This window comes from Saccopteryx bilineata, chromosome 1 (assembly GCF_036850765.1).
Source record: "Saccopteryx bilineata isolate mSacBil1 chromosome 1, mSacBil1_pri_phased_curated, whole genome shotgun sequence".
Taxonomy (NCBI): Eukaryota; Metazoa; Chordata; class Mammalia; order Chiroptera; family Emballonuridae; genus Saccopteryx; species Saccopteryx bilineata.
Window position 1 is genome coordinate 178,318,374 of NC_089490.1, and position 576,716 is coordinate 178,895,089.

General features: G+C 40.4%; 6 protein-coding genes, 1 long non-coding RNA gene and 1 other non-coding gene across 14 annotated transcripts; 6 read left to right on the forward strand and 2 right to left on the reverse strand.

Moving 5' to 3' along the window:
- The first annotated feature begins 21,978 nt into the window (after positions 1-21,978).
- LOC136319427 (tripartite motif-containing protein 75-like) lies at positions 21,979-23,367 on the forward strand. Its single transcript, XM_066252692.1, is given in 3 exon segments — positions 21,979-22,411; positions 22,414-22,754; positions 22,756-23,367. Coding segments are annotated over 3 exon segments (1,386 nt in total).
- An 8,882-nt stretch (positions 23,368-32,249) lies between these two features.
- Positions 32,250-36,414, forward strand: LOC136338109 (tripartite motif-containing protein 75-like). The gene has a single exon (XM_066280152.1). The coding sequence runs from the start codon at positions 33,895-33,897 to the stop codon at positions 35,299-35,301; it is 1,407 nt and encodes a 468-aa protein (XP_066136249.1). The 5' UTR covers positions 32,250-33,894; the 3' UTR covers positions 35,302-36,414.
- TMEM192 (transmembrane protein 192) lies at positions 36,151-56,917 on the reverse strand. 2 transcript variants are annotated; one of them, XM_066280164.1, is made up of 6 exons: positions 56,788-56,917; positions 49,468-49,614; positions 46,423-46,687; positions 43,165-43,299; positions 37,946-38,048; positions 36,151-37,615 (listed from the first exon to the last, which is right to left on the reverse strand). In XM_066280164.1, the coding sequence occupies exons 1-6, from the start codon at positions 56,812-56,814 to the stop codon at positions 37,477-37,479; spliced, it is 816 nt and encodes a 271-aa protein (XP_066136261.1). In that variant the 5' UTR covers positions 56,815-56,917; the 3' UTR covers positions 36,151-37,476. The 2 variants fall into 2 exon arrangements, with proteins under 2 accessions (XP_066136261.1, XP_066136270.1); XM_066280173.1 differs by lacking the exon at positions 56,788-56,917 and adding an exon at positions 56,198-56,748.
- A 64,673-nt stretch (positions 56,918-121,590) lies between these two features.
- Positions 121,591-239,342, forward strand: KLHL2 (kelch like family member 2). 3 transcript variants are annotated; one of them, XM_066280186.1, is made up of 15 exons: positions 121,591-121,913; positions 139,247-139,372; positions 159,917-160,023; positions 165,521-165,642; positions 191,938-192,100; positions 200,679-200,788; positions 205,728-205,844; positions 206,989-207,138; positions 212,172-212,289; positions 231,058-231,255; positions 231,687-231,788; positions 233,407-233,535; positions 234,561-234,701; positions 236,884-237,027; positions 238,224-239,342. In XM_066280186.1, exons 1-15 carry the CDS (start codon positions 121,888-121,890, stop codon positions 238,250-238,252), a joined length of 1,782 nt encoding a protein of 593 aa, XP_066136283.1. In that variant the 5' UTR covers positions 121,591-121,887; the 3' UTR covers positions 238,253-239,342. The 3 variants fall into 3 exon arrangements, with proteins under 3 accessions (XP_066136283.1, XP_066136293.1, XP_066136302.1); XM_066280196.1 differs by lacking the exons at positions 121,591-121,913; positions 139,247-139,372; positions 159,917-160,023; positions 165,521-165,642 and adding an exon at positions 166,795-166,832; XM_066280205.1 differs by lacking the exons at positions 121,591-121,913; positions 139,247-139,372; positions 159,917-160,023; positions 165,521-165,642 and adding an exon at positions 168,142-168,194.
- Positions 239,343-240,052: 710 nt separating this feature from the next.
- On the reverse strand, positions 240,053-244,667 carry LOC136320256 (uncharacterized). The gene is made up of 4 exons (XR_010728284.1): positions 244,449-244,667; positions 244,287-244,327; positions 241,034-241,236; positions 240,053-240,176 (listed from the first exon to the last, which is right to left on the reverse strand). It is a non-coding gene; the product is annotated as an uncharacterized lncRNA (long non-coding RNA).
- A 404-nt stretch (positions 244,668-245,071) lies between these two features.
- Positions 245,072-271,256, forward strand: MSMO1 (methylsterol monooxygenase 1). 4 transcript variants are annotated; one of them, XM_066280218.1, is made up of 7 exons: positions 245,072-245,197; positions 248,109-248,164; positions 250,145-250,430; positions 255,803-255,951; positions 257,079-257,205; positions 267,585-267,739; positions 270,155-271,256. In XM_066280218.1, exons 3-7 carry the CDS (start codon positions 250,176-250,178, stop codon positions 270,348-270,350), a joined length of 882 nt encoding a protein of 293 aa, XP_066136315.1. In that variant the 5' UTR covers positions 245,072-245,197; positions 248,109-248,164; positions 250,145-250,175; the 3' UTR covers positions 270,351-271,256. The 4 variants fall into 4 exon arrangements, with proteins under 4 accessions (XP_066136315.1, XP_066136323.1, XP_066136342.1 ...); XM_066280226.1 differs by having other exon boundaries at positions 245,076-245,189; XM_066280245.1 differs by lacking the exon at positions 245,072-245,197 and adding an exon at positions 245,447-245,518.
- Positions 271,257-290,643: 19,387 nt separating this feature from the next.
- On the forward strand, positions 290,644-422,890 carry CPE (carboxypeptidase E). Its single transcript, XM_066280256.1, has 9 exons — positions 290,644-291,182; positions 377,887-378,083; positions 380,038-380,205; positions 385,761-385,878; positions 387,478-387,660; positions 391,611-391,750; positions 413,457-413,556; positions 418,850-418,968; positions 422,014-422,890. The coding sequence occupies exons 1-9, from the start codon at positions 290,876-290,878 to the stop codon at positions 422,110-422,112; spliced, it is 1,431 nt and encodes a 476-aa protein (XP_066136353.1). The 5' UTR covers positions 290,644-290,875; the 3' UTR covers positions 422,113-422,890.
- Positions 422,891-455,929: 33,039 nt separating this feature from the next.
- On the forward strand, positions 455,930-456,036 carry LOC136321561 (U6 spliceosomal RNA). Its single transcript, XR_010728712.1, has one exon. It is a non-coding gene; the product is annotated as a U6 spliceosomal RNA (small nuclear RNA).
- The last annotated feature ends 120,680 nt before the right edge of the window (positions 456,037-576,716 follow it).

The window sequence follows — 576,716 nt, forward strand, 5'->3', positions numbered from 1 at the left end:
AGAAAAGAAATACACTTAGTCTTTGTCCCTCATTTCAGACACAGAGCTCCTAAAACCTTTAAATTTTCTGAGTTATAGGAGTGTATTTTAGTAGTTATTAGGTGCCCCCTTTGAGCACATCTCAGTTTATGCTAATAATGTGATATCATGGAGCAAGACAGACACACAGCCTGGTCCAGAGAAAGACTAACTGATGAAAAGATTAGAACTTTCAGACCCACACACCGAATTCTGGGAGAGCCGGAGAGCACTGGAGATTAACTGCTGTGAAAACAATGAAAACCATCGAAGGAGATTTGAAGACTTTCTGTGTTGGGGAGCACATTCAAATGCCAAAAGGGTGGTACACTCTCTTTCCACAGGGACAGAAACTCCTGCCCTCAATATATACTGCTCACAAAGATTAGGGGATATTTCAAAATAAATATGAAGCGATAAAATATCCCCTAATGTTTGTGAGCAGTATATATAGTTCCAAATCTCTCCCTTTGTGCCTATTCGTCTGGCTTGTTCTCTGTGTCCTTTATAATAAAGGTAGTAAACCCAAGTAAATGCTTGAGTTCTATGAGCCCCACTAAACAATTAAGAGAACCCAAGGAGGGGGTTCGTGGGGACTTCTGATTTGTAGCTAGCAGATGAGAAGTACAGATAACCACCTGGACTTCGGACTGGCCCCGCAGTGGGGCTGGTCTAGTGGGACCTGATGCTCTGGAGTCTATCTCTAGGCAGAAAGTTTCAACTTCACCCTATCAGTGTCTGCTGCTTGTTTGAGAATTGCTTGGTGGTGCATCATCCTTATTTGGAGCTTTTAATTGTAGGTCTGCTGATTTGTCTCAACGCTGTTAAAGTGTATTTAATGTACAAATTCACTTTCAAGCCCTTGAAACACAAAAAACCTGGTGATTTCACTGAAACAAATTCCAGTTTGTTGCAGCATAAAAGGGAACATACGCACCTATTAATATTATCCATATTTAATCTTCAATTAAGTAGACACACACACACACACACACACCACCTTAAATAGGGAGTACATTGAGATAGAAAACGGAACAGCAGCCTGACCAGACGGTGGCGCAGTGGATAGAGCGTCGGACTGGGATGCCGAGGATGCCGAGGACCCAGGTTCGAGACCCTGAGGTTGCCAGCTTGAGCGCGGGCTCATCTGGCTTGAGCAAAAAAACTCACCAGCTTGGACCCAAGGTCACTGGCTGGAGCAAGGAGTTACTCAGTCTGCTGAAGGCCCGCGGTCATGGCACATATGAGAAAGCAATCAATGAACAACTAAGGTGTTCCAACGAAAAACTGATGATTGATGCTTCTCATCTCTCTCTGTTCCTGTCTGTCTGTCCCTATCTATTCCTCTATCTGACTCTCTCTGTCCTTGGAAAAAAAAAAAAGACTTTCAATAAAGGTGCCAAATTATTTCAATGAAGAAAGAACAGTTTTCTCAATAAGTGATATTGGGATAACTGAATGTCCATATGAAAACAAAAAATTTAAAAAAAGAAAGAAAAAGAAAACGGAACAGCAATGAGCCAGGGCCTGGCACAGAGCAGGGGTGCCTCACCAGGGGTCCGGGGGACTTTCCCACAGGTCCCTCAGGTGTGATCCAGGAGAGCAGCAGATGTCAGGACACATCCCACGTACAGGTGGAACTGCCCCACCCCCTACTGCCCCCTCCTCTGAACCCACGAAAGTATCCATTTCACCGCCAGGAAACCCGTTCCAAAACATCCAGTGAGTACCTCCGTGCGTGAGGACTGCAGCCTCCCAAACCGCTCAGATTCGGCCAATTCCGCCATCACTGCCTTCACCCACCGCCTCACCCCAGTCTACACCCCATTTTGGAGGGTCCCGGCCTCATTTAGCCCCTTCATCTTGGGCCCTCCCTTAAGCCCCGCTAACCGGCAGCCTGAAATGCACTCACCGCTGACTCGGCTGGGTCAGGGGGGGGGGAAGCAGTTGAGCCGCGTTTTTATGGCCTAGGGGGCGCTGTTGGCTCCTCCCCTTCTCGCAAAGCAGAGCGTCTTCCGCTTCCGGGTCAGAGAGCCAGACAGAGGCCGAGTTTTCCGTTAAGTTATGAATGGAATCTGACCGGTTCTGCCATGGCTGGATACTCTGTTGGCGAGAGTGTGCCCTGATATGTCAAGGTTATGGGTCCATCAACCAGTGAATTAATGAATAAGTGGAACAACAAATCCATGTTTCTCTTTCTAAAAATCAATAAATAAATCTTTTTTAAAAATTCTGACCGATTGGGCTTTGTAATCCTGTAGGCAGCGTCCAGGAAGTGACTGACCCCTGGTGACATTTCCCATCTTCCTCTCTGATGGCATCTTCTGAGTTTCCACCTCTTTTCACTCCTGCAGTTGATCCATCCTCTTATTCCATCAGTGATCTGGTTTTTGAATCCATTGAATATTTTGCAAAGTCCTCATTTTGTTTTTCTCAAATGAAAGAGCCTAAAAATCTCGGCCTGTTTCTTTAGATGTTGTCTTATTACCTTCTACCTTTCAAAGGTTTTTCCAGCATTTGTCCTTGTCTTCGTTTTTTTTGATTCACAAAATCATTCTGTAGTTTTCATCCTCCGCAGGCAGCAGAGGAGCTCCCAGTAGCAACACTACTCCTTTCCCGGCTCCTTCAGGAGATGGGGAGTTTGCAGGGGTGCGGAAGGAAGGAGAGGGAGCGGCTGTTACAGGCCCAAGGTTCGCGCCCCCCTCCCAAACAGGCCAATACTATAAATATATTCAATAGGTCAGAGTTTGGAGCAGAACAGGTTTATTGACCTAGAATACGGGAGAACTAATTCTCAAATCCATTTTAAGAGCGTCTGGAATCCGAGCAGCTTTTATTGTTAAGGGAAGGGAGGAGGGGCAAAGTGTGGGTGCTGGCCCTGGACATGTAGGCGTGGAAAAGGAGCCAAGAAAGAGGGAGAAATTTATCAATTCCTTTGTTTTCGTTTTGTCCTATGATTCCCGCTGATCGCGAGATCAGATTTGGAGAATCCTGTACATTTTTAAAAAACAATCGCCACCTTTGCGGTCCAGGGGGCTGCACTTTCCTCTAGTTAATTAGCATATCTACAGCAGGAGCCCGCAGGCCATTGAAGACTGGAAGCATTTCATTCTGTTACAAGGTTATGTATGACTGAGCAGTGCCAGGAGAGATACAACAGCAGGCTTATCTGGGTGAAATGTATCTAAGGTGACCAATCTTCCTCCTTTAGGGAGGACAGTCCCTCTTTTGTAAGTTCTGTCCTCCCTCAAAAAGTGTCCTCCTACATGTCCTCCTTTTTGATATTGAAAGACAAATCTGTAAGTGTTCATATTCGATGAAAGCAGAGTGGATCCATTGTGTGTGATGTGACGTATTTGTATCTAAATGAATACTTTTTTTTTTTTTTTTAAAGATTTTTTATTTATTCATTATAGAGAGGGGGGAGAGAGAGAGAGTGAAAGAAGGGGGGAGGAGCAGGAAGCATCAACTCCCATATGTGCCTTGACCAGGCAAGCCCAGGGTTTTGAACCGGCAACCTCAGCGTTTCCAGGTTGACGCCTTACCCACTGCGCCACCACAGGTCAGGCATGAGTACTTTTTTCTTACAATTATTATTAAAAATTAATAGGCATGTTAAGCATAATTACAATATAAAATATTGCAAATGTTTTTATTATGCATTTATCATATTATAGTGTATTATTGTTGCAAAGAATAAAGTGTTTCTTTCATTTACAATATTGTTTTCTTCCATTTATTTTTGTCCTCCTTTTCATTGTAAAAAAAGTAGGTTACTTTAAATGTATCAGAATTTTGACTCTAAGAAGCATAAGATATAGTTTATTTATTGTTTGTTTGTTTTTAAATAAATCCCCTTGGTGCTTCTGACTTTTTGTGAGTTCCTCAGTAGTTTTGAATCTCCACATCCAGATTTGTTCTTTTTCAGGATCTGTATATTAATGTGTGTTTGTGTGTGTGTGTGTGTGTGTTGCCTTCCTTGACAGATTAATTATCCATATATTCACTGATCACACTGGAAGAGGGCTCACTGTCCATGGACTCTGTGGAGCAGCCTGGAACACAAAGATCACAGCACATCCCCCACTAGCAGGGACACAAATGAGCCAAAGGGTTAGGTTTTGGCCTCTTCGTGACCGTAACCATCTACTCTGAGGACAGCATAAGAATGTTCTTTAATGAAGAACACAAATTTCTTTACTCCAGAACTATCTTCTGTAAAGGTAAAATGATGCCATAGTAGAATGGTTACACAGCAACTTCCTCTCCTCTTTTTGCCTTTCTAGAGGAATTTTCACTAAATGACTTTTTGAAGAAACTTCTAAATAATCTATACAGATAAAATCAAACCTGGATGTGATTTATATTCATATATGTTTGTATAGAGAACATTCTTCTTGTACATCTCTAAATGAGATCAATCTTCATATTCTACAACTGCTTGTTTCACATATTTTCATCCTGTATCAGCATATTTTTAGTACAGTTTTTAAAATTAATTTTTAAAATTTTTATTTATTGTCCAAAGTAAAATTTTTATTCATTGGTTTCAGTGAGACAAGAAGGGAGAGAGACAGACAGGGACTTCAAGCTATTCCTTTATGTGCCCTTATTCAGAATTGAACTGGCAACCTCTGTGCTTCTGGACAATGCTCTAACCAACTGAGCTACCCAGAGAGGGGTCAGGACAGTTTTAAATGTGTTCCCACCTTTAATGAAAAGACTGAATGTGAAATAGTATAAATAGTATAAAGATGATAGATGTTTTCTGAAAAACTTGTAAGTTATCCTCTCCTGTAGACTAATGTTTCTCACTAAGTATTTGCCTGTCTACTTTATTCTCCGAACATAACTAAACAAAACAATAAAGTCCTATTTTATTATTAAAGCAATGCCCTTGGGTATTTTATTGGTGATTATGCTGAAAATTTAATCCAAATTGAAGAAGATTGACACCTTTACCATATTGTCTTGCAATCCGTGCATGTGGTATACTTTTACATTACAAAGCTTTCAAATATTTTTATTGAGTTTGAGACCTTTGTAATGTTAATGATTTGGTTCTAATACTCTTGCATATTTAACCCTAGATTCATTCTTAGCTATTTTACATTTTGATGCAATTGTATAAGATTCACTTTAAACATTTTCTTTTTCTTTTTTTACTCACAATAGTTATACTTACTTGTTGTTCACATATGGATATTGATTTTTTTAATACAATAATCTTGCTAAAACCCTGGCCACATAGCTCAGTTGGTTAAAATGGTGTCCTGATGCACCAAGGATTCAGACTCATTAAAAAAAAAGTCAACTAATAAATGCATAAATCAGTGGAACAAAAAATAGATCTCTCCTCTTTCTCTCCCTCCCCTTTCCTCTCTCTGAAATCAATCAACAATTTATTTAATTTTTTTAAGATTTTTTTAAATTATAATGGTTGATTTTTTTTTTTTTAATTTTTTACAGGGACACAGAGAGAGTCAGATAGAGGGATAGATAGGGACAGACAGACAGGAATGAAGAGAGATGAGAAGCATCAATCATCAGTTTTTCGTTGCGACGCCTTCAGCAGACTGAGTAACCCCCAACTCGAGCCAGTGACCTTGGGTCCATGCTAGTGAACTTTCTACTCAAGCCATATGAGCGCACACTCAAGCTGGCAACCCCGGGGTCTCGAACCTGGGTCCTTCCGCATCCCAGTCCGACGCTCTATCCACTGCGCCATCGCCTGGTTAGGCTAATTTTTTAAAGATTTTTTATTTATTGCCTGACCAGGTGGTGGCGCAGTGGATAACTCATCAGACTGGGATGCGGAGGGCCCAGGTTCGAGACCAGGTCGCCAGTTTGAGTGCGGGCTCATCTGGTTTGAGCAAAGCTCACCAGCTTGGACCCAAGGTCGCTAGCTGAAGCAAGGGGCTACTCGGTCTGCTGAAGGCCGGTGGTCAAGGCACATATGAGAAAGCAATCAATGAACAACTAAGGTGTCGCAATGAAAAACTGATGATTGATGCTTCTCATCTCTCTCCGTTCCTGACTGTCTATCCCTCTTTCTGACTTTCTCTGTGTCTCTGTAAAAAAAAAAAAAAAGATTTTATTTCTTCGTTTTAGAGAGGAGAGAGAAAGAGAAAGAGGAGTAAAAGAAGGGAGGAGAAGCAGGAAGCATCAACTCCCACATGTGCCTTGACCAGGCAAGCCCAGTGTTTTGAACCAGTGACCTCAGTGTTCCAGTTTGCCACTATATCCACTGCACCACCAAAGGTCAGGCTCAATCAATAATTTAAACAATAATATTTATAATAATAATAGTAATAGTCTTGCTAAAATTCCAGTAAATTCATCTGTAGATTCATTAGGTTTTCTTTTTCTTTTTAATTTTATTTTCCAATTACAGTTTACAGTCTATATTATTTTGTATCAATTCTGCATCATATTGGTTAGGTACTTTACAAAGTGTTCCACCCGATAGTTCCAGTATCATTGGGTTTTTCTAAAAGACATTATCGTTCATGACAGTTTTGTATTTTTCATTGTTCACTTTTTTTTTTAGCATCACCTTACTGAGCTTGCTAGAATTTCTACTGAGGACTACACCATTAAGCTCTCAGACTGTGACCACGCCAATTCATCTACTAATAAAAAGACAACTGGCATGAAGTCTTTATAAAAATCAATCTCATGAAAAACAAAAAAGGGGAGTGAGGAACACAAGAGCTTTGTAACAGCTGGAAAAATTGATATTATGTACTAGTTTAAATGACTTTATTTTGAAATGTATAATGATATTGTGATCCTACAGGAGACATGTTCATTTTTAGAATGTCAAAAGTATTTAGCCTGACCTGTAATGGTGCCGTGGATAAAGAGGCCACTTGGAATGCTGAGTTGGTGGGTTGGAGACCCCAGGCTTGCCTGGTCAGGGCTCATGGGAGAAGCAATTACTAGCAGCTGGTGATTCCTACTCCCTCCCCTCCCCTCCACTCCCTTCTCTCTCTCTCTCTCTCTCCTCTATCTAAAGTCAATAAATTAAAAAAAAAAGTTTAAGTGTTTAATGGGAAAGTGTCATGGTGTCTGAAACTTATCTTCAAATGCTTTAGCAAAACAGTTACAGATAAAAAGAAGGCATATATAGAAAGAACTAAAGCAACAAGGCAACCATATTCACTGGGCAATCTAAGGGATGGGTATATATTATATGTGTTAACAATACTATTCTATTCTACTCTATTTATTTATTTATTGCAGATCTAAAATTTACAAAAAAAGAATGTGTGGAAAAATAAGAGTGCTTCCTCCTAAGAGAGATGGGTTGGTGGAATTAAGTGAAATGCTGAGTTGGAACTGACACAGAGACACTCATTTTTAAAATTATATTCTTCTGTATTGCATAAATTACCTTGCACCAAAAATTAATAAAAAGATATATATATATATATTGTACTTTTCTGAAGCTGGAAACAGGGAAGCAGTCAGAAAGACTCCCGCATGCACCCGACCGGGATCCATCCCGGCACTCCCACCAGGGAGCAATGCTCTGCCCATCTGGGGCGTCGCTCTGTCGCGACAAGAGCCACTCTAGCGCCTGGGGCAGAGGCCAAGGAGCCATCCCCAGCGCCCGGGCCATCTTTTGCTCCAATGGAGCTTCGGCTGCGGGAGGGGAAGAGAGGGAGACAGAGAGGAAGGAGAGGGGGAGGGGTGAAGAAGCCAATGGGCGCCTCTCCTGTGTGCCCTGGCCAGGAATCAAACCCGGAACTCCTGCACACCAGGCCGACGCTCTACCACTGAGCAAACCGGCCAGGGCCAATAAAGATATATTTTTAAATTATGCAGAACAATTTCTTTCCCATGCTTGCCTTCCCTTTCTTCCACAAAATCAGAATATTGGAAAAGTTTTTGCCCTATCGGATGTCAAACGATTGAGTAAAATATGTATAAGTTCTAGGCACCTCCATCAGTCTGCAGTGGAGTGAATAACATACTTTTTTTTTTTTTTCTTTCATTTGAAGCTGGAAACGGGGAGAGACAGTCAGACAGACTCCTGCATGCGCCCGACCGGGATCCACCCAGCACGCCCACCAGGGGGCGACGCTCTGCCCACAAGGGGGCGATGCTCTGCCCCTCCAGGGGCGTCGCTCTGTCGCGACCAGAGCCACTCTAGCGCCTGGGGCAGAGGCCAAGGAGCCATCCCCAGCGCCCGGGCCATCTTTGCTCCAATGGAGCCTTGGCTGCGGGAGGGGAAGAGAGAGACAGAGAGGAAGGAGGGGAGGGGTGGAGAAGCAAGTGGGCGCTTCTCCTATGTGCCCTGGTCGGGAATCGAACCCCGGTCCCCCGCACGCCAGGCTGACGCTCTACCGCTGAGCCAACCGGCCAGGGCCTAACATACTTTTTTATAAAGAAAAAAAAACTAGAAATAAGATTTTGGGATCAATAACTTCTAAAGTATGTATTCTGAGTATTTTATAATCTACTAACTTCCTACTCATTTGTTTGTTGTGGGACACTGATCTAATGCTAGTATCGTTTTTGGAATAACTATTTTGTGTGTGTGTGTCCCCAGCCTCTTGACAGAGGAACACCCAAATATGTCACGTGACCGTTAACTGTTGAGTAGCTTCTGTCCAACAGTAGCAAGAGGAAAAGGCAAGAAGAGAAACCCCAGTGTAAGATGCACTCGTGAGCTTCTGGTCCAGTTCTGTGAGGAGGATCAGGAGCTCTTGTGTCCCCAGTGCAAGGTCTCCTCCTCTGACCATAAAGATCAGCCCCTGATTTGCAGCTAGTCACAGGAGGAAGCTCGAAAGCTCCACTGAGTCCCTGAGAGAGCTGGTTGAAGACGCTGCAGAAGGGTTAGAAATGCAAGTTTCAAATCATTTGAATTGCTTTTGAAAGTGGAGAAACAAATAGGGGGGATTACCCTGAGTCTGAACAATTTAAAGGTTTGTTAGGAAAAGAGAAGGAATTCTCAAATCACAGGTAGAAGACAATGCTGTTCAAGGAAAATTGAATGAATACAAATAAAATTCTCAGAGCTTCTTGTCAACAGTAAAAAAAAAGCACTGATTGAAATAGCAGAAAGGTGTGTGCAGTCAAAACTGGAGTTACAGATATTGAAAGTATCTACAACAGGTATGAACACCTAAACACCCCAGCAGTCTTCTTTTTTTTTTCTTAAGAGAGGATTGAGGGAGAGAAAGAGAGAGAGAAAGAGAGAGAAAGATGGGCAGGGGGAAGGAGCAGAAAGCATCAACTTTTTGTAGTTGCTTCTCCTATGTGCCTTGATTGGGCAAGCTGGTGGATTTGAACCTGCGACCTCAGCATTCCACATCAAAGCTTTATCCACTGCACCACCACAGGCCAGGCCCAGCAGTCTTTTCAATATGAATTTTTTAAAAAATGTATCGGTCCTCCTGAACAATATTTTTAACCTATAAAAAAATGATCAACCTATTTAAGGTCAGCTTGACACTAGATATTGAAATGGAGAACCCCAATCTTATCACCTCAGAAGACAAAAAGTTATGACTGTTATGGTACTTGCAAGGTATAAGATACATCAGATGAAAGTAGTGTAGCAGAGGGCTGAAGCTCTTAGGCAGAATCAGCCCTGAGAAACTGCGCCACTGCATATTAATTGAGTTCCAAAAGCCATATCTCAGCCGATAAAACTAGAAGGCTACAAAAGCCTTTTTTCCCATTCATTTCCTCTCCAACCTTGCACGTCTACTATTTCCTTCATGATCAAGGACACACGAGAAGAGTCAGAGTCTCAGAGCTTATCAATCATAAAGGACATTTGGTTCTTTTTTTATTTTTTTTTTATTTTTTATTTTTACAGAGACAGAGACAGAGAGTCAGAGGGATAGACAGGGACAGACAGACAGGAATGGAGACAGATGAGAAGCATCAATCATTAGTTTTTCGTTGTGCGTTGCGACTTCTTAGTTGTTTATTGATTGCTTTTTCATATGTGCCTTGACTCCGGGCCTTCAGCAGACTGAGTAACCCCTTGCTGGAGCCAGCGACCCTGGGTCCAAGCTGGTGAGTTTTTGCTCAAGCCAGATAAGCCCGCGCTCAAGCTGGCGACCTCAGGGTCTCGAACCTGGGTCCTTCCACATCCCAGTCCAACGCTCTATCCACTGCGCCACCACCTGGTTAGGCAAAGGACATTTGGTTCTTGAAGGCATTCCTCCAAGAATCCTGCGCACTTGCATTCAAGTAACCCCAGGCCAGTCTCCTGTTATGGTAACACACTCCAAGATCTCTTGTCTCCAAGTAACCCCCGCTCTAAAGTTAACTAACGTTTATATTTGCACAGGGTCTTTGCCCTACATATGACATTAGGAAAAAGACTTTATTGTACAATCTCAAGAACTTTAGTTTTTGCCAGCTGTTCTTAGCATTCAAAGGGTGTTTCTGACAAGCATTATTGGGAGGTAGAAGTAAAAAGCAATGGTGAATGGGCCATAGGTGTCTGTAAGGAATTGTCCTGGAGAGTCTATGACTTTGCCTTACCCAAAAGGGGGATGCTGACAAGTCTTGCTCTGTTCTTACACCTGTGTGGCATTGGATACAAAAATATCCAAGAAGATTGTCATTTTCCTGGACTATGATTTGAAAAGTTTTTATTTTATAATTTGAATAACAGCTCTCCTACCTATACTTACACAGATACATATAGAGAAAAACATAGGGCTTATTTTTTACATTGCACCTACTTTAGACCTTCCAAAGATTTCCCAAACTCTTTTCAGGTACATACCAAGGACAGTTCAAAGCAGAGAAAAGTAAAGCTCTCAGTCATTGACTAAAAGCTGTTAACCATATACACATCTATTTTTTCAATCTTTATTATCTACTTATCAATCTATATATTCTTGAATTTATATTTTATAAAGATAATTTGTTTCATAAATTCATAGCATACAATAAAATATTTGACTTTTGAAAGGAGGTGGAGGAATTTTTGAATCAATTAATGGTCACCAATTCACTTAATGAATCATCTACTAAAAAATAAATTGTGATGCAGAAATTTCAGAGCCCAGAGAATGCTTCTCAGAGAGTCACAATTAGTCTGGGATCTGAAGAAAGTGGGCAGAGAAAACAAGGGAGTAAAAAACATGTTTGGGGCCTTGGCTAAGTAATTCAGTTGGTTAGAGTGTTGCCCTGAACTGTCAAGGTTACGGGTTCATTCCCATTAGGTTATATACAGGAATCATCTGATGACAGCATGAATAAATGGAACAAGTTGATGCTCCTCTCGCTCTCTCTCTCTCTCTCTCTCTCTCTTCCTTAAAATCAACCAATCAATCACAACAATGTTTATGGGGCATAAGAGCAGCTGTGGAGGAAGGCTGCTTGTGCAAAGGCCCTGTGGCAAGAGGATGTCATGTGCTGAATGTAAAGGGAGCAGGCAGGAGGGTGGATCACGACCCTGACAAGAGATGGAGTCCAAAAAAAAAAAAGAGAGAGAGAGGGAGATGGAGTCCAGACTGTTCAGGGATGCTGGGATGTGACAAAGACTTGTCTTTTTCCATAAGGTATGAAAACTAATTCATTATATTAAGTAGCATGATGAAAATTGCAATTTAAAAAAAGAAGATAACATGTAGGAAATAAAAAGGATGAGGTAAATGAGAGTAAATTACCTGAGACAATGCAATCTAGTCAGGTGAAGATGGTCATGCTGGGAACTTTAACTCAGACTCGGTAGGGATCTGGATAAGGATGGGGTGTGGTGGAGGATTGGAGAGATCAGGGTTATTCTTTTTTTATTTTTTTCAGAGACAGAAAGAGAGTCAGAGAGAGGGATAGATAGGGACAGACAGAAACAGAGAGAGATGAGAAGCATCAATCATCAGTTTTTTGTTGTGACACCTTAGTTGTTCATTGATTGCTTTCTCATATGTGCCTTGACCGGGGGGCTACAGCAGACTGAGTGACCCCTTACTTGAGCCAGCAACCTTAGGTCCAAGCTGGTGAGCTTTGCTCAAACCAGATGAGCCCGCGCTCAAGCTGGCGAGCTCAGGGTCTCGAACCTGGGTCCTTCCGCATCCCAGTCCGACGCTCTATCCACTGCGCCACCGCCTGGTCAGGCAGATCAAGGTTATTCTTATTGCTGCTGCACCAACCCTGTGGGGCATAAACAGGAAACAGGGGCAGTGGATGCTCAGAGGCCACTACATCCCAGGCACTACTGCTTGCTGGCCCTGGGGCTTTCTGGGGTGCAATTTTTCTCCCAGATTTCTTTCCCCACAGTGCCTTCATTTCCTAGAGACAACGATTCTGGAATCTGAATCATCATCAGCTGCACAACTGTCTTCTTGGCTGGAAAGTCACAGTTTCCCATCCTGTATGCCAGGCAAGACCAGAGTAAGTCTCTACAAACTGCTCGTCTCTAGGGTGGGGTGATTCTGTAGTCATGGGAACAGGTTACAGCTTGTTGTGAGGATGCAGGGAGCAAGGGATGGGCTGAACCCAGACTTCTGAAACTAAGCGGTCAAGTCCTCCTGCCCTTGTGCTTGCACGGTGCTGAGACTGCACACCCTGAAGTGAGGGGGAAACTGGGGGACCCGAGTTACTCATTCCTGGGGGAGAAAAGGAACAGGCCTCACTCAGCCTTTCAGATTTCAGTTTCCTCAACAGGAAAGATGGGATTAATGCCGCTGAGAAAATCAAGGGAGGATTGCAAAGGTGCAAATGAAATCATGCCTACTAACGAAAGCACCCTTGGGTGTCCTGGCCTGATTGAACCACAGGAGAGCCTTTTCCCCACCAATCAGCATCTCTAAAATATCCCCTTGTTTGCTTGTGGCCACCAGGTGTCGGAGGGATGGGGGGTGGGGGAGATAGGGGGGTCAGACCAGCCCTTGGTTCAGCTACCACGGTACTTGAGTTCTGGTTAGGAAAGAATTCAGAGTCAAGACACAAAATACAAGAGAAAGTTTATTTAGCAAGTCACAGAGGTAGAGGATGTTGGCTTAAGGAAACAAGTTACAGAGGCAAAGAAGGGAGCCTAGGAGAAAGAGAGAAAATGCCTGGGGGGAAGGGAAGGGAAAGGTGTGGGCGTGATCCTGGGAGGGAGAATGTGCTGGGTCCTCCTCTTACAGGGGTTTTAGGTTGGAGACTTTAGGGGCGGTCCCTCCAGAGGATCTGAATAGAATATTTGGCAGCTTTCCAGGTGTGCCCTTTCAGGGTCCTCATGGTCTCCACTGATTGATTGGCACCAGGGTGGGGTCCTTAGTCAATGCAGCTGGTCCTCAGGTCAGGCATGGAGTCTCTGGTCTGGTTTTGCTGCTTTTCTGCCCTGGAGCTGAAGCACAACTGAGGCTTAGCCTATCATCATTGCTTTGTTGATCTTCTGTACCTGACCCATCGTCCTTGTTCTGCTCAGTGCTGTTTAACTGCCTACCTACTCTCCCCTGGACCCTGGCCCAGCCCGTCCTGTGTGGGGAGGGAGCCATCAGTCTCTAGCAGTTCTGGTCTGGGTCCTAATAGCTCCACTCTCTTAGTGGTATGTGTGTGTGTGTGTGTGTGTGTGTGTGTGTATATATGTATGTATGTCAGGGACACATCACCAACCACACAGACTGGTATCAGACTGGCTTCAAAGACCCCTCTGGGAGACAGGCCTCAGGACCAAACTTATTGACCCAGCCAGGGCCAGCTGCTCCGATGAGTCCGGACCACATGGACACCGTGACTTCCTGAGCACCTGCTCTGTGCCCAGCTGAGACAGGCTGAGATCATGTACCTTGAAGAGGAATCCAAACTCATGTTTGGTCTATTTAATTTGTTTTTTTTTTTTTCTTTTTAAATTTATTTTTCTTTATTTATTCATTTTTATAGGAGAGAGAGAAAGAGAGAGAGAAGTGGGGGGAGCAGGAAGCATCAACTCCGTATGTGCCTTGACCAGGAAAGCCCAGGGTTTCGAACCGGCGACCTCAGCAGTCCAGGTCATCGCTTTATCCACTGCGCCACCACAGGTCAGGCTATTTTTATTTTTCAGTTATAGTTGACATGCAATATTATATATATTAATTCCAGGTGTACAGCATTTTGGTTAGACATAGATATTTTATGAAGTGATCCCTGTACGTATAGTATACTTGACACCATACATAGTTGTATGGCATTATTGACTATATTCCTTATGGGATTCATCTTACTTAAAAAGAATTAGTTTTTGCCTGACCTGTGGTGGCGCAGTGGATAAAGCGTCGACCTGGAAATGCTGAGGTTGCCGGTTCGAAACCCTGGGCTTGCCTGGTCAAGGCACATATGGGAGTTGATGCTTCCAGCTCCTCCCCCCTTCTCTCTCTCTGTCTCTCTTTCCTCTCTCTTCCTCTCTGTCTCTCTCCTCTCTAAAAATGAATAAATAAAAAAATAATAAAAAAAACAAAAAGAATTAGTATTTTTAAAAGATTTTATTTATTGCCTGACCAGGCAGTGGCGCAGTGGATAGAGCATTGGACTGGGATGTGAAAGACCCAGGTTTGAGACCCCGAGGTCGCCAGCTTGAGCGCAGGCTCATATGGTTTGAGCAAAGCTCATCAACTTGGACCCAAGGTCACTGGCTTGAGCAAAGGGTTACTCGGTCTGCTGTAGCCCCACAGTCAAGGCACATATGAGAGGGCAATCAATGAACAACTAAGGTGTCACAACGGAAAACTGATAATTGATGCTTCTCATCTCTTTCCGTTCCTGTCTGTCTGTCCCTATCTATCCCTCTCTCTGACTCTGTCTCTGTAAAAAAAAAAGAAGAAAAAGATTTTATTTATTGATTTTAAAGAGAGAAAGAGAAAGAGGGGATAGGAGCAGGAAACATCAACTTGTAGTAGTAGTTGCTTCTCATATGTGCCTTGACTGGGCAAACCCCGGATTTTGAACCTGTGACCTTAGTGTTCCAGGTTGACACTTTATTCACTGCACCACCACAGGTCAGGCAAAAACATGAGGTTTAGAAAAAGACAAAGAAAAAAAGACAGAAAGAAAGAAAACATGAGGTTTATTGTGAATCCTGGAGCTCCCTCTTGGAGCCTTGTCCTGAGTCATCAAAATGCTCACTAAAAATGTAAATGCACAGGTCTAGCCCTTGGGTTAGAAACAGGAATAGTGATGGCATATGTCCTCACAGACCCACCTCACAGACGCACCCATACAGTGCTGGGACTCAGATAATTTAACAACCCATTCTCTGCCCTAATGACCGTTTTAAGTATAAAATGATATACGAAAAGGTAGTTTATTTCATGCATTTAATACTTAAATAACAATAAGAGAGGTACAAAACTAGATTATGTTATAAGAAAGAGTTTTAAAATAGTAATGAAAAAATATTAAATAATACCTGACAAAAACAATAAAACTGTTATTTAAGATATTTCTATATTGCTTCTTGATTGGCATCCTCACTTGCAATTTTTTTCACCTATGGATGAAATGAACTTTACTATGGGCACACTTAGAATATGCTGATGCAGCCTGACCTGTGGTGGCGCAGTGGATAAAGCATAGACCTGAAACATTGAAGTATCTGATTCAAAACCCTGGGCTTGCCTGGTCAAGGCACTTGGGAGACTATTTTCCTAATTCTGCATCATTCTCCCTCAGGACCTGGAATTACTGGCCATGCTGGTTCATGGCAAAGGCATATATGGGAGTTGATGCTGCCTGTGCCTACTTTCTAAATGAATAAATAAAATCTTAAAAAAAAAAGAATATGCTGCTGTGCAAATGAACATTAAAAGAGTAAGGAGCACCTGACCAGGTGGAGGCACAGTGGATAGAGCATTGGACTGGGAAAAAGAAGACCCAGGTTTGAGACCCTGAAGTCGCCAGCTTGAGCGCGGGCTCATCTGGTTTGAGTAAGGCTCACCAGCTTGAGCCCAAGGTCGCTGGCTCGAGCAAGGGGTCACTCAGTCTGCTGTAGCCCCCGGTCAAGGCACATATGAGAAAACAATCAATGAACAACTACTAAGGTGCCGCAATGAAGATTGATGCTTCTCTTCTCTCTCCCTTCCTGTCTGTCCCTATCTGTCCCTCTCTCTGACTCTGTCTCCATCACACACACACACAAAAGAGTAAGGAGCATAAATTTGTGTGCCCACTTTAGAGAGAACCCTCGTTACAAGTGCCATTTTAACAACCAGTTCACTGAACTCAACAAAAAGTTAGGTTCTGCCGGTGCAAACTGACTGAATCCCACCACTGCACCAATAGCAGTAGGTTCCAGGTGAGCTGGGGGAGGGGATGATGTGGCTGCAGGAGGCATTAGCCTAGCATTTCTAAGCCCATGCTCTAGCAGGGCCCAGACCACACCTCACAAGAGAATCCAAACTTAGATTCAGATTATATTATTTTATTTTTACTTATTCATTTTTAGAGAGGAGAGAGGGGGGGAGAGAGAGAGAGAGAGAGAGAGACAGAGAGGGAGAGAGAGGAGAGAGAGACGGGGGAGGAGCTGGAAGCATCAACTCCCATATGTGCCTTGACCAGGCAAACCCAGGGTTTCGAACCAGCGACCTCAGCATTTCCAGGTTGACACTTTATCCACTGTGCCACCACAGGTCAGGATTCAGGTTATTTTATAACACATGCTTTTATTATGGTTTGTGTCCCTTTGAAAGCCTTGTCCTAAGTCATCCAAATGCTTGCTAAAAATACAGAAACCACAATCACAACTTGACCTAAGAGGGTGACTAATACTTGTGTGTGACAAAGAGCCCAGAAGTGCTGGTCTGAAGTTGCATGAGGAATCCCTTCCAGAAGGTCTCAGTGAGGGCAGGTTTGTGTGTAGTGGGCATAGGTAGGTGGGAGGGTTTGGCTTATGTGTAGGTAAGGAGTGGAGAGATTAGTGCCTTGGGGCCCTGGTATGCCTACTCCTTAAATCCTGGATGGATTTGGTTTTTCTTAATCTAACTATCTACTTGTTAACAGACACTCGAGTGTATAAGTAGGTTGCCCAACACAATTCAGTTTTCTTTGGGTTTTTTTTTTTTGAGAGAGTCAGAGAGAGGGATAGACAGGGACAGACAGACAGGAACGAAGAGATGAGAAGCATCAATCATTAGTTTTTTGTTGCGCATTGCGACACCTTAGTTGTTCATTGATTGCTTTCTCATATGTGCCTTGACCACGGGCCTTCAGCAGACTGAGTAACCCCTTGCTTGAACCAGTGAGTGACCTTGGGTCCAAGCTGGTGAGCTTTTGCTCAAACCAGATGAGCCTGTGCTCAAGCTGGTGACCTCAGGGTCTCGAACCTGGGTCCTCGGCATCCCAGTCCGACGTTCTATCCACTGCGCCACAGCCTGGTCAGGCACAATTCAGTTTTAATGGAACCTAGAAACTTGGGCAGAGTTTAGTCATTATACAGGTAATCAGGCCAAGGGCTAAGATAATCATGGAAATAACATGGTTACAGCCAATTATGTCTCCATCCATCACCATTTTCCATTGTTGATTAATGATTGTATGAATACACCACAATCCATTTATGCAATCAAATGTTGTAGGACATTGAGTTACTTCCATTTGTTATAAAAAATATTGCCAAGAACCTTTAAAATTATTATTATGATTGATTGATTTTGAGGGAGAGAGAGAGAGAGAGAGAGGAGAGGTGGGAAGCATCAATTAGTAGTAGTTTCTTCCTCTATGTGCCTTGACTGGGCAAGCCCAGGGTTTCAAACCAGTGACCTCAGCATGCCAGATTGATGCTTTATCCACTGTGCCACTACAGGTCAGACAACCATGAACCTTTGTGTATGGGCTTTGGTGCACTTTTTTAAATTCCCTTTTGGTTCATATGTCTGATGGGTATATAACCTGAGTAGAATATCTGGATCCTAAAATAAATTTATGTTCACAATTGATAATGCAAAATTGTTTTCTGAAATGGTTGTACCAACTTACATTCTCACCAGCTGTATAGATAAACATTTAAAAAAAATTTTTTCTTATAAATTGGGTGTGGGGGACAGGCTGTAAGCAGGCCGGGTTGTTATAGCCTAAGGCTTAGTTTTAAGACTAAGCTTTTCCCCACGCCCTGGACTATTGCATGATGTGGGTGGTGCACTCTCATGAGGAATCCCATTATGCCTCAGAAAAATGACTTTGTATCAGAGACTTCCCTCTTTTTTATTTTATTTTTTGTATTTTTCTGAAGTTGGAAACAGAGTCAGACTCCCGCATGCGCCCGACCGGGATCCACCCGGCATGCCCACCAGGGGGCGATGCTGCCCATCTGGGGCATCGCTCTGTCGCAATCAGAGCCATTCTAGTGCCTGAGGCAGAGGCCACAGAGCCATCCTCAGTGCCCAGGCCAACTTTGCTCCAATGGAGCCTTGGCTGCGGGAGGGGAAGAAAGAGACAGAGAGGAAGGAGAGGGGGAGAGGTGGAGAAGCAGATGGGCGCTTCTCCTGTGTGCCCTGGCTGGGAATTGAACCTGGGACTCCCGCCCGCCAGGCTGACGCTCTACCACTGAGCCAACCAGCCAGGGCCTAGATAAACACTTTATATTTTACCACTTTGAAATTCTTTTTGGGGGTCTCTGACGCTCAAACTGAGATTGTCTTAAACCTATTAGGTTCAGAGATGATTAGGTCAATAGCCACTTTAAGGGGTAGGGTTGTTTTTGTGGGTTTTTTAGGAGTAGCTTATTTAAAAAAAAAGTTATTGATTGATTTTAGAGAGAGAAAAAGAAATATATAGAGAGAAATATCAATTTGTTGTTCTCCTTATTTATTCATTAATTGGTTGATTCTCGTATATGCCCTGACCAGGGATTAAACCCACAACCCTGGTGTATCAGGACAGTGCTCTAACCAACTGAGTTACCTGGCCAGGGCTGCAGAGGTAGCCCTTTTTTTTTTTTTTTTTTTTGTATTTTTCTGAAGCTGGAAACAGAGAGAGACAGTCAGACAGACTCCCGCATGCGCCCCACCGGGATCCACCCGGCACGCCCACCAGGGGCAACACTCTGCCCACCAGGGGGCGATGCTCTGCCCCTCCAGAGCGTCGCTCTGCTGCGACCAGAGCCACTCTAGCGCCTGGGGCAGAGGCCAAGGAGCCATCCCCAGCGCCCGGGCCATCTTTGCTCCAATGGAGCCTCGGCTGCGGGAGGGGAAGAGAGAGACAGAGAGGAAGGAGAGGGGGAGGGGTGGAGCAGATGGGCGCCTCTTCTGTGTGCCCTGGCCGGGAATTGAACCCGGGACTTCTGCACGCCAGGCCGACGCTCTACCACTGAGCCAACCGGCCAGGGAGAGGTAGCCCATTTTTGATGCCCACTTTTAGTGTGTGACACAGGGTAGCATCTTCTGTGGGGTGCCCTGAATTCCAAGTTTGTTCCCTCAATCCTGAGAAGTCAACTGAAAGCTGCACTTGCTTTTTCAGCAGTTCAGCCACCACTTGAATCGGTAACTGCTTCAAAGAAAAAACTGTATTTCTTCACCTTACTATCTTGTCCCTGCAAATCATTGTCACTAGTGGGTAGCTCACCAGTGACAATTACTTCAGAGAGCAGTTGTTTGGGTATGTGTTTCTGTTTCATTTTACATGAAAACCTTGAGCTCCAATTTTAGTCATTCTGAGCATCACAGGAAAATCAGTTGTTGTTTTTACAAGATGATTTTTTTTTTTTGTATTTTTCTGAAGTTGGAAACAGGGAGGCAGTCAGACAGACTTCTGCATCTCCCGCATGCACCCGACCAGGATCCACCCGGCACGCCCACCAAGGGGCAATGCTCTGCCCATCTGGGGCGATGCTCTGTTGCAACCAGATTGATTCTAGCTCCTGAGGCAGAGGCCACAGAGCCATCCTCAGCACCCGGGCCAACTTTGCTCCAATGGAGCCTCTGCTGCAGGAGGGGAAGAGAGAGACAGAGAGGAAGGAGAGGGGGAGGGTGGAGAAGCAGATGGGTACTTCTCCTGTGTGCCCTGGCTGGGAATCGAACCCGGGACTCCTGCACACCAGGCCAATGCTCTACCACTGAGCCAACCAGCCAGGACAAGATGATTCTTTTTTATTTATTTATTTTTTGTGACAGAGATGTAGAGAGAGGGACAGATAGGGACAAACAGACCAGAAGGGAGAGAAATGAGAAGCATCAATTCTTCGTTGCGGCACCTTAGTTTCTCATTGATTGCTTTCTCATATGTGCCTTGCCCAGGGGGCTACCCCAGTCCTAGTGACCCCTTGCTCAAGCCAATGACCCTGGACTCAAGCTGGCAACCTTAGAGTTTTGAACGTGGGTCTTCTGCATCCCAGTCTGATGCTCCATCCACTAGGCCACTGCCTGGTCAGGCAGGAAAATCAGTTTTTTGATTTGGAGGATCCTCGGAGTATATCTAATCTAGTCCAAATTCCATCACATTCCGTACATACATGGATATATCCTGCAGTTGAGAAGCTTAAAAGAGTCTACGGCCATACCACCCTGAACGCGCCCAATCTCGTCTGATCTCGGAAGCTAAGCAGGGTTGGGCCTCGTTAGTACTTGGATGAGAGGAGCTTAAAAGAAAAACGAGTAAACTGATATACAGGGGATCCACGGGTCACAACACAGCTCTGTTCCTATGATAGCGATGTAACTTGAATTTTGCTGTTTAAGTTGAAACAAGCCTTAGCTTAAGTCACTTACCTATCCTAACACAGTTGTAAAATCATAATCTAGAACATAAAACACAACTAAGCCACAGAGAAGAACATAAATATACTGTACTGTAAACTGTATTGTAGTAACAGGGAAAAAAATGAGTATAAAAAAAGTACAATGCTGACAGCATAAGCTGAAACATTCACATCTCATTTTTTTTTTTTAAGTTTTTATGGGAGTGAGCATTGTAAACTTGAAACATCATATGTCATGACTGTCGTAACCCGAGGTCTCCTTGTATTATGAATTCAGCGTTATCAAAAATAACCAGTTTAAACCAAGTAGTGCCAAATCATTAGGTTTCTCACAGGATTAAAATCAAGTTGGGCCTGACCTGTGGAGGTGCAATGGATAAAGTGTAGACCTGGAATGCTGAGGTCACCAGTTCAAAACCCCGGGCTTGCCTGGTCAAGGCACATATGGAAGTTGATGCTTCCTGATCCTACCCCTTCTCTCTCTCTCTCTCTCTCTCTCTTGCTTGCTCTCGCTCTCTCTCCCCTCTCTAAAGTGAATAAAAATAAAATCTAAAAAAAAAATCAAGTTGGGAATTTTATTCTTGTTTACCAAATTTCCTAGAAGAATGTTAAGTACCTTTCCCCAGGTTTCCCTGATGGTAGGTCACTAAGGCTGGAAGTTGACCCACATATAGGTGATCCAGTCTCAACTCCATCCACTTTCCACAGCCTCACTCAGTAGCCTTGTAGATGACTTGGGTTTAGGAGGACTGTAGTGGTAAAGACAAATCAGTGCTTACTTTAAATGTGGCAGTGCTACCTGACCTGTGGTGGCACAGTGGATCAAGGGTCGACCTGGAATGCTGAGATCGCCGGTTCAAAACCCTGGGCTTGCTTAGTCAAGGCACATATGGGAGTTAATGCTTCCTGCTCCTCCCCCCTTTTCTCTCTCTCTCTCTCTCTATCTCTCTGTCTCTCTGTCTCTCTTCTCTAAAATGAATAAATAAAAGCAATTTTTTTAAAAAGGATAAATGTGGCAGTGAGAACCACAGAACAAATGATAGCCTTTTTTTACATGAAACAATATTTTCTCATCAAATAGGTACTTTTGAAACATGTCTGCTTTCTGACCTAGAGAATTGCTGAGCTTGGATTCAACTACTCTGATCGGCTGGAGGTGGTAGACAGAGTTACCACTGGACACCTGCCGCCAGTGGGCTCATAAGAACAAATCATTCAGGACAGGAAGAACAGTGAGATCTGAGGGTGCACCTGCTTCCCCGTGGAGAGACTTCACGAAGCCCAACCTCCTAAAGAAAACCCATCATCTCACTCCAGTCCTTCACTCACGGCCAATGGCGGTTGAAGCAACCCTGGCAGGACTCCAGGCAGAAATAAACTGTCCCATCTGTCTGGATGACCTGAGAGACCCTGTCACCATCGAATGTGGGCACAACTTCTGTCGCTCCTGCATCCAACGGTCCTGGGCCGATCTAAGGGGCAGGTTCCCTTGCCCAGTGTGCCGTCACCCATGCCAAGAGAGGCACTTGAGGAGTAACACCCAGCTAGAAAGGATGATTGACATTGCCAAGCTCCTCCAGGTCATCAGGAGCAAGAAGAAGCGGCAGGAAGAGAAGCGCTTGTGCGGGAAGCACAACCAGGTCCTGACTCTCTTCTGTGAGGAGGACCTAGAGGTGTTGTGTCCCCTGTGCACTCAGCCCCCTGACCATGAGGGCCACCAGGTGAGGCCCATGGAGGAGGCCGCCTCTCATCACAGGCAAAGGCTCAGCAGCAGGTGGCAGACATTCAGAAATTAATAAGCATTCAAAGCAAAATATCCTTAGAACTGAGAGATAAGGTGGAAAAACAGAAACAGAAATTAGTCCTTGAATTTGAGTGTCTGATGCAATCTGTAGAACGTGATCAGGAAGCAGCTCTCTCAAGGTTAGTTGAGGAAGAGAAGGACGTTCAACAAAAACTCAGGGCAAATATAAGTAAATTTTCAGGCCACATTTCCACCCTCAAAGCTCTATGAAATGAGGTGACAGAGAGAAATGAGATGTCAGACGTGACTTTTCTGTTGGATATCAAGTGTGTTCTCTACCGTTGTGGAAGACTGAGACCCCCCAGCTGTCTATTGGGCCCAGTTAAGGAGAGAAGAATACAGTCTTCCTCTACAGTATTTGGCTCTGCAGAAAATTATACAAAAATTTAGAGAATTTTCTGTCGATCCTGAGGCAGCACATCCTCATCTGCTTGTGTTTGAGGATAAAAAGTCTGTGACATTTGTGAGGAAAAGGCAAAGAGTTCCTTGGAATCCAAAGAGATTTATGGTCGATTCAGTTGTCCTGGGTTCCGAAGGGTTTAACTGTGGCTGCCATTACTGGGAGGTCCAGGTGGATGACAAGCCTGAGTGGGCCGTGGGCATTTGTGAAGACTCCCTTACCAGGAAGAGAAATCAGCGGCCGCCAGGATGGAACAGCTGTTGGATAATTCAGCTGTACAATGGTGACTATATGGCACGAGGGTCTGTTTCTGTCTCCCTTATGCTGAAGGAGAGGCCCAGAGGAATTGGCATCTATGTAGATTATGAGTTGAGTCAGGTTTCGTTTTACAGCTTGAATAACAGGTCTCACATCCATTCTTTCAGGGATACATTTTCTGAAGTGTTAAAGCCTTACTTCTATATGGGATGTGATCCTAAACCTCTTACAATCTGTGCTGTAAGAGATTACAGAGGATGAACTGTGTGGCTTTGCTTCATTTTCTTCCTGTGTTTCATGGACAATAGAATTTTGTAAGTATCAGGGAATCTAACCTCAACAAAATTTTTATTTTTTTATTTTTTTATTTTAACAGAGGCAGAGATAGACAGGAACAGACAGACAGGAACGGAGAGAGATGAGAAGCATCAATCATCAGTTTCTCGTTGCGACTTCTTAGTTGTTCATTGATTGCTTTCTCACATGTGCCTTGACCGTGGGCCTTCAGCAGACTGAGCAACCCCCTGCTGGAACCAGCGACCTTGGGTCCAAGCTGGTGAGCTCTTTGTTCAAGCCAGATGAGCCCGCGCTCAAGCTGGTGACCTTGGTGTCTCGAACTTGGGTCCTTCCACATCCCAGTCCGACGCTCTATCCACTGCGCCACCATCTGGTCAGGCAAAATTTTTAAATGCTTATTCAACTTAACATACATGAAGAAAGTTTTTATTTTGTTTTTAATTTTTAAAATTTTGTTTCACAATAAAATAAAATTTTGTTTCAATACTAGTAGAATTGTTATGGGAACTAACCGATGTGGGGGTTAACTGTAATATATTACCAGAAGTCTAACACTAACAATGAAGTGGATAAAATGTACTTTCACAGCTACAATAGATCTGTGAACATTTTCCTATTTCCTATACCAATGCATTTACTTGTTTCATAATTACCTTACACATTCCAGGTGGCAAAGAAAAAAATTGTCAGGAGTAAATTTTCAGTGGGTCTTTCTGCTACTAGGGGGTAAGGAACTGAGTGCTTCAGACAATTGTTTCAAGGGACAGTGTTTCACGGGAACAGTGCTGGAAGACAGAGAAACTATCTCCATACAAAGCAAAGGACAGGTTTGTTTACTGTCCAGGATAATAATGTCTCCCCTAGGAAAAAGTTAAACTCTCACCTGAAAAATAGAGGATATTGTCTATCATGCCAAGTAATTATAACAATCAACTGAGATAATTTATACATATACTTTGAAATAACCGACGTAGGTCAGTCTTTTATTACATCCATCATAAATAACAGATTGCTTTGGTTGGTTAATTTGGGGCCTAATAATGTTTGTATTTTGATTTGGAGCAGGTCAGTCAGTAGAAGATTCTTGTTGCCTTCCCACTATTGGTGAGATTTCTGTGTTTGTGTCCTCACTTGGTTAAACTGGCTGCCACTTTTCTCCTGCCGGTTCTAACATTTAAACATATTTGCAGTCTATTTATTTTTAAAGACTTTATTTATTCATTTTAGAGAGAAGAGAGGGAGAGAGAGACAGAGAGAGAAAGGCGGGAGGAGTAGTAAGCATCAACTCCCATATGTGCCTTGACCAGGCAAGCCCAGGGTTTTAAACCAAGGACCTCAGTGTTCCAGGTCGACACTTTATCCACTGCGCCACCACAAGACAGGCTAGATAGAAGATTATTATGCAAAATTAAACAAACAGTCAATGATTTTGAATGTTTAAAACAACTTTCAGGTTTAATTAAATAAATTATTAAAATATTGATATTATAATTTATAATATACATTGATTATTTATTACCTTTTAAATTTATTTACTGATTTTTTAGAGAGAGAGGAAGAGAAAGAGACATCAATTTGTTGTTCCACTTATTTTTTAAATTGAATTTATTGGGGTGGCACTGGTTAACCAAATTATGCACGTTTCAGGTGCAGAATCTACATCTGTAAACCGTATTGTGTGTTCACCATGTTAAGTCGAGTGTCTGTCCATCACCATTTATCCCTTCTGTATCTTCCTCATTCTTCCCCGCCTCCACTTTGCTTTTTAGTTACTGGTATTTGCTTTTACAGTATAGCCTGTAAATAGTATTCATACTTTATTTATTTTTATTTTTTAAGAAGTTTCTAAACTTTTTATTTTTATTTTTATTTATTTATTTTTTACAGAGACAGAGAGTGAGTCAGAGAGAGGGATAGACAGGGACAGACAGACAGGAATGGAGAGAGATGAGAAGCATCAATCAGTTTTTTGTTGCGCGTTGCAACACCTTAGTTGTTCATTGATTGCTTTCTCATATGTGCCTTGACCGCGGGCCTTTAGCAGACTGAGTAGCCCCTTGCTGGAGCCAGCGACCTTGGGTTCAAGCTGGTGGGCTTTTCCTCAAACCAGATGAGCCCGCACTCAAGCTGGCGACCTTGGGGTCTCCACCCCGGGTCCTCTGCATCCCAGTCCGACGCTCTATCCACTGAGCCACCGCCTGGTCAGGCATTTTTTTAGTAACTTTTTTTTTGGCCTGTAATCTACCAGCATTTACCAATAATAATAGATTTCATTTTAGTAATTTATCTTTTATCAGGTTAGCTGAAGAATACTACATACTGGCCTGACCTGTGGTAGTGCAGTGGATAAAGCGTTGACCTGGAACGCTGAGTTTACCGGTTTGAAACCCTGGGCTTGCCTAATCAAGGCACATATGGGAGTTGATGCTTCCTGCTTCTCCCTCTTCTCTCTCTCTCTCTAAAAATAAAAAGGGGGCCTGACCTGTGGTGGCGCAGTGGATAAAGCGTCGACCTGGAAATGCTGAGGTTGCCAGTTCGAAACCCTGGGCTTGCCTGGTCAAGGCACATATGGGAGTTGATGCTTCCAGCTCCTTCTCTCCTCTCTCCCTCTCCTCTCTAAAATGAATAAATAAATAAATTTAAAAAAAAAAAAAGGCCTGACCTGTGGTGGCGCAGTGGATAAAGCGTCGACCTGGAAATGCTGAGGTTGCCGGTTTGAAACCCTGGGTTTGCCTGGTCAAGGCACATATGGGAGTTGATGCTTCCAGCTCCTCCCCACTGTCTCTCTCTTCTCTCTCCTTTCTAAAATGAATTAAAAAAAATTAAAATAAAAAAAAAGAAAAAAGAACAGTATAATTTCATATAAGATTCCATTATACGTTATACTGAATTCACATAAACACAAAAGTTTTTTCAGCTACCAAACCTTTTTGTTCCCACAGTTAAATCACTTTTTAATTTTGTTATGAAAATGCAAGCTTGCCTGTAGTGGTCTCCGGTTTGAAACCCTGGGCTTGCCTGGTTAAGGCACATATGGGAGTTAATGCTTCCCTCTCTTTCACCCCTTGCCCCTGCATTTCTCTCTCTCTTTCTCTCTCTAAAAAAAGGAAAAAAAATCAATAAAATCTTTTTTTTTTAAAGAAAACTTAAGTTTATACAAAGTAGAGATAATAGGGTAATCAACCTCTCATTAGTATAATAACTTAATCACTTTAGCATTTCGTTTTATTTAAAAAGATTTTACTTATTGATTTTACAGAGAAGAGGGAGAGAGAAAGGCCGTGGTGGTAGAGTGGGGAGGAGCAGGAAGCGTCAACTCACACCTCTATTACATGCCTTGACCAGACAAGCCCCGGGGTTTTGAACTGGTGACCCCAGCGCTCCAGGTCCACGCTTGATCCACTGCACCACCGCAGGCCCGGCTAGAATTGTTTTATATGTAGCAGATAAAAAGAACATAGTTTATCTCAAAAATTAGAACCACTTCATATGGGCACCCTCAGTGTTAACTTTCTGTCAAGATCTTCCAACAAGATATCCAGCTGGCAGGCTCGGGGTTGAAATCTCCTGACTTTCTCATCTCCTCTGTGTTTCTTGGTTTTATTTATTTATTTATTTTAATAATGATACAGCTATATTTATCAACTTTTTTTTTAGATTTTATTTATTCATTTTAGAGAGAGGAGACAGAGAGAGAAAGAGAGAGAGAGAGAGAGAGAGAGAGAGAAAGGGGGAGGAGCAGGAAGCATCAACTCCCATATGTGCCTTGACCAGGCAAGCGCAGGGTTTTGAACCGGCGACCTCTGCGTTTCAGGTCAACGCTTTACCCATTGCCGCCACCATAGGTCAGGCTGGTTTCCTCACTTAAAAAAATGTAAATAGGCCCTGGCCGGTTGGCTCAGCGGTAGAGCGTCGGCCTGGCGTGCGGAGGACCCGGGTTCGATTCCCGGCCAGGGCACATAGGAGAAGCGCACATTTGCTTCTCCACCCCTTCGCCGCGCCTTCCTCTCTGTCTCTCTCTTCCCCTCCCGCAGCCAAAGCTCCATTGGAGCAAAAGATGGCCCGGGCGCTGGGGATGGCTCTGTGGCCTCTGCCCCAGACGCTAGAGTGGCTCTGGTCGCAACATGGTGACGCCCAGGATGGGCAGAGCATCGCCCCCTGGTGGGCAGAGCGTCGCCCCAAGGTGGGCGTGCGGGGTGGATCCCGGTCGGGCGCATGCGGGAGTCTGTCTGACTGTCTCTCCCTGTTTCCAGCTTCAGAAAAAAAAAAAAAAAAAAAAAAAAAAAAATGTAAATAATAACAGAAACAGTCCTACACGGTTATGAGGAAGAAGACTCCAAAGTTATTAGATCAAGGGCAGGACCCTTCAGTGCTTACTGTAATTACAGGAGAAACCCTCCACCCTTCCCCTTCCCCCACTCCCTCTCGCCCCTCCCATTTCCAGGAGGGGCTGCCTTTGCTGGTTGGAGTCCTCACAGCCGCACTGTCGCACGTGTATTCGGTGTAAGTCCTGTGTGTGGCTTCTTGAACCGGTGGAAGGTTGATGTGTTGCAGAGCCCCCCTGCTCCAGGTAAGCGGGGAGCTGGGAGGGTGTGGGGACAGGAGGCTGGAGCGTGGAAAGAGGCTTGGTCCTCTGTCGAAGTATTGGGTGCCCTGGGGAACTCGTGCCTCGCTAGGGAATCCAAATTCCGGTTTGGCGTAGTTCCAAACATATCCGTCTATAATGGTCCCACGGTCCCTGGTCGCTCAAAGAGCCTTCTTCAGAATTGCCTGCAATATTTGTTAAAAAAACAACAAAAAACACGCAAATCCCGCCCTGTTCTAGAGGGGAACAATGTCTCTGTGTGGTTAAGCCCTCAGAGGTGCTGGTGTGACGGTGAGTGTGAAATACAGGATGTCTCGTGAGGGATGTTTGTGTGGGTTGGAGTGGAGGGATGAGAACTATGGGGCCTGTAGCTCTGATTCTCACGCCCTGGAGGGCCTTCATCTTACTTTTCTGACCAGCCTACTTTCTTATTGAGTGAGTGCTGACTACGGCTCAGAGAGATTAAGTAGTTTACCCATAGCCGCAGATGTTATAATTAATGCAACGAATATTTAATGAATTTTTATTAGGTGCCAGGCCCTGAGCTGAATGTTTAAAGATTCAATATAAAAAAGAAGGATCCAGTCTTAATGTTTTGGTGGTTAGTGTAGAAGACAGATCTGGACCTCAAAGAAAATCACTACCACGTTTGTGTGATACGGAACCTTCAAGTCGGATGTGGCGGGGTGGGTGAGCTCCGAAGGGAGAGGAGGAGCCAAGGAAGGAGACTGGCGGATGGCAGGCGAGCTTTGAAGGGCTCCGGTCAGTGGTGTTCAAATACCCTGGGGTCGATTATATCTCAATTTAGAAAGAGTGGTACTTGCAAGCTGCCTTCAGAGGACAGGGTTATGTAAATAAACAGAAGTTATACCTACTTTGTACTGTGTTACAAAAATGTTTAAGGACAACTGAAATAAAGTTTCTAACATCCCACCCTACCCCCCAAAAAAGCTCTGGGGCCAGAGGTAGGTCAACCGGAAGAAAGTGAAGGAGGAACTCCGTATGAAGACGGCCTAGAGTGGGCTTAGTGCCAGGTACGGGACAGATCATGGGGAGTCTTGTGGGCTCAGTGAAGGGTCTGGGGAAACCGGGGCACATTCTAATCCTGCACTTCCACCCGTGTAAACAGGCAGGAGAGGCAGGGGCCTGATGGGCACTAGTCCCAGGTCAACCTGGTCATCCTACAGAGCCCACAAGTCTGAAAGCCAAAGTGCTGGAAAGCAAGTTTTCCATAAATTTGGTGCAAAATGTATTTGGCAAAAGATCACCTGACATGAAGCCTTTTATAGCCTTTTAATGATCCCATTTGGTATGAACACACATGCATTCTGCTCCATAATTATGTTTATTTAAGAAATGTTCCCCAGATCATTCTGTGGACCTTTACATATTACATGATTTACGTAGTATATTTGTTTGCTAAAATACAAAATTCTGAATATTCTAGTTCAGTGGTCTGGGTGGAAGAAACAATAGGTGGGACTGGAGCGGAGTGGAGTGGGAAGTGTCTTGCTTTGTCAATCTACAATGTGTTGTGTGCCTCTATATATTAATACATTTAGCGCTACTTTCTTTAAAATCTGCTGTAGTCTCTTGAACAGAACGGGTTTAACATGTATGTAATGTAGGTTATTCAGCCAATACTGACAATTGATATTTCCAATGTTTCCACTTTTTTGAAGTTTAAACCAGTGACAAAGAGAGCATCTTTGTATATATTCATTTTGCTGTTTTTGTCTGCATAAATTTTTGAATATTTGTTCAAATTGTATGTGTTAAAAAACAAACTGAGAAAATTATAAAGACCTTACTGGCGTTATTCCACGATTCAGTAGGCAGCATCCAATCTTCAGATGGAAAGGAGTTCGGAGAAGCTGTACAAAATGAAAGGCTTTTAGAGGCAGAAGAGGGCAAAAGCTGTAGGCAAAAAGCAGGTGGGCTATTGCGAGGTTCCTTAGGGACGGCAGGGCCCTAGCAGGCAGAGGACCTCTCTAGTGCTGATGTGGCCATTTCTGACTGATTTAAGATTCCGCATCTGGGAAAGTCGAATCTAAGTCTCTTGTTTGAAGGCTTGGGCTTAGTTAGCATAAGTAACTTCTTTTGGGGTCTGTTTTTTTTGTTCTTTATTATTATTTTTTTCTGTTTTCTTGTACTTAACATGTGTTTTCTTTTAGAATTAGTATTAGTGGAATTATAAGGGCAAAGCAAAAAGTTTTCAGTTTTATTTTTTATTTTTATTTATTCATTAGAGAGAGGAGAGGGAGAGGAGAGACAGAGAGAGAGAAGTGGGGGAGGAGCTGGAAGCATCAACTCCCATATGTGCCTTGACCAGGCAAGCCCAGGGTTTCGAACCGGCGACTTCAGCATTTCCAGGTCGACGTTTTATTCACTGCGCCACCACAGGTCAGGCCAGCGTTGTTTTCTTAAAAAAAGGTTTCTACTTAAGTTGTCTATAGTGCTGGAAGAGCTATCTCCCAAAGTCCAAACAGGCTATGAATCATTTCTTTTCTATCTCACCAATATAATAAGCGTTGTAAAAGGGGCAGGTTTGTAATTCTTAGATTATTAATAAGTTTCTGCATTTTCCCCCACAACTCTCACTTTTCTGCTTCTTTTTTTACATGGGAAATTCAGGGTTTTTTTTTTGTTTGTTTGTTTTACCATCTTGTCTTCTAGGTATTTATTTAGAGATAATATTTTACTAGTAAATACTGAAAATATACCGCTCACAAAAATTAGGGGTATTTTATCACTTTATATTCATTTTGAAACATCCCTTAATTTTTGTGAGCGGTATACTTTGTCCTGGTTTTGTTTATATCCAGTTTGCGTTAAATGTTATTTTCTGGACCTCATTTGACAAAATGAAGCTTTGATGGCACATGTATATGTTGAATGAGAATATGCCACCCCAAAATATGCCTCTTTAGCGTAAGAATTGTTGGCTGCTTGTTACACTGGTGCAGGAGAATCTCAAACAATGCAGAAGTTGCCCTTTTGTGAGGAAGATTTACATTTATAAGGGAAATCTTCATTTGTAAGGCTGTTTCTCCCTCTGTCAGGAAGAGGATAGGATGATTACAGCTCTAGAAACTTCTTATCAATGGAGAAGGCATCTGCTTAAATGTGCTAATAACCTTACCCTATTTACTCTGCTTTGCTTGATAACCTCCCATAGCCGCCCACCTCTTCCATCTTTCTTTTGTCTTTAGCTGAAGACAATATTTAAGGTGATAATTTAGGCCATTTTGGGGAGTTACTGAGTTTCCCTGGGTCTTTCCCATGTATATAGGAGGTGTATACATATTATTAAACTTCGGTTTTGCTCTTGTTTTTCTGTCTTTTTAGTACCGGGTGTCTCAGGTAAGAACCTAGCAGGGTAGAGGAAAAACTTTTCCTTACACTATGCTGTAGAGGAGCAAGGATGGAAAAAGCAAAGTAAATATGGATTCTGAACTATCATAAATACTATATTTCAAGTCTGAAAATTGATGGGGGTTTCCTTAACTCCTCTATATTCTCTAAGACAGATATTTACAGTGAGGCTCAGTCCAGGTAGCTCAGTTGGTTAAAGTGGCATCCCCATACACCAAGGTTGTGGGCTCAATCCCTGGTCAGGGCACATACAAGAACCAACCAATAAATGTATAAATAAGTAGAACAGCAAGTTAGTGTTTCTCTCTACCCCTTCTTCTCTAAGAATAAAAAAATTTTATAGTAATATTGGTCTTATATACCTGATTCTAAATGTTTGGGATTGTAGGGGAGGAAAAAATTTCCCTTCTACTGTTTTAGATGCTATGGCTGGTGTAAGAATTAAATTGACATAAAATAGATTAACAAGAGAAAAACAAAACCTTTTAATTATGTTTTTACATGCAGGAATTTCACAAAGATTTTAGACTCAAACATCGGCCAGACAATTGAGACTTCTGCACTGTCCTGAGGTCAGGAAGGGGCTGGGGCCTGGGACTTCTGGGGTGGGGGTGGGGGCAATTCATAGGAAGGCAAAAGGACGAAATGTTTGGCAAACAAAGGTCCTGGTAAGCTGGTGAATTTCTTAGATAAAAAGTTTTTTAACTCTAGGCCCTGGCCGGTTGGCTCAGTGGTGGAGCGTCGGCCTGGTGTGTGGGAGTCCCGGGTTCGATTCCCGGCCAGGGCACACAGGAGAAGCGCCCATCTGCTTCTCCACCCTTCCCCCTCTCCTTCCTCTCTGTCTCTCTCTTCCCCTCCCGAAGCCAAGGCTCCATTGGAGCAGCGTTTGCCCAGGAGCTGAGGATGGCTCTGTGGCCTCTGCCTCAGGCGCTGGAATGGCTCTGATTGCGTCAGAGCATCGCCCCCTGGTGGGCGTGCCGGGTGGATCCGGTCCGGCGCATGCGGGAGTCTGTCTGACTGCCTCCCTGTTTCCAACTTCAGAAAAATACAAAGAAAAAAAAATTTTAACTCTGATAATTTCTCTTTTCCTGCTACAGAGGCTCCCCTTCTAATGTAAATTACCTTTATAACTCATTCCCATCCCCCGACAAACGAGGAAATTTATACACTCGTTTTGTGCAGTTAAAGAGGAGCTAAAGGGCTTTTCCTGAGTCTACTGGGTCTTGATTGCCTTCAGCACAAAATAATCCGCATCCAAAATGCCATATTTTTTTGGGGGGGAGGCATGTCTTGAACCCCTTCAGGATGTAAAGTAAATTCTCAGTTTACGTGGCTGTGCCCAGGGCTGTATTCTATTCTAATTTGGGTTTAAGACCTCTGTCTGCCCCAGAACCTATCTCCTTTCCCTAGTAGCCCCAGGGGGAGTGCAGGGAAGGCCTAGGGATGCGGGGGGAGAGGGGGGGAGGCGGGGCCCAGTGGGTGGGAGTAGACAGGGCGCAATGATAAAAGCCTGAGAATGCGATCGGATTAGGAGGATAGTCTGTGTTTGATTGGAATGTGGTAGTGGGCGGGACCCCCTGAAATCCAAGATTTTTTCTCTCTCCCTTTTTTTTTTTTTTTTTGTATTTTTTCTGAAGCTGGAAACGGGGAGAGACAGACAGACTCCCGCATATGCCCGACCAGGATCCACCCAGCACGCCCACCAGGGGCGAAGTTCTGCCCACCAGGGGGTGATGCTCTGCCCCTCCGGGGCATAGCTCTGCTGCGACCAGAGCCATCTAGCGCCTGGGGCAGAGGCCAAGGAGCCATCCCCAGCGCCCAGGCCATCTTTGCTCCAATGGAGCCTTGGCTGCAGGAGGGGAAGAGAGAGACAGAGAGGAAGGAGGGGGTGGGGGGTGGAGAAGCAAATGGGCGCTTCTCCTATGTGTCCGGGCGGGAAATCGAACCCAGGTCCCCCGCACGCCAGGCCGACGCTCTACCGCTGAGCCAACCGGCCAGGGCCTTTTCTCTCGTTTTTTAAGGAAAATACATTTCACCCATAGTAACTAATGATTTGAGGTAACGACTGTCCTCTTGATTAAGAAACTGCTTAGCTTCCGCCCTAGCCGGTTAACTCTGTGAAGAGGGTCGAACGTGCATCAATGTTGCCTTTTCGATCCCGGTCAGGGCACACACAGGAACAATTCATTGTTCCTGACTCTCTCACCCTCTCTCTTTTTCTCTGTTCCCCTTCCTCCTCTTACTAAAATCAATAAATCTGGTGTGAATGAATTAACATTAGACATAATTGTTGTCGGATCCTCAAAAAACATATTTTTTTTGGAGAAACTGCTTAGCTTGACTTAATTTTCTCTGGGCTATGGGCAGGGCTTCTCTTGGCAGCTGGAATTAGAAGGTCGGCAGACTCGCAGGACTTGATTACAGACTCCCAGCAGGCTGAGGACCGAACTATTCCGGCATACCCACTTCTTAACTGCGGAGCCAGCTTCCTAAAGAAAACTCACTTCGTTCCGGAGCTCCTTCACAGCCCAATGGCGGTTGAAGCAGCCCTGGCAGGACTCCAGGCAGAAGTAAACTGTCCCATCTGTCTGGATGACCTGAGAGACCCTGTCACCATCGAATGTGGGCACAACTTCTGTCGCTCCTGCATCCAACGGTCCTGGGCTGATCTAAGGGGCAGGTTCCCTTGCCCAGTGTGCCGTCACCCATGCCAAGAGAGGCACTTGAGGAGTAACACCCAGCTAGAAAGGATGATTGACATTGCCAAGCTCCTCCAGGTCATCAGGAGCAAGAAGAAGCGGCAGGAAGAGAGGCACTTATGCGGGAAGCACAACCAGGTCCTGACCCTCTTCTGTGAGGAGGACCTAGAGGTGTTGTGTCCCCTGTGTGCTCAGCCCCCTGACCACGAGGGCCACCAGGTGAGGCCCATGGAGGAGGCCGCCTCTCATCACAGGCAAAGGCTCAGCAGTTACATTGAGCCCCTGAAGCAGCAGGTGGCAGACCTTCAGAAATTAATAAGCATTCAAAGCAAAAAACCCTTAGAACTGAGAGAGAAGGTAGAACACCAAAGGCTGGAATTACTCTCTGAATTTGAGCACCTGAGGCAATTTTTAGAACAAGATCAAAAAGCAGTTCTCTCAAGGTTAGCTAATGAAGAAAAGGCTATTCAGAAGAAACTCAGCACCAATATAACTGCATTTTCAGAGTACAGTGCCACACTCAAGGGTCTACTAAGTAAGGTAGTAGAGAGCAATGTGCTGTCGGAAGTGGACTTGTTGTTACAAATTAAAAATTTTTACAAGAACTCTGAGGAGCTCAGCCCATCAATCTTTTCATTTCAGTTAAGGAGAGAAGGCTGTACTTTTCCTTTCCAGTATTCTGCTCTGCAGAAAATTACAAAGAAATTTAGAGTAGATATAATTCTAGACCCTGAAACGGCACACCCTAACTTGATTGTCTCTGAGGATAAAAAATGTGTGAGATATACAAAGAGAAAACAAAATGTTCCTGATTTTCCAAAAAGATTTACAGTCAACACAGTTGTCCTGGGTTTTCCCTATTTTCACTCTGGCAGGCATTTCTGGGAGGTAGAAGTGGGAGACAAGTCCAAATGGGCTATTGGGGTCTGCAAAGACTCTCTTTTCACAAAAGGGAGGAGAAACCCATCGACCGGTCAGGGATGCTGGAGGATTCAGTGGCAGGGAGATAGTTATGATGCCCCGGGAGCAGGCACAAGCCCTCGACTGTCAGAAGTGAAACCCAGAGGCATTGGCATTTTCCTGGACTATGAGATGGGTGAGATCTCATTTTATAACATGACTGACAAGTCTCATATCTATACTTTCACTGACACTTTTAATAGACCCCTTAGGCCTTATTTTTACATAGGACCTGACTCTAAACCTCTCAGAGTCTGTACAGCAACAGAATGTGAATGAAAACTTTTTAACAAGCTGGATCACTTTAATAATTGTTTTCTTTTAATGGGAGGTGGGTATTAATGAATACAACAGTGGGTATCATTACTATCACAGTAAATCTCATCCTCCCTTCACAGTTGCACCCCTCAAGAAGAAAGTTTCATTTTGTTTCAACAATACAGGACAGATTCCATCAAGGCCCTCTGGGACCTGAGTCTTCCCACGTCTTTTCCCACGTCCTGCTGCATATCCACTGTGCTTATGGTCTTCTGTAAGCTGTTTGCCTCCAGTTCCTAAAGCCTCCTTCCCTCCCCTCCAGGCTTACTGTAACTATGTATTTCTCTTTAGTCCAGAGCCTAGAAATCCTAGTTCTCTGTAAGCTACAAACCAGGGTCTGTTTTTAGCAATTTTTGTATCCATGGTGCTAGCACAGTGTGTGCCTGATGAACAGCATGTTTAAAATGTAAATTGCTTTGGTCATTCTGTTTTGCTTATTCTGGTACTTAACTTTTTTCTTTCATTGTTTGAAATGTTCATTATTGAGTTTAAAGAGAATGTTGGTGGTCACATAGCCAACGCATTAGAACCTGAGTATTTTTTAACTATACCTTTTTCTCTGTAAATCAGAGTTCATCCCATAAGCCTTAGAAACTGACTAGATCTAATTTCAATTTAAAAATAAATAAGAGATAATCACCCACCATCATCAGTGTTTTTCTTTGAAAAAGAAAACTGGACAGCAAAGTTTAAAGATTCTCTCAGAACACAAGACAGATTTCCAAAGAAAGCAGGTTTTAAGACATACTTACTAAAAAGGAAGGAAAGAAGAAAAGGGAGGGAGAAAACTCAGGAAACTTGGAGACCATCTGAGTTTTAAAAATACAATTTGGCTTTACTTTGTGAATCATGTCATTTTAGGGATTCAGTGGTCTTGCCTGCAGGCGACACACTATCACTTCTACCTTTAGTAGAAAGTTCTCAGAATGCCCCACAGTAACTGTATACAAGAAACAGGTGTTTGCCCTCCATAAGTAATGTGGATGTGACCAAGTGACTTCATCCCTTGCCAGAAAGTTGTGACTAGGTTAAGGGTTTTCAATCTAATATTCAGCTAAATACACCCCCCCCAAATTAATAAATTAAATAAATTAGCAGCGTACATGATCACAGATATCCCCACCTCTCATGTTAAGCTTTCAACCAAAAGTCTAAGCAGCATGTTAAGGTGCCAACAGCAAATTGATAAAGGGGCACACTAGGAGAACTGCTGATAAAAATGCTTCATTTTATCTATAGAAATAGATGTTTTTAACTGTAATCCAAGACTAAAAGAGGTAATGTTTTTCTATTTAGACAAAGCCACACAAGATCCCTTTCCTATCACTGAACTTGACTGATCCAGTAAAGGAGTAGCCAATACTGAAACGCATGGCAACTTCTCGAAGGGCAAAAAGAGAGGAAGTCTGCTGTTGCCAGTAGAGGATGTTACAGATGTAACTAACGGACAGTAACGGTTAGTCTAACACGGATGCAAGTAGTCTTCATATCTTACTTCTGGAGAATGGAAAACGGAGTTTGCATAGTAAATCACCCAGTGAAAACTTGAGCCTCCAGTGAGAAAATTCTTTATAAAAGCTACAGGGCTCAATCTGCCATCCAATACCACATAAGCATACACTGCTCACAAATATCAGGGGATACTGTATCGCTTCATACTCATTTGAAATACCTGATTTTTGTGAGTAGTATATTAAAAAAAAAAAAAAAATATATATATATATATATATATATATGGCTCCACAGGAAGAAACATCACAGGAAATGACTTCCCTCAGTTTAAAAGAGGGAAGAAGCTATTTGATCACATCCCTGTTTTAAATACATTGGCCTGTCAGACTCCTATTAATAGCCAAATGATTACAGGGTTTTTATGTCCTGTGTAAGAAGTGTTAGCTGGCCCAGAAGATGTTTAAACTACACCTTTGGTCCTAGGACTAACCAGGAAGTTAAATAATTTCAAAATGCAAAACATACTTCTGCTTGAGTTTTCAAGGCTCTAACAAATCACCTTTCACATGATGCACAGGCCCTACATATTAAACAGCCACCCAGGGGAGAACCAAACTGTGTCAGCTTGTCTGGTGGCCTTGAATTAGTCTGGATCTCTGCAATTGCTGTCTTGACCTTGAACTCTCACAGTCTATTGGGATGAGAGCCGAGGTCAGAGGATGTAAACGCCAGCAACCGCTTACTCAGCAGTGCATTGTGTCGCTTCAGGTATACTATCATGTCTCCTTGCTTCTCGACAATCTCTTCCAGGCTTGAGATAGTCCTGCAAAGAACCAAGATTTAATGGGTTACACATATTGACCAATACTCATTTATATGGGGCCCTACGGTCGAAAACTGCAGAGAGTACAACATATTGCATTGAGCACTTTCTCTTTCATGTTCTAAGCCAAGGCAATACTGCAAAATGGCAAAATGAGATTCTTTTTCATTCAACTGGGTTTCACCACAGCTGCAAGGAAGTAACATGAAACCTAATTCTAAAGGCACATATACGTGTAGTCATAATCTCAGAGTAAAATGGTTTCTAGATTTCTGGGGCAGGGGTCTTAATTCTCTTTCTCTCAACTTTTACTCCCCCCCCAAAGCTTACCTGAATCCAGTCTCTGAAGTAATATTGCTGGGGTAAGCATACACTTTTTCTTCTTCAAGTATATCAGGCTGTGGTTTGGCTTTATTAAATTTTCGAATCTTCACTAAAACAATAAAGTCATTATTGTCAGGTTATCTAATTATAAATTTTTTTCTATTTCCATTTATTTAAATTACATGAATTGGCTCTTTTCAAAGTTAATATGCAGAAACATGCTTCAGGAAGAGAATAAACAGGTTTGTTTACTGATGTACTCAAATATCTTAAATTTACTAAGTGTCAAGTTTGTACTCTCACCGGGAACACAGTGGTTATTACTGATAACAACGTATCATTTTGGAGGAAGGCTAGCAACAGAAGGTAGGGGTGGACTATTTTTCATGGAACTCTCTCAGTTCTCAGAACACCCCCCAGCCCCACCCCCATCCCCGTGGGTGCTTTTATTGCTCTTTATTTTCTTCAGTCAAGTCAAGTGCAGCCCAAGGACAAGGGGCCAGGGCTCCAACCCAGGAAGCAGGACGCTGCAGCCCTCCATGTGGACACCACCCTATAAAAAGAGTTAGTCTAGGGAAAAATGCAAATGAGCCTCCGTTCCAAGGCAGTATGGAAAGGACCATAAACGGGAGCCTGCCCAGGCGCTAGGATAGCCCTAGGAAGTGGCCCCTGACTCTGCAAGAGTGGGACAGACAGGCAAGGCTGGACAGGGGCAGGGAAGACGAGTGGTTGGTGTGCCATGACGACATTTGGATTTTACCCTGAGAGCAAATGGCAACCATTAAAAGGATCTCACCACCTCTGAAGAGCAGGGATGGTTAGGAGACCATTTTATAGAGAGCCTTTTTTCCCCACATTAAGATTTCAGATTTGCTTCCTTAGGTGCTTAGAAAACTGAACAGGTAAGTTGTTAATAATAATCAGAGTTACCTATCCACACAATCATGCTGGCAAGAGTCAAGAACATGAACTAGACAATTTTACAAGTTGCTGGGAAGGCTGATAACTCCATGGCCTTTACTGAATTTTTTCCTTTTTATTTATGTATTTATTTAAACATTTTTTTACTTATTGAATTTTATTTTATTGTATTTTTCTGAAGTGAGAAGCAGGGAGGCAGGCAGACAGACTCCCACATGCGCCCAACTGGGATCCACCCAGCATGCCCACTAGGGGGTGATGCTGTGAGGCTGCAACCAGAGACATCCTAGTGCCTGAGGCAGAGGCCATAGAACCATCCTCAAAGCCTGGAGCCCACTTTGCTCAATGGAGCCTTGGCTGCGGGAGGGGAAAAGAGAGAGAGAGGAAGGAGAGTGGGAAGGGTAGAGAAGCAGATGGGCACTTCTGTGTATCCTGGCTGGGAATTGAACCCAGGACTTACACACGCTGGGCTGATGCTTTACCACTGAGCTAGCTGGCCAGGGCCTACCTACTTACGGATTTTTAAAGAGAGAAGAAGGGAGTGAGAGAGACAGGGACACCTGTCTGTTCCTGTATGTGCCCTGACCGGAGCTAGAACCGGCAAACTCGATGCCTCTGAAAGATGTTTTAACAAACCAAGCCATCCAGCCAGGGCTCTTTTGCTTGTTTTTTTTAAAATTTATTTTATTTTATTTATTCATTTTAGAGAGGAGAGAGAGAGACAGAGAGAGAGGAGAGAGAGAGACGGGGGGGGGGGGGGGGAGGAGCTGGAAGCATCAACTCCCATATGTGCCTTGACCAGGCAAGCCTAGGGTTTTGAACCGGCGACCTCAGCATTTCCAGGTTCTTTTGCTTACTTTTAAATGAATGGAGAGCTCATTAAATTTAGTATTTTGAAATGTTTTGAACTTTACTTTCCTAGTTTTCCTTATATTGGCAGTCAAGCAAATTAGTGCTAAATAAAAGGAGTCCATCTTGGTTTCCAGAGATTTACAACTTGGAATGCAAATAAATTAATCAAAGTTAGGTTACAATTAGTGTATCAAAGAATCATGTCCTAAAGAGCTACTACTAACATTTATCAAAACTAGCTATATTTTAAAGTATAGAGAAGAAAAATGCATTTATCAGAGAACCCACCTTAAATTTACTGTACCACTGAACAAAAGCTCCCTTGAAGAGACTGCCTAAGTCTTTCAGAGCCTATGGTGTGTTTAAAGGAACATTATAATTTAAAAGGTAGGCATATTGAGGATCTGGAGAGAGGAAAGTCATACCTGAACCTTCTAAAGAAACAGCATTTGCAGAAACCTTATACTAAGTAAATTTATAATTATAATAATTATAAACCTTCCCTATGTAATTTATTTATTTTGCAAGTCTGAATTACCAATTATTAGGTTTATTTATTTTTAATTTATTGATTTTAGTGAGAGAGGAAGGGGAGGAAGAGACAGGCACATGGATCTATTCCTGTATGTGCCCTGACCCGGGGCCAAACCAGCAATCTCTTTGCCTTGGGACAACGCTCTAACCAACCAACTATCAGTCCAGGGCTCAGGCTCTCTTAAAATAGGAAGCATGTTAATTTGAGATTTAAAAGGACAATTTTTTTTTTTTTTTGTATTTTTCTGAAGCTGGAAACGGAGGCAGTCAGATGGACTCCCGCATGCGCCTGACCGGGATCCACCCGGCACACCCACCAGGGGCGACGCTCCGCCCACCAGGGGGCAATCCTCTGCCCATCCGGGCGTCGCTCTGTTGCTACCAGAGCCATTCTAGCGCCTGAGGCAGAGGCCACAAAGCCATCCTCAGAGCCCAGGGCCATCTTTGCTCCAGTGGAGCCTTGGCTGCGGGAGAGGAAGAGAAAGAGAGGAAGGAGAGGGGTAGGGGTAGAGAAGCAGATGGGAGCTTCTCCTGTGTGCCCTGGCCAGGAATCAAACCCGGGACTTCTGCACACCAGGCTGATGCTCTACCACTGATCCAACCGGCCAGGGCCTAAAAGGACAAATTTTTTTTTTTTGTATTTTTCTGAAGCTGGAAACGGGGAGAGACAGTCAGACTCCCGCATGCACCCCACCGGGATCCACCCGGCACGCCCACCAGGGGCGATGCTCTGCCCCTCCGGGGTGTCGCTCTGCCGGGACCAGAGCCACTCTAGCGCCTGGGGCAGAGGCCAAGGAGCCATCCCCAGCGCCCGGGCCATCTTTGCTCCAATGGAGCCTTGGCTGCGGGGGGGGGGGGGGGGGGGGGGGGACAGAGAGGAAGGAGGGGGAGGGGTGGAGAAGCAAATGGGCGCTTCTCCTATGTGCCCTGGCCGGAATCGAACCCGGGTGCCCCGCATGCCAGGCTGACGCTCTACCGCTGAGCCAACCGGCCAGGGCCTAAAAGGACAATTTTTAATGAGGTATTCAGATGAAATTTTAAATCAATGTAAATAAAGGTGAAATATGCTTCTAGGTCTTTGACTATAGACCAGAGCAGTTCTTCTCCCTTAGGAAAACAAAGGACTAAAATACATTGTATGTGATAAAGGAAAAGTCTCTCTTTGTTCAAGTTTAGGAGTCATGTAACTAACATAATTGTGCCCAAAAAATTAGTTCCTCTCAGAATTCCTAGAACATCCGCTTCCTCTGCCTCCCTATAAATGGTCTTGGGTTTCTGTATTTGTTACATTACCTGTCTTATTTATAGCATAGTTAATTTTAAATGCTACAGCAAATCCTTTAAAAATGGCACTGTAAATCCTAGCAAAATATATCTTGAACTACATTTTAACACTATTAATTTCCCCTTTTTACATGCCAGTCATATGATCTTTGGAGTATCAAGGTCACCTTCTATGTTCTAGAGCAGTGGTCCCCAACCTTTTTTGGGCCACAGACCGGTTTAATGTCAGAAAATATTTTCACGGACCAGCCTTTAGGGTGGAACGGATAAATATATCACGTGACCGACACAAGCGTCAAGAGGGAGTCTTAGACGGATGTAACAGAGGGAATCTGGTCATTTTTAAAAAATGAAACATCGTTCAGACTTAAATATAAATAAAACAGAAATAATGTAAGTTACTTATTCTTTCTCTGCGGACCAGTACCAAAGGGCCCACGGACCGGTAGGCTTAACTCCTTGTAGTAAATAAAAGTTGTAGAGACACTATAAAATAACATGCTAATTGAATTCTATACCCAGATCTAAATTAGTACTCCATATATAGCACTTGACAGATAATGTCATAGAATGGAACTGATCAATCAAGGAAATTCAATGTTCATTTCTGTCACATGGATCACTTCACTGAAGTATTGAGCTATTTCCTATATACTGAAAAATTAACCTTAACTTAAATTAAGTGGGTAGCATACATTTCTTTTTTTAGTGAAGTTTAAACGGAATCTACCTAATTTGGCTGTTAGCTGATAACTGCAGAAAAGTTTTATAAAAGTTGATTAAGATGTGACAGCAATTAACATTTGTAAACTAGTCTAAATCCTTTTCTCTAAGCCTCAGATGCGCCAAAAAAATAAAATGAAATACAAGCTAAGATCAATTTGACTTACTCCTTCATAACTAGAGAAATGAACTCTTACAAAAAAATGGTATTTTATTGTCACAAAACCACTGTCGCTCAGTGTCACAAAGTGAGCTATGTCTTATTGTGGACAGATTTTTCCTATCTGTTAACACTGCAGCAGGAGTGAAATCTAGGTTTCTCCAGGGCTTGAATTGTTTTCTGTTAAAGTATCCATATATTTTTCATGTTAACATATCTGGAGCTTACTTTAATCTTACCACTGAGAGTTTTATTTTTATTTATATATTTTATATATTTTTTAATCACTGAGAGTTTTAAAAGAGAAGAAACAGACCAACCCTCTGATAGCTCTAAATTAGTAAATGGGTTTTAAAATGATTTACCCAAAGCAATTTTGGGCTTACTGCAGTTTTGCATGAATTATTTATTAACTTATTTTTTAGTTTGTTACTTTTAAGTTTAAATGCCATATTTACATTTCAGTTGCCTTTGAGGAATCAACTATTTGTGGGCTTTTTTTTTTTTAAATAATGGAAAGGTTTCTAATTGTCAAAAACTTGTGAATGACACAAATTTAGAGCTGTGACTCACTGGTATCTCGCTGTTGATATGAAATGAGAGAAGTCTGGATGTGATCAGCAATGAGATATAGGTGGTCAGCAAGTTCTCAGCTACATAGAAAAACCTGACAACAACTTCCTTGTTGCAAAGAAATGGGCTGTGGGTTTCAAGCAGGTCTCTGTAAGAACAGCCTTGCTGTATTTCTCACCTGTGTAGATGAGCAGACACGTCAGGGAACAAATGAGTTCCAGCGCCAGGATGGCCAGAATGAGGTCCAGATACAACGTGCCGGGCTCCGGGAGGGAGTGCTGTATGCACAGCGTGAGAAGAAGGGCCGTGTTGCCTGAGGAGGAGGAGCACAGCCACGGTGTTAGCCAGAGCCCAGCAGGACACCCTGACCAGGCATGCACCCAGACCCGTGTATATGTGGCACTGGGAAAGGATAAAAACGGGAAAGGATAAAAAACCAAATTCAATCCTTGGCCAGGGCACATACAAGAACAGATTGATGTTCGTGTCTCTTGCTCTCTCCTTTCTAAAATCAATAAAATAAACATAAAAAAAGGATAAAAAAAAACCCTGCCCCTCCTTTGAGGGGAATGCTGAGATCACTGGTTAGAAACCCTGGGCTTGCCTGGTCAAGGAACATATGACAAGCAGTTGAACAACTTAAGTGAAGCAACTGAGCTGATACTTCTGGTTCCCCCTACCTCTTGCTCTCCTCTCTCTGTATAATCAATATATTAAGTGTATTTTTAAAAAAGAAGTTGAAAGAGGAAAATACCATTTCCAGAAAGTCACTTGAGATTGAACATTATTTTGGTCATAGAGCATATAAGGTCTTTCAGTAGTTAAAAAACAGGTTTCTGCCTTTTTGTTTTGTTTTCCGGAAGGAAAGGTGATAGTGACATCTTCTGGCTAAGAAAGATGACTACACATCAAAAGTTGAACAAGCTCTTCCTCAGGGAGCAGGCAGCAAAGGGCGTCCCCTTCTGGATGAATAAGATGCAGCCATTCCTATTAAACGCTGCTTTCTCTGCTATAGCATGGTCCTCCACCTTCCACTGAGAACATCAGAGCTGATGAACTTGCAGTTAGCCCTTAAGGAGTTGGAACTAACAGAACACAGAAGAAAAAAAAAATCTATAGAACTTTTTCTGGTGAAAAATACTAATTTCTAATCTGGTTTCAAAATGTTTAAAGATTTATTCTGGACTCACATTCAAAGAGGGTATTTTAGGATGATTGTTCTTAAATTTAGTTATAACTCCAGTTTGGTCCTAGGAGGCTGCAGTTGGAATGTTTCCCTATTCCATAGCCATCTTGGAATCCTCTCCTGGAGTGGTTTTACCATAATCTCAAAGAGGGTATTTTAAAATAATAGCAACTTAATAACACTATGGCAAAACTAGCTAGAAAAGTTCAGTTTAATTCCACTAAGCCTTTAAAATGTCTACAACAGTAAAAGAAAGCAGGCACTCATGCAATGTATTCTAAATCCTGTGTGGAATTCCTGATCTTGCCTTCATAATTTGTTCTTCCCTTGTTTTGGATAATGCATCTTATTACAGAACAGTCTCTCTTTTACTGTAAGAGAAGTACTGAGCTTCATTTAAAATAAAACAATTCCCTCTTATCTTTATTTTAAAAAATATTTTATTTATTGGATTTTAGAGAGAGGAGAGAGAGAGAGAAATGGTGTGTGGCTGGGTGGGAGTAAGGAGTAGGAAGCATCAACTCCTAGTAGTAGTTTCCCATATGTGCCTTGACCAGGCAAGCCCAGGGTTTCGAACTGGAAACCTCAGCATTCCAGGTTGACACTTCATCCACTGCACCACCACAGGTCAGGCCCTCTTCTTATCTTACAAGTATTAAACAGCAGCAGCATTTATATCTCCTTGAGATGAACAAGGAAAAGGGGAAGAATTTCTACATTTCACACAGGAAAACATGGACACCATGTTCACAGTGAGGGGGAGCAGAAAATGCCACCCCCAAATATAACTCTTTGGCATAATTATTCTAAGCTGATTATTTTTAAGAAACAGCAGACACAAGAAGAGCTCTGAAAACTAAGAAGTTATCCGCTTATAAGACTGTCTCCCACTCTGTACCAGGAAGAGAAGGATGACTCTAAGTCTGAAGAAACTCTTATCAATGGAGAGGGCACCTACTTAAATCTGCCTAACAACCTTACCTTTGTTTACGGTGCTTTTCTGGGTAACCCCCACCCTCAACATCTTCTTTTGTCTTTAGCTGCAGATGGGATTGAAAGTGGAGGCTTGGGCCATTTTGGGGAGTTACATAGTTACACTGGGTATCTCCCATGTATGCAGGAGGCTTTCATGTTTTGTTTTGTTTTTCTCATCTTTTTTTTCAAATTTTCTTATTTTTTTGAATTATTTTTATTTATTTATTCATTTTAGAGAAGAGAGACGGAGAGAGAGACAGAGACAGAGACAGAGAGAGAAGGGGGGAGGAGCAGCAAGCATCAACTCCCATACGTGCCTTGACTGGGCAAGCCCAGGGTTTTGAACCGGCGACCTCAGTGTTCCAGGTCGACACTATCCACTGCACCACCACAGGTCAGGCTCATGTTATTTTTATTTATTTATTTATTTATTTATTTTTTTTTGTGGCAGAGGCAGAGAGAGAGAGAGGGACAGATAGGGACAGACAGGCAGGAAGGGAGAGAGATGAGAAACATCAATTCTTTGTGGCGGTTCCTTAGTTGTTCATTGATTGCTTTCCCATATGTGCCTTGACCGGGGGGGAAGGGGGGGGGGCTACAGCAGACCGAGTGACCCCTTGCTAGAGTCAGTGACCTTGGGCTCAAGCTGTTGAGCTTTGCTCAAACCCGATGAGCCCACGCTCAAGCTGGTGACCTCAAAAGTCTTGAACCTGGGTCCTCCGCACCCCAGTCCGACACTATCCACTGCGCCACCGCCTGGTCAGGCGGAGGCATTCATGTTATTAAACTTGTGTTTTCCTCCTGTTAATCTGTCTTTTAAGACAGTGGGGTCTTAGCCATGAACCTGAAAGGGCAGAGGAAAAATTATATTTCCTCCTCTCCCATAACAAACACAGATATTAAAGAAAAATTAAGCGCATATGTAAGAAAAACTTCAAAACATTTAGGTGATCCAAATTTTAGTGGCCACAACACATACCATTCTCACAAAAATGAGAGAATCCACAGTAAGTCTTCAGTTTAACATTGTGAATAGGTTTCTGCAACTTTAAGAGAAATAGCGTATGAAAAAAACAATCTGACCAAAGACTATTGACATAAACAAGACTTAAATTCCTATGACACCCATCAATTTTAATAAAATGAGATTGAACGCAACATTATTCAAGGGCCTGCTGGATTTTATTGCAATATCAATCTTCACATTTTCTTTCTGCTGTCATTTTTGTTACTCAACCAAGTCACAGACAAGCTGAGAGAGACAACTGAGCTTACCAGTGGAGTGTATCATTAGTGCAAGTCTTTTAAGGTGCCTTGTCGATCGGTAGATGATATTATAGCCTCGGTTTCTCACTTTGCTGTGGTGATACTGAATGTAGCGTTCAAGAAGGAAATGCAGAATCCACAAAATAACTTTTCCAAGGATTATGACAGTCTGAACTTTCAGCGGGTTGGTGTAGTTTCCTGGGCACTTGTCCTCATTTGGATTTGGGTAAGAACAAAGCACACCTGTTACAAATGCTAAAATAACAAACACAACCTGGTGGAAAGGAAAGCAGTAGGTTTAATATTCAGTATTTGGATTTAAGAAATATTATTACAGCCTGACCCCTGGTGGCGCAGTGGATGAAAGCATTGACCTGGAATAGAAGGCTGAGGTCGCTGATTAAAACGCTGGGCTTGCCCAGCCAAGGCACATATGAGAAGCAACTACCACAAGTTGATGCTTCCCGTTCCCCCCACCTTCTCTCTCTAAAACCAGTAAATAAAATCTAAAAAAAAAAAAAAAAAGAAACATTATCACCACCTCAGCACATACTCTTAAACCTATGACTTTTGCTATCCATTTTTTTAAATAAATGAGTTTGAAAACATTTTTACAAATTTTTAAACAAAATTTAAAGAAAAATTTGCAGACGATTTGGAAAAAATATCACAAATAAAAATCACTCTAAATCTGATCTTAACAGAAACAAGTACTAATGTTAAAGTTTCCTGCCCACTCCTTTCTTACCGAAAAGAGTAAAAAACAGTGAATTCAGTGTCTTAAAGGTAGCTAATAAAAATTATGGTTTAAAAAAGCTTATTTCTAGTTTCCTGTTAAGAGAACAATAAAAACTATCCAATTAGATTAACAAAAATTTAAATGATTGATGCCAAAATATACACTGATTCTCACACATTGCTGACTGGTCTCAGAACTGCTGTTGAAAAATAATTTGGCCTGCCTGACCAGGCGGTGGTGCAGTGGATACAGCATCAGACTGGGATGCGGAGGACCCAGGTTCGAGACCCCGAGGTCGCCAGCTTGAGTGTGGGCTCATCTGGTTTGAGCAAAAGCTCAGCAGCTTGGACCCAAGGTCGCTAGCTCGAGCAAGGGGTTACTCGGTCTGCTGAAGGCCTGTGGTCAAGGCACATATGAGAAAGCAGTCAATGAATAACTAAGGTGTCAACGAAAAACTAATGATTGATGCTTCTCATCTCCTCCTTCCTGTCTGTCTGTCCCTATCTATCCTCTCTGACTCTCTGTTTCTGTAAAAAAAAAAAAAAAAAATTGGCCTGACCGGGTGGTGGCTCAGTGGGTAGAATGTCGGACTGGGTGGGACATAGAGGACCCAGGTTTGAGACCTAGGTTCGAGACCCTGAGGTCACCAGCTTGAGCACAAGGTCGCGCTGGCTTGAGCAAGGGATCATCATTGGTCTGCCCCCCCCCCCAGTCAAGGCACATATGAGAAAGCATTCAATGAATAACTAAGGTACCGCAACAAAGAACTGATGCTTCTCAACTCCTCAACTCTCTTCATTCCTGTCTGTCCCTATCTACCCCTCTCTCTGACTCTGTCACTGTCACAAAAAAAGAAAAAAAAAAAAAATTGGAAATATCTTTACTCAGAAGCCTTGCCTTAAGTACTCTATCCCTCAGAAGAAAAAGCGCCATGAATATGAACATTTACTGCAGTAGTTCCCACATCGGCAAAACTTGAAAATTGCCCAAGGTACATGGGTCTGTCCATAGTAGAATGCTTGAATAAATAAGGCACTGGTTTTCAACTGTTTTACACTTGTGGACAGGTGAAAATAGGACAATTATTTCAGGGACCGCTATGGCAGAAATCACCCTGAACATAAGTGAATTTGAGTAAGATCATTGGGCCGGCCCTGGCTGGTTGGCTCAGTGGTAGAGCGTCGGCCTGGCGTGCAGGAGTCCTGGGTTCGAGTCCCAGCCAGGGCACACAGGAGAAGCACCCATCTGCTTCTCCACCCCTCCCCCTCTCCTTCCTCTCTGTCTCTCTCTTCCCCTCCCACAGCCGAGGCTCCATTGGAGCAAAGTTGGCCCGGGCGCTGAGGATGGCTCCATGGCCTCTGCCTCAGGCGCTAGAATGGCTCTGGCTGCAACAGAGCAATGCCCCGATGGGCAGAGCAACGCCCCCTGGTGGGCATGCTGGGTGGATCCTGGTTGGGCGCATGCGGGAGTCTCTCTGACTGCCTCTCTGTTTCCAACTTCGGAAAAATGCAAAAAAAAAAAAAAAAAAAAGAAAGAAAAGATCATTGGGCCTATAATCTTCCTAACACATCAGGGTGGTTAACTCTTTTGTGGACAGGCATGAAATTTCTGGTGGACCGGTTTGCGAATCTGTCATTGAGAAACACTGACAGGGTACATCTACCTATAAAATAACATTATTCAGCCATAAAAAAATTAACCAGCCTGACCTGTGGTGGTGCAGTGGATAAAGCGTCAACCTGGAACTCTGAGGTCGCCGGTTCAAAACCCTGCACTTGTCTGGTCAAGGCACATATGAGAGTTGATGCTTCCTGCTCTCCCCCCCCCCTAAAATGAATAAATAAAAATAAAAATAAAAAAAGAATTAACCAAATCTCTGTATTAGTGTGGATGGATGTCTACATGTTAAGATAAAAAAAAAGCTGCGGAGTAGTTCAAAGTGTGGTTTCCAGAGCAGTACCAGCATCAGCATCAGCAGAGACCAAGTAAGAAATGCAAATCCTCGGGCCCTACCCCATACCGACTTAATCAAAATCTCTGTAGTGCAACAAGCCGGCCAGCAAGGCTGATCCATGCTGAAGTTTGGGAAACACTATTGCAGAATAACAAAACATTATCCTTTTTGAAAAAAAACAAAGTTGGATAATACTGTACTACAAATAGGTCTACAATAAATTCTTTGAAGCATAGATAGGAATAAAAAAGTATACACATTTAACTGTTGATAGATATAATAACCAAATTGCCCTCCAAAGAACTCATACGTTTTTTCAGACTGTTACCTCTAGATGATCACTTCCTCCCAGCCGACTTACGTGTATTAACAAGAGAAGGTTTGCTATGATGACCGTAGGAAGAGGATGGAATCTGGGTCTAAAATGAGCATGTAATGAATACTGTGGGAGATGCTGGGTGTCCAGAAGGGGGTCATCTTCAGCACTCTGTGTTGGATCCAAGGAATCCTGGGGTGCAGAAAAAAGGAAGCACGCTATCATTACCACTGTCTGGATTATGTTTCTAAAACAAATTTACCAAACTATAAAGCTTTAAAAAGCATTATACAAGTTAGAGGCAAAACAACCAAAACAAAACAGAAAAAACCCCACACATACTTCCTACCTAAAGCCAATTTTGAAAATATACCCCTCTAGATAAAGGTTGTATACAAATTGGTGAAAACAACAATTATTAAAACCGGTAGAGATATCTTCATTCATTTACCTTCAAATTGGGTAATATATAAGAGGATTAAAGCAAGTAATTTTCTTCAAGCCCTCAAAGCTTAGATATTGACTTATTTAACATTATTTATTTTATGAAATAATTACATATGATTGCAATTCTTCAACAGTCTCTTTGCTCCATAAAATTTTGGAAAGTTGGTGGAGGCTTTATTAAGGGGTCTTAAACTTTCAGTTATGATAGAAATATATTTTTTAAAATTTTTATTTATTTATTCATTTTAGAGAAGAGAGAGAGAGAAAGAAAGGGGGGGGGGGAGCAGGAAGCATCAACTTCCATATATGCCTTGACTGGGCAGGCCCAGAGTTTTGAACTGGCAACCTCAGCATTCCAGGTTGACGTTTTATCCACTGTGCCACCACAGGTCAGGCTAGAAATTTTTTTTAATTTATTCATTTTAGAGAGGAGAGAGAAGAGGGGAGGAGCAGGAAGCATCAACTTCCACATGTGCCTTGACCAGGCAGGTCCAGGGTTTTGAACTGGCGACCTCAGTGTTTCCAAGTCAACGCTTTTATTCACTGCACCACTACAGGTCAGGCCGTATGATAGAAATGTTTTAAAGTACTAATAGAAACATCTCTGATAGACTTTTGAGGAGACTAGTTTGTAGATGTCAGATTCTCAATGAAAGCAACTACTTGTAATGTCACTGAAGTAGTCATAAAAATTTAGCTGCAACTTAAAAATCTAATCAGTCATGTTTATTTTATTTTATGTATTCATTTTAGAAAGGAGAGAGAGGGGAAGAGAGAGAGAAACAGAGAGAGAGAAGGAGGAGGAGCAGGAAGCATCAACTCCCATATGTGCCTTGACCAGGCAAGCCCAGGGTTTCGAATTGGCGACCTCAGCATTTCCAGGTCGACACTTTATCCACTGCGCCACCACAGGTCAGGCTAATCAGTCATGTTTAAAGGTACTGTCTTGACAGGAATAGTACTTTCCGGGCTCTGGTGCATAAAATAAGCTCAGTCTCGGATTCTCACTGAAGACAGTTAGATATTAGGCGCTCTGCCCAAGATAAAAGAACAAAAGACAGTCTAAAAGATCACATTTTCATCAGGAAGGTTAGGGTAAAGGCGCACAGAACTAAACACAACAGAATGTAGTGGGGGGGGGGGACACTATAGGGAAGTAACTTAGGGAATGAATAGCACAGATAATGCAACAGATTAGGTTGACTAGGTGCACTAAAATGAGAGGGAAATGAAACGATGTGCAAAAGGGAAGTGAAAATAGGTGTAGGAGGCAGAGGATAAGGGCTCTTTCCTTTGGAAGGGGTGGAGGGTGGGCTGAGATGGCTCTTGGGCACTAGGATTATATAGGATGGGGCATGAACCAATCTGGGCTGAGCTCCCTGATTTCAATCTCAGGCATTCCATGCTGCTCTGCAATTTTTAAGTATTCAATGCTTAGCAGTGTCCCATTTAGTTTGCCACAACTCATGGTGTGATTCTGATTATTTCTGTTCTCTTCAAGACTCCTTTGCCTCTAGCTCTTTCTCAGTCTGCAGATGTCCTAACTTCCACAGCTCTTCCCCTTAGCTAATGTCTGTGCAGCCTTCTGGGCTCAGCTGGGGCCACAGGTGGCCTTTCTGAGCAGCCGAGCATCTGAATCACGCCACCCCACCATGTCCTCCCAAGCATCTGTTGCTTACCTCCTCTATCATACTACCCTGTTTGTCTTCCCCAGTAGCCTCTATGAGACCCACTGTTGCCCCACTTCCTATGTCTTTGTAAGGCTAACCCCCAGCAGTGACTTATGGTGGATCCTCAGTGAACATGTGATGAGTACTGAATGTTCCAAACCTGACCCTGCAGTGTTCCCTAACTCAGTTAAGGTAGCATCATAATCAGGAAAGATTATCAAAAGCTGTAGCGACAATAAACTCTGACCAGAGGGCAGTAAAGTGCAGTGGTTAAGGGCATGCTCCTAAGATAAACTGCCTGGGTTTGAATAAAAGTTCTACTGCTTTCTAGCTGTTGGCAAGCTACTCTGTCCTTCTGGGCCTCAGTTTCCTCATCACCTGCTTCATGACTTTGTTGGGAAGATTAAATAAGTTACTGCAATAAAACTGCTTTCAACACTGCTGGTACAGAGTGAGCAATCAATAAGCACAAGCCACTATTATCTCATTCTTGCTTTTCCTTGGCTCCCTATAAGAATATTCATTACCATAACATTCATGATATAATTAATATGCATTACCATATAATACAAGATTCATTACCATTTTAACTCTTAAATCTGTTTTACCTCCATATTCTCTCAGTCCAGGATCTCATCATTTTCATGGCCTTTGCTGGTAACCATCCAACCTGCAGACCTTAGTAACTAACCTCTTTCACTCCCATCAGAATTCTTTCAAAAGGCACATTCATGTTTCTCTTCCCCAAACCCTGGGTACCTCCCCACTAGCCTTAGGACAAAGTCCAAACCATCCATTGCCAAGCTGCTTTTCAGGATCTGCTTCTCACCATCTCCCTCCATCCCTCTTGATGCCAACGGCTCATTGTTCCCATCTCTCGGGCCACCCTTTCAACCTCTGTGCCTCTCTGTGGTCTTCCCCACTGGTCAAGTACTTGTCCCAGCCCAAATCCTGCCTTCTGATGCCTCAGTGCTGTTCCTACTGCCCTTCTCATCTGACATTGTAGTTTTTATCTCTACAAATTTGATGTGGGTCTACTGTATGTATACCTCCCATGTGTCTTTTTAACCCTTGGAATACATAGAAGACAGTTATAACTAACATGTCATTTCTGAATAGGTTTCAGTGGACTCACACACACCTCTAATACAGCTTACAACACTAAGCACAAAAGTTGTTGGAATATTGGAATAGGTGTGCTTCATAAGGGTGGGACTCTGGATTAGATTAGATTTTTTTGTACCTGTAGCACCTAATATATAGCAGGGGTTTAATGTGTGTGTGGACTGAATCAAAGACTGCCCACCTTCTTGGCATATATTTTATATTTGCATGTTAAAGTATACGGCTTTTCTATTACAAGTACAGTTTTCCTGAGTAAATATTACTTTTCTACATTGTAGAGCTGGGTTTTAGATATAAACAAAGTTAGTACTGAGAACTTAAGACAAAGCCCTGGCCGGTTGGCTCAGTGGTAGAGCATCGGCCTGGCGTGTAGGAGTCCCAGATTCGATTCCCGGCCAGGGCACACAGGAGAAGTGCCCATCTGCTTCTCCACCCCTCCCCCTCTCCTTCCTCTCTGTCTCTCTCTTCCCCTCCCGCAGCCAAGGCTCCACTGGAGCAAAGTTTGCCCGGGCGCTGAGGATGGCTCTGTGGCTTCTGCCTCAGGCGCTAGAATGGCTCCGATTGTGGCAGAGCCACGCCCCAGATGGGCAGAGCATCGCCCCCCTAGTGGGCATGCCGGGTGTATCCCGGTCGGTCGCATGCGGGAGTCTGTCTGACTGCCTCCCTGTTTCCAGCTTCGGAAAAATACAAAAAAAAAAAAAAAAAAAAGAGAGAGAGAACTTAAGACAAGAACCTACAGTAAGTCCTCACTTAACATTAGGTTCTGTGATTTTAAGCAAAACAGCATATGAAGAAACCAATTTTACCACAGCTAATCGACGTAAACAGGTGTTAAATTCCTAAGGCACCTCGTCAGTGTTACCCGAAGATCCGCTGTGCTTTATCTCCCACTACTGTTTCAGGCTCTTCTCCTCTAGTCTAAATGAGCTTTCTGGAGTGCCCACAAATATATCTATTATCTTTTTCAGAATCTAACTCACCTTTTAGGGTCCCAACCAAAACTTATGTTCTCTATAAAACTTGACCAGCCAAGTGTTTTCTTCCTACTTTCAAACTCCTGTAAAACACACTGCCCTTAATATTAATTTGGAATATTTCTTGTGCTGCCTTCTGTTGTTTTCCCTGTCAGGGCCCACAATTTGGTCTATTGCTCATTAGATGTTCAGTGAATACAATGCATTTAAAAAAGATTTTATTTATTTTAGAGAAGAGAGAGAAAGAAAGAGGGACAGAGAGAGAGAGAGAGAGAGAGAAGGGGGAAGGAGCAGGAAGCATCAACTCCCATATGTGCCTTGACAAAGGAAGCTAAGGTTTAGAACCGGCAACCTCAGCGTTCCAGGTCGACGGTTTATCCACTGCACCACCACAGGTTAGGCATTGATGGCTATGTTAAATACATTGTCTAATAGACCCTACAGGAAATATAGTAAAACCATACAAACAGCATATCATCATTCTCTAACTCACCATCTGCAAGTGAAAGGTGAAGGGAAGAGGCCTCCTAAAATCCAAATTAATTTCATTTCCACTATTTTTTTTTTTTTTTTTTACAGAGACAGAGAGTGAGTCAGAGAGAGGGATAGACAGGGACAGACAGACAGAAACGGAGAGAGATGAGAAGCATCAATCATTAGTTTTTCATTGCGCGTTGCAACACCTTAGTTGTTCATTGATTGCTTTCTCATATGTGCCTTGACAGCAGGCCTTCAGCAGACCGAGTAATCCCTTGCTGGAGCCAGCGACCTTGGGTTCATGCTGGTGGGCTTTTGCTCAAACCAGATGAGTCCGCGCTCAAGCTGGCGACCTCGGGGTCTTGAACCTGGGTCCTCTGCATCCCAGTCTGACACTCTATCCACTGTGCCACCGCCTAGTCCGGCTCATTTCCACTATTAATAACTACATTACTACCTATAGAACGTATCTGTTGTTTCTGCCCATATCATATCTCTTCCTTCTTCTTATGTGACATAACTGTATCTCCTTTGGGAACCCACCATGTACCTCTGCATTAAGTCTCAATGGAAACATCTTTCTTTTTTTTTTTTTTAATTTTTATTTTTATTTATTCATTTTAGAGAGGAAAAGAGAGAGAAAGAGAGAGAGACAGGGGGGAGGAGCAGGAAGCATCAACTCCCATATGTGCCTTGACCAGGCAAGCCCAGGGTTTCGAACCGGCGACCTCAGCATTTCCAGGTCAATGCTTTATCCACTGCGCCACCACAGGTCGGGTGGAAACATCTTTCAATACTCTACTGTCCTCTGGCCTAGGGATGGTCGTGGAACCAGAGATTGGGCTATCCAACTCTCTGCGAGCAGCAGAGCAAAGGGAGACCACCGCTGAGGCAGATTCATTCCAGGGCAGACTCCAAAAGGACATGAGCCACCCTTGCTGGGTTCCTTCTGAGGCCTTGGTGCTCAACTACCGAATTGCTAATAAATCCCTATCTTCCTTAAACCAGCCAGAGTTTGTTTCACTGCTTGCAAACAATTGACCTTAACTAAAAAGTCTTTGCCTCTTCTAAGTTACTGAAGTGCCTGGGCCTATGACATGGCACATAATCTTTAGCTTTTTACTGAATAGAATTCATATCTACAAAGTACCAAAGCAGGTATCTTGCTCAGATCAAGAGTGATTTAGCTATGTAATCGTTGGTGAAACAGATCTCTAGGATTGTACTTGTTCTAAAGCTAAAAGCCATAGATCCAAGAACCCTGGGGTAACTTAGCATCAACTAAGAAGCACTTACCGCAGCAGTTTTCTAAGTCTCTTATTTTACTTAGATAACTCATTTTTACCATACATTGCCAAGTCATCAACCCCACCCTTTAGAAATAATTGATTTTTCTTTAAATATTATATTTAAGTCTCTACTACCAGGTTTTACAGTGTTCCATTTTCTCCACTGGGAGGAAAAAGAGTTTTTAGTCTTACTAGAAATTTTTTGGTCTTTAGTCAAGATAATTTAACTGTGGTCCGTTTTTACCAAAGGATCTAAGCTCTTCTAGGGTTGGAACTGTGTTTCATGTGTCTTGCCTGATGCACCTCATTCAGTGATAGCATCCCAGTAATATTTCTATTAATTTATTAATCCAAATTAGTGTAACTCTAAACTTTGCATTTTTCTTTTTTTTTTTTTTTAGATTTTATTTATTCATTTTAGAGAGAAGAGAGAGAGAGAAGGAGGGAGGAGCAGGAAGCATCAACTCCCGTATGTGCTTTGACCAGGCAGCCCAGGGTTTCAAACCAGCAACCTCAGCGTTCCAGGTCGATGCGCTAATCCACTGCGCCACCACAGGTCTAAACTTTGCATTTTTCAAGGCAACAATTTTATTTTATGCCAGTAGAGCAACCCAGTTAATTCTGGATAGAAATATATTTCCCCTAAAAATGTTTTACTATACTTAAGCAAAGATTTTTGCAATTGTGCTACCACTCCATACTATATACACTGTAAAATAGGCCACTGTTTATTTTTAGTAATCTAGTTTGGATACATCTAAGAAAGGAGACTTAAACACCCTTCCATTCCTACCATGCCTAGATTCAAAACATCACGACATTGTTTTCCTCCAGTGGCGGTTTCCGGGTGATGACAGCGACAGGTCTGCCTGTGGGGCGCCGGCGGCTGGCCTGTTTAGCAGTGGCTTCAAGATCCACAGCTCTCTAGAGCCAAAGTTGGGGGGGGACCCACACGGCGGGTAGATGCGCCCCGCGCCCCAGGTTCGAGAGAGGGGAGCGCAGCGGCCCGGCGCCCAGAGGCCCGCGGGGAGCCAGGGCTGTCAGGCCAGCCGCGCATCACGTGAAGCTCAGTTCCGGGATCGCGGACGCGCACTGCACGTGGGGCGCCCGCCTGGAACCCCCGCCCCCGCGCAGCTCCGGCCCAGCAGCCCACCCTAGCGGAGGCAGGGGGAAGTAAGACCCGCGCCGGCGATCGCGGACCCAGCCGCCCTGGTCCCTTCTCCTACGGCCCCGCGCCCAGGGCCAGCCCTGCGCAAACAGCACCGCCTCCCGCCGCGCCCGGACGCGATGAGAATGGCTTCTCCGAGCAGTCTCCGCCCAGCGCGCCCCGTATAGGAAGAGAGGGGTTCCGGGGCCAGCCGCCCGCCACTTTTGTGCACTCACATCCTCCAGCCTGCCCCCTGTCGCCATGTCCGGACGCTTGAGGCCGGAGCCCAGGCCAGCCCGGCCTCTCTACCTGTTCCTAGACGCCGTGGGCCCAGGAAAATCGCCACCTTTAGGGACCTGCCCGCCCCCAGGTTAGACACACCCCTATCCTGCGCCAGCCCCGCCTCTAGCCGTCCTCGGGCTCCGCCTCCTCACTTCCGATTGGCTGAGGTAGAGAGGGGCGTGCTCTGCCCTGAGGAACGGACCTGTGCGCCGCCGCTGCGACTAGGACTCTGGTTTCTGGGAATTCCCGCCTTGTCCGCACAGGTCTGCTATTGGCCAGAGACTTGGGCATTAAAGGGTGCCTCCCAAGTCCAAGAATTTAACTATTTTCGCCCTCCACTTTCTTCTTTTTAGAATGTTAACTTTTCGTCGGCCTAGCGTGCGGAGGACCTGGGTTCGATTCCCGGCCAGGGCACACAGGAGAAGCGCCCATTTGCTTCTCCACCCCTCCGCCGCGCTTTCCCTCTCTGTCTCTCTCTTCCCCTCCCGCAGCCAAGGCTCCATTGGAGCAAAGATGGCCCGGGCGCTGGGGATGGCTCTGTGGCCTCTGCCCCAGGCGCTAGAGTGGCTCTGGTAGCAACATGGCGACGCCCAGGATGGGCAGAGCATCGCCCCCTGGTGGGCAGAGCGTCGCCCCTGGTGGGCGTGCCGGGTGGATCCCGGTCGGGCGCATGCGGGTGTATGTCTGACTGTCTCTCCCTGTTTCCAGCTTCAGAAAAATGAAAAAAATATAAAAAAATAAAAAAAAAAGAATGTTAACTTTTTCCGGCCTTCCATAAGTTTTGTTTGTAGGCATAGCTCCATGCATAAATTGAAACAGCGGTAGAATTTAGGGTTTCCATTTTTAGCTCAAAACACCAGTAGATGGGCACAAGCAGAATAAAGATTCTAATTCCCATGACGTATTTACAGATTTCAGCAATGGATATGAGTAGAAAACCTTATTAGAAGCAAGTGTCAGAGACCTTGCTGATCAGTAGCTCCCTAAACCGGCTCTGATTCAGTTCTGAATAAAGCAGGCTTCACCTGTTTCAGGAGACTCGCTCTCCCGAGTCTGAGTCTTGGCTTGTGAATGTAACACTTCTAGGAGTAAAGTGGTTTTAACCTTTTTCAACTTGAACTTTATATTTCTTTTATAAGTACTGCCCAACTGATGGATTATTTAGTGAATGACGTTGGGAAAACCAGCTAGCTATTTGGCAGAAAATAAAGCTGGATACTCTTCCCCCATTCCTCAAGAGTGTGGGAAACATTCATACATGACTGTAGGATTTTTTCCTGCAGTTATACTAAAAAAAAGTGAGAAAGGTATTTGTTAATGGGCATTTGATGCAACATCACTTCTAAAACTTCCTCTTTATTAAAAACAGTAACAATGTAAATATCTACCAACAGGGGACTAGTTACCTCTGCTGAGTAGGACTGAAGATGTAGAAGAATGTTTTCTTTCCAGTTTAAATTTTTCCACACTCTGAAATTTTTACTGTGCATTACCTTTAAAAATTTTTTTTTACATTTTTATTTATTCATTTTAGAGAGGAGAGAGAGAGAGAGAGAGAGAGAGAGAGAGAGAGAGAAAGGGGGAGGAGCAGGAAGCATCAACTCTCATATGTGTCTTGACCAGACAAGTGCAGATTTTGAACCCGCAACCTCAGTCAGCATTCCAGGTCGACGCTTTAACCACTGCGCCATCACAGGTCAGGCATGTGCATTACCTTTTAAAGAGAATTTAAATTTTTTTTTTAAATTAAGCAGGTAATTCATGATTACACAATGAAGAGCGGGCATTCATTGCCAACATTTTTCCAAATACTATTTTTATAGCATATATTTGCATGTTAAAGTATATGGTTTTTCTATTATGCACACAGTTTTCATGAATAAAATAATATTTTTCTACATTGTAGAGCTGGGTTTTTAAAAAATAATGTGCATAGGTCCACTTCATTTTTTTAGGTTGTTGAATAATATAATTATGGATACCATAATTTATTATTATTATTATTATTATTTTTTTTTTTTTTCATTTTTCTGAAGCTGGAAACAGGGAGACACAGTCAGACAGACTCCCGCATGCGCCCGACCCGGATTCACCCGGCACGCCCACCAGGGGCGATGCTCTGCCCACCAGGGGGCGATGCTCTGCCCATCCTGGGCATCGCCATGTTGCGACCAGAGCCACTCTAGCGCCTGAGGCAGAGGCCACAGAGCCATCCCCAGCGCCCGGGCCATCTTTGCTCCAATGGAGCCCTGGCTGCGGGAGGGGAAGAGAGAGAGACAGAGAGGAAAGCGCGGCGGAGGGGTGGAGAAGCAAATGAGAGCCTCTCCTGTGTGCCCTGGCCGGGAATCAAACCCGGGTCCTCCGCACGCTAGGCCGACGCTCTACCGCTGAGCCAACCGGCCAGGGCCCAATTTATTATTATTTTTAATTATTATTATTTTTTTTTACAGAGATAGTCAGAGAGAGGGATAGACAGACAGGAATGGAGAGAGATGAGAAGCATCAATCATTAGTTTTTTGTTGTGACACCTTAGTTGGTCATTGATTGCTTTCCTTTTTTTTTTTTTTTTTTTTTTTTTTTGGTATTTTTCTGAAGCTGGAAATGGGGAGAGAGCCCGACCGGGATCCACCCGGCACGCCCATCAGGGGGCAACGCTCTGCCCACCAGGGGGCGATGCTCTGCCCCTCAGGGCGTTGCTCTGTCGCGACCAGAGCCACTCCAGCGCCTGGGGCAGAGGCCAAGGAGCCATCCCCAGCGCCCGGGCCATCTTTGCTCCAATGGAGCCTCGCTGTGGGAGGGGAAGAGAGAGACAGAGAGGAAGAAGAGGGGGAGGGGTGGAGAAGCAGATGGGCGCTTCTCCTGTGTGCCCTGGCCGGGAATCGAACCCGGGCTTCTGCACGCCAGGCCAACGTTCTACCACTGAGACAACTGGCCAGGACGATTGCTTTCTTATATGTGCCTTGACTGTGGGGCTACAGCAGACCGAGTAACCGCTTGCTGGAGCCAGCTACCTTGGGTTCAAGCTGGTGAGCTTTTTGCTCAAACCAGATGAGTCCTCACTCAAGCTGGTGACCTCGGGTCTCGAACCTGGGTCTTCCGAATCCCAGTCCAATGCTCTATCCACTGCGCCACTGCCCGGTCAGGCAGATACCATAATTTATTTAACCAATCATCAAATAATGGATGTTTAGCTTTCTTTCAAAAATTTGATATTAAAAAAAAAATTTGATATTAAAAATAATGCTAAATAAACATTCTTCTACTTCCCTTTTTATGTACAACTATGCTGCTTGGTGCACAGGTAGAGGTATTGTTAGAACAAGTATATTATTTTTACAATTAAAAATAGTTTGGAAAAGAATCATGCTTTAGAAAGTTAGAACATTTTATTTTAGACATAAATATCCAACAAGGCAACCTGCAACAAGGTGGCACAGTGGATAGAGCATCTGACTGGGATGCGGAGGACCCAGGTTCGAGACATTGAGGTTGCCAGCTTGAGCGCAGGATTATCTGGTTTGAGCAAAACTCATCAGCTTGGACCCAAGGTCGCTGGCTCAAGCAAGGGGTTACTCGGTCTGCTGAAGGCCCACAGTCAAGGCACATATGAGAAAGCAATCAATGAACTAAGGTGTTGCAAGGAAAAATTGATGATTGGTGCTTCTCATCTCTCTTCGTTCCTGTCTGTCTATCCCTCTCTCTGATTCTCTCTGTTTCTGTAAAAAAAAAAAAAAAAATCCAACAAGGCGTATAGGATTTAGATTTAAGAGATGAAGTTGTCTCTCTATGTGTCTTTGGAAAGGAGCCAAAAGAAATAAAATGGGGGATAAATGACTTTACAATCCACCTCATAATCTATATGCCTAAAACATACTTGGTTTTTGAGTTATATATATTGAACCAAAGTTGGGAATTGTAACTGAAGACATAAAGAAAAATAAAGAAATAAGGAAAACAAACATTAATAGAAATGTGGGAGGAATCTCTCAGGACTGCAGACATGGGCAGTCAGACAGGAAAAGTTTGCTCAGAACTGAGCAGTGTCGTGACTCGAGGAAAAAAACTGAATTTGTTCATCAGAAATAATCTCTGTCCACTCCTTAACACACTTCAAAAGGTAGCAATGTGCCAGTTCCTTCTTCCCCCATGCACCATGATCCACCTGGCATGCCCACCAGGGGGCGATGCTCTGCCCATCTGGGCGTTGCTCTGTTGCAACTAGAGCCATTCTAGCACCTGAGGCCATAAAGCCATCCTCAGCGCCCAGGCCAACTTTGCTCCAATGGAGCCTTGGCTGTGGGAGGGGGAGAGACAGAGAGGAAGGAGAAGGGGAGGGGTGGAGAAGCAGATGGGCGCTTCTCCTGTGTGCCCTGGCCGGGAATCAAACCCGGGACTCCTGCACGCCAGGCTGACGCTCTACCACTGAGCCAACCGGCCAGGGCACTTTTCACATTTTTTTTTTTTGGATTTTTCTGAAGCTAGAAACGGGGAGAGACAGTCAGACAGACTCCCTCATGCACCTGACCAGGATCCACCCAGCACGCCCACCAGGGGGCAACGCTCTGCTCACCAGAGGGCGATGCTCTGCCCCTCCGGGGCGTCGCTCTGTTGCGACCAGAGCCACTCTAGCACCTGGGGCAGAGGCCAAGGAGCCATCCCCAGTGCCCAGGCCATCTTTGCTCCAATGGAGCCTCAGCTGCGGGAGGGGAAGAGAGAGACAGAGAGGAAGGAGAGGGGGAGGGGTGGAGAAGCAGATGGGCGCTTCTCCTGTGTGCCCTGGCCGGGAATCAAACCCGTGACTCCTGCACGCCAGGCCGATGCTCTACCACTGAGCCAACCGGCCAGGGCCACTTTTCACATTTTTAATTGACCTTTATCCTTCAGTAAGTGACAAATGGGCAAAGGTTAAGCCAGATATTCAGAGTTTAGAAGCTTGTAAGAAGACAAAGCCTTTTTCATCTATTTATAGTATTTCTCCATGTATAAGATGCACCTTTTTTTTGAAAAACTTGGGGTCTAAAAACTGGGTGCGTCTTAGACAGTGGTTGAAGACTTTTTTACTTGCATTTTCCACTTTTTTGTGCTTGTTTTTACACTCATTGTTGAAGACAGTGATTTGTCATCAGACACAGATGAGGACAAGCTAATGATTTTGAGTTTGACAGTGATGAGAGGTTGTATGAATTTTGTGATGAATAAAACTTGAATTCAATACTTTATGTAATACATTTTTTTTCCCAAATTTTGGGTCCCAAAATTAAGGTATGTCTTATACATTGGAGCGTCTTATACATGGGGAAATACAGTAGATCCTAGTTCACACAATTTTTAACTGATTTTCAATAATAATTATTTCCTGTCATCACTAAGAGTTTCATGGTTATGCATTATTCTCCAAACTGCAGACACTTTAAGGGGTAATGCATCACACACAACCCAGAAATGGACACTCAGCAAATGGTCATTGAATTGAACTCAAAGAGAAACGAAGGGAAAGGCATAAAAATAAGATACTAATAGAAGGTGGGAGTGTGACATAAATAGAGCAAGAAGGATATGGTGGAAGGAGAGATACGGGGAGGGGGAGGAGAGATGAGAGAAACAGAGGAAGAACAGAAAAGAGCACTTGTAAAAGTTGAGGTGAGAGGTATGAGGCCCGAGGGGCATTGGATTGGGCAGTCATACAGGCTCTGTATTAATTATATCAACATATGGATAATAAGATATATGTGAAACACCAACAGGGCTGGTAGGGGCACAGGGAAATGAAACGAATAGTGTAAGGTGTCCAAGGTAGGGCAGGGGAGGCACCAAACACTCAGATACTGCATTCTGAGAGTGAGTGGCAGACCTATACCAGGCACTGAGCAAATGTCTACATGGTGACGGGATCCTTGGCTGGGTCTTCAGCACACTGCCAGACTGCTACAGCAGTGGGTATCTCATTTGGGTAGGTCTGCTGTGGATCTTGCCATAACCTTCCAGCTTTACTTCCAGAATGCCCCTGGTGTCTGTGGCAGATTCACTCTGAAGTACAGAGTAAGCTTTCAACCCTGAGGACAATCTCAGAATCTCTAAATGGGGAAAAGGGGTTGGAAGAAAAGGACAACTACTTCTCAGGCCCTGCTTTATGGTGCACCTCAAGCCTGAGATAATTAGCAAAATGTTTGCATCAAATTTTAGGGTCTGAATTAAAAGTCTTTTTCAGAATGTCTGCAAGACATACTTCCTTTCATCCCAGGTTATACGACATATATTATCTCTGTCTTCCATCCCTGAATGCTTGGAAGAATGTGTTATTCTATTCTGAGCACATTCTCCCACGGCAGTCTGCCCTCCCAGAGGCAACATGGTACAGGGGAAAGAGACTTGTCACTTTGCATTCCAATTCTACAGCTTACCCCTCTGAGCCTCACTTTACTTACCTATAAAATGGTACTCATCTTCTAAGGTGACAGTATCAAATCACATGTTGAGTCCCCACAAAGGACTTGGCACAAATGAGGAACTCATGAAAATTGAGCTTCCTTCCTGACCCCCCTGAACCCCCACTTCTCTAGACTGTAATTGGCTGGGGAGGAGGGGCCAGGTACACACAGTTCTCTCTGTGGCATCCAGCACAGCACTGCCTGTAATTAAGTACTTAATAAATGCTTTTTGATTAAGTTCAGCATCATCATAGCAGGTGGAAAACACTTTGCTCAATCACCCTGATTAGATGTTTTTCCTTGGCAGAAGATCAGATGGCACCAAAGCTAAATTCAGAGTGTTGTTTTGAAAAATCACATAATGATACTTCAGTTCATTTTCTTCCAAAGACAGAATGGTAATTCCTACCCTATTTTATAACTTTGCTTTTATGCCCTTGGGCAGTCAGTTGTCTAAAATTCGAGGGCTGCTTTTTTAGTCAATACTGTACTTCTCTAATAGAGAGGCAAAGGGATTGAGAAGTTAAGGTCTAGTCAGAGACTGGTGAAGTGATTTGTCACTTGTTACTGTCACCCACCCCTCCAAAGGAAGAGAGGGTCAGCTTAAGGAGATGAGGCTTTCAGAAGAAACTCAGATATTAGCTGGAATCTCCTTGTCTGTCTCCCCTCTCTGAGTTCTATGAAAAGCCCATTGACACCAGGTGTTTGTGAATTCTGTACAATGTTCTGAAGCTTTGGGGAAGTGTAGGGCTTTCTGTTGTCCTACTGGCTCAGCCCTTTCCTCTCCTCTGCTTTTCTCTCCTTCTCAGCATAGAAAAGAAAAAAGGTTTCTCCTTGCTTCATGCATATCCATTCAGCTTACATCTTTTGTTGCTTGTGCAGGCCCTTGATGCTCCACCTTCCTCCTCAAGCAGGTTATGAAAATATTTCTTCCGAACAAACTCAGAAATCTCCACCTCGTCATCCTTTCCTATTTCACTTCCACACCACTACCCCTACTCCACACTGATTGCTCTTCCCTGGGAGCAAGCAATGAGGTTGGGGCAGGGTGGAGTGCCCATCGCAATGCTTTGGGGGACTGCAAGCCCTCTAGAAGCTGTAAGAAAAGGACTTCTCATAATAGCGAAACAATTTGGTTTTAAGATTCCCTCAAACCACAGTTGCACTTGGAGGTGCAGTTCTTATCAAGCCCACTGAGTGGTGCTGTTCCTCTATTATCAAGATGGAGACGGCGCACTCAGAGGTACAATCTTTCTCATCAAAAGATACAAAGATTTTAGTGTTTCTGGCTATAAATTTAAAGATAGATATTTGTTTCCTTTTGCTAACATGTAAAGAGAACTTTGTTAGTGGATACTAAATAAGTGGCTATTATTGGAATAACGTTAGGCATTGTGCTAGGAGGTTGACATACCTGAATAGCCAAAGACAGAATTTTAAATGTGAGACCTTAACTAATGGGCTTCAGCTATCATCATCATCATCATCATTGCTAAGGTCAGGCTCTTAAGTACTCCATTAAGCTGTTGCTGTAGACATGGATACTCCTTTTTTGAGCAGATGGCAGGGACGGGAAGCCAGGTAACATAATTAAAATTCTTTAACTGTGAGTTTGAGAAGAGATATTGAGTGTCTTTATTTTTGCTTTCCCAAGGAGGAGATCAGGAAAAGGAGATTAATGTTTATTCAATGCCCACGATATGTTAGGTGTTTTGTTGTTGTCTTAGAAAACTTTTCTCATTAAATCATGTAACCATATGAGGTAAGTGATATTATGGTCATTTTATAGAAAAGGAAACCAAGGCTCAGATAAACCAGGTGACTTGACCAAAGTCCCACAGCCACACCAAGGTGTAAACTCAAGTATATGTGACACCATATAACTGATTATTATTAGAATATATTTCATTCTCCACCACCGTTTTCCTGCTACATCTGAGTGTCTGAAGGTCATGTGGGTATTTGATGCGTGTTGCAGACATCTTTAGCAATTTTGGTGGCTGTTTCAAGTACATAGCTCCATTAGCTAAATAAGAGTGATGAAATCAGTCAGAAGCAAAGTTGACATAGCAGGCAGGTATTGAAAATGTTCTCTTTTGCTTCTGAAGTTTCATGGTTATATGTCATCCTCTCCAACTAAACCTCAGACAGTCTAAGGCAGTGGTCCCCAACCTTTTTTGGGCCACGGACCAGTTTAATGTCAGAAAATATTTTCATGGACTGGCCTTTAGGGTGGGACGGATAAATGTATCATGTGACCGAGACAAGCATAAAGAGTGAGTCTTAGACAGATGTAACAGAGGGAATCTGGTCATTTAAAAAAAATAAAACATCGTTCAGACTTAAATATAAATAAAACGTAAATAATGTGAGTTATTTATTCTTTCTCTGCAGACCGGTACCAAATGGCCCACGGACCGGTACTGGTCCGCAGCCCGGGGTTTGGGGACCACTGCTCTAAGGTATAATCCATCACGTTCAGCCCAGAATTGAACATGCAACAAATGGTGGTCGAGTTGAATCAGTCAAAGAGAAATGAGGATAAATAAGATACTAATGGAAGGTGGATAGTGGGACAAATGATATCAAAAGGTTAGAAGGAGGACGAGAGAGGAGAGGAATGGTGTCAGGTATATGAGTGAAGCTATTTTGGACTTTCAATCTCATTCAAGCCCCAGATGGCTGCATCCAACACTGCATGGAGAACAACCCAGTTAAATCCAGCCCTAACTGCAGAATTGTGAACAAATAAATACTTGTTATTTTATTTATTTATTTATTTATTTATTATTAATTTTACTAGGGTGACATCAATAAATCAGGGAACATATGTTCAAAGAAAACATGTCCAGGTTATCTTGTCAATCAATTATGTTGCATACCCATCACCCAAAGTCAGATTGCCCTCCATCACCTTCTATCTAGTTTCCTTTGTGCCCCTCCCCCTTTTCCTCTTCCTCCTCTCCTCCCCCCCCCCCCCCCGCCTGTAACCACCACACTCTTATCAATGTCTCTTAGTCTCGGTTTTTTTTTAAATAAATAAATTTTTATTAATTTTAATGAGGTGACATCAATAAATCAGGGTACATATATTCAAAGAAAACATGTCCAGGTTATCTTGTCATTCAATTATGTTTCATACCCATCACCCAAAGTCAGATTGTCCTCCATCACCTATCTAGTTTTCTTTGTGCTCCTCCCCTTCCCCCTTTCTCTCTCCCTCCTTCCCTCCCCCCGCCCCCCATAACCACCACACTCTGTCCATGTCTCTTAGTCTCGTTTTTATGCCCCACCAATGTGTGGAATCCTGCAGTTCTTGTTTTTTTCTGATTTACTTATTTCACTCTGTATAATGTTATCAAGATCCCACCATTTTGTTGTAAGTGATCCAATGTCATCATTTCTTATGGCTGAATAGTATACCATGGTGTATATGTGCCACATCTTTATCCAGTCTTCTATTTTATTTTTTACAGTGATTAAAGCCTTTAAGCAAACTCTTGGCCAATACAGCAAGAATCCGTAAAAGAGTAGTGTCCTTAACATGTTCACCAAGTCCAAGTTGGCCCCAACACCATGCCAAATCCCTGATAAATGCACCCCAACCCCAGTTCAGTCTGTTAGGAGCTGTCCCAAGGAGCAGGAGTCCAGGAAAAGTCCACATCCAGGAAAAGTTCGCATGGCACTGGAATTGTCACAATTCTATACTTTGCAGCTCACGTCCAAGTCCCAATGACCGCTGCTTCTAGCTGGTAATGATTCAGGTAGACTGGAAAAGCCATCTTCAGCATGAGTGGAGATAGAGCTTCTGTTCTCCTCTGCCTGGAGAGATGAGACCAGGTTGCTTTTCCATGGAGTTCTTGACTGTGGCTTGGTAAAGAGAACCTTAGGATACACTAAGCTGGGTGGCAAAGGTAGATTCATAATAGAAGTTGGCAAAAGGGGGAAAGAGAGCTCTAAATTAAGAGTAGGTCCCAGGCCTGACCTGTGGTGGAGCAGTGGGATAAAGCGTCGACCTGGAAGTGCTGAGGTCGCCGGTTCGAAACCCTGGGCTTCGGCACATATGGGAGTTGATGCTTCCAGCTCCTCCCCCCTTCTCTCTCTCTGTCTCTCCCTCTCCTCTCTAAAATGAATAAATAAAAAAATTAAAAAATTAAAAAAAAAAGTAGGCCCCAGCCTGAAATATGAGTCGGGCATTGAGGTAGGAGGAATAAAGGAAACACTATATATTAAACAAAGCAGCAGAAAATAGGACTATCAACACCCACAACAGAGATCTTCGAGGGAAGAATAAAAAACCTGACTATTCAGGAAAGACATAGTTAAGTGTCCCTTGTGCAAATGAGATCAGTTTACCTGCTTCTTGGAAGAAATACCCTAGGCTCGTCCACAGTGTTGTAGATGGGGCCGACGGCCCTGGGCACCTTCAGCTTTTAGTGGCAAACCCCAGCATTCTGGGCAAGGTTAGGTCTAGGTGCCTGGAGCAGGGCTGGAAGAGACTGAACCCTCCCTTAGAGGAGCGAGGAGGAAGCCTATCTTCCAGTGTCCCTGTTTCTCACAGCAGAGACATGTAAGTCTGGCAGGCTTTAGCTCAATGACCTTCCTTTCCACTATTGAAGCAGGACCCAGATGGCATCCTATGAGACCCCTTTGGGGTGTTGGAGCCTTTAAGGGCGTATCTTAAAAGCTGGTAGTTCCCCTGATCTCTATTGGGCTTTTTCTGCCTCTTGGTATCTTAAAAGCCATGCTCAGAAGATCTCGCTGAGGGGTTTGAGGATCCCCATCCGCCTATATAAATCTTTTCCATATATCTGGAGCTATTTGGAAAAAGACAAAACAGTGTTATTAGCTGGATCAAATAAAGAAGGTAGTAGTTTGCAGGAGAAAAAGATTTGGCATCTCCTGTTCATCAGCATTCAAAAGAAATTTAAAAAATTTTTAAGTAAAAAGCATGGTATGGTAGACCCGTAGGAGTTCTAGGATGACTGCCCCCTTTTAAGTTTTTTTTAATTGACCTTAAAATATTTGCTGGGTACACTTTAATAATACCTTGACTTTAAAGATTCTAAGAAATACACATAATTCAAAAGGTTTGACAAAATACAGTAAATGCTTTTGCTCTATATGCAGGAGTATTGTCAGTTTAACCAGTTTAGGAAATCCAATAATAGAACAATGCATACAGACAATGAGCTATAACATGCTTAGCAGCCTCTCCTGTTCTGACAGAGGTTACTATAAATCCAGAATATGTATCCACTATAACATGGGCATAGGACTGTTTGCCAAATGAAGATATATGAGTAACATCCATTTGCCAAAGTTGTCCTGGTAGGGGTCCTTGAGGGTTAACTCCAAATGAAGGGACAGATTGTAGTATAGGACCCCTTGGACAGGATTTCCCAATCTGCCGTGCTGCTTCCCGAGAAAGTTGAAACTGTTTACACAGGGCTGCAGCGTTCTGGTGATGAATAGTATGAGACTGAATTGTTCGATCTGTCATGGTTGCTCCAAATAATTTTCTTTTGGGTAGCTTGATCAACAAGGGCATTCCCTTGTGCTAAAGCTCCAGGGAGCATGGAGTGAGCTCGAGTATGTCCTATAAAACATGGAGTTCTTTTTTTTTTTTTTTTTTTTTTCTTTTTTTTTTTTTACGGAGACAGAGAGTGAGTCAGAGAGAAGGATAGACAGGGACAGACAGACAGGAACGGAGAGAGATGAGAAGCATCAATCATTAGTTTTTCATTGCGCATTGCAACACCTTAGTTGTTCATTGATTGCTTTCTCATATGTGCCTTGACCGTGGGCCTTCAGCAGACCGAGTAACCCCTTGCTGGACCCAGCGACCTTGGGTTCAAGCTGGTGGGCTTTTTGCTCAAACCAGATGAGCCTGCGCTCAAGCTGGCGACCTCGGGGTCTCGAACCTGGGTCCTCTGCATCCCAGTCCAACGCTCTATCCACTGCGCCACCGCCTGGTCAGGCTAAAACATGGAGTTCTATGTTGACATACAAGTCTTTGAAGAAGGAGGAAGTGCTGAAATAGTTCATCAGCATTTGTCTCTAAGACCGCAGTCTTTATAGTGGAAACACCATAAGTAAATATTTGCTGTCTGTATATAGATTAAAGGGGGAATTAGTCTCGTTTTTATGTCCCACCTATGGAATAATGCAGTTCTTGTTTTTTTCTGATTTACTTATTTTACTTCGTATAATGTTATCAAGATCCCACCATTTTGTTGTAAATGATCCAATGTCATCATTTCTTATGGCTGAGTAATATTCCACAGTGTATATGTGCCACATCTTCTTTATCCAGTCTTCTATTGAAGGGCTTTTTGGTTGTTTCCATGTCTTGGCCACTGTGAACAATGCTGCAATGAACATGGGGCTGCATGTGTCTTTACGTATCAATGTTTCTGAGTTTTGGGGGTATAGTAGAGGGATTGCTAGGTCATAAGGTAGTTCTATTTTCAGTTTTTTGAGGAACCACCATACTTTCTTTCATAATGGTTGTACTACTTTACATTCCCACCAACAGTGTATGAGGGTTCCTTTTTCTCCACAGCCTCTCCAACATTTGCTATTACCTGTCTTGTTAATAATAGCTAATCTAACAGGTTTGAGATGGTATCTCATTGTAGTTTTGATTTGCATTTCTCTAATAACTAATGAAGATGAGCATCTTTTCATATATCTGTTGGTCATTTGTATTTCTTCCTGAGAGAAGTGTCTGTTCATGTCCTCTTCCCTTTTTTTTTTTTTTTTTTTTTGTATTTTTCTGAAGCTGGAAACGGGGAGAGACAGTCAGACAGACTCCCACATGCGCCTGACCGGGATCCACCTGGCACGCCCACCAGGGGCGACGCTCTGCCCACCAGGGGGCGATGCTCTGCCCCTCCGGGGGGTTGCTCTGCCACGACCAGAGCCACTCTAGCGCCTGGGGCAGAGGCCAAGGAGCCATCCCCAGCGCCCGGGCCATCTTTGCTCCAATGGAGCCTTGGCTGCAGGAGGGGAAGAGAGAGACAGAGAGGAAGGAGGGGGGAGGTGGAGAAGCAAATGGGCGCTTCTCCTATGTGCCCTGGCTGGGGATTGAACCCGGGTCCCCCGCACGCCAGGCCGACACTCTACCGCTGAGCCAACTGGCCAGGGCCCTCTTCCTATTTTTTATTGGATTTTTTATTTGTTTGTTGTTGAGTTTTATGAGTTCTTTGTATATTTTGGATATTAGGCCCTTATCTGAGTTGTTGTTTGAAAATATCATTTCTCATTTAATTGGCTGTCTGTTTATTTTGTTGTCAGTTTCTCTTGCTGAGCAAAAACTTCTTAGTCTAATATTTATTATTTTAAACCACCAAGTTTTAGGTAGTTAGCTGCCACCTACCATAGGTGAGATAAAGTTTGTATGGAGTCTAATTAAGTTGATTGTGTGCTAAAACAAAACTGTCAACATTCTTCAGAGAAATATAATAGAATCCATAGTTTCTACAACATAACATCTACAATGTCCATGATATAATATAATACTTGACATATGCAAAGAACCTGGAAAATAAGCTATTCGCAAGGGAAAGACAATCAACAGAGGTCAATGACCTAGACGTTGATTTAAAATGACTTTAAAGCAGTTATAATAGGCCCTGGCTGGGTAGTTCAGTGGATAGAGTTGTCCCAGTGCACCAAGGTTGAGGGTTCAATCCCCAGTCAGGGCACACACAAGAAGCAATCAATGAATGTACAACTAAGTGGAATGAATTGATACTTCTCTCTCTCTCTCTCTCAAATCAATAGAAAAAAATTAAATGTTTTTTAAAACAACTATAATAACTGTTTAATGAGATAGATAAAATATGCTTAAAACAGAGATCTGTATAGTATTTGCAGGTAGAAGGAAATAAGGGAGAAAGAGGGACAAATGACACACAGACAAGTTCTTTCTGTTTCTCTGTCAGGCTCATAGAAAGCATTTGATTGTCATTTCACTCTTGGCAAGGGCAAATATCATGGCAAGGGCAGTCCATTCTTGAAAAGACCCCTGTTGATAGAAAGGTTCATGTTTCAAGGAAGAGAAAAACAGGTCAGATTTGAGTGAGTATTGTGGTTTGGGAGGAGGAAAAAGGAAGAGAAGCAACATGATGTGGAATCTGAAGAGCTAGACGCTAGCCTAGTTTAAAACTACCAATTAGCCTGACCAGGTGGTGGCGCAGTGGATAGAGCGTCGGACTGGGATGCGGAAGGACCCAGGTTCGAGACCCCGAGGTCGCCAGCTTGAGCGCGGGCTCATCTGGTTTGAGCAAAGAGCTCACCAGCTTGGACCCAAGGTCGCTGGCTCCAGCAGGGGGTTACTCGGTCTGCTGAAGGCCCACGGTCAAGGCACATGTGAGAAAGCAATCAATGAACAACTAAGAAGTCGCAACGCACAACGAGAAACTGATGATTGATGCTTCTCATCTCTCTCCGTTCCTGTCTGTCTGTCCCTGTCTATCTCTGCCTCTGTAAAAAAAAAAAAAAAAAAAAAAAAATTAAAAAAAAAAAACAAAAAAAAAAAACTACCAATTAATCATGTAATCTTAGTTATGTCATTCAACTTTTCTGAGACTCAATTTTCTCATTTGCAAGTGGGGATATTAATAACACTTGCTCCAAAAGGTTGTTGTAGAGATCAATTAGGTGAATATAGTGTATGTGTAGTATATTTTATAAAGTATTGTCTTAGTCATGCTAGTTAAGCACAACTCTAAATTTAGTGCAAGATATAATAAGGACTTTTATTTTGAAGAATGTTTGGGAGTGACAAACAATAACATAAAAATAAAATAAGAGTGGTCCCAGCAATGTTTTCTATGGGACTATTTTGGAGAAAGTCCCCTTCTTTTTTCCCAGATATAAACCCAATTACAGAAACTTTTTTTTTTCCTGTATTTTTCTGAAGCCGGAAACGGGGAGAGACAGTCAGACAGACTCCCGCATGAGCCCGACCGGGACCCACCCAGCACGCCCACCAGGGGCAATGCTCTGCCCACCAGGGGGCGATACTCTGCCCCTCCGGGCTGTCGCTCTGTTGCGACCAGAGCCACTCTAGCGCCTGGGGCAGAGGCCAAGGAGCCATCCCCAGCGCCCGGGCCATCTTTGCTCCAGTAGAGCCTCGGCTGTGGGAGGGGAAGAGAGAGACAGAGAGGAAGGAGAGGGGGAGGGGTGGAGAAGCAGATGGGCGCTTCTCCTGTGTGCCCTGGCCGGGAATCAAACCCGGGACTTCTGCACGCCAGGCCGACACTCTACCACTGAGCCAACCGGCCAGGGCTCAATTACAGAAACTTAATTGAGCTATTGAGAAATACGATTAAGTATACTTTATAAAAAAAAAACTTGCAACTTTTTTGCATGTTAAGAAATCTGACTTTAAAACATTTAAAAAATGTTTATTATATTGACTTTATTTATTTTTATTTTTATTTATTTTTCTGAAATAAGAATCAGGGAGGCAGAGAGACAGACTCCCACATGTGCCCAACTGGGCACATACCCGTCATACCCACTAGGGGGCGATGCTCTGCCCATCTGGGGCCCTTGCTCCATTGCAACCGGAGCCATTCTAACGCCTGAGGCAGAGGCCATGAAGCCATCCTCAGTGCCTGGGCCAACTTTGCTCCCATGGAGCCTTGGTTGCCAGAGGGGAAGAGAGAGACAGAGAGGAAGGAGAGGGGGAGGGGTGGAGAAGCAGATGGGCGCTTCTCCTGTGTGCCCTGGCTGGGAATCAAACCCAGGACATCCACACGCTAGGCCAATGCTCTACCACTGAACCAACCAGCCCGGGCCATATTGTATTGACTTTAGAGAGAAAGGAGGAAGAGACAGGAACATCGATTCGCTCCTGTATGTGCCCTGACTAGGGATTGAAACAGCAACCTCTGCGCTTTGGGATGATGCTCCAACCAACTGAGCTATCCGACCAGGGCAAAACATATTTATTTACATATTCTGATCTGGTGTTGTGATTTTTGTGTCTTTATGTATTTCCTGATAAAGTTTCAGCCTGTGAAAATATTAGCTACCTCTCTCCTTTGTTCATATTAAGTAACTAATATCATTCAATGAGCAAAAAGATAGTGAGTTTAAGCATGATTTTTACCAACTATCTGTTTAATCTAAGAACATATTTAATCTATGAAATTGCTTTCACAAAGTGGTAAAGGTCAAAGTACTCATTGACATTTTTATAAGGGTGTCTACTTCTCGAACACTGAGATTATCATGAGGACTGACTATAAAGTACTATAAACACCTACTTATGAGGTACAACCCAAGCAGCACTCAGATGCCCTTTTTGTTCACTCTAAATTGGAGTAATATAAATTTCTGAAATTTTACCACCGGAAAATGTCATAACACTTTGTCCCTTATTAGACTATGAAATTAGACTATTTCTAGTAGGAGGGTATATATAAATTTCACCGTAATTTGTAGCTTAATGTGAGTTAAATCTTTGAGAACATGGTGGAAGGAGGAAGAAGAATATCAAGGTGCCTTGCCTATAAATTACAGATTCATATATTTAAATGTCTACTTCATATTGTTGCTTAATGTCTAAGGGTATGTCAAAATTAAAATCTCAAAAAATAAAAAGTCTCTCGATTCTCTACCTTTCTCTTCATGGACTTCTCCACATTATTAAATAGAAAAACTACCTTTCAACCAGTTTCTAAGGCCAACATACTTGGAGATAGCCCATAATAAAGCCATCAGCAAATCCTAGTGGTTCTACTTGTAATACATATATGTATGTATGTATATACATATGTATGTATATATTTTTTTCAGACCTTGGTGCTGAAGTTAGAATTTGGTGAAGTACAAATAAAGTGCACAGTAAGAATTGATGAAGGAGAAAACGAAGGAAGGAGAGCAAGAAGAAGAGAAGGAAGGATCTCTAAACAAAGCTCTAGCCCACAGCCTGGAGGAGAGCAGTTGAGATTAGCTCAGGGGAAAGAATGCTGAACTCTGAGAGATGCCCTTCTGACAGGCTTCCAGGTTCCCATGCTCTAGGCCAGCCTCTTTATTTTTTTATTTTTACCTCCCCCATTATACAGTTGCCTTGGTCTAGCTAGCCAGCTAGATAAATGATTGAAATTCTACCTTCAAAGATGAGCAACTGGCCCTGGCTGGTTGGCTCAGCGGTAGAGCGTTGGCCTGGCGTGCGGGAGTCCCAGGTTCGATTCCCTGCCAGGGCACACAGGAGAAGCGCCCATCTGCTTCTCCACCCCTCCCCCTCTCCTTCCTCTCTGTCTCTCTCTTCCCCTCCTGCAGCCAAGGCTCCATTGGAGCAAGGTTTGCCCCGGCGCTGAGAATGGCTCTGTGGCCTCTGCCTCAGGCGCTAGAGTGGCTCTGATTGCGGCAGAGCGATGCCCCAGATGGGCAGAGCATCGCCCCCTGGTGGGCATGCTGGGTGGATCCCGGTGGGGCGCATGCGGGAGTCTGTCTGACTGCCTCCCTGTTTCCAACTTAGGAAAAATACAAAAAAAAAAAAAAAGATAAGCAACAGAAATAAGAAAAGTGCGTGGCTCGATAGCTTGGTTGGCTAGAAGAGCATCGCCCCATAGCACAGAGGTTGCCAGTTCGATCCCTAGTCAGGGCACATACAGGAGCAGATTGATGTTCCTGTCTCTGTCTCTCTCTCTCCCTAAAATTAATAAAATAAACATACAAAATTAAAAAAAGAAAAAACTAATGTTTATCAATGAGACGGTCAGTAAATATATAGTTAAAATGGAAAAATGGTGTTTAAAAAAAAAGAAATAAGGGAAAGCACTTAGAATCTGTAATAAAACATACTGATAAGACATGCAATGCAGATTTTACTGAATTAATATTGACTTTCTTAAGTGAGATAATGATAATGTTGCTATGTCAGAGAATGTCCTTATATTTAAAGATGCATGCCAATGTATTTAATAGTGAATTGATATGATATCTGCAACAACTTACTTTCAAATGCCTCAGGGGGGAAAAAAGGAAGTGTATATGTGGTAAAATGTTAACAATTGAAGATATAGGTAGTAGATACATTTTGTTTTGCTTTTTTGAGAGAGGCAAGAAAAGACAGACAGACAGGAACATTGATCTGTTCCTGTGTGTGCCCTGACCAGGAATTGGAACCAGCAACCTCCGTGCTTTGGGGTGATGCGCTAATCAACTGAGCCACCTGGCCAGGGCACTTTCGACTTTTCTTGAGGCATGAAGATTTTCAAAGTAAAAAGTTGGGAACAAAGTGGAGATTAAAAATTCCCTGTCCTGCCTGACCTGTGGTGGCACAGTGGATAAAGGATTGACCTGGAACGCTGAGGTTGCCGGTTCAAAACCCTGGGCTTGCCTGGTCAAGGCACATATGACAGTTGATGCTTCCTGCTCCTCCTCCCTTCTCTCTCTCTTTTCTATAATAAATAAATAAAATCTTTAAAAAAACTCCCTGTTCCAAAATATCAAATCCAGAGTAAGTACACCAAACTGGTAACAGTGAGGGAATAAAGGAGTTATTTGTATTTCTTATTTATATTGTCCAATTTTTCTACCTCAGTATGTATTGTTTTATAATCACATTGTTAAATATATTTAAAAAAACAACAACTATTTCCCACTATCTCCTCTACCGTCTCCCTAATCTAAACTATTATTCTCACCTGGACTCTTTCAATGGATTTCTAATTAGTTTCCCTGTTTCAATCCTTATCCTCAGCCCTATCTATTTTTACACATTGGTCAGAGTGATCTGTGAAAATCAAAAATAAAATCATGACATTTCTCTGTTCAAATGCTCAAAGGGCTTGCCATCTCACTCTGAATAAAGAAGCCCTTCCCGTGGTATTGAGGTAACAAGAGCAAAAAATCGGAGTTCACTTTAGTCTGGGAGATTCTGGATCTTTACCCTCAGAATTCACACAGAATCGTGATAGCCAGGGCATCTGGACAAGGCATGTAAGGCAATATGCCTTAGAATTGCTGTGATGACACAAAATCTAGAACCCCCAAGTCTTACATTGAAAGGAGAATTACTAGCGAGAGGGGATAATTAACTAAATCCATTTGCTTCCTTGAATTTTACTTTAAATTTGGGATCTTTCTGCAATTTATTTTACTACTACTATAGGGTTGTAACCTCAGTTTCCATAATCTTGGATGGAAGGAAACATTAATACCATTTTATTTAATTTTATAATAATCTTTTTTTTAATATATTTTTAAAAATTTTTATTTATTTATTCATTTTTTTTTTAGAGAGGAGAGGGAGAGAGAGAGAGAGAGACAGAGAGAGAGAAGGGGTGAGGAGCTGGAAGCATCAACTCCCATATGTGCCTTGACCAGGCAAGCCCAGGGTTTCGAACCGGCGACCTCAGCATTTCCAGGTCGACGCTTTATCCACTGCGCCACCACAAGTCAGGCCATTTTATTTAATTTTAAAAGATTAATGAAACCTGCTTTTAAATATACTATATATATATTAAGATTTTATTTATTGATTTTAGAGAGAGGAGAGAGAACAGGAAAGGGGGAGAGGAGTGGCAAGTATCAACTCATAGTAGTTACTTCTCATATGTGCCTTGACCAGGCAAGCTCAGGGTATTAAACTGGCACCCTCAGCAGTCCAGGTCAATGTTTTATCCACTGTGTCACCATAGGTTAGGCTTTTTTTTTTTTTTTTTTTTTTTTTTTTTTTTTTTTTTGCCAGAGAGAGAGAAAAAGTCAGAGAGAGGGACAGATAGGGACAGACAGACTGGAAGGGAAAGAGATGAGAAGCATCAATTCTTTGTTGCAGCTCCTTAGTTGTTTAGTGATTGCTTTCTCATATGTGCCTTGATGGGGGGCTACAGCAGAACGAGTGACCCCTTGCTCAAGCCAGCATCCTTGGGCTTCAAGCAGCAACCTTTGGGCTCAAGCTAGTGACCATGGGGTCATGTCTATGATCCCATGCTCAAGCCAGCGACCACTCACTCAAGCTGGTGAGCTTGCGCTCAAGTCGGCAACCTTGAGGTTTCGAACCTGGGTCCTCTGCATCCCAGTCCAATGCTCTATCCACTGTGCTACCACCTGGTCAGGCAATAGTTTCTTTTATATATACCTCTGTAAAATGTATTTGCTTATTGATAAGGGTGTCCAGAAGTGACAATGCCATCCTAAAGGATTGGTTTCTCTAAGAATGGAATTAGAGGAATTTCGGCATAACAGTTCAGGAGAGATATTTTTTCTGTATTATAGCATCAAGAAATTAAATTTTATTACATCATCTTCTAATTTAAACATGTATTACGCACTATGGCCAGGGTTTTGTTGTTGTTTATTTTTCTTAATTTTTCTTAAGATTTAATTCACATACCATGAAGTTCACTATTTAAAATACATATTTCAGTGGTTTTTAAGAACATATTTATAAGGTTGTACAACTATAAGCACTATCAAATTCCATAATGTTTTCATTACCCTAAATGGGAAACTATTTTTGAATAGGAAATTCTTTCAGGAATATGTCTCAGAACATGCCTACTTTGCTTCATAACACTGTGCCTAGAAAAATAATTAATTTGAACACCCTTTAGAAGATTTAGAATTATTTATTTATTTATTTATTTTTATTTACAGAGACAGAGAGAGTCAGAGAGAGGGACAGATAGGGACAGAGAGACAGGAAGGAAGAGAGATGAGAAGCATCAATTTTTCATTGTGGCACTTTAGTTGTTCATTGATTTAGAGATCTTCTTGAGTAAGAGAAATATTCAGGGCAATCATATAATAATATCTTTCTACAATTAAATTGATTACATTTTCTAACTTAATTGATCACATTTACAATTAAAGTGATTACATTTACCAGAACAGTGTGATAACAAGTTGCAAGTATTTTGCTCTGTTAAAGAAAAGCAAGCTAGCTGACCAGGTGGTGGCGCAGTGGATAGAGCATTGGACTGGGATGCGGAGGACCCAGGTTCGAGACCCCGAGGTCGCCAGCTTGAGTGTGGGCTCATCTGGTTTGAGCAAAGCTCACCAGCTTGGAGCCAAGATCACTGGCTCGAGCAAGGGGTTACTTGGTCTGCTGAAGGCCCACGGTCAAGGCACATATGAGAAAGCAATCAATGAACAACTTAAGGTGTCACAACGGAAAACTGATGATTGATGCTTCTCATCTCTTCATTCCTGTCTGTCTGTCCCTGTCTATCCCTCTCTCTGACTCTCTGTTTCTGTAAAAACAAACAAACAAACAAACAAAAATGCCTGGCCTGTGGTGGCGCAGTAGATGTCGGCCTGGAACACTGAGGTCGCCAGTTCGAAACCCTGGGCTTACCTGGTCAAGGCACATATAGGAGTTGATATTTCCTGCCCCTTCTCTGCCTCTCTCTCTCTCCTTCTCTCTCTCTCTCTCTCTCCTCTCTAAATAAAAAGAAAAAAGAAAAACAAAGAAAAAAAGAAAAACTTTGCTCTGCCGGTTAGCTCAGTTGGTTAGAGAATTGCCTTGAAGCACAGAGGCTGCCAGTTCAGTCCCCAGTCACGGCACAGACAAGAACCAATCTATGTTCCTGTTCTCCCTCTCTCTCTTTCTTTCTCTCTCCTCCCCTTTCTCTTTCAAACTGATTTGAAAATCAATAAAACTTTTTTTTTTTAAAAAGAAAAGCAAGCGGATAAAGAAAAGCAAGCGGATGGGATAAGGACAGAAGGTGAGAAAATACATCCTTTCTCAGCAGTTTAAAATAATTAGCATGCTTTTTATTTTTAGGTAGGGTGGAAAAGTGGGATTTGGGGTGTATTAATTATAATTCTCTTGTCTGTAAGCAGTGGAACCCAACCCTAGCTTGAACTAAAAAGAGAGATGGAAAGGAAGGTGGAGAGGGAGGTGGAGAAGGAGAAGGAGAGAGCGGGAAAGGGAGTGAGTGAGAGGGAAACGGAAGGAGGGAGAGAGATGGAGAGCATTTGAGAGAATATACTGTAAAGCTATAGGCAGGAACACATGCCAGTGGACTGCAACTAGAGCCTGCAGCATGCTAATGAACCAAGGAAATACAGTGCGTCCGTAAAGTCATGGTGCACTTTTGACTGGTCACAGGAAAGCAACTGGCCGGTTGGCTCAGTGGTAGAGCATCGGCCTGGCATGCAGGAGTCCCGGGTTCGATTCCCAGCCAGGGCACACAGGAGAAGCGCCCATCTGCTTCTCCACCCCTCCACCCCTCCTTCCTCTCTGTCTCTCTCTTCCCCTCCTGCAGCCAAGGCTCCATTGGAGCAAAGTTGGCCCGGGCACTGAGGATGGCTCTATGGCCTCTGCCTCAGGTGCTAGAATGGCTCTGGTCGCAACAGAGCAATGCCCCAGATGGGCAGAGCATTCACCCCCTGGTGGGCGTGCCGGGTGGATCCTGGTCAGGCGCATGCGGGAGTCTGTCTGACTGCCTCCCCATTTCCAACTTCGGAAAAATACAAAAAAAAAAAAAAAAAAAGACGATAGAAATGTGAAATCTGCACCAAATAAAAGGAAAACTCTCCCAGTTTCATACCTATTCAGTGCAGTCCGATGTGGGCTCACGCACAGATTTTTTAGGGTTCCTTAGGTAGCTATCCCGTATAGCCTCTACAGACTCGTCACTGTCTGATGGCCTACCAGAATGGGGTTTCTCCACCAAACTGCCGGTTTCCTTCAACTGCTTATTCCACCGAGTAATGTTATTCCTATGTGGTGGCGCTTTGTTATAAACGCGCTGGTATTCATTGCATCCGGTCACGGATTCTAATTTAGCGAGCCACAGAACACACTGAACTTTCCTCTGTACTGTCCACATCACAACTGTCATGGCCGTGGGCTGCTCCACTGTATACACGGTGGTATGTCATCATCTGCGCATGCGCACATGCTGCCACATCATCCTACAGAACCTGGGAGGGTTTTCCTTTTATTTGGTGCAGATTTCACATTTCTATCGTCTTTTGTTGCTTTCCTGTGACTGGTCAAAAGTGCACCATGACTTTACGGACACACTGTAGTTTGTACCACTTCTCATCAGCTACCTTTACATGCTGACCAGCTTTCTCTGATTCCACATGGCAGAAAACTTGGCTGCCTAAACAGCTCAAATTTTTATTAGACTATACAAGTCCAACCACCTGGCGAGAGGGTTTTCCAATTCCCAAGGATTGGGAATGGCCTAGTTTTGGACAGTTCTTCACAGCAGAACCGGTCTATTGGTTATAATTTAGATAGATTTCTAGGGTAAGATGAGCAGGAAAGAGTTCCAGAAGAAGAGAAAGTTGGGCAATCAAATATGGTTTCACTATGACAATCTCTGTGGTCTCCAAATAGGGTGGTTTCTCCTTGAAATCCCTACAGTTCCCTACCCTTAACACCACTAGCCTTGTGAAAAGAAAAATACCCACTTCCTTGTTTGAAAATTACAGTCGACACTGATGTGCAATGTCTTATTTCATGAAGAGAGTGGTAGCGCTTAATTACACACAGTAGTAAAACATGCAATATAGGGTCTATTCAACCTAGCCTTTCAATGAACTGCAGCGACGACTTATTAGAAAACAGCGTTCAGGAGAAGATAGCAAAGGCTCTGTTACTGATACGGTCTCAGATGTCCGCAAGAGTTTTCCATCTCATCATTTAAATAATGAAGAGCTATTGGGAGTTGAAGCCAAATGTTTCTGTTACTCAGCTATAAGCTTGAATGGAAATAGAACAAAGTCTTCTTAAGATTTTGCAGAAAGTATTATTTCTGGGATTCTAGTAATAGCACTTGAAAATAGGCTTATGTAATGGTCATATTTTGCCTTAAAAGGGACATTTAAAAATTCTATGAAAAACAAATGACCAGTAAGAAATTGATAAGTGTGCAACCTCATTAATAATATATATATATATAAAATAAAAAATAAAACAAAAAACCATTGGTTTGGTCAGGAATACATTTAAGAAAATGATCATTATTTATTATTGATGCAGACGTGTTGAAATGGGCACTGTTGGGCTCTGCTGATGTGGTGAAAATTGGCACAAACTTTCTAGAGGTAAATTAGGCTGTCTGTATCAAGTAGGTTGTTTTTTGTTTCCTTTAAGTTTTTTTTTTTTTTTTTTTTGGTGATAGAGACAGAGAGAGAGTCAGAGAGAGGGACAGACGGGTAGACTGAAAGGGAGAGAGATAAGAAGCATCAGTTCTTCATTGTGGCTCCTTAGTTGTTCATTGATTGCTTTCTCATATGTGCCTTGACCTGGGGGCTACAGCAGAACGAGTGACCCCTTACTCAAGCCAGCGACCTTGGGCTCAAGCCAGCGACCATAGGGTCATGTCTATGATCCTACACTCAAGCCAGCAACCCCACGCTCAAGCTGGTGAGCCCGTGCTCAAGCCAAATGAGCTTGTGCTCAAGCCAGTGACCTTGGGGTTTCGAACCTGGGTCCTCCACGTCCCAGTCCAACATTCTATCCACTGTGCCACTGCCTGCCTGGTCAGGCTGTTTCTTTTAAGTTTTAAAAAAGGAATTTATCCTCCAAACACACACAAATATATACATGTATGTTTATTATGACATTGTCTCAATGAATGAAGATCAAAGAGAAGAAAAAATAATCAAAATATCAACTATAAAATGATTAAATGACTAAGTAAATTTTACTTTAAAAAAATTTCTTTTATTATTCATTCATTTTAAAGAGGGGGGAGAGAGAGAGTATGAGCGAGAGAGAGAAGGGGGAGAGGAGCAGAAGGGATCATCTCCCATTTGTGTCTTGATCAGGCAAGCCCGGGGTTTTGAACCTGCAATCTCAGAATTCCAGGTAGATCCTTTATCTACTGCGCCACCACAAGTCAGGCATAGCTAAGTAAATTAAGGCTTTAGCAACATAATAGAATACTGTGCAACTGTTTTTTGAATGATACAAAGATATTAATACCACTCCTACTATGGCTGATGCTCTGCTTGCTGAAATCTTCCCTATCTGCTAGATCCCTTCTGCCTGGCTGGAGTTCCCTTTTTTGGCTACTACTGGGTGAACCCCTCCAGTGTTTCGTATGCCTGGGCAATTCCCTATTCTTCTGATTGTCATGATCACCTAACTAACTAAATGACTTTCAGTTTTACAGCTCTAGCACTCATCTCTCACTTATTCCAGATTTATACCACCAACTCCTTATAGAGTTTCCCTTGGTATATTGACACTTGAAGCTTTACATATCAGTAATGGGCAAGGCCCTCTTTTTTTTAGATTTTATTTATTGATTTTTAGGGAGGGGGGGAGAGAGAGAGAGAGAGAGAGAGAGAGAGAGAGAGAGCGCAAAAACGGGGGGAAAGGTGAGAAGCAGGGAGTATCAACTTGTAGTAGTTGATTCCTGTATGTGCCTTGACCAGGCAAGCCCAGGGTTTTGAACCAGCAACCTCGGCGTTCCAGGTTGACGCTTTATCCACTGTGCTACCACAGGTCAGGCTGGGCTGAGTCCTCTTTACCCACCCTCTCAATGTTCCATCTGTTACTAGTATCACTATCACTGGTACAATTGATGTAAAATCTTGGTGTATATCTTTTGACTTATTTTTCATTTTTCATTCACAATTCGCATGGTTTTTCTTTCCAGGGTCTTGGGAATCTTCCGTGCTTGATATTTCTGATTCTTGTAATGTTTTGCTATACAACCCCACTCTCATTGCTTTTAATACACCATTTTTTCAATTTCCTCTTATGTAGAATCCTTCAAATAATTTCCCATAAACATTGTTTTTATCATGGCTCTTCTTTTCAAAGGTCTACCATGGCATTTGGTATGCTTAATCCTAACAGATAAATAACCCCCAGCGAAATCAAGACTGTTCATTCTTTTCCTTCTTTACATGCTTCCCCAAGCTTATTTTGTATTATTTTCTTAGTTCCTGTACTCTATCCAAAACTACCTACTTTCTTTCTCCTGTACTAGCACACAAATATTGTTCAAGGAAAGATCAAATACTCTAATGACCTCTGCCTGAGCGATCATGGAACACGAGCGTCAGCAGTCATGGCTTTGCATCCCAGCTGTGCCATTCACAGAGGTGACCTTGCTGGAGCTACTGCTTTGAGCCGTTTCCCCACGTATAAAATAAGATCAATAGTACTAGCCCTACACATTTTGCTGTGAAACCACGGAGATAACGCATGAGAAAGTGTTTTATAAACCGGTAATGTTGTAAGACAAAGGGAGCTCAGTGACACGGACAGCTAAATATCCAGAACCCTGTGCGGTCTCCCTTCGATGCGATCTGATTTGGACTGAAGAAGGACATACCAAATAATTTTCTAATTTAAGTTTTTTAAAGTAAAAAAAAAAAAGACTTCTTGAATAAAAACACCTGATTTGCAGATGCCACTCTGCTTGGGCCCTGCCTTTTACTTGAGAATCTGTTCTCTGCTCAGCATCTTGGTTCATCATGACAAGTAATGTTGGCTCCTTAAAATCTGGCAAGCAAAAGTCTGTCTCTGAGGATATTTAAATCTCTCTTGGCTCATGGTCATTTCCTCCTGGGTGTTGAAATGAAACGATGCCTTCCAGTCTCTCTGAAATAGAGCTGTAAGGAAGACTCATGATGCCCTCATTTTGACAAAATGATCTTCATAAATCACAGATGTAATGGGCTGTGGCCATGGTGAACAGCTCTTTAAGATCTCTCAGATCTCCTGCTTTAGTTTTAGATTCTAATTATTTAGATTATTTTTCTCTCTCTCTCTTCCTTCTTTCTTACTGTTAATTAACTGAAAATATTTCCCTGACATTTTTTTCTCTGTTATTTTTCCAATGCTTGCATTTTCCCCTCTGGTAGTTCTGACAGACCATCTGTCAAAATTTTGCTGGTTTCACAGCAGTTGCATGCTGTTTATTTTATTTTTTTTACCCTATCTCTTTTTAAAATTGCACAAATAGTGCACAAATAAATTCTCATTGCAAAAGGTCCACACAATACAGAAGTTTATAGGGTAATATTTTGGGGTTTCTATGAACCCAGTTCTCATTCTTAACTCCCTTTCCAGAGGTAACCACCACTGTTCGAGTTTTATTGATCTCTGTCAAGGTTATTCAGAGAAACAGAATCAACAGGAGATTTATATATGTATATATGAAATAAGAATTGGCTTACGTGGTTATAGAGGCCAAGAAGTCCTACAGTCTGCCATCTGCAAGCCAGAGAACCAGGAAAGCTGGTGGTGTGATTCAATCCAAGTCTGAAGGCCTGAGAATGAGGGAGAGTGATAGTGTAAGTCCTAGTCTGATTCCAAAAGCCCAAGAACCAGGAGCACTGATGTCTGAGGGCAGGAGACGAATGTCCCAGTTCAAGCAGAGAGAACAAATTCACCCTTCCTCCACCTTTTAGTCCTATTCAGATTCTCCAAGGATTAGATGATGCCCACTTGCATTGTTGAGGGTGATCTGCTTAACTTTGTCTACTGATTTAGATGCTGATCTCTTCCAGAGACACACTCACAGACACACCCAGAAATTATGTTTTATCAGCTATCTGAATATCCCTTAGCCCAGTCAAACTGACAGGAGGACAGGAAAGCAAATCTAAATAAGAGATAAGGAGGGGGGAAAAGTTATATATAATGTAAACTTTGGATTTATAATGTAAACCCAAAGTAGATCTTTTCTTACAAAGAGACAAAATATAACAATTATATCAAATAAATAAGTTTAGGAATTGATGATAGAGCGAGGAGTTAAATTGTGGGTGGGGTAAAACTGACAATAAAATATGAGCATGAGTATAAATAATGTTTTAGAAATAAACATATGTAACTATTGAAAAAAAATTGTGAGAAAACAAAAATAAACCCAGCATCTCTGCAGAGAAGGAACTCTGACCCATGAGAAGCTCTGGGCATTTTCTGAGCCGACCCAGAACCACTTTCCTGGAGCCTCCTGGGAGCTGATGTGGGTAGCCTACTGGGCCGACCCCAGGGGGAACCGTGTGGAGAGTGGGAGGAAAGCCAGCACTACTGTATAGCTATCCGAGTTAACAAGTGAAAAAAGAAGGAAAAGACCATCTAGTCTTGAATATGTGAACTAAATAAAATCCAGAAACAGAAAAATGCTTGTTTTAAAAGTCTGGCTGCAGTACATTGACACTTCCATACTATTTAGTTGTCTTGGGAAATGAGTGGTCCTGCTACTTGGTTACCATGACAATGATTCTCCAAATATTAAGACTGAGTTCAATTTGATTCAGACTTTTCTATGTAGTTCTAACCACTGTTTTCATTTTCACAGCTATTGTCCCTCACATATTATCACATGAATATTAAATACCTAAGAGAAGTGCTGAGTGATTGTTTATGAACAATGGAGAATAAAATGCATACTTAGAACCAGCCAGTGTAAATAAGCAATCATATTGCACTTTATTTTATTTTTTATCTCATTTTATTTTATTTTTTTTTAATTTTTCCTTTTACAGAGACAGAGAGAGTCAGAGAGAGGAATAGACAGGGACAGACAGACAGGAATGGAGAGATGAGAGCATCAATCATTAGTTTTTCATGTGCGTTGCAACACCTTAGTTGTTCATTGATTGCTTTCTCATATGTACCTTGACCGCAGGCCTTCAGCAGACTGAGTAAACCCTTGCTTGAGCCAGCGACCTTGGGCTCAAGCTGGTGAGCTTTTTGCTCAAACCAGATGAGCCTGCACTCAAGCTGGCGACCTCGGGGTCTCGAATCTGGGTCTTCTGCATCCCAGTTCGACGCTTTACTCACTGCGCCACTGCCTGGTCTGGCTTTTATCTCATTTTAAAGAAATGTTTGTTTTATTGATTTTAGAGAGAGGAGGGGAGAGAGACAGAAACATCTGTTCCTACACATGCCCCCCCAGGGATTGAACTGGTAACCTCTGCACTTCAAGATGATGCTCTAACCAAATGAGCTGTCTCGTCAGGGCATCGTATTGTATTTCAGAAAATATACTTTTCGCCTGACCTGTGGTGGCACAGTGGATAATGCATCGACCTGGAAATGCTGAGGTCACCGGTTCGAAACCCTGGGCTTGCCTGGTCAAGGCACATATGGGAGTTGATGCTTCCAGCTCCTCCCCCCTTCTCTCTTTCTGTCTCTCTCTCCCCCTCTCTCTCTCCTCTCTAAAAATGAATAAAGAAAAAAAGGAAAAAAAAAAAGAAAATATACTTTTCTCCTCAAAGATATTTGGGGGGGGGCTTGGTTTATCTGAACAATGAAATGACCTAAGCCCTATTCTGCTTGTGTATGTGGTCTGAGGCAGATAATTGAAGGTGCAGGTGAAGGATAGACTTCGTTGCAATTTGTAGGCTCTGTTCTCATACGAAGGAATGCAAATCAAACATAATTGCTCCAATTCACTGGACTCTGGATGGATTTCTTGCATAAAAAATAATAACAGAAGGCAATTAAACACATGAACAGACTGAGTAAGATTGGAGTGTGTTAACCCTGACAGAGAACACACCTAAATGCCACTCTCGTGATTGTGCTATTTCAGAACATGTCTGCTCTCAGAAAGTGTTGCAGATGTATGTCTTGAAGAAAAACTGGCTTAATTTCATAAACATATATAAATTGTCTATGTCCATATAAATTCCAACAATATGTTCATGAAATAAAGCAGCTTTTCATTCTTCTACTTCTCTTAATTAAGATATTTTTCGCCCTGGCCGGTTGGCTCAGCGGTAGAGCGTCGGCCTAGCGTGCGGAGGACCCGGGTTCGATTCCCGGCCAGGGCACACAGGAGAAGCGCCCATTTGCTTCTCCACCCCTCCGCCGCGCTTTCCTCTCTGTCTCTCTCTTCCCCTCCCGCAGCCAAGGCTCCATTGGAGCAAAGATGGCCCGGGCGCTGGGGATGGCTCTGTGGCCTCTGCCCCAGGCGCTAGAGTGGCTCTGGTCGCAACATGGCAACGCCCAGGATGGGCAGAGCATCGCCCCCTGGTGGGCAGAGCGTCGCCCCTGGTGGGCGTGCCGGGTGGATCCCGGTCGGGCGCATGCGGGAGTCTGTCTGACTGTCTCTCCCTCTTTCCAGCTTCAGAAAAATGAAAAAAAAAAAAAAAGATATTTTTCCTTTTCTATTATTCTTTTTTTTTTTTTTTTTAAGAGAGAGACAGACCAAGAGAAAGGCAGGGACAGACAGACAGGAAGGGAGAGAGATGAGAAACATCAACTCATGGTAGTTGTTCATTGATTGCTTTCTCATATGTGTTTTGACCAGGGGGTTCCAGCCGCACCAGTGACCCCTTGCTCAAGCCAGAGACCTTGGGTTCAAGCCAGTGACCTTGGGCTTCAAGCCAGAGACTTTTGGGCTCAAACCAGCGACCATGGGGTCATGTTTGTGATCCCATGCTCAAGCCAGCGACTCTGTGCTCAAGCTGGTGTCGCCATGCTCAAGCTGGTGAGCCCGCACTCAAGCCAGTGACCTTGGGATTTTGACCTGAGTCACCTGTGTCCCAGGCCCACATTCTATCCACTGCCACCACCCACATTCTATTTACTGCCACCACCTGGTCAGGCCCTTTTGTATTATTCTTGATTGTTGTTCACCAAGTCAAATCAACAGAGATTTCGCCATTTTATTTATTTATATTTTTACAAGGACAGAGAGAGTCAGAGGGAGGGATAGTAAGAACAGAGAGAGATGAGAAGCATCAATCATCAGTTTTTCATTACAACATCTTAGTTGTTCATTGATTGCTTTCTCATATGTGCCTTGACCATGGGCCTTCAACAGACTGAGTAACCCCTTGCTTGAGCCAGTGACCTTGGGGGTCTCGAACCTGGGTCCTTCCGCATCCCAGTCTGATGCTCTATCCACTGTGCCACCGCCTAGTCAGGCGATTTTGCCTTTTTAAATGATCACATAAACAACTCACCTCACTTTCAAGGCCAGGAAGATAATGGTTGTAGATTAGAGTCACACGTTCACATTCACATATATTTCAACAACAAAGTACCTGAACTCTAGTTTGTTGTATGAAAGCTAAAAGGCTTAGGACCTTAAAGGCTCAGAGGGGACAGAGACCAAGTCTGAGTATGGTTAGAAAACTGGGCAGAAGCCAGACAGAACCATGTTTTCCAATGTTTCCACAAACCCTACTTCTGTGTACCCAGCCGAGGTAGCTCTGTGCACATTCATTTCCAGACCCACCTACACTCTCTTTAAACTTGTTTTTCCTAAAATGAAAGCTTGATGACTAAACTTCTTACCTTTCCTTGTACACCTATCTCTAAAATGGGACAAAGGCAAATAGAATAAAAGGAATATATTTCCAACCTTCCACTTATGGAGATTAGAAAACAATTAAGGTAAATACTTCATTTTTAAATGTTGTAAGTAGTCAATTCTCTCATTTTGGCTTTTGATACAAAACTAAAACACTTACATTTGCCCTGTCCCGGTCTATTTCATATGGGTTTCCTTTTTTTTTTTTTTTCTTTTTCCATTTTTCTGAAGCTGGAAAGAGGGAGAGACAGTCAGACAGACTCCCGCATACGCCCGACCGGGATCCACCCGGCACGCCCACCATGGGGCAACGCTCTGCCCACCAGGGGGCGATGCTCTGCCCATCCTGGGCGTCGCCATGTTGCGACCAGAGCCACTCTAGCGCCTGAGGCAGAGGCCACAGAGCCATCCCCAGCGCCCGGGCCATCTTTGCTCCAATGGAGCCTTGGCTGCAGGAGGGGAAGAGAGAGACAGAGAGGAAAGCGCGGCGGAGGGGTGGAGAAGCAAATGGGCGCTTCTCCTGTGTGCCCTGGCCGGGAATCGAACCCGGGTCCTCCGCACGCTAGGCCGACGCTCTACCGCTGAGCAAACCGGCCAGGGCTGGGTTTCCTTTTATAAAAGTGTTTTATTGAACTGGTATATATTGTCAACACACCAGTAAAGAACTTAAAGCACATTTTTTACTGGGATCATTTGCAGAGTAATCATGTGCTTCAGTGTGACTATCAAGATTGGAATAAATCTAGCCTCAAAAAAAATTTAGAAGATTCTCTGTACGTTTATGATATTTCTCTTTCTAAACATTTTCTGTTTCTATGACATATAGGAAAATTAAGAGGTAACGATAGTAAAGGAGTAACGAGGTATTCTACATTTGGAAATATGATTTTTTTCTTTTGAAAGAGGGTATTTTTTCAGAGAGAAACTAAGATCACCTGAAATTTGAAGAGCTACTATAAATAGATTGTCCAGAGCTTCCTTTTTTGGCAAGTTAAGTGATTTCTCTTTTTCCCTTGGGCTAGTTTCATCCCAATTCTTTACTTTTTCTTTTTGGTAAAAGTAGATTTTCTTTTTTAGGCACTAAAACCTTCCATTTGTTATTTTGAACCATCAGAGACTTGGTTTATAGAAATAATTCAAAGATTTTATTAAATTTTTTGATAAAATAGTGGGGAATGTTGCTCACATATATGATAAGGACAAATATTTTCAATGGGCAAATTGCATTTGATTTGATATTTTACTCCCTAAATTCTGAACAAGTAAAAGCATTCTGAGAGGTTAAGCATTTACAGTTGGTAACAATTAGCATATTTATGGTAAGCACCACCCCATTTCCGAAGATCTAGGTCTTACCAACCATTTGCATTGCCAAGCAAAGTCATCAGCTTTAGCCATCTTGTCCAAGACAGATCCAGAAACAGCAGAAAATTCAATCTGGACATCTTAAGATTTAAAAAAACTAGTGGATTCTGCATTTCTAAAAAGTCTAAACTACATGTTTTGGTTTTCTTAATGACCTTATGATCACTAAATTCATATCTTTTTACTGCAACACATTTAGAGCTGTTAGAGGTGGTTATAGATTTTCTGAGGACTCTGAGTGAGATTAAACACCTCTGACTCTTTCTAATACCACTGCCTTCTCCCTTTTCTCCCCAAGATCACCATCATACCCTATTTCACATTGGCTTAACATTTATGATATGCCAAGGACTATGTAAAAGACAAAAATTTCTTCCCTTGAGATAGAAACTTAAAGTATCACCTTACTTTTACTGTGGGTGTCCGGAGGGCATTTTTCTCTAATGCATGAAAGTATTAGCAGGAAATATAGGAGGTGGTATCCACCTGAGTAGGGGACATTTTATGCATATATTACCAAACTGCTTGTGAAAGGAATGGTGAGCAAGGGCTGTTCCTTCCGGTGTCTGCAGTGCTGAACTGGAATCTGGTAAAATACTGACAAAAATAGGATGGGAGGAGGGTGAGGGGACCATGAAGCAGGAGGGAACAGAATAAACATTTGATATCCAAGAGCGAAAAAGAGAAAAGCAACCTTTCACAGCTGGGAGCTGGCTTGGTACTGCCGACTGGGCCTTAGAGTTGATGGCACTCAGAGCTAGGCCATGATGTTCTCTTGTTAAGTATAAACAATCTCCTAGAGTACCAATATTAGATGAGGTCTCTCTGTGTCGGTGACGAAATGAAACAAAAACAAGGCCACTTTGTAAGTGAGTCTGAGCTCAACAAAAAACAAGGTCACTGTGACATCATAAAAACGATCAAATTCCCTGTCCTAGCTGAGTGACTTCTGGTTCTTTACCAGTTGTAGCTTCAACCCCACTTCATTCCTCCTGTCTTCCAGATAAAAATAATTGAGGTTCCTACCATAACATTGCTGTTACTTTCTGACAGTACCCAATCCATGGCAAATACCTGCTTTTTTGAACCCTCCCTACAAATCTCTAACGCAAGCCAAATTCCCATAGGAAGTTTCTTCTAACTCTTAGTGAGATGCCCCCATAGTTCCCACATGGAGTGTGATCTCCATAGTGCAATGATTCCAGCCAATATACTCGCATTTGTTTGACTGGCAGATGTGTTACTGGTGGTCTTTGGTTGTAGTGTATCTGCAACAGGCAGACCTAGATTTAGAATTTCTATGTATTTTCTTTACAAAATGAAATCACTTGAACTTGACCAGGTGCTGGTGTAGTGGATAGAGCATTGACCTGGGCTGAGGACTCAGGTTCAGAGCCTCAAGGTTGCTGGCTTGAGCTTGGACTTACCAACTTGAGCACAGGGTCACTGGCTTGAGCGTGAGAACATAGACATGACCCCAAGATTACTGGCTTGAGTTTAAAGGTCTCTGGCTTGAGCCCAAGGTCACTGGCTTGTGCAAAGTGTCACTGGCTTGGTTGGATGCCCCCGGTCAAGGCACACATGAGAAAGCAATCAATGAACAACTAAGATGCCTCAATGAAGAAATTGATGCTTCTCATCTTTCTCCTTGTTTGTCCCTCTCTCTATTTCTCTCACTTGAGCCTGCTTTTAAAAAATAAAGATTCCTTGGTTCAATCCTATATCACTTGAGCCTCTGCCAAGGCCCAGTATCTGCATTTTAACAGGGTCCATAGATGAAGTATAAAAGTTGTTTGATATGTTTTCCAGGAGTGCTGAAGAAGTCCAACCGAGTAAAGCCAGAATGAGACTGTGCACTTCACTCCACATCTGTACTCATCTCTTTGGGAGATCACTTCCCAAACCTGCCAAACTTTAACATACAATTTTGTAAATACATCAATTCTCATTAGTCTTAGATTCTGAATTTGAGAATTTGCCTATTTGCTAAAATTTGTTTGTAACCCCAAAATCAATATCTACGGCACTTGGTACAGCTATTCAGTCATGCGCAGAACCTCGAAAAACTTGAGTTGCCCAATGTCCTCTTTCCCAGCTGAGGTCAAAGAATACATCTTTCTGCCTCATTTCTGTTCTCATACTGTGAACCAGAGGACGGGCACGGCATGGGCAGTGCTAAAAGTTCCTGCTCTGGTGCCAGTTGAGTGGGTTTGAATCCCAGTTCCCCCAGGTGTTAGTGAGGGAGCCTCAGGCAAGTCACTTCATACTTTTGAATCTCTGTTCTCTGCACTTGTGATTTTTGTGTGTGTGGTAACATAGATATAACATAAAATTTACCATTTTACTAATTTTTAAGTGTATAATTCATTGATATAAAGTACATTCACAATGTTCTGCAACTATGACCACCATTCATTTCCAGAATTTTTTCATCATTCCAAATAATAACACCTGTATCTATTAAACAATAACACCTCGTCCCCTTCTGTCTGCTAGCCCCTGCTACCCTTGATTTTACTTTCTGTCACTGTGATTTTGCCTATTCTAGGAACCTTATAGAAGTGAAATTATGAAATACTTATGCTTTTGTGTCTGGCTTATTTCACTTAGCATATTTTCAAGTTTCATCCATGTTGTAACATATATCAGAATTTTATTCCTTGCTGCAGTTGAGTAATATTCCATTGTACCACATTTGGTTTATCCAGTCACATGGAGATTTGGGTTGTTTTCCTCCTTTTGCCTACTGAGTGTAATACTACTATGAATGGTTGCACTCCAGTATTTTTTTTAGTTTCTTTTTTCTTTTCTTTTGGGTATATACCCAGGAATAGAATTGCTGGGTCACATGGTTAAAGTTTTTGTTCACTTACAGTGAATCAATAGTGACCTAACCCTGGAAGACATTGTTTATGACGTTTTCCTCCTTTGGGATACTTGTTATGATAAGAAATACTCTAGCAACTCCTTATTAGATTGATAATCAGGAATACAACCTCTCTTTTTTATAAGTTTAAATAATAGATTCCAAGTACATTGGACAAGGACATGTCTACCCCTACATAATTTCATTCTACCAATACTACCACTAGCAGTGGAAACATTAGTGGTATAGTACTGTTCTGTTAATAAAACGCAAACACCGTTTATGTGTGATTTGTTTCTCAGAGCATACTTGTAATGCAGATATCCAGCCCAAGCAGCTATTAAATAATAAAGCCTTTAAAATGGTATTTCAGAAATTAAATCCAAATTTCTCAAGGACATATGGCTGCATCTACAGGGATTGCAGGTGAGGGCAAACACAGTAGTAGAATTTTTCCTCTGTGAGAACTGAAATCAGTGGTAGTGTACTCTATAGTACTATAATTTCCAAATTAGCCAGTGTTCATTATCACACCTTACTGAATTGGGAATGGAGTATTAAACACACATTTGATTACATTTTCCTAAAAGATCCCTAGACCAGACCTGAGTGACTGATCACACAAAACAACAGGACCTCTTCAGACAGCAAGAACAGTCAAAGAATAACATGGGTCTTGATTGGTGTCTCACATGAGTTGATGTGGTCTTTCAGGGTTTGCAGTGAGAATCAGGTGCCTTGGGATGGTTCTGGGCCTTGAGAATAGGACTGGAGCTTTTCCAAGAAGAATATTAAGCCTGGAAAAAATGTTTATGCATTAGAGCACCCTTCTCTGACAAACACATCGTGGTTCTCCTATACTCCTTCCTCCTTTTTGTCCTTGGTAGATGCTTCCCACCGACCTGTCCAGCTGCCAACCCACTCCTGGCAGATTTGTCACTACCCTTGTAGTAAGAGCTAAAAGACACCAAAAGTCAGCCAGATTTGTGAAAATGTGTTAAAATTTATATTTTCTAAAATGTAAAGCCCTTTGTTAGCAAAATTATGTAGACCAGGAGAACTAAACTATCTAAAATTAAACTAGTACAGGTTTATGGTTGGTGGCTGGGCACCTTGTAATTTCTCAGTCTGCCTTAGTCAAGAGATTTAGAGTGTTCTCTGTTCCTCTTACAGCAAGGCAAGCTTTTAACAGAGTTTTATAAATATGTGGGCTAGCCTTTGGAAAGAGGAAAAATAAAGTAAATAGAGTAAATAATTCCTTCCTATCTGCAGCTTCAATACTTTCCTTCACACAATTCTTTTTTTTTTTTAACTTTTTTGAGATATAATACACATGTAATAAAATTCAGCCTTTAAAAGCACAGAATTCAATGACATTCAGCATAATCTCACAGAGTTGTGCAGCCATCTCTACTATTGAACTTCAGAATATTTTCATCATCCTCAGAAGAAACCTCATACCCGTTAGTAGTCACCTCTCATCCTCTACTTCCCCAGCCCCTAGTGACCACTACTCTATTTTCTAGATTTGCATATTTTGGACATTGTATATAAATGCAATCATACAATGGTGTCCTTTTGTGACTGGCTTCTTACATAACGTCTTTAAGATTTTTGTTTATGTTGTAGCATGTACCAGTATTTAATTTCTTATTATTTCTGAATAATATTTCATTGTACAGATATAACACATTTTGTTTATTCAGTCATCAACTGGTGAACATTTGGGTTGTTTCCAGTTTTTGGCTATTGTGAATAATGCGAGGCACATTTGTGTACACTTTTCTGGGTGGCCATGTGTTTCAATTACCTTGGGTGTAGACTTACGGTTTTAAATTTTAATGTAATTAAACCATTGTTTAAGCAAATTCATATAGATTATTTCACTCTTTAGGGGTAAATTCACATGTGATAGTATTTTTATTTTATAACACATATAATAAATTAATTAACTTCAAAATGACTACTTGAAGTAGGACTAAAAAATGGGACTGTTAAGATACATTGTTTACAATCAAATTATAAATGCAAAAATAACTTTGTAGATCTTAAATAAAATGATAACCTGGAAATGTTTTCTTTGAATGTATGTACCCTGATTTATTGATGTCACCCCATTAAAATAAAAATTTATTTATAAAAAAAAAATCCAGATGTACATTTAAAGACTGCTACTCTATGACCAAGTGGGATTTATCCCAGAAGTGAAAATGTAGCTTGTAGCTTACAAAACATTATTAATAGAATTCACTGTATTACTAAGTCAAAAGAGAGAAACTGTATGATCATATTGATTGATGGAAAAAGTGTATTTAATAAAATTTAACATCAATTTCCAATGAAAACACTTAGTAAAGTAGAATTAGACGAATATTTCCTTAAGTCTTTGGAATCCATAGTATAATAGAGGTTCTGCTAATATATTAAGCCAATGAGTTAAATAAGAACTAGAAGGGGGAAAAAAAAGAACTAGAAGGGAAGAAGCAAAAATATCATTTTTACAGACAATTTAAAACTATACATACAAAAATAATAGTTGGTTTATAGACAGGAAATATCTAGTTATAAAATGTACTGACAGACAACACATCAATTTCAAAGCAACAAAAGTGTAAATTACATAAGAAAACTTGAACAAGCAAGATGATCAAACTTTATTGAGGTCTGATTCCAAATACTTTGGTTTAATCACTATGCTGGATATATCTGTGCATATTAATTTATATGATAAAGATAGCATTTCAAATAAATGGTTTTAAAAAGAAAGCATTCTGTAAGGGTTGGGGACAACAGGTCAGTCATCTGGAAAAAACAAAACATCATGATTTCAACTCCTTATATGTAAATACTTTCTAGATGGATAACAGATGTGAGTGTGACAGATGAAACATTGGAAGTACTAGGAAAAAAAAATTTCCCTTTGGGATGTGGCAATCCTTTTAAACTATGCCACAAAAATTCAAGAGACAAAAAAGATAAGATTTATAACTTTGACTTTTTAAACTTTTGTATTGGTAACAACCAAACAAAAATAATGAACTCACTACTTACCCTATAAAGGAGAGAGAAGGACAGATGAGAAATGGAAAAACTGTTTTGCAAGGATGCATAATAAAGGGCTAAGGACTAAAAAATACATATAATATATATGAAGGAAGATAAATGAAAGGGTACAAAAGAATAAGACAGAAAATTTACAAACAGAAGAAATTCAAATGATTAATAAGCATAGGTGTTTAACCTTATTTGAAATAAAAGACTAGCCAAATAAAATATCAATGAAATATCATTTTATGGTCCAGTTGACAAATATTTAAAAAGTTAATAAAACTTGGAGTTGACCATGGTTTCAGGAAATGGATACATTCATATCTTATTTGTGGGAATGTAAATTGTTACAATATTTCTAGAGAATAGTTTGGCAATATGCATAAAATGACCCAAAACCCCCACATATGTATCCAGAAGAAATAAATGAAAAAGTGAGAATGGATGTAATTGAAGGATGCTCATTGTGGCTTTGTTTATAATAGAAATTCAGAAACAGCCTAGATAAGTAAATAATGGTGCATGAATTCTGTGGAATACACTGCAGCCTGAAAAACAAGACTCTTTATTGATGGGAATAGAAAGGTGCCTGGGACACATAATTGACTAAAAGTAAAGTAGCTTGTTTCAGATAGCATATACAGTGTGATTTCATTTATGTAAAACTGCATTCGTGTACAAATGTGGACATGTGCGCACAGAAATATCCGGAGGATGTTGACTGCACTATCAGATGTTTTTTCTGGTGATGGGATTTAGGCACATTTTTATTTTCCTCTTTTTACTTTTCTGTTATGTGAGAATTTTGTTTATAATGAGTATAGATCATTTCAAAGACAGTAATCTTGTTTAAATATATTGACCCTGAATGCAGTTTCTTTCAGCATGGCAATGCATGTGTTAGTAGTCCAGGAAAGATATGGGAGTAGCAATACGGTCAAAAACATTTCTCCTGCCTGACCAGGCGGTGGTACAGTCGATAGAGCGTTGGACTGGGATGCCGAGGACTCAGGTTCGAGACCCCAAGGCCACCAGCTTGAGCGCGGGCTCATCTGGTTTGAGCAAGGGCTCATCTGGTTTGAGCAAAAGCTCACCAGCTTGGACCCAAGGTCGCTGGCTCGAGCAAGGGGTTACTCGGTCTGCTGAAGGCCCGTGGTCAAGGCACATAAGAGAAAGCAATCAATGAACAACTAAGGTGTCGCAATGCGCAACAAAAAACTAATGATTGATGCTTCTCATCTCCTCCTTCCTGTCTGTCTGTCCCTGTCTATCCCTCTCTCTGACTCTCTCTCTATCTCTGTAAAAACAACAACAAAAAACAAACAAAAAAACATTTCTCCCCTAAAACACCCTCAGTCCTAAAGAGAAATGTAAAAAAAGCTCAGTGGCTAGAGGAGGTATGACATTCAGATGTAGTTAGTAGACTAGAAACAATGTGGTTCATATAGAATTGGATAATTCAATACCCAATAATATGGCCTCAAATAGTTCACATAGCATCCAGGCAACCCTTTAAAACATTTTACCAGCAAAATATTACAATTATACTCAAAAGTTACATTCATTATTCAGAAATCTATATCTCCTGAATTTGCACATATTCCGTGGTAAAATATATAAAAACAATATATCACCAGGTCTGCAAAGGCATCATTGTAAAGCACCATTGACTCCCATAAAGGAAACTTAAACATCTGCAGTCAGAGGCCAAAATATAGTATCAGAACAAAGCCAAACATTGCACACTATTGCCAGAAACATATTTCTGGCAAAGAAACAAGGCTTAGTAATTGAACTATCAAATATATTTCAAGAGGGTATTATGTTCCAGAAGCAATGGAACAGATTTAGAAATAGATTCAGTCTTTTGTTCCCTGACCTCAAGATGTCTGAACAGCAGCAACTATTAGGCAAGATCCCCGAATATTGGAAGCAATAAATGTATGCTTTATATTTCTTATACATTTTCACATATACTTATTTAGGAGTGATTTTTTTTCATGTAATGATGCCAACAGGCATACTCTAAAAAAAAACTGTCTTAAACAAGCCTCCTTGACACTATATATATATATTGAGTCAAATTTGATTGAGACATTTTAGACTGTGCTGTCTTGAATTTTATTTCCAGTTGCACTGTTACACTGTTTACTTTGGACAAAATTATTTATTTCTAGAAGGTCTGTCCCACTTAGCTCTTTTGGGAGGGGGTGGCTTGAGTGCAGGATCCTCAGCATGATCCCAAGGTTGCTGGTTTGAGCAAGGGGTCACTGGCTCAGCTTGAGCCCCCACCCCCGGTCAAGGCACATACAAGAAGCAATCAGTGAGCAACAAAAAGTGATGCAACTTCAAGTCGATGCTTCTCATCTCTTCCTCTCTCTCTCTCTATCTCATACAAACAAACTAGTCAAACAGCTTTCTAAATTATGTTTAGCATGATTCAAAGCACAAGGATCATCGTGGGCTGCTAGTTTTCACTACCTGCAAAACCTACAGTGATAATCACAGGGTTCTGGTACCAACTGTAGAACCTCATAGAGACTGGGACATTTCCCCCAGGCACCAATAATCCACTGTTTATAGCTCTAACTCTTAATTTAATGCATTTGAAATATCTACTACAATAATGACTTACTCTTTAGATTTTTAATTTTTTTTGCAGATTTACTAACAAATTCCAAGGAGCAGTGCACTTGAACCAGTGATTGTCAAAGAGGGCCGTGTGGGAGAGTGAAGAGTCAAGCTCTGTCCCCGTCACTCCTCAGGGATGGGTGACAATCTCTAGGTGGGGGTGATTGGAAAAGAATTCAGTGTTATAATTTTATATCTTGGGGGAAACACTCTGATTTTTGAAATAATACTATAGAAGGTAAAAATCAGGTATATAGGGCAAAAAAGATTGAGAAGCACTAATGAATACTGAAAATTACTATAAAGGAAGGAGGGTTTAAAAGAGCTGATCATTTAGCCTTCAGAAAATGGTCTTGGTAAAGAGGTGACAGAGGGAATGGGGGGATCACGCAGTACCCAGAATGTTCCAGTTTCCTCCCCCATCCCATACTTGTCTGGTTCATGAGCAAGCTGTGAATTTGGAAGGCTCAGTCCGTGACTTGATTAGCTTGATTAAAGCCTGAGTTAAGTTGAAATATTTGGCACTGTGTTTCAGAACTGAAACAGATAAGCATAATTCTTGCCACGTGGCAATTCCAAAAGTTTAAGGTTTTTGATTAGGTCTAAAGGTGACTGGGAAAGTAATGAGGGAAACCTTGGTAATAAGGAAGAAACAAAACCAAAGCCAAAACCAAATTAATAGTTCTAGAGCTCTGGAAGAGAGAGAGAGAAAATTAAGAAAAATTTACTTCACTTTTAAGTTTGTGAAGAAACTCAGAATCACTGACAATGAATTACTATGAAATTGAAGGCACAGAAATTAATAAAAATGCTGTTCACTACAATGCTCGGAGATTTGAACCGGTGACCTCAGCCTTCCAGGTCGATGCTTTACCCACTGCAACACCACAGGTCTGGCCCCACCTTCTATGCTCGGAGATTTAACATTTGAAGGTAACAAATCTATTGCTGCCAGAAACTGGAACACAAATAGTAGTCAAAAGCATATATTATTTGGAGGCAAGCAGCATGGCAGGCGTACAGCTTTCATACTCTGACCATTTGCTACACCATAATTACATTGAGCTGTTAGAGAAATACACTCTCTGAAGAACAAACAGGGACATTCACCTATATCCCATGGAGGAAGACATTTTTTTAAAAAGATTTTATTTATTAATTTTAGAGAGAAGAGAGAGAGAGAAGGGGTGGGGAGAAGTGAGGAGCATCACTCATATTGCTTCCTGTATGTGCCTTGACCAGGCAAGCCTGGAGTTTCTAACTGGCAACCTCAGCATTCCTGGTCGATGCTTTATCCACTGCACCTCCATAGGTCAGGTGAGGAAAACATTTTTTTTTTAATTTTATTTATTTTTTACAGAGACAGAGAGAGAGTCAGAGAGAGGGATAGACAGGGACAGAGAGAGATGAGAAGCATTAACTATTAGTTTTTTTCATTGCGCATTACACCTTAGTTGTTCATTGGTTGCTCTCTCATACGTGCCTTGACCGCGGGCCTTCAGCAGACCGAGCAACCCCCTGCTAGAGCCAGCGACCTTGGGTTCAAGCTGGTGGGCTCTTCCTCAAACCAGATGAGCCCGCATTCAAGCTGGCGACCTCGGGGTCTCGAACCCGGGTCCTCTGCATCCCAGTCCGACGCTCTATCCACTGCGCCACCGCCTGGTCAGGCGAGGAAAACATTTTAACATATAAGCAGAACACTCCTGGAACGATAATGCTCATATCTTTTGTGTGTTTTCTCATGACTTTTTTTTGTGTGTGTGACAGAAACAGAGAGAGAGACAGAGAGAGGGACAGATAGGGACAGACAGACAGGGAAGGGAGAGAGAGCTGAGAAACATCAATTCTCGTTTCGGCACCTTAGTTGTTCATCGATTGCTTTCTCCCATCCAAGTACTAACCGGGCCCGACCCTGCTTAGTTTCTGAGATAAGACGAGATTGGGCACATTCAGGTGGTATGGCCACAGACTATTGATTGCTTTCTCATATGTGACTGGGAAGGGGGGCTAAAGCAGAGTGAGTGACCCCTTGCTCAAGCAAGTGACCTTGGGTTTAAGCCAGAGACCTTGGGCGTCAAGCCAGCGACCTTTGGGCTCAAGCTGGTGAGCCCATGTTCAAGCTGGAGACCTCGAGGTTTTGAACCTGGGTCTTCTGTGTCCCAGTCTGAAGCTCTATCCACTGTTCCATTGCCTGGTTAGGCTCTCATGACCTTTTTCTCATGGCTTTCTTTTCAGGCAGAAAACTGGGTTCCAGTGTGGTACAATGTGGTCACCATGAAATTAGGTTTGTTTGGGAGGCTGACTTATCTGGATTAAAATTTTCATAGTAATTCTACATTCGTTATACCTCCTCAAATGCTTTGTTAAAAATCATTAGTAGGTGGGTAAAAGTGCTTAACATAGTGAAAACTAATTTAGAATAATTATCTGATAGACTCAAGTGATTTAGAGTCTGATCTATAAAGTTCTTTTTCAGATCTAAAAGTTTGTATTTTAAATCTCTTTTGGAAAATGGGATAATTCCCACCAAACTTTCAAGGAGAGCTTCTTCTGAACCTGTTTTAACAAACAAATAAATATTGTTTTGAATTTGTTCATCATTTACATGCACATAAATGTTGTCACTTGAAAGAACTTCCTGAGAAAGGTTAATAGTTCCTTCCGGATTTTTTTTCCATTAATAATTTATTTAGTAAAACACTTTCTTTAGAGAAAGCACAAAGGTTGTGATATTGCCATGCTAGTATTGCTCCATATTCTTAAATACTAGGTTTATTTAATAAGATATTACTGGGTCTGACCTGTGGTGGCGCAGTGGATAAAGCCTCAACCTGGAACGCTGAGGTCACCTGCTCGAAACCCTGGGCTTGCCCAGTCAAGGCACATATGGGAGGTGATGCTTTCTGCTCATTCCCCCCTTATCTCCCTCTCTTTTCTCTAAAATGAATAAATAAAATCTTTAAAAATAATAAGATATTACTGGAATCCTTATTAATACTTTTATCATATAAGAATGGTAATTGTGCCATGTGTATAAACCTTGTCGAAGGCAATCCAGATGGCAGTTCCTTATGGTTTGATTTGAGCTATTTCTAGAATATTCAATTCAACATGAAACAAGATTCTGGAAAATTTTGTGGGCTTTGGATTGATTTAGCTAATTACTCTTTCTCTATATCTTTTTCCATTTAAGCAAGGTGTTGGGAGATGGCATAGACAAAGATCAGGATTGGAAGCTTTCTCTAGAAGTGATCATGAGAACAAACTAGAGGCTACTAAGGTCGGGGTGTGTGTGTGGAGCAGAATCACTCGGCAAAGTCCAAGCTGGAGCAGCCACCCCAGAAACCTGTGCGCCTGAGAATTACTGTCAGAAGCCAGTCAACTGTGGGGTGGTTTATATGCAGCACAATCACAGTAAAGGCTGACAAATATACTTATGTAAGCTGTGATTACTGCATTATTATTCAAAGAGAAGGAATGGGAGGAAACAGGGAAAGATAAAAAGGGGCATAAGAGAGGTGAGTGAAAAAGATCTTGGTCAAGATCCATGCAAATATTGTATTAGCCAAAGTTCAATCCAAGTCTGTGCTGCAGGCCAGTACAAGAGATGGGCTGGGGGGAAACCTTCCAGATCCTCAAGTCCTCATTTTATAGAGAAAGACACTGGAGCTCAGGGAGATGGATTTACAAGCTGACACCATGGCAGAAGCGGGACGTTACCGTTCCCCATCCATCATCTCTGTCATGGAAACTCCACCTATGCTTAAGGTTCAGTGCAGAAGCCGCCTCCTTTGGTTACTCCTCTCTTGTTTTTCCTAGCTAAAAGCGGTCTCTTTCACCTCTGAATTTCTACGGGCTCCTGAACTCTGTCTGAATTGGAAAGAACAACAGTTTGGTGTTATTTCATTTCCTTTGACCTGGCTTATTCAGGAAAGGAACACTTTCCCTTCTTCCCCTCTAGGTTCTTGGGCTGATCTAATAATTAAATTGACATAAGACAGATTAACAGGAGAAAAACATTTAATTTTGTATGTACAAGAAGAGCCCATAAAAGTATGAGACTCAAAGAAGTTACTAAAGCAGGTAGCTTTAAAAAAAATTTTTTTTAATTTATTCATTTTAGAGGGGAGAGAGAGAGAGAGAGAGAGAAGGGGGAGGAGCAGGAAGCATCAATTCCCATATGTGCCTTGACCAGACAAGTGCAGGGTCATGAACCAGCAACCTCAGCGTTCCAGGTTGACGCTTTATCCACTGCACCACCACAGGTCAGGCCCAAAGCAGGTAGTTTTTATATCCCCCTCCCCCTTTTTTTTTTATTTTTCTGAAGTTGGAAACAGGGAGGCAGTCAGACAGACTCCCGTATGAGCCCGACCAGGATCCACCCGGCATGCCCACCAGGGGGTGATGCTCTGCCCATCTGGGGTGTTGCTTTGTTGCATCCAGAGCCATTCTAGCGACCCGAGGCAGAGGCCACGGAGCCATCCTCAGCGCCCAGGCCAACTTTGCTCCAATGGAGCCTTGGCTGCGGGAGGGGAAGAGAGAGACAGAGAGGAAGGAGAGGGGGAAGGGGGCAGAAGCAGATGGGCTCCTCTCCTGTGTGCCCTGGCTGGGAATCGAACCCGGGACTTCTACACGCCAGGCCGACGCTCTACCACTGAGCAAACTGGCCAGGGCCGCTTTTATACCCTTTTAGACAAAGAAACTAGAACTTTGTGAAGAACTGACAAGACAAAGAAGTGTGGGCTTGGGGCAGTAAATTATTAGGGAAGTAACAGGTTTGTGCAGACAGCCTGCTCCGCCCTAAATTCCCTGTATCTGGTGATAAGGATGCCCCCACTTGTCTGCTTTCAGAGGGACCAAGGAGGGTCAGCGTGTTCTTCCTGCACCTGCTGTTTCCCAAGGAACTTTATTTCAAATTAATCAACATGCCAAAGCGGCATATTTTTGAATGGCATATTCTGTTCCCCTTCACTTACTCTGCTTTCCTGTCCTGGGCTTGGGCTGCTTCTCAGCAATGGCTGCTTAGGCTTGAAGAGAGACAGGCTCACCTGGAAGAGCACAGCTGATGTGTGTCCAGGCTGGGAAAGGTGTTGCCTGCAGGGTGTTCTCTCGCTGGAGGGAAAAGAACATGAAAACAATGACATGTGCAATTGGCATCGTCCTTTTTTTCCTTCTTGTCAATAAAAAACCTTCATAAATTCTTTTAGTTCTTCATAAATTGTTTTGGCTCTCCTGTCCCTGTGAATACAGGCACTGGATTATTTAAGGTTCCATATCAGAGCATTCTACTAGCTCCTTGCTGTGATTCATAAAAAGTAAAGAGAGAAATTCTGGGGACCTATGGTAGACCACAAGCGAGGTGACTTCAACTTTTCCTTCTTTCCTCTCTGAGTGACAGTTAATCAAATAGTAACAGATGCAACTGAAACCTGTTAGTGTGATGGTGCTAGATGTCACAGAGCCAAATCAGTCTGGTGTACAGTAAGTAATTGATAAATTAAAAACAAGAAAGAACGGGTTTGTAACTTAAATATAAAGTCCACCGCCTGACCAGGTGGTGGCGCAGTGGATAGAGCGTCAGACTGGGATGCAGAAGGACCCAGGTTCGAGACCCCGAGGTCGCCAGCTTGAGCGCGGGCTCATCTGGCTTGAGCAAAGAGCTCACCAGCTTGGACCCAAGGCCCCTGGCTCCAGCAGGGGGTTACTCGGTCTGCTGAAGGCCCACGGTCAAGGCACATGTGAGAAAGCAATCAATGAACAACTAAGAAGTCCTAACGCACAACGATAAACTGATGATTGATGCTTCTCATCTCTCTCTGTCCCTGTCTGTCTGTCCCTGTCTATCTCTGCCTCTGTAAAAATAAATAAATAAAAAAAATAAAAAGGTACATTTTAAAGTCCACCACTCATCAAATAGCTGGAGAAGCTTGTAGAAACAGTGAGAAACCAAAACAAAATAAAAGAAACCAGTGGACCTAATTGCAAGAAGTGGGAAGGTGGTTTTAGTTGCTACCAAGTCAGGACAGCAAAGACAATGGTCAAGTCATCAGCTCCTTGAGGCAGGAGCTGTGCGTTTGCCGTGCACTCTCTGCAGCACTCAGCAGCGCAGGGTAGGTGGGTAGCGGCTCTGTGTCTGCTGCGTTCAAACCTCTGAGAACTCTGGTCCAGAAAAGGAAAGCATGTGCCTACGTTCTCTCTCATATTAAGGATTTCTGAGGCTGCCAATCTTTCCTGTTCTTTGCACTTTATGAAATTGGTGACAGCAAAGCAGATGCCCTCAATCTTTTTTGTACTGTCTGTTCTAAGCCTGGTTCTCACTGCAATTTCTTCCCCCCTCCTTTTTATTTCTGGTGAGGGAAAAAGTGATGACTTTTCTCATACATGAGGTATGTCTCCATTGCCTCTAAAGATGACAAATCAAAAGGCTGCCAGAGACCCTGTATGCCAAGAGACTCTTACAGGCATACTCTGGAGACACTGAGGGTCTGGTTCCAGATTACAAGTGGTAATCTTTTTTGCTGGTGGAGGTTCTTGCCTTAAATGTGAAAACCACACAATGTGAAGTGCAATAAAACATGGTATTGAATGTATTCGTTGACATCTGGTCCCAGAGTTGAACGACTTTATTCCCAAACCTTCAAGGCACAGGGCACTGGGGAATTGCCCCTCGGACCAAAGTACCCGTTTCCTCTGTAGCGCTCCCTGTGTTTCACAGTAACAGAGCCAGGCAGCTCTGTCTAGACAGCCTATTTTTTTTTTAAACTTCAAAGAAAAGCATTGGTTGATTTTAGAGAGAGAGGAAGAAACACTGATCTGTTCCTGTATGTGCCCTGACCTGGGATCGAACCCACAACCTTTGCATATTGGGGATGATGCTCTAACCAGCTGACAATCCAGCTAAGGAGCCTATAATTTTTTTAAAATAAAGTTTTTGCAATCATGAAAACAATATAGTTTATTGTTAAAAGTAATGGTAGAGAACTGTATGGAATAAAAGGAAGACTTCCAACCCTTTGCCATCCTGTAGTAACCCTTTCACCTGAGGTGGATGGATATGTCTTGACCTTGAGAGATTCTGTCAGTACCAACGTTTGAAAAAAGAAATATCTTCCATTTAAAACAATTCTGTCTACAGCCCTTCCAGTCATTTGATGGTTCTGATAAAATACTGGTCAGGTACTATCAAGGATTTTAAAGTTACTATGCCTAGCACACCCCACGTGTGGTACAGACCGCCAAATGTACACTTTGTATTCTTCTTCTTCACACATCCTGGATTCCTGGGGAGAGGGTGTATGACGTGGGCGTGTTTCGTGTGCTTGATATCTATAAATACACTCAGAGGCTGCTCAAAGCTGCTCACTGTTATTTCAGCACACTCACTATTCTCAGTTTTCACATACATCTGCACCCTCACAAAAAAGGAGGAAAACTGAATTTTACTTCTGCTAAGATGCCCATGATTCCACATAAACTGCTATAAAACTAGGCATCATTTTTTTTCAGGTGTACTTCATCACAAAGTTGCAAAGTTCACTTCTAGTTTGTCTGTAGCAAATTATATAACACTCTGTTTTTACACTCCATTTTCTTGGCCTTCAGTGTTGGATTCCAGAGGCTGACATCTGTGTCTTTATGCTTCTATCTGCTTTCGGCAGTTTGGTTCAGGGTTTGGTTTCTCCCACCCTGTGACCCTAACTCCATTTCTCTTTTTTGTTGTTCAAGACTATTTTACAACATCAACTTATTGTAACACTACAAACTGTTTTTAAGCATTGTTGGATAAAAACTTGAACAGATTTCCACGCTTGACCCGTGGTGCAGTGGATAGTGTTGACTTGGGATGCTGAGGTCTCAGGTTGGAAAGCTTGAGGTCGACAGCTTGAGCATGGGCCTGGTAGCTTGAAGCCCAAGGTCACTGGCTTGAGCCCAAGGTTGCAAGAGGTCATTTGCTCAGCTTGAACCCCCCAGTCAAGGCACATATGAGAAACAATCAATGAACAAGTAAAGTAACTCAACTATGAGTTGATGCTTCTCATCTATTTCCCTTCCTGCCTCTCTCTCTCTCTCTCTTTCACAAAAAAAGTGAAAAATAAAAATAAAATTCCAAGAAAAAGAGAAGTTTGATAGTCAAATTTATTTGGTCCAAAACACTTGTCTTTACAGGGAATCTAGGAGCTTTCTGTTTATAAAATAAATCCAGTATTATTTATTGTTTTTCCTTTGGGATATAAACAAGAAAAATAATGGTAGAAAAGATTCAGTACAATAAACTATAAAGTTATCACATTTAATCTATCAATCTTAGTGAGAAGACCCAAAGATGTTTGTAAGTAGGTGACTTAGAAATGCTACCATCCAATATAAGGATATAGGAAACACGGCAAGTTGATGTGACATCTTTGACCACATTTTTCCATCGTCACCTGCAATCAAAGAGGCCACACTGGGCATTAAACAATTCCTGAAGCTCTCTCTGAAGTCTAGACTTCAGGCAAAGCAGGCTTTGTTCATATCTTCTGACTTCATTCCTTGGCTGAAGTTTTCTATCTTTTTCCAGGAATTCCAACCCACAAGTCCTCCACCCAGAGCTGCCTACACCTACTGTCGCAGTCTGCCCTGATCTGGAGCACCAGGCCTTGAGAGCTTTCAAGACCCATCACTCAACCCTCTGGTCTCACTCACCTGGCTTTTCTTCATGTAGAGCTTAGTGGTCAAGAGCATAGTCTCTGGAGCCAGACTGGGTCCAAATCACTACCTTGTCTTATTTATATATATATATACATACATATACATAGAACAAGGAACTGTAAGCACACAGAAACCTCATTTCTTTAATCTGACCTTTTCTCCTTTTCTTTTGATTCAAACTGGCTTGTCCAGAATAGGAGCATCCTGACTCACTTACCTCCCTCTCCCTTGCATGTCTATTCCCTTAATCATTAAGCCCTTGGGACGATGAATTTCTGGTCAAGAGCCAATAATCTTCAAAACAAAGCCTTGGGTCTGTTGACCACAGAGACAGAGTTTCTGTCAAACCAAAGATAACATCTAGGCCTCAGTTGTGTTTCAGCTTCAGACCCAGAAAAGTTGACCAACTCCACTGACCACACCCTTGTGAACTAGACAGTGTTGCCATGGCTTGACATCAGGGCCAGTAGCAGTGATCAACTACCCCTACCCTAGTGCTAACCAATCGATAGAGACCACAACCCTAACTCCCCCATGAAGAATGATTTCTCCCCTATTTAACCCACCCCCTAGAAGCCATTAGGGAGCCAGGTCTTAGAGTAACAGCTCACCTGTGCCTCTGGGTTTGGTGTATTTCCTTTACTTTCTTTGCTGTATACTCCATTTTGCATTTGATTGGGCTTTAATGCACACAGGCAAGCAAACCCCTTTAATTTGGTAAAAGAACCAGCTTATGCAACTGTGAGGGCCAGCTAGGTGAGTCCAAAATCCACGGGGCAGGCTGTCAGGAGGGCAGGCTAGAACTTGCCCACAAGAACTAAAGCAGTCCACAGATGGAATTTCTCATTCTTTAGGAAAGCCTTACTCTCAAGGTCTCTCAATTGACAGGATAGGGCCTACCCAGGTTACCTAGGATAACCTTCACAGCAATACCTGGGTTAGTGTTTGTGTAACTAAGGGGTATAGCCTAGCCACCTGGCACATAAAATTGACCATCAACCTTCTAACATCTTATATAACTTAGAATTTTCTAACTTATTATGTTCATTGCTTGTCTAACCAAAATATAAATTCCACAACTACTGGACGCCTTTGTTTGCTGATGTATTATTCCATAGTAAACTTGAGTGGATATTTGTTGAATTAAATCACTTGTTGAATGAGATAGCATCATATTCTTAGGAAGTTTTCTCTGACTAGCCACTGCCCCACGGCAAGTACCCACAACCCCTAAAACAGGTGCTTCTCTTCTGTGCTTCTTCAGTTAGCTAAACCCAACCACTTCCAACGGACCCATCTGACCTCCTCACAACAGATTAATCGAGAACCAGAAATAACTGAATACCTTATGATTGTATTTATTTACAACGTATCTCTTTGCTCACATTAGTCTCTTATTTGCATCTATTCCTTTAGCTTTCTTTCCCCTACTCTGACCAGTTTGGAAAAACAAAAAGAAGGATTGCTACAATTAATTTTGCATCTATAAAGAACACAGAAAGGCCACAAAATGGTATGAGTTATTTGACATCTTCACCTGCAAAAACAGTGTTTCAATTTAGCAGCATGCATCTGTAATTTTACCAGCATTTAGTAAGTACTAAATATGTCAGATGTTGTATAAAATTTTGAGACCACAGAGAGAAAAATGAAGATCTCCGCCTTCAAATTGTTTATAGTCTAGTGCAGAATATGAGTGGATGTCCTGGGGACCAAATCTAGTCTTTATTGATTATTAGTTCAACTCACACATTGTTGGTCTATGTGGTGTTTCATATTTAGATCAGTTGTCAACAGTAGAAAATCAAAAGATATCACAGAAAAATCAGAATGTCTTCTCTTGAAATATCAGAGGATCAGGCAACATGGCCTAAATTTCTATAAGGCACAAGCAGCTCAGATCTGAGGAATATCTGTTTACTCTTCCTGGGCATAAGCTCTTTCTCTCAGTTCACCAACTTTCCCACCCCAACATTTGAGTCAGTTGCCAGTTGCTATTTATCATCTCACACCAGACCTGATTAGGTCTTTTTTTTTTTTTTTTCATTTTTCTGAAGCTGGAAACGGGGAGAGACAGTCAGACAGACTCCCGCATGCGCCTGACCGGGATCCACCCGGCACGCCCACCATGGGGCGACGCTCTGCCCACCAGGGGGCGATGCTCTGCCCCTCTGGGGCGTCGCCATGTTGCGACCAGAGCCACTCTAGCGCCTGAGGCAGAGGCCACAGAGCCATCCCCAGCGCCCGGGCCATCTTTGCTCCAATGGAGCCTTAGCTGCGGGAGGGGAAGAGAGAGACAGAGAGGAAAGCGCGGCGGAGGGGTGGAGAAGCAAATGGGCGCTTCTCCTGTGTGCCCTGGCCGGGAATCGAACCCGGGTCCTCCGCACGCTAGGCCGACGCTCTACCACTGAGCCAACCGGCCAGGGCCTGATTAGGTCTTTTAAGTTATTTTCCTGGCCTCCTGTAGGCATTTGGTTTTCGGGTTTCCGGTCTAGTGGGTTGTATTTGATAAAACACTAATAAAACACGTTTTAACTCTGCAAAAATAATTCTGCTTCTACGATATAATTTGATGTTCACAATAAACTGAAGAGGCATGTAGGCCAAGTATTATTAGTTCCATTTCTCACATGAGGGAATAGAAAATTGGAGTGACTAATTTACTAATCTGGGTATAGAGATGGTTCTAGAATTCAAATTTTCTGATGAGCCATCCTAAGTCTAGGGAGAACTGCAGAGAGATCTCACCCCCACCTCACTGTCCCACTATAAAATGTCAGACTGAAGTAGTCAAAGTTGGTGAGGGAAGAAAAATTAACAGAAAGTTAAACTTGAAAATTTACTATTACTTAAGACTTAGTTGTAGCTTTTTAGGACTTTAAATGGCTGAAGAATTTGTTATTATCTAAGAGTGATGGATTCCACACTTCATCTTAGAACAGGAAAAAACAACACAAATGAATAATGTTTAAAAGGAAAAAGACTGCATTTTCTAGGCAATTGAAATGTGTTGTATTTGTTCAATTGAGTTAGTTACACATAGATAGATGCACACACAACTTTTCCACCCACTTTTGCATGTATAGGATCATACTATACACAGTATTTTGTAAGTTTTGCTTTCAATAGTATGTCTTCTTTTTATGACTTTAAATATTCTTACAATGTATCAATTTTAATGGTTCCATAATAGTCCATCACATAGTGGTATTATACTAGTAATTTGCAAGTCATTTATTGTTCAATTTATATTTCCAATTTATTGTTCTTTAAATACTGCATTAAATGTTCTGGTAGCTGACCCATTGTGTGCATCTATAATTCTCTTTCTTTCTTTCCTTTTTTACAAGAGAGAATGAGCAAGAGAGAGAGGGACAGAGAGGAAGGGAGAGAGATGAGAAGCATCAATTCTTCATTGCGGTTCCTTAGTTATTCACTGAGTGCTTTCTCGTATGTGCCTTGATGGAGAGGGGGGGCTACAGCAGAGCAAGTGACCCCTTGCTCAAGCCAGTGACATTGAGCTTCAAGCCAGCGACCTTTAGGCTCAAGCCAGCGACCATGGAGTCATGTCTATGATCCCATGCTCAAGCCAGCGACCCTGCGCTCAAGCTTTTGAGCCCACACTCAAGCGGAGGCTGATTACTTCTTTCAGATAAATTTTATTTTTATTTTTTTTAATTTATTATTATTTTTTTGTATTTTTCCGAAGCTGGAAACAGGGAGAGACAGCCAGACAAACTCCCGCATGCACCCAACTGGGATCCACCCGGCACGCCCACCAAGGGCGAGGCTCTGCCCACCAGGGGGCGATGCTCTGCCCCTCCAGGGCATCGCTCTGCCGCAACCAGAGCCACTCTAGTGCCTGGGGCAGAGGCCAAGGAGCCATCCCCAGTGCCCGGGGCCATCTTTGCTCCAACGGAGCCTTGGCTGCGGGAGGGGAAGAGAGAGACAGAGAGGAAGGAGGGGGTGGGGGTGGAGAAGCAAATGGGCGCTTCTCCTATGTGCCCTGGCCGGGAATCGAACCCGGGTCCCCTGCACACCAGGCCGACGCTCTACCGCTGAGCAAACCGGCCAGGGCCTTCAGATAAATTTTAGAAGTGAAAAAAAAAATTGCTAGAAGTGGAATTGCTGTGTCAGAAGACACATCTATTTCTTAAAACTTTTAATGCATGTGTAAAGTCTCCTTAATGAATGCTCTTCCTTCTAAATTCTCCCAACTTGGTCTGTCCACTTCAGCTGGATAAATCTCACTAAAGTAATGCTTGCATATTTTATTTTCTTGTTTAAAAGCCTCAGTGTCTTCTAGTTGATTAATCAGTTTCAAACTATTCTCATCTAGGCATTGTAAGTCCCCTGGGAAAACACCTTGACTTACTTCTCCAACCTCACCTACTACTTTTCAACTCCAGTTAGGGCAGACCTATAATTTCTGCCAGCTACACGATGTATTTTTTTCCTTCCCTACATGAGGAGAAATCCTTCTCCCTTTCTTCTCTCTACTAATCTAAATCCTATTAGTCTTCTACAGCCCAAATCAAATTCTACCTCTTCCACAAAGTGTTTCTGGGATAACCCCCCCTCTAAAATGCTCTTTCCACACATGTACATATTTCCTCATCATTTTAGATATGTATATCTTGTTTGCTCGGGGTGGGGAAGCTGCTCTTAGGCAGGTTATTTTTTGAATCTTTCTCCAAAGCCAACGCAGTGCTAGGTGCTAAATCTTGGAAAGAACTGTAAAAGTGTGGGATGGGTAACTGAAGAAAGTTTTGAAACATTTCCTGAGTCACTTTAGAATCAGTCACATTCTCATATGAAATCGAGTAAATGTACCTGGTAAGTTTTCAGTGACTTCAGCGTACTTTTCTAATAACACAGCTATACCTAGTTATTGATGAAATATAAATAACTTTCAACTGGTCCTTAAAAGACACCTCTACCCACTTACAAAATTTTTTTGGGATGAAATTCAGTATAAGAGAAATATCTCTCAAATATGATTTAATCACCACAATTACCAAGGTAGTTAGTGGTGGCCATGTGACATGGATTTTGAAAACCACTTTAGTGAGACTCGATTGTATAAAGATATTTTTGTTCACAGCTTATGTTATAAAATAGAACCAATGAATTTTAAAATTATCTTAGACACTGAACATTAAAATAAACTTTAGTTCATTTAAAAATACATAGATTATTTTTTTTCCACCCCCTCAAAGTATGGTACTTCACTGATCCAAAAATACTGCACATTCAAATAAACTATAATTATGAACATAGATAGCTTACCACAGTTAGAACTTTAAAAATGGATTGTGCTAAATAAAATGCATATTGCTGCAATATTTAAATATGCTTTAAAGTAAGTCATTACAAGTAGGCATATAATTACTATGGTTTTAGGAAGGTTTAACAAGGAACTAAAACACAAAACAATAAAATTTCAGCAGCTTTTGAGAGACATACAATAAACAGATATCCACCACAACCCAGTTCTTCATCTTCCTCATACCCTGAGCTTTCAAAAGAAAGCCTTTTTCTTGGACAAGGTCACTGGAAATGAAATATTATGGAGAGGAGAAAGTACAGATTGAAACAAAAGATCTGAAAAAACAGAGAATCTAGAAATACTATGGATTTCTGAGAATGTAAATCCATTGTTACAGAACCAATTTAAAGAGAAGTAGTGACTTTGAATCTTGCTCCTTAAGGATTAGAATAAAATCAAGATTTCCAAAAGCAAGTGTCTGGTTTGGTGAGAAGGGAGGGGAAATGGTCTGTGGCACTGAGATGCACTGGAGTATCTGCCTGGCAGGGTCATATTGAATCTGATGTATCAGCCAAACTTCTGGTGTTCCAAACCTTCCCTGAAATGAGTAGCAGTTAGAATCCTGGAGGTATTGGCAACTGGCAGCCACACTCTCCCTGCCTGGGCTCCCCACAGCTACAGCAAATTGGCACTGCTGCTTCCTTAGCAGCTGCTAATGGGCTGATGGCACCATACCACATGATTCCACTCATGTAAAACAAACAAATTCAAACCCATGCGTTTCTATATGTCCTCCATATGTATGTAATTGCACAGACAAATATTTGAAAAGATACACACAGAAACATGTGGTATCTCTTGGGAGGGGACTGGGAAGAGGTCAGTGGGTCCTTTTACTTTATGGTTTGAATTTTTACTGTAACAATATAATCTTTTATGATTTGCTTAATTTTAAAACTTGAAGAAAGCAACACTTGCATTCCAGCCAACCTATGCAGAGAGAAAGGTGGAGGTTACAGAGGAGAGTTTATGTATTGTAACAGAACAGCACACCACAGAAAGCTGCATTATCAGAGTCTTCAGGGGTCAATAACTTTATGAATGATCCTATCTTTGTACCAAGCATCCTTGTCTTGGCTTATTTACAACTTCCTGCTGGACATTTTACTCACATATTTTGCTATTACTTCAAACTCTGCAGGCCTAATACCATACACATTATTATCTATCCTATGTGACTTTCTTCTTTTTATCAATTCAATCATCATACTCTCAGGTTCAAAGCCTTGGGATATTTGACTACCTCATCTTCCTTGCCCCCATATCAAATTAGTCATCAAGTCATGCTTATCCATCTTTGCCATTTGGCCTTTGTAAAATTTTATTTAAATTCTTAAGTGAGAAGCGGGGAGGCAGAGAGACAGACTCAAGCATGTTTCCCAACCCAGATCTACCTGGCAAGCCCACTATGGGGCAATGCTCTGACCATCTGGGGCCGTTGCTCTGTTACTCAGCAACCGAGCTATTTTAGCACTGGAGGCGAGGCCATGGAGCCATCCTCAGCGTCCGGGGCCAACTTGCTCAAACTGTTTAAGCCATGGCTGCATGAGAGGAAGAGAGAGATAGGGAGAGAGAGAAGAGAGAGAGGAGAGAAGAGGGAGGGGTGGAGAAGCCGATGGTCACTTCTCCTGTGTGCCCTGACCAGAAATCAAACCCAAGACTTCCACATGCCTGGCTGATGCTCTACCACTGAGCCAACTGGCCAGGGCTCTGGCCTTTTCTTTTTCACTTATAGCACACTACAGTTGACCTTGAACAGCAACAGGGGTTGTTTATATGTGGATTTTCTTCAATAAATTTGTATAGTATTGTAAATATTTTTCTCCTTTATGATTTTCTAAATAACATTTTCTTTTCTGTAGCTTACTTTATTGTAAGAGTACAGTGTATAATACATATAGCAAACAAAATATGTGTTATTAAACTATGTTATCGGTAAGTTCAACAGTAGGCTATTAGTAAGGTTTTGAGAGAGTCACAAGTTATACGTAGATTTCTGATGGGAGTCAGTGCCCTTAATCTCACATTGTTCAAGGGTTAATGGTACTTCACCTTATCATCTCACACAAGAACTCTTGTAATAGTTTCCCAACTAATATTCCTATTTCTAGTCTCTCCCACCTATCATTAATTTTGCATACCAGTGCTAAAGACTTAAGAGCAGATTTGTTTATTCTGCTTCCGGACCACACACACACTGCTCCCATACTTGTCTATTTACTTCATATAAAGACTAAAATCCATTCAAGGATTTCTAGAATCTGACCTTAACCTTAACATCTCGGCTTTATTTCTTATTACCCCGTTCTTGGAATCATTTCTCTAAATCCTTTCGTATAGTCCACTGAACATATTCTCTTTTGCCACTATAAACCTTTCTCTTTCTCAAGTGCTCAAGTAAATATAATATTTATATTTATCTTATTTGTGAACACTTTGTTGTCTGATATTTTTAAAAATTAATTTGATTTAATTTATTGGATTTATTTCTCATGTCTAAAGCATTGATCTTATGCTTCCAAAATTAAAATAACAATAAAATTAATATACAGATGTAGTATACAGCTGTTAAAATGCACATTGTGTGAATTTTAATTAGAATGTGTGTTCCTGGCCGTAAATGTTTTGGTTGGTGTGTACAATAAATTATGCCAGCTGATCTGATTCACTCAATAGTATTTGTTGCATGCATACTACGTGCCAGTACTTTTCTAAGCCCTGGGAGACAGTAGTGACCAAATAGACTAAAATCCACGCCTTCATGAGACTTACATGCCAAGGGATGAGACAGACAATAAATGAAATAAGTAAGTAAAACACATAGTTTGTCAAATTGGGATAAGTGCTTTGGGGAGCAATAGACCAGAAAAGGAGTTTAGAGAGCACTGAGGGTACAGGGGGCAGTTGCAACTTAAAATAGGGTGATTAGTATTTTCCACATCTGGCATAGAACCAAGTTGATATAATACCTAAGTATAGTACAATGAAGATTGGCTTGAATCACTTTGCCTCAGAAAATGTGAGTAGGAATATTTTTCTCTTGATTTAATTTTAGTTGGCTTTTAACAAAGACTTCAAAATGGCAGCTTAGGTTCAACTTTAGTTCAATGAATACTTCTCATACATATGCAGCCTGGATTCAACTCTATTTCTTGGGTTGGATCATTACCAAGATCTTAACAAGGAAAATGAAGAAATATGGATGCCCGAGGAATTGACTAACCACTTATACCTGCATTAAACATGCTTCTCTGCATCCAGAAGCTGACTAGCACCAGATTAAGAACCAGAAAAGTAATCTCGGCAAAGAATCCTTACTTGCAAAAATAATTGCAAGACTTGGGCTGAGCTCAGATTTTAGGATTTATGTGGACCTTTAATACTTATCTTTTCATGCCACCATGTGAACAATCTAGATAAATAATACAAAATCCTAGAAGTCTGTTCTCAAAAGGTCTAGAGTTTCATCTCCTCTCTCAGCATTGTCCTTTATTATAGCAAATCATTCTTTTTCATTAATGGAAATACAGTAATACTTCTATCAATGAAAAAGACACATTTCAATATCCCACTTCATTGTAAAAATGTTAAAATTAGAGTAATACACAAAGCACTGGAATAGATTCTAGGAGGAAGGATAATAGAGGATTGGGTATAAAGATATTATTTGGCACCTGACCAGGTGGTGGTGCAGTGAATAGAGCATAGGTCTCAGATGCAGAGCACCCAGGGTTGAGACCCCCAGGTCGCTGGCTTGAGCACAGGCTCACCAGCTTGAGTGCAGGGTCGCCAGCTTGAGTGTGGGATTGTGGACATGACCCCATGATTGCTGGCTTAAGCCCAAAAGTCTCTGGCTTGAAGCCCAGGGTCTCTGGCTTGAGCCCAAGGTCACACTAGCTTGAGCAGGGGGTCACTGGTTTGGCTGGAACCCCCGGTCAAGGCACATATGAGAAAGCAATCAATGAACAACTAAGGTGCCATGATGAAGAGCTGATGCTTCTCATCTCTCTCCTTTCTTGTCTATCTGTCCCTATTTCTAAAAAAAAAAGAAAAGATATTATTTGGCTAAAATAATACCAAGGAAAGTTATCCTATTATATTAAAGCCATTATATTAAAGTGTAATCCACTAATCATTCTGTTAATTTATAGCAGTTTGATTGAGAAGATGTTTGACTGAAAAGATGAATGGAGGACACTGAAGACCTGCAGATGGTGAGGGTTACAAGGAGAAAAAAAGGGAAAATACCAGGGAAAGTGATAATACCAAAGAGCCAATATTTCACAATTTTACTTAAAGTCCATGCTATTAACAGCTGTGGTGTACAAACAGAAGCTGTGTGTAGAAGTTTGTGTGTGTACGTGTGCATAACTTGAGATGAATGACAAGCTAATGATGCTTCCCATTATTTATCAAGAAATTTTACTTGTTTTTTCTTCCTCCCAGCACTGCTGACTATGTAGAAAAATATTTGATTCTAGATATTTTATAATGAGATGTTATATTACCAGACTATATAAATAGATACCATATAACTATATACAAATAAAAATAGATTAAGTAAATTTCCTTTTCTTAAAAAAGCACAGAGAAACTGCCTACCTGATATACATTAGTGTGAAGGTTATTTTTGGATACTTCCTGTACCAATACTTCCAACAGATTTCCATTTAAACTTTGCAGCAAACAGTTTGCTTTCATTTCTCCAGGAACCGCTGATATAGGAAAAAGGACAGGTGTGCTATGCCAGAAGTAAGGTGGGTATCTTAAAGACAATGAAAACAAAGAAGCAAGCATTTATAGAGTAAACTAAACTCATAGAAATGAAGGACTCTTTCAGTTAAAGATTCTCTATTCTTCTGCAGCAGAAGACTCTCATCACCTCATTTAATACCACAAAGCCTGTAATAAATTCTTTAGTGTATTGATAGGTCCATTTGTTAGATAGCACAGTCTCACAAGAATATTTTGAAATGCTTCATAATATATTATGTACACTAAGCTGCTTCCAAATCAAAAAATAAAAGCAAAAAAATCTTAAAGTTAGAAAAATTGAAGTAATCATTTTAGACTAGTTTTTAAAAATATTTTTAATATCTTTTTTTAGATTTATTTATTCATTTCTAGAGAGAGAGGAGAAAGAGAGAGAGAGAAGGGGGGGAGGAGCAGGAAGCAGCAACTCCCCTATGTGCCTTGACCAGGGAAGCCCAGGGATTCGAACCGGCGACCTCAGTGTTCCAGGTTGACGCTTTATCCACTGTGCCACCACAGGTCAGGCTAGACTAGTTCTTAAGGACAGAAGACCTTTTAGAAGGCCTCCATCTTCTTTAATACCCTTATTAGAATGAGTGATGCTTTCATATTTGCTATTTCTTATACTGGAAGGAATTATAAAAACAGGATCTTTTATGTTTTTTGGTAAAATGGTCTTTTCTTTACGGGAACAATTCTCAGTTCCCAGATTCTTGTCATGTGATCTGTTTGTGCCTGTCATGTCATGTCATGTCATGTAGTTCTGTTGCAACATCTGATTTCAACTCAATTAAATCATTTTTGCCACCAGCTACTGTCATAGACGTTTTCCTCTGTGTGGTTCCATTTTCTTTACAAGTGATATTCTGGTTACTTACATTAGCTTTAGATTATCGCTATTAATTTGACTAAGGGATTGTGTACCATTTCACATTTTTTTTCTTTGACAGAGGCAGAGAGTCAGAGAGAGGGACAGATAGGGACAGACAGGAAGGGAGAGAGATGAGAAGCATTAATTCTTTGTTGTAGCTCCTTAGTTGTTCAATGATTACTTTCTCATATGTGCCTTGACTGGAGGGGCTCCAGCAGAGTGAGTGACCCTTTGCTCAAGCCAGTGACCTTGGGCTCAAGCTAGCAACCTTGTGCTTTAAGCCCATGACCTTTGGGCTCAAGCCAGTGACCACTGGGTCATGTTTATGACTCCACACTCAAGCCAGTGACTCCGCGCTCAAGCCAGATGAGCCCGTGCTCAAACTGGGGACCTCAGGTTTCGAACCTGGGTCCTCTGCATCCCAGTCCAATGCTTTATCCATTGTGCCACAGCCTTGTCAGGTTAGATGGGCTTTTCTTTATTATTTTTTTTACAGGGACAGAGAGAGAGATAGATAGGGACAGACAGACAGGAGTGAAGAGAGATGAGAAGCATCAATCATCAGTTTTTCGTTGGGACTCCTTAGTTGTTCATTGATTGCTTTCTCATATGTGCCTTGACTGCGGGCCTTCAGCAGACCGAGTAACCCCTTGCTCGAGCCAGCGACCTTGAGCCCAAGCTGGTGAGCTTTTTTTTTGGCTCAAGCCAGATGAGCCCATGCTCAAGCTGGCAACCTCAGGGTCTCGAACCTGGGTCCTTCTGCATCCCAGTCCGACGCTGTATTCACTGCGCCACCACGTGGTCAGGCTAGATGGGCTTTTCTAAGATCTCATTCCTAAATGGGGAGCGAAGAGCTCATCTAAAGAATAACCTGAGGTAAACTTTAGATGAGTAGAACTTATAACATGAGCAGGAAGAGGTCAAATACCCGTACATGTCCAATCAGTTTTCATGCCAAAGGAAACAAATATAAAAACTTTTTGGTGTACTTTGGTATCTACCATATTTCTAATCCTTTAATCTTTCTAAAAATTTTTTTATTTTTCCGAAGTTAGAAGCCGAGAGGCAGTCACATGTCAGGCCGATGCTCTACCACTGAGCCATCCGCCTAGGGCCATCTTTTGTGTTCTTCACTTGAGAAAATGGTGAAACTGACATGCAAAGGAAGATGAATTAAAAATTGATCCCTCACAGATGGATTTTTGTTCCTCCTGACAAGCATTTTTGTTGCGGATGGTGAGACAGGGGTAAGTGCTGAGGCTGCATCTGGCCCAGCACCAGTTTTGTTAAGTTACTTGGCCCACACAAAGATGAAAATGGAAACTTTGGCCTTAGGAATTGTTAGGAATCTTAGGCAGGTCTGCTTCTGTCTGAAGGCCAGAGGTTTTCTGATTGTCCTCTCTGAAGGCCAGAGCTTTTCTGAACAAAAGCTCAGTGTAGATTAATTAACATTTTCAAATAGCTTCAAGATTCTTAGATGAGATACTTGATTAAATTTAAGCCTAAACTATCAAGACACTTCTCCTGACCCTCTGGCTGCTCCTTCTGTCTCCTTTGCTGAACCATCCTCACCTTACTGTCTTACTGTTGGAGTGCTCCAGGGCTTACTTCTTGGTCCTCTTTTTTTTTCTCCAGCTACATTAGCTGGTTGATCTCAACTAGTCCCATGGCTTTAAATACCATCTGTATGCTGACAATCTACATTTGAGTCCAACCCAATTACATGTATCCGTCTACACCTATCTTTACATGGGTGTTTAACAGGCACCTCAGACTTACTATGTTCAAATCAGAGTTTACAGACTCCCTCCCCCCAAACACCAAATCTGTTTCTTCTCTATCTTCCCAATCGTAGTAAATGTCAACTCCACTCTCCCAGTATCCCAGACCAAAAGCCTTGGGATCATCTTTGACTCTGCTCTTTCTATTTATATCTAATCTACCAGCAGTTCTTGTGTGCTTTAGCTTTTAAGCAGAATCAGAATCTTACCACTTCTCCCCATCACCCTGACTTGACTCCAGGCCATCCTTATTTTTCATCCCACTGGGCTAATCTTGCTTGCTCTCTTGCTTCCTTACATATGTTGCCCACATAGCAACTAGTCACTTAAAAAAATTATGTCTTTTGAAACATGCACATAAATACACAAAAATGGTGATCACCCCCATGTACTCATCACTCAGCATCAAAGATCAACATTCTGCCTATTTTCTTTCTTCTATTCTCTCTCCTTTTTGTTGTAGAATAATTTAAAACAAATCGCTGCAGGTAGTTGGTTGGAGCATCCTCCCTACATGCCAAGGTTACCGGTTCGATCCCGGGTCAGGGAACATATAAGAATTAACCAATGTCGGTATGAATAAATAGAACACCAGATTGATCTCTCTCTCTCTCTCTTTCTCCCTCTTCCTCTCTCTATAAAAATCAATAATTAAAAAAAAATCATAGCAAAGTCATCCTTTCAAAGATCATATCCAAGCTGCTCACAATTTTCCAGTTGCTTCCCTTCTTAGTGAAAACCAAATCCTTTAGGGTGACCTACAAGCCTGTGTGATCTATCACATCATCTACTCACACCTTCTTCTGTTCTCCCTCTGCTTCAGCTACACCAGACTTCTCCAACCTGAGCGGCCATCATCAGCATTACCTGGAAGGCTTGTTACAGCACAGACTGCTGGACCCCATCCCCAGAGTTTCAGATTCAGTAGATCTGAAGTGAGCTTGGAGAAGTCGCATTTCTAATAAGTTCCCAGATGCTACTGCTGTCCAGCGGGCACACTGGCAGAACCACCTGCTACATTGTTCTCCTTCCCGTTCCTCAACCAGCCAGGCACGATTTCGCATAGCAGTCTCTGCACTGCTCTTCCCTAAGCCCTGATCTCTCTGCATTACTCAAGATTCATTTTATTCTATTTCGGTTTGAATGCTATCTTTTGAGAGGCCTTCCCTGACCCCTCCTAAAATAGCATCCCATCTCTTCACCCTGAGTGTTTTTCTCTATAGTAAGCATCGTTCCTTGTCTCTCTTATCGGTCCAGATGGACAGCTCCACGGTCGCGCAGCCCTGGTTTTGTTCTGTCCTATCCCTGACCGAGGAAGGAGGCCCAGTTTTTTGTTTGGGACATTAGATAGGCTAATTCATTTCTTCTTGCCTTAGTGTCACCATTTGTAAAGGAATTGGTTGGTTATACTTATTCTTTTCATCTCCCCTGGGCATAGGATAAAATCGGAAGAGAATAATGTGAACAAGCCTGTGAAGCAGAGCAGCCCGTGACTAGCGAGCACTATTATGCTGTGCTTTCGGGCGCCGGTTTCCTGCACAGACAACACCCTCCTCCAGTTTCCTAGCTGCCCCGCCCAGGGGGCCCACAGACCCCACTGCAGGCGCCCCCGCCCGCCCGCCCGCGGGCCGCGTCTGGGCACGCCCGCCGGCTCTGGCACAGCAGCAGCCTCGGCGGCGGCGGCAGCAGCAGCGGGAGGAAGGGGAGGCGCCGAGGGAGGGGTCCGCGGCCGCCGCGGGAGGCCGCACCGCTGTCCCGTCAGAGCGTCGGCGCCGGCGGGGCCGAACCCGGAAGTGGCCGGACCCGCGCGCCCGCCCGTCCCGCAGTCGCCGCCGCCCCGCACTCGGGCGAGCGCGGGAGCCGCACAGTCAGACGGAGCGCGCCCGGCCGAGCGGGCCATGGCCGCGGGGGCCGCCGCCGCAGGTGGTGGCGCTCGGTGAGGCGTGCGGCGCCCCCTCCGGGGCGGATGGAACGTGGCTCGGCGGGCGGGCAGTGCCGGCGTCCGCGGCTGGAATGGTGGTGGCGGCGGCGGTCGGTGCCTGCGTTCTGAAGCCCGAGAGGAGCCACAATGGAGACGCCGCCGCTGCCTCCCGCGTGAGTGAGCGGGCTCTGCCGCTGCGGATCGGCGCGCCGTTGCGGCGCGTGGCGCCGGCCGCGGGCGCTGCTCGGGGACAGTCGCCCGGAGCTCGCCGGCGCTGGACGCCGGAGCGGCCGGGCAGCCGACGCTGGGGGCGGCGGGAGGTGGGAGCTGCGGGGCGTGACGAGGCGCGGTTTCCGCAGTCCCGAGGCGGACGCGGACGCGGACGGAAACTCAGCGTGGCCAGGCGAGGACTGAAAACGCTGCCCGGGCTTTCCCGGGCAGGGTCTTCCCGATCCCAGGCGAAGAGGACATTGGGATGGGCTGTGCTTGGAGACTGCCCATCCTCTGTCTACCTCCCTGGAATGCATGGGCTGCTGGTGCCCAGTTGGCCGGCCACTTTCCAAGGATGGGGATATGATGCACGAGAGTCTGGGGGGGGGGTGGGGGGGAGAATACTGGAGAGTACCAGACGCCCGGCGTCGAAATGAATTTATCTTAGGTTGCTTACTTCTCCGAATTTCTAGTAGAATTAGTTGAGGAACATTTACATCACTGAATGAGCCGCGGCTGTTAGGGGATGTGACCTCTTTTACCTGGCGCTGCAGAAAATTGTATCCAAAAATCAGAGTATCTTCTGTTTCCTTGGTACCCTGGGCAAATGAGTAGCGTAGCGACCTGCCAGGCACAGGTGTCTTTTTCCTTGGTACCCAGATACATTCAAGATTACCTGCAAGGAAATTACTTTTCAGAAATAATAACAGCTGAACAATTATATGGAAGATGTTGAAGATATTGCATTATTGAAGATAAGTGGTTTTTTTTTTTAACATTCTGGTAAAAACCTATAAACCTCCGAGTTTTAGAATTTTCTATTTTGATTTGCTTTCCTTAGTGTAATGTTGATGAAGGAACAAGATCCCTTTTTGTTGTTGTTGTTGCTTATTTTCTGGAACAAGAGCCCTTTGAAGCTGAGTTTTCGGGATGCAGACACGCCTCTTTCTGAAGAACAAGCTTACCTTTTCATGAGTTTATTCAGAGTCTTATCGTTTTTTACTTAGATTTGGCTATCTTCACTCCGTGGCAGTTGTGCCGCACCATCCTCTTGGGGTTATTTCATAGCGTTCCAACCAAAATATGGATATTAGACTTGAACTGAATAATTTTTTGATGTTGAGTCCCTTTAGGAGAGCTAATAGGATTCTGGAACTACAATTTCTATAGGTGTCTTATGGAATTTTTAGCTTGAGTGGGACAGGTGATGGGGGAAGCTAGGAGTAGGTGATAAGACTCTTGAGTTGACCCACCTGTGTTGCCGAGAGCTGGCTTGCTTCATGTCACTGTGGCTTTGAGGGCTTTGTGATCTGGTTTTGTTCTTTAGCAGGTTCCTAAAGGCTCCTGACTCCTCGGAAACATGATGGTGGATTGATTGTTAATATCAGCAGTGTGAGCACAGCACCAGCGCTAGTTGTATCCAGGCTTAGGGGCACTTAAGGCAGAAAATGCTAACGATATTTGGACAGCATATAGTATGTTTAGTATACCATGTAGGCATGTTATATGTAGAAACTCTGTTCCCTTTGTGTCAATTCTCTGCAATCCCTTTTTACTTTTCAAGCAGAGGGAAACAGGGAAAGAGCAAGGAGATCTTAGAGTGCAGGTGAAAAAAAGGGTGTGGACAAGGAGGCTCTGGAGGAAGGGACTAGAGACACAGACAATGATTTAAACAGAAATAATTATAAATGACGGGGGGGTACACTTTGTAAAGTATATGATTGCCTAGCCACTTGTGCTGTACACCTGAAATTAATACAAAACAATATGAGCGTAAGCTTTAATTGAAATAAAAGAAAAAAATGAAATAGATGAGTGCATGCATATATTGATGTGGAGTCTAGGAAAGATCAACTAATCATAGTTTTGGTGTCTAGCACAATTCTTTGGTATTGAGACTCCTTTGATAGTGCTGGAACAATGACAGGCAGAGAGGTAATGGAAAGCCTGGCATGCCAGCAGTGATGAAAGAGTTTTATTTTTTTTTTTTTTTTTTTTTTTTTTTGCGAGAGAGACAGACAGGAAGGGAGAGAGATGAGAAGCTCAGTTCTTCGTTGTGGCTCCTTAGTTGTTCATTGATTGCTTTCTCATATGTGCCTTGACCTGGGGGCTCCAGCAGGGCTAGTGACCCATTGCTCAAGCCAGTGACCTTGGGCTTCAAGCCAGCGACCATGGGGTCATGTCTATGATCCCACAGTCAAGCCAGTGACCCTGTGCTCAAGCCGATGAGCCCACGCTCAAGCCAGCAACCGTGGGGATTTGAACCTGGGTCCTCAGCATCCCAGGCCAGCACTTGATCCACTGCGCCACCGCCTGGTCAGGCGATGAAAGATTGTTAAAGCTTCTTTTAATCATGGGTGGCTAGAGTTGGTGAGGTTTTTGCACTGTTTCTGTTCACTTAATAAATACAAGTAGGTTTTATTGTCACTTGGTTTATCTAGGATTAATTCTCATTCCAGAGCTGAGTGTTATTTACCTTTCTGTAGGTTAGAAATAGTCTTCCTTCAGAGGTCTCAAACTCGCGGCCCGCCGAACAATTTTTTGCGGCCCGCAGACTAATCCACGAACTACAGTTTCTGGTCGTTTTGTGACACTGAAAAGTGTTGCGTAACAGTTGCCTTTTGTAGACCTAGTGCGGCCCGCCAAACGGCTGTGATCTTGCTCTGCGGCCCACATGCTGAGTTGAGTTTGAGACCCCAGCTTTACACCCTTTGGACTTTTGGCTTCCATGCGCACTAACTTGTTTTTTTCCTTCTACTTTGAACAATGGGTGCTGGATTTGAGAAATGTAGGCAATGTCTTTGGGAAATAGCTTCTTTCGGCCTCACTGGGCTAGAGCTAGACTAGGACAGAGTCCAGTGCAAGTCATTGGGAGGGCTCAGCTTTTCATAAGGTTAGATTTGTAGCTGGAACTTTTCTTTTTTAAAATTAAATTAAAAAAATTTATGGATTTTAGAGAGCGGGGAGAGAAGGAAAAAGAGAGGGGGGGGGAGAGAGAGAGATCAACTTTTTTTTTTAATTTTAATTTTATTTTTTTTAAATTTATTCATTTTAGAGAGGAGAGAGAGAGAGAGAGAAGAGAGAGACAGGGGGGAGGAGCTGGAAGCATCAACTCCCATATGTGCCCTGACCAGGCAAGCCCAGGGTTTCGAACCGGGGACCTCAGCATTTCCAGGTCGATGCTTTATCCACTGCGCCACCACAGGCCAGGAGAGAGATCAACTTTTTGTTTCACCTAGCCATGCATTCATTGGTTGATCCCTTTGTGTGCCCTGATTGGGGATTGAACCAGCAACCTTAGTATATTGGGACAGTGTTCCAACCAACTGAGCTACCTGGCCAGGGCTGTAGCCTGAGCTTGAAGGCAAAGAAAGATGTTTGACATGGACTTAAAAACCTTGGGTGATGTGGTAGGAAGCAGGGACTCAGATCCTCTTGATGCGAGTGTCTTTTATTAATTAATTTATTCTGCAGAGATTTGAATGCCTGTTTCTTTGTCTGGTACTGTGTGGTGCTTATGCTCATACTGCTTTTTTGACGGTCAGTTTTACATTGCTCTCAAGCCCTACCTTGTTCCCTTTCAGCCTGTTAGCATATTGTCTTTGAGGAATGGAGGTGACTGTGCCCAGGCCTCCTTATTCCTTCAGTATGGGCTTGTTGAAATTAGGTTTTGATCTCTTCTTTTTCTACTCCTCATCCTTTTTGATTCTCATATTGATTGTCATTGAGCTTTACTATCTCTGCTTATTTTTGTTTGTTTTGTTTTTGCATCCTTGAGTACATGTGGTATTTAGATGCTGTTGCATTTTGAGGTCTGGATGACGTTAAGACCATGGGACATGTGCTTCTGAATCTGAAAGGTGTGAAACTAAAAATTAGATGTAAATTAGTAAAGGAGTTTAAGTCTGTAAACTGAGATATACAAAAGTAAGTGTAAATTAATAAGCCCTGACCTCAGAAATGTTTTATATATTCTAGCATTTAGAGTTATTATTTTTTTCTTTTTTTTTTTTCATTTTTCTGAAGCTGGAAACTGGGAGGCAGTCAGACAGATTCCCGCATGCGCCCGACCCGGATCCACCCGGCATGCCCATCAGGGGGCCATGCTCTGCCCCTCTGGGGCTTCACTCTGTTGCATCCAGAGCCATTCCAGCGCCTGAGGCAGAGGCCACAGAGCCATCCTCAGTGCCCGTGCAAACTTTGCTCCAATGGAGCCTCAGCTGCAGGAGGGGAAGAGAGAGACAGAGAGGAAGGGGGTGGGGTGGGGTGGAGAAGCAGATGAGCGCTTCTCCTGTGTGCCCTGGCTGGGAATCGAACCTGGGACTCCTGCACGCCAGGCCGACACTCTACTGCTGAGCCAACCGGCCAGGGCCTAGAGTTATTTTTAAAATAAGGATTTCATAATTGTTAAGGGAAGACTAGTAGGTATAGGACAGAGTTCATCCTTCGACCTCCCCTCACTGAACAGCCTTTGTTTTCCTATTGGCTCCTCTGTCACAAGTTGATTTTCACTCTACAGGCCTTGTATTTTTGCTTTTCCTTCTCAAAGCTAAGCAAGCATGCTTCAGATACAACCATATCTTTTTTTCAGTCAATTCCGGAGAACTCAGAAGTGTTCAAGTATAGGCTGACAAACATCTTGTTGAGTGTGTTCTAAGGGATTTAAGCAGTAGAAGATTGGATGGGTTAGAGCTGAAGTTCTCAGAGTTTTGGATTTCACTGACTTGTAAAATTGAAGTCCAACATAGTAGTGGTCCCCAAACCCTGGGCCACGGACTGGTACCAGTCCTTGGGCCATTTGGTACCGGTCCGCAGAGAAAGAATAAATAACTTACATTATTTCCGTTTTATTTATATTTAAGTCTGAATGATGTCTTATTTTAAAAAAATGACCAGATTCCCTCTGTTACATCCGTCTAAGACTCACTCTTGACGCTTGTCTCGGTCACGTGATACATTTATCCATCCCACCCTAAAGGCCAGTCTGTGAAAATATTTTCTGACATTAAACCGGTCTGTGGCCCAAAAAAGGTTGGGGACCACTGCAACATAGAATGGTTAAGTTTTTTGTTTTGCCAAGCAAAGAAATTATTGATAATAAACTAATTACAAACTATCATCTTTGTGTAAAAGGAAGGACATTTTAGTACCCCTTCCCAATTCAAATAGGGACATAATCTCAGAATAAAGGATAATTCTTAGGTGGAATAAATTTAGCTTTATGAAAACATACTACATTGCCCTTATTTTGTCACAGATCAGTTAAAAAGTTCATCGAAGTCTAACATTTGTGATCCACTGGACAAGATGACCTTTTTTTTTTTTTTTTTTTTTTTGTACCCTTCCGAAGCTGGAAATGGGGAGAGACAGACAGACTCCCGCATGCGCCTGACCGGGATCCACCCGGCACGCCCACCAGGGGCGACGCTCCGCCCACCAAGGTGCGATGCTCTGCCCCTCCAGGGCGTCGCCCCGCAGCGACCAGAGCCACTCCAGCGCCCCCGGGGCAGAGGCCAAGGAGCCATCCCCAGCGCCGGGGCCATCCCTTGCTCCAATGGAGCCTTGACTGCAGGAGGGGAAGAGAGAGACAGAGAGGAAGGAGGGGAGGGGTGGTGGAGAAGCAAATGGGTACCTCTCCCACGTACCCTGGCTGGGAATCGAACCCGGGTCCCCCCGCGCGCCAGGCCGATGCTCCACCGCTGAGCCAACCGGCCAGGGCCTGGACAAGATGACCTTTAACGCTCTTTCTAATTCTAAGATTTAGTTCCTGTGAATTTGGAACCTTGCCATTGTTGTCCCGGTATCCATTTGTTTGATTTTTATAGCCCACTGGCTATAAAAGTTTAGCTAGTTTTTTGTTTAACTAGTCCTAAGTAAATTGAGCATCTCTCAAATCATTGGTGAACTTCCGTAATAATAGACTAAGACCTTCAAAATATTTAGGAACAATAATGGCTCACAGGGTAATGTTGAAAGAAGATTTATGAATCTGTGTGTGTTGAAGGAAGTGTCATATAGTATATAAAGAAAATTTTGAACTGCGTTTGGGAACTTGAGAAGTGGATTCTAGAATAGGTAGCATTTATGTAGTACTGTAGTCTTAAAAATTTCTAATGCTGGGAAATCAGTCCTTCTCCTCCCACCAAATACCCCCAAACTCTCGTTTCTAATTTATATTTTTAAATGCATTTATAGTAGGCGTTTAATAAATATTAGTAAGTGTGCTTTTGTCACGCTGACTCTAAATTTATTCACTCATGGCTGTTATGGAACTGCAATAGGAGTGTTTATGAAAACAATTCAACTTTTTTCTTAAAATCAAGGTCATACAGAGAATGAAAATTGCCTTTCAGATGTTTTTTTTAATAGACTTCTCCTGAATTTTAAATGTATCTATTATTCATAATGAGGGAGTTCAGGTTTTTTGTTCATTTTTGTTGGGTGTCTTCTATGACAAGGCTTTGAGAATATCTCAGAAAACAAAACAAAATCCTTTCCTCATTGTTGAAACTGATAGTAAATAAATATATAACACAACTGCTGTGGCAGGTAATATACTTTGTCTTATGTACTTTCTTCATTTCAGACTCTTGGCATTTGCTAAAGTATTTTTTGGACCAGTTCTTTTCATTCATTCTGCCTTGAAAACAAGGCTTTGCTTTCCATGACACTACTTTTTCTTAGTTTTCTCCTCTAGTTTTTAAGTTGCTAAATGTGACTTTATTTATTTTGTTAATCTCATTTAATCTTGTCAACAGCCTGTTTATAGTGTAAGTCTCTTATATAATCTTTTTTCAGAGGTATAATTACTTTCCCAAACTTATCATAGAGGAGAAACTGGGTCTCTAATCTCTGTTGATCACTTTTTTGTCTTCTGTGGCTTATGGTTTTTTTTATTTTTTTAAATTTTTTTACAGAGACAGAGAAAGAGTCAGAGAGAGGGATAGATAGGGACAGACAGGCAGGAACGGAGAGAGATGAGAAACATCAATCATCAGCTTTTTGTTGTGACACCTTAGTTGTTCATTGATTGCTTTCTCATATGTGCCTTGACCGTGGGCCTTCAGCAGACCGAGTAACCCCTTGCTCGAGCCAGCGACCTTGGGTCCAAGCTGGTGAGCTTTTGCTCAAATCAGATAAGCCCGCGCTCAACCTGGTGACCTCGGGGTCTCGAACCTGGATCCTCTGCATCCCAGTCCGACGACGCTCTTGTCCACTGTGCCACTGCCTGGTCAGGCATGTGGCTTCTGTTGTGGCCTTTCCTCATAGATACAGGCCTTGGCCAGTTCTTTCAGTCAACTACATATTAATCACTAAGTTGTGGCTCCATCTATATCTTAAGACTGGGCTCAAGAGCTATGCTTCAAACTTGAGTTTTTTTTTTTTTTCTGAAGCTGGAAACGGGGAGAGACAGACAGACTCCCGCATGCGCCCGACCGGGATCCACCCGGCATGCCCACCAGGGGCGACACTCTGCCCACCAGGGGGCGATGCTCTGCCCCTCCGGGGCGTCGCTCTGCTACGACCAGAGCCACTCTAGCGCCTGGGGCAGAGGCCAAGGAGCCATCCCCAGCGCCCGGGCCATCCTTGCTCCAATGGAGCCTTGGCTGCGGGAGGGGAAGAGAGAGACAGAGAGGAAAGAGGGGGTGGAGGTGGAGAAGCAAATGGGTGCTTCTCCTATGTGCCCTGTCCGGGAATCGAACCCGGATCCCCCGCACGCCAGGCCGACACTCTACCTCTGAGCCAACCAGCCAGGGCAAAACTTGAGTTTTGAGCATCTTACAGAATATCTGCTCTTAGCTTGTATCTCAGAGTCAACATTTCTAAAACCGAGTTCAGACTCATTGTTCTCAAACTGATTTCCCTTTATAACATCTTCACTTATTCAGTGGAATACTCATTCCACCCAAAGTCTTGGAGTGATCTTTGATTTCTCTCTATTATCATCCTCCACATCTTATCGGCTCCCAGGAACTGTAGAGCCTTGGTTTCAAGTGTTCATTCTGACTGCTACTACTTTGATAAACAGATTTTATCACTTGATACCTGGATTTTTTTCTGCTATTGAGATCTGTTTTCCCTCCTCACCTTTCAGCCCACCTACTATTTGAACCCCCAACATCTTAGAGTCCTTACCAATACCAGGTATGCTAGCCAGACAGTCCCAGCCCATCATCATTTTGGCTATGTCTTATATGTTCAGGGTCTGCCTTATCACAAGTCGATGGTCTCCAGCCTTTTTCTCTCATGCCCCTAGTTAAAACAACTTGGAGTTCTCCCAACAGTTGGAGCTCCATTTCCTTCACCAAGTCTTTCCAGTTCCCAGCTCTCATTCCAGCTCCTTTTGCATTCTGGTAGTGTTTATAGTCAGTAGCCTGTAATCTTGTACCTGTGTACTAACTGTGCCTTTCCCTTGTGGTTTCAGCGGTGCCTCCCCAGTTAGATGGAAACTGGAGAAGGCTCCTGTGTTCAGCCTGCTTTCTATCCCTCCCATAGTGGCCATGTAGACAGACAGCGCTTACCCACTTGATTTATTACCAGTGGTGGGGGTTTGGGCTGTTACTAATAATTTTAATTGCTGTTGCAATTAAAGATGAGAAAGACCAATAAAATCCATAAAATACATCTCCATATTCAGTTTATCTCCTAACTTCAACATACATTTTTCTTCCGAACTCTGTGCTTACATTCGTGTAGGATTTAGTGCTTGGATAGCTCCCTGAGGCTAGCTAGTAGGTGAGATGTTACTGTCTTTGACTTCCATGTCACATATATATCAGACATATTCGTAGACTAACAAAACCTTATTTTATAATTAAACTGTCTGAAGCCCAGAGAGACTAAGTAAGTAATCCAGGGTCAGTTGGTTAGTGTTTAGCACAGGCAGGATTCCAGCTGATTCTGGTCCTCTTCTAGTGCCTTTGCATTCAAGCAGTGGGAAATGTAGCCCAGTCAACTGAATCTCCAAATCAGACTGCTGCTCTCTCTTACCAGCCACGCCATGGCAATACTAGGACAAGTGGCAAAAGAAAGGTCAGAAATATGAGTGATAAAAGATATGGAAATGTTTGAAATGGATTGTCAACCTCCTCTTTTAGCGCCTCACAAATATCCCACTCTGATAGTGCTTGTAAGTTGTTTATAACATACTCTTTAAAATGAGAATGATCTCGCATAAGACATACTTTTACTCTGGTTTCTTTCCTGGTAATAGTCAGTGTCGGGGACAAAAAGTGCCTGATAGTCTGTTTGCCCTGTAGGTGGGAGGGAAAGAGGGAGAGAGCTGAGTTGAACTGAAGCAGAGCTTTGTGCAGCTCTATTGTTCTGAGAGCAATTATACTCCACCTTCCATCAACCTCTCCACCTCAGACATCCCAACTACTGCCTCCTGCCGAAGTTTCCCCACTTGTGTAACAGAAAGCCACGCAGCCAAGTCCCAGAGAGCTGAAGAGGGATGGCATGTAATACCGCTTCTCTGTCCACCGATAGGGTCAGTGTTCTGCTTTAACTGCTAATCCATTTTAGTAACATCAGGCATTTCTAGACATTTCCTTTCCAGCTTTGGGAAATCGGAAGCATAACTTTTAAAGATATATGTACTGGACTGATGCATTCAGTGGCATTATTATGATGCTGTCTGTGAGGTATTCTATGACAGGACAGGATTTTTTGAATCTCACAAGATGCCTCATATTCAGTTTACACACTGAAAGTACAATTCAAGTCTTACATGTCTTTATGGCAGATATTAAAATTTTAAAAGCCATTATTTATCTGGTAACATTACCATATGTTTATAGGTTACAGTTAATCTACTGGTTCTGGACCTAAAAATATTTAAATTCCAATTTAAATATTTGAAGAAAATTTGCTGAGCATATATATCTCTTTGCTTTTAGCTGATTGCAAAAACTGAAACCACATCTCTACCACAAACCGACATGTTTCCAATAGAGAAAGCTCTCTACTTTTGCAGCTTGTAAGGAATATTGTAGTTATTTGGTTGAGATCAAAGATGTGAGAGTATTTTGTTAGGAAACTGTACAGCGATGTAACAAAATATTAGTATGGTTGACTTTCTGCTTCTGATATCTGGACTTGTGTGCGGGGGAGATGTTAGTACGATAACCAGCTTCTGAATGCAAGTTTAGCTAGGAAGACAGCAGAGAAAAATCAAAGCGATATTTTAAAGTAATGGAGAAACTTCAGAGTTATACAGCATGGATGGTGACTTTGAAAACAACAGCTGCTGATGTGAATTTGGCAGAAATTTCTGAGTAATGGTGGGTGACTCATTGCAGGCAGGGGAGTCTTGCAGCTTTTGAGGTGAACAGGCAGAAGGGAGACGAGAGATGGGGCCACCCAGGGGCTAAGTATTTGGATTCTGAATGGGAAAATGTCTGCTCCCCTGTTAAATTTTGCAGCTGCATCTTTCACATGAATTACAGCATTGTTTCTACCAGAAAACATTAAAAACATAACCAACCCATCTTTTCTAGTGTTTGTTCTCAATCTGAGATGATTGTCCCAGAGTGGGAGTTAAGTGGGTGGTGGGGCATATTACATCACTTAAAAAAATTATACATAGCCTCCTTTCACCCCTACTCTGGAGATACTGACATTCTGATATACTTAGTCCTATAAAAAGGGCTTTTCTGAATCTTCATGTGAAGAGGGATGGTTAAGTGTAGTTTGAAGAAATTGTTTGGGGCCCTGGTCGGGTGGCTCAGTTCGTTAGAACATGGTCCTGATACACCAAGGTTGTGGATACAATCCTCAGTCAAGGCATATACGGGAATCAACCAATGAATGCATAAATAAGTGGAACAACAAATTGATCTCTCTCTCTCTCTCTCTCTCTTTCACCCCCTCCCTCCTACTCCTCTCCTTCCTCCCACTTTCCCCCTCTTGTTTTCCCCCTCCCTCCTTCCCTCTCTCTCTAAAATCAATCAATCAATATTAAAAAAGAAAAGAAGAAAGAGAAACTTGCTTGGGTCATTTTGATTCCTCTGTCGCCCTCCATTGGAAAATACTGTTCCCAAGCAAATGATGTACTGGTTTAGGTAAAGATACTGTATCTAATTTTTAAGGTGTCCTCAAAAAATATTTGCAGTAGGTTCAAACCTTTGCTTGGTTATAGAGTCTTAACTCTTTGAAAGGGACAGCCCAGTCTCTATTTGCTCTTCTTGGAGAATTCAGTTATTGTCAGTAATGTTCTTAACCAAAGTTAGAAAGTTATCTGGCCCATTAAATTAAATTTAATTTTTTTTTGTATTTTTCTGAAGCTGGAAACGGGGAGAGACAGACTGACTCCCGCATGCGCCCCACCGGGATCCACCCGGCACGCCCACCAGGGGGCGATGCTCTGCCCATCCCGGGCGTCGCTCTGTCGCGACCAGAGCCACTCTAGCTCCTGGGGCAGAGGCCAAGGAGCCATCCCCAGCGCCGGGCCATCTTTTGCTCCAATGGAGCCTTGGCTGCGGGAGGGGAAGAAAGAGACAGAAAGGAAGGAGAGGGGAGGGGTAGAGAAGCAGATGGGCGCTTCTCCTGTGTGCCCTGGCCGGTAATCGAACCCGGGACTTCTGCACGCCAGGCCGACGCTCCTACCACTGAGCCAACCGGCCAGGGCTAAATTTAATTTTTTAATTAAAAAAAAAATACAGCCCTGGCGGTTGGCTCAGTGATAGAGCGTTGGCCCAGCATGTGGAACTGTCGGGTTCGATTCCTGGTCAGGGCACACAGGAGTAGCGTCCATCTGCTTCTCCACCCTCCCCCTCTCCTTCCTCTCTGTCTCTCTCTTCTCCTCCCGCAGCCAGGGCTCCATTGGAGCAAAGTTGGCCCTGGCACCAAGGACAGCTCTATGGCCTCCACCTCAGGGGCTAGAATGGCTCTGGCAGCAACAGAGCATTGCCCCCTGGTGGGCATGCTGGGTGGATCCTGCTCTGGTGCATGCAGGAGTCTGTCTGACTGCCTCCCTGCTTCTAACTTCGGAAAAATACAAAAAAAACCCCAAAAAACAAAACAAACAAAAAACCCATATGGGTGCTAGGCACACAACATAATCAACATGTTCAAATGCTATAGAAATGTTTACCTAAAATGTATAGACTCTCATTGATCAATGTCACTCATTGACTTTAATTTTCTAATTAAAAAATTAAAATTAAAAAAGAAAGTTACCTGGTCTGACAAGCCACCCTTGCCCACAGCTAGGAATTTGTGGAAAGCCAGTCATTGTGAAAGAAGGTGTTAGAATGATGGATTACACAGCATAGTAGTGTGCTGGGAAACAAACCCTTAGAAGTCTCAACTATTTTAGTATATGTTTGTAACAATTAACCGTTGGATAATTTTAAGACTGGTTATGGAATATAGAGTTAGGAAAACACTTAAAAGTGAAAAACGTTGGAAAAGTATCTCAAGCTTTTCCAGGACGACAGCTTTCAGAATGAAGAACTTTTCTGGAAAAGGATTAGCTGGCTCTTTGCTTCAAAGGGAAGCAGGGACAAGATGTGACTCTGCACTTACAGGGTAGGAATCTCCACTTAGCTGCTTCCTAGTATATGTTCATTTTCCACATCCGTAGTTTTAAACATGAAGTGTAATTTTCTGTTACTCATTTCTGCTTCTGAAAGAGAGACTATCTAACACAAAACCACATAGGAAATGGAAAATTATGGAAAGGGCTTTGGTGTTGTAAATGTAGACCTGTGCGGCAGGATGCTGTAGTTATAAGTGGTTGTCAGCACAGAGAACACTTTAAAATTTTTAATGTTATTTCTTACTTATTCCTTTTAAGCCTTTGAAAGTCTTTTCTTTGCAGAGTTTCTAGAGTACATAAAAGAAGTAGGAGCTGAAAATAGCTTTAAGAAAGCTATTGGCTTTAAGAAACCAATAAAGATATTGACAGTTGTGTGATAACTGTCTTACAGTTAATTCTCTATTGCAAGAAGTTTTAATTTCTAATTTCTTAAGCAGATATAAACATTTTTGACTCAATGGTATTTTTTCTAGGGCAGAGTTGCTTTCACTTCTATTCTAAGCATTTTCTGAAAAGCCTTCTATGATAGTTTGCTAATCCTCAACATTATATTTTCTCTCTGTTGTAAACTCTTAAGTTTTTAAACTAGAAGCAGATAGAAATATTATTCAATCGCCATATATGTGGACATTCAGTGCTACATGGTCAGGCAATTTGTGTAGGTTGCGTACATCTACATGATCTCTCCTTTTTCCTACTGTTTTCTTTATGAAAGAATGGTGGGAAATGGCAGTATGGGAATATGTCTTAAACCATAAAGTGTTTCACCAGTCCCCTCCACCAGATCTAGACGTTCTGCCATCTTTGGACTTCTAGGCTTACTAGTTCTTTTTCCTAGGCCAGGTATAACTCATCTCTCTACACACACACAGACACACACATACTAGAGGCCACGGAGCAGAGTGCACTCTTCTGTTCTCCCACTCTAGCTGTGGGCTCACCCACTGGAGGCAATGCCTTGCACTAACCAGTGGTCGGCAAACTCATTACTCAACAGAGCCAAATATCAACAGTACAATGATTGAAATTTCTTTTGAGAGCCAAAATTTTAAAACTTAAACTATATAGGTAGGTACATTCCTTATCGACGTAGCGCCTGCACATGGTATTTTGTGGAAGAGCCACACTCAAGGGGCCAAAGAGCCTCATGTGGCTCGTGAGCCGCAGTTTGCCGACCAGGGCACTAAGGCATTTGTAAGGCTCCCATAAAAACTTTCACGTGGTGGGGAAGCAAGACTGATGATCACTTTTAGTGGGCAAGCTCTGGAATAATCAGCTGTCTCAGTGTGGATTTTGGGGGGTGTGGGAATGAGCGAGGATAACTTACGTGGTTAATGTTGGAGGTTACTTTAATGTTTGCCTCAGTTGCATGGCTTCGTGTACCATCTACGCCAGTGATTTTCAACCGGTGTGCCGCAAGAATTGTGGTGAATGGAGACTTTACCTGGGGTGATGAACACACAGTACAGTGTACAGATGGTGTGTTGTGGAATTGTGTACCTGAAACCTGTATAACTTTGTTAACCAGTGTCACCCCCAATACATTCATAAAAAAATAAACACGATATCTGACTGTTTAGTCAGGGGCACTGACCTCTTTTCCCTTAGATTGTCAAATAAAAAAATGACAACAGCCAACACAACAATAGCCGTCCAGTATGAATGAATCAAGATTATACCTATTTTTTTTTGTCAGATTGACAAAAATGCATTTTTTGGTGTGCTTCAGAATCTTAGTATTTAGTCTATGTGTGCCATGAGATGAAAGAGGTTGAAAATCGCTGGTTGAGGTGATCAGTGATTTCCATATTGCTGGCTGCGGCTAGATTTTTCTCTCTAATTCTAGGCTCCATATCCATCTGATAGCTTTTGATATCTTTACTTTAAGGCCTGATATCTTAAAAGCAACATGTATAAAACTGAACTCTTGATCTCCTTTCTTCAAACTGGTTCTACTTGCAGCCTTTCCCATTCAATTAACAAGAACTCAGTCCTTCCACTTGCTCAGGCCAGAAACCGTGGGGTTGTTCTGACTCTCTCTGACATGCCACATGTGAACAAATCTTCAAGTCTGTGAACAGATTGTGTTGGCACTACCTTTAAACTATATCGAACCCAAGCCACTTCTCATCACTGCTCCTCCCCTGCTCTGAGGGACTTTCACCTCCTACTGCATTTCTCTCCTAAATAGCTTCCCCCCTTTCAGCTTTGACACGTATAGACTATACCCAACTAGCAGCCAATGTGATCCTGTGAAAACATAAGTTGGATTGTGATCCTCTTCTGCAGTGCTTCCCCATTTCACTCCGGGTAAAAGCCAGAGTCCTTACAGTGTCCTGCAGGGCCCTCCATGGTCTGCACTCCCCTTGCCCTGCTCCTGCAGCCCGGGTCTCACTTGCATACTCCTGACTCTCTTTACCTTGCCCTTTTTCTTTCGGCCCTAGCTCTTATCATTTTCTAATGTGCCATCTACTTCAATTATTAGTTATGTTTATCCTCCCACCCCCTCACGACCCCAGGCTCTATGAGGACAGGGGTCTTTGTTGTGTTCATTGATGGATTCCAAGTGTCTAGTATAGAGATAACACTCAAAATATATTTGCTGAAAGATAATTATTGAAAAAATGAAAGATAATTATTTAAAAAATGAATCAGCCTTTCAGAAATGGGTCAGGAAAAAAAGAGGTATGAAGAGAAATATAACAATAGCTAATGATGTTTGCCTGTTCTTGTATGAAATATATGCAAGTATGATTTTTTAATTTGGTATGATGATTTTTTTACTTAGTGGATTTATTGAGGTATAATTTACATGCCACAAAATTTATCTATATAGCCTGACCAGGCGGTGGCGCAGTGGATAGAGCATTGGGCTGGGATGCAGAGGACGCAGGTTTGAGACCCCGAGGTCGCCAGCTTGAGTGTGGGCTCATCTGGTTTGAGTAAAGCTCACCAGCTTGGACCCAAGGTCGCTGGCTTGAGCAAGGGGTCACTCAGTCTGCTGTAGACCCCCAGTCAAGGCACATATGAGAAAGCAATCAATGAACAACTAAGGTGTCGCAACGAAAAACCGATGATTGATGCTTCTCATCTCTCTCCATTCCTATCTGTCTATCCCTCTCTCTGTCTCTGTAAAAAAAAAAAAAATCTATATAATTGTACAATTCAGTGATTTTTAGTAAATTTCTAGAATTGCACATCCATTTTATCAAGTTTCCTTGTGTCTATTATAGTTAATTACACCTCCCCCTCATGATGCCCTGCTCTGTTTGCTACTTTTTGACCTCCACCTTTTGCAAGAATAATTTATACAGTAATACCAATATAGCCATTTATCTTAACAGTTGTAAATTTAAATATGAAGTCAAATATTTATTGCTAATGTGGGAAACAGTATCAAACCATAATGAAAAGAATGAGCTGGAGAGTCAGACAGGCCTCTTACCCAGATATATCATTTACCAAGTTACCCAAATTATTTTTGCCTCAATCTTTTCATCTGTTAAGTGGGGATAATAATAGTAATTAGCTCACAGAGTTGTTGTGAGCACTAAGCAAATAGCAAAAGAAAACAACTTAGCATAGTGGATGCCATCTAGTCAGTACTCAATAAACTGTAGCAGACATTGTTAATGTCTTGATAGAGTAGGTCCAGAATTGTATATGGGATCAGTAACCTTACAAGTAGAGAGCTGAATTCAAATCAGATGCTAAGTTTCTGAAATTTGTGTAATATGAACCTGGATCTGTCTTGGTTTGTAAATAGTCTATGACTGTAGCAGATTGTAAGAGCAGGTTCATTTCCACCAGAGGAGAACATTTCTTAGTACTTTTATTTGGAGGTGTCTGCTGAACCACGTTTACTGAATTTTCGATTTTCCTCTTTGACAGAGCTTTGACACAAGGGAGTTAATTACCCACTTTTTTGTTAAAATCATAGTGACCATCAGAAAGTGTTCTGAATTGTGCCTTAAACCCTTTGAGTAGTACGAACGTTCATGTGCGTCCTCGTGCCTCCTGACCATCCAGAGTACAACGATTTATTTTAAAAATGTGTAAAGCAACATTAAAAAAAGGCAAATGTAGGCCCTGGCCGGTTTGCTCAGTGGTAGAGCGTTGGCCTGGCGTGCAGGAGTCCTGGGTTTGATTCCTGGCCAGGGCACACAGGAGAAGCGCCCATTTGCTTCTCCACCCCTCCCCCTCTCCTTCCTCTCTGTCTTTCTCTTCCCCTCCTGCAGCCAAGGCTCCATTGGAGCAAAGTTGGCCCGGGCACTGAGGATGGCTCCATGGCCTCTGCCTCGGGCGCTAGAATGGCTCTGGTCGCAGCAGAGCAACGCCCCAGATGGGCAGAGCATCGCCCCCTGGTGGGCATGCTGGGTGGATCCCGGTCGGGCTCATGCGGGAGTCTGTCTGATTGCCTCCCCATTTCCAACTTCAGAAAAATACAAAAAAAAAAAAAAAGGCAAATGTATATTCTTCTTGTTTCCATAAATTGGTTATCAAATATGATTTTAAGTTAATAAAACTGGAACTGGAACTCATTTCATTTTTTGAAAAAAAACTCACTCCTGGGGGTCAGCGAGCATGAAAAGAAACTCACAACTCAAAGGATTAATCTTACATTGGGATATACTATGAGATGCCCTGTGAATAAGTGTTGGTAGGGGGCATTTATTGTATCTCTTGCAGCCTGATAAGCCTGAACTAAATTATCTTTAATAGATCTTTTTCTGTTTTTTGTTTTCTTATGTACAGATGCACAAAGCAGGGTCATCAGAAGCCTCTCGATGCAAAAGATGATAATACTGAAAAACACTGCCCAGTGACAGTGAATCCTTGGCATATGAAGAAAGCCTTTAAAGTCATGAACGAATTAAGAAGGTATCATTACATTAACATGTAAACATGAGTGGCTTCCTTTACTTTTCATTTGTTTATAGTAAATATATGCCTCTTGCCTCATAGTTTCTTTGGTTGATACAGAAAACATTAAAATCTTTTCCTGCAAGTGTTTTAAAGGCAGAAAGAGCAAATAAATTGATCAGAAGTGTGGATGGTATAAGATGACGTTATTCAATATGGTAGCCCCTAGCCACATGTGGCTGTTATGAACTGAGATGTTCTGGAAGTGGAAAATACATAATGGATTTCCAAGATTTAATACAAAAAAATAATAATAATGTAAAAGACTTATTAACAAGCTTTTAAAATATCAATTGTACTTTGAAATGATAATATATTGATATTTTGGGTATAATAGAATTATTGAAATTAATGTAATTACTAGAAAATTGTGATTTGCATTATGTATCTATTGGACAGCACTGGTCTGGGGTTTCTGACTTGTTATTGAAAAGAATATGGAAAGAAAACTTGTAGACAGAGAAAAATGTAACTCTCTCTTTGGTGGTGGTGGTGGTAGTAATTTTGGGGACCAGCCTGTTGCTGTAATGAAAAGAGTGACTTTAAAAAGTGGATTGAAATATGAGTAGTGGATTGAAATATTTTTTTCTTTTTTTAATTAAAAGACTAAGACTAATGTATGTAGGAACAGTATTTTTTGTTTTCTTAGTATTTTTTGAAAGGTGTATTTTCTTCTCATCATTCCTTATGTTAACGTACTCTACATATATTTAAAATCTTGGACTAAAAAGGGAGTGACTTAAACTTTCCCTTAATGTTTCTGTGCTGTGTCTTCCCAAGAGCTCACCCTTAGGTTCATCATTTGTTTATTCATTTGTTCTTTAATTAAATTAAAGAGTCAGTAAATATTGATATGCTGGTGATAGAAATACAGTGGTGAGCCAAAACAGACATGGTTGCTGTCCTCATAGGGCTTATTGTTGACTGCAGAAAGCAGGCATTAATCGATCAGAGAATCACAGAAGTAATTTCAGTGGCAAGAAGTGCTCTAAGGAGGGCTGTGGAGACAGAGAACAGGGGTATGAAGGAAGGCTACCCTGCGATATCGGAATAATTGTGCTGAGATCTGAAAAGAAACAGAGGTAAGGCAGTGAAGTCCAGATGGGGTGGGGGAGATTAGAGAATGGTGCTCCAGCTGGGGGACAGCTTGCTCAAGTCTGGTGGGAGGGAGCTGGCCTCACTGGAGGACTGAGGGCTGGCTGGGGCACAGCTGGCCAGGGGGTCATGGCAAGAGAGGAGGCTGCGGGGGTAGGTGAGGGCCAGCGTTCTTTGGGCCTTACACATTTGGTCTTTATCAGGAATTGCCATGGAGGAAGCCACTGAGGAATTTTAAGCAAGGATGTGACATGATCAGATTTATATTTAAAAAGAACATGCTGGCTTCTGGGTAGAGCGTGGATTGGAGAGAAAGGAATAAGAGAAGGTTAAACTGAATATATCACATGTTTGATCTGCTTCCTAGTCTTGCTGTGACAACATTTATAATAAGTAGATTTTCATTTAGTCTTTGGGATTACCCAGCAGGTCTGACCATGCTGTTTCAGTATTTTAATCACGCTGCAATAATAATTATCAGAGTGTATAATGCAGTGGTTACTAAGTGGAACTGAAAGTCAAGTTCACTACAGCTCTAACATTCTCGGAGCCTAGGCGATTTTTACCTGCTTTCCTGCAGGCCATGTGATGTCCATGCCTTGTCCTAGGATCGTTTAGCTCTAGCCTCTGTTCCCTTGTTTTATTTTGAGCGTGAACTATATGGCTGTGAAATAGTACCTCCTTGTTCTTTGTGTTGCACCATTTCAGGAGCTAGTGTGTCACCAGCAGTTAGTTAATGCTGATTTTCAGAGCAAAGAATGACCTTTGAATAGCTGGAGAGTGTTGGCTGCCACGTGTATAGCCAGGATCGTTTTAATGAAGTCATCAACTGCTAGTGTTTTAAAAAATGAACTCTCTTTGGGATTTATTAGAAGCTCTCCCTGACCCCCACTTTTTTTGGTAGTTAATCCCATTCCCTTCTCACCCTTTTTTTTTAGTGAATTTGAATAATTCTCTAAAAATTTGAGTAATTCTTAAGTAAATCTCTGAAGAGGCTTATTCTTTGTACAGCTGAAAATCACTTCTTACTTCCTGTCCTTGCATAAACTTCCTGCTGCCAGGAAAGGGTAGCTGAGCGCGGTTTCCTGACTTCTGGGAAGGGAGAACTTCCTTGTTCTCCCCACTTGCTCTTGGTCGGCCTCTCTAACTGGTGTGCCGGAGAGTGGTTAGGAACTTTTGGCTGATGGAAGTGAAATTTGAGGAGTAAAAGTCACTTTTCTTCCAGTTATAGTTAGTGTAAAGTGTGGCTGTGGGAGTGGAGGACAGTTTTGTAAGGTTTGAGCTGTAGAATTAATATAGTTTATAAAAAAAAGGAATGTGACATTTTCTTTAAACTAGTTTTTTTTTTTTTTTTTTTTTTTTTTTATTTAAGACAGGAGACCCAAATATAGCTCTCTGTCCCAGCCCAACATGAACTTGAATAACTTCAAATTATTTGGTTTATAAATTGTACAATCACTTAATTATTATTACTTTTATTTTATTTATTGTGATGGAGAAACAGAGAGGGACAGGTAGGAATAGCCAGGAAGGGAGAGAGATGAGAAGCATCAATTCTTTGTTGCAGCTCCTTAGTTGTTCATTGATTGCTTTCTCATATGTGCCTTGACCGGGGAGCCACAGCAGACCAAGTGACCCCTTGCTTGTCAAGCCAGTGACCTTGGGCTTCAAGCCAGTGACCTTTGGGCTCAAGCCAGTGACTATGGAGTTATGTCTATGATCCCATGCTCAAACTGGTGACCTCGGGGCTTCGAACCTGGGTCCTCCGTGCCTCAATCTGACGCTCTGTCCACTGTGCCACCGCCTGGTCAGGCTATTATTATTATTTTTAAAGATTTTTTTATTGACTTTAGAGAGAGAGAAAGAGGGAGGAGGAGCAGGAAGCATCAACTCATAGTCGTTGGTTCTTGTATGTGTTTTGACTGGGCGAACCCAGGATTTCAAACCAGTGACCTCAGCATTCCAGGTCTATGCTTTATCTACTGTGCCACCACAGGTCAGGCTGCAATCACTTCTAAACAATGTATTCAGCAAGTATTTGTAAGTACTCATTCTCCTTTGAAATCAACTTGCATGCTCAGAAGGCTGTGTAGGAGCCAAAACTCTATCAGACTTGCCCCATGCCCTTCAAGCATCTAGATTACTGGAGAAGATGTCAGGGAAGAGGGTGAGATGGTGCGAGGTTGTATGCAAAATGTGGGTGCTAAAAAGTATTCTCCTAGGAGAAATCCACAATGACCCGCAGAGATGGTTTCAGCTGGGCCTGACAAGACTATAGTAAGTGGAATTCACACAAAGGATGGGAGAGGAAAGGCAGTTCCTGGTCTGGATAATTGCATGAGCTAGAGAGTGAGTAAACATAACCTACTGGATAAAGTGAATCAAGAATTAATACTGGAAAGTCTGTAGAAAAAGTTAGGAAGCAAGAGAAGGACAGAATGTGGCAGATTAAAACGGCATGGTGACTTTGACCCTAAGCCTATGGGCAGGGCAGTGGGAATTAGTGAATATGTTTGAAAAGGTAGTAGTAGCATTGTGACAATAATGATGTCAGAGGAACAGCCTGGCAGTGTAGTAAAAGGATAGGTCTAGTATAGCAATAATTTCTAGTGGCAAATTCAGCTCTTTGAATTTCCACCCTGGCCAGTGGCTTAGTGGATAGAGTGTCGGCCCTGCGTATGACATCCTGGGTTTGATTCCCAGTCAGGGGACACAGGAGAAGCAACCATCTACTCTTCCCCTTCTCTCCTTTTTCCCTTCCCACAGCCAGTGGTTTGATTGGATTGAGTGTGGCCCCAGGCACTGAGAATAGGCTCTGTTGGAGTACATCATCCTCAGGTGCTAAAAATAGCTTGGTACTTGAGTATCGGCTCTAGATGGGGTTGTCAGGTGGATCCCGGTCAGGGCACATGCCGGAGTCTGCCTCACTATCTCCCCTCCTCTCACCTTAAAAAAAAATCTCCCAAACATGGATGGTGGATGGAGAAGTTTTTCAAAACACATTTTTTAAGTCAGGCTATTGGATCTTTACAGAGAGCTTATTATGCTACACATTGTATTTGGTTGATGGAGGAGCAAAGAAGCAGACTGAAACCGATACAAGTTTTATTGAGAACATTATACTATGAGCTTTTTTGAGGTGACTAGCAAAGGACCTGTCAAAGGTAGTATTTTGCCTTTAAAATAAATTTTAAATTAAACCCATAATTTCTGTTTTCTAGGATATGGGATAGGCTGTACTTGAGCTTTAAAAATTTCAATGAATAGCCTGACCTGTGGTGGCGCAGCGGGTAAAGCGTCAACCTGGAAACGCTGAGGTCGCCGGTTCAAAACCCTGGGCTTGCCTGGTCAAGGCACATATGGGAGTTGATGCTTCCAGCTCCTCCCCCCTTCTCTCTCTCTGTCTCTCTCTCCTCTCTAAAAATGAATAAATAAAAAAAAATTTTTTTTAAATTTCAATGAATATTAATGGGAGCCAACCTATTATTTGTGTAGAAGGAAAATAATTTTCATCATTAAGTTATATTTAGGAGTTGGAAGTTTTCAGTAAGGATAGATCATATGAAGCTATTAAAATGCTTTTCCTATAGATCATACAGAAGCCACAGATATTTAGTCATTCAGTTATAATGGCAGTTCTTACATTCTCTCAAAGGAGTGCTTATTGTATTTTCCCCCCAGGACTTTCAGACGTTGTGGACCCAGACCACTACTAGGATTAAATTATCTGTGGTACATCTATGAAAAATTTGAGTTCTAGCTCTTCGGTTATTTGGAATTTGTTGCTTAGATGGCAAGTGAATTAAACAAGAAACTTTAGTGAGCCTACTTTTCTTTTCATAGCTTTATATCAGTGTTTGTTTGTTTAATTTAATTAATTAATTTATTTTTTACAGAGACAGAGAGTGAGTCAGAGAGAGGGATAGATAGGGACAGACAGACAGGAACGGAGAGAGATGAGAAGCATCAATCATTAGTTTTTCACTGCGCATTGCAACACCTTAGTTGTTCATTGACTGCTTTCTCATATGTGCCTTGACCTTGGGCCTTCAGCAGACTGAGTAACCCCTTGCTGGAGCCAGCGACCTTGGGTTCAAGTTGGTGGGCTTTTGCTCAAAACAGATGAGCTCACACTCAAGCTGGCGACCTCGGGGTCTCGAACCTGGGTCCTCTGCATCCCAGTCCGATGCTCCATCCACTGCGCCATCGCCTGGTCAGGCGCTTTATATCAGTGTTTTTACAAAGATTTTAGGAAATTATATAGGATGGGAATGTTCTTATTGCTCTAGTATATGTATTTTTCTATAACAAAACACTGTCAGTTTCTTTTGTTTTCATGTATATTACTAGAATAGAATCTGAAACATTCCTTGAAGACAGAACAGTTGGATAGAGCACCCAAATCAAGTGAGCTTGTTTGTTTAGAAAGGGATATTTTGAAATTTATAGTCTCGATGTAATGGGTAATTTACAGTGATTCTTGAGCAGTCAGGATTGACCTTTTTTAATGATGTTTATTAAGCATGGACAGAATCATTAAACATTACAAAGAATATGAAGGATGGATGGTATCAATGACTTTACTAACTCAACTTCTTGTTCTTTGTCTTCACGTTGCTGAATAGTTAGCATGTGAGAGATACTGTGCTGCTTCAGGGTGAGCCTCAGTGTCCCATCTTAGAACAGGACACTAGAAAATCTTAGTTTGGTTTATTTTTAAATAATTTTGTAGCTAAGAGTATCTACTTTGTGATTTATTTCATCAAGTTCTTTGGAAAGCTTTTAATGAGGGTTTCCTTTGTACATATTCTACATTTTCTACCAGGTCGTCCTGCTTTCTGCTCACATGTTTAGGAACTCACCTCTGCATTAGTTTCCCTTCAAATTTTTTATCTTTCTCACCTCTCTACTCTGTTCCCTCCCCATCATCTTTTTTCTGTCCCTAATATCTCCTTTCACTTTATTTCTAAAAACTCTTTTCATTTTCTCCTGTCAGCAAGTACTCCAATCAGGAGCTGTTACCTTCCCTTTTATACAGATAGTCAAAAACAAGTTTTCCCCCAGGTCTTCTTGTGGCTTTTTTTTGGTCAATTTCCTCCCTCCCTCCCTCCCTGTCTGCCTCCCTGTCTATCGGAGATAGGGACAAACAGGAAGGGAGAGAGATGAGAAGCATCAATTCTTTATTGCAACTCCTTAGTTGTTCATTGATTGCTTTCTCATCTGTGCCTTGATGGGGGGGGGGGGGCTCCAGCTGAGGGAGTGACCCTGTTGCTCAAGCCAGCGACCCCACGCTCAAGCTGAATCTGGTGAGCTCACGCTCAAGCGGATGAGCTTGTGCTCAAGCCTATGAATTCAAGGTTTTGAACCTGGGTCCTTCTAGTCCCAGTTCGATGTGCAGTCCACTGCGCCACTGCCTGGCTGGGCCGTTTTGTCAATTTTCACTGTTATTCTGCTGTTTTGATTCCATCTGGAAAGAATGCTAGGTTCTTTATTCTGGGACCCTTTACTAGTCTACAGCGGTTTCTCAGTCATCAACTGGAGTAGGTTTTCCTGCAACTTTCTCAGTTGACTGTCACTGCTTCCTGCTTCCTGTTTGAAAGTCTCAGTGGGTGCAGATTTGTTGAGGCTGTGCTGTTCTTCAAGACTCTTAGTGTAGTGGATCTTTTTAAACCGAACATCTGGGTTTTCCTTGTGCTGAACTGCCACCGAAATTCAAATTGAAACCATCATGGTTTTAAGAAAACGAAGGAAGACAGTTGTGGCACTTGTCCTGGAATTCTGTTCCTTTTTTTTTTTAGACTTTATTCATTTTAGAGAGAGGAGAGAGAGAGAAGGAGGGAGGAGCAGGGAAACATCAACTCCCATATGTGCCTGCTGAGTTCTGTTCTTCAAGATAATTGATATTTTAGCCAGGTTGCATCTGCATTGTCTGGTAAAGGACATTGTCAGTTATAGGAGGTTTGGTTAACTATGACTGATTTAAGTCAGCAGTAAGTACCCCGCCTCGGGGCCAGTACTTGATGATGCTCTGTGTCCTGAACAGCAGCACCACATCTGGCTCACTTCTCCTTCATGATCAGCTTTTAATTTTAATTTCCTTGGCTTCTGACCTCTTGCCCCCCCCCCCCTTTTAGTATCTTGCCTTATTTCTTTGTCCTAACATCTGAGGCTGTTCTAAGATGACTTGGGCCCATTCCTAGGCGGTGGCTTGTGTTTGCCCTGTGGACTCTGACTCACAGCGCATCTCACCAGCCTGGCACATCAGTTATGACTTCAATTCCACGCCATGTGGCAGGAAGTGCCTCCAGATTTTCCCTGGCGCCCAAGGAAGAAAGGCAGACAGACGCCATTGTCATCTGCCCACCACCCCCACTTCTAGGAGAAAGTAAATTCTTGTTTCATGTGACTTCTAATTATTTTTGATATCCAGAGGCTGGTGGCACATTTCTACTTTATGAAGATACATACACAACAGCAACAGTTTTTCCAGTCTTAAGAATTCATTCATTTTATATCAGAAAACCAAAGAATGTCTCGGTATGTTCAGGCATGATTTATTAATTTTCAAAGTAGTTTTTTTCCTGCAAAGGACCCATTGTCGTGATGTCATTTCTTTTAGGTGATGGGGTGCCTATTCATTTCCTGTGCCATCTGAGTTTTACATAAGGTCTGTGTAACTCCTGTTCATCAGATTTGAGCTTAGAAGCATCTTCTTTCCAAAGCCTCCGTAAAGTTAGGCTTGGCCTCTCTGTGTGTTCCTAAGCAGCCCACACTTGCACCATCTTAATAGTCATAGGTCCATGTTGTGATTTCCTGTTAGCACATCTTTTTTCCCTGTTTGACTGTAAATTCCTTGCTGTCAAGGGCTGTCTTGTTTATTGTGGTAAACTGACAGACATAGTGCTTGCCATATAATAGCTACTCTGGATATTTACTAAGTGAATGAATGAATAAATGCAAATTTTATAAATAGCAACTTTGTCTCATTATTCTCTCTCTTTTCTTTTAGATTTTATTTATTAATTTTAGAGGGTGGGGGGAGGGGGAGAGTGGGAAGTATCAACTCATAGTTGCTTTACTTTAGTTGTTCATTGATAGTTTTTTGCATGTGCCTTGACCAAGCAAGCCCAGGGCTTCGAACTAGTGACCTCAGCATTCTAGGTCGAGGCTTTATCTACGGTGCCCCTACAGGTCAGGCTATCTCATTATTCTTAAAGTCTTTTCCTTCTGCAGGCCATTCCCTCATCAGATCTCAAGTAATAGGAACATCAACTCAAAACCTCACCATGTAGATCGGTATGAGCCGCTGGAACAACTTTTCTTTTATTTTTATTGCCAGACTTTTTTTGTTTGTTTATTTGTTTGTGACAGAGTCAGAGAAAGTCAGAGAGAGAAACAGATAGGGACAGACAGGGAGGGAGAGAGATGAGAAGCATCAATTCTTCCTTGCGGCACCTTAGTTGTTCATTGATTGCTTTCTCTTATGTGCCTTGACTGAGGGGCTACAGCAAACCGAGTGACCCCTTGCTTGAGCCAGCAACCTTGGGCTCAACCTGGTGAGCCTTGCTCAAACCAGATGAACCCGCGCTCTAGCTGGTGAGCTCGGGGTCTCGAACCTGGGTCTTCCAGGTCCCAGTCCAACGCTCTGTCCACTGCGCCACCACCTGGTCAGGCCAGACTTTTTGTTTTTAGCCCCTTTCTTCTCACCCCGAAGTCATTCAGTTTATGAGTATGCACATTTGGAAAGAAGTCAGGACCAGACTTGGTAGACACAAACTAGCTAAAAGATAAGAAGGTTGGTCAGATCTCTCTGGTCTTTGAGTGCTCTTTTAAAATCTGCTATTAACTGGAGACAAAAAGATAAAAAAAAAACTGAACACTAAGACTAAGTATGCCTTTGATTTGCAGTGTGGCTCTTAGGCTCCATGTGACCTCGCCCAGGGCAGAGCTACTAGTTTGGAAATGTTTTTACTTTGTTAGTTAACTAACGTCAGCTAATAAGCCAGTAAGACCAAGTTAATTATATGACACCCAGCAGGCATTATACTACAAGGTTTGGATCAATGAGTAGTTGCAATTGAAGCTGAATATAATTAATTATGTGATTTTGAGGTGTTTCAGTGTAATTCCACTTAAGTTCCATCTTGAAACTAGAGCGCTGCCTGACCTGTGGTGGCGCAGTGGATAAAGTGTCAACCTGGAAATGCTGAGGTCGCCGGTTCGAAACCCTGGGCTTGCCTGGTCAAGGCACATATGGGAGTTGATGCTTCCAGCTCCTCCCCCCTTCTCTCTCTCTCTCTCTCTCTCTCTCTCTCTCTTCTCCTCTCTCTCTCTGTCTCTCTCTCTCTCTCCTCTCTAAAACTGAATAAATAAATAAAAATTTAAAAAAAAAAGAAACTAGAGCGCTAAGAGAGATTACTGACAAAAGGAAAACAGGCATGAAGATGCACTTGACTGTGTTTGAGTTGTGTCCAGATCCTCTGGTCACAGTGGGAATGTGCAGATGACTCTCTCGGGAGACTTGTGCAGCTCTGCCAAAAGCCATCCCGTCCCCCTCCTCTCCCATGCTCACGCCCTCTGTCACACCATACTTCTTGTTCCACAAGTCTCCATGTGACAGCACATTCTGTTCTATCTGTTTGGAGTGCTCTCGTTCAGTAACATTTACTTGTTTTTAGAACTCAACTTACGTTCAGCAGGTGCAGAAAGCCTTTTCTGACCCCCTCCCCAGTCTAATGTATATGCTTTCCTATTCCAATAGCATGTTTACAGTGGCATTTTCCATTTGATACTGTAATATTTGATCGTTAGTCCTTTCTGCTAGTCACCTTGGGCAGAAATGATCCTGCAGTGCCAGTTGAATGAGCAGATAAACTTTGATTTTTCTAAATATTCTTGTAGAGATACTGCTAAAAACCCACTAAAATTCAGCATTTTATAACTATATAAAGAACTTTAAAGCATAGTTTTTAGTATATAGTAATGTCAAATAATACAGTGGTCCCCAACCTTTTTTGGGCCATGGACCGGTTTAATGTCAGAAAATATTTTCACGGTCAGACCGGTCTTTAGGGTGGGATGGATAAATGTATCACGTGACCGAGATAAGTGTCAAGAGTGAGTCTTAGACAGATGTAACAGAGGGAATCTGGTCATTTTTTAAAAATAAAACATCATTCAAACTTAAATATAAATAAAACGGCAATAATTTAAGTCATTTATTCTTTCTCTGCGGACCGGTACCAAATGGCCAACGGACTGGTACCGGTCTGTGGTCCAGGGGTTAGGGACCACTGAAATAATACATTGTTGTTACTTATAGTTTATCCAGTTATAATTTACACTTTCTATTTCCTGTTTCTTAAAACCACACAAATTTAGATGGTTTTGTATAGTGGTTATCAGACCTTTGGAGCTAGACTGTGGATTTGAATCCTGCGATTGCTACATGCAGCGTCTTTAGGCTGGTTATTTCTCTGTAACATTGGCTTCCCCAACTGTACATTTTTGGGACAAAAAAACACAATCATACTTATCTCATAAGATCGTGGTGGGGTCTAAATACGATAATACATGCAAGTAAAGCTATTGCATACCCTGTTTCCCCCAAAATAAGACATCCCCAAAAATAAGACCTAGTGCAATTTATTTTTTTAATAAATTTTTATTAATGATAATGGGATGACATTAATAAATCAGGGTACATATATTCAAAGAAAACATGTCTAGGTTATTTTGTCATTAAATTATGTTGCGTACCCCTCGCCCAAAGTCAGATTGTCCTCCGCCACCCTCTATCTAGTTCTCTGTGCCCCTCCCCCTCCCCCTAACTCTCTCCCTCCCTCCCTCCCATGTCCTCCTTCCCCCCACCCCTGGTAACCACCACACTCTTGTCCATGTCTCTTAGTCTCATTTTTATGTTCCACCAATGTATGGAATCATGTAGTTCTTGTTTTTTTCTGATTTACTTATTTCACTCCTTATAATATTATCAAGATCCCACCATTTCGCTGTAAATGATCTGATGTCATCATTTCTTATGGCTGAGTAGTATTCCATAGTGTATATGTGCCACATCTTCATTATCCAGTCTTCTATTGAAGGGCTTTTTGGTTGTTTCCATGTCTTGGCCACTGTGAACAGTGCTGCAATGAACATGGGGCTACATGTGTCTTCACGTATCAATGTTTCTGCGGTTTTGGGGTATATACCCAGTAGAGGGATTGCTGGGTCATAAGGTAGTTCTATTTGCAGTTTTTTGAGGAACCACCATACTTTCCTCCATAATGGTTGTACTACTTTACATTCCCACCAACAGTGAATGAGGGTTCCTTTTTCTCCACAGCCTCTCCAACATTTGCTATTACCCGTCTTGTTGATAATAGCTAATCTAACAGGGGTGAGGTGGTATCTCATTGTAGTTTTGATTTGCATTTCTCTAATAACTAATGAAGCTGAGCATCTTTTCATATATCTGTTGGCCATTTGTATCTCTTCCTGGGAGAAGTGTCTGTTCATGTCCTCTTCCCATTTTTTTATGGGATTGTTTGTTTGTTTGTTGTTGAGTTTTATGAGTTCTTTGTAAATTTTGGATATTAGGCCCTTATCTGAGCTGTTGTTTGAAAATATCATTTCCCATTTAGTTGGCTGTCTGTTTATTTTGATATCAGTTTCTCTTGCTGAGCAAAAACTTTTTATTCTGATGTAGTCCCATTCATTTATCTTTGCCTTCACTTCTCTTGCCATTGGAGTCAAGTTCATAAAATGTTCTTTAAAACCCAGGTCCATGATTTTAGTACCTATGTCTTCTTCTATGTACTTTATTGTTTCAGGTCTTATATTTAGGTCTTTGATCCATTTTGAATTAATTTTAGTACACGGGGACAGACTGTAGTCGAGTTTCATTCTTTTGCATGTGGCTTTCCAGTTTTCCCAACACCATTTGTTGAAGAGGCTTTCTTTTCTCCATTGTGTGTTGTTGGCCCCTTTATCAAAGATTATTTGACCATATATATGTGGTTTTATTTCTGGGCTTTCTATTCTGTTCCATTGGTCTGAGTGTCTATTTTTCTGCCAATACCATGCTGTTTTGATTATCGTGGCCCTATAATATAGTTTAAAGTCAGGTATTGTAATGCCCCCAGCTTCATTCTTTTTCCTTAGGATTGTTTTGGCTATTCGGGGTTTTTTATAGTTCCATATAAATCTGATGATTTTTTGTTCCATTTCTTTAAAAAATCTCATAGGGATTTTGATGGGAATTGCATTAAATTTGTATATTGCTTTGGGTAATATGGCCATTTTGATTATATTTATTCTTCCTATCCAAGAACAAGGAATATTTTTCCATCTCATTGTATCTTTTTCGATTTCCCTTAACAATGCTTTGTAATTTTCATTATATAGGTCCTTTACATTCTTTGTTATGTTTATTCCTAGGTATTTTATTTTTTTTGTTGCAATCGTGAAGGGGATTATTTTTTTGAGTTCGTTTTCTAATATTTCATTGTTGGCATATAGAAAGGCTATGGACTTTTGTATGTTAATTTTGTATCCTGCGACCTTACTGTATTGGTTTATTGTTTCTAATAATCTTTTTGTGGAGTCCTTCGGGTTTTCGATGTATAGGATCATATCATCAGCAAAAAGTGATACCTTTACTTCTTCTTTTCCGATATGGATGCCTTTTATTTCTTTGTCTTGTCTGATTGCTCTGGCCAGAACTTTAGCACCACGTTAAATAAGAGTGGAGAGAGTGGACAACCCTGTCTTGTTCCTGATTTAAGGTAGAAAGTCCTCAGTTTTATGCCGTTTAATAGGATGTTGGCTGATGGTTTATCATATATGGCCTTTATCATGTTGAGATATTTTCCTTCTATACCCATTTTGTTGAGAGTCTTAAACATAAAATTGTGTTGTATTTTATCAAAAGCCTTTTCTGCATCTATTGATAAGATCATGCGGTTTCTGTTCTTTGTTTTGTTGATATGGTGTATTACGTTAACCGTTTTGCGTATGTTGAACCATCCTTGAGATTCTGGGATGAATCCCACTTGATCATGATGTATTATTTTTTTAATATGTTGTTGTATTCGGTTTGCCAGTATTTTGTTTAGTATTTTAGCATCTGTATTCATTAGAGATATTGGTCTGTAGTTTTCTTTCTTTGTGCCATCCTTGCCAGGTTTTGGTATGAGGGTTATGTTGGCCTCATAAAATGTGTTTGGAAGTATTGCTTCTTCTTCAATTTTTTGGAAGACTTTGAGTAGAATAGGAACCAAGTCTTCTTTGAATGTTTGATAGAATTCACTAGTATAACCGTCTGGGCCTGGACTTTTATTTTTGGGAGATTTTTAATAGTTTTTTCTATTTCCTCCCTGCTGATTGGTCTGTTTAGGCTTTCTGCTTCTTCATGACTCAGTCTAGGAAGGTTGTATTGTTCTAGGAATTTATCCATTTCTTCTAGATTGTTGTATTTGGTGGCATATAATTTTTCATAGTATTCTACAATAATTCTTTGTATATCTATGATGTCTGTGGTGATCTCTCCTCTTTCATTTTGGATTTTATTTATTTGAGTCCTGTGCCTTTTTTCCTTGGTGAGTCTTGCCAAGGGTTTGTCAATTTTGTTGATCTTTTCAAAGAACCAGCTCCTTGTTTTATTGATTTTTTCTATAGTTTTTCTGTTCTCTATTTCATTTATTTCTGCTCTGATTTTTATTATCTCCTTTCTTCGGCTGGTTTTGGGTTGTCTTTGTTCTTCTTTTTCTAGTTCCTTAAGGTGTGAAGTTAAGTGGTTTACTTCGGCTCTCTCTTGTTTGTTCATATATGCCTGAAGTGATATGAAATTTCCTCTTATTAGTGCTTTTGCTGCATCCCAGAGATTCTGATATGTCGTATTTTCATTTTCATTTGTCTGTATATATCTTTTGATCTCTGCGCTTATTTCTTCTTTGACCCATTCATTTTTTAGAAGTATGTTGTTTAGTTTCCATATTTTTGTGGGTTTTTCCCCCTCTTTTTTGCAGTTGAATTCTAGTTTTAAGGCTTTATGATCAGAAAATATGCTTGGTACAATTTCAATTTTTCTAAATTTGCTGATATTGTCTTTGTGGCCCAACATATGGTCAATTCTTGAGAATGTTCCATGTACACTAGAGAAAAATGTATATTCTGTCGCTTTGGGATGAAGGGTCCTGTAGATGTCTATCATATCCAGGTGTTCTAGTATTTCGTTTAAGGCCACTATATCTTTATTGATTCTCTGTTTGGATGACCGATCTAGAGCCGTCAGCGGTGTATTGAGGTCTTCAAGTATGATTGTATTTTTGTTAGTTTTTGTTTTAAGGTCAATAAGTAGCTGTCTTATATATTTTGGTGCTCCTTGGTTTGGTGCATATATATTAAGGATTGTTATGTCTTCTTGATTCAACTTCCCCTTAATCATTATGAAATGACCATTTTTGTCTCTGAGTACTTTTTCTGTCTTGTAGTCAGCATTATTAGATATGAGTATTGCTACACCTGCTTTTTTTTGGGTGTTGTTTGCTTGGAATATTGTTTTCCAGCCTTTCACTTTGAATTTGTTTTTATCCTTGTTGATTAGATGTGTTTCTTGTAGGCAGTATATAGTTGGATTTTCTTTTTTAATCCATTCTGCTACTCTGTGTCTTTTTATTGGTAAGTTTAATCCATTTACATTTAGTGTAATTATTGACACTTGTGGGTTCCCTACTGCCATTTTATAAATTGCTTTCTGTTAGTTTTGTATCTAGTTTGATTCTTCTCTTTTGTTTTTCTATCATTTGTTTTTGTTTGTTTGTGTTCCATACTTCTTTCCTCTGTTGCTACCTTTTTTAAGTCAAGTGTTTTTGTGGTGGTTTTTTCAAGGGTGGTTACCATTAAGTAATGAAAAGGGTACCTACCATATTCATTGTAGTACCCTATCTTATAAGTATTTCTGCACTTCATCGTCCTTTGCTACTGTTAATCTCCATCCTCTCCCCCCTTTTTTTCCTTTGTTGTCACAGTTTAAGTTTGGTTTTATTGTGTTCTTGGTGGAGCTGTTACTTGTGGTGTTGTTTTCTTTTGTTCTTTGAATCTGGTTGGAAAACCCCGTTTAGTATTTCCTGGAGTGGGGGCTTTCTGTTGATAAATTCTCTCATCTTTTCTGTATTTGTGAATGTTTTTATATCTCCTTCATACTTGAAGGATAGCTTTGATGGGTATAGTATTCTTGGCTGAAAGTTCCTCTCTTTCAGGGCTTTAAATATTGGGGTCCACTCTCTTCTAGCTTGTAGAGTTTCTGCTGAGAAATCTGATGATAATCTAATAGGCCTTCCTTTATATGTTGTTTTCTTCTTTTCCCTGGCTGCCTTGAGAATTTTTTCTTTGTCATTGGTTTGTGTCATCTTTATTATGATGTGCCTTGGAGTGGGTTTGTTGGGGTTAAGAAAACTCGGTGTTCTGTTTGCTTCTTGAATTTGAGGCTTTAGTTCTTTCCACAGGCTTGGGAAGTTCTCGTCTATTATTTGTTTGAGTATATTCTCCATTCCATTTTCTTTCTCTTCTCCCTCTGATATACCTATTATTCTTATGTTATTCTTTCTGATGGAGTCAGACAATTCCTGTAGGGCTTTCTCGTTTTTTATTATTTTTGAGTCTCTTTCTTCTTCTCTCTGTTGTGCCTCAAGTTGTTTGTCTTCTATTTCACTAATCCTATCCTCAATCTGGGCTGTTCTGTTAGCTAAGCTTGTTACCTCGTTTTTCAGCTCGTGAATTGAGTTTTTCATTTCTGTGTGATTTGTTTTAATAGTTTCAGTTTCCTTGGTAATATATTCTTTTTGTTCATTGAGTTGTTTTCTGATCTCCCTATATTGCCTTTCTGTGTTTTCTTGTATATCTCTGAGTATTTTTAAGATTTCTATTTTAAATTCTCTGTCATTTAGCTCCAAGGCTTCCAATATGTTAAGTCTTTTCTCCATAGATTTTTCCACATCTATTTGTGTTACCTCTCTTTCTTTTGTATCCATAATATTCGATTTCCTCTTTCTTATTGGCATCTGAGGGTGGTCTTGTTGATAGCACTAATTAGAATTAATAAAGAGTAAAAAGTAAAAAAAAAAAAAAAAAAAAGTAAAACACCCTACAAAAAAAAAACAGTAATAATTTATTATTTCCCCCTTTTTTCTTTCTTCTCTTTTTCTCCTCTCCCCTCCTCAGGGAAATATCGTGCCTATAATGGAGGGCCTGATTTGGGGTGAAGAGTTCAAGGGGCAAAAAAAGGGAGTAGGGACCTACTAAATGCAAAAAAAAAAAAAAAAAAAGGAAGAAAATTTTAGACAAGCATAAGATGATTTGCTTGTAAGTGATGGTCAACTAAGAGATATAATGAGAGGGATAAGAGGGAACCAGAAAAAAGGACCAAAAAAAAGAATAATAAAGAAGAAAAAAATAAAAATAATAAGTAAAAGTCTGTTGTATTAAGTGGAGCGAAGACTAAATACAATGGAGACCTTGGGTTGGGAGGACCCAAAAAGCCACAAAAATAAACAAACAAGAAAAAAACAAAAACAAAAGCAAAAAAGAAAAATAAAGCCAAAAAAAGCCTTGAGTCCCAAATTAACTAATTTGTTCGTGATTGAGGATTAAATGGGAGGAAAGTAAAACGAGAAAAGAAAAAACGAATAGAAAGGAAAAAATAAGAAAAAGAGAAAAACGAAGGAAGAAATAAAAAAGGAAGGGAAAAAAACAAAATAAAGCAAAAAAAAAATAAAAAACTAAAGAGGAGAGAGTGAGAGTTAAGTGTTTTGGAGTATAACCTTAAAGGAGGGTGAGGATGAAGAAGAGAAATAAAATGTAACACTCATGGGTAGTGTAGTTCAAGAAAAGGGAAGCATAAGATGGGCAGAGAATAGAAGGACCGAGGTGGAGGAAATAAAGGCAATAAGATAGAAGAAACAAACAACAACAACAAAAAAATTAGTGGAACAAGTTGTAAAGTCTGTGGATTTTTCTTGATTTTGAGAGGTTAACTTCTTCCTTTTTCTTTTCTCTCCCTCTTCCTGGTCGGTGACTCTGTACTCCAGGCTCTGCCCCTGTGTCACACTTAGGTAGGGATTTGCAGTTGATGGGATTCTATGGCAATGTCATATAATTGGCTTTAGTCTTGCTGGTAGTCAAGGCTTGTTGGCGTTTGCAGGGTCCAACGATGAGAGAGTTTGCTTTCCTGGATTCTCTCTCCTAGTCCCCCCTTTCTGAATTAGCAGCCTGGTGATCCAGCTATAAGGCTGCAACTGCTTCTGCCTGGGGAGTAAGAGGCTCAAAGAGCTGGGAAATCCCCACTCTATCCCCACTCAGTGCAAGGCTTTGGGAAAGGCTCTGGCAGTCAGGGCCTCCAGTGTAATCAGGCGGGGGTGGGAGTCAATTGTTGTCAAGGTGACTGTTCAGCGCCTAGCATTCAGTTGGACCACTCAACCCAGGCTTTCCACACTTTGTAGCCTGTTTTGGCTGGGAAGAAGAGGCAGTAGTCTCTGCTTGCGACTAGTGTAGTATAGATCTTATTATCTGCCAAGTCCTTCTTGTTAGCATTTATCCCTGAATATGGAGGCTCTATCAATCAGAAGTTGCCCCCGCCCCTTTAGCGAGAGGCATTAAAAAATATCACGCCTCTTGTCTTGGGTCGCTGAACTGAGAGAGATCTTATCAATTAGAACCGAGGGTGCGCAGATTTCATGGGTTAAGCTAATTTCAGTGATTGGGTCGCAGCTGTGCTCCCAAAGGTATTTTAGGCTGCCTGCGCGCGCCCCGCCCCCAACGCTTGATTGTTAGCTTGAATGGCTGGGTGAGGTGCCCCGCCCACGGAGAGAATCTCCCAAGTAGAAGACCACCCTGGTGCCTCTCCCGCTCGCCCTGCTGTTGGCGGCTGGATCGCACCAGGCGCAGGATAATGGGGCACCCTGGGTGTGCGGGCCAGTAGGGCGCTCTGGGCGTGTGGAATGTCCGGGGCACACGCGCGAATGGGGTGCTCCGGGCACCGGTGTCTGGCGACTCTCACTTGCAGTGCGCAGGCCGCTGGGAACGTTAGCGGTACTCGCTCTGCAACCGGACCAGGCGCGCGCCCGCGGCTGCTCACGGCTCCCGAGTGTGGGCGGTGCTCTTTCTGCAACTGGACCGGCATGCCGGTGGCAGTGGCAGCTCGCCGCTCCGGAGTGTGGGCGGTGCTCGCTCTGCAACCGGACTGGGCGTGCGCCCGGGGCTGCTCGCGGCTCCCGAGTGTGGGCTGACTCACCACAGGCGCACTCCCTCGCGGCTTGAATGAAGGTCCCTGCAGTAGCTTCCTCCACACCCTCGTCTCTCAGATTCAAGTGATAACAGTCCTTTCGCTTTCAGTTTGTGTGGAACTCCGGAATGCTCCGAGGATAAATTTTTCTGTTTCTAGTTGATAAATTTGTTGTGATTTAGGGGAGATCTGTCGGACGCGCTGCTCACGGCGCCATTTCCGTGACGTCACTCCAGACCTAGTGCAATTTTTTTCAAGCTTAGAAATATAAGACCTCCCCTAAAAATAAAACCTAGCATGTCTTTAGAAGCAAAAATTAATATAAGACACTGTCTTCTTTTCAGGGAAACGGTAGATTGTTGTACATGGAATTAGAGTCACAAGAAATTCTTTTGATGGAATTCAGAGTTTGGCTGGTTATGCTGATGTTTGTGATGACATGACTACAGTATATTAATAAATGTTGATTTTTTTTGGTCCAAGAATAAATGTGAATTCTTGTTCATAGAAAAATAAGACATCCCCTGAAAATAAGACCTACTGCGTCTTTAGGAGCAAAAAATTAATATAAGACACTGTCTTATTTTGGGGGAAACACGGTAGTACCCTCCTGAAAACTGCTGACTTTTCTCACCCTGGTTATTTGTGAACCCATGGAATTCAGAGAATTGCAGAGTGGTTTTATGTTCTCAGAGCAGATGGTAGACATTGTCAGTTTTCACTGACAGAGGAATCACAAGGTAGTGATGTGGAGGAATGACAGATTAATGAAGCATCGTGCCACTTCTTATGACTCTAACGTGGGGCCTGCCTGATGTCTCTCACAGCATCGTGAGCCGTTAGGTGGGCACCATGCAGGAGCGGCGCTGCAGTGTAAGGGGCATAGCAAGCTCATCTCCAGGGAGGCCCAGGCCTGCAGCCCTCACCGGCGCTGGAGTGCAGTGATGTTTCTTACAGTGTCTCTTAGGCTGGAGGGAAAATAGATGCCAGCAGGATCTTGGAAAAGTTTTGGTATGAACTCCATAGAAAGAAGTTTATAAGCAGTGTGGAAAAGTGGAGAACTTCCAAGACTTGGTTCAACTCTTGTGAAAATGTTGCTTATAACCTACTAGAAACTTACAGAAGCAGTCAGGCCACTCTTGGAGGAAGTAGGCAGAGTAGTAGAGGCAGGGCCATGTGTGGCCTACGTATGCTGTACACATACATTCAGTGTTCGGGTATTTGAAGTGTGTTGAAAGGACTTGGTTTCACCACACCTGTTTCCGCCATCGACGACCTGACTGTGGGAGGTCAGTTTAGAGTCGGCACCTTCTTGCTTTGTACTGGAATAAGCATCAACAACCTCTTTTTTTTTTTTGCCAAAAAGACATTTTTATTTAACTGGAGAATCTCACCTAGCAGCTTGCATAGCATGTAAAAATGTTTCCCATGTATTTATGAATGAATCAAAATGGATAGTTTAGAATTGGAGGTTTGTTTGCTGAATAATGGTTTGTTTAAGGTAAAATAATGATTTAGGGTAAAAAATGCTTTTTAATTTTATATGTGGAAGTATTTTCTGGCCTTGAGGAATGAAATATTTCACATTGGTAAAATAATAGAATTAAGTTAAGCTTCAAATGCCTAAATGTTTTTGAAGTAGTGCATGAAATTGAATATAATTTTACTTTCGTTTGATGACCCACGGTCATTTTAAATATGTATTTTTTTGTTACTTCAATCCAGTTTAGGTTTCTGCATATGTTTTATCCTGTTTTCATCTTAATGTCATATCGCCGTTTGCCATTTCTGCTATTCTTAATTCAGGCACCCTCTCCTCGTGCAGCCCATTGATAGACTGTACTTGCTGCCAGTAATTTTTTTTAGGTTGAGAAATTAGTAATCAAGGTTGGAAATATTTTTCTGCTAAACGAAGGTGAGATTCTGAGTAAGGGTCCAGGCATGGTGGGCCTTTGTCATGACATTTCTAAGTACTTTTTGTTTAGGAATCCTGTTCTAAAGGGTGGTAGTTTTTAGTCTTAACTTTAGAAAAAAGGGAGCTTCTACTGTAATATTTTTGCTTAAAATGCTCAGGATATTTATTATTGGTACGATTAACATATCTTTTCTCTCTGCTTCATAATCAGTCAGAATCTGCTGTGTGACGTCACAATTGTGGCTGAAGACATGGAGATCTCTGCTCATAGAGTGGTGCTGGCCTCCTGCAGTCCTTATTTTCATGCCATGTTTACAGGTAGGAAGTATTTTAGTTATGGGTGTGTTTTTTTTTAATGTATACAGATTTGGGCCTTTCTTCCTGTGTTTTCTAATTAATATTTTACTTTTATGAAATTAAGCATTGTAATGCAAGGAAACTCTCTTGCTTCATTCCAGATTTCTCATCTTTGTTTTCATTGTTGCAATCATGTTGCGTGTATGTGTATATTGCATACACATACCAACAATTTTATACTCCATTGTCCCCTTTACATTTGTATTTGCATATATTGATTTAGTTTACCTTCTTGCCATTTATAGCAGATTTTGGTACTTCATTATTTTGGCAAAAGAAGAGCTTGTACTGTGTTACATTTTTTTCAAATGATTTTTACATTAGTCTTAGGTGTTTACAGTGAACAAAGAGATGTTTATTTAATCTTTGATTTGGAGCTACGTATATGAGAATAGGGTGTATACTTAGGTAACTGTAAAAACTTAATAGAATAATATTAGTACTTTTGGAAAAAAGTAATTTGTATCTGCCACAGTTGAAGTCTTTAGCCTCATTCTTAAAAAATCCTTTAAACATATAACATACTACAGAGAAATAAAGTTAATCTGTTTAAATAGTGAGTTTATAATCTTAGAGTACTGGTAGGAAAAATAAAATACTTATAAATACAAATGTCATTGTACAAAAAAGCACAAATATAAAGTTATTCAAGCTTTAGAAACCATTACTTAATTCCTGTGGTTAACATTTTGCTGTATACTTGCAAGGATACAGAGCAACATGAGAGTGCTCTCTGCGCCAGTAGCTGTTGTGTGTTGGGGAGATGGGCCGTGCACAGTTAAATACGTAATAGTGTATGGAAGACCTGGGTGCCCAGAGCAGTGATACAGTTGGGGAGGACTGTGATGGGCAGTACTGAGAGGGAGATAGGATGTTTCCTGAAAACTGTGGGTATAAAGTGTTTACATAGATGAAGACAAGTGCAGGAGGCCAGGTGGAGAGAATGGACTCAGTGTTTTGGGAGTAGCAATCTCGAGGTCACCTCCTTTTCAGGCTTTTGCAGTCTTGCTGTTCCTGAACTGAGTTAAATAATCCGGACTGTTGGATTAGCCAGAATAATCCAGAGTGCAGAGGGGCTGTGAGCCAGGCTGGGAGAGTGATATGGGAAGATACCTTCACTGGGTGATTTGAGAAGGCAGTACTAATAAAGTGGACTAGTCAGACTTTTCTGTTTTGGGGTTCCTTCAGTTTCTTGGTTTACATCTTATTTGTTACTTCTGAATACATTTCTGAGCAGAATCTTCAGGTGTAAGAAGAAGATTCAATTTGGAATGTGTTCACTTAATTTAGGAATTCCCTAGTAAAGTGCTGTCCTCTATAAGTGGCCTTGCTTCAAATGACACTGCTAGTGCTACTTCCCCGTCAGAATTACTGGACCTTTGGAATCATCAATCACTTTGTCAGTCTGTGCTTTACACTGTATAACTTTATCAATCTGTGCTCAGGTTCTCCATCTGTAAAATCTTGATGATATCCCTCATTTCTTACGATTTTTGTAGAGATTAAATGAGATCATGTATGTGAATTTCTTAGCACTTTACTCGGCACATGGAAAGTGCTCAGTTAATGTTGGCAGTAATTATCATGGTTATTAATATTTTTACTCTCAATTCCTAAATGTCTTTATATTCTGTAAGAATAGAAGACTGAGAAAGCCTTAGACTAGACTTTTTTGATATATTATTTTCCACACTATAAAAATGAAGTGATTAACTTAAAACTACAAGATTAAGGTTATTTTCCTTTTTCCTCAAAAGGCAATACTTTCTGAGCCTTTGATATCCAGAGACATAGTTGCTAGAGTTGGGAGTTCTTATATTTTCTTCTTTCTTCTGTTTCCTTTATAATCTGTTCTTCAGTTTCCCTCTTTTTTGTTTCTTTGTTCACTGGGGCTCAACTCTTCATGTATTAGCTGACATACAGTTTCCGAATATGTGAGCTTTGCCTCACAACACGAGTGGCAGACCCTGAAGACATTTTGAGTCTACAAGCATCCCTAGTGTGTCTCAGTTAACTGGCAGGGGGCACTTCTTGCAGTTCAGCCTGTTTCTGCCTGAGAATACTTGGTCAGATTTTAGATTGCCATGTGCTAAGGTCAATGCAAAATAAGGACACTGTGTTGTTATTTTCTGGCACACATAAAATGTGAATTGAGAACCTCTGTTGTGTGTGTGTGTGTTTTTCTTTTTTTTTTTACAATTGTATTAAGGTATATTTTACATAAAATAAAATTTACCCATTTCAAGTATAGAGTTTAATCACTTTTAGTAAATTTATTGAATGGTACTATTATCACCATAAATCAATTTATTTTTATTTCTACATATTTTTGAAGTTTATTCATGTCACAGTATGTACCATCAGTTCATTGCTAAATAGGCTCCATGGTGTGAATATATCACATTTTGACTATCCATTTGCTAGTTGATGGACATTTGGATAGTTGCCAGGTTCTGGCTGTTAGCAATAACATTGCTGTGAACCTTTGTGTAGTTCTTTGGACAAATATTTTTACTTCTCATGGGGGTAGATATATAGGAGTAGGATTGCTGTGTCATACAGTAAATTTATATTTAACTTTTAAGAAAACTGCTGTCCTTTTTTTTATAATGGCCGTAGTACTAGTTTATTTTCTGACCGACAGTATACAAGGGTTCCATTTCTCAAACTTTCTTGCTTACACTTGTTACTCTCAGTCTTTTTTTTTTTTTTTTTTGGTGGCAGAGACAGAGAGAGGGACAGAGAGGGACAGAGAGACAGGAAGGGAGAGAGATGAGAAACAATTCTTCGTTGCAGTTCCTTAGTTGTTCATTGATTGGTTTCTCATATGTGCCTTGACAGGGGGAGGGGGCTACAGCAGACCGAGTGACTCCTTGCTTGAGCCAGCGACCTTGGGCTCAGGCTGATGAGTCCTGCTCAAACCAGATGAGCCTGTGCTCAAGCTGGTGACCTCGGGGTCTCAAACCTGGGTCCTTCATATCCCAGTCTAGCGCTCTATCCACTGCACCACCGCCTGGTCAGGCTCAGTCTTTTTTTTTTTTTATTGTAGTCATTTTAATGGGTATGAAATGGCATTTCTTATAGTTTATTTTATTTTATTATTTTTAGATAGTGAGAGGCAGAGACAGACTCCCATATGCACCCTGACCGGGATCTACTCAACAAGCCCACTAGGGGGCAATGCTCTGCCCATCTGAGGCCCTTGGTCCGTTGCAACTGGAGCCATTTTTTAGTGCCTAAGGTGGAGGCCATAGCGCCATCCTCAGTGCCTGGGGCCAACTTGCTCTGATTCAGTCTTGGCTGCAGGAAGGGAGGAGAGGGGGGAGAGAGAGAGAGAGAGAGAGAGAGAGAGAGAGAGAGCAGTGAGAGGGGGAGGGGTGGAGAAGCAGATGGGCGCTTCTCCTGTGTGCCCTGATCGGGAATAGAACCTGGGATATTCACATGCCAGGCCAACACTCTACCACTGAGCCAATAGGCCAGGGCCACATTTCTTATAGTTTTAATTTATGCTTCCCTAATAACTAATGATGTTGAGCATCTTTTCAACATGCAAGACTTCTATGATTCTCCAGTAATAGATGCTGTTTATCTATCTGATAACTTTTATATGTTTTCTTCTGAATACGTTTAATAGTCAACAGTTTAGCAGAGATTAGATAAAGAGAATATGGTTCAGTGGTTGGCAAACTGCGGCTCGTGAGCCACATGCAGCTCTTTGGCCCCTTGAGTGTGGCTCTTCCACAAAATACCACGTGCAGGAGCTATCTCGATAAGGAATGTACCTACCTATATAGTTTAAGTTTAAAAACTTTGGCTCTCAAAAGAAATTTCAATCATTGTACTGTTGATATTTGGCTCTGCTGACTAATAAGTTTGCCAACCATTGGGATGGTTTAGTGTACATACTATATTCATTTAAGATTTGCTGGAATATGAGTTCCATTGTCTATCTGTTTTCTTGGTTTGAAGCCCTGTGAAAGATTATTATAAAAAATAAAGTGAAGGGGGCCCTAGCCAGTTGGCTCAGTGGTAGAGCGTTGGCCTGGCGTGCAGGAGTCCCGGGTTCGATTCCCGGCCAGGGCACACAGGAGAAGCACCCATCTGCTTCTCCACCCCTCCCCCTCTCCTTCCTCTTTGTCTCTCTCTTCCCTTCCCGCAGCCAAGGCTCCATTGGAGCAAAGTTGACCTGGGCGCTGAGGATGGCTCTGTGGCCTCTGCCTCAGGCGCTAGAATGGCTCTGGTTGCGACAGAGCAATGCCCCAGATGGGCAGAGCATCGCCCCCTGGTGGGCATGCCGGGTGGATCCCGGTCAGGCACATGCGGGAGTCTGTCTGACTGCCTCCCCGTTTCCGGCTTCAGAAAATTACAAAAAAAAAAAAAAAAAAAAAAAAAAAAATATATATATATATATATATATATATATATATATATATATAGAGAGAGAGAGAGAGAGAGAGAGAGAGAGTGTGTGTGTGTGTGTGTGTGTGAAGGCCAACAAGTAGACCATTGCATATTTCCATTCTGTCCTATACTGTGGTTATTTATATCCTCTTGCTCAGTGGATAGCTGGAAGGGGTTACAGTGTCACAGGGCAACCCTACTCTTGTTTCCCCATGATCATCTCTTAGAAAATGGGGAATGCCTGACCTGTGGTGTAGGGGATATACTGTTGACCTGGAGCGCTGAGATCACCAGTTCTAAACCCTGGGCTTGTCTGGTCAAGGCACATACAGGATTACTACAAGTTGATGCTTCCCGCTTCTCCCCCTTCTCTCTTCCCCCTCTAACTAAAAATCAATAAAATTTAAAAAATTAAAAATTAAAAAAAATGAAGTGCAAAAAAAAAAGGAAAGAAAATAGGGAATATGCAGAGGATCTTTCTTGGCCCTTGTTTTTAATCTCCCATAACCTATAGGTGAGTTTTTCAGTAATACATAACGTATATAGAGTAGAAAGTGAAGGTTTGTCTTTAAAATTACCCTTCCCTTCCAAGCCCACACACTGCTGTGCTTGTTGGATAGATGTTGCTAACCGAATGGTCCTCCTTAGCAAGTACTCATTGCTGTTAGCCCAGAGGGGTAGCATTATTACTCTTCTGGTCATGAATAGAAATCCAAAAAGAAAACAACTGCTCAGAATGGGAAAACAAAAACAAAACCCAAAAAACCATGGACAGCACCGGGTGCTGAACCTATGACAGGGTCATGAGTTGTACATATGACATGTTCATTGCTGGAATGTGACTTTTCAGGTACAAGTGGTGACAAAAGTACATTTTAAGGTTTGCTCAGGTAAGCTTTTTGGGCAGGTAGGGGAATGTTTTAAGCCTGCAAAAAGGGGCTGATCAGTTGCCTACTGAGAACACTGAGTGGTAAGAGAATGGATCTGTCTCACTTGGCATTGATATTTCCGCAACTGTGTCTTGCTGTAGCGTCAACCCTACTCCTTTGTGTTTCAGGTGAGATGAGTGAGAGCCGAGCAAAGAGAGTTCGAATAAAAGAGGTAGATGGCTGGACCCTGAGGATGCTGATTGATTATGTTTACACTGCAGAAATCCAGGTTACAGAAGAAAATGTACAGGTAAGATGAACACCGCACACCCTTTAGCACTTCATACGTTCCAGCATTTAAGTCAAAAGCATATAGCCATCCAGAATACATTTTGTACTGAAGTAATAGAATTTGTTGTTAAAACTGTATTTCAAAGAGATTTGGAATGATTATATCTTTTTAATAGTGTTTTTGATTTCAGTATGTTTATATTCTTCGAGTTCTAAGATACACATCCTTTCATTCTCTACATACGCGTGTTCTTTTATGAAAACACTGTCATACTCACTTAGAACTACTGATTGATGCTGCCCACGTTTGTCTTTATTCCCTTAAAGGCTCAAATCTACAAAGGACGTTTGTGACTACTAATAGCCTTTATTTCTTTTATCATTTTAGCATTCTCTTTGAGTGCTTCTAGAGTTTAGCTAAAATTAGACATTGCATCTTTCTTTCTATAAAGAACAAATGTTTATCTACATGCTATAAATGTTTCAGTAATACATAACGTATATAGAATAGAAAGTGAAGGTTCGTCTTTAAAATTGCCCTTCACACCCGGCCCAACCCACACACGTCGATCCTCTCTTTCCTTGGAGGGTAGCCTGACACACACACACTGTTTTCTTGACATAAGTATATTTTTGCTATACCTGTTGTTGTGCCACTTGCTTTTTTCCCTGAATGAAGTGTCTTAGAGTTCTTTACACATCGATACAATAGGGGTCCAGCTCACTCCTTTGTGTGGTACCCTGTGTGTTCATCAGCATATACAATTTTTCACCATTACAAAGTGCTGTAGTGCATCAACGTTTTTACATTTGCATCCAAAAATTTCATGGGATAGATTTTCAAAATGTAATTGATGGGGCAAAGGGTACATAAGTATTTTAATTTTTGAGGGCTACGCCAAAATGCCACCTAAAAGTTTTTATTTATACTCCTTCCAGCAGGCAAACTGTGTTTTAAGGACCACAAAAAGATTTAGGACTAACTTCTTAAGAAATAATCTCTAAATTCTACTTGCACAAATAGAAGAATATAGGTTCAATCTTTTCTCTTGTAATTAGTTGAAATGTGCTAGAAACTATTTGAATGTGGGGACTGAATCTTTGCACTTGGACTTGTTAAGACCTGCTATTATTAGAGCTGAAATATTAGCAGTGCTAATCTTTCCCAGATGGCCTCGTTAACCTTTGCCTGGAAGTGTTGCTTGTGAGGTAAGGCATTTGAAAAACCTTGGTTGATATTGAAGTCACATATAAAATTGTGAATCAGGTGCTAGGTGAACATATTTTTTAACATGGGAAAGTTTTTGGTACACGTCATGTAATGGTGGTACTGACATGTCGTATCAGTCTGATCTTTTCTGTATAGTTATGCAATTTGCTGGATTCTATGGTGTATTTTCAGCAAGACCTTATGTTCGGTTTCTTTTTGCTCCTCCTTTTTAGTAATTTGAGTGCATGGGCCTCATTGTGTTCTTTTTTGTATTTTTTTGACAGAGAGTCAGAGAGAGGGACAGACAGGAAGGGAAAGAGATGAGAAACATCAGTTCTTCTTTGTGGCACCTTAGTTGTTCATTGATTGCTTTCTCATATGTGCCTTGATGGGTAGGGGGGCTGCAGCAGAGTGAGTGACCCCGTGCTAAAGCCATCAACCTTGGGCTCAAGCCAGCGACTTTGGGCTTCAAGCCAGTGACCATGGGGTCATGTCTATGATCCCATACTCAAACCAGCGACCCCACGCTCAAGCTGGTGAGCCCACGCTCAAGCCTGATGAACCTGCGCTCAAACCAGTGACCTCAGGGTTTTGTACCTGGATCCTCCATGTCCCAGTCCGACGCTCTATCCACTGTGCCACCACGTAGTCAGGCTCATTGTGTTCTATATCTGACCTTTAACAAATGAATTACTGATTGGTTTCTTTCATTCACACAGTATACTGCATGGGGGGCATTGGAGAGGATGCTGTAGGCCTAGTAGACTAGATGGTGATAATTCAGCCCTGAATGCTATTTGTAGTAGTTGTTGTGGTGGAAGATGCCTCCCGTGTTTCTTTTAATAAATGTCACGTTCTAGTCCTGAAATACTAGTTAGTCATCATACCCTTTCAGAAAACTTGCTATGCTAATCTCCTTTTGTGTATACTGTGTAACTGTTACAGGAATTCATTTAAAGAGTTGCATTTGCTCTACTTAACAGTAATATAATTTTATGTTGTTAGGAAAAGGAATGTCTCTTCAGCATAGGGGTTCTTGGTATGTAAAGCATTATTTTATATTGTATTGAAAAAAGTACTTGTTTCGGGAAAGGCAGTTTGGAAACAAAATCAATAAATCAAGCTGCTTTTTCCATAACAAGTATTTTTCAATGAAATACAAATAAGGATTTATCTATCAATATGTTCATCTCTCTGTAAATCTTTCTTGTAAGTGCTGTTCACCTTAAGGAAAGAGGCAGTGTGGTGGGAGGTATCTGCAATCTTATTCGTATTAAGCTGCAGTTTGGATTGGCCCCAGCGGAAAGCCAGCTCTGAGTACTTCTGCCTTGAATGTGCTGACAGTGGGGGCAGAGCTGGCTGTAAGTCAAAGCTTTATCATTTTAGATATAGTTTCTCATTAGCTCTAGGATCAAATCTCTTGTCAGGTGATCTCTCTTTTGTAAGTTTGTTTTAATAGTAAAGTACAGTTTTAGGATAGCAGGTGTCTTAGTCCTTTACTTTGGGATTCTCTGTTTTTATGTGGAATTATAGCACCGTAGCATGCTGAGGTCCAGCTGTGTGAGAGTCAGTCAGTGACAGAGCAGGACCACAACACCGCTTTCCTGATTCCTCGTTCAGGGTCCCTCCATGATACCTTACAGTCCTCATTTTACACATTCAAGCATGTGTGTATACCACCTGTTTGAAGTGAAGGTTGTTAACTTTGAGTCAGAATGAGAATGAGGGAATGAAGTAATTTGAAAAATTAACTCCAAAGAATGAACAGTTGTTACTGTATTACAGAAGTACAGTATTTTTTGCTCCATAAGACACACTTTTTTTCCCCCAAAATTGGAGGGGAGAATACCCATGCGTCTTATGGAGCGAATGTTCACTTTTTTTAGCTGCTATGGGTTCCCGGACAACTGGAAGAGTATTTGAACATTAAAGTCTCTTCTCATTTGTTAATAACGGTGCTAATGGTTGTTAATACTGTTGTTGAGTTTACATGGTTGAAATATTACTGTGGTATATTTTGTTAAATATTTTAATACACCATTTTGTTCAGAATATTTTTTTTTCTTTTCCTTCTTAAAACCCTAGATGCGTCTTATGGTCAGGTGCGTCTTATGTAGTGAAAAATACAGTAATTGGGCTTTTTAATTCTTGGCTGTTAAGGTTTCCCTGTTTGTCTATGTGTGTTGCTGTTGTTTAGGTTTTTAAACTTTGGTTTTGAACTTAGGTATGTTATTTCCAGCAAGGCTGGGAAATAATTTGAACCAAGTGAATTTGTTTGTTTATTTTTTTAAAGAGAAATAAAAAGAGTATATCTATCTTACCATAACCATGCTTTTATTTTTTTTATATTTTTTATTGATTTTCATTTATTGTGTTTACAAAGATTCTAGTGTTGCCCCGAATCCATCCTCCCACCATAACCGTGCTTTTAATGGAACTTTTTCTTGTTGTTCTTGAGTAATTTAAATTTAGCTTATGTCTAGAGTTTGCAGTCAAATTTTATAAACTATGAATCTGGGAACAGAGAAAATAAAGCCAAACACTTGCTGGGGTTATGAACTCCTTTGAGAATCTGACGAAAAACTGCATCCTCTCTCCAGAGTAAAGTGCAGGTAGGCGTATACACTCAAAGCTGTGCATTCACTTTGAATTTATGTACCTTGTTGTTTCTTCACTTCTCCAACTATTAAGAGTACTTGGCTTTATGTACATAGGAGGGGGTTTCCCATGGCTTTATTTTCAACCGTGTGCTAGACAGTTTTACATATTCACTATGAAATTAGAGAGGTATTACTCCATTTTGCAAATGAGGAAGCTCAGAAAGGTGAAGCAATTAGTTCAACATTACACATCAACTATTAAGTTGTAATTAACTAGTGTTGCTTAAAAAGAGTTTATAAAAAGTATTTATATTATCCAAAAATTATTGAAGATTTACTCTTCTTCATTTGATGTGCTAATTAACATTTTTGGGAAAGCCTAAAGGAGCTTGTATGTTTTTAAAATGTTTACTTTATTGCTAAATCTGTGTTTTGTTACATACATTTTTACTTCTCAGCTTTTGAGTATTTGTTTTGGCTTGCTAAAAGTAGGGAAGAGCAGGCCCTGGCCGGTTGGCTCAGTGGTAGAGCGTTGGCCTGGCGTTTAGAAGTCCTGGGTTCGATTCCCGGTCAGGGCACACAGGAGAAGTGCCCATCTGCTTCTCCACCCCTCCCCCTCTCTTTCCTCTCTGTCTCTCTCTTCCCCTCCCGCAGCCGAGGCTCCATTGAAACACAGATGGCCCGGCCCTAGGGATGGCTGCTTGGCCTCTGCCCCAGGCGCTAGAGTGGCTCTGGTCGTGGCAGAGCGACGCCCCCTGTTGGGCGTGCCGGGTGGATCCCGGTCAGGCGCATGCAGGAGTCTGTCTGACTGTCTCTCCCCGTTTCTAGCTTCAGAAAAATACAAAAAAAAAAAAAAAAGTAGGGAAGAGCATTTCACTTGATGTCAGTATGAAAAACAAAGGTAAAGATGTTACTAAACAATGACAAATGTAAGGAGATGCTCTTATTCCTAAATGTTAGCAGTCTTCAGCCTCTGGTTCTGTCTACATTAGAACTTTTGTCATCTCAGAATATTTCAATAAGCATCTGATAATTCTGAATGGATGAAACTTATGTGTTGCATAAATTGAAATTTGAGATAGAAAATCTCATCCTTTTAGAAAAGGAACAGAATTTAAATGAGAATTTTTTAAGAGACCTTTAAAATTAATTTTTGATAACACAACAATGTTTAACACAATCTCAGTGCATTAGAAAATTCAACAGAAGGTATCCATTTTATTGGTGGTGTAGGACAGGGATTTTTGTTGTTGCTTTAGACAGGAAGTGCTAGCAGTATGTAGTTGTAAAGTATTCTACCCATGAGTCATTCCTAAAATGAGGCATCACAGGGTGGAGCTTCCATGGTAGAAGGCTTATTTGTATGATTGACCACTTAATCAAAAGAGGCTGTTAAAGTGAAGAAGCCATTAAAAAGAATATATGTACTGTACACTCTAAATATTTTACTTAGCCTAAAACATGTAATTATACAATTGTATCCAGTCTTTTGTTGTAAAACTAAGCATGGTCAGCTGCTTGGAGAGCCACGTGCTCTTTCTTGCACATACGTTATTATGACGCATCGCATCAATTCTCATTTTCCAGTTTTTATTTGTTTTGTTTTTTTTTGTATTTTTCTGAAGCTGGAAACGGCGAGAGACAGACAGACTCCCGCATGCGCCCGACCGGGATCCACCCGGCACGCCCACCAGGGGCGATGCTCTGCCCCTCTGGGGCGTCGCTCTGTTGCGACCAGAGCCACTCCAGCGCCTGGGGCAGAGGGCAAGGAGCCATCCCCAGCGCCTGGGCCATCCTTGCTCCAATGGAGCCTCGACTGCGGGAGGGGAAGAGAGAGACAGAGAGAAAGGAGAGGGGGAGGGTGGAGAAGCAGATGGGCGCCTCTCCTGTGTGCCCTGGCCGGGAATCGAACCCGGGACTTCTGCACACCAGGCCAATGCTCTACCACTGAGCCAACCGGCCAGGGCCTCCAGCTTTTTTTTTAGTACAGCAAGAACTGAGACACTTAAAAAGAAATCTCAGTGCTAAGTCATCTTCAAATTATACAATTTCTCTTTTATTCTTCCCTCATCTAATTTGAAGAAAAATTTTTCTTGCATTAATAAATTGATCAAGCCTGACCTGTGGTGGCGCAGTGGATAAAGCGTCGACCTGGAAATGCTGAGGTCGCTGGTTCGAAACTCTGGGCTTGCCTGGTCAAGGCACATATGGGAGTTGATGCTTCCAGCTCCTCCCTCCTTCTCTCTCTCTCCTCTCTAAAAATGAATAAATAAAATTAAAAAAAAAATAAATTGGTCAAGTGATTCTAAAGCAATCAATTTAGTCTTCATAGAAACAGCTCTTTTACTACTCACATTTTATTGTATTACACACATTTATTTAAATTATGTAATTTCAATAACAAGTGCAAGTGTCATAAACAGATTAGGGAGCCAATCCAACACGTATGAGTTGGTAAAGTACGACTCAGGTGGAGGGTAGCAGTGCACCAGCATATTAGAGAGCGCTCTGTACAGGCGGCATGGGGAGAGCTGGTTAATCAGGTGATCAGGTGAGCAGAGACTGGCAAAGAGTGCTTTTGCTTCCTGCGTTTTTGCATCATCTACCTAAACACTGACATGAGATTCCTTTTGGATGGATACTTCTCTGAAAAATGGATTTTGAAGTCATCTTATCAGTTAAATAGACATTGGTAAAGTATCTGCTCCTATGCTAGGTCCTCATGCTATAAAAACAAACAAATGAGGAACAGAGTGTAATACATCGAGTATAGACTTAGACTGGTTTTGAATCTTGGCTTTGCTAGTTAAACACCATGTGTCTTTGTCCAAATTCCTGAACTCTGGGCCTCATTTTGTTGTCTGTATAAAAGGGTTAATTCTGTTTTCTCTTATGTAGGAACTTTTGGAACATCGCTCATTAGATAACTCGTTTATGAAGAGGTGAGACATGGTAGGACCTCACTAAGAGCCTGGCTGTGATTGAGGCTTGAGTCAGAAATAAATGGGGCCAGAAAGAGGAGGACCGATACGAGGAGTAAACAATCAATATTTTTAAAACTGAGGATAGCATGCAGTTCAAAGTAAAATGTTCAAGGATGAGTGACAAATTCAGGTTTGATAAGGTCCTGCAGGGGCAACTGAGTCTCCTTGTTGTGTGATGTTAATGGTTGTAAGCCTAATAATTTGAATCAAAATATGTATTTGACTAGAACTTTCATTCTCCAGTCATGCCAGGTAAATGATCTTTTACTCTATATAAGGTAGGAGTACAGAACATATGAATATCTTGTTATTTAAAATGTAGTATGGAAGATGTCATTGAGGTCAGCTAGTTTAAGAAAATCTAGAAGCTTATTAAACTTGATGGACATCAAACTTGAAATAGTTTTTTGAGTTTATGTTTAAAGGAAAGCTAGGTACTCCAGAAGCATTAGTAATTAAGTTACTTGAGGTTTTATATTGTTTGAATGTGTAATCTTGAAGATGTTCACACAGTTGAGTCAGTTTTGCAATTCATGTTTTAAGTAGGTTTATGTGGTACATAAAAGTCATCTTGCTGGAGCCTGGCCTGTGGTGGCGCAGTGGATAAAGCGTTGACCTGGAAATGCTGAGGTCGCCAGTTCGAAACCCTGGGCTTGCCTGGTCAAGGCACATATGGGAGTTGATGCTTCCAGCTCCTCCCCCCTTCTCTCTCTCTGTCTCTCTCTCTCTCCTCTCTAAAAAACTGAATAAATAAAGTAAAAAAAAAAAAAAAAGTCATCTTGCTGAAGCCCTGGCCGGTTGGCTCAGCGGTAGAGCGTCGGCTGGCATGCAGGAGTCCCGGGTTCGATTCCCGGCCAGGGCACACAGGAGAGGCGCCCATTTGCTTCTCCACCCCGCTCCCTCTCCTTCCTCTCTGTCTCTCTCTTCCCCTCCCGCAGCGAGGCTCCATTGGAGCAAAGATGGCCCGGGCGCTGGGAATGGCTCTGTGGCCTCTGCCTCAGGCGCTAGAATGGCTCTGGATGCAACAGAGCGATGCCCCAGAGGGGCAGAGCGTCGCCCCCTGGTGGGCATGCCAGGTGGATCCCGGTCGGGCGCATGCGGGAGTCTGTCTGACTGCCTTCCCGTTTCCAGCTTTGGAAAAATGAAAAAAAAAAAAAAAAGTCATCTTGTTGAATAAAAAAATGCCTATCCTGATTATGACATATTATAGCAACGTGGCAGTGAGTAGAGCAGGGGTGAGGGAAGAAATACACCAAAGTCTTTATTAGGTGGGTTTTTTTCTGGATCTTTGCTCTTGATATTGTTTGGGTATGGCGCCGGAGAGGGATAGTGTGTTTGTGTCATCGGGCTTCTTGTCAGTGTTCAAAATCCCCCTCTCCAAACCTGTTTAGGTGATGAGAGTCTAGATTTGTTAAATGATCTGTGGTTCTCGCATATTTGTTTTAAGATCAGCCAAAGGCTTTGTAAATGCTAGTAGCATTCTTGACAATTTTTAAAAATATTATTACCTTTTGGACCTTGATTTCCTTTTTTTTTAAGAGAGAGAGAGAGAGAGAGAGAGAGAGAATAAGACAGATAGGGACAGACAGGAAGGGAGAGAGATGAAAAGCATCCATTCTTTGTTGCAGCATCTTAGTTGTTCATTGACTGCTTTTTCCTATGTGCCTTGATGGGGGTGGGGGATGGGGAAGGTCTACAGCAGACCGAGTAACCCCTTGCTCAAACCAGTGACCTTGGGCTTAAGCTGGTGAGCCATGCTCAAACCAGATGAGCCTGCGCTCAAGCTGGCAACCTCGGGGTTTCGAGCCTGGGTCCTCTGCATCCCAGGCTGACACTCCATCCACTATGCCACTGCCTGGTCAGGCTGGACCTTGATGTCTTAATCCTGTTGTCAGGTTAATAAAATTAATGTGCTCCTGTAGATCATCTGGTTTAAGTGTACTTATGCCTTTATCTAGAATACAGAACTTATGAAAACTTTATTTTTTGTACAAAACAACTATAGCTATGTAACATATGAGTATATAACATACTCATAAGCTGCTATTTTAAATTAACTTGATGAATATTACTATAGAAATTTGGTTATGTAAGTACATTTGATTTTGTTTACTTTTTTATTTTGAACTCTATCAAATAAGATTATTTCTCATTTAAATATTTTGTTTCATAATATATAAATGCCTTCCACTGGCCTCTGGTTAATTTCTTAGTAAGGGCATAAAACACTCAGTTTTTTCCCCCTAGTGGGGTATAATTTACATACCATAGATTATAATCATTTCACTTACTAAGTTTTAATAAGTGCATGCACCCATTAACCCACACCTAAATCAAGATATTGAGCATTGCCTGATCAGGCAGTGGTGCAGTGGATAGAGCATCAGACTAGGACACAGAGGACCCAGGTTCAAAACCCCGAGGTTGCCAGCTTGAGTAAAGGCTCATCCAGCTTGAGCGCAGGATTGCTGGCTTGAGCATGGGATCATAGACATGACCCCATGCTCACTGGCTTGAGCCCAAAGAATGGTGGCTTGAGGCCAAGGTTGCTGGCTTGAGCAAGGGGTCACTTGCTCTGATGTATAAAAGTAGCAGAGGAGAGGTAGCTTTTCAGGCACCCCCCCATTTTATTTTTCATACTGTTTTTGCTTTTGCCCTCCATTTATTATACCATTGGAAGTGACATTAAATACACATGTATTCTGTTTAAGAGTGAGCTTCTCTTAAAACTTTACCTCTGGATGAGATTTGTCCTGGAAGGTGGTGTGTTATTAACCATTAATATGAGTGACTAATAAGATGGCATTCCTTTTGGCCCTGCTGTCAGTAGCTGTCCTAAGGGATGAACTTTGGATAGGGGAGTGTGGGGAGGTGGTGGGGAAGTAGGTGTGTTTAGAGCAGTGTTTTTCAACCAGTGTGCCACGGCACACTAGTGTGCCGTGAGACATGGTCAGGTGTGCCATGGGGAAATTAAACATGGGTCCCCAAACTATGGCCTGCATGCCGGATACGGCCCACAGAGGCTATTTATCCGGCCCACTGCCAGCCGCCTCCATCCGAACATAAACATTCCCCTCACAACCCCTCCAGCTATCAGCGACAGGAAGAGTGGAGGCACAGGGAACGCTCACTGACCAATCACCTTCTAGGATTCATCCCTACCACTAGCAATGAACCAATAGTAGGCCGCCTCTCATCCACACCCAGGAAGGTCCCTGCTCAGGCTGCCGCGTACTTGTCATTGTATGGCCGCGGTGAGTAGTTGAAGCTGCTACTCCTCCCCATGGTCCCGATTTCTAATCCTGGTCAGGACTGGAGTAAATGTTGCCACCACTAGATGAAGCCTCAGCCTCAGCTGGTTATGTCTATCCTGATGGTGTATATAGATATTTGACCTTTTTCTTTTTAAAAGAGGCCCCGCAGAGGGTGATATACAATGCATCACAATACATCACAATGTTATCAAACTTTAAAGCTAAAGTTTGCTGATCTTCCTTTGGACAGTTTTTGATTATCTGTTGCCAAGGAGTTCCCCATTCTGGCCAACAAAGCTATTTTGACATTGCTCCCGTTTTCAACCACATATCTATGTGAGCTGAGCTTCTCAAGCTTGACTGCGATAAAAACTAAAAACACAGAGAGACTGAGAACTGTTGAGGAAGAGCTTCGTGTGTGTCTTTCTACCATTCCTGCCAGGATATCCCTTTTGTGTTCATCGAAACAGGCCCAGGTTTCACACTAAGTGAGTATAAATACATTTAGAAACTATATTATTAACTATATGTATAATATGTACTGTGTTAGAGTATCATTTTGGTAGGTGGTGTGCCCCAGGATTTTGTAAATGTAAAAAATGTGCCGCAGCTCAAAAAAGGTTGAAAATCACTGGTTTAGAGGATGTGAAGCAATTAGAAAAGGCAGATCTGGGTAGAGAATCAGAGCTGAGTGCATAGAGCAGAGGGCTGGCCCTTGGTGGCCAAGGGTTAGGGCTCTGAGATGTAGAAGTGCGCATGAGGTGGCAGGTTGCCAAGGACAGGCACTTCCTGTTTCAAAACTGCACTCAGCCAGGCCTCCATTCCAGAAAGAGGAAGGAAGCCTTCTTCTTTCTTCTTCCCTGCACCCAGTACCCCCCAAGGTCACAGCAGTCAAGTAGTAATACTTTATTCCTTGATGCTGTGGTTTATAACTATTTTTAATACTGTTTCTGTGAGTAAATGTAATGAACATCAAGCAGCCAATTGAGAAAATAAACTTATGAAACATGACTTACTTATAAATTGGGGACTAGCTTGACCTGTGGTGGAGCAGTGGATAAAGTGTTGACCTGGAATGCTGAGGTCTCCTGGGCTTGCCTGGTCAAGGCACATATGGGAGTTCATGATTCCTGCTCCTCCTCAGCCCTTCTCTCTAAAATGAATAAATTAAAATCTTAAAAAAAAAGAAAAAATAAATGGGGGGCCTAATACAGATTTTAGATGTATGCTAATGAAAGTTGTAGGTTATATTTCATAATGAGACTTTTCAACAGCAAATGCAGTGGCCCTCGTCTATCATGGGGTTTGGTTCCAGAACCCCCCGCAATAGGCAAAAATCCACGAAGTAGCGACCGTATATTTATTTTCTCATTTATATATATTTTAAGGCTTTATAAACCCTCCCTACACTTTAATAAACCTTTCCCACACTGTTATTTCCCACACTTATTTTTACCACAAAAATAATTAAAATAATAAATATATACAAATATCTATATAATACATACTGCAAAATCCCACGATATAGTGAAAAATCCGCAATACAAAATTAGATACATGCAATTTAAAAATCCGCGAAACAGTGAGACCGCGAAAAGTCAACTGTGATATGGCGAGGATCGATTGTAGCTTAAGTGTGGGGATAATTTCTTCCCTTTGCTCATGCCTTTTGGGCATTTATTTCCTTGTTTCTTTTCTGGTCCTTACTGACATGCAAGGCCTTTCCCCTTTAAGTAAACTGATGCTTCTGATATGAATATAAAATAGCTTGAAAATTAATAGAAATCTTCTCTTTAGCAGCACACTTACTGCTAAATTAACAGTGAGTGAGTTGTAAGTTTCACATTTGCATGTTTTCATAGACATCTGGAAATCTTATATATGGAGCAATCAGACCCATTGGTCACATCTTCTCCTAAACACACTGCTAATGACTCAGGACTTAAAAGACTTACTGTATAAATTATTTCCCCCAATGGGGTAAATACTCAAGCTGAAAATAAACTGCTGATCCTAATAGCCAAGGAGAAAGAATGTACTTGTTTAAGTGAAGCATCTTATGTGTAATTTGGCTTGTCAAACAACATGAAGTAGGATGAAAGCATCTTGCTTTAAAATACAGCTGGTCTAAGCGTGTCATCCGGGTGCTGTTTGTTTGGCTCTAGTGTCTTACATGTCTAGTGTTCTGCTTGTCTTCACTGGTCAGCGGTAGCTTTCCTCTACTCCATTGTTCACTGCAGAAAACATCTCCACAGAATAAAATTTTCAGGCTTTTATGTGCCTCCTTCTGTTGGAAATCTAAATGAAAACTTATAATTTTTATTTAATAAAATGATAGCATTTGAGTTTAATTAGCTGGCCATGTTCTTTTACTTCATGTTTCTCCAAGTATTTGAGATATTACTATTCACATGAACAAGAAGAGTAATGTGTAGAGCTTACTTATTCTATAAAGCTAGCTTGATGATCAAAGGCAGTTGAGACTCATAGTACTCAGAGGGCAGGCCCCGCTGAGGCAGTCTGGTGCATGGTGGGTGGTGGTCTCTGAGTGAATAGCTCCCCTTACCCGTTTCTGTGTTTAGAATTCTAGAACTCCAGAATGGCATTCCTTTCCTTTCTTCTTGACTTTCTTTTAAATAATATGTGATCATTCAAATTGTATGCATTCAGTATAGAAAATTTAGAAAAAAAAAAAGTAAATAGAAAGCCTTATCCTACCACTATCCATAGATAATCCCTATTAACAATTGCAGTATTTTTTCTAATACTTTCTCTGTTTATGTGCATCTGTGAGCAGTTTTGCAGTAGGACACAGAGTCTGGTACCGATACATTTTAGGAATCTGTGCTTCTGGGTCAAAGGACATCCAAAATTATATCTCTTAAGATACAAACATTCATGAGAGTAACATTTAATTTATACTCAAGTTGATTTGTTTCTTAGGCACCTGGATATTTGTCTAGTACCTGAGGATGCAACAGGGAGTAAAAGATGTGAGCCTGCTGTCCCGGAGCAGATATTCTGCAGGGAGAGAGAGAGAGGCAGTAAACCTGGGAGCAAATGCGTAAGAGCAGCTCTGACAGCGGTAGGTGTATGGAGCACAACGAGGGGGAGAAATGCTGTCAGCAGTGACCAGGCAGGGTCCGAGGCCATGGTGAGAACAGCAGGGCCTAGTGGAGGGGCTCTTGGGCCATGGAGTAGAACTAAAGAAGAACCATGTAGGGAGGAGGCTGCAGGAAGCAGAGGTGACAGCAGGGCCTAAGACAGACAGCTTGCTCTGTTTTCGCTCTGGGCTCAACAAACCCAAGAGGAATGTTTTAGCTTTTGGAATGTGGCCCTCCCTCAGTATGCACATTATATGGGATCAATCACTTTGAAATTCTTAGAATATGTCATTAATACTCAGAATATATAGCACATAGAATTGCTTTTCTTTTGATGGTTTGGAATACACTTCAGTATTGTAGAGTGCCTTAAGCAGTTTTCATCAGTCTCAGGGTTAATACCAGTGAAGCGTATGGAAAATGAAGCCAACAGAAATTTTCTGTGTGGCTGGGTGTTTATAGTATAGTATCAGTATAATTCTACCTCAGATAAGAAGCAGCACATTTTCAACTGCTTCTTTGCTCTAAAGAACTCAGAAAAATTAGTTTTAAAGATATAAATTTATTCTTTGGACCTCTTAAAATTTTTTTTTTTTAATTGTTTAGACCTCTTGGTTACAGTGCTAAGATATTTTTTGTGACCTAAATAGAAAATTAAGAAACCACCTCTTTACGTTGCTAGGCATTTCCTACATTTGTCACTAATAGTGCAGTTTATCCACTTTGGAGAAAGTAAGGGACGGGGTTAGCCCCAGAGTCAAGCCCATTTTTCCTGGTCAGTGATATGTAAAAACCACAGGAATCTGAATGAGGACAGATACTGAAAGATTAGAATACTAAATCTGATCTCCCAAATCAGGCCTTTCTAAACTTCAGTATTTGTATGTTACCTCCATGATTTTGCTATATTCTCTACTGTTGATATTATTAAATAATGTTTTGCTTTGCAATGACTCAATTTTTGCTTAATTTGCTTAAGAAATAATTTATATTGTTAAAATAAATAGAAGGCAACTGTAAAAACATATCCCTATTAACATAAGGATGTCTGTGTGTCATCTAAAAGCATCGTATCCACTTTGGTTAATACTGTGCTCATGGCAGACTCTACCTGTCCCATACCACATATGTGACCATGGGCAAATTACCCAACTGCTGCAAACCTCTGTATTCACTTGTATATAGTGGGAATATTGAGATATTATGACCTGTCAAGTGCTTCACACACTGCCTGACACCGTAATTACTCAGTAAATGGAAACAACTATAAGAATGTGTTGTTGAAGTGATTATTATCTTGACTATTCTTGCTGAAAGAACAATATTGGAGATTTAGAACTCAGACAGCACTTCTTTTATTCTGCATCTTGAGAAGGGACTCAAGATAATGAAACAAATAATAGACCAAAGAGTTAGTGAATTTGATTATAGCCCTAGCTTTCCACTGACCTGCTATATAAGTTGGTCAAGTCTGTTGTCCCTGTAGTGTTTGGTTTCTTCATCATACAATTAGGAGGTTTGATTTGATTGGAACCCAAGGCATCCAGCTCATAGACTTCCAGCTGTTTTGAGTGGTTCTGATTGTGGGATATGGGTCACCTTGAATTTGGAGCATTTTTTACTTTTTTATTTAAGCTGGCTATCCAATAATACACACAATAATCTAGAAAATTGGTGTAGCCCTTTCTGCTTTCCTGTTTTCATCATAAGTGACCGATGGTCACCAGGGGTCAAGTTAGTAAGCCTGGGCCAATTATTAGTTGTTTTTGAAGATGTATATAATTAATTTCATAATTACAAGCTGTTGAAGTTTAGTGACAGTAAATTTGCATCATAAAACTGGGGCATCTTTGAAGGATTTAGTGACAATAGAAAACAATGAATAAATTTGTTTTTATACATTTGACTAACATTTAAGGTATATTTAATGTATGTTTGCCAAGCATGGAGTGCTTGACTCATCATTTTCATCAGTAAAAATTATATGAATTTCTAGCTGTGTCAACTACAGTTAAAATAGCTTATATTCCTGGATTACCTGACTTGTTTTATCCTTTCCAGATCTGAGAGTCTACAATTTTATGAAATTTAGGCCCTGGCTAGTTGACTAAGTGGTAGAGAGAGAGAGAGAGAGCCTGGTGTGTGGATGTCCCAGGTTCAATTCCCGGTCAAGGCACACAGGAGAAGCTACCATCTGTTTCTTAACCCTTCCCCCTCCCTCCTTTCCCTTCTCCTTCTCTCTCTATCACATCGGCCCCAGGTGCTGAGAGTAGTTTGGTTGTGAGCATTGCCCTACATGGGCAGATCAGCTCCAGACGGGGGTTGCCGGGTGGATCCCGGTCAGGCACATGTGGGAGCCTGTCTATCTCTTCTCCTCTCACTTGGAAAAAGAAGAAAAAAACCAACAACTCAGTCTTTTGATAAGGTAGATCTGGATTTGGCAGTGATAAAGTTGATATTAAGCAAAATAAAAAAAAAATGTAAAGCCAGTTAAAGCTGCTTTTTTTAGATGGAATATGTGTATGTGTATAGTATGAACTGATCACTGATTTTATTCACTTAAGAATATCTTAGAAATTATCCCATTCAGGCGCTTATCAACAAAACAACACAGAATAAGTGCTGGCGAGGATGTGGAGAAAAGGGAACCCTCCTGCACTGCTGGTGGGAATGCAGACTGGTGCAGCCACTGTGGAAAACAGTATGGAGATTCCTCAAAAAACTGAAAATCAAACTGCCTTTTGACCCAGCTATCCCACTTTTAGGAATAAACCCCAAGGACACTGTAGAACGGCTCGAAAAGGAGAAATGCACTCGCATGTTTGTGGCAGCATTGTTCACAATAGCGAAGATCTGGAAACAGCCCAAGTGTCCGTCAGAGGACGAGTGGATTAAAAAGCTTTGGTACATATATACTATGGAATACTACTCAGCCATAAGAAATGATGACATCAGATCATTTACAATAACATGGATGGACCTTGACAACATTATACGGAGTGAAATAAGTAAATCATAAAAAAAACTAATATGAATCCATACATAGAAGGGACATAAAAATGAGACTCAGAGACATGAACGAGAATGTGATGGCAACGGGCGGGGGGTTGGGGAAGGGGGGATGGGGTGAAGAAGGAGAGAGGGGTTAGGGGAGGGGAGGGGCACAAAGAAAACCAGATAGAAGGTAACAGAAGACAATTTAACTTTGCGGGAGGGGCATACAGCACAATCAAATGTCAAAATAATCTAGAGATATTTTCTCTCAACATATGTACCCTGATTTATCAATGTCACTGCATTAAATTTAATAAAAAAATAAATAAATAAAAGCCAAAAATATATATATATATAATTCACATAACAATAAAATTCATCCTTTAAAAAAAAAAAGAAATTATCCCATTCATATAGTTTTCTTAGTCTTTTTAATGACTGCAGAGTAGTCAGTCCACTGAATAGATATTATAAGCAGTATCTTTATGCTAGACATTTAAGCTTTTTTCTGACTTCTATTACCTACAATAACGCGATAATGATTGTCTTGTACATGTGAGATTTTGTGCATATATTAGTGTATCTATAACTCAGGTTGCTGGGTCAGAGGGTATGGGTATTTGTAATTTTGATTGAAATAGACAGATTGCTCTTCATGGAGGTTGAACCAATATGGGATGGGAAAAGTAGGTTTACAATTTGTATGGAAAATAAAACAAAAAAAATAAAAATTCAAGGATAAACTCTTTTATATCAGCACTGTAAACCTACTTTTGCCTACTCCTGTGTACACTCCCACCAACAATGCATGAATGAACCTGTTTCTGCTCAGCCACTGTTGTAGACTGCAAGTGGCAAAAAGCTTTCGTAAATTTGAGGCTTAGCAAAAGGCTAAGTTCTCTCCCCTCCACCTCCATATTGGCTATGATGCTTAGTATTTGCACCCACTTCATTTGCTTGCTTAAGTTGCTGGAAGCAATTTACATGCCCTTCCTCTCACTCTTTGTTTGTTCAGAGGTTGGTTGATTTGGCTATGCATGGTAGGGGGATTCCTGTTTATTTCTTGGGAGAGTTCCTGTTTTTTGCCTCAGATGTGTAACTTCATATCAAGGATTTGCATATGGCTATATAATAAAGCAAACTGGGGCTATGAGGCACTCGGATATTGCCAGCAGCATTGAAGAAGCCTCCTGATCATATCCTTTTTTCTTAATGAGTCTGTTTTCTTAATTCCGCACCATTCTCATTCAAGACTCAGCATTATGAACCATGCTGGTCGCAGCAAGTGGCGCCCAAACAGGGACTTGAGGGCCGGGGAACACAGGACAGTGTGGCTGTCTTTGGTTCTCTCCGGCTGCTTAGTCTGCTGCTCAGCTGAAGTTTGGGTAGGGGAGAAATCTCAGCATAGTCAACCTGAGCCACCAGTTACAGCAACTATAGAATTTGAGAATGGATAGGAGACTCAGGTGTTAGGAAAGTTACAGCTTTTCCTGTTATGGTCTGATTTTCTTTAATGTTTTAACTACAATCTTCTGAACTATCATTTTGTTTCTTTCTTATTCTTTGCCTGGAAAGAGGGCAAAGGGGGCACCTGTTTGGATGATTGCCAAACAGAAATCTCATACGGCCGTCTTGAGATTTTTCGAGAGAGATTTTTGTTTAGTATTTATCCTTTTTAAAATAGCCATATGTAAGATCAAGCAGGCCACGTTCTAATCTCTAAAATCCCGGGTCTCACTCTTGATTTGTATGACTGTATGTGAAGTCTTTGTTTAATGTCTAAATGTGTATTTTTGAGTCCTGAATTGATTTCTTGCATGCAAAGATGGGAAATGCTGGCTTTAATATTGAAAAAATAAAGTGATTTTAGAACTTTTAAGGAGCGCTCATTTAAATTTAAATAGAATAGAATGTAGATCCTTAAGACTTACTAATTTGGTGAGTGCATTATGAGGTGTGTTCAGAGTTAGGAGCCAAATAGCAATTCAAGTATTAGGATTAATCAAAGTTATATGTTATACTTGTGTTTTTGTGCAAAAATGGTCTTGTTTATGTGTAAGGCTCAGGTAGGTAAAACAAAGGAATTGAGCAAAATTAAGGAGGGCCCTAATAAGTCATTTCAAGGATTTGTCTCAAGCTGCTTCAGGCAGTTAGAAGAATAGTATAAGAATGCTAATTCTGCTTCTCAGGCCAAACCTTGCAAAAAGGACCCCGAGAAAATCGAGGATTCAGCTCCACTGATTTTGCCAATTGGATTCAAAAATTATGTCAGGAACACCCTGAAATGGAACTAACAATACATGGGCATAAATTTAAAGGACTATTAGATACTGGCACTGATGTATCTGTTATTGCTAAGCTACATTGGCCTCCTTCCTGGCCCACTTATGCAGCAGTCACAGAATTACAAGGTATAGGGCAGAGTAAATCCCCTCAACAAAGCTCTAGTTTTCTACAGTAGGAAGATAAAGAAGGTCATTCTGGACTTTTTCAACCTTATGTGCTCCCTGGATTGCCAGTTAATTTGTGGAGTAGAGGTGTTTTGAAAAATATGGGAGTGTTGCTTGTCAGTCCTAATATGATAGTTTAGTCAGTACTCAGATGCTTGATCAGGGATTTGCCCACTAAGGGATTAGGGAAAGAACAGCGGGAAATTCTCACCTCCATAGAAGTGGCACCCAATACCAGAAGGTGTGGATTAGGATATCAAAATTTAGCTTAGGGGCTTTGGTAGCTCCTGCTACCCCAATAATGCATTGTGCAGACCCAATTACTTGGAAATCAGATAATCATGTATGGGTAGACCAATGGCCCCTTTCTCAAGAGAAACTTTAAGGCAGCTGCTCGATTGGTACAAGAGTTGTTACAGCTTAGGCACATTGAACCTTCTAATACGCCTATGGAATACGCCTATATTTGTTAGTAAAAAGAAATTAGGAAACTGGAGGCTATTACAAGATTTGAGAGCAATAAATAAGACTGAAAATTATGAGTCCTCTCCTGCTAGGGACTCCCTTCTCCTACTGCCATTTCATGGAATTTTCACCTTGTAATTATTGACTTGAAGGATTGCTTTTTTACTATTCCTTTAAGCCCTCATGATTGCAAGTGGTTTTTTAAAATTAATTTTAATGGGGTGACATTAATGAATCAGGGTACATATGTTCAAACATCTCCAGGTTATCTTGTCATTCAATTATGTTGCATACCCATCACCCAAAGTAAAATTGTCCTCTGTCACCTTCTATCTGGTTTTCTTTGTTCCCTTCCCCTCCCCTCTCTTCTTCCCTCCCCCCCCCCCCCGTAACCACCACACTCTTGTCCATGTCTCTTAGTCTCATTTTTATGTCCCACCTAAGTATGGAGTCATGCAGTTCTTAATTTTTTTCTGATTCACTTATTTCACTCTGTATAATGTTATCAAGATCCATCCATTTTGTTGTAAATGATCCGATGTCATCATTTCTTATGGCTGAGTAGTATTCCATAGTATATATGTACCACATCTTCTTTATCCAGCCATCTATTGAAGGGCTTTTTGGTTGTTTCCCTGTCTTGGCCACTGTGAACAGTGCAATGAACATGGGGCTGCATGTGTCTTTACATACCAGTGTTTTTGAATTATGTGGGATTGCTGGGTCATATGGTAGTTCTATTTTCAATTTTTGAGGAGCCACCATACTTTCTTCCATAGTGGTTGTACTACTTTGATTGCAAGTGTTTTGTATTCAGTGTTCCTTCACTTAATTTCCAGGCTCCAGTGGAGTGATACCAGTGGAGAGTTTTGCCTCAGGTATGGCTAGCAGTCCTATCTTGTGCCAAAAATATGTTGCTCAACTTAAGGCATACATAATTCATTATATGGATGATATTCTTTTTTGTGTGTGTGTGTATTTTTCTGAATTTGGAAACGGGGAGGCAGTCAGACAGACTCCCCGCATGCGCCCGACCGGGATCCACCCGGCATGCCCACCAGGGGGCGATGCTCTGCCCATCTGGGGCATCGCTCTGCCGCAATCAGAGCCATTCTAGCGCCTGAGGCAGAGGCCACAGAGCCATCCTCAGTGCCCAGGCAAACTTTGCTCCAATGGAGCCTTGGCTGCGGGAGGGGAAGAGAGAGACAGAGAGGAAGAAGAGGGGGAGAGGTGGAGAAGCAGATGGGTGCTTCTCCTGTGTGCCCTGGCCAGGAATCGAACCTGGGACTCCCACATGCCAGGCCGACCGACGCTCTACCACTGAGCCAACCAGCCAGGGCATGGATGATATTCTTATTGCTCATCCAGATAAAGAAGAATCAGGACTTTATATAGCTCCTGAAAAGGTACAGCAATCTTTACCTTTCTTTTATTTAGGACAGATTATTGAGGGACAGCAGATTCGCCCACAAAAATTAGAAATCAGGACAGATTATTTGCAAACTTTAAACAATTTCCAGAAATTATTAGGAGATATTAATTGGCTTAGACCTTCCTGGAAATTAACTACCGGGAACTGAAGCCACTTTTTGATATTCTTAGAGGCTTGGCTGAACCAGCTTCTCGTTGGCTACTTATAGCTGCGGGACAGCAAGCTTTAAGGCTTGTAGAAAAAGCGTTGCAACAAGCACAACTAAAACACATAAATCCTGAAGAATCAATTGCCTTACTAATTTGTCCCTCGAGTTATACTCCACCGGGATCCTACTGAATGCATTCATTTAGCTGTTACTCCTAAGAGTAACCCAGCTGATAATATAGTTCAATTTTCATTACTTCATTTGTCTTTCCTAAAACAATTGTTAATGAGCCCATTTCTGAAGCACCTATACAGTCTTTACTGATGTGTCCAGCTCAGGAATAGCAGGCTTAATAATTGATGGACAAGGTTATACTGAGACAGTTGCCTTAAAATCAGCTCAAAGAGTAGAATTACATGCCATTATCATGGTTTTTCAGCATTTGCCATGTTCCTCCTTTAATCTGTATACAGACAGCAAATAATTTACTTATGGTGTTTCCACTATAGAGACTGCTGTCTTAGGGACAACTGCTGATGAGGAACTATTTCAGCAGTTCCTCCTTCTTCAAAGACTTGTATGTCAACATAGAGCTCCATGTTTTATAGGACATACTCGAGCTTACTCCATGCTCCCTGGAGCTTTAGCACAAGGGAATGCCCTTGTTGATCAAGCTACCCAAAAGAAAATTTTTGGAGCAACCATGACAGATCAAGCAATCCAGTCTCATACTATTCATCACCAGAACGTTGCAACCCTGCGTAAACAGTTTCAACTTTCTTGGGAAGCAGCACGGCAGATTGTTAAATCCTGTCCAAGGTGTCCTATACTACAATCTGTCCCTTCGTTTGGAGTTAACCCTTGAGGACTTCTATCAGGACAACTTTGGCAAATGGATGTTACTCATATACCTTCATTTTGCAAACAGTCCTTTGTCCATGTTACAGTGGATACTTATTCTGGATTTATAGTAGCCTCTGTCAGAACAGGAGAGGCTGCTAAGCATGTTATAGCTCATTGTCTATATGCAGTTTCTATTATTGGACTTCCTAAACTGATTAAAACTGACAATACTTCTACATATGTAGGAAAAGCATTTACTATATTTTGTCAAACCTTTCAAATTAACAGTTATTTCTTATAATCTTTAAAGTCAAGGTATTATTAAAGTGTACCCAGCAAATATTTAAGGTCAATTAAAAAAATATAAAAGGGGGAGTCATATCCTGGAACTCCTGCAAATCTACCTTATCATGCTCTTTTTACTTTAAAAAATTTCTTTTGAATGCTGATGTACAAGAGACACCAAACCTCTTTCTCCTGCAAACGTCTACCCTCTTTTATTTGATATAGCTAAAACACTGTTTTGTCTTTTTCTAAATAGTTCCAGATACATGGAAAAAGTTTATATAGGTGGATGAGAACCCTCAAACCCTTCAGCGAGATCTTCTGAGCATGGCTCTTAAGGTCTATAATGACCAAGAGGCAGACAAAGCCCAAAAGAGATCAGGTGAAATACCAGCTCTTGGTATATGCCCTTAAAGGCTCCAGTGCCCCGAAGGTGCCTCCTAGGACTCCATCTGGGGCCTGCTTCAATAGTGGAAAGGAAGGTCATTGAGCTAAAGCCTGCCAGGCTTACATGCCTTTGCTGTGGGGAAAAAGGGACACTGGGAGTTAAACTGCCCCCTCAGTCCTCTAAGGGAGGGTTCAGTCTCTTCCAGTCCTGCTCCAGCCACCTGTGACCTAACCTTGCTCAGCCTGCTGGGACTTGCTACTGAAGGCTGAAGGTGCCCAGTGCTGTCGGCCCCATCTCACATTACTGTGGACGAGCCTAGGGTATTTCTTCCAAGTAACAGCTAACTGATCTCATTTCTTATGGACCCAAGGACCACTTACTATGTCTTGCCTGAATATTCAGGTTTTTATTCATCCCTTGAACACCTCTGTTGTGGGTGTTGTTAGTCCAATTTTCTGCTGCTTTGTTTATCTCCTTTACTCCTCTTGCCTCAATGCCCCATTCATATTTTAGGCTAGGACCTACTCCTAATTTAGAGCTCTTTTTCTCCTTTTTTTTTGCCAACTTCTGTTACAAATTTACCTCTGCCACCCAGCTTAGTTTATCCCAAGGTTCTCCTCACCACCCCACTGCTGTAAAGCTCCAAGGAAAGGCCCCCTGGGTTCATCTCTCCAGTTTTGAAGAAAACAGAAGCTCCATCTCCATACATCTGTAGATGGCTTTTCCAGTCTACCTGAATCATTACTAGCTAGAAGCAGCGGTTATTGGGACTTGGATGCAAGCTGCAAAGTACAGAAATGTGACAACAATTCCAGAGCCATGCGGACTTTTTCTGGACTCCTGCTCCTTGTGACAGCTGTTAATGGACTGAACTGGGGTTGGGTTGCATTTGCAGGGAATGCAGAATGATGATGTGTCAGCATGGACTTGGTAAACATGTTAAGGACATTCAAAACAGCAAAGACTCTTTTATAGATCCTGTTATATTGGCTAAGAATTTCCTTAAAAGCTTTAATCCCTTGTAATGTATTAGAATACATGTTTGGGTATCTGTTAGCTTTGGCTATACTAATTTTGTGTTTATTCTGTATTTTTTCAGTCTGTCTTCAAATTAGAATCTGGGAAACTAGGAAATCAGATGAGTGCAAATCTCAGCACACAAATTAAAAATAAAAAAGAAAAGGGAGATATGTTGTAGACTGCAAGTGGCCAAAAGCCTTTGTAAATTTGAGGCTTAGCAAAAGGCCAAGTTCTCCCCCTCCCCCTCCATACTGGCTATGATGCTGAGTATTTGCACCCACTTCACTTGCTTGCTTAAGTTACTGGAAGCAATTTACATGCTGCCCTTCCTCTCACTCTGTTTGTTCAGAGGTTGGTTGATTTCACTTATGCATGGTAGGGGGATTCCTGTCTATGCCTTGGGAGAATTCCTGTTTTTTGCCTCAGATGTGTAACTTCATATCAAGGACTTCCTTGATTTGCATATGGCTATATAATAAAGCAAACTGGGGCTAAGGGGCACTTGGATATTGCCGGTAGCATTGAAGAGGCCTCCTGATCCCATCCTTTTTTCTTAATGAGTCTGTTTTCTTAATTCCGCACCGTTCTCACTCAAGACCTAGAATTACGAACCTCGCTGGTCTGCAGCAGCCACGTGTTTCCCTCTGTCTGTCTTTATGGATTACCAAACAATTTGAGTCCTACACTACTGCACGGTGTTGTCTCTGGGAAAATGCTGATTAGGTGGGCAGTCATCACTGTTTGTGCAGAGATTGAATCTTACGCTGAAGACCACTTTCTGAACAATCTTCATTTGCTGAATTAAATGGCTGCATCGTGGAATGTACTTTATGTTGCTTCAGAGCACAATTATACCAGTGTAGAATATCCTCCAATTTGCAACTAAAGTCTTCCATGGAAATTCATTCTCATAACATAATGAAACACACTATACATATTATACTAAATGTATAATGAAACACATTATACATATTATACAATATGTTTGGTTGTGAACAGCGTTATTTGCACTTTATTTTTATTAATTTCAGAAGGAAAAGGCATTATCTCTAGGTACTGTTTCTATGTTAAAGAAATGAAATTAGTTCCTGACATTGGACTGAAACACAAATTATCCTCTTTGTGCTTACTTCATGACCATATGATTGTAATATTGACATGTGCACAGCCTGTGGCTCTGAGAGTGAAAGTGTCTGTGATTTCTTTAAAGAAATAGAGTCGTTGTGTTACAGAAAAACACGATGCACTTTCTCATCCTCATGTAGGACTTCTTACATAGATTTAACAAATTGTAAAAGATTCAAAACTACTACTTCTTGACTCTCTTTGGGCTACAGATTGACCTATATGAAAGTTAATTACTAAAGGAACTCAGGTTTTCTGGGTGGGTTTTTTTTTTGTATTTTTCTGAAGTTGGAAACAGGGAGGCAGTCAGACAGACTCCCGCATGCGCCGGACTGGGATCCACCCAGCATGCCCACCAGGGGGCAATGCTCTGCCCATCTGCCCATCTGGGGCGTTGCTCGGTTGCGACCAGAGCCATTCTAGCGCCTGAGGCAGAGGCCATAGAGCCATCCTCAGCGCCCAGGCCAACCTTGCTCCAGTGGAGCCCAGGCTGTGGGAGGGGAAGAGAGAGACAGAGAGAAGGAGAGGGGGAGGGGTGGAGAAGCAGATGGGCGCCTCTCCTGTGTGCCCTGGCCGGGAATCGAACCCGGGACTCCTGCACGCCAGGCCAACGCTCTACCACTGAGCCTACTGGCCAGGGCCTGTTTTTTTTTTTTAATACTAACATGCTCTTTTCTAAAATTGACCATTGTTCTAATAGTTGAGACTTCTTTTTTTTGTTTTGTTTTGGCTTTTATAAAAGAATAGCAGATATTTGAGAACTTCTTTTTATAAAGTGTTTCTCCTAAATTTGATTTTCGACTTTGGCCCTTAACATAGCCATGTACGCCTGACCAGGTGGTGGCACAGTGGATAGAGCGTTAGCCTGGGACACAGAGGACCCAGGTTTGAAACTCTGATGTCGCCAGCCTGAGTGCAGGCTCATCTGGCGTGAGTGCGGGCTCACCAGCTTGAGTGCAGGGTCACTGGCTTGAGCATGGGATCATAGACATGACCCCATGGTTGCTGGCTTGAGCCCAAAGGTTGCTGGCTTGAACCCAAGGTCTCTGGCTTGAGCAAGGGGTCACTGACTTGACTATAGCCTGCTGGTCAAGGCACATATGAGAAAGCAATCAATGAACAACTAAGGTGCTGCATCGAAGAATTGGTGCTTCTCATGTCTCTCCCTTTTTTTTGTCTCTGTCCCTATCTGTCTCTCTCTCTGTCTTTCATGCTTTAAAAAAAACCCCAAAACAAAAAGAACACATAGCACTGTACTAATTAATTCACTTACAAGGAAAAATGTTTTTATTATTGACCTATTTGGGAAGCAGTTGTAGTGTTGGATGTAGTATTTATAGTGAAGATACTGGCTAAATCCCATAGAATAACCTGTAATTAAAGGAAATGTCTTAGAGTTATTCAAATAAGAACACAAATTTAAAAAGTTATTAGGCAATTATTTTTATGTTTTCCTTTTTAGCACTTGTATTACATTCTAGAGACACTTCTCTGCTTATAGCTAATGACTGTTGAATTTATAACTGTTCTATCCCCAAAGGAAAGCAGTTTGTTGTGTTGTTCAAACAGTGGAAGAATAAAACGAGACTTTGTTACAGTATGTATCACTCTGGACTCACCGCTGCTCCACAAGACACTGCAGCTTATGACTGCTCAGACTGAGGGAGCCAATCATTTTCACTCAACTATAGCACCCCCTAGCATCCTAACAACTTACAATTTTAAAATTCAAAGGAACATTTTCTTTATGCTTATCAAAAGAACCATTAAATCTAATATCTAATTTCTCTTATACTCTTATGACTAAGAAGTGACCTTTGAAAGGTTCCATAGAAATTATGGGGAATGTGAAAAGACATCACTCTCTTTTGCAAATAAGTGTTGCATTACTTTTCTATGTGAGGGTCCAGAGGCCGATCGTGGGCTTGGCTGGACCTCTTGTGCCCTGCGTAGAAGCAACAATGACAGTGTTTTTCCAGTGTTGCCTGACCATGCTTGCTTGTGTGTTGCAGGTGCTTCTCCCAGCCGCTGGTCTATTACAGTTGCAGGATGTGAAGAAGACTTGCTGTGAATTTTTGGAATCTCAGCTTCACCCTGTCAACTGCTTAGGAATCCGGGCTTTTGCTGATATGCATGCGTGTACTGACCTGCTGAACAAGGCCAACACCTATGCAGGCAAGTTAATAGACCTCTGCTGAATTAGAGACCAGGAGGGATCTGGAAATCTTGGGTTCTGAAATGAATCAATGGTGATTTCTGGGAAGTAATGTCCTGTTTCTGCATTTGGACTTTATAAATATACAGTACTTTTAAAAGGTTATAATGGTAGCACTATATAATTGAAGCTTGCTTATAAAATAATGATCGTAAAAAACAGCAACTATAAATTGGTATTGGGCCTAATAGAATAGCTAGACTTATGCAAGTATTGAATCCATGTTATTTTTATTTCAGATTTTCAAATTAATAATCATATAAGGGTCCTGGCTAGGCAACTCAGTTGATTAGCGCAACATCCCGATACTACAAGGCCACAGGTTCAATCCCCAGTCAGGGCACATGTAGGAATGAACCAAGGAATGCATAAATAAATGGAATAACAAATTGATGTTTCTCTTTCTCTCTCAAATCAGTAAGTAAAAATTTAAAAAAATAGTCATATAAGATAGTGTTTGCTTATGAAATGAAGTCATTTTATCTCTGTGATTTTTTTTTGTTTTAGCAAGAGAGAGAGGGAGTGGACAGACAGGGACAGACAGACAGGAAGGGAGAGAGATGAGAAGTATCAGTTCTTCGTTGTGGTACCTTAGTTGTTCACTGATTGCTTTCTCAGATGTGCCTTAACTAGGGGGCTACAGTAGAGCGAGTGACCCCTTGCTCAAGCCACTGACCTTGGGCTTCAAGCCAGCAACCTTTGGGCTCAGGCCAGCAACCATGGGGTCATGTCTATGATTCTACTCTCAAGCTGATAACCCCATGCTCAAGCTGCTGAGCCTCTGCTCAAGCCAGTAACCTCGGGGTTTCGACCCTGGGTCCTCTGTGTTCCAGTTGGATGCTCTCTATCTACTGCACCACGACGTGGTCAGGCATCTCTGTTACTTTTTATACCCTTCTCTTGAATTCATGAAAACAATCTTGAAATCTAGATGCTTTGGGGTGGAGTAGAAAAGATGATCTAATATAGGCAGCCTTCTCCTTAGGCAGTGATTTCCAGGATCTTGTCCTGGCATCCTCTCCATGTATGTTGTTGTTGTCAAGGAAACCATAACTTGGTTGCTCTGTAGGACCCCATCTCTCCAGCTGTGATGGAGAGACTCTTGTTACAACTTTGGATATAGCTGAAGTACACAAAAGTAACCAAAAATTTATTTTGCTTTGAGTTTATAAACATTAAAAAAATATATTAACCCTTTGAGTAGTGAGTTTTTTCTTGAACCTTCGAGGACGTACATGAACGTTCATACTACTCAATGTGTTAAAAGTGACTATTAGGAAGTTTCTATTTTTTAAAGACCGTCTTTCTGGAAGGTAAACCATGTGGAAGTTACAGTCCACCGTAAGTCCTCTGTGGCTGTGAGACCCACTAGGGACAATGACTATAGGACCTTCCTTGTCCACTGTCCCTTAATAAACTCTGTAACCTTACTTCTTTCAGCCTCAAATAGAAGAGCACTTTGTTTAAACTTTGTCCCATTGTGTTTGCTCTGATGAGCGAGGGACAGTTTGGCACATAAACCTGGGGAAAGGTGTATGCATGTGCATGCAGACCATTGGAAGAAGTCTTCTCAGAATTTGTCGTACTTATCAAAGAAACAGTGGTATCAGGTGGTTAGTTGAAAACAAAAACTAAAAAAACACAGTGCTTTAGTAAAACAATAGGTTCAGTGAATTTGAGCTTTATAGATTTCTATAGGGTGGCCCGATTGGCCTAACTCCCCTTTATAAAATTGTTTCAGTAGGAAAATGTGATGAGTTCCAGAAAGCGTATTTATGGATGAACTTTGAGAACACAAACCCTTTAGTAAGTTAAGTATGCCTATAATGTATAATGATCCTCATGTAATCTTTTTTGAGGAGAATGAAGCATTTTAAGAAAAAACAAAGCCAAATTTGAATCCATTGATGTGTTCCTACACAACCAATTCTGTTCTTCAGCTAAACAGAAAATATTTCTTCTAAATCCCTAAGATCCATTAACTGCTAGACATAATGTGCCGGTTTTAAATAATTTATATTAGGAAAACCAAGGAAGAGTATGTATGTTTTGATAGTTATTTTCTGCACAAAGCATTCATTATTTAACGTTATATTTTTCTTGGGCTGCTAGTTGTCTCCAAAGTGCTTGATAAATGTTACAGACTCTTAAGAGATAGGGAGAGAGACTGGAGAGAGGATAAATAAAGCAGGATTAATGCAAAAGATATCCATTCATAGTTTACATGATCTACTAGAACTCATAGTGTTACACTATCAGAAACAGCTCATTTACTGTGCTTTCAGGAAATGATTAGATTTTGTTATTTCTTTTATTTAAAATCTGAGATTATTATAGTATACTACAAAATATGAACAATTTTCCACCAAAGTTAGAATGCCTCCATATCTTAGTTTGTAAAGTTCTTCTTTGTAATTATGGAAAGAATTTATTGTGGAAAAATTATTGTCACTTTCAGTAAAATTATAAGGAATATTGGTTTTTCATTTTTAATTGCACTCTTTTAAATCAAAGTCTAGTCTTAAAGGATGTACTGCTATTATACCATGCTTCTGAATCTTAAATTTGCTTGAGTTTCTTAAATTTACAAGCAATATTTTATAATTTCTTTTGTTATGAGAAATTAGAACACAAAAAATACTCATCATCCAATTTTGAGTTGTCAACTCATGGATAATCTCTCCTCTACACCCCTCTTTACATTTTCCTCCTCTGTTACTGCTTTTTCATATGTAAACTTTTAAATGAAATCGAATATACATATGGGAAAAGGGCACAAATCATAAGTCTACAGCAGGATGAGTTTTTGCATCCTTGTATCATTTTCAAGGAATTCTGTTGTACTGTTTCATCTGTATATTTCATCCTTATAATTTTAAACACGTAAAATTTCAGTGACCAACTTTATATAACGAATCTATTAATATCTGTATCTTTGGTTTATTGATAACTATTGTAGTTCAACAGACTTTCTAAAATAAATAACTCCTATAATATTAAAAGCCAGTTCTTCATAGTGAAAGTGTCTGATTATTGTTTATATCTTAAGCAAATAAGAGATGGAGAGGTGAAGAGACCATGCAGGAAAATGTCTGTGAAAAAAAATTCTCTTTTTCTGCCATAAACAAATAATGTTTTAGTCCTTTCGCCCCTTCCCCCCTCTCTCCCTCTCTTCCTCCTTTCTCTTTTCATTCCCTGCTTCCCTCCTTCCTTTCTTTTTACAATCCAGGCACATGATGTGTTTAGAAAATCTACCCAGACTCCTAAATTACTCTCAAGTTCAAATCATAGAGCATGTGACAAGATCTTGGAGAGTGAAGGGGGACGGTGGCAATACAGAAAGTTAATTTTTTTTTCTTTTCCCTGTCACAGGCGGTCAGCTAAGTAGAGCCTGTGACAGGTGTGTCTAGGCAAGAAAGAAGGGAAGGAAGAACTAAAGAGCAAGATAAGAGTTCATACATACCTACAGACAGGGAGAGAGGGGAAGAGAAGGGAGCTGAGGGACCAACACGATGGCAAAGAAAAGAGCCTGTGTCGTCGCCTCAGGCTGCTTCCTCTCTGAGCCCACCTGCAACTGTACGCGGGGCCTGGCGCACTCCTCAACCTCTGAAAACTCACGGGAGATTCTGGCTGTGCTTCATTCCATTCTCTCGCAGATTGGAAATGAGCTTTCTGCTATTCGTTATAATTAAATTGGAGAAGTGTGAGGAAAGAATAAAGGTATTCTGTGGAAATCTCTATGAATCCATGCATCGTTTTCATAATACACCATCTTTAGATAAAGTAAAAATTGGAGAGACTGAGGGAGGAGGGTAGAAAGTCTGAGCAGGGAGAATGTGGAACCCGTGCTGCCCATTCTGATGAGCTCTTGTGGCTTCAAACTCCTGCTGACAGTCCCAGCCTTTCCCACCACGTGCGGCGCAGCCAGGGCATGTGCACTGAGCAGCTGACTCCAGTGCCCCCGTGGGCTGCCAGGCCAGCCGGGGGAATGACCTGCATGGAGGCATGCTGTCCTGGACTATAGTTAACCTTTGCTATGCTCTTGAGTGATTATTTTCTTAGCTGAAAAGCTGTATGGAATGATTTTTTGCTTCATACCTGAAACTGAAATTATCACACCTTAACACCATGGACTTGTTTGGAGAAAGCTGGTGTGTGGACTCTTACTTCTGTGTTTTGGGTGACATACATCTTTTAACCATTTCCCAAATCATTAAGGTATTTGTTTTTATTTTTAGCATTTCACCAGGCTAAAAATAGCTAAAAACTGAACTTAACAGGTTAGATGCATTTACTAGTCTCAGCAAAAACTCTTTGCAAAGTTAGATTTTAATTTTGACTTGAAATATGAGTTTTCTTTAACTTGCCTCATTGACAAACAAAAGTTGCCAAGGGTTGAATTGTAAGAATTTCAGATAAATTTAAAGGAAATAATAGTTTCAGATTCTTAGTCATTCCTGTATCTCACCACTCCCCACTCTAAAATTTGATAAGCTACTCAGTGTCAGTTCTAGTTGACCTTTGGAGAAATTCGTAGCATCATTTTCCAGCTGGAGTTCTCAGAGTTCTGAGCCCTCCAAGTGAAGAGAACGTGGGGCTGGCAGACACTCAGCGTTCCTCGGACAGCTAGCTCCCTGTGAGGAAGTCCTCTTCTCCGTCCCTCCCCACATGCTTCCAGCTCACTTCCCGTGCTCTTCCTGCTCTAGCCCCGCTGTCTGTCTGTACACCCAGGCCTGTCCTGGCGCTCCACACTGCTCTGTTCTGGACTCTCCTCTGCTTGCACACTGATCGCATTTTATGTGCGGTCTTTCCCTTTGTGTTAAAATGAAACTTTGTTTTCTCCCCAAACCTGCCTGTTGGGGGCACACTTCTTTAAGGGACCATTCCCCTTGACTCACTGGACAGGTGGGTACAAGGGTGTCTCTTCCAGATTTTTGTTCTGTCACTGTCCCCATCCCTGCTTCTGTGCTGGCTGGCTGGTTCTCAGTCTGCCCCTTTCCCTCTGCAGCCCATTTTCTGTCGAGGCTTCCGACATACTTCTGTCTTTGACACTTGGATTGCCTTTCCCCGCTACATTGATTTCCCCTGCCACCAGCAGCTTCCAAATCTGAACTGTTGGCTCCCTTGAGACCCCCTTTCACCCCCTTTCAGAGTTCCTTGTAACCACCGTTTCCTCCGTAAACCCGCTTGCCACCTTAGGCCACAATTCCAGGGCATGAAGAACCTTGTTGGTATTTGGTCTGATCTTTTACATTGACTGTATTCCTGCCTTCACCTGTGCTTGTGTTTCTTCCTAAATCTGTGCTCTCTGATGCCAGTTTTTCCAGCTTATCTCTCGGCCACTCAGCCGAGGCCCAGTGCTCGGTCATTTCAGAGCTACTTTCTTACGTGCCTGGCATTGCCCGAACTGCTGCGGGTGATAACAGGCTCCATACAAGTTAACCTCTGCTTACAAGGTCTTGACAGACTAGCAGTAGTCAACTCACATCCAAATTTTGTGTTTTCAGATTATGCCTTATTCTCTCTAAAAGCAGTTCTCATAACACTTTCTTTTTTTTTTACAAATTCCTTTATTTATTTATTTATTTATTTATTTTTAGAGAGGAGAGAGAGAGAGACAGAGAGAGAGAAGGGGGGAGGAGCTGGAAGCATCAACTCCCATATGTGCCTTGACCAGGCAAGCCCAGGGTTTCGAACCGGCGACCTCAGTATTTCCAGGTTGACACTTTATCCACTGCGCCACCACAGGTCAGGCCTCATAACACTTTCTTCTGCAATCAGTTTACTTCAATCATTTGCCCACTTTCTATAACTTGGGCTAGGAATCATTGCTGGGGGTAAACATCTGTCAAAACAAGCTCATGATTTTGAAAGCTGCCCTCTCAAAAGAAGCTTGTGTTGAAAGAGTGGTTTTAATAATATTACTAGTCTTGACTGTGTGATGTGCATACCAAAGAATAAATAAATGCTGATTATTCAAGGCTCTCTTGCAATGTTAATTGACTGATACAGAAAGTTCTTTCTGTGGAGAATTGTGAAAGTATTTGATGTATAGCACTTCTTGGTTGAATTCATGCCAACTTAAATGACACTTTTTAAAAGAATTAATCATTTTTATATTCTGCATTCATTATAGTTCTCCTTTATGCCCTAGCAAACTGTATGCAATCTCTCTGATCTTCTTTGTTGACAGCTTTTCCAGCTGAGATGAGTGAGCTGTTTTCAGGTTTCACCAAAATTGTCTGTGCTAATGGAACTGCTGGAGATATATATGGAAATCTTTCCCCCTAGAAACTAACAATATTCAGAATCAAAGAATTATAGTGTTAGCACTTGTAGGGAACCTTAGCATTTATTTAGTCTGACATTCCATTTTATTAATTAGGAAAATGAAGACCCAGAGATATTTTAATTTTTCCAAAAATATTTGGTCTCTCAAAGGTGAACTGTTTGTAGGTCTAAAATACAAAATACTGTTATTTTTTCACTTACCCTCACCTTTCAGATAGGAATCTAGGTGGAGTACAGAGGAATTATAGGGATCCTATCTGACATTTAATTTGATCAAAAGGTGCTTGTTGCTTAGAAATCAAATAGAGTATTTGTACCTTTTCACGTGGTATAAAGAAAACAGAACAAGCAAAATTTTGGACTTCTGTTGTTGAATTCATTGGGCTTAATTTGGAATGAGGGACATGATCTCTAGACTTGATGTGAGAAATCTTAGTGATTGTCTTTCATTGCTTGATAAGCTTATTTTATTTATAGGAGGGAAGCAAACAGGAAAGTTCAACAGCTCTAGAGAGTAAAGAGAAACATAAGGAAGAATGGATATGTATATTATATATATGTACAATCTCTGTGTTTAATGCATTTATGGCACAGTTTGTGCCACTGGGAATTATGTCCTATTGCAGTTATGGGACTTATTCAGAGAGATGGAACTGATAGTTGAATGCCAGTAGACTAGGTTGGCTTTACTCAGTGGCAGCTGTAAACCATTAAAGGCCAATTGCTAATGTCACAGTGAGAGTTCTGTGCTAGAAACTCATGCTGTTAACATGAGTGAAAGGAGTGGAAACAATAGGTTGTTTTACAATGAGGTTGTAACAGAGTGAGAACTGGGGTAAGGAAGATAGGGGTTGACTGAAGCAAGATTGTGGATGTGGGGATTGACCCTGGTGTTAAGGAGAAGAACAGACTAATGCCAAGATGACCTGACTGTTAGCATTACATTTTAGGTCATTGCCTTGTAGGTACATTTTAGTGTGTGTATTTATTTCCTCTAGGCAGTAGCTGCTAATTTTGACTGTATGGTAAGCTGAATAAGAGTTCATTCACTGAAAGGGAAGAATTTCTCATCTCAGCTTTGTGACAAGTATTAGGCTTCTATTGCCCAAACCAATCCAAAGATGTTCAGGTTTTAGTTGATAGTATATTTAACAGAAATCAGTAATGTAATTGTGTCCCAAAAGAGGTATAGTGATTATCACATTTTGTTCTGCCCAGATCAGGCCATATCTATGGAAATTGAGCTCATTTTCAGGTTCCATGTTTTGAGAGAGATGAATGAATGAATCCCAGAGGAACGCTTTAGCACCTCTTACAAGGCTGTTGGAAGGCACCTCTCTCCCCAAGGCAGTTAGTGAAGACTGGAGGAGGTGACCTCTACTTTAAATGCAAATACAGCATTGCAAAACTTCAAGGAGCATAAATGAAGGATGTGTAACACAACGTGATCACCATAATATTCCAGTAACTGCACCCAAAGATGAGGAGATCTATGATTTCCCCAATAAAGAATTCAAAGTAGCTATTTTATAGAAATTCAGTGAGCTACAAGAAAACATAGAAAGACAGTTTAACAAAATTAGAAAAGCAATACATGAACAAAAAGAGAAGTTTAACAAAGACAAGAAATCATAAAAAAGGAACCCAACAGTTTCTTCAGCTGGAGCTGAAGAATTCAGTGAGTGAAATAAAGATGCCCTAGAGAGCATCAGTTGCAGACTGGATGATGCAAAAAATTGCTTTGGTTGAAGACAGGAACTATGAAACTATGCAGTCAGAGCAAACAGAAGAAAAATGATGGAAAAACAGTAAGAAAGCCTACAAGACCCATGGGATCCCATCAAAAGGACCAATTTGTGAATCACTGAGTTCTACAAATAGAAGGGGGCACAAAGCTTATTTAAAGAAGTAATGGTTGACAACTTCCCGATTCTGGGAAGAGGTTAGGATATTCAAATTCATGAAGTTCGTAGGTCATCAGTTAAAATCAAGTTAAGAGCCCTCCTCCATTCTTTTGCATGTGGATATCCAGTTTTCCCAACATTACTTGTTGAAGAGACTATCCGCTTCTCATTGAAGGGACTTGGCACCCATCATGAGATCATTTGCCTTGAGGAAGTACAGTTCTTTTTCATATTATTGGGTTAGATTCAGAAAAGTCTCTTTTTTTTTTTTTTAAGTAAAGCAGTTTGAATCTGTGATAATGGGATGTTGGTATTAATCGATTTTCTTTTTAACCCCACACAGAGCAACATTTTGCAGACGTCGTACTTAGTGAAGAATTTCTCAATCTCGGCATTGAGCAAGTGTGCAGCTTAATCTCAAGTGACAAACTTACCATATCCTCAGAAGAGAAGGTAAGTGTGTGTGTGTGTGTGTGTGTGTGTGTATTCCCCAGTGTACAGTGATGTAGTATTTTTCTTCTCTTTATTTCACTTTGTTTTGTAACTTTGTGATTCTGTATTTGTAGTGCCTGCCAGTGATCTTTGGTCTGGAAGTTGTTGACGTGTTGATTGGCTGTAAATGACTGTTTCTTCACTCTGTAGGAGGTTTCATAAACTGTTAGACATCAGAGTTTTGCACTTGACCTCCACAGCAAGAAATTGCACACCCTGGGCAGCAAAGTCCCGCTGCTTCCAGACTGAACATGTTTGGTCATCCTCTTCCTTTAGACTGGTCTCCTATGCCTCACACCCAGCTGCACCAGGGCTCTGCACTCCCTTCCACAGTGCTGTGTGGCTGCTTCAGCTGTTTCTCTCCTTCTGTCTCTCCATGCTTTGGGCAGCCTTTGTCAGCCGCCTGCACCTTTCACAGAGGTGAAGGGAGCAGCTTCTCTTAGTGGGTTTTTCCCATTCGGGTAGGTTTTGTAGCCCATGAGAATAAGGGGAAAAAACTTTGGGAGGAAATAAAGCTGGAGTTTCTCCTTTGTGTACTTGGCATGTAAAGTTGTGTAAACTTTAGTTCTGTTCCTTAAGGATTTTCATTCCACCTGAGGACAGAAAGGCATATTTACTCTAATACTTACCATATGAAAAGTCTGAAAATTCGTTATGAGATGTATAATCTTGGCGCTCTAGAAGATCTTGGCACTCTAGAAATGCAGAGGAGAGGAAGGCATTTCTGTTCATGTTTAATAGACATGTATTGAGTGCCTACTGTATACCAGACACTGCTATAGAGGCTTAGGCACAAGGACATTAATAGAAGAGAATCCTTTACTCATAGATTAGAGGGGCAACTAGTAGGATTAATGAGTATAGAATGCTGTAAAGCAGTGGCTTCAACCTTTTTACACTTGGGGACTAGAGAAAATAGGGGACTAGAGAAAATAAAGAGAATTATTTTGTGGACCTCTAAGGCAGAAATCACCCTGAGCATAAGTGAATTCAACTCTGATCATTGGGTCTATAATCTTCATACAACAGGATGGTTAACTCTTTTGCGGACCAGCATGAAATTCCTGGCGGACCAGTGGTTGAAAAACACTGCTGTAGAGGATACTGTAGGAGCATTTAATCATTCCTGTGATGGGGATGGGAATGGGAGTTTAGCTTGGCCCAGATACATGACCCAGGTTTTAAAAAAAATGAGTATAAGTTTGCCATGGAAATAGGGACGAGTGGGAATGGGAAGGGCATTTCAGGTGGAGAGAATGGAACATGCAAGTCTGAAGAGGGGCGAAAGAATACTTGCATGCAGTTAGTTCAGTGTGATTAGAGTTTAGACTATGTTTGACAGAGTGCTAGGAGATAAGAGGAAGATAACAATAAAATGTAAATGTCTCCTTGGCCATATTAAAGAAAATTGACTTCATCCTAGTGTTGAAGAACCTCTAAAAGCTTTTAAGCAATAGGAGAATACCATCGTCATACCTGCATTATAGAAATGTCATGAAGGCTCTTCTCATTTTCTGTTGCTGTATAATAAGCCACCCTATAATGTAGTGACATTAAACAGTAACCATTATGCTCACAACTCAGTGGGCACAATTCATGCCGGGCGTATAGGGACAGATTGTCCCTCCTCTACATTGTCGGGGGCTTTAACTGGGCTGGCTTGAATGACATGATTCTACTGGAGCCATATATCTGAGGCTTTAGCTCTTCTGTACTTTGTGACTTGTGTCTGGAATATCCAGGGAGGCTCTTTCACTCACTTGTGTGGTTCCTGGGCTGGGGGTTGGTTGGTATCTCTCTCTGTCTTTCCCTCTTCCCCTCTTCTCTCCCTCCAAGCTTCTTTTGCTCTGTGAAGAGCTTGGGTTTCTCGTAGTACAGTGATCTCAAATAATCAGACTTCTTATGTAATATCTGGCTTCCCTCAAGTGAGCATTTCCAGAGAGCAGAGTGAAAACCAAAAGGTCAGAAGTTACACAATACCACTTTCACCACATTCTATTGGTTATACAAGGCCAGCTTAGATTCTCTGTGAGAGGTTACCTCATAAGGTGTGGGTACCAGGAGATGTCGTTTATTATCCATCTGTGGAGACTAGCTGTCACAGTGGTGGTGTGCAGAATGGACTGAAAGTGGGGTGGTGGTAAAGTAGGAGGATGTCGAAGTCATACCCTGAGCAATAGGATCTGACGGAGGGTGGTAGAAATGGGTGGAGAAGAAAAGATGGAGCCAATAAACAGTAGATAGAATTGACAGGCTCCTCTTCATTCCTGAATCTGGCACATAGAGCTACTTGGTAATATTTGTTGACTGAATGAAGTAAAGTAAAGGCATCCCATGTTAATTTTAATGTAGATTGCTTTTAGTTTTTTGCTCTATCCTTGCATCAAAATAACCTATTTTTTGCTTCCAGTAACCATTTACATATCAGACATTTTCTACAACTCTTTGAAGATTATTTGGTTATATGTTCATCAGTCTGGAAGGAAATTATGTAGTCAAATCCTGTATTAATATTAGTTTATTAGCTTTTTCATTGGTATATGTTGTAAGTTGGATGCCTTTTTTTAAAAATTCAAAATAATACATTTTAATATATTCTGCTATTGTGAGAAAGGGAGTTTTAATCTATTCTGCAGACCGTCAATTTAGAAGCGTATGGTCCAACATTTGTTTGTAAACTTAGAGAAAAAGTCAAAGTTGAGTTGTTTATAAGGATACATATTTTTCATTCCAGAATATCACTTTGATTTATTATTTTGGGTGCTTTATTCCAAAGGGAATTGAGTTTTAAATCTAGGCAAATAGAACCAAGTTCAATTTGGAAAGGTTATCAACAGTGAATTAGATCGTACATCATCAGATTATCACAGCTACCACTCAAATTCTGGAAGGTAAGATAATGTACTTGGTTAAATGCTTAGTAGATACCAAATACAAAGTACTCACTAAATCTATAAAAGTACTAAAAGTGCTGTTAAAGTACCTATGAAATTAGAAGTAGAACTACCATATGGTCTGGCAATCCCACTTCTGGGTATATAGCAGAAGGAAACGAAGCAGGATCTTTTTTTTTTTTAATAATTTCATTTTTTTTAATGGGGCGACATCAATAAATCAGGATACATATATTCAAAGATAACAAGTCCAGGTTATCTTGTCGTTCAATTATGTTGCATACTCATCACCCAAAGTCAGATTGTCCTCTGTCACCTTCTATCTAGTTTTCTTTGTGCCCCTCCCCCTCCCCCTTTCCCTCTCCCTTTCCCCCCTCCCCCCGTAACCACCACACTCTTATCAATATCTCTTAGTTTCACTTTTATGTCCCACCTACGTATGGAATGATGCAGTTTCTGGTTTTTTCTGATTTACTTATTTCACTTCGTATAATGTTATCAAGATCCCACCATTTTGCTGTAAATGATCCGATGTCATCATTTCTTATGGCTGAGTAGTATTCCATAGTGTATATGTGCCACATCAAAGCAGGATCTTGAAGGGTTATTTGTACTCCGATATTCACTGAAGCATTATCCATAATAGCCAAGATGATGGGAAAAACTTGTCCATCAGCAAATGAATGGATAAAGAAGATGTGGTGTATATATTACAATGGAATATTGTTTAACAATGAGAAAAAAGGAAATACTACCTTTTGTAACAACATGGATGGACCTTGAGAATGTTATGCTAAGTGAAATAAATCACACAGAGAAAGATGAACACTGTATGATATTACTTGTATATGTAATCTAAATATTTTTTTTCTCTTTTCGAAGTGAGAGGAGGGGAGATAGAGAGACAGACTCCCGCATGCACCCTGACCAGGACCTACCTTGGCAACCCCTGTCTGGGGCCAATGCTCTGCCCATCTGGGGCCATGTTCACAACTGAGCTGTTTTTAGTGCCTGAGGTGGTGGCTCCGTGGAGCCATCCTTGGTGCTTTGGGCTGATGCACTCAAACCAGTCGAGCTATGGCTGTGGGGGCGTGGGGGAAGGGGTGGAGAAGCAGGTGGTCGCTTCTCTTGTGTGTCCTGACTGGGAATTGAACCTGGGACTTCCACATGCCAGGCTGACGCTCTACCACTGAGCCAACCAGCCAGGGCTAAATCTAAATACTACGTAACTTAACTCATAGAAATAGTAGAGGAAGGTTACAAGGGGTTGGGTGGGAGGTGAAATGAGGAGATGTTGGCTAAAGTGTACAAACTTCATTCATAAAACAAAAAGTTCTGGGGATCTAATTTACAACATGGTAATTATAGTTAACAATACTGTATTATATACTTGAAAGTTTCTAAGAGAGTATATCTTGAATGTTCTCACCACAAAAAAGATAGGCTAATTATGTGACATGATAGAGAACTAAGAGCTATGGTGGTAATCATTTTGCAATATATAAAGATATCAAATCAATACCTTAAGATTGTATACTTTAGATTTATACAGTGTCACCTGTCAATTATATCTCAGAAAATAAAATATTTACAAAATGCCAAATGAAAAAAGGAAAGAGATTGAGTGAATGGCTTTTTCAGAACAGACCCAGGTTGCAGATCCAATCGGTTCTGTAGGTTTGCTCTTAAGTTGCTTTCGTATGTAAGTTGGAACAGGTACATTTATCTATTAAATTCAACTCAGACAATATTTGTTTTAACATAGTATTTTTACCTCTTGTGCATATAAATATTTAAACATTTTTAAACCTACAGAACCTATCTCATTCATAACCCAGGCACTACCTGTGTATCACAAGTCAAAATGTTGAAAAAAAATTGAGCCATGGGTTATATTAGATGTTTTGCAAAAGTTATGTTATGAGATACAGTCTCATCATATTTTATTCAGTTGCCTTGGTATATAACTCATTACTTATTTTCCTTTTTCCCATATTTTCCACAAGGTATTTGAAGCAGTAATAGCTTGGGTGAACCATGACAAGGATATAAGGCAGGAATTTATGGCTCGGCTGATGGAACATGTACGGTTACCTTTGCTCCCGCGGGAATATTTAGTTCAGGTAAAAGCATACGCAGAACATGTGAATACACACAGTACCATTCACTGGGCTAACCACATGTAGAGTTCTGTTACAAAATGGTCAGAGTTACAGGATACAGACCCATGGGACACGGGGCAGAGGGCAGCAAAGGCACCTGCCGTCCTTGGCAGCTGTTCTCTGTTAGGCTGTCCCCATTCTAGGATATTTGTTTCCCCTTATTTCTTACTGGGTAAGCAAGTCCCAGAGCCCAGCAAGGTGGTATTTGTGGTCATTTCAGTGCCTGCATGACAAGACCTTGTGGTGTAGGCACAGTATATTTTGAATTTAATTTTTGGATATTTTTTCATCTTGAGGTTGAAAAAGGTTGTCTCTAATTTATTAGGATTGCTTCTCTTCCAAACTCCTGAAGGACTTGTTTAAATTAATTTTCTTGTTTTTCTACTACTTGGCTTTATGTTTAAAGATAAGAAATGGGTGGATATAACATCTAGAGTTTATTCTATGGCTGATATTGAAGTATATAATTTTCATCACAGTTCTTTATTACTTATATATGTTTTTCTCTGCAGGCCAGATACTTGAGCATTTTTTTGGCTCCATTTATTTTTCTCTCAGTGATATTCTTTTTATTTTTATTTTATTTTATTTTATTTTTTGTATTTTTTTCGGAAGTTAGAAGCAGGGAGGCAAACTCCAGCATTTGCCTGACCGAGATTCACCTGGTATGCCCACCAGGGGGCGATGCTCTGCCCATCTGGGATATTGCTTCATTGTGGCCGGAGCCATTCTAGCGCCTGAGGCGGAGGCCATGGAGCCATCTTCAGTGCCCAGGCCAACTTTGCTCCAATGGAACCTTGGCTTCAGGATGGGAAGAGAGAGATAGAGAGAAAGGAGAGGGAGAAGGGTGGAGAAGCAGATGGGCGCTTCTCCTGTGTGCCCTGACTGGGAATCAAACCTGGGACTTCCACACGCCGGGCCAGTGCTCTACCACTGAGCCAACTGGCCAAGGCCTATTTTTCTCTCAGTGATATTCTAACTATAACTTTTAGGCTGAATTAGAGAGGATAGTTCCCTCTTTTGTCCTCCTCTTTACTACTGTTTCTTGTCAGTTTTATTACCAAATAGCTGTCCCCTTATGGGGTTGTGTGATTTCTTCTCACAGAGGGTGGAAGAGGAAGCATTGGTCAAGAACAGCAGTGCTTGCAAAGATTACCTCATTGAAGCCATGAAGTATCATTTGCTGCCAACAGAGCAGCGTATATTAATGAAGAGTGTCCGGACCCGACTGAGGACACCCATGAACCTTCCCAAAGTAGGATCTGTTGTTCATACTTGTTATTACCTCATCTGAAAGGCTCTTAGTGAGACTATTAATATTTTTACTCATCTGAATGTCCATGCTTTACTGTTTTAGTTTCCTTGCAACAGGCATTGTACCTAGGAATTCATTTCTGTAAATATAATTCAACTTCTCTATTAATTTTGTCTCTGAGAGGGTGGGATTTTTTCTTTTTTTTATAAGCCACATGATGTCACTCTTCTGCACTAGAAGGCAGCTGATATTTGTCCCTTCTCAGTTTTGTTAGCTCTGGTTGTAGTAGAACGGAAAAGCAGATTAGGTAGAAAGATTTCTCTGTAAGGTATGTGGGTTGGATAATTCGTAAAACCAAGTAATTTCACAGAATTACATATTAGAAGTAAGTATGATAAACTGGCTTGTTTAGTTTAGTTCTGTCCTGTGCCCTGTGGTGTGCTATTTGATGGTTCATCCACACATCATATGCAGCCATTTAAGTGTGGAATTCCCATATGACTTTTTCCAGATCTCCACTGTTCATATTTTTTGTGTGGAAGTGTTCATATTCTACTTTTATATTTTTAGTTGAAGACATTCATGTTTTACTGTTTTAATTTTCCTTGTGGAATAATACCTCATTTCTGTCTCGCTGTTTGCAATTCCTTCTCTTTTTTGTGGTATTAGAAGGCCAACACTCTAAGCTCCATGTTGTGTATGGTCTAATCAGAATGATCCATGATAATGCTTTTATTTATGTATTTATTTTTAGCTCTTGTATGTGTTGGGGGCAATGATGGATTAAGAAATAAGAATTACTCTGTTATCCATTGTTTTCTTACCTCATCTTTAGTTATTACTCGAACCTTTCCATTAAATTGTGTCTTTTGAATTCTTTCACTTTAATGTTTTTATTTAGTGTTTGTTTTCAAGTTTTATTTTTGGATCTACATTTTTAATTACTTCAGATCTATATCACTATGTGTGTTTTTTCCCCGTTTTCCCAGTGTTAACAACAGTTTTCAATTTAGAACTAACAGCATATTTTGCCAGTGTGCTATTTACTCCTTTTTCTAGATCATTAGTGAATAATTTAGAATGGACCTCAACACTCTTCCTGGTGACATTGCATTAGAAATATCCACTCACTGACAGTCCATTTATAGAAAATTTCAGTCCATATGATTATGTTTATTACCTAAGCCAAAAAGAAGTGATTTGGCAAATAATGTCTGATGAACTTCAGGATGAAATAGATTCTAATTTGGCATGATTTTTTAAAACATCCCTCTGTGTGCTACTCACCATTTTGTTGGATCCTAGAAGTTCGAATGCTTTTTTCAAAATATTCTAAATTTTTACTATTATCACTTTTAAAGGTATTTACAAGGCATTCACTTCCTACCGTTTCGAAAATTGGTATTTGCGTTTTTTAAATTTTCTGATCTCTCCTCAGTTCTCCAAGATTTTTCAAAAATAATTGTAAGTGGCTCAGTAAGTACATTAGCTAGTTCCCTTAACACCTTAGTCTGCATGCCATCTGGGTCTGCTGATTTAATAAATGTTTACATTTTCCAAATACCCTTTTACCTGCTTTTATAAATAGCCATCTTTATAAATCTTCATTGCTTCATATTTGTCCACATTATTTGGTGTCAGTTTTTGCTCTTACAAAAAATAAATTTATAAAAAGTGTTCATAGTCTTAGTTTATTTAAATGACCATTTCTTTTATACTAGTCTTTTCAACTTCCTTCTAAATAGTTTGTTTTATTTTTACTACTTTAAACAGTTCATCTTTGTAAAATGTCTCAAGAATCTTACATATTCCCTCTTCTGGCATCTTTAGCTAATCTGTTGTTAGCTATGCTGCAGAGACTTTGGGGTGAAAACCAATTCTTTTTTAATTTCTAGAATAAATGTATCACTTCTGAAGTTCTTCTAACCCTCTAAAGTTTTTGGAAAAATCTTATCAGGTTATTTTATTTTCTCCTTCATAGAGTGAGGATCATCTGTTAAGTTGATGTCATTTCTGGGCTTCTTTGGTTGTAGCTTTGAAGTGGCCCTTGCAGCTGTCAGCTGTATTATACCCATGGATTTCTCAGTTCTGCAGCTTAGATCTGTGGTGGGGATGCTCCTCCATGAAGGGTCTCTTTGTTCTGCTCTGTCAGGGTGGCTGGGGACAGGAGCAGCAGAGTGGCAGAGAACAGCGAACCATGCTGTTGCTTTGACTTTGCATTTGCAGGATCCTTCTCAAAGTTCATTTGTCTACACACACTTTTGAAAAGGTGCCTGTATTAGGTGCTCTTTGAACAGCACTGTTTGTCATTTTAGCGGGGTTATATTCAAGAGTGATTCTAAGTATGTAGGTAAGAATGAAACAAAGATTAATTTCTTAGGCTTTCATATTTCATAGTAATGCATTTTTTCATAGTAATGATAAGTTGGATTAGATAAAATGTGGCCTTAGTGCTGAGGAAAGTGTTACAGCATTTTGATAATATTTCTACCACAACAATGACTTAGTACTTTTTGCATTAGGCTCTAATTCTGTGAACACATACTAATTTTCATGAATGATTCTTTTTACATCTCAAACATTAGTTTTGCATCTTCAGTAGACAGTGTTGGGATTGTATAAGGCACTCTTTGGATTTGGGCATTATGATGAAAAACTATGTTTTGCTACTGTACTTTATTATTAGCTTTTTATCTTTAGATCTATTTTTACAAATGTTATTATATTATTTATGTGTATATTTTTATTATGTTTTACTGAGAATATTGAGATTTGCAATTGGAAAATTATGGAATTTGAATTTTTTTAGGGGGGAATTTTAAAACTAATATTTACTAGGTGAAGAAAACAAAAGAATAAAGTTTAATTAACCTACATTTCAGGATAGTCACTTGAATTTAACTCCTCACCCCTTGCCTTCCTTAAATAGGTCACATTTAACTTTTCCATATAAAAGGTCTTCCAAGTTTTCTATTCCTTTATATTAGCATAATCAGTCTGTTGCTTTTCAATGAGATCAGGTGTATTTTACAAATAATTGGGGTGTCAGAGTCATGATAACCTCTTGATGGTAGTAGAACAGTGGTTTTTAGCAGTTCTTGATCTCATGCAAATATCCCTGCTTTCTTGTCTTCCCGTTAAACACTCTTCTTGTCCCCGTTATCTCTGATGCCTGGAGGCCCCTGCCTCAGTTTTTTCTCTTGAGTAAGAGCAGGTATGACTACCATCCTCTGGACTGAGGTAGCATATTTTCCCTTCCATCCTCTTTTTGATGTTGCAAAAGTGAACTGTTACATGGGAATCATGAGACTGAAAGCTTGAGAATCATGTATTCTAATCAAGCAATATTATATTTCAAGAATTATTTTGAAAAGTATTCCCTTCAGAATTTCTTTTTAGTTGATCTTCAGAGATGTTGACCAAGCCTCGTCAGCTGTCTCACCACCAGGCAGAGGTTAGAAGTTTAAATACAGATAGATCTTAGTAAATCCCTAGAAACAGGGTTTGTCTTACTGTGCATTTTACTTCTGTGATTTTTCTTTTCCTTTTGGTGACAGGATGGGAGGGTGTTGTAGATTTTCTTTGTTAATTCTTTTATTTACTTTCATTCAACACAGGAATGTGGCAGATATGGGGGGGATCATATAATTGGTCTATGTTCAGTCTTCCTTTTAAGATCTTTAAAATTCCTTCTATTCTCCAGTTAATAAATGACTAAAATAGGCTGCTTTTTTAGGAAACTTGGGTTTTACTCTGATTTGGGAATGATGTTTTCTATTTACACATCTTTCTGTAGTTCTAAGTTCAGGTAGGTCATTGCTCAGTTAAGGTTGCAAACCTCCCTTTTTTGTGTGCGTGAGTGATTTCATCTTCTGTTTGTATTTTTTTGTTTCTTTTGAACACCTGTTCTTTTTATCATCACCTTATCTTTTCCCCAAGGTCCTCTGCCATTCTTTACAACATTCCATACATGACATCATTAACTTTTGTGTTTTGATTTGAAGGCTGTGTTCTCAGTGTTGCCAAAGAGTGCCTTTTTGTACTCAGTAAAGGACATAGACATTAACTACTAAATTCTATCTGCCTCACAAGGTTCCACCCCCTCCTGGAAGCTTTCAATGAGGGATGGCAATATTTCATTTTCTGATCAGAAGTAGCAATTACTGTCTATAGTAATCATGTAGCTTTTTGGTCATATATAATTGTGTATTGTTCTTGAATTACTTTTTGGGTCTTGCTTGTTTCCTGAGATCTGTAATCTCTGCTGGGGGTAGAGAACATGTCTTACATTTCTTGTGTATAATACCTAACACAGTTCTGGACAAGTAGAGATGATAGGCCCTGAGTAAATTGTTATTGGACTAGTTGAATTGAAGAAATGTGCAGACCTCATTTATTCTTAGTACTAGACTGTTGTGCATTCATTCATTATGATTTCTAGTATCTCCATTATCCTTTCAATTTATTTGTGGGCATCAAGGGAGGTGTCTTTACTTGTCATCCAGGAATCTGTGCTCTCTTGTGAATTGCAGTTCATTTTCTCCTCCCTTTTCAATAGTTTTTCCCCCTTCTTTGATCTTTGTTTTTAATACCTTATTGTCTTTTTTCACCTCACCTACACACTAACATAAATTTCCCTTCCATGTGTTCTCCTAGATTGTGGAAATCTAATCCCTGATCATTACAAAGCCAGGACCTGGTTTATAGCAAGCCCTGTGACATACTGCAGCCTTGCCAGTGCTGACTGCCTGCTGTTTTTTGGCTTAAATACTGCTTTTGCTTGAAGGATCAGAAACTTATTTTAGTTTCTGAAATCCTTATTTTTGACTAAATGTGCTACAGAATAGAATTGTAGTTCTAACCTGTGCCCCCTTTGTTGATGTTTATTAAGTGTTGATTGGGTGGTTGTTTACCCCCAGCTCGCCCTCCCATTGTCATCCTAACACTCTCCACATCACTGTCCTTGTGAGACATTTTAAATCCCTGAATGTGCATGGTCATTTGTTCAAGTGCTTCCATTTCTGCCCTTCCAGTTGATGGTGGTGGTTGGGGGCCAAGCACCAAAGGCTATCAGAAGTGTGGAATGCTACGACTTTAAAGAAGAAAGGTGGCACCAAGTAGCAGAACTGCCTTCCAGGAGATGCAGGGCAGGTAAGCAGTTCCCGGCAGCTGGGTCATTGGTATTTTCTCTCTCAGGTCTTATTTTACTAATTAGAAGAATCTTTATTAGAAAAGCTTTGATAAACTGGCTAGGTCGTTAAAGAGTGATTCAGGAGTTTCGTATAACTCATTGATGGGGAGAGCTGCTGTCTTAATCGTTATAGATCTTTCTGATTCTCTAGTTTAAGAGATATTTGCTGAATATTTTCTTGATTACTTTTGCCGACCTTAATTAATTTAGGTTGGGACCTTTAGTTCTAAGATCCCAAACTTAGCTGTAAGGCACAGTTGCCTTCTTTCAGGCATCCATTTAATAAACATTTGTTAAAATAGACCTTATTTAACAAAACTGCAATCAGAAAAAGGCAATTGCAAACTCTTAAGAATTCTTCCTGGGGCTCAAACTTGGGTCCATTCATTATATATAAGTCCCATGGCAAAATGAGTTCTAAGTATAATGGAACATTTCTATCATGGTAGTATTTTAACAATATATCTCGGAGATTGTTGCATTTTAGCTTAGCATAGAGTTACCTCATTCTTTAAGAGCTGGTTAATATTTTTTTTGAGGGGGTCTGTATGTAGTAAAATTGTTATTGGTTTTTAATTGAACATTAGAATTGTTTCAAATATGTTACAGTGCTACAATGAATTTCTTATATATACGTTATTGTGTAGATATGCTAACATATTATAATACAACTCTGTAACTGGAATTAGTAATTTAAAATATATCCTAAGAGGATACACCAGTTACTATATTAACATTAAAATATGAAGATGCCAGTTTCCGTACATTCCCAACACCTTGTAATTAAATATTTTGAGTCTTGCCAATCTGGTAGATTAAAAATGTGATTTCATTCTACTTTGTACTTCTTTTATTTTGATGACAGTTAAACATCTTTCTGAATTGTTAGCTCATGATCTTTGCCTTTTTTGTTATATCGTCTTAACTGCTTTGACATATATTTATATGTTAAGAAAAGTAGCCTTTTTGTTTGTCATATGTGCTGTGAATATTTATTTGTATTAACCTTTTTTCTTGTGCCTTGTTATTTTTGCCTTGTAAAAATTTTTTATCATTTTATGAAGCCCAATACATCAGAATTTTGTCTTTAGACTTAAGGATTTATTTCTTATGTAGAAAAGCCTTACTCCAAAATTATTTGTGTGTAAAAACACGTTTTAAAAAACTTTTTATGTTGAAGTGATTTTACACTTACAGAAGAGTTGTAAAGATAGTACATTGAGTTCTGGTACACTTACCTTGTCTTACTAAATATGAAACAGTTATCAAAACTAAGAAATCAGTACTGGTATATTACTGTTAACTAAACTATAGACTTCATATTTTACATGTTTATATTGTTTGAGGATCTCACATTGCATTTTGTGGTCTTATTTTCTTAGTCTCTTCTGATCTGTGACACTGTCTTAGTCTTTCCTTGTTCATGCCCTTGATTCTTTTGAATAGTACTTGGTCTGGTATTTCGAAGAATGTCTTTCAATTTGGAGTTTGGTAGTTTCTTATGATTAGGCTGAGATTATTATGATTATTTCTGGTGATGTTGATCTTTTTTTTAATTTTTATTGATTTTAATTTATTGTGTTTACATAGATTCAAATGTCCCACTGATTATATCCCCCCACACCCCCATGTTCCCCTTGACACCTCCTTGTCCCCTCCCCCCAACACTTTCCCCCCTTCCCTCCAGGATTTGCTGTCCTGTTCTCTATAACACTGTGTTATATATATATAATTTCACTAATCTCTTTCCCTTCTCTGATCCCATCCTCTTATCTCCTTTCCCTCTGACTGCTTTCCTCTGGTCCCTTTAATCCCGCCTCTGTCTCAATTCTGTTCCTCAGTTCACATTGTTCATTGGATTCCTCAAATGAGTGAGGTCATATGATATTTTTCTTTCTCTGCCTGGCTTATTTCACTTAACATAATAGTTTCCAGGCCCATCCATGTTGTCACAAAAGGTAAGATTGTCTTCTTTTTCACAGCCGTGTAGTATTCCATTGTGAATATGTACCACAGCCTTTTAATCCACTCATCCACTGACGGACAGACACTTGGGCTGTTTCCATGTCTTGGCTATTGTGAACAATGCTGCCATAAACATGGGGGTGCATTTCTTCTTTTGGATCAGTGCTATGGTGTTCTTAGGATATATTCCTAAAAGTGGGATGGCTGGGTCAAAAGGCAGTTCCATTTTTAATTTTTTGAGGAATCTCCATACTGTTTTCCACAGTGGCTACACCAGTCTGCCTTCCCACCAGCAGTGCAGGAGGGTTCCCTTTTCTCCACATCCTCGCCAGCACTTATTCTGTGTTGTTTTGTTAATGAACACCATTCTGACTGGTGTGAGGTGATATCTCATTGTGGTTTTAATTTGCATTTCTCTAATGATTAGTGATGTTGAACATTTTTTCATCTGCCTATTGGCCACCTGTATGTCCTCTTTGGAGAAGTATCTATTCATTTCTTTTGCCTATTTTTTGATTGGATTGTTTACCTTCCTGGTGTTGAGTATTACAAGTTCTTTATAAATTTTGGTTAACCCCTTATCAGACGTATTGTCGAATATGTTCTCCCATTGTGTAGTTTGTCTTTTTATTTTGTTCATATTGTCTTTAGCTGTGCAAAAGCTTTTTAATTAGATATAGTCCCATTTGCTCATCCTGTCCTTTATTTCACTTGCCTGTGGAGATAAATCAGCAAATATACTGCTGTGAGAGATGTTGGAGAGCTTACTGCCTATGTTTTCTTCCAAGATGATTATGGTTTCACGACTTATATTTAAGTCTTTTATCCATTTTGAGTTTATTTTTGTGAATGGTGTAAATTGGTGGTCTAGTTTCATCTTTTTGCAAGTACCTGTCCAGTTTTCCCAACACCAATTGTTAAAGAGACTGTCTTTACTCCATTGTATGCTCTTATCTTCATTGTCAAATACCAGTTGTCCATAAAGGTGTGGGTTTATTTCTGGGTTCTGTTCCATTGATCTATATGCCTGTTCTTATGCCAGTACCAAACTGTTTTGAGTGCAGTGGCCTTGTAGTATAAATTGATATCAGGAAGTTTGACACCACCCACTTTATTCTTCTTTTTTAAGATTGCTGAGGCTATTCATGTTCTTTTTTGGTTCCATATAAATTTTTGGAATTTTGTTCTATATTTTTGATGTATGCCATTGGTATTTTAATAGGAATTGCATTGAATTTATAAATTGCTTTGGGTAATATAGACATTTTGATGATGTTTATTCTTCCTATTCATGAACACGGTATATGCTTCCACTTGTTCGTATCTTCCTTGATTTCTTTTTTCAATCTTTTATAATTTTCTGAGCACAAGTCTTTAACCTCTTTGGTTAAATTTACTCTTAGGTACTTTATTTTTTTGTGTGTTGCAATAGTGAAGGGAATTGTTTTCTTAATTTCTCTTTCAGACAGTTCATTGTTGCTGTATAAAAATGCCTCTGATTTCTGAGTATTAATTTTATATCCTGCCACCTTGCTGATTTCATTTATCAGATCCTGTAGTTTTTTGACTGAGACTTTAGGGTTTCCCATGTACAGTATCATATCATCAGCAAATAATGATAGTTTTACTACTTTTTCAATTTGGATGCCTTTTATTTTTTATTCTTGTCAGATTGCTATGGCTAGGACTTCCAGAACTATGTTGAATAAGAGAGATGAAAGGGGCACCCTGCCTTGTTCCTGATCTTAAAGAAATTGCTTTTAATTTTTGCCCATTGATTATGATATTGGCTGTGGGTTTGTCATAGATGGCCTTTATCATGTTGAGGTATGTTCCCTGTATTCCCACTTTGCTGGGAGTTTTGATCATAATTGGGTGCTGGATTTTATCAAATGCTTTTTCTGCATCTGATTATATTATCATGGGATTTTTCTCGTTCCTTTTGTTTATGTGATGAATCACATTGACTGATTTGTGAATATTGTACCAGCCTTGCCTCCCCAGAATAAATCCTACTTGATTATGATATATGATTTTTTTCATGTATTGCTGGATCTGGTTTGCTAATATTTTGTTGAGAATTTTAGCATCTAAGTTCATCAGGGATATTCACCTATAGTTTTCTTTTTTTGTAGTGTCTTTGCTTGGCTTTGGAATGAGGATTATGCTCGCCTCATCAGAGCAGCTTGGAAGTCTTCCTTCCTTTTGAATTTTTTGAAATAACTTGAGAAGGCTAGGAGTTAGTTCTTTGAATATTTGGTAGAATTCACCTGTGAAGTCATCTGGCTCAGGACTTTTGCTGGTTGGGAGTGTTTTTTTTTTTTTTTTTTGCATTCATAGTATTCTTTTATTAACATTTTTTTCTTCTTTTTTTATTTTTATTTTTTTTATACTAATTTTATTTTTTTAATGGGGTGACATCAAAAATCAGGATACATATATTCAAAGATAACAAGTCCAGGTTATCTTGTCGTTCAATTATGTTGCATACCCATCACCCAAAGTCAGATTGTCCTCTGTCACCTTCTATCTTGTTTTCTTTGTGCCCCTCCCCCTCCCCCTTTCCCTCTCCCATTCCCCCCTCCCACCACACTCTTATCAATGTCTCTTAGTTTCACTTTTATGTCCCACCTACGTATGGAATAATGCAGTTCCTGTTTTTTTCTGATTTACTTATTTCGCTTCGTATCATGTTATCAAGATCCCACCATTTTGCTGTAAATGTTCCGATGTCATCATTTCTTATGGCTGAGTAGTATTCCATAGTGTATATGTGCCACATCTTCTTTATCCAGTCATCTATTGACGGGATTTTTGGTTGTTTCCATGTCCTGGCCACTATGAACAATGCTGCAATAAACATGGGGCTGCATGTCTCTTTACTTATCAGTGTTTCTGAGTTTTTGGGGTATATACCCAGTAGAGGGATTGCTGGGTCATAAGGTAGTTCTATTTTCAGTTTTTTGAGGAACCACCATACTTTCTTCCATAATGGTTGTACTACTTTACATTCCCACCAACAGTGTATGAGGGTTCCTTTTTCTCCACAGCCTCTCCAACATTTGCTATTACCTGTCTTGCTAATAATAGCTAATCTAACAGGTGTGAGGTGGTATCTCATTGCCGTTTTGATTTGCATTTCTCTAATAGCTAAAGAAGATGAGCATCTTTTCATATATCTGTTGGCCATTTGTATTTCTTCCTGGGAGAAGTGTCTGTTCATATCCTCTTCCCATTTTTTTATTGGATTGTTTGTTTGTTTGTTGTTGAGTTTTATGAGTTCTTTGTAAATTTTGGATATTAGGCCCTTATCTGAGCTGTTGTTTGAAAATATCATTTCCCATTTAGTTGGCGGTCTGTTTATTTTGTTATCAGTTTCTCTTGCTGAGCAAAAACTTCTTAGTCTGATGTAGTGCCATTCATTAATTTTTGCCTTCACTTCTCTTGCCTGTGGAGTCAAATTCATAAAATGCTCTTTAAAACCCAGGTCCATGAGTTTAGTACCTATGTCTTCTTCTATGTACTTAATTGTTTCAGGTCTTTTTTTTTTTTTTTTTTTTTTTTTTTTAAGATTTTATTTATTCATTTTAGAGAGGGGGGAAAGAGAGAGAGAGAGAGAAGGGGGGAGGAGCAGGAAGCATCAACTCCCATATGTGCCTTGACCAGGCAAGCCCAGGGTTTTGAACCGGCAACCTCAGCATTTCCAGGTTGACGCTTTATCCACTGCGCCACCACAGGTCAGGCCCAGGTCTTATGTTTAGATCTTTGATCCATTTTGAGTTAATTTTTGTACAGGGGGAGAGACTGTAGTCCAGTTTCATTCTTTTGCATGTGGCTTTCCAGTTTTCCCAGCACCATTTATTGAAGAGGCTTTCTTTTCTCCATTGTGTGTTGTTGGCCCCTTTATCAAAAATTATTTGACTATATATATGTGGTTTTATTTCTGGACTTTCTATTCTGTTCCATTGGTCTGAGTGTCTATTTTTCTGCCAATACCATGCTGTTTTGATTGTAGTGGCCCTATAATAGAGTTTGAAATCAGGTATTGTAATGGCCCCAGCTTCATTCTTTTTCTTTAGGATTGCTTTGGCTATTCGGGGTTTTTTATAGTTCCATATAAATCTGATGATTTTTTGCTCTATTTCTTTAAAAAACGTCATTGGAAGTTTGATGGGAATTGCATTAAATTTGTATATTGCTTTGGGTAATATAGCCATCTTGATTATATTTATTCTTCCTAGCCAAGAACAAGGTATATTCTTCCATCTCATTATATCTTTTTCGATTTCCCTTAACAATGGTTTATAGTTTTCATTATATAAGTCCTTTACATTCTTTGTTATATTTATTCCTAAGTATTTTATTTTTTTTGTTGCAATCGTGAAGGGGATTATTCTTTTGAGTTTGTTCTCAATTGTTTCATTGTTGGCATATAGAAAGGTTATTGACTTCTGCATGTAAATTTTGTATCCTGCGACCTTACTGTATTGGCTTATTGTTTCTAGTAGTCTTTTTGTGGATTCTTTGGGGTTTTCGATGTATAGGATCATATCATCTGCAAAAAGTGATACCTTTACTTCTTCTTTTCCGATATGGATGCCTTTTATTTCTTTGTCTTGTCTGATTGCTCTGGCTAGAACCTCTAGTACCACATTAAATAAGAGTGGAGAGAGTGGACAACCCTGTCTCGTTCCTGATTTAAGGGGGAAAGCCTTCAGTTTAGTGCCATTTAATATGATGTTAGCTGATGGTTTATCATATATGGCCTTTATCATGTTGAGATATTTTCCTTCTATACCCATTTTGTTGAGAGTCTTAAACATAAAATTGTGTTGTATTTTATCGAAAGCCTTTTCTGCGTCTATTGATAAGATCATGTGGTTTTTGTTCTTTGTTTTGTTGATATGGTGTATTACGTTAACCGTTTTACGTATGTTAAACCATCCTTGAGATTCTGGGATGAATCCCAGTTGATCATGATGTATTATTTTTTTAATATGTTGTATTCGATTTGCTAGTATTTTGTTTAGTATTTTAGCATCTGTATTCATTAGAGATATTGGTCTGTAGTTTTCTTTTTTTGTGCCATCCTTGCCTGGTTTTGGTATGAGGGTTATGTTGGCCTCATAAAATGTGTTTGGAAGTATTGCTTCTTCTTCAATTTTTTGGAAGACTTTGAGTAGAATAGGAACCAAATCTTCTTTGAATGTTTGATAAAATTTGCTGGTATAGCCGTCAGGGCCTGGAATTTTATTTTTGGGGAGGTTTTTAATGGTTTTTTCTATTTCTTCTCTACTGATAGGTCTGTTTAGGCTTTCTGCTTCTTCTTGACTCAGTCTAGGAAGGTTGTATTTTTCTAGGAATTTATCCATTTCTTCTAGGTTGTTGAATTTAGTGGCATAAAGTTTTTCATAGTATTCTACAATAATTCTTTGTATATCTACGGTGTCCGTGGTGATTTCTCCTCTTTCATTTTGGATTTTGTTTATATGAGTTCTTTCTCTTTTTTCCTTGGTAAGTCTTGCCAAGGGTTTGTCAATTTTGTTGTTCTTTTCAAAGAACCAGCTCCTTGTTCTATTAATTTTTTCTATAGTTTTTCTGTTCTCTAATTCATTTATTTCTGCTCTGATTTTTATTATCTCCTTTCTTCGGCTGGTTTTGGGTTGTCTTTGTTCTTCTTTTTCTAGTTCTTTAAGGTGGGAAGTTAAGTGGTTCACTTGGGCTCTCTCTTGTTTGTTCATATATGCCTGAGTGATATGAACTTCCCTCTTATCACTGCTTTTGCTGCATCCCATAGATTCTGATATGTCGTATTGTCATTTTCATTAGTCTGTATATATCTTTTGATCTCTGCACTTATTTCTTCTTTGACCCATTCATTTTTAAAAAGTATGTTGTTTAGTTTCCACATTTTTGAGGGATTTTTTTCCTCTTTTTTGCAATTGAATTCTAGTTTCAAGGCTTTATGATCAGAAAATATGCTTGGTACAACTTCAATTTTTCTGAATTTGCTGATGTTGTTTTTGTGGCCCAACATATGGTCAATTCTTGAGAATGATCCATGCACACTGGAGAAAAATGTATACTCAGTCACTTTGGGATGAAATGTCCTGTAGATGTCTATCATATCCAGGTGCTCTAGTGTTTTGTTTAAGGCCACTATGTCTTTGTTGATTCTCTGTTTGGATGACCGCTCTAGAGCCGTCAGCGGTGTATTGAGGTCTCCAAGTATGATTGTATTTTTGTCAGTTTTTGTTTTAAGATCAATAAGTAGCTGTCTTATATATTTTGGTGCTCCTTGGTTTGGTGCATATATATTAAGAATTGTTATGTCTTCTTGATTCAGTGTCCCCTTAGCCATTATGAAATGGCCATTTTTGTCTCTGAGTACTTTTGCTGTCTTGTAGTCAGCATTATCCGATATGAGTATTGCTACACCTGCTTTTTTTTGGATGTTATTTGCTTGGAGTATTGTTTTCCAGCCTTTCACTTTGAATTTGTTTTTATCCTTGTTACTTAGATGAGTTTCCTGTAGGCAGCATACAGTTGGATTTTCTTTTTTAATCCATTCTGCTACTCTGTGCCTTTTTATTGGTGAGTTTAATCTGTTTACATTTAGTGTAATTATTGATACTTGTGAGTTTCCTATTGCCATTTTATAGATTGCTTTCTGTTAGTTTTGTGTCTTGTTTGATCCTTCTCTTTCGTTTTTCTATCTTTTGTTTTTATTTGGTTGTATTCCATACATCTTTCCTCTGTTGCTATCTTTTTTATTTCATGTGCTTCTGTGGTGGTTTTTTCAGTGGTGGTTACCTTTGAGTAATGAAAAGGGTCCCTACCCTGTTCATTGTAGCGAACTATTTTGTGAGTACTTTTGCAGTCCATCGTCCTTTGCTACTGTTAATCTCCATCTTCTCCCCCTCTTTCTTTTTGTTGTTGTCACAGTTTAAATTTGGTTTTATTGTGTTCTTCTTGGAGCTTTTACTTGTGGCTCTGTTTTTTTTTGTTCTTTGTATCTGATTGGAGAACCCCCTTTAGCAATTCCTGGAGTGGGGGTTTTCTGATGATAAATTCCCTCATCTTTTCTGTATCTGTGAATGTTTTTATATCTCCTTCATATTTGAAGGATAGCTTTGATGGGTATAGTATTCGTGGCTGAAAGTTCCTCTCTTTCAGGACTTTAAATATTGGGGTCCACTCTCTTCTAGCTTGTCGAGTTTCTGCTGAGAAATCTGATGATAATCTAATGGGCCTTTCTTTATATGTTGTATTCTTCTTTTCCCTGGCTGCCTTGAGAATTTTTTCTTTGCTGTTGGTTTGTGTCAATTTCATTATGATATGCCTTGGAGTAGGTTTGTTGGGGTTAAGAAAACTCGGAGTTCTGTTTGCTTCTTGAACTTGAGGCTTTAGTTCTTTCCACAGGCTTGGGAAGTTCTCATCTATTATTTGTTTGAGTATGTTCTCCATTTCATTTTCTCTCTCTTCTCCCTCTGATATACCTATTATTCTTATGTTATTCTTTTTGATGGAGTCAGATAATTCTTGTAGGGCTATCTCATTTTTTTTAATTTTTGAGTCTCTTTCTTCTTCTCTCTGTTGTGCCTCAAGTTGCTTGTCTTCTATTTCACTAATCCTCTCTTCTATCTGACCTGTTCTATTAGCTAAGCTTGTTACTTCGTTTTTCAGCTCGTGAATTGAGTTTTTCATCTCTGTTTGATTGTTTTTATAGTTTCAATTTCCTTGGACATATATTCTTTGTGTTCATTGAGTTGTTTTCTGAGCTCCCTAAATTGCCTTTCTGTGTTTTCTTGTATATCTCGGAGGATTTTTAGGATTTCTATCTTGAATTCTCTGTCATTTAGCTCCAAGGTTTCTAATATATTAAATTTTTTCTCCATAGATTTTTCCTCATCTAGCTGTGTTACCTCTCTTTCTTTTGTATCCATGATATTCGATTTTCTCTTCCTTAATGGCATCTGAGGGTGGTTTTGTTGATAGTATTGATGAGATTTAATAAAGAATAAAAAGTTAAAAAAATTAAAAAAAAATAAAAAAATAAAAAATCAAAGAGTTGTTTTTTTTAAAAAAATTAATAATGAAATAAAGAAAAATAAAATAAAATAAAAATTTTTTTAAAAAAGGAAATTATTCCCCCCCTCCTTTTTTCCTCTCCTCTCCCCCCTTTCTTGAGAAAATCTTGTGGTGAACTGTGAATTATAACAAACAATGCCTGTGATGGAGGGCCTGAATTGGGGAAAAGTAATAAAGGGGCAAAAAAAAAAAGAAAAAAAAGGGGGTATGGACCCACAAAAAGCAAATGAGGAAAAAATTTGGGTCAAGAATAAAATGATTTGCTTTTAGGTGTTGGTTGTCTAAGAGTTATGATGAGAGGAATAAGAGGAAAACACAAAAATGGGGGGATAAATTAAGAAAATACTATTGTATTTAGTGGAACAAGAACTAGATAAAATGGAGAGCCAGGGATGGGAGCACTTTTAGGGAGTTAAAAAGGTGAAGTAAAAACCCCCCAAAATGCCACAAACATAAGTTTGAGTCCCAGATAAGATAATTTGTTTGTTATTGAGGTTTGAATGAGAGGAGATGTAAAGGAGAAAGGAAGAAACTAATATAGAGGGAGAAAAGAAGGAGAGAGAGAGAAAAAAAGAGGGAACCACTAAAAGAAGAAAAAAGAAAAAAGAGGAGAGAGAGAGAGAGAGTTAAGGGTTTTGGAGTGCAACCCTCATAGAGAGAAAGGAAGAGGAGAGAAAAGATAATGGGAGATGTAACACTTATGGGTAGTATAGTTCAAGGAGAGGAGAGAGTAAGACCGGTAGAGAGTTAATCGACCAAATTGGAGGAGGAAAAAAAGTATCAAGAATGAAGATAAGAGAAACAAACGAACAAATATAATAAAATGGGATAGGTTATAAAGTCTGCGGATTATTCTTAATTTTGAGAGGTTATCTTCTTGCTTTTTCTTTTCTCTCCCTCTTCCTGGTTGGTGACTCTGTACCCCGGGTTCTGCCCCTTTGGCACGCTCAGGTAGAGGTTTGCAGTTGATAAGTCTCTATGGCAATGTCATGTATTGTGCTTTAGTCTCGTTGGCAGTCGAGGCTCATTAGCATTTATAGGCTCCGACAGTGAGAGAGTCCGTGTTCCTGGAGCCTTTCTCCTAGTCTTTCCTTCCTCAATTAGTAGCCTGATAATCCAGCTATGGGGTTGCTGCTGCCTCTGCCTGGATAGTAAGAGGCTCAAAGAGCTGGCAACTCCCCACTCTATTTCCACTCAGCACAGGCCCGAGATTCCGCTTTGGCCCACACAAAGGCCCCTGACTCTGCCCCTCTGTGCGATAACACGGGCGCGCACTGCCGAGGCACTCGGAGGAATCTCTCGCTATATGCGCGCGCAGACCAGGATATGAGGCCGGCCATGTTTCCCTCTGAGTGAAACCCCCACCAGCACGGAAAATTTCCACCGTTGGAATTAGTTCTCACTCCCTCCCATGCGCGGTTTTCCCAGGGCACTTGGGCTGCCCAGAGATTCTGCTTTCGACCCACAGAAAGGCCTCTGACTCTGCCTCTCTGTGAGGTAACACGGGCACCCACTCCCGGGGCTTAGGAAGAAATCTCTCGCCCACTAACTGCGCACCGACCAGGAGATCGGGTAAAATGGCTGCCCCGGTTGTCTTTCTTTGTTTGGGTTTGGCGCGAGTGTTAGCTTTTATTGCCCGGGTTGCCACAGGATCAGTTTTTCCTCGGCTTGGATCTCCGTGCCACAGCCTGGTTTGGCCGTTTGTGCCGCGGCGGCCTGGATCTATTCACCCCCTTTGCCCGCCTCAGTTTCTATATTCACAGTTACCAAAGAAAGTCGCCCTGTTTAGGTTAGTGAGGAAGGCGGAGCATTTCTTACTCCCTATTTCCTTCGGGGTTTGGTTATATATTTAGCCAATTTTTCACTCGACCATACCTTCGGGTGTATTGCGAAGCATCTGGAGGCTCCAAGTATAGGTTTTTCTGTTTCTGGTTGAAGTTCTTGTTGAGTTTTGGGGGAGATTTATCGGTATCGCTTCCTACCCCGCCATTACTCCGACGTCATCTCTGGGAGATTTTTGATAACTGTTTCAATCTCATTTGTTTTAATCGGTCTATTTAGGTTTTCTGATTCTTCCAGATTGATTTTTGAAAGATTATATGTTTCAAGTCAATTTTTCCATTTCATTTAGGTTGTCTAATTTTTTGGCATATAGTTCTTCATAGTATTTTCTTACAATCCTTTGTATTTCTGCTGTGTCAGTGTTACTTCTCCACTCTCGTTTCTAATTTTATTTGAGTCCTCTCCCTTCTTTCCTTGGTGAGTCTGGTTAAAGGTTCATCAATCTTGTTTACCTTTTCAAAGAACCACCTCTTGGTTTCATTGATCTTCTGTATTGTTTTTTTTAGCCTCTGTGTCATTTATTTTCGCTCTGATCTTTATTATGTCCTTCCTTCTACTTCCTCTGGCCTTTACTTGCTGTTCTTTTTCTAGTTCTTTTAGATGCAGGGTTAAGTTGTTTATTTGAGCTTCTTCTTCTTAAGGTATGCTGTAATGCTATGATCTTTCCCTCTTAGGACTACTTTTGTTGTGTCCCATAAATTTTGAGTTGTTGTATGTTCATTTTCATCTGTTTCAAGAAAATTTTTTATTTCTTTTTTTTTTTTTTTTTTTACTTAGTGTTTTTTATTTTATTTTATTTTATTTAGTTATTTATTCATTTTAGAGAGGAGAGAGAGTTAGAGTGAGATAGAGAGAGAGAGAGAGAGAAAGGGGGGAGGAGCAGGAAGCATCAACTCCATATATGCCTTGACCAGGCAAGCCCAGGGTTTTGAACCGGTAACCTCAGCATTCCAGGTCAACGCTTTATCCACTGCGCCACCACAGGTCAGACTTTTATTTTTTTCTTGATCTCATTGTTAACCCATTCGTTATTTAATAACATGCTATTTAGTTTCCAAGTGTTTGAGTATTTTTCAGTTTTTCTACTGTAGTTGATTTCTAGTTTCATGCCATTGTGATCAGAGAATATGCTTGATATGATTTCAATCTTCTTAAATTTGAGACTTGTTTTGTGTCCTAACATGTGGTCTATCCTAGAAACTGTACCATGAGCACTTGAAAAGAATATATATTCTACTGCTTTAGGGTGAAAGGTTCTGAAGATACCTACTAAATCTAGTTACCTACAATAGTATGTCCTTTAAGGCTGCTGTTTCTTTGTTGATTTTCTTTCTTGAGGATCTACCCATTGATGTTAGTGGGGTATTAAAATCCCCTACTATTATAATATTGTTGATCTCGCCCTTTATGTCCATCAAAATCTGCTTTATATATTTAGGTGCTCCTATATTAGGTGCATAGATATTTATAATGTTTATATCTTCCTTTTGGGTTGCTCCCTTTATCATTATGTAGTGACCTTCTTTATCTCTTACTATAGCCTTTGTTTTAAAGTCTATTTTGGCAGATTAAGTATTGCTACCCCAGCTTTTTTTTCATTTCCATTTTCATGAAATATTTTTTTCCATATCTTCACTTTCAGTCTATGTGTATCTTTTGTTTTGAGGTGAGCCTCTTGTAAACAGCATATGTGTGGGTCCTGTTTTCTTATCCACACAGCTACTCTATGTCTTTTCATTGGAGCATTTAATCCATTTACATTTAAGGTGATTATTGATATGTAGTTGGTTATTACCATTTTATTCCTTAAATTTACATTTCTCTTGTTCTAGATTTTTTTTTTTTGTTCTCTTTATGACAGGCCCCTTAACATTTCTTGCATCATTGGTTTCGTTGTAATGAATTCCTTGAGTGTTTTTTTGGGGGGATCTGGAAAGCTTTTTATTTCTCCTTCAATTTTAAACGATAGCCTTGCTGAATTAAGAAGTCTTGTTTGTAGGCTCTTGTTTTGCATGACTTTGATTATTTCTTGCATTCCCTTCTGGATTCAAGTGTTTCTATTGAGAAGTCAGATGTCATCCTTATGAGGGCTCCTTTGTAGGTGGTTGACTGCTTTTCTCTTGTAGCTTTTAGTATTTTTTCTTTATCTCTTAACTTTGGTATTTAATTATGATGTGAAGGTGTAGGTCTCTTTGGGTTCCTCTTTAAATGGGATTGTCTGTGCTGCTTGAACTTGTGTGACTTTTTCCTTCATCAATTTAGGGAAGTTTTCAGCTATGATTTCTTCAGTCAGGTTCTCTATCCCTTGTTCTTTCTCTTCTCCTTTAGGAACCCCTATGATGCGGATGTTATTTATCTTCATGTTGTCACAGAGCCCTCTTAGACTTTCTCAGACTCTTTGATCCTCTTTTCTTTTTGCTACTCTGTTTCTGTTTTCATTGATCCTGTCCTCTAAGTCGCTGATTTGATCCTCTGCTTCATCCATCCTGCTGTTGATTCCTTGTAGTATAGTCTTAATTTCTGATATTGTAATTGTCATTTCTGATTGATTCTTTTTTATAATTTGTGTCCTTTTTGATGTTTGCTATTTTTTTCTTTAAGTGCTCATTATGTCCATTCGTTGTAGCTCTAAGATCCTTAAGCATCCTAACAATCATTATTTTAAACTCTGCGTTTTGTAATTTAGTTACTTCCATCTCATTCAGTTATTTTTCTAGGGATTTCTCTTGTTGATTCATTTGGATTGCATTTCTCTGTCTTCCCATTTTTTCTGTGTGCTGATTGCAAGCTTGTTGGGTTAGGGCAGCTGAGGTTAGTATATGGAATGCGACCCCTCCTCCAGGGCTTAATCCCTCAGCTTCTGCTGGTTGCTCGGATTTTAATTCTCCCTAACAAGGTGAGCCACATAAAAGTCTTAATTTTGTTTAAGACTGTTTGTTTGCTGCTGTTTGTTTGCTGAGCCCAGCAGGGAACTTCTGTGATTAGGAAGAAGGTAGTGGGCGTATCTTGCTCTTTGGCCCCCATTAAAACTCTGTGAAAGCCTTTTTTTTCTGTATGGTAAGTCCACAGGAATGCGGTAGGCGTGACCTCTGAGAACCAGAAGGTGTGGTCTGCCCAGGTACTTTCCAGGGGCGGGGCATGTTCTCCATATCAGAAGGGGGTGGTGTAGCTCAGGTCTCTCCAGGAACCTGAGTCACTGCCCCTCCTCTTTACTTCCTCTTTTCCAAAAGGCCTTTTGCACTGATTGGAGCTGGAGAGGTTTCTGGGGGTGGGTCAGTTGGCCTTTTGCTAGGCTTGTGCTCAATGGAGGGGGTGCTCCTCCCCCACATATGGCCACTTCAGTATTGGAGAATGACTCAGTACAGGTATTCTCTCCATCACCATTTGTGTCCCTGTGCCTCAGTCCTCCCACTCTACTTACGCAAGATCAGTCATCTCAGTTCTCCTCGTCCCCGGAGCCCCAAGTAAGTGGCTCTGAGTGAGATTTTCTGCTCTGGCCCTTTAAGGCTGCTTCTGTTTCTATGCAAGCTGTTTCCCGTAGACAGAAATCCTGCTCTTTTCCCCCACTCAATGCTGTCAGGTTGTCTCTTATAGTTTCTGGGTCTCTAGGCTGGGACTCCGGCCCTGGGGCTGAGGACCCCCGCCTCTCAAGGTCTCTCTTCCCACAGTGAGAGTTTCTCTGGGCCCTCAGCTGCCCCTCCCTCCTGGGAGCAAGGGAACACCCACTGCATCCCCATACTTCCTACTGGTCTCAGTGTGGTTTCTTCTGTGTTCCTTGGTTTTGGAGTCCTGTTCTTTTAATCCAAAGTTGGTTTTTCACGATGATTGTTTTTAAATTAATTTGTAATCCAATTTGGTCCTGGGAGGTGGCAGTTTGTATGTCTGCTTACTCCACTGCCATCTTGGAATTCCTCGATGTTAATCTTGATTATTTGGTTAAAGTAGTATCTGCCAGGTTTCTCCCCCATACCATTAAAATTCATTAAAAATATGAGTTTTTTACTATCTTTACAGTTATATTTTTTTATATTCATGTCAAAAATATCTGGACCTTATTTTGACATAAGAAGTAAGATGGGGATTTTATTTTTTAATGATGATTCAGTTGTCCCAACACTTTTTGTTGACTAAGCTAGTCTGCCTCCCTTCACTCGTTTGAAATGCTGTCTTTATCATATAATAAATTTCTACATTTGCTTGGTTTTATTCTAAATTTTCTGTCCTGTTCTATTGGATTGTTTTGCCTCATGCATCAAAACAGAACAGTTTATTTTTGTGGGGTTTTTTTTTTGTATTTTGCCAAAGTGAGAAGCAGCAGGGAGGCAGACAGACTCCCACATGCACCCAACTGGAATCCACCCAGCATGCCCACCAGGGGGTGATGCTCTGCCCCTCTGGGGTGTTGCTCCACTGCAATCGGAGCCATTCTAATGCCTGAGGTGGAGGTCATGCAGCTATCCTCAGTGCCGGGGGCCAACTTTGCTCCAATGGAGCCCTGGCTGTGGGAGGGGAAGAGAGAGTTAAGAGAGAAAGGAGAAGGCAAGGTTGGAGTAGCAGATGGGAGCTTCTCCTGTGTGCCCTGGCCAGAAATCGAACCTGGGACTTCCACACACCAGACTGATGCTCTACCGCTGAGCCAACCAGCCAGGGCCCAGAATAGTTTTAATTACTGTGCTTTATAATATGTTTTGGATATGTGATGGGACTAGTTATAGGACTAGTAGTCATAGCACTCATGTATTTTATTCCTTCATATGGTTCTGTATGTTTCTTGGTAAGTTTATTCTTACATATTTTATCTTTATGCTTACTGTTGGCTGTGGAATCTTTCCTAGTAGTTATAAGTGGCTTATAAATTCAATCTGATTCTTGGTTTCAGGAATCCATTTCTTTTTTATCGCACCATAAGTCATTGAACTAGATCCATTCCAAACTGCACTTTTCATGAATAAAGATACCTTCACATCCCACCCGCTTTATATTGTAGCTGCTGTCCTTTAGCTAACTGTAATCTTGGCCAAACCACTCTAACTTCTGTGAGCTTTGGTTTCCTGTAAGTTTGGGGAGTGATCACTTCTTTTAGTTGAAACTGTTCTCCATCCAGAGTGTTTCTGGGGAAATCTCACATCATACATTAATTTATTTTCTTCTTCCTTGTCACTTGGTAAACATACCATACTGTCACCAAGATGTGATAGATTTTTGTTTTGTTTGTAGAGAAAATAAAATGAACATTTCAGTGCCTCAGATTCCACAGTGAACATTCCCCAGGGTTACTATGATTTTGGATCTAGAACATTTTTGTGCTAAAATATGCTGCTTGTTACATCACTGCTCATTGGCCCCCAGGCTCTCCCGAGAGATCTACCACACTTCTTGCTTTTGGGGGTGCTCAGGAAGTCAAATGGTTATCCTTAAACATTTGCTAGTTCTCTGCCTACTTAAATTGCACATTGCCCAATTTACGTAGGCAGACACTCTCAAATGACCAGAAACAGCCTAAGGATTCATTTCCTGATCGAACCAGGGACTAAAAAATCATTCCCTTCCCTGACAGGAAGCTGCCAACACAGGCAGCTCCACTGGGCCTGGAAAGAGTCTTGATGCCGTCCATATGAACAGCTGGGGCTGGGGGATAAGCATCAGAGCGTAAGACAGGAGGGGTAGTGGCACACACCCTGCCTGCTGACAGGAGGGGAAACACCAAGCTGGTCCAACACTTTGAGCTGTGATTCCTGGGTTCTCCACTGGGACTCAGAGAACTGTGAGGCCCGTGCCTGCCCTCAAGCTGGGCCAGGAACAGAAACGTGACAGAATTTAAGACAACAAAAACTTGAACAATTTAAAGCAATGATATTGCAGACCATATAAGATTTATTAATCTTAAAATAGTTATATTTGCTCTAGGGGTTCAGGTGCTACAGATAATCCCTTCAGGCAAAAGTGGTTTGGGGAAGGCCTCGTAGAGAATGTGCACTTTCACTGGGGCTGGAAACATGAAAGCAGAGTGGATAGGGAGAGGAGCTTCTCCCGGGACAACTGGAAACTGAAAAGGTGGTTGAAACCTTAGTCTAGCAATGTATTTCTCTGTCTGGGGATCACCTGACATCTCATTTGCCTTGGGGTCAGCACACTTTTTCTTAAAGAATCAGAGAGTAAATAGTTTAAGGCTTTGTGGGTTATATGGTCTCTGTTACACTTACTAAAATGCCACTGTGCTATGAAAATGGCCAGAGACACTACACAAATAAATGGATGGGGCTGTGTTCTAATAAAACTTTATTTATGGATGCTGAAATTTGAATTTCATTTAACTTTTTGTGTGTCATATAACATTCCTTTTTTAAAAAATTTTATTGTTTATAACCACTTAAGTGTAAAAACCATTCTTAACTCACATTTTCTATAAAAACAGCCTGCAGGATGTACTTTACTGACTCCTAGGATAGCCCACTAAAACGACAAACTGGGAACATGTTATGCAAATTAAATAGAAACATGTAAAGTAGAAGATTCAAAATTGAAAGCCAGGGCAGTAATACATGGATTAGAGAAGTTGGCTCACTATTTAATTCTGTAAATAAGTCTTTGAAGAAGCCCAGAGTTAAAACAGGACTTCAGCTCATGCCACTGCATTTTTTAATAATCTTAGAGAGGAGGACAGTTGAGTCATCACAGTCGTGCTAATGACTTAGGACCTATTCAGTTAGGATTCTCTTAAGAATACCGGATGTAATGACAACAGCTGTAGGCATATTGGAAAGCAGTCTTTAGGTAATTGTGGTAATTTGGTCTTATATTCGTCATTAACTGCTGTCTTTCTTTTGCAGGGATGGTCTATATGGCCGGGCTGGTCTTTGCTGTTGGTGGCTTTAATGGTTCCTTACGAGTCCGCACTGTAGATTCCTACGACCCCGTGAAAGATCAGTGGACCAGCGTTGCTAACATGCGAGACCGGAGAAGCACTTTGGGGGCTGCTGTATTAAATGGACTATTATATGCTGTGGGAGGCTTTGATGGGAGTACAGGTGACTTCCTTATCATTTATTTTTCACATTGCTGTTAGAATTAACATAGTGATCATGTTTCTAGAACAAATCTTGGTACTATTAGGGGACACATCAGTGTTTTAATAGGTAAAAAGATAAATAAAATTCCATCAAGAATTCCTTTTAAGTGATATAAGAGTGGTAAGTATATAAATTTTCCTTCTTAAGCAGCAGCATCCGTCATCTTACTAAATTTAGTAAGCTAGTATGTGTCAGTGCTTGGATAGGAGCCCTCTGGAAAAGAAATTATTCCTATTGCACTTAATCAATGTGTTTACATTCTATCATTTTTCTCATAATTTTAACACACCTGAAGTATTGTTTGCTGTTAATATATATATATGTAGAGGAACAATCAGCTTACATTTTTTTCTGGAGGAGGAAATGAAGAGCTTTGTGCTTCATTACAGGTTTATCATCTGTGGAAGCATATAACATAAAGTCTAATGAGTGGTTTCACGTGGCTCCCATGAATACGAGGAGGAGCAGTGTTGGAGTTGGTGTTGTTGGAGGTAGGTGCTGATGCTTCCTGCAGGTGAACATTTCTAGGTACATGTAGCTGCTTGTTAGGAGTGGTTCTTCTAGTAATCTAAACATGAGTTTTCTAAATGGGCAAGTGACCATTTAAAAAGGGAATGTAGTAGTTATTAATCTCTTTAAAAAATTAGCTTGTCTATATAAACTAACCCATATAAGGCCCTCCTTCTCTCACTCTATCACCCCCTTTTTTTTCTTAAGTGAGAAGAGGGGAGGCAGAGACAGACTCCTGCATGCGCCCTGACCAAGATCCACCTGGCAAGCCTCCTATTGGGCAGTGCTCTGCCAATCTGGGGCTGTTGCTCCATTGCTCAGCAACTGAGCTATTTAGCATCCGAGGCGAGGCCATGGAGCCATCCTCAGCTCCCGGGGCCAACTTGCTCCAACCGAGCCATGGCTGCAGAAGGGGAAGAGAGAGACAGAAAGGAGAAGGAGAGGAGTGGAGAAGCAGAGGGTTGCTTTTCCTCTGTGCCCTGGCTGGGAATTGAACCTGGGATGTCCATACGTCAGGTAGACACCTACCATTGATCCAGCCAGCCAGGACCTCTCCCCTTCTCTTACTCTTTCTCTCCCTCCTTCTCTCCTGTCTTCTTTCCTCCTTTCTCTCTCTTCATGTGTAAACTATATAAAACTGTTAACCAATATTAAAGCAGTTGTTTGGGGAACAAATTAGATGGCATATACACAAAATTTTATTTTTGGTGAAGGGCTGTTTAACATTGAAGGGCTAGGTTGCAATATTTATTTATTTATATTCTATTTTGTCCCCTAGCAGAGTTTTAAGAAAGGCTATAAGTATTTTTGGTATGATTTTTTTTTTCCTTTTTCCTTTTTTTGCTTGGGTAAATTTGTGGATTTCCCTGCCCTCCCCACTGTGGGTATAATTCTCTACACTAACTTTTTTCTTTAACAGTTTTCTTGAGAGATAAATTACATGTCATACAATTTATCCATTTATAGTGTACAATTCAGCCTGCATCCATTAGAATTCAATTTAGAACATTTTTATTATCCTAAAAAAGCAGGTCTGCTCCCCTTAGCCATCAGCAAATACTGCTCTACTTTCTTTCTCTATATAAGTTTTACATTTCTTGCCATTTCATATTTATGAAAATATACAGTATGTGGTCCTTTGTGACTGGCTTCTAGACTTAGCATAATGTTTTCAGGGTTCATTTTTGCTGTAGCATTTACTGGTAACTAATTTCTTTTTATTGGCAAATATTTCATTGTACAGTTACTAATTGGTTTAACTTTTTAAAAAAGTGTACTAGGATAACTTTAATATTTAATTTTTTTCTTCCAGGGTGTTGTTCACTTACCAATAGTGTTACCCAAAGATATAATGAATGTACTTTCTGTTCTGTCAGGCAGATTATTGACGCAAATGTTAAATTAATATCATCACATATACCCTGCCAATCTTCATAATGTGATTTGGTAACTCTATATATTACCATTAGCCAAGATTTTAATAGTGTGTAAAAATCAGTAACACTTTAAAGGGAAACTGCTACCATGGAGGAAAATATATTATGTTCTGTCTTGAAAAACTAGCTTTTTCTGAATGTGGCTTTGTGGTTCCATGTTCAGGCTTGCTGTATGCTGTAGGGGGCTATGACGGAGCTTCACGTCAGTGTCTGAGCACGGTGGAATGCTATAACGCTACAACGAACGAGTGGACCTATATAGCAGAAATGAGTACCAGGCGGAGTGGAGCAGGTGAATAGGAATCTCATCTAGCAATTGAAGCATAAAAATGACAGAAAGGAATGATATCCCTTTATGTTCTCAGAAAATACGTACTGACTCTAATAACACTATTAAAATGTTTTTTGAATTACTCGGGTAGTGGTCGGTAGCTGTACTAATTCCACTTGGTAAAATTTCTAAGTGCTGTACATAAAGACTTCTCTGTTTCATTTAGTTACTTACATTGTTTGACATCCCTGTTTTTTGTTTTTAGTGCTAATTGAGGAACTTGCTTAATAATCACATCTCTTCATATTCATTTCTTAGAAATTTTGTGCTTTAATACTTACATAAAATTTCCCAGGGTTGAGAGACCAAAGAAAGAGGCTGCAAACTCCAGCATTACATTATGAGTTTATTGAGGGAGCTTACATACCAGCTGTGTCTTGAGCTGCAGCAAGAGGACGGGGTCCCTCCTGCCACATGGCAGGCACTAAGGGGTGGTATAGGACAGGGCAGCACTGGGGCGTGACCACCCAGATAAGGAGAAAATGCCTAACCTGCTTGCCTGGGGTAGGGAGAAGACCTGTCCCAGCAGCCCACACACTTGGGGTGGTGGGAAGGGTCAGTAGCCCCTGAGGGAATTTAGAAGAAGTAATCTCTGTTCTGGCTGGAAGGCCCAGAATCAGTCACGTCAGGGAGCAGTCTCTCCTCCACAGTACTGGCTTGCTTTTATGAAAGTTGTTTACAAAAGGATCATGTTAATGGCCTTCCCTCTCTATGTGTTTTACCTGCTCATTACTTTTATTCTATTTGACATACCTTTTTTTTTCAGAATAATAGTTCTTACTGAGATTCTCATTTGTCTGTTCTATTCATTTCCCTTTCTTAGATTCTACACATTAATATCCACTTTCTTAAATTAAAAATATATATACTTACTTTTACAATGAATAATAATTTCAAAAGTTTTAGTTACAAGTTTGTTTGAATAAACCCTAGTATAAAATCTTTGTCCCTTTTACTCTGCTATAGTTTGGTTCTTTGTTTTATAGGTGTTGGTGTGTTAAACAACTTACTGTATGCTGTAGGGGGTCATGATGGCCCTTTAGTACGAAAAAGTGTTGAAGTTTATGATCCCACCACCAATACCTGGAGGCAAGTGGCAGATATGAACATGTGCAGAAGAAATGCAGGTATCTGTCTAGTTTACAGTTGTAACATTTATATGAATTGTATATACAGTTTTATGTATCACTGTGTATTTCCTTTGTTCTTTTACTGTTCTATGTTCTCTAATAGACCAGATCGTTAAAGGCAGAATCTCATATAATAATCCTCCACAGTGAATGCTTAGTATAGTGTCTGGAACATAGCAGGTTGTTGGGATACGTCAGTTACTGTACAGTTTCTCCTAGTGGCTGTCTTGGGTGATGAATGTAGAAACTAAACTAGAAGAGTCCTTTTTATTTGATACTTGAATTAATTCATTCTTACCATAAATCTTTTTAAGTGCTTACCATATATCATGTATTAGAGATCCTAGTTTTTAGGAAATTTAATCAAATTGAGTAAATATTTATACCAGATTAAAAAGCTAGTGTTTATCTGAATTTGGAGAGGAAGCCCAAAGAAGCTAACCCTCATGTAATCCAGTTCAGGATTTCTAGGAAATAGAAAAGCGGAAACAACAAAGAATTTTAAGAAAGCTGAGGTCTTCAAGATTAGGACACTAACTACTTGAAAAGAAGATCCATGGAAGGGAAATGGGAATTGAAAGTAGATTCATGATAGCTAATTACACTGCTCACAAAAATGAAGAGATCAGGGAACGTGCAGATCCTCCAGTACTTTCAGCCTTTTGTATAGTGTATTTCATCAGTGAAATAAAACTTGGTTTTGCATCTCATTAGCATAATCAAACAACTTTCCTTGACTTGTTTGCTTTTCTGATGTTCTTGTTTAATTAAAAAGAAATCAAATGCTTCTTTTTTATAAAATATAGAAATAAATGTTTATCTTTTAACTCAGCATTTTTTGGTAAAAGTTTATATTAATAGTTGTGCAAGTATGCAAAAAGTATGCAAAAAAATATGAAAGCGGTATCCTTGTCCATTTCAACATCATTGATAAGAGCATTGATAGAAGAGCTGGGTTGCTGAGCAATGGAGCAATGCCCCAGATAGGCAGAGCATCACCCCTTAGTGGGTTTGCTGGGTGGATCCCAGTCAGGGTGCATGTAGGAGTCTTTTTCTGCCTCCCCTCCTCTCTCACACACATATACACTAAGAAATTTTTGCATTGATAAAAACCTAAAAATAACAATATAAGTAAAAAAATTACTCTGATGTCCATCAAAGACACTTAATAAATTATAGTATTATACATGGAATACTATGCAGTTGGTTAAAATTATGTAGATCTATATAAGCTATGGGAGATGTCCAAGGTATATTGTTTGGTGGGAGTGGGTGAGTGATAAAGTAGCATGTGTATTATGAGCTCCTTTGGGGTTAAAAAAGAAGTATCTGAGTATATATCCATAGAAAATAGCAGGAGTAGAGATCACAATTTCATTGTCATTATTCTAAGCAGTATAGGATTAGCGGTGATCTTTTCTTCTTCACACTTTTCTAGATTGTTTGAATTTTTGCAAAAGAAACAGTCATTACTCTAATAATAATGAAATAATATTATTCTCCCCTTTTGAAGGAGATAAAATAGTGAACCAGTTAGTATAATAATTAAAATTCAGAATCATTTTTGTCTTCTATTAAAATACCGTTTTTCTTAGGTTTCCCTAAGAAGTTGACTTTGGGAGAGTTATTAAACTTATTTGACCTTTAATTTTTCTATTTTTTTAAAAAACAAAATAAAGATTAAGATATAAAGTAAGGTTGTTGTGAAGATTTAATAAAGTAATGCAAAAATAAAGCAACTACTGCCTGGCTTATGGTGGCGCCGTGGATGAAGCATCAACCTGGAACTGTGAGGTCACCGGTTCGAATCCTCAGGCTTGTCTAGTCAAGGCACATACAGGAAGTAACTACTATGATATGAATAGATGCTTTCCGCTTCTCCCCCTCCTCTTTCTCAGTTTCCCTTTCTCTCTGTGTCTCTCCCCTCTCTCCAAAAATCAGTAAGTAAAAAAAAAAAAATCTAAAAAAAAGTAAAACAACTACTGCATAGTGACACCAGTAGGAGTTTAGAAGTGGTATTAGACTCTCACATATAAAAAAGAATTCCTTCCCTGTTTACTGTCTATTCTTGTCCCCTTCAAGGAAGTGTCTCTGGATCACCTCACTAAATATGTGTAGGGATATTCATAGTCATCCAAATATTTAAAACAATTGTTTATCTCTCTGATTTTTTTTGAAGGAGTTTGTTCCGTCAATGGTCTGTTATATGTAGTTGGAGGAGATGATGGTTCCTGTAACTTGGCGTCAGTAGAATATTATAACCCAACAACTGATAAATGGACAGTTGTGTCATCTTGCATGAGCACAGGGAGAAGTTATGCAGGTAATAGTTGTCTGATTTTCTTACAGTCTTACAGCATTATGATTTTTACATCAAGAATGTTTTTCTGTTATAACTTTTCTTACTTAAGCATAGCACTGGTTGAATTATAAAATATCATTTTGGTCTATCCTCTTAGTAAGGGAAATGGTAATTTAATAAAAATGATGAGTTTTTAAAAGTGTATGTTACATATTATTATGATAATAGATATTTATATTGCTTTAAATATTAGAATGTTTTAATAGCATTCTACTATTGATCTAATTATGAAGAAAAAAGAAGTGCATACTAATTAACCATCACTATTGTTTATGTATCATCCAACAATACCTAATAGGACTATATTCAATAGGATCCAGGAATAACATGGCCGAAAATGAGGGCAAAAGTGGTTTTTTTTGGTATTTTTCTGAAGTTGGAAACGGGGAGGCAGTCAGACAGACTCCCGCATGCGCCCAACCGGGATCCACCCGGCACACCCACCAGGGGGCGATGCTCTGCCCATCTGGGGCCTAGTTCTGTTGCAACCAGAGCCATTCTAGCACCTGAGGCAGAGGCCACAGAGCCATCCTCAGCGCCCGAGCTAACTTTGCTCCAATGGAGCCTTGGTTGCAGGAGAGACAGAGAGGAAGGAGAGGGGGAGGGGTGGAGAAGCAGATGGGCGCTTCTCCTGTGTGCCCTGGCGGGGAATCGAACCTGGGACTCCTGCACTCCAGGTCAACGCTCTACCACTGAGCCAACCGGCCAGGGCCAGGGCAAAAGTTTTTTTTAGCAGTTTCATTGATATAACTGACATGAAATAAATAGCATACATTTAAGCATATAATTTTATTAGTTTTGAAATTTGTACAAACCCATGAAATCATCATCACAATCACGATAATGAAAATATCACCCATAAATGTTTCTTTGGGCCCCTTTGAGTATTAGGTGGATTTTAGTATTTCCTGAGTAAAATTATTATTCCTTCATTGTAATTGCAAAGACCAAAAGGGTAATTCTGGATGAAACAGTCTGATATTTTGGTCTATAACTAAACGCATTTCACTGTCATTTAGTTAAAATGATGCTACTTTTGATACAGCATGATTCATTCAGTGCCTGTTGCTTCAGTAGTAAAATAAAGAATTCAGTATTTTCTCAGATATACAGAATGCTGGCTATAACTTGTTTTATTTCTTCATTTCTTTGCTCAGGGGTCACAGTTATTGATAAACCATTATGAGCCTAAAGGACATTTTTAGCGTATTTATACATGAGAAACAGACTTCAACAAGTATTTCTGAAGTGACTGAGAATCTAGCACTTCTCCACTTGCAGCTGCACTTTAAGTCTCCGCAGAAGATAAGATTGTCTGCCTTTATAGGCCTCAGATTCCGAAGATTATTTTTGGTAGAAGCACCATGTAGGCTTTTTCTGCAATGAGCAGCAGCTGACTGAATTTTAATAAGAAACTTGGACTGCAGTACCTACTCTGTAGTCTTTAGACTACAATTGCTTTCACAAAGACTAGTTATCAGCCTTGAATGACTATGAATTATTTTGTGAAGGAGGATAAAGTAATGTGTTGTTGTAAGATTAAATTTTATCTTTATTCCTTCTTATGAAAATCTGTATACATGGGAACTGAAAATCTTTGAACAGGTATTAAATTCTATGTAAGTATATGAATAGTTGAGGGATAAAACTGTTTGCTTTTATAAAATATCTTTGATTACATGAGTATAATAAATGGTGTGCATATAACTGTGTGTCTATATGCTTTCCTTTAAATATGTTTGAAAAGATGTTTGAAACTTGATTATACTATTTATAATTGGCACAGTACTTTGAATTATGCCAGTACTACATTGTAAAGAGTTGTATTTTTTGATATTTAACAATGCTTACTTAACACTTTAAAATGCCACTTCAGAGGAATGAACATGGTGTAACACACTTGAATATGTGTGATGCCAAACTTTTTAAAATAAATTGTAAATTATGCTTATTTATTATTTCCTTTGGTTTAATCTTGGTTATGTTTTGGTGTGTATTTTTAATTTTTTCTTTAAGTAACACTTGGCATGATCATTACTGCAGGTTTTTGATGAATATAATGAATGTATGGAATTCAACTGAATTTGCATGGTCTTAAGAATTTTTCCTGTGTGTATAAATTTAGCTGCTATTACAGAAGAGAGAACTTTCTGTGAGTATACATGTGTGTTGATCAGATAAAATTTTTCTGAGATTTTTAATTAATCTCACTTTAAAAATGACCAAAACATGTCTTTCTGGAATTATCTTTGAATAAAAGTTTGTATATTATTTGTTTTACATTATCCTTGATTTTTATCTATTTAGTTTGATATTAAGAAAGTTGCCTGTTCAGTTTTTCTTTTCTTTTGTAAAATTTTCATTTTCTAACTTCACAAATCAATATTTTTAGTTTGTTGCCAAAGTAACTTCTAAGGCAGGCTTATTAAATCAATAACTAAAGTCACTGAACATTGTTCTCCAAGAAAAAGTTACCTCCTCCGAGGAAAATCTCCCAAGGATTGGTGAAATACAAAGAGTATATAATCCTCTGTCCCTAATATGGACAGTACACAAGATAAAGATAACACAGATATCACGGGACCAAAAAGTAAGTCAAAGAAAAACATATCTCCTCTAAAGCAACTGAGAAATAAAATTGTGATTACAAAATAACAGGAATTGAGGAAATGGGAGTTGGGAGTGAGGACAGCTGAGATGCTGGACACAAGATGGGCAGAGAAGGGAAGGAAGAGGACAGGAGGTGACGGGATATGGTGGCTGTTCCTCAGGAGAGGCATTGAAAAGCATGAGCTGTTGCCAGAACCATTGGAGGAATTATACCTATGATACAATTCCTATTTAATATAGACTATTCACACTTAAAGGTAGAGCCATATTTATTTTTTATATAACAACACAAATTTTATTTCTCACAGTTCTTGGAAGCTGAGAATTTCAGGATCAAGGACCAGCAGATTCAGTGTCTAGTGTGAACCTGCTTCCTGTTTCATAGACTGTCTTTTCACTGCTTTACACGGCTGATGGATCTCTCTGTGGTCGCTTTCATAAGAGCACTAATCCCATTCATGGGATCCCACTTCCTCATACTGTTGCCTTGGGGATTATGCCTAAATTTGGGGGAGACATAAACATTCAGTCGATTACAGAGGTGTTTGGAGTAGGAAAAGAGGAGTGCTTCACAGAACATATTCTAACCCCCAAAGGAACTTAATTACAACTGTTCCAAAGCTCCCTCACCTTTAAGCACACCTACACAGTCTGAACTAGAACCTAGCACAATTGACAAGAATGCAAAAATTCTCTCCTCTGTTACTGACCTGAGACCACAAGAAATAACCTGTTGATCAATTGTTTCAGATATTCACAAACCAATATCAAGTATGCCAAGACCCAGATCTTCATTTTCCACATACAAATTTCAGTACCACTTAGATAATACTAAATAATTCAGTAGGTCAACTAATTATCTGAGGTTATATCTTTTTTTTGTTTTTTACTTTTAAAACAGGTTTATTTTCTCCTTATAAAAGTAATACACACACCATAACTGGAAAATACAGGAAAGTAGAATTTAATCACTCATAATCCTTACCACCTCAACTACAGTACATTAAATTTTTCCTCTAATTTTCTTTTTTATTTGGACCATTAAAAAAAATTACAATAGCTTTATTGAGATATAATTCACATACCATACAGTTCATCCATTTAAGGTGTACAGTTCAGTGGTTTTGGTGTATTCCAGAACTGCGACCACAGTAGATTTTAGAACATTTCATCATCCCTCCGAGAAACCCCATACTCCTCAGTGCTCACTCCCTATTTACCTCCAAACCAGCAGCCCTAGGTAACTGCTAATTTATTTTCAATTAACATGGAACCACATTTAATATTTTGTTGACTTTTCCACTGTATGTGGAAATGTGAAGAATGCAATCAGAAAATGAAAAACGCCTACGCTCACCTTACGAAAACATGAACTTCTCCTGTCATGTGGCTCCAGGCACATCCATTGATGTCAGCAGACATGTTGAGGATCTGATGAACTTGGAGCCCTGCTAGCAGTTTGATAGGCACACTGAGAAAAGTGTCTGGTGTTATCTTTCCTGATCACTTCCAAAACATGAATGAATGTGCCAGACAACTCTCCGTGAACCAAAGATGTATCTAAAAAAATTAAGGTTTTCTTAAAATAGGATCCATTCAGGTACCAAAGTCTCAAATACTAAGCATGTCAAATACCTCTTTTTCTTTCAAGCTTTAAATACCCGTTTTTCTTTCAAGCTTTAATAGCTATAGGATAAAATAGTTTGCTAAGACTTGTCATTAGCTGGATTCTATGATTTCAGCAGCTTCAAATATACCCCCTTGCCCTGCACCAGCCTGTGTCTTTCCAGTTTGAAACAGCTTAGGTTTGTTTTTGTTTTAAAGGTATTTAAAAGCATTCCTGACTTCTGTTACTGCGCACAAAAAGAGGTCAGAAGTTAAAGCAGAGTTGTCTTAGACATCCTGCCAAGGAAACAGCACCGGGTTTGAGCAGAGTTCAAAGCTAGATCCAAGTACCTGCATCATGAAGAAACTTGGCTGAAAGCAGTGGTGGAGAGGGTTATAGTGGGTAGTGTGTATGCTGCCAGGATACTTTCAGCTCTCATCTCATTGTTTATGAACTCTGGCCTATGATCGCTGCTGTTCATTATCATCCTTTATATTGAATAGATAACATGAGCACCCAGATATTTATCATCTCAACTTAATGTTTTTGTGAGACTTATTTTATTAGGTAAAAGGATAGTGTAATCTTACATAGAGATTTGCTAATAAGCCTCTTACTTTAGTTTGGTCTTTAGTGACCAAACTACTTGCCTCCTACTGACCTGTATGGCTGCCACTGTCTCATTTTTGAGAGCAGTCTATAGGGAAGAACAGAGTCACACTTTGAATCAAGATTCTAAATTTCTAATCCTGGCTTCAGGTCTCTTAAGGGAAAAACAAAGCCGTGTGACCTATTGGAAAGTACGTGGGTACAGGAATCAGATGACTCCGACTCCACATTTCACTCTGTATCACCTGCTTATTGTAACTTGAAACACATTACTTAACCTCTGTCCCTTATTTGTCTTCTGTAAAATAACACTAGTATCTATGTCAAAAATTTATTGTGGAGTCTGAAAGATATGTATATTAATGTGTTAGAAATAGAGGACCCTCAGTAAATTACCTCTATGGTTGTTTCTGAACCTCCTATTTCTTCATTGTAGGGAAATAAGTGAGTTGAGCTGCCATATCTTTATTTCCTCTCAGCTCTCAATCTCCAAGACTTAAAATAATTTGACCCCTCCCCATACATATACCTGCTCTGATTTAGAAAATGTAGCCAGAAATAATCAGCAGCATTTACTGAGCACTTCTTGTATTCCAGATACGGCGCAAAGGGCCTTAGTACATGATCACATTTAATTGTCATAACACAATAATTGAAATGTAGGTACTATAATAGCTGTTTTACTGAAAATTAGGTAAGACTTTGAGAAGTATCTTATTCAGGAGTATACTGCTAAGTGACAAAGCCTGGTAAGTCTGACTCCACAGTGCATGCTTTTAACACTACTTGACAAAGGGCACGAGGTTTGGGCACAGGGAAAAGTGTGAGTGGCAGTGCAATTGTACCCACAACCCGTCAATGGTGGGGGGGTGTGGAGCTGGACTGGCCTTGCACAGTAGTCCTGAATTGGGGGGAGGGGCTGGGCCTCGATACTCCGACTTCAACCAGCCTATAACTGGACTCAGGCTGGCCCAGAAAGGGGGTGTGGCCATGGGGATAGGTGACTCTTTGCTAATAATCAGCAACTGCACATGTACTTGAGTCCTGAAGCAGGGGACCAAGTTGGTGCAGCACAGTGTCCACCGGGACTCGCCTTTCCTATGCATAGGCCTCCTAAAAACAGGGATCTGCTGATCAGCTGAGGGACAGATCCTGTTTCTCTTCATTTGATGTGGCCGTTCTGTAGTGGAACTTTACAGAGAATGTGGCTTTTAGACACGGGGCAGTAAAAAGAGTGATTAGAGGTCACTGTACCTAAGGAGAGACATCTCTTGAGAGAACTTCCTCAAGTAGATGGTACCTGGATTAAGGGGTAGCAGAGGAGATGGTTATTCAGGCAGAAGAGCCAGTTTGACCATACTGGGAGAGGAACATTATTTTATTATACTGTAATTCTATATACAGCCCAAATGGTATCCTTGTGTGAATTTTAAGAAGGCACTCTTAAAGTGAAAGTTTAAGTTCAGATCTATCACACCATCTGCACGCTACTGTTATACCCTAGAATGCAGTATTTTAGAATTGAGAGAAGGCTGAGATGAGGCTAGAGCTGTAGACAAAATTAAAAGTATTCCAACCCTCTGCCCCCTCCCCTGGAACTTGCTGTCCTATGCAGGGATGGCAACCTCCAGGGACAGGAGCAGCCACTGGCTGCTGTCAGATCACTTTCCAAACCTGAGATGGGCTTTCTCACCCGCCAGATGGGGGTAACAGTAACTCACTCTGGATTGTTGCAGCAGATAGGCTGTGTTTGAAATTCTCCATCTTTCATATTTAGGGGTTCATGATACTTGGTCTGGGGACCAGTGGTGAGATTCAAATAATTTAACAGCCAGTTCTAGGCCCTAATGACCATTTTAAGTACTAAAAAGATTTATACTGAAAGGTAGTTTATTATTATTATTATTTGTACTTTTCTGAAGTCAGAAGCGGGGAGGCAGAGAGACTGCTGCATGCACCAAACTGGGATTCACCTGGCATGCCCACCAGGGGGCGATGCTTTGCCCATCTTGGGCGTTGGGAGCAACCGGAGCCATTCTGGTGCCTGAGGTGGAGGCCATGGAGCCATCCTTAGCACCTGGGCCAACTTTGCTTCAATGGAGCCTTGGCTGCGGGAGGGGAAGAGAGAGAGAGGAAGGAGAGGGGGAAGGGTGGAGAAGCAAATGGGCGCTTCTCCTGTGTGCCCTCGCTGGGATGGAACCTGGGACCTCTACACATCAGCGGACTCTACTGCTGAGCTAGGCAGCCAGGGCTGAAACGTAGTTTATTATTACATGCATTTAATACTTATATAAAAAAATAAAAGGTACAGAAAACTAGATTGTTATGTTTTAAAATAGTAATGAAAAAATAATACCTGACAAAATACAATAAAACTGTTATTTAAGATATTTACATATTGCTTCTTGATTGGTGTCCTCACTTGCAACTCTTCACCTATGGACGGAATGAACATTACAACGAGTGCTTAGAATACGCTGTTGCACAGATGAACATTAAAAAGGAGTAAGGAAAGTAAATTTGTGGTTTCCACACCGGGCAACTTTCAGGTACCCACCTTGGAGAGAACTCTGATTACAAGTGCCATTTTTACAATGGGTTGGCGGAACAATATCGGTCCTGCCCAACCGGTGGGAACCCACGAACCCCACCACTGCTGGGGCACAGGAGAATGACCTACATCCAGGGTCGATAGACCAGAGGAAGGCTGTCTGCCTGCCCGTAAACAAAGACCATCAGAACAGATTTTAAAACTCATACTATTATCTCCCCGGGTTTTGACCATGTATGTGCTCCCAGGTCTACATCTTAAAAGCACGGGCTGTATGTACCCTGGTACTCTTTTTTTTCCCCTCAATGGTGCTGGTGCCGGTGCCAGCCAAAGTCCAAGAAGAACCCAAGTTTCTCCAAGGCCACTGACTCCCCACGCACAGCGTAGAGGGATCCGTCCACGCCCCTTCACGACATCACGCTCCATCTCGCTGCCCCGCCCCCAGGTGCGCTTCGGCGCCAATCACTGACTGGTCGTCTCGGTCTCACTATCCTCACTCCATCCGGGGAGCCAATGGCTGGCACCGCCGGTGATTCGGTTGTGCAAGTCTCACGGCACCACACAGACCAATCACAGAGCCGAGAAGGCGGGGCGGGAGCCCTCGTAAGCCAATAACAGAAGAAGCCGGCTTCATCTCCCTCGAGCCAAGAGAGGTGGGTTCCCAGGTCGCGTCACCTGGCTTAGTTTTTGTGTTACGGTGAGCGGTAGTCTCCGTCCGAGCGTCCCGGTGAAGGGGCCGGAGGACAGGTTCGTAGGTGAGGAAGGGGCAGCGTGCGGGCTTCGGCCCCGAGCTCCGCAGGATTGAGGGCGGCGGGGTTCAGGGGAGCGGGGTCGGGCGTGGATGTGCTCTGGGGGCCGGATGGGGGCACCCTTACCCAGCGTGAGGGCGGCGAGCGGCGGGAGGGAAAATGCTGTGCATTCTTTAGTGATGGGACTGGGTCCGGGCTTGTTTCTTGTCTTTTAAATTTACAGTCATCTGGACGCTGGACGTATTGGACGACAGTTACAGCACAGGATGATAGAGTGATGAAAGTTTTACTAAAGAGGAGCATTACAGGGGAGATCAGATCTATTGTGTATGTGCGGTGGGGGTAGTGGGGTTGGGAGGGGCGTCTAAGGGGGGGAGGCTTCTGAAGGATGGGTAGGGGTTAGAGAGGAGGACAGGGCCGGCAAGGGGATGCTGTGTCCGCGGGCAGAGACTAAGCAGCAGGTGTTTAAATCAGGTTGTCCGTGGAGGAGAAAAACAGAAGAAAATTCACTGCTTTGCCTCCCCCCCACACTTTATTTTCTACTTTTTGCTTTTGTTCAATTGGCAGCAATTTGCCCATTTCCCTCCCTTGTGTATGGAGAGTCAAGTCCTGAATCTTCGTTAAACCAGGTGTATCTCCATTGAGAGTTGGAAGGCTACCAAGTTAGCAGAGGTAGGAGAGACTGAAAACATTCCTTAAAGATGTCTAAGAAGAAAGTGCAGTTCACAAAATTAGGTATTAAAGGAGGTAGGGAGTATTTGGACAGGATTGTGAGGAGCAGTTGGTGAACTTTTAGGCATGTTGAGTTTTAAGTGCTTCTGAACTAATTGGAGCTAGCCAGTAGATAATTAGAACCCGGAGTTTAGGGGAGAGGGCTGAAAATATAGATTGTGAACATTAACAGATTTTAAAAACGGGAAATAGTTAAGAACACCCAAGGTAATCTGGAATTGCCAGATTACTAGAAAAAAAGTAAGGACAGCATCATTGGCAAACTCTAGCTTCAACTGTGAGGTCTTTATTTCTTAATAGCTTTACTGCAGACATCCTAAATTAGAGAGTACTGTATCCTTTCTCATGTCCTGGTTGAGTCTTTGGATCTGAAGTTCCCTCTACTCACAACATCCTTGTATTCCTCCCACCACACCCTACTTTACTCTTTTAATCTGGTTTTCTCCCATCATGTTCCAGGTCCAGTTTAGATAGTTTCTTTCTCTAGGATTTCTTTCTGGTCCTCTTTGTTCTCAAAGCACTCTGTTTCCAACCCTTTATTGTTCTCATCACATACTTTTTTGATAGTCTGGTTGCTTCTTTGTATTCCTCCTGGATTTTATGTTTTTTTAAGTCGGGTGAGGGCAGAAGCTAGCTAGCATGGTGGCTGCAGCTGGTAGCACAGATTAGGTCAAGAGTGAATTCATGTGAGGTCCAGGAACCAAAGAAGGAAAGTATTTCAAGGAGAGAAGTATCAAATCTTTCAGATTGGCTAAGTAAAATAAATGCATAAGAATGTTTGTTGGATTTGGCAGTTAGGAAGTCCTTAGTGATTTTAGTAAGAGTAAATTCAGTGTGGTGATGAGAATAGAAAGCTGAGTGTAGTTACTGGAGAGTAAATAGAAAATATGAAAAGGACATCCTGTATAGAATACTTTTTCTGGAGGCTTGGGCAAACTGTAGGAATTGTTCTTCTCTTACTATAATATTTATTGTGTGCGTTAGTATTTATGATTAAAGTATAGCATAATGGCTGAGAGCATAGACTTCCCCCTTAGCATTTTTATAACTTGGGAAAGTTGTGTGATCTTTCTAAACCTGAGTTTTTCATTTAGAAAATGGGGATAATAAAAATACCTACCTTGCCTGACCAGGCAGTGGCACAGTGGATAGAGCATCAGACTGTGATATGGAGGACCCAGGTTCGAGACCTGGAGGTCACCAGCTTGAGCGCAGGCTCATCTGGCTTAAGCAAAAAGCTCACCAGCTTGGACCCAAGGTCGCTGGCTTGAGCAAGGGGTTGCTTGGTCTGCTGTAGCCCCATGGTCAAGGCACATGTGAAAAAGCAATCAATGAACAACTAAGGTGTTGCAACGAAAAACTGATGATTGATGATTCTCATCTCTCTCCGTTCCTATCTGCCTGTCTCTATCTATCCCTCTCTCTGACTCTCCCTCTGTGCCTGTAAAAAAATAAAAATAAATAAATAATAAAAAAATAAAAGAACCTATGTTGGTTGAGGTTATGAAATGTATATTTAAAAAAAGTACCTACCTCGTGAAAGTATGGTAAGGACTAAAGTCTATAGCAGAGAGAGCACGTAGCACACTTAGAATCCAGTTCCTGGCACATAGAAAATGCTCAATAGTTGTTAGCTTCTTAGAATTCTGTGTGTCAGGTCCTGTGCTAAATGTTTCACATGCATTTTTTCTTGGACTCATTGGAAAAACTGTTGTTAACTCTTTTTATCTTTTTCAGTTTTACTGAGGTATAATTGACAGATAAAACTATAAGATATTTTAAGTGTACATAGTGGTGATATGACATTGGGAAAAGATTCCCACTATCTAGTGCAGGAGTCGGGAACCTTTTTGGCTGAGAGAGCCATGAATGCCACATATTTTAAAATGTAATTCCATGAGAACCATACAACGACCCATGTACGTTACGCATTATCCAATAAAAATTTGGTGTTTTCCTGGAGGACAGCTGTGATTGGCTCCAGCCACCTGCAACCATGAACATGAGCGGTAGGAAATGAATGGATTGTAATACATAAGAATGTTTTATATTTTTAATGTTATTATTTTTGTTATTAAAGATGTGTCTGCAAGCCAGATGCAGCTATCAAAAGAGCCACATCTGGCTCGTGAGCCATAGGTTCCCGACCCCTGATCTAGTTACTATTGTTCTTTATATTTTGCAGATGATAAAAACTGAAGTTCCAAGAAGTTAAATAACTTGCTCAAGGTCACACAGCTGGTAAGTGGTTTTGGTTTAACATTATCAAATTTGTTAATGATCTCATGAAAGGTGAGGATAGGGATAACTTACTTTGTAATTTAGAAAATCTTTGAAGATCGTGTGAATGGGAAGGTAGATTGCAGGTAGTTGAGTGAGTTGTGTGGGTGAGAGTTAAGCAGTCAGGCTTTATATTGATCTCTTAGAGAAAGAAGTTGGTTGGTTCAAAGAAAGAGAAATGGGACAGTGGCTTGGGGGACAGGTGATAGAGGTTAGAAAAGCTTTCTTCCGGAGGGGAAGACTTGACTTATGTTTTTAAACTTGAGGGAGGATAGACTCAGTGAAGAGGGAAAGAAGAGGTAAGAAAAGTAAAGTGAGTAATGGACAGTTGTCAATGAGGTAAGGTAAGAACACAGGCCTGCTCAAGTCTTAGAGACGAGCATGAATAGTGAGTAAAGAGACATTTTACGTAGTCTCCATGGTGTGACTCATTTGAGAATTAGTCAGACAAAAGAATAAGGATGCAAAGCAAAGTTAGACCTGAGGAAGTTGGATAAGCTGCCCAATATTATTCTCTATGAGGAATGGTTTAACAGGTAAATTGAAGTAGGGGGAGCATTGCTTTTGAGTCTTCAAATACTTGTTTTTGAGTGGTCAATCCATTGTAATTCATAGATCAGAAACAGCAGCAAACATTTTTAGGAGAGATTCTTCATAAGTTTCTGTATTTTCTGATTTGGTATCTTATGCTCATTTATTATATAGGTAAAACATGCTCATGAAAAAAATTGTAAGAAGGTATAACATAAGTAAAATTTTCTCCTCTCATTCATAACAACCCCTCACTGTGTGTGCATATGGGCGTGCACTCAGACCCCCTTACCTCTTGATCCCTTTTCCTAAACACCACTCTAAATTGTTTCCTGTGTATCCTTCCGTGCATTTTCTCTGTGTGTATGTGTGTGTGTGTATCTCTGTATGGGTGTCTGTGTAATTTTCTGTGGAAGAACTTAGAATTTATTAACTCATTTCTTGTGATTTTCTGTTTACTTTTATATTTCTTCTTCTTTGTTTTCTAATTAGTTGATTGTTTCTAATCATTGATTGTTTTCTAATCAGTGCTTTCTTCTTAGTCTTGATGTATCTGTCTTTGTACACTTACTTCAGTGAGAAAATTACTGGGTCAAAAGGCATATTTATTTTGAATTGTGATAGATACTGTGATTTTTTTCCCCCTTGAAGAAGTACTAATTTCTTCCTCACCCCGACCCACCCCCCTTTCTGCCCCATCAACAATGTATGAGGATACCCGTTTCTCCAAACTGTTATCCTTACTAATATTGGGTGGAACATAAAGACTTTTGTTTTAGGGTGTGTTTTATTAATGAGTCAAATTGAACTGCTTATTTGTTTAGTGAGCATTTGCATTTATTTTTCTGTGAATCAAGTATGACTGGCCTTTGTCATTCTACTGTTGGGTTTTTAGGCTTTTCCCACAGCACACTTTGTAGTCCTCTGTCATAAGTTTTAGAAATATTTTTCCAGTTTTTCATTTAATTTTTTACTTTATTTATAATTATTTTTTCCATCCCCAGTCAGAAGTATTTAATTTTTATGTAGTCATATTTGGCAGGCTCTTTGTTTGCAAGTTTTTTTTGGTGTTAAGAGACACTTTTAAAGTTCATTATTGCTCATTGAAATGATAAGTTTTTCCTTGGAGACCACACTGAAAAGTCTCTTAAGGATAGCATGAAATTCTTTATCCACTGTTCTCTTTGATCCTGCTCTTGAAAGTTAACATGTGGCTTTAAAATTAGAATCTACAAATGGATGCAGTGATAATACCCAGTAAATTTTTTTAACTACATGTTTAAGACTTGAGATATTGGTGCTCCTTCAGTAATTTTTATTTTTAAAATGATCAAAGATGTATTTTAAAACTATTTCTTTGTTTAGCTTGCATTCTTTCCTATTTATTTATGTACTTATTTATGTTTACAGAACTATAAAGCCCTGTTCAGAGATTTGAAAAATGGCAACAAACGAGAGTATCAGCATCTTTAGTTCGGCATCCTTGGCTGTGGAGTATGTAGATTCACTTTTACCCGAGAATCCTCTGCAAGAACCACTTAAGAATGCCTGGAACTATATGTTGGACAATTATACAAAGTTTCAGATTGCAACATGGGGATCTCTGATAGTTCACGAGGCCATTTATTTCTTGTTTTCTCTACCTGGATTTTTGTTTCAGTTTATACCTTACATGAAAAAGTACAAAATTCAAAAGGTGAGTATGATGGACTCTCAATGGAATATTATCATTAGTGTTGTATATTTTTAGAGTAATTGTTACTTTGTTTTGAGAGACTTTGTGTAAGGGCTGTCAACAGAAATATAATTAAGCCACATATGTAATTTTAAATTTTCTAGTAGAATACATAAAAAGGTTAAAAGAAATAGGAAAATTAATTTTATAATATATTTTACTTAACACAGTAAATCTTCACTATTACCATTTCAACAAGTAATCAGAATTAAAGTACTTAATCTGAACTAAAAAGTACTTAATGAGAGCCAGACCAGTGGTAGTGCAGTAGTAGTGTCAACCTGGGATGCTGAGGACCCAGGTTCAAAACCCCAAGGTCCACTGGCCTGAGCACAGGCTCACTAGCTTGAGTGTGGGGTCACCTACTTGAGCATGATCATTGACAGGATCCTGTGGTTGTTAGCTTGAGCCTCAAGACACATATGAGAAAGCAATCAATGAACAACTAAGGTGCTGGATCGAAGAATTGATGCTTTCCATCTCCCTTTCTGTCTGTTTCTCTCTTTCCTTTTCTCACTTAAGAAAACAAAAACATCTTTAATGAGGCATTTTATGTTATTTTCATCATGTCTTTAAAATCCAGTGTGTATTTTACACTAATTTTAGCCCATCTCAATTTAGATTAGCCATATTTACAGTATTCAGTAGTCACTTGCTGCTAGTTGCTATAGTATTGGATAGCACACTCTTTGATCATTATTGATAATGTTTCAAGAATAATTTGTTAAGTTTGCTTTAAGTATATGTGATGTTTCTCTAATTTGGGTTTGTAAGTTTAATTTTTAAACTAATTGGAAAGGAAAGTTATGGGGTTTTGCAGGTACTATTATTGTAGTTCAGTTCAGCTCCTGATGTCTCAGTCCCTAAGTGTATGTTAATATTCTAAGACCTAAAGTAAGGCTACTAAAATTGTGTTTTTTCTCTAAATATAGGTGATAGTTCGCAGCATTCATGTCATTCCAAATAAGGAGGTGACAATGCTCCTTTTTCTAGGTGTTTTTTTCAGAGCACTAAATGTTTTTTGACAGCCCACTATGCATGACAAAGTATAGAGGTTTGTGCAGTGCCTCTTAGTTTGAACATAGGGAAAATAGTGACCTCTACTAGGAGTTTGATAGCTCCCAGGAAAGAATCTGGACTAGCTTATTTGAGAGAGAGGATTTATCAGCAGCTGGTGAAGCCGTGGTGGTTTCTAATGCTTACTGTTTACTATTCTAAAAGTCATGCCAAACCAAGCTCGAGTACACACAGCCTTGGCAGAAAGTAGACATCTTGAGTGTTCATCTATGGAGACTAATCTGCACTAAGTCTCTGGCGTGTGGCGGTCAGGACACACTTCCTCTCTCACAATCTCGGCTCTCTCCCAGTGAGTCTCCCTTGAAGCCAGGACTGATTTTCTCTGGGGATAGTGCACAGAGGGTCTGGTGCCTGTGGACTCCCAAGCCAAAGGAGGGAAAGACAAAGGGGAAAGGGGGAGGGAATGAAAGAATGAGGCCCAAAAGAGAGTATCCTGTTACCCTAAATTGAGGACACAAGTTCTAAAATGCTTTGTATAAAAGGCACTGCCTTGAAAGGGACAATTCAGTTTGGGTGTCTTAAATTCTCATATGTGTTTGGGTTGATTTAGGCTGCCCTGTGTCACCCACTGATTTGCTTATATGGCTGATTCATTGTATAGTTAGCCAGACCAGAATATTCTTGTCCTCTGCCCTCTGTGGTCAAATCATTGGTCAGAGGTGTTAAGCTTTTCAAAGAGAGGGGGATCTTTTTTTAAGTCAGTGTTGTATGAGTGGTTTGAAAATAAAGTATAGTATCGTGAAGGACAAGCAGTCATCTACATAGTTACTGCGAAAGAAAGGACAAGCAGTCATTTACATAGTAATGACTGCTAAAGAAAGGACAAGCAATCACCTACATAGTTACTGCGAAAGAAAGGACAAGCAGTCACCTACATAGTTACTGCGAAAGAAAGGACAAGCAGTCACCTACATAGTTACTGCGAAAGAAAGGACAAGCAGTCACCTACATAGTTACTGCGAAAGAAAGGACAAGCAGTCACCTACATAGTTACTGCGAAAGAAAGGACAAGCAGTCACCTACATAGTTACTGCGAAAGAAAGGGCAAGCAGTCACCTACATAGTTACTGCGAAAGAAAGGGCAAGCAGTCACCTACATAGTTACTGCAAAAGAAAGGACAAGCAGTCACTTACATAGTTACTGCGAAAGAAAGGACAAGCAGTCACCTACATAGTTACTGCGAAAGAAAGGACAAGCAGTCACCTACATAGTTACTGCGAAAGAAAGGACAAGCAGTCACCTACATAGTTACTGCGAAAGAAAGGACAAGCAGTCACCTACATAGTTACTTGTAGTTATTTATAAACAGATTAAAGGGCTGGGTAGTGTGGTTTCAAGTCTGTCCACTGCATGTCTTCCTTTGAGTTTTACAACCTATTAAAGGTTTTGCTTTGAACTTGTTGATACAAAAATAAATTGTAATGGTAAATCAGTACAAGTTTTTATAATATATAGGGATTTAAAAACAAGCAAAGAAATCACCGCAAGTAATTACAGGTTTATGAATTTTGAAGGCAGATACCCTGCAACATTGTGGGTACAGGAAGAAGTTGCTGTTGGTGATGAGATAGCACTAAAGACTGTGCTTTCAAAGAGAGTAGAGAGTGCACAGTTAATGCACATGCATACTAATGGGGGAAATTTATAGGCATAAGCTAGTAATAAAGTAGACATTGTAGGTACCGTTTCATTTTACAAGGTCTCAATAATTCTTTAGGAATTTTCCTTAAAGGTGTATCTCTATCTAGCTATCATCTATCAAAAACATTTTTTCTCAAGTCTATGGCCTAATAATGGTATTCCTTCATATGAGGATGCAGTTATATATAAAAGTAAAATGGTATACTTGGCTGTTACTCTAGGTATGAGTTTTGATTAACATCTTTTTTTTTTTTTTTTTTTTTTTTTTTTTTGCACTTTTCTGAAGCTGGAAACAGGGAGAGACAGTCAGACAGACTCCCGCATGCGCCCGACCGGGATCCACCCGGCACGCCCACCAGGGGGCGACGCTCTGCCCACCAGGGGGCGATGCTCTGCCCATCCTGGGCGTCGCCATGTTGCGACCAGAGCCACTCTAGCGCCTGGGGCAGAGGCCACAGAGCCATCCCCAGCGCCCGGGCCATCTTTGCTCCAATGGAGCCTTGGCTGCGGGAGGGGAAGAGAGAGACAGAGAGGAAGACGTGGCGGAGGGGTGGAGAAGCAAATGGGCGCTTCTCCTGTGTGCCCTGGCTGGAATCGAACCCGGGTCCTCCACACGCTAGGCCGACGCTCTACCGCTGAGCCAACCGGCCAGGGCTGATTAACATCTTTTAAACTAATTTGTGTACACTTATAACAGTATAGCATGTGACTATTAATTATAGCTAATTAATTTTTGTGTTAATTTCTGCGTTACATAGGAATCAGATTCTAGCAAGGATATTGAAAGTGTGTTAAACGTAGTCTCTGTGGGAAGCCATGCCATTGCTGGCCCAAGCCAGAATCTTATTTATTTTGTCTCTAATCACAGACTGAAAGTTTCGGAGGATTAGGGTGATAATGCTCAAAATAGAAATAGAAAGATAGGCCCTGGCTGGTCGGCTCAGTGGTAGAGCGTTGGCCTGGCGTGTGGAAGTCTCCAGTTCGATTCCTGGTCAGGGCACACAGAAGAAGTGCCCATCTGCTTCTCCACCCTTCTCCCTCTCCTTCCTCTCTGTCTCTCTCTTTGCCTCCTGCAGCGAAGGCTCCATTGGAGCAAAGTTGGCCTGGGCGCTGAGGATGGCTCCAGTTGCAGCAGAGCAATGCCCCAGAGGGGCCAAGCGCCACCTGCTAGTGGGCATGCAGGTGGATCCTGGTTGGGCACATGCGGAGTCTGTCTCGCTGCCTCCCTGCTTCTCACTTCAGAAAAATACAAAAAAGAAAAGATAGTTATAAATTATTTGATTTCCTCATTTTATGTGTTAGTGGTAGCCCTGTTATCAGGGACTGCCTGTCTTTGGATTGATTCTATTTAATGCTTTTTCTTTTTTTTTTTTGGTTTAGTAAGATAACTCTTATTAAAGAATTTAAGGAACAGCACTGGAGGCCTAGATCTTAGTTCCGGTTCTGCTACTAACTGTGATTCTGCGTGAGGTATGAACCTCTTTGGGCTTCTGCTGTGGTAGTTCCCATACTTGAGATAGTGTGGTAGAGTTGAAAAAATTTCATCAAATTTCTAAATTTTTTTTTTAATTACTTCTTTTTATTTTTATTTTTTTATTTTATTTATTCATTTTAGAGAGGAGAGAGAGACAGAGAGAGAGAAGGGGGGGAGGAGCTGGAAGCATCAACTCCCATATGTGCCTTGACCAGGCAAGGCCAGGGTTTCGAACCGGCGACCTCAGCATTTCCAGGTTGACACTTTATCCACTGCGCCACCACAGGTCAGGCCAGATTTCTAAATTTTTAAGTAAGAACATTTAACAGAAAGCAATAATTATTTATTATCACCATCTTTTTATAAAACCCAAAACATTTTTTCTTATATCATATAAGGATAGCACTTTAAATTGAGTAAGTTTAGCTTTTTTAAATATGGCTTGCTAAGCTAGTTGGTATTCTGATGCAATGTAAATGAACATTTAACTACCTTCATCTATCTCACTTTGCTCATTTTGACTTTAGTCTCTGAACTGTGGGTACTAGCTCTCTGTTCTTTGGGAACCACCAGACACATCTCTGAAGTTCTTCAGCTCAGAGAGTTTATAATTCTGTTATTGTATATGGACAAAAATGCACTAATTTCTAGGAATAAATACTGCAAAATATTTGGGAGCATTGATTTACCTGTGTAATGAAGGCCTCCAATGCTGCTGAGACAACTGCTTCAAGAGTTGGAGATCCAGCTTGTAATCTTCACTAACACATTTCTTCTCTGACATTTCTGATAAAAGAAGTGAATGACCTCTGGGCAGCAAGACTGGAGAGCTGTTCATTCTGTGGTGCTTCTTTGGTTTGAGATCTTATGTTTGTGTTTTGCCAGGGTTTTTTTCTGTTAACGATTTCTTCTCCTAAATTCATGATGGTAGTTGTCAAGAATTTAGAAGGGGAGAATGTTGTGATTCCTGGGCCTTAGTTACTGTAACATGGTAATGAACATAGAATTCACAAAGCAGAATTAAGTAACATAGAATTAAGGTCTCATTAAACATCAGAGAAAAAAATTAGGGACTTCTGAATATCCGGCTAACCTACTGATAACAGAATAATACTAAGTATTTGTGCTTTTTCTCCATAGGATAAAACAGAAACATTGGAAAACCAATGGAAATGCTTTAAAGTACTTCTCTTTAATCACTTTTGTATCCAGCTTCCTTTGATTTGTGGAACTTACTATTTTACAGAGTATTTCAATATTCCTTATGGTTGGGAAAGAATGCCAAGATGGTATGTAGATTAAATCAGTCATGATTTGCTAAGCACTTAAAATATCCTTAATGTTTATCTTTTTCCTTCATTTGGTTAATGTATATTTGTTCTAAACTTTGGAAGTAAATAAAATATAGAGATGTAAACCATAGGATAAATTTAAAATGGTCCAATTTTTAGGTCTTTCTCTATTTTAGTGTAATACTTTATATTAGAAAACAATGAGAGACTCATTTGTGAGGTTTATAAAAATGTGTATTTAGATACAAATATATATATTTTCTAAGCATAGGTATTTGTATTCAATAATATTTGTATTCAACTATGTGTTCCTGACTTAAATACAAACATCAATATATACATATGTACCTTATAATATATAATATTCAACATATAGAAGAGTTTCTGTATATGTGTTTATTTGTAAACAAAATATTTTCTGTCCATTGCACTTACATTTTAACCTTTGGCAGAAAAAAGTGATTTTTACTATTATTAATCTTTTTATTTTTTGTATTTTTCCAAAGTGAGAAGGGGGGGCAGACAGACAGACTCCTGCATGTGCCCCAACCAGGATCCACTCAGCATGCCCCCCAGGAGGCGGTGCTTGGCTCATCTGGGCTGTTGCCCCGCTGCAATCGGAGCCATTCTAGCGCCTGAGATAGAGGCCATGGAGCCATCCTCAGTGTCCGGGCCAGCTGTGCTCCCATGGAGCCTTGGCTGCAAGGGAGGGGGGAGGAAGAGCGAGATAGAAAGAAGAGGGGGAAGGTTGGAGAAGCAGATGGGCGCTTCTCCTGAGTGCCCTAGCCTGGAATCAAACCCAGGACTTTCACACATTGGCCAACGCTCTACCACTGACTATTATTAATCTTAATTCAAGTTTTTCATCAATATTATTCTTTTCTTAGAGGTTTTAAATTTTGTTTCTTAACTCTGATTTTATACCTATGAGTGAATCAAAGAAAAAAAAGTTGGAATTGATATAGTGGTCAATATATTCAACTCTTCTTTTGCGTGGTACCATATGACCACCTTGTATCTAGCAGTGTTGAGATACTTGGTTTTTTATGTAACGTCTCAAGCAGTGATCCCAAGTAAAAGTCTAGACTGCGTTTTATACTCACGACGGTATTTTCCTCTTAAAGGTACATGCTCTTGGCAAGATGCTTTGGTTGTGCGGTGATAGAGGATACCTGGCACTATTTCCTACATAGACTCTTACACCACAGAAAAATATATAAATATATTCACAAAGTTCATCATGAGTTTCAGGTAAGTTAGAATTCTATTTCTTTTTTTCTTTTTTTTTTTCTTTTTTTTAATAAATAAATTTTTATTTTAATGGGGTGACATCAATAAATCAGGGTACATATATTCAAAGAAAACATTTCCAGTTTATCTTGTCATTCAGTTCTGCTGCATACCCATCACCAAGAGAGAGATCATCCTCCGTCACCCTCTATTCAGTTTTTTTTTGTACCCCTCCCCTCCCCTTTCCCTTCTGCCTCCTTCCCTCCCCCCTCCCCCTGTAACCACCACACTCCTGTCCATGTCTCTTAGTCTCGCTTTTATGTCCCACCAATGTATGGAATCCTGCAGTTCTTGTTTTTTTCTGATTCTCTTATTTCACTCTGCATAATGTTATCAAGATTCCACCATTCTGCTGTAAGTGCTCCGATGTCATCATTTCTTCTAGCTGAATAGTATACCATGGTGTATATGTGCCCCATCTTCTTTATCCAGTCTTCTATTTTTTTTACAGTGATTAAAAGCCTTTAAGCAAACTCTTGACCAATACAGCAAGAATCCATAAAAGAGTAGTGTCCTTGACATGTTCACCAAGTCCAAGTTGGCCTCATCACCATGCCAAATCCCTGAGAAATGCAACCCAACCACAGTTCAGTCTGTTAGGAGCTGTCACAGGGAGCAGGAGTCCAGGAAAAGTCCGCATGGCACTGGAATTGTCACCATTCTATACTTTGCAGCTCATGTCCAAGTCCCTATGACAGCTGCTTCTAGCTGGTAATGATTCAGGTGGACTGGAAAAGCCATTTGCAGCATGTGTGGATATGGCACTTCTGTTCTCCTCTGCCTGGAGAGTTGAGACCAGGTTGCTTTTCCCTGGAACTCTGCGACTGTGGCATGGTAAAGAGAACCTTGGGATACACTAAGCTGGGTGGCAAAGGTAAATTCAAAATACAAGTTGGCAAAAGGGGGAAGGAGAGCTCTATATTAGGAGTAGGTCCCAGCCTGAAATATGAGTGGGGCATTGAGGTAGGAGGAATAAAGGAAACACTATATATTAAGCAAAGCAGCAGAAAATAGGACTATCAACACCCACAACAGAGATCTTTGAGGAAAGAATAAAAAACCTGACTATTCAGGCAAGACATAGTTAAGTGGCCCTTGTGCAAATGAGATCAGTTTACCTGCTTCTTGGAAGAAATACCCTAGGCTTGTCCACAGTGTCATAGATGGGGCCGATGGCCCTGGGCACCTTCAGCCTTCAGTGGCAAACCCCAGCTTTCTGGGCAAGGTTAGGTCATAGGTGGCTGGAGCAGGGCTGGAAGAGACTGAACCCTCCCTTAGAGGAGCGAGGGGGAAGCCTACCTTCCATGTCCCTGTTTCTTCACAGCAGAGGCGTGTAAGCCTGGTAGGCTTTAGCTCAATGACCTTCCTATCCACTAGGCATCCTAAGAGACCCCTTTGGGGTGTTGGAGCCTTTAAGGGTGTATCCTAAAAGCTGGTAGTTCCCCTGATCTCTATTGGGCTTTTTCTGCCTCTAGGTATCTTAAAAGCCATGCTCAGAAGATCTCGCTGAGGGGTTTGAGGATCCCCATCCGCCTATATAAATCTTTTCCATATATCTGGAGCTATTTGGAAAAAGACAAAACAGTGTTATTAGCTGGATCTAATAAAGAAGGTGGTAGTTGCAGGCGAAAAAGATTTGGTGTCTCCTGTTCATCAGCCTTCAAAAGAAATGTAAATTTTTTTTTTTTTTTAAGTAAAAAGCATGATATGGTAGACCCGTAGGAGTCATTGGCCTGGTGTGCAGAATTCCCGGGTTCAATTCCTGGCTAGAGCACACAGTTGAGAAGCGCCCATCTCCCTCTCCACCCCTCCCCCTCTCCCTCCCCTCCTTCCTCTCCGTCTCTCACCCCCCCCCCCTGCAGCCAAGGCTCCACTGGAGCAAAGCCACCCCGGGCACTAAGGACGGCCCCATGGCCTCCGCCCCAGTCGCTAGAATGGCTCTGGTTGTAACAGAGCTACCCCCAGATGGGCATAGCATCCCCCCCAAGGTAGGCATGCCAGGTGGATCCCGGTCTCGGGCGCATGCGGGAGTCTGCCTGACTGCCTCCCCATTTCCATCCTCAGAAAAATACAAAAAATAAATAAAAGAAAAAATACAAAAAAAAGGCATTCCCTTGTGTTAAAGCTCCAGGGAGCATGGAGTGAGCTTGAGTATGTCCTATGAAACATGGAGCTTTATGTTGACATATAAGTCTTTGAAGAAGGAGGAACTGCTGAAATAGTTCATCAGCATTTGTCCCTAAGACAGCAGTCTTTATAGTGGAAACACCATAAGTAAATATTTGCTGTCTGTCTATAGACTAAAGGGGGAATATGGCAAATGCTGAAAAGCCATGCTCTTTGTGCCCCTCCCCTCCCCCAACCCCCTCTCTCTCCTCCCCCCACCCTGTACCCCCAACACTGTTGTCCATGTCTCTGAGTCTCATCTTTATGTCCCACCTATGTATGGAATCATATAGTTCTTAGTTTTTTCTGATTTACTTCTTTCGCTCAGTATAATGTTATCAAGGCCCATCCATGTTGTTGTAAAAGATCCTATGTCATCATTTCTTATGGCTGAGTAGTATTCCATAGTATATATATACCAAAGCTTTTTAATCCACTCGTCTTCTGATGGACACTTGGGCTGTTTCCAGATCTTTGCTATTGTGAACAATGCTGCCATAAACATGGGGGTGCATTTCTTCTTTTCAAACAGTGCTATGGTGTTCTTGGGGTATATTCCTAACAGTGGTATAGCTGGGTCAAAAGGCAGTTCGATTTTTAATTTCCTGAGGAATCTCCATACTGTTTTCCACAGTGGCTGCACCAGTCTGCATTCCCACCAGCAGTGCAGGAGGGTTCCCTTTTCTCCACATCCTCGCCAGCACTTACTCTGTTGTTTTGTTGATGAGCGCCATTCTGACTGGTGTGAGGTGATATCTCATTGTGGTTTTAATTTGCATTTCTCTAATCATTAGTGATGTTGAACATTTTTTCATATGCCTATTGGCCATCTGTGTGTGCTCTTTGGAGAAGTGTCTATTCATTTCTTTTGCCCATTTTTGGATTGGATTGTTTGTCTTCCTGGTATTAAGTTTTACAAGTTCTTTATAAATTTTGGTTATTAACCCCTTATCAGACGCAATGTCAAATATATTCTCCCATTGTGTAGTTTGTCTTTTTATTCTGTTCTTATTGTCTTTAGCTGTACAGAGACTTTTTAGTTTGATAAAGTCCCATTTGTTTATCCTGTCTTTTATTTCACTTGCATGTGGAGACAAATCAGCAAATATATTGCTGCGAGAGATGTCAGAGAGCTTACTGCCTATGTTTTCTTCTAAGATGCTTATGGTTTCACAGCTTACATTTAAGTCTTTTATCCATTTTGAGTTTATTTTTGTGAGTGGTGTAAGTTGGTGGTCTAGTTTCATTTTTTTGCAGGTAGCTGTCCAATTTTCCCAACACCATTTGTTGAAGAGGCTGTCTTTACTCCATTGTATGCCCTTACCTCCTTTGTCAAATATCAGTTGTCCATAGAGCTGTGGGTTTATTTCTGGGTTCTCTGTTCTGTTCCATTGATCTATGTGCCTGTTCTTATGCCAGTACCATGCTGTTTTGAGTACAATGGCCTTATAATATAACTTGATATCCGGAAGTGTGATACCTACCGCTTTATTCTTCCTTTTCAAGATTGCTGAGGCTATTTGTGTTCTCTTTTGGTTCCATACAAATTTTTGGAATATGTGTTCTAAATCTTTGAAGTAAGTCATCTGTATTTTAATCGGTATTGCATTGAATTTATAGATTGCTTTGGGTAATATAGACATTTTAATGATGTTTATTCTTCCTAACCATGAGCACGGTATATGCCTCCACTTATTTGTATCTTCCCTGATTTCTTTTATCAATGTTTTATAATTTTCCGAGTACAAGTCTTTAATCTTCTTGGTTAGATTTATTCCTAGGTACTTTATTTTTTTGGTTGCAATGGTAAAGGGGATTGATTCCTTGATTTCTCTTTCTGACAGTTCATTATTAGTGTATAAAAATGCCTCTGATTTCTGAGAATTGATTTTATATCCTGCCACCTTGCCGAATTCATTTATCAGGTCTAGTAGTTTTTTGACGGAGACTTTAGGGTTTTCTATATACAATATCATATCATCTGCGAATAATGATAGTTTTACTTCTTCTTTTCCAATTTGGATGCCTTTTATTTCTTTTTCTTGTCTGATTGCTATGGCTAGGACTTCCAGAACAATGTTGAATAAGAGTGGTGAAAGGGGGCACCCCTGCCTTGTTCCTGATCTTAAGGGGATTGCTTTTAATTTTTGCCCATTGAGTATGATGTTGGCTGTGGGTTTGTCATAGATGGCCTTTATCATGTTGAGGTATGTTCCCTGTATTCCCACTTTGCTGAGAGTTTTGATCATGAATGGGTGCTGGACTTTATCAAATGCTTTTTCTGCATCTATTGAAATTATCATGTGGTTTTTCTCCTTTCTTTTGTTTATGTGATGAATCACATTGATTGATTTGTGAATATTGTACCAGCCTTGCCTCCCAAGAATAAATCCCACTTGATCATGGTGTATGATTTTTTTCATATATTACTGGATCCGGTTTGCTAATATTTTGTTGAGGATTTTTGCATCTAAGTTCATCAGAGATATTGGCCTGTAATTTTCTGTTTTTGTGTTGTCTTTGCCTGGTTTTAGAATCAGAATTATGCTCGCCTCATAAAAGGAGTTTGGAAGTCTTCCTTCCTCTTGAATTTTTGAAATAGCTTGAGAAGGATAGGAGTTAGTTCTTCTTTGAATATTTGGTAGAATTCAGTTGTGAAGCCATCAGGCCCAGGACTTTTCTTTTTTGGGAGTTTTTGGATAGCTGTTACAATCTCATTTGTTGTAATTGGTCTGTTTAGGTTTTCTGATTCTTCCAGATTAATTTTTGGAAGATTATATGATTCAAGGAATTTGTCCATTTCATCTAGGTTATCTAGTTTTTTGGCGTATAGTTCTTCATAGTATTTTCTTACAATATTTTGTATTTCTGTTGTGTCAGTTGTTATTTCTCCACTCTCGTTTCTAATTTTATTTATTTGAGTCCTCTCACTTTTTTTCTTGGTGAGTCTCATTAAAGGTTCATCGATCTTGTTTACCTTTTCAAAGAACCAGCTCCTGGTTTCATTGATCCTCTGTATTGTTTCTTTAGCCTCTATGTCATTTATTTTTGCTCTGATCTTTATTATTTCCTTTCTTCTACTAGCTCTGGGCTTTACTTGCTGTTCTTTTTCTAATTCTTTTAGATGCAGGGTTAAGTTGTTTATTTGAGCTTTTTCTAGCTTCATGAGGTATGCCTGTAATGCTATAAACTTCCCTCTCAGGACTGCTTTTGCTGTGTCCCATAAATTTTGAGTTGATGTATGCTTATTATCGTTTGTTTCTAGGAATTTTTTAATTTCTTCTTTGATCTCAATGTTAACCCATTCGTTATTTAATAACGTGCTATTTAGTTTCCAAGTGTTTGAATGTTTTTCAATTTTTCTATTGTGGTTGATTTCTAGTTTAATGCCATTGTGATCCGAGAAAGTGCTCAATATGATTTCAATCTTCTTAAATTTGTTGAGACCGCTTTTGTGCCCTAACATGTGGTCTATTCTAGAGAATGTACCATGAGCGCTTGAAAAGAATGTATATTCTGCTGTTTTAGGGTGAAAGGTTCTGAAGATATCTATTAAATCGAGTTGATCTAATATGTCCTTTAAGTCTGCTGTTTCTTTGTTGATTTTATTTCTTGAGGATCTATCTAATGATGTTAATGGGGTATTGAAATTCCCTACTATTTTAGTATTGCTGTTGATCTTGCCCTTTAAGTCCATCAAAGTCTGCTTTATATATTTAGGTGCTCCTATATTAGGTGCTCCTATATTTATAATGGTTATATCTTCCTTTTGGATTGCTCCCTTTATCATTATGTAGTGACCTTCTTTATCTCTAACTATGGTCTTTGTTTTAAAGCCCATTTTGTCTGATATAAGTATTGCTACCCCAGCTTTTTTTTCATTTCCATTTGCGTGAAATATTTTTTTCCATCCTTTTATCTTCAGTCTGTGTGCATCTTTTGATTTAAGGTGTGTCTCTTGTAGACAGCATATGTATGGGTCCTGTTTTCTTTTTTTTTTTTTTTTTTTTTTTTTTTTTTTTTTTTTTTTTTTTTTTTTTTAATTTTATTCATTTTTAGAGAGGAGAGAGAGAGAGGGAGAGAGAGAAACAGAGAGAGAAGGGGGGAGGAGCTGGAAGCATCAACTCCCATATGTGCCTGACCAGGCAAGCCCAGGGTTTCGAACCGACAACCTCAGCATTTCCAGGTCAACGCTTTATCCACTGCACCACCACAGGTCTGGCTGGGTCCTGTTTTCTTATCCACGCAGCTACCCTATGTCTCTTGATCGGATCATTTAATCCATTAACATTTAAGGTTATTACTGATATGTAATTGTTTATTTCCATTTTTTTCTTTGAAACTGTATTCCTCTTTTGCTATATTCTTTTTTTCCTTTGCTCTGTTTACAACAGATCCCTTAGCATTTCTTGCAGCCTTGGTTTGATTGCACTGAATTCCTTGAGGGTTTTTTTTTGTCTGTAAAGTTTTTTATTTCTCCTTCAATTTTAAATGATAGCCTTGCTGGATAAAGTAGTCTTGGTTGTAGGTTCTTGTTCTGCATTACTTTGCATATTTCTTGCCATTCCCTTCTGGCCTCAAGTGTTTCTGTTGAGAAGTCAGAAGTCATCCTTATGGGGGCCCCTTTGTTGGTGATAGTCTTTTTTTCTCTAGCAGCTTTTAATATTTTCTCTTTATCATTTAGCTTTGGTATTTTAATTATGATGTGTCTTGGTGTTGTTTTCTTTGGTTTCTCCTTAATAGAGTTCTCTGTGCTTCCTGAACATGTGTAATGTTTTCCTGCCTTAATTGGGGGAAGTTTTCTGCTATAATATGTTTGAACAAAGTCTCTATTCCTTGTTCTTTCTCTTCTTCAGGAACCCCTATGATGCGGATGTTATTTCTCTTCATATTGTCACAGAGCTCTGTTAGAGTTTCCTCAGACTTTTTGAGTCTCCTTTCTTTTTTCTGCTCTGCTTCCATGCCCTTATTTATTGTGTCCTCTAACTCACTGATTCGAATCTCTGCTTCATCCATCCTGCTTTTAATCCTTCCATTGTATTCTTTATTTCAGATATTGTATTTGTCATTTCTGACTGATTCTTTTTTATTATTTCAATGTCCTTTTTTATATTTGTTATCTCTTTATTTAGGTTTCCGTAATGGCCATCTATGGTTGTTCTGATATCTTTGAGCATCCTAACAATCGTTATTTTAAACTCTGCATCTGGTAATTTGGTTATATCTGATTCACTTAGGTCCTTTTCTGGGAATTTCTCTTGGTTTATTTGTGTTGTATTTCTCTGCCTCCTCATTTTCTCTTCACGGGATTGGCTGTGATCATGTGCTCGGGTGCTCAAGCAGTTGGTGGCCTTGGCCTTTGCCCCACCCTCGTGTGTGACGTTATGCTCGGTCCTGAGGGCACTGGCGAGCACCTTTGCTCAGCTGCGGGTCTCTGCCTGTTTCTGGGCTTTTGTTCTGCCTTTGCAGGAGGAGCCCACTCAAGGAACGGCTGCTAGCCTTGGCTCTACCGCTGGGCAGAACTGCGTTCCCAAGCTCAGCTCAGTAGCGGAACTCCGCCTCTACTGGGCTTTTGGCTCCACCCCCACGGGAGGAGCCGGCTACCAAGTCAGACCGCAAGTCTGGGTTGCACGGGCGGGGCAAGGCTGTGCTCCTCTGCCCTTGCTCCGGGGCTGGTCTCCACCCTTTCTGGGGTTCCCGCCCTTCTCCTGGAGGCTGGATTACAGGCTGCCGGTAGCTGAGCCTGATCGCTTTTGCATGCCCCCTTCTCCCCAGCTGGGCAAGATTGAGCTCACACCTGAGCCCAGTGGTGGCCAGCTGGCTTCCACCCCTGCCAGCAGAACCGCGCTTTTGTCTCCCGCTGCCGCCTGCTCTCCCGCGCGCCCTCAGCCTCGTGGGTGGGGTCGTTGCAGCTCGGACCCTAAGACTCACTACTCTAGACCCAAAAGCTCCCTCCTTCTAAGCGACTCTGCTCTGAATGCCACGGGGGAGCTTGTTTGGCTGCTCTTCTGCTTCCCTTTGCTGATATTGCTGTTTCCGGGGGAAATATTCACTTCAGCTTTGGGGGGTGACTCGTCCCAGGGGTTAGGTTGGCTATCTCCCAAAATGTTTCTCCCTGTGCCTCCTAGATTACACTCTCTTCCTGTTACCCTGGTCCTCTCCTCTCTCCCCCCATCCCCAGAAGCCCCGGGTGGGTGGTTATGAGAGAGATGTTCTACGCAGTTCCTTTAAGAAGGATCCTGGGTCTGAAAATCAGACTTTCTCAAAAACAGTATCCTGACTTGTTTCCAGCTAAATACTGTCCTTACGCCTCTTCTGGGCTCTGGGGCTACAGGCTGGGGCTTTGTTCCTGGGGCTCAGGACCCTTCCCCCTCTGCTAAACTCACTTCCTGCCACGCGAGTCTCTCCCTGCTGCCGTTAGCTCCGGGGAGCTCGGCAGCCCTCTCCGCGTTTCCGCTTTTCCTACCAGTCTCTGTGTGGCTTCTTCGGTGTTCCTTGGTTGAAGAGTCCTCTTAGTTTAGTCCAAAGTTGGTTTTTCCAGATGATAGTTCATAAAATTAGTTTGTAATCCACTTTGGTTCTGGGAGGTAGATGTTGGTACGTCCGCCTACTCCAGCGCCATCTTGTCTCTCTCTATTTCTTTTTTCTATTAGAGGCAGAATGTCAATTTTAATCTCCGGAACATTTAAAATAATTGGTGATACTTACTTCTTTTTCCTTTGGTATGATTATTAAGAACATTTCTTACACACCTACGCACACATAGCTAGTTCTAAAGATTTTCTTTTGTATCTTAATTTTGAGGCAAATTGAGACCTGAAAGAAAAATGTTACATGAAATAGTTCAGACTCTCATCTTTGTGACTAGAGCACTATTCTGACAGAGTTGATTACTGGCAGTTTGATAGAAACTATAGTGGCTTTAACGTTGTTTAAATGGAACTTTCAAACCAATAACCTTTAGTCCTTAAACTTCTACAACAGTTACCAACTTAGTTTTAACATATTTCCACCACATTGCTGACTCCCACAAAAGTACTGATTTTAAAAAAATTATTTTTAATTATAGTTTACATTTAATATTATTTTGTATTAGTTTTTGGTATACTGCACAGTGGTTAGACAATCACATACTTCACAAAGTGTCCTCCCTGATGTTTCCAGTGCCCAGCTGGTACCATATCATTAGTACAGTGTGACTGGGTATATTCCCTATGCTGTGCTTCATACGCCATGGCTATTCTGTAACTACCAGTCTGTACTTCTCAGTCCCTTCATTTTTTTCACCCAGTTTCCTAACCCCCTCCCCTCTGGCAACTAGCAGTTTGTTCTCTGTATTTATGAGTCTTAGAAACTTTTTATCAGAACTGCTTTTGATGTAGATTTGTCAGATTGGTTCTATGTTCTTCATTGATCCTGATTACATGGTATTCTAAATCAAGCATCCCTTCCCTAGCAGAACAAATTCAGATGTATAAACCAAAATTCGAGTTCAAGTCAATTCAGTGCCTTTATCTTAAACTATCAAAGACATTAAGATCTTTTTTAAGGACATCCCTATTTGACCTTTTGATGTTTGGTAGGAACTAAAAGATATTTTTTACTGAGAATTACTTTTAATGTTTACATCTGTATGGTTAAATATATTGTCATTACATATAGAAATATAATTTTATAAAACTAGATTCATAAATAAGTTAGAATATATATGTATTATGGTTCTCCAGAAAAAAAAGAAAGAGTAAGGGATACACATACACACACACAAATTTATTTTAAGGAATTGGGTCATATGATTGTGGGGGCTGGCAAGTCTGAAGGCTGGCAACTGAGGTCAAGTTGATGTTATCAAGTTGGGTCTGGCTTCTACAGGGCAGGAGGCTGGAAATTCAGGCATGGCTTCTATGTTGCGGTCTTGAGAATGCCTTCTCAAACGTTAGTCTTTGCTTTCAAGGCCTTCAACTATTGGATGAAGCCTCGTGGCATATTGAAGGGTAATCTCCTTTTCTCAGAGTGTACTGATTTAAATGTTAGCCACATCCAAAAAAACAAAGAATACTTTCACAGCAATATCCAGACTGATTGCCCAAGCCACTGGGCAGTATAGCCTGGCCAAGCTGATGCATAAAATTAACCATCACAATGTATTAAGGAATTCTTACTATTTATTTTAGGCTCCATTTGGAATGGAAGCTGAATATGCACACCCCCTGGAAACCCTAATTCTTGGAACTGGATTTTTCATTGGAATTGTGCTTTTATGTGATCATGTAGTTCTTCTCTGGGCGTGGGTGACCATTCGTTTGATGGAAACTATTGATGTCCACAGGTGAGTTATAGTTTCTGTTCTGGTATGAGGTAGCTTAAAATTTATTGTCATGATCATAAGATTATCTTTATATCTAAGTAAACTAACAGGAAAAGTTAATCTTGCTATTTTTGAGAAATCAAGAGAGCATAATTGTTGCATAAAAGTTCAAATAACAGGTATTTTTATATACCTGTCTATGGCTATTGTCATTTTTACAGGGAGAATGAGTTATTTTGGTTAAATGAAATAAAATTTTAATAGGTACCTCAAAACTGCCTTCCAGAAGGGTCCCTGTTTACATTCCCAGCAGAAATATGGAAGAATGTTTTCCCTCCCCCAACAAGCCCCACACCTGGGTAGTACAGTCTTGTTCATCTTTGTCAGTAAGAGGTGCAGTTTTCAGTGCTGGATCCGTGTGCATTCTCCAGGGACCTAGGGAGGCCCTGCGTCGCTTTGTGTGCTAATGGACCAGTGGTATTTTTTCTTTTTTAAATGACCTTTTTATGTTCTTTGCCCATTTTTCTGTTAGGTGTTGTCTCAAAAGCTATTGGTTTGTGTAAGCTTTGTTTGTTACATATTCTAATTTGTTAAATATTCTGGATATTTTCTCTTCGTTTGTCATTTGAATTTTAACTCTTGATGGTTCTTTTTTAGTACTGAAGTTTTTAATTTTCCTGTAGTAAAATCAGTCATTTATATGGCTCTTGGGTTTCATACCTTGCTTAGGTCTTCCTGAAACGCTGTTCAAATGAAACTATTTGTAGACTTTATTCTTAAAGACCTGGTTCAATACCATAATTCAGGAAGAGCAATTCCTTTACCGTTCTGTAGTGAAGCTAAGCCTAACTTTTACTTGAAAAAGACATTGAATCATTTAGTCCTCACAGAAGATTATCTCTGGTCTCACTGCCCAGCACTGATGAAATCACTACTTGAAATATTTACGAGCCCTGGACAGATAGCTTGGTTGGTTGGAGCATCGTCTCGAAGCACAGAGGTTGCCAATTTGATCCCCAGCCAGGGCACATACAGGAACAGATAGATGTTCCTGTATCTCTTTCTCTTAAAAAAAAAAAAAATCAATAAAGTAACATTAAAAATAAAAGAAATATTTATGCATATTTTACCTGCTTCTTTTCTGTTGATTGGAAGATATTTTGTGGTAAATTACTTATATGTAATCCCTTCTAAAATGCCTAACGGCCTAAGTTTTCATTATTTTAAAATAATATGTCCATTACATTTTGACTTGGAACTTTTACTATACCTGTGAAAGCAGAATATTAAATTCTAAGAATTATTTTTAAACCACTTAAGTAGCTAGATAATGCTTCTGATTCTAGGCAGAGAATATTCTCCTGTAGATAACTTGCAAGTGATGTTTCTTTCATTCTTTTTTTCCTTTGATTATTCTTTTCTCCCTCTTTCCCTCTCAGCTTTCTAAAGGGAGGGAGAGCTGGAGGTGATTCCCACTGGTATAATTCTGATTATAGCTACCGTATTTCCCCATGTATAAGATGCACACTTTCAAAAATTTGGGGTCTAAAAACTGGGTGCGTCTCATACAGTGGTTGTAGATATTTCTACTTGCATTTCCCACTTTCCCGCATCTGTTTTTGCGCTCATTGTTGAAAACAAGCTAATGGATGGGAGTTTTGACAGTGATGAGGAGTTGTATGAATTTTATGATGACTAAAACTTGAATTTAATAACTTTATGTAATTTTTTTTTTTTCAAATTTTGGGCCCCCAAATTAAGATGCCTCTTATACATCGGAGCGTCTTATACCTGGGCTAATACAGTATATGTTAGAAATAGTGGAGGATACTCTAAATGGTATTCTTTTAAACATCATATGTTTTCCTCCAACTACAGAAAGCACACTGTTATTTTAATTAATTTTAGTACATTTAATTCTGACTTGTCATTGATTAAAGTAAAAGAAATTGCACCACAGTGATTCTCAGATCTAACCTTCCTAATGCTTGATACAAATTTCATCTAACTTTTCCTCCAAGACATATGGCATTATATAGGCTTTAGAGGCTGTGGCGAGAAAGCGCCTCTAAAACAGAAGAGGAAAATAATTCATGCAAACTCCATTCATTACTATAACCCCTCTTTCTTCCCCTGATAGTATAATATATAATTTCCATAGACCTTTTAAAAGTTTTTTTAATTTCTTAACGTGTTTTTTGGAATATGCACCATTTTCTGTAAAGTTTTTGTCTTTAGTAAGTATATACTGCTCACAAAAATTAGGGGATATTTTATCACTTCATTCATTTTGAAACATCCCCTAATTTTTGTGAGCAGTACATTAGAAATAAAGTGACTTAGGTAAAGTGCAATGTTTGAATTAGTTGACAAACATATGACTGTCAGTGAAAATGCAAATTATTCCTTTATAACCTTTTGTTCTTTTTCTTTCAGTGGTTATTATATTCCTCTCAACCCTTTAAACCTCATCCCTTTCTATGCGGGTTCTCGGCATCACGATTTTCACCACATGAACTTCGTTGGAAACTATGCTTCAACATTTACGTGGTGGGATAGACTTTTTGGAACAGACTCTCAGTTTATTGCCTACACTGAAAAGATGAAGAAGACTGAGAAAAAAAATGAATGAATATTTATGAAAGTCTTCCTGAAGAGACACATTTTCCTGAATTAAAACTAGTAGCTAACATTGTATCTGGGGAACAGCAATAAACGGATCTTGTCTGCTGAGTGATTAAAAAAATATAACAACCTTTCTCTTCCTAGTGGGAATGTTTTCAGCTTTCCATTCAAGTTTTGTATGTGTAGAAATAAGACAGGACATTTTGAAGGCCATATAGCTAACCTTGCAGAAAGGTTTTAAGTAATGGAAGTATTAATATATATCTTTTCCCCCAGTAACACCATAGGCCTGAAGTTGAAATTGGTCTTTAAATCTTTTAAATATATTGTTACCATTTTAAAAACTCTTTAAGTGGATGTTAGCTTCATATTGAACTTTAAACATTTTTTAGAGTTTGCTTAAAGATCAAAATATAGATTGAATGACATCAATTAATACAGTGAACGAGGCTGTAGAATCAGGACCAGCCAGCACCAGGAGTTTCTAATCTTGTCTGGAGCTGACCAGTGTGGGGTGTTTTCTCTGAGAAGTTCTTTTGGATTCCCATGCACTACTGGCATCTATAAATTAGGGTTTTTCTGAATTGATGTAAGTGGAATATTTTAGTCTAAAGGTTTTCATGTTTCTTGAAATTTTTAAAAAATGAAGCTTTATTTCTGCTATTTACCCCTTAATTTTTGAGAATCAGGTTTTTATTACACTTAACATTGTATCTTAAAACTTTGTGAACTGACTTGTGTTTGCACTCTGAGCTATTAAAATAAATGTGGTGTTTGTTGGTTTTTTTTGTCTGATTACCTGATTTCCAGTTTTGAACATCAGCTATCACCTTTTATTTTTTTGTATAAGAAGAGCACAGGAATTGTTAAATGATTTTGTTTTGTAATAAAAGGAATAATTTTTTGTAAGTGCTTCATTGGCTAAACTTTTTTACAGTTTCAGTATGTGTCTAACAGGCCGCCTGTGGTGTGAATTGTGTTGACTTGTATTGGTGGAGGGTATTGAAGCAGCTCTTCCTTCTGCTTAGAAAAGGTATGGAAGAATAACGCTAAACCTGTTAGGGCTCATTTAGTCTCAAATATCGAGATTCTAGTTCAAATTGGAATTGATCGTTCTAACTTAGTATATGTGGGTAGTACTGAATTGTTTTAAAATATGGAGCCATTTTCTGATCAATTTCTTTCTCTTTTTGAACAGGAACTAAAATAGTTCTGTTGTTAAAAGGCAACAGTCCTAATTAGGTGTCTGTTACTCAAGTGACTCCTATTTCCAAGTTCAAATGAATTGCATTGCTGAGGAGGGAAAGAATTTGCAAATGTGACTGACACCATTTTGTGTGTGTGTGTGTATTTTTCTGCAGCTAGAAACGGGGAGAGACAGACTCCCACATGCGCCTGACCGGGATCCACCCGGCTCGCCCACCAGGGGCAACGCTCTGCCCACCAGGGGGCGATGCTCTGCCCACCAGGGGGCGATGCTCTGCCGCGACCAGAGCCACTCTAGCGCCTGGAGCAGAGGCCAAGGAGCCATCCCCAGCACCTGGGCCATCTTTGCTCCAATGGAGCCTTGGCTGCGGGAGGGGAAGAGAGACAGAGGAAGGAGGGGGGCGGTGGAGAAGCAAATGGGCGCTTCTCCTGTGTGCCCTGGCCGGGAATCGAACCCGGGTCCCCCGCACGCCAGGCCGATGCTCTACCGCTGAGCCAACCGGCCAGGGCCAGACTGACACCATTTTAGATGATCAGGCAGGAAGTCAGTCATCTCAATAGACTGTCTTTTTTTGTAGGTTGGATTCAGGTTCAGATTCTCCAGAGAAGAAGCTTCCTATTTCTGTTTGGGGAAGAATATGTCCAGATGCCATGTTTCTGGGAATCAAGTATGCAAAGTTGAGTAGGTGCCCTTTCCCAGAATTCCACTGTTCTCAGATTTATGTCCACCTTACCCAGAGCTTCCCTCATATCTGGAGAGTCCTGAACCTGTTCAGTTTCTCTAAAGAAGAAACCTGCCATGGGAGGGGTGGCCATGCAAATTAGGGGAAGGGACCTGTGACCTAACGACTTTGCACACAGTTTTGAACGAGAGTGCAATATTGGTTTTCAGTATTTTGCAATACTGTGTTAGAAATTTTTAACTGAGGTGCATTTTTTACAAAGAGAAAAACAGACTGATAACTGATCACAACCATGTAGTTACTATCCGGATTAAGAAGTTGAATACCTTGATCACTTTTGACCAGGAATATATTCTACTTTTAACCAGGAATAAAGTTAAATTCTTAGCTGGTTTAACAACTGAACCTAGCTAAACTTGTAATGAGTTTCTCATGTAATGACATAAGGCTTTGCCTATGGCCTTGTTCTAGACATACTACAGATTTGGATAATGCCATTGAAGGCAAGCTTATCAAATTTATGATTAAGGCAAAGGGAGAAAAAGCTCACTTTGTTCTATGACAGAACCAAGATTCAACAAATTTGTCTGCATTTCAAGTTCAGCTGCACAAATGGCAGATGACAGTTATAGACCTGGATTAATAGCAACAGATCTGAAAAACGGGAGAATTTTAGACTACTAATACCCAAAGGGTTAGGTAATCTTGAGCTGAATTATTGGCGAACCTAAATTACAGAGAAGCTAATGATCTCATTTTACTCTGCTTTGTTGGTTGCACATGGAAAAGCCCTATTTTGACTAATATTTAAGAGAGTAACCAGAAATGGTTAAAATCCTAGTAGTGACCAAAAATAGTTTAACATAGAGGCCCAGTGTAGAGCAGCTCTACTAAATATAATAGTAGCTGGCTATATGTAGGACTTAACTGTCTTTTGGAGAAACACATTCCAACCCTTAAGAAACAGTATGGCCTGGCCAGGCGGTGGCGCAGTGGATAGAGCGTTGGACTGGGATGTGGAGGACCCAGGTTCGAGACCCTGAGGTCGCCAGCTTGAGCGCGAGCTCATCTGGTTTGAGCAAAAACCCACCAGCTTGAACCCAAAGTCGCTGGCTCCAGCAAGGGTTTACTCAGTCTGCTGAAGGCCCGCGGTCAAGGCATATATGAGAAAGCAATCAATGAACAACTAAGGTGTTGCAACGTGCAGTGAAAAAGTAATGATTGATGCTTCATATCTCTCTCTGTCCCTGTCTATCCCTCTCTCTGACTCACTCTCTGTCTCTGTAAAAAATTAAAAAAAATTTTTTTTGTTTAAAGACCAGGATGCTAGAATCTTGATTATTTCTAAAAAAAAAAAAAAAAATCTAAAAAATAAAAACCACATTCTCTCCCTAATGCTTTAAGAGACTTTAAGACAGTAATACAGCCTGACCTGTGGTGGCGCAGTGGATAAAGCATTGACTGGGAATGCTGAAGTTGCTGGTTCGAAACCCTGGGCTTGCCCGGTCAAGGCACATATGGGAGTTGATGCTTCCTGCTCCTCCCCCACTTCTTCTCTCTCTCTCTCTCTCTCCTCTAAAATGAATAAATAAAAATTAAAAAAAAAAAGACTAATAAATACAGAGAGAAGATATTTTTCTACCTGCTGTTAGCTTGGATACTTGGAAGAAGTAGAAGTTTTCCAGAGTTGTTGAAATTTCAAAATGTTTCTATGTCAAGGACCTTAAAAGTTATCATCTACCTAGACTTGAATCTCCTTTCTATGATACACATGAAAAGGGGCTTCAGGCTAAGACCACTGGAAAGCAAATTCACCATGCAATAGTAGCTACTGTATTTCCCCATGTATAAGATGCTCCCATATATAATATGCACCTTAATTTTGGGGCCTGAACTTTGAAAAACAGGTATTACATAAACATAAAGTTATTGAATTCAAGTTTTATTCATCATAAAATTCATACAACTCATCACTGCCCGTTAGCTTGTCCTCATCTGTGTCTGGTGACAAATCACTGTCTTCAACAATGAGTGCAAAAACAAGGGTGAAAAAGTGGGAGATGCATGTAAAATCTACAACCATTGTATGAGATGCACCCAGTTTTTATAGACTCCAAATTTTGGGGAAAAGGGTGCGTCTTAGACATGGGAAAATACGGTAATTGCCAACTCATGAAGTTTGCTTGATTTTGTGAGGCCCAAGGAAACAGCACATGAATTTCATAGACCTCAGTTTGGAGCTAGACTCTGCTGTTGGTCACGTGGACTGGCTTTGTGACCTTAGACTGGTTGCTTAACTGAGACTCTGTTGCCTCCTCTGTAAGATGGGATATAAATGCCTACCTTGCAAGGTTTCAAGGATTAAACACAGCTATAAAAACAAACAGGCAGCCCTGACCGGTTGGCTCAGTGGTAGAGCGTTGGCCTGGCGTGCAGGAGTCCCAGGTTCGATTCCCAGCCAGAGCACACAGGAGAAGCGCCCGTCTGCTTTTCCACCCCTCCCCCTCTCCTTCCTCTCTGTCTCTCTCTTCCCTTCCCGCAGCCAAGGCTCCATTGGAGCAAAGTTGGCCCAGGTGCTGAGGATGGCTCCATGGCCTCTGCCTCAGGCTCTAGAATGGCTCTGGTTGCAACAGAGCAATGCCCCAGATGGGCAGAGCATCGCCCCCTGGTGGGCATGCCGGGTGGATCCTGCATGCAGGAGTCTGTCTGACTGCCTCCCCATTTCCAACTTCAGAAAAATACAAAAACAAAAACAAAAACCAAAAAACAAACAAACAGGCAAAGTACCTCTTGTAACAGAAAAAATAGCAACAAAAGGCTGGAAATTAAAGAAGGCAACTGAGGTTTGATTTTTTCTAAATAAATTACTATTGTTTTATCAAATGGACTATCAAGGAAATAAAAAATTTGAAAAGGATATTTATTCATTTCCTTGGAAGCTTATTTTTCTATGTACATACCAGTGATATACACAGCTTTAACAAATATTTTTCTGTAAGTGCATACAGATAATAAAATAAATGAATATAAACATCAAATGCACATTCAAACTTAAAACAGCTATTAGTTCACAGTACTATAACTTAACAGATTTATTAAGAACAAAAACTTAAAATGTTTTCAATTTGATTGGAAATTTTACATTAGAATGGTGTTTATCAGCCATTTTGTCAGTTCTTTTATTTAGTCCAAATGAATCCTGTTTTATTTTGCAGTATCTTTTATAACATCTCTTAAAAGTGATTTTCCTGTTCTGAGAACTGCTCTGCTGGATTGAAAGTATAAAATCACTCCGGAACTTGACTGTCCAGGTGGCCTTTCCTTCAGGTAACTTCATTTACCAAAGTGAACGGTCTTCCTAAGTTATGTTCATTTTATTCCAATTTATTTTACCAGTTAGTCCAAATGTTGTTTCTAGCCACAAAGCTTATGTATTAGAATTTCTTACACTGTGTATCAACTATTGTTTCTGAAAGCACGAAGTCAGTGGAGCAACAGTATTTTGAGACTTCACTGTGAAGAAATATTTCCTTTTAATATGGTGGCCTGTGAACTCTACAGCTTTGCTTACAGCCTGAACAGTCCCAGACTGAGAATTTAGTAATGATTAATGTTTAATTCTGGCCAAGGGGTGGTTGAGCAAAGTGGTTCTTTTCCAAAACAAGGGACAAGATAAAAATAAATCACACACACAGAAATACTTGAGCTTTACTTATATAATAAACATGATTTAAGAGCACAGCTCTAGTCTCAGAAGTATATTAAGAACTTTATAAAGTCTGGAAACACAGATAATATTTTTCTTACACACTGAGTATGTGCTTGGGGAAATAATGTATCTTTACCTGTGTTTCTAGTCTTTATAGATATTCTGTTTGAGATTTGACTTGTTCTTGTCTATTGGATCTCAATTTTTAGGTGTAATCTACCATAGTGCCCCATTTTCTTATCTCTAGTGATTAGTTTGAGAATAGACACCTGCCGCAAGTCCTCCAGGCTAACGCCAAAATCTTTCTTTGGGATTTTATGTATAAATATTGAGAGGGAGAGTGCTGGAGGGTCTACAGAAGACCCTGGAAACGTCCCTCTCACTGAAGAGAATAGAGGCAAACACAGATTGGATGGCTAGACAGATGGAGATTCCTAAGGCTGGTAGAGTCCTGGAAAGGACTGAGAAAGAAGCCAGCTCTCTTTATGTGAATTCATAAGTATCCTCCCTCCCTCCCTATTCTTCCTTCTTATTATACCATTTTGAATTTAGTTCAGTTGCAACAAAGCAAATCCTAACTATATAGTTCCCCTACTCAGGACTTCAAAATCAGTACAGCTATATTCCAGGTTTTCTTTGGTTACAAGGTATATTTCCATGGGAACTGACAGACTTAGGCAGTGGTGATGGGTTCTTCCCCAAGCTCAGAACAATACTTGTCTCAGAATGGCACACATCCATAACCACGAGCTGTTTCCTGTAGTTATGGAAATGACTGCAGCTGAAGGAACGTAGATGTTGAGCAAGTTATGTTTGAATTGTTGAGGCTCCACTTAAATGGTGGAGTATCAGATGTCAACTGAGGGGCATGGCTTGATCTCTTTAAAAATTTACATATTCATTCAGTCAATAAATATTTACTTAGTTTCAGTTATACAGGTATTGATTGACTTATGACCTATGCAACTTACAACCATTCGACTTTACCACCACAATCACTAGCCAGACTGCTCTGGGTCTGGCAGCGCAAGCATTGCCCAGCTGGGCGTACAACAATGCGGACCAGCTTCCGGCAGCACTACCATCTCCGCGTGCACCATTTCAACTGTTATTCCAGACTCGATACAGCAATTTGTGTTTTGTCTGGTATATTTTTCATCAAACCCCTCCCAAGATATCTACCAAGAGGAAATTTTCTTTGTCTACGCCTCAGCCTGCCAAGAAGTAAAGAAAGGCCATCGATATCGACACGAAAATGAAGATAATTAAGCAGTATGAAGGAGGAAAGAAAGTGAATGTGATCGCATGTGATACAAAGTTATCACACTCGACTGTGTCGACGATTTTGAAAGATAAAGAATTCGTGAAGCTGTGAAAGGTTCTGCACCCATGCGATCAGCAGTTATAACAAAGAAACAAAATGGTATAGAGATGATACAAATGGCAAAAAATGAACAAAGAAAATTATGATATATAACAATAATGAAAGGAAATTATGATAAAATATGCCTTAAAGATTTTTTTTTTTTTTTTGCTATTTTCTGAAGCTGGAAACAGGGAGAGACAGTCAGACAGACTCCCGCATGCGCCCGACCGGGATCCACCTGGCACGCCTACCAGGGGCGATGCTCTGCCCACCAGGGGGCGATGCTCTGCCCATCCTGGGCGTCGCCATGTTGCGACCAGAGCCACTCTAGCGCCTGGGGCAGAGGCCAAGGAGCCATCCCCAGCGCCCGGGCCATCTTTGCTCCAATGGAGCCTTGGCTGCGGGAGGGGAAGCGAGAGACAGAGAGGAAGGCGCGGCGGAGGGGTGGAGAAGCAAATGGGCGCTTCTCCTGTGTGCCCTGGCCGGGAATCGAACCCGGGTCCTCCGCACGCTAGGCCGACGCTCTACCGCTGAGCCAACCGGCCAGGGCATGCCTTAAAGATTTTTATAACATCATTTCACGTTACTGTACATATAGCCTACTCAACTTACGACCAAATCGTGTTACGACCGGTCTGTCGGAACCAGTTGTGGTCATAGTCGAGCACTAGCTGTGTATGAACTCTGCTTGGCACAAGGCTACACTAGGGGGCATGAGAGACATGATTCTTGTCCTCAAAATGTATAGCATGTGGGAGATTTTGATTGATTAAATAAGTAATTATTAAAAAGCTCTGAGAAGGGACTAGAGGCCTAAGGGAGTTAGGGATCACATAGCAGCAGGATCTTTCTTATTTGATGGAGAATGTTAGGGAAGGTTCTTGTAAGAAGTTATGTTTAATCTGAGACCTTGACAGCAAAAGTGACCCAGAAATGGAGAGGAGGGCAGACAGGGAAGAAGAGTAGTACAAGTAAAGGGAACCGCATGCAACCTGGTGGTAAGAGTATGGAATGCATGAGTGGGAGCCATGGGGGCCATGGTGACAGAAGTTGGAGAAATAAAGCTAGCTCATGATGGGATTTGGAGTTTGTTTTTGAAGCATTTTATTTTTATTTATTTTTATTTATTTATTTTAGTGAGGAGACAGAGAAGGGGGAGCAGGAAGCATCAACTCCCATATGTGTCTTGACCAGGCAAGCCCAGGGTTCTGAACCGGCAACCTCAGCATCCAGGTTGACATTTTATCCGCAGCACCACCACAGGTCAGGCATATTTCTGAAGCATTTTAGATGAGGGAGCTTGCCCAACTCTGAGGTAAGCACGAGAGGCAAGCCGAAGTGGAAGAATGGAAGATCACGGGGATTTGTGCCTTATTTTCCATCAAAGAACTCGTGATAAACTATCACTTGCTCTCTATTTCCTCTCCTAAACAATCCCATCACTTTGAGATACCGTTTGAACCTCTTTTCTATGTGGTGCTGTTGCCATGGGCCCTATTGGCTGTCCAGCTGTCCAGTCAAGCACAGCTTAGTCATAGACATCCAAGGGTAGATGAGTTCAGTGATCAATGAAATAGCAGAGGCGTTGGGAGGCAGCTCGGAGAAGATAAGGAGATAAGAAACCAGTTCTTATGAAGAGATAAAACTAGGTTAAAGAAGGGACAGAAGTTCGGCTGTTAGGGTTTCTGCAGGTATTACATTAAATAGAAGCAAAGTCAAAGAATCAAAATATTAGTTGAGGCACGGAACCAGACAGAACAACTTTGACACTTGGAAGAATCCTTCATGAGAATGTTGAGTAGTGTGGCAGCCCCACCTAAATTCTTCACACAAGCAGGAAGAGTTAATGACTCAGTGTGTTTCGTAACAATTCCTGCCACAAGGAGCTAGGTGGGGTGTGTTCTGAATCTGTGAAATAATTAATTACTTAATCCATTGTTAGAGGATGTTTATTGCATATTTTTTCAAAGTTTTTAAAGTACTCAACCAGTTACTTCTCAACAACACATGTCTTTTCCAGACTTCGATTCTGCTAAATCCCAATTGAAATAAACCCTCCTATGCACGGTGATTGGTTCCAGCCAGAGAACATACTTATCATTGGACAGGGCAATCTTGAGTCTCTATACTGGAGAGTGAGCTCTGAACTCCTCTCTGGCAGGAAATACCAGTATATTCTAATCAATGTTATATTCCTCGCCAACCACATTCCACCAAGTAACTACCAAGTACCTGGCATAAGGTAGGTGCTAAATAAAAGTTTGTTGAATGACTAAATGAATTGACAATATACCATGGAAATAATGCTGTGTGTCATATAAATTGTATTAACTATTTAACCTCTCTAAATTTTGGTATATTCTTTAAATATTTTTTTCTTAAAATTTTTAAAATTGATTTTAGAGAGAGTGGAAGGGAGATAGACATTGATTTGTTGTTCCACTTATTTATGCATTCATTGGTTGATTCTTTTATGTGCCCTGACTGGGAATCAATTTTTTTAAAAGATTCTGAAAAAATTTTCTATTTATTGATTTTAGAGAGAGAGGAAGAGACAGAGATAGATAGAGAGAAAGAGGAACATCAACCTGTTTCTGTATGTGCCCTGACCGGGGATCAAACCAGCAATCTCTGAGCTTGGGAATGACACTTTAACTAACTGAGCTATTTGGTCAGGGCAATATTAGTACTCTTACTTATAAACTGTGGTCAGAGGGTGGAAAGTTAAAGCCAATAGTTAGTACAGATTTTAGATATTAATACTATTAGAAATTATATTCTTTTAATTTTAGACATATATTGGTTATTTTCTTAAAAATCTTTAAAACGCATAAAATTCGTGTGGTCTTAAAAATGTTAGGACATATATCTCATTATTTTAACAAGTAGTTACTGAATCTCATATGTTACCCTCAAGGTGCTCACTTTCTAGAAGGAAAAGAAAGCAACACAAGTAAAGAACCAGCATTCCGTGATGCGTGTGAGGAAGGAAATGAGCAGGGAGCTGTGACAGCTGGTACACGGGAGTGTATCTGAGAGCCTGACAGAGTGGCACTTGGAGAGATAGGAGAGGCAGGCAGCGACATATTCTACAAGACTGGGAAAGCCACAGTGAGAATTTGTGACTTCATTCCGTGAACACTGAAAAACTGCTAGAAAGTTTTAAGCAGAGGAGTGATATAGTTTGATTTACATTTTGAAAATGGGTTGCTGTGTGAATAAAGTCTAGGTGGGCAGGTGTATAAGCAGGGAGATGAGTTAGGAGGCAATTGCAATGGTCCATGTGAGAAAAAGGTGGTAGATTAGATTAGGGTCGTGGCAGTAGCCTTGATTTTCAATATTATATTATATTGGTTTTAGGTATATAGCATAGTGATTAGATAATTATATAACTTACAAAGTGATTGCCCCAATAATTCTATATAGTACCCACCTGGCACTATACATAGTTATTACAGTATTATTGACTATGTTCCCTATGCTGTACTTTACATCCTCATCACTACTTTATGTACATTAATTATTAATTAACCTTAATTTTGATCTTATCAGCACCTTAGCCAGTCCATCTAGAAGCAGAGAGGCTTCCAAAGTGTTGGTCAAGGCAGGACACCCTTGAACACATACATGTGAACACAATGAATTTACATACATATATCTTTTTGTAACCTTACAAGGAAATGAGCAGCTTTTACAAATAAGAGATTTTCACTTTGATGTCTTGTAGGTTATATAAAATAGCTTTCTTTCTTGGACACTTGAGATAAAAAAAGGTACAAGAAAGATCACAGGTTGAAAAGTAACATAAGCCTGATCTGTGGTGGTGCCAGTGGATAAAGCATCAACCTGGAATGCTGAGGTCGCTGGTTCGAAACCCTGGGCTTGCCTGGTCAAGGCACATATGGGAGTTGATGTTTCTTTCTCTTCCCCCACTTCTCTCTCTCCTCTGTAAAATGAATAAGTTAAAAAGAAAAACTCCCCAGGAAAAAGTAACATAATAGATAAGGATTTTGTTTTGTTTTGTTGTATTTTTCTGAAGTAAGAAGCAGGGAGACAGAGAGCTCTACCACATGTGCCCGACTGGGATCCACCCGGCATGCCCACCAGGGAGCGATGCTCTGCCCATCTGGGGTGTTGCTCCTCAGCAATCTGAGCCATTCTAGTGCCTAAGGCGGAGGCCATGGAGCCATCCTCAGCCCCAGGGCCAACTTGGCTCCAATGGAGCCTTGGCTGCAAGAGGGGAAGAGAGAGAGAGAGAGCGAGAAGGGAAAGGCAGAAGGGTGGAGAAGCAGATGGGTCCCTCTCCTGTGTGCCCTGGCCGGGAATGAAACACGAGACTTCCACATACAGGGCCGACTCTCTACCACTGAGCCAACTGGCCAGGCCCAAGGCATGCTTATCTTTTATAATGAAAGATTTCTGTGCTATTTTGTACATCTACAAAATATTTAATATTCCTGAGCACTATAAATTGTTAGAGTTTTATATCATAAAGTTGTTATGCATTGTCTGTGTTGGTCAACTTCCAGTAGCTGAAGGGAAAACCAATCATTCTTTGAGGTGTTTATCTAATGGAAATTGGCAATTTGATTTTCATTTCAGTAATTTAATTTCTCAAGGTCAGAGCATAATAGAAAATCCACTTCTGAATATTGTATTTGTGGCATGGTAGACTTAAAATTATAATACAGACAAAATATGTAGACAGAAATAGGAACTACATTGAATAATTACACAGATAAAATAAGAAACTTGGCAAGGGGCTTATGTTACATGCAAGCAGCTTGGCAGATGTGGTTGATGAGTGAAGAGGAAAGTGGTTGTTGCGTCCTGCTGGGAAAGGGCTCCTGCAGGAGACTGTGGGAGCAGAGGAGCTTGTTGAGGAAACAGAGCATTAGAAACATGGGGGAAAGTCAGTGCCACGGTTAGAAAGGAGTTGGTAGCAGATTTTACTGATTCATTCATTCATCTGCAAGCTCATTGAGCCCATAGGACTAACTGTGCCTCTCACTGTGCCAGGCTATGGAGGTAAACACACAGGTCAGGCTGCTCTCTCTCTCAGTGGGATGGATGGATATAGGACTCTGGATCTTGGGAGCTACAGGCATGGAGCAGAGAGGTAATAATTGAAACTGTGAGCCAAAATATGAGGATGGAGTAGAACTAAAGGCCAAGTGTAGGGCCCTGAAGAAGCCCCAGAAAGGTCAATGAGTAGAATCTATAGAGTAAAAGTTGAGTAAAATAGTGAATGAGAGGTGAGAAAGTTGAGGTGTTTGGATGATAACTAATGAGGAAAGTGAACTCAAGTGAGAATTTCTGTTTTATTTATCATGATGGTAGGAGAGGCCCTGGCCGGTTGGCTCAGTGGTAGAGCGTTGGCCTGGTGTTGGATGTCCTGCATTCGATTCTTGGTCAGGGCACACAGGAGAAGCACCCATCTGCTTCTCCACCCCTCCCCCTCTCCCTTTTCTCTTTATCTCTCTCTTACCCGCCCACAGCCAAGGCTCTATTGGAGCAAAGTTGGCCCGGGCACTGAGGCTGGCTCCATGGCCTCCGCCTCAGGTGGTAGAATGGTTTCAGTTGCAACCAAGCAACGGCCCAGATGGGCAGAGCACGCCCCCTGGTGGGCATGCCAGGTAGATCCTGGTCGGGTGCATGCGGGAGTCTGTCTCTCTTTCTCTTTGATTCTCATTTCAGAAAAATACCAACAAACAAACAAAATAGTAAGAGAGAATTGTGCAAAGGGAGGAATGCAAGAAGAGAAAGACAACTTGAAAGTGTAGGAGAGAGTAAGACTGCTGAGTGGAGAAGAGGAGCATAGGAATAGGGTGGAGGGAGTAAGAGTGGCCTTGGGAAGAGGAAAGACAGCTTAGGAGGTAAGGATCATGTAGACATGAACATGGCTGTAGTTTGGGGAATGGGGGTACAGAAATTTGAAGAAATCGCTTGACCTCTCAGGTCCTGAACTCGGGACAAATAAAGCTTGGGAGTCAGATGGCCAGGGTGAATCTGGCTGCCCTGGGCAAGGTGTCCGTGGCCTTGTGAAAGAAGCAGGAAGAGATACAAGAAGTAAGATTCCCTAAGGCTCGCTAATGAAATTCTCTGAAGAAGAGGATCACGGCTCTGGTTAGGGTCCATTCAATGATGGACATCACAGGAAGGTACACAGTGTAATGAAGGTGAATGTTGGAGAAGGTGGTTTTAACCAGTGATAGAGAGGAGTAATCTCCAGGGCAAGATGTTGCCATAGTCCAGGCAAGAGATAACTAGTACCTGGACTAAGGTACTAACTGTGAAGATAAAGCAGAAGGAACCATTTCAAAAATAGGAATATAAGAACAGCAAGATTTGTTAGCTGTCCAATACAGTTGTCACTAGTCACCAGTGTCTGCTGAGCACTTGAAATATGGCTAGTCTGAACTGTGCCGATGTATTATGATGTATGTCACACAACAGATATTTTAAAGACTTTGCATAAAAAGATATTCTATGAATACATTTTATGTTGATCACAAGTTAAAATAATAATATTTAGGGGATATATTGGGTTAAACCAGATTTATTATTAAAATTAATTTTACCTGTTCCTTTTTACTTTTTTAACATAACTATTACAAAATTTTCAATTAAATATATGAATTATGTTATATTTCTGTTGGACAGTATGGCTGGAAAGCTAGTAAGAATGGGGTGGCCACTGGGATACAGAGTATTGGTACAGGTAAATATATAGCATTTACCTGTCTACTATGGTAGATATTCACCCTCTTCTTAACTGATATAATTAGAAGAGGTAGTGGGGTTGGTTAATGAAAAAAATCAGTGAAAAAAAGAGAATAAAAAAACATGGACTATCTAAGCACAATTTTAATAATTTATTTGAACTTAAACCATAAGCATATACTCATCCATTGGTTGGTGGCTAGTTGTAAGAACAGGGCCTTTAAAAAAATTTTTATTTTTTATTTTATTTTATTTTTTATTTTTTTGTATTTTTCCGAAGCTGGAAATGGGGAGGCAGTCAGACTCCCGCATGCGCCTGACCCGGATCCACTGGGCATGCCCACCAGGGGGGGTGCTCTTGGGGGGTCGTTCTGCTGCAATCAGAGCCATTCTAGTGCCTGAAGCAGAGGCCACAGAGCCATCCTCAGCGCCCGGGCAAACCTTGCTCTAGTGGAGCCTTGGCTGCAGGAGGGGAAGAGAGAGACAGAGAGGAAGGAGAGGGGGAGGGGTGGAGAAGCAGATGGGCGCCTCTCCTGTGTGCCCTGGCCGGGAATCGAACCCAGGACTCTTGCACGCCAGGCCGACGCTCTACCACTGAGCCAACTGGCCAGGGCCAAAAAAATTTTATTTTTTACCGAAATATATTTTCTACCAATAACAGTTTCAGTTTCTTTAAAGTAGAGGGATGGGTTTCTGAACCAATCTAGAACAGAATCTTGAGAGACTTGCATGAGTTTTTCTCAGTCCTTCACTGTTTTCTCATCTATACCTAATTCCATTTTAAAAATTCAAGTGTTTACAAAGGCATTCAACTTTTTTTCTATTCTGTATTCGTCAGTTTACCTAATTTTAAATTACATAACTACAAGTTGTTCGGCACGAACAATTTGGTGACACTCCCAACTGATTCTTGGTGTGCACACAACCCAACGATGAGAGAAATGAGGGCGATGTGAGTGGGAGTGGACGCGGCCTTGGGCAGGTACATGGGCGTTGTGACTGCGCGTCAGAGTGTGAACAGAGAGACAGTTAATACAGGCTGGCTGACAGAATTTCTTCCATGCTAACAAGGAATGGCGGGCATTGGTGTTTGAGTTCAGAAGGCAGGAGGAAGGAATCGGAAGCAGGACTGCCTGGGTGGGCACTGCAGTGGCCAGTACGAGGTACAGTGATTGAGGAGTCTGTCCCAGCAAGGAGTAAAAGGACACAGTTGTCTTCTGTCTACTGAGCCCTTCTCCATTGCCCGCCGCATGCAGACCCTATTTCATAGAATGCTCGTAGTGTCCCGCATTTTCAGAAGAAGTTACCGTACTGAGCAATTTCAGGAAACAACACAGCTGGACTTAAAACATTGTTCTGTCAAACTTCAAAACCAGTCTCTTCCACCAATGTTCCTTCAATGTTATTGTGCCTCAGAATGACCATGGGTGTGTGTGTGTGTGTGAGGAAAACTTACTCAAATGCAGATTTCCAAGCCCTATCCCCAGAAAATTGAATTCAATTGGTCTGGAATGTGGCCATGCTGGCCTGCTGATTCTGCAGTAGAAGGCTCATGAGAACTGAATGACAGTGCAATATTGCCCCTACATGGGACCACAGAGGAGGACTACGCCGCAAGGGAGGTACTAATGCTGACGAGAAACAGAGCCCAGAGAAGGATATAGTGGGTTGCTGGAGCCAGCTCATACAGACCTGTAAGTGCCAATTATTAAAACTGAAGGAATTTTATGAATTACTTGTTAAATACAGCCATTATTTATAAAAAAAATTGTATAAACTTGCAATTAAATTATATGAAGAATAAAGGCAATAAATACAAAAATTCATTACTTCTTAATTATGTTGCCACTATTTATTGTTGTTGATGTTCCTGGGATTATTTGTGTCTATTGAGATGCTATATGTGTTAGTTATCTACTGCTGCATAACAAATTATCCCACAGCAACTAAAAGCAACAGTTTCTGTAGTTCTGGAATCTGATTCCTGCTTAGCTGGGTGGTTCTGCCTCAGTGACTCTATAAGTCAAGCTGTTAGAGATGCAGCAATCTCAAGGATAAGCTGAGGCTGAAGGATTGTCTTCCAGGCCTGCTCACATGGCTGTTGACAGGCCTCAGTAAATCACAGGCTGTTGGACTAGGACAGGGGTAGTCAACCTTTATATACCTACCGCCCACTTTTGTATCTCTGTTAGTAGTAAAATTTTCTAACCGCCCACCGGTTCCACAGTAATGGTGATTTATAAAGTAGGGAAGTAACTTTACTTTATAAAATTTATAAAGCAGAGTTATAGCAAGTTAAAACATATAATAATTACTTACCAAGTACTTTATGGCAGATTTTCGCTAAGTTTGGCAGAATGAATCTTTTTTTTTTTTTGTATTTTTCTGAAGCTGGAAACGGGGAGAGACAGTCAGACAGACTCCCGCATGCGCCCGACCGGGATCCACCCGGCACGCCCACCAGGGGCGCCGCTCCGTCCACCAGGGGGCGATGCTCTGCCCCTCCGGGGCATCGCTCTGCCGCGACCAGAGCCACTCTAGCGCCTGGGGCAGAGGCCAAGGAGCCATCCCCAGCGCCCGGGCCATCTCTGCTCCAATGGAGCCTTGGCTGCGGGAGGGTAAGAGAGAGACAGAGAGGAAGGAGGGGGTGGGGTGGAGAAGCAAATGGGCACTTCTCCTATGTGCCCTGGCCGGGAATCGAACCCAGGTCCCCCACACGCCAGGCTGACGCTTTACCGCTGAGCCAACCGGCCAGGGCCAAACAAATTACTATAGTTAAATCTTTTTATTTATTTATTTATTTATTTATTATTATTATTTTTTTTTCTTTTCATTTTTCTGAAGCTGGAAACAGGGAGAGACAGTCAGACAGACTCCCGCATGCGCCCGACCGGGATCCACCCGGCACGCCCACCAGGGGCGAAGCTCTGCCCACCAGGGGGCGATGCTCTGCCCATCCTGGGCGTCGCCATGTTGCGACCAGAGCCACTCTAGCGCCTGAGGCAGAGGCCACAGAGCCATCCCCAGCGCCCGGGCCATCTTTGCTCCAATGGAGCCTTGGCTGCGGGAGGGGACGAGAGAGACAGAGAGGAAAGCGCGGCGGAGGGGTGGAGAAGCAAATGGGCGCTTCTCCTGTGTGCCCTGGCCGGGAATCGAACCCGGGTCCTCCGCACGCTAGGCCGACGCTCTACCGCTGAGCCAACCGGCCAGGGCCAAATCTTTTTATTTATACTTTGGTTACTCCATTACCGCCCACCATAAAAGCTGGAACGCCCACTAGTGGGCGGTAGGGACCAGGTTGACTACCACTGGACTAGGATGTCAGTCCCTCTCAGGCTGTTGGATAAAGGCCTGTCTCAGATTTTTGCTGTGTATGGGCTTCTCTACAATGTGGCAGCCAACTTCTTTCCAAGGACAAGTGATAAGAGAAGGAGAGGGAAGAGGGAAGGGAGGAAGGGAGGGAGGGAGAGAGGGGGAGATAGAAGCTGCAGTCTTTTTATAACCTAATTTTGTTAGATATATCCCAACACTTCTGCTGTATTATGTTCATTAGAAACGAGTCACTAAGGTTTGCCCACACTCAAGTGAAAGGGAGAGAATCAAGCATCCCTCTTGAAAAAGAGGAGTATCAAGCATTTGTACGCACCCCCATACCAATGCCATATTCAGTGATGCCACATTGTTAATTTGAAATCAGTCATGGTGGGAGTATTTATACCATGGAAATCAGCAAATGCTCTAAATCGAGTATCCCCCCCTCCCCCCCAGAAAGCTGAATGTTAAATATTTACCAGCACACCACTGGATATAGAGCTATGTGTTTACAGAACTTTTGTGGCGTGGAATTTTAGAGAGGGCTTTGGGAGGAGAGAATAAAAGGTTTGAGATACAGAAAGAGCTAGTTTCTGGATTTGAAAATAATAGAGGTAATGTAGGAAGTGGAGGATTGGGGAGCTTAATATGCCCAGACAGATGTTCAGAAGTGACATGAAAAAAAGATCTCTTTCTTACAGATGCACAATTTAAAATATGGATTGCCTACTATTGAATAGATTTAACTGTGGGTATACAGAGTTAAATGCATTAGAGATTGATATGCAAGATTTCCTATCTAGCTATCAGAATGGTCATATAACCTTTTACAAAATTGCCTAAGAAATCACAAACAGTACTATACACTCCAGTGAAGCTGACCTACTCCTAAAATAGCGCAGACATTCAAAGACCAAGTTTTAATTCCTTTGAAATGATTCTTTGGTGTATGTGGCATGCCCAGTAATAAATGAGGAAGCTCTATCACCTACCAGATGAACAGGAATTTTTTTCAAAGAGAAAACTTGCAAAATATCATAGCATTTTAGATCAGAAAGAGACTTGAGAAAACACAAGACAGTATTTCTTAGAAGTATGTTTGTTAATCGAACATCAAAGTCAGAAATTCCTGGTGTTAATGTTAAAACCTAGAACCTTGTTAGTACCGAGAACCCATCTCAGACCTACTGCATTGTTGAGAACTTGGGAACTTGCACATTGCACAAATGAATAGTCCAGTTCGAACCTTTCATTTTATAGATAAGAGAACCAAGCCTTTTTTTTTTTTTTTTTTTTTTTTTTTGGTATCTTTCTGAAGCTGGAAACGGGGAGAGACAGTCAGACAGACTCCCACATGCGCCCGACCGGGACCCACCCGGCACGCCCACCAGGGGGCGACGCTCTGCCCACCAGGGCCATCTTTGCTCCAATGGAGCCTTGGCTGAGGGAGGGGAAGAGAGAGACAGAGAGGAAGGAGGGGGGGGTGTGGAGAAGCAAATGGGCGCTTCTTCTATGTGCCCTGGCTGGGAATCGAACCCAGGTCCCCCGCACGCCAGGCCGACGCTCTACCGCTGAGCTAACCAGCCAGGGCCTAGAAAACCAAGCTTTTAAGGTACAAAGAGATACCCCTCACATGAGACCACATAGCTAATAGGATTCCATTAAAAAACAACAACAACATAAAAAACGACCCTAAAAATTGAGATTTGAGAAGAAGTAGAAAACAGACTCTCTGTTTAAAGAGAGAGATGAGGGCAGCACAGGACTTCAATGAAGACTGTGTTGTTTACATGTGCAGTTAGTTGCTAGTTGATATGCCCCACCTAACCACAATTGAATGTGGTCACCTTAAACTGCTAACATGAAATCTTAAACTTCCACTTCAGCAGTTACTGGTTTTTAGCTAGTCTGTTTTCTTTTTCTAGGTTTCCAAGGTTGCTCTTTTGGGCTTGATTTTAGAAGCATAATTATAACTATGGTTTCAAACTTTTGGACCATGTAACAAACACAGACTGGGCATAGTGAAAAATATATAATTCTTAGCTCTGCCTAATTGACAAGGAACATGGTTAGATTCAAATTCAACTGCATAGCGTGTCTTTATAGTGGAAGCTTTCCCCAAAATATCCAAAAAAGAAAATCAGTGAAGCTGGGGGAAATGTAGATACTCAGTGGGACTGGGAAACCAGACTTTTTTTTTTTAATCCAATGAAATTATTTAATTTAGTCCTATACTAGGAGAAAATGTTTTTTATTTTTTGTTGTTTTTTAATTCAGTGCAATGCATTATTAGGTGGAGAAAGAGCAAATTAAGAAAAAAAAATGTCTAACATGAAAAATTACGTACACAGTGTCAGTGTCCAGTTTTTCTACTTGGTGGAAATGCTCAATGGATTACTTTTTTATTTAGATTTGTGCTATTCTTTAATCCAAATGGCAACCTCATCAGAATGACATCTGCTCCGGGAATATCATTCTCATCTAAAGGCTGGGTATTTAAAGCTGTTAATGATTTTATATTTTTATAGTAACTTTAAGAGGGGAATGAAGATTGTTATCTCTCATGATCAGAGTTTTCTTTCTATAACAGGATTTAATATTTCTATTTTTCATTTTTTCTTGGCAGAAGGTTCTCCAGCCCTAGTCAAGCCTTTAGGTGACTGCAGTCCTGGCCAACATCTTGGTTATAACCTGAGCCAGAACCACCCAAATAAGATGCTCCTGAAAGATTTAATCTTCATACCAAACTAAATCCTTTGTCTAGCACCTCCCCCCCAACATTTTACTTTGTTTTTATTTTTTCTGGAAGAATCCAGGAGCATAATAAATAAATATGATTAACAGTATCTGCAAAATGATAGAATGATTAAAAAAAATTCTGTTAACCCTCTAAATCAAAGTGTTCAGTTTGCCAGCAGATCTTGCAATAAAGGAAAACCCATCCCTTGGGTTTGTGTTTGCACTATCAATACAGTTACTAAAGATCCATCACGGCGAGAAGGCCAGTGGTTGCCAATATTTCCTTTTAGTTTCTTTTATTCTGGAATGTTCTCTAATTCTTGGTCATCAAGATGGAAACCCAGGTCAGCTTAGTGTAGATGTCACTTTGGAAGGCTCCTCCACTGTCACGGGTCTCTCAATGACAACAACATTCCCAAACCCAGAACTCATGTCATTTCACCTGCGTCGTTCCCGGAACCATCTGGCTTTTGACGTGGTTCTGAGCCTACAGATAACGCCCCACGCGGCGCGGCGCGGACCCGCGGGCTGGCACGCGCACGGCCCCTGCGCGCAGTGGTTTCTCCTGCAGCTCCCCTGGGCTGGCGGCCGATAGTGCAGCCCGCCCGCGCGCAGTCCCCTCCTCTGGGTGGCCCCCGCGCACGGCTGACACTCACTCCGGCTGGGAAGGTAAGGCGCGAGCAGCCTGGTGCGGAGCTCGCCGCCCTGCGCAACACCGGCCAGCTCAGACCCCGGCGGGGCAGACAAAAGAGGCCGCGGGCTCAGGAAGGCACGGGCGGCTGCAGCGGGGCGCGATGGCCGGGCGACGAGGCCAGGGGCTGCTGGCGCTGTGCGGGGCGCTGGCCGCCTGCGGCTGGCTGCTGGGCGCCGCAGCCCAGGAGCCCGGGGCGCCCGCGGCGGGCATGCGGCGGCGCCGGCGGCTGCAGCAGGAGGACGGCATCTCCTTCGAGTACCACCGCTACCCCGAGCTGCGCGAGGCGCTGGTGTCCGTGTGGCTGCAGTGCACCGCCATCAGCAGGATCTACACGGTCGGGCGCAGCTTCGAGGGCCGGGAGCTCCTGGTCCTCGAGCTGTCCGACAACCCTGGGGTCCATGAGCCTGGTAAGGGACTGTCATCCCCGGAGAGCCGCAGACGGTGGGACTGGTGGCGGTGGGGGTACGAGGGAAGGGTGGGCCTGGGGTGCCTTGTGGAATAGGGAGCCTGGGGTGGAAGGTGGGAATTAGGGGGAAGGATGGAGATGGGGATAAACCTGACCTAGAGCGCTGTGGCCTGCCGGGTTCCAATTTCTGCGGCCCTCTCCCCCCTTTCCCAGCCCCAAGTTCTCCCCAGCCGTTAGGCCACCTTTTGCTGAGTTTAGGCCAGAGAGGCTCGAAGGATGGAGGTAGGTGCACGTAGCGAGAGCTCGCCAACCCAGCAGTGGCTTTCACTTTGTGGTGTGCAAGACCCGAGGGAAGAATAGAATCCTCAGGAGGGAGGTTCGCCTTCCTTACAGACCAGAATAGAAAGCTAAGGTGGCCTAGGCAGGGACTTAGAGGAAAGAGGAAGAGTCAATCATCAGTTCTTTCCAAATTTCCAGAGGACCATCTTTATTGGATCCTGCAGGTTCTGCGTACCCATCTCTACCTGAACGTCTGTATTAGGCACAGGAGCGCTGTGGGGGCGCTCAGGGAATGTTAAGGATATTGGCACCGTGGGGTGGTGGTGTGTGCCGACCTGTACACCCTCTTGGGAGGATTGGGGGTGGGTGGGAAGCGGCCTCTGACAGGCATTTGGATTTTGAAATTGTACTCGACCTTTCTAAGGAAAAAGGAGTATTACTCCCCCCACCTCCGGCTTATGTCGCTTGGGATGAGTGGTTTGTGACCAGGATTTTACTTCAGATGATGTTCCCTTATAGCATCTTCCTCCTGAGTTTATTAAGGCACGTTTTATGTTAAGTGTGATTCATTTAGTGTTAATTAGAAGCGTTCAAAACAATGTTCTTGGGGCTTTTTCATTATGTTTCTGCTCTTAAGAGTTATCTGAAGGCCTAGTCTGATGGCAGAGAAACTGTTAAAGTAATCTAAGCTAATGTTTCAAGGCGGTCATATGAAAGCTAATGTTCACTTTTGTTGTCTTTGTTTCAAATTTAGAAGTAAAATTCTAATGTAATATTACTGTTAGAATGTGATATACTTTTGAAACTTAAAACAAATCTTTTGCTTGAATTTCCAAAATGTATATATATAGTTTGTCAAGATTTGTAAATCTCCCTTTCAGATTGTGAAGTCTACGAGGCAGGGACAGTGTCGCTAGCTCCTTGCTCAGATCTGCATTCAGCAGGCACTCAGTACACATTTGGAAAAAAGAAATGAATCAGTCATTTATTGAATAACACAATATTTAAAAATATAATGTTCTGTCTGACCAGATGATGGTACAGTGGATAGAGCGTCGGCCGGGGACACTGAGGACCCAGGTTCGAAACCCCGAGTTCACCTGCTTGAGCCACAGGCTCATCCGGCTTGAATATGGGCTCACCAGTGTGACTATGGAGTCACCGGCTTGAGCATGGGATCATAGACATGACCCAATGGTTTGAGCCTAAACGTCACTGGCTTGAGCAAGGGGTCACAGGCTTGGCTGGAGCCGCTCGGTCAATGCACATATGAGAAAGTAGTCAATGAACAACTAAGGTTCTGCAACTATCAGATGCCTCTCATCTCTCCCTTCCTGTCTGTCTATCCCTGTATGTCCTGCTCTCTCTCTTGCTAAATATATATGTATATATACATATATATATAAAATATTCTATTCCTTATAAACACAAAATACATTTTGTTCATTTTACTAAGGTGAACTCAGAAATTTTTTTACATTATAAGTGCTTTATAATTTGTTAAATGAAGCGAACTTAAGTTCATGGAATTAGAAGTAGAATATAAAATGTTTACTCATTGTATTTTTAAAGGTAGAAAGAAACTATTATAAACACTGAATAATCACAAAGGCGGTCCCCCCACCCCTTTCACCACCTTTGAAGAGGAGATAAGTAAGTGAGAAATCTTCAGAGACCTAGGGTTAAACAATAAAATTCAACCGAGTAAGTTTTTTTTTTTTGTATTTTTTCGAAGCTGGAAACGAGGAGGCAGTCAGACAGACTCCCGCATGCACCCGATTGGGATCCACCCGGCGTGCCCACCAGGGGGCAATGCTCTGCCCATCTTGGGGCTTCGCTCTGCCGCAATCAGAGCCATTCTAGCGCCTGAGGCAGAGGCCACAGAGCCATCCTCAGCGCCCTCGCAAACCTTGCTCCAGTGGAGCCTCCGCTGTGGGAGGGGAAGAGAGAGACAGAGAGGAAGGAGAGGGGGAGGGGTGGAGAAGCAGATGGGCGCTTCTCCTGTGTGCCCTGGCCAGGAATCGAACCCAGGACTCCTGCATGCCAGGCCGATGCTCTACCCCTGAGCCAATTGGCCAGGGCCTGAGTAAATTTTAAAGATCTTGTTGGCTCTATTCAATGATTCATGAATTGGGCAGCAGGGAGAAAGAGGTCCAAGGAGCCGTACAAAGTGAAGACCTCCCTTAGAAGGGAGTGGGAGCAAAGAAGTGATAGGCCAAAAAGGTGAGTTGGTTATTGTGAGATTACTTTCCTTTTAGGGGATGGCCAGGGCTTATCAAGCAGCTGACCTAATTAGTGCTGATTAGGTGATTCCTGCGTGGTTGGTTGAAGATTCCATTTCTGGGAAATTTGAAGCTATAGTTGTCTTGGCTTCCTGACATGGGGCTTAGCATAAGTGACTCCATTTTGGACCTGTTGTATTTCTTTTTAACACTAGCAAATGGAGAGGTCTGATCAGTATGTAAGTTTGATAATACTTGTAGGAATGAACTTTTTAAGAAGTTTTAGATAAAGGAAAGTGTTCATTCATAGATAGCCTTCAAGTTCCTTTTAGATGAAGATATTTTAAGAAACGAGAGAGGGGACTATCCATATTTATTCTGAGGTATAACTGCTTTCAGGTTTTTGTTTGTTTGCTTTTATTTTTTTATTTTTATTTTTTAACAGAGACAGAGAGAGAGTCAGAGAGAGGGATAGATAGGACAGACAGACAGGAACGGAGAGAGATGAGAAGCGTCAATCATCAGTTTTTCGTGGTGACACCTTAGTTGTTCATTGATTGCTTTCTCATATGTGCCTTGACCGCGGGCCTTCAACAGACCGAGTAACCCCTTGCTTGAGCCAACGACATTGGGTCCAAGCTGGTGAGCTTTTGCTCAAACCAGATAAGCCCACGGAACCTGGGTCCTTCCGCATCCTAGTCCGACGCTCTATCCACTGTCCCATTGCCTGGTCAGGGGCTTTTATTTTTTGAGCAACTGCACACTCTAGGTGGGTCAGGTTCTATGGGCTGTTCAGTGAAACACAAGACAGTCCTTGCCCTTTGGGGAGTTGGGAATCAGACGTTTGAAGGACAGTATAAAGGTACGTAGGGCTGCAAGAATGGTGTGGGAGAGCTGGAGAAAGGAGACCAGGGACATTGGGTCATGGGGATTTTGTCATTGAAAAATGTATGACAGGAAATAAATTTACAGAATGCTGAGTATTGAAACTTACCAATTCCATTATGGCTGGTATAGGATGTATATTTTAAGAGCCACCCACTTTTGAAAGAGGGCAATTGTCTTAACTATTTTTACTTTAAATACTGTTTTTTGTTTAAAATTTGGCATTAAACTAGTAGGAAATGATATGTAGCTTGAGAAATTCATTTACTTGACTAAAACTTTGATGAAATTGCCCATATTCATTTTATCTTTCAGGCAAGAGAGAGGTATGAAGTTTGTTAGTTTTCTTAATCTAAATTCTTTTTCTGGATAAGAAAAATGTAGTTAATGTGTAAGGATTTAGTTATCATAATAGAAAAACTCTCCCAAAACAACATTTACACATAATGCTTTTCCCTGTGGTAGAACTGACAGGTGAGTAGTATACTTGGTTATATTAGTGGATTATGACAGATGCTGTTTGAATTCACCAGCTCTCTTCCTGAGCAGAAAAAAGTGATCATCATACTTGTCTGGTACCAGGCTGTGGTCTGAACTTGAACTTACCTCCTGAAAAAGATTAATTTTCTCAGATATACACTACACTAGAATTTATCAAAAGGGAAAGAAAATTTTATTTTGAATTGATCAGTGAGGAATATCCATACTTACCTGTTTTGTCGACACTGTGGGAATCAGCTTGATTATTGACTATAGCTGAATGTTGGGTTGTAGTTTTCATTTTGTAGGCCTGCAGAAATCTTTGGAAGAACGGTCGTGGACATCAGCCATCCTCAGAAGAATTGCAAGCAGTCTTGACACCAGCCTCATGCCTCTGACCCCAGGGACTGGGAAGAAGAGTGGGCTATGATTGAGTCCTTGAGCTCACACTGGCCTCATGGCTGATTCTGGGTATTCAGATGTGTTTCCTTTAGGTGTGATACCTGCCAGGCCTCATCATCTTTCCCATTTTTCATTATGTTTGTTTCTATTTTATTCTTTTAAAATATTTCTACATGTAGAGACTCATGTGCTCAAACCTGAACACTTGCTGTCCTGGGCATGCGTATTCATCACTGCAATACTCATAAAAGAAACCTTTTTTCATTTATGTCAAAGCAATGGGATCCATATTCCCAGACTGCTCCTTCAGAGTTAAACATGAGTTAAGACTAGTTTGTTTAAAACACGAATTCCTTAACATATAGTTAAGAGTGCTCTTGGGGAGTAAATCTGATTTATAACTAAATGCTATCTTAGAAACATTTTTTAGAACATAGATTTTTCTCCCTCAAAGGCTAGAATGATTATTTTGGACCTATTCCTCCCAAATTCTGTTAAAATTTAAAGTGTATGAATGCCAGTATGCATTTGCCAAATATTGTGATGGAACATTTAATACTGGCAAAATTTCTGTGTAACAAACATACAAAAAAGAAAGGATTTTGGCTTTTTATATGACCTCTTTTCATACCAGATCTTTATGTATTAGTGGAAAATGATCACAACTGAGAAATACCTTACAATTGGTGACTATAGATATTAGATTCTGGAGAAGGATCTAGATGTACCACATGTGGTCAAAAGTTATTTTTAGACCCAAATGAGTCAGTGCAGCTCTTGCCAGAAATAATGTACTCGATTGACTTGTGATTGGCTAATGGAAGAGAGGAAATGGGCTGGCCCCTAGCATTATATCCTATACTAAGACAAAATAGGCAGCTTTCTATGGGAACTGGTTTGAGAGGTAGAAAAGGAATCATCTGCCAGCATGTCGCTTATTGGCATATCATAGGGTGAAAGAAAAGGGGTGAAAGCCTTGCCTTCTTTTCTGTTGGGAAAGATATTTTTGACAAATGCAAAAATAGCCCATATGAGGAATGACACATAACTTGGCTTTTCCCAAAGTGTATTCAGTTCAGCTTGGTTTGATAAGTTAGATAAAGATAAACAGGTTTGTGCAGGACTTATCAGAGCCCTTAATATGCCAATATATGATATGTTTCAGATCTCTAAGTCAGATGCATATGAAATGGTATTTTCCTACCTTCTTTCACCATAGAACCTTTTTTTCCCCCAAGAAGCTTATCTTGGAATTAGTGCTACATTAGTTTGAGAGACACAGCATTAGCCTGTTATCATTCATTATATCAAAAAGGATTAACTTGGTAATTCTCTAGTAGAGAGACTCATACAGGGAGTCCTTTAGGGGTGGGACACATATATTTTCCATTTTTTGCCCATAGAGTGCATCAGAGTGATTTATGGAGAGTAAGCTCTTATTGAATTGAAAATGCGATCCTGAGGCAATGAGGCATAGGGCAGATAAGTGTGACTGGAAAGATTAAAGTAACAAATGCCATCCAGTTCTTTTATTGTTGAGTAGCTTCATGCTTTAACTTCTGTTTACCTCTTTTCTTGTTGATAATAAACTAGGGATACTTTAAAAACTCAGACCTGATAGGTTGCCATGAGGTCAAAGTAGTAGAGTATACAGAGATTAATTTAATGAAATTGCTTGCATCTAGGTATGAAGAGGAGCTAATTTGTTAGAATTTTGTTCCCTTTCAGTCGGTCTGGGAATTGAGCTGCACTGGCCTTGTGTTCGTTTGGAGCAGGCCTGCTGGGCCGCATGCGCACTTGAGACAGGCCAGGGCTCACCTGTCAGGGGCCTCGCACAGGCCCCCCCTCCCAGCCCTGAGCGACTCGCCAGCTCACCACTGTTTCCTTGTTAACCTGTTTGTTCTCTGTTGATTTATAAAATGCAGGCCATCTCTGCTTTTGTTCACTTTGATATTTTATTTTACTTTATTCTCTAGGAACAGTAAAAGTGTTCATCATTATTTGAGAATGTTTTTATGGTTGTTTAATCAGTTTCCTAACTAAGTCTAAGGCAATTCCAGCATCTACTTTGACAAACTGACTTATTTTCTTGAAGAGATGATGATGAAACTGCTCAGGACCCGACTGGTTTATTCTTTTACAGACACAGTGTAAGTGAAAGATCTTTGAAGCGGTCTTTGTCATTGTCCCTCATTTTCTTACCCCGCTGGGGTCCTCTCTTTGTGCTTCCTTAGTTCTTTGAAGAGCTGTAATGTAAAGGTTTACAGCTTTCGTGTCAGGGGATCTGAGTTTAAATTCTTCCTCTTCTTATTTTTAACTAAACGTTCTTTGGCGAATCATTTAATTTCTAAGTCTCAAATTCATCCCCGGTGAAATGACAATAATGTGATGATTAAATGAAGCAGTAAATACAGAGTTCTTAATTCAATATGTATCAACAGTTGTTAGTACAATTTTCCATTGTTGGTCTAAGTGTTCGCTCAGTAGGTTGTGAGTTTCTTAAGGTCAGGGGTTGTATTTTGTTCATTTCTTTATCCAAAATGTCTAGTGCTGTGCTGAGGACACAGTGGCCCTCAAAGGAAGTGTTTGTGGAATAAATGAAATTCCTCAAACCGTCAAAAATGTGCATCACATAGCAAAGCCATATTGAGGGCCAGTGTTGGCATTACGTATGTTAGCATGCCAGAGGTACGAAACAAGAAGGGACAGAATATTTTTCTGATGTATGTGCTGATGTTAATGTGATGCATCCAGTTTGCATAATGACGAGCTCCACCAGCGGCTTGTCTTTTCCTGTTTCAGCGATGTGCTTGCTGTGTTTGGTGTCTGTTACAACTGCTCTAGTATGCAGCTCTGTTCTTCAGACATTTTAGAAAGTCAGACTGCTTTTTAACTGTTAAATAAAAGTTCTAAAGATAATTAGTTAAAATACTTACTTAGGAGAATTTTGGACCCCTTAAAAATCTGCATGAGCCCTTAGTGTTGCAAACTAAGAACAGTGTGCTGTTTCAAACACAGAAGTCACACATCTCCAAGTGTTAATTTCCCCTCCCCTCAAGACATGGCATCCAAATCAAACACTTGAAAGCGCCATTGTAGAAGGTGGTTTATCTGAAAGGTAGCTGGTGGGTCAAACCAGGCTCCAATGTGCAGCATGTTTAAATTTACTCTTTCCTTCCCTTCTCATTCATTACTGAATAGCTGCCAGTCCGTTGCTCTGTGAATGTTTCTTTTTCCTTTAAAATTCAGGATATGGTGTTTTATAAACAATCTAGCAGCCAGCTCTTTCTAATAAAATGTGGCCTCAGAGAAGAGCCTATTTGTGTTACCAGTACCTTTTGTTGTTTTCAGATGACTTACCTACAACTTTAACTGTCTCTAGTTCATAAAATTTGAAGGATAAAGTGGCTTATGGAAGCATTACAGGGGGTTGATTCTTAAAAAGAAATCAGTTAATTATGATAATAAACCCCGGACAACTTTCTACTGCTGGTAGACATTTTGTTTTCCCCCGAAATCTGTTTACTATAAAATCACTACTGAGCATGATAGTTCTATAATACTAATGTTACTAACCTCTGGTTTCTTGACCAAGGCTTTGAAAAGCCAAAACTCAGAACGTCAGAGTTTGGAGTAAGGACAGGTTCACTGATCAAGAAGGCACCATCAAACTATCGGTATTTGCAGATGATACGATATTGTATATAGAAAACCGTATAGTCTCAGTCAGAAAACTACTGGACCTGATAAGTGAATTCAACAAGGTGACAGGATATAAAATTAATACTCAGAAATCAGAGGCATTTTTATATACCAACAATGAACTGTCAGAAAGAGAAATTAAGGAAAAAATCCCCTTCACTATTACAACCAAAAAAATAAAGTACCTAGGAGTACATTTAACCAAGGAGATTAAAGACTTGTACTTGGAAAATTATAAAACATTGATAAAAGAAATCAAGGAAGATATAAACAAGTGGAAGCATATACCGTGTTCATGGTTAGGAAGAATAAACATCATTAAAATGTCTATATTACCCAAAGCAATTTATAAATTCAATGCAATACCAATTAAAATACCAATGACATACTTCAAAGATATATTGATAGAACACATATTCCAAAAATTTATATGGAACCAAAAAAGAACACAAATAGCTCAGCAATCTTGAAAAGGAAGAATGAAGTGGGAGGTATCACACTTCCTGATATCAAGTTATACTACAAAGCCATTGTACTCAAAATAACCTGGTACTGGCATAAGAACAGGCATATAGATCAATGATATAGAATAGAGAACCCAGAAATAAACCCACACTTTTATGGACAACTCATATTTGACAAAGGAGGTAAGGGCATACAATGGAGTAAAGACAGCCTCTTTAATAAATGGTGTTGGGAAAACTGGACAGCTACCTGCAAAAAAATGAAAGTAGACCACCAACTTACACCATTTACAAAAATAAACTCAAAATGGATAAAAGACTTAAATGTAAGTAAGCCATGAAACCATAGGCATCTTAGAAGAAAACATAGGCAGTAAGCTCTCCGACATCTGTCGCAGCAATATATTTGCTGATTTATCTCCATGAGCAAGTGAAATAAAAGACAGGATAAACAAGTGGGACTATATCAAACTAAAAAGCTTTTGCAGAGCTGAAGACAATAAGAACAGAATAAAAAGACAAACTACACAATGGGAGAACATATTCGACAATACATCTGATAAGGGGTTAATAACCAAAATTTATAAAGAACTTGTAAAACTCAACACTAGGAAGCTAAACAAACTCATCAAACAATGGGCAAAAGGAATGAATAGACACTTCTCCAAAGAGGACATACATATGGCCAATAGACATATGAAAAAATACTTAACATCACTAATCATTAGAGAAATGCAAATTAAAACCACAATGAGATATCACCTCACACCAGTCAGAATGGTGCTCATCAACAAAACAACACAGAATAAGTGCTGGTGAGGATGTGGAGAAAAGGGAACCCTCCTGCACTGCTGGTAGGAATGCAGACTGGTGCAGCCACTGTGGAAAACAGTATGAAGATTCCCCCCAAAATTAAAAATCGAACTGCTTTTTGACCCAGCTATCCCACTTTTAGGAATATACCCCAAGAACACCATAGCACTGTTTCAAAAGAAGAAATGCACCCCCATGTTTATGGCAGCATTGTTCACAGTAGGGAAGATCTGGAAACAGCCCAAGTGTCTGTCAGTGGACAAGTGCATTAAAAGGCAGTGGTACATATATATACAATTGAATACTATGGGGCCATGAAAAAGAAGGAAATCTTACCTTTTGTAACAACATGGATGGACCTGGAAACTATTATGTTAAGTGAAATAGCCAGGCAGAAAAAGAGAAATATATGACCTCACTCATTTGAGGAATCCAATGAACAATGTGAACTGAGGAACAGAATTGAGACAGAGGAGGGATCAAAGGGACCAGAGGAAAAGAGGACAGAGGGAAAGGGGATGATAGGATGGGATAAACCTGAAAGGAAGGGGGAGGGTGCAATGGGGAGGGGTGCAAGGGAGATGTTGAGGGGAATACGGGGGAGGGAGGATGCATTCGGAGCAACACTAGAATCTATGTAAACACAATAAATTAAAATCAATAAAAAATAAAATAAAAAAAAGAAGGCACCAACAGAGAAGTTGAGAGACTTAGCAGTGTCTCAAACCCAAATTGCTCACTCGATTGGTTTAAGGGATTTCAGGAGGTTACTGGAAATAGGTATGGGTAAGTTTGAATTGGAAGATCTTAATGATAGGGTTGTAGGTGGGGGCCATGACCCCCTCCTCCCTTAAGTGGACAAAGGGACACTGACAAACTGGATGATCCAGGTCACTACCCTCTGGGCATCCTGGTGACATCCAGGTGTGGAAGGTCCCCTAGTTTACTTACGGTTAATCTCACATAAATCGCTGAAAGCTACATCTCCCCCACCAATGACTACCAGCCCCCACCCTTGCATCCCCTATTTAACCCTACCTGTTAGAGAACTGACTGCTGGCCCCCACCTTAGGAGTCAGCCCCGCAGATGACCCTCTAATAAACTTTTTTTTATTTTTTTTATTTTTCTGAAGCTAGAAACCGGGAGAGACAGTCAGACAAACTCCCGCATGCGCCCGACCGGGATCCACCCAGCACGCCCACCAGGGGGCGACGCTCTGCCCACCAGGGGGCGATGCTCTGCCCCTCTGGGGCGTCGCTGTGCCGCAACCAGAGCCACTCTAGCGCCTGGGGCAGAGGCCAAGGAGCCATCCCCAGCGTCCGGGCCATCTTTGCTCCAATGGAGCCTCTGCTGCGGGAGAGGGAGAGAGAGACAGAGAGGAAGGAGAGGGGGAGGGGTGGAGAAGCAAATGGGCGCTTCTCCTGTGTGCCCTGGCCGGGAATCGAACCGGGGACTTCCACACACCAGGCCGACGCTCTACCACTGAGCCAACCGGCCAGGGCCTAATAAACTTTTCTTAACCTGGACTCGGGTGTCCTCCTTCGGCTGACCTTTCACTTAGAACTTGGCCATTTATTGTAATGTGTCAGTACTGGGTCTTCTTGGGGAATGGACTCTTCATTTCCAAAAAGGTTCTGGTGTTCAAGTGTCAGTTATATCCTGGTCTTCTGGTTCCTTCTGTGTGTGTTTTTGAGTGGGTGCGTAGGTGGGGCTGAGACTGGCTCCTGGCACAGCTGGAGGTCAAAGTTCTCACCTGTGTGCATGCTTCATATGCACGAGTTGTGGTTGTAGTCTGTTGCCTTTGAAAAACAGCTTACTATCCTTTTAAATAGGATAGGACTATTTTAAGCTGATTCTGTGGTTACAATAATATCCCTTATTTTTAAGTCATTTATTTTCAAATGAAGAATGATTATTTAAAAAATGGGTGCAGATCAGATCACATATTTTAAAAATGAGACTAAATATAACCTTTACCAAGTTGCTAAAAATCCCTGGTTATCCTGTGGTTATGTGTATCAAGGTAATTGGGAAAAACAACAATTATCTCATGCATTTTCGTAATGCAGGCAGCTACTCATATGTTCAGATCCCAAAGTGATGCTGTCTTGACTGGACCTACCCAATTTCTCTTCCCATACATAACCTAAAGTATTCTGTTATGTTTTGTCATTGTGTAATTTTTTCCCAAGAAATATTTTGTTTCTAGAGCTCAGTTCAACAACTTGTAGTAGTCATAAACTCATAAACTTTGATCTTAAGTTCAGGATAGTAAAACTTCAGTGTAAAGAAACATTCGACTATTGCCTGTCTGACCAAATGGCCTGAATATTGTGTGTGTGTGTGTGTGTGTGTGTGTGTGTGTGTGTGTGTGTGTGACAGAGAGTCAGAGAGAGGAACAGATAGGGACGGACAGACAGGAAGGGAGAGAGATGAGAAGAATCAATTCTTCGTTGCAGCACCTTAGTTCATTGATTGCTTTCTCATATGTACCTTGACTGGGGCACTATAGCAGAGCAAGTTGACCCCTTGCTCAAGCCAGCGACTTTGGGCTCAAGCTGGCGAGCCTTACTCAAACCAGATGAGCCCGTGCTGAAGCTGGTGACCTTGGGGTCTCGAGCCTGCATCCTCTACGTCCCAGTCTGACACTCTATATCCTCTGCTCCACTGCTTACTCAGGCTGGCCTGAATATTTTTTCATTTATTTATTTATTTATTTATTTATTTATTTATTATTATTTACAGGGACAGAGAGAGTCAGAGAGAGGGATAGATAGGGACAGACAGACAGGAACGGAGAGAGATGAGAAGCATCAATTATCACTTTTTCGTTGTGACACCGTAGTTGTTCATTGATTGCTTTCTCCTATGTGCCATGACCGTGGGCCTTCAGCAGACTGAGTAACCCCCCGCTCGAGCCAGTGACTTTGGGTCCATGCTATGAGCTTTTTGCTCAAACCAGATGATCCTCGGGCTGGCAACCCTGGGGTCTCGAACCTGGGTCCTTCTGCATCCCAGTTCGAAGCTTTATCCACTGCGCCACCGCCTCGTCAGGCTTCTTTTATTTTTATTGATTTTAATTTATTGTGTTTACATAGATTCTAGTGTTGCCCCGAATGCAACCCCCCTCCCCCGTATTCTCCTCAACATCTCCATTGCCCCCTCTTAACAGTGCCCTCCCCCCTTCCCTTCAGATTTATCCCATCCTATCATCCCCTTTCCCTCTGTCCTCTTTTCCTCTGGTCCCTTTGATCTCTCCTCTGTCTCAATTCCGTTCCTCAGTTCACACTGTTCATTGTGGCCTGAATATCTTTTATGCCCCTTTTTTTTTCTAGCTAAAGGATGATTTTTACAACAACCTTTTTTCATGACCATCAAAAATGTTGTGTGGCATTCCAAGCTAAAATCAACTTTTTAATATGAAAAAGCTTTTGTCAAAAAGTTAGTACTTGCAGTTTCATTTAGGGAATATTTAATAAATATCCACTACGTATATATTATTTTACTTGATCTGTCTGTCACCCCTCTAGGCAGAGCCTTTGCATATATGGAAATGTGTTATTTGTTTCTTACCTTGCATTCACTCTTTCATGCACAGTGAGCCTAACTGATGTTCTGTATAACCACTGGGCACATTGTGTGGTTCTGTACTGTATAGGATACAAGGGTGAAGGGGTTCCTTATACTATTCCTGATGCAGCAAACATAAAGATAATATTTCTAGGGTAGCTTCTGGAAGTGCAGCTTGCATTTTTGTATGTGTGCGTTTTAGGTATGGTGTTGAACCATAGGTTTTAAAGCACCGCAGTCCTATTAAAATGGTTTTATTTGTCTCAAGTTGTGACATTGTTCAGCAAAGATTTGTTTTTAAGTTTATTAGAGGAAACCAGTCTTATTCATTGTGGAAACTCAGTAAATGTTAAGTCAAATCCCCATGTAATCAACATCAGGGGATTTAAGTTACTATGGTAAGAAAAATTTATATTTTGTTTTATTCCAAAAACGGACAGAACTTTCCGGTAGACCTTATATTTTCTCAAAAGTCAGATTCGGTTCTTGGAAAATGTTAAAGCAATACAAAACATGGATAGATAATTCTCATATGACTATTTTATAGATGTATAGTGACTATACTATATAGATAAATAGACTAACATGCTATGTAGATATATGGGTTTTGTCTAGGCCTTGAGAATGGCAAGATAATCATGAGTGGAGCTGCCATTTTAAATTATTATAAATTTCAAGTTGGTGTATGTATTTGTAGAATTCACTCACATATATAAGAAAGCTTTAAGCCAGGGGTCGGGAACCTTTTGGCTGAGAGAGCCATGAACGCCACATATTTTAAAATGTAATTCTGTGAGAGCCATACAATGACCTGTGTACGTTATGTATTATCCAATAAAAATTTGGTGTTGTCCCGGAGGTCAGCTGTGATTGACTCCAGCCACCCGCAACCATGAACATGAGGTAGGAAATGAATGGATTATAATACATGAGAGTGTTTTATATTTTTAACATTTTTTTTTATTAAAGATTTGTCTGCGAGCCAGATGCAGCCATCAAAAGAGCCACATCTGGCTCGTGAACCATAGGTTCCCAAACCCTGCTTTAAACCCTGGCAGGTTGGCTCAGCGGTAGAGCGTTGGCCTGGCATGTGGAAGTCCTGGGTTTGATTCCCGGTCAGGGCACACAGGAGAAGTGCCAATCTGCTTCTCCACCCTTCCCCCTCTCCCTCTCTGTCTCTCTCTTTCCCTCCTGCAGCCAAGGCTCCATTGGAGCAAAGTTGGCCCGGGCGCTGAGGATGGCTCCATGGCCTCTGCCTCAGGTGCTAGAATGGCTCTGGCCTCAGCAGAGTGATGCCCCAGATGGGTAGAGCATCGCCCCCTGGTGGGCATGCTGGATGATCCCCATTGGGCACATGTGAGAGTCTGTCTGACTGCCTCCCCACTTCTAACTTCAGAAAAATACAAAAAGAAAAAAAACAAAAGAAAAAAATAAAAAAGCTTTCATTTCCCTTGTTTGTACTTCTATCCATAGCTATTGTCTGAAATTGAAGAGCTTTCTCTTTTATCTAAATGGCTTATTCTTTTTAAGAAATCATTTTTCATAAAGATTTTTCTTTCAGGAACTGTTTTTGGACTATTATTGCTTCTCTAACATGTTCAAGTATTCTACTAGGATTTTACATATATAGCCCAACTTGTCCAGAGGGTGGGGCTATTTTTTTCCCCAGGCAGATGGAGGAGAGTGTGCCAACCAAGAACGATGGCATCTGTGATATGGCAAAAGAATTCAGCACAAGGGTCCTGGCAGATGTCCCTTCAGCTCTCTCCCCAGCCCCACAAACCCTAATTTCTCCTCACACGACTCTAGTTTGCTCTGCTGTCCCTCCGTGGGAGCTCAGGGTGAGTGGCTGCGAGTGAGATTTTGTGCATTGGCCACTTAGGAGTGCTCTGTGTCTCTAGCACACTCTGGTCTCTCCCTGGTGGACAGGATCCCTGCCAAGCTTCACAGGCAAATGTTATGTGGGTGCCTCTTCCCAGCTCTGGTACTCTGGGCTGGGGATCCCTGGGTAGGGTTGAGAACACACTCTTGTAAGGGGGACCCCCCCACAGTTGAGATACCCCTCCAATAGCTCAGCCACTGTCTGCGGGAGTGGGGCTAGTCCTTTTCGCATCTCTGTTTCTACCAGCCTAGATGACTTCTGTAAATCCTTGGCTATAAGACTTTCTCTTCAGCTAGTCTTCAGTTGGTTATGCAGGTTGAGATTGCTCTATATTTTAGCTGTAATTCCAGTTTGGTCCTGGGAAGAGGTGAATGTAACATCCACCTACTCCATCGCCACCTTTGATCCTCTATTACTAATTTCTTAATTTATTTGCCAAACATACTAAAGCTGTTAGAAGGTTGTGGTGACTTATAACCACCTATGTGTTAAATTTTATAGTTATTTGGCATATAAATATTATTTAAATGTAACCAAGATAATACATGAACAATTCCAAACATCTAATGAAAATTATGATTTCAGTTAAATATAGACACATTTATATAATGTTAGTGATTTCATTTTCACAGTGTTCTAATTATAAAGTGATGTGCCCTACCATTTTTAAAAGGATGAGTTCCTAACTTCTCTCTCCTCTCCTGGAACTAGGAAAGGGATTGCACTGTGGAGTATTTGGTGTGTGTTGGATCCATAGTGGGTTCTCTATACACTGATGAAAGTGATGAGTGAATGAACACTTAAGAATGAATAACACACATATTAGGTATAGTTACACATACTTTGCTAAACCATTAACTGTGAGCATGCCCTCTACCATGGAGCAAATAGTTATATCAACTCACAATTCTGCTTTCCCTGGTAGCTTGAGGAGAGGGAGCTGATCAAATACATATGCCTGGCATTGCCACAGTCATAGGCTTGTGTATTTCATCACAAACTGGGTCTGATGTTAACACTCCACCCTTGCTTGGTCCTGTTTCTTGTTCTGATCCTTTCTACATGGTGCCCTGGTTTTGTGTTGTCTTTTGATTTGCTTGCTTTTTAGTTAGGTACAGGTCCTCATTACGTGCTGAGCCACGTCATTCTGGCTACTTCCTTGTATCAGAACCAAAATACTAATTGCAGTGGGCTCTTAGTTATTAGGAGGATGACTCTGGAAGTTGTGACCAATGGATCAGACAAAGCCATAAGTGACATAGAGCATTCAGTTGACTACCATTTCACTATTTGTAAAGGTTGTGTGGTCTTATACAGGATAATGATGAAAAGAAGGGAAAGAAATATTTGGAGCAAAATGGAAAAGAATTCTTTTAAGATCCAAGCAAGTGTAAAGTCAAATTAGTGGTCTAGTGTTCTGGGAGGGAACTACTGCCTCCAATTTGTTTTGAAAGTTTGATAATAACAGGATGTAAATCTAGGGTCATGGGCTAAGTCATCACCACTCTTCTTTTTAAGATTTAGAGTCCCTGAAATGGAAATTGTATAAAAAGTCTCAATGTGGCAGTTGAGAGTGAGAACAATTGCCCTGGATATCTGCTGCTCCAGATGTCACTTTTCCTAGAACATCAATTGGCTGAGGGGGTAGCATCACACTACCATATTCCTTTGGGAAAGTAACCCCCAAACTGTGTGGCTTGACACAACTGTTTCCTCTTTGGGTAAGAATCTTTAACCCCAAGGAGATTTAGAAATAATATATCTATACAGTTGGAATTTTAAGTACTTTTAAAACTTAAAATGTTTAATAGAATTTGGGCATTCCAGTACCTACGGATTAACCCTGTAATTTCAGTAGAGAAATGTGCCATTGAGTAATTATTTCAATTATGGTGTTTAAGTCGAAATTTTAACAAGTTTGCAATGGTAATAGAACATTTAAGAGAACTTAAGAATTATCATGTATATTTAGTACATTTATTAGAGTTATCATAATATTTAAGAAGTTGGGCATGTTTATCGGTCTGTCAAACAAGGTACTTAAAAAGGGAATTAAATATATTAAATTTATATTTACAGTTAAAAAAATTTTAAGGTAATTTAATGAAGTGATCAGATCTCCCTTTTAGGTGATTATAGAATCTGCTAGATTTCTAAATAGATCAATATGATTTGTAAACAGAACTTAAATGTTTATGGAAGATGTAGAATTTTGAATTTATAATTTGTAATTCTAATAAATTGAGTATTGATTTTTAAAAACCAAATTAATGTCTAAGTCTTTTATATTCACATAAGTCAACCCCTAGGGCATCAAAAAGCTTGCACTGAACATTATTTTCTGCATATAGTGGCTCAAAGCTCAGTCCTGAAAATAAGGCTTTTGCTTCCTCTGAAATTTTTTTTGCCTCCAAATGTTTGAGCTGCAGATTTTGGAGGTGTTGAGCATGTGAAAAATACCTGATAAAAATGTTTCTATGTGTTAATGCATGAAAAGGATTCTATAAGCTTTCCTCAAATTAACTTTTTCAAATCAGAACAACCTGTGGGATGAGTGTTGCTTGGAAGAGTCTCCCCAAAATGCTTACCCAGTCTTTGGTTGGTTCCAGTGTCCCACCGTCCAGTGTAGCATCTGGGATTAACAGAGTTTCATGTATTCATCTATGTGTTATAATTTTACTGTACCCCTCAAACCCCTTCAGCTCCTAATTTGCTCTCCAGTGGTCCCTATGGACTGAAATAGATATTATTATAAGAGTATGTTAATTTTACTCATATGTCAAATTGGAAGGCTATATGTTGAGGACAACTGTAAGCCATGCACTAAGTAAAATCCATGAATTGGCCCTGGCCTGTTGGCTCAGCAGTAGGGCGTCAGCTGGCGTGTGGAAGTCCATGGTTTGATTCTTGATCGGGGCACACAAGAGAAGCAACCATCTGCTTCGCCACCCCTCCCCCTTCCCTCTCTCTCTGTCCCTTTTCTCTCATCCTATTCCACAGCCATGGCTCAAACGGTTTGAGCAAGTTGGTCCCTGGCACTAAGTATGGCTCCATGGCCTTACCTCAGGCACTAAAAATCTCTCGGTTGCCAAGCAGTAGAGCAGTGACCCCAGATGGGCAGAGTATCACCCCTGGGTGGGTCCTGTTCAGGGCACTTGCAGGAGTCTGTCTCTGCCTCCCTGACTCTCACTTAAAAAACAAAACAAAACAGAACAAAACAAAACAAAAAATACTGCATGAATTATGTGATAATTATTTTAAATATTGGGTGACGTCACGGAAATGGCGCCGTGAGCAGCGCGTCCGACAGCTCTCCCCTAAATCACAACAAATTTATCAACTAGAAACAGAAAAATTTATCCTCGGAGCATTCCGGAGTTTCACACAAACTGATAGCGAAAGGACTGTTATCACTTGAATCTGAGAGACGAGCGTGTGGAGGAATCTACCACAGGGACGTTCTTTCAAACCGCAAGGAAGTGCGCCTGTGGTGAGTCAGCCCATATACTTGGGAACCGCGAGCAGCCGCGGGCGCACCCGGTCCGGTTGAGCACCGCTGATGTTCCCAGCGGCCCGCACACTGCGAGTGGGGGTCGCCGACCACCGGTGCCCGGAGCGCCCCATTCGCGCGCGTGCCTTGGGCATTCCACGCGCCCAGGGCGCCCTGCTGGCCCGCACACCCAGGGGGCTCCATTATCCTGCGCCTGGTGCGGTCCAGCTGCCAGCGGCGGGGCGAGCGGAGAGGCTTGGGAGATTCTCTCCGTGGGCGGGGCACCTCACCCAGCCATTCAAGCTAACAATCAAGCGTTGGGGGAGGGGCGCGTGCAGGCAGCCTAAAATACCTTCGGAAGCACAGCTGCGACCCAATCACTGAAATTAGCTTAACCCATGAAATCTGCGCACCCTCGGTTCTAATTGATAAGATCTCTCTCAGTTCAGCGATCCAAGACAAGAGGCGTGATATTTTTTAAGTGCCTCTCGCTAAAGGGGCGGGGGCAATTTCTGATTGATAGAGCCTCCATATTCAGGGATAAACGCTAACAAGAAGGACTTGGCAGATAATAAGGTCTATACTACACTAGTCGTAAGCAGAGACTAGTGCCTCTTCTTCCCTGCAAAAACAGGCTACAAAGTGTGGAAAGCCTGGGTTGAGAGGTCCAACTAAATGATAGGTGCTGAACAGTCACTTTGACAACAATTGACTCCCACCCCTGCCTGATTACACTGGAGGCCCTGACTGTCAGAGCCTTTCCCAAAGCCTTGCACTGAGTGGGGATAGAGTGGGGATTTCCCAGCTCTTTGAGCCTCTTACTCCCCAGGCAGAAGCAGTTACAGCCTTATAGCTGGATCACCAGGCTGCTAATTCAGAAAGGGGGGACTAGGAGAGAGAATCCAGGAAAGCAAACTCTCTCATCGTTGGACCCTGCAAACGCCAACAAGCCTTTACTTCCAGCAAGACTAAAGCCAATTATATGACATTGCCATAGAATCCCATCAACTGCAAATCCCTAACTAAGAGTGACACAGGGGCAGAGCCTGGGGTACAGAGTCACCGACCAGGAAGAGGGAGAGAAAAGAAAAAGGAAGAAGTTAACCTCTCAAAATCAAGAAAAACCCACAGACTTTACAACTTGATCCACTAATTTTTTGTTGTTGTTTGTTTCTTCTATCTTTTTGCCTTTATTTCCTCCACCTCGGACCTTCTATTCTCTGCCCATCTTATGCTTCCCCTTTCTTGAACTACACTACCCATGAGTGTTGCATTTTATTTTTCTTCTTCATCCTCACCCTCCTTTAAGGTTATACTCCAAAACACTTAACTCTCACTCTCTCCTCTTTTTTTTTTTTTTTTTGTCTTGCTTTATTTTGTTTTTTTCTCTTCCTATTTTATTTCTTCCTTCGTTTTTCTTTTTCTTATTTTTTCCTTTCTATACGTTTTTTCTTTTCTCATTTTACTTTCCTCCCATATAATCCTCAATCACGAACAAATTAGTTAATTTGGGACTCAAGGCTTTTTTTTGGCTTTATTTCTCTTTTTTGCTTTTGTTTTTTTTTTTTTCTTGTTTGTTTATTTTTGTGGCATTTTGGGTCCTCCCAACCCAAGGTCTCCATTGTATTTAGTCTTCGCTCCACTTAATACAACAGATTTTTACTTATTATTTTTATTTTTTCTTCTTTATTATTCTTTTTTGGTCCTTTTTTCTGGTTCCCTCTTATCCCTCTCATTATATCTCTTAGTTGACCATCACTTACAAGCAAATCATCTTATGCTTGTCTAAGATTTTCTTCCCTTTTTTTTTTTTTTTTTTTTGCATTTAGTAGGTCCCTACTCCCTTTTTTTTTGCCCCTTGAACTCTTCACCACAAATCAGGCCCTCCATTATAGGCACGATATTTCCCTGAGGAGGGGAGAGGAGGGAAAGAGAAGAGAGAAAAAAAAGGGGGAAATAATAAATTATTACTGTTTTTTTTTGTGGGGTGTTTTACCTTTTTTTTTTTTTTTTTTACTTTTTACTCTTTATTAATTCTAATTAGTGCTATCAATAAGACCACCCTCAGATGCCGATAAGAAAGAGGAAATCGAATATTATGGATACAAAAGAAAGAGAGGTAACACAAATAGATGTGGAAAAATCTATGGAGAAAAGACTTAACATATTGGAAGCCTTGGAGCTAAATGACAGAGAATTTAAAATAGAAATCTTAAAAATACTCAGAGATATACAAGAAAACACAGAAAGGCAATATAGGGAGATCAGAAAACAACTCAATGAACACAAAGAATATATTACTAAGGAAATTGAAACTATAAAAACAAATCAAACAGAAATGAAAAACTCAATTCACGAGCTGAAAAACGAGGTAACAAGCTTAGCTAACAGAACAGCCCAGATTGAAGATAGGATTAGTGAAATAGAAGACAAACAACTTGAGGCACAACAGAGAGAAGAAGAAAGAGACTCAAAAATAATAAAAAACGAGAAAGCCCTACAGGAATTGTCTGACTCCATCAGAAAGAATAACATAAGAATAATAGGTATATCAGAGGGAGAAGAGAAAGAAAATGGAATGGAGAATATACTCAAACAAATAATAGACGAGAACTTCCCAAGCCTGTGGAAGGAACTAAAGCCTCAAATTCAAGAAGCAAACAGAACACCAAGTTTTCTTAACCCCAACAAACCCACTCCAAGGCACATCATAATAAAGATGACACAAACCAATGACAAAGAAAAAATTCTCAAGGCAGCCAGGGAAAAGAAGAGTACAACATATAAAGGAAGGCCTATTAGATTATCATCAGATTTCTCAGCAGAAACTCTACAAGCTAGAAGAGAGTGGACCCCAATATTTAAAGCTCTGAAAGAGAGGAACTTTCAGCCAAGAATACTATACCCATCAAAGCTATCCTTCAAGTATGAAGGAGATATAAAAACATTCACAAATACAGAAAAGATGAGAGAATTTATCAACAGAAAGCCCCCACTCCAGGAAATACTAAGGGGGGTTTTCCAACCAGATTCAAAGAACAAAAGAAAACAACACCACAAGTAACAGCTCCACCAAGAACACAATAAAACCAAACTTAAACTGTGACAACAAAGGAAAAAAAGGGGGGAGAGGATGGAGATTAACAGTAGCAAAGGATGATGAAGTGCAGAAATACTTATAAGATAGGGTACTACAATGAATATGGTAGGTACCCTTTTCATTACTTAATGGTAACCACCCTTAAAAAAACCACCACAAAAACACTCGACTTAAAAAAGGTAGCAACAGAGGAAAGAAGTATGGAACACAAACAAACAAAAACAAATGATAGAAAAACAAAAGAGAAGAATCAAACTAGATACAAAACTAACAGAAAGCAATTTATAAAATGGCAGTAGGGAACCCACAAGTGTCAATAATTACACTAAATGTAAATGGATTAAACTTACCAATAAAAAGACACAGAGTAGCAGAATGGATTAAAAAAGAAAATCCAACTATATGCTGCCTACAAGAAACACATCTAAGCAACAAGGATAAAAACAAATTCAAAGTGAAAGGCTGGAAAACAATACTCCAAGCAAACAACACCCAAAAAAAAGCAGGCATAGCAATACTCATATCTAATAATGCTGACTACAAGACAGAAAAAGTACTCAGAGACAAAAATGGTCATTTCATAATGATTAAGGGGAAGTTGAATCAAGAAGACATAACAATCCTTAATATATATGCACCAAACCAAGGAGCACCAAAATATATAAGACAGCTACTTATTGACCTTAAAACAAAAACTAACAAAAATACAATCATACTTGGAGACCTCAATACACCACTGACGGCTCTAGATCGGTCATCCAAACAGAGAATCAATAAAGATATAGTGGCCTTAAACGAAATACTAGAACACCTGGATATGATAGACATCTACAGGACACTTCATCCCAAAGCGACAGAGTATACATTTTTCTCTAGTGTACATGGAACATTCTCAAGAATTGACCATATGTTGGGCCACAAAGACAATATCAGCAAATTTAGAAAAATTGAAATTGTACCAAGCATATTTTCTGATCATAAAGCCTTGAAACTAGAATTCAACTGCAAAAAAGAGGGGGAAAAACCCACAAAAATGTGGAAACTAAACAACATACTTCTAAAAAATGAATGGGTCAAAGAAGAAATAAGCGCAGAAATCAAAAGATATATACAGACAAATGAAAATGAAAATACGACATATCAGAATCTCTGGGATGCAGCAAAAGCAGTAATAAGAGGAAAGTTCATATCACTTCAGGCCTATATGAACAAACAAGAGAGAGCCGAAGTAAACCACTTAACTTCACACCTTAAGGAACTAGAAAAAGAAGAACAAAGACAACCCAAAACCAGCCGAAGAAAGGAGATAATAAAAATCAGAGCAGAAATAAATGAAATAGAGAACAGAAAAACTATAGAAAAAATCAATAAAACAAGGAGCTGGTTCTTTGAAAAGATCAACAAAATTGACAAACCCTTGGCAAGACTCACCAAGGAAAAAAGGCACAGGACTCAAATAAATAAAATCCAAAATGAAAGAGGAGAGATCACCACAGACATCATAGATATACAAAGAATTATTGTAGAATACTATGAAAAATTATATGCCACCAAATACAACAATCTAGAAGAAATGGATAAATTCCTAGAACAATACAACCTTCCTAGACTGAGTCATGAAGAAGCAGAAAGCCTAAACAGACCAATCAGCAGGGAGGAAATAGAAAAAACTATTAAAAATCTCCCCAAAAATAAAAGTACAGGCCCAGACGGTTATACTAGTGAATTCTATCAAACATTCAAAGAAGACTTGGTTCCTATTCTACTCAAAGTCTTCCAAAAAATTGAAGAAGAAGCAATACTTCCAAACACATTTTATGAGGCCAACATAACCCTCATACCAAAACCTGGCAAGGATGGCACAAAGAAAGAAAACTACAGACCAATATCTCTAATGAATACAGACGCTAAAATACTAAACAAAATACTGGCAAACCGAATACAACAACATATTAAAAAAATAATACATCATGATCAAGTGGGATTCATCCCAGAATCTCAAGGATGGTTCAACATACGCAAAACGGTTAACGTAATACACCATATCAACAAAACAAAGAACAAAAACCACATGATCTTATCAATAGATGCAGAAAAGGCTTTTGATAAAATACAACACAATTTTATGTTTAAGACTCTCAACAAAATGGGTATAGAAGGAAAATATCTCAACATGATAAAGGCCATATATGATAAACCATCAGCCAACATCCTATTAAACGGCATAAAGCTGAGGACTTTCTACTTTAAATCAGGAACAAGACAGGGTTGTCCACTCTCTCCACTCTTATTCAACGTGGTGCTAGAAGTTCTGGCCAGAGCAATCAGACAAGACAAAGAAATAAAAGGCATCCATATCGGAAAAGAAGAAGTAAAGGTATCACTTTTTGCTGATGATATGATCCTATACATCGAAAACCCGAAGGACTCCACAAAAAGATTATTAGAAACAATAAACCAATACAGTAAGGTCGCAGGATACAAAATTAACATACAAAAGTCCATAGCCTTTCTATATGCCAACAATGAAATATTAGAAAATGAACTCAAAAAAATAATCCCCTTCACGATTGCAACAAAAAAAATAAAATACCTAGGAATAAACATAACAAAGAACGTAAAGGACCTATATAATGAAAATTACAAAGCATTGTTAAGGGAAATCGAAAAAGATACAATGAGATGGAAAAATATTCCTTGTTCTTGGATAGGAAGAATAAATATAATCAAAATGGCCATATTACCCAAAGCAATATACAAATTTAATGCAATTCCCATCAAAATCCCTATGAGATTTTTTAAAGAAATGGAACAAAAAATCATCAGATTTATATGGAACTATAAAAAACCCCGAATAGCCAAAACAATCCTAAGGAAAAAGAATGAAGCTGGGGGCATTACAATACCTGACTTTAAACTATATTATAGGGCCACGATAATCAAAACAGCATGGTATTGGCAGAAAAATAGACACTCAGACCAATGGAACAGAATAGAAAGCCCAGAAATAAAACCACATATATATGGTCAAATAATCTTTGATAAAGGGGCCAACAACACACAATGGAGAAAAGAAAGCCTCTTCAACAAATGGTGTTGGGAAAACTGGAAAGCCACATGCAAAAGAATGAAACTCGACTACAGCCTGTCCCCGTGTACTAAAATTAATTCAAAATGGATCAAAGACCTAAATATAAGACCTGAAACAATAAAGTACATAGAAGAAGACATAGGTACTAAAATCATGGACCTGAGTTTTAAAGAACATTTTATGAACTTGACTCCAATGGCAAGAGAAGTGAAGGCAAAGATAAATGAATGGGACTACATCAGAATTAAAAGTTTTTGCTCAGCAAGAGAAACTGATAACAAAATAAACAGACAGCCAACTATATGGGAACTGATATTTTCAAACGACAGCTCAGATAAGGGCCTAATATCCAAAATTTACAAAGAACTCATAAAACTCAACAACAAACAAACAATCCAATAAAAAAATGGGAAGAGGACATGAACAGACACTTCTCCCAGGAAGAGATACAAATGGCCAACAGATATATGAAAAGATGCTCAGCTTCATTAGTTATTAGAGAAATGCAAATCAAAACTACAATGAGATACCACCTCACTCCTGTTAGATTAGCTATTATCAACAAGACGGGTAATAGCAAATGTTGGAGAGGCTGTGGAGAAAAAGGAACCCTCATTCACTGTTGGTGGGACTGTAAAGTAGTACAACCATTATGGAGGAAAGTATGGTGGTTCCTCAAAAAACTGCAAATAGAACTACCTTATGACCCAGCAATCCCTCTACTGGGTATATACCCCAAAACCTCAGAAACATTGATACATGAAGACACATGTAGCCCCATGTTCATTGCAGCACTGTTCACAGTGGCCAAGACATGGAAACAACCAAAAAGCCCTTCAATAGAAGACTGGATAAAGAAGATGTGGCACATATACTCTGTGGAATACTACTCAGCCATAAGAAATGATGACATCAGATCATTTACAGCAAAATGGTGGGATCTTGATAACATTATAAGGAGTGAAATAAGCAAATCAGAAAAAAACAAGAACTACATGATTCCATACATTGGTGGAACATAAAAATGAGACTAAGAGACATGGACAAGAGTGTGGTGGTTACCAAGGGTGGGGGGGGGAGGGAGGACATGGAAGGGAGGGAGGGAGAGAGTTAGGGGGAGGGGGAGGGGCACAGAGAAGTAGATAGAGGGTGGCGGAGGACAATCTGACTTTGGGCGAGGGGTTTGCAACATAATTTGATGACAAAATAACCTAGACATGTTTTCTTTGAATATATGTACCCTGATTTATTAATGTCATCCCATTACCATTAATAAAAATTTATTAAAAAAAAATTATTTTAAATATTTTTGAGACTTCTGCATATGTCTTTTATAGTTGATTAGATTGCTGGATAAATGGAAGTTGGGGGCACCTTATACTATTCTAATAAACATTTCCCCTTCTGATTCCATCTCAACTAGCACAAACTGCATCTTTTTTAAAAAATATTTTTCTGAAGTTGGAAACCGGGAGGCAGTCAGACAGACTCCCGCATGCGCCCGACCGGGATCCACCCGGGACGCACACCAGGGGGCAATGCTCTGCCCCTCTGGGGTGTCGCTCTGTTGCAACTAGAGCCATTCTAGCTCCTGAGGCAGAGGCCACAGAACCATCCTCAAGCGCCCTGGCCAACCTTGCTCCAATGGAGCCCCGGCTGCGGGAGGGGAAGAGAGAGACAGAGAGGAAGGAGAGGGGGAGGGGTGAGAAGCAGATGGGTGCTTCTCTTGTGTGCCCTGGCCAGGAACCGAACCCAGGACTCCTGCATGCCAGGCCGACACTCTACCACTGAGCCAACCGGCCAAGGCACAAACTGCATCTTAAAAAATTACATGCAACTGTCAGGATCACCAAATACTTTTCCTGCATAGTTTTAAAACTTATTGTTATTACTGTTGTTACTTTAACATTGAAGCTGAACTGTTGGTTGTTAGGATTCTATGGGCTGTGTGTACAGGGAGAGGGGATGAATGAGAGTGTTTCTTTTTTTTTTTTTAGTTTTTTTCACTTTTAGAGAGAGAGAGAGCAGAGAGGAGAGAGAGAGAGAAAGAGAGAGAGAAGGAGGGAGGGGCAGGAAACATCAACTCCCATATATGCCTTGACCAGGCAAGGCTGAGGGAGAGTATGTTTTTTAAATGAATGTACATATGGGTGAGACTGGCTGGTATTTCCTGCATAGTTCATCGAATGAAGGTCATGTGTTCACTGACTCTGTAAAGACAGTAGCATAAGCAACACATTTATATCTCTGCCAACATTTCCAAGAGGCCGAGAAGGCTCTTGTTTGTAGACAGTACCACCTTTTTCACCATGTTCTCAATTTCCAGACCAGTGTAAGAAGAACACTTTGTAATAAAAAAGGCCCCACTAACAACTTGCAGGTATAAATTTCTCTAGTTGCAGAAATCACTAAGAAGCCTACAACATTTCATTCACTAGGCATTTGGAAATACCAGGTAGAAATGCTCTGAAAGCAGTTTGTGTTTGGACATCAAATTCTGAGTAGTAGAGAGTAGTAAATGAAGTATATCTTTTATTCTTGTATGGATTGTTATATTCATAGCTCTACTGTACTTATTTAAAATACTAACCACTGCCTGCTGAGTGACATTCTGCAAATTGAAGAGATAGTTATAAAAGGAGCCACAAACAACAGTATTTTACTAAGTACTTAATATGAAGGTATTGACTCAGATTCTACAGAGAGTTGAGAGAGACCATCAAGGGAGGGCTCTCAGGAGGAGGTGGGGATTGGAGCAGGACTTTAAGGATGAATCACATCTGGAAAGTGGAAGAGAGGACTTCATTATGTGACATAGAATATCATTCACCCTTCTTGTGCCTTTTTCTTCACTATCCCCAACAGTGATGATATAAATATTCACTAAGTGTTTTGACATAAGTACATTTTATTAACTTGTGAAATTTCCACCTTGTTAAAGAGAATGTAATTTTTAGAGTGGTGTTTGGGGTTGATTTTCCTCATCAGTAGGATAAAACTGGGATAGAGATTATGCTAACGTTGTCCTTACATGTAAATTATATGTAGAATGTAACATTATTACAGTATTTGTCAAATAATTACAAATACAATTATATTAAGCATATAATATAATATGGTTTTATATTATATTCAATAATAGTTATATTAAGCATATAATCTATATTATAAATTTTAATAAGCAACAATTGATTACCACTACTTTTTCCTTCTCCTGGGTATATTTTTGAACTCTTTCTAGTAAGTCATGGATTATAAAGACGTTAAAAGGTTTTGATTTTGTTAGGCCGATTGTCCAGATTTAAATACAGTGCATTCGTGTTGTGCTTTAACGGTGCATTTCAAAAACTACATTTGCCCTGGCCGGTTGGCTCAGTGGTAGAGCGTTAGCCTGGCATGCAGGAGTCCTGGGTTCGATTCCGGCCAGGGCACACAGGAGAGGCGCCCATCTGCTTCTCCACCCCTCCCCCTCTCCTTCCTCTCTGTCTCTCTCTTCCCCTCCTGCAGCCAAGGCTCCATTGGAGCAAAGATGGCCCGGGCGCTGGGGATGGCTCCTTGGCCTCTGCTTCAGGCGCTAGAATGGCTCTGGTCGCAACAGAGCGACGCCCCGGAATGGGCAGAGCATCGCCCCCTGGTGGGCGTGCCGGGTGGATCCCGGTTGGGCGCATGCCGGAGTCTGTCTGACTGCCTCCCCGTTTCTGGCTTCGGAAAAAACAAAACAAAACAAAAAACCCCACTACATTTAACAATACAGTGATAACTTAAACAAGAACAACGGAAGAGTGATGTGGTTGGAGTTGCTGCAGGAGACTCAGCTGTAGCTTCTCTCCTTGCTCTGGCAGCCACTTCAGAACATCCTCCAACTGCATTCGTCCAGCCCTCGGGCAGGGATCGTGTAGTTTGTCAGATGCTTTCGGGAGAGAAATCCACTAGGCAGAAATATTTAGTATTTAACTAATTTTTCAAATTATAGGTTTTCGATTAGGGAAAAGTTATTTTGAATTGCTCCTAATGTTAAACACAACCTTCATTAGTGTTATGCAGAACTGTGAGACATTAGAATTAATGGATTTTTTTTCTAGCGGGAAGGAACACTCTCATTTAAAAATGAGTTGATTAAATTGAGCTTCAGAGAGAGATTAACCCCCTGCTGAAGGCTGTGTAACCTAGGAGGTCCATTTTCGATATACAGTTAGCCGTGTTCTTTTTAGAATGTTCCCAAAGCAGTGTAGACAGATGGGAGAGTAAACATAACTATTTCTTACATGGCCATTGATGGTCATGAGCTATTTACATGGGCTGAAGTCTGGAAGGGAGTTCACAGGAATGTAATTTATCAGTGTGTTTCCAATTCCTCAGAGCAGTTTCCAGCCCCTGTGTTATAAATGGGCATGGGTGTGCCGGGGTGGGTGGATGGGGCCTGGGTGGCGGACAGTCTGTTGGGTGGTAAAAAAAATCAAGAAAGGACTAAAATAAATCACTTTAGCATACTCTAAGTACACACAGAAAATATTATTTTTCTTGGCAGTAGAACTCACTCTCCAAGAAGAAACAAGCTTTTGTTGGAGGACTGCTCTGATGAACTCTCTTGAGGCCTCGCTGGATGAAAAGGAGAGGAACGTTTGCAGAGGCCGTATGGAGAGTCGGAGGATGGAAAGCCTAATGGCTGGTGGCTAATGAGAGACTCTGGGGCCAAGTGTCAGATGGGGGCAGTAGCAGAATCTTTGTGGAGGGGACTACTTGGGAAGTGGGATGAAGTACTTAATCTTGTTTCAAGATAAGCACTGGCAAAGCCAAAGTTGTTCAAGGGAGGACAGTTTCATATAAGTGACGATACAGTTAGGAGAACATTACCAAAGATCAGCTGTGCACTCTACACAGCGCTTCCTAGAAGCCGTGAAGGCAATGTTCTGGGGATGTAAGCCGGACATCTCCCACCCCAATCCCTGAGCTGTGTTTTCTGAATTCAGTTCCTGATCCCAGCAGGACAGACACACTGGGAGAGGGCCTTTGGGAGGGTGTTGTGGTTTGTAAGGCCAACTCAGGGATTGTGTGAATCATGCAGGATGAATCATGTGTTGTTGGAGGTTAGGGGTACAAAATATAAATAACTGAAATTGGGTAAGGTTTCCTTCTAAAAAACAGTATTTGTGTTGACTTCTTCACATGTCTGCATTAAATTTTAATGTGAAAGAAGTTACTTGTGCTAAAGAGGGTTGTATATTTGTTGAGAATTTTTCTAAACCAACAATCAGCACACATTTTGTTCTGAGAACTTTATCTTCATATTTGTGACTTTTATGAAACATATTATAGTGGTATATTATATTGCATATCTAAATAAATAGCCATATTAAAAAGAATAAATATTATAAGAACCATACCTGGAATAATGCACCCCTTTAAATTATTGTGCAGAATAAGTTATCATAAAAGTTTTAAGAATATATGTGAAATATTTATTTTTAGGAAAAATTGTTTTGGTTTGTTTCTTGCCATTTGAGGAATTCTACCATGATGATTAGATGAAAATTTCTGTTGGTAATTTATAGTCAGGATATGTATGTGCAAGCAAAAAAAAAAAAAAAAAAAAAGAAAGAAAAAAGAAAAAAAAGCCAAAATCTTCAGGCTGATGTTTGATGGGAGGGTGTGTTCTCATAAGCAGGAAATAGACCAATCATACAATGAAAACACTTGAGATAATTTTACAGTTAATTCAGGGTAAAACAACTTTCCTTTGATTATTATTTCAGGTGAAAGTATTTGGTCTGGGTTATTCAGACAATAGCTTTAATTCTCCATTTGATCTGTGCGGAGTCGTAAGCTTTGGGTGTTAATGAGAGGGGAAGTCCAGAGCCTCATCAAGGGCAAGATCAGGAAGAAGGGAGGGGGAGAGAGAGCTCTAAGTGTGTCAAGGGTCAGTGCATAATACTGGTATTGATTTGACGGGGCAGTTTTATTAGCCGCCATTTCATTCATTGCCAGACTAATAAAAAGTGACTTTTTAGGGTTGTTTTCCAAGTTCTCTTATTTGGATCAGAATAAAAGGAAAGAGTGCAGACCAAGCTTCATCTTGTGTGTCTTGCTCTCTGTTAAGTTCTGTGCTCAGCTCAGAAGCTACGAAAACAGCTCAGGATAAAACTTGAAGTCGTGTAGTTCAAAGGTATTATGTGTTCTTTTACATATAGAAAACTGTGTAAAACTTTTGGGAAATGTTTTTTAAACCTCAGAGAATGCCAACTGGGCACATGCAGGGCCTATGCATTCTTGAAGTACTTCAGCGGTAGTGACTTAAAAAACCTTATAGTGAAAGGTTGGTGACAACCAGTTTCGTGTAAATGGGCCAGAGCACTGCGCTAATTCTATTCAATAATATGAAGAGCCCTTCCTTGTCTTAAGAATAAAAAACTAGATTGACTTTTATCCAGTCAATTATTCTAAGAACATAGCTACCTTTTTTCTCCTCATAAAGAGAAGAGCATTTTCCCCCCTCACAAAAAAGGAGGTGCCCCAAAGATTTTCCATGTACTCTTTTCCCCTCTTCCCTTCAAAGGAGCCATCATATGTTGGAAATATCTAGATAAGAAGTTAAGACAATAAAGATGATTTAAAAATGAAGATACACTGAAACCCAACATTTAAAATAAAAGAAGTGAAAGAAACTTGAAAACAAAAAGCATGAAAAAATAAACAGTATAAATACAGTAGAAAATAAAGTTTAAAGTTGAAATAAAAAGGCTAAGTAAAAATATTGAAATGTGAAAAAAATAAGAATTTGTTTTTGCTCAGGTTTATATAATGCTTAATACATGCCAAACACTGTTAAAATCCTCAAACCCTATGCAGAGTACTGTTACTACCTTCATTCTACAAATCAGGAAACTGAGGCACAAATCACAGAGATAAGTGATTTGTTTAATGTCACAGGCTTATAAGAGGCAAAACTGAGATTAGAATATATGTATATATAGCTTCATTATTAAATACACAAAATCAGTACATTAAACACCTGTTTATATCATCCCTTCCCTCTTCTGAGACTAGCTACTCTCTTCTTGCCTTCCTCACTTTCTTTTGTAAATCTTTTACCATGTGATTAGAGGGGAAGCTGCTGCCATGTTCTTAGACATCCTTTCTCCTTATTTCCAAAGTAAGCATTCTTTCTACCCTGCCACCATATCTTGATTCTATAATATATTTCATAACGTTTTCTCAGATTCTCTGCATTTTCATCAGGCAGAACAAGATCAGCTCCCTTGGGGCAAATGATCATTTCACCTTAGAAATGGAGCTGTATTAACAATAAGAATCAATTATGCCTGACTAGGCGGTAGCGCAGTGGATAGAGCATAAGACTGGGATACAGAGGACCCAGGTTTGAAACCGCAAGGTCACCAGCTTGAGCGTGGGCTCATATGGCTTGAGCGCAGGCTCACCAACTTGAGCTCCGGGTTGCTGGCTTGAGCGTGGGATCATAGACATGACTCCATGGTTGCTGGCTTGAGCCCAAAGTTCACTGGCTTGAAGCCCAAGGTTTCTGGCTTGAGCCCAAGGTCACTGGCTTGAGCAAGGGGTCACTCACTCTGCTGCAGCTGCCTAGTCAAGGCACATAGGAGAAAGCAATCATTGAACAACTAAGGAGACTAAGAAGCTGCAATGAAGAATTAAGGCTTCTTTCTCATTTCTCTCCCTTTCTGTCTGTCTGTCCCTATCTGTCCCTCCCTCTGTCTCTGTCACACAAGAAAAGAATCAATTGTTATTTTTATATTTTTAACTTTTTAAAATTTTAATGTATTGATTTTCGAGAGAGAGAGACAGAACCATCAAGCTGTTCCTGTATATACTCTGACCCGGGGATTGAACCGGTAATCTCTGTGTTATCAGGACAATGCTCCAACCAACCAAGTTATCCAGCCAGGGCTTAATTGTTATTTTGAACATTCATATTAGATAACTTAGAGGCTGATAACGCTAATAATATAATTGTGGTATTTTACCTTGATTAATCTCTTTCATCAGATATACTGTATTTAAAATTTTTTAAAAAAATTTTATTTATTGATTTTACAGAGAGAAGAGGGGAGAGAACAAGAAGTATCAGGTCATAGTTGCTTCACTTAAGTTGTTCATTGATTGCTTGTTGTATGTGCCTTGATCAGGCAAGCCCAGGGTTCCGAACTGGCAACCTCAGCATTCCAGGTCCATGCTTTATTCACCGCGCCACCACAGGTCAGGCCAGATATACTATAAATAACAGATTGATAGGAGTATGCACCAGTGAAAATTTTCTAAGACATTAGCATTTGTCATTTAATTTAGGACCATTAGCCCACAAGTGTGTGCACATACACATATGTACTCACTTTAAGTGTATGTAGTATGTGTATCTAGGAAATCAAGAAAGTTAGAAACTGTGTGTACATCAATATTTTAAAGTGGAAAGGCAAGTGGCTTTTCATAGGTAGACCTGAGCTGAGGTGAGTGAAAAGATCTAGGCTGTTATTTTAGCTAAAGTATCTACAGCATCTGATCATCATACCTTTGGAGGACACTGGAGTTTAAGATAGGCAGCTCCTTTCCCTTGAAAATCCAGTATTATTTTTCTGAAATGGGTGTTGCTATGGTGACAGAGTGGTTTAGCAACTGAAGGCTAATTTCATTTGGTTGAATGTCTGCAGACTTGTTGAGTAGCATTAATATGTTGCTTCCTGCTCTTTTTTTTATTGAGGAGACCATCTGGCACTAGCCATATTTAAAGGTACAGTTCTGTTAGAGAAAGAATACTAGGTGACATCCATAGGTGTTAAAAATAAGTTTTGCAGGCATTAGTTGTTTTACCTAATGAGTGGCTATGAGGTTCCACTTCATATCATTGCCTAATATAGCCAATTAATTCATAGTTCTAGCCTTTGACACTAGGAATTAAACAGCTGTACTTTTGAGCTTGCTTATGTTAGTATACAAATTTAATTGCCTAGATATACACCTTTACATGATCATGCCAATTTTGATGTGCCTAAAAATGAACTTACTTGATAAACTGTTCTCTCACATTATATGCCATAAACCATCTAGAGATACATTTTTAAAATAGTGATTACTGAGAATGTTTCATATATTGGAATATGAATGTTGTCATTTTTTTCTTTTGCACTTGAGGGCGATAAACATACTGGATTTTCCGTAAAAAAATGGAAAGATGTCAAATGCATCTTTTATGCAAATGAGAGGTATCCAGTCTAAATAATAACTATCTGTTAGGTATCTGTTAAGAAACATAACGTATTTGAAGGAGCTTCCGATATAGTAGGGAAGGATAAGTTGCATGTGTATGAAATCAAGAGAGAATATGGCAAGAACCTTCAGGGAAATACAGAGTGGAGTTTGAGATTAAAGACTGGAGGAGGAGCCATTAAGTAAGAGTACCAAGAGGTCCCTGTGGAAGAAGTGGTGCCTAATTGGCCTGGATCTTAGCCAGTGTGGATGAAGTGGGGATTTTAGATGAAACAGTAACATTCATTAAATTTATAATACCAGCTGCTCTAAGAGTGGGTTCCGAGGTAAAATGTTCAGAGAGTAATAGCAGCCTACTTTGTGTTGAGAGCTTACAGCACACCATCGCGTATGAAGGTTCCAGTTTTTTCCTACTGAACTTGTTATTTTCTGTCATTTGGATCATGGCCATCCCACTGGATATGATGTATTAGCTATTGTTTTGATTTACACTTTTCTAATGGCTAATAATTTTGAGCATCTTTTCATGTGTTTGTTGGTTATGTGTATATCTTCTTTGAAGGAATATGTTTTCAAATCTTATGCCCAATTTTGATTGGGCTACTTGTCTTTTTATTATTGAGTTGTAAGAGTTGTTTACATATTCTGAAATCAAGTTTCTTATCCTACATATGATTTGGAAAGTTTTGTCTCCTGTTAACATTTTTTATTTTGATGTAATTCAGTTTATTCAGTGGTGTTTTTTTTGTTGTTGTTGTTTCTTGTGCTATATCTAAAAAGCCATTGCTTAGTCTAAGGTCAGAAGATTTATACCTATGTTTTCTTCTAGGGTTTTAGTTTTAACTCTTTAAAATTTTTTCCTAAGATTTTATTTATTTTAGAGAGAGAGAGAGAGAAAGTGAGAGAAAGAAGGGGGTGAGGAGCAGGAAGCATCAACTCCCATATGTGCCCTGACCAGCAAGCCCAGGGTTTTGAACTGGTAACCTCAGCATTCTAGGTTGGCGCTTTATCCACTGTGCCACCACAGGTCAGGCTTGAATTATTTTATATTATAGTTTATTTTATACTATAGTTTATTTTCACTCTGTACTCATCCAGTAACTTTTATATTGCTGAGTTCTGTAAAATTTCATTGCAGACTCAGGGTTAATGGGATATATATACTCTCAGGATTGTCTACCAGTTACCCCTCTTTCTGAAGTACTTTTTTTGTCTGTCAACCACCCAAGGCTTTTCAATGGATTAACTTTAAAAACCGGAGCTCTTAATGGGTTAGTCTTGAACTGTATGAACAATTCAATCAGAAGAATAATTTATAAAGGGTAAAAAAAATTATTGAGACCCAGAGCTTTGAACCAATCTCTTTTTAATGCTGCCTGATTATTAATGGCCTGTTCACGGCTGTGCCTAAAGCAGCACTCACACTGTGCTGGGTGAGCAAATGAAGAGACCAGTGATGCTCTCAGCTGCCACTCATACTGTGCTGGGTGAGCAAATGAAGGGACCAGTGATGCTCTCAGCTGCCACTCACACTGTGCTGGGTGAGCAAATGAAGGGACCAGTAATGCTCTCAGCTGCAAAGACCCAGCTATTCATGGAGATTTACTTTTATTCCACATTTAGAATCTTCTCATCCCAGAACGTGCTGAAATAGAATTTCAGTAATACTTGGTTTAGAAGGCAGAGGTTTTATAAGTTTGCAGGAATTAAAAAAGAAAATGAAAAGATAAAGGAGAGGGGGATCATATTTGTCTTTGCATTTGTTCCTTTCCCAAAATGGAAGGTGGAATAATTTATTAGAAGATATTATAAAGGCCTAACTGAGAACCTGGGATTTAGAGAATGAGAAAATCTTGCTTCTAATTAATTTTCCTTAATGGCGCGGCTGTACCTCTTGTGTGTGCACACTCACATGGGCGTGCCCTGTGAACGTATGTGTTCTGGGGTCCCGTTTCTAAGGATGCTAGCGGATCTGAGGCTGAAGGACCACAACATAGCAGAAGACGCGGCTTCGGGGGATGTCAGAGGTAATTTCCTGGCTTCACTGGTAGATGAAAGCCAGAACCACAGAGAGTGGTGAATGGAGGACACTACACACTCTTTCCAATCTTGAAGGAAATAGGGAAGTGATTATTTCAATATTGCCTTAGGGAATATTGACCACAGTATTAATATACAAATCTAACTCATTGTTTCTGAGAGTTGACCTCTTCTCTCTGGAGGGAATATTTCCCCCTTTTTCCTCCTCTGTGGAAAGAAGTTATTAAAACAAAGTATTGAAAAGAGAGTTTGTTTTAGTAGCATGAGAGAGGTGCTATCAGTACTTGTTATTTAAAAAATGGACATTCTTTGTCATCATTTGTTCTGCTTTCTTTTCTTCTTATCTTCCTTTTTTTTCTGGTCTCTCCTTCCCCTGTCTTCCTTGCTCTTGCCTCCTTCCTACTCTTTCCCTCTCCACCTTCCCTTGATCCCTTGATTTATTTAGTTTATCTCATTCTGTGGAGCTCACAGTCAACCTTCTGGTAGAGTGCACTTGCTATTTGACACAGTCGGTAAATCAGTGCCATATAAATTGTCCAGTCATTGGCCAGCACCAGACTTGATCAATGAATGTATCATCATCCCTTCGTTATTGTTCATTGAACAAGGATGGAAACCAGCTTTCTTCTCTCTCTCTCTCTCTCTCTCTCTCTCTCTCCCCCTCCCTCCTTTTTGGATATGGCCACTTGACTTGGAATTCTTTGTAGTACACAATGGAAACCTTGTGATTTGCTTTTCTCATAGGAACCTAGATACCTGTAAGGGCTTAGGGCACATGGCAAACACGTTCTGTTTATTCGATCAAATGATTAATGCGATACTTTTATTCAGTGAAGAACGTGCTCTTTTCCTGGTAGATGCTAAATCATTTAGTGGATTCTAGTTCTGCTAGGATGAAACATTACATCTGCTGTTGCTGATTCGAGGAGAAAACCTTTCTTTACCAGGAACGGGTATGAGAGCAGTGGGGGAAGAGAGCGGCCTGAGTGCCTTTAACTTCCTCCATGAGAATAAATCTCTTTAAATATGAAAGCGCTCTCTGTCCACAAAGGAACCATCTCTTTCTTTTTTCTGCAATCATTCACAACAAATGGTTGCTTAGCAACTACCATTCGCTGAGCTAATATGTCTTTAAAGGTGTTGAGCCTACACTTAGGGGCCAGCTTTTCTAGTGGAACAGCATCTTCCTCCACGCATAACAGGTCTAGGTGATTTTAGAGGGCATTTGGTCCCCAGCCACTCTGAAAATTAGGCTTTACAAATGCATTCGACAGAAGAGGTTTGGTTTTAAGTGGGAAATAAAGCATACCATGGAAAAGTTAAGGAAGAAACAGAAGGATGTCAGTTTACTTTTATGCTAAAAAGAAGGTGTTTGGTAAACATAAACTCTGTGGATATATAAAAATACATAGTTTGTTTGGTGGTGATCTTACATATATAACCTTTAGTCATTTTCAAATAAATAATAACATTGCTAAGGACTTACCGCATACTAGGAACAATCTAGATGTCGGAGATAAGGCAATAAATTAAATACATTATTCCTCTGAACAAGCCTTATGAATCAGGCACAAGTAGATATTATTTCTACTTCACATATTAGGAAACTGAAGCAAAGAGAGGCCCAAAATTTCAGTTAGGAAGTAGAGGAGTCGGGATTGAAACCCAGACTTTCTTATTCGAGAGCTTGTGTTCCTAACCATCACACTGTACTACCTTGTGCAGTCTACACTGTCATTGTGCACTTAATCTTTGTGTGTGTGTGTGTGTGTGTGTGTGTGTGTGTGGCAGAGATAGAGAGTCAGAGAATCAGAGAGAGGGACAAACAGACAGGAAGGGAGAGAGATGAGAAACATCAATTCTTCGTTGAGGTTCCTTAGTTGTCCATTGATTGACTTCTCATATGTGCCTTGACCGGGGGGCTACAGCAGACCGAGTGACCCCTTGCTCTAGCTAGCGACCTTGGGCTCAAGCTGGTGAGCCCTGCTCAAACCTGATGAACCCTCGCTTAAGATGGCGACCTTGGGGTCCGAACCCGGGTCCTCCGCGTCCCAGTCCAACACTCTATCCACTGAGCCACCGCCTGGTCGGGCTGTGCACTTAATCTTAAAAACAAGATCCTGTAGGTATTTATCTTTACATTTAGAAAATAAGAAAAAGAAATTAAAAGTGACTTATTTAAAATCGTATGTCAAGAAGAAGTTCTACAGTCGTCTTCATCTCTTGCCTTGATTCATGCCTCAGTCTCCTCATTGCCAGCCACTAACGGTCACATTCCTCCATTTCCTATATGCACATGATCACAGAGTGATTTTTCTTGGACAGAAAATCTGTATTTCTCCCTAGGTTAAGACTTTCCAATGATTCACTTGGCCCCAAACTTCTCAGCTTGTTCTCTCTCTTATTTTTAAATTCAGATATAACTGACATATGACATTCTATAGGCTTATGGGTTACAGTGTGTTGATTTGATACATTTATGATTACCTTCCTAGCTTCAGCTAACACCTCTATAATGTCACATAATTAACATTACTATTTTTTGTGGTGAGAACATTTCAGATCTAGTCTCCTCGCAACTTTGAAGTTTATAGTACAATGCCACTGACTTATAGTCACTATGCTTGGAGTCATCTTGGTGGGCCCCTGCCTACCTCTGCAGCTCTGTCATTTCACTTGCTACTCTCTTCTTTCCACTCTGAGACATGTTCCTACAGAACTATGGCCATTTAACAAGACAGTCTTTTTCTAGTCTCTTTCACGTTACATAGGCTGTTTCCTCTACCTCAAACATGTTTTTATCCCCATTTCCCCTCTTACTCTGTCCTCTTTTTTTTTTTTTTTTTTTTTTTTACAGAGACAGAGAGAGAGAGTCAGAGAGAGGGATAAATAGGGACAGACTGACAGGAATGGAGAATCATCAGTTTTTCGTTGTGGCACTTTAGTTGTTCATTCATTGCTCTCTCATATGTGCCTTGACCGTGGGCCTTCAGCAGACCGAGTAACCCCCTACACGAGCCAGCGACCTTGGGTCCAAGCTGGTGAGCTTTGCTCAATTCAGATGAGCCCACGCTCAAGCTGATGACCTCAGGGTCTCGAACCTGGGTCCTCTGCATCCCAGTCTGATGATCTATCCACTGCGCCACTGCCTGGTCAGGTTCTGTCCTCTTTATTATTCTTATTTTTTTTTTTTATTAAATGAGAGGTGGGGAGGCAGAGACAGACTCCTGCATGCGCCCCGACCGGGATCCACCCGGCAAACCCAGTAGGGAGTAATACTCTACCCATGTGGGGCGTTGCTCCATTGCTCAGCAACCAGGCTATTTTAACAGCTGAAGCTGATGCCATGTAGCCATCCTCAGTGCCTGGGGCCAACATTGCTTGAATCATTTGAACCATGGCTGTGGGAGGGGGAGAGAGAGAGAGAGAGAGATGGAGGCAGGGGAGGAGAAGTAGATAGTTGCTTCTCCTGTGTGCCCTGACTGGGAATTGAACCCAGGACTTCCACAGGCTGGGCCGATTCTCTACTGTTGAGCCAACTGGACAGGGCCTCTATCCTTCTTTTTAAAGTGGCTAAATTATATTTCTTTTTCAAGAGCACACTCAATGTAATTGCATGTTCAATACTTCCTTCACTGAACTGGAAACCTCATGGCACTGTGGCCAAAGGAGGGGTGAGAGGGAGAAGGGGGAATGGGGCTTCTCACAGTTCTGTTCACCCAGCATAGTATTACAGGATTTGTTGCATTAACGTATTTAATCAGTTAACGGACATCTTTTGGACACCTGCTTTGGCTAGATGTTGGGCAGAAGTTTATTATAATGGAGAGTTTGAGTATAATCAGATAACTCCAAATTGAATTGTAGTTTCATCCCTTACTACTTTGGAGAGGTTTTTATTTTTTTTTATTTTTATTTTTTTTTGTGATAGTAGGGGAGATAGTGAGGCAGAATCTCACAGGTGCTCTGACCAGGATCCACCCAGCAACCCTATCTTGTGCCAATGCTCGAGAACTGAGCTATTTTAGTGCCTGGGGCCACACTTGAACCAATCAAGCCACTGACTGTGGGAAGGGCAGAGGGAGAGAAGGGGGGTACTTTGGAGACTTTAAGCCAATTACTTAACCTTTCTGAACTGTTTCCTCAAATAAAAAGTGAGCATGACTAAAATGGCTTGGACCTTTTGTGTGGGCAACTGACTTGTAAATAGATAATTATGGCACATGCTATGTGTCATGGTAAGGGGCACCGACAGAGGAGGGCAACCAAACCAGCCCTAGGGATCATGGAGGGCGACCTGGAAGGCTTTTGTTCTCCCTCCAAGCTTCTGGCATAGACGTGCCTGGGAATACCTGAAAATTGGCTTGCTGTTCATCTTTCTGAAAAATATAGTCCAAGATCTTCCTGAACACAAGGATAGATAGAGCAAATGATCTTCCATTTCTGAATATTTATGATTCTCTTCTTAGTTAAATTATTAATAGTATTGGGAGAAATATTCTGTCTTTAATATGGACAGGAATGTTCACATTTTGTTTCATAAGTATGCTTGCTTGTAACATACTGAGAACATGTCTTAGCTCTGTTATTTTCTCAAAAGACATATATATATATATATATATTTCAGTATAATAGCAAAATATAACCTATGAAGGATTTAGAATTTTTAAAGCTATGTCATTAACATTTTAAACTTTGATTCATTTTCCTAAAATAACTTGAGTGATTACTACTTGAAGAGAGTCTTCATCTATCAGATAGATCAGATGGACGTATCTTGAAAATAGTTCTGTGTTTGGATAAAATCTATTGTATTCTAAAGAAAGCTATTTTATGACAAATGAAGCTACCAATTTTTAAGAATATTATAGTGTATAGGATGACTTGCTTTAAACTAGGTTGAGTTTAAATAATCTGAGTATATTTGTACACAATTTAAAGCAAGATGTTTTTATTTGAAAACTGAAATTTGTTATGCTTCTAAAAGTAGTTTTTATGTAAGAAAAATAAATACACTGATGCAATGAGGAAGCTATGAACATTCTCATGCATAAAGTGTGTGTGAGTAACAGCCTGAACTGTATTCCCCTGCGGGCTACCTGGCTCCATCATTATGGTTGTTTGATGAAAATCAACAAGCGTAAGCAATTTGTCCAAAGAAACGTTGAACAGAAATAACTAGATGACATGTATATATGAAGTGAAGTAATTCATAAGATGCATCTAGAAATAAAAATGAGCTTGACAAGTACCAGCTCACATGACTGCAGGGACAGCTGGTTATTTGCATAGGATAGTATTTGCATTTTGAAGTGAACTCCAGTGACTTAGCAAAGTGTCAAATTGGGAGAGCAGAAAGATGAAAATTTTAAAACAAAATACAATTAAAACTAGATGAATAATTTTTCCTGTAATTATCTCACTATTGTAAGGAACAGGGCTTTATAGTTGGTAAGTGGCTGTGCCTGGACTTGAACTCAGATGCTGAAGAATCCAAATCCAGGATGATCTCATCCACGATGCACACTCTTCCTGCAGGGCTTTCTTCACTTTTTAAAATCTCATCATTATAGATTAATTCCTAAAAGAAATGTTTAAATGAGACGCTGGTCTGGAATCTTTATTTTATCCTCAACCTTGCTACTCACAAGTCATAAACAAGTACTGTTAGTGAAAAAGTTAGTAGTGCCAAACCTGAAACTAACTCTGGATCACTGAGCTTCTGATTAGGGGAAGAACCTTTGCAGAAAGAGTTTTACAGGTTTCCATGGCAGCGAGCTAATCTTCTTCTCCCAACATGGGGTGGGCAGCAGATGCGGCTGTGTTTCTGCCTGTCACCTGGTAGGACCCTTTGTTGTTTGTTCTCTAACGAGCTTTAGTGGAGGAACTGACTTGAATTCTCTTTTAAAGCTACTGCTACCTGGAAGGTAATTTTAATAAGTTCTTTTATTATTTGGATTAAATACAGCCAAATGAAAGCAGCCTTATTCAGGGCAACAGTCATCACAAGCTGTATGTAGTACTTTTGCAGTATTATTTTCCCTGATAGTATGTTTTGGGTCAATTAACAATGATTAATACTGAAATTTATACCATGCGTATAAGCTTATTGAATGTTTCTATTCCGTGTCTCTCCTTTGTTCCTTATCATCACCGAATTATTTCATAACTTGAAAATGTGTGATTTCAATTCTGTAGAAATATTTGCATCAAAATTGATATAAATACATTCAGAAAGTGTGACACATTATCTTTGTCACATATAGTCTCCTCCATTTGCTTTGTAAATAATACGGGAGAACTGGACCATGCATCATTATGCTGTTAAATACAGTCCTCAAAGAAGACAGATCTTTTTGATTGGCTGTTTAGTTTAGTTTTGTTTAGGATCTAGACCCACTTGAAGTAAACACTAAATGTAAAATAGAGAATTCTAACTTGGCTTTGGTGCTCCAGGTCTAGGTATAGCATGGATGCTTTCTCTGAGATTTAGATGCTAGTCTAGGTATGGGATGTCCCCATCTATACGCCCCTCAGCTTAGCCACCATCGACACTTCTGTGCCAGCTCACCCATTTCTTTAAATGAGACCAAATCAATGCCCTGGAGTAAGGAAGATTAAGGGAACTCTCTGGCCTTCTTAATAAAAGTAAGCCCTGTCTTCCACAGCTGGTAATGGAGGGAGTCGGTGCATGGGGAGGTGGTGTTGATGGTCATGGAAATTGGGAAGCTGTCCAATTCTGTTTAATTTGGACATTTAAAAAAATGAGTGGTTTTCCTAAAAGTCAAATTTAACTATATAAAAATATTTGAACTAAGTTAAATATGATTTCTTTAATATTATTGGATGACATTTGATTTAAAGATGGAGCTGATGACTGAGCAGTATCAATGGGCCAGGCCTTCACATAGATTATTTCCTTTAATACAGGGGTAGTCAACCTTTTTACACCTACCGCCCAGTTTTGTGTATCTGTTAGTAGTAAAATTTTCTAACCGCCCACCGGTTCCACAGTAATGGTGATTTATAAAGTAGGGAAGTAACTTTACTTTATAAAATTTATAAAGCAGAGCTCAGCAAGTTAAAGCATATAATAATAATTACTTACCAAGTACTTTATGTTGGATTTTCGCTAAGTTTGGCAGAATAAATCTTTATAAAACAACTTACTATAGTTAAATCTATCTTTTTATTTATACTCTGGTTCAGGAGTCCCCAAACTTTTTACACAGGGGGCCAGTTCACTGTCCCTCAAACCGTTGGAGGGCCGCCATATACAGTGCTCCTCTCACTGACCACCAGTGAAAGAGGTGCCCCTTCTGGAAGTGCGGCGGGGGCCGGATAAATGGCCTCAGGGGGCCGTCGTTTGGGGACCTCTGTGTCTGGTTGCTTCGCTACCACCAACCACGAAAACTAGAATGCCCACTAGTGGGTGGTAGGGACCAGGTTGACTACCACTGCTTCAATACAGCAATTTAATAAAGTAGGAATTGTATTTCCATTTTACCAACAAGGAAACAGTCTCAGAGGGATTAATTAACTTTCGGGTTGCAAAACTAACAGCAGAGCTGAGAGCTATTTGTTCATTCGTAAACAAATATTTATTGGCGATGTGTTTTTCATCATTGGTTTTGTGTTTTTTGGTGGTAACAATTGCATTCACTTAAAGCCATGATTTTATTTATTTGTTTTATTTTTAAAATATTTTTAAAAATTTCAATTACAGTTTACATTCAATATTATTTTGTATTACTTTCAGGTGTACAACATAGTGGTTAGATAATCACACACTTCACAGAGTGTTTCTGTGATATTTCCAGTACCCACCTTGCACCATACACAGTTATTGTAATATTACTGACTATATTTCCTATGCTGTACTTTAGAGCCATGATTTTAATTTAAAGAAAGGTAGGTAGAAAAGAGCACTAAATTAAGTAGATCGCATGAGTATAAATGTAAAACTTGACCATTTTGTTCATCCAAAAGTGGCTAGGGCTTTATTTCCTTTTATTATAACTTTAATATCTTGTTTGTCTTTTTTTTTTTTTTTTTTTTAAACCGTTGATTGAATCCCCAGCCCCTGGAATAGTGCCTGGAACATGGCAGGCACTTAGTACATAATTTATAGTGGATGGGAGATATTAGAACCATAAGTCATTTTCTGTTCAGTATGAACAAAGTCTGACTTTTTTCCCTTGTTTTTGTGTAAGGGGCATTTCACTGAGTGTAATTATGAAGGACTTGAAGGATCATATTCACGCAACAGTGTTAAATTCACTGTTAGAATTGACTTTCTAGGGGAGCTGAGAGTTTCTTGTCCTCCAGGCCTTTACTCTGAGACAGATGACACCAGGTAGTCATTTTGAATAATAAATGCAGGAATTTATTAAATGTGTTGATATATGACACAATTATCATCACCCAGCCGTGATGCAAACACATTTTGTATGAATGAGACCTGAGCCCACTGATTGACATTTGAGACCACTGGGAAAAGGAGGAAACACAAGAGTGGGAGGAGCCGAGTGCATCATATTAGAGAGCTTTCCAAAAATGCAGAAGGCCAGAAGGTGGTGCCAAAAATGCCAGACAGCAGACTGGGAAGAAAAACAAACAACCCAAGGGAAGTCTCGTTTGGTTCTAAATGAGACAGATGGCAACAGGAAATAGTCAGTGAGGGGTGATTGTGCTAAAATCACAGAACACTTTAAAATTATTCATCTGCAGCTTGAGGTTTTAGGGAAAAATTAAGTCTTTACTAGTATTATAAGAAAGGCTGATGGTATAGAAACACAGTGTTAAGTGTATATTTGTGTCAGAACGCTAGAAATATGAGGTGCATTATTTCGTCAGAAGTTTGTTAGAAATTGCGACCAAAATCACAAAAAGTGTTTTTGTTTTGCATAGAAGGAGTTGGATTTGTATTAAATCTGTGCCTTTCACATTTTTTTCTTTCACATTTTTGATGTAAGAAAGAATTCTCCTAAGAATGTTAATATGTTGCTATGGTAGCAATAATAATTTTCTAACTGAAAGAATGTACAAAACATTCTTTCTCTTTTTATTTCTAAAGAAAGGTCTTTGGGATGTAGACAATGAGAAATAACATCAAGGTTTAAGGTAAAGAATTTTAATTTGAAAGCTGAGAAAAAAATTATAGCAGAGAAAACTGATCATATGGAATGGTATTGGGGAATTGGAAAAAATTTATTGTAAATGTTTTAAGATAGACATGGCTGAACATTTAGAATTAGAAGTTGTTTTCAAGTAAAGGACTTAATTTTCTTTAAAAAAATTTTTATTAATTGATTTTGGAGAGAGAAAGGGAGAGAGAAAAACACTGATCTGTTGCTACACTTATTTATGCATTCATAAATGCATAATGATTCTTGTTTGTGCCCTGATTAGGGATCAAACCTGCAACCTTGGCGTATTGGAACAACGCTCTAACCAACAGAGCTTTGGCCAGGGTCTAAAGGACCTAATTTTCTATGCTTAAGTTTTAATTCAGAACTACTTATTCCATTTTTTATGTTCAACTTAAGTACTCCAGTGAGCCTGGGTTTTACAACCTGTTTCTAGAGCGCTAAAGCATTTGTGCTTGAATATGTCTTTGATCTCATGCATCGGAAATATTAAACACTTTCCTCTCTTTCTTTTGAAGTAGTTAATAATAACTTAACAGATTGAATTCTTATATATTTTAGTAGTTTCACTCTTGGATTTTTAACCATACTTACTTAAGAATAAGTACAGTATTTCAGTTTAAATGAATAAAGTAAAAGGCTAGGGGAGGATTGTGTGGTGATGCTTCTGTCCTCTTCCTTGACTACTGAAGGCAGAAAATTAAGCCTATCATGAAAATTGTTTACTTTTAAAAACAGTTCTTCAGACAGAGAAACAAGTTTAGGATCAGTATATATTTAAATGAACTAGAACCATGAACGCTAGACACTTGGCATAAGTTATTTAATCTTCATACATATTATCATTCTCATTTTATAATTGGGGAAACAGAGGATCATATAAACCAAGTCAGGGTCCTAAAGGCACACACCTAATAAGTAATAGAGTCAGGATTTGAACTCAGTTCTATATCTCTCCCAATTCTTTCTGTTATACCGGTGCTTCTTAATAGGGGCAGGGTTTTTGCATGTAAAATTGTTCAGTCCCATTGTTCATTAGACTACTTGTCCTTTGCGCCTGTCCAGGGGTGGTGAACAGGCAGGGCTATATTGAAAACGTTTCAGACGAGGCTCTGAGCCTAACCTTTAGTTGGCGACTGCTGTATCCAAAGTTCCAAAAACCAACCCACCAAGCTACCCACCCAACCTATTTATTGTTTGGTGGCAGGTAAAGGTCTAAACATTATTTCCTGCAAGTTGCCAGTCAACTAATTCAAACTCCTTCATTGAATAATATTTTTAAACCACAGATTTAGAATGTCTTTTTAAACAGGTATTAAGGAATATAAAGGATATTTTTCTGAGAGATACATATCTACACATGCACACAATTGTTTCTCTCTTCCTGTGCTTTCTTATTTTTTTCACTTCTGTGGCTTTGTGTGTGTGGGTATCTCTTAATCTCTCAAAGGGTTAGTTCTGTCCTTGTTCTCATTCTCAAATCTCATCCCTTCAGTAATATTCTTTTTGTTATTCCCATCATTTCTGTCTTCTAGGAGGTCTTCAGAATTATTTTATCATATAACAAAAATGTCATCTTTTATTTTAACTGAAAATGCATCAAAGCATGAATCTGGGAAAAATGGATATATTTTATATCTTTTTTTCTCAGGAAATTCTTGCCATTTTGTTAATATTGATAATATACTTCTCATTATTGTCATAGTCATTCCTATACAAATATTATACAATTTTCTTTGGAAAATCACTTTACTGAGGTTTATATATTAATTAGTATAATAGGAAATGGCTCTGTTTGAGTCTGTATCATACAGGAAAATTACAATTCTTAACACTCTGCTTGATATCATTCATTTCCCCTTAACTGCCAAAGACTGGTCAAATGAAGCATAATCTTAATGTAGAAACTTATTGGGTGTGCAATAGTCAAGTCGAAAATACTCTACAATCCCACTCTGCTTTTTTCTTTTCTGCTTTTCACTGCTCTGTTGAAAGGTGTACTTTTAGGCCTGGCTATGGCTCCCTGTCCTCCAGGGCGCATAGAAGGGACTGAATCTTAATTTTGATGTCCCTTGTGTGGTTGGTTGGCAGACAACCTCTGCTTCTATTCCACCTTCTGAATTTGGCAGTTTATAGCTCCCATCCGGTGTGTCTTACTGTCAGAGACAGGGTTTATTTCCAGAATTGTGCATTTCTTATTCTTCTCTAGGTTTGACCAAAGAAACCCCCACATTTGCCTGACAAACCCTCAGGTTTTTTCTGCTTTTACATCCGTTAAGGACCTGTGAAGTTTCTTTGTCTTCTTTTATATTGTATATATCATAATATAGCTTTTGACCCAGGAAAGGACAATTTGAGTTGTAGTTTCAGAATGCTTATTTAAGGTTTGATTCAGGCTAAATATTTTGTGCTCACATTTTCATCACCTTTGATTTAAAACCTAAGTTATGTAAATAAGGCCTATCTGAACTGAAACTGCCTTCTAAAATTATATTCTCATTTTAATTAATGTGCAGTTATGTATAACATTCCATTTAACACATTATTTCCATTTTATTGTTTCTAAACTAATTATCACTGTTTTATCATTAATAGTTTTGCTAGTGGTTTGTCTAGTTCAGCATTTCACAAGCTGTTCTCAGAATACTAAAAAATAGGCAAATGAGCTTGGGAAATTGTACTAAATACCCTTCGTGAGGACTCAAAGTCAAAGTACATATTAACATAAGAAAAGATCTGAGACTTTTTAAAGTAAAAGGGAAAACATGTGAAGTCTATTTAATGTTTTAAAGAACTTAAAAATAAAGAACTTATTTGTGTGGAGGAAGACTTTTTCTTGGCACAGTTAGTGATTTTTTCTGAACACCAATTTGAGAAGTGCTAGGCTATTTCATCATTGTTATTTTTTGAAATAAGGAGCTTTGAAGCTGCTTTATTTATAAATTTCTTCTTACTTTTTTCTTATACTTTAATTGCTCATTTTTATAGGAAACTTACCTGTTTATAATTTTAAAATAGTTTAGTTTATTTTAATATTTAAAAATGAAAAAAAGTAAAGCTATGACAGTCTCTGAGTACACCTTGACCAGTCCTGAAAATTTTTTCATTCAGCAACCTCATATTGCTATTTTAGAAATGAAAGGTTCTATTTTTAATTTTTTCCTTTAATCATAATTTTAAAGAAAAAATTAAAAAATTTTCAGTTGTATGTCTGTAAAGCCAGTATCCACGGCCACCATCACAGCCGCCTGGCCTATGCAGGTTCGCATTAGATTCAGACAGACGGTAATGAAACAACGGAGCCAAAACCTGGTGGGCCATCATCTTTATCCTAGCTTGCACCCGGTGGGCAAGTAAAAACACAAAATGGGTTCCAAAACCCACTCATTCAGTGCTCACAAAGCTACTGACTTATCCGAGTTTCCTAGAATCAAAGGTTTCTAGCTCACCAGCCTTATTTACCTCTGTTCCCCATCTCCTCTCTGCACAAACTCTGCACTAACTGGCTTCTCCTTCAGCACTCCACCATCTTGGCTGCTTCTCCTGGCCTCCTCCACGTGGCCTTTCTCTGCTCTCTTCTCTACTGTTAATCTCAGGAACCAAGAGAGCAAGCTCCCGGTATGCCCCACTTTATAGTGCAGAAATCAAAACCTTTAATCCAATATACAAAATAGGGAAGTCTCTAATACAAAGTCAGTTATCTGAAGCATGATGGGATTGCACCATCCCATATCAAAAAGGATGGGAAAGGTTTAGTCCTAAAACCAACCCCCAGGCTACAAGGATCCTGCTTGCCCACAGCCCGCCCCCAACATACATTAATACAATCACGCCCATTCCAAGCAATCACCTGGGCGACAGGCTTCCATGTGGGCAGCACCATCTTTATAACAAAGTGAGCATAATATATTTTATCTGCCCAACAATATCTCTTTTAAAAGATTTATGAATTTCCAGTTTCTTATATGGTTACTGATAATGTGATCTGTATTCTTTCATATTTGTAAAATTTTGTTTTTTAAAATTTATCAAGGCCCTGGCCGGTTGGCTCAGCGGTAGAGCGTCGGCCTGGCGTGTGGGAGACCCAGGTTCGATTCCCGGCCAGGGCACATAGGAGAAGCGCCCATTTGCTTCTCCACCCCCACCCCCCCTCCTTCCTCTCTGTCTCTCTCTTCCCCTCCCGCAGCCAAGGCTCCATTGGAGCAAAGATGGCCCGGGCGCTGGGGATGGCTCCTTGGCCTCTGCCCCAGGCGCTAGAGTGGCTCTGGTCACGGCAGAGTGATGCCCCAGAGGGGCAGAGCATCGCCCCCTGGTGGGCAGAGCGTCGCCCCTGGTGGGCGTGCCGGGTGGATCCCGGTCGGGCGCATGCGGGAGTCTGTCTGACTGTCTCTCCCCGTTTCCAGCTTCAGAAAAATACAAAAAAAAAAAAAAAAATTTATGACCAGTTTTGCAATTAGTCATTATGTTTCATGTGTACATGAGAAGATGAATGCCCTGTTTGTAAATTATAGTTTAATATGTTTTAATTTTATCTTTTTTAAAAAATAATCTTTTTGTCAGCCTGACCTATTGGTCTTTTATGTGATTGTTCTTCAATTATTTTCTACTTATATTTCCATAGCTTTTTGCTGTATATACTTTTATTGATTCATTATTCAGAATCATATACTCAGTAGGTAGTATAACTTTACAAAATACTACTTACTGCCTTTTTAAAAACATTAAAGTCAACTATGCATAAGAAATTTACTTTTTTTTCTTAATTTTTGGATTTGCTTGATATGCATGTACATATTCCGTGATCTCTCTCTTTCTCACTTTTTTTGGTCTTTCCATGCCATTTTTTTCTCTTGACATTGTAACATAAACACAGCCTATTTTCCCATATACATGCATTACCCATTGTAGACATTTCCTGTGGGTTCTGTAACAAATTACCACAAACTTGGTGGTTTGGAACAACAGAAATTCTTTACAGTTTTGGAGGTCAGAATATAAAAACTAGTCTTGCTGGACTGAAATCAAGGTGTTGGCAGGGCTGCTGCTCCCTTCTGAGACTCTAGAGAAAGAATCCTTTCCTTCCCTATTTCAGTGTCAGGTGGCTGCCAATATTCTTTGGCTTGTGGCCACTGTCACTCCAGTCTCTGCCATGGTAGTTGTGTTGCCTTCTCCTCTTCTGTTATGTTATCCTCTTTATAATGATACTTGTGATTGCATTTAGGACCCCATCCGATAATCCAGCATAATCTTCCCATCTGATGATTCTTTTTTTTTTTTTTTTTTTTTTTTTACAGGGACAGAGAGAGAGAGAGGGATAGACAGGGACAGACAGACAGGAACTGAGAGAGATGAGAAGCATCAGTTATCAGTTTTTCGTTGCCGTCGCGACACCTTAGTTTTTCATTGATTGCTTTCTTATATGTGCCTTGACTGAAGGCCTTCAGCAGACCGAGTAACTCCTTGCTCGAGCCAACAACCTTGGGTCCAAGCTGGTGAGCTTTTTGCTCAAGCCAGATGAGCCCGTGCTCAAGCTGGCAACCTTGGGGTCTTGAACCTGGGCCCTCCATGTCCCAGTCCAACACTCTATCCACTGTACCACCACCTGGTCAGGCCCATCTGATGATTCTTAATCACATCTGTAGAGACCCTTTTGTTTTTGCTTTATAAGGTAACATTCACAGATTCCAGAGATTAAGACATTGATATCGGTTAAAGGACCATTTTTCAGCCTACCACACTGTAAAGACAACAGATCCAAAATGGACTCACTTATGCTAAGCCCCGTGTCACCAAACTTAACCTAATGACAGTTTTGTCTTCCCTTGAAATGAAATATTAAATTAGTCAATCATGAATCACCTGATCAGCACTAGTGAAGTAATCTGTCTGATACGTTGTTGCGATCCCCTAAAGCAGTGATTCTCAAAGTGTGTGCCAGGGTGCACTGGGGTGTCCTAGAAGATTTCCAGGTGTGCCCTATAGTATTCCAGAGAAATATGTGCCTGTTGGGGACCAAAAAACCAATAGGGTTTTTGGAGTTTAGATTTTTGGGAGACAGAGGTGTGCGGAATTGCCTGTAAACTGACAGTCTGCCCAACCCCCCCACCTCACTTGCCTGATTAGGTTGCAAAAGGCTGTTCAGCTGTGGTGCTGGATTGTTTACACTACTTTCATGTTCCCCGGAAAGACTGGAAGCAAGTTTCTTCTATCCTTTGTTTGGTGTAAAGTTAAGATGATATGTATGGTGGGGGTTTTGGATTGATGATTAAACATAAGGAATTGTCTTTTGAAGCCTTTTGGATTTCTATAAAAGAAGAGTATGTGGCAATATCTAAAAAAGCTTTGAACATTTTACTACAATTTTCAACATCCTATTTATGTGAATTAGGATTTTCTACCCTCAACACAAGAGTAAAAAGAGAGGAATTCTTCAATGTGTTGATGAGGAAATGAGAGTTTGCCTTTCAAATATATGCCCAAACATTGAAGAAATCACTAGGACACATGAGGCTCATGTTTCTCAGAAACACAAGAATGAAAAAATTTAACACATTCATGCTGGGACCTGCCGAATTTACTAAATCTTACTAAGAATGTATCTATATATATAAAAGATAACTTTTTTGTCGTTTTTTTAACCCCTCTTTTTTACGAATTCTAAAAAGCGTAACAAAAAATGTAACATAAAAATGTTTTTTAATCTCAGAATAAATTTAATTTTTGTATTTCATTTAATTACCATAAAAGCACACTTGGACTTTATATTTTTTTCTTTAATATTTGATTTAATTATTATAACATATTTCTCAGAAATTTGTATATAGTGCACCGACAATTATTTGTAGGATTTTAAATGTGCCCTGACTTCAAAAACTTTGAGAACCACTGCCTTAAAGGAAAGTAACCTTGTAATAAACAGCCCACTTTTTCCCCCCTAATATAACTTCCTTGTTCTTGCTCTCTTCTACCTGTAAGTTTTTCATTTTGTATAGCTCCTTGGATCTCCTTTTTACCTGCTAGATTGGATGCTGCCTGATTTGAATCAATTTTTGTTCACATAAACTCAACATTTTTAACATGCTTTAGTTCATCTTTTAACAACTCCAATCTTTACTCTCTTAACCAATCCTGTAACTTTTCTCTCCTGTATTAGTTATCTGCTGCTACATAACAAACCACACCCAAAATCTGTAGGTCAGCATTTTGGGCTGAGCTCAGCAGAGTGGTTCTTCTGCTCTTCTTGCCTGTGTTCACTTAGGAGTTGGTTGGTTCAAATGGCTTTAATTATATCTGACTGTGCAGGCTGTGGTTTTCCAGCATGCAGAAGGGACTACACAAGTATGTGAACTCAGGAAGTTATGATTCTTTGAAGGCCATTAATTTAATAGTTTCCTGCATCTCCCATTTTTAATACTTTTGGAAATTCAAATTTAACAGAAGTATTCCTAGAATAAATATATTGGAAAGAGTCTTTGTTCTTTTATACATTCTTTAAAAAGTATTCAACTCTTTTCAAATTGCCAACACTTTGAGTTTAGAAGAAAAATTAAATATATTTATATATTATATATAAAATGTACAAACAGTAATAAGCATCCAAAGCAGTTACAAGGAATTATAAGTCTTTATGTTGTGCTTGTGTTTTTGATTATTTTTTCATCCTGTATATATGATGAACAGGGAAGAAAAATTTTATGCTTAACATTTCTAGGTAAGTCATTAACGACTGGCATGATGACAACCATTATAGTGTTGGGAGACATTCTGCAGGTAATTTTTATGCACCTGGAGAATTTTTGATTGTTTCAAAGCTGAGTGAAAATATCATAGAAAAATAGGAATAATATTATTTTTGCTAATGTGCTCTTTAAAATGGATTGATTCTAGTCTTTATTTTCCTACTAGTTTTTAATAGCTACAGAAATGACATAGCCTAGAGGTAGTTTTTATTAAAAAAACATTACTGCTTGCAAGTAACCATATGTGGCCAAATTGATTGCATATGTTGGTGCAGTTTTTGGAAGAACCAATCTTAGTCATAGTTTCTACAAGACCTTTTTGTTCTCTGAGGAAATGTCACTTTGGGAAGTTTGCACTAAAATTTTTAAAGGCAATGCGAAACAATGTTACCAGAAAAACATAAAATTTTTTTTTTTCCTGATTCCAAACCTAAGAGCTTGTGTGGGATTTTAGGACTATGTTTATAGGTATATTCTGCAGGATCCCATTTCTGTGACATTTTGAAGGTAACAGACTAAATGTGTTAATATTTAAGTTTCATCATTTCTAGCACAAATCCCAAAAGGAAAAGAAGAAACACTCTCTGAAATCCATAATATGATTGATGGTTGAAACTGGTAGCAAAATATATAGTTTTTACTTCATGTTGAAAACAACGTAGATCTATATGAAAGTGACTTTTGGCCTGACCTGTGGTGGCGCAGTGGATAAAGCATCGACCTGGAAATGCTGAGGTCGCCGGTTCGAAACCCTGGGCTTGCCTGGTCAAGGCACATATGGGAGTTGATGCTTCCAGCTCCTCCCCCCTGTCTCTCTCTCCTCTCTGTCTCTCTCTGTCTCTCCTCTCTAAAATGAATAAATAAAAAAAAATAAAAAATAAAAAAAGAAAATGACTTTTATTTATATTTAATACAGTGGTCCCTCGTCTATCATGGGGTTAGGTTCCAGACCCCCTGCGATAGGCAAATATCCGTGAAGTAGCAACTTTATATTTATTTTATTATTTAGATATATTTTAAGGTTTTATAAACCCTCCCCACACTCTTATAAATCTTTCCCACACTTATTTTGCTTATTTTACCACAAAATTAATTAAAATAATAAATATGTAAAAATACCTATATACTGCAAAATCCCATGATATAGCAAAAAATCCGCAACACAAAATTAGGTATATACAATTTAAAAATCCATGATACAGTGAGACTGAAAAGTGAACTACAATATGGCAAGGGACAACTGTATATATCTTACCAAAAAAAGTTATTTAAGGATATATAATATATACTCTCTCTCTCGCTCTCTCTTTTTAGTGAGCGAGAGCAAAGGCCTTGTTCGTAGGGCCGTTCATTTCTCAGTTTCCTCTGGACTGTGCCTGCATTCTTCAACCTTGGGCTTTTCAGAGTGAATCCAAATATACTGCTCACAGAAATTAGGGGATATTTCAGAATGAATACAAAGCCATAAAATATCCCCTAATTTTTGTGAGCAGTATATTTAACTTAAATCCTTTTCTAATTGTTCTTTTTGCTTTTTATGGACTATCACTTCTTCACCCTAAATTTCACTCTCTCTTAGTTGGCCTAAAGAGTATATAACCTTGCCTGACCAGGCAGTGGAGCAGTGGACATACCATTGGCCTGAGACACTGAGGACCCAGGTTCAAAACCTGTAGGTCTCCAGCTTGAGCGTGGGGTGGCCAGCTTGAGCCCAAAGGCTCTCTTTTTAGTGAGAGAGAGAGAGAGAGAAAGAGAGAGAGAGAGAGAGAGAGAGATAGGAAGGGAGAGATGAGAAGCATCAACTTGTAGTTGTGGCACCTTAGTTGTTCATTGATTGCTTTCTCATATGTGCATTGACTGGGGGCTCCAGCTGAGCCAGTGACCTTGGACTCAAGCCAGTGACCTTGGGCTTCAAGCCAGCAGCCTTTGGGCTCAAGCTGGCCACCCCACGCTCAAGCTGGAGACCTACAGGTTTTGAACCTGGGTCCTCAGTGTCTCAGGCCAATGGTATGTCCACTGCTCCACTGCCTGGTCAGGCAAGGTTATATACTCTTTAGGCCAACTAAGAGAGAATGAAATTTAGGGTGAAGAAGTGATAGTTCATAAAAAGCAAAAAGAACAATTAGAAAAGGATTTAAGTTAAATATACTGCTCACAAAAATTAGGGGATATTTTATGGCTTTGTATTCATTCTGAAATATCCCCTAATTTCTGTGAGCAGTATATTTGGATTCACTCTGAAGAGCCCAAGGTTGAAGAATGCGGGCACAGTCCAGAGGAAACTGAGAAATGAACGGCCCTACGAACAAGGCCTTTGTCACCATCTTGTATTTCTGAGGCAGTACCTTGCACTCCCGGAGGAGAGTCTGGCCTTGATGGTTGCTCATGACTAGCGTGACCTGCTGGCCTTTTCCAATAAACTTACCTCACCTGAATGGAGCTTTTGTGATCATTTATTCCAAAAACAGTTCTTCCGCACCTGGCCCCAGTGCCCGGCTGGGCCTGCTCTCTCGGGAATGGAGACTGGCTATCCCTAGTGAGTGAGTCTCCAGCGTGTCCCCTGCCTTTCCCCAGCCTCCTGGCTTTCTTCCCACAGATGGCCTTTTCTTGACTGAGGAACCGTATTTGTACCAAGCGTCCGGAGCCGTGGTGTTTTCTCCCTACCTGTCAATCCCTGCTCTGGTGGGACTTCCTGTCCTACTCTGATAGCTTTGTTCCTCCTGTGCACACTTACCTGCTTGGCATCAGCATTTGTTTTTGCATCTGTCCCTATTAGTGTGGCTGTGGTTTTGGCATGTGAATACGACAACATTACCCTTGCACGAAAAGGGGAAAGGACTAGCAGACCGACTGTCTTTCTGTATAAGAGAGGGAAGAAGAAAGGCAGAGAAGGAAAAAAAAAATCTGTTCAGGGCACTAGGCCAGGTACTTTCCGTTTATATATAATCTCTATATTAAATTGCTATACTCTATGAAACAGGTGTTAATATTCCCATTAAGTAAGGACACATAGTTAATAATAGGAAGTTTTTCCTGACAAAGACCATGCTTTTTCTACAATATGCTGCTTCCTCACACGTTTGAAGCAGCTGAAATGGAAAGGGTCTGCCTTTTCCGATATAATGTACATGGTAGCATGGAAGAACTTGAAGTCGGGCAGAGATACGTGAAAACCGATTATATTTTTGTTTGAACATGAAGACACTGAAATATGATAAAGGGTGATGAAGATCCCGGAGTGTAGTAAGAACGGATGCGTATACGAGAAAAGATCTGAAGGGAAGGAAGTATATATTCAAGACTTTACAGAATACAGTAGACATTTTTCTCTCTTACATCCAGGACACAGGTAACAAAGGTAAGAGAAATGAAAGTAGTAAATAGAAAAACAAAACAAAAAACATTCCCTTTCTCCTTTCTCTCCTGCTCCCCCCCCAAAAAAACAAAAAACCCTAGAGCAAAACAAAACAAATGAAACAATGTAAGACAAATGTGATCTTAAGTACTCAAACGTTGGAAGCTGATTGCTATAGGAAGATTTGTTCCTGCCTCTGTTCTTTCATCTGGTGTTTTGTGAGCACAGCTATATATAGTCATTGTGTTAGGCACAGATGATAGAATCACATGTTCCTGATGGATTGTTTATCTCTAATGTTCAGGGCCAGTTCCTGTTCTGCCCCATTAATCCCATTTATTTATTTACTTATTTTTTGCCTAAATGGCCCCACCATTTCCCAGCTGTTCCTGCCACAGACAAACCTGGTAGTTACTCTGGCACCTCCTCCTGTCTCACCCCAGCATCACCAAGCCCTGTCAGTCCTACTTAACCTTTCTTTCATCTTTCCACTGCCTTCCATGACCCCCACTGCTATCCTAGACCAAGCCAACAGCATGTCCTGCGCGGACCACCACAATATCCCTGACTTCTTTTTTCTTACCTCCTTAGTCCCTTCTTCATTCTCCACACGGGAGGTCAGCAAACTTTTTCTGTCAAGAGCCAGATAATAAATATTTCTGGCTTGGCCAGCCCTGTAGTTTGTCTCAAGTCTGCCATTGAAGGGGAAAACAACTAGAGCCAATACATAAACAAACGGTAGTGGTGTTCCAGTAAAGCTTTATCTATAAAACAGAGAGCAACAAAGTTGATGTTGTAGCCCTAGTTTGCTGAGGATCCTTGCTCCGTGCTGGGGCTAGTGATCCTTCTTAAATGTGAGTTGAATCGTGTTAGACTCTTCCTTAAATCTATTTAAATGCTCCTCACTGCTCATGGGAATAAATAGATAATACCTTGCTTCTTTACTCCGCTTCTCTGGAGCCCTTTCCTCCGTGATCATTTCCAGCCAGTCCCACTGGCCTATTTTGTTCTGATCCTTGAAAGCTCCAGGTGGCTTCCTGATGTGGAGCCTTTACACAAGCTGTTTTCCTCTCCCTAGAAAACTTCACTTTCCTAACTCCCCCTCCAACCTGCTCTCAGCTTGAATGTCGCTTTCTCAGGGAAGCCTTCCCTATTCTTCCTAAAAGACTAATTAGGTTTCTGGGCTATATCCATACTTTTTTCCCCCATAACTTTTATCTCAGTTTTAATCGAATAAATACTTGTATGATTATTTTTTGACATTTAGCTCCTTGCCAGGCTGTAAAGTCAGAGGGTCATGGAACATGTTTGAAGTTCAGCTGTGGATTCTTAGCATCTAATCCTGTTCCTCATGTAGTGGGTACTTAGCAAACATTTGTTAAATAAATAAATTTAAGTCTATAATTGCTACTTGTAGCATGAAATTTGATATCAGAGAAACTGTTGCAAGTCAGAGAATTAAGGTGAAATAGAGATTGTTTTAGGGTTTGACTGGCAGCCTTGGGGACCACATGGATTGCAGGTTGAGTCACATAACACTGACTACATTTGAGTATTCTTGACCTTCAAAAAAAGGCAGTGTTATGTGCCTCCCTCTAATACTCAATGTGGTGTACTTTCTGTCTTATAGCTCCTTACTTCCAACACAGGAAGAACTCAGTAGACCCCACAAACACTGACCTGAGGTCACAGTATCCACCTGGCTTATGTTGCATTGAATGTTGTATTTAATACATTCTTGATGGACATGAGGTCTTGGAGGTAAGAAATTGGGGAACTTGCCAACAGGGTGGAAGTTGGAAGAAGAGCCTGCAGCAACACCTACTAACTGAGAAGGTGATAATAAAAGATCTCTGGAGTTAGTTTACCAACACTAGATGAACAAGATGGAAAAGCTCAAGGAAATGGAAAAGGACCTTGATTTTGCACATAATGACTTTCTGGTAGAATTAAAATGTTAATTCCTTTCAGGCTACAGGAGAAAATATACCTTGGAAAATAATTCAGAGAAACAAAAGAAGAAAAGATGAAAGCTTGAGTTTGTGTTTATAAAAAGAAGATATGTAATTAATTCATTAGTGGAACATGTGGGTTGTTTAATCATAGGACATAATTATCTCAATATATATGATTTAATTTTTAACAGTCCTTGAACATGTTGGGAAGTAAAATAAGAATTTTTCCTGCAATAAAGTAGTATAAGTCTTAGCCAGGACATGAGGACTATACCCTTTTATGTGCCCTTTTAGCTTTATGATTTATAAAAGGTATGGAAAGGGAGCAAAAAAAATTACATGTAAATTTGAACATAGTTTATATACTGTATATGATACCATGTGTGCTGGCATTTATTCATTTTGATGTCATGTTCCTTACATATTTAAAGTATCAATCTGCGTCATTTTCTTGCAAAAATCTTTGTCTTTGAGTCTCTCCTTTCCTTCCTGTTCTGAATCAATTCCAATTAACTTTTGCTCCTATAATGCCACTGTCACCTCCATCAGTGTCAAGATCATCAGTGCCTGAGTGACTAAATATAAGAGTAATTTCATTAGCAGCTGACCTTGTTGATTATTCCATCCTTTTTCAAACAAACACTTTTTACTTGGCTTATTTACTTCTTGCTGTCTTTGATAGTTTTCCCTCAGTTTCCCAAACTCAGATACTTAGAGTTTTAGGTTTCTGTCCTTGAACCTTGCCTCTGCCTGCACACATTTCTTGGATCATTGACATTCAAACTTATTTTGATCCTTTTACAGTAAAAAACTACGTTTTATAACATTTCTGAGTGTACACACACACAGTTCTTGCAAAACAACACACTTTGATATATTCTTTTCTCTTTTATTAAAAATTTTCTTTACAACCACTAAATTGGTTTCATTGTCCATTTAATGGGTCACAGCTTTCATTTGAAAAAAAAATTTTTCTTTTTTTAGAATGGATGTCTTTCAATGTCTCAGCAAATTGCACTGCTCCCGAAGGTTGGATGAGCTTCCAACATTTTATCCTTGGCACTTTCAGAGTCATGAACTATCTCCACAAGTTTCTTTTGGCAGCATCACTTTCTGTAGAACATCTTCATTCCTTCCCTCACAGCCACTTCACGGGTTTTGCTGGTAAGCCCCTCTGCTTGCAAATCTGGTTTCTCAGATGGTGTCAGTGTATTCCCCCTGTTAGCTATTTCTTCTGTAACTCCATTTGCGTTCAAATGAATATACTTCTGCATTATCACTTGACGATTCTTTGCTACAGTGTCATCTTTCTTGGCCTAATCTCTTTTAATTATCTATTTCTGTAAAGTGTCCTATGTGTTTATCACTTTGAGATAAGAAGGCAAGACAACTACATGCTTTGCAGTTTGGCTTGAACCTGATGACAGATGTGTGGCCCCATCACCAACAGGCTGTAAAAGAGGTGATACGATTGGTCACTAATTATGATGCATTTCTGTGATTTTAGGTAATGGTTTGTGGACTGAAGAGCTAACAGTGATGTTTATACTTTATGCAAATACTCACATCTAATATGCCATGGTTCCTGAAATTTGAACCATGCTGCTAGGGGACTGGTGTTATTTAACTAACCTGTGGTAGCTGACATTTATTAATACTGGAGCTGTGCAAAGCAAAGACGGCCTGTATAACTCCAGTTGGAATTTTCTCAGAACTTGAGCATAATGTATCTTAACTTGAACTTCTTATAGGTACTTTAAACTCAGTATGTCCAAAGCAGAACTTTGGAGGAACAGAAATTGACCATCCAAGTTCTAAACAGATGTAGCTAAAATTCGTATTTTGTCACTCTCATTCCTCTAAGGCCTTCATGTACAGTTTCTTCTAAAGGACCAAATAATAATTATTTTTGGCATTGTGGTAGTGCAAAAGCAGCCATAGGTGATACATAAAGCATGTATCATTTAAGCATGGCAGCATGGCAGCATTTTAATTAAACTTTATTTACAAAAAATGGGACCAGACCATGGACCGTCCTTTGCTAAACTCTGATCTAGACTATTCCAGATATTTTGTAGCAGAATCATTCTTGAATTACATTAGACATAAAAAAAGTTTTTAAATAAATTTTTGAACTGAGGAAAGAGCTTTCATAATTTTTTTCAGAATAACTACTCTAATTTTAACAGTGCTACTGAGTATGTCCATTTTTAATGCAAATCCCATGGACATAGCAGAAGTCCCTTTTCTCTGACCCTTTTGCATGGACCTAGAAGACATCTAGTCCTTAGCCTTTGTTTAATATTTCCTCACATTGTAATGAGTATTATTAAATCAGACTCCTGGCTTTTGTCCTGAAAAAAAATCATTTGTGTTCTTTTATGGTAGCATTCTTTTTTTCCCAAACTAAAATAAGCTTTGTGACTTTTTCTGAATCCCGTCTAAGTTCTGACAGTGTTCTTTGGTTTTGTAACCTTGGTTCTGTAGCAATCTAAATGGGAAATAATTCGCATCTGTGTATCATGGATAAAAAGGATGCTTTTGTATAAAGCCAGAATAAATGCTTTGAACTGTGTGGACACAGATATTTTTCAGAGAACAGTATGGCACAGCGAGAGCATCTGTTTTGGGGACAGAACGATCCAAGTTGGAGTCTAGTATTGTAACTTGCTGGCAAAGTGGTCTTGAGCAAGTTGCTTTACTTGGTTTCAGTTTCCTCACCTATTGAGATTATGAATACCAGGTCTGCACAATCTCAGAGGCTTGTGGTAAGGTAAACTGATGATCAAATATAATAATATTATATATAAAAACACTCCATAAATTGAAGAGCACTATATGAACATAAGTTTTTTTCTACTTCCCTTAATCTAGGTATGCTATAGGTTTATTGTACAAAAATTATTCTGTTACTCTATAGTTTACCATTATCCCAACGAATAATTACTGACTTGCATTCTGAGTAAGATCAATTCAGTGACTTCAACGGGAACCACATTTTGAGAGTAGTGTGCCCTGTGTTGTTCTCTGTGGTTAGTCCTGTGTGCCAAGTTAGATGCCATGGTCACCACATAAAGCTGACTTCTGTACCTGAACTCTCACATGTCCCAAGGGCTTCCCTCTGCTGGGGCCTGTCTGATACCTTTCCCTTAGTACCCGACTTGCGCCCCTTCTTGTCTCTTTCCCAATCACGGGTTGCTCACCTGGCTGCTGATGAGAAGCCTAGCACCGCGAGATTTCCTAAGCTCGGGGTGAGAGGCCCCTCTGCTCTCAGTCCAGACTCCTGCCCTTGTATGGCTGGAGCTGAGGGATGAAGGACCTTAAGCCAGAGGCCTCACAGACCCTGTGGTCAGACGTACCTGTAATTCTAGGCATTGTGAAAAACTCCGCATTGTATAAATATTTGGGAGTTTGGTATCATTGTGTAACTTCTCCTTTAAAGCTCGGCCATCAATCCATTTTTCTTAAGACTAGTGTATGATGCTTTTATTCTGCTTGAAACACCCGAGATGGTTTGTCTGTTTCCTATCAAAACACATTTAGAGAATAACATTACATATTATTGGGCTAGAGTTTTCCAAAACCCAGCCAATTCCCTATTTAGTCTGTTATATAGTCCAATGTAAAAAGGAGTTTAATCTTTACTACATTTTGTATTCAAAATTGGTCTGGTTTTGAAACTTTGATAGCTCAGGTTATTCATTTATGTTAGATACTATATTGAGACTCTAGTAGCCAGTGTCAGCCCAACTCTAGGGAAAAAATATATTTGGTTCATAGGAATTATAACTCTCAAGATAGATGTAGTTTCAGGCATGGCTGGATCAGAGCGATCCCAAGGATGTGGTCATGAGGATTGATGTTCTCTGTGTTGTCTCCTTACTCAGACATGCAGTTCTCTTAGAGGGACAATTTTCTACAGAAATCCTTAAGACCATTGAGTCCTAACGGTCTGGCTTGGGTCACATGCTCCTATCCCATACAGTTTTGATGTTCAGAGAGATGGAGTTGGCTGATTGGGTAGGCCAGGGTCATATGGAAAGTAGAGGAAATAATGGTGCTATTATTCAACAAAGAAGATATTAATTCTTGACTGGCAACAGCATCAGATGTCCACTTTAGATATCACTTAAGTAACATTGTCAGGCATCTTTAGTTAGGGTCTAGATCTTGTGTGAATAGTCTTTATTCTGCTAGCCTCCCTGCCCCTGAGTTTATTGCTTTCCAAGGGACTGGGGATGGGTGGAGAATTAAACTGAAACTCTTTTGGTCAATTCTTACTAAATAATAATTCATCCAGTCTGCTAGATCCTGGAGATTTAATAGAGAAGGCACTATTGTGGCTCTTGAAGTCATTATGTCTAATAGAAGACATATAAACATATTAATTCAAGACAATACAGTATTTACTATGATGTCATCCGGCTTTGGCTATTATGGGAGGAAAGGCATATAGCCACCCTGGGAATGGGAAATCGGGGTATGGAAAGAATTCAGGCAAGGTTTTCTGGAGGAGCGAACATCTGAGCTGAATCTTGAAGTAGGAGGAAGAGTTTCTGGATGAAGAAGGGGAACATGGTATCGAGGCCGAAGAAACATAGTGTTAACACATATGGAAATGCGATAGAGCATGGGGTGTAGGGCGAGCTGCAAATGATTTTAACATCATTGAAGGGCACAGTATGAGTCAGGGAGAGGCTAGAGGCATGCATAGATGAGGGCCAGATGTTGGGGATCAACATAAGCTACCTAGAGTGTAGATTCAGTTTACAAAAGATTTTAGACTTTATCCTCTGAAAGCTAAGGAGATTTTGAGGGAGCCAATGACTTCCAGGAAGGATAGTTCAATGCCTATTTCAGAAAAATCACTCTGGCAAAGGTGTGGAGGATGGGGGAGGGGAGGGTCAGTCTGCAGGTAGGAAGACAGCTTAGGAGGCTCTTTTAATAGACCCAGTGAAAGATGATGGGGGTAGTGAATGAAGAGGATTCAGAAGGGAGAGGAGATGAGAAATACTGGCAAAGGTTGTTAACTGCATCTGGGCTGGGGGTGGGGGCAGGAGGAGAAGAGTTTGTGATTCAGGGCTCCTCCAAATATGAGTCTTCAGATTAGGAAGGCTGCTTGGTTCTAGACAGCAACAGATATATTTGCAAGTACAAAAAAGCCTCAGGAAGAAGTAGGGGAAATAATTGGGTATCTGTGTGTGTGTGTGTGTGTGTGTGTGTGTGTGTGACAGAGACAGAGAGAGAGAGAGAGAGGGACAGATAGGGACAGACAGACAGGAAGGGAGAGAGATAAGAAGCATCAATTCTTCGTTGCGGCACCCTAGTTGTTCATTGATTGCTTTCTCATATGTATCTTGACTGGGAAGCTACAGCAGACTGTGACCTCTTGTTCAAGCCAGCGACCATGGGTTCAAGCTAGTGAACTTTGCTCAAACCAGACGAGCCTTTGCTCAAGCTGGTGACCTTGGGGTCTTGAACCTGGGTCCTCCGTGTCCCAGTCCAATGCTCTATCCACTGCACTACCGCTTGGTCAGGCAGGTATCTATTCTTTATTGGAGGCACAGTTACATTGCATCACATTCCCCCTTCTATTGGCCAGTTCATCAGCATGTATCTATTGGGCATTTTCTCTCTGATGGTCGCTGTGTTAGGGTCCTAACAATGAACTAAATAACTCTAATCCCTGCTCCCATGCACTCCACCATTTAGTGGGGAACACAAATCTGAATGGGTAATTTGAAACATAATTAGTATTACCAAGTCACTAAAATAAAAATGGTTTTAAAAAGATAAAATAGTTCTAATGCAGTGGAAGGGTCTGTTTTGGCCTCAAGGCTCATGTGTACTAAGGACTGTAAAGGTTGTGCCAGCCACTGTGACTGGGGAAATAATATATGGAACTGATTTTGGACTTCTTGAAACTCATGTTGGTGGAGCTTGTAAAGAGTTTCGAGCAGTGCTTGCTCAGAGGATGAACTCCAGCTGTGAGAAGCAGAGGTGGAGATCCTTAAACTGAGCTTTACTGCCAAGACCAGTCCCTTTGACATTGGGCAGATTTGGTGCAAGGCACTTCTGACTAATACGTGTCCTGGTGATGAAAAGAGTAAGTGTAGTTCTTCAGAAGTGTCAGAGTAGCAGTCAGGAAGAGGCTTAACCCTTTGGACAATCTGGCTCTTATTATTCTGACTTAGAAAGAGGAGGGAATAATGAGAAACATGTCATTTGCCTGGTTCATTAGAGATGCTTTTGGATAAATAGTCTAGCTTCATGATTGAAAAAAACCAACCAACCAACCCACCTAATATTAACAACAACTACAACAACAAAAATAACCCAGATTAACAACATAAAAACTGTCTGGTAACTGCCAAAAGGTAGCTTTAGGTTGAGCCAACCTTAAAATTTGGCAAGGCAACAAAAAGATCATGAATACAGGGAAATGTATGAGGTAGAAGAGGAGGAGGAAAGTAGAACTGACTGGGGAAGGAAGGACAACAGACCATGTCTTTGTTGTTTATCATTCCGATTTATGAGTGAAGAGAAATTCATTTCCTAGTTAATTTGTTCAGAAATAAATTATTCATGGAAGAGCCATCTGTGTTCTCTATTGCCAATTTATCCACAAAGCAGGAACAATATGTTGCAGGAGAAGTCTGCTGAAGCGAATCTTCTATGTGACTCATATCACTTTGAAGATTTGCTTCAGTTTCAAACATCTATCTGATATTTTAGTGTTAACAGGAGGTTCATGCTGCATTTCTTACTCTCATAAAAAATTCAGAGACTGACAATAAAAAGATACTGCTACTGGTGTGGAGAATACATATTTACAACTGCTAGAACTTTCTAGATATGAAGAGATTGGGGCAGCCATCTGATTAGAAAAGGGAGTAGCTTTCTTAAATTGAGACGAAGTCAGTGTTTTAGATGAAAGGATGTTGAGGTGATGAAGGAACTCAAGAGTTAGAACCAAACCATTTCCCAGATCAGCTCATGAAACTGATGAAGGGACAAAATACAGTTTACTTGAATGAACAAAATGCAGTTTCTTTGTCTGTCGAGTTTACATCTCTGCTTTGTTTTAATCCCTTAGCTCCCAAGCTATGGTTTCTGGGGATGGGTATGATTTACAGGATTTGGAGAAATGCCACTGGTATCATGTTTCATATGGGCACTCAGGGAATAAATAAGAGTAGATTCCTACAACAATTTATATACTTTAAGCCTTATCCAGTTCATGTCTCCTCATGCCATCCTGATTGAGTTTCTTCATCGCGTCAACCCACAGCTCTTAGTGAACATGAGCATTAGGGCTGGGAGAATTCCCAGGAGTGAGCAAGAAAGTACCACCTCTGCCTCTCCAGCTGGGGAATACTTCCCCATGCCTTGAGGGGTTTTCTTCAGTGACATGTGATTTCTTGTTAAGTGTTGCTTAATTAGCAATTGAAAGTCCCCCACCCTCACCCCAAGATTGGGACTTCTAGCATCCCAGGGAGGCTGTGGTTCTTATAGCAAAGACAGCATCAACAAATATCAGTATGGCATAGATCTTAAAAGTTTAGCCCTGACAGTCTAATCTCAACAATAAAAGAAGAATATAAAATGGTATTACATTAAAGGAACTGCAGAATGTGACTGATGGAAAATTCATTCAGTATAAAGACACATCCACAGGGAAACAACATGAGGGAGATGCAGGTGCTGAAAGGTCTCCTGACTGCAGACCTGGGGCATTTGTGCCAGTTGCCCAGTGTTGCTCCGGTGACCTCAGATCCTGCTCTGCTCAGGATAGTTCAGTGGATGAGTAATTATAAATTACTGCAATAAGTTATAATTACGGAGGAGTTAATCATTGAGTCTCCTTGCACTCCTGATTTGGTTGTTTATCTGATGAATAGTGAAATTGTTTTTAGTATTTCAAAGTGTGAAGAAACTTACATTATTGTGCATTTGGAGAATTGAAGCAACTTGGAGAAGACGTGGCTCATATCTATCCTGACCACCAATAGAGTCCTCATTAGCAGCACGTGGTGGACATTAGCTGTCCTGTGACAGAGGCCATCACAGTGACTCAGCCCCGTTTTGCTAAAGAATGATATCGTTTGAATGTCCTGACAACACCTGCCGCTGGAGCACCTGCTGTGGTACTGGAGTTTTCAGGACACTCTCAAGCCAGCTCCATACACATTAACCCTGTTTTCCAAGGAGCAGTCTAGAACCAACAGTGATAATTCAGGGTGGGCATTTTCTATGAGATCTTGGTTTTAGTTATTTATCCCATAAGTACTCCTAGTTACTTATCCCATCATATTTGGGTTTTCTTTACAATTTTTTAAAAATTTTCTTTGGCTCTGAGTGCACTCAGAATGTTGAGTTTGACTTTCATCCCTAGCTGGAAGTTATAGATGAAGACCTGGAGGCATTCTGACCAACCAAAGTGACCACTGTTGCTGTCATTCCATTGCAGCTGACCAGGTTGTGTGTACAGAGACATTCAAGAAACTTTTGGAATGCTTCTAATCATGATTGATCACTTCTCCTGCTAAAACAAGCACAGTAAGGAATGCATTCCATATTTTGTATAAAATATAGTATTTAAAAAAAATAAATTCTTATATAATTTAAATAGCTTTTCTGGTTTGGCAGAACCTTTAAAAATTTCCACACTAAGGAAAGTTTCTTTCTACAGCAAAACAATGAGTTTTTATTCAGAAACATAACTGCTGCTTGTGCTAGTGTGTCCACAGTACTGCGTCTGGACTTCCTTACCCTGTTAGTCCTCACACTTGTCGTCTTACGATGTAAATAAACTCAACATCCAGGGAATTCATACAAAAGTGCTAAGTTCAGTTTCCAGACTGTAACAACAACAAAAATACAAGTTAGAGCTGTGGTGTTCAAGATCAGAGCTCCACACAGCTACTCAGATTTAATTAAAATTAGGTATAATGAAAGATCCAGTTCTCTGTTGCACTAGCCGCATTCGCAGCGCTCTAGTGTTCCTGTACCGGAGAGCACGTAGAGAAAACTGCCGCCGCCGCAGAAAGCCCTCCTGGACGGGGAGTTTCCGGAGGATTGGCAGACCTCGTATAAACATGCTTTTAATTCTCTGGTGAAAATGCAGTTGAGTCCTCCTCTAGAAGAATCCCTTTTACTATTTTGAAGAAAAGCAGTGAAACCTAAGAGTGGCACAGCTGTCCCAGAACTCAGAACCCAGGAGCTAGGAGATGAAGTTTCCTGGGAAAGGAAGGTCTGAGTCTGCTTTGTTTTCCATTGTACCCCAGGGTCTGGCACATAGTAAACAGTCTAAAACACTTGTGTGGGTGAATAAATGAGTTTTTAGGAAAAATCAATTAAAGGGACCCAGCTACAAAAATGCGGGCTTCTCTTGGGATTTGAATCATTCTGAGTGTTCTCTAACATATATGAGAAGGAGCAAGTGAGAGTCATTGGAAATGTCTTCTATGTAAACCTCATGACAGAGTAGAGCAAATGGCATTTATTCAGTGGTTCCTCTGTTTTCTGCTCTTCCTTCTCTTCCTCTCTCCCATTCTTTCTTCTTCTTCTTCTTCTTCATCATCATCATCATCATCATCATCATCATCATCATCAAATAACCAACCTTATTAGACATTGATTGCATGTAAGACATTATTTTACATGCTTTCAATAGATTATCTTATGTATCCTCCCAATTAGCCTACGAAGTAGGTGTTATTATTTTTCCTACATTAGAGTTGAGGAAACTGAGGTACAGAGGATACATAATTTGTCCAAAGTCTCATTGCTGGTAAATGATGAAACATAGAAACCTAGAACTCCAGAATTTGCATTTTTAACCACTAGGAGAAGTACTGCCTCTCTTAAGTTGGCAACCCATTTGGGTTTTTAAAAAAAATTTTAAATTAATTTTAAAGGGGTGACATTGATAAACCAGGGTACATATGTTCAGAGAAAACATCTCTAGGTTATTTTGACATTTGATTATGCTGCATTCCCGTCACCCAAAGTCCAATTGTCTTCCGTCACCTTCTAACTGGTTTTCTTTGTGCCCTTCCCCTTCCCCAACCCCTTCCCTCTCCTCCCACCCCCTGTAACCACCACACTCTTGTCCATGTCTCTGAGTCTCATTTTTATGTCCTACCTATATATGGAATCATATAGTTCTTAGTATTTTCTGATTTGCTTATTTCGCTCAGTATAATGTTATCAAGGTCCATCCATGTTGTTGTAAATGATCCGATGTCATTATTTCTTATGGCTGAGTAGTATTCCATAGTATATATGTACCAAAGCTTTTTAATCCACTCGTCCTCTGATGGACACTTGGGCTGTTTCCAGATCTTCGCTATTGTGAACAATGCTGCCATAAACATGAGGGTGCATTTCTTCTTTTCAGACAGTGCTATGGTGTTCTTGGAGTATATTCCTAAAAGTGGTATAGCTGGGTCAAAAGGCAGTTCGATTTTTAATTTTTAGAGTAATCTCTGTACTGTTTTCCACAGTGGCTACACCAGTCTGCATTCCTACCAGCAGTGCAGGAGGGTTCCCTTTTCTCCACATACTCGCCAGCACTTATTCTGTGTTGTTTTGTTGATGAGCGCCATTCTGGCTGGTGTGAAGTGATATCTCATTGTGGTTTTAATTTGCATTTCTCTAATGATTATTGATGTTGAGCATTTTTTCATATGCCTATTGGCCATCTGTATGTCCTCTTTGGAGAAGTGTCTATTCATTTCTTTTGCCCATTTTTGGATTGGATTGTTTGTCTTCCTGGTATTGAGTTTTACAAGTTCTTTATAAATTTTGGTTATTAACCCCTTATCAGACGTATTGTCAAATATATTCTCCCATTGTGTAGTTTGTCTTTTTATTCTGTTCTTATTGTCTTTAGCTGTGCAGAAGCTTTTTAGTTTGATATAGTCCCATTTGTTTATCCTGTCTTTTATTTCACTTGCTCGTGGAGATAAATCGGCAAATATATTGCTGCGAGAGATGTCAGAGAGCTTACTGCCTATGTTTTCTTCTAAGATGCTTATGGTTTCACGACTTACATTTAAGTTTTTTATCCATTTTGAGTTTATTTTTGTGAATGATGTAAGTTGGTGGTCTAGTTTCATTTTTTTGCAGGTAGCCGTCCAATTTTCCCAACACCATTTGTTTAAGAGGCTGTCTTTACTCCATTGTATGCTCTTATCTCCTTTGTCAAATATCAGTTGTCCATAGAGCTGTGGGTTTATTTCTGGGTTCTCTGTTCTGTTCCATTGATCTATATGCCTGTTTTTATGCCAGTATCAGGCTGTTTTGAGTACAGTGGCCTTGTAGTATAACTTGATATCAGGAAGTGTGATACCTCCCACTTTATTCTTCCTTTTCAAGATTGCTGAGGCTATTCGTGTTCTCTTTTGGTTCCATATAAATTTTTGAAATATGTGTTCTATATCTTTGAAGTAAGTCATTGGTATTTTAATCGGTATTGCATTGAATTTATAAATTGCTTTGGGTAATATAGACATTTTAATGATGTTTATTCTTCCTAACCATGAGCACGGTATATGCTTCCACTTATCTTCCCTGATTTCTTTTATCAATGTTTTATAATTTTCCAAGTACAAGTCTTTAATCTCCCTGGTTAAATTTATTCCTAGGTACTTTATTTTTTTGGTTGGAATGGTGAAGGGGATTGCTTCCTTAATTTCTCTTTCTGACAGTTCATTGTTAGTGTATAAAAATGCCTCTGATTTCTGAATATTAATTTTATATCCTGCCACCTTGCTGAATTCATTTATCAGGTCCTGAAGTTTTTTGACTGAGACTTTAGGGTTTTCTATATACAATATCATATCATCTGCAAATAATGATAGTTTTACTTCTTCTTTTCCAATTTGGATACCTTTTATTTCTTTTTCTTGTCTGATTGCTGTGGCTAGGACTTCCAGAACTATGTTGAATAAGAGTGGTGACAGGGGGCACCCTGATCTTAAGGGGATTGCTTTTAATTTTTGCCCATTGAGTATGATGTTGGCTGTGGGTTTGTCATAGATGGCCTTTATCATGTTGAAGTATGTTCCCTGTATTCCCACTTTGCTGAGAGTTTTGATCATGAATGGGTGCTGGATTTTATCAAATGCTTTTTCTGCATCTATTGAAATTATCATGTGGTTTTTCTCCTTCCTTTTGTTTATGTGATGAATCACATTGATTGATTTGCAAATATTGTACCAGCCTTGCCTCCCAAGAATAAATCCCACTTGATCATGGTGTATGATTTTTTTCATATATTGCTGGATCCGGTTTGCTAATATTTTGTTGAGGATTTTAGCATCTAAATTCATCAGGGTTATTGGCCTATAATTTTCTTTCTTTGTGTTATCTTTGCCTGGCTTTGGAATCAGAATTACACTCGCCTCATAAAAGGAGCTTGGAAGTCTTGCTTCCTCTTGAATTGTTTGAAATAGCTTGAGAAGGATAGGAGTTAGTTCTTCTTTGAATATTTTGGTAGAATTCACTTGTGAAGCCATCAGGCCCAGAACTTTTTGTTTTTGGGAGTTTTTTTATAACTGTTTTGATCTCATTTGTTGTAATTGGGTCTGTTTAGGTTTTCTGATTCTTCCAGATTAATTTTTGGAAGATTATATGTTTCAAGGAATTTGTCCATTTCATCTAGGTTGTCTAGTTTTTTAGTGTACAGTTCTTCATAGTATTTTCTTACAATATTTTGTATTTCTGTTGTGTTAGTTATTTCTCCACTCTCATTTCTAATTTTATTTATTTGAGTCTTCTTTTTTTCTTGGTGAGTCTGCTTAAAGGTTCATCGATCTTGTTTACCTTTTCAAAGAACCAGCTCCTGGTTTCATTGATCTTCTATATTGTTTCTTTAGCCTCTATGTCATTTATTTTTTCCTTTATTATTTCCTTCCTCCTTTATTATTTCCTTCCTTCTACTAGCTCTGGGCTTTACTTGCTGTTCTTTTTCTAGTTCTCTTAGATGCAGGGTCAAATAGTTTATTTGAGCTTTTTCTAGCTTCTTAAGGTATGCTGGTAATGCTATGAACTTCCCTCTCAGGACTGCTTTTGCTGTGTCCCATCAATTTTGGGTTGATGTATGCTCATTATTGTTCATGCCTAGGAATTTTTAAATTTCTTCTTTGATCTCATTGTTAACCCATTCGTTATTTAATAACATGCTATTTAGTTTCCAAGTGTTTGAGTATTTTTCAGTTTTTCTGTTTTGGTTGATTTCTAGTTTCATGCCATTGTGATCAGAGAAAGTGCTCGATATGATTTCCATCTTCTAAAATTTGTTGAGACTGCTTTTGCCCTAACATGTGGTCTATCCTAGAGAATGTACTATGAGCACTTGAAAAGAATGTATATTCTGCTGCTTTAGGGTGAAATGTTCTGAAGATATCTACTAAATCAAGTTGATCTAGTATGTCCTTTAAGTCTGCTGTTTCTTTGTTAATTTTATTTCTTGAGGATCTATCTAGTGATGTTAGTGGGGTATTGAAATTCCCTACTATTATAGTATTGCTGTTGATCTTGCCCTTTAAATCCATGAAAGTCTACTTTATATATTTAGGTGCTCCTATATTAGGTGCATACATATTTATAACGGCTATATCTTCCTTTTGGATTGCTCCCTTTATCATTATGTAGTGACCTCCTTTATCTCTTACTATAGCCTTTGCTTTAAAGTCTATTTTGTCTGATATAAGTATTGCTACCCCAGCTGTTTTTTTTAATTTCCATTTGCGTGAAATATTTTTTCCACCCTTTTATCTTCAGTCTGTGTGCATATTTTGTTTTAAGGTGTGTCTCTTGTATACAGCATATGTATGGATCTTGTTTTCTTATCCACGTAGCTACCCTATGTCTTTTAATCGGATCATTTAATCCATTTACATTTAAAGTTATTGATATGTAGTTGTTTATTGCCATTTTATTCTTTAAAACTGTATTCCTCTTTTGCTATATTCTTTTTCTTTTTTGATCTGTTTACAACAGGCTCCTTAGCATTTCTTGCAGCATTGGTTTGGTTGTAATGAATTCCTTGAGTTTTTTTTTTCTGGAAAGGTTTATATTTCTCCTTCAATTTTAAACACTAGCGTTGCTGGATAAAGTAGTCTTGGTTGTAGGCTCTTGCTCTGCATTACTTTGAATATTTCTTGCCATTCCCTTCTGGCCTCAAGTGTTTCTGTTGAGAAGTCGGAAGTAATCCTTATGGGGGCTCCTTTGTAGGTGATAGTCTTTTTTTCTCTAGCAGCTTTTAATATTTTCTCTTTATCACTTAGCTTTGGTATTTTAATTATGATGTGTCTTGGTATAGATTTCCTTGGGTTTCTCTTTAATGGAGTTCTCTGTGCTTCTTGAACTTGTGAGATGTTTTCTTGCCTTAATTGAGGGAAGTTTTCAGCTATGATATGTTTGAACAAAGTCTCTATCCCTTGTTCTTTCTCTTCTTCAGAAACCCCTATGATGCGGATGTTATTTCTTCATGTTGTCACAGAGCTCTCTTAGAGTTTCCTCAAACTTTTTGAGTCTCTTTTATTTTTTCTGCTCTGCTTCTATGCCTTTATTTATCTTGTCCTCTAACTTGCTGATTCGATTCCCAGCTTCATCCATTCTGCTTTTAATTCCTTTCATTGTGTTCTTCATTTCTGATATTGTATTTGTCATTTCTGACTGATTCTTTTTTATTATTTCAATGTCCTTTTTTATATTTGCTATCTCTTTATTTAGGTGTTTGTAAATGACCATCTATTGTTCTAATATCTTTAAGTATCCTAACAATCATTATTTTAAACTCTTCATCTGGTAATTTGGTTATATCTGACTCATTCAGGTCCTTTTCTGAGGATTTCTCTTGATTCATTTGTGTTGCATTTCTCTGCCTTCTCATTTTGTCTGTGTAAAAGAAGTTTTTGGCCACTGGGGTCCACTGGGTGTGGCCTCTGTGTTCCCTAGGTGTAGTCTGTTTGCAGGCTCTACCACCCCCTCTGCTGTTGGTTCTTAGGGTATTTGGGTATGTGCGTTGCCAGTGCCTGCCCACTGGGGCTGTTGCTATGGTTTCTGCCTCTCCTTCACGGGAGTGGCTGTGATCACATGGCCGTGTGTATAAGCCTCGGTGGCCTTGGCCTTCACCCTGCCCCCGCGGGTGGCATTATGCTGGGCCCTGAGGGCAGGGATGAGCACCTTTGCTGAGCTGCAGGTCTCTGCCTGTTTCCGGGCTTTCACCCCGCCCTTGCAAGAAGAGCCCGCTCGTGGGACAGCTGCAAGCCTTGGCTCCACAGGCCAGGCAGGACTGTGTGCCCATGCTCAGTAGCGGGACTCCGCCTGTTCTGGGCTTTTGGCTCCACCCTGCGGGAGGAGCCGGCTCCCGAGTCAGGCCACAAGCCTCGGTTTGACGGGCGGGGCAGGGCTGTGTTCCTGCGCCCTTGCTCAAGGGAGGGTCTGCTCCCCTTCTGGGCCTCCTGCCCAGCGCCCCAGCCATGTGGGCGGGGCGCTGCAGCTCAGACCCTAACACTCACTACTGTAGTCCCAAAAGCTCCCTCCTTCTAAGCGACTCTGCTCTGAGTGCTGTGGGAGAGTTTGTTTGGCTGGTGTCCTGCTTCCCTTTGCTGGTATTGCTGTTTTCAGGGGAAATATTCACTTCAGATTTGGGGAGTGACTTGTACCAGAGGTTTAGGTGGCTGTCTCTCTAAATGTTTCTCCCTGTGCCTCCTAGATTACACTCTCTTCCTGCTACTCTGGTCCTCTCCTCTCTCCCTGTGCCCTGGAGCCCCGGGTGAGTGGTTGTGAGAGAGGTGTTCTGCGCAGTCCCTTTAAGAAGAATCCTGGGTCTGAGAAATCAGTCTCTTTCTCACAAAGAGTATCCTGTCTTGTTTCCAGCTAAATCCTGTCCATTCGCCTCTTCTAGGTTCTGGGGCGACAGGCTGGGGCTTTGTTCCTGGGACTCAGGACCCTCCCCTCTCTGCTAATCTCACTTCCTGCCGCGTGAGTCTCTCCCGGCTGCATTCGCTCTGGGGAGCTGGGCAGCCCTCTCCACGTTTCTGCTTTTCCTACAAGTCTCGGTGTGGCTTCTTCAGTGTTCCTTGGTTGAAGAGTCCTCTTAGTTTAGTCCAAAGTTGGTTTTTTCAGATGATGGTTCTTAAAATTAGTTTGTAATCCACTTTGGTTCTGGGAGGTGAAAGTTGGTATGTCTGCCTACTCCATCACCATCTTGTCTTCACCATTTGGGTTTGAAACTAATTAGGAAAAGAAATAAGTGCTGATTGCGTTGGAATTCAGGGTGATGAAAACCAAGTGGGGGAGACAGAGCACAACCTTTGTTGCCACCGGCTTCTGTTATTCTTCGTTATTCTTGCTAACTATAATGCTCTCAAAGTTCTCAAGTTCTGGAGGCTAGAAGTTACAGATCAGGATGAATATTTTCAACTTTATTGATGTTATTTATCTTTCTGCTAGGTGTTTTGTTGTTTGTATTTTCAAATATTAATTTTTGTTTATAGTTTTTAAAATTCCTTTCTCTTACCTTCTTTTGGCTGATTTTTGTATTTTCTTTGGATTTGAAATATATATATATATTTTAGATTTTATTTATTCATTTTAGAGAGGGGGAGAAAGAGAAAGAGAGAGAGAAAGAGAGTGTGACAGTGAGAAAAGGTGGGAGAAGAAGGAAGCATCAACTCCCATATGTTCCTTGACCAGGCAAGCCCAGGGTTTCAAACCCGTGACCTCAGTGTTCCAGGTTGACATTTCATCCACAGGTCAGGTGGATTTGAAAATATAAAAGAAATGACATGAAAGTTAACAGCTTTTTAAAATAGTAACAGCCTGACCAGGTGGTGGCGCAGTGGATAGAGCATTGAACTGGGATGCGGAGGACCCAGGTTCGAGACCCCGAGGTCCCCAGCTTGAGTGCGGGCTCATCTGGTTTGAGTAAAGCTCACCAGCTTGGACCCAAGGTCACTGGCTTGATCAAGGAGTTACTTTGTCTGCTGAAGGCCCACGGTCAAGGAACATATTAGAAAGCAATCAATGAACAACTAAGGTGTTGCCATGAAAAACTAATGATTGATGCTTCTCATCTCTCTCCGTTCCTGTCTATCCCTCTCTCTGACTCTGTCTCTGAAAAGAAAAAAATAGTAATAATAACAAATTAGATATAATAGTGGAAAAATATTCCTTTCATAATTATATACCCAGGAACAGAACAGATTTAACAAGAAAGGTGCCACTCTTATGTGAAGAAAAATGTTCAACTTTATTGGTAGGAACTGAGTCAATGAACGTTGAATTCATATGTTTCATTAGGAATGTTTGTGACAGGATATCTCAAATCATTCTAATACCGAACCTTAAATAGCTTTTTGAAAGAATCATGAACTTTTTAGCAGAAACAATGACAAAGTCTAATATATTATTTTGTGTTGACATTTTGGGATTGTAGATATTATTTACTTGGGATACACATGAGATTAAAGATGATTAGCTACTATTTAGTAACTTTATTTTTTCATTGAAGCCAGGTACTTTATATTTTATTTGGCAAAACATTCCAGTGTTCTTTTTACTTTTGAATACTTGTAGCATATTTATTTCAATTAACATTAAAGAATCCCTAAGGGAAGGGACTGGTGAAATACTAATACAAACTAGGAAATGTATTATAAGGTCAGGAATCTTTAGTCTTTTTTGGAGGCAATGTGTATCTGTTTAATTATCTACTTGACCTTGTATGAGATTTTGTTCATCATTTTACTACCCTTTCCTCTTCACTGAAAAAAAATTCTCTCAAGGGCTTAGTACTGAAGAAATAAATAAAAGTGTAGCCAAAGATGGGTGAGATGGAGTGAGAGATAAAATTAGAACAGTTGCAACCAGTAAAAATCTTGAAAGTACTTTAGTGCGAGAACTATAAACAAAACATGATAGCACATATCCTATTCATAATTTATTCATAACCACATTAAAAATGTAGAACTGTGCATAATTATTTAATGTAGATTTAAATTTTAAATATTGAATTTGAAAATTGAGGGTAGCAATACACTTTCCTGTAATCTGAATAGCTCTAGAGCAGTATCTGGGTATTTCAGTAAGCCCTACAATATTCTACATTTTCCTGCATCTCACATTGGATTTAGTACACATTAGCAGATATTTTTTGGGTCATGCAGTTTAATATTTATAGTGAATCTTAGCCCTGAGGCCACAGAGTGGCCTCCAAAATTATGCTGCATTTGCCTTTTGGTGGGAGGGCCCTCAAGTTGGTTGGAGTGAACTGACAGTAAGAAAAAGCACTCAGGTTTCTAAAGAGTTCTTTTATTATTCAACAGTCAGTGTCTCTCTCTCTCTTGCCTGCCCACTCTTGTTTTGGAAGCTCCCAGTAGTCTTTCTGCATTCAAAGTGTGGTCCACTGGCCAGCAGCATGGTATCCCCTGGGAACGTATTGGAGCTTCAGGCTCTCAGGACGCACCCGAGATCTGCTGAATTGCAACCTGCATTTTAACAGGATCTTCAAGTGATTCCCGTGCACATTGAAGTTTGAGGAGCCTGCTGATGGGATGGTTGACACGAGGCTGACATTATCTATACTCCTGGAAGGACTGGTTAATTTTCTAAACCCACTCAGGTTTCTAGAATGGGGAGGGCTGTTCATTTTATGTGGGAGTCATGGGTAATACACTAGCCATTGACTAGTTACCTACTATATAGTTAGCTGTTGGGCATGGTGCAAAATGTCGTATTTATATATTTTCTCATTTAATCCTCTCAACAACGCAACAAAAGAAGATTGTAGTAATCCAATGTACAGACAAGAATACTAAGATTAAGGTAATGGGTTCCTTGCTCAAGGTTAGGTATACTGTGTCAGAGCCAAAGTCCAAACACAAGTCTGTTTCAGCTGAGTCCATGCTCCCCAACGCCTAACTTGTAAAAAACCAGTGCCATATTGCAGCCATGCTTCTGTGTTTCCTGCGCAGTAAGGAAAGACATGTCATGGTCCCCTCTTTGTCTGGGATCAGAAACAAGCCTATGTTGATATTTATGGTGGCTGTGATTTCCCTCTTTCCTGATTCTGACTTAGAAATGACTAGTATAAGATTCTTTTAAGTTTGTAAAATCTTTGCATACTTTTGTGGATTGTTTTTGCAAATGTGAAGGAAAATAATTCATAGTTTTGTAATTCTCAATAAATCCACAACACATAAATTGTTAAGAACCGTCACCCTACCCAGTGGTCGGCAAACTCATTAGTCAACAGAGCCAAATATCAACAGTACAATGATTGAAATTTCTTTTGAGAGCCAAATTGTGTAAACTAAACTATATAGGTAGGTACACTGTTATTAACTTAATTAGGGTACTCCTAAACTGGCCTTTGTGCCCACACTTAGGGGCCTGAAGAGCCGCATGTGGCTTGTGAGCCGCGGTTTGCCGACCACTGCCCTACACAGTTTGTGTATCCCATTGACCCTTAGCTGTTGGAATTCTGCCTAGCTGCTGGTGTAATTGAACTTCTAGACTTACCTCCAAAATCATTCCTTCTCTGTCCTGGAAGGGCACCCAAATCACCTCTAGATCCTTTAAAAATACAGATACTCAGGTTCCTTCTCAGACCTTTTGGAGTATGATCTCTGGGAATGGAGCTCAGAAATCTGTATGAATAAGAAGCACAATAATCCTGACATAAAGTTCTAAGTCAGCACAATTTTCTTTAAAAACTTTTAAACAAAACAGGATACTTCATGCAACCCCTGGTGTGGAAATACCTGGTGGGAAACCTGGAGTAGAGCCAGTCCTCCCCCGGGACTCCTCAGCAGCTAGGTAGGCCGTTCTTGTGCTACACATGCTGGTAGACGCACAGGGCCTCTTCGGGCCCTTCACTCTCCTTTAAACAGATTCTGTTGCATTGCCCACTGCTTCCCAGACTGGTGTGTGTTTAGTGCTGCAACTCCTTAAAAAAAAAAAACATCCTGAAGATGTTTTGACAAGTCGATTTGATATTTGACTTACCTTCTTCCTGAAAGAATTAAAAAGACAGTCTCGAGGAGTTTCTGGAAAGAAATTGTTCAGCTTACATTGTTGATTTTGTTCTGGGCAGTTAATGTTGCTACCTCTTTATCTGCCTAATAGCAAATTGAAGTTTTTTCTTTTCATTCATTTGAGTCTGCTAGAAATGCTTGACATTTTCCACCCGCACAGGTGCTGATGACATCACTGTTACTTATCTTTGTTTATTCACCTTTTAAATAGGATGAGTTGTTTATTCATGGGCATAAAGAGAGATGATTAGTAGAAATGGACTTGTGGTTTTCCATTAACTTTTTGTAATCATGACTGGGTTCACTATGATGATCTACCATTTTCTTTGTTTCAGAGAACAATCAGAATTGTCAACTAACACCTATGGAAACTATGTTTTGTTTTTACTCTTTTGCCTTTTCTTTGTTTCTTTTCTTCCCTGCCTTGTTTATTTACTCTCATCTCTTAGGTAGAAGAATCTATTTTTATAACCATACTCACATTGGCCTCTGGCGATTTGCATTTCTTTTAGGAATATGCTCAGTATTTTAGGCTGTTAAGATGTGCTAAAACAAGAGCCAATTAATGGGGTTCTTTTTGACAAGTTCTAGGAAACTTGCAGGGTTTATTCCACAAGAATGATTTACAGGCTATATGTTAGAACATCAAACAAGTGGAAACAATTAGTAGCACTAATGTCTGAATCCCAGGTTTACCACTGAGGGAGGGAGATCATTGATTAAAAGGCCCATCTGTTCCAAAGATGTTTCCAACTTGCTTGAATAGTTGTTTGTGAATCAGATCAGTCCAGTGATTGTGCTGCTTGTCTATTTTTCAAAACCATTGATTGTGTGCACATTTTACCATGATACATTTGAGAAATGGGATTTTATTTTTGGATACTATAGTTAATTCAGCAATGTGTTTAGTACATTGCATGTACTAGGAACATGTATTTTGAAATTGTACCAGCTCTAAGAATTGTGTAATCAGTGAGTTAAATATATAATTTTCAAATGAGAGAGTAGACTTGTATTTTGGCAATAATTTAATGTTAGAATCTGACTGTGAGTTCATCTCTGTTAATAGCATGAAAGATGAAAAGCATTCTGTTAAATTAATCATGTTCTTTTTTGTCCAGATCGCGAGGATATCCAGCATAGAGAATGTAGTTAATAATATTGTAGTAACTTTGTAAGGTGACTTAACGTGATGATCTCTTTGTAAGGTATATAAGTGTTGAATTACTACGTTGTAAATCTGAAACTAATATATTGCATGTCAACTTTAATTAAAATGTTTTTTTTAAATATCCTTAACCTAGTTACTTCTTTCTAAATAGTGATGCTATACTTATGTAGAATTTCACAATTTACTTCATTTTTCTTGAGATATTTTCCTTCTGTTGATTTCTTCCCATTTGGAAGTCATTAAATAATTGATTCTAAGATTTGAAAGAGAATTGAAAAGTTTTCTGATCAATAACTATCCAATGGTCATCCAGTCAGCTATTTCCAAGGGGAGAGAATATTTGAGAGACAGATAGGATGACCACTAGATCAAATAAAGGGGTGAAAGAAAATTTTCCTTTTTATGGGAAGGGCAGACAGTCTTGTTTTTTACTTTTGCTTCCTCATTTGACTATTTTTTTTAGGCTCAGCCTATTGGGCCTGTGGACTGCTTTTGGGGCTCTCTGGCCACTTTAAGGACATTAATGGCTACCATTTGGGAGCTTTGCTAATCTACCAGCCAGCTTCAAATTTCACCTACATGCTAAGCCTGGGGGGGAGGGGGCTCCTGGGGATGTAATTTCTTTAAGAGTTTTTTTTTTAACTGATTTATATTAATACGCAGTGCAAATTATGAGTTATAAATATGGAACTTAAAATATTTGCCTGCTGTGGTTTGGAATTTATTGAATTATTTTTTACTTCAGTTAAACTTTGGACCTTATTTTTAAATTTTTTTAAAATTTATTTTCTGTATTTTTCTGAAGCTGGAAACGGGGAGAGACAGTCAGACAGACTCCCGCATGCGCCCCACCGGGATCCACCCGGCACGCCCACCAGGGGCAACGCTCTGCCCACCAGGGGGCGATGCTCTGCCCCTCCGGGGCGTCGCTCTGCCACGACCAGAGCCACTCTAGCGCCTGGGGCAAAGGCCAAGGAGCCATCCCCAGCGCCCGGGGCCATCCTTGCTCCAGTGGAGCCTTGGCTGCGGGAGGGGAAGAGAGAGACAGAGAGGAAGGAGGGGGGGGGGTGGAGAAGCAAATGGGCGCCTCTCCTATGTGCCCTGGCCGGGAATCGAACCCGGGTCCCCCACACGCCAGGCCGACGCTCTACCGCTGAGCCAACCGGCCAGGGCCTGGACCTTATTTTTTAAAACACGCAAGTTATTCTTACCTTGTTCTGATGATAATACAAATCCAATCAGGTACATTAATTGTTCTGTGATATAGATGGAAAAGAGAGAAACTCGGCTCAACTAGCCTGGATTTGGTTTGTGATGGGATGATTTTTTAGTAATGGCTTGATCGGTGATAGTGTGTCCTGCGGAGTGACTGGAAACCGTATGGTTACAGGAAGTTGTGGGAAATGTTCTGCAGCAGGGAGACTGTACTTCCTGAGCAATGCACCCGTGCAAATATGCCGATTTCCCATTTGTAGAATCAGTAACTCAGGGTAACAACTCTATAAGAAGGAAAATGAATCAGATAGTCATGAAAGTAAGATGAATTAAAAAAATCATCTTTAAATGTATGGACAATAGTTCTCAAGCAGTTTCTTCCTGTTGCTAGGGGAGGGATGAGCACAGTACGGGTGCGTTACCAGCTGTAGCCGCAGGAGTGACGTGCCTTGCCAACCCTGGGGTTTGCTCTCTGTACACACTGTAACCAGGCGTGCAGGCGTCATCCCGTTAACAACCTGCTGTAAACCCTATCTGTATCGTTCCAGAAGTAATGATGAGAAGCTGTCACTCCTTTGTCACATGAATTGAAGTTAAATCGATACAGGGAGGTTTAATCAAAGTCTAGTCTTCAATTTTTTTCTTTATTTCTGGCTCGAAGAAGAAAGTAATCTCTTGGGAACCCTTTGTTTAGATTGGACAACAAAAATAGCCTCGGGAGCTGCTGGCCTAGAGAGGTTTTGTGGTTCTCTCGTGACCATGGAGATTAATCTTCTTCCTGGAGAATCAGCTGTTCACAATACTGCTGCCTTCATTCCCGGAAAAGAATGTCCAGTCCGGCCAGAGAACGTCAGACACAGCAACAAGCACCGAGCCCTCGAAGTATTCCGCACGGGGTACGGGCTCCCTGACACTGGCTCAAGTCCCCTTCAGTTATTCATTTATTCCCTTCCCTGTCCCAGAAAGGTGTTCAGGCACCAGGGCGCCCTGCATCTCAAGGGCACCCTGTGCTGTAGGTCATGCTGCTGGGAGGATGGGATTTAAAACCAAGCCCATTCATTTACTCACGAATTTACTTAATTCCTACTTACTGTGCTCTTACTATGTTTCCAACTCTGCGCCAGGCATGGATGATGCCCTAATGAGCTTAGATAGATACTGTCTCTGGACTAACAAACAGACCATACAGTTTTGGGATGGGGAGTTAAACAAGTAACCACACTGATTAATGTATATTTTCAAACAGATATAAGAAAGGAACTGGACTTATAAACATTCTCTGAGAGAACCGTATTTATCCGTGATCAGAAAGATGTGAGGTCAGAATGTATGTTTGAGGAGAGCATCCCAGATAGGAGCCCTGTGACCGCAGAAAGTGAGGCTGAAAGACAGGGGTGGGGGTGGGGTGGGGTGGGGTGGGTGCCGCAGGAGGCAGGGAGTGAGTGAATCAGACAGACAAGACCACTCCACTCGGGAGTTAAACATCTTGTAGAAAATTTTGGGGCTTTAGGTAAATGCAGACGGGAAGTTAACTGATGGATTTTTATTTTGGTCTCAGCAGGGACCCAATGGCAGTTGTGTTTGAAAAGATAACTCTGGCTTCAGGAGAGCAAAGGCCAGAGAGGGACCAGCGAGGCAGTAGGAATGCTCCAGTTTAGAACCTGGAAGCTCGTTGTTCACGATCCAGCATTCCTTCCTCGTTGCCTTACTCCCGAACACTGTTCTGTGTTGGCCTCTGTCCTCCGGACCCTACATTCCTTGAGTTTAGGAATGCTGCTTTATTTGCATTTGAGTTCCTGGTACTGTTGACACCAGAATTTACATATGTTACAGATCCAGTAAATGCTGTAGTTAATCTGTAGCTCTTCTCTGTCTCACAAGACATGTCAGCAGGTTTAAAAGAATACAGCCATCTAGTTTATTTCTGAAGACAGAGGAAGATAAAAATACATTTGCTTTTTCTTTTGCTACTCATATGTGCCTTGCATTTTACTTCCCCGCATTAATATCTTCTATAAAATGACCTTTACAGCCCTACCTTCATGTCAGCCTAATGACACTGCTGTTGTCATTATCATGAGTATCTCCTTACAAATCTAGTAGACATGGAGGGGGGAGATTTGTTTCTGATGGCAATTTTTTACAGAGTTGAAGAAGCAAGACTGTACTGGAAATATTCTGAATTTGAAAATCAGGAGTTGCAAACATAAATGAGTAAAGCACGTTAGGGACTGGCGCCGCCTGTGGCCGAGCTGGGAGTGGATGAGTCATCCCAGAGCATTCAGATTCAGGTGCAGGTTACACTGTGACAGCCACACAAACACGGTGTGCGTGTGCGTGTGTGCGCGCATGCGCATGCGACTGTGCTTCGGCCATTTCTCCTTTAAATGATTAAAGATTTATTTTTTATAGTTTAATGTGTTTTACACTTGATCTTAGCCAAAAGGCCGAGAAGCAATAGTTTAATGTGTTTTAATAGCAAATGTACAGGAACAGCAGAGAAGAAGACAGATGACATTAAAAACACATCCTTGCGCCTTGGCGGGTTGGCTCAGTGGCAGAGCCACTGGGTGGCTTGCGCTCAGTGGTGTGTGGAAGTCCTGGGTTCTATTCCTGGTCAGTGCATACAGGAGAAGTGCCCATCTGCTTCTCCACCCTTCCCCTTCTCCTTCTTCTCTGACTCTCTCTTTCCTTCCTGCAGCCAAGGTTCCATTGGAGCAAAGTTGGCACCGATGCTGAGGATGGCTCCATGGCCTCCGCCTCAGGCACTAGAATGGTTCTGGTTGCAACAGAGCAACGCCCCAGATGGGCAGAGCATCGCCCCCTGGTGGGCATGCCAGGTGGATCTTGGTAGGGCACATGCAGGAGTCTGACTGCCTCCCTGCTTCTAACTTCGGAAAAAATACAAAAAACAAAACAAAACAAAAAACATGTCCTTGCATGTAGGACAACCCAGAAAAGTGTAGTGAGTGGATGGAATCTACCCAATGATAAAAATCCCACAAACACTATTTAGTTGCCATCAATAAGAAGTTTACTTGTTAAAAAAAATCCAAATGCCAGCATTGTCCAGAAAAATTGAACAGGTTTATTTATGTCATGAACTTGAACGGCTGACACTTGTTTTCTGAAACGTTTTAACTTGCATGAATGCATTATGTTTCTGCAATTATATTGAAAAAATTTACACAGAAATGAAAATGGAAAAACTGCCAATACCTGATTTCTGTTCCCTATCGTCCACTTGCAGTCATATACTTAGGTGCCTTTTGACCTTATTGTTCAGAACTACCAATAACAGGAAGAAGAGAAAAAAAATTTTTTAAAGAATGAAATGTTTCCCAGCATAGTGGATTCTTAAGTATGTTCTTCTGTACGCAGCTTGCTAGCTGGATGTCTTTTGGCATAATTGTGACACGTTTGGCATGGAGAGTGCACAGGTTGGTGTCTTCAGAAAGGCCAACCACATAGGCCTCTCTTGCCACCTGCAAAGCACCAGTAGCTGCACTCTGGAAGCACAGATCTGTTTTGAAGTCCTGAGCAATTTGTCACACCAGACGCTGGAGGGGAAGTTTGCAAATCAAAAGTTCAGTGGACTTCTGATAACATCTAATTTCAGGACATGTCACCCTGTGCTAGGTGTGTAACGAGGCTTCTTCACCCTTCCAGTAGAGGGCGCACTCTGGCGAGAGGCTTTGATAGTTGCTTCCTTTGTGCTTTACCACTGGTCGATTTACAGTCAGTCTGCTTTGTACCAGCCATGGTATCGAAGCCTCTTTACGACACCCCTTCTCCTTTGGCTGGAGCTGGGCGAGCTAGAGGCGGGGCTGGCATTAGAGAGGGATGGTGGGATAGTGGCATGGCAGCAGCAGCAAACACCAAAGATTAAAAAAATTATTTTTAAATTTATTGTGTTGAGCCTGACCTGTGGTGGTGCAGTGGATAAAGTGTTGACCTAGAACGTTGAGGTCGCCGGTTCAAAGCCCTGGGCTTGCCTGGTCAAGGCACATATGGGAGTTGATGCTTTCTGATCCTCCCCCCCCTTTTTTTCTCTCTCTCTCTCCTGTCTCTCTAAAAATGAATAAATAAAATCTAAAAAAAGAAAAAAATTAAAAAAATATTTATTGTGTTGACATGGTTTCAAGTGTACAACAACTCAATATAACATCATCTGCACACCACACCATGTCCCCCCAGTCCCCATGCAAAGTCCCCTTCTGCTCCCATTTCCTCCCCACTGCCCTCCTCCCCTCACCTCCACCCCCACCTTCCTTCTGACTGTTAATAGGAAATTTTAGTGCTCATCTACTCATGGGCTGCGGGCCAAGCTCTTTTGAATGACCAAAGCTTCAAAGCCGTGTTGGGTCGAGTAAGAGAGCAGGACCAGACACCTCCAACAGTGCTGTTTTCCCAAAAAACTGCAAAGCAGGCTCTCACGTTACCCTGCTGCTGGGTCTCTCTCTCTCCTTTTCTCACGGGCTCCAGTGTCTCCTGTGCCTCCCTCAGATGGACACGCCTCTAAGGGGAGGTAGAAAGCACATGAGCTTGACAGAAAAGAAGAAGGTTCTTAGGCCTTTTGAAATCAGAAGCAAAGACAATCCCACACATCTCCTGGGCCAGTCTCTTGGAGGCGGTTTTACTAGAGACTTTCCCTGAAAGTAAAAACCGAGGTGCATATAAATAGCACTGCCTGCTCCCATCGGATCCTCAGAAGGAGCTTAGCTTAAGCTCGGGCTGAGAGGTCACACAGGACATGGTTTTCTGTGGCCAGCAGCTACTTAAATCACACACCCGGGGATCTGATGCAGAGTATTTAGATAATATATTTCCAGGAGAAAAATAACTCCCAATTTTTTTTTAAACCGGGGTGTGCAGTCCTAGTGGTTTTGTAAACGGGAGAATGTCTCCCGCTGCCGAGGTTGGGCCTGTGGGATGAGTGGACAGAGACGGATTCATTAACATCGCTTTGCGCTTGCGCTCTGCAGTTTTATTTCTCCATCTCAAACGCAGTGGGAGCAGCGGAAATGAGCAACTGTGATTTATATTTGAGTACTGGGCCCTGGCCTGTTGGCTCAGCGGTAGAGCGTCGGCCTAGCGTGCGGAGGACCCTGGTTCGATTCCCGGCCAGGGCACACAGGAGAAGCGCCCATTTGCTTCTCCACCCCTCCGCCGCGCTTTCCTCCCTGTCTCTCTCTTCCCCTCCCGCAGCCAAGGCTCCATTGGAGCAAAGATGGCCCGGGCGCTGGGGATGGCTCTGTGGCCTCTGCCTCAGGCGCTAGAGTGGCTCTGGTCGCAACATGGCGACGCCCCGGAGGGGCAGAGCATCGCCCCCTGGTGGGCAGAGCGTCGCCCCTGGTGGGCGTGCCGGGTGGATCCCGGTCGGGCGCATGCGGGAGTCTGTCTGACTGTCTCTCCCTGTTTCCAGCTTCAGAAAAATGAAAAAAAAAAATAAAAAAAAATAAAAAAATATATTTGAGTACTGAGCTCTTCAGCAAAACATCCTCTTTGGGCTGCATATTTACAATAATCATAATACAGATATCTGTCTTACACATTTTTAGTGGGCTACTGTAAAGAGAAAAATAGATTATGTGAACAGGATAATGTCATGTAATAATAATAATATTAAAATAATTATAGCAAACAATTGCACTTGTTATTTGCCAGGCACTGTTCCAAGCATTTACACTTCTTATTGCACTTAGTTAGTTCTTAGGGTCACCTCATGCAGTAGAATCTGTCATCTGGTTTATTGACAGGTAAACAGAACCACAAAGCTGAAGTGACTTTCTCACGTCCAACTGGTAAGAATTGGTGCTAAGATTTTAACCTACATAGTCTGGCTCCAAAGGTTGAATCACTGTGGTTAAAAATAAATAAATAAAAGAGCATAGACTTTTAACTAGAAGATAAACATTTGAATATTGGCTTTATGGCTGTGTAACTATGGTCAGACCTCTTCAGCAGTCAGAACTAGTTTTCTCATCTTAAAATGAAGGTGGATAACACCTACTTTTAGATCTTTGGTGAGAACGAAATAAGAAAACATACAAAGTTCAGTGTTTAACCAATAAGAAATACACAATGTATTATTATTTTTATTTATTGGGGAAGCAGTATTTTTTTTGCTTGGGTTGTCATAAACATATATCACAGGCTGGGTGGCTTAAACAACAAAAATTTATTTTCTCACAGTCTGGAAGCTAAAATTCTAAGATCAAGGGGCTAGCAGGGTTGGTTTCTGATGAGACCTCTCTTCCTGGCCTGCAGGAAGATGCATCAATTCTGGAGGGAAAAGAAGAAGTCAGCAATGTGTAATAAATTAGTAGATATATAATATTTTTGGCATTGTATGCCATTTGCCTTCTACTGGTTGCTATAGCAAACACCTCTATGCTGTTTTATCTTGTAGGTGAGCCTGAATTTAAATACATTGGGAATATGCATGGTAATGAGGCTGTTGGGCGGGAACTGCTCATTTTCCTGGCCCAGTACCTGTGCAATGAATACCAAAGAGGGAATGAGACAATAGTCAAGCTGATCCATAGCACGCGGATTCACATCATGCCTTCGCTGAACCCTGATGGCTTTGAGAAGGCAGCATCTCAGGTGAGTGCGAGCCGGCTCAGAGCAGGGCAGGCTTTCTTCATTCTGTCTGTTTGTACCCAGGCTCATCTACAAATAATGCACTCGCGTAAAGCTTACATACAGTACAGTAGGAGGATGTAAGTCATATGCCTTGCCGGTAAGAAAAAAATTCAGAAGGTAAGGGATAATGGGTGAGAGTTTCTTCAAGAGAGATTGCAAATGAGAAATGTTGTTAATAAGTCGGTATTTAATCAATATTTTGTTTCTGTTGTTAAATACGGTAAATCATTCTTTCTCACCCATGTTTGTGACTAGGTCAACTTCCTTCTAAAGATCTGCAGGTATGGAAAATATCTACTGCTATGTATTGGAAAATAATGTCATTGCTGTCTCTCAGTGATTCTCAGCCTTTTTCGCCTCATGGCACACATAAACTAATTACTAAAATTCTGCAGCATACTAAAAAATATATTTTTTGCTGATCTGACAAAAAAATAGGTATAACTTTGACTTATTCACACTCAATGTCTACTGATGTGTTGGCTGTTGTCATTTTTTATTTGACAATCTAAGGGAAAAGAGGTCAGTGCCCCTGACAAAATAGTCAGGTATAGCATATTTTAAAAATCAACACACAGGTTGAAAATTGCTGCTGTCTCTGAATGAGTTGATGTCATAGCGCCCTCTACTGAAATCAAGGAAGATCAGTGGTTCATTAATGTTTGATCCTTGTCTATGTATGATGAGTAAAGTAAAAAACCAAAATAAAACAAAAACCTCTTTTACCTCTAAAATTAATACATTTTAACTGTTAGAAAACCTGGAAAGTAATGAAGTTTTAAGAGAAGATATGTGGCATGTGTTCCCTTTTTGTTTGGACAAGGACATTATATTTGCTGTTTTCTGCAGTTTGAAATAATTTTTTTAATATATGGGAACATATTAGAGTATATATTTGCTATGTTTGTCTAAAATTAAGAAGCCAGTTTGTACCTTAGAAATAAAAGATCCAGGGACCTGATAGTTTGACATTGTAAGAAACCTATACAGTCAATTTTTTAAAATAAGTATAATATTAATATATAATTTCTAAAGTTACAAGAGAAGAATTCTAGTAACATAGAGAATTAAATCATTTAATATATTAAGGTGACATTCAGAACTCTAAGACAGAATGGGAAAAACTATTTTATTGCTGTTTTTTATCTTATATGTTTTTATTCCTCACAGTCTAAGGTATGTGAGCTTACATGACCCCAGGAACATGGAAATTACCCTTATATCATAGATTTGATATAATTTAACAGTAAAACAAAAAAAAACTACATTATGGAATATAACTGAGTATCTTAGAAATTAATTAAATTTTCAGATACCATCAGTGACATGAAGAGTTTAAAGTTGAACAGAAATTTCTCAACTTATAAAGCTCTGGAACTTTTGTTCTAGAACTCATATATATATATATTTCATGGAGACTATAAGGAGGAGGTATATTATTAGTATATAAATAATTAATGTTAAACTCATTTTAAGTTTCTGATCTTGTTTGGTTATTTGTTCTTTTGAATATTTAAACATAGATTACTGTTATTTACAGAGGCAGTGAATATTTTATTTAAACCTTAGTATTGAGTGGCATGATTTGAAACATGTCATCTATTACCAGCTAATATATATTGACTTTTTTTTGCAATTTGATGATAGGTATTTTTTAAATGCTATTGTTGTTAACATTTAAAATAATACTTATTAAAAATATTTTCAAAATAGCCATAACATTTATTTTAAACCTGTTTCCTTCATGTTTATGTATATCAATAAAATAGTGAAAATGCCATTATGAGAGGATGTTGTAGAAATAATTAATTTTAATACATCGTTTAAAAAACCCTTAATGGAGACCTTAAATACAGAGCAACAATAATAGTAAATAACTGATGATTTTCTCCCTGATCTTTTTTTTTTTTTTCAGCCTGGTGAGCTCAAGGACTGGTTTGTGGGACGAAGCAATGCCCAAGGAATAGATCTGAACAGGAACTTCCCTGACCTGGATAGGATAGTTTATGTTAATGAGAAAGAAGGTGGTCCTAATAATCATCTGTTGAAAAACCTGAAGAAAATTGTGGATCAAAACACAAAGGTAGAGACCATGTATAGTTTTCTTGGGTTCTGTCTTCTAGCCCAGTGGTCCCCAACCCCTGGGCTGTGGACCGATACCAGTCTGTGGACCATTTGGTACCGGTCCGCAGAGAAAGAATAAATAACTTACATTATTTCCGTTTTATTTATATTTAAGTCTGAATGATGTTTTATTTTTAAAAAATGACCAGATTCCCTCTGTTACATCCATCTAAGACTCACTCTTGACGCTTGTCTTGGTCACGTGATACATTTATCCGTCCCACCCTAAAGGCCGGTCAGTGAAAATATTTTCTGACATTAAACTGGTCCATGGCCCCAAAAAGGTTGGGGACCACTGCCCTAGCCTAAGGACATATCAATATGTTCTACTGTCTTCATCACAGTGAAGGACGTAGGAGTAATGTCAAACCTTGTGTGCAGCGTTGATCGACTATGGCTGGGAAAGTTAAGGCTGGAAAAGGCTGGTGTCTTGATACTAGTCCGGCCCCTGGAATCCAGTGGGCATTGGGGGTGGGTTGTGGACTGGAACCTAGTTGGAAAGTCATCGTGGCCTTTCAGTACTTACCAGAACTTCTGATCGGCTCCTCTGACAGCATCTCACACTGTTGATCTTCCTTCTTTTCCATCTCCTCTCTTGTTTGTACAACTCTACTTTTTCCTACCTCTTCTACTGCCTTTCAAATCATGTTTGATTCCTTTCCCTGCTTCTTCTACCTTGGCTTGAATGCTGGCTTTCAGGGTTCCATCTGCTACCTGTATGTCTTTCCCTAGGTTTCCCACACTTTCCAGTACTTTCAGTGTCACCCAGATCCATGTCTGTAACCCTGCTCTCACATGGAGCTCGATTTCTCTGTTTTACTTGCCATAAAGTCTTTTTGTCTGGTGGCACCCAGAACCTCAAGCTCAGCAAGACCCGAAACAAATATTTTTTCTAAGAAAACACTATTCTCTCATTAAACCGTCATCATCAAAGTCTGATTTTTTTTTCATGGCTGTTACCACTCACCAGCAGTTAGTTACCAGACCTCAGGGATTTAACCTCCCTAACGCCTGCTCTGTCCTCCCCTCCTCTGCAAACTCACCCACTGCTTTATTCAGGCCCCTGCATCTGCTCTCATGTGCAAAGTGGCCCTGGATACTTATTTTGGGTTCAGCCTCTCCCAACTCCATTCAGTGTTCTTGAATTCTCCCAGAGTGATCGTCTTCATACACAAATTATTGCTCTATGGCTTAAAAAAGCTTGCCAGCTGTCCACTGCCCAAAGGATAAAGTAAAAGCTCAACATGGCAGAATGGTGTGAGGGGAAGCAGGGCGACTCTTTGGGCAGCCACCCTGGTTCGGTCCCGGCTCCATACTTGCTGTGTGGGGTTTGGACAGTTATTTAAGCACCACGTGCTTCCACTTCTTTCTCTGAAATATCGAGATAATAGTATCTGCTCATAGGTTGGATATAAAAATTAAATGAGGCCTGACCTGGTGGTGGCGCAGTGGATAGAGAGTTGGACTGGGATGCGGAAGGACCCAGGTTCGAGACCCCAAGGTCGCCAGCTTGAGTGCGGTCTCATCTGGTTTGAGCGAGGCTCACCAGTTTGGACCCAAGGTCGCTGGCTCCAGCAAGGGGTTGCTCGGTCTGCTGAAGGCCCGCGGTCAAGGCACATGTGAGAAAGCAATCAATGAACAACTAAGGTGTTGCAATGCGCAATGAAAAACTAATGATTGATGCTTCTCATCTCTCTCCGTTCTGTCTGTCTGTCCCTGTCTATCCCTCTCTCTGACTCACTCTCTGTCTCTGTAAAAAATAAAATAAATAAAATTTAAAAATTAAATGAGTTAATAAATCTTGAGTACTTGAGGTCAGGACTAGAACTATTATTACCGTTTTGGCATTAACGTATCACTTCTCTCTGTTACGTACCTCAGGCTTAGATGGACACGCTGACGTCCAGTAAATGATTGGTGCTCCTGCAAACCAAATTGTTTGAACATTGTTTTCAGTTACTTCAGAGAGAGGGAGCATTACCAACTGCCCATCATGTAGGAAGGGTGAGAAGTGCTGTTGGCAGCTCTCAGCACTGCCAGAAGGAGGAACTGGAAGGGCGGAGGGCTGGGGCCGGCTGGGTACCCAGAGGTGACAGATGGCAGTCCTGTGTGATAAGCCATGATGTAAGACAGAAGTGGAAAACTGGAAGCCCTGTGCTGGTATCAGCACATAAACTTTCCCCATGGCTTGCCCTAACTCGCCTGTGCTGTCTTTGTTCAATCTGACATGAGACAAATAATTCCTGTTACTTACACTGGAAGAACTGTGAAGTAAACTCACGTTGACAGGATATTTGATCAGCAGCCTTTGTGTAAAAGCCATTATTATTCAACCTGCACTACCTTCCCTTTCTCCGCTGACCTCGTGTCAGACGGGCGCAGCCCGCGTTAGATGTTGTCATATTCCTAGCTTTAGCCAGACTTATTTAAAGATGCATGATACAGGGCTTTTTAAATAGTAAAGCTTTTATTTAAAAAAATCTCAACGTCTACAACAACTTCTTAGTAAGGGTAAATTGAAGAGAAATATGTAAACATTAAAGTTTAGTCTTCTGTCTGGAACAGAAGCATGATTTGTTTACATTACACGGAATCCCAGATGATATTACCATGTCTGGTTCATCTTCTTCTCTTGTCTTTGTTGTTGAGACTGAGATAGTTGTTAGAGCCAGCCTGGTACTAGGCATGGTAGGCATTTCATTAATGTTATTACTCACCCTCCCTTTTCCAGTTCCCCTTCTAGGAGAAGTGATATATATGTAATATCTATATCCCTTATAGTGGTTTTTAAATGTCAAGGTTTATTTATGTTTGGTGTGCTAGGAATCCAGGGTGTGTGCGCTGCAGGAGTGTGCATGCTGCAGGGGTGTGTGTGTGCTGCAGGGGTGTGTGCTGTAGGGGTGTGTGTGTGTGCTGCAGGGGTGTGCACGCTGCAGGGGTGTGTGCGCTGCAGGAGTGTGCACTGCTGGGTATGTGCGATGCAGGGGTGTGCGCTGCTGGGGTGTGTGTGTTGCTGTGGTGTGTGCGCTGCAGGGGTGTGCGCTGCAGGGGTGTGTGCGCTGCGGGGGAGTGTGCGCTACAGGGGTGTGCGCTGTGGGTGCCTGCGCTGCAGGGGCATATGCGCTGCAGGGGAGTGTGCGCTACAGGGGTGTGCACCGCTGGTGTGTGTGCACTGTAGGTGCGTGCACTGCGGGTGTGTGCTTTGCGGGTGTGCGTGCTGCAGGGGTGAGTGATGGAAAGGAACTTGTATTTTACCAAGTTCTTCAGTGCACTCCTTGCTGTCCCTGAGTTCTTCCTGGTAAGTCATTTCTCATCTTCTCCTCCACTCTTCGCCCAGGTAGTGTCCACTGTCATCTGGGCTCAGTTACATGGGTGTTGCCCTGGATGGCTTGAAACAGAGAGGGTTAAAAAACCTCAAATAATTATTAAAATTTATACTTGTCTTTAAAGGTTAAAGTTGTGAAGAAAGCAGAATAAATATGGCTTTAATATATTTTAAGATCCAAAGCCATCTAATTGTAGAGCATAACGTTTGAGCTATCTTTTTACAGTCTTTAAATGGAAGTTTTAAAAATAGGTCTCAATTGACCCTAGATTGTATATTAAAGGCTTGATCACAGGATGCTCGAAGCTTCTATATGGATCGCTTATTCATATAATTATAGCACGTAGAGGATCTCAACATTTAGTCAACCTAAAAGACTCTATTATTATTCAAAGAGAAACTTAGTATACTAATTTATGAAATTGTGGAATTTGCCTACTGGCTTTTGAGCATACTGAAAACGTATACTAGCAGCAGTGAACGTATAGAACTAACGAGGACAAACCTAATAGTTGCATACGACTTTGTGTATTCAGGATTGTATTTTTAAATTTGTTTCAAACCACAGTTTCTTTAAAATGCAGTATTTTGTTACAAACAAAAAGTTAAATTGCATATAAATAAGGAGAAAAATAACCTATTAGCCCTCAGTCTCAAATGACCACCATTTGCCTTCTGGGTATGTATCCTTCAAAATTATTTGTTATGCATGTATCAACCTACAAATCAATGAATATATGCCAGTCAAGCTTTTATTTTATTATTTTCAAATCAAAGAAGTATATAGAAATTTGGGAGTCTTCCAAGTTGCTGTTAAAAACTCATCACATAAAAATGTCAAGCTTGGCCTGACCTGTGGTGGTGCAGTGGATAAAGCATCGACCTGGAAGTGCTGAGGTCGCCGGTTCAAAACCCTGGGCTTGCCTGGTCAAGGCACATATGGGAGTTGATGCTTCCAGCTCCTCCCCCCTGTCTCTCTCTCTCTCTTCTCTCTCTCTCCCTCTCTCTCCTCTCTAAAATGAATTAAAAAAGAAAAATTAAAAAAAAAAGTCAAGCTTTTGGCTTTAGATTAATTCTTTAGTATAAATTCTTTCCTTTTTTCTTTTGTTTCCAAGATATGAAAGATTGTGAATCATTGGAAAGACAACATGAATTCCTAAAATGTTTTCCTTTGTTTTAAATTTTAAGAGGACCATCTCAAAGTAAACTGATATTTTACAGTGAGTTCTGAGAGAGACCCAATCTGATATTTTTTATAGGGGCAATGTTTAAAGTAACTGAAGGGTGTTAGAAAAATAGTAAGCAAAAATAGGAAATAAAATCTGCCACATTTCTGGAGTTGAACCACTATAGAGAAAGAACCTTGTTCTGTGGTATTAAGAAAACAGAAGTCAACCAAGTAAGTTTGAAGAGGCTTTATTAAGCAATTCATGAATCCGGCAGTATCCCATCTAGCAAGTGAAGGGGGCTCTAAAATGGAAGATTTTTATAGGAAGGAGGGTGGGATGAGGGACCTGTTAAGAAAATAAAGGATTACTTTTAGACTAGGAAGTCTTTAGGGAGACAGGGAACAGCAAGGGGTTTTATCATGTAAATTGCCTCTTCTTTCTTTGCATGAGAGTGAAGGCCCTTGTGTAGATGTCCTTACTGATGATGCTTGACCATAAAATTCCAGACTGGTTTGTTGAATGAAACTCTATTTCTGGGAGAGGTTGAAATAACAATAGGTCAGGTATTAAATCTAGGTTTGGTATCATTAGGCTATATCACAAGTGACACCATTTTGGGCCTGTGGTTTTCTCTTTAACAGTATTCAACTATTTTCTTTTTTTGTCTTTGTCTTATCCTTAGCTATTATTAACACAGAAACATCTGATGGACATACTGCAAAATTATTATAATAAGTGATTTGCATGATCCTTTTCAAAGAGAGAAAAGCTGGCAGCCCACAAAAATAGAAGTTGTAAGGAAATTTAAACACTGTTAAAATATTTTTCTTGTGTGTCTGAGAAAGATAGAGATGGGAATGGTGTTCATACTGGAACTTTTTTTTTTTTCTATGAAAACAGCCACAAAGTTGTTGGCCAGTTTTCAGGTGGTTTTTAAAACCTTTCCTATGTCTTTTCTGTCAGATAATTTCAGCAGTGGTTACCAATGTGTAAGCATTTTAATCTCTATGTTTCATGTAGCTTGCTCCTGAGACCAAGGCTGTCATTCACTGGATTATGGATATTCCTTTTGTGCTCTCTGCCAATCTCCATGGAGGAGACCTTGTGGCCAATTACCCATATGATGAGACGCGGAGTGGTAGGTGTTCTTTCTGTTCTCTAATTAATTCGAGGTTTATAATTACTTGACAAGGCTTTGTGGGTTGATTTTTTTACTATTCTTTGAGGAACTGGTCATTAAGTGATTTTGCCTGTAGAAATATATATGTTTAACAGGGACATCCCCTATTTCATGTGGCATTAGCCATATATATTTGGTAGAAAAGGACTGTAACATTTTTTAAAGTTTAGATGAAGAGAAACGTAATCTTGACAGAATACAAAGAGGAAGGGAGAAAACAGAAGTTATGAAGTTGGGTCACTCTTGGACACCGGTGGTAACACAGAGAGGTTATGAATGCTATATAGCAGGGGTCTCTGAACTTTTTACACAGGGGGCCAGTTCACTGTCCCTCAGACCGTTGGAGGGCCGTCACATACAGTGCTTCTCTCACCACCAATGAAAGAGGTGCCCCTTCCAGAAGTGCGGCGGGGGCTGGATAAATGCCCTCAGGGGGCCGCAGTTTGGGGACGCCTGCTAGCTTTGTGTTCAAGATGGCTTAATGAAGGCAGGCTTTTGGTGCTTGACCAGGACCAGGTGGAACTCTGGATGTGTCTTATCGAGCACTCACACTTTTGCACTGGGAACTGTTTGTGGTGGGGTCAGGGAGGGAAAGTGATGCTTGGGTTTTCTCTGACATGTTTTCGTTAAGTTTTAGGCACAGCAAGGTCTAGCCAGATAAATATTTTCAGCTTAATTTTTGTTGCTCCAGGAATTTTCCTGCTTGGGTCTGTTCTCAGGGGCCTTTGAAGAATTAGGTCTTTGCAAACACAGGGTGATAATTTTAGATATTGGGAACTGAGTTTTGAAGTCTTTAGTAAAACATCGTTAAAATTTAGAGATTTTTGTGTTATGTCAATAGCTAGGAAATGTAAGAGCCTGGCATATTTTACAATCAGAATATAGTGTATTAAAATACTATTTATTTTCATATATGTATAGGATATTGTTTAAAACTCTAAACTCAGATACTGAAAAGTATGTGTGAGGGTGGCTTATAGTGGCTATGATGTTAGTACAATTAAATTAAAAAATATTTTAAAATTATAGTTTACATACAATATTGTATTAGTCTCAGGTGTATAACCCAGTGATTAGACATTGTATAACTTACAAAGTCATCACTCTGATAAATATAGTACACATCTGGCACCATACATAGTTATTACAATATTGTTGACTATATTTCCTATGCTGCACTTGATATACCTGTGACTATTTTCTAGCTGCCAATGTTACAACTACATTTTTTAAAATAAAAACTTTAACAATGCAAATCTCCTTGGTGTCCTGCCCGGCCCAGTTTTCTATAACCTTAACTCCTCTTGTGAAGCTTTGAATTTATACATATAATGTACATCACATCAGATTTTTACATCAGATTTAGCAGTGGAAGTTATATTAACTAGACGCTAAGTGTAATTGCTAAATACAATACCTAAACCTTTATTTCTTTCCCATTGTGATGTGGCTAAAAAAATACATCTGCAAGAGGTCAACACTGACTCACCCTTCGGGAAATAGGCAGTGCTCCCTGGTCTGTGTCCATTGCTTTCATTTTGTGCATTTATTTTCTAGGTAGTGCTCATGAGTATAGCTCCTGCCCAGATGATGCCATTTTCCAAAGCCTGGCTAGGGCATACTCCTCTTTTAACCCACCCATGTCGGACCCCAATCGGCCACCATGTCGCAAGAACGATGATGACAGCAGCTTTGTAGATGGAACAACCAATGGTGCTGCTTGGTACAGCGTCCCTGGTGGTGAGTTTTGTTTCGCTCTTTGATTATGTGCTAGTGGCTTATTTATAATTACTGCTTAGATTTAGAGAATCCTCAGTCACTGGGAAATAGGCCGAATCTATAACTCATCCATTCACATTAGTTTTCTGCATAAATGATTGCTATGGATAGTTTTATTTTTAAAAATCAAGATGTTGCTTGACCTGTGGTGGCACAGTGGATAGAGTGGCAACCTGGAACGCTGAGGTTGCTGGTTCAAAGCCCTGGGCTTGCCTGGCCAAGGCACATACAGGAAGCAGCTACTATGAGTTGATGCTTCCTACATCTGCTGCTCTTTCTCACTCTCCTCCTCTTTCTTTCTCTACCCCCCTCCAAAATCAATAAATAAAATCTAAAAATCAAGATTCTAATTGAAGAGATATAGGAATGAACTGAAGATGTCCCTATTGGGAAAATATATATAAATCAAATACTGTTAATTACCCTACTTTTGAAATTCTGGCCTTAAGGAATGATACAGCATCTTGATTATATGTTAGTCACGCTCTGGCTCTATAGAGGTCAATGTATATTTTGGAGGTTGGCTTTGACCTTTAGCATATATGTTGGTCCCCACATTTTTTTTTGTTTTTATTTTAATGATGGGATAATGGAGACTTTTTGCTATGGAATAATTTATATCCACTACTGCTATAGCACTGCTGGACTGGGAAGCTCTTCACCTCTTCTGGGTCTGAAGAGGGAAAAGCCCGCAGACAGCATGCTGCTGGGGGACGCAGCTTCTAAACAGGGCAGCTCTCCTGACTCCCTCTGCCCCAACTTGGACTTGGCGGAGACCTCATTTTTCTCGCTCCTCATCCCAGTCCCAGTTGTGTAATACTTGCCTCTACCAAGGACGAAGAGGGAAGTGTGAAGATATTAATAAGTTTTTTTTCTCTTTGCCTCTAAGAACAATATTCCACAGCCCACCGGGAAATGAAAAAAAAAAAAAAATTAATCAGGACAATAGCAGCACTACCTAATTACAGGATTTTGGTTTGTTTAATATGCTTCCTTTGTTGAATTATGCCCTGATCAAAATATTCTTCCTTATTTCTTTCTCTCTGAGATATGTTCAGCCTGCTATAATTAATATTTTGCCTCAGGTCTGATCAGATATAGCACATTTTCTCCCCTGATAACTTGAGAAATAAGGTCTATGTCAGCTTTTAGGATTTAGACACTGTCAAGTATATCAAATGGAAAGTAATTTTATACTTCAGTTTTTATAAAAACTAGTAATTCCTTTGGCATTGTCTGTTTTGGGCACATAGTGCATTGTCTATAGACTACTGAGTAATCTAGATTGGTAAAATAACGATATTCATAAGAATATTCATTATAGTCAAATGAATATTTGTGATTATGCCCCACAAAAATAAGCAGTCAAAGCAAGCTGTGACTTTCTTTAGCAATTTATGTAGTGAGTAAAATCAGTGTCTTAGGTCAGGTTTTCGAGAAGCAGACCTGAGACAAGGATTTGGGGAAGGACTGGCTGCTCTTTAGGAACTAGCCTACAGAAATGAGGGAAGTAGGGTAAGGAAGGAGACAGCTGAGCAAGGATGTGTTCTCAGGTGCTGTCTCACCTTGGCCCGAGCCACTGGGAGGAGGGCTCAAGCATGAATTCCAGGCAGGGTTGTCCTGCTCTTGGTATGTTGTGTTTCTGTTTTCATTTGTTCAATATTTGGTTTCTCTTTTGATTTCCTCTTTTACCCATTGGTTGTTCAGGAGTGTGTTGTTTTCTTTTCTACACATTTGTGAATTTTCCTGTTTTCTTCCTGTCATGATTTCTAGTTTCATACCGTGTGGTTATTAAAAGATATTTGCTATGATTTCAGTCTCCTTAAGTTTGCTAAGACTTGTTTTGTGACTTTTCATCTGATCTGTTCTGGAGAATGCTCTAGGTTATGCTGGAGAAGAATGTGTGTTCTGCCATCTGCTGTTGGATGGCAAGTTTTGGATGTATCTGTTTGGTTCATGTGACCTCGAGTATAGTTCAAGGCCATTGTTTGGATGGTCTGGATGATCTATCTATTTGTCCATTGCTGAAAGTGGGGTATTGCTGGTTTAAAAAAGAAAAAAGAGACATTAAAATTACAACTAAACTGTAGAACAACCATCATTCAGAGCCACCTGAAGTGTAGCAGAATGGAAGACCTACAGGTAGGGAATAAACTACACTGAGACTGCTGGAGGGGTGGGGGTACCCAGGGGACTGGTCCCCCACTCAGATGTGGCAGTTTAAAATTGGGAGGTGATATCTTGGCTGCAGAAGTTCCCCGCTGAGGAGCAAGTGGTCCCAGCCCCAGAACAGACCTTCCAGCCCAGGGTTTCAGAGCCAGGAAGAGAAGTCCCTATAACATCTGGCTGTAAAACCCAGCGGGGATTGTGGCTGAGTGAGACAGAGGGCTGCTGGACTTCCAGGTAATTCCTCTTAAAGGCTCCATGCATGGACTTACTTAGAATCACTCTCTTTGAGCTCTAGTACTGGGGCAGCAGGGATATACAGGGAGAAGCTGAATTGTCTGGCATCATGTCAAGAGCTAGGAGGGCAGCGTTCTCCCAGACAAAAGTATGGGCAGAGGCCATTGTTCTTTTTCTGAGAGCCCTGCCACCCCCAGCTGACAGGGATGAGTCTCCACCATCCAGCTCACTCTGTTACCCCACCCTGGTGATTCCCTGAGACCCTGCCCCACCCAATTTGTGGGTCCATCCAAGCCTATTCCAGTGGGTTTCCATACAAATGGCCTCTCTTGCCTCATGCTTCAGACTTTCCTAAAATCACATAAGCAGCAGCTGGCCTCTGTGCACCCATCTCTCTTGCTAAGTGGCCTGAGGCCTGGCACTAACAGCAGTTGGCCTTGGCTTGCAGCTTGGCTTCTACTGGGCATCTCTTAGCCCAGCACAAGTGGCAGCCATCTGTAGGTTGCTCTGTAGCTCATGCCGGGTAGCCTTAGGCAGGGAACAGATGGTGGCTGACTTTGTACCTCCCAGGAGGCCCCAGAGCCAGTGCCCCCAGTGGACAGCTTCAAGACCATACCTGATTACAAACCTACCACCTCCATGAGCAACTCAAGGGGTGGACTCGGTGAGCACCAAAGCCCCGCTGAAGCAAGTCCTGCTCTGTAGGGTCGACTCCTACACAGCAGCTCCTCTGCTGTCATTGTAGCCAATCTGTTTTGTAGTTCCCTTGTTCCTTATCCATTAGCAAATTATTGTGACTATAGGTATTTTTAATATCTTTGTCCTTTAACCTTTAAACAAGAGTTAAATGATTAACACAACACCATATCAACAGCATTAGAGTATTCTGAGTGTGACTGTCTACTAATATTTAGGAGCATGTTGTATAGTTTTGAAAGTTTTTATGTTGCTTTTGGCCCTGAGCGGTGCCGCCTTGGAGAAGGAGAGATGCAGGTAGAGGGGACTGTTGCATTGACCTTCTTCAGTGTGTCCCATCTCGGGTTTGATTCTTGCTCCAGTGGCGTGCTGTTACTTTTTCAGTGGACTCCTGGACTTCTCCAAAGGCGGTCCATCATTGATGGCTGATTGTCAAAATTGGTGTTCTTGGGGCGGGAGGACTGCAGCAAACTGCTGTCTTGCCATTTTGATGGTGTCGCTCCCCTGTTGTCTTCTCTGAAGCGGCCTCAGCAAGGTGGAACGTGGTGATGCTGGAGCCCCTCACAGCAGCAGTGCACTAAGCTAAATGATTACTTAGGGCCCGAGGGAGTTGGTGCTTCTAAGGTAGTAACAGCTTCCCCAGTTCGCTGTTCTGTCCTTTGTGGCAGGTGATTTCCCGGTGGCTTCCCGAAGGCTCCTCCAGTTGCACTGCTGGGTGTACCAGTCACCTGGCTCTCAGTTCAGCAGGACGGCTTGGGGAGAGTCTCAGTCCTCACATGCACATTGAGACTTTGCACTTGGTGTTTTGGCAGGAATGCAGGACTTCAATTACCTGAGCAGCAACTGCTTTGAGATCACCGTGGAGCTCAGCTGTGAAAAGTTTCCACCTGAAGAGACTTTGAAGAGCTACTGGGAGGATAACAAAAACTCTCTCATTAGCTACCTTGAGCAGGTAAGAACACACTCTGCAGGGTAAATAGCATTTAGTACTGTTGTACAATAGTCTCCTAAGCGGAGCCCAGTCTAGGGGAATTCACCTGACCCAGAATGAGGATGCTACAGTGGAAAACGTATCAGAAGTGGTTCAAATAGGCTTTCATCTGTCATAGGTTTTGTGGTTCATGAATATTCACTGGGAACTGATTAAACTGGAGGACTGTGGAGAAGTGAGGTAAAACCCTGTCTTCTTTCAGAGTGCTCTAAGCAAGGGAGGTCCGAGGACCATCCTCTGCCCTGATCGCCTTGGGCTGGTCAGACATCTCAGGCAGGACAAGGGCTAGACTGAGGTAAGTGAGGCATCCAGGGTTTGAGGAGGCATTCATGCAGACGTGGGGTCAGCACCTACGAGTGACGCATCCTGGCATTCTGTGCCCCCGTGCTTCACACTAAACTCAGCTACACCTGAGGTAATATTAATAGTGATAGCTGACATTTAGTGGGTATTTACTCTTTCCTAAGCATTCTTCAAAATGCCTTACATGTAGCAATTGATATATTTAATCCTCACAGCAACTCTATGAGGAAAGTGATATCATCACTGTTATCTTCTCCATCATCATCGTCATCGTCATCAAATTAAAAATGAGGAATCAGGGGCTAGGGAAATTAAACAGCTTGCCTGAAGTCACTCAGCCAGCGTCCAGGCTGGTTCCAGAATCACTGTGTCATATTGCCTCTCACGACATAAGGCTGGGTCTTCACCAGAGAGTCTCCTGTGTAGCCTTTCCAATGGGGTCTGTACAGAATTTTGGGGCATCTCATCATCTGTCAGAATAAAATACCTCACCCACTCAGACTCACCTAGGCCAGTCCCTTGCCAACCACATGTGTCCATGCTATGTATGTAGACATTGGCGCTGGGGCAGCAATGGTGACAAAGACCTCATCACTGTTACTTGCCTGCAGAGCCTGACAGTTTTCAGGTTCTGTTCTGTCTGTGCCATTTATACCCAAAGTCAAGTAGAGTGAGGTTAATTTCATGTGCCAGCAGACAGTCCAGACTTATTTTAAAGTTATTTGACGTAAACAAATGCTATTTAAATAAATATATAACTATTTGCATACATATATGTACATGAAACATACATACAAACCCAATGCATTTAAAAAATGTAACATCAGCTTAAAAATTCATTTACACATGTTGAATATCCATAGAAGGGGCCTTATCAAAAGGGACTGTCATGGACTAGCTCCTCTGGTGACGGACGGTGATGTTCAAACACCCATTAAACAGGCTTTTTAAAAAATTAATGGAACTCAGTTGCATGTTAATATAAAAAGGTATTTTCAACGACAAAACTGAGGATAATTGGCCATATTGACCCTGGCACAAACTTGGTGGGGACACCTGTAAAATGTCTCCTTTGAGGAGAATTGTATTTAGATGGAACTTCTAAGAGCAAAGTTAACTGGAAAAATGTATTTTGAGGGTAGAGGAAATAAGACAAGGCTAATTTGTGTGTTTTCCATTTAGATATCAAAGACTGCTGCCTTAATACAATGTTTTTATTTTGTATATATTGTTTTCAACAATAATTTATTGAGCTACTTTCCTGTCCTCGGCATCCTGTGAGGCACTGGGGCTAGTGACCACCCTCAAGAAGGCTTCGTGTTAATGGGGTTCAGAAACACGAATACTTACCAGAGAGGGTGATGAATGCAAAATGCAGGTTAACTACAAAGAACCATGGCAGTACATAGAAGGGTCCCTAACCCGGTTCTGGGACTCAGAAAAGGTTAGCATCTTCTTGGAGTTAGACTATAAGATTGACTATAGTTGATGCCAGTAAGATTATTACTCTGATCAATAATTGAAAAACAGATTCAGCTGCTGCTTAAGTCCTCTCCTAGTTCTTGAGAAAAAAAATGCAATCTAAAACAAAATAAAACACAAATGTGTGCCATTAGGAAAGAGGGGAATATTTGTCATATGTATTGTTGCAAATGGGCACACATCAATTCATTGAAAAGCTCTATGAATTTATGAAGAAATGATTTGGAAGGAAGAGGGACAAGGCCAGGAAGTCCTGGTCTACACCACTTGGAATGAGAATCTGACCCAGTGTTTCCCAACCTTTTTTGTGCCATGCCCCACCTTAACCTTTCTAAAATTTTTATGTCCCCTGCTATGTAACATACATAATTTTTAACATTAAAAATTGATTTATTCACTTAATAAACATAAATGATAGGTTCTAGGAAGAAATCACTATGAAATTGTTAACAAAACACAGTGAGTAAAATTTCAAAACATATAATGAAAAACAGAAATTTAAATTCCAAATAATTTTAATACAGATTTTTCTATATTAATTTATTATTTTAATTTAGTGTGATCCTTGCGCTTGATGCTTGCTGCACAGAGATTTTATATTAGGTTCCAATTTGGTTAGCTTTAGTCTCAAGTCTCTACGTTGTGTTATATCCAGCCGATTTCTTTTTTTTTTTTTACCAGTAAATCATTTATAGCACTAAATCCACATTCAGCTAAAAATGAAGATGGAAACAGTAGCAATAGTTTTCTTGCACATTTGGTTGAATTTGGGTATTTGATTTCTGTTTCCTCACAAAGCCATGCCATCGCTCCTTTGATATTAAATAAAGCTTTAACTGATTCATCATTTTGCAATTCTGCGAGTTCTTCTTGATACTGCATATTTGATATATCAGACAAATCCACTAATATTGGCTGCATCATCCATGTTGGGAAATCAATTTGTTTTAAATCAGAAAATCTTTCTTTTAAATCAGCCGATAGAATATTCAAATGATTGACAATAACAAGTAAAGCGGTATCAGTTACTTCACATTTTTGGAGCCTATGAAACTGTTTAAAGTTTTTGTTGTTAATATGTTTCTGACATAACTCAATATTAGTAATGAAACCAAATATCTTTGCTTTTGCATCGACAAGAGTTTTATTTGTTCCTTGAAGTTGCTTATTTAATATATTTAGTTTTTCAAAGATATCGGCTAAATAATTCACAAATGCTTTACCATCTATTATTAACAGATACTTCATTTCAGGTTTGTCGCTTAAAAAATCACTAAGAGTATCAAACAGTTCCATAAATCTTTTCAAACAGTTTCCTTAAGATAGCCATCTTACTTCAGTATGAAGTAAAAGTCTCACATGGTCTTCATTTTGTTCTTCACAAAATAGCTTGAAAAGATGCTCACATTTGGCACTAGCTTTAATAGCATTAACACACTTTATTACTGTATGTAATACTTCATTCAGAACAGGCGAGATGTTTTTAGCTACCAAGTTTTCCCTATGAATAACACAATGCACAAGAATCATTTCTGGATTTGCATCTTTCATCAATTTTAAGCAGCCATTTTTCTTTTTTTCTTTTTAACTTTTTTTTTTTCTTTATAAAGAGAGAGAGTCAGAGAGAAGGATAGACAGGGACAGACAGACAGGAACGGAGAGATGAGAAGCATCAATCATTAGTTTTTTGTTATACGTTGCAACACCTTAGTTGTTCATTGATTGCTTTCTCATATGTGCCTTGACTGTGGGCCTTCAGCAGACCGAGTAACCCCTTGCTTGAGCCAGCGACCTTGGGCTTAAGCTGGTGAGCTTTTGCTAAAACCAGATGAGCCCTCGCTCAAGCTAGTGACCTCGGGGTCTCGGAACTGGGTCTTCCACATCCCAGTCCAATGCTCTATCCACTGCGCCATTGCCTGGTCAGGCAAGCAGCCATTTTTCTTGCCCATCATATTGGGAGCACCATCTGCAGCACAAGATGTTATATTTTTCATTGGTATATCATTGACATCTAAGTAGTTTTTTAGCTTATTATATATATCTTTGGAGGTAATGGTGCTTTCTAATCTTTTACAGAACAACATTTCTTCAGCAAAATGTCCTTTATCAATATATCTTACGTAAGTTATCAATACTGCCTGTCTCTCAAAGTTGATTCATCCATTTGAAAGGAGAATTTTCTTGTTTTCAGCTTTTCAATAAGTTGTTTTTTTTTAATAAATTTTTATTAATGTTAATGGGATGACATTAATAAATCAGGGTACATATATTCAAATAAAACATGTCTAGGTTATCTTGTTATTAAATTATGTTGCATACCCCTCGCCCATAGTCAGATTGTCCTCCGTCACCCTCTATCTAGTTCTCTGTGCCCCTCCCCCTCCCCCTAACTCTCTCCCTCCCTCCCTCCCATGTCCTCCCTCCCCCCACCCCTGGTAACCACCACACTCTTGTCCATGTCTCTTAGTCTCGTTTTTATGTTCCTCCAATGTATGGAATCATGTAGTTCTTGTTTTTTTCTGATTTACTTATTTCACTCTGTATAATGTTATCAAGATCCCACCATTTTGCTGTAAATGATCCGATGTCATCATTTCTTATGGCTGAGTAGTATTCCATAGTGTGTATGTGCCACATCTTCTTTATCCAGTCTTCTATTGAAGGGCTTTTTGGTTGTTTCCATGTCTTGGCCACTGTGAACAGTGCTGCAATGAACATGGGGCTACATGTGTCTTTACGTATCAATGTTTCTGAGGTTTTGGGGTATATACCCAGTAGAGGGATTGCTGGGTCATAAGGTAGTTCTATTTGCAGTTTTTTGAGGAACCATCATACTTTCCTTCATAATGGTTGTACTACTTTACAGTCCCACCAACAGTAGATGAGAATTCCCTTTTCTCCGCAGCCTCTCCAACATTTGCTATTACCTGTCTTGTTGATAATAGCTAATCTAACAGGTGTGAGGTGGTATCTCATTGTAGTTTTGATTTGCATTTCTCTAATAACTAATGAAGCTGAGCATCTTTTCATATATCTGTTGGCCATTTGTATTTCTTCCTGGGAGAAGTGTCTGTTCATGTCCTCTTCCCATTTTTTTTATTGGATTGTTTGTTTGTTTGTTGTTGAGTTTTATGAGTTCTTTGTAAATTTTGGATATTGGGCCCTTATCTGAGCTGTTGTTTGAAAATATCATTTCCCATTTAGTTGGCTGTCTGTTTATTTTGTTATCAGTTTCTCTTGCTGAGCAAAAACTTTTTATTCTGATGTAGTCCCATTCATTTATCTTTGCCTTCACTTCTCTTGCCATTGGAGTCAAGTTCATAAAATGTTCTTTAAAACCCAGGTCCATGAGTTTAGTACCTATGTCTTCTTCTATGTACTTTATTGTTTCAGGTCTTATATTTAGGTCTTTGATCCATTTTGAATTAATTTTAGTACACGGGGACAGGCTGTAGTCGAGCTTCATTCTTTTGCATGTGGCTTTCCAGTTTTCCCAACACCATTTGTTGAAGAGGCTTTCTTTTCTCCATTGTGTGTTGTTGGCCCCTTTATCAAAGATTATTTGACCATATAAATGTGGTTTTATTTCTGGGGTTTCTATTCTGTTCCATTGGTCTGAGTGTCTATTTTTCTGCCAATACCATGCTGTTTTGATTATCGTGGCTCTATAATATAGTTTAAAGTCAGGTATTGTAATGCCCCCAGCTTCATTCTTTTTCCTTAGGATTGCTTTGGCTATTCGGGGTTTTTTATAGTTCCATATAAATCTGATGATTTTTTGTTCCATTTCTTTAAAAAATGTCATAGGAATTTTGATGGGAATTGCATTAAATTTATATATTGCTTTGGGTAATATGGCCATTTTAATTATATTTATTCTTTCTATCCAAGAACAAGGAATATTTTTCCATCTCATTATGTCTTTTTCTATTTCTCTTAATAATGCCTTGTAGTTTTCGTTATATAGGTCCTTTACATTCTTTGTTATGTTTATTCCTAGGTATTTTTTTGTTGTTGTTGCAATTGTGAAGGGAATTATTTTTTTGAGTTCGTTTTCCAATATTTCATTGTTGGCATATAGAAAGGCTATGGACTTTTGTATGTTAATTTTGTATCCTGCGACCTTACTGTATTGGTTTATTGTTTCTAATAATCTTTTTGTGGAGTCCTTCAGGTTTTCGATGTATAGGATCATATCATCAGCAAAAAGTGATAGCTTTACTTCTTCTTTTCCGATATGGATGCCTTTTATTTCTTTGTCTTGTCTGATTGCTCTGGCCAGAACTTCTAGCACCACGTTGAATAAGAGTGGAGAGAGTGGACAACCCTGTCTTGTTCCTGATTTAAGGTAGAAAGTCCTCAGTTTTATGCCGTTTAGTATGATGTTGGCTGATGGTTTATCATATATGGCCTTTATCATGTTGAGATATTTTCCTTCTATACCCATTTTGTTGAGAGTCTTAAACATAAAATTGTGTTGTATTTTATCAAAAGCCTTTTCTGCATCTATTGATAAGATCATGTGGTTTTTGTTCTTTGTTTTGTTGATATGGTGTATTACGTTAACCGTTTTGCGTATGTTGAACCATCCTTGAGATTCTGGGATGAATCCCACTTGATCATGATGTATTATTTTTTTAATATGTTGTTGTATTCGGTTTGCCAGTATTTTGTTTAGTATTTTAGCATCTGTATTCATTAGAGATATTGGTCTGTAGTTTTCTTTCTTTGTGCCATCCTTGCCAGGTTTTGGTATGAGGGTTATGTTGGCCTCATAAAATGTGTTTGGAAGTATTGCTTCTTCTTCAATTTTTTGGAAGACTTTGAGTAGAATAGGAACCAAGTCTTCTTTGAATGTTTGATAGAATTCATTAGTATGACCGTCTGGGCCTGGGCTTTTATTTTTGGGGAGGTTTTTAATAGTTTTTTCTATTTCTTCCCTGCTGATTGGTCTGTTTAGGCTTTCTGCTTCTTCATGACTCAGTCTAGGAAGGTTGTATTGTTCTAGGAATTTATCCATTTCTTCTAGATTGTTGTATTTGGTGGCATATAATTTTTCATAGTATTCTACAATAATTCTTTGTATATCTATGATGTCTGTGGTGATCTCTCCTCTTTCATTTTGGATTTTATTTATTTGAGTCCTGTGCCTTTTTTCCTTGGTGAGTCTTGCCAAGGGTTTGTCAATTTTGTTGATCTTTTCAAAGAACCAGCTCCTTGTTTTATTGATTTTTTCTATAGTTTTTCTGTTCTCTATTTCATTTATTTCTGCTCTGATTTTTATTATCTCCTTTCTTCGGCTGGTTTTGGGTTGTCTTTGTTCTTCTTTTTCTAGTTCCTTAAGGTGTGAGGTTAAGTGGTTTACTTCGGCTCTCTCTTGTTTGTTCATATAGGCCTGAAGTGATATGAACTTTCCTCTTATTACTGCTTTTGCTGCATCCCATAGATTCTGATATGTCGTATTTTCATTTTCATTTGTCTGTATATATCTTTTAATCTCTGCGCTTATTTCCTCTTTGACCCATTCATTTTTTAAAAGTATGTTGTTTAGTTTCCACATTTTTGTGGGTTTTCCCCCCTCTTTTTTGCAGTTGAATTCTAGTTTCAAGGCTTTATGATCAGAAAATATGCTTGGTACAATTTCAATTTTTCTAAATTTGCTGATATTGTCTTTGTGGCCCAACATATGGTCAATTCTTGAGAATGTTCCATGTACACTAGAGAAAAATGTATACTCTGTCGCTTTGGGATGAAGTGTCCTGTAGATGTCTATCATATCCAGGTGTTCTAGTATTTCGTTTAAGGCCACTATATCTTTATTGATTCTCTGTTTGGATGACCGATCTAGAGCCGTCAGCGGTGTATTGAGGTCTCCAAGTATGATTGTATTTTTGTTAGTTTTTGTTTTAAGGTCAATAAGTAGCTGTCTTATATATTTTGGTGCTCCTTGGTTTGGTGCATATATATTAAGGATTGTTATGTCTTCTTGATTCAACTTCCCCTTAATCATTATGAAATGACCATTTTTGTCTCTGAGTACTTTTTCTGTCTTGTAGTCAGCATTATTAGATATGAGTATTGCTACGCCTGCTTTTTTTTGGGTGTTGTTTGCTTGGAGTATTGTTTTCCAGCCTTTCACTTTGAATTTGTTTTTATCCTTGTTGCTTAGATGTGTTTCTTGTAGGCAGCATATAGTTGGATTTTCTTTTTTAATCCATTCTGCTACTCTGTGTCTTTTTATTGGTAAGTTTAATCCATTTACATTTAGTGTAATTATTGACACTTGTGGGTTCCCTACTGCCATTTTATAAATTGCTTTCTGTTAGTTTTGTATCTAGTTTGATTCTTCTCTTTTGTTTTTCTATCATTTGTTTTTGTTTGTTTGTGTTCCATACTTCTTTCCTCTGTTGCTACCTTTTTTAAGTCAAGTGTTTTTGTGGTGGTTTTTTTAAGGGTGGTTACCATTAAGTAATGAAAAGGGTACCTACCATATTCATTGTAGTACCCTATCTTATAAGTATTTCTGCACTTCATCATCCTTTGCTACTGTTAATCTCCATCCTCTCCCCCCTTTTTTTCCTTTGTTGTCACAGTTTAAGTTTGGTTTTATTGTGTTCTTGGTGGAGCTGTTACTTGTGGTGTTGTTTTCTTTTGTTCTTTGAATCTGGTTGGAAAACCCCCTTTAGTATTTCCTGGAGTGGGGGCTTTCTGCTGATAAATTCTCTCATCTTTTCTGTATTTGTGAATGTTTTTATATCTCCTTCATACTTGAAGGATAGCTTTGATGGGTATAGTATTCTTGGCTGAAAGTTCCTCTCTTTCAGGGCTTTAAATATTGGGGTCCACTCTCTTCTAGCTTGTAGAGTTTCTGCTGAGAAATCTGATGATAATCTAATAGGCCTTCCTTTATATGTTGTACTCTTCTTTTCCCTGGCTGCCTTGAGAATTTTTTCTTTGTCATTGGTTTGTGTCATCTTTATTATGATGTGCCTTGGAGTGGGTTTGTTGGGGTTAAGATAACTTGGTGTTCTGTTTGCTTCTTGAATTTGAGGCTTTAGTTCCTTCCACAGGCTTGGGAAGTTCTCGTCTATTATTTGTTTGAGTATATTCTCCATTCCATTTTCTTTCTCTTCTCCCTCTGATATACCTATTATTCTTATGTTATTCTTTCTGATGGAGTCAGACAATTCCTGTAGGGCTTTCTCATTTTTTATTATTTTTGAGTCTCTTTCTTCTTCTCTCTGTTGTGCCTCAAGTTGTTTGTCTTCTATTTCACTAATCCTATCTTCAATTTGGGCTGTTCTGTTAGCTAAGCTTGTTACCTCGTTTTTCAGCTCGTGAATTGAGTTTTTCATTTCTGTGTGATTTGTTTTTATAGTTTCAATTTCCTTGGTAATATATTCTTTGTGTTCATTGAGTTGTTTTCTGATCTCCCTATATTGCCTTTCTGTGTTTTCTTGTATATCTCTGAGTATTTTTAAGATTTCTATTTTAAATTCTCTGTCATTTAGCTCCAAGGCTTCCAATATGTTAAGTCTTTTCTCCATAGATTTTTCCACATCTATTTGTGTTACCTCTCTTTCTTTTGTATCCATAATATTCGATTTCCTCTTTCTTATCGGCATCTGAGGGTGGTCTTATTGATAGCACTAATTAGAATTAATAAAGAGTAAAAAGAAAAAAAAAAAAGGGTAAAATACCCCACAAAAAAAACAGTAATAATTTATTATTTCCCCCTTTTTTTTCTCTCTTCTCTTTCCCTCCTCTCCCCTCCCCAGGGAAATATCATGCCTATAATGGATGGCCTGATTTGGGGTGAAGAGTTCAAGGGGCAAAAAAAAGGGAGTAGGGACCTACTAAATGCAAAAAAAAAAAAAAAAAAAAAAAAAAGGAAGAAAATCTTAGACAAGCATAAGATGATTTGCTTGTAAGTGATGGTCAACTAAGAGATATAATGAGAGGGACAAGAGGGAATCAGAAAAAAGGACCAAAAAAGAATAATAAAGAAGAAAAAATAAAAATAATAAGTAAAAATCTGTTGTATTAAGTGGAGCGAAGACTAAATACAATGGAGACCTTGGGTTGGGAGGACCCAAAATGCCACAAAAATAAACAAACAAGAGAAAAAAAAAAAAAAACAAAAGCAAAAAAGAGAAAGCCAAAAAAAAGCCTTGAGTCCCAAATTAACTAATTTGTTCGTGATTGAGGATTATATGGGAGGAAAGTAAAATGAGAAAAGAAAAAACGAATAGAAAGGAAAAAATAAAAAGAGAAAAACGAAGGAAGAAATAAAATAGGAGGAGAAAAAAACAAAATAAAGCAAGACAAAACAAACAAACAAACAAAAAACAAAAGAGGAGAGAGTGAGAGTTAAGTGTTTTGGAGTATAACCTTAAAGGAGGGGCCCTGGCCGGTTGGCTCAGCGGTAGAGCGTCAGCCTAGCGTGCGGAGGACCCGGGTTCGATTCCCGGCCAGGGCACATAGGAGAAGCGCCCATTTGCTTCTCCACCCCTCCGCCGCGCTTTCCTCTCTGTCTCTCTCTTCCCCTCCTGCAGCCAAGGCTCCATTGAAGCAAAGATGGCCCGGGCGCTGGGGATGGCTCTGTGGCCTCTGCCTCAGGCGCTAGAGTGGCTCTGGTCGCAATATGGCGACGCCCAGGATGGGCAGAGCATCGCCCCCTGGGGGGCAGAGCACTGCCCCTGGTGGGCGTGCCGGGTGGATCCCGGTCGGGCGCATGCGGGAGTCTGTCTGACTGTCTCTCCCTGTTTCCAGCTTCAGAAAAATGAAGAAAAAAAAAAAAAAAAAAAAAAAAAAAAAAAGGAGGGTGAGGATGAAGAAGAAAAATAAAATGCAACACTCATGGGTAGTGTAGTTCAAGAAAGGGGAAGCATAAGATGGGCAGAGAATAGAAGGACCGAGGTGGAGGAAATAAATGCAAAAAGATAGAAGAAACAAACAACAACAAAAAATTAGTGGATCAAGTTGTAAAGTCTGTGGGTTTTTCTTGATTTTGAGAGGTTAACTTCTTCCTTTTTCTTTTCTCTCCCTCTTCCTAGTCGGTGACTCTGTACCCCAGGCTCTGCTCCTGTGTCACTCTTAGGTAGGGATTTGCAGTTGATGGGATTCTATGGCAATGTCATATAATTGGCTTTAGTCTTGCTGGAAGTAAAGGCTTGTTGGCGTTTGCAGGGTCCAACGATGAGAGAGTTTGCTTTCCTGGATTCTCTCTCCTAGTCCCCCCTTTCTGAATTAGCAGCCTGGTGATCCAGCTATAAGGCTGCAACTGCTTCTGCCTGGGGAGTAAGAGGCTCAAAGAGCTGGGAAATCCCCACTCTATCCCCACTCAGTGCAAGGCTTTGGGAAAGGCTCTGACAGTCAGGGCCTCCAGTGTAATCAGGCTGGGGTGGCAGTCAATTGTTGTCAAGGTGACTGTTCAGCGCCTATCATTTAGTTGGACCTCTCAACCCAGGCTTTCCACACTTTGTAGCCTGTTTTTGCAGGGAAGAAGAGGCACTAGTCTCTGCTTACGACTAGTGTAGTATAGACCTTATTATCTGCCAAGTCCTTCTTGTTAGCGTTTATCCCTGAATATGGAGGCACTATCAATCAGAAGTTGCCCCCGCCCCTTTAGCAACAGGCACTTAAAAAATATCACGCCTCTTGTCTTGGATCGCTGAACTGAGAGAGATCTTATCAATTAGAACCGAGGGTGCGCAGATTTCATGGGTTAAGCTAATTTCAGTGATTGGGTCGCAGCTGTGCTTCCGAAAGTATTTTAGGCTGCCTGCGCGCGCCCCTCCCCCAACGCTTGATTGTTAGCTTGAATGGCTGGGTGAGGTGCCCCACCCACGGAGAGAATCTCCCAAGCCTCTCCCGCTCGCCCCGCCGCTGGCGGCTGGACCGCACCAGGCCCAGGATAATGGAGCCCCCTGGGTGTACGGGCCAGCAGGGCGCCCTGGGCGCGTGGAATGCCCAAGGCAATGGGGCGCTCCAGGCACCGGTGGCCGGCGACCCCCATTCGCAGTGTGCGGGCTGCTGGGAATGTCAGCGGTGCTCAACCGGACCGGGCGGGCGCTCAGCTGCTCGCGGCGGTGGCTCGTGGCGGCCACTCGCGGTGGCGGTTTGCGGCGCGGCGGCTCGCGGGGGCTCGCGGCGGCTCGTGGTGGCGGCTCGCGTCGGCCGCTCGCGGTGGCTCGCGGTTCCCAAGTATATGGGCTGACTCACCGCAGGCGCACTCCCTCGGCTTGAATGAGCGTCGCTGCGGTAGCTTCCTCCACACCCTCGTCTCTCAGATTCAAGTGATAACAGTCTTTTTGCTTTCAGTTTGTGTGGAACTCCGGAATGCTCTGAGGATAAATTTTTCTGTTTCTAGTTGATAAATTTGTTGTGATTTAGGGGAGAGCTGTCGGACGCGCTTCTCACGGCGCCATTTCCGTGACGTCACTGGATTTTCTTTTTTAATCCATTCTTCTACTCTGTGTCTTTTTATTGGTAAGTTTAATCCATTTACATTTAGTGTAATTATTGACAGTTGTGGGTTCCCTATTGCCATTTTATAAATTGCTTTCTGTTAGTTTTGTATCTTGTTTGATTCTTCTCTTTTGTTTTTCTATCATTTGTTTTTTTTGTTTGTATTCCATTCTTCTTTCCTCTGTTGCTACCTTTTTTTTTTTTTCACTTTTCTGAAGCTGGAATCAGGGAGAGACAGTCAGACAGACTCCCGCATGCGCCCTACCGGGATCCACCCGGCACGCCCACCAGGGGCGAAGCTCTGCCCACCAGGGGCGATGCTCTGTCTGCCCATCCTGGGTGTCGCCATGTTGCGACCAGAGCCACTCTAGCGCCTGAGGCAGAGGCCACAGAGCCATCCCCAGCGCCCGGGCCATCTTTGCTCCAATGGAGCCTTGGCTGCGGGAGGGGAAGAGAGAGACAGAGAGGAAAGCGCGGCGGAGGGGTGGAGAAGCAAATGGGCACTTCTCCTGTGTGCCCTGGCCGGGAATCGAACCCGGGTCCTCCGCACGCTAGGCCGACGCTCTACCGCTGAGCCAACCGGCCAGGGCTGTTGCTACCTTTTTTAAGTCAAGTGTTTTTGTGGTGGTTTTTTCAAGGGTGGTTACCATTAAGTAATGAAAAGGGTACCTACCATATTCATTGTAGTACCCTATCTTATGAGTATTTCTGCACTTCATCGTCCTTTGCTACTGTTAATCTCCATCCTCTCCCCCCTTTTTTTCTTTTTTTTTTTGTCACAGTTTAAGTTTGGTTTTATTGTGTTCTTGGTGGAGCTGTTACTTGTGGCTCTGTTTTTTTTTGTTCTTTGTATCTGATTGGAGAACCCCCTTTAGTAATTCCTGGAGTGGTGGCTTTCTGCTGATAAATTCTCTCATCTTTTCTGTATTTGTGAATGTTTTTATATCTCCTTTGTACTTGAAGGATAGCTTTGATGGGTATAGTATTCTTGGCTGAAAGTTCCTCTCTTTCAGGGCTTTAAATATTGGGGTCCACTGTCTTCTAGCTTGTAGAGTTTCTGCTGAGAAATCTGATGATAATCTAATAGGCCTTCCTTTATATGTTGTACTCTTCTTTTCCCTGGCTGCCTTGAGAATTTTTTCTTTGTCATTGGTTTGTGTCATCTTCATTATGATGTGCCTTGGAGTGGGTTTGTTGGGGTTAAGAAAACTCGGTGTTCTGTTTGCTTCTTGAATTTGAGGCTTTAGTTCTTTCCACAGGCTTGGGAAGTTCTCGTCTGTTATTTGTTTGAGTATATTCTCCATTCCATTTTCTTTCTCTTCTCCCTCTGATATACCTATTATTCTTGTTATTCTTTCTGATGGAGTCAGACAATTCCTGTAGGGCTTTCTCATTTTTTATTATTTTTGAGTCTCTTTCTTCTTCTCTCTGTTGTGCCTCAAGTTGCTTGTCTTCTATTTCACTAATCCTATCTTCTATCTGGGCTGTTCTGTTAGCTAAGCTTGTTACCTCGTTTTTCAGCTCATGAATTGAGTTTTTCATTTCTGTGTGATTTGTTTTTATAGTTTCAATTTCCTTGGTAATATATTCTTTGTGTTCGTTGAGTTGTTTTCTGATCTCCCTATATTGCCTTTCTGTGTTTTCTTGTATATCTCTGAGTATTTTTTTTTCTTCATTTTTCTGAAGCTGGAAACAGGGAGCGACAGTCAGACAGACTCCCGCATGCGCCCGACCGGGATCCACCCGGCATGCCCACCAGGGGCGACGCTCTGCCCACCAGGGGGCGATGCTCTGCCCATCCTGGGCGTTGCCATGTTGCGACCAGAGCCACTCTAGCGCCTGAGGCAGAGGCCACAGAGCCATCCCCAGCACCCGGGCCATTTTTGCTCCAGTGGAGCCTTGGCTGCGGCAGGGGAAGAGAGAGACAGAGAGGAAAGCGCGGCGGAGGGGTGGAGAAGCAAATGGGCGCTTCTCCTGTGTGCCCTGGCCGGGAATCGAACCCGGGTCCTCCGCACGCTAGGCCGACGCTCTACCGCTGATCTCTGAGTATTTTTAAGATTTCTATTTTAAATTCTCTGTCATTTAGCTCCAAGGCTTCCAATATGTTAAATCTTTTCTCCATAGATTTTTCCACATCAATTTGTGTTACCTCTCTATCTTTTGTATCCATAATATTCGATTTCCTCTTTCTTATTGGCATCTGAGGGTGGTCTTGTTGATAGCACTAATTAGAATTAATAAAGAGTAAAAAAAAAAAAAAAAAAGGTAAAACACCCCACAAAAAAAAAACCAGTAATAATTTATTATTTCCCCCTTTTTTCTTTCTTCTCTTCCCCTCCTCTCCCCTCCTCAGGGAAATATCGTGATGACCTGTGAATTATATTATGCTAAATGGAACAAAAACTGCCTATATCGGAGGGCCTGATTTGGGGTGAAGAGTTCAAGGGGCAAGAAAAGGGAGTAGGGACCTACTAAATGCAAAAAAAAAAAGGAGAAAATCTTAGACAAGCATAAGATAATTTGCTTGTAAGTGATGGTCAACTAAGAGATATATTGAGAGGGATAAGAGGGAACCAGAAAAAAGGGGAAAAAAAAGAATAATAAAGAAGAAAAAAAATTAGAATAAAAAGTAAAAATCTGTTGTAATAAGTGGAGCGAAGACTAAATACAATGGAGACCTTGGGTTGGGAGGAATGCTAGTGAGTTAAAAAGCAATGTAAAAAGTACCCAAAATGACACAAAAATAAACAAAAAAAACCCCCAAAAAACAAAAGCAAAAAAAAAAAACCCAAAAAAACTTGAGTCCCAAATTAAATAATTTGTTTGTGATTGAGGATTAAATGGGAGGAAAAGTAAAAGGAGAAAAGAAGAAACGAATAGAAAGGAAAAAATAGGAAAAAGAGAAAAACGAAGGAAGAGAAAAAAACAAAATAAAGCAAAACAAAAAAAACAATAGGGGAGAGAGTGAGAGTTAAGTGTTTTGGAGTGTAACCTTAAAGGGGAGTGAGGATAAAGAAAAGAAATAAAATGTAACACTCATGGGTAGTGTAGTTCAAGAAAAGGGAAGCATAAGATGGGCAGAGAATAAATGGACCGAGGTGGAGGAAATAGAAATAATAATAATAAAGGCAATAAGATAGAAGAAACAAACAACAACAATGAAAAATTAGTGGAACAAGTTATAAAGTCTGTGGATTTTTCTTGATTTTGAGAGGTTAACTTCTTCCTTTTTCTTTTCTCTCCCTCTTCCTGGTCAGTGACTCTGTACCCCAGGCTCTGTCCCTGTGTCACACTTAGGTAGGGATTTGCAGTTGATTGGATTCTATGGCAATGTCACATAATTAGCTTTAGTCTTGCTGGTAGTCAAGGCTTGTTGGCATTTGCAGGGTCCAACAATGAGAGAGTTTGCTTTCCTGGAGTCTCTCTCCTAGTCTCCCCTTCCTGAATTAGCAGCCTGGTGATCCAGCTATAAGGCTGCTACTGCTTCTGCCTGGGGAGTAAGAGGCTCAAAGAACTAGGAAATCCCCACTCTATCCCCACTCAGCGCAAGGCTCTGGGAAAGGCTCTGGCAGTCAGGGCCTCTAGCATAATCAGGCGGGGCTGGGAGTCAATTGTTGTCAAGGTGACTGTTCAGCGCCTAGCATTCAGTTGGACCACTCAACCCAGGCTTTCCACACTTTGTAGCCTGTTTTGGCTGGGAAGAAGAGGCACTAGTCACTGCTTGCTACTAGTGTAGTATAGATCTTATCTGCCAAGTCCCTCTTGTTAGTGTTTATTCCTGAATATGGAGGCTCTGTCAATCAGAAGTTGCCCCCACCCCTTTAGCGAGAGGCACTAAAAAATATCACGCCTCTTGTCTTGGATCGCTGAACTGAGAGAGATCTTATCAATTAGAGCCCCGTGGGTGTGCAGATTTCGTGGGTTAAGCTAATTTCAGTGTTTGGATCCGCAGCTGTGCTCCAGAAAGTATTTCAGGCTGCCCGCGCGCCCCTCCCCCAACGCTTGATTGTTAGCTTGAATGGCTGGGTGAGGTGCCCCGCCCACGCAGAGAATCTCCCAAGTAGGAAGACCGCCCTGGCGCCTCTCCCGCTCGCCCCGCCACTGGCGGCTGGGGCGCACCAGGCGCGCGGGATAATGGGGCACCCTAGGTGTGCGGCCCAGTGGGGCGCTCTGGGCTCGTGGGACGCCTAGGGCACGCGCGCGAATGGGGTGCTCCAGACACCGGTGGCTGGGGACTCTCACTCGCAGTGTGCGGGCCGCTGGGGACCCTGGCAGTGCTCGCTCTGTGACCGGACCGCGCGCACCAGCGGCTGCTCTCCGGTCCCAAGTGTGGGCCGACTCACCACAGGCGCACTCCCTCCGCGGCTTGAATGAACGTCCCTGCGGTAGTTAGCTTTCTCCACTCCCTCGTCTCTCAGATTCAATTGATAACTGTCCTTTTGCTTTCAGTTTGTGTGGAACTCCGGAATGCTCCGAGGACAAATTTTTCTGTTTCTAGTTGATAAATTTGTTGAGATTTTGGGGAGATCTGTCGGATGTGCTGCTCATGGCGCCATTTCCCGGATGTCCCAATAAGTTGTTTTTCAATATCCTCACTCATTTCGTCTATTCTTCTGCTAACAGAATTGTTACTGAGTGGCATAGCTTTTACATCTTTGTCATCTTTTTCAAGAACCTTTTAAGAAATGCTGATATTGACGGTTTTATTAAATTCTTTCCTACAGTGTGATTTTCTCCAGTTTTAGCGATGAATAAAGAAATTTGATAACTAGCCTCAAGAACACGATTATTAGTTGAAGTATGAGCAGTAAATAGAGACTTTAATGTTGTTCTTTTTTCAAAAATTTTCCTTAAAATTTTAAAGTAACTCAAATCTGAATTAATATGAGCACTATGTTTTGCCTTCAAATGCGCCTCAAGACGACCTCGTTTCATTGATTCGTTGGTCAAGCATTGCTGGCATAAAAGACAAAAAGGAATCCGCTCATCGTGAACAGCGGGTATGAACCCAAATTTTAAATATTCCTCCGAATATTGACGAGTTTTTTTCTTGCTTGCACCACTCATTTTACTATGGGCTATAATAAAAATAAGATCAATTAAAAACTAATATTAAAATATGTGTTAAAATATATTCAATGTGACATAGAGTAAACGTATACTAAAAATTCATATTTATTTAAATGTATATAACACATTTACTACACTACCACCACAAATCAAAAGGTATCTATATTTTTTCCACTTGACAAAATTTTCTGGAAAGTTATGCTTCTAAAATTAAAATTGTCCTGCATGCACTATTATAACCCCAATAATATTTATAAAATATTATTGCTTTCTAGCCCCGATGCAAGAAGTACTTAATAAAGAGTTTAATATTGATAAAAATAAAATCAAATACTTACCAATTATATCTATACAATATATATATGTATATTTATTAAATCAACGAGCTTTTACAACAGTTTTGACTGACACTTATTTCAAATTAACACCAACTGAATGATGTGAAACACTACAGAAGTTGCGATGGGCCAATTAGGTGAGAATAACTGCGTTGTTTAGCGAGTTTTTAAAACGTCCTGGGTTCCCGCGGCAGACGGCACGCTCCGCAGTGAACCCAGGACGAAGTTTACTTGACAATGCCAATCACCCAGTTGATATTTTGGTCTCGTCAAATGAAATTATACTTAATAATTATTTACCGCAATTATTTAAGAATTGCATTTTTTGTTAAATTTGGCACCGATATCTAGCATTGCATTTAAATGGCCCGGGGCGAAAGAGTTAGTCGTGTTGAGTCCATTTTCAAATTGCCCCCTTAACTATCGAATTGCCCCCCTGTGGGGCGTGGGCCCCACGTTGGGAAACACCGATCTGACCTGTCCGCGATGCCTGTGACACACCCTGCTAGGGCATCAGAATTAGGGTGTGAACGGTGCAGAAGCTATAGAGTGGACTTTACATGATTGCACTCCTGCAGAACGCCTCGTGAACACTCCAGTTAGGGCTCACAGTCCGGTGAGCGGTCAGTGAAGACTGCCAGATGTTCTGTGCTGAAACTGTCGTCTTGACAATGAAACAGAGCATGGTGGTGATTAGTAATTGAACACCTGGGCCTAAAATCTAAGTTTGGACCAGTATGCAACTCCTGGAAAATAGGTGATTAGGAGATCTAATTCTGTAATTGGTTGAAAGGAAGTTTCTTGCAGAGTTTTAAAGGGCTGTTTGTGGGGACTGGAATTGTAAAGTGAATTAGGGTTAGATAGTTGGCTAAGAGGAGCCCCCCACACAGTAGCTTTGGAACAGTTTAGTTCTCAAAATTCCCAAAGAATTCCTCATGGGCACCTGCTTCAGAATCATCTAGGTTCTTGTTAAAAATGAGTTTCCTGTCCACTGAAGCATATTCCCTGCAGGGCAGGATGCCAGAATCCCTGTTTTGGCAAGCTGTCTGAGTGATGTTTAAGTGCACCAGAGTTTAAGTGCCACTGATGTCAACAGTCCTACAAACAATGTAGAATGTTCTGGAATTTTTTTAAGTCCTGGTTGACTGCAATGTTCTGGAATCTGAGGAGAGAGCATTACAGAAGGAACAAGTGTATGAAATAGCTTTTCCAGTCATGAGTGAAATTTTCACTTCTGCAATTTCTTTTGAAAAAGCCATGAAGTGACAAAGTTTTCCAGTTTGCATTGATGTGGAGTTGTGACACCCCATAACACTTCACTTGAGATTTATCACTACAGTAGCATTTTTAAAAAGAAAAGTTGTGCTCCACAATTGGCATATCAGAGATAGACATTTACTTACTTGTTTGTTAAACCGTATACTGTAACAGGCAGAAGCTGAAAAAAGTAAAGTCATGATTATTAACTGGGTTTTTTCGGCCTAATGCAGGTGAATTACATGTTTTAGAAGTGAAGTGATTGTTTGGCTTATTTTCCAGTGATGAGGGAATTTAAACCTGTCATTTCTTTAAGGTTTATAATATTGATAATATCAGGATTATAATGCCTTAAAATGAATAAATTCATCTCCACAGTTTTTCTGATCCCCAGTGACTCTTTCACCATGTGACTATCACTCAGAAAACTAACTTTTTATGTTTCCATTAAGTAAATTGCAGTCTGTTAATTTTGGTTGGCTAATTCATAGCTCAATTTTGAGAAAAACAACAAAGATTCACTAGATTCTAAAGTTTTAAAAAATGTATTTACTCTCTTCTCACTATACTGGTTGCCAATAAAATGATAATTTATTATTACTGACTGTGTATAACTTTTTACCATTTCTAAATTGTGTTTAGAGGAAAGAATTACATGCTGCTTTTGTCAAGTTTCTAAGATTTTTTTCTTTTTGAGATCATAGACTATTTTTATTTGGGAAACCAGTACATATACCAATATATAAACTTACAATTTCAACATATTTTTTATTATTACATATAATAATTGTATAGACTTCATTTTTAACCGAATGCACTTCTCTTCTATAGAGAAGATGTTCCAATTATTGCTACATCACACACAGGTCACCCCAGAGGTTGCGGCTTAAAACATTAATTATTTTATTATTGCTCAGGGTTTTTGGGAATTGCTTAGCTAGGCAGTTGTGGCTCAGGTCTCTCATGTGGTTGATGTCAGATGGTGTTGGGCTGGAGAACTGGGGACCCCGAAGCCGGGGGCCTCCTGGGCATCTCCATCATCATGTCACCTCAGGGCCTCTCCTGTGGTCTCCCTTATGGTTTAATTCGGGCTTCCTCACACCATGGTGACTCCAGAGGTTTGTTTTGTTTGGGGTGGTTTTTAAAATAGAACATGTAAAACATTTGCTGTTAATTGGGCTCATATTTTCTGTAAAATATTGTACCACTAGACAGATTCTCTTTTGACAAAGGGATACATGAGGATTTTTCTGTCTTCTGTAGGGAAATAGTCAAATGTCATCAGTAGCAAAAAAACCCCAAAACATTTTCTGGGGTTGGATTGAGAAGCAACCTGAGTATTTGAGGCATGGGGACAGATTTTGTTAAGTAATGAACCTTAATGAATTACCTTAGATTGTCCCGAAGCAGTACTTTCTCAGAGACCTGCAGTGACTCTCTGCCACTTTAAACACATACTGATTTAATTTAACATATTATTTTAAAATAAAGAAAACAGCTGTTTTTGTAGTTTGCATTGGAGTAGTCAGTTGATGACTGCCTCTTAATTCAAGGACATTATTTTCTTTTTTTTTTTTTTTTTTTTATAATTTTATTTTTTTAATGGGGTGACATCAATAAATCAGGATACATATATTCAAATATAACAAGTCCAGGTTATCTTGTTGTTCAATTATGTTGCATACCCACCACCCAAAGTCAGATTGTCCTCTGTCACCTTCTATCTTGTTTTCTTTGTGCCCCTCCCACCCCCTATCCCTCTCCCATTCCCCCCTCCCCCCCGTAACCACCACACTCTTATCAATGTCTCTTAGTTTCACTATTATGTCCCACCTACGTATGGAATAATACAGTTCCTGTTTTTTTCTGATTTACTTATTTCGCTTCGTATCATGTTATCAAGATCCCACCATTTTGCTGTAAATGTTCCGATGTCATCATTTCTTATGGCTGAGTAGTATTCCATAGTGTATATGTGCCACATCTTCTTTATCCAGTCATCTATTGATGGGCTTTTTGGTTGTTTCCATGTCCTGGCCACTGTGAACAATGCTGCAATAAACATGGGGCTGCATGTGTCTTTACGTATCAATGTTTCTGAGTTTTGGGGATATATACCCAGTAGAGGGATTGCTGGGTCATAAGGTAGTTCTATTTTCAGTTTTTTGAGGAACCACCATACTTCAAGGACATTATTTTCAATAGCAGCTCTTCCATTTTATTTCTAAGAACAATATTCAGTTTTGAAGTTCATTGATCTTTCACACCACTAACTTTCAACCAAAATAATATTGTTGATGGGTTTAATGCCAAAGTCGTTGGAAATTATATCTTTTTTTTGTCTAGAATGAACAAGTATTAAAGGGTTGTAATGTAATATTCTTGTTAACAGTGACCACATAAGACAATCACAGGGGACCAAATTTAAAATAGAACGTAATGAAGTGTGCTAAGACCACACTGTTTTATAGAGATGACAAACTTTCTATTTTTTTACTTTTGGTTTTGGTGGTTCAGAAGGCACTTCAAAGCCTTTCTCTGACTCCGAACAAGGTTTCAGTTTTGGGGGGACTACTACTCGTTTGTCCACTTCGGAAAAAGCAGAATAAAGAATGCACAGAAGAGTGGCCCTGTGAGTATGTTTTAGGGAACTAGAGTATTGCAAGACTGTAAGGAGATTCTTGATATGAGATGGATTTTTAAGTCATTTCTAATATGAAGTTTTTGGTTGTTTTCGACCTTCACAGATACACCGAGGAGTAAAGGGATTTGTCCGAGATCTTCAAGGGAATCCAATTGCCAATGCGACCATCTCAGTGGAAGGAATAGACCACGATATCACATCCGGTGGGTATTCTTTGCCATGACCTGAGACTCTAGGATTATACACAGAAGCTCAATTACTTATTATAATAGTTAAAATTCTTATGCTGTTCTGAGTAAAACAATTAAATTCCTTGTATCTCTTTAGCTTCTCTTTCCCAGCTTTGTTAAAGTTCCTTTGTGGGAGCAGTTCAGGCCAGTACTGAAGACGGCTGCTGCATTTAGGAACTGAGGAACAGCAGAGGGCACCTTTTCCTCAGGCATCTCACCACAGAACTGTGAGGTGGTGCATCCATCAGAGATTTTTTGTTGTTCTTGAGGCAAAAGAAATGAATTCACTAGGGCGAAAAAACCAGTGCCCTCTGATATTTCTCTTTCTGTCTTTTCTTTTTTTTAGCTAGAGACAGAGAGAGAGAGAGGGACAGACAAGGAGGGGCAGACAGGAAGGGAGAGATGAGAAGCATCAGTTCTTCATTGTGGCACCTTAGTTGTTCATTGATTGCTTTCTCATATATCACAAACCTGTGACCCCTTGTTCAAGCCAGTGACCTTGGGCTCAAGCTGGCAAACCCAGGGTCATGTGTATGATCCTGTGCTCAAGCCAGTGACCTCAGAGTTTTGAACCTGGTCCTCAATGTTTCAGGCCAAAGCTCTATCCACTGCGCCACCACCTGGTCAGGTTCTGATCTCTCATAAGAAGAGGTGCTTAGAGTTTGGTCAGAGTAATGGCATCATGAGAGATACTCCTGATCTTTCCCCTTGAAATGTCAACAAATTGAACAACTATAATACAGTGAAGGAACCCCAGCTGGGTTTGAAGGTTTGCCTGAAAGATCTTTGCACCAAATGGACTAAAGATGGGATGGGGTGTAAAGGGGGGCAGAAGATAAAATACACTCACAGTCGACTCTGAGGAAGAGACAAACCCAGTGTGACTGTTTTTTTTTTTTTTAATTTTTTTTTTTGAAGTTGGAAACGAGGAGACAGTCAGACAGATTCCTGCATGCGCCTGACTGGGATCCACTCGGCATGCCCACCAGGGAGCGATGCTCTGCACATCTGGGGCATTGCTCTGTTGCAACCAGAGCCATTCTAGCACCTGAGGCAGAGGCCACAGAGCCATCCTCAGCGCCTGGGCCAACTTTGCTCCAATGGAGCCTTGGCTGCGGGAGGGGAAGAGAGAGACAGAGAGGAAGGAGAGGGGGAGGGGTGGAGAAGCAGATGGGCGCTTCTCCTGTGTGCCCTGGCCAAGAATCAAACCCAGGACTCCTGCACGCCAGGCCGACGCTCTACCACTGAGCCAACTGGCCAGGGCCAAGAGAAGGAGGGGAGGAGCAGGAAGCATCAACTCCCATATGTGCCTTGACCAGGGAAGCCCGGGTTTCAAACTGGCAACCTCAGCATTCTAGGTCGACAATTTATCCACTGTGCCACCAAAGGTCAAGCCACTGAGGTGTTTTTTTTTTTCTCTGCTGGACTACAGGAGGGGGGAAGCTCGGGATTACTGGATTTTTGTCAGAGGATATAGAGAGGGAAACTCAAAGTGACTTGACCTCATTCTTCTGGGAGGAGCGGTGAGATAAAGGGGCAGATAAACCAAAGCGGCCAGAGTGCAGGGTCACAGTCAATGTTCCCATGGTCTGCCTGCAGCCCACACTCGGCAGAGACAGAGAAAGCTAAGGTGCAGTTCCCAGCCTCCCAAATCACACCTCCCTCACCTCATGGTATGGAGAGTGGCAGAGACAAACTCCACAGTTAGCTCTCCAGAACCACTGCCTTCCCTGAAGAACAGAGGTGCTTCACATCTGGTCCCCAGGTCTATTGAGATGTGAGAAGGAGCACCCGGAAGTATGAGATCACCATTGCTACAGCTCTAAAACCAGAAAGCTAAAGCTGTAAGACTGAAGCTGTAAAGCCATCACAACACACCCCACCCACTAAAGTGACTGCGGCCTCGCCTACATCATTGCAACAGCAAAATCTCAGCAGTGGACAGCCCAGGAACTTCACAGAGCTAAAACCTGTAATACAGCAACACCTGCTGGAAGAAACCTCTCAAAACCAAAATTATTTTTTCTTTTTTCTCCTTTTTATTGTATTTTTAAAATTTTTATATTTTCATTAATTTTTCTTTAATTTTCTCTAATATTTAAATTTTTATCTTTTGTGGGCATTTTTAAATTTTTGTTTTCAATCATTTTTCCTGTGGTTTTTCTTCTTGTAATAATTTTTAAAATTTTTATTTTTTTTTAATTTTGAATTTTTTTAGTTTTTTTTTTGTTAGGGTTCTTAATGATACCACTCTCAAATGCCATCAAGTAAGAAGAAATTGAATACAATGGCTACACAAGACAGAGACATAGTTCAGAAAGAAAATAAAAAAATCTCAGAAAAAAAACTCAGTCATATGGAAACCTTGGAGTTAAGTGATAGAGAATTCAGAATTGAAGTTCTGAAAATAGACAGATGCAAGAAGACACCAATAGACAACTTAATGGTTTCAGAAAACAAATTAAGGAACAAAACCAATACCTTACCAAGGAGATTGAAACTTTAAAAACAGACATGAAGAACTCAATACATGAATTGAAGACTGAAGTAGGGAGATAAGCTAATAAAACAAGCCAGATTGAGGAAAGAATCAGTGATATCAAAGATAGGCAACTAGAAATGCTATGGAGAGAAGAGGAGAGAGACTCACAAATTTAAAAAAAATGAGAGAGCTCTACAAGAATTGTCTGACTCCATCAGAAAGAACAGTATAAGAGTAATGGGTATATCAAAAGAAGAAGAGAGGGACAAGGGAATGGAGAGCCTATTCAGACCAATAATTGATGAGAATTTCCCAAGCCTATGGAAAGACTTAGAACCTTGAATCCAAGAAGCAAACAGAACATTAGGTTACCACAACCCAAACAGACCTACTCCAAGGCACATCATTATAAAATTGTCAAAAATCAATGACAAAAAAGAATCGTCAAGGCAGCTTGTGAGAAGAAGAACATAGCATATAAAGGAAAGCCCATTAGGTTATCATCAGACTGCTCAATAGAAACCCTACAAGTCAGAAGAGAGTGGACCCAAACATTCAAAGTACTGAAAGAGAGGAATTACCAGCCAAGATGGAATTATCCATCAAAGCTATCCTTCAAATATGAAGGAGAGATAAAAACTTTTATGGATATACAAAAGCTGAGGGAATTCATCACCAGAAAAACTCCACTACAGGAAATACTCAAGGGAGTTATTTGACCAGATACAAAGAACAAAAATCAAAACTACAAGTAAAAGATCCAACAACATCACAATAAAAACAAGGATAATCTGTGACGACAATAACATAAAAGGGGAGAGGATAAAGATCTATAGTAGCAAAGGAGGATGGAGTGCAGAAGCACTCATAAGACAAAGGACTCTTGTACATATGAACATTTTTCTCTTAACAACCTAATGGTAACCACCCACGAAAAAGCCACTACAGAAATACACAGTTTAAAAAAAGAAGAAACAGGAACGAAGTATGGGATACGACCAAGCAAAAACAACTGACAGAAACAGAAAAGAGAAGAACCAAACAAGACATAGAGCTACCAGAAAAGAAAACATAATATGGCTATAGGAAATCCTCAATTGTCAATAATTACCCTAATTGTAAATGGACTGAACTAACCAATAAAGAGGCACAGAGTAGCAGATTGGATAAAAAAGCAAAACTCAACCATATGCTGTCTTCAAGAGACACATCTAAGTTTCAAGGATAAAAGTAGATTTAAAATGAAAGGTTGGAAAATGAATCTCCAAGCAAATAATATTCAAAGAAAAGCAGGTGTAGCCATACTTACATCTGACAATGCTGACTTCAAGACAACAAAGGTAACCAAAGACACAGATGGACATTTCATAATTATAAAGGAGACATTGTATCAAGAAGACATAACACTTTTTAATATATATGCACTGAACCAGGGAGCACTAAAATATTTAAGATACTCATTAACTGATCAAATAAAAGAAGCAGACAAAAACACAATCATACTTGGAGATTTCAACACACTATTGATGGCTTTAGATAGATCATCCAAACAGAAAATCAATAAAGAAATATAAGCCTTAAATGACACACTGGACCCAATGGACATAATAGACATTTCACCCCAAAACATCAGATTATACATTCTGCTCTGCATGCATGGAACATTCTCAAGGATAGACCATATGTTGGGCCACAAAACTAACATCAATAAATTCAGGAAGATTGATATTGTACCAAGCGTATTTTCTGACCATAAGGCTTTGAAATTAGAATTCAATTGTAGAAAGGAAGTAGAGAAACTCACAAAAATGTGGAAATTAAACAACATTCTTCTAAAAATGACTGGACCAAAGATGAAATAAAAGCAGAGAACAAAAGATATATACAAACAAATGAAAATGACAACACGACATATCAAAATTTGTAGGATGCAGCGAAAGCAGTAATAAGAGGAAGTTTATATCCTTACAGGCTTATATCAAGAAACAAGAGAGATCCCAAGTAAACAGCCTAATATCACATCTTAAGGAACTAGAAAAAGAAGAACAAAGGTTACCCAAAGTCAGCAGAAGAAAGGCGGTACTAAAAATTAGAGCAAAACTAAGTGAAATAGAGAACAAAAAAACTATAGAAAAAATTAATACAACAAAGAGCTAGTTCTTTGAAAAGATCAATAAAATCGACAAACCACTGGCTAGACCTACTAAGGAAAAAAGGGGAAGGACCCATTTAAATACAATCTGAAATGAAAGGGGAGAAATTATCACAGACATCATAGATATACAAAGCATCATAGTAGAATATTTGAAAGACTATAGGCGACCAAATTCAACAACCTAGAAGAAATGGATAAATTCCTAGAACTATACAATCTTCCTAGATTGAGTCACGAAGGAGGAAATCCTAAATAGATCTATAAGCAGGGAGGAAATAGAAACAACTACCTCTCCAAAACCAAAGTTCAGGACCAGAAGGCTGCACTAGTGAATTCTACCAAACATTCAAAGAAGGTTTGGTGCCTCTCCTTCTCAAAGTCTTCCAAAAAATAGAAGAAGAAGCAATACTCCCTGATATATTTTATGAGGCCAATATAACCCTCATACCAAAATCAGGCAAGGACAACACAACCTGATGAAACAGGTGAGTTTTATCAAATTTAATTAACATCTGCTTTAAAAATGGGAGTAAAAGAAGTGGAACTGAGGTATAATGGCTATTCCTTTGCTGGCATGACTATGCATTTCCAATATGTGCCTTGTGATTTGATATTTTGTATTCCTACAGCAAAAGATGGTGATTACTGGAGACTGCTTGTACCTGGAAACTATAAACTTACAGCGTCAGCTCCAGGCTACCTGGCGATAACAAAGAAGGTGGCGGTTCCTCATAATCCTGCTGTTGCCGTAAGTAATATTAATGGCTAAGATTTATTAAGCACTTCTGTGTGTCAGGCAATAGTTAAGTGACTTTTATTTAGTCTTCACAATAACAGTATGAGGTAGATACTATTAGTATCCCCATTTAACAGATGAGAAAACTGAGTTCTAGCAAAGGGCTAGAACTTGACCAAGGGCTTACTGGTTGATTTAATACCACTCATTGTGAAACTCTGTTATTGTTTCTTAGTTTTTGATGAGATCCATAAGAAAATGAAATAGGCCCTGGCTGGCTAGCTCAGCAGTAGAGCATCAGCCGGGTGTGTGGAAGTCCTGGGTTTGATTTCCGGCCTGGGCACACAGGAGAAGCACCCATCTGTTTCTCCACCCCTCCCCCTCTCCTTCCTCTCTGTCTCTCTCTTCCCCTCCCACAGCCAAGGCTCCATTGGAGCAAAGTTGGCCTGGGTGCTTAGGATGGCTCTATGGCCTCTGCCTCAGGTGCTAGAATGGCTCCAGTTGCAACAGAGAAAGGCCCCAGATGGGCAGAGCATCAACCCCAGGAGGCATGCCAGGTGGATCCCGGTCGGGCATATGCGGAAGTCTTTCTCTCTGCCTTCTCGCTTCTCATTTCAGAAAAAAATAAAAATAAAAATAAATAAAAGAAAATCATGTAAAACCTAGTAACATTAAACTTTTTTTTTTTGTCACAGTGATTTCAATCCAAATGAGATTCTGTTCCATTAATCTTTTTATCTTTAGTACCTACTATAGTACAATACTCAGTAAGTATTCAAAAAACTAAATTATGCCTCCAAGATAATTTTAGGCATTAACTAAACATTTATTATAAGTATATACTATGAGCAAAACTCTCTACTATTAAAAAGCTATATTAAATTACATTTATCATTTACCATATAAAAATAACATTTATTTTGCTAAGATGGTATGGTGATTAGATCAGAACTTCTCTTAGCACAGGGTTTTACTACTATCTTTGTATTACATTACCAAAACCATGTAATGGCTTACAGGATTTCCAGTCAAAAGGCTTGCTTGAAAAGAACTTATTTATTATTTTTTTTAAATTTTTTTAAAAAATTTTTTGTACTTTTCTGAAGTTGGAAATGGGGAGAGACAGACAGACTCCCGCATGCGCCTGACCGAGATCCACCCGGCACGCCCAACAGGGGCGACGCTTTGCCCACCAGGGGGCGATGCTCTGCCCCTCCAGGGCGTCGCTCTGCCGCGACCAGAGCCACTCTAGCACCTGGGGCAGAGGCCAAGGAGCCATTCCCAGTGCCCGGGCCATCTTTGCTCCAATGGAGCCTTGGCTGCGGGAGGGGAAGAGAGAGACAGAGAGTAAGGAGGGGATGGGGGTGGAGAAGCAAATGGGCGCTTCTCCTATGTGCCCTGGCCGGGAATTGAACCCGGGTCCCCCGCACGCCAGGCCGATGCTCTACCGCTGAGCCAACCGGCCAGGGCCTTTTTAAAAATTTTTTTATTTTATTTTATTTTTTTATATTTATTTATTTATTTTTAATGGGGTGACATCAGTAAATCAAGATACATATATTCAAAGATAACATGTCCAGGTTATCTTGTTGTTCGATTATGTTGCATACCCATCACCCAAAGTCAGATTGTCCTCTGTCACCTTCTATCTAGTTCTCTTTGTGCCCCTCCCCCTCCCCCTTCCCTCTCTCTCTCCCCCCTCCCCCCATAACCACCACACTCTTATCAATGTCTCTTGGTCTCACTTTTATGTCCCATCTACATATGGAATAATGCAGTTCCTGGTTTTTTCTGATTTACTTATTTCACTTCGTATAATGTTGTCAAGATCCCACCATTTTGCTATAAATGATCCGATGTCATCATTTCTTATGGCTGAGTAGTATTCCATAGTGTATATGTGCCACATCTTCTTTATCCAGTCATCTATTGATGGGCTTTTTGGTTGTAAGAACTTATTTTACTTCTGTTTATGCACCCAAAGTTTGGATTTCAGTTGTTGGGTTTTGCAAACAAAATATCTTGAGTTTTTAACTAGTGCTTTGGTTTTGATGGTGTGAATATGTATTAAAATCAGGAGGGAAATTTGGGCAAATGAAATCTGGAAAAAAGAAGCTCCAGAAACAGGTTGTGAAAGTTTCAACTATTTCAATCCTTAGCCTTTCTAGTATGTGTTACTTCAAGGAGTAAGCGAGTGTCATCACATTCCTAAATAACCAGGGGCTTAAGTGGCCAAATCAAGGAACTCAGTTCCATCTGCAATAGGGCACAGATAGCTAGAGCGCCCCAGGAGGGCTGGGGCTGAGGCCTGCATATTTCGAATACCCTTTAGGTCGGCGGTTCTCAACCTGTGGGTCTCGACCCCGGCGGGGGTCGAACGACCAAAAACACAAGGGTCGCCTAATATGTATTTCCGATGGCTTTAGGCGACCCCTGTGTTTTGGTCGTTTGACCCCCGCCGGGGTCGCGACCCACAGGTTGAGAACCGCTGCTTTAGGTAGAGGTGTATGGATTCTCCCTGGACCTGATGAAGATGCCTAGTTCCCGGGAGAGCTCAGTGCCTGGGCCATTGGTGGTGGTTTGGAGACATAAGTGCTTCTGTCAGTTTCTTTAGCAGATTCAAGATTCCAGAAAGCAGAACTTTGTGGTTTGGGATTCCAGGACAGTGAACTGCACAGTCCCCTAGCTATTAGGAGGAAATTCAAGGTTGACAGGTGAAGCTCACTGAATATTCAAGAGCAGAAAATTAATTATATGTTATATCTTTTTCCTGGTAGGAAAGACTGCCTTTATGTAATCTGCCTTTAAATAACCTGCTTTTTAATAACCCTACAAAGCTATTAGATCAAAACACATTTCAAACATAATGGCTTTTGATTGTTTTTCCCCCTGAAAGTATCTTTTATCATGAGAGAGTTTTTTGGATATCCTTTAATTCAAATGTCTAGAGTGAGCTTATCCTAAAAGCTCTGGAATTATTCTTATATATTTTTTAATTTAAGCTTTTCAAAGTACAATGCACTTTGGTAACAATATATTCCTGATTTTCTTTGTTAGGTTGATTTTGAACTGGAGTCATTTTCTGAAAGGAAAGAAGAGGAAAAGGAAGAATTGATGGAATGGTGGAAAATGATGTCAGAAACTTTAAATTTTTAAAAAGGCTCTAATTAGCTGCTTTTATTCTCTCTAATGTAGTCTGATGTAATGTGGCCATTTTCTTTTAGATTTTGTGGTTAATATTTAACATTGACTTATTTTTTAATCATTTAAATATTAATAGACATTACTTAAAATAGACTCTTAGATAACAATACAATAACTTGGTCTATTTCTTATATAACTTTCATTTTCCTACAAACATTATACGAAGGATTGTAGAAAAGATTTAAATGATCAGCACATTTTAGACATAAATGCAATATTCCGTGTGTTATTTACAATGCAGAACTCTTTGAGTCAATCTAGCTTTTAAAAATTAATGAAGTCCTTTTAATGTAATTGGTGACAATGTCATGTAATGAATGCCATTGAAAAGGTCAACAGCTACAGTATGAAGTTGTGAACACAATACTGAAAGACCTACATAGTTCAGTTTAAATTGTTATTTGTCTCTTGTGCTGACTAGCTATATAAGCATGATCTTGTTAATGCATTTTTTGATGGGAAGAAAATGTGTTTAGCAAGAGGTTTTATGAAGGGAGTGGAAATTGACTTCTTGCTTGTACATTCAGGGGCTATGCTGCTATATTATTCAGCCTGTTAACACTATTGCAACGTTTAGGATTTTCTCTTGGTTGTAGATTGGCCCAAAACTGTATTCTAAATGAATAAAAGTAAAAAAAAAATATATTGCCATGTTCTGTATTTTAATTCTCTTATGATTTTTGTCTAGAGATTTGGTCTTGTGATAAAAATAAAAAGCATTTCCTTGGTAGTGGTCTTTTATTTGTTCATCCTCTACATTTGTAAATTTATTAACTGGCTGCTCTGTGCCAGGCATCGCACAAACTCTGTGTGCACTAGTGCGGTGGAGGTACTGATTCCTGGAGACTTATGGGTCAGCTGTGGACAGAGACTATAAATATACACACAGGTGAATATGTAATTATGAACGTGATGAATAAAATCAGATCTATAATGGGGGCAGGTGTGAGCAGAGCAGAGTGACCGAGTATAGGGTTGTTGTTTGTGCATGTGTATGCATACGTGTGTGTGTGTGTGTGTGTGTGTGTATGGTTGATGGATGTTTCAGGTACAGAATATTTTAAAAAATAGTGTTAACTGTTGTAATAATATATAACAGCTTAAGCACAGTACAGTGTTTTTCTTTCTCAGGTGCCTGTACTAGGCAGAAGACGGGTGAGAGGGCTTTGCTCTGCACAGTCAGTGCTGGGACCCATTCCAACAGAAGGTCAACAAACTTCTACATGTGGCCATCAAAGTTGCATGGTGGTCATCTGCCCTGCAGATAATAGGAAAGAACATGGAGGAGCATGGCCCCTCCCCTTAGGGGCCAGATTGGGAAGTGGTACCTTTGCTGCTCACATCACATTGCCTAGAATTGTATTCTCTGGGCACAATAGCTGCAGTGGAGTCTGGGAAATGTAGTCCAGCAGCAAACCAAGGTGAGGGAGGAAAATGTGGTCTTTGGTGAGCATCTCACAGTCTCTGCCAAGTAGAAGGAACAGCAGGTGCAAAGGCACTGGGTTGGAAAAACACATGGCTTACTGGAGGACTAAGAGAAGGGCAGAATGACTGAAGCAGAGAGATGTGGGAGGTGAGGCGTAAAGGCCGAGAAAGTGGACAGGAACAAAATTATACAAGACCTTGTGGACCAGAATTGAGAACTGAGGATTATTTTTAGTAAAAGGTGAAAGATTTATGCGATCTGAAGAGAAACCAGAGTATTGGATTTTGTTTTTAGAATCACTGAATATTGAAGGTTGTTCTGGCTGCTGCATAGGAAGCAGAAGCAGGAGTAGACTAGTGATGAAGCTATAGTAGGGGTCCTGAAGAGCAGTGACTTGGACCAGCTGGTGGCCACAGAGATGAGAAGACATGAGTGGGTTTGGGATGTACTTCAGAGGTAGACCTGGCAGACCTGGGTGAGATAGCACGAGGGTGAAGAGGGAGAGGCGGGTGTCAGAGATGACATCACATTTCTAACTCAAGCAGATGGGTACCTGGCATGTAGCATACTGAAGAAGCAGCAGATTGGAAAAGGCGAGAAGAAAGAAACATGCAACATAGGAAATGTTAAGCTTGAGGTGCCTTCGCTTATGGGAGACACACATGGAGGTGTTGGGTGTATGGTTGGATTTGCTATGTGGGAAGCTCTAAAAGAGGCCTGGGGTTGGAAACAGAGATTTGGCTGTGATTGCCATATAAAGCAGGTGACTGTATTAATCATTATCCACACCGAGGCAGCTCAGAATGATAAGGGCACAAATCATTTTGCTGGCATGCCGGGTATAATCCACAACAATGGGGCAAGCTTGGAGTAGTGTCACCTACGTAGAGATGATATTTAAAGTTGTGGGAATATATGCAATCCCCTAGGAGCTGACCATAGAGTTAGAAGAAATGTAGGATCAGGACTGAGCTCTGGGGAACGTCAGAACTTTGCTCCTTGTGGTTAGTATAAAACAGGATAAGCTAGACTATGCTGTAGTAAGAAGCAAGCCTACATCTCAGTGGTTTAATTTAACAGTAATCAATTTTTCATGAAAAGTCTGTAGGTCCATGTAACTTTCCAGGAAATTTTTCCTCCATGCCCAAGAGCTCAGAATGAGTCAGCCTTGTGGCTCTGCTGTGTCAACATAAGGTTTCTTCAGTCTCTTGTCTTGGTCGCAGGGAAAGATACCTGGAGTCACTTCTACCCACAGCTCCTTGGCCAGAGCTAGGCACACAGCTTTGTTTGGGCACAATGTTTGGTGAGCAACACTGTCACCACCATAGTTTTCCCTTCTGGTCTCCAACATAAGTTTGTTTATTTATTTTCAAATAGAGGTTTCACTTAACTCTTTCACGGGGGAGGCAACTTAAAACCACATGAAATTAAGGCTTTGAGCTTCATGTTAGGGATTTTAAAAGATCCCACAATAGCCTTTATATGAGGTCTGCATATGGCCACTCTTGCTCCAGAGACCTATGAACTAAAGATAGGTCTGCATCCTCACACCCAGCATATAATGGTAGAATAGGGTCAAGGTAAGGTCTGTAAACACTCTATTTGGCACGGTGAGGAACAAGAGGTGCACAGTACTCACTGGTCAGTAGCAGTTCTGAAGTCCCTCTAGCAGATGTTTTACAGGCCTCCTCTTCTGGGGATGGAGAACGTTCCTAGTTTCAGAATTATTCTATACTCCGGAATGCACTTACTTCTCTCATGGTTCTCCACGGTCATGGCTTCACCCTGTTGAACTTTCTTATTCACTCAGGACCTAGGTTAACAGAAGCCCCACCTAGCATAGATGCCCCACCCACAATGTGAGATCTCTGCAGTCACTGCAGAAGAAGGAATGGGAGACTGAAGAACCAAGACCTTCCATTCCTTCAGCCTGCAGGCCACGCATATCAGTTGTGCTCACATTTCATTGGCCAGGACTAGTCACATGGCATTGCGTAACTGAACAGGATGCAGCAAATACTGCAGGGGGGCAAGTAGAATGAATGTGTGTCTAAGACAGAGTCAAGTTCAAGTACCCATTCAGTGATTGAAAGGAAGGTGTTGTTTCCATGTAGCTTTGTCCTCGTAACCATTTGTGGTTATACAGGGTTTCAAAGGTCCCCGTTATCCTGGTCATGCACTCAGCCTGCACTGAGTTGATCTAATGAAGGGTCTAGAATTGAGTGCTGCTGGGAAGGAAACTCCTTTCATTTGGTCAATATTTCTGTGTAAAAGGACCTCCACTGGAATAAGATTCCTGGCCTCTACTCTTACCCCTGACTCATTCCTTCTTATACAAGTCAGGTGATACCAGGTGGGCTGAGTGGGTGGAACAACTCTATCAAAGGACTGTAAGCTTCCCCTGCCTCAGTGCATCTGCTCCTGGCAGATGCAGCTCCCAGTTCTCCCCTGGCTGTGGAGGTAGGCTGGGTGCGTGTGCGGGGTAGAGGGAGGGCTTGTGGGCATAGAGCGTTCACCTTCCATCCACATCCACAGATCATGTGTCATTTTCTCCAGTTAGCTTATCAGTGATAAAGCTAACAGTTTAACCTCTGTCTGTTGCTTTCCTGTGTCTTATTTTTCAACTGGTTCTGAACTCAGGAATGGGAGAAATGTGTGTGTGTGTGTGTATTTCCTAAAATCTTTAAGAGGTATAATACTTGAATACTTTAGGTGTGGCATTTTTGTTTTGTTTTGCAAAAGTAACGTGAGACCAACACATCTCACATTCTGAGCACTGTACTTCTCAATCCAGTCCAAGATGATACTGATCTACTGATCTTTTGGAAGTTATGCCACTTTGCTGCCTCATATAAACTTAGCATAAAGTGAAAATTCTGAACTAAGGTTTTTGTTCTGGTTTGAAACTAAAGATTAGAACAAAGCATGGAGGATAGGAACACAGAGGGTTAAAGAGATCTGGGTTACGAACAACAGGGGCAAGTTGTTTTAGGTAACAAAAATCAGAAAGGAAGGGGACTGGACAGTTGATTTTAATGAATGAGCACATTTTGAACTTTGCACTCCTCCATTGTCAATGAGAATCAGACACCTTACTATGGAAGGAATAGTTAATCTCTACTCATTTTGATTTTCAATTCTTCATATAAACAAAGATAAACATTACTTGCAGAAAGGGACGTACAGTCTTTTATACTCATATTTTATTTACACAGCTTTTGAAATCTTTCCATTATTGATTTTGTGGGAGCTTAAAAAACCATTATTTGTTCCAACATGTGACTCAACTTCTTTTTAATAATTCTCATAAGGTTGGTCTTCTGTGGTTAGAACTGGATGGCATTTTGAGTTTCTGTGTCAGAAATGTCAAGATTGAATATGCCTGGACTTTTAGGCCTTCCCTTGTAAATACATTACATTCTTGTTTTGCTGTTCTTAGGTAAACATTTTAGGTACTTACAAAGGTTCTGTATCTTCACCCTTTAATTTTTTTTCTGTGAGACAGTTAGCCTATGAGTCAACTCAATTATCATAAGGGTTTCTAGAGTAGTACATACTTTAGTTTTATGCAATTAATTGAAATCAGTGCAAAATTCCCTGAGAATCAGTGTGCTTAAAAACACTGCAAAAATTTGGCTTAGCTGGGTGAAGTGTCATCGGTGCAGCCCACACTGATATCGAATGTGCTCTGTAATGCCTGGGCCAGGAAAAATCACCCTGCTGAAGTTTATGGGAAATTCCCATGATGCCAGGGGCCACATGAGCTGCTTTAGTAGATTGCTGTACTTTTCTCACTTCTGACAGTTTTTAATGTATCTTAGCTTTTATTTATTCATTTTTAAAGTATTCTATCTTCTTCCTTTTGTTCATTCTTTTCTTTTGGAGATTTACTCAGTAATTAATACCCTGTGATTTCTACCAGAGAGTAGAATAGCACATCGCACGGTCTCTGCCCATGCCCATCATCACTGGAGTCACTGTCACTATCATCACTATTATTGAGCATACATGTTGTGCTACACTCTGTGGTAGGTCCTTGAAATGCAGTATTTTGAAATCGGTTCATAACACTATGATAAGGAAGTGTGGCAGCCTTCCTCTTTAGCAGATGAAGAAACAGACTCATGATTTCTATTTCTCACCTCACAGCTAGTAACTGGCTGATTAAAACTCCTGTCTGCTTGACCCAAGTCCACCCTGATTCCATCTTACTTCACCTCTTTGGTGTGATCTGAAAAGGGCTGTATTCTCCTCAGTGAATATCTTTGCTTTATATTTTGTTGGCTACTTCACATATACTGATGCAATCCTTTGGGTTTATTACCTATTTACAGGCAGTTCCCAGGTTACAAATGGGATAGATTCTGTAGGTTTGTTCTTAAGTTGAATTTGTATGTAAGTTGGAACAGGTACATGTGCCTATTAAATGCCACTTAGATTTTTATCTTAACATAGTATTTATTTACCTTTTTGTGCATATACAGTGTGTCCATAAAGTCATGGTGCACTTTTGACCGGTCACAGGAAAGCAACAAAAGACAATAGAAATGTGAAATCTGCACCAAATAAAAGGAAAACTCTCCCAGTTTCATACCTACTCAGTGCAGTTCCATGTGGGCTCACGCACAGATTTTTTAGGGCTCCTTAGGTAGCTATCCCGTATAGCCTCTACAGACTCGTCACTGACTGGTGGCTTACCAGAACGGGTTTCTCCACCAAACTGCCGGTTTCCTTCAACTGCTTATCCCACCGAGTAATGTTATCCCTATGTGGTGGTGCTTTGTTATAAATGCGCCAATATTCACGTTGCACTTTGGTCACGGGTTCAAATTTAGTGAGCCACAGAACACACTGAACTTTCCTCTGTACCGTCCACATCTCGACTGGCATGGCCGTGGGCTGCTCCGCTGTATACATGGTGTTACATCATCATCTGCGCATGCGCACATGCTGCCACATCATCCTACAGAAACTGGGAGGGTTTTCCTTTTATTTGGTGCAGATTACACATTTCTATTGTCTTTTGCTGCTTTCCTGTGACTGGTCAAAAGTGCACCATGACTTTACGGACACACTGTAAATACTGAAACATTTTGAAACCTATAGAACCTATGTCCTTCGTAACCCAGGGACTTCTTGTATTACCTGTTCTGAAAGAAGTCCCTTTAAAGGTAATTTTAAATATTTTGCAGATAAATGCAGTAAAGCTCCTGCTTTATAGCTTCTTGCCATGTGAAATGACTTGAAATCCAATTAGTTTGATCCAGTTCCCTGTAAACATGTGATGTCTGGCATGGATTTGCTTGGCCCTGATGTAATGCTATGCAGATACATTTCAGGATCAATGGGGGTTGAGTTGGTAACTTATGCAGAACAGGACAGTGAGGAGAGCGGAGCCTAAAATTACAACTGCCTCTTATTCCTCCACTTCCTCCATTGGGCAGGGATTTCCTGAGAAAGCTGCAGGTTCTGACTGCAGAAGTTTTGTCTGGACGTTCTAGACAGGGCAAACTTCAGTAAGTGTGGAGTGGGAGGGTATAAAATGGAATACTATGGGTGCTGAAGTCTGGTGGAAATTGATGTAGACAATACTTCAATCAATAAAGGGAAAAATAAGGCGGCACAGAGCCCTAGCTTCCCAGAGGCTATCTCTGCCTCATGAGGCTTCTGCTCACAGACAAAGTTTCCTGGTCAGTCTACAATCTTAGAGGGAAGGCTAACATGGAGGGGCCATGGTGCACATATTAAATGAATTAATATATGTAAAGCAATTAGAAAACTGCCTAAACAAGTGCTTAGAAAAATGTTTATAATTATTATTATTCAACAATGTGTTATTACTACTCAAAGATATAGTAGTAATATTATTGCAAGGAAAATTAGGAGATTTGGTCCTGAGAAACTGGGACCATGGAAGAAACCCAGGTAGAAGATCCACAGGTGGGACAAATGCTTGGAAATGAGGTGAAAACCTCGTTCTTAGAAGAGCTATAGTGCAACATTGGGGTATAGATAAATCTCTTGGAGCTTTTTAAGTATCCCTGTATTATGCCATGATTGGTTTAGGCACCTCTAGTTGACTTGAGTCAGCTGATGGAATTCAGTGGAAAGCAAAGATAAGGAGGTATGGACCTCATGCAAAACAATATTCTTTAGTAATAATTTTAGTATCCTCTATAGTGGTATTTGAATAACTAAAATTTTATTATAAATAATTATTTGTATTTTTTCTACTCACTGTTGTATTTATTTGGCAACCATTTGATATTAAAGCCAGAATAATAAAATAAAAACAAGAGCTAAGACTATCATGAACTCATACTTCAAGATTTATGAGGCTGTTATCCAACCTGAGCTGTGAAAATGTGGTATTTCTGAAATGTTAACACCTAAGCATCCATGTGGAGATAACGGTGATAGCTTATGGAAGGTACAAGCTTTCAGTTATAGAATAAATAGTCATTGGAATGTAATGTACAGTAGGTTGACTGCAGTTAATAATACTGTATTGCATATTTGAATGTTTCTAAAAGTGTAGATTTTAAAAATTCTCATCACAAGGAAAAAATTTCAGATATGAAATCATTACATCATACATTTGAAACTGTTATACATCAATTATAAGTCAATTAAAAATATATATATATAATATGGAGGCCCTGGCCAGTTTGCTCAGTGGTAGAGCGTCAACCTGGCTTGTGGAAATTTCAGGTTCGATTCCCAGTCAGGGCACACAGGAGAAATGCCCATCTGCTTCTCTACCCTTCCCTCTCTCCTTTTTCTCTGTCTCTCTTTTCCCCTCCTGCAGCCAAGGCTCCATTGGAGCAAAGTTGGCCTGGGTGCTGAGGATGGCTCCATGGCCTCTGCCTCAGGCTCTGGAATGGCTCCAGCCACAAAGGAGCTATGACCCAGATGGGCAGAGCATCGCCCCCTGGTGGGCATGATGGGTGGATCCTGGTTGGGCACATGTGAGAATCTGTCTGACTGCCTCTCAGCTTCTCACTTTGGAAAAATACAGAAACAAACAAACAAACAAAAATATATAATATGGAGGGACTTTGCCTAGAAGTTCTGGGTAATTGGATGTGAATGTCTATCCACAGATACTTATTGAGAGAATGAATGTGTGTTGAGAGCACATAGCGGCATGTGAGCAGCATGCACTTGAACAAAGATGTTCCAACTTTAACCTCTAAATCAGCGGTTCTCAACCTGTGGGTCGCGACCCCAGCGGGGGTCGAATGACCAAAACACAGCAGTTACCTAAAGCCATCGGAAAATACATATTTATTATACAATACATTTTTAAATAAAATATGTATTTCCGATGGTTTTAGGTGACCCCTGTGTTTTGGTCGTTCGACCCACGCTGGGGTCGCAACCCACAGGTTGAGAACCGCTGCTCTAAATAAAATCAGAGCCCTATCAACAGCAACAATCCAACACATTTAGAAAACTTACTGAGAAGAAAACACTGATGAAGTAGACATATATATATCACTCCCTCTTTACTCTATAAACACTTAAAAAATGACCTACTGCAATTGCCACAAACCTGAAATATAATCTTTTTTCTCGCATTTATTTTCTTTCTAATTTTTCAGAATGAAAGTGTTGCTCTGTGTCTTAAAATTGATCCCGCTGAAACCCTATCCATAGACATAAGAAAACTGACTAATAAATAGGATATTTAAGGCATTCCTAAGAAATCACAATTGGTAACCATAAAACAAAAATAGCACTTGTACAAAATAAGGAAATTAGAAAATGATACGACTTTTTCGAATAGCTGAATCAGTGCGTTAGTCAGGTTTCACGAGTTTGAATATCATAGTCATGCATTGTTAATGTGCTGATTAGAAGACTTTTACAATTTTCCAGTGAACCCTCTGGCCAGAAATGCCATTTCTTCTTACCCACATCTACACTAATATTTACTCTGCAAATTCCTGAAAAATCAGCCCTGACACTACCAGGCCCACGTGCGTCCCCTGCCCTTGCTCTGACGCAATCCTAGTCACTTGCCTACAGCAGCTCCCCTTTGCTCCAGAAACTTCGCAGCAGCCTCTCCTCTGTGTTTATTTTGAACCTTCCATTTGAAGAGCAAGGTGGTGAGAAAATAGCCTCGAGTCTAACCAGGGCTTTGGAAATTTGTTGCTATGGCTTATCGGGCTTCATGCACCACCGGTGTGGGATTTGGGTGTCTGGTTAGGGAAGATTAAAGCGGGGGGAGGGGGGCAGGCGGTGTGCAGCATTTTTTCACTTTCAACCTAAAAGATCTTTTCTTGTGTATTAAACATGGAGAGGTATTTCAAAGCCAAGTATGCGTGTAATTAAATAAGAAAGCGCCAGTGGTATGTGCACACCTCAAGGTCCAGAGCGCCACATGGGCTTTGTCAGTCCACAGACCAGCATGCTAAGCAGACAGGCGGATGTGAAAGGGCGGATTAGATGCTGGATGTGTGGCTGAGGCCTTTGCCAAGTGGGTCCCGCAGGCCCCTGCCCACACAAACTCGGTCGTGTTATCTCCGCTTTCTTTTTTTTTCACCCACGCAGAAGTGAGAACATGTCACGGCAATCACAGCACAAGATGCCAGAAGCTCTAACTTCTTCTTTTTTTTTAAACTCTAACTTCTTAACTGGGGCAGCTGTGAACACATCACCTACGCTGCACGTGGCCTGCTTGGATAATTGGCTAGCGTGCCCAGTATGGAGAGATTCTCTGGGGTTATGCACATAAACAAAAAAAATTTGAAAAACAGGGAGCCATTTTCCCCCACGTAGGACTCACTTTCAAACCCAGAATCATTAGTTTTGAGTATTTGCCGTATAAAGTATGACACCGGTTTCTCTTGCCTTTCTCCTGGCCCGCTTTCCTGCTCAGCTGTCTCATGGATACATTTTGTCTGGCACGAGCTTCTGTAACTTCCCTTTGCCTGTCGTCTCTCCTTCTCTTCTGCCCCTCCTGTCTTCCTTTGCATTTGCTCGCTCTGCCTCTGCGGACGTCTCTGGGTCAGCAGGGCATTTAGCCAGGAAAGTGGCTGAAACCATCAGTATAGAACCTCTTCTTTCTTCTCCTTCCCAGAGGGAGGGCCTCCCTCAGAACAGGTCTGCCTTAGCCCGGGCCATTCTCTGCTCGGCTTGCTCTCTGGAGAACCCCCCCTACCTTCTCCACAACCCTTATATAATAGCTCCCCTAGTCCCGACCCAGACCCCCAGAGCCCAGATCCTCATTCTGGAGTCTGCCCTGACTTATCTGAAATCAGGTCTCCTGGATGAAACAGAAGTTTTGTCAAGAATTACATTGCTTCTCTCACTATGGACCAATATGAGAAACTGCAACCCAGTTGATACATCGGGAAGGTCTAGATCAAGCCTGTGGTGGAGGAGAAAGAGCCTGGACTCACTCAGACCACCTCCCTGCGCAGCAGCTGCGACTTGTCGAATAACAGACCAGGTGAGTTTGGCATCTTTTAGAACCTCGGTGTCCTCATACTTAACTGGAAGGCAGTATAGTAGCTTTAGGATGTTTATTAAAGTTGTTTTCCTAACAATCCTGTAAGTCTACAAATAGAAAACTTCCAATATCATGTAAGGGAAGGTCAACATGGAAGGCACAGTAAGATCTTTAAATGAGAATGTTGAGTATGTTTTGATTCAAAGGCACCTTGGCTCAGAAATAGCCTTGTACTGCCAGCAAAACCTGGACGTAAAATGTTATGACTCGTAAATGTCAGTAAAGTTGACTCCCTGAGCAAGACAAGCAATCAAATTCTTAGACAGAATCCTCCCTCCACCACCACACCCCTCACAGAGTGGATCTTTGGAATGTAACGAAGCCCCTGAGTCTGATGGAGCAGCTTTAGGGGGAAAAGACTCGGAAAACTGGCGGTGATAATGGAGGACACAGCCAGGGCAAGAGGGGGCGAGGCGGTGGGGCAGGACGTTGAAGGCAGTCCAACTCTATCCTGATGCTGAGTCCAACTCTGTCCTTCTGATATAGGACTGTCTGTCTGTCCTCTTCTTCTCCTTCTCTATTGCTAGCTATGCCTAGGAGCCGTTAGCACCTCATTCAGTACCAAACGCACCCACTGGGGGTTGGAGGGGCCAGAACCCTGAGGGAACGCCGTTCTGAAACTAGAGGTGAGAGAAGAGGACAGGTAGGCAGACGGTGCCACTTCTGCCATTGTCTACGCTCGGCATTAAATATCCTTGCTGCTTTTTCATTTTTGAGAACCGTGGGTTAAGAAGACCCAATTCTTAGAGAGAGCTGAAATAAGCTGTTTTGACACTTCTTACTATTGCTTAGCGGGCATTTTGAAATAGTTTTCCTGCTTACTTATCAGAATCCTATTGAAGAGCAAATGAGATCATGTGAAAAAGCTACTGTACTGTTGATCCTTGCGAGATTGATGATGACATATATTTCCATATAGATGTGTGCCAAGCAATAGCAAAGCAGTTAAGATGCTATTGGGGGAAATTGTATATGACTGCTTGGGAAAAGAGTGTGTCTGAATTTTAAAAGGGATATTAAATTTTTCTTGGAGTAGGTTGTTTTGCTAAAGTTCCAAAGCAAACACCTAATAGTATCCAAGTGAGAAAAATATTTTTCACTGTATACGTGCTCTTTGTAGAGTTTAGATCACGCGGCCTTTTAGTTTTAAAATGTTGCCATTTATGTAACCTTCTGATAAATTTCGAATGTCAGACTTTGTCCTGTTCTTGCAAGTCTCCCCCTTACCCTTTCCTTTAAAGACCATCACTTAGGAAACAGGAAGTGTGTCAGGGGATGCTGGGTAGCCAGCAGCTAAATATCACCAGATGCCAGTATAAACCTAAACCAACAACAGGCGTCTGCTGCTAGCAGGTAGTGTTTGTGCTTCCTGTTTGCAGGAAGTCACACTTCAGAGGGAGTGCCTTTCACTCTTCTTTTCTACACCCCCCCCAGACGTACACACCATTGATGATCCCCAGGAAGTGCTCAACAAGGGGCGAAGATCATCCTAAGTGCCCAACAAATGCTACCAACTGTTTGCCTCTGGTTTGTTTTGGCATTCTTTGAACAGTAAATTACAGTATGTCTGGAAAAAAAAAAGCGTCACAGAATCAGTCAGGCAAATAAGCCTTGGCTGTGTCCCTAGGGCCAAGAAGAAATTACGATGGCACAGGATGAACTCAGGTTGCGGCCATCGGAGGTCATGAGGGGCGAAGACGAATGTTCTGGTCCTCTTTCCCTGAGCTGGTTAGATTTGCTTTGGCCTGGGTTTCTTCTGAATCTTTATTTTGAGAACCAGAGTCTATTTGCTCCAGCACTTCTGCCCTCTGAGCTCTGAGACTAACGGTAACGGTGTGGAAGGGTGGGGCAAGAGGCAAATCACGTGTGAAATAAAGGGTCAAAGAGTTGTACATTCTATAGAAGGGCAAGGACTGGGATGTTTCGAAATTATTTTTTAAAGTTAGAGGGTAGATTTTGGTGAGAGAAGTGACTGCTTTTCAACAGGTTGTTTGCTACAGAAGTGTTAGGTAGAACCCTTTCCCAGGGCCACCACAGCTCAGTGAGGAATGTTCACTCTGATTACCTTTACAGTGCCTTATGCTGAGCTCTGCTTACTCTGCTCTATATCACAAGGGAGGGCCTGGAGCACAGACTACTGTTTGGAACCATGATGAGTTCTGGAAAGGGCACAGGCTCTGGGATAGGACATCTCTAGGTTCAAATCCAGGCTCAACCACTTCAAAACTGGGTGATGTTGGGCAAGATGTTGGGATTTCATAATCCAAAAGCAAAAGGACTTCCATTGCCCTTTCTTTAAATGAGAAAGACTTGAGATAAAGCATACAAGCCTCTGCTTATAAACATTGATCAACATCTTTTTTCTGGACAGATTTCATGATTTACTGAAAGCAGTCTCTGCCTTTTTAAAACAAACAAGTATGTTTAGAGAACTGTGTAGCCAGCTTAAAATAAAATAATAGAAACATTTCTTAGACACATAAGTGAGTAGTGAAAAATCTATAATCATTCTGGCCAAACCAAGAAAAAACAAATATAGAGATTTTTTTCTTTTTCTTTACAAAATAAAGAAATGGAGAACAGAAGCCTGGGTCTGTTGGCAATGCTAGTTGGTAGTTCAAGGAACAGGACTTCCATTTAACATTTAGTTGCACTTTGATATGTTTTTATGGAAGTGGATTTTGGGTTGATTTTAGAATTTTTGTCTAAGATCAGCATTCCATTTTCCCAGCGATCTCATAGAGTTAAGTAATGTCAAAAGAGAGAAAATTCAGAAGTGAGATAAGAGGGTTGTTCTGGGGCAAGGCCAGGATGCATGGTCCCGAGACTCAGGTGGTAGTGATTAGATAATAATCATGGCGATAATAATAACTATAGTTGGCATTATTGGAGAAATTAGTGTGCAACAGGGAACATGTGAAGCATATTTTCTATGTTTTCTTTTCCTTTACTTTCCCAAGAAAATCTATGTACTAGTTTTGATCCCTGTTTCATAGATGAAGAAACCAGAGCCCAGTTAAAAATGATGTTAATTAACAAGTGAGAGGTGGACCATGGAGCCCATATTTGCTGGCCGGAGTAAGAGGTACTCATCTAGCGTCTCTGAAATGTACCCTTATAAGCTTTCTACTAATAACCTTCATTGAGGTCAATGTGGCTTTGTTTATTGCTTCTGTAGTTACAAATTATTATTTTCCCACCTCACATTCCTGGAATATTCATTTAGAGTAGGGCTTCCCAACCTCAATACTATTGAAATTTTGCAATGAATACTTCTTTCTGGTGGGGGGCTGGCCTGTGCATTGTAAAATGATTAGCAGCATCGCTGGCCTCTATGCAATAAATATAAGTAGCATTCCCCACCCCAAATCTGACAACCAAAAATGTCCTAGCTGTTGTCAAATGGTTCCTGGGGGGCACAATAGTCCCTGGCTGAAAACCATTGCTTGAGGAGAGTCTTTAGAAAAGCTTCTAAGATAATCACAGAGACACCAAATAGAGTGTAGTTATAGAAACATCTTGTATTGCCTAGGTCATCTGGAATGGTCAGCACCATGAAATCAATGAACACATGAATACTAATGGCATTGCCCTTTCCATTTTAAAAAGATAACTCATCCCTTCTAAAATCACTGCTTCTAGAAGTTATTCATGACTCATCCTTTCTCTGAAGCACAGGAACACTTGCACATTGATTCTGATATAGGATCTATCATCTAATATACATGATCTATCAGTTTTTCAAGGTTGCTACAATAAATGACCATAAATTTAGATGGCTTGAAACAATAGATATTTACCATCTTATAGTTCTGAAGACCAAAATCAAGGGATCGACAGGGCCATGGTCTCTTCCAAGCATCTGGGGGAGGAACCCTCCTTGCCTCTTCCAGGTTGCTGGTAATCCTAGGCATTTCTTGGTTTGTAGATGTATCAAACCAAGATGTAGTCAGATAGCATTCTCCCTGGGTCTGTGTCCAAATTTTATGCCTCTTATAAGGATGCCAATCATTGGATTAGGACCCACCCCCATCCAGTAGGTCCTCATTATAAAATCAATTATCTGTAAAGACACTATTTCAAGTAAAGTCATGTACCCAAGTCCCAAGGATTAGGTCTTGAACATATCTTTTTGGAGGACACAATTTAACCCCCAGCACATGGCTTATTTCCATATAAATAAAACATATAAAGAATCCTTGCACTATTTTCTATTTATTCTTCCAGATCTACTCTCCATTTAAAGAACTTTATTTATTTTTAGAGAGACAGAGAAGCATCGATTTGTTGTTCCACTTATTTATGCAATCATTGACCGATTCTTGTATGTGCCTTGACCCTCAGGGGATCACACCCGCAATGTCAGTGTACAGGGGTGATGTGCTAACCAACTGAGCTACCTGGCCAGGGCCCCTCTCTGTTTTTCATGCTGTCCTGGACTGCATTTGTGGACTCCTTTGTTTTCAGACCCACAATTAGGTGATGCCAATGGAAAGCATCAATATTGCAGGTCAGGAGGAATAAGTTTATGCCCTGGGCTATGTCCCTGTCCTCTCACTATGCTTGGCTGTGTTCTTCTATCAAATCCCACAGCTCCTGTCAGGTGGTTGTCACAGTACGGCTGCTTTCTCCCACGTCCATCCACTCGCCCTTGGCCCAGGGTCGGAACAAATGGTCCTGCTACTTCTGGCCCTCGTGATACACCCTCCTTGTTGGTTTTCTCAAGTCTATCCACCCTTGTTACACTCACCTCCTGAGCCAGTGCGGTGTGCCCTCTGCTCCCTCAGAATCTGACTGCTTACAATACTAAACATAGCAATAGCTTGTCTAGAAATAAAGTCTGTGCCTGCTTCTTTTCTTTAAATTTCCATTTCTTGATATCAGTGAGAGATGAAGGTGGGGGGGCAGAAAGAGAGAGAGAAACAAAAATATCAAGCTGTACCTGTATGTGCCCTGATCAGGGATTGAACCAGCAACCCTGCACTTCCAGATGATGCTCTAACTAACGGAGCTATCCAGCCAGGGCTGTGCCTGCTTCTTTAAGTTACACACAATAACTCTTTTCCAAATTCATTTTTCCTACCTCTTCTGACAGGTTGGCTCTGGGCCATGTCGGATGAAGACACTCAGTCTTCTCCTGTTTGGGCTTTTGCACAGACTGGAATCAAGCAGCGCCGGCCTGTGAGGCAAACAGTCCTTTCTTTCAGGCACAGTTCATGTTTGCATCTGTTCCTGGGTTTTGCTTATGAAATCTCCTTTGCCCTTGGCTGCAGCAGAGCACAGGTGAGGAAAATTGGCCTCTGTAATTTGGAACCAACTATTACAAGCTTCTAAATCATTCATCAAAATGGCAAGGAATTGCATTTCTGGGTTGGCCCATAGCAGCCTGAGCCAAGTTCGGTGCCATCAAGCCGCTCTCTATGGAAGGTAATGTGACGTCAGAGCCTGGGCTCTGCAGCTCGCTCCCTCCCTCCATCCTTCCTTCTGTGAATGGACATTGTCCCTTGGGTACCAGGTCTGGGTTTCATCTGATCCCACTCACTGGAGCCTTTCAGGAAAAGAACTGGCAAGCATGGAAGAATGCCAATCATGTTTATGGTAAAGGCAGCACGTAATAAATATTCACCTTCTTCTTTCTTTGTTCTCTACTCATTCTTTTTCTAATTTTAAAAGCAAGTAAAGGAGGGTTATAGGGGCAGGGCTGGGAGAGGGGCTTTGGAAGGAGGGGAGAAAACAGTAGGTCCTGGAGAATGGGGAGGTGGGGTTTGGAGTTTTTGCAACATCGTTGGCTTGGGGAATGTGGATCGCAGACATTCGGCTTGACCGCAGTGTCGGGGTTCCTGGGGACCTGTCACTGCATCATCCCCCCCCGCCCCTTTCCATTTCTATTTGGCCCTGTGGACATCGGTGGTGCTGCACAGGGCCTGGTGGGAAAGAAGCCAGCGCTGGCTGTTAGGACTCAAGGGAAACCCTCCCATCTGGCTGCTCAGCCAGCTCACCATGCGGTAAGGGAAGCAGGGCTCCAGGGCGCTTCCCCCTGGCTGGCGCCGGGCTGCTTCTCCCAGGATTCCAGGGGGTAAAGAAGGGTGACTAAGACCAATGCCACCAAAATTCAAAATTTAAAGTACAGTTTCTACTGAATGTGTATTACTTTTGCACCATTGTAAAGTTGAAAATTTTAAGCCAAACCCACCTAAATTGGGGGCCATTTGTATGAGTTCAACCTTGAGGGGACCCAGTCAATCCATACTGTTTATGTAATTAAATTTCAATAAAATATCTGAACATATAAACCTGAGTGAGCTTCCCTGGTAGACAATACTCTCTGTGTATTGTCACACATCAAAGTTAAGAAGGTCTCATGTCCTAAGGACAACAAAAATTTCACATTTGAGATCCTGCCAGACTCCGCCGATGCATCAATTTCCTTGCTGGTTTTCATTTGTATATTTGTCCTGTAGTAAACTATGACCATGCATATAACAGCTTTCAATGAGTTCTGTGAGTCCTTCTCACAAATTGTCATACTTGAGGGTGGTTTAGGGAACCCCCGTATCTGAGCTGGTGTCAGAAGTGAGGGGGGTCTTGCATGCACTTTCTCCCATTACTTTGTAGCTGGACTCTTACTGTTTGCAGTCAGGGTCAGGACATCTTGGGCAGACTTGGCAGTCAGTAGGATTGTGCCCTCAAACTTCACAGTTTGCCTAACTCCATGAACATAACCTGTCCAAAGTAATGAGAGACAGAGACACACATGGAACTTAAATGCTTTAATACAAATACATATAACTGCACATGTAACACAATATGCTGTTAGTAACTTACTGTAATGCATCCTACCAGGACTATGCCAACTAGTGCAGAAATTGCTAGTGCAGCTTGCAGTAAAAACAATAGCAATTAGATAATCAAGAAAGTGGGAGAAGGCCCTGGCTGGTTGGCTCAGCAGTAGAGCGTCTCGGCCCAGTGTGTGGAAGTCCTAGGTTCGATTCCCAGTCAGGGCACACAGGAGAAGTGCCCATCTGCTTCTCTACCCTTCTCCTTCTCCTTTCTCTCTGTCTCTCTCTTCTCCTTTCATAGCCAAAGCTCCACTGGAGCAAAGTTGGCCCGGGCGCTGAGGATGGCTCCAATGGTTTCGGTCACATTGGAGCAATGGCCCAGATGGGCAGAGTATTGCCCCCTGGTGGGCATGCTGGGTGGATCCCGGTCCGGTGCACGTGGGAGTCTGTCTGCGTCTCTGCTTCTCACTTCAGGGAAAAAAAAGAAAAGAAAATGGGAGGAATCATTGTGGGGGGGGCGTTAAGGGAGGGTGAGAAGCCACAGGATTGAGAAGGATAACTGAGAGATGTCACAATTGAATCAGTTGGCATGGGGCAGGAACTAGGGTGGTGACTCACAGGTCTTAACCATTTTTCGTCTTCAGGCAAACCCTTAGCTGTCCTGAGATAGTGCTTCCATCCATTAGAAGCAGAGGTGGCTAAGCCTTCGCTAGCGTTTCGTCCAAGAACTCTTGAGCCCGCTTCTGGTAGCCACAACTTTAGATTTTTTTTTTTTTTTTTGTATTTTTTCTGAAGCTGGAAACAGAGAGAGACAGTCAGACAGGGATCCACCCGACCGGGATCCACCTGGCATGCCCACCGGGGGGCGATGCTCTGCCCACCAGGGGGCAATGCTCTGCCCATACGGGGCATCGCTATGTTGCCACCAGAGCCACTCTAGTGCCTGAGGCAGAGGCCACAGAGCCATCCCCAGCGCCCGGGCCATCTTTTCTCCAATGGAGCCTCGGCTGCGGGAGGAGAAGAGAGACAGAGAGGAAGGAGAGGGGGAGGGGTGGAGAAGCAGATGGGCGCTTCTCCTGTGTGCCCTGGCCGGGAATTGAACCCGGGACTTCTGCACGCCAGGCCGACGCTCTACCACTGAGCCAACCAGCCAGGGCCCACAACTTTAGATTTTAAGTCTCATTTCTGCAGGTTCCTCCTGACCTATGCTAAAGCAATGGAATGAGTTAGGAACTTCAAATATCACACCTACCTTTTTTCTATAGATTCTTACTTGTTGCTGTTTTTTTTTTCCCTGAGATTTCCAAATTCTAGAAAAAGGAAGGACAGCTGCAACAACAGCAGAGTTCACTTGAAGCTAATGTTAGATGTTTTATAGTGCAGTGAAGCAATCACCCCTGACAAGTTTCATATTGCAGAGTGCCCAGGAGCACTGGGCGGATTTGTGTTCAGTCACGCCATCCCCTCTCTTCAAAGAGAAGAACAGACACATAATCCTCCATAAAATCTGCTATAATGTTCTGCTTCACTTTAAGGCTTTTCCCCAAAGCCACCAGTTGTACCATTTTGACTACCTCAAACAGTCAATTCTCAACAGCATGGCTCAGTTAAAAGCAAATATTTGAATGAGTTATTTGACTACATTATCAGGTAAAGAGCATCATAAAGCCATCAAGGCAGCTGGGTATGTAGTCATGGTGGTTAGGAAAATGATGGGAAAATGGGTCTTTACACGAATACTACGTACCAGCTGCTCTTTCTACTTTAGTCACCCACACAACTATCTGCTGAAGGATTATTAATATCCTCACTTTAGAGATGATAAACTGAGGCTCAGGGAGATTAAATAATTTTCCAAAGGTTATAAAAAAATGACAGAGTCAGCGCTGGAATTTAGACCTTCACTACCAAGTCCCAGTCTTCCCATAATTCCACACTGTCTGCCTATTAGAAATACAATTCAGAAACATTCACACCATTGGGTTATCCTAGGGGATGATTGATTTAGGGATCTAAATAAGAAATTCTGAGGGATGATCTAAACTTTGTCTCTGATTTATGGAATATATAAATACATAAAACAATGTATATATATATAAATATATATGTCTGTGTATCCATATTCATATATATTTTCCCCTACCTTGTCCAAATGTGCAGAATTCAAGTAAGTTTAACATATATTCGCTAAACATAACTTGTCCAGTAATTTCTTCTTCCTTTCATAGGAAAGAATGATTCCAATGTTAAACTACAGTGAAGGATTAGCTCACTTATAATTCCTTTGTATGTTAAATAATTTACACCCAGAACTGTGTTGCATTATCTCTTGAATATATACATATAATAGTATGCTCACTGTTTCACTTTGAAATGGTTGCTGCTCTGTAATATTTGTGTTATGTGTTAATAATTGGCAGCCTAGAGTGGCATGTTAGATCTGGCACAAACCATTCTACCATCTGGACCATAAGTTAGAGTTCACCCCTCGGGTTCCATTTCTGAACCTCACCTCATCCTTTCTCTCTCCTAATAGGCACCGAATGTACCTCATCCTATCTTTGAATCACAAAAGGATGTCCGTCCCTTGAAAGATTGCAGCTTCAAGCCACACAAATATTTACTGTCCATCTCAGGAACTGCTCCAGGTGTTCAGAAGACAACACTGAGCCAACGAGACCCTAAAGGAGCAGTTCTTGGGGAGCTTTTGTTCTAGTGGGACTCTTTCCCATTGAAACTTCCATTGTTGAGTAGCTTAGCTGGGTGTGAGGCAATATGATGATCAGATTACAGAATGCCAAGGTAGAATGTGAGTGATTTATAGGAAGTCCTTGCTGTACAAAAACAACTATGAATTTAAATATCCCTTTGATTGATGAATAACATGTAAGAGATATGTATCTAACCTTTCCCCTTTCACCTCTGTGAGATGAGTTCTTTTAACTTATAACTAGGGGGAAAAATAAGCTCCCCATGGATATTTAAAATTAAGTGGTCACATTGCAAATTCTAAAATTCAAGGTTATTTTCAAGAATGTTTTTCATTTTCCTTCTTTACGTCTACAATTGTATATTTCATGTGGATACCACTGGGCTAAAGAGAGTTGCTCAAATTCGCACAGCCAGCACGTGAGTAAGTAGAATCTCAAACCCAGCCTAATTTGATTCTAAGACTGTGTTTAACTCCCTAAACACTGGGCACCTTTCTACACACTTACACGTAGTTTTTACACAGTGATGGTTACTGATATAAACCCTGGAAAGTTAGTGCTATCTGGTTTTGAAACTTGCAATGGCAAGAAAGAATACAAAAGAGATTTCAATGTTACTGTCAGTCTGAAATGGTGACAACCTGATGGGGGGTTATACCCGGGTAAAATATATCTCTGTGGTCCACACAAAGACCTTTTATGCTTGTTGCTAGATATCAACTGTGTACCAGTCAAAGGGCAAGTCAGATAGCACTGCTGCTGCTGCTCAGAATAAAGAGTTCCAGATAACCAAATGACTTCTCTGGTTGTTTATTTTTATTTATTTTTCCATTGATTTGAGAGAGAGAGAGAGAGAGAGAGAGAAGTATCAACTCACTGTTACACTTAGTTGTGCACCCATTGATTTCTTTCATATGTGCCCTGCCCAGGGCTCAAACCAGTGTCTTTAGGATTGTGTCAGTGCTGTCAGATCAAACTGGTGACCCCAGGATCTAATTTGCAATCCGGGGTCAAGTCAGTGCCCCGCTGCTGCAGACAATGCTCTTATCAACTGTGCTACTGGCCAGGGCATCCCTGGTTATTTAGCACTGGCAAAACCAAAACAACAACCAAAAAAGCCTCTTCATTGATTATTAGCCTGTTTTCATTTGTGCCTTAAAGATCAGAAGGTGGCGCCTGAGGAACCGCTGAGGGTTCTTACGCAGAGGTTGGCTGGAGGAAAGGCGAGGAGGAAGGGAGAGGTTGCAACCCAGCAGGCTTGTTAGGAGCTTGTTGCAAGTCACACACAGTGTAATTACCATTTGTCCTGGGTTGGCCGTGGTGGGAATAAAAATGAAGATAGGGAATCAAGGGAAGTGAAGGAAGACTCTCTGTGACAGAGGACTTGAGCAAAGGGCTCCTCCGTCCTACCTGCCAAGCTGCTCTAGCAGGATAGATGTGAGTGGGCTTCCAGGCCTGGCTGAGATGCGGACCACCGTGTCTGCACATCAGTATTTTCTGAACAGAGTGCAAAATAAACCACTTAGTGAAGTCAGAACTCAGGAGTCAAATTTCTTGGCTAGCGCCAGAAATAAACGTATGATTTTTCATAACGGGCGGCTGCAGGGGCAGCATACTGGAAGCACAGTTAGAAATCCAGCAGAGTTAACTTACTTGGAAAGGGAAGTCAAGACCTGAGGAACCAGGAGGGTTAAGAAAAGTTCCAGAGGACAGACTCAGAGGTCATAACCAACAGGCTGTCGAGGCATCTCATTAATTTGCTGTCATTAAAATGTTTACAACCACCGGAGAGCATTTCTTTCCCTTTTTTGTGTCTAAGAAGGCTATAGGTGAAGGGAAGCCCTTCAGTATATGTGTGATGTGACTGCTTGTAGTCCTCCTTCCAGAGGACGAGTTCATGGTAATAAATCCCCTCTGTACAGGTGTGCCTGCGTCCAACCGTCAGCTGCCTCCTTGTCTTGGCCCTAAAAGAGCAGTTTTCAACTGGAGTGCTGCAAGAATTTTTAAAACATGCTGTACCTGACTATTAGTCAGGGGTACTGACCTCTTTTCCCTCAGATGGTCAAATTAAAAAAAAATGACAACAGCCCACGCAATAATAGCTGCCCAGTGTGAATGCATCAAAATTATACCTATTTATTTGTTTATTTTTGGTCAGATTGGCAAAAGTACAAATTTTTACGGTGTGCTGCAGAATTTTAGTAATTCATGTATGCCATGAGATGAAAAAGGTTGAAAATCCGCTGCCCACGTAATAGCTTCATGATTGCGTATTGATACATGATACAGGGAGAGGAGAGATAAAGATGACCTTTTTTTCCAAATTATTATTATTTTTATTTAATTAATTGTGTTTACATAGATTCTAGGGTCACCCCGAATGCATCCCCTCCTCTCCCATATTCCCCTCAACATCTCTCTTGCCCCCTCCCCACAGCACTCTCCCCCCTTCCCTTCAGGTTTATCCCATCCTGTCAACTCCCTTCCCTCTGTCCTCTTTTCCTCTGGTCCCTTCGATCCCTCCTCTATCTCAATTCTGTTCTTCAGTTCTCACTGTTCCTTGGATTCCTCAAAGGAGTGAGGTCATATGCCATTTTTCTTTCTCTGCCTTTAATTGCATCTCATGGTAAGCATTTGCTGCAGAGCCCCTTAGTTATGCAAATTCTGGTCATGACGTGTAGGAAGCAGAAAACCTCCTGGGAAGACAGCCGTCACTCATGCCCTTAAGAAATCAAGGTTTTGATTCAGTCTAAGTTGGAAGGCTCCTTAGCTTTCTCCTCTTGCCGGTACTAAGATCTCCACAGCAGAGGAATAGACAGTGGAGGAAAGAGGCTAGATGTCTGCAGATCACCCAGGTTGGGAGGGCTCAAGCAAGTAAGGATTAGGGAAGAGTCTGGAGAATATAACACTCTGCGGAAGTCAGGGACAGTTATCCTGAGAGGCAGAATGACGCTAAGGCGGAAGTCGGGGACAGTTATCCCGAGAGGCAGAATGACGCTAAGATGAGGCGTCTGGAAGTTCTGCATTTAAGTTTCTGTTCTGCTTAATGTCTTGCTTTCTTCGCCCAGGCACTGGGGACTCTCTGCATGATTTGGCCTCATTTTCAGTTATTATTCTCCTGGCTTGCTGTGCTGAAGCTACTCTATCTTGTCATTAGATCAGTTTCTAGAATATGCCAGGCTCTTTCCCACCTAAGGACTTTCTCTGTATCTAGAAATGGGCTATCCCTTTCCCCAGCAGCCACTTTAGTCTCTGCATGGTGTTTTTCCTCATCCTGTAACTTTCATTTTGCTGTTAACTTTCTCAGAGATGCCATACCTGGCACTAAGTGTAAGCATTTGATAAATATTTATATAAAAATTTTTAATTAAAAATTTTAAAAATAATTTTAAGTTTTATATTATTTTTAAGCTATATTTTTGGCTTTAAAATAATTATTTGTCTATTATAAAATATTGCATTTATACACAGAATTGGAAAAAAGACTTACAGTTAATTCCATTTGATTAGGATGATCTTCCAGAGGTGGTACATGATTCAAGTGCACATCACAGATGGACAGAAGATGCTCTGAACATATGTTGCAGGTGTGCAGCAAAAATGTAAAAACCTATGTTCCTCTCAGACTCTATAAAAAAAAGAGCATTAATGCCAATGATATACTACTAATATCCTTAGTAAATATATATTTAGGATCAACTTTATTTTAAAATTTGCTATCAACACAAGGCAAACATAATCAGTAAATTACTATTTCTAATGAATCACTTGTTTAAGTAGAGAAGATTCAGTCTCTGCTTTTGGAGTGTCTGTAAACACCTTGGTGGTCACTGTCTGTTCTTTGTGTGTGTGTGTGTGTGTGTGTGAGAGAGAGAGAGAGAGAGAGAGAGAGAGAGAGAGAGAGAGAGAGAGACAGGGACAGACAAGAAGGGAGAGAGATGAGAAGCATCAACTTGTAGTTGTGGTATCCTAGTTGTTCATGGATTGCTTTCTCATATGTGCCTCAATGGGGGTTGGGGGGCTCCAGCTGAGCTAATGACCCCTTGCTCAAGCCAGCAACCTTGGGCTTCAAGCCAGCAACATTTGGGCTCAAGCCAGCGACTATGGGTCATGTCTACGATCCCATGCTCAAGCCGGCAACTCCTCACTCAAGCTGGTGAGCTTAGGCACAACCAGATGAGCCTGTGCTCAAGCTGGTGACCTTGGGTTTTTGAACTTGGGTCCTCAGCATCCCAGGCCAGTACTCTATCCAATGTGCTACCACCTGGTCAGGTAATCACTGTCCTTTCTTATAAAACTGTTTTGTGCACAAGTACTATGGATTGAATGTTTGTCCCCAGAGTTTATATGTTAAATCTAATGGTCAATGAAATGGTATTAGGAGATGAAGCCTTTAGGAGGTGATTAGGTCATGAGGGCAAAGTCTTCATGAATGGAATTAGTGCCCTAATAAAAGGGATCTTAGACAGCTCCCTTGTCCCTCTGCCATGTGAGGACACAGTAAGAAGATGGCCATCTATGAACCAGAGAGTGAACTTTCACTAGACCTTGGATTTGGTGTCTTAACCTTGGATTTCCCAGTATCTAGAACTGTGAGAAACTGTCTGTTGTCCATAAGCTACCTCGTTTATGGTATTTTGTTAGATCAGCCTGAACAGACTAAATCAGCATGCAGTATCCTCAATGCTAATGACCTCTCATGTGAAACACACACTTCACTCCCTTGAATAAAAAGAAAAGAAGTTCTTGCTTCTTCAATGGCAGTGGATTACTAGACTCTAAGGCCTATGCCGCCATTCCCTACATTCCCTGTTCCATCTTGTAAATTTGCCTCTGCTCTTCAAGAGAGGTTCCCTTTAGAGGTTTAGAGTTGGAGACCTCCTTATGAATCCATGCCAGATGTTAGCCAGACAAGATGATCTTACAGTCACACTAATCCCTTTGTGTTTATATAAAAAGCAAATAAGTGAATGTACTCCAATTTCTGTATCATATATTCTTTTCTTTCTATGTTATCTTTTGAAATGAATGTGGAAATTGTTGAGAAAAAGTTAAGCAACTCCAACAGATAAGTCGCCTTTATTACACAAAGTAAGCATGGTGAGAATCAAAAGGCAAATCAACTAGCAGTTGGGGCTTATTTGCCAGAAAAATAGTTCTCTGTAGATTTTGTAATCTTGTGAAATGTGCTACAGTATATTGTAATCTTGAAGACTTTAAACAGATCCACAAAAGCTAGGCATTTCCAGGGGCTTACGTGTCAGTTGAGTGTGATAATATAAATTTATTAGAAAATAAATAATTTTATATAACTCTGGCATTTTATGATTATAGCTAATGGCAGAAAATATGCAGAAGTACTTGTATTCCCATACTTATACATGGAAAGAGGTTGCCTTGTGCCTGTCTTTTATCACTATAGTCTTAACAGTTTGTCTATGGATCTGAAAGTGTTTGAGGTCCACCTGATCTGAAACATCCACTGATTGCTACTAAGTCATAGTAGAAGAGATATTAATGGATTACTTCCCCCCTTACAGGGCATTTACTTTAAGAGTCTTGTTAAAGTGATTTATAAAGCACATAAAAGCTGCCTATTTGGTACAGAGAAGATAAATATAAAAATTCCTTCTTCATGCTGCAACATGTCAGTAACAAGCTTTATCCTTGGGGGCACTTGCATACAGCAGGTTGTCTGGGAATGGATGTCTAATGGAAAGAGACACGGTCAGGCTGGCTCAGCTACTTTGCCTTTTTTGCCTTGGGCTGCTGTTCATTTCAGTTGTGCAAGTGAGTCGTACACACTAGATGGCAGCATATCACCAATGAAAAATACAAGGAAACCTATCTCTCCACTTCAAAGCAAGCTTAATGTATTTTTATGCTATAATGGTCTAAAGAAAACTCTCTAGAGAGGGCAACTGTGTACTAAGAACAACAGCAAGCCTTTGAAGAGAGTGGACACTGTTTTGGTCATAGGAAAGAGAAAAATACCAAAACAACCCCCCATATACAAACGACTTTGCCCAGGTGCACAGAGGTATAACCACAGATGTATTTGCCTTCGGTCCTTGTCCCCTTCGTTCTCATCTAGGTTTTCAGGTTCTTCCTAATGCACACAGAATTCCTCTGTGGTCTCATCAGAGTGCTTCTTAGAATAGAGGATCTGTTTGTAATACTGTTAGAAACATGGAGTCTGAACTAGAACCCAATTCTAGTTGCTTCTTTGTCTAGTTCACTTATTAACAAAACGTAAGTGAATATCTACTAAGTAATAGGCATTCTGCTAGTTGTTGGGGGTGAAAATGCAGTCTCAGTGCCATGTTCTTTATAATTCAACAGAGGAGAGAACAATTAAGTAAACAATATCACGATTAACAAAAGCAATCAATTGTTATTATAAGAAAGCCCACGAAAAGACATAGCACCTTATGATTATATGATGGGAGTGATGACTTGATTCATTCAACACATACGTATATTGACTGCCTACTCAGAGCCCCGTACTGTTCTAGGTGCAGAGGACTCATTAGTGGACTAAACAAAAAAAGATTAATATCCAATGGATATATATAGATATATATTTTTTTGTGGAGGGACACAGACAAAAAATAAAATAAGTTAATTTTATACTACTCTGGAAGGTGCTGCAGAGAAATATAAAATAGGGAAGGAGAGAAGAATTGTGGAGGAATCTGTGATTTTAAATAGTTCAATCACAGAGGGCCCAACCAAGAGTGTGACATAGCCTGAACGCCTGAAAGGAATAAAGGAAAAGGTCTAGGCACAGAGTAGCAAGTGCAAAGGCCCTGAGGAAGAAATATATTTGGTGAGTTTAAGGGATTACATGGAGGCTGAAGTGGCTGGACAAGAATGAACAGAGGTTTTAGGAGACTTGTTCAGAGACGTAATGAGCAGAGATCATGTAGGATCTTGGAGGCCTTTGTAACGCCAACTTAGACTGAGTCAGGGAGACAGAGAGGGCTCTGAGCAGAGATGAGACATCACCTTATTTATGAGAAGATAACTTTAGCTGTTGTGTTAAAAAAATCTTTTAAGGGGTCAAAGAGAGAAGCCAGGAAACCAACAACCCAGAAGGAGATAGTAGAGGTTGGAACTGGTGGTAGTAAGTAGTAGAGGTATTGAGAAATGGAAGAATTCAGGTTGGATTTTATAGAACCAACAGGATTTCCTGATGGATTGGGTGGGACTTAAAGAAAGGAGTCACAGATGACTGCCAGGCATTTGGCCTGACCCACTGAAGGGTAGAAGAGCCATTAATTGATATGGGGAAGGCTATGGTTGGAGGAGGGTTTGGGAGCAAAATTCAAGAGTTCAATTTAGGATGTGTCAAGTTTGAAGTGTCTGTTAGTTATCCAAAGATAAATATTTTGTTTCACTTGGTATGGGTTGGAGGTATAAATTTGGGAACTGACATCATTTAGATGATATTAAAAACTACAAAGCTGGATAATTGAATGACTTAGTCAGGGGTGTGGGAGGGGAGACAGGAAGCCTTTTTTGAAGAAGTGACGTTCGAGCAGAGTTCTGAAGGATGAGTAAGTTAGCTGGGTGGAGAGTGGGAGGAAGAATTCTCTCCCTTCAATGGCACCACTAACACACTGGTCCAGTAATACAGCGAAACACAGATGAGAAGGTAGTTTGCCTACAAACTTTCAAGTGCTATATTAAAGTAAGTGGAAGCCTAGAATATTTCTTGATAGTTCTTAAAATATCTCATATAAAAATGAGGTGTGAGTTTTGTCATTGAAAATGACTTTGTGACATTTATGTGGTAAAGCAGAAGTATGAGGTTAGTTGTCCCCAGCTGGTGACAGCATATGTTGCTCCCTCACTGGGAACAAAAGCATTCTGGGAACTTAATGTGTGCTGGTCAGTAGGTGCTCAGGGAGGCCGTGGTTGCTGAGAGTATGGGCCCTTGAGGCAGGTTGCTCGAGGTTGAGTTCTATGGCTCCACTTACAAGCTGTGTAACTTGAAGCAGTTTGAGCTTCGTGCTTTAGTTTCTGCCTTAGTATACCACACATAAAACCAGATTTACTCTGAGGATCAAATGAGAATATGGGAAGTTACTCCAAATGTTTGGAACATAATAAGGCTTCAATAATCATAGGTAATTATAGTTTTTATTGCTGTGAATCACCATGGAATTAGTTTTTAGATGAAGACTAGACAGCATCAGATATATTTCTGGTTAAGAAAAATAGGCCATATTGGATAATAAAATACCTATTTGCCATTTATCATGGTTTTACTAGACCTCAAGTAGTAAGGCTGAAAATGACAGCAATTATTGAGCACTTAGCACAAGTGAAGCACTGGACATGTATTACCTAACTTCCTCTTCGCCATCCTGTCTACTAGGTAGCACTTACTTTACTTTATAGATCAGGAAACTGGGGTTTGGAGTCTTAAGTAAGGGGACAAAGTTAAAGAGTGGCAGATATGGGATTTGAAAGAAGTTGTCAGTTTTTCAAGTTCTTCCAACCACCCTCCTTGCTTTCTTCCACTACAGATCTATTTTATCTCGGTGGATCACATCTGAAACATACTGCTTATAATCAAAGGCTTTAACATAATAACTCACCTGTGAGGAGTAGGAAGAAAACCATATAAGAACATACCTCTTATTTCAAACATTAACACAGACAGATATACTTTTTTATTTTTTTTGCAGAAAACAAGTTATTATATTTTCATATTTGCTTCCATAAGGATTTTGAAATATGGGCAATTCTCTCATATCCACCTAGATTTCTAAACACAACCAAACCTGTAGGATATGTGAGCTTGGCTGACAACACACCATTTGGCTAAAGTCATGGATTAGCTCAGTGATGACTGGAGAAGCTGAACCTTCTCTGTTTCAGTTTATACAGTCTGTCCAGTCATTTGCATACTATGGTGGAACGAATATGACAATGTATGTTCCAGAAGATTGGCTTGGGATCCAATCTCTACACCTCCATTGGACTTCCATGTTATTTTTTTACAAATGCCATTAGCTCCCTCCTGAAACTGGCTGAAAGCCACATCTCTGACCCTTCCCAGGCATTGCTGGAAACTGGCTTAAAGGAGGGTCTGCTATGTCACTACCATGTGGGAGTGAAATGCTGTCTATACTGTTTTGTTTTATTTCTTTGTTTCATAAGCACTCCCAATGCTTAAAGTTTACAGAACTTCCAGATGCAGTGGGGGTTTTTTTTGTTTTTTTTGGTAGAGCATCTTGATTCTAATGTAAAAGCAAAATATCAAATTGCTTATTGCCTGTGAAATTAGAAATTCTGGGTGGATACTTATTGGTTAACTCTGTGCTCCTCAGACAGGTTTCCAAGAAACAGCTCTGGGGCCAAGAAGAACATTACTCTGCTCACATTTTTCTTCTAGAATTACATGGTTCTGTGTCCCCCAAAGGCCACATTTTGGAGCATATCCAAATCACCGTGTGCATGTTCCCTTCTTGACCACAGTTCCTCCAACACAAATCAAATTTAGAAGCTTCCTATAGTTCCAGATGGTCAGATTCTGAACATATCTAATTACCATTTCCCACTGGAATTCATGCCAACTAGGGGCTGAGCTTCTGCCCAATGACATCTACTTTTTCCCTAGTACGTTCTGACTCCTGCATCTTGCCTATTGCCAATTACTGAAATGAAATAAAAATGTTCAGATCGTTTACAAAATTCTTGTCTTTATTTCCTTTGTAGCATTCAAAGGGAGAAGCAGAAAAGGTTCTCCAAATTTCCATTGTTCAGAATGAAACAATCTTTAAATAGAACACAGCTAGGTCTTTAAGATGTCTATTATCTCTGAAGTTACTCTTCCTCCTTTTTTTTGCTATTCTGAATCAAAAGTGTTATGAGAACAGATTGCATACAGTTAATAACTCCCCACAAATTTCTGTAGCATGCTGTGGAGAAAAAGGAACCCTCATACACTGTTGGTGGGAATGTAAAGTAGTACAACCATTATGGAAGAAAGTATGGTGGTTCCTCAAAAAACTGAAAATAGAACTACCTTATGACCCAGCAATCCCTCTACTGGGTATGTACCCCAAAAACTCAGAAACACTGATACGTAAAGACACATGCAGCCCCATGTTCATTGCAGCATTGTTCACAGTGGCCAGGACATGGAAACAACCAAAAAGCTCATCAATAGATGACTGGATAAAGAAGATGTGGCACATATACACTATGAAATACTACTCAGCCATAAGAAATGATGACATCAGATCATTTACAGCAAAATGGTGGGATCTTGATAACATTATATGAAGTGAAATAAGTAAATCAGAAAAAACCAGGAACTGCATTATTCCATACGTAGTTGGGACATAAAAGTGAAACTAAGAGACATTGATAAGAGTGTGGTGGTTACGGGGGGGAGGGGGGAATGGAAGAGGGAAAGGGGGTGGGGAGGGGCACAAAGAAAACAAGATAGAAGGTGACAGAGGACAATCTGACTTTGGGTGGTGGGTATGCAACATAATTGAATGACAAGATAACCTGGACTTGTTATCTTTGAATATATGTATCCTGATTTATTGATGTTGCCCCATTAAAAATAAAATTATTAAAAAAAATTTCTGTAGCATGCACTATATTCATTAAACTCTGTTAGCTATTATGAAAGATATAAACACGATTTAATTCTATCCTCTAGGAATATACATATATATATATACGGAAGCAAATATGTTTGAAGCATGATATAACACTACCAGTTTGTGTCACAAAGATTAGACAGTGCTTTCAGGGAAGTAATTAAGCTTAATGGTGGACAAAATAGTCTCCCTTTAACTTGAATGTACTTTTCTTCCTCTGTACTTATAAATAATTTAAATAAATTATTTAAAAAACTAAAAATAAAAGCCTATAATGTTAAGACAGAATGTCACCTGTTTTCATAGAATGTTATAGTATTTTAAACAAAATACTCATGGGGAGCAAGGATGTAAAAAAATCAATCTACATGGGAGCACCTGGTGGTGTTTGTAGAGGCAGCACCACCTGAGCTGGTTTTGATGCGTGGAGATGGGAGGGAAATGCTGGCAGCAGAGAGCAAAGCGCTCATGGGAAAATTAAAGGTGTATTGGGTAATCGTGGAGTTTGCAGATTGGGCTGAAGAGCAGAGTGAGGGAAAGCAGGAGACAGAGAGGTTGGCAGGTAGGCAAAACCTTATCAGGGAAACTCTTCAAAGTCAATAATGTTGTAATAGATGTGTATAGTGCTGGGTGCATGCTGGGTTTGTCGGGGCGGGGTGGGAGGGAATCGCTTGGTAAGTTATGTAGATATCTAACCACCATGCCACACACCGGAAACTAATATAATATTGAAAGTCAATCGTAACTGAAAAAATAAACTCAAAAGAGATTAGGTTTATTCTCTAGGTTAGCAGTTTCTTAAACCAGATCTGCAAAGTACTGGTCCCATGAGATGTGCTGTATGTCAGATCTACATATTCGAAGATTCCTTATGGATATTAGAATACTTAATAATTTAATGAAAATTCCTACAGTAAAGAGTCTTGTTTTCCTGAATTTAACTAGGCATTTTCTAAAGTTTCAAACCACAGAATACTTTAAATCTGTGGTTTTTCAGCTTTTTACACTTGGGGACCAGTGAAAATAGGAGTGTTATTTAAGGAACCACTAAGGCAGAAATCATCCTGAACATAAGTGAATTCAACTAAGATCTATACTCTTCATACAACATCAGGGTGGTTAACTCTTTCTTGACCTGCACAAAATTTCTAGCAGACTAGTCCATAGGCTGGCGGTTGAAAACCACTGCTTTAAATAATAATCATATGAAAGGAAGTACCTTAAATCTACAGAGTTAACACTTATATAGTATAACTATGTCCTAGGCACTGTTTTCTATGTTACATTCACTTACTTGCCTGGTTAATCTTTTTTTAAAATTATTTTTATTTATTCATTTTATTTTTTTATTTTATTTTTTTTTTATTTATTCATTTTTAGAGAGGAGAGAGAGACAGACAGAAAGAGAGAAGGGGGGAGGAGCTGGAAGCATCAACTCCATATGTGCCTTCACCAGGCAAGCCCAGGGTTTTGAACTGGTGACCTCAGCATTTCCAGGTCGACACTTTATCCACTGCACCACCACAGGTCAGGCTATTTATTCATTTTAGAGAGAGACAGAAAAAGATAGAGAGAGAGAAAGGCAGAAGAGCAGGAAGCATCAACTCCCATATGTGCCTTGACCGGGCAAGCCCAGGGTTTTGAACTGGTGACCTCATGGTTCCAGGCTGATGCTTGATCCACTGCGCCACCACAGGTCAGGCTGCTCAGTTAATCTTTATGATGCTTTGTGACAGGGGTCGGGAACCTATGGCTCGTGAGCCAGATATGGCTCTTTTGATGGCTGCATCTGGCTCGCAGACAAATCTTTCATAATAAAAAAATAATGTTAAAAATACAAAACATTCTCATGTATTATAATCCATTCATTTCCTACTGCTCATGTTCATGGTTATGGGTGGCTGGAGCCAATCACAGCTGTCCTCTGGGACAACACCAAATTTTTATTGGATAATGCATAATGTACACGGGTTGTTGTATGGCTCTCACGGAATTACATTTTAAAATATGTGGCGTTCATGGCTCTCTCAGCCAAAAAGGTTCCTGACCTCTGCTTTGTGAGGTAGATACTGTTGTTAGCATCCTCATTTCACATGCATGGAAGTTGAGGTACAGGGATGTTAAGAAACATAGCCAGGGTTGCAAGCTTCTAAGTAGTAACTCTGGGACTTGAACCCAGGTGGTCTGACTGCAGAGTCCATGGTGTTGATGAGTGTATATACTACATACACCTCCAATGCTGTGAGGTGAACGAGTAGCTCTTGTAGGTTTTTGAGGACTGTGACATGTTCATCATTAGATTTACAGAAGAAAAGGCTGATTGCCTTACAAAACCTTCAAGGATGAGTATATTCAGTCCATTAAGAAGTTCTTTTTTCCTTATTTACCGTGAAATATTTTAACACACAAGAAAGTTAAAAGAGCAGTACAATGAAAACCTGGATAGCTAACCTCTGGATTCAACTGTTGATATTTTGCCATATTTGTTTTGTGTATTCTTTTGTTTTGAACCATTTGAAGGTAAGTTTCAGGCATTATGACTCCACTGCCAAATACTTCAACATATGAATCTTAAAAATAAAGACATTCCAGGGGTTATGTAAAAGTCCAAGTGAGAAGCAGTGAGTGTCTGAGCTAGGACAGTAGCAACACAGAGAAGGGACGAGCTAAGAGAGGTGTGGATCACTCACTTGAAAATAACCTACAGAGTGCTCGCTTCGGCAGCACATATACTAAAATTGGAACGATACAGAGAAGATTAGCATGGCCCCTGCGCAAGGATGACATGCAAATTCGTGAAGCGTTCCATATTTTTATGAACACAAAGAATATATTACCAAGGAAATTGAAACTATAAAAACAAATCACACAGAAATGAAAAACTCAATTCACGAGCTGAAAAACGAGGTAACAAGCTTAGCTAACAGAACAGCCCAGATTGAAGATAGGATTAGTGAAATAGAAGACAAACAACTTGAGGCACAACAGAGAGAAGAAGAAAGAAACTCAAAAATAATAAAAAACGAGAAAGCCCTACAGGAATTGTCTGACTCCATCAGAAAAAATAACATAAGAATAATAGGTATATCAGAGGGAGAAGAGAAAGAAAATGGAATGGAGAATATACTCAAACAAATAATAGACGAGAACTTCCCAAGCCTGTGGAAGGAACTAAAGCCTCAAATTCAAGAAGCAAACAGAACACCAAGTTTTCTTAACCCCAACAAACCCACTCCAAGGCACATCATAATAAAGATGACACAAACCAATGACAAAGAAAAAATTCTCAAGGCAGCCAGGGAAAAGAGTACAACATATAAAGGAAGGCCTATTAGATTATCATCAGATTTCTCAGCAGAAACTCTACAAGCTAGAAGAGAGTGGACCCCAATATTTAAAGCCCTGAAAGAGAGGAACTTTCAGCCAAGAATACTATACCCATCAAAGCTATCCTTCAAGTATGAAGGAGATATAAAAACATTCACAAATACAGAAAAGATGAGAGAATTTATCAGCAGAAAGCCCCCACTCCAGGAAATACTAAAGGGGGTTTTCCAACCAGATTCAAAAAACAAAAGAAAACAACACCACAAGTAACAGCTCCACCAAGAACACAATAAAACCAAACTTAAACTGTGACAACAAAGGAAAAAAAGGGGGGAGAGGATGGAGATTAACAGTAGCAAAGGATGATGAAGTGCAGAAATACTTATAAGATAGGGTACTACAATGAATATGGTAGGTACCCTTTTCATTACTTAATGGTAACCACCCTTAAAAAAACCACCACAAAAACACTTGACTTAAAAAAGGTAGCAACAGAGGAAAGAAGTATGGAATACAAACAAACAAAAACAAATGATAGAAAAACAAAAGAGAAGAATCAAACTAGATACAAAACTAACAGAAAGCAATTTATAAAATGGCAGTAGGGAACCCACAAGTGTCAATAATTACACTAAATGTAAATGGATTAAACTTACCAATAAAAAGACACAGAGTAGCAGAATGGATTAAAAAAGAAAATCCAACTATATGCTGCCTACAAGAAACACATCTAAGCAACAAGGATAAAAACAAATTCAAAGTGAAAGGCTGGAAAACAATACTCCAAGCAAACAACACGCAAAAAAAAGCAGGCATAGCAATACTCATATCTAATAATGCTGACTACAAGACAGAAAAAGTACTCAGAGACAAAAATGGTCATTTCATAATGATTAAGGGGAAGTTGAATCAAGAAGACATAACAATCCTTAATATATATGCACCAAACCAAGGAGCACCAAAATATATAAGACAGCTACTTATTGACCTTAAAACAAAAACTAACAAAAATACAATCATACTTGGAGACCTCAATACACCGCTGACGGCTCTAGATCGGTCATCCAAACAGAGAATCAATAAAGATATAGTGGCCTTAAACAAAATACTAGAACACCTGGATATGATAGACATCTACAGGACACTTCATCCCAAAGCGACAGAGTATACATTTTTCTCTAGTGTACATGGAACATTCTCAAGAATTGACCATATGTTGGGCCACAAAGACAATATCAGCAAATTTAGAAAAATTGAAATTGTACCAAGCATATTTTCTGATCATAAAGCCTTGAAACTAGAATTCAACTGCAAAAAAGAGGGGGAAAAACCCACAAAAATGTGGAAACTAAACAACATACTTTTAAAAAATGAATGGGTCAAAGAAGAAATAAGCGCAGAAATCAAAAGATATATACAGACAAATGAAAATGAAAATACGACATATCAGAATCTCTGGGATGCAGCAAAAGCAGTAATAAGAGGAAAGTTCATATCACTTCAGGCCTATATGAACAAACAAGAGAGAGCCGAAGTAAACCACTTAACTTCACACCTTAAGGAACTAGAAAAAGAAGAACAAAGACAACCCAAAACCAGCCGAAGAAAGGAGATAATAAAAATCAGAGCAGAAATAAATGAAATAGAGAACAGAAAAACTATAGAAAAAATCAATAAAACAAGGAGCTGGTTCTTTGAAAAGATCAACAAAATTGACAAACCCTTGGCAAGACTCACCAAGGAAAAAAGCCACAGGACTCAAATAAATAAAATCCAAAATGAAAGAGGAGAGATCACCACAGACATCATAGATATACAAAGAATTATTGTAGAATACTATGAAAAATTATATGCCACCAAATACAACAATCTAGAAGAAATGGATAAATTCCTAGAACAATACAACCTTCCTAGACTGAGTCATGAAGAAGCAGAAAGCCTAAACAGACCAATCAGCAGGGAGGAAATAGAAAAAACTATTAAAAACCTCCCCAAAAATAAAAGTCCAGGCCCAGACGGTTATACTAGGGAATTCTATCAAACATTCAAAGAAGACTTGGTTCCTATTCTACTCAAAGTCTTCCAAAAAATTGAAGAAGAAGCAATACTTCCAAACACATTTTATGAGGCCAACATAGCCCTCATACCAAAACCTGGCAAGGATGGCACAAAGAAAGAAAACTACAGACCAATATCTCTAATGAATACAGATGCTAAAATACTAAACAAAATACTGGTAAACCGAATACAACAACATATTAAAAAAATAATACATCATGATCAAGTGGGATTCATCCCAGAATCTCAAGGATGGTTCAACATATGCAAAACGGTTAACGTAATACACCATATCAACAAAACAAAGAACAAAAACCACATGATCTTATCAATAGATGCAGAAAAGGCTTTTGATAAAATACAACACAATTTTATGTTTAAGACTCTCAACAAAATGGGTATAGAAGGAAAATATCTCAACATGATAAAGGCCATATATGATAAACCATCAGCCAACATCCTATTAAACGGCATAAAACTGAGGACTTTCTACCTTAAATCAGGAACAAGACAGGGTTGTCCACTCTCTCCACTCTTATTCAACGTGGTGCTAGAAGTTCTGGCCAGAGCAATCAGACAAGACAAAGAAATAAAAGGCATCCATATCGGAAAAGAAGAAGTAAAGGTATCACTTTTTGCTGATGATATGATCCTATACATCGAAAACCTGAAGGACTCCACAAAAAGATTATTAGAAACAATAAACCAATACAGTAAGGTCGCAGGATACAAAATTAACATACAAAAGTCCATAGCCTTTGTATATGCCAACAATGAAATATTAGAAAACGAACTCAAAAAAATAATCCCCTTCACGATTGCAACAAAAAAAATAAAATACCTAGGAATAAACATAACAAAGAACGTAAAGGACCTATATAATGAAAATTACAAAGCATTGTTAAGGGAAATCGAAAAAGATACAATGAGATGGAAAAATATTCCTTGTTCGTGGATAGGAAGAATAAATATAATCAAAATGGCCATATTACCCAAAGCAATATACAAATTTAATGCAATTCCCATCAAAATCCCTATGAGATTTTTTAAAGAAATGGAACAAAAAATCATCAGATTTATATGGAACTATAAAAAACCCCGAATAGCCAAAACAATCCTAAGGAAAAAGAATGAAGCTGGGGGCATTACAATACCTGACTTTAAACTATATTATAGGGCCATGATAATCAAAACAGCATGGTATTGGCAAAAAAATAGACACTCAGACCAATGGAACAGAATAGAAAGCCCAGAAATAAAACCACATATATATGGTCAAATAATCTTTGATAAAGGGGCCAACAACACACAATGGAGAAAAGAAAGCCTCTTCAACAAATGGTGTTGGGAAAACTGGAAAGCCACATGCAAAAGAATGAAACTCGACTACAGCCTGTCCCCGTGTACTAAAATTAATTCAAAATGGATCAAAGACCTAAATATAAGACCTGAAACAATAAAGTACATAGAAGAAGACATAGGGCGAGACAAGATGGCGCTGGAGTAGGCGAACGTACCAGCATCTACCTCCCAGAACCAATGTGGATTACAAACTAATTTTATGAACTATCAACTGGAAAAACCAACTTTGGACTAAACTAAAAGGACTCTTCAACCCAGGAACGCTGAAGAAGCCACCCAGAGACTGGTAGGAAAAGCGGAAACGCGGAGAGGGCTGCCCAGCTTCTCGGAGCGAACGGCAGCAGGGAGAGACTCGCGTGGCAGGAAGTGAGTTTAGCAGAGGGGAAAGGGCCCTGAGCCCCAGGAACAAAGCCCCAGCCTGCAGCCCCAGAGCCCAGAAGAAGCATAAGGACAGTATTTAGCTTGAAACAAGTCAGGATACTGTTTGTGAGAGAGTCTGATTTCTCAGACCCAGGATCCTTCTTAAAGGGACCACGCAGAACATCTCTCTCACAAACACTCACCCGGGGCTCCTGGAGACGGAGGGAGAGGGGAGAGAACCACAGTAACAGGAAGAGAGTGCAATCTAGGAGGCATAGGGAGAAACATTTTTGGGAAATAGCGACTCTAACCCCTGGGATGAGTCACTCCCCAAAGCTGAAGTGAATATTTCCCCCGGAAACAGCAATACCAGCAAAGGGAAGCAGGAGAGCAGCCAAACAAGCCTCCCCGCGGCATTCAGAGCAGAGTCGCATAGAAGGAGGGAGCTTTCGGGTCTACGGTAGTGAGTCTTAGGGTCCGAGCTGCAACGCCCCCACCCACACGGCTGAGGGCGCACCGGAGAGCGGGCGGCAGCGGGAGACAAAAGCGCGGTTCTGCTGGCAGGGGCGGAAGCCGGCTGGCCACCAGTGGGCTCAGGTGTGAGCTCAATCTTGCCCGGCTAGGGAGAAGGGGGCGTGCAAAAGCGGCTAAGCTCAGCTGCCGGCAGCCTGTAATCCAGCCTCCGGGAGAAGGGCGGGAAACCCAGAAAGGGTAGAAACCAGCCCCGGAGCAAGGGCAGAGGAGCACATCCCTGCCCCACCCGTGCAACCCAGGCTTGCGGTATGACTTGGTAGCAGGCTCCTCCCGCGGGGGTGGAGCCAAAAGCCCAGAAGAGGCAGAGTTCCGCTACGAAGCTGAGCTTGGGCACGCAGCCTTTCCTGGTGGTAGAGCCAAGGCTAGCAGCTGTTCCTTGAGTGGGATCATCCTGCAAAGGCAGGGCGAAAGCTCGGAAACAGGCGGAGACCCGCAGCTGAGCAAAGGTGCTCGCCAGTGCCCTCAGGACCGAGCATAACATCACACACGGGGGCGGGGCAAAGGCCAAGGCCACCAACCCTTGTGCACCCGAGCACGTGATCACAGCCACTCTCGTGAAGAGAAAATGCGGAGGCAGAGAAATACAACACAAATAAACCAAGAGAAATCCCCAGAAAAGGACCTAAGTGAATCAGATATAACCAAATTACCAGATGCAGAGTTTAAAATAACGATTGTTAGGATGCTCAAAGATATTAGAACCACCATAGATGGCCATTACGAAAACCTAAATAAAGAGATAACAAATATAAAAAAGGACATTGAAATAATAAAAAAGAATCAGACAGAAATGACAAATACAATATCTGAAATAAAGAATACAATGGAAGGAATTAAAAGCAGGATGGATGAAGCAGAGAATCGAATCAGTGAGTTAGAGGACACAATAAATAAAGGCACGGAAGCAGAGCAGAAAAAAGAAAAGAGACTCAAAAAGTCTGAGGAAACTCTAAGAGAGCTCTGTGACAACATGAAGAGAAATAACATCCGCATCATAGGGGTTCCTGAAGAAGAAGAGAAAGAACAAGGGATAGAGACTTTGTTCAAACATATTATAGCGGAAAACTTCCCCCAATTAAGGCAGGAAAATATTTCACATGTTCAGGAAGCACAGAGAACTCCATTAAGGAGAAATCCAAAGAAACCAACACCAAGACACATCATAATTAAATTACCAAAGCTTAATGATAAAGAGAAAATATTAAAAGCTGCTAGAGAAAAAAAGACAATCACCTACAAAGGAGCCCCCATAAGGATGACTTCTGACTTCTCAACAGAAACACTTGAGGCCAGAAGGGAATGGCAAGAAATATTCAAAGTAATGCAGAACAAGAACCTACAACCAAGACTACTTTATCCAGCAAGGCTATCATTTAAAATTGAAGGAGAAATAAAAAGCTTTACAAAAAAAAAAAAACTAAAGGATTTCACTACAACCAAACCAAGGCTGCAAGAAATGCTAAGGGACCTGTTGTAAACAGATCAAAGGAAAAAAAGAATATAGCAAAAGAGAAAAACAGTTTTAAAGAAAAAAAATGGCAATAAACAATTACATATCAGTAATAACCTTAAATGTTAATGGATTAAATGATCTGATCAAGAGACATAGGGTAGCTGCGTGGATAAGAAAACAGGACCCATACATATGCTGTCTACAAGAGACACACCTTAAATCAAAAGATGCACACAGACTGAAGATAAAAGGATGGAAAAAAATATTTCACGCAAATGGAAATGAAAAAAAAGCTGGGGTAGCAATACTTATATCAGACAAAATGGACTTTAGAACAAAGACCATAGTTAGAGATAAAGAAGGTCACTACATAATGATAAAGGGAGCAATACAAAAGGAAGATATAACCATTATAAATATCTACGCACCTAATATAGGAGCACCTAAATATATAAAGCAGACTTTGATAGACTTAAAGGGCGAGATCAACAGCAATACTATAATAGTAGGAGATTTCAATACCCCATTAACATCATTAGATAGGTCCTCAAGAAAGAAAATTAACAAAGAAACAGCAGACTTAAAGGACATATTAGATGAACTTGATTTAATAGATATCTTCAGAACCTTTCACCCTAAAACAGCAGAATATACATTCTTTTCAAGCGCTCATGGGACATTCTCTAGAATAGACCACATGTTAGGGCACAAAAGCGGGCTCAACAAATTTAAGAAGATTGAAATCATATCGAACACTTTCTCTGATCACAATGGCATTAAACTAGAAATCAACCACAAGAGAAAAATTGAAAAACATTCAAACACTTGGAAACTAAATAGCACGTTATTAAACAATGAATGGGTTAACATTGAGATCAAAGAAGAAATTAAAAAATTCCTAGAAACAAACGATAATGAGCATACATCAACTCAAAATTTATGGGACACAGCAAAAGCAGTCCTGAGAGGGAAGTATATAGCATTACAGGCATACCTCAAGAAGCTAGAAAAAGCTCAAATTAACAACTTAACCCTGCATCTAAAAGAACTAGAAAAAGAACAGCAAGTAAAGCCCAGAGCTAGTAGAAGGAAGGAAATAATAAAGATCAGAGCAGAAATAAGTGACATAGAGGCTAAAGAAACAATACAGAGGATCAATGAAACCAGGAGCTGGTTCTTTGAAAAGGTAAACAAGATCGATGAACCTTTAACAAAACTCACCAAGAAAAAAAGAGAGAGGACTCAAATAAATAAAATTAGAAACGAGAGTGGAGAAATAACAACTGACACAACAGAAATACAAAATATTGTAAGAAAATACTATGAAGAACTGTACGCCAAAAAACTAGACAACCTAGATGAAATGGACAAATTCCTTGAATCATATAATCTTCCAAAAATCAATCTGGAAGAATCAGAAAACCTAAACAGACCAATTACAACAAATGAGATTGAAACAGCTATCAAAAAACTCCCAAAAAAGAAAAGTCCTGGGCCTGATGGCTTCACAAGTGAATTCTACCAAATATTCAAAGAAGAACTAACTCCTATCCTTCTCAAGCTATTTCAAAAAATTCAAGAGGAAGGAAGACTTCCAAACTCCTTTTATGAGGCGAGCATAATTCTGATTCCAAAACCAGGCAAAGACAACACAAAAAAAGAAAATTATAGGCCAATATCCCTGATGAACTTAGATGCAAAAATCCTCAATAAAATATTAGCGAACCGGATCCAGCAATATATGGAAAAAATCATACACCATGATCAAGTAGGATTTATTCTTGGGAGGCAAGGCTGGTACAATATTCGCAAATCAATCAATGTGATTCATCACATAAACAAAAGAAAGGAGAAAAACCACATGATAATTTCAATAGATGCAGAAAAAGCATTTGATAAAGTCCAGCACCCATTCATGATCAAAACTCTCAGCAAAGTGGGAATACAGGGAACATACCTCAACATGATAAAGGCCATCTATGACAAACCCATAGCCAACATAATACTCAATGGGCAAAAATTAAAAGCTATCCCCTTAAGATCAGGCACAAGGCAGGGTTGCCCCCTTTCACCACTCTTATTCAACATAGTTCTGGAAGTCCTCGCCACAGCAATCAGACAAGAAAAAGAAATAAAAGGCATCCAAATTGGAAAAGAAGAAGTAAAACTATCATTATTTGCAGATGACATGATATTGTATATAGAAAACCCTAAAGTTTCAGTCAAAAAACTACTAGACCTGATAAAAGAATTTGGCAAGGTGGCAGGATATAAAATCAATACTCAGAAATCAGAGGCATTTTTATACACTAATAATGAACTGTCAGAAAGAGAAATCAGGGAATCAATCCCCTTTACCATTGCAACCAAAAAAATAAAGTACCTAGGAATAAATCTAACCAAGGAGATTAAAGACTTGTACTCAGAAAATTATAAAACATTGATAAAAGAAATCAGGGAAGATACGAATAAGTGGAGGCATATACCGTGCTCATGGTTAGGAAGAATAAACATCATTAAAATGTCTATATTACCCAAAGCAATTTATAAATTCAATGCAATACCAATGAAAATACCAATGACTTACTTCAAAGACATAGAACACATATTCCAAAAATTTATATGGAACCAAAAAAGAACACGAATAGCCTCAGCAATCCTGAAAAGGAAGAAAAAAGCGGGAGGTATCACACTTCCAGATATCAAGTTATATTATAAGGCCATTGTACTCAAAACAGCATGGTACTGGCATAAGAACAGGCACATAGATCAATGGAACAGAACAGAGAACTCAGAAATAAACCCACAGCTCTATGGACAACTGATATTTGACAAAGGAGGTAAGACAATACAATGGAGTAAAGACAGCCTCTTCAACAAATGGTGTTGGGAAAACTGGACAGCTACCTGCAAAAAAATGAAACTAGACCACCAACTTACACCACTCACAAAAATAAACTCAAAATGGATAAAAGACTTGAATGTAAGCCATGAAACCATAAGCATTTTAGAAGAAAACATAGGCAGTAAGCTCTCTGACATCTCTCGCAGCAATATATTTGCTGATTTGTCTCCACAGGCAAGTGAAATAAAAGACAGGATAAACAAATGGGACTTTATCAAACTAAAAAGCTTCTGCACAGCTAAAGACAATAAGAGCAGAATAAAAAAACAAACTACACAATGGGAGAATATATTTGACATAGCGTCTGATAAGGGGTTAATAACCAAAATTTATAAAGAACTTGTAAAACTTAATACCAGGAAGACAAAAAATCCAATCCAAAAATGGGCAAAAGAAATGAATAGACATTTCTCCAAAGAGGACACACAGATGGCCAATAGGCATATGAAAAAATGTTCAACATCATTAATGATTAGAGAAATGCAAATTAAAACCACAATGAGATATCACCTCACACCAGTCAGAATGGCGCTCATCAATAAAACAACACAGAATAAGTGCTGGCGAGGATGTGGAGAAAAGGGAACCCTCCTGCACTGCTGGTGGGAATGCAGACTGGTGCAGCCACTGTGGAAAACAGTATGGAGATACCTCAAGAAATTAAAAATCGAACTGCCTTTTGACCCAGCTATACCACTGTTAGGAATATACCCCAAGAACACCATAGCACTGTTTGAAAAGAAGAAATGCACCCCCATGTTTATGGCAGCATTGTTCACAATAGCAAAGATTTGGAAACAGCCCAAGTGTCCATCAGAGGATGAGTGGATTAAAAAGCTTTGGTATATATATACTATGGAATACTACTCAGCCATAAGAAATGATGACATAGGATCTTTTACAACAACATGGATGGGCCTTGATAACATTATACTGAGTGAAAGAAGTAAATCAGAAAAAACTAAGAACTATATGTTTCCACACATAGGTGGGACATAAAGATGAGACTCAGAGACATGAACAACAGTGTTGGGGTTACAGGATGGGGGGAGGAGAGGGAGGGGGTTGGGGCAGGGGAGGGGCACAAAGATCATGGCTTTTCAGCATTGGCCATATTCCCCCCTTAATCTATAGACAGACAGCAAATATTTACGTATGGTGTTCCCACTATAAAGACTGCTGTCTTAGGGACAAATGCTGACAAATTATTTCAGCAGTTCCTCCTTCTTCAAAGACTTATATGTAAACATAGAGCTCCATGTTTCATAGGACATACTCAAGCTCACTCCATGCTTCCTGGTGCTTTAGCACAAGGGAATGCCCCCCCCCCCTTTTTTTTTTTTTTGTATTTTTTTTGTATTTTTTCTTTTATTTATTTATTTTTGTATATTTCTGAGGATGGGGATGGGGAGGCAAGCAGACAGACTCCTGCATGCGCCTGACTGGGATCCACCTGGCATGCCTACCGGGGGGAATGCTCTGCCCATCTGGGATGTTGCTCTGTTACAACCGGAGTCATTCTAGCAACTGGGGCAGAGGCCATGGGGCCATCCTTAGTGCCCAGGGTGGATTTGCTCCGGTGGAGCCTTGGCTGTGGGCGGGAGGAGAGGGACCGGGAGGGGGGAGAGGGGGAGGGGTGGAGAGGTAGATGGGCGCTTCTCCTGTGTGCTCTGGCCGGGAATCGAACCCGGGAATCCTGCACACCAGGCCAATGACTCCGATGGGTCTACCATATCATGCTTTTTACTTAAAAAAAAAAAAAATTTACATTTCTTTTGAAAGCTGATGAACAGGAGACACCAAATCTACCTTCTTTATTAGATCTAGCTAATAACACTGTTCTGTCTTTTTTCCAAATAGCTCCAGATATATGGAAAAGATTTATATAGGCGGATGGGGATCCTCAAACCCCTCAGCGAGATCTTCTGAGAATGGCTTTTAAGATACCTAGAGGCAGAAAAAGCCCAACAGAGATCAGGGGGAACTACCAGCTTTTAGGATACACCCTTAAAGGCTCCAGCACCACAAAGGGGTCTCATAGGATGCCATCTGGGTCCTGCTTCAATAGTGGAAAGGAAGGTCATTGAGCTAAAGCCTGCCAGGCTTACACACCTCTACTGTGAGGAAACAGGGACACTGGAAGGTGGGCTTCCCCCTCGCTCCTCTAAGGGAGGGTTCAGTCTCTTCCAGGCCTGCTCCAGCCACCTATGACCTAACCTTGCCCAGAATGCTGGGGTTTGCCACTGAAGACTGAAGGTGCCCAGGGCCGTCGACCCCATCTACGATAATGTGGACGAGCCTAGGGTATTTCTTCCAAGAAGCAGGTAAACTGATCTCATTTGCACAAGGGCCACTTAACTATGTTTTGCCTGAATAGTCAGGTTCTTTATTCTTCCCTCAAAGATCTCTGGTGTGGGTGTTGATAGTCCTATTTTCTGCTGCTTTGCTTAATATATAGTGTTTCCTTTATTCCTCCTACCTCAATGCCCCACTCATATTTCAGGCTGGGACCTACTCTTAATTTAGAGCTCTCTTTCCTCCTTTTGCCAACTTGTATTATGAATTTACCTTTGCCACCCAGCTTAGTGTATCCCAAGGTTCTCTTTACCAGGCCACAGTCACAGAGCTCCAGGGAAAAGCAACCTGGTCTCAACTCTCCAGGCAGAGGAGAACAGAAGCTCCATATCCACGCATGCTGCAAATGGCTTTTTCCAGTCTACCTGAATCATTACCAGCTAGAAGCAGCGGTCATTGGGACTTGGACATGAGCTGCAAAGTATAGAATGGTGACAACAATTCCAGTGCCATACGGACTTTTCCTGTGGGGAACGTTCCTGGACTCCTGCTCCCTGTGACAGCTCCTAACAGACTGAACTGTGGTTGGGTTGCATTTTTCAGGGATTTGGCATGGTGAGGGGGCCAACTTGGACTTGGGGAACATGTTAAGGACACTACTCATTTATGGATTCTTGCTGTATTGGCCAAGAGTTTGCTTAAAGGCTTTTAATCACTGTAAAAAAAATAGAGGACTAGATGAAGAAGATGGGGCACATATACACCATGGTATATTATTCAGCTAGGAGAAATGGTGACATTGGATCACTTATAGCGGAATGGTGGAGTCTTGGTAGCATTGTGCGGAGTGAAATAAGCGAATCAGAAAAAAAAACAGGAACTGCAGAATTCCATACATTAGTGGGACATAAAAGCGAGACTGAGAGGCATGAACAGGAGTGTGGTGGCTATGGGGGGTGGGGGGAGGGAAGGAGGGAGAGGGGGAGGGGAGGGGGAGGGGTACAGAGAGAACTGGATGGAGGGTGGCAGAGGACGATCTCTCTTTGGGTGATGGGTATGCAACATAACTAAATGACAAGATAACCTGGAAATGTTTTCTTTGAATGTATGTACCCTGATTTATTGATGTCACCCCATTAAAATAAAAATTTATTTATATATATAAAAAAAAAAAAAAAAAAAAAAAAAGAAGAAGAAGACATAGGTACTAAAATCATGGGCCTGGGTTTTAAAGAACATTTTATGAACTTGACTCCAATGGCAAGAGGAGTGAAGGCAAAGATAAATGAATGGGACTACATCAGAATTAAAAGTTTTTGCTCAGCAAGAGAAACTGATAACAAAATAAACAGACAGCCAATTATATGGGAACTGATATTTTCAAACGACAGCTCAGATAAGGGCCTAATATCCAAAATTTACAAAGAACTCATAAAACTCAACAACAAACAAACAAACAATCCAATAAAAAAATGGGAAGAGGACATGAACAGACACTTCTCCCAGGAAGAGATACAAATGGCCAACAGATATATGAAAAGATGCTCAGCTTCATTAGTTATTAGAGAAATGCAAATCAAAACTACAATGAGATACCACCTCACTCCTGTTAGATTAGCTATTATCAACAAGACGGGTAATAGCAAATGTTGGAGAGGCTGTGGAGAAAAAGGAACCCTCATTCACTATTGGTGGGACTGTAAAGTAGTACATCCATTATGGAGGAAAGTATGGTGGTTCCTCAAAAAACTGCAAATAGAACTACCTTATGACCCAGCAATCCCTCTACTGGGTATATACCCCAAAACCTCAGAAACATTGATACGTGAAGACACATGTAGCCCCATGTTCATTGCAGCACTGTTCACAGTGGCCAAGACATGGAAACAACCAAAAAGCCCTTCAATAGAAGACTGGATTAAGAAGATGTGGCACATATACACTATGGAATACTACTCAGCCATAAGAAATGATGACATCAGATCATTTACAGCAAAATGGTGGGATCTTGATAACATTATAAGGAGTGAAATAAGTAAATCAGAAAAAAACAAGAACTACATGATTCCATACATTGGTGGAACATAAAAATGAGACTAAGAGACATGGACAAGAGTGTGGTGGTTACCAAGGGTGGGAGGGGAGGGAGGACATGGGAGGGAGGGAGGGAGAGAGTTAGGGGGAGGGGGAGGGGCACAGAGAAGTAGATAGAGGGTGACGGAGGACAATCTGACTTTGGGCGAGGGGTTTGCAACATAATTTGATGACAAAATAACCTAGACATGTTTTCTTTGAATATATGTACCCTGATTTATTAATGTCATCCCATTACCATTAATAAAAATTTATTAAAAAAAAAAAAGAAAATAACCTACAGAAACTATACTCTCACAAAAATTAGGGGTTATTTTATCACTTCATGTTCATTTTGAAATATCCCCTAATTTTTGTGAGCAGTATATTTCACTTAAGGTAGGTTTTTTTGTATCTTGATAAGGTCCTTGTATACTGTGCTTTATAGTGGTCGTTGTGAACTCCAAGAAAGTAAGTTAATTTTATATTGGGCTTAATAAAGCAAAATATAACTTGAATAATAAGATGTCAAAATATAATTCATGTAATTAGTGTCAACATCTGATATAGCTTCACTGTTTCATATTATTATTATTTTATTGAGGTATAATTGACCTACAACATTACATTAGTTGCAGGTGTACAATACAATGATTTACAGTTGTATATATTATGAAATAATTACTGAAATAAATCCAGCAAGATCTGTCACCAAATAGAGTTACAAAAATTTTTTTCTTGTGATGAGAACTTTTAAGATCTATTCCTTCATCTGGTTCATATTATTAATACTTCTATTTATTAACAAGGATAATTTATATTTCAAATTATAGGGCACATGCAATGTCCTAAGCATTGTTGTGGTCACATTATGCACATTAGGAGTAGAAACAAAGGGAATTTGTTAATTTTATTTTTTCAGAAATTTGGGCCAGAATATCACCTTTTGACCTTGTTAGATATTCTAGTGGGATTCTATCTTCTGTGTTTTTAGTTCAAACTAGGCATCTCTTAAGTGTGAATACATTAGTGCCCATTTCCCACTAAAATGAATTTGGATTCCTTGAAGAGATGGCTGATTGCTGGTCTGGGGCAGGAATAGAGCAGGTTTAACCTGGAATCTTTGATTGGAGGAAACAGGAAAATGCTCCAAGAATGATAGAGACATGTCAAAAAGCTCATGAGCTGACTGGAAAAGGATCCTATTAACAACATTGGGACAATTTGAGTTTCTAAAACAATAATAATGATAATAAAGCATAAAGCATAGCAAACATAAAAATGTTGATTGCATGATGCTATTAGATAGAAAGAGAAATAGAGGAATAAAGAAAGAAAATAAGCTCCCTCCTAAAGCAGAATGCCAGCTAATAAATGCAGAAAGAATGACAGAATTAGAAAAATTCTGTTTTGTAAGCTTTTCAGTGTTGTAATTAAGTGAGGAACATCTCTGAATGACAACCCACTGGGTAGCAGGCTATTAAGGAACAGAATATTGATACAATTTCAAAGTATCACACCACACATTACTTATTAGTCACACTGAGACAAAATATGCCTTTGCAGTGGAGTGAACTGGCAGTGGCCACAGTACCACATGGTCAAGCTTGGCATTTCAGCAATGGCCCGGCCTGACATTAGGTACTTTCTGGTGTGTTGTAGTGGGAAGTACCCACCATCACCTAGGTGGGGTTATTGCCAGACATGTTTTCTCTAAATCTACTCCTAAGGAGCCCATCAAACGGGTTCAGAAGGTGGAACACTTTAAAGAAAAATTGGCCTGGATTCATCAAAGGATTCAGTGTCATGAAGATCAGAGGGAGATGAGAGGAGACTGCAGGGTGTGGTATTCAAATGTAATGGGAGCTTGGTCAGATATTGAGTTTTCATAAGCCTATAAAAGGCATTTTATGGACAAATGGGGCAATTTGAGTATGGCTTGGATGTTATATGTTGCTATTAAATTATTTTTTTTAAAGGCTGGGTAATGGTGCTAGGTTGTGTGGGAAATAATCCTTGTTTTTAGGAGATATGCACTCAAGTATGCAGGGGTGAAGTATCTTGTTTACAACCTACGTTTAGATGGCTCAGGACAGAAGGAAGTACATGTAGGTACTTCTTCTATAAATAAACGATGCAGGTGCAGTAAGTATACTCACAGTACATATAGGTAAGGGGAATACCAATGTTCATTGTATCATTCTTTAATTTTTTGTGTGAACTTGAACTTTTTCAAAATAAAAAAGATACTATCTATGGAACTTGTTGGGAAAAAATACTTTTTTCCACCTACTTTTTGTGTCTCTTGTCCTCCTAACCTTCATTATTATTTCAGGAAGTACAAGTTCTTTGACTTGTTAGTTTTGTCTCTCATATGGAGTTTAGCTTTGAGGACTTAGACTTGCCCTATTTCCCAGCAGTGATGAGGATGTTGCAGAGACAGCGAGTTCAGATTTTTAGGATACTCTTTCTTTTGGGACTCTTCTTTGATTAATATGTAAAGTGACAGCAAGGGACTTGGAGAAGACCTCAATACTTGTTATTCTCTGCAGCTGGAATAGTGGGTTCCAGAAGGCCAAAGAAGAAATGCAATAACGTATGTGGCACATTCCTTATGGTTCAGGGAAGGCTTAAAAGATCCCTGGAACGGGTAGGGGAGAAATACCTTGAGACATTTCACACGTACATTTTCTAAATCCATCATGTCAGTGCATTTTTAGAGTATTTGTCTGCCTCCTTTCAGTGACAGATTTTGGCAGCCTTGACAAGGTAGTCATGCATTTTGAACTACTTGCAAGGGACATTTTTGGGTGCCTTCCATGCAAGAAGAGATGGTAGAGAGGAGAGAAAGAGGGGCTTATTTTCTCATAAATTTTATTTCTCCAAAGACAAGATAGAACTCAAATCACAACTTCATAGTTGTCATAGATCTTTTGAAATACTGACTGATTGGTAAGTAACAAAATTTTCTTACACAGTTGTTGGATTAAGAAGATGTGCCTGACCTGTGGTGGCGCAGTAGATAAAGCGTCGACTTGGAATACTGAGGTTGCCGGTTCAAAACCCTGGGCTTGCCGGGTCAAGGCACATATGAGAAGCAACTATAAGTTCCTGCTCCTCCCCTCCACCCCGCCTTTCTCTTTCTCTCTCCTCTCTCTAAAGAAATCAATAAATAAAATCTTAAAAAAAAAAAAAGAATATGTGGCACGATGGGATTTTTTTTTTTTTTTTTTTGCTAAATGGAGTTTTTGTATTAAAATGAAAGATATAAATGGTAGGCCACTTTAATTGAATACTTGCTATGTGCTTACCTTTAATATAATAGTTTGGCATTATCTTACTGCATTGTTTTTCAGAAACTCAAGAATATTTTAATGACTCTATCTTAACCTTTTAAATGTTTCTATAAAGAGAGAATGTTTAACTTTATGTCTTTACCGAGTTTAAGTAGTATTTTGGGGGTTACAATTCTGATAAGGGTTTTTGGCTTTAAAGTGTTTTTCCCTCAAAAGCAATGACACAACAGATTGGAGATTAATGGTGGTTCAGAGGGAGCTGGGATATAGAGATCACATTCGACTGTCATTTAATGAATACGCATTGAGTACCCACCATGTCATGGGCACTGTGGCAATGCAGGTAAAGGTGAAAACACTAGATGGCATTGCCTAGGGTACTCTTGTGACTAACAGTGACACAGGGCACATATCTGGAGGAACTTGGCTGTTTCCTGCTCTGATGGTGCTCATGGACTTACATTACTATTCTCTTTTTATAATATATTAAGTCCACCAGCGAAAGACCTCTAACCAATCCTTTCTTGGACTGTTCCAGTTTTGTCTCACACAATTTATTGGGGGAAATGAATTCCATATGTTCAGTAAAGTTGTCCCAGAACTACCTTCTTTATGGCTCATTTTTAGTATTTGGGGATTTGGTGGTTTGTGTTTATGATCAACAACTGCATGCTTTTCATGACTTTAATGTCTTCTCTAACACACACTCCTCACCCATTCTGTCCTTCAGATGTAAAAATCTTTGCCTCCTTGGTCCATCGTAATTTTCCCTTGACACATGTGTGAGAAGGGTTGACAATCTTGAATACCATTACCTTTCCATCCCAACCCTGTTTTCTGTGGAAAAGAATGTGTAAAGTGTTACTAAAGCGGGTGGAGAAATCTTCCTTTCCCTTGAACAAAAATACGTAGGTATTTAAAATTACCTTGCAAAGTTTTAGGCCCCTCAGCCAGGGCTGTTGTCTCACCTATGGAGATTGGTTAGTGGCGTTCTCATGAATGCTCATCTGTGATTACAGAGTTGGGCCTTCCCAGGGTGGGATTCAACACCATTGATCATGTTAGTCAGAAAGTCTCAATGGGACAGGATACAAACTACATTCTCATTAAATGTGTTCTATTCCCATTATTAACAACCCAAGGTCATTTAAGAATTCTTAATCATTTTTCCTTAGTTTAATGTACTTTATAGAGATGTGGTTTATCCTTCACTTTAGAAAAAGAAGATAGACTTCATTTTGAGCCATTCAACCAGTTTGAACTCAGGCGATTGGTCAGGCCTTCCCTCTTCTTCCCCAACTATGGTTCATATCTGTCTTCCCTCCTATTTCCTTCCTCCAAACTTTTATTTTAAGCTGACTATTTGACAACAAAGTTGCATGTATGGGATTTGAAAAGTATTTGTTTTTCCACTTAACATTTTAATTTTTGATGTTACTTTTTATTCTCTGCTATTATTTAAAATAGTATTATTTCACTCAAAACATGTTCCACCAGTTAATGCCATGCAGTTGGACATTTCTTTCCATTGCTTGACATTATAATAGCATTGAAATAAATATTCCTGTAACTAAAATTTCCAACATAGTCATGATAATTTTCTTAGGTCAAATTCATAGATACGGAATTATTATATCAAATGTAGGCATATAATTAGGGTATCTTATACATGCGGCCAAGCATTATTATGTGAGAATGCACATTTCTTTCTGCCCCCTACAAATATATATATGTGTGTGTGTGTGTGTATATATATATATATATATATGTCTCTGCTTGAATAAGATGGTTAAAATGAAACATGGTTATTTATAGTTGTATTTCTTTGATTATTATCAGTTTGAAACTTTTCATAGATTTTGGTTCCTATTGTTTTAGGGATTAGTCAGGGCCTGGAATATCATAACTTATAAACTCACCTGTTTATGTTCAAGGAATACCTCTTTTCAGTCCACAGAGTTGTAGGGAAACAAAGTACTCAAATACATGCTTTCTAGGAGCACAGTAATTTCTGTCTCTCTCCCAGAGTGAAATTGATTGATTTGCTAAAGTTGATATCAATATATACATCTATTTAAACACATTTCTTGATTTCTTTGAATTTTATTTTTGCATTTTATGTTAAAAACTATACCTAATTATCAGAAGACAGTGACAACCATGGCTAATGAAAGTTAAGGTAGAACTTAATCATTTAGTTTTCATTATAGACCACTGGATTACTGGATGTGGACTAGACCATGCAGTGAGAGTTGACCTTTCCCAAAGCCCTAGAGGCATAAAGTGGATTCCTTTCAGATTCTCATATGTAAAGCACTCAACTCTCTCGGAGAAACCCTGGCTAATTTTCCTTTCCCCTCCTTTCCTTTTCCTGCCTTCTGTATCACTTTACCTCCATTTCTTTCACATCTATTCTTTTTCTCCTACCTTATCTATTTTTTCTTCTTTTCTCATATTTCCTATGTGGTGGTAAATATATTTTTTGAAATAATAACTAATCTCCTCTCCATATTTCTCCTTCTTTTGTTTTTTCTCTATTCCCATGTATGGACAAGGTCATTTAGTAGTGAAGGGATGTGATACGAAGAGTCTCCTTCTGGCTCTGGGTTTCAAAGGCAGGTGCTACGAAGAAATCTTGCTTATATCTCCAATAAAAGTAGATGACTAAGAGGAAAACATACCCAATCATAGCATGGTGTGCACATACACAGAGTGTGTGTGTGTGTTTATATATGTAGGTATGTATATACACACATACTATATAGGTATAAAAATTATAATAAAATAAACAACCATATACCCATCACTTAGTTTAATAAATAAAAGAATTCTAGTAATTTTGATATGATCACAATGTCCCTCCTTTATTTGCATCCAAAGGAATATGGTATGTGAATCATTTCCATATATTTCCTCACATCATAATAAACATGTATTTGTGTATTCCCAAATGTGGTACTTAGTTATATCAATTTTTAACATACTAACTTTTTCTAGTAGACTTCATTCATATTCCTTGGGCCTACAATTCTGCTTTGCCACCTCACTGGGTTTCTGGGTCAAATTGGGCAAATTATTTTATTTAAAAATATTTTAATATTTCAAATTACTTTATTCTGGTTGCAAAATTTGCATCTACAAAGTAAGAACAATAATTGTATGTAGCTCACAGCGTCCTTGTGAGAGTAAATTACATATATGGTACTTAGACAAGAGCTTGGCAATCGTAAACAATTTCTATATTAGTTGTTATCGTTATTACTATTATTACTATATTCTTTAGTGATTCAGTGTCCCATATAATGTTGATCCATATAGCTATAGTTTATTTATTGTCACTGCCATGTGGTAGTTCACTGTATGTCTATGCCATAATTGATGTATATATTATAATGCTTATGAACATGTGGGCTGTTTCCAGATTTTGGCTGTTATGAACATTACTGGTAAGAAATCTGTACACAGGTTTTGTTACACAAAAACAGTGTTGCTCTAGGATTTTAGGAGATATTCCTAAGAGAATTGCTGGGTCATAGGATATGTGCATATTCAACTTTACTAGGTAAAGTAAAATAATTTTCTAAAGTGATTATACCAATCTAACTTCCCACTAGAATGAATGAGAGTTGCTTCATATTCTTACCAATACATGGTATTGTTTTGTGAATACCAGTGGTATGAAATGCTATTTCTTTCTGGTTTTCATTTCCTTTCTTTGATTATAAGTGAGATTGATTCATAGGAATTGTTTACGTTATATAGATATAAATTCTTACATAGTCCTGTGTGTTGCAAATGTCCTTCCCAAATTGTGGCTTATGTTTTAAATTGTTTATAGTATCTTTTGATGAATAGAAGATCTTAATTTTAATGTGGTTGAATTTATCAGAAATTTCCTTTATGGTTAGTGTGATGGTTAACGTTATGTGTCAACTTGGCTGGGCCATAAGATACCCTGACTAATGCAGATTTATGTACCAAGAGTGGTTCTAGAGGAATAGAATTTTAAGCAGAAGTTTCCTGAATTATGGTAAAAATTCAGATTTTCTCAAATTGGTTTTTGGAATTGGCTGTCTAATCTGATTTGATTTAAAGATGCCAATGACTCTACTTCCAGCAGTAAGGAGAGCATTGATCACCCATGGCAGGGTCTGGCAATAGCACCATTGGATATTCCAAATCAACTGCTTATAAAAAGTAAGGAGCTAGGTGACTGTGTATATAATGCTTTCAAACATTTTATCAAACTAATGAATATAATGAGATTGGCTGGTTGTTCTTAATACTGCTGGATGGAATGGTGAAAGAAAAGATTGAGCTCAGTGATTCAAATTCCCAGCTCTGAAGTGCACTTCAATTGAGTTGAAAGCACCTACATGTGCCCTGAAAGGGCTCTTATTTCCTGTAGTGACAGGGCTGAGACTAAGGAAAATCAAACCCAAGAATCTTATCCTGCAACTGGCTGAATTCAAATGTAAGACAGATTGCCAGCTTTGTAGGGTGTTTATTAAAAGTTGGGGAAAGCTTCTCCAGGGGGCTGCATGTGCTCTGAGTCAGTATTCGATGTATAGGGCTGTTTCTCCCACAGCCCACACTCACAGGCTCGGGACTGGTAAAAATGGATGTGGTACCGCACATGACCACTAACTACCCCTAGTGACCCACTAGCAACATTTTTGCTTTCTGTTCTCATGACCTTATGCTCTGCTGGCCTAGAGAAAGAGTATGTTTGGAGTATAGGATATTCCTCAGGGTATCTCTTAGTATTACTTTGCCCTATGATTAAAGTTAATGGAAAAATACAACCTGATGCAAGTAGGACTGTAAATGGTCCAGACCCTTCAGGAATGAAGGTTTGAGTCACTCTTGCCAGGTAAAGAACCTTAACCAACAGTGATGCTTGCTGAAATCAAAGGGAATATGGGATTATTAGTGAAAGAAGGTAGTTAGAAATACCAGCTCCAATCATGTGTCTGTTTTCAAAAATGAGAACTTATAAGAGTATTCCCTCCTTGTTTTCTCATGAATATGTTTGTGTGTGTATGTATATATATACATGTATGCAATTGACTCTTGAACAACACAGGTTGGAACTGCATTGGTTCTATTCATATGAGGATTTTTTCAATGGATACTTACTGTAAGTGTATTTTGTCTTATGATTTTCTTAACATTTCCTTTTCTTTATCTTATTTTATTGTAAGAATACAGTGTTGGATACATATAACATCAAATGTGTTGACTGCTTATGTTATCAGTAAGCCTTCTAGTCAACAGCAGGCTATTAGTAGTTAAGTGAATTTTTGACTGCACAGGGGTTCAGTGTCCCTAACCCCTGTGTTGTTCAAGGCTCAACTGTATATATATATGGTCTTTGTTTTCTTCTTTTGTTCTTTTATTGTGTTACAAGATGTATTGACTCTATATCATAGTATTTAAGCATTTAAAATTTTACATTATAGTTTTTAACTTGTAGGTCATCAAAGAGAAACATATACATCACTCATGCACTTTACCTCCTCTTCTAGGGAAGGGGTTAATGCACTTTTGGTTGTAGGTAGGATAGTTGTATTATGTTAAGTTGAATTTTGACCTTCTTATTGACTTTATTTGTAGATTAAGTATGGTTTGAGATGTGTAAGGGTGTAAGGGTGCCAAATTGACAAGGGCTGGACTTGTAATGGTTAACTTTATGTGTCAATTTGACTGGCAACAGGGTGCCCAGACATTTAGTCCAGGCTTTATTCAGGGTGTGCCTCTGGGATATATCTGGGTGAGATGAACATTTTAATTGGGAGACTGAATAAAGTAGACTACCCTCCCTAATGTGAGTGGGCCTCATCCACTTAGTTGAAGGCTTAAATAGAACAAAAGGGTTGATTTTCTCAAAAGTAAGAGGGAAGTGCTTTTGCTGGATTGCCTTAAGCTAGCACATTGGTTCTTTCCTGCCTACGAACTTTAATTGAAACACTGATTCTTTCTGGGTCTCAAGTCTACTGGCATTCAGACTGAAACTTGTTGGCCTCCTTAATTGGGTAAACTAATTCCTTATAATAAATCTCTTTCTCTTTGTGTGTGTGTGTGTGTGTGTGTGTGTGTGTATACACATATCTTGTTGCATCTGTTTCTTTGGAGAATACTATATTTCATATGTTGTCTTTTTCTGCATCTGTTTAAGATTTCCTCTTGTTATTTGCTTTTCAAAAGATTGGCTAATAGATACCTAATGTGTTATTCTTCACAATTGCCACAACTACAGGTTTCTGACCTTCTTGGTTCTATAAGTTTATGTCTTTAATCAAATTGGGAGAAATTTCAGCCATTTGTTCAAACATATTTTCTGCTCCCTTCTTTTGTCTTTCAGGGATTCCAATTACATGTATTCTAGACCTTTTGATAATCTACCACAGTCTGTAAGGCTCTGCTCAATTTTTATATATAAAAAAAAAGTTGAAAAGGGACAGTGAGTCAATACAAATAAAGTAACAGAAGGACTGCTCCCATCTTAGGTTTGGAGAAAAAAGAAAGGAAAATGGGATCATCAGAGACTGGAAGGGCCCAAATGAAGCCGGCATGTAAACCTGAGTTGGGGTGCTACCTCACTGTGATGGTAGCTCAGGAACTCAGGTGAGTGTGCCATGGAAGAGGGTTTCCAACCTCTGACGGGCACAGTAAGGTGGTTTTTGCTGAAAAACTAAAAACTGAAACCAACTGCTGTGGTCAGATTGGAAGGTTGTTGCTTAGGCAGGAACAGAGAACAAACAAGGAGGAATCAGATCCTCCTTTTCTCCAGCCTTCCTGTTCCCCTTTATGCCCATTATTGGCAGAACCACATGGAGCCAGATGGAAGGGCAGACATGTGGTTTGTAGAGTTTATCTCCAGCATCACAGACCCAGAAGGAAGGGTACCTCTACTCCAACTGTAGGGTGCAAAGATGGGCTGAGCCTCTCTGGGGAGGAGGTGCTTAGTATAATTACTCATTCTCAATTTCCTTCAAGTCGAGCAGGAAAGGACTGTGGGCACTAGACATGCTGAGGGCTTTTGTTCTTTTCAGTTGAAGTTTATCCAGCCTACCAGGAAAATACTGCATATAAGTCACTGCAATGTCCAAGTTCTACTAACACCAATGCCCAATTTACTAAATGCATATGAGCAGATTGGTGTTGTAGGATATAGGGGAGAAGAAGTAGAAGGAGAAAGAGAGAAAGCCTTCAGAGCATGATGCTGATCCTGCAGGAGATAAGGAAGGAAAGAGGTTTGAGTATGTGAAGCTTCAGACCACAGCTGGGCTCTGGAGAAGTCTTGGCTGGGCTGATGGGGAACTCCAGAACAGACTTCAGGAGTGGAGTCCTGAGCTCAGTAGTGAAGAGCCAACTCCACTGCCTCAAGGCAGTCACAGGCTGGTTGCCTGAGGAGAGGAGGGCCTCAGGTGAAAATTCCAGCCGATTAGAGAAGTGGCAGTTGCGGGCTGTCTGCCTAGCTACCTCCATGCCAGCAACTTCCTGAAGGGTGGTCAGAGCAGAGGGCCTCCATGGCTAACATCAACACCTTTAGTGAAAATAATTGAGCACGCAGTTACCCACGGGAGAAGTATGATTGCTTGGCAGCACTGTTCCTCACTGAACTAATAATGCCCATGATGTGGAACAAAAGAGTATGTAGTAAAGAAACACAGCTCTGACTTTGACTGGTAGAAGTTTCTGGGAAAAAATGGCATTTTAGGATCCATATTGATGATTCAAATCATATAGAGCAGGGTTTGGGAAACTTTTTGGCTGAGAGAGCCATGAATGCCACATATTTTAAAATGTAATTCCATGAGAGCCATACAATGACCCGTGTACATTACGCATTATCCAAAAAAAAATTTGGTGTTGTCCCAGAGAACAGCTGTGATTGGCTCCAGCCACCCATAACCATGAACATGAGCAGTAGGAAATGAATGGATTGTAATACATGAGAATGTTTTATATTTTAACATTTTTATTATTATTTTTATTAAAGATTTGTCTACGAGCCAGATGCAGCCATCAAAAGAGTCACATCGGGCTCATGAGCCATAGGTTCCCGACCCCTGATATAGAGCAAAAGTCTTAATCTCCTTGAAAAAACTGAATTAGAAATTAGAGCCAAGAGCAAGTATCTATTTTTGGTCAGGTCAAATAAAGAGAATCGCTTCTGATATTGCTTGGGTCACTAACGAGCTGAAGCAAAAAAGCCTGCTGGTGCAGTGAATTTCCATCACCCAGCTAAAATGCAGCTGCCCTGAAACCAGGGATCACAGTCCCTCCTGACCTTAAGAAGTAGAATGGCACTGATCTCAGACTGGTGAACTAAATCCAGAGGAAGATTAAGCAGTGAATGGTATTAGCTGTGGCTTAGAGTGAGACATTGCAAACCTCTGAAAATTAAAATAATTACCATTTCTCTAATTTTACCTTTATAAAAAAACTGTTTCTGCCTGACCAGGTGTTGGTGCAGTGGATAGAGCATTGAACTGGGATGCAAAGGACCCAGGTTTGATGTCTTGAGTGTGGGGTCACTGGCTTGAGCGTGGGATCATAGACATGACCCCACGGTTGCTGGCTTGAGCTCAAAGGTCACTGGCTTGAGTCCAAGTTTGCAAGGGGTCACTTGCTCTGTTGTAGCCCCCTGGTCAGGGCACATATGAGAAAGCAATCAATGAACAACTAAGATACCACAATGAAGAATTGATGCTTCTCATCTCTCTTCCTTCTTGTTTGTCTGTCCCTCTCTCTGTCTTTCTTTTTGTCTCTGTCACACCAAAAAAAAGAGTACATAGGTTTCAGGTAAACATTTCTATAGCATTTGAATGGCTGATTGTGTTGTGTGACCATCACCCAAAGTAAAGTCATTTTCCATCACTGAATATTTGTCCCTCTTTACTCCCCTCTCCCCCACCTCCCTCCCTCCCTCAGTAACCACTTCACTTTTATCTATGTCCATGATTCTCAGTTTTATATCTCCTCTATGTGTGAAATCATATAGTTCTTAGCTTTTTCTGATTTATTTATTTCACTTAGTATAATGTTCGCAAGCTCCATCTATATGTCATAAATGGCAATATGTCATTATTTCTTATGGCTGAGTAGTATTGCATTGTATATATGTACCACATCTTCTTTATCCAATTCTCTATTGAGGGGCACTTTGGTTGTTTCTGTGTAGTAAAGCTACAAGAAAAAGCAAGGTAATGATTTACAGACAAAAATTAAAACACTGATTACCTACAGAGCAGAAGAGGGGATGTTACTAAGGAAGAACTTTCCAGGGGAACTTCCAAAACCATTAGTAATGCCTGTTTTTAAGTGGAGCAACCAAACGGCACTGCGATTGGCCCACCATGAAAGCTGGAACGCCCACTAGTGGGCAGGAGGGATTGGGTTGACCAACACTGCAAAAGTGGGCGGTTTTTATAAAAAGGTTTGCCATCATGGTACTAGCTGTTCCTGTGACCTCTCCACATACATATATTTTCCTGGCAGAAGAGAGATTTATTTAAAAAAAAAAAAAAAAAAAGAATAAGGCAGGGTCCAGAATTAGAATTAGGAAACAGCACAGCTGATAACAAGGGTATGAAAAGGACTGAAAAATAAAAAAGAATTAGAGAAACAGTATGCAGAGACTCTAGTGAACCTTTTACCTCCCCTCACTGCTGCCCCACAGGTATTCGATTAGATAATTTCCTCTCCAGAATTAGATTGATCCAAGAGAAAAGGCTGGTGATTCTGACATTTGGGAGCCCCCTGTTAAGAGTGGGATTTTAGCCTCATAATCCTTTAGTGAATCAACCCATTGACAAGCTGGAGAGCTTCAAATGGAGTTTTAGCATCTCACTGTTAAATGGAAATTCTGAGTAGATAGTCAGTGATACTAGGAATATGAATAAAGGCTCTTATAGAAAGAAAGGAATAAAAACAATAAGAAAACAGGCCTTAAAGAAAAGAGGGATAATATACATAGCAGAATGGAATTAAAACTAAAAACAGAAAAGCTGTTTTCAGAGAGATAGAAGAATATGGCAGCCTGACCAAGTGGTGGCGCAGTGGATAGAGCGTCGAACTGGGATGTGGAGGACCCAGGTTTGAGACCCCAAGGTCGCCAGCTTGAGTGTGGGCTCATCTGGTTTGAGCAAAGCTCACCAGCTTGGACTCGAAGTTACTGGCTTGAGCAAGGGGTTACTCGGTCTGCTGTAGCCCCATAGTCAAGGCACATATGAGAAAGCATTCAATGAACAACTAAGGTGTCACAACGAAAAACTAATGATTGATGCTTCTCATCTCTCTCCATTCCTGTCTGTCTGTCCCTATCTATCCCTCTCTCTGACTCTCTCTGTTTCTGTAAAAAAACAAAACAAAACAATGAATATGGCATTCATAAAGTGACAACGGAACAATGAATAGAAAGTTTGGAAGGAAAACTTGAGGAAATCTTCCGTTGTATAGAGTATAACAGCAAAGCTTTGAAAAACAAGGGGAAACATCAGAATATTGGGGAATCAGTCCATCAGGCCGAACATTTCAATGAGGGCAGCTCCAAAATGAAATAAGGCAGAAAATGGAAAGGAGGAAATGATCAAAGAAATAAAATTTCCTACAACTGAAGAACATGCTTTTTCCATTTTGAAATGGCCAAGGAAGTACCATTAAAAAAAATGCAGCCTGACCTGTGATGGCGCAGTGGATAAAGCATCAACCTGGAAATGCTGAGGTCGCCGGTTCAAAACCCTGGGCTTGCCTGGTCAAGGCACATATGGGAGTTGATGCTTCCAGCTCCTCCCCCCTTCTCTCTCTCTGTTTCTCTCTCTCCCTCTTTCTCTCCTCTCCAAAAATGAATAAATAAAATTAAAAAAAAAAGAAAAAAAAAAGAAACCCAAAACAAATAAACAAAAAACTCAATAAATAAAATTCTTTAAGCCTGACCTGTGGTGGCGCAGTGGATAAAGCGTCGACCTGGAAATGCTGAGGTCGCCTGTTCGAAACCCTGGGCTTGCCTGGTCAAGGCACATATGGGAGTTGATGCTTCCAGCTCCTCCCCCTTCTCTCTCACTGTCTCTCTCTCCTCTCTCTCTCTCTTTCTCCTCTCTAAAAATGAATAAATAAATTAAAAAAATTTAAAAAAAAAATGCAGAGTGACATCATTATAACATTTTAGAATCCCAGGGGGAAATAGAGAACAGCCTAAAAGCTTTTGGAGAGAGAGAAAGAGACACAGAGAGAAAGGTCAGATATGGAGCGCCAGGAATCAGAAGGAGACTGGACTGCTCAGCGGCGGCACGGGATGCTCACCAACCGTGCAGACGTGTATTACATAGAGAGTCAGTTGATAATGTCAAGAATAGGAAAAATAATAAAAGAGCATGGGAAATTCAGAAATAAGCAATTTTAAATTAAAACAATGAAATGATTTGCAAGTGGTCGCCTGAGAGAGTGATAGGAAAAGCCCTGAGAACTGTCTTGTTTTGTTATGACATCACCCAGATATGTGCTCTTGTGATAAATATTAAAATATAAAAAAGAACAGAATGAGAAATTCCTGTTCAAATTAGTTCCTTTCTAATAAATGTTTTAGCTCATTATATTTAAACTTTTTGGACTCATCATAAAATATTTTCTTCTTTTTTTATTATTATTAAATTTAATGCAGTGACATTGATAAATCAGGGTACATATGTTGAGAGAAAACATCTCCAGATTATTTTGACATTTGATTGTGCTGTATACCCCTCCCCCAAAGTCAAATTGTCTTCTGATACCTTCTATCTGGTTTTCTTTGTGCCCCTCCCCTCCCCCACCCACTCTCTCCTTCCTCGCCCCTTCCCCCCTCCCCCACCCCCCACCCCCGTTGCCATCACATTCTTATTCATGTCTCTGAGTCTCATTTTTATGTCCCATCTATGTATGGATTCATATAGTTCTTAGTTTTTTCTGATTTACTTATTTCACTCCGTATAATGTTATCAAGGTTTATCCATGTTATTGTAAATGATCTGATGTCATCATTTCTTGTGGCTGAGTAGTATTCCATAATATATATGTACCAAAGCTTTTTAATCCACTCGTCCTCTGATGGACACTTGGGCTGTTTCCAGATCTTTGCTATTGTGAACAATGCTGCCACAAACATGGGGGTGCATTTCTCCTTTTGGAGCCATTCTATGGTGTTCTTGGGGTATATGAAAATTATTAGAATATTTTTTTTTTGTATTTTTCTGAAGCTGGAAACGGGGAGAGACAGTCAGACAGACTCCCGCATGGGATCCATCCAGACAGACGCCCGGCCGGGATCCACCCGGCACGCCCACCAGGGGCGACCCTCTGCCCACCAGGGGGCGATGCTCTGCCCCTCCCGGGCATCGCTCTGCCGTGACCAGAGCCACTCTAGCATCTGGGGCAGAGGCCAAGGAGCCATCTTTGCTCCAATGGAGCCTCGGCTGCGGGAGGGAAAGAGAGAGAGACAGAGAGGAAGGAGAGGGGGAGGGGTGGAGAAGCAGATGAGCGCTTCTCCTGTGTGCCCTGGCCGGGAATCGAACCTGGGACTTCTGCATGCCAGGCCGACGCTCTACCACTGAGCCAACCGGCCAGGGCTACAATCTGATTTTAATAGTGTTTGTAACACAGTCAGAATTCTTTATGCTCCATTACAAATCCACTTATTTTTGTTTTGAAATCTAGTGGTAGAATATGTGAAATCATTCTGGTTATCATTTTAGTTTTTAAACTTTTATTTTTCTGCTGAAATACAAAATGAAGATGTACACATATTTGCTGTTATCAAAGCTTTTAATTTTTTCTAGCTGGAAAGCTCATTTACAACTTTGGGCTTTGAATAAAACCCATTATTGTTCTATCATAGGCCTTTTCAGTCAACAATATTTATTTGTTATTGGTTGTTTTTAAAAAATTTTATTAGACACATGAGGAATACAAAGAAGTTTAAGACAAGTTCTTTTTTTTTTTAGACAAGTTCTTAACCCTTACTGAGCTGCTCACCAAACAGAAGAAAGGCAAATATGTCAAACTATTGTATAAGGAATTATAGATATGTTACTAAAAAGAATATGCTTAATTTCTTTTTTTGTTTGCTTTGTGTTTTTTTTTTTTTTGACAGAGACAGAAAGAGAGTCAGAGAGAGGGACAGATAGGGACAGACAGACAGGAAGGGAGAGAGATGAGAAGCATCAACGTATAGTTCTGGCACCTTAGTTGTCCATTGATTGCTTTTTCATATGTGCCTAGACCGGGGGCTACAGCAGAGTGAGTGACCCCCTCCTCAAGTCACAGACTTTGGGCTTCAAGCCAGTGACTTTGGGCTTCATGTCTATGGCCCCACGCTCAAGCCAGTGAACCCACGCTCAAGCTGGTGAGCCCATGCTCAAGTCGGATGAGCCCACACTCAAGCTGGTGACTTTGGGGTTTCAAACGGGGTTCTCCTCATCCCACTCTGATGCTCTATCCACTGCACCACTGCCTGGTGAGGCAGAATATGCTTAATTTCTACTTGCACCAAGAAAGTCAATTGGTAGTTAGCAGTGAAATGCTTATTTTATTTTGTAATACTAGTTTATAATTATGTCAAAAGAAAAACAATATATAAACTCATATCTTAAGGTGAAGAATTAAAATATTAAGTATTTTGCTTAAATTTAGAATGGCTATATTTTGGTTCAAAGTTAAACATTTTCTAAAAATCTGGAGCTATTATGTGTGTGAGTGAGGTAGGAGGAGGTTTGGGCAAGGTAAGGCAGTATTACTGAAGCCTGCTGCTAATACATGGCTTTGTAGACTGGGTTTCAGTTTAACCAACGGCTTCTTCTTTGTTGTCCAGTGGATGTAACAACAAAGAATCAAAAAGGCAATTTTTTCCAATAGAGCCCAAGTCAGTGAGCATCAGGATATTGCCAAAATAAAGCTCCAATGTGTGTATATACAGCAGATGATTTTAGCAGAGTACTCAAATTACATAAAAATTATAATATTTATACATTCTTCCCTCCCTCCAATAAATATATTTGGTTAGTATATTTATGGGACTTTTGTAGACCCTGTTTGAGAAACCAGGAGCTTACCAGCTGAAAACACAGTTTTCTAGGTCCCTAGGCCTTGCATGGGCTACTTCCTTTCCCTGAAATTTTCACCTTCCTTTTCCTCTTAATTTTGTGGTATCAAGTTAGACATCACTTCCTCTGAAGAGCTTTTACTACCCTTTTCCATTCCCCAACTATAATTCTCATAGCAGCCATTACTTGGCTCTATCAGAACACTTCATTGCTCTTTTAATTGTGTCCTTACCAAGCCTGTATGGGCCCTCCAGACTCACCTAGTCAGGCACTACGTCTTAGTCATATTGATACATTGAGAAACTTAGTTATTTAAATAACAAAGGACCTGTCTGTCATCATACAGTGGTTCTCTATAATAATTTCCTCAGTTTAGGAAATTATTTTCATAAGCCTTATATACGCATTTTACATTTATAGATTGTGTTAGGCTGATGAACACTCAGAATCTTCCCATTTTCTTCTTCCTTTACTGTCTCATTATACATACTGCAGTGGGGACCTCAAACTTGTGGCATGTTAGTCATGTCTTTATAATAGATATTTGACTTAAAGCTCTGAGAAGATGAAAAATCCATTAGCAATTTTCATACGTTTGAGACATGCTTAAAAAGAAAATATTATCTGTGAGCAACAGTTAGATGTTGTTTGGACTTGTATTCTCTGTGTTGATTATGTTTAGTACTCTTAAAACCTAAACAGTTACACTGAACATGCTGATTAACTTAATGGGTTGGTTGCAAGTCCAGGCACAAATCTCAGGGTTTTCCGCATGTCTGGTAGACCGTGGTTGGTCTCCTCTTTCCTGGCTTACAACCAGCACAATGCAATCCTGCTGTCATCGGGTAAAACGACCTTGCATCTAAAGTCCCCCCCCCCCCCAATTCCTAGAGCTTGTTTAGAGCTATAGGTTTTAAAAAAGGCTCATGGTCCTTGGTAAGATGTTGGTGACTGTGCCTCCAGGACATTTGCAGCCTCTGAGTCATGTCTAAAGATCCAAAAATGTCTGACTGTAATGTGCATGAAGCAAGAAGTAAACTCAGCAATTTACCAGTCAAGCTTTGTCAGATGGTTGACTAACCTGCTGTTTTTCCTAGAACAGTCTGGCATGCATGTTATAACAAGGCACCGATTAAAAATATGACTAATTAAGTTTTGGTGGAAAATGCTCATGATGTTCTGTTTGAAGAGTGAAATGACTCAAAGCTGACTTTTTAGTGTGAATAAAATTAGTGAGATTGCCCTAGTAATATACTAGACCAGTGGTAGACTCACCCACGGCTTGATCAAGCTGTTAAGAATTGAAGCCTAAAACCAGTGACAGTAACATGATCTATGATTAGCTTTCAGATGAAGTGTTTCACAAATCCATGCTCCAAGACAGGGTGGTGAAAGTTTAGGAGCACAGGCAAAATTCTCATCAGCTATTGTCCAAATTAATGAAATGTAAAACTATTGCACATATAACTAGGTTTGGCAAATGTGTACTACTCACATGTAATAAAGTCAATAATAGCTACTGAAGGAGATAGTCAGTTTTCCTGATTAGGAGTCGCTAAAGACAATAAACAATTCTGAAATAAACTGTGAAAAACACAATGATTGACTTCCTTTGAACTCTATGTTATCAACAAATCTAATTCTTTAGTTTGGCTCATTAAAATGCATTTGAAAAATTATTGATATTTATTTGAAGAATACCATTAAAATAACTGGTCTGTCCCATTTAATTTTGTTCCCCAAAGCATATATACTGTTAGCTTCTCAAAGTAATCATAGTACCTTTTACTTTGTATTCTCTACCTCATTCTTCTATTTTTTGTATTTAATGTAATGTGTAGTATAAACATTTTATCCATTAGGGATAAAATGAAAAAGTTATGGGAACTTTAATGTTTATTTAACAGTTATTGAACTCCTAGTATATACAAACATGATGGTAAGTGGTGGTGACTCACTAGTCAACAAGATGTGGTACCTGACTTAAAGGAATTTGGAGGGGACATACAAACGATGTAAAGAGGCAGTTTGACGTGCTAGGGGAGATCTGTCCCTGAAGTGGACAGGATATTGTGTTGTCGGAAGAGAGATGATGTTTGAAGGAGTGGATTGCACGTGCAGAAGAAAGAATAGAATTTGGATGCATGTGAATGCTGAGGCAATCAATATATAATACCCCTCTTCCTCTGCAGAGTTTGAAACCAGTGTGGAGCTAGACACAGAAGTCAGTCAGAGATGGAAACACTACCTTGATTATTGATAAAGCTGATTGGGGAACAGTGCTCTATTTCTGAGGCCAGAAGGCATAGAATTCCACCCAGTAGTTAGACATTCAGCCAGCTGTTCCTATCCCCAGGTTTACCTTCTGTGGCTTCAAACAACCGCTGATTGAAAACAGTATTTTCACATTATCAACTGCAAATTCCAAACTGTGGATTCCCACCGGGATGGAAAATGCTGTTTTCAATCTGCAGTTGGTTGAATCTCCATATTTGAAGGGTCAACTACGTTGACCTTTGAATGACACAGACTTAGGGGCACTGACACACACACCCCGCCTCAGCAGTTGAAAATCTGTGTATAAGTTTTGACTCTACAGACAGCCTTCTGCACCCAGGTTTGACCAGTCAAACATAGTATTCGACATAGGGGCTGGGAGTTCGCAGCTGGCAATGCTAAATACTGTTTTCCATCTGCAGATGGTTGAATTAGCCGATGTGAAACCCAGGTGAAGTGCGACTGTACTGAAAAAGCCCTTGCCGAGTGGATCCATGTGGTTCAAATCTGTGATGTTTAAGAAAATCCAAAACAAAACAGTTGTTTATCCTGCTTTCAACATGGAAAACAAGGTAATGGAAACTTTAATGTAAACATCTTTAAAATCTTGCATCCATTTTCTATGTTTTAGGTTTGTTTTTTATTATTAGGTCTAAGTACAGTGGTTTCTTCTGTGCAGACATAGCCTTTTGCACTCAATTTAACCTGACTGAACAAGGTTTTTTTTTTTTTTTTTTTAATCTAAGTTTGTTGACTGCAAAGACAAAATTAATTGTATAATCCTGATATTTTCATTGTACTTTGTACAAGAAATGTGAGAACATGAGTTGAGACTTAGATATCAAGAGATTGGGGTTGCATCTTGCCTCTGCCTTCCAGAATTAAATAACATTGCCAACCCTAGTCCTTCTATAATGAGGCTAGTAATATATGCATTCTACATGGTATCCTGTAGTGATATTAGAAGGATACTATGAACTATGAACCCTAGAAATAGGGTTGGAGACTCTGAATCCTGTTGTTACTGCCATTGTCAGTTGAGAGATGCCAGTAAAAACATCATCTTGTGCACTCCAATCCCTGGATCTTTCTGCTGTAAAAAAATTGGGAAATCAGTCATACATCCCTATTACTTATGCGAAATATTTGTTTTGAAGAACCCTGCCGTTTAAATTACAGGGTTTCAGTGCAAGATCCAGATGTCTTTACATTGAACTGTGTGTTAGGGACAACATGTTGAAATCTTTACACTTATTGAAAACACAGCTCTGAACTATACTCAGTGAGGTAATAGTTTCCTTCACCATGACCCAGGTGTGCTGTGCTTCAGGGCGCCGCACCTGGGCCATCTGTCCGCAGTTTCTTCTGCTGGTCTCACTTGGAAATTCCAAGATGGTATAAATATACGTATCTCCTTAATTGTTTCTTGACAAACAATATCACAGCAGGTTCTGGTCTTCTCAAACAGAAAATGGTCTAGTACACATTTGTAATTTACGGCATCCTGTGTCTCTGAAGATCTTTGATACAAATGCATGTGCATTTTGTAATTTCTGTAATTTCTCTTGCCAGAAGATTGTGGCAAGAGATGCTGTGGTTGTATAGAAATCTAGCAACAGTACATAGTCCAGGTTTTCAAGAATGTGCTCAGAAAGGTACTGATGGCTGTGGTAATAAAATCAGAGCGAAAAACTGCTGCTGGCTCATTCATTTTATGTGCTTTCTACCACTCTGTGCTCCCAAGTAAATGCAACAGAGCACTTAGCTTTTGTTAGGATACCATTTGGTTTGTCATTAATTATATATCAATAGTATCATTAAGCATTCACTAGTCAATACAACCCAAAGACAATAAATAGCCATCATGACCAAGCCATACATATGTGTTTACACAAACAGGTTGTTTTGAAATATGAAGACCCCTTAAAAAAAAAAAACAATGTCAGATTTTAAATGACTTAACGTAAGAAAAATGCTAATGATCATCATGGCAGTGATGGGGTTGATTCTGGCTCCCAGGTGTCAGGGAATACTCACAGGCACAGATATATTCCTCACTTCCTACTCCTACGAAGTCCACCACCATCATCTAACTCGGCCCAGAGGTCACAGATCTTTGTTCCTATCCCAGGTTCAGCAATACAATAATCTGTGTCTTTTCCCTATGGAGAAGAACGAGGAGGAGGAGGAGCTGGAGGGAAACTGGAAGCAATGCTTTTGGTGAAATTCCTCTACATGGAGATGTGAGGCCCGGATAAGTGTCCCTCTAATAACTAGTAGTTCAGAGCAGGGTAGAGGAAGGAATGGTAGAACAGTAATGTGATGATGACCCTCTTTGCCGTTGGGTTCCTTTGCTATCACCCCAGAACTCCTGAATACATTCTCACATCATCATATATATATGTTCATAGCTTTTAGTTATTTATATATAAGTGTGTCTCATGCTTGTCCTCTTCCTCAGCTCATGAACTCTGTGAGGAGTCACTGTAATATCCCCAGTCCTTAGCCCTGTGCCTGGCACCCTGTGCAGAAGGGGCTGAGAAGAAAACGGGCTTTTCCCCACCATTTACCCTCCATAACGCTCTTAGAAATGACCCCTTATCACAAGTCACAATAATTGGATAGTAAAATTTCATCTCTTTAACTAATTAGGTATTACCTTGGGTTATCATTTAATGTGTGTTTCTTTTTTTTTATAAATAAAATTTTATTTTAATGGAGTGACATCAATAAATCAGGGTACATATATTCAAAGAAAACATGTCCAGGTTATCTTGTCATTCAATTCTGTTGCATACCCATCACTCAAAGAGAGATTGTTCTCCGTCACCTTCTATCTAGTTTTTTCTTTGTGCCCCTCCCCTCCCCTTCCCCCTCCTCTTCTCCCTCCTTCCCTCCCCCCTGCCCCCCATAACCACCACACTCTTGTCCATGTCTCTTAGTCTCGTTTTTTTTTTTTTTTCAGTTTTTTTTTTTTTTTATTTTTTATTTTTTATTTTTATTTTTTTTATTTTATAATTTTATTTTTTAAATGGGGTGACATCAATAAATCAGGATACATATATTCAAAGATAACAAGTCCAGGTTATCTTGTCTTTCAATTATGTTGCATACCCACCACCCAAAGTCAGATTGTCCTCTGTCACCTTCTATCTTGTTTTCTTTGTGCCCCTCCCACCCCCTATCCCTCTCCCATTCCCCCCTCCCCCCCGTAACCACCACACTCTTATCAATGTCTCTTAGTTTCACTATTATGTCCCACCTACGTATGGAATAATACAGTTCCTGTTTTTTTCTGATTTACTTATTTCGCTTCGTATCATGTTATCAAGATCCCACCATTTTGCTGTAAATGTTCCGATGTCATCATTTCTTATGGCTGAGTAGTATTCCATAGTGTATATGTGCCACATCTTCTTTATCCAGTCATCTATTGATGGGCTTTTTGGTTGTTTCCATGTCCTGGCCACTGTGAACAATGCTGCAATAAACATGGGGCTGCATGTGTCTTTACGTATCAATGTTTCTGAGTTTTGGGGATATATACCCAGTAGAGGGATTGCTGGGTCATAAGGTAGTTCTATTTGCAGTTTTTTGAGGAACCACCATACTTTCTTCCATAATGGTTGTACTACTTTACATTCCCACCAACAGTGGATGAGGGTTCCTTTTTCTCCACAGCCTCTCCAACATTTGCTATTACCTGACTTGCTAATAACAGCTAATCGAAAAGGTGTGAGGTGGTATCTCATTGCCGTTTTGATTTGCATTTCTCTAATAGCTAAAGAAGATGAGCATCTTTTCATATATCTGTTGGCCATTTGTATTTCTTCCTGGGAGAAGTGTCTATTCATATCCTCTTCCCATTTTTTTATTGGATTGTTTGTTTGTTTGTTGTTGAGTTTTTTGCCTTTACTTCTCTTGCCATTGGAGTCAAATTCATAAAATGCTCTTTAAAACCCAGGTCCATGAGTTGAGTACCTATGTCTTCTTCTATGTACTTAATTGTTTCAGGTCTTATGTTTAGATCTTTGATCCATTTTGAGTTAATTTTTGTACAGGGAGAGAGACTGTAGTCCAGTTTCATTCTTTTGCATGTGGCTTTCCAGTTTTCCCAGCACCATTTATTGAAGAGGCTTTCTTTTCTCCATTGTGTGTTGTTGGCCCCTTTATCAAAAATTATTTGACTATATATATGTGGTTTTATTTCTGGACTTTCTATTCTGTTCCATTGGTCTGAGTGTCTATTTTTCTGCCAATACCATGCTGTTTTGATTGTCGTGGCCCTATAATAGAGTTTGAAGTCAGGTATTGTTATGCCCCCAGCTTCATTCTTTTTCTTTAGGATTGCTTTGGCTATTCGGGGTTTTTTATAGTTCCATATAAATCTGATGATTTTTTGCTCTATTTTTTTAAAAAATGTCATTGGAATTTTGATGGGAATTGCATTAAATTTGTATATTGCTTTGGGTAATATAGCCATCTTGATTATATTTATTCTTCCTAGCCAAGAACAAGGTATATTCTTCCATCTCATTATATCTTTTTCGATTTCCCTTAACAATGGTTTATAGTTTTCATTATATAAGTCCTTTACATTCTTTGTTATGTTTATTCCTAAGTATTTTATTTTTTTTGTTGCAATCGTGAAGGGGATTATTCTTTTGAGTTCCTTCTCAGTTGTTTCATTGTTGGCATATAGAAAGGCTATTGACTTCTGTATGTTAATTTTGTATCCTGCGACCTTACTGTATTGGCTTATTGTTTCTAGTAGTCTTTTTGTGGATTCTTTGGGGTTTTCGATGTATAGGATCATATCATCTGCAAAAAGTGATACCTTTACTTCTTCTTTTCCGATATGGATGCCTTTTATTTCTTTGTCTTGTCTGATTGCTCTGGCTAGAACCTCTAGTACCACATTAAATAAGAGTGGAGAGAGTGGACAACCCTGTCTTGTTCCTGATTTAAGGGGGAAAGCCTTCAGTTTAGTGCCATTTAATATGATGTTAGCTGATGGTTTATCATATATGGCGTTTATCATGTTGAGATATTTTCCTTCTATACCCATTTTGTTGAGAGTCTTAAACATAAAATTGTGTTGTATTTTATCGAAAGCCTTTTCTGCGTCTATTGATAAGATCATGTGGTTTTTGTTCTTTGTTTTGTTGATATGGTGTATTACATTAACCGTTTTACGTATGTTGAACCATCCTTGAGATTCTGGGATGAATCCCACTTGATCATGATGTATTATTTTTTTAATATGTTGTTGTATTCGATTTGCTAGTATTTTGTTTAGTATTTTAGCATCTGTATTCATTAGAGATATTGGTCTGTAGTTTTCTTTTTTTGTGCCATCCTTGCCTGGTTTTGGTATGAGGGTTATGTTGGCCTCATAAAATGTGTTTGGAAGTATTGCTTCTTCTTCAATTTTTTGGAAGACTTTGAGTAGAATAGGAACTAAGTCTTCTTTGAATGTTTGATAAAATTCGCTGGTATAGCCGTCAGGGCCTGGACTTTTATTTTTGGGGAGGCTTTTAATGGTTTTTTCTATTTCTTCTCTACTGATAGGTCTGTTTAGGCTTTCTGCTTCTTCTTGACTCAGTCTAGGAAGGTTGTATTGTTCTAGGAATTTATCCATTTCTTCTAGGTTGTTGAATTTAGTGGCATAAAGTTTTTCATAGTATTCTACAATAATTCTTTGTATATCTACGGTGTCCGTGGTGATTTCTCCTCTTTCATTTTGTATTTTGTTTATATGAGTTCTTTCTCTTTTTTCCTTGGTAAGTCTTGCCAAGGGTTTGTCAATTTTGTTGATCTTTTCAAAGAACCAGCTCCTTGTTCTATTAATTTTTTCTATAGTTTTTCTGTTCTCTAATTCATTTATTTCTGCTCTGATTTTTATTATCTCCTTTCTTCGGCTGGTTTTGGGTTGTCTTTGTTCTTCTTTTTCTAGTTCCTTAAGGTGGGAAGTTAAGTGGTTCACTTGGGCTCTCTCTTGTTTGTTCATATATGCCTGAAGCGATATGAACTTCCCTCTTATCACTGCTTTTGCTGCATCCCATAGATTCTGATATGTCGTATTGTCATTTTCATTAGTCTGTATATATCTTTTGATCTCTGCACTTATTTCTTCTTTGACCCATTCATTTTTTAAAAGTATGTTGTTTAGTTTCCACATTTTTGTGGGATTTTTTTCCTCTTTTTTGCAGTTGAATTCTAGTTTCAAGGCTTTATGATCAGAAAATATGCTTGGTACAACTTCAATTTTTCTGAATTTGCTGATATTGTTTTTGTGGCCCAACATATGGTCAATTCTTGAGAATGATCCATGTACACTGGAGAAAAATGTATACTCAGTCACTTTGGGATGAAATGTCCTGTAGATGTCTATCATATCCAGGTGCTCTAGTGTTTTGTTTAAGGCCACTATGTCTTTGTTGATTCTCTGTTTGGATGACCGATCTAGAGCCGTCAGCGGTGTATTGAGGTCTCCAAGTATGATTGTATTTTTGTCAGTTTTTGTTTTAAGATCAATAAGTAGCTGTCTTATATATTTTGGTGCTCCTTGGTTTGGTGCATATATATTAAGAATTGTTATGTCTTCTTGATTCCGTGTCCCCTTAGCCATTATGAAATGGCCATTTTTGTCTCTAAGTACTTTTCCTGTCTTGTAGTCAGCATTATCCGATATGAGTATTGCTACACCTGCTTTTTTTTGGATGTTATTTGATTGGAGTATTGTTTTCCAGCCTTTCACTTTGAATTTGTTTTTATCCTTGTTACTTAGATGAGTTTCCTGTAGGCAGCATACAGTTGGATTTTCTTTTTTAATCCATTCTGCTACTCTGTGCCTTTTTATTGGTGAGTTTAATCCATTTACATTTAGTGTAATTATTGATACTTGTGAGTTCCCTATTGCCATTTTATATCTTGCTTTCTGTTAGTTTTGTGTCTTGTTTGATCCTTCTCTTTCGTTTTTCTATCTTTTGTTTTTATTTGGTTGTATTCCATACATCTTTCCTCTGTTGCTATCTTTTTTATCTCATGTGCTTCTGTGGTGGTTTTTTCAATGGTGGTTACCTTTGAGTAATGAAAAGGGTCCCTACCCTGTTCATTGTAGCGAACTATTTTGTGAGTACTTTTGCACTCCATCGTCCTTTGCTACTGTAAATCTCCGTCTTCTCCCCCTCTTTCTTTTTGTTGTTGTCACAGTTTAAATTTGGTTTTATTGTGTTCTTCTTGGAGCTTTTACTTGTGGCTCTGTTTTTTTTTTGTTCTTTGTATCTGATTGGAGAACCCCCTTTAGTAATTCCTGGAGTGGGGGTTTTCTGATGATAAATTCCCTCATCTTTTCTGTATCTGTGAATGTTTTTATTTCTCCTTCGTATTTGAAGGATAGCTTTGATGGGTATAGTATTCGTGGCTGAAAGTTCCTCTCTTTCAGGACTTTAAATATTGGGGTCCACTCTCTTCTAGCTTGTAGAGTTTCTGCTGAGAAATCTGATGATAATCTAATGGGCCTTCCTTTATATGTTGTATTCTTCTTTTCCCTGGCTGCCTTGAGAATTTTTTTTTTTTGCTGTTGGTTTGTGTCAATTTCATTATGATATGCCTTGGAGTAGGTTTGTTGGGGTTAAGAAAACTTGGAGTTCTGTTTGCTTCTTGAACTTGAGGCTTTATTTCTTTCCACAGGCTTGGGAAGTTCTCATCAATTATTTGTTTAAGTATGTTCTCCATTCCATTTTCTCTCTCTTCTCCCTCTGATATACCTATTATTCTTATGTTATTCTTTTTGATGGAGTCAGATAATTCTTGTAGGGCTATCTCATTTTTTTTAATTTTTGAGTCTCTTTCTTCTTCTCTCTGTTGTGCCTCAAGTTGCTTGTCTTCTATTTCACTAATCCTCTCTTCTATCTGACCTGTTCTATTAGCTAAGCTTGTTACTTCGTTTTTCAGCTCGTGAATTGAGTTTTTCATCTCTGTTTGATTTGTTTTTATAGTTTCAATTTCCTTGGACATATATTCTTTGTGTTCATGGAGTTGTTTTCTGAGCTCCCTATATTGCCTTTCTGTGTTTTCTTGTATATCTCGGAGGATTTTTAGGATTTCTATCTTGAATTCTCTGTCATTTAGCTCCAAGGTTTCCAATATATTAAATTTTTTCTCCATAGATTTTTCCTCATCTAGCTGTGTTACCTCTCTTTCTTTTGTATCCATGATATTCGATTTTCTCTTTCTTAATGGCATCTGAGGGTGGTTTTGTTGATAGTATTAATGAGATTTAATAAAGAATAAAAAGTTAAAAAAAATAAAAAAATAACAAATCGAAAAGAGTTGTTTTTTTTAAAAAAAATAATAATGAAATAAAGAAAAATAAAATAAAATAAAAATTTTTTTAAAAAAGGAATTTATTCCCCCCCTCTTTTTTTCCTCTCCTCTCCTCTCCCCTCTTTCTTGAGAAAATCTTGTGGTGGACTGTGAGTTATAACAAACAATGCCTGTGATGGAGGGCCTGAATTGGGGAAAAGTAATAAAGGGGCAAAAAAGAGAGAAAGAAAAAAAAAAAAAAAAAAAAAGGAAAAAAAAAAAAGAAAAAAGAAAAAAAAAAAGAGCGTATGGACCCACAAAAAGCAAATAAGGAAAAAATTTGGGTCAAGAATAAAATGATTTGCTTTTAGGTGTTGGTTTTCTAAGAGTTATGATGAGAGGAATAAGAGGAAAATGGAAAAATGGGGGGACAAATTAAAAACTTACTATTGTATTTAGTGGAACAAGAACTAGATAATATGGAGAGCCAGGGATGGGAGCACTGCTAGTGAGTTAAAAAGGTGAAGTAAAAACCCCCCAAAATGCCACAAACATAGGTTTGAGTCCCAGATAAGATAATTTGTTTGTTATTGAGGTTTGAATGAGAGGAGATGTAAAGGAGAAAGGAAGAAACTAATATAGAGGGAGAAAAGAAAGAGAGAGAGAAAAAAAAAGAGGGAACCACTAAAAGAAGAAAAAAGAAAGGAGAGAGAGAGAGAGAGTTAAGGGTTTTGGAGTGCAACCCTCATAGAGAGAAAGGAAGAGAAGAGAAATGATAATGGGAGATGTAACACTTATGGGTAGTGTAGTTCAAGGAGAGGAGAGAGTAAGACCGGTAGAGAGTTAATCGGCCAAATTGGAGGAGGAAAAAAAAGTCTCAAGAATGAAGATAAGAGAAACAAACGAACAAATATAATAAAATGGGATAGGTTATAAAGTCTGCAGATTATTCTTGATTTTGAGAGGTTATCTTCTTGCTTTTTCTTTTCTCTCCCTCTTCCTGGTCGGTGACTCTGTACCCCGGGTTCTGCCCCTTTGGCACGCTCAGGTAGAGGTTTGCAGTTGATAAGTCTCTATGGCAATGTCATGTATTGTGCTTTAGTCTCGTTGGGAGTCGAGGCTCATTAGCATTTATAGGCTCCGACAGTGAGAGAGTCCGTGTTCCTGGAGCCTTTCTCCTAGTCTTTCCTTCCTCAATTAGTAGCCTGATAGTCCAGGTATGGGGTTGCTGCTGCCTCTGCCTGGATAGTAAGATGCTCAAATTGCTGGCAACTCCCCACTCTATTTCCACTCAGCACAGGGCTCTGGGTAAGGCTCAGTCAGTCAGAGCTGCTAGCATAATCAGGCGGGCTTTCCGCCCACTCGAAGACCTCTGGCTCTGCCACTCTATCCGGTAACACAAGCGGGCGCCCACTTCTGGGGGGCGCTTGGAGGAAACTCTCACTCACTGTCTGCAACCAGGATATCCGGCCAGCAGTCTCACGCTCTGAGTGAAACCCCCAACCGCAGGGAAAAGTTGCAGCGTTGGAATTGAGTCTTGCTCCGTCCCCGTGTGCGGCTTTTGCAAGGCGCTGGGGCGGCCCGAGATTCCGCTTTGGCCCACACAAAGGCCCCTGACTCTGCCCCTCTGTGCGATAACACGGGCGCGCACTGCCGAGGCACTCGGAGGAATCGCTCACTCCTTATCTGCGCGCGCAAACCAGGATATGAGGCCGGCCGCGGTTCCCTCTGAGTGAAACAGCCTCCAGCACGGAAAATCTCCACCGTTGGGATTAGTTCTCACTCCCTCCCATGCGTGGCTTTCCCAGGGCGCTGGGGCTGCCCAGAGACTCTGCCCTCAGCCCACAGAAAGGCCTCTGACCCTGCCTCTCCGTGGGGCAACACGGGCACCCACTTCCGCGGCTTAGGAAGAAATCTCTCTTCCACTAACTGCGCACCGACCAGGAGACCGGGTAAAATGGCCGCTCCGCTTGTCTTTCTTTGTTTGGGTTTGGCGCAAGTGTTAGCTTGTATTGCCCGGGTTGCCACAGGATCAGATTTTCCTCGGCTTGGATCTCTGAGCCACAGCCTGGTTCGGCCGTTTTTGCTGCGGCGGCCTGGGTCTATTCACCCCCTTTGCCCGCCTCAGTTTCTATATTCACAGTTACCAGAGAAAGCCGCCCTGTTTAGGTTAGTGAGGAAGGCGGAGCATTTCTTACTCCCTATTTCCTTCGGGGTTTGGTTATATATTTAGCCAATTTTTCACTCAATCATACCTTTGGGTGTATTGCGAAGAATCTGGAAGCTCCAAGTATAGGTTTTTCTGTTTCTGGTTGAAGATCTTGTTGAGTTTTGGGGGAGATTTATCGGTATCGCTTCCTACTCCGCCATTACTCTGACGTCATCTCCTAGTCTCGTTTTTATGTCCCACCAATGTATAGCATCATGCAGTTCTTGTTTTTTTTCTGATACTTATCCCACTCCGTATAACGTTATCAAGATCCCACCATTTTGTTGTAAGTGATCCGATGTCATCATTTCTTATGGCTGAATAGTATACCATGGTGTATGTGTGCCACATATTCTTTATCTAGTCTTCTATTTTTTTTTACAGTGATTAAAGCCTTTAAGCAAACTCTTGGCCAATACAGCAAGAATCCATAAAAGAGTAGTGTCCTTAACATGTTCACCAAGTCCAAGTTGGCCCCAACACCATGCCAAATCCCTGAAAAATGCAACCCAACCCCAGTTCAGTCTGTTAGGAGCTGTCCCAAGGAGCAGGAGTCCAGGAAAAGTCCACATCCAGGAAAAGTCCGCATGGCACTGGAATTGTCACAATTCTATACTTTGCAGCTCACGTCCAAGTCCCAATGACCGCTGCTTCTAGCTGGTAATGATTCAGGTAGACTGGAAAAGCCATCTGCAGCATGTGTGGATATGGAGCTTTTGTTCTCCTCTGCCTGGAGAGATGAGACCAGGTTGCTTTTCCCTGGAGCTCTGTGACTGTGGCTTGGTAAAGAGAACCTTGGGATACACTAAGCTGGGTGGCAAAGGTAGATTCATAATAGAAGTTGGCAAAAGGGGGAAAGAGAGCTCTAAATTAGGAGTAGGTCCCAGCCTGAAATATGAGTGGGGCATTGAGGTAGGAGGAATAAAGGAAACACTATATATTAAACAAAGCAGCAGAAAATAGGACTATCAACACCCACAACAGAGATCTTCGAGGGAAGAATAAAAAACCTGACTATTCAGGCAAGACGAATGTTTGTTTCTTAACTCATGAGAACATTTAAGATACTTCTGGCCCTGGCCAGTGGCTTGGTGGATAGAGTGTTGTCCCACTGTGTGGATGTCCTGGGTTTGATTCCCAGTCAGGGCACATAGGAGAAGTGACCATCTGCTTCTCCCTCTCCCCCCCGCGCCCCCAGCAGCCAGTGGCTCGAATGGTTTGAACATGGCTCTTGGCACTGAGGATAGCTCTGTTGGAGGGCACTGGTTTCAGATGCTAAAAATAGCTCGGTACTCAAGCATCGGCCCAAAACGGGGTTGCTGGGTGGACCCCAGTCAAGGTACATGTGGGGGTCTGCCTCAATATTTCCTCTCCTCTCACCTAAAAAAATAAAAATAAAAAAGATACTTCCTGGCTTTAAAAATCTGATAGTCTAAGCATCTAACATGTTCTTACATATATTTCAATATTAGCCAACTGGAACTTGTTCTCCAGTGAGTTTAGCAGGTCAATACTACATTTTCCTTCATATTCCTTTAGGAGGAAATACATGAACATTCCCTATGGTACTTATGCCCCTAGGAAACAAACAAAGGAAGTGACAGGTTTAGTCCATGGACTCAGCACTTTATAATTATTAATAATGTTAATAATTACAGCAAGAACACTCTCAAAAGTCCTTTAGCCAAAGGTTTTATTCTAGAATTTTCTTTTTTTTATATATATAAATAAATTTTTATTTTAATGGGGTAACATCAATAAATCAGGGTACATACATTCAAAGAAAACATTTCCAGGTTATCTTGTCATTTAGTTATGTTGCATACACTTCACCCAAAGAGAGATCGTCCTCTGCCACCCTCCATCCAGTTCTCTCTGTACCCCTCCCCCTCCCCTCCCCCTCTCCCTCCTTCCCTCCCCCCACCCCCCATAGCCACCACACTCCTGTTCATGCCTCTCAGTCTCGCTTTTATGTCCCACTAATGTATGGAATCCTGCAGTTCCTGTTTTTTTCTGATTCGCTTATTTCACTCCGCACAGTGCTACCAAGACTCCACCATTCCGCTATAAGTGATCCAATGTCACCATTTCTCCTAGCTGAATAATATACCATGGTGTATATGTGCCCCATCTTCTTCATCTAGTCCTCTATTTTTTTTTACAGTGATTAAAAGCCTTTAAGCAAACTCTTGGCCAATACAGCAAGAATCCATAAAAGAGTAGTGTCCTTAACATGTTCCCCAAGTCCAAGTTGTCCCCCTCACCATGCCAAATCCCTGAAAAATGCAACCCAACCACAGTTCAGTCTGTTAGGAGCTGTCACAGGGAGCAGGAGTCCAGGAACGTTCCCCACAGGAAAAGTCCGTATGGCACTGGAATTGTTGTCACCATTCTATACTTTGCAGCTCATGTCCAAGTCCCAATGACCGCTGCTTCTAGCTGGTAATGATTCAGGTAGACTGGAAAAAGCCATTTGCAGCATGCGTGGATATGGAGCTTCTGTTCTCCTCTGCCTGGAGAGATGAGACCAGGTTGCTTTTCCCTGGAGCTCTGTGACTGTGGCCTGGTAAAGAGAACCTTGGGATACACTAAGCTGGGTGGCAAAGGTAAATTCATAATACAAGTTGGCAAAAGGAGGAAAGAGAGCTCTAAATTAAGAGTAGGTCCCAGCCTGAAATATGAGTGGGGCATTGAGGTAGAACACCATAGCACTGTTTGAAAAGAAGAAATGCACCCCCATGTTTATGGCAGCATTGTTCACAATAGCAAAGATTTGGAAACAGCCCAAGTGTCCATCAGAGGATGAGTGGATTAAAAAGCTTTGGTATATATATACTATGGAATACTACTCAGCCATAAGAAATGATGACATAGGATCTTTTACAACAACATGGATGGGCCTTGATAACATTATACTGAGTGAAAGAAGTAAATCAGAAAAAACTAAGAACTATATGTTTCCACACATAGGTGGGACATAAAGATGAGACTCAGAGACATGAACAACAGTGTTGGGGTTACAGGGTGGGGGGAGGAGAGGGAGGGGGTTGGGGGAGGGGAGGGGCACAAAGATCATGGCTTTTCAGCATTGGCCATATTCCCCCCTTAATCTATAGACAGACAGCAAATATTTACGTATGGTGTTCCCACTATAAAGACTGCTGTCTTAGGGACAAATGCTGACAAACTATTTCAGCAGTTCCTCCTTCTTCAAAGACTTATATGTAAACATAGAGCTCCATATTTCATAGGACATACTCAAGCTCACTCCATGCTTCCTGGTGCTTTAGCACAAGGGAATGCCCCCCCCCCCTTTTTTTTTGTATTTTTTTTTTGTATTTTTTCTTTTATTTATTTATTTTTTGTATATTTCTGAGGATGGGGATGGGGAGGCAAGCAGACAGACTCCTGCATGCGCCTGACTGGGATCCACCTGGCATGCCTACCGGGGGGAATGCTCTGCCCATCTGGGATGTTGCTCTGTTACAACCGGAGTCATTCTAGCAACTAGGGCAGAGGCCATGGGGCCATCCTTAGTGCCCAGGGTGGATTTGCTCCGGTGGAGCCTTGGCTGTGGGCGGGAGGAGAGGGACTGGGAGGGGGGGAGAGGGGGAGGGGTGGAGAGGTAGATGGGCGCTTCTCCTGTGTGCTCTGGCCGGGAATCGAACCCGGGAATCCTGCACACCAGGCCAATGACTCCGATGGGTCTACCATATCATGCTTTTTACTTAAAAAAAAAAAAAAAAATTAAATTTCTTTTGAAAGCTGATGAACAGGAGACACCAAATCTACCTTCTTTATTAGATCTAGCTAATAACACTGTTCTGTCTTTTTTCCAAATAGCTCCAGATATATGGAAAAGATTTATATAGAATTTTCTCAGTTAACGTATTAGAGAATTATGCTCTCAGATCAGAGTCTGGGTCTTATTTTGCTGAATTTCTTCTTGGTTAGGTTAGTTACTATTTCTTCTTGTCTTCATCTTCATCGCCTTCTTCTCTTCTCCCTTCCTGCTCTCTTTTTCCTTTCCCTTCTCTTTTCCTGTTATCATGAAATCTGAAGGCCCTAGTCCTTTTATTTATTGCAGCATCACACTTTAGTCACTTTCTGGCAAACCTGCACACCACACTCGTAGGCTGCGTGCAGCCTTGCTAATGTTTCCATTTTTTCCTTTGTAAGCATGCTTACCCCTTGTCCTTTACAGAGCGCTTTGTTGCCTGCAGAAACCTCATCCCTGTAATTCTAGGAGCCTTTTACTTCCCTGGATATTTCTAACCTGAATTTTGGCCAACTGTGTCTTACAAAGTCAGCAGGTTTCCTTCAAATATTATCATTAAGTGTTTCCTGCGTGAAACCCTGCCCTTTCCAATGTACTTGGAAGTAGGAAATAGCAAAAACAACGTGGGTATTTATATAGGCTCTTCTCTTCTTACTGCCAACTGCTTGTGAATCCGTAGACAGTTCAGTGAAAGCACAGAAAACTGCTGATGGTGCTGGGGAAATAGAGGTTAAGATGTTTGAAGTCTGGTCTAATGTTCCACAGGGAGTGATCCAGCTTGTGTGACCTCCACAAAGCCTTTCGAGTTGATCCCCCTATGTCAGGGAGCCTGAGTAAGTTTCAAGAAGTCAAGGCCTTCCTTTACCCTTTGTACAGCAGAGAAGCACAGAGCATGCAGATTGCTCCCCAGGTCTTTGGGCAGCTGTTGGCAAGGAGCCAAAAGTTCTGTAAGGAGCTTAGTCCTGGAAGAGCTGGGGGTGGGGATGGAAAGTGACAACGGGTACCTACTTTTCAGGTCCTAGGTATCTGCAATGGCAGAGTGGGCCGTTCTTAGAGATGGAACAATAATTTTTGAGTGAGCATGATTGGTAAAGAAAAGATTGGGGAAAAATTTGAAAAAGGAACTTTGGGTTTAAGACATTCTTAGGAAAAAAGGAATGCTGACACGAAAGTCATGCTGTTTTGTTGTTGAAACCTAAGTAACTTAGGAGACTCAAGAGAAAAAAGTCTTCGGGGTCATTGTATTTCCATGGAAGTATTATATGATTTTCTTTTGTTCCTTAGAACTTTTATGTTAGTCAAGAAGATGTGTTTATTAAGGGATATTTATTAGATAATCTTTTTGCCTTCTATATAAATAAAAACTATTTTATTTATATTGAAAATAGTTTTGAAAATTATTGACAGCTTGACTTTTTCTATTCTGAGTACATGAGTTTTGCACTAATTGTCTTCAGATAACTATTCACCCAAGGGGAGATTAAGATTTATTATGGTAGCAATGTAAATAAATGACTGCAAAATCGGCAAGCTTTTGACATGCAAAAGAGCATTATGCAGTAAGACAATTTCCTTTCCATCAGATCCAGATGGTTTTTTCTTGAGAAGATTCTCTAAATTGTATTCTCCCCTTTGAGAATCTTAAGCTCCAGTTCTTGAAGAATTGTCTCATAGAGTTCTCCAACTGTGGAGAGAAAATGTCCGTGGGCCGAAAGGTCGGCCTCAATAGGAGAGGAACATAATGGAGGGGACAGTGGATCCGCTAGGCCTGGGTGTGGGAAACGGGGGAGAGGGACCGTAAAGGCTGCATAGCTCTCAGGGTTGTGTGTCCTGGCTTTCTTACCCATGTTTAGCATGTTGTGATATGAGGAACTCTGAGGGAAAAGAGCTGCTGCGGTCATATTATTACATTAGGACTCTGAAAAAGAGACTGCTTCTTGTGGGTAGCCACCTCTAACTCGGTTCTTGAGATCAGGGTTCCTTGTGGGCAAGGCAGCTGTCAGGGCTGCAGAGAGTACTGCCTGGGCCTGGTCTGAATGCGGATCTCACTCAGCCTTCAGGGAAGCCCAGTGAGTCCGTGGGGGCTGAGCTGTGTCTTAGTGCAGGAGTCCTCAGGAACCCTTTATGAACAAAAAGAGTGCATCTCATGATTACCGTGACTGGAGTGGCGTTCAGCAACATCTCTGTAGAGACCGCAGGAGCAAGAGGCTCCTGATGCCTGAATTTAGTCCTTCCCCACCACAAAGTCATGTGCATACACCGCCTGTTCACACACTCAGAGCCTACTTGAAAGTGTGTGTGTGTTTTCTGAAGAGACAAAGAGCACTACCAAAGGGTCTATTAAAATTATTAGTTTGGACTAAGTTTAAACTATATTGAATCTTTCCCCTCCTTCCCTCCCCTTTTCCCTTCCTTTTTCCCTCCCTTTTCCCCTCCCTCCCTCCCTCCCTCCCTCCCTCCCTCCCTCCCTCCCTCCCTCCCTCCCTCTCTTCCTCCCTCCCTCCCTCTCTCCCTCCCTCCCTCCCTCTCTCCCTCCCTCCCTTCCTTCCTTCCTTCCTTCCTTCCTTCCTTCCTTCCTTCCTTCCTTCCTTCCTTCCTTTCTTCCTTCCTTCTTTCCTTCCTTCTGCTGGCTTTGGAGGAAAACCAGAGTTAATTGTTGTGTTCTCTGTTACCCTCTTCTAGGCCAGAACTTCCATTTCTTTTCAGTTATAAACCTCTCTCTCTTTTGCTAAGGTGTCCTAATGCCACCCCTGTGCCTTCTGTCCTATGAAAACATCTGATAAGCTAGTCAGCAGTAAAGTGATACTAATCATATTTTACTTCTTTCAGAAATATTCACATTTGAAATAAGTCCAGGAAAGGTCCAACGCTTAAATCAAAGAGAGGCAATAGGAGCCCCTCTATTCAGTCTCCTTGGATCAATTGAGCAAAAATTTAGACAGTAATTTTCCTCGGAGAGTGCCGCACATAAGCATATTTGAGGTGGGGATTGAAGTACCTTATAAACCAAATATTATCCATTCCAGACCACAGGCATCCCCATTATTTCTGAAGTTTTCTTTTTCCTTGAGATGCAAGGTATTTGGGCAGTTGTACTCAGGAGTAGGTTGGTGTTAGCCAACTGTCAGGGAGCAGGTGCCAAATGCGAAGCAGGGCAGGGAAGAATGTGATCAGAAGAGACAGAATTGGCCTCAGTCTTCACCACGGGGGTTTGCAGCACGTCTCAGATGAGGTGTAAGCAGGCTTGTCTGTGCTGCCTTCCTGTTGAGAAGCAGAAATCCTTGTCATCAATCTGGGAGTGGAGGAAGAGAGATGAGGGGTTTGGAATTTGGTGGGGGGCAATGGGGGGGCACAGCTTCAGATCTCTAGCTATTTCCCAAATAAAGGCAGGAGAAATTTGTGATGATGTGAATCATGGTTCGTTTTTGCAAAGTGAAAGCCTACATCTGTTATTTGGCGTTGGGTGAATGTGAAAAATGAATCTTAGCCTCAATAAATAGCATGACAATTATGAACGTAATAAGCAGAGTTAGAAGAGTAAAGTGACCTGTTTAATGAATATTTGTTGTACTGAAAGCAGTGGTGGGATTCAGCTGGTTAGCACAGATATGGCAGAACTGATACCTAATTTTTTGTTGAGTTTGGTGAACTGGTTGTGAAAATGGCACTTGTAATCAGGGTTCTCTCTAAGGTGGGTGCCTGGGCAGCCGCCCAATGTGGAAATCACAAATTTACATTCCTTACTCTTTTTAACGTTCATTAGTGCAGCAGTGTATTCTAAGTGCACATAGTAATGTTCATTCCGTCCAAAGGTGAAAAAAATTGCAAGCAAGGACGCCAATCAAGAAGCAATATGGAAATATCTTAAATAACAGTTTTATTGTTCTTTGTCAGGTATGATTTAATGTTTTTTCATTAACATTTTAAAACTCTTATAACACAATCTAGTTTTGTGTACCTCTTTTATTGTTCTGATTTAACTATTAAATGCATGAAATAGTAAACAACCTTATGGTATATCGCTTTTCTATGCTTAAAATGGTCATTAGAGCAGAGAACAGGTTGTTAAATTATTTGGATCTCACCACTGATGGAAGGTGTGAACAGGATACACCTAGAATATCTAGAATGTAAGGAATTTCCAGATTATAATTACAAAGAATTACATATTATGGAAAAAGGACAAAGAGGTCATAGTAGGTTTTATAAGCAGTCTCAGGCAAAATAACTCTTAATTAGCATATTATAAAATAAAGGTGCCCTTCCATGAAAGTTGTATATTACATAATTGACACAGATTTAGGACAGTTGGCCTGGAAAAGTGATTTTGTATGTGAAGTTGGGGTCAGAAAAGACCTGGGTTTAAATTCTGGCTCAGCCTTTTTACTGATTGAATGGCTTTAGGCAGCTTCATTCTCATTTGAAAAAATAGTGCTAACACATTATTATAAAGTATTGTTTAGACTCTCAGATTTTAATTTATACCATTGACCCAGGACTAAATCTTTCACTCTATTCTGCTTGCACTCATGTTAGAGGAGCAGGTCCAGCATGGTCTGTTTCCTGATCTCATAGACGCACAAACACACGTATGGAGCTATAAAAGAGCTGGGGAAGTTCCAGAGAACTGAATTAAGGAATGACTAAATTTGATAACTGCTATAAAGAAAAATGGAGCAGAAAAGAAAAATAGTAAGTGTTGGTGATGGAAGAGAAGTTTTAATTTCAGATAGTGGCTTGTAAGAAAATTCCTGAAAGAGATAAAGGATTGAGTCATGTGAATAGTTAAGGAGAGAGTGATGCAAGAAGAGGAATTGCAAGTGCAAAGGTACTGGGGTGGGTGCACACTCACGTGTCCCAGGAACAATAGAGAGACCTATGTGTTGGAAATGGAGAAAACAAAGTAGATTTTGGCCACAGTAGAATATGAGATCAGAGTTTTAGAGGGGCCAGATCATCTGAGGCCCTGCAGGCCATTGTAAGGATTTGGGTTTTTCCTATCACTGAAATGGGATGCTATTCCCAGGGTTTAATGGGATTGCTTATTTTTTAACAGAGTCATGGACTGCTGCATTGAGAAAAGACTGTAAAGGGGAAAAGATAAGGAAGGATAAGAAGATCTTTTAGGAGATTATTGCAGTAATTTATACAACAGATGACAGTAGTTAGTAGTGAACCAGGAAGCCTGGTAGTTTGCACTCAGATGGGAGCAGTACAATGTGCTGACAGAATGAATGCATGTCTAAGAGAATAAAAGATTTCAGCTGAGGCCCCTGGAAGACTGGATTTGACATGCACTGAAATGGGGAAGACTTCAGGAGCAGAACGTTTGAGAGAGAGAAGATCAAGAACTCGGGTCTGAAATGCCTATTAAAGATCTAAGGGAAGTTATTGAGTAGGTGTTTGGGTGTGTGAATCTGGAGTTCAGGGGAGATGTCCAGGCTAGTGTTATAAATTTGGGAATTATCAGCATATAGTTGATAGATAAAGCCGTAAACCTGGATGAGATCATCAAAGAACAAGTGTAGAAAGAGAAGAGGAATGGTCTGAGCACTCACCCCTGGAGTGCATCAATATTAATACATTGGGGAGAAGAGGAGGAATCAGTAATGGAGACAGAGAAAAAATGGCTAATGAGGTAAGAGGAAAAGCGAGTGAGTGTAGTTTGCCAGACATGAAGTGAATACAATGTTAATGTGGGGGATGGAGTAGACAACTGCCTCCAATACTGCTGAAAGTCCAGTAAAAGATAGCTGGGGGATTGAGCACTGAGCTTTAACAATCTGTGAACTAGGTGAGAGCATTTTTGTGGAAATTGTAGTTGTAAACTAATAGAAAAAGTATATATTGGTTTCTGCCTGATTCCTGGCACCAAGGTCCTAAAATCTTTCTAACTTCCCAACTGATAAGAATATTAGGAGTGTCATTTGTTCTACTATTTGGGCTTTGAACCCAGTTACTGACACAGAGCTGCTGAATCCCTTGGGATTTCCTAGGTGACAGGAGTGTTTTTCTAACGAGGTGACTTTGGGTGGGCTTCTGGGTGGCTCCTGGTTTGAAGAGCTTCTGGGCTAATAGAAACATACCAAATGTCAGGAGGGTGGCACACCCCAACTCCACAGGGGCCAGAAGATTCTGTACTTAGCACCCTTCCAGACCATGCCCTATGTGTCTTTTCTAGGCTGTTCATTTTATCCTTTATAATTTCTTTAATAAGTTGGGAAACATAAGGAAGTGTTTCCTTAAGTTTGTGAGCTGTTCCAGCAAATAATCAAACCTGAGGAGGTGGTTATGAGAACCCCAATTTACAGATGGTCGTCAGAGTACAGTTGTCCCTCGCCATATTGTGGTTCACTTTTCTTGGTCTCACTGTATCGCAGATTTTTAAATTGTATATATCTAATTTGGTATTGCGGATTTTTTGCTATATCATGGGAATTTGTGGTATGTTTATTATTTTAATTATTTTTGTGGTAAAATAAGCATTTTCTAGCCTAAAAGTTAAAAACAATATAAAAATATATAAAAAATATTATTTAAAACATTATCATTCAAGTTATAGTATATTCACTGGAGATTACCCATATAGAATTTATTCATTTATTTATTTATTTTATTTATTCATTTTTTAGAGAAGTGAGGGAGAGAGAGAGAGAGGAGAGACAGGGAGAGAAGGGGGGGAGGAGCTGGAAGCATCAACTCCTATATGTGCCTTGACCAGGCAAGCCCAGGGTTTCGAACCAGCAACCTCAGCATTTCCAGGTCGATGCTTTATCCACTGTGCCACCACAGGTCAGGCCCCATATAGAACTTTATATGTTGTTAGAATAATGTAGGTTTAAGAGGGTAGAAAGTGTTTAAGAGCATAGGAAGTGCTTATAAGAGTGAGGGAAAGGTTAATAACAGTGTGGGGAGGGTTTACAAAGCCTTTAAAATATATAAATAATAAAATAAATATAAGGTCACTACTTCACAGATTATTGCCTATCGCTGGGGGTTCTGAAACCTAACCCCCATGATAGATGAGAGACCACTGTGTAGATGACAAGCTGGACTTGCAATTAACATCTGAACTGGGGTGGGGGCATTCAGGACTGAGTCATTCATTTTGGAATCTGATGTGATCTGCAGGTTGGTAGTGTTAGAACTGAGTTAAATGGTAGGACACTCAGCTGAAACCAGAGTAGTGTTTGGTGGGGGAAAGACCCCACATATTTGGTGACCAGAAGAAGTGTTGTGAATGTAGGAGTAGTGTGAGTAAAGGAACCACACAGGAGTAGCATGTTTCTCTAACTCAGTAGTTAAAAAGAATGACTGGAGTAGGGTCAAAGAACAAAAATATAAATATTGAAGACAAAAGCACTCTTTTGATATAATTTGTTGTAAAAGGAAAGAGATAAATGGAACAGTAACTAGAGATGTATGTGAGATTAAGCAAAATTATTTAACATGGCAGAAATAATTACATGTTTATGTATTATGTAAATGATGCCTCCCATCACACCCCATTTTTCCCCCTCTCTGACTCTCTCCCCACCTTTACTCTGGGGTTTGCTGTCCTGTTTTCTGTATCTATCTGTGTTATGTATATATAATTTCACTAATCTCTTCACCTTCTCTGATCCTATCCCCTCTTCCCCCCTTCCCTCTGACAGCTGTCCCTCTGCTCCCTGTGACACCACCTCTTCCGTTCCTCAGTTTATCTTGTTTATTAGATTCCTCATATAAGTGAGATCATAAGATATTTTTCTTTTCTCTGCCTGGCTTATTTTATTTAACTTAATAATCTCCAGTTCCATTCATGCCATCACAAAAGGTAGGATTTTTTTCTATTTCATAGCTGCGTAGTATTCTATTGTGTATGTGCACCACAGCTTTTTGCTCCACTCGTCCACTGATGGACAACTGGGCTGTTTCCAGATCTTGGCTATTGTAAACAATGCTGCAATAAACATGGTGGTGCATATCTTCTTTTGAATCAGTGATTTGGTATTCTTATGATATATTCCTAAAAGTGGGATAGCTGGGTCAAAAGGCAGTTCCATTTTTAATATATATATTTTTTGTATTTTCTGAAGTTAGAAGTGGGGAGGCAGTCAGACAGACTCCGCATGCGCCCGACCAGGATCCAACTGGCATGCCCACCCCACCAGGGGACGATGCTCTGCCCATCTGGGGCATTGCTTTATTGTGGCTGGAGACATTCTAGCACCTGAAGTGGAGGCCATGGAGTCATCCTCAGCGCCCGGGCCAACTTTGCTCCAATGGAGCCTTGGCTACAGGAGGGGAATAAAGAGACAGAGAGGAAGGAGAAGGGGAAGGATGGAGAAGCAGATGGGTGCTTCTCCTGTGTGCTCTGACTGGGAATTGAACCGGGACTTCCACACACCAGACTGATGCTCTACTGCTGAGCCAACCGGCCAGGGCCCATTTTTAATTTTTTGAGAAAATGCCATGTTGTTTTCCACAGTGGCTGCACCAGTCTGCATTCCCACCAGCAGTGCAGAAGGATTTCCTTTTCTCCACACCCTCACCAGCACTTGTGTGTTGATTTGTTAATGAGAGCCATTCTGACAGGTGTGAGGTGGTATCTCATTGTCCTGTTTTTTGGCATATAGGTCTTCACAGTATTTTCTTTCAATACTTTTTTTTTTTTCTGTGGTGTCAGTTGTTACTTCTCCACTTTTATTTCTATTTTTTTTATTTGGGTCTTCTCTCTTTTTTTCTTGATGAGTCTGGTTAAGGATTGTCAATCTTGTTTACCTTTTTAAGGAACCAGTTCTTATTTTCATTGATCTTTTTTATTTTTTATTTTTAGCTTCAATGTCAATTATTGCCCTCTGATCTTTATTATTTCTTTCCTTCTACTTCCTTTGGGCTTTATTTGTTTTTCTTTTTCTAGTTATTTTAGGTGCAGTGTTAGGTTACTTATTTGAGCTTTTTGCTTCTTAAGGTGTACCTGAAATACTATGAACTTCCCTCTCAGGACTGCTTTTGCTGTGTCTCATAGATTTGGGGTTGTTGTATGTTCATTTTCATTTGTTTCAAAGAAATTTTTGACTTCTCCCTGATCTCATTGTTAACCCATTTGTTACTTAATTACATGCTATTTAGCTTCCATGTGTTTGAATGTTTTTCAGTTTTTCTATTGTAGTTGATTTCTAGTTTCATGCCATTGTGATCAGAGAAGATGCTTGATATGATTTCAATCTTCTTAAACTTATATGAGACTAGTTTAGTGTTCTAACATGTGGTCTATCCTAGAAAATGTATCATGAGCACTTGAAAAGAATGTATATTCTGCTGCTTTGCGGTGAAAAGTTCTGAAGGTATCAATTAAATCCAGTTGATCTACTGTGTTAAGGCCACTGTTTCTTTGTTAATTTTCTGGCTGGAGGACCTATCCATTGATATTAGTGGGATATTAAAATCCACTACTAGTATAGTATTGCTGTTGATCTCTCCATTTATGTCCATCAAAATCTGCTTTATATATTTAGGTGCCTCTATTATTAGGTGCATAAATATTTACAATGATTATGTCCTTCTGTTGGATTGTTCCCTTTATCATTATGTAGTGATCTTCTTTATCCTTTACTATAGTCTTTATTTTAAAGGCTATTTTGTCAGATATAAGTATTGCTACTCCAGCTTCTTTTTCATTTTTATTTGCATGAAATACTTATTTCCATCCCCTGTGTGTATCTTTTGTTCTGAGGTGAGTCTCTTGAAGACAGCATATATGCGGGTCCTGTTTTCTTATCCATATAGCTACTTTGTCTTTTGATTGGAGCATTTAATCCACTTACATTTAAGGTTATTATTGATATGTACTTATTAATTGCAATTTTATTCTTTAAACCTACAAACCTCTTTATCTCAATTTCTTTTTTCCTCTGCTCTTTTTATAGCAGGTCCCTTAACATTTCTTTCAGTACTGGGTTGATTGTAGTGAATTCCTTGAGTCTTTTTTTTTGTCTGAGAAGCTTTTTATTTCTCCTTCAATTTTAAATGATAGCTTTGCTGCATAAAGAAGTCTTGGTTGTAGGTTCTTGTTTTGCATCACTTTGAATATTTCTTGCCAATCCTTTCTGGCTTCAAGTGTTTCTGTTTAGAAGTTGGATGTTATCCTTATGGTGGTTTCTCTGTAAGTAAATAAGTGCCCTTTTCTTGCAGCTTTTAGTATTCTTTTTTTTTGCCTGTTAACTTTGGCATTTTAATTATAATGTGTCTTGGTGTAGGCCTCCTTGGGTTCATCCTTAATGGGACTTTCTGTGCTTCTTGAATTTGTGTTGCATTTTCCCTCATCAATTTAGGAAATTTTCAGGTATGATTTCTTCAAACAGGACACACCACCATCAAGGGTCATTAGGTCCTGAACCAATGCTCTCCACAGCTGACCCCTGGATATGCTGGCCCTGGGCCTTTTAGAGGGAACCCTGTTCAGACCAGTGGGGGGACACTGCCCATGACTGGCCCTCAGCAACCTGTTGGAGCTACAAGTAATCCAGAGTTTGTGGCTGCCTCTGCTGGGCCCAGGTGCACATGGAAATACCAGGCCATACATTTAGGCTGGCCTTTACTCACACTGGGTCTGGGGGAAGGTCTGCAAAAGGCCAAAGTGTCCTGAACCCCACCTCCTGCAGCTTCTGTCTGCTGGCTGCTTTTAGGGCTCTGCCAATGAAATAATCTCTGGTACAGTCTAGAGCAGGGGTCCCCAAACTACAGCCCGCGGGCCACATGCGGCCCCCTGAGGCCATTTATCCGGCCCCTGCCGCACTTCCGGAAGGGGCACCTCTTTTATTGGTGGTCAGTGAGAGGAGCATAGTTCTCATTGAAATACTGGTCAGTTTGTTGATTTAAATTTACTTGTTCTTTATTTTAAATATTGGATTTGTTTCCGTTTTGTTTTTTTACTTTAAAATAAGATATGTGCAGTGTGCATAGGGATTTGTTCATAGTTTTTTTTATAGTCTGGCCCTCCAACGGTCTGAGGGACAGTGAACTGGCCCCCTGTGTAAAAAGTTTGGGGACCCCTGGTCTAGAGCCTGCAACAATTTATAGATTAGGAGAGTGGTACGTGTGGCTCTTCCCCTCAGCCCCAGGTGTCAGTCTGTCCAGACTTCTTTCACAGAGCTCAGTAGGGTGTGGCCCCTGGAGTCCATTGGGTGTGGTCTCTGAAACCCAAAGATGTGGTCTGCCTGCAGTCCAGACAGTTTCTACTTAGTCTCCTGTGAGGCTGAAGCGCTAGTCATAGACTCGGGAGCTTGTGGGGGGGTGGGTAAACTATGGCCTCAACATCAGAAAACTGAGTCACTGGCATGCCCCCTGCTTCCTAGGTAACTTATCAGAATGGCCTAGTCTCCATAGAGTATGGCAGGAGAGAGTCCCGAGGGTGGGGCAGTTGCTTTTCCCCAGGCTGATGCTGCATTGAGGGGACACTGCTCCACCCAAGAAAGATGGCGACTGTGGTATTGGAGAATGACTCAGCACAGGCGTTCTGGTGGTCATTCCCCAAGGTGTCTCTCCCTGGGCCACCAACTTCACACTTTCCTCCCACAACTCTAGTTCTCTCAGCCCTCCCTCTGCCAGAGCCGTGGATAGTGGCTGTGAACAAGGTTTTCTGTGCGGCCCTTTAAGAGTAAGCCTGTGTCTCGTGAGAGCTTTGTCTCTTTCTTGTAGAGAGAAACCTGGCTCTTTTCACTACCAAATGCTGTGTGGGTGCATCTTTTAGGCTCTGGGGCTCTAGGCTGGGGTGTCAGGCCTGGGGCTCAGGACCCTCCCCTGTCAACGCCAGCGTCCCCACAGTGAAGATCCCTCTGGATGCTCTGCCCTGCTCGCTTCTGGGAGCAGGGCAGCCCTTTCTGTGTCTCCACCCTTCCAACCAGTCTTGATATGGCTTCTTTTGTGATCCTTGGTTATGGACTCCTCTTCATTTAGTCCAAAGTTGGTTTTTTAAGATGATTGTTCTTAAATTAAGTTGTAATCCAATTTTGTCCTGGGAGGTGGCAGTTAGAATGTCTGCCTACTCCATTGCCATCTGGGAATCTCTCATCTCTAATAATTTTACCTTGAACAACTTGTAGATGCATTTTTGGATTCCAGTGTTTCCAGGTAGAGAGGATTTATAAAAAAAGGAAAGAAAGAAAAAAACCCAGTGTACCTAGAAAATACTCAAAGGAGAATTTGATGGTCCTAGAAAGAAGTGGGAGAGTAAAGAAGCAAAGTTTTCCAATGTTATGGGATCAAATGCATAAATGGAGTGTTTGGGCTTTGCTAGTGAACAGCTTATCCAAAGTTCCAAGAGAAGGCAGAGCTCATGGATGTCGATGCAGGTAGCTGGGTGAATAGAATGGAGGTAGCTTATAAAGATTCTTTTCTGATTGTCTCTGTTTTCTCAGAGAAACAAGGAGCTCGGTTATTATTTGAGAGACTAGAGGAATAGGAAAGGGGAATGGACCAGAGAAACATAGAAGGGTTTCCAGGAAGCACTCATAGTCTCCTTGATTTCAGAGGAGCCATCAGATTGGGCATTTGCTTTTCTCTGGCCCTATTCATTTGTGTGGATGCAGGCATGGTATACAGTTGAGATGAATGTAACCAAGAGAAGTTTGCCATGTAAATAGTATGAAGCGGCAGGAAGAGAAGAAGGGATTTGAAAGTCTATGTGCAAAAGACTGATTATAATTATTGATCATAGAGTTCAAACTGTCCATAGAAGTGAATGAGAAGATGATGGAGGCGGTGGTAGATTTGTCAACTGCAGACCATGTGGGTCAAAAGTTTGCAGAGCTGGTAACTAGAGGAAGTTAGCAAGAAACAGAGTTGTAGTTGGTGACTTAAATGCTTGTTGTGGAGATCAGAATAAGGATTTTCAATTTTATTATTAATTGAAATGAAGAAGAATGACAAGGTCTGATTTCTTCTTTAAAAAAAATCTCCCCCTAATTGCTCTGTAGGGAATGGGCTATGGGGGGGGGGCTGGGGAACATGAGCAATAGTAGAAGATGATGAGACCTGGACAGATTTGGGGTATATTTCAGAATGAAGTTGACAAAACTTGCTAATGAATTGAGGATGTGAGTGTGAGCAGAGAGAATCAAATATTCTTCTTAAATACTTTTGGTTGAGCCTCTGCTTGACAACTGCTGCTGGGCTGAAAAGGAGTCTTTCCCCCAGGCGGGGGCAAGAGCTCTCTTCTGAAGATATTTCAGCTTGAGATGCCTAGTAAATACACAAGAAGAAATAACAAATGGTGCGTATATACAAATCTAGAACTCAAGAGAGGGGCAATGACTGCAGTCTGGGGATGAGCAAGAGAATGATGTTTAAATTTGTGAGTCTGCACGAACTCACTCAGGAATGAGACTTGAAAGAGAAAGAAGTGTGCTGTTAGTTCATCAGTGAGCACAGGGACGAACATGAAAAAAGAATGAATATTTTTTTAAGCAAATAAAAACCAAGGTAAAAAAGCAATTAATTTGACAGATGATCTCTTCTTTAATTCCTCTCGGAAGAGAAAACAAACCACCTTCCTGGATGTTGGGCAGCTAGAAAAAACGACCATTGTGCCTCCATGAACTTCTCCAAGCCTCTGAGCACCACCTGCTTTAACCAGGTCAGACCATTCTCACTATCTCTAAGCAACTTACCTCCCTCCATATTTTGGTAATAGAACAGTTCCTGAATGCTCTGAACATATTTTAGTGTTTGATGAATAAGCTGATATTTCTTCTCATATTAATGTGTTTGCCATTTAGGCCAACACTGTAGAACTATGATGACAAAGGTCAAATCTTAGATCTTCAAAAGAAGTAAATAATCTGTCAATAGTGCTATTAGGACAGTAAAAGTTGCAAATTTGTGTTTATGATTGGAGAACATCTGTAATAACGGACAGTATTTCATGTGGAAACTGTAGAATCCTTAGCTTGTCTAGAATTATTTACTGACTGAGAAGGTTTTCATACAAGTGTGTTACTTCCCACACAGCAAATTTACAGCTCTTTCTTTTTGGTAGAATTTAATCTTTATTTACAGGACATTGCAAGATACAAAATTTTACATAGACATAAGAAACTGATTGAGAGGAGATGCTTCATACAGTGTGTACAATTTGGAGCTGTTCAAGTATAGTTTTGTTGTAAAAAGTGCTACAATAACAAACCACTTTTAAAAAGAGTTCTTAGTAGAGAACAGTAAGACAAACTTATACCAAACATAGAATACAACAAACAACTTTTTATGCCTCAGCTGTACAATCTAAAAGTGAAAGGTCGGGCCCTGGCTGGTTGCTCAGTGGTAGAGCATCGGCCTGGCGTGCGGAAATCCCAGATTCGATTCCCGGCCAGGGCACACATGAGAAGCGCCCATCTGCTTCTCCACCCCTCCCCCTCTCTTTCCTCTCTGTCTCTCTCTTCCCCTCCCGCAGCTGAGGCTCCATTGGAGCAAAAGATGGCCCAAGCGCTGGGGATGGCTCTGTGGCCTCTGCCTCAGGTGCTAGAATGGCTCTGATTGTGGCAGAGCAACGCCCCGGATGGGCAGAGCATCACCCCCTGGTGGGCATGCCAGGTGGATCCCGGTCAGGCGTATGTGGGAATCTGTCTGGCTGCCTCCCCGTTTCCAGCTTTAGAGAAGTACAAAGAAAAAAAAAAAGTGAAAGATCACAGGAGTGCCATCCTGAACTTGGAACCTGAAGCCACCAGGGATAGTTTTTCTTTGGTAACCTACAGGTATACCAATGAAATGTGCCTTTGTGGTTAGATAATGATTTTAGTCCAAGGATTTCTAAATATTTTAGCAATGGATCGGCATTTGATTCTCTATTTGGTACACAACAAAGAGTGAAGTACTGAGAAAAAAGATAGATTTTATAATATTCTATAATGAATTAAAGGCCGAGTTCAAAAAAATTGCAGAGCCTAAGCAGCTATGGCTAAAAACTGAAAAATGTGTTTTCACTAGGTATTTTCTTTGAGATACTATTTTCCCTTTTCTTCCCTCCCCTTCTCCTCTTACCCTTCCCTCCCTACCTCTTCCCTCCTCTCCCTTATTCTTTCCTTTTCTTTACTTGTTGCCAGAGCTTTTCCTGGACAGAATCATCTATGTATGGATTCAGTAGCGGCTGTTTCCTCTGTTCTTTTACTAACGGCTCCCTTTTGTTTCATGGTTTTAGCTATGCACTGACTAGGTGTTAAATGCATTTTTATACTGGTATTCTTCCAAAAAACAATTTCTGTGTCTGTTGGAACCTATGCTCTTTGACACCTTCAGTAACTTGCACAATAGTTTAGGTCCTTGTCTTCAATGATGTCTAACTTTGGCTTCCCTACGAAGCTCTGTTTATTAGAGGATTCTCCTGTCCTGATTTCCAATACATCATGAGTCAGGAAGTGAGAATAGTCAATTTCTTTTCTTTTCTTTTCTTTCTTTCTTTCTTTCTTTCTTTCTTTCTTTCTTTCTTTCTTTCTTTCTTTCTTTCTTTCTTTTTTTTACAGAGACAGAGAGAGAGTCAGACAGAGGGATAGATAGGGACAGACAGACAGGAACGGAGAGGGATGAGAAGCATCAATCATTAGTTTTTCGTTGCGACACCTTAGCTGTTCATTGATTGCTTTCTCATATGTGCCTTGACCGCGGGCCTTCAGCAGACTGAGTAACCCCTTGCTCGAGCCAGAGACCTTGGGTCCAAGCTGGCGAGCTTTTTTTTGCTCAAGCCAGATGAGCCCGCACTCAAACTGGCAACCTCAGGGTCTTGAACCTGGGTCCTCTGCATTCCAGTCTGATGCTCTATCCACTGCGCCACCGCCTGGTCAGGCAGAACAGTCAATATCTTAATTACCTAGTGCTTTTCCTAGGACATTACACTTGACTTTTGTTCTAAACTACTCCCTTTTAAGACTTGAGTATTCCAACTAAATAAACTTCTACTTTCCCTTCCAATAAACTGGACAATGACATTTTAACAAGAACATTAACTTCCATATCATATGCTTCTTTTCTATCCTTATTCTTGCCATGGCCTTTGGGACTTTGTCATCATAAATGATTGTTCTTATAACTAACCTCAAAGTTTTTTTTTTTCATCCTCTCATCCCTTTCTCTCTACTCTCTCCACAAACATCTCCCTCTCTCTCTTTATCTATCTCTCCTTCTCTTTGTCTCTCTCTCACTTCCCTCTTTCCTCTTCACCTTTTCCCCCTGCTTTCATCCCTTCTTTTTCATTTTTTCTTTTTTTTCAGCTTATTGAGACTTCATTTATGAGCAACAAACCTCATATATATTTAAATAGTACAAGCTGATAAGTGCATGAGTTATCTATTGCTTCATAACAAATTACCCTCAAAACTTAGTGATTTAGAATAACAATTATTATGTCAAAGATTTGGAAGATCAAGAATTTGGAAGTGGCTTAACTGAGTCCTCTGGCTCATGGTCTCTCACAAGGCTGAAGTCAAAGTGCTGGCCAGAGTTAGAGGCATCTCATTGTATGACAGAGGGTGGTTCCACTTTGAAATTCACTCATGTGACTGTTGGCAGGCCTCTGAGGTCCACTTCTAAGTTTACTCATGTGGATGATTGGCAGGAGATATCAGTTCTTTGCCATGTGAACCTCTTCATAGCATTTTGGTTTTCCCAGAGAAAGCTTTGAAAAAGAGAGAGACAGAGAGAGAGGAGACAGAGAGAAAGGGAGGGAAAGAAGGAAGAAAAGAGAATGATAGAGGAAAAGGGTCAAGGTAGAAAGGAAAAAAGAGAAAGAAAGGAGGAGAGAGAGAAAGAGCTCAGGCCGAAGCCATGGGTGTATTTTTTTTTAGAGAGAGATAGAGATGGAGGGACAGAGATGAGAAAGGGAGAGAGAGGAGAAGCATCAGCTCGTAGCTGTGGCACCTTAGTTGTTCATTGATTGCTTTCTCACATGTGTCTTGACTGGGGGGCTATAGCAGAGTAAGTGACCCCTTGCTCAAGCCAGTGACCTTGGGTTCAAGCCAGCGACCTTGGGTTTCAAGCCAGTGACCTTTGGGCTCAAGCCAGCAACCATGGGGTAATGCCTATGATCCTACACTCAAGCTAAAGACCCCAAGCTCAAGCTGGTGAGCCTCTGCTCAAGCCAGATGAATGCCCACTCAAGCCAGTGACCTTGGGGTTTTGTACCTGGATCCTTAGCATCCCAGGTAGACACTTTATTCATTACACTACCACCTGGCCAGATGCCATGGTCATTTTTGTAAACTAATATGGGAAGTGACGACTTATCACTTCTGTATTTTATTCACTGAAAGTAAGACACTAAATACAGCCTATACTTAAGCAGAGGGAATTCCACAAGGGCATGAATACCAGGAGGTTGGATTGTTAAAGGTCCATCTTAGAGGCTGCCTACTAGAAGAATTATGACAGATGTGTACACCGTGGAATCACTACCACAATCAAAATAACTGCCATTTTTATTACCTTTCCCCCAAAAAAACTGTTGTCCTGCACCTTTATAATTTATTTCTTCTCCACCTTTTCCTAGCAAGTACTGCTCCCTCTCTCTCTCTCTATCTTTATTTATTTATTTCCTCCATAGATTAGTTTGAATTTTTTGGAATTTCATTGAAATAAAATCATACAGTGTATTTTTTTAAATTCAGAATAATGATTTTGAAATTCATCCATGTTGCTTATATCAATAGTTTGTTCTTGTTATCACTAAGCAATATTTTATTACACAGGGATACCACAGTTTGTTTATCCATTTATCTGCTGATGAATACACTTTGCATTGTTTCCAGTTTGGAATGATCATGGATGAATAAAGCTGATATGAACGTTTGTGTACAGGTAATAAGTTAATTGTATGTGTCAACTTAGTAGGTTATGGTGTGCAGTTATATGGTCAACACCAGTTTAGGCGTTGATATGAAGGTATGTTTTAGATGTGATTAACATTTAAATCAGTAGATTTTAAGTAAGGCATATTACATTCCATACTATGGTGAGCTGCATTTAATCAGTTGAAATCCTTATGAGCAAAGATTTAAGTCGCTAGTGGAAGAAGGGGATTCTCAAGAATGCAGCATAGAAAACCTACCTGAGTTTCCAGCCCTTTGCCCTATGGAATTCAGACTCAAGACTGCAACATCAAGTGAACGAGAAATTCATCTTGCCTACATTTCCAGAATGCCATGCAGATTTCAGACTTGTCAGCTTCCACTGTTATATAAGACAAGTCCTTAAAATAATTCTCTCTTTCTTTCTCTGTCTGCCACTCTATTTGTGGTACTGAGAGTGATTCTAGTGACGCAGAATCTTAAGGATGTGTTTTCCAAATTGCTTCTCAGGTTTCTGGAATTGGTTCTCTAAGCTTATTAGATTTAAAGATACTAATGACTCTATTTCTCTTTACTATAGAGATGTAATTAATATTTAAATTTACCCATGCCATGATGTGACAATAGAGATATGCAAAGTATCACATTTGGATACTGATAATGAAATAGATGTCTTTGATACTTATCAGTTAGGCTGCCATAACAAATACCATAGACTGGATGATTTAAGCAACAGGAATTTATATCTCTATATTCTAGAGACTGGAGAGAAGATCAAACTACCAGTAGGATTGGTGTCTGGTGAGAGTTCTCCCCTTGGGTTGCAGGTGTCTACCTTCTCACTGTGTCCTCACATGGTCTTTCCTTGGTGTATATAGGTGAAGAGAACAAACTCTCTGGTGTCCTTCTTTATAAGAGCTGTTGGGCAGATAAAATATATTATGCTCACCCTGGCCGGTTGGCTCAGCGGTAGAGCGTCGGCCTAGCGTGCGGAGGACCCGGGTTCGATTCCCGGCCAGGGCACACAGGAGAAGCGCCCATTTGCTTCTCCACCCCTCCGCCGCGCTTTCCTCTCTGTCTCTCTCTTCCCCTCCCGCAGCCAAGGCTCCATTGGAGAAAAGATGGCCCGGGCGCTGGGGATGGCTCTGTGGCCTCTGCCTCAGGCGCTAGAGTGGCTCTGGTCACAACATGGCGACGCCCCAGAGGGGCAGAACATTGCCCCCTGGTGGGCAGAGCGTTGCCCCCTGGTGGGCGTGCCGGGTGGATCCCGGTCGGGCGCATGCGGGAGTCTGTCTGACTGTCTCTCCCTGTTTCCAGCTTCAGAAAAATGAAAAAAAAAAAATATATATTATGCTCACTTTATTAAAGATGGCGCTGTCCACATGGAAACCCATCGCCCAGGTGGTAATATTAGTTGCCCTTCTTGCCTGGGATGGGTGTGATTCTATTAATGTGTGTGGGGGAGGGCTTTCGCACCAAAAGGTTTTAAAAGGAAGAGAGATCACGTTGTTCCAGGGAAGAGTGATTATGTTCTAGGAGGAGCCCATGCTGGAGGAGAGCAAAGAAAGGCCACGTGGAGGAGAGGAGAAGCAGTCAAGATGGCGGAGTGCTGAAGGAGAAGCCAGTTTGTGCAGAGTTTGTGCAGAGACAAGGAGATGGGGAACAGAGGTGAATAAGACTGGTGAGGTAGAAAACTTTGCTTCTAGGAAACTCGAATAAGTCAGTGGCTTTGGGAACCCTGAATGGAAAGGGAAGTGTTTTCCCACTGTGTGTATTTCTTGCCTGCTGGGTGCAAGCTAGAATTAAAGCTAATGGCCCACCAGTTCTTGGCTCCATTGTTTTATTACCATCTGTCCAAATCAAATGCTAACCTGCATGGGCCAGGCAGCTGTGATGGTGGCTGTGGTTACTGGCTTTACAGAGCACTGACCCCATCAGATAAGACACCTGTCTTTATGGCTTCATCTAACCCTAATCACTTCCCAAAGGCCTCATCTCCAAACACCACCCCAGTGGGAGAAAAGGCTTTAACATATGATTTTTTTTTGGCGGAGGGGGGACACAAACATTCAGTCTATGGCCGCACTTTAGACATTTTTGTCAAACTAATGCAGGTAATGAGATTGGATGGTTATTTCTAATTATGCTGAACAAAGTCTTAATGGTCTTAAAAATGTTATTAGGAATCTTTCTTTTTTATTATCTCTTTTCCCCTCTTTTATGTTGTCTCTATTCCTCTTGGTAGAATTCATTATCATGCAGGCAAAGAGATCCACCTGCTGTCTGGACTTGCTTGGTTCTGGCATGTGTCATCTTTAAAAAAGAAAGTGGCTCTTGATAGTTGATAGTTAATATTCTGCGGAGGATTTTGATTGGCCTAGACTGAGTCACATGGCCATCCTCACATTAGCAACTGGGGGATATGTCACTCTGATTGGCTGACCCAGGGTCATATCTCTCTTCTGGAGCTGGAGAGGTTGGTCTAGCTTATCAATCCATGTGGACTTGGTGGAGAGGGCTGCAGGTGGGGTGGGGGAGCTTCAGAAGCATTATAAGAGTTCAGTTAACAGAAACAAGGAGAAAATGAATGTACAGCATCTTCTTTAATCCCTGGGACTCTTTGTTTTCTCCTCTGTTCTTTCTACATGTGGTACATTCTTTAATTAAAGTCACTATTGCATAAAAATTGTGTTAGTCCTATCTGATTTTCCATTATTGTAAATTTTGTGTGGGCAGAAACTGTTTATTTTCATCTTTTTATCTCCAATGCTTAGTATAGTTTAAGTTCATAATAGCGCTTAACAACTATTCAGTACTGGATTATATCCATTTAATTTTATCTAGTTAATTGCTCTCTTGCTGGAGACTTCATTGTCCCTGAACAGTAGGTTTTCTCCCTTCAAGTAAACCCTTCTCAAGTGTCTTTTTTGAAAGACAAAGCACCTTTAAAATTTTTTTCATTATTTATTTTTTACCAGTCTTCCTTTTTCCTTTCCCTTTCAAGTTTCTTGTAATACAATAGCAGTTAAGACTTTCTGCTTTCTGCTCTTTCTGCTACCTACTGATAAAACCTCGGCATTCTTTTCATTGTTAGCAGTTACATATTGTGAAATCCACTGGCCACTTACCAGCCTTGGCCCTTACCTGTACCATAACACCTGGTGATGACTGCCCTTTGGCTCTCATTGTTCTGTGTGTATGTGTGACTCACCTCCTTAATCTTCAGTGTCTTATTAGAGAAACACTTTGTGTCTTTATGTAATGTGTCAGGCACCAAGAATGTAGAGACTGATGATCTTACCATCAGCATCTCTTAACCTAGTTGTTCATTTCTCATTTGCTATAAAATTGATACCTAGAAGGTTTGAATGTTCTACTAACTGAATTTGTATGTGCAGATGTCCTGGCCAGTCTATTTAAGAAACCATTAAAGATTTATTATACTAAAGTTGCACCTTTGCCCAGGAGCCTTCACTGGCTCTTTGTTGCCTGATAAACAGGATTCAGACTCTACTGGGGAGGGCTGGACCTCCTTTGTTAGGCCCTGCCCACTTTGATAGTTTATCAGTTTCCTCCATATAATCCCTAGTTAATCTTGCATGGCTGCTACCTAAACACTTGCTTTCTAAACACTTCACTTCTGATTAGAGCATTGATGCTATGTGTAATATGCAGAAAGTGGTTCCTTCACATTTCTTCATTTTGAGGCACTTCCAACCAATTCTAACTCTTGTCCTTTCAAGATACCTTTCTGGACTTCCCATTTAGAAGTGATTACTCCTGCCTGTAAATGTCAATAGGATTTAGATTATGCTAATATGTGGTTTTAGGAATCTCTTGGTTCTGCATTTAGAATTTAGCCCAGGTCCCAGGTGCTCAGTACCTGCCAGATCATAGGTTTTCATTCGATAAATATGAGATGAGTGGGTGAAAAAATAACTAGTATAAGACCCACTCTGCAGGAGGATAAAATATTTGCCCAAGATGTTTCCACTGGCTGTTAGAACACAGTATGGAACTTTTCCACGTTGTTCTCATTGTTGAGCCAGAAATAATACAGGCCGTCAGCTGCCACTGAATGTTTCTTGATGGACTAAAAGACACGATAAGGGTTATCTGGAGCAAGGTGGAAGAGGAATGAACCTGTCAGTTCCATCTCTGAATGCTTGAGAACTCATCACCTTCCACAGAGGGGAGGTTATCAAGTGAAAAAAAAAATCCTGCCAGATAACCATCCATTCTGGAATGCTGGTTATTTAACCATCTGTCCTTTTATCTCTATTAATTAGGTAAGTGTGTAGACAGAATTAATCTAAGTGTGGTATGTATTGGCATCCTTCCATCAATAGGGTCCACTCAAGCACTTCTACCTTAGATGCTAAGTCAGGGGTCGGGAACCTATGGCTCGTGAGCCAGATGTGGTTCTTTTGATGGCTGCATCTGGCTTGCAGACAAATCTTTAATAAAAAAAATAACGTTAAAAATATAAAACATTCTCATGTATTACAATCCATTTATTTCCTACCACTCATGTTCATGGTTGTGGGTGGCTGGAGCCAATCACAGCTGTCCTCCAGGACAACACCAAATTTTTATTGGATAATGCATAACATACACAGGTTGTTGTATGGCTCTCACAGAATTACATTTTAAAATATGTGGCATTCATGGCTCTCTCAGCCAAAAAGTTTCCCGACCCCTGTGCTAAGTTGATTAGAGAATATAAATGATAGCTTTAATTAAAAGGGATAATTTGACAGTAGTCAAATTGACTAAGACTTGCATTTAAATATAATAAATCAGAAGCATATTATAGAAGTATCAGTTTAGTTTTAAATCATTAATCCCTTCTCATCAGCAAATTTGTAATAGTTCTCTGGCTCCTTTTATTCATGTAATAAACTCTGTTGGGAAAGCCAATGTTTCTAAGTTGCTTTTTTTTTTAAAGATTTTATTTATTTGTTTTGGAGAGGGGAGGGGGAAAGAGACAGAGAGAGAGAGAGAGAGAGAGAAGTGGGGAGGAGCAGGGAGGATCAACTTCCATATGTGCCTTGACTAGGCAGCCCAGGGTTTCAAACCAGTGACCTCAGCGTTCTAGGTCGACACTTTATCCACTGTGCCACCACAAGTCAGGCATGAACAGGCATGAAGTTGCTTTTTTAACCCATGTATCTTTATCTATTGTTGTTGCCTTCTCTGTTAGAGGGTGCTTTTAGACTCCTGAGATTCATTCAATCTCTACTCAGTTTCAGTTCCTTTAACAAGGCTTTGTTGTGACACCCCCCGCCCCCGTCCCCATGCTTTCATGATCCCTTTGTCCTGTGTTTTTTATTTCTGCTTGACTTCTTTCCCTGGTAGTCTCCCTTTCTTACTGCCCCCTTCATGCTCTGTGTCCTGCAGGACACCGAAGTCTCCACACATTTCTTCTCCCCACAGGTGGCCCTCCCAAGCTTTACACTATGCACTGCTGCCTTTTTATTTTCTCGTCTGCTTTTCAGTTCTAAGCCTGTAAATAACTGTCTTCCTGGTGCTGCTGCAATTTCTCTATTACTAACCACACTTCATTTATGCTGACAGCATTCGTATTGACGCTCACACACTCCACACCTCCCTGTCATCCTTCAGTTTATTCCTGACTGCTGGTGAAAGGATTTACTTCGTTTCCCTGAGGAAATACTGGTTTTTTTGTTGTTGTTGTTGTTGTTGTTTGTTTTTGGAAGCAGAACTGGTATTTGACAGAGACTCAAGGATCTCATGCTCCCAGGAGACAAGCAAACAAGTAAATAAACAACAGACACACTTCTTTTTCAGAGGCGTTTTAAATTTCTTCTTTTCCTTTATTTATGGCATTCCAAGGTTGCAGCAAAACCATTATAAACATATATAATTAAAAAGACTTAGACCTCCTACTTCTGGGGGTTGCAAGCTTTCTTCATTTCCTTTAAACACTTCATGTGGCTTAGACCCTTCAATGGTATAATTTCCAAGCGAAAATGCAACATAAGATTGTAGATTCTTAAGTTTATACTCAATCTTACTGTGCTTAGCACAGGATAATGCTCGTTCCTCGATGATATTTTTAAATGCACACAACTTCTTTTGTCTTCGACAAACCACTACTTGTGAAGTTTTATATTTAAATCCATCAATTTAGAATTATTGTGAATCAGGTCAATGGCTGTAAAACATTTATGAAGAAGAAAATAGCCCTCTTTCATCAGCAGCATGAACTGTTCAGATTTCTACCTCGTGAAGCACCGTAGGAAACTGTTCTAAAGTGTGGTGGCCCAATGCATCCATGAGCAGATGCCAGCGTGCATGGAGTAAAGCTGCCGGAGCAGTCCACTCTAATCTTTTGGGTAATTTAGAACCTGTTCTTTTTTTCTTTTTAAGAAAACCTGTCCATCAAGCTCAAATATGCGTTGGTTAATATGGATAAAGGACCATCAGGCATTTCTGAAACTACAAGACATCTTTTCACTAACCATCTCAATTTGCGATTTGAATCAAAATTTATCAAAGGGAAAAAAAGGTCTATTAACACATTGCACATTTCTTGAAAGAAAAAAAATTAGTATTTTACTTTTTTTTGACAATTGAATAAAAAAGCATTTAGACATGTTTCAAAAAAGGAGGAGAAGGCTTTAATCCCTCTGTGGAACAGGAGGACAGACATATTGTGCTGGGCAGACTGCACAGAAGACCAGGAGGAAAACCACAGGACATGTGGTCTCAGGCCCATCAGATCAGAACGTAGCAGCAGCTTGTCTATTAAGTTCTTTTCTCGCAGCCTGGGTCACCTCCCACAAGCTTTACAGTAACAGGGAATGTAACACCAGCTTCTGAGCGGTGGCCTCCTTCCGATTTGCTAATTTATTAGAAATGATTTATTTTTTTTTATTTTTTTTGCATTTTTCTGAAGCTGGAAACAGGGAGAGACAGTCAGACAGACTCCCGCATGCGCCCGACCGGGATCCACCCGGCACGCCCACCAGGGGGCGACGCTCTGCCCACCAGGGGGCGATGCTCTGCCCATCCTGGGCGTCGCCATGTTGCGACCCTCCTGGGTGTCGCCATGTTGCGACCAGAGCCACTCTAGCGCCTGGGGCAGAGGCCACAGAGCCATCCCCAGCGCCCGGGCCATCTTTGCTCCAATGGAGCCTTGGCTGCGGGAGGGGAAGAGAGAGACAGAGAGGAAGGCGTGGCGGAGGGGTGGAGAAGCAAATGGGCGCTTCTCCTATGTGCCCTGGCCGGGGATCGAACCCGGGTCCTCCGCACGCTAGGCCGACGCTCTACCGCTGAGCCAACCGGCCAGGGCTAGAAATGATTTAGAAGATATGCATGGAAGGAGTGGTATTGTATATTACTTTAACCATATTGCATAACTCAAACAGAATAACGAACCTCATGTTAATTAGGTGGCAATAAGCAGACAGGGACATGACACAGAACAGTCCCTTTTAGTGTGTATGGTGTGCCACATTGTACTTACTGTTCATCATACTAAATATATATGTATATTAGAGATACAGAGAGAGGGAAGCATTCATTTGTTGTTCTACTTAGTCGTGCATTCATTAGTCACTTTCTGAATGTACCTGAACAGAGTGAATTCTCAACCTTGGTGTTTCGGGATGATGCTCTAACGCCGGGGCCCACCAGCCAGGGCCTAAACAAATATATAGTTTAATAAGTGTCTTTTAATGAGCACATGAAATATAGTAGGTATTCAACTATTTGTTGAATGAAAAAATATATTAGGTATAAAGAAAAAATTGGTCTAATATTGTCAAAAACAGTGTATCAACCACTAATTTTGACCTTTTGGATCAGATGAGTCTTTATTATGAAGGGCTGTGCTGTGTATTATAGCATGTTTGGCAGCATCCTTGGCCCCTAGACCCACCAAATGCCAGCAGTAACTCCCCTATTGTGACAACAAAAATTTGCCCGGATGTTACCAAATGTCTCCTAGATGGCATATCTCCTTTGGTTGAGAGCCACTGATAATAGCACAGATTTTACCTACATAGCTTCCTGTTCTTTCTATTTTCAAGACTAGTTTGTGGTTGGGTTAGAACAAGTCCCACAGTGTGGAGGATGGAAGACTGACTCAAGGTGTTGGCAGGGTTGGTTCCTTCTGAAGACTGTGAGGGTGAATCTGTTCCATCCTCTTTCCCAGCTTCTGGTGGCCTCAGGTGTCTCTTGGCTCATAGATGACACTCTCCCAGTGTCTTCAGATCATCTCCTCTCTTTGTGTCCCAGTTTTCCCTTTTTATAAGGACACTAGTCACACTGAATTGGGGACCACCCTAATGACCGTATTTTAACTTAATTATTCTATAAAGACCCTGTCTCCTAATAAAGTCACATTCTGAGGTAGTGGAGACTAAGACTCCAATATATCTTTTTTTAGGGGTGAGACAATTCAACTCATAACAGTGTGCTTACAACTATTGTGCAGTTAGTGCCAGAAATGAGTCTGACATTTAACCATTAACTGCTCTAATTTTTTTTTGATTCATGTTTTTGTCACATCTCTGCTTCCTAGGGGACAAAGACAGTATGAGATATTTTATGTGAATCTTTATAGCATCCAGAAGAGTGCTTGGCAAGGTTTATTTGAATGAAAAAGACATGTTCCTTTCTGCAGAAGGAGAGGTGATTTGTCACTTTAGCTCTAATCAACATAGATTTACATCAATAAATTTGTCTATTCTTTAAATTAAACCAGCACTGGACTTCTTTTGAATATTTATTATTTTTATTTTTAATTGAAAATTTTAAATGTACAAACATTTATAAAAGGAATGGATAGAATACATTCAAATAGAACAAGAATGCATATAATAAATAATCTCTTCAATTCTCTGGTCTTCTCCAAAGGCAACAATTGTTGACAGTTTCTTGTATATCCTTCCAGAATATTCTGATGTATAAAAAATACACTTATGCTATTTTCTATGTCCTCTGACTTATTCTTTTGAAATTTTAAACATGAACCAAGTACTGTCCCCCTTTAATTCCCTCCACCTGCCATAGAAACTACAAAAAAAAAATCAAGAAATTAGATGTGGATAGTACATTCTCAAAGCCAAAGATTCAGAATCTGTGATTTGTATATGTTTGAAATAACAGAGATATATTCAGGATTAACAGAGAACCAGCTCTTAATAGAGGCAACCTGAAGGCATTTTTGCCATCGCCCAAAGAGCCACAGACGTCAAGGAATGCTGAGAAGAGAGCAAGAGCAGTGAGACCTATTGTATAAACCCTCCTGAAGACTGGACAGACCTGGATGCTGCTGCAGAGGACCAGGCACTGTTGAGAAGTTCCTGAAAAGCCACAGGCCAAGCATGAGGCCAGCTAGCCCAGGTCTTCTCAGGGCCAGGATCACCCCCAGCTCATGAGTTCCCACAGACCTTAATGGATTGAACTGCATGACACAGGCATATCCCCTAATGCAGAAGTAGCCTCAGAAATGTAAGCAGAGGAGGAACAACAGCTAGAATTCTCAGTTCTAACTGAATTGGCACAAATTGCACCAACTGGAAATATCAAGGAGAAGAAACCAGCACCATTTGATTCAAGGTTTCAGTATGAATGCAATGCCTTTGTTTCCAAAGATGAAGCAACTGCTTTGGTATCTACTGAATAGATGTATTGAGTTATTTCTTGAATTTGTGCTGAATCAGCCTCTTCCTACTATGTTGTTTCACGTGAAATGGTAGTCATGAATTGGCAGTAGGTAGAATGAAAATTAGGGTCAGTATCCTGGGGAAGGCTCTATCAGTTTATAGTATAAAAGTTACAATCTAGAGAGACAACATTAGCTAGCTGCTGTAATCGACTTAGCTGGCACTATCAAAATCATGCATATTTTAAGCTTAAAACACACATACTATGGAAAGAAAATGTCATAAACTAGTAGGATTTGTGGAAAGTTTTATCCAATAGTTAAAAAAATTAAATCAGGGCCCTGGCCAGTTGGCTCGGTGGTAGAGCGTCGGCCTGGCGTGCGGAAGTCCCGGGTTCGATTCTGGCCAGGGCACACAGGAGAGGCGCCCATCTGCTTCTCCACCCCTCCCCCTCTTCTTCCTCTCTGTCTCTCTCTTCCCCTCCCGCAGCTGAGGCTCCATTGGAGCAAAAGATGGCCCGGGTGCTGGGGATGGCTCCTTGGCCTCTGCCTCAGGCGACAGAGCAATGCCCCGGATGGGCAGAGCATCGCCCCCTGGTGGGCGTGCCGGGTGGATCCCGGTTGGGCGCATGCGGGAGTCTGACTGCCTCCCCGTTTCCAGCTTCAGAAAAATACAAAAAAAAAAAAACAAAAAAAAAGAAAAAATTAAAAAAATTAAATCAGAAAAAATGATATATTTTACTTAATGTGAAGTAAGCTTTGTAAATTGAATTTGTTCCCCTGGTACTGTACATTTTTATTAATCTTTGTCTATGAATGCAATCATAGAGTGTAGTAGTTGTGAGCTTTGCCAGCCTGCAATTTTAGAACACTAGTGAGGAAAACTATTATTATTTACTTTCTTTCAAACATCATAACTTCTCATGCGAAGCCTAAAATTTTAGTGGAGAAAGGCTTATGTTAATCTATTGATAATTCATACTCCAAACAGCCTTAAAATACTAGACAATTTGGAGGATTATATTCTGAATTTTCCCCCCAAAGCTTAGCAAAACTTACCAGCACAAAGAATCCTCCATGTTCAATAGCTTTAAAATGAAAATACTTAGTGCCCATTCGTAAGTTATTAAATTTTCTTTCTCATGGACTTCCAAATAGTGTTAGATTTATGAACAACATTTTCTATATGCTGCTCACAGTCAATTGAACATCCCACTAGGCTTACAGATTGGGAAAATGCCCATTGACACCAGCAATTGCTTCATTTGTGATTTACCTAATTCAATTAACTGTCATCTATGATAACCTCAGAAAAAATGGATGACTCATGGCTCTATGGGAAGCAACTCCTGTCTGAACCATTTCATGAGCAGAATTCTAACATGGCCATGGAATTCTAACATATCCTTCTCTACCACCCCATCGGACAGGTGCAAATTTCTTATACAATCAACTTTGCTTGGCTGTGGGCAAGACCTGTGAATATGATGGACTAGTCACTCCCATGATTATATTATGTTATATAAAGTCACAGCCCTGGCTGACGCTTTGTAGTTTTGTGAGCCTGTAAGCAGAGGACCAAGTAAAAATGGGCTGGAGTCCTGAGTCTTGCAAATTGTGAGTTAATAAATTTATCTTCTTTTAAGCTGTTAAGTATGATAATTTGTTATACAGAAATGGACATCTAATACAAAGCATTCTTACCTAGGAATACATGTTCTTTCCTGAATCCTATACATATGGACTTTGCAACACACTGTCAGAATATCTTAGATTAAATCTTGCTTAAGAAAAGTATTACTGAATGATATTCATTTTATCTAGAGAAATGTGAAGTTAAATATTTAAAGCAGAACATTATAAGCATAGCTCAGTGTTGGGCAAAGGAGTCTGTAAAATCTATATTTTCTAGGTTTGCTCACTTTTATTGTTAAAAATGGCCACTGCCCAGGTTAATTGCATTGCCAGGTAAAACTGCTAATTACCTTCCTGCTTGGGAAGGGGTTTTGTTATGCTAATGTGTGCTGGAGGAGGGTTTTTTGCGCCAAGAAAAGTTTGTGAAGAAGAAAAAGAGAGAAGGAAGTGTGCTGAGAATAGAAAGCCAAGATGGCAAGTTGCTAAACAAGGAGAAGCCAGTTTGTGCAGAGAGGAGGAGGGAGAAGGTGTGCAGATGGGGAACCAGGGGTGACTGAGCTGGTGGGGGCCTTTGATTCTAGGAAAACCTGGATGTGTCAGTGGCTCTAGGAGCCCTGAATGGAAAGGGAAGTGTTTTCCCTCTGTATATGTATTTACTTGCTGGCCAAGTGCGAGGCTAGAATAAAGGTATGGCTCACCAGGTTTTGGCTCCACAGTTTCTTTACCATCTGACCAAATCTAATGTGAACCTGTATGTGCATGGCGTAGCAATGGCTGTGACTACTGGCCATACACTCAGCATTTTGCAAAATAGGACACTGACAGTTTCCATTTATTTGAGAGATCTTTATGTGAAATATTAAATTTTATTTCTGATTTTGCTATAGTTATTTTTAATATAAAAAAGTTATTTTTAATATAAAAATATAGAAGTGGAGATTAAGGAGAGCATCTCATATAGAGGATAAAATTTTGGGAATGATGTGTCTATCAAGTAAGGAAGAAAGATGATTATTCTCATTCTCTAGGACCTGGGACAGGCTGAATGCTTGAGTTCTGGGGAAGGAGGCGTGAGGGAGCTGGTGAATGTGTCCTTGGGTTTTTGTGCTGCTCTGACTTGGGCTCTTTGGGATGAGGCCATATCTGTATAAACAGCTGTGCTCGGATGGGAAGGGGATCGGTGGAGAATCAGGCAAGAATTTGCCTAAATTCTTGGTAAAATCCATTAAGAAGAAGTTATCCAACAGCTTCTGTTTTCAAAACATCAATGTTATTTTTTTATTTTTATTTTTGTATTTTTTTCTGAAGCTGGAAACGGGGAGAGACAGTCAGACAGACTCCCGCATGTGCCCGACCGGGATCCACCTGGCACGCCCACCAGGGGGTGATGCTTTGCCCACCAGGGGGCGATGCTCTGCCCCTCTGGGGCATCGCTCTTTTGCGACCAGAGCCACTCTAGCGCCTGGGGCAGAGGCCAAGGAGCCATCCCCAGCACCCGGGCCATCTTTGCTCCAATGGAGCCTCGCTGTGGGAGGGGAAGAGAGAGACAGAGAGGAAGGAAAGGGGGAGGGGTGGAGAAGCAGATGGGTGCTTCTCCTGTGTGCCCTGGCCGGGAATCGAACCCGGGACCTCTGCATGCCAGGCCGATGCTCTACCACTGAGCCAACTGGCCAGGGCTCAATGTTATTTTTATAACTGCAGTGAGTCACCACCACCTAGAGTGTATTAATGCTTGTCTAATCTACAATCTTAGCTAGTTTAAGTATCTCGTCAAGGCCTCAGGTTTCTTAACTATGAAGTGTGGGATGGTCATGTTTACTTATGTTGTTCCAGAGAGAGTAGAGAAAATGGTAAAGGAGTGAATGGGTGAGTTGGTGGGAAAAGAAGAGTGAGCTGATATGATAGATGATCATTGGGAAGTAGGAGGAAGCACCTATGATGCAACAGTTGAACTTTGTGTTTTGGCTGAGGAACTCATAAAGAGCTGAATGAGGAGACACTCTATGTAGGGTCTGGTGCAAATAGGAAAAAAGAGTCGGATGACCATAGCAAAGTAATGGCAAGATGTGACTCAGCAAATTGCAGACAGGAAACTGGTTTCCTCCAGGTAACAATGTCTTTATCTGGTGGAAGATAGTGTTGGCAGAGGGGAAGAAGGCCCACTGGGAACTCGAGGAAGGAATTGCTGCATTCAGTAAATATTTTGGTGACAGGGTCCTTATGTGGATATTTGCAAGGAAGGAAAGGTGAAGAAGCTTGGGCCACAGCCTAATCATTAGAGAAGTGCTCATTGTTTAAGAAAAGGAAAGTGATAATGATAAATGGATATCTGCAAAGAAGACTAGCAATGTGGAAAAAGGGTGCTGTGATTATTCAAGTTTGAGACCCCAGTACCGGACCTGTTTCCAAAGAGAAGAGGAAGGTAATTTAGGGAGAAAATTAAGAAGGTAAATGAAAAGCATTTAGTCAGTGTGTTGAAGGCTGCTTAATTCATATAGCTAGCTGACTTTCTGAAGAACAAAGAAAGTAAGTGAAGCTTTTATAGTTAGTTAGAAATCAGGGCACAGGTGAGTCCAGGGAACCCTTCTCCTGAAGGTAGGCTACGTGGCTGACTCTCCACACTTCACCTTCATCGGCTCTTGGCTGCTTGCCTTTTTGGTAAGCGGAAGACACTAGAAAGCCAAATAATTTTGCAAGTGTTAGGAACTCATATAAAGATTTGTTGAGGAGGATAACATGATTGTCTAAAGTGAGGCTTATGGATAAAATTTATATATTGATATATTAGTATTATTCTCCTTTATCAGCAATTATTGGAAATTGGCTATGTTTCCTTTAGTAAGAAAGATATATAGGAAAACTGGAAACAGACTGGGTAAGTGCACCAAAATATAGAATAATATATAATTTTTTTCATTCTGATGACATTTTATTGAGACTTGAATAGAAAATAAAAAGAATTTTCTAAATACAGAATTATTAAAAAGTAGAATAAAAAGTTAAGACACCCAAGAAGAGTGAGATTTTAGGAATAATATTTGGCTAGAGAAAGTATTTAAGATCCTTTGAAAGCCAGTACTGATAAAAAGAGAAAAGGAAAGTAATAAAAAATATACATTGCATGCATCAACCAGTGTGAGTAGTTATGAGACATAATTTCAACTTCATAAAATGTATTTAGTTGTTGAACAAACTTATTCTCTATCTCATTTCTCTCAGTTGCACCAATTTATTAGTTCTTTTTTGACTGTATTTATTTTCTTCCCAAGATGTACCCTGTGACCAGAACACCAGCATCATGATCACATTAAAATTGCATGAGCAGGCCCTGGCCGGTTGGCTCAGTGGTAGAGCATCGGCCCGGCATGCAGGGGTCCCGGGTTCCATTCCCGGCCAGGGCATATAGGAGAAGCGCCCATCTGCTTCTCCACCCCTCCCCCTTTCCTTCCTCTCTGTCTCTCTCTTCCCCTCTCACAGCGAGGCTCCATTGGAGCAAGGATGGCCCGGGCGCTGGGGATGGCTCCTTGGTCTCTGCCCCAGGTGCTAGAGTGGCTCTGGTCGCAACAGAGCGACACCCTGGAGGGGCAGAGCATCGCCCCCTGGTGGGCAGAGTGTGGGCCCCTGGTGGGCGTGCCGGGTGGATCCCGGTGGGGCGCATGCGGGAGTCTGTCTGACTGTCTCTCCCTGTTTCCAGCTTCAGAAAAAAAAAAAAAAAAAAAAAAAAATTGCACGAGCAGCACTTTGCCCAGCCTCAGACCTGGTCACTCACACATCATGCTCCCTTGCTCCTCCTCCTGCTCCACAGAACCTTTGCAGAGAAAGACCTCAATCTCTGAGATGTTAGCTGACTCTAAGTCAGCATTTCTAGGTGGGTTCTTCATGGATACACGTTAATCTCTTTTTTATTATCTTTGAAGTTTCCTCACTCATTCTGAGAAAGGCTATTCCAAAACTTTTCATGCCTGTCAGGAGCCCTAATCTCAGCAAAAGACTTTTTTGTTCCTTTCATACATTACTTATTAATGAGATGAAAGTTGGTTATAGGATTTCAAAGCTGTCAGAAACTTTGATGATAAATTTGTCTAGCTCTTCAATTTACAGATAAAGACATGAAAGATTAGAGGTTACTTCTGCAGGTAAATGGAAAACTTTTGTTGAGAAAACCAATATTCTGGCTGTTCCTATAATACAGAAGGTATCATATACCATGAGAAAGCTCTTGTACTGACTTAGTGTTTTATTTTTCTGTGGCACTCCTTAAATAGGGGCAGTGGCAATAGTCTGGACTTCTTTCCTGTTCCCCAGTTTCACCTCCTGAGTATTATCTCCAGATCTGTAAGTCTCGAGTCTTGTTTCCCAAATGAAATTCTCTGGTAGATTTTTTCGAGACAATAAAATGGTATTTTATTTATTTATTTTTTGTGTGTGACAGAGACAGAGAGAGAGACAGAAAGAGGGACAGACAGAGATAGACAGGAAGGGAGAGAGATGAGAAGCACCAATTCTTTGTTGTTCATTGATTGCTTTCTCATATGTGCCTTGACGGGGTGGGGGGCTATAGCAGAGTGAGTGACCCCTTGCTTAAGCCAGTGACCTTGAGCTCAAGCCAGTGACCTTGAGCCCATGGTGAGCCCATGCTCAAGCCGGCAACCTTGGGGTTTCGAACCTGGGTTCTCTGCATCCCAGTCTGACATTCTATCTACTGCACTGCCACTTGGTCAGGTGATAAAATTGTATTTTAAAATCATGTTCTTGAAAATACTTTCTATTGCCTTATGTTCTATAGTTCTAAAAGGAAAAATTTTGAAAGTTGTTTTCAAATATCTGAATGTTGGCTATGTAGAAGAGTATTTGCTCTTATTTGATTCCAAAGCAGAATTTGGATCAGTGGGTGAAGACTATCGAAATTCCCATTTAAGCTTAATATTCCATTGCAACTATTTCTGGCACCTACTGAATACTAGGCATTGCTCTAGTGGCTGGGGATACAGTGTAAATAAAATATAGTCCCTGCTTTTTTTGGAACTTATATTCTGTGTTGCAACAGATAATTGCAAACAGACTTATAGTGTAATGTCAGGTAACATTAACTATTATGAGGATAAGTAAAAATGGGTAAGAGAGTAAAGAGTAACTGGTGAGGCTCTTTGATAAGGGGACACTCAGGCAGACTCCTGAATGTATTTAGGGAGTACGTCATGCAAAGGCCTGGAGGAATGTTGTTCTTTTAGGCATTAGGAAGAGCAAAGAAAGTCTTAATTTTGTACTACAAGAAATTGACTTCTTTGTGGTTTAGGGGGGTGGGCTTTCTGTCCTGGAACTGTTCAGAGTTTAAATTACATGCCAGGGAGTTTAAGATATTATTATTATTGCAAGGTTGAAACTAGTCAACCTTGAGATCTCTTTCCAGCTTCAAAATTCTGTATATTTACCTGGCAAAACCATATGACTTAGAACTTAAGAGAACTTTAGGAGGAGAAAAGATGCAAAATCTTTTTTTGGGAAGTAAACAATAAAGCTATAGGTTGGAGACTATTTATGCATGACTTTGCTCTATGTTGACATTAAAATTTGGGGAGAAAAAAAGCTAAATTTAAAAATAGGATGGGACATGATGAATCAGGAGTTAAAGTAATTTAGGTCAGTCACTTATACACAGATGCATAACTACTCTCCACATGATTCATAAATCATAGGAAATGACTTATAAGAGCAGATACTAAACTTTGTGTGGGAAGTAATTTTATAAGAAACAATTGTTTGTAAGTCTGTCATGATGCATCATTTTAAATTTGAAAACCAGAAATGGTGAAAGAGTATTTATAGATTTCTTTGCACTCTTCTGAAGAAAAACAGTACCACAGATTTTTCTTATTATTAAAATTTTAATTTTTAAACGTTGGCAGCACATAGAGATAATCAGAGTCAGAATTTATTTACTGTTGGAACTAAAAAAATAGACTAATCTATGTTTTTGTGTTTGGAGTCTTAGAAAAGTAAATATATTTTAAAAATTAAATTGAAGAATGTTGATATTTTCTAGCAGAACTCCTAGAATAGTGACATGGTATTTTATCTTTTGGAGTGAAACTTAAATGACATAAATGATAAGTAAAAGTGTGGGCATATTTCAATCATCAGAACTTGGCATTCAGAATAGACTTACATGGACAATATTTGTACCTCATATCCTGACTTTAATCAAGTAGTTTTGCAAACCAGAAAGAGCTCTATTTTTTTTATGCACGTGTGTTTCCTTTCTCCCTCTAAACTGAACACCTATTGAAATTAGTAAAAACTATAGAAATTACTAAGTACACACAGTGGCAGAATAGAGACCAGTAGACATGATCACCACTTAATGGAAGAGGAAAAAATTGAATACCAAAAGGGTAAAATACACTGCTCACAAAAATTAGGAGATCTTTCACAATAAATGTGAAGCAATAAAATATTCCCTAATTTCTGTGAGCAGTATATTTGTGAAGCATCATGTTGTGAGTCCAAAGAAAATTCCAGAAATTGAACACACAAGACTTTCTAGTCTCTGGGCCAATATCAAGCTCATGCTGTCCTTAACTGACATTTATGGAGACCAGATGTAGTGCCAGTGTGGTATATATGAAATTAGTTCTGCCTACTTCTTTTCAGAACATATATGATTATTGCACATATGCATTCAGCTAAAGGAGGATCATATTTTGCCAAATTTTCATCCAACATACTTTTCTAGTAGCATAGAGGATGACTAGAAGAACTTGGAAATGAGGCCAAATGATAATAAATGAGAGGGGTCATGCCAAAAAGGAGGTGGGGAGATGTCATGCTTTTAGCACGCATGGTTGATAACATTGTTTCTGCTTTGCTTTTGTGTTTTTGAATGAGGATACTGTCAGGCAGACCAATGAACCTGAATTGTATGAAATATAAAAGATTATAGAAGAGAAACAGCTGCTCAAAGCCAAGTTTGCTTTCAAGACTTGTCTTTCTTGGAGACCACAAGCTTTCAATCTAATGAAGAGTGAGAGCAATTTGAACAGTGAGTGAAATAAAACAATGAACAGGGCCAAAGCGGGCCAGGCGTTATAGTTTAGGGAAGAAGACTATGCTTACGGGATAGCAATTCACAAAATGATACACATATTATTCAGTTCTTAATTTTGAAGGCTTATTTCTTGCTTTCTTATACTGGTTTGGGCATAGTGAACTTGTGAAACTTAGGAGAATCTAAAGGGAAAAATTCATATTTAGAACTCATCTCAAATTCACCCTCAATAATTGGCATTCAGATTCCATGGACAAATTGAAACTATGGATAAGCTATAGAATGCTTGTAGTGTTTGTAAGAAACTTCTGACCTCCAGGCATTTGCACAGGCTTTTTCTCCTGTAAAGAATACTTGCCCACACTACCTCAACTGGCCAACCCATTGTGATATTTCAGATGTACTCTAAACCTTTTCCCTGGGGAGCATTCTGTGACCCCAAGACTGGGTTAGGTGTCCTGGGATTGTACATATGTAGGTTTTATTGTACTTATTATAACTCTTGTTGATTTCCTTTGAAGACAGAACTGACTGCAAACTAATACCCAGGGCAGTGCTCCTTAACCTAAAAGTGTTTCAGATGTTTCTGCAGCTCAGAGTCAAGGGGCAGAATTGAGAAAGAACCGAGGCTTATGAAGGGGTAAATTTATGAAGGATTTTAATAACGCAGAGAAGTTTGGTTCTAGTCCAATCATCTACTCAGTGTAAAGTAGAGCTCATAGACATTCTAAAACAACAGTAATTTACACTGCAAACAAGTCATAGAGGGAAAAAAAATGATTAAAATATTTTAGACCAGATATCAGAAGCCCAGGGGGCACCATTTAATTCCACGTGCACTTCCTCTATTCAGGCATAGACTTTGATGTTTTGTGGAACAGAAACCTGATGTTGTTCCTACTCATAAAATGGGCCCTTAGATGCTTGAAAGATGGGATTGAGGTGCTGACGTGTACACTTGTTCTGCACTGTATATTCTTGAAACTCAAGACAGGGAGCACTATTTACTGTAAGGGTTCCCTTGGCCTTTGTCTGACCAACAGCTGGGAAAAACACCTACTTCTTTAGAAGATGACAACTCTCCCTGTCCTTATATGACAGGAGAAATTATTCCTGAAAAATTGTTTTTCTTTGTTTTAGACTCTGGTATGAGAGTAATAATATGATTACCATCTGAAAACTTTAACATGTTTCTTTTTTAAAGGACAAAGATATTTCTGTGACTTCCAGTATTCCAAGTCATATGTATCTCTTGTTTAAATTAGTCTCAAATGACTGGCAAGCAGTGTTACTTTGGTTTTAATTTTCACAGGATTTGTAAGCTAGTCTGGTAGGTTCTGTAGGCAGCAAATTATGACCAGCTTTATATTTCCTTAAAAGGATATGATATAGTCTCTTAACAGATTCCTGCTACTGACCATTAAATTAGCCATAAATCTCACATGCCCTTTAGATGACAGCCTTAAACAACAATACAGTTGGTGGGAACAATAGACCATAAAGGGTAAGTGATATTGGAATCCCGCTGGCCTTGACATTCTGACAGTGCGGGAGACCCTGAGGAAGCTCAGATGGGGCCAACCTCTACTGATTCGTGGGCAGGAAAAGAGTGCAGGCATAGCGAAGACTGAATGAGTCATCTCATACACGACAGGAAATAGTAGGGAAGAATAAATAAAGTCACTCTCGGGTATAATCTGTAAGGTAAAGGTTGAGATCACCTCAGCTCTGGCAAGTGTAGGGTTGAATTTCCTCTTTATTCTTTAATCGTTTTCAAAAGAAGGTAAAAAATGCTTATGTATGTTATTTTGAAAAGCAGTTTGATCATCACATCTTATACACTGAGATAAACATAATATTTTGAAAAAGTTAATTTACTGTTTGGACAAATTAACTTTGAGCTTTAATTTTAAGATAACATTGAAATTAATTTTAACTCAAAAATATTTAAAAAGAAGAACATAAAAAATAGAGGTAGAGAAAGCAATCTGCTATATACATCTTATCATTGAATTAACTTTTCTCCATATTAAGGACCTTTTTAGGAAAAGAATGAATTTCTTAGCACCATCATTACCAGTGTTATTAACAATCAATTTAGTAATGTGTTAAATTGAGCTCCAATAGTAAAGGGAATAAATTTGTCTGCCCACATATTAAACATATCAATGAAGCCCTTAGGTACTGGAGTGAATTGTGGCCATTGTATTAGTTTCTTGTGGCTGCTGTAACAAGTGGCCACAAACTAACAAGAACTTACTCTCTCACAGTTTTGGAGGCCCTAAGTCAGAAATCAAGGTATTGGCAGAGACACACTTCCTCTTGTTTGGGACTCTCTGTGCTTCCTGGACTTGTATGTCTATTTCGTTCACCAGTTTCCCATCATTATTTTTTCAAATACGTTTTCAATTACTTGCTCTTTCTCTTCTCTTCTGTCACCCCCATGATGCAAATGTTGGTACACTTGAAGTTGTCTCAGAGGCTCCTTTATACTATCTTCATTTTTTTGGATTTTTTTTCCCATTTTGTGTTCTGATTGGATATTTTCTGCTCCCTTATCTCCCCAAATATCTGATTTGATCCTTTGCTTCATCTACTCCATTGTGGATTCTGATAACATATTCTTCATTCCAGTTAATGTATTCTTCATTTCTGACTAGTTCTTTTTTATGCTTTCTGTGTCCGTTTTTATGTTTCCTATTTCTGTTGAAATTTTCACTAAGTTCACCTACTCTTCCTCTAAGTTCATTGCGTATCTTTATAACCAGTGGTTTCAACTCTGCATCTACTAGGTCGCTTATCTCCATTTTGTTTAGTTTATTTTCTGGAGTTTTATTCTGTTCTTTAATCTGGGGTATGTTTTTAGTCTCTTTATTTTGGACGCTTCTCTGTATTTGACTCTATGTATCAAGTAGAATTTCTATGTCTCCTGGGCTTGGCCTAATGTAGTAGGTGTCCTGTAGGATCCAGTGACATAGCCTCTCCAATCACCCAACCTGGGCATTCAAGGTGTGCCCCGGTGTGGGCTGTGTACACCCTCCTCTTATAGCTGGCACCCTTGATTGCTGTTGGCATGTCAGTGGGAAGGGTTGAACCCCAGGCCAGTCATCTGCAAGGACTGGCTGTGACCACTATGGAGGACATCTGTGCAGGTGCCCACCCCACCAAGCAGGACTTACTTCAGCGGGGCTCTAGTGCCTACTGAGTCTGCTTCTTGAGTGTGGCCCTTGTGGTGGTAGTTGAGTGGTACTTCAACATGGTCTGAAACTGTCTACTCAGTGAACTGACTTTAGCTGGGAGGTGCAGGCCAACGTCAGTATCTACCTGTGTTCTGCCAGGACACCTGATATGTGCTACAAAATGATTGGCTGAGGGCTGCTACTTGTTCTGAGCTTGGAGGTACCCAAGAGAGGCCAAACTGTGAACTAAGGCCAGTTGTTGCTAGCACCTGGCCTGGAGCCATTTACTAAGAGATATGGGGCATGCCAAGGCCAAATGCTTTTTGGTTCAGAGATTTTAAGAAAATCTGAAGCATGAGCCAAGTCAGCCTGTTCATATGGAAAAGCCACTGGAAAAGCCACAGGTTGATGGAGACTCAGATATGGCACCCATTTGCTGGCTCTGTTGAAGGAGGGCTCAGAAAAGGAATAATGAATGGCCTCTGCCTGCACTTTTGTCTGGTAGACAGCTGCCCCTCTAGCTCTCAAACTGATGTGAGACAATTCAGTTCCTCCATGTATGCCCCTAGTGTCTTTTGAGCTGCTGCCTCAGCACTGGATCTCAGAGGGAGTGAGTCTGATTGAATCTGTGTGTGAGCCTTTTATGAGAAATGCCTGGGACTCCAGCAGCCCTCCATTTCACTCGGTCACATCCACACTGGGTTTGATGGGACTTCTATTCCTGGCACTGGAACTCTAAGCAGGGGGCCTGGCCTGGGTATAGGTCCCCTTCCTTTTCAGGGGAGACCTCCACAGCTAATATATTTTTCCTAAGTTTTATTCACCACATGTGGGGGTGGGACCAGACCATTCTGCATCTTTGCTCTTCCTACCAGTCTCCATGTGGCTTCTTCTTTATGTCACTAGTGTGGGACTTGCATTCAGCCAGATTTCATGTGGTTCTGAATGATGACGGTTCTTTAGTTTAGCTGTAATTGTGATGTAGTATGGGAAGATATGAGTACCATGTTTACCTACACTACTGTCTTCACTGGAAGCCCTGTACCTATACTTATATCTATGAATAGAATGAGATGTTAAGCTCTGTTTCTTCACATATTCTGGTATCCTATACAATGCTTAGCACAAGCAGAGCTTTATGACAAATATGCAACTTTTTAATAACTTATGAATGAATAATTTCCGGGCTACTGATTAGAAACGTCATTTTAGACAGACAGTGCAAACAAACTGACACCAGTGGTAGTGGTGAATTTCAAATTTCTGAGAAAGGTAGCCTCTCAATCAGTTTCCTAAATTTAAAGTGGGGAAAAAGCCCACCATATGGTCAGAGCCCTGTCTTAGAAATATGGTTAATTAGAACCTAGATCTAGCTTGAGGACATTTCCAATTCCCAGAAAAAGCAACAATACTCTAGGGTGGGGAATTTCTGGCCACTGATGAACTTCTCTTGACATTTTTTGAGGGAGAAGACCAGTTAACAGACACGGAGTGTACTCCTGCTGCTGAGTCTTGTCAGGGCAACCCTCCTGTGCTCACTAAGAATTTGAACTTGATCCATACACTTCCTGGTAGTTCTGCAGTGTGGCAGATCTGATCCTCCCTGGGTGCAGCCAAAATGTTTTACACATAAGGAAGAAAGCTATGGTGAGTCTTAGATGCTACATATGTTCCTTACCAGTGGTATAATCTATGGCCTTTTAGGAGTTGGGGAGCTTCATTGTCAGGGCATGCCTGGAAGTTAGGAGTGTAGTGTCAATGTGGTATGGTGGGGACCAGGGGCCAGGCAACTTATCTTACAGCCATTACCAGGGAGGCTCAGGGAAGACATGAAACACTTTTTTTTCTTTTGGTGACAGAGACAGAGAGAGGGACAGATAGGGATAGACAGACAGGAAGGGAGAGATGAGAAGCATCAATTCTTCGTGGCAGCACCTTAGTTGTTCATTGATTGCTTTCTCATATGTGCCTTGACCATGGGGCTACAGCAGGGTGAGTGACCCCTTGCTTAAGCCAGTGACCTTGGGCTCAAGCTGATGAGCCCTGGTCAAACAAGATGGGCCCATGCTCAAGCTGGTGACCTCAGGGTTTCGAACTTGGGTCCTCTGCATCCCAGTCCAATGCTCTATTCACTGTGCCACGGCCTGGTCAGGCTAGACATGAAACTTAAAGGCAAATTGTGGTATTTAAAACTCTGAACAGGGAGTTTGAGGACTTATGGCAGTTCGGGTCCTGATCTTTCCAATTCATAGCTATGATTCTTGACAAACCATACATGAACATCCTGAGCTTTAAGTTTCTTCTCTCAGAACCAAATTTTGGGGTAGCAGTTTTTTTCCCAGTGCTAAAGGGATGAGTTCTGTAGTTCTTAGATGCTCCATTTAGACTCTTAAAGGCCCTGTGTAGTTTCACAAGAGATGGATTGCCCACCTGGCAAGGGATAGCTACCTATTTCTTAAGGATAGGCTTTCCTGTGTAACAGAAGTAGAAATAGCCCTTGTTCAAGTTGTATTCTCTGTGCAAAAGATTTGCTTACCTAATTTCCGACACCAGACTCCAGATTCTAATTGTTAAGGACAGTTCAACTCTGCAAGGGGATCTGCCTCAGATTCCTCCTTTGCAACACTTGGCATCCTTTGCCCCTCTCTATCTCTGGATCCTTTGGTTGTTAGTTGTGTTCTTGCTGCCACTGGGGTAACAGCTCTGCACAGACTTGTAGGACTCATAGAACTCAGTTAATATTGTCCTCTTTCAGATATTGATAAGAGTGTGGTGGTTACGGGGGGAGGGGAGAGAGGGAGAGGGAAAGGGGAAGGGGGAGGGGCACAAAGAAAACTAGATAGAAGGTGACAGAGGACAATCTGACTTTGGGTGATGGGTATGCAACATAATTGAACGACAAGATAACCTGGACATGTTATCTTTGAATATATGTATCCTGATTTATTGATGTCGCCCCATTAAAAAAATAAAATTATTAAAAAAAAATATTGTGCTCTTTCTGCCTGATAAGGTCCAGCTGTTTCAAACACATGAACATATGGGACATTCAAGCACACTCTTCTATCCTGTTTTATCATATCAGAGGATCCTAAGTAGTAATGATCATCAAATAAAACTCAAGTCTCTAGGCATCATGATGTCAAACCATAAAGAAAGAAATAGATTTTAATTTCCCCATTTCTAACAATGTAGGAGCTCAGCTTTATTTACTAACATGTTCCTTTAATTACATTTATTTTTATATGGTGTACTTAGAATAATGCCAGGGTAAGCAACTTGATTTATTTTATGTTTGTATTTTGGATGTTATTCCTATTATGTTATTAAAATGCTGTAATAATTTTATTTAACGTAGTTGTGTTTTTAAATGGTTCCTTGGGGCTTTATACAAATTGGGAGGGGGGGAGGTGGAATTGTTGAAGATAAGGCCTAGCAGTGACCCTGGAAACAGGTTGATGAGCCCAGCAGTCACTGCCAGGGTTGATAGCATCAGTGTGTGAACAAAGGCAGTGCAGATCTACAGACAAAACTAGTGATAAGAAGGGAAGAGATATTTAGGCAGAGATAATTAGAAATCAAAAGAATATGTTCCATTGAAATAAACATTAAGAAAAATTTTAAAATGATGTGACAGATTTTTCCAGTGAACTATACATTGTCACAGGATACAAACTATTACTCATCTCATATAACAGAGTGAAGCAAAAATAGCTACATCATGGAAAAGCCTAGATTAGGCTGAGGTCAGATCCCTGTCACTCTTGATTCAGAATCATTCATGAAAAATTCCTGAGCTTAGGAGCTCAGTATAATATAACATATAACATACTAAACTATATAAAAAAAGGGTGATACAGATTAAAGAAATAATTTCAGTCCTCAAAGAATTTATACTTTGATTTCAGTGCGTTGATGGCAGCAGAAACTAGGTTCTAAATTGTTAATATTTGTGTGAATGTGAGTCAGAGTTAAGATCAAGTTTATGTACAAATAGTTTAGCTGGCAAATACTTTCAAGGAGAAGAATAATTTTCTGTGAGGTTCGTCTGACATAGGCTAAGGAGAGATTATTTTAATTCTGTTTATACTGGGTTTGAGGTCTCAGGATGACCTATAAAATGTTTACAAGGAAAATGGAAATACGGGATGATAACATTTGGTAAAAAGGAACATTGAAGTTATTGTTGAAATAGTGAGTGAATGTAATCTCTGTAAGACACTGCAGATATTTTATATATTAAATGATATTTAGTCAAATTTATTTTTAGAATTTGAAATATTATGAAGAGATTTAATTTTTCTTTTATATAATAAGCTGATATCTCTGGCTTCTCTTTGATCAAATACATTATATGTACAGCTATACCTTTATCTGAATATATATATATGTATATGTCTATAGTTATGTTTATATTTGTATCCATATTTATATATCTATTTTTTATTGGTCTTGCAATAAACTTACAGATTAAGGTAAATTCTATTTTAGATGACTGGATAAAGAAGATGTGGCACATATACACTATGGAATACTACTCTGCCATAAGAAATAATGACATCGGATCATTTACAGCAAAATGGTGGGATCTTGATAACATTATACGAAGTGAAATAAGTAAATCAGAAAAAACCAGGAACTGCATTATTCCATACGTAGGTGGGATATAAAAGCAAGACTAAGAGACATTGATAAGAGTGTGGTGGTTACGGGGCGTGGGGGGAGAGGGAGAGGGAAAGGGGGAGGGGGAGGGGCACAAAGAAAACTAGATAGAAGGTGACAGGACAATCTGACTTTGGGTGGTGGGTATGAAACATAATTGAATGACATGTTTTCTTTGAATATATGTACCCTGATTTATTGATGTCACCCCATTAAAAAAATAAAATTATAAAAAAATTAAAAGAGCCCAAAAAACTTGAAAAAAAAATAAAATTTTATCTGGTATAATATTAATCATATTAAAAAATAAATTCTATTTTATTATAGAAGCATTCATGTCTAGAAATAATATGTATTCTTTATTTCTCCAAATGAAAATAAAAATTCCATAATATTTTGGGTCATATTAATTATATTTTATGTGTGTTTGCTTATTTTTTATCTGAATCCTTTAGTAAATTTAGTAAAATAATTCAAATAATTTTCTATTTTTTTTGAAATAGGAATTACAAGGAAATCATCAATTTGAAGGCTTGAAAGGTTTTTCTAAAGGACTTGTCATGTGTGACGAACCTCCTTTCCTAATTCTGGTTGAAAGTTGTTCTTGGATGACTTTTTCAATTTGTTACCAAAATACTTGTCTGTAGGGTTTTCCAGTTTAATTCTGTAGATTTCACATTAAAGCTTACTAGAAACTAATTATTTTCATTTTGATTTTGAAATTTAATACATTTGTTTTCATATTCTTTAATTTTTAAACAATAACATTGTTTTTTCACAAGTCTGGCTAATTTTAATTGTTGATTAAATAATATGAGAATCTAAATGTAAAAATTTTCTTTTCTAGTAAAAATGTTTTAGCTATATTTCTTGTATTTATACTTAGTATTGATAGTTTCATCTTTTTCTAAATATTCTGGAATTTTTCCAATTCAGTTAACAAATAATAGGCTTCTCCTTGTTATTTGTCTGTTTTTTTCTCTTGCTCTGAATATGCATGTTATTAAAACCATCCTTTTTCTTCTTCCTTAAACAATGTATCTACTTTGATGTGAGTTTCATCTTTAGTGAACCAAGAACAAGTAACCAAATGTATTATAATAATACCTAAAATATGAGTATATAAGTTCTGAATAAGAAGTGTTGTATACAGCTTTTATCAAAAGGATGTTGTGATATTTAGTGCTTTTGTTCAGAAACCTTATTTTCTTATGTACTTATTCTTTGCTATGCCTTAAAGGAGTTGGATTTCCAGATAAATATAGTGTTACTATAATATTTTTCAAACGTGTCCTCTTTGGTCTATAAGTAACTCTTCTGTTGATTTTCCTACATGAAAAGACAAATAATTTTTGACAGAGAAGCTGAATCTTCCTTCTCATCTCTTGAAAGTTGAAGGAATAATACATGTTGCATTTAATACTAATTCATCCTGACAGTCTTACTTGAGTCTTAGAGATAAGCAAGATTCTGTGCCCCATGAAATGCACTGGGGTTTCTGTAAGTTCACATAATGTATCAAAATGACTCAGCTAAATCTTTACAAGTACTATTTACTATCTTCTGTATGAAGATCCTAAATCCTATACTTAAAGAAATTTTGTGTAAGGCTCAAGAGAAACTGATAGTAAATACCAGCTGATTTTACATTAAAAAAAAAGTGAAGAAACTCAAAGTCATTTAGAAAAGAGTTCAGTGCCAACACAAAGAACATTGTAGTTTCTGCCAAGTAACAGCCTTCTTATGGAGGCATTTCCTGCCCTGGGCCATAGCACACGAGAAAGATCCAGTTGAAGAAGAAGATGTCAATAGTTCTAGCAACTACTAGTTACTGAGGTCATTAAAGCTTAATGATATGATTTGTCTAAAACAAAATTTTTAAAAAATTAATGAATAGTTAAGGAAAATGACATCTGGTTATGGATATTATATATCCTATTGGTTTACTTGATTTTTTTCTAGTGTTATTAATATTAAAATTCTGAAGGACTAAAGGGTAGGTAAAGAAAAAAAGGGCAACAAGATCATAAGCCAGGCTAAGAAGTTGGAGGTGGTGGGAAAATACTAAAACACAAATGAAGGTGAGAACACAGACTGTGTTAGCTAGTAAGAGAGCTGCTTATAGGAACCAAGGAAGATGGAAACATTTGAACTGTATGTTTCAAATGTATTATCACAAGTCAAGTTAGCATGATATTCAAGAATATAAGTTAGGAATATGACAAAATTTTATTTATATCACACTTTTAAATTTATGAGTTTTGTTACGTTAGGATGTTGGGAGGACTTAATGTCTTTTTTTCAGTATCAATCAAGATTTTTAAAAAATCTATATGAAGAAAATTTCATCCTTAAGTGGCTTAAATATTCAGGAAAATTTTATATAACAAGAATATTGTAGATAGGTCATTCCAAGGATCATTAATTCAGTGATTTGACAGAGACATCAAATTCTCTGGTTCTTTCTAGCTTTCTGCTCTTCCATTCTTGTTCTTTTGGCTTCTTTTCATAAACTGTAACAATAATCTTAAGAGGCTACTATGGACCTAAGAATTGTATGAAGACAAAAAATGTCCAGAGAAGAGAGTGGTTCTTACTAAGTTTCTGTTGTCAGTGAGGACAGACTTTCCCAGAATCTCCACAGCAGACTGTCTGATTCCATTGGCCAGGACTGTGTCAAATGCCAATTCCTGACAAGGTGAATGGAATTGCCCCAATGAACCTGTGACCAGTCATGATGTTACTTCCATGCCTGAAACAGAGCCCAGCTCCATATGCACATGGCGATGGTGGGTCCGTATTCAGATGGGTCCTGTTTCTGTGGAAGAAAGTGGCTGTCAGGCAACAAAGAGTTTCCATCACAGTATGTAATACCAAAGAGCTGACATAATCAGCATAAAGTACTTACTAGGTATTATTATACCTCTAGAAAACATATGTTTAAGTGTCACCCAATAAAATTAAATTGAAAAAAAGTAAAGGAGAAAAAAGAAGATATATGTTTAATGAATGTTTGGTATATTATTGAACAATAGTTAAATTTTGGCCTGGCTAGTTAGTTAGCTCAGCAGTAGAGCACTGGTCTGGTGTATGGACGTCCTGGATTCGATTCCTGGTCAGGGCACACAGGAGAAGTGACCATCTGCTTTGCCACCCTTGCCCTTGTCCCTTCTATCTCTCTATCTCTCTCTTCCCCTCCTGCAGCCATGACTAAAATCAGTTCGAGCAAGTTGGCCCCAGACGCTGAGGATGGCTCCATGACCTCACCTCAGGTACTAAAATAGCTCAGTTGCCAAGCAATGGAGCAGTGGCCCCAGATGAACAGAGCACCACTGATAGGGGCTTGCCAGGTGGATCCCAGTCAGGCACATGCAGAAGGCTGTCTGTCGGCCTCCCTGCTTCTCCTTGCTTCTCACTTAAAAGAAAAATAATAAAATAAAAGTGAAAAAATATCTGTTGTAGAAAATAATAGAAATGCATATTTAAGGATAATGAAACTCAGTTTTGATAGTAAGTGAGGAAGTAATTACTGAGGTGTGCTAGACATAGATTACACCAAAGGAATGAGTAAAGACAGTATACATGTACTGGATATAAATCAGAAAAAAAAGAGAAGGACCCAATAAAGTAATGGAATATTTATTACTTACAGGTTAGACTACCTTGGGTACCCACTGGTGGAACCAGTTCTCATCTGATGTATCTTTTCCTGAAACAAACAGATCAAAGTCTTGTTGTTCAGTTAGTTATTGGTGAGTTAAGAGCTGCAGCAAGTGTACATGTTTATGTGTGTTTCTGATAGAAAAAGAACGTGTTATTTTAGACTTCCTTTATCAGCGAAACTTCTCAATCTCAACTCTGATATTTATGACCACAATGGCTGCAGGTGGGGGGGCCTGGGAGTCTGGGGTGGTAATAAGGGGTGTTGTGGGGGGAGGAAGAGGGAGAGAGAGAAAAGTGTACATACACATTGCCTAACAAAGGACTCAGGTAGTGTGGTCCTACCCCACTTGCATTCTGTCCTAAGTCTGTGTGGGCACATTGTGTGTTGAGGTATCATTGATATATAACATTATTTTATTTTTAGGTTTATTATTATTATTATTATTATTTTTACAGAGACAGAGAGAGAGTCAGAGAGAGGGATAGATAGGGACAGACAGACAAGAACGGAGAGAGATGAGAAGCATCAATCATCAGTTTTTCGTTGCTACTCCTTAGTTCATTGATTGCTTTCTCATATGTGCCTTGACCATGGGCCTTCAGCAGACCGAGTAACCAACCACTTGCTCATGCCAGCGACCTTGGGTCCAAGCTGGTGAGCTTTTTGCTCAAGCCAGATGAGCCCACCCTCAAGCTGGCGACCTCAAGTTCTTAAACCTGGGTCCTCCACATCCCAGTTTGATGCTCTATCCACTGCGCCACTGCCTGGTCAGGCATATTTTTAGGTTTAAAACAATGATCTGATATTTATATATTTTATAAAATAATCACCACAATATATCTAGTTAACATCTGGTCCTAAGTGTTTTAACCTGCCCTATCTCTTTCTCCTTGTTCTTCACTTAAGGTTTTTTTTTTTATTTAAAAAATATTTTTTTAGTGAGAGAGAGGCAGCGACAGAGAGAGAGTAAGTGAGAGAGACAGATAAGGACAGACAGGAAGGGAAAGATGTGAAACATCAATTCTTTGTTGGCAGCGCCTTAGTTCATTGATTGCTTTCTCATATGTGCCTTGACAGGGGACTGCAGCTGAGCCAGTGACCCCTTGCTCAGTGACCAGCCAGTGACCTTGAGCTCAAGCTGTGACCTTGGGCTTCAAGCCAGAGACCTTTGGGCTCAAGCTGGTGAGCCCTCACTCAAGCCGGATGAGCCGATGAGCCTGTGCTCAATCAAGCCAGTGACCTTGGGTTTTGAACCTTGGTCCTCTGCATTCCAAGCCAATGCTCTATCCACTGTGCAACCACCTGGTCAGCCTTCAGTATATGTTTTAAATTGATTCAATAAACTGTGATTTGAGCATTTTAATTTGGTCAATGAATCTTTCTGGAATAGTTTAGCTGTAGTACTAAACTCAGTTTATGATGACATCATGGTATTTTCCTGTTGTGAAAGTAGATTTAGGAAGAGAACAAGAGAAGTGGAAGTGACAGTAGAGATATCCTACTTCAACCTCAATATTTCATACCTGGGGCTTATGTAGCAGTGGACGGATTTTAATTTGTGCCTATCCATGTCAGAATATAAATCATATGATAATAAGTCTAACACTTCACTTTCCTACTGATATTAGTAAATTGTGAATACAGAAAGGAAGGAGACAACTTTAATAAAGTGATAGTGTTTTGGATTTATAATCCATATGATTCATATAATGATTCTGTTCTTTGTTTTTATTTCATTGATTTGGAAATAAATGGAGGATTTCAGAAAATCTAACAACTATTCATGACTGTAAAACTATGTAAGAGCAGCCTGCAAGAAAAAGCATGAGACTTAGGGTTTAGAGATCATATGTAGCTATTAAAAACTAAAAATAGTAAGGAGCTAATAATAGTGAAGTGGGCATAATGAACAAAGGATGTCAATTGGATTAATTTAAGTAAAACGCAAGTCATTTAGGTGAGAAAAGAGTATATTCTTCAGGTCTTTGCTGATTGGAAATACATGCTTTGAAAGAATTTGAAGAAAATTGATATGACTTAGTTTTTTCTGTGGGTCTAGATATGCAGATGAGTAAAGACTTGGGGCTACCATTTTAAAGGAGAGGTGAGAGTCAGACACTGTAGTCCCATTGTCTTGTCATGCTTACCATGTGAAATCACTTCCCCTTTTTAGAATGTTTTGTTTTGCTTTGCTTTGTTTGCACGTTCAGCAATGTTGTGCATTATTGCTTCATTTGGCACTAACAGCCCGTCAATGGTAAACAGAATACGACACTACCCTTTTGTGAGCCAGTTTGAGCTGCCCCTATTCTGCAAATAGAAAGACAGTATTGACTTCTAATAAAACTTAGGAAATCCTTAGCAAGGGTTTTATCGTCTCATTAAACCTCTGGTAATTAGGGAAATCGGTCAGCCATCGTCTTAGTTCTGTGTGTGTGCTCTCCCACTATGCCAATTTGTTCGTTCGCTCATGCGTTTGACGTGCTCACAGGAATTTCTGCCTAAAGCACTGAGAAAGAGGAGGCATGGATTCTTATTAGACTGATAAAATTAGACAGTACAAGCCACTTAAAAAATATCATTAGGCAATAACACTGAGTAGAAAAATTGTAGATAGTTATTCTGTAGTAATTATGTTATTCTATAGCAGGCTTCTAAGAAAACAACTGACTTGTTTAGGTTTTAAGGCATTAATTTTCAAATTAATTATTCTCTCCACTAAGACAATTTACTCAGATATTAATGTAAATCTTTTCAGAGCAAAGGATAGTAAGTGCTCAAGTTGCACTATAATCTTCCCAGGGCTGTCAACAATGGTAATAATAACATCCTCAAAGAACCCAAATGGCTAATAATAAATAAAAATTTTAATTTATGGTGTATACAGTTAAAAATTCTTTCTAAAGAATGTTTATTGATAGAAAATGTTTCTTAAAGAATTATAATTAAAAATGAGTATACAACTCTAAATAGAACATGATGCTAGTATATATGAACATATAGATATTACTCTTATTCTAGTTTCTATGTATATATTTATTTCTTTTTATAAACACATCTATTATAGCCTAGAAGGGTATATACCAAAATATTAATAATTAACTTTGTTTTTATTACATTTTTATACTTTTCTAATTTTTTTTTTACTTTCTACAATCAGTGAATATGAGTGTTATTTAGAACTAAACTAACTCTTGTACTTAGCTAATTTAATGGTTGTTAGAGTGAAAGCCTCTTCAGACATCTCCTACTGAGTCAGCAGAATGAAAGAATCCTAAGAAAGGTAGACTGGATCCCAATGTCGACGAATTGCTGTTAGGATTGCTCGGAACTCTGGTACTTGGAACAAGTAGTCTTCTTTTACTTTGCCTCAGTGTTTGCTCTTAGATTTAAACCAACATGATGTAGTTTAGATTTGGCAGGTGTAGAACTCATTTTTTCTAGTGATCTTTTCTGTTTTAAAGAAATAGTCTTTTATCTAGTAAAGTTGATTTAAAGTTAAGGAAAAGTGTTATTTGCATATATTTTGACTCCAAACTCCTTATATGATAAAGACATATCATTTCTGAATAAGTTACATATAAACCTCCAGCTCTAACTCCACCCACTCTACAGAATTAAGAGGTTTTCTTTAGTGCACTGATGACATCATTATCAGCCTAAGAGCACCTCAAAGATAGTTTAATATCTGTAAAAGATAGATTACCTTCAACTGGTTCAAGACCACAATTATAATTTTCAAGAGATGTCTTCCAACATTTACTTGGCATATATCTAATAGTTTTATGCATCTATCAGTTTCATTCAAATATATGGGGGCTACATTTGTGTTTCAGGGCTTATCAGAAAGATGCATTGCTTAAAATGATATAGTTTTAAGTGCTTTAGTAAAATGTTTTTTATGGCAATGAGTGACTGATAATGACTGCTAAAGTTGTATGTGTGTGGTTTGTCCCCTGGAGAGCATTTGGCTGGGACATCCTAACTAAATTTTGTGAGACGTTTTCTTGGTCTGTCTACAACTAGAGACATGGTAATGTTTTACTTTTGGTTAGGTTTTTTAATTTTAATAAGAAAATGTTTCCCAGTTGATCATGTAAGTAAATAGAATCTCTTACAAAAGAACATAGAATGCCGGCCCTCTAAAATATTTTTGGAATATGATCTCATTTTTATTGCCGCCTAATTTTTATTAAAGGCTTGATTTCAGGAAATAATATTCGTGCAGCCTTGTTTAAAGGATGCATAAGTCTTCAGTTTCCCTAGATTAGCTGTTTTCAGTGTATTGTATGAAACTCTTTGGAATTCCCCAGGGCGTGTTTGGGTGGCCTACAATATCAAAACTGTTTCTATATTACCATGGTGTTATTTGTCCTTTTATTCTCATTCTTTCCTGTGTGTACCATGAAGTTTTCCAAGGGCTATGTGACATGAAGACATCATCGCTCTACTATAGTCTTGTGTTTTAAAAGTTTCTCAGTTTTAATTTTCAGTATGATATTGATATATTTCTTTACAGGGTAGGGCAAACATAGGTTCACAGTTGTGAGTTAGTGAAACTGTTTATTGTTGTATTATTATTTATTAATTATTGTATTATTTTTCATACAAACAACTATAAACCTACTTTTGGCTGACTCTGTATATATAACCCAGGTACCAAAGCCCTTTGGGTCTATAATAATTTTCAATGATGTAAAAGGGATCCTGGAAACTACTGTTCTAGGCCCATTTACAAAGTGCTCACACCGACCAGTCAACCTGCACCACCTTTTTTGATATACCAAAAAGTTACACTGCGATTTGACACTATAAGCCATGTGTCGGCCTATGCTAAGATTTATGAGAATAAACTGCCCTGTGAAAGGCATCACACATCATCATTGTGTGGATCCCAGGAAGTAGCTAGATGGACGTTGGTGATTTATATTTACATGGTGCACACTTTTTTGAGATCTTATTAAAGAAATTTCTCCGATATTTCATTATCATAAAAAATTTGGCCTCGTCTCAGTAACTGATCTGTTTTTATAGATACCGTGAACCCTATAGTGTCTCCTGTTTCTCTCTCGTCTTTGGTGTCTTGGAATACCACTGTCTTTCCACCAATCATGCAGCCCCCTTCTAATCACTGCTTTGCATATTTTTTGGCATGCATTTCTACATGCTGACCTGGCTTTTCCTCATTTTGTCTTAATTTCTAAATTTATTTTCTCCACCTATCTACACACAAATCTATTCGAGACAGGGAGTATATGTATATGCATATGAAATTGTCTAAACATAGACTTTTTCATTTGATTCTTATAATCTTGTGAGAGAAGCATAGTTGGTATATATTTCATTTGCTGATGGAGAAAAAAGTACTGATTGATTTAACCCAGGTCACCTGGCTGGTAAAAATAGCTTGGGTTAGAAGAAATTCTAAATCTTCTGACTTAAATTCCACATTCTTAAAAAGACCACGGTAGCTTTTTCTGCAGCTGCTTTTGAAGGAACCATTCAATGAAGCCCCTTTAACTCTTTACCATGGCTAAGGAACTTCTCTGTAGTGAAATGGACAGTACTGGCTGAACAATGTTAACCCAGCTCCCTGAGTTGCCAACATTTGAGGAACGGAAGATTTCCACTTTGTGGTTCACATTTTATTTGCATTTATTCAGCTTTAGAAAAATCCTAACTTATTAAGAAATTTATTGATTTTAGAGAGAGAAGAAGGAAGAGAGAAACATCCATTTGTTGTTCCACTCACGTATGCATTCATCGGTTGATTCTTGTGTGTGCCCTGACTGGGGATCAAACCCACAATCTTGGCGTATCAGAATGACACTCTAACCAACTGAGCTATTGGCCAGAGTCCTAATATATTATATATTTACATAAATGATGGCATAAAAATTCTTGAAAAAAATTCCTTGAAAACTTGAATTCTCCAGTAACATAGCTAGTGTTACTAAAATAACTTGCCTTTCATAATGTCAATATGTCCCATGTCAATTTATTGTTTGCTCTCTGGCAGATTAAAATACAGGGTCTAAGACATGTTTCCATGATTAATAAATGAAAAGTAAGAAATTTGTAGCTTTCTTTTATTTAGAACAAATATTTAGTTAAGATAGATAACCATTTTTTTCCCAATTGCTGTATTTCCCCATGTATAAGATGCACCTTAATTTTGGGTCCCGAAATTTGAAAAAAAATGTATTACATAAAGTTATTGAACTCAAATTTTATTCATCATAAAATTCATACAACTCCTCATCACTGTCAAAACTCAAATCCATTGGCTTGTCCTCATCTGTGAGCACCAAGACAAATGCAAAAAAAGCAGGAAATGCATTATAAGATATGAGTATTACTACGCCTGCTTTTTTTGGGATGTTATTTGCTTGGAGTATTGTTTTCCAGCCTTTCACTTTGAATTTGTTTTTATCCTTGTTACTTAGATGAGTTTCTTGTAGGCAACATACAGTTGGATTTTCTTTTTTAATCCATTCTGCTACTCTGTGCTTTTTTATTGGTGAGTTTAATCTGTTTACATTTAGTGTAATTATTGACACTTGTGAGTTCCCTATTGCCATTTTATAGATTGCTTTCTGTTAGTTTTGTGTTTTGTTTGATCCTTCTCTTTCATCTTTCTATCTTTTGTTTTTATTTGGTTGTATTCCATACATCTTTCCTCTGTTGCTATCTTTTTAAAATCATGTGCTTCTGTGGTGGTTTTTTCAATGGTGGTTACCTTTAAGTAATGAAAAGGGTTCCTACCCTGTTCATTGTAGTGCACTATTTTGTGAGTACTTTTGCACTCCATTGTCCTTTGCTACTGTTAATCTCCATCCTCTCCTCCCCCTTTCTTTTTGTTGTTGTCACAGTTTAAATTTGGTTTTATTGTGTTCTTCTTGGAGCTTTTACTTGTGGCTTTTTTTTTGTTGTTGTTCTTTGTATCTGATTGGAGAACCCCTTTTAGTAGTTCCTGGAGTGGGGGTTTTCTGATAATAAATTCCCTCATCTTTTCTGTATCTGTGAATGTTTTTATTTCTCCTTCATATTTGAAGGATAGCTTTGATGGGTATAGTATTTGTGGCTGAAAGTTCCTCTCTTTCAGGACTTTAAATATCGGGGTCCACTCTCTTCTAGCTTGTAGAGTTTCTGTTGAGAAATCAGATGATAATCTAATGGGCCTTCCTTTATATGTTGTATTCTTCTTTTCCCTGGCTGCCTTGAGAATTTTTTCTTTGCAGTTGGTTTGTGCCAATTTCATTATGATGTGCCTTGGAGTAGGTTTGTTGGGGTTAAGAAAACTCGGAGTTCTGTTTGCTTCTTGAATTTGAGGCTTTAGTTCTTTCCACAGGCTTGGAAAATTCTCATCTATTATTTGTTTGAGTATGTTCTCCATTCCATTTTCTCTCTCTTCTTCCTCTGATATACCTATTATTCTTATGTTATTCTTTTTGATGGAGTCAGATAATTCTTGTAGGGCTATCTCATTTTTTAAAATTTTTGAGTCTCTTTCTTCTTCTCTCTGTTGTGCCTCAAGTTGTTTGTCTTCTATTTCACTAATCCTACCTTCTATCTGGCCTGTTCTCTTAGCTAAGCTTGTTACCTCGTTTTTCAGCTCGTGAATTTGGTTTTTCATCTCTGTTTGATTTGTTTTTCTAGTTTCAATTTTCTTGGAAATATATTCTTTGTGTTCATTGAGTTGTTTTCTGAGCTCCCTAAATTGCCTTTCTGTGTTTTCTTGTATATCTCTGAGTATTTTTAGGATTTCTATTTTAAATTCTCTGTCGTTTAACTCCAAGGTTTCCAATATAGTAAATTTTTTCTCCATAGATTTTTCCTCATCTATCTGTGTTACCTCTTTCTTTTGTATCCATGATATTCGATTTTCTCTTCCTTAATGGCATCTGAGGGTGGTTTTGTTGATAGTATTAATGAGATTTAATAAAGAATAAAAAGTTAAAAAAATCAAAAATCAAAAAGAGTTGTTTTTTTAAAAAAATTAATAATTAAATAAAGAAAAAAAAAGGAAATTATTCTCCCCCTCCTTTTTTCCTCTCGTCTCCTCTCCCCTCTTTCTTGAGAAAATCTTGTGGTGAACTGTGAATTATATTGTACTAAATAGAACAAACAATGCCTGTACTGGAGGGCCTGAATTGGGGAGAAGTAATAAAGGGGCAAAAAAACCCCAAGAAAAAAAGGGGGTATGGAACCACAAAAAGCAAATAAGAAAAAAATTTGGGTCAAGAATAAAATGATTTGCTTTTAGGTGTTGGTTGACTAAGAGTTATGATGAGAGGAATAAGAGGGAAACAGGAAAATGGGGGGACAAATTAAAAAATTACTATTGTATTTAGTGGAACAAGAACTAGATAAAATGGAGAGCCAGGTATGGGAGCACTGCTAGTGAATTAAAAAGGTGAAGTAAAAACCCCCCAAAATGCCACAAACATAAGTTTGAGTCCCAGATAAGATAATTTGTTCATTATTGAGGTTTGAATGAGAGGAGACATAAAGGAGAAAGGAAGAAACTAATATAGAGGGAGAAAAGAAAGAGAGAAAGAAAAAAAGAGGGACCCACTAAAAGAAGAAAAAAGAGGAGAGAGAGAGAGAGAGAGAGAGATAAGGGTTTTGGAGTGCAACCCTCATAGAGAGAAAGGAAGAGGAAAGAAAAGATAATGGGAGATGTAACACTTATGGGTAGTGTAGTTCAAGGAGAGGAGAGAGTAAGACCGGCAGAGAGTTAAACGACCAAGTTGCAGGACGAAAAAAAAAAAATCAAGAATGAAGATAAGAGGAACAAACTAACAAATATAATAATAAAATGGGATAGGTTATAAAGTCTGCAGATTATTCTTGATTTTGAGAAGTTATCTTCTTGCTTTTTCTTTTCTCTCCCTCTTCCTGGTTGGTGACTCTGTACCCCGGGTTCTGCCCCTTTGGCATGCTCAGGTAGAGGTTTGCAGTTGATAAGTCTCTATGGCGATGTCATGTATTGTGCTTCAGTCTCGTTGGCAGTCGAGGCTCATTAGCATTTATAGGCTCCGACAGTGAGAGAGTTCATGTTCCTGGAACCTCTCTCCTAGTCTTTCCTTCCTCAATTAGTAGCCTGATAATCCAGCTATGGGGTTGCTGCTGCCTCTGCCTGGATAATAAGAGGCTCAAAGAGCTGGCAACTCCCCACTCTATTCCCACTCAGCACAGGGCTCTGGGTAAGGCTCAGTCAGTCAGAGCTGCTAGCATAATCAGGCAGGGCTTCCACCCACTCAAAGACCTCTGGCTCTGCCACTCTTTCCGGTAACACGAGCGGGCAACCACTCTTGGGGCGCTTGGAGGAAACTCTTGCTCACTATCTGTGCGCAGACCAGGATGTCAGGCCGGAAGTCTCACACTGAGTAAAACCCCCGCCCGCACGGAAAAGTTCCAGTGTTGGAATTGGCTCTCGCTCCGTCCCCATGCGCGGCCTTTCCAGGGCGCTGGGGCGGCCCGAGATTCCACTTTTGGCCCACACAAAGGCCTCTGACTCTGCCCCTCTGTGGGATAACACGAGCTCCCACTCCTGAGGTGCTGGGAGGAATCTCTTGCCCACTCTCCGTGTGCGCCGACCAGGATATCAGGCCAACCGCCTCACCCTCTGAGTAAAACCCCTCCCACACGGTAAAGTTCCTGCATTGGAATTGGCTCTCACACCCTCCCCGTGCACAGCTATTTCAGGGCACTGGGGCAGCCCAGAGATTCCGCTTTTGGCCCACACAAAGGCCCCTGACTCTGCCTCTCTGTGGGGTAACAAGAGCGCCCACTGCTGAGGCACTCGGAGGAATCTCTCACCCACTATCTGCGTGCGCCCACCAGGAGATCGGGGAAAATGGCTGCCCCACTTGTCTTTCTTTGTCTGGGTTTGGTGCGAGTGTTAGCTTTTATTGACTGTGTTGCCACAGGCACAGTTTTTCCTCGGCTTGGATCTCCGTGCCACAGCCTGGTTTGGCCGTTTGTGCCATGGCCTGGATCTATTCACCCCCTTTGCCCGCCTCAGTTTCTATATTCTCAGTTCCCAGTGAAAGCAGCCCTGTTTAGGTTAGTGAGGAAAGCGGAGCATTTCTTACTCCCTATTTCATTCGGGGTTTGATTATATATTTAGCCAATTTTTCGCTAGACCATACCTTCGGGTGTGTTGCGAAACATCTGGAGGCTCCAAGGATAGGTTTTTCTGTTTCTGGTTGAAGATCTTGTTGAGTTTTGGGGGAGATTTATCGGTATCGCTTCCTACCGCGCCATTACGCTGACATCATCTCTCTGGAAATGCAAGTAAGAAAACCTACAATCACTGTATAAGACACACCCAGTTTTTAGACCCCAAATTTTTTGAAAAAAGGTGCATCTTATACATGGGGAAATACGGTACTTTTTTTTTGTTGAACCACATACTTGATAAGAGGATTCTTTTTCTTAATCTGTAACCTACTGAGCATATAAATAGTTTATTGTAAATGATATTAATACTCTTCCCTATTGGTAGCAACAAATGGGAAAAAGAGAGGGGAGAAGCACTCTGAAATTGAATTAGCAAAGAGAAGGAAAGTGAGCTCTCTGCAGAAAACCATGTGGTAGCTTTTTTATTACCACGTTGGCAGATGGTCTGATAGCTTTCTTAAAATAGTAATACGTAACGGTTTTCCGTAGAACTCCTCGGAAACATTCATTGAACAAATAATTTATTTACTTCTTTGATTGAGTTGAGACTGCCTTCAACCTTTATAAGGAACTCATAATTTTTATTACAGAGAGCCCAGATGCCTTCAGTTGAAGTTTCAGTACACATTGATAAATTTGTGTCCGAGGAATCAGCAAAATACATTAAAGTCTAACTATATTGGGTTAGATTGTAGGAATCTTTCCATGAAGCTTGGAAACCGATCACTATAAGGTCAGATGGGGATGCCCAGTGCATAACATTTTCCATATTTGCATTGCTTCGGCTTTGCCACTTTGAATATTGGCATGGGAACCTGTTCTTTGTGGTTAAAGAGTTATTCTTTTTAAAATTGCTTATTCCTCAATTTAAGTAATAGTCTGCTTTTGCTGACAGCTTTTTAGTTACTGTAGAAATGATCGTGTTGTCATAAACACAGTATTAAGATTTCAGGTGCGGGTAGGAGAGGATCAGAGGGTGTTAAATAAAAAAGCTTGTATTTTCACCCAAACACACCCACCTAAGTACTTACAGAAGGCCCTGGGAAACAGAAGCAGAAGTTTTTCCCCTGTTCTACTTTTCAAAGTTTTCTTATGTGGAATAGAGTCTTTTAATACATGTTACAAAAGAGTATTCCAGTTCACCTCGAGAAATAAACTGCAATTCTGCTCCCCATTTTTTCTTAATATAATCATTTGTTCCAATTTTCCTACCTTTGAAATCCGATGCTTCAGCTCTCCTTTCTGCCTCAAAAGTTTGGCTTGATTCAAATTTCAGAAGCTAATGCTTGATTCTTCAATCTTCCTTATTTTTATATCTTAATAACCTTCATATGTTTTCTATCATTTAAGTTTTTTCTGATTTGGATCTCTTCTATTTCGATTTATGTTAGGACTATTCTCTCCTTTGTTCTTTTCTTCCTTCCTTCCTTCCTTCCTCCCTCCCTCCCTCCCTCCCTTCCTCCCTCCCTCCCTCCCTTCCTCCCTCCCTCCCTTCTTTCTTTCTTTCTTTCTTCTTTCTTTCTTTATCTCACTCTCCATTCTAGCTTGAGGAAGTGAACCTCCTTTTCCATGAATTCACACTCCCTTTCTAACTTTCACCACCTCTGTTCCATGTTATAATCTTAAATCCGTAATGAGATCTTAATTGAAGCATGACTCAGATCTCATCTTTTCAAAGCATTTCTCCACCTAAACAAGCTCAGACTGAGTCTCATGATACCTCCAGCTCTTCTCATTCTAATCTGCCCATTTGAGTTGTTTACTTCCTCCTCTATCTGGTTTTTATGGTTTCCCAGTATAGTACTAACAAAAGACAATGGGCTTTGGGTCCACACTTGCGCTGGTTTGAATCTCAGCTCTGCCATAGTGGTCTGACCTTGAGCAAATTACTTTGCCTCTGAGTTTCCTGTACTGAAAAATGGGATATTGCTAACTATATCACAAAACTTTTGGAATGATTAAATGAGAACATACAGTTTAGAATGGAGTCATTTTAATTTTTTTTATTTTTTTTTTACAGAGACAGAGAGTGAGTCAGAGAGGGATAGACAGGGACAGACAGGAACGGAGAGAGATGAGAAGCATCAATCATTAGTTTTTCATTGCGCATTGCAACACCTTAGTTGGATCACAGTGATGGCGCGGTAGGAAGTGATACCAAAAATCTCCCCATAAACTCAACAAGTTCTTCAACCAGAAACAGAAAAACCTATCCTTGGAGTCTTCAGATGCTTCACAACACACCCGAAGGTAGGATCGAGCGAAAGATTGGCTAAATATATGGTCAAACTCCGGGGGAAATAAGGAGTAAGAAATGCTCCGCCTTCCTCTCTAATCCAAACAGGATGGCTTTCACTGAGAACTGAGAATATAGAAACTAAGGCGGGCATAGGGAGTGGATAGTTCCAGGCTGCGGTACAAACAGCTAAACCAGGCTGTGGCACGGAGATCCAAGCCGTGGAAAAACCTGGGCAATTCAAGCTAACACGTGCGCGCCAAACCCAGACAAAGAAAGACAAGTGGGGCAGCCATTTTCCGCATCTCCTGGTTGGTGTGGTTAGTGGGCAAGAGATTCCTATGAACACCTCAGGGGTGGGCGCCGCCTGTGCTAACCCACAGAGAAGCAGAGTCAGAGGCCTCTGTGTGGGCAAAAAGCAGCATCTCCTAGGAGCCCCAGCGCCCTGAGGGGACCGGGCACAGGGAGGGAGCTGGAGCCAACTCCAATGGCGGAACTTTTCTGTGCGGGAGGAGGGCTTTCATGGAGCGAGAGGCGTCCTGCCCGATCCTCATAATCTGGTCAGTGCGCACGCACGCAGAGTGGGCAGGAGATTCCTCCGAACTCCTCAGAGGTGGGCGCCCGTGTTTTCCCTCAGAGGAGCAGAGTCAGAGGCCTGTGAGCGGGCCAGGAGCGGAAGCCCCAGCGCCCTGGGAAAGCCGCACGGTGACAGAGCGAAAGCCAATTCCAACCCAGTAACTTTTCCGTGTGGGCAGAGGGCTTTCTCGGAGTGAGAGGCGTCCCGCCTGAAACTCATAATCTGGTCAGTGCGCACACAGGAAGAGTGGACAGGAGATTCCCCCGAACTCCTCAGAGGTGGGCGCCCGTGTTTTTCCCACAGAGGAGCAGGTCTGTGAGCGGGCCAGGAGCGGAATCTCAGGCAGCCCTAGCCCCTTGGGAAAGCCGCACGAGGACAGAGCGAAAGCCAATTCCAAAGCTCGATCTTTTCCGTGTGGGTAGGGATTTCACTCGAAGTGTGACCTGTCTGGTCTGACATCCTGGTGGGTGCGCACGGAGAGTGGGCAAGAGATTCCTCCGAATGCCTCAGGAGTGGACACTCGAGTTATCCCACAGAGGGGCAGAGCCAGAGGTCTTTGAGTGAGAGGAAGCCACGCTTGATTATGCTGGCAGGTCTGACTGACTGAGCCTTACTCAGAGCCCTGTGCTTAGTGGGAATAGAGTGGGGAGTTGCCAGCTCTTTGAGACTCTTACTATCCAGGCAGAGGCAGCAGCAACCCCATAGCTGGATTATCAGGCTTCTAATTGTGGAAGAAAAGACTAGGAGAGAGGCTCCAGGAACACTCTCACAGTGAGAGATCCTCTCACTGTTGGAGCCTATAAACACTAATGAACCTCGACTGCCAACGAGACTGAAGCCCAATACATGACATTACCATAGAGAATTATCAACTGCAAACCTCTTCCAGAGCGTGCCACAGGGGCAGAACCCGGGGTACAAAGTCACCGACCAGAAAGACAGAAAAGAAAAAGCAAGACGACAACCTCTCAAAATCAAGAATAATCTGCAGATTTTATAACCTATCCCATTGTATTATATTTGTTCATCTGTGTCTCTTTTCTTCATTCTTGATTTTTTTTTTCTACTCCAATTTGGTCATTTAATTCTCTCTCAGTCTTACTCTCGCCTCTCTTTGAACTACACTACCCATAAGTGTTACATCTCCCATTATCTTTTCTTTCCTCCTCCTTTCTCTCTTTGAGGGTTGCAATCCAAAACCCCTAACTCTCTCTTTCTCTCTCCTCCTTTTTCTTTTTTCTTCTTTAAGTTGTTCCATCTTTTCTCTTTCTCTCTCTCTTTTCTCCCTCTATATTAGTCTCTTCCTCTCTCCTTTACGTCTTCTCTCATTCAAACTTCAATAATGAACAAATTATCTTATCTGGGACTCAAACTTAAGTTTGTGGCATTTTGGAGGGTTTTTACTTCACCTTTTTAACACATTAGCAGTGCTCCCATCCCTGGCTCTCCATTTTATCTAGTTCTTGTTCCACTAAATACAATAGTAATTTTTTAATTTTCCACCCCTTTTTCCTGTTTCCCTCTTATTCCTCTCATCATAACTCTGAGTCAGCCAACACCTAAAAGCAAATCATTTTATTCTTGACCCAAATTTTTTCCTAATTTGCTTTTTGTGGGTCTATACTGCTCCCCCCTTTTTTATATATAAACATTTTTTTTCTTGTATTTTTTTTCTTTTTTTTCTTTTTCCTTTACCCCTATATTACTTCTCCCCAACTCAGGCCCTCCACTACAGGTATTGTTTGTTCTATTTAGTACAATATAATTCACAGTTCATCACAAGATTTTCTCAAAAAAGAGGGGAGAGGAGAGGAGAGGAAAAAAGGAGGGGAAGGAATTATTCCCTTTTTTTCCTCAAATTTTTATCTTATTTTATTTTTCTTTATTTAATGATTAATTTTTTTTAAAAAAAAACGCGCAATTTTTTATTTTTATTTTTATTTTTTTATCCTTTTATTCCTTATAAAATCTCAATACTATCAAGAAAACCACCCTCAGATGCCATTAAAGAAGAGAAAATCGAATATCATGGATACAAAAGAAAGAGAGGTAACACAGAGAGATGAGGAAAAATCTATGGAGAAAAAATTTAAGATATTGGAAACCTTGGAGTTAAACGACAGAGAATTTAAAATAGAAATTCTAAAAATACTCAGAGATATACAAGAAAACACAGAAAGGTAATTTAGGGAGCTCAGAAAACAATTAGATGAACACAAAGAGTATATCTCCAAGGAAATTGAAACTATAAAAACAAATCAAACAGAGATGAAAAACTCAATTCATGAGCTGAAAAATGAGGTAACAAGCTTAGCTAATAGAACAGGCCAGATAGAAGAGAGGATCAGCGAAATAGAAGACAAGCAACTTGAGGCTCAACAAAGAGAAGAAGAAAGAGATTCAAAAATTAAAAAAAATGAAATAGCCCTACAGGAATTATCTGACTCCATCAAAAAGAATAACATAAGAATAATAGGTATATCAGAGGGAGAAGAGAGAGAAAATGGAATGGAGAACATACTCAAACAAATAATAGATGAGAACTTCCCAAGCCTCTGGAAAGAACTAAAGCCTCAAATTCTAGAAGCAAACAGAACTCCAAGTTTTCTTAACCCCAACACACCTACTTCAAGGCACATCATAATAAAATTGGCACAAACCAACTGCAAAGAAAAAATTCTCAAGGCAGCCAGGGAAAAGAAGAATACAACATATAAAGGAAGGCCCATTAGATTATCATCAGATTTCTCAACAGAAACTCTACAAGCTAGAAGAGAGTGGACCCCAATATTTAAAGTCTTGAAAGAGAGGAACTTTCAGCCACGAATACTATACCCATCAAAGCTAACCTTCAAATATGAAGGAGAAATAAAAACATTCACAGATACAGAAAAGATGAGAGAATATATCACCAGAAAACCCCCACTCCAGGAAATACTAAAGGGGGTTCTCCAATCAGATACAAAGAATAAAAAAAAAAACAACAAAGCCACAAGTAAAAGCTCCAAGAAGAACATAACAAAACCAACTTTAAACTGTGACAACAATAAGAAAGGGGGGGAGAGGATGAAGATTAACAGTAGCAAAGGGCGATGGAGGGCAAAAGTACTCACAAAATAGTTCGCTACAATGAACAGGGTAGGGACCCTTTTCATTACTTAATGGTAACCACCATTGAAAAAACCACCACAGAAGCACATGATTTAAAAAAGATAGCAACAGAGGAAAGATGTATGGAACACAACCAAATAAAAACAAAAGATAGAAAAATGAAAGAAAAGAATCAAACAAGGCACAAAACTAACAGAAAGCAATCTATAAAATGGCAATGAGGAACTCACAAGTGTCAATAATTACACTAAATGTAAACGGATTAAACTCACCAATAAAAAGGCACAGAGTAGCCGAATGGATCAAAAAAGAAAATCCAACTGTATGCTGCCTACAAGAAACTCATCTAAGTAACAAGGATAAAAACAAATTCAAAGTGAAAGGCTGGAAAACAATACTCCAAGCAAATAACATCCACAAAAAAGCAGGCGTAGCAATACTCATATCTGATGATGCTGACTACAAGACAGCAAAAGTACTCAGAGACAAAAATGGCCATTTCATAATGGCTAAGGGGACACTGAAGCAACACCTTAGTTGTTCATTGATTGCTTTCTCTATGTGCCTTGACTGCGGGCCTTCAGCAGACTGAGTAACCCCTTGCTGGAGCCAGCGACCTTGGGTTCAAGCAGGTGGGCTTTTTGCTCAAACCAGATGAGCCTGCGCTCAAGCTGGCGACCTCAGAATCTCGAACCTGGGTCCTCTGCATCACAGTTCGACGCTCTATCCACTGCGCCACCGCCTGGTCAGGCTAGAATGGAGTCATTTTAAGTGTTTAATATTATACATTTTTTTCAGTCTTCAGGAAAATCTGACATTGTTCTGATGATAAAGAGATTACTAGAAAATCAGAGTGATGTGCAATAAATTGCTAGTTTCCAAGAGAAAGTGGTTTAAGTAGCATGTTTTCTTTGTCTCCCTGCCATTACGCACATATCCATTTATTTTTAAATTAAATTTATGAAATAAATATTGAAAATATAATAATTAATAAAACAAAGATATGCATATGATCATCCACACTTAGTGCGAACAAATTTTACATTTTGCTGTAATTATATCAGATCTTCATTTAAAGAAATAAAATATCTTAGATTTGGTTAAAATCCTCTGTGTCCTTTCCCTGATGTCAATCATCTTTCCCCCTTTCCCAACATACAAGCATGTTGAATTTATTCTTGAACATTCTTATTTACATATTTATAATTTTACTGTATATATATCTATATAAAATATTGTTCTGCATATTTTAAGTGGCATGTACATAATATACTGTTTATGTTCTGCAACTTTTCATTTTGTTCCACATTTTTTGTTGGATTTTTGCATGTGTCATATTATGTTACTCTGTTCTGTTACTTTCTACTGCATTTCTTTAATTTTTAATTTTATTTTAAGTGAGAGGAGAAGAAATAGAGAGATGGACTCCCACGTGTGCCCCCACTGGGATCCACCTGGCAATCCTCATCTTAGGCTAATACTCTGCCCATCTGGGGCCATGCTTGCCACTGAGCTAATTTTAGTGCCTGAGATGGAAGCTCCACAGAGCCATCCTCAGTGCCTGGGCCGATGCACTCGAACCAGTCAAGCCATGGCTGCAGGAGAAAGAGAGAAAGAGAGAGAGAGAGAGAGAGAGAGAGAGAGAGAGAGAGAGAAGGGGGAGGAGAGGTGGAGAAGCCGATGGTTGCTTCTCCTGTGTGCCCTGACCAGGAATTGAACCCAAGACTTCCACATGCTGGGTCAAGGCTATACCACTGAGCCAAAAAGCTAGGGCCTCTACAGCATTTCTGTTCAGACTATGCATTATATGAATGTTCCACTGTAATACTGCAATTGCAAAACAGAGTAGAGTGGGTGATTCTAATTTCACCTGAGGATAAAATCTGATTAACCTCCAGTGATAAACTCAGTCCAGTTGCTTGTTCTAGAGATATCTTGGGACCTTAGAGGAATCTGGGTCTCTTCTTCTTTAGCGAAGTATATTACATCAAGTAGGACAACCTAGGAAAGTCACAGAGTATCCTGCTACTTAGACCTATGGCCTCTTTTAATGAAGAATGATTTGGTCTGTCAATAACTCTGGAATTCAAGGATACTATTTATAACTCTTTAAGCACTTTCTTTTTATGGGTTGCTAGGGGAGTAAAACAAGGTAATATATGCAAAATAGCCTGTATCTAGCTATTAAGAAAATAATTAATAAATGGGTTTTGTGAATTTTTAATTAAAGAATTTTAAGACGAATCTCCTATAGTTCACTATCAAAAATATATAAATGTGATTCTCTACCTCAGTATTTTGTTTTCTCTCTTTATTTGCAATAGACTAAGAAAGTCAATGTTACCATTTATGCTGTTTAACAGGTTACACAATCCTTGGCATATCTTTATTGGGCAAATAGTAGTTAGTTGAAATTAAATGTTTGTTGACATTGAATTGGATCCACACAGTAACTCTAGAAGGTAAGAGTCATTTTATAGAGTATTGTATTTAAAATAGGAAAAATTAGTTATAAATGGAAAAAACTCCAAAACATATTAGTCTTTAATTAGATCTTCCCAATGTTAGTACAACAGTTTGGCAAATGGGAAAATGGGAAAAACGCTTTTAGTAGAAGGGTCTATCCTGTTTAGAATTGACTTTTTTTTTTAATTAAGTGAGAGGTGGGGAGGCAGAGAGACAGAATTCTGCATGCACCCCTACTGGGATCCACCTGGCAAACCCCTTAACCAATGATGCTCTGCCCATCTGGGGCTATTGCTCTGTTGCTCAGCAACTGAGCTATTTTAGTGCCTGAGGTGAGGCCATGGAACCATCCTCAGTGCTCTGGATCAACTTGCTCAAACCAATTGAGCCATGGCTGTGGGCGGGGAAGAGAGAGAGAGAGAGAGAGTAAGAAGAGGGGAAGGGGTGAAGAAGCAGATGGTCATTTCTCCTGTGTTCCCTGACTGGGAATCCATCCCAGGACATCCACAGACTGGTGGAAGCTCTACCATTGAGCCAACCCCCCAGGACTATGGCTGATTGTTATTATGTTAAAAGGCATACTTTGTATATTGCTCCAACAATTTTTGTACAGATTTGGACCAAACATAAATAACTTTCTTATGGAATTAATGGGGAATACTTTGAAGATTTTCATCTCTCGAGTGTAAAATATTATTGAATAAGGATTTGGGTTTTTTAAATTTAGATATAATTGACATATTAGTTTCAGGTGTACAACATAATAATTTGATATTTGTACATATTGTGAAATGATCACCACAATAAATTTATCTATCATCATACATGGTGCCAATTTTTTTCCTTGTAATAAAAAACTTTAAGATCTCCTATCTTAGCAGTTTTCAACTATATAATGCAATGATATGAACTATAATCCTCATGTTGTATATTATATCATCATGATATACTTATTTTATAGATGAGAGTTTGTATTTTTTTAACTTTTAAAATGTTATTTGATAGGCTCTGGTTTTGAGCAGTACTCTTTGGATAAGTATAAGGTATTATACTAGTTTTTTAAAAATCAGTCCTGTTGTTGATTTAAAAATAAGGTTGGAAATCTCATTTTGGAGAAGAGATAAATTATTTGAAAAATAATTAAAAGTGAGACATAAATAAATATTGTTTAGTTAATCATTTGATGAATAGTTTAATAAAGACTCTTGGGTTTTTAATTTTTTCTGTTACAAGTGGTGATTAGAGAAAACCTTGGTAATCAAAATTATGGCAACAATCATAGTAACAATTAAAATGGCTGCAATTTAATTGCTAATTCAATTCAGTTATTGACTTTTTTAATGTATGGTGGTAACTGCTGAGTATGGCTATGAAAAGGCTATGATTTTTGTTTTGAGTGGTACACAATTTATGCAGTGATAAAAATAAATATATTAAGGAATCTTACTAGTCCTTGATCCTGGGAAAGTAATTACATTTTATATAAGTGCTAACTTGGCAAATTATCTCACCATGTAGATTTGTACTTTGTAAGTAAAATGCCATGGATACCTATTTGTTGAAAGAGAAATAAGGAAGAAAGACAAAAGGAAAGAAGGGAAGGAGACATTGCCTTTTTGAGTTCCAAATTAAATAATAATAATAATAAATGTAATAATTGAAAAACACATGCTTATTTCTTATTATATGCCAGTCTGCAAAGTGTCCTACACATGTAGGGCTGTAATTTCTTGTCTATGATTCTAAATTTCAGAGTTTTTTAAAAACTCAATTAGCAGTAAGACCAGGTCTGATCTGAACTCATTAGTGGCAAGAACCGTGCTAAATAGACAGTTTTTAATTTATCCCACGTGAGGTGAATCCTATAGACTCTGCAGAAGCACTGTGTTTGATCGCAGAGTTATATAACCCTGGTTATGTAACTATGTGATCTCTCCCAAAGAATAACTAAATTCTGACACACACCTGCCTATGAGGACTTGCAGTCATATACTAACTTATTTAATACTCACATTACCTTGGGAGGTTGGCACTATCATTATCTCTATTTTATGAGAAATAAATTGAAACAGAAAGGTTAACAAAATACCAATAATGACTGTTTTAAAGCCTGCGATTTTCTGGTTTGAAAATTCTTTGAATAAAAAAATTTTAAAGTGTCATCAGGCTTTCTGACTGTTTTTAGATTCACTAAAGGAAAAAGGGGATTACCACGAAGACCTACATGTTAAAACTTCTGGGATATATTATAATACTACTGCTACTATTTCTAAGAAGTTCCAAATGAATTAGAATAAAAATGTAGTACTCTGTTTATTTTGGGTGGTACTCCTTCTACCAGAGTAAAATACTGGTTCTCTGCCATGTGGAGCTCCATAACATAGTAATAGGGAAATAACAGGAAAGACACAGACAGCTCACACTCAGAACATTTCACTGACATCTGGCTTTATATCTTCCAGACCTCCCCATCAGTCACTTTATGTAATATATGTTACACGTCTTACTGCACTGTGAGAAGGCTCAGAACAATTGCTTTTGACAGATAATTAGTGTTTTCTAACTGCATAATACAATATCAGTATTTACTCATTGCATGGTACATCATTAGTCTCATTTATTTTAAGGCTATAATACACATCTAATAATTATAACGGGCTTTTAAATGTAGGTATTATTGAAATTTAAGTTTAAGTTGAAATCTAGATGCATTTTTACATGCATTTCAGACATCTTTCTAGATGTAATAAATATCATATTTAACAGTTTTACCAAGTTTCAGATTTTCAAGTTTGTGTTTCAATAAACTTTAATCTGCATAACCTCATAGAATGATTTGTTGATCTTTGGGCACTGATAAGTTTCATAGATGATGGCCATGCATTCATAACTGCCTTGAACAAGAAATGATCAGCACTGACTTATGCAGTGCTATGGTCTTTGTCAGAGTTGGTTGTCTCTGGCACTTTTGCTAATTGTGAATGCAGTAGGATCCTGTCTTTGCCTTCAGAGCACAACAGTGCAAAAGTTAATGCAGAACATTTTTACCAATTATTGGAGCAAAGGATGGTCTCAAATCACATTACCTTATAGGTAGGAGCCAGCTGCCCAGTTGAGGGTGCTACTGTTTATAATGTACAAGGTTGCTGTTGTGATAAGCCCCTAGGAATGTGTGGAGGAAGGATAATATAGTTTAATACAGAGTGCTTTGGAATGTTGGAATTTGCCCTTGGTTATCATTGGTATTTAACGTGTTTGGATAGAATCATGTTAGATCTATCCAGAAAACTGCCAGTGATCTGAGAAAATCTTCTGGCCTACTGCAATTCTTTGGCTCACCCTTCACGTGTAGACTCCTACTTTCTCCCTGCTTGCCTGCACTCATTCGGTCACCTTCACATTGTCACATGTTCATGTTCACACACCTGCAGGAACATGAACATCTATCTTTTTCCTCTCTCTTTCTGCTCTCTCTCATGCAAGAATGCAGGCAGGCATGCACAAACTCAGACTTACATTTCTTTTCTCTGTAGGTATGCAGGATTCTTCCCTACATAAGGAATGTTATTTGATGATTTTCCTTATACTTTGTGGAGAACCATAATCATTTTAATATAGTCTATTTAAAACTTTTTTCAGCAGTCTAAGTTGATTAGGAACATAAGTCTAGAGGAAACTATTATTTTTGTATGCTAGTCAGGGTTGTTGAAATCTTACATGTGTTAAAACTTGATGAAAACACATTTGAATAACAAGCTATTTGTGTGGTGAAGGCTTATTGATTTAGAACATTTCTTCTTCTTCTTTTCCAAGTTGAGAGGAGAGGAGATAGACAGACTCCTGCATGTGCCCTGACAGGGATTCACCCAGTAACTCCCATCTGGGCTGATGCTCTGCCCATCTGAGGCCATGCTTGGAACCAAGCTATTTTTAGCAACTGAGGTGGAGGCTCCACAGAGCCATCCTCAGTGCCCAGGGCCAAAGTGCTCCAACCAAAGGAGCTATGGCTGCAGGAAGGGAAAAGAGAGAAGGGGATAGGTGGTGGGGTAGAGAAGAAGATGGTTACTTCTTCTGTGTGCCCTGACCAGGAATCAAAACTAGGACATCCATATGCTGGGCTGGTGCTCTACCACTGACCCAATTGGTCAGAGAAGAAAATTATTATTATTATTATTATTATTATTATTATTATTATTCTTGACAGAGACAGAGTCAGAGGGACAGACAAGAAGAGAGAGAGATGAGAAGTATCAATTCTTTGTTGCAGCATCTTAGTTGTTTATTGATTGCTTGTTCATTGATTGCTTTCTCATATGTTTGGCCGGGGGGCTACAGTAGAACCAGTGACCCCTTGCTCAAATCAATGACCTTGGGCTCAAGCCAGTGGCCTTGGGCTTCAATCCAGTGGCCTTTGGGTCATATCTATGATCCCACGCTCAAGCCAGAGATCCCATGCTCAAGCTGGTGACACTGCTCAAGCTGAATGAGCCCACTCTCAATCTGGTATCCTCGGGGTCTCGAACCTGGTTCCTCAGCACCCCAGTTCGACACTCTATCCACTGCACCATTGCCTGGTCAGGCCAGGGCAGAAAATTCTTGATCAACTAAAGATGGTCATCAAGATCCTTCAATAAAGAAATTTATTCAGAGTAGAGAAAATATTCTGTGTCTCTTTCTTCAGCTTTGCTCTGGGGAAAATGAGAACTCTTGATTGTGACCTTATGAAGACAAATGCTTTTTCCTAAATATGTTGTGACTTTCCCACTGAAAAACAAAGAGGGTTAAATAGATTGTATTCAAGAAAAACATGATTTTTTTTGTAGCCTCAATATAAAGGCAATTTCCAATTTATTTATTTATTTTTAACAAGAAGGAATGGTCAGTTTAAAATTGAGCAGAGATCATTAAAGTGCTAGCTTTTAATGTTGTGGGACTAAATTGGTATCAGAGTTTAGATAAAAAATAGTTCCTTGAGTTGCTCTAAATTTGTAGTTTCTAAACTATGTGCTGAAGCAGCTCTGGGTGCTACATAAACTCACAAGAATAGCATGGGGTATTATAAATTTTCAAGGGAAAAACAGCACAACATGCTACCAGTTGATTGCCAGGAAGCTTGGGGTAGTTCATAGTTTCAACATTAGATCATGCTACATTCCTTTTGCTGATGTCATATCTTTATGGAGCTGGGTTTTTGATGATTTTTAGAAGGTGAAAATCATTAGGCATTTATTTTGGTCTAGGAGTACCATGAAAAAAAATTGCTGAAACACTAAGGATGCCATGAACAGAGAGAATTTGGGAACTTTTGCTGCCATTATTTACCTATCTATCTACACACAATATATATACATAAACTATATGTACAATATATATTATACAAATGTATTATTAGTGGTAATTAATATTTGTACATTTATTTTAATATGTAGTTTTATAGAAACATTATTGTTGATTTAGGGTCTTATACTATATTCATTTTGCATCTATAAATTGTATTTACAGATAGATAGTCATTCCATTTAGATTACAAGCCTTTAAACTAAACATTACACTTGCTTGGTGGCAGCTTAACTGAAGCACACATCTAGTGCTTTGGATGAAAGTTGTAGAGAATTCCTCATTATTATGGCTCAGAAATATGACCTTGTTTGTATTCCTTTGATTTTTCTCTTTTACTTTTTGAGATTAAAAGAGGCTTAAACTTGTCCAATTGAATAGAATGCTCTCTGTTCAGAGGGAATCTCATTTAGGAATGCCCTACCTTGAGACCTCATGTTTTTATCAGAACCTCATGTCTTCTCTCAGAAGTAGACAACGGTTAGGTTAGAGAGTAGGATACTAGAGTTCAAGATTAACAGAGAGCCTGAAAGTAAAAATTAGGGAGATCATTAAGTTGTGCTTACTGAGAACATTGGTTTTATAATTCTTTTCCAAAATTCCTAAGTCTCAGGGCTGGATAGTCAATGAACCATTTCACAGGCAGTGTAATTAAAGTATCTTGTTTGCCCCTAATTCTACCAAATATATCAGTTCTTTTGACATATGAATTTTCCTTAAAAGGGAGAATTTGTATCTTAAATTCTAGTTCTTGATGTATTATGGCCTTTGGACAATATCATTTTTTACCTGTCAAAGTGATAATAGTAGCTTCCGTCTCTGGATCAGAAGGATGTTTGGAACTCAATATACACCTACCAGTTTCACATCATTCTCAGTGAGAATCATCTCTACCTGCTCAGCTCTCCCTCTGTCTGCATGACCCATGACCCTCTTCCCAGCACCCACTTTGCTTACTCAGTTATGGCTGTCACATGTGATCTGAGCACTGATGAGAAGCTGCAGCCTTTGCTTCATGATGCCTATTAAAATCTGTGTCAGTGGGGAGCAGCTTCTGCAAATCTCAAGGTGGCATCCTCCTCGCAAGTCAGAGATTGCAAACACTAGGTGACTGTGTCCTTGTCATGACACTGCTAGCATCTGCCTCCTGATTTCATTTCTTGGCTCTCTAAGATTCTCTATTGAGACACTGAACAAGTGTATAGGTCTTTATTTCATCTTACATAATCATCTCTTATACACAAGTTACTCTATCCGTGAGGCATCTGCCCCTATGATTTTAAGATATAGACATGATCTTGAGTGGCTAATAAGACTAGATATGACTTACACTAATAATTTAGCACAGTAGATTCCCAATACTTCCAACTGGAATCTTTTTTTTAAATGAAAACTTTACACAACTCAAATATATAAAGTAGATAAAAGCAGAGTTGATCTGCTTCAAATCAGAGCATGACCAATCATGCTGTTTTTTTCAAAAATATTTTCTTTAATTCTTTACCTAAGAAACAGAGGGTTTTAGGGGAACACTTTTTAGAAAGAGTAGATTAAGATGTGTTATCCATAAATTTAGGAAGAGAGTTCATCTGATTTTAGGGAAATTTTATCTTTATTAAATGTATTA

Excerpts from the sequence above, each read along its gene's own strand:
- LOC136338109 (XM_066280152.1), top strand. The coding sequence starts at position 33,895 with ATGGCGGTTGAAGCAGCCCTGGCAGGACTCCAGGCAGAAGTAAACTGT.
- TMEM192 (XM_066280164.1), bottom strand. The coding sequence starts at position 56,814 with ATGGCGACAGGGGGCAGGCTGGAGGAT. Across the intron at positions 38,049-43,164 it reads GTGTCTGCTCATCTACACAG|TGAAGATTCGAAAATTTAAT; the intron begins GTGAGAAATACA and ends TTATTGTTTTAG. Across the intron at positions 37,616-37,945 it reads ACTTCAGAGACTGGATTCAG|GACTATCTCAAGCCTGGAAG; the intron begins GTAAGCTTTGGG and ends GGTTCTTTGCAG.
- KLHL2 (XM_066280186.1), top strand. The coding sequence starts at position 121,888 with ATGGAGACGCCGCCGCTGCCTCCCGC. Across the intron at positions 139,373-159,916 it reads GTCATGAACGAATTAAGAAG|TCAGAATCTGCTGTGTGACG; the intron begins GTATCATTACAT and ends CTTCATAATCAG. Across the intron at positions 165,643-191,937 it reads TTACAGAAGAAAATGTACAG|GTGCTTCTCCCAGCCGCTGG; the intron begins GTAAGATGAACA and ends TGTGTGTTGCAG.
- MSMO1 (XM_066280218.1), top strand. The coding sequence starts at position 250,176 with ATGGCAACAAACGAGAGTATCAGCATCTTTAGTTCGGCATCCTTGGCT. Across the intron at positions 250,431-255,802 it reads AAAAGTACAAAATTCAAAAG|GATAAAACAGAAACATTGGA; the intron begins GTGAGTATGATG and ends TTTTCTCCATAG. Across the intron at positions 257,206-267,584 it reads AAGTTCATCATGAGTTTCAG|GCTCCATTTGGAATGGAAGC; the intron begins GTAAGTTAGAAT and ends TATTTATTTTAG.
- CPE (XM_066280256.1), top strand. The coding sequence starts at position 290,876 with ATGGCCGGGCGACGAGGCCAGGGGCTGCTGGCGCTGTGCGGGGCGCTG. Across the intron at positions 387,661-391,610 it reads TTGGTACAGCGTCCCTGGTG|GAATGCAGGACTTCAATTAC; the intron begins GTGAGTTTTGTT and ends GTGTTTTGGCAG. Across the intron at positions 413,557-418,849 it reads AGACCACGATATCACATCCG|CAAAAGATGGTGATTACTGG; the intron begins GTGGGTATTCTT and ends GTATTCCTACAG.